This window comes from Geotrypetes seraphini, chromosome 9 (assembly GCF_902459505.1).
Source record: "Geotrypetes seraphini chromosome 9, aGeoSer1.1, whole genome shotgun sequence".
In the NCBI taxonomy this organism is placed as follows: Eukaryota; Metazoa; Chordata; class Amphibia; order Gymnophiona; family Dermophiidae; genus Geotrypetes; species Geotrypetes seraphini.
This window is the reverse complement of record NC_047092.1, coordinates 36,139,989-36,652,162: the sequence shown is the minus strand read 5'-3', so window position 1 is coordinate 36,652,162 and position 512,174 is coordinate 36,139,989. Positions and strand designations below refer to the sequence as shown.

Below are 512,174 nucleotides of genomic sequence, written 5' to 3'. Positions count from 1 at the left end.
TATATGTGTAATTGTTATATAAATGTTAGACTATAGGGGTAATTCTGTAAAGAATGCATTAACTTCTTGGTTTGATAAAATTACAAATTAACAGATTTATTTATGTTCTTATATATACCCTTTAAGTCTAAAAGCGATTGGAAGTGACATACATTGTGACCAGGGAGAAGAGTCACAGAGGAAAATCATTGTACCTTAAAAACCCCAAAGTTTCATTTAAACCCAAGGCCAAACTACAGGAAAAGAGATAAAACAATGTTCTTGCTAAAGGGTAAAGCAGTTTGGCCCCTGGATAAACACAGGAGAAAAGGATTGGTTGATGCCTCAGGGGAGGGGGTCGTTGGGGCATATCCTGTATAATCTATTCAGTTAATGTGGGAAGCCTCTGGGAATAATGAAAGATGTAGTCCTTGGCCCCTTCCTCCAATAGAAGACCAGAAGGAGGAATAACAATCGGGGAATGCCAGTGACGGAGGTGTTAAGGCAGCTAGGCAGGGCTTATGATTGTCATTTCTCCAAAATAAAGCAGTAGACAGTGGCATAGTGCACCATCAACCCCCCCCCCCACCCCATACCTCTATCTGTTCACCGGAGTTGCTGCTCGCACCAGTATTGGCTCTCCTTATGACATCACTTCCAGGTTCCACACCTAGGAAGTGGCGTCGGAGGGAGAGCCAACCCGAAGCGGACAGCAAGTTGGTGATGCAGCTCATACCGGTGAAATTAAAGAAGTATGGGGAAGGCAAGGGGCACGAGAGTGGGGGTGGGGCGCCTCTCACATTCACTACGCCACAGGCAGTAGAGACAGGAGTTTCCAGCAGATACTGAAGTGCCTAATCTATGGCCTCAAAAAGTCAGACCATATCAGCCCTTACTACAGAAAACTCCACTGGTTACCAATAGAAGCGAGAATCATCTTCAAATTCGCCTGCCTCTGCTTCAAAACCTTAACTGGCCTGTCCCCGATATATCTGTCTCACCACTTTGCACTCCCAGGCACCAATCGAACTCACAATGCCTATCTGTTTACCTACCCATCCCCAAAGGGATGCACCTACAAAAGATTCCTTAATAGAACTCTCTCATTCCAAGCTGGCAAATGGACAGATTGCCTGACAACCCTCATCTCATCTGCCCCTTCTTACTCATCCTTCAGAAAATCTCTCAAATCTTACCTCTTTGATAAATTTCTCGAACCCCTCCCCTCCAATTAACCAAACCCTACCACCTCTACTTCCCCCGATCTCTCCTTTCCTCCCCCTCAATCCAACACTTCCTTCCTTCCTACTTACCCCTCCCCCCGGCACCCTCCCGTAACTGATACTGGTTGCACTCTCTGGCCATTCACCACTCTGTATCCTCGCTATATATGTAACTATCTTTGCATAGTAATCCACTTAACCGCATTATATAGTCTCTTGCATCGTATTGTGCTCTACAAGTCTCTCGCACTGTATTTTCACTGTATAAATATCTCCGCTGTATATGTACAGTCTCTTGCATTGTAAATCTACATTGTATCTTCGCTGTATAAACACCTATGCTGAATATGTACAGTCCCCTGCATTGTAAACTGCTCTCAACTGCATAATACATTCCCTGGCATTGTATCTTTGCTGTACATGTACAGTCTCTTGCATTGTAAACCGCTCTGAACTGTTTGTGGTATTGCGGTATACAAAAATAAAGTTATTATTATTATTATTATTATTTCTGAGTCGGAAGGAATGGGTAAGTTTGTGGATAATTCAGAAGCGAAGAACCTAGAAGAGATGGAAGTTGGCTTGTTCTGTGCGTTTTGGTTTTGGACACATTTTTTTCCGAGATTGGTCCAAAAGGATACGTAGGTACAGAGAGCACAAACAACATCCATTTTCAAAAAAAACAAGGTAGCCTTCCCTCTTTAACGTTCGCAGCGCGAGCAGCAACCCCCAACTGCTGCTCAAGCCAACGTCGGCTCTTCTTCTGATGTCACTTCCTGGGTGCAGATCCAGGAAGTAACTGGTGCTGGTGGCGTTTATGATATTTGCTTGTGTTATATTTGAATCCACATTATATTGCATGACCTGCAGGTATTGCCATCCACTCTGGTTTTCAGGATATTTGTAATGGATTTGCATATGTTAGAGGCCCAGGACATGCAAACCTATTTCATTTATGTTCATTGTGGCAATCCAGACCACCCAATGGGCTTCGTGTGCCTTCAAGAGAATGCAGGGAAACATTGGGTTAAATCACTTTTTTTATGCTTGGTATATGTGGCATAGAGGATTACTGGTTTGAGCAACAGGCTGAGAATCAGACAAGCCATGTTCAAAGCTCACTGTGACCTTGGACAATCTACTTAACCATCCATTGCCTCAAGTATAAACTCAGATTGTGAGCCTCCCTATATCTGAATGCAACTTACCTTGAGTCACAACCAAATAATACATGAGCAAAATCCTAATAAATACGCTGCTATGTTAATATAGAATCCTATTTCAACATAGTGGACTTCTTGTCTATGTTTAAACATTTTAAATGCTTTTAATAATATGTTTGGAAGAAGCTCTTTATTTGGAGAAAAAGATACTGAATAAATGTTTCCTTTAATATAAACAACTAGGAAAACAGCCAGACACATGTAGATGTAACTGCAGACTGCATATTCATAGATTTTGTTGTTATCACATCCTTTCCTTTACCTTTCACATTCTCTAGCACACCTCAGATCTTTCACACGTTCTTTTAGTTTTTCACGTCATTTCTTTTGGCCTAGTTTAGCTATGTTTCTGAGGTCAAATATAGTTTCCTAGGATGCAAGTTAGAGAGGATAGTTATTTTGCCTATGACTTATATTGTTTAATAGCTTGATTAACAAGAGCAGAGTGACTAAAGGTCTTGCATTCATGAACGAGGAACAGAGGATGAAATGGAAGATGATACACATGACCATCGACAGCATTTATGAAGTAGGAATCGAGAAGCTATTGAACATGTGCATAGGATATTTGAATGCATTGTAGATCAGTGCTTTTCAACCTTTTTACACCGATGGACCGGCAGAAATAAAAGAATTATTCTGTGGACCGGCATCGGTCCGTGGACCGGCGGTTGAAGAACACGGGGCTAAGTCGTGGGCCAGACCCCGCCCATCTCTACCCAATCTCCACCCCAGACCCCGCCCCCCATAATAGTACTAATTGCATCTTGCACGTCCTGTGCCTCATCTGGAAGCCTTCCCTCTGACGTTGCAACTACAGAGAGAAGGCTTCCAGTTCAGGTGCAGTATGCCCGTAGGAGCCACTGCCCATGGCTTTGTGCACTGAATCAGTTAGGAAGAGGGAGCTGGCTCAAAGATAACGCCACATCAATCGCACCATGGACCAGCAGTTGAAGAACACTGTTTTGGGCCTCATGTGCGTGCTGGCCCTGTGGGCCAGCAGGAAATTTCTGTGGACTGGCACTGGTCCATGGACCTGTGGTTGAAGAACACTGTTGTAGATTATGCTGGTATGACATTAAGGGCTTCCTTTAACGAAGGTGCACTATAGTGCACGCTAGCTGAAAATCTACCGCCTGATCAAAAGGAGGCAGTAGCAGCTAGCGCACGTGGCAGTTTAGTGCGCGCTATTCCGCGCGTTAAGGCCCTAGCGCACCTTCGTAAAAGGAGACCTAAGATACTAATGTACAGTGTTGTGTGCATCTGGTAACGCCATAGAAATTATAGATTGTTATTGTAGTAAACTAACAACCCTAATACAAGTAGGCATATGCAGGCATGAGCCAGTTTCTGCTATTATGCATTAAATTGTTTTCTATCTTAAATTTTTGAGAGAATAATGACCTAAGTAGCCTAAATGCGAGCTATCACTTGTCAAAACATCTCTTCTTTTTTCTTTTTTGTATATAAAGTATTCTCATAAATTAGTTTCCTTGTGAATTATTTGTTTTCTAAATAAATCTCCCATTATTCATTTGAGATTTCATGTGTTAAATTATCATTTTCACTCCTAATATAGAAACATAGAAGATGACGTCAGAAAAGGGCCACGGCCCAACAAGTCTGCCCACTCTAATGACCCACCCCCTAAATCCTTCCCTGAAGTGATCCCACATGCTTATCCCATTTTCTCTTAAAGCCCAGCGTGCTGCTGGCCTGAATTACCTGCAGTGGAAGACTATTCCAATGATCAACCACCCTTTCGGTGAGGAAGTACTTCATGGTGTCACTATGAAATCTCCCACCCATAATTTAGGGCCTCTTCTATTAAACTGCACTAGCCGTTTTCTAGTGTAGAGAGCCGCGCTGAATGACCCGCACTGCTCCCGACACTCAGAGTTCCTATGAGCATCGGAAGCAGCGCAAGCCATTCAGTGCAGCTCTCAGCACTTAAAAACTGCTAGCACGGTTTAATAGAAGAGGGGGTTAATCTACATCGAACTTAGCTTGGGGTTTGCTTTGCCCAGCTTGATAGATGGAATACACGATGGAGGATCTCCGTTTCGCTCGAAGATTGTCTAAAGAGCTTCTTCAGGAAATGGGGATTCTATTGTTTCAAATACTGTGGAAAAAACACATGATATTAATTACTATAAAATTAATTTATGAAAAAACCTACTCAATCCTGCTAATAATGAACGCACCTGGGTATCCTGCGTAAGACCGATAATTGTACTTATTATATTTGTATCATGTTGATACTGGACTTATGGGCTATGGTTTTCTTAAAAGATGTTTTTTCATAGAACAATAATTATATCTACCCTCGTGCATAAAAGATTTAACCTGACTTCAAACTACTTCTGTTAGCATGTAGCCCGCACGTTTTCTCTAAAATGTGGATAAAATGGAATAACCATTAGTTGTACATGGTGGAGTTTGAGGTTCATCCCGATTTCAATTATTTATGGCAAGATACAGTACAATGAGTGTACTACTGCATTAGCTCTAAATGCTGTTGACTTTGTGTAATTAGCATATAGGCTCCATTGCCAAAAATGGACCCAGTGGTAATGTGTGTTAATCACGTTAGTACTCAAAACAATAACCAGGGGTAGGAAAAATAAAAGAATAATAACACCTGTAAAATATAATGAGATGTGTGCTCGGAAACAAGTGCCTATAATCGACAGTATTTCAAACTTTCCACCTACTATATATCAATTTGCTAATCACCTTAATTCAGTCACAAGAAGCTCTTCAGACTCATATACTATAGCTGCTGGAGTTAAAAACTCTGAATCATACAGCTTAACTCTTCAGTGATCCCATTTTCTGTTTTTATTTTTTTTTTCTATTTTTACTGATGATTTTCATTTTTTTATATCCACATTCAGGCGCAAGAGGTTTTTAGCGCCAGCCAGCGCGTTGAATGCTCTGCTTTGCTACAAAGCAGAGCATTCATAGCGTTCCTTTTGAGCGTTGGAGCAGCGCAGAGCATCCAGTGTGCAGGCCGGTGCTAAAAACTTCTTGCACTCAGCAACACCTCTCAACATGAATTCATGTTTCACTCACTTCATCAGGGTCGAGGTGACCTGTTGCCTCGGCACAACTGCAACAAAAATCTTTTATTTAGTCATATTAAAACGTTTGCAGCTTGCTTCTGTGTAGACTTCCATTCAAAATTCCACAACATTTCCATGCCATTGCACAGGTCATTATGTTTCTTACCAAGCGAGTGAAACACGAATTCATATTGGGAGAGGTGTTGCTGAGCTAAAGATCAACCACAGATAAGTTTTAAAAAAAAACCCAAAACTTTTTAACCCCCACCCCTTTTTATGAAGCCATGTTAGGCTTTTTTTTATCACCAGCCACATTGATATTAGCTCCGACTCTCATAGAATTCCTGGTCAAGGCCAGTGGTAAAAAAAAAAAAAAAAGTCTAAAGTGGCGAAGAACGCAAATAGAATGCTAGGCATGATAAAGAAGGGAATCACGAGTAGATTGGAGAAAGTCATAATGCCGCTTTATAGAGCGATGGTCAGACCACACTTGGAATACTGCGTCCAGCATTGGTCTCCATACCTAAAGAGGGTGCAGAGAAAAGCAACAAAGCTGGTGAAAGGTATGGAGAACCTGGATTACAAGGAAAGACGTAAGAGACTGGGGTTGTTCTCCCTTGAAAAAAGGAGACTACGAGGGGATATGATCGAGACATTCAAAATACTGAAAGAAATCGACAAAATAGAGCAGGAAAAAATGTTATTTACAATGTCCAATGTGGCATGGACAAGAGGACATGGGCTGAAGCTAAGGGGGGACAAGTTCAAGACAAATATCAGGAAGTTCTGCTTCATGCAACGAGTGGTGGACACCTGGAATGCTCTCCCAGAAGAGGTAATTGCGGAATCCACCATTCTAGGATTTAAGGGTAAGTTAGATGTACATCTCCTTATGAGTGGCATGAAGTGACATGGGTAGGGGTAGGCTAGATGCACTTCTCTTTACGAGAAGCTTGGAGCGATATGGGGACCAAAACTATGCCAGGATACACCTGGCGGGGCCTCCGCATGTGCGGATTGCCGGACTTGATGGACCTAGGGTCTGTTCCGGAGATGGCACTTCTTATGTTCTTATGTGTGTGTGTGTGTGTTGGGGGGGGGGGGGGTAAAATTCATTTGAATTTGGATGAAAAAAATGAAATCAGAAAATGGGATTGATGAAGAGTCAAGCTGTATGATTCAGAGTTATTCCAACTGTTATCTGAAGATTCTATAATGTAGTACAATTAGTACAATATTTCAGTCTGAAGAGGTGATTGACCGAATTAAGGTGAATTGGTATAATCAACAGTAAGAACAGGCAACTTGTGATACCATCACTGAACCACTTGCTTGCCTACCAAAGTCTTTAATAATAAACAAAAATAAACTAAACTAAACCTTAAGTTTATATACCACATCATCACCACAGAAGTGGGGCTCGACACGGTTTACAGGACTTAAAAAAAGAAGGGAACTCCAATGGAAAGAGGAAGGTAAATTGGTAAACAGAAGGAAAAAGGGGGACTTAGAATAATGGAGAGGGAGGGAGTTACATTTTGGAGAAAAGCCAAGTTTTCAAATGTTTTCTGAAGTGTTGGAGGGAGGACGAACTCCGAAGATGGGCAGTAAAGCTGTTCCACAGCTCGGTGATCCTGAAGAGGAGGGATGTTCCAAGTTTTCCTGTTTGGGATATGCCTTTTAAAGAGGGGAAGGATAGTTTGAAATTTTGAGTGGATCTGGAGGAGGCCGGACTCGAGGAAAGCCAAGATAGTGGAAAGAGGGGAGGAAGGATGCCGTGGAGAGATTTGAAGGCTAGACAGGCGCATTTGTAGTGAACCCTGAGGATGACCGGGAGCCAATGAAGCTTAGACAGAAGCGGGGAGACATGGTCGAATTTGCTTTTTGCGAAGATTAGTTTAGCTGCGGTGTTCTGAATCTTTTGAAGTCTGAGAAGACTTTTCTTTGTTAGGCTTAGGTAGATGGAGTTGCAGTAATCCAGTCTGGATAGAATAATGGATTGGACAAGGACAGCGAAATGTTGTTGGTGAAAGCAGGATCTGACTTTTCTTAGCATGTGAAGATTGAAAAAGCATATTTTTACTAGGGAATTGATGTGGTCGTTGAAGGACAATGTGGAGCCAATGGTGATTCCCAGAACTTTGCTAGAGTGCTCAAGCTGCAGATTAGTGCAAGAGGAAAGAGGGATGAGGGTGGGTAGCTGATCTAATTTTGGGCCGAGCCAAAGTAGTTTTGTTTTGGTCTCATTTAGTTTCATTTGAACGGTGAGAGCCCAGGATTGGAGATTTGTTATACAAGATGAGATGTTATCCGAGATTTTGGTGAGGTTAGAGTCGGTCTCGAGAAGGACAAGGATGTTGTCGGCGTAGGTGTAAAGTGTCTCCGAGGTGGATAGTTGGAGGAGTTCCAGAGAGGACATATAAACATTTAAAAGAATTGGGGATAGGGGTGAACCCTGGGGGACTCCGCAGATTGGTTTCCAAGGGGAGGATGAGGTTCCATTCATGTTAACGAAGTAGGAGCGGGAACGTAAGAATTTTGAGAACCAATCTAAGACTGTGGAATTTATGCCAATTTCAGAAAGTTGGAGGATGAGTATGTCATGATGGACAATGTCGAAAGCTGCAGAAAGGTCAAATTGAAGAAGGACAGCGAACTTGTTGCAGGAGTGAAGTTGTTGGACCTTTGAAATTAAAGAGGCTAAAAGGGATTCAGTGCTGAAGTTGGGTCTGAACTCTGAATCCATGTTGGTAGGGTAGTAGAATGGAGAATCTCTCAAGATAGGATGAGAGCTGGGTGGCTATGATGGACTCCAGCATTTTGGTCAGGATAGGAATGTTAGCTATTGGGCGATAGCTGGAAGGAGTGGAGGGGTTTAGATCAGATTTTTTCAGTAGAGGGGATAGGGCAATGTGTCCCATTTCAGTAGAGAATAGGCCTGAGAGCAGGGCGGAATTTATAAGTTTGGTGAGAGATGAGATGGCTTGTGCTGGAATATTCTTATATAAGTAGGAGGGGAAAGGATCCAAGGTACAATTGCAGGATTTTAACTTGAGCTACTCATATGTACATTGAACTACTCATATGTACATTTTCATTGAACTACTCATTTGTACATTTTCACATTATGACAATTTTTTTTTTTTAATCTCCAATGCACATATGAGCAAGAATTCACTGGTGCAGGGTACAGCTGCCAGTCCACAAGAATAATATGTGTCAAAAAGTGATGATCTTGAAACTCCCTCAGGGCTCTCTCTACACAGAGCTGTGTTTTTTCACCATAACAATTTCTTCAGGAGGAAGCTAAAAATAAGTTTTGTACTGGGCATCAATACAGGGCTCACTGGAGAAGTGGGAGGGGAAATCATTAGAAGTGACAGGAGAGGCTTGTCCGTTGTAAAACCCCGAAGGAAGGGAAGTGATTCAGCAGTAAATCCAGGCAGCCAGTTCCAGATCCTCTGCTTTGTGAAAATAATCTTTTGAAGGAATGCCCTGCCTCAGCTGGTTCTCCTAGACATTAATAATCATCACTTTGCATTCTGAGTTGGACCATAGACAATCAGAATTCACTATGGATAAGCAAGGTCCTGAATGCAGAAAATAATTTTGGGCTACTTTTACTAAATCATGGTAGAGGTTTCTACCCTGGGCCAGCGAGGTAAATGCTCCAACGCTCATAGAATTCCTATGAGCATCGGAGCATTTACCTCACTGGCTTGCGGTAGAAACCTCTACCGTGGTATCATAAAACCCAGCGACAGGGTACTTAAATTGTAAAGACCATTAGGGAAGTTATCAATATGGGCTACTGTTAAGTCAGGTTATTTTAGTACAGGGTCTGGCTGTATAAAATAGAGCCTTGTATTAAAATAACCCTACTTGTGGTAATATAATCTGACCTGTGGTAAAATAAACATCCACAAAACGTGACCTGCAAGACCCAACTTACTTTATATATTAGGAGGAAAAAAGATCTCAGAGTGGGACAGGCTGCACCGGTGAAAAATCACTTTGCAGTACCTTGAAACCCAACTTTAAATTAATCATCAGTCAAAAATAACCTCCTGTAGAAATATGATTTTTTTTTTTTCTTTAATGCTGATGGTAGGAGGGAGTTGGTATCCCTCCTGCTTTTTTCTCCGGGTAAGGGGAGGCATGTTTGTTTGTGGGGGGCACATTTTTTTGACAGACCTGCCTGTCTGTTATTAATTTTTTTTATGGGGCAGATATTTTGTGTGTGTAACACATGCAAAATATCTGTGCCATGGAAAAAAATGAATTAAAAAAGATAGGCAGGCCTGTCAAAAAACCTGCAGACCCGTCGGTAACTCAGTTACCGACAGGTCTGCAGCAGTCAGATTTGTCAATAGTAAAACCCGACTTAAAATAGCCAAGCAATTGTTAGTGAATCAATCGCTTGGCTATTTTGCATGGGGTTTTACTAATTTGCATGGGAGGATTGGGATCGGATCGCTATAGGCTTTAGTGAATAGTGCAGGAGGGAAAGGTGGTCGCAAAGGGCTCGCAAACCGATCGGTACATGATCGGTTTGCTTAGTGAATCTAGTCCCCAGATATCTCCAATTCCAATTTCAATATGCTTTGGAAAATGGGACTCCGTAAACACACAAATTAGAAAATGAACCACATAAATTATGATCTCTCTGAGGACAGGGAAATATATACAGTTCCTGAAATGTAACTCACTTTAAGCTAACAATAAAAAAAATAAAAATAAAATAAATGTGACCACTAATAAATAAGCAATTTTACTGATCTCGGCACCAAGCTACAAAACCTTCAGGAGGAAAATAAAAACCAAGAAATATGTTCAAGAAATATGTCAAGACAAACTCCTGATATGACCAATATCCTCACTCCATCACCAGACTCTAAGGGCTTCTTCTATTAAACTGTGCTATGAGTGTCAAGAGCAGCGCAGGCCATTCAGCGCGGCTCACCGCACTACAAACTGCTAGTGCAGGTTGATAGAAGAGGCCTTAACTTTTTCCAACCACTAGCTTCCCTGTAGGGGAGAGTGTGGCGCAGTGGTTAAAGCTATAGCCTCAGCACCCTGAGGTTGTGTGTTCAAACCCACACTGCTCCTTTTGACCTTGGCCAAGTCACTTAATCCCCCATTGCCCCAGGCATGTTAAGATAGATTGTGAGCCCGCTGGAACATAGAGGGAAAAAAACTGCTTGAGTACCTGAATAAATGCATGTAAACCATCCTGAGCTCCCCTGGAAGAACGGTATAGAAAATTGAATTAAAAAAATAAAATCCTTTGGAAATGACCAGAATCTCTTTCTTTTGTAATCCGCCTAGAACCGCAAAGTTTTGGTGGAATAAAAAAAAACTAATGCAGATCCTTTCCTTCCAGACAGATATGGTAGGACATCAGGCTGCCAGGTGGTATAAATTAATATCTGAGTTCTTGAATAAAAAAACAAAAAATGGTCTTTGTGACATTTGGAGCATTATATTTCTGCGTTTCGATGGCCACGAATTTGGACTTGGAGGATGAAAGGTACAGCGTCAGCATCTATGAGACAAACATGTTTTTTTCTGTTACATAGATCTTTATGGACCCCTGTTAGGTTGCGTAAGTTAGATAATTCTAAATCTAACAGATGCTGGCACTGTCATTTAGACATTGGAACACTGGATCATCTGTTGTTCTATTGTCCTTTGATACTTAGCTTCTGGAGGTCAATATGGGGTAGAATTAATAACATTTTGGAATCATCAATTCCTCTAACACAGGGATGTCATCAATACCTCCTTTTCCCTACTGGACATTTCTCTTCCTATGTACCCAAGTATCCTTCTAGCTTTCACCAGGAATGAAGTTAAAAGGTGATAGGCTCAGGAGTAATTTAAGGAAATAATTTTTTATAGAAAGGGTGGTAGATGCATGAAATTGTCTCCCGGAAGAGGTGGTGGAGGCAGAGACTGTGTCTGAATTCAAGAAAGCCTGGGATAGGCATGTGGGATCTCTTAGAGAGAAGAAGAGATAAAGGTTTCTGTGGATGGACAGACTGGATGGGCCATTTGGCCTTTATCTGCCATCATGTTTCTATGTTCAACCTGTTTGGCCACCTTTACACATTACCTCAGCCCTCCTACCCTTTCTATGGAGGCTTTCCGGAATTTATACTAGAATACAGTACTTGCTAGGCATTCCTGGATCTAGTGAAAACCCTGGGGATCAGGATATGGCTATGCTCCCTCTCCTGTCTTGAAGGAGCAAGGTTTCTGCTGTTGGTTAAAATGAATGGGCATAGAATAATGCCTCTGCAGTAAGACATGTTTGTATTTATATCATTTGTTTTATTTTTGATGCTTTCCAAATTCAGTTTAAATTAATATAATTATGTTTATATTTTCATTTTTATTAATATGTGTGTGGATGATGTATAGGTTCCTGCAGGTTTTCAGGATTTCCCCAATGAATATGCATGAAATCTATTAGCATACAATGAAAGCAGTGCATGCAAATAGATCTCATGCATATTCATTGGGGAAATCCTGAAAACCTGACTGGATTGCGGCCCTCAAGGAGGGACTTTGACACCCCTGCTCTAACGTATGAGGCAGTCATTTGTGGTACAATATTACATGTTAAGCCCCTTATAAATCAATCGTCATTTCCTTATAATGACTTGGGTAGCCATCCAGATGATCACTCGAAATTGGAAGAACTGTGATTGTTTACATTTTTCATTCTGATGGGCAAGTCTTTGCTCTAGCTATAGACTTGAAAGAATAAATGCTGAGAATTTGGGGCATGGTAATACATTTTATTGATATGGGGCCCATTGGCATCTTATGTTACCTCACTATAATTGATTGTTGACTGTGAGTCAGTTTTTTGTTTACTTTGGTACATATCCAGGGGAGGGTGGAAGGGGGTTATTTATGTCATAAATTGATTTTTGAATATTCTCACTTAGGATGGGTGGGAAGATATCATTATTCATAATAAGGTAAGGTTTTTATGGTAATATAAGTTTTTGTGTTTTATTGAATGATTATTGGGTGGGGGGAAATGGTTGATTATGAACATGTGAAACATGTGAAACTCAGCCATTGGACCACCTGGAATAGCTTTTTGGTTGGCATCGGGTTGACTGAAGGGGTTCTACTTGACTACCAGGGATTTTTGCTTAAGCCCTCCTTCCGATGTCAGCGCTGACGTCGTGGAAGACTTCCGTTCCGATCGGCTGTGTGCTGCGGCAGGGCAGGTAGGGAGAAGATGAGCCTCGTATCCAACCCTGTAGGAACCCCGCGACCCTAGGAGGTGTCCCCATGGGATCCTCGTGACCCTAGGGGGCATCCCCATGGGATCCCCGCGACCCGAAGGGGGAACCCGTGGGATCCCCGCGGGTCCCACGGTATTCCCGTCGTCTCTGTTCCCGTGCAGCTCTCTAGTGGCAACACTTTTATTAGTTCAACTGTGCAATATATTTTTTGAACAGGTGGAGGCGCTATTGAGAGTATTTGTAGTTAGATGTTGAACATCAAGCAGGAACAGATTACTCAGTCCTTCCTCCTTAAAAGTAAATGAGCTGTGTGCATGTACTGACGCTCTGGAATCACTAGTTTAAATAGAGGGCGTGTTGCCGTGTTTGCTTATTTGCTTGGGGCCAACACAGTTTTGGAGCTTTGGAAAAAGTTATCATAAGGTAAAGATTAGCTTGTGTTAGGACTAGTATTGTTTGACTTAATTCAAGGTTCTAACTTTTAGCTCTTGTTTTAGCGTTGCCTAAGTCATTTCGCTGATGCAGCAGGTGCCCTGCGAAACAAAGGCCTTGTTGGATATCGATTACAAGCAACAGATCTGGTTTGGCACAGGATGTTTGAGCTAAGTACCTTACACAATATATGAAGAATTTTGTGTTTGAATCGTTACAATTTTGAATGAACTGAATGAACTTTATGTTTTGCTATGAATTGAACAGCAATTTAAAATGAACTGTGGGCTTATTTCAGCCGAAGTAACTTCATTTTGAAATACTTTTTAACATTTCAGCATTTTTTCTGCCTTTTCTGTGCTTTTCCTACAAACTTTTAGCTTTTTTAGTCTTTCAAGCACTATAGAACTTTCAAGTTTGATGAGTTTAAATGGAATGTAGGATTGTTTAGTTTAAAATAAGGAGTTAAGATATACTTGAAACATAATGAAAGGAATTGAAATGTAAGAAGATAATTAAATAGAGGTTGGTCTTGAGTCTCAAAAAATGATATGCTGATTCTTTAATTAAATTTTTAAATTTTAAACTAAAGTAAATTTAATTTAAGTAATTTAAAATAGATTTTAAGTTATATGTTGATTATCTACTAAATTAATTAATATTAGATTAAAAGTTATAAGTTATTTAATTAATTAAAGTAATAAAATAAATATTTTGGTAGGGAGGTAAGGAATTAGCCTGTGATGTCATAAGGAGGCAAGAGATTAATTAATTCTTCACTTGAATAGTTCCAGTTGGAAAGATCTACTCCTAAGTCTGAGGCATTTCCCCGTAATAATTAATTAATAATTGTAATATTCTAAATAACTAGATTTAAGGCTTACAGTAAATTTTACAAATTATTTTGGAATCGGTGTCTCTCTTTTTTGAGTTTTGTGAATGGTTTTGGTTATATGTTTATTTCACTAATAATACCTTTATTTTTCTATACCGCCATAGTCAAATGACTTCTAGGCGGTTCACATCAAAAGAAGGCTGGACAATCAGCAAATTACAGAATGCAAGAGGAGAATTGTTACATAAGAAATAGGAGTTTCATGAAAAATTACATCAGGTTTGAAAAGGGGAAATATCATAGTGACAGAGGGTCATCTGTTTAGGCTATGAATTTGTCAAATAGAACAGTTTTAATTGATTTTCGGAATGCGCCATAGGTCTGCCTGGCTCTATTTATGTGGTTTCCCAGCCAGGATTGCTGTCTGTTTGCTTGGAACATGAAGGTTCTGTCCAGAAAGGATTTGTATTTGCAGCCTGTGATCTTTGGATATGTAAAAATGAGGGGTATTTTTTTTTTTGGGGGGGGGGGGCTTGGAGCAGTGTGGGGAGAAAGAATCTGGTCAGCCAGTGGATTACCATTCCTTTGGAGCTCGGGGGAGGGGTGAGTGGGGGAATCAGGTCTGGAGACACAACTCAGCCATTGGACCACCTGGAATAGCTTTTTGGTTGGCATCGGGTTGACTGAAGAGGTTCTACTTGACTACCAGGGATTTTTTTTTAACGGTTGAGTTCAGGGTTTCCTGGACATGCTTACAGGAAATTCTGACCCCTTTAAGGAAGAGTGTGGCATTGTGGTTAGCAATATCACAGAAATATTAATATACTGAATTTACTAAAATTTATGAGCTAAGAGACCTTACAACCTGATAGTGAGGATTATATTTACAGATAGTATTAATTTGACCACTTGGTCAGACATATTTCATTTATTTCTGAGTTGCATAGTGGTTAGAGCCACAGCCTCAAACTCCATGCTGCTCCTTGTGTGCCTGGGCAAGTCACTTATCTACCACTGCCCCAGGTACATTAGATAGATTGTGAGCCCCCTGGGACAGAGAGGGAAAATGCTTGAAATACCTGTATATAAACTACTTTGAGTGTGGTTGTAAAACTACATGGCATACAAGTTCCAATCCCTTTCACTGATGTCATGATGCCTCATCAGTGATGTCACAATGGCTTCATTGTTCTATACTCATTTCTGATATTGCATTGATAATCCCTTTCCCAATAGCATCCAATGCTCAACACTAACAGTGTGCAAGGTTAGTGTTGAGTATGGGTTGCTAAAACTACCCAGTGTTTCACCGATGCTGCAGAGGAACAGCGTCAGAGTTTTGTGCATCTGCCTCTTAGTAAAATGTGCTAAAAATACATGGAAGAGAGCATATCTTGCGCATATAGAGTACCTCTTGTGCATAGAAGCTAATTACTCTTAGACTGGTTTAACACACACAAACTAGTGTATGGCATGTAAATTTGTATGCACCCTAGGTCGAAATGGTTTTAATATCCACACTAATTGTTAGTGCATAAACCCCATAATTTCTGAAGACATCTTGATAAAGATTGACCTTACAATCAGATCACAAAGATTGTAGTCCTTAGTACTTACCTGTTTAAAATAGAAAACCAGTAACTCGGTTTCAATTAAGAGACTCTAAAGAATTTTCTCCAGTTCTGTGCCTGAAACTTTGGATTTTCAATTGTAGAGCTCTCTCTGTTAACAAGTTCTGCCTCCTTTCTTGCTGTAAGAATGAAAAGAGAGGACTCAAGTTTTAGATAAGGTGAGAATGTGTGAATGTTTTATGAATGGTGTGTGAATCTACAGCAATGTGGGTTGAGATCTTTGGCAAGGTGTTACTGTATCCAAGTTTCTAATTTATGCTAATACAACCATTTTGTCTCTAAATTCCAGATTTAAAATATTCTAGAATCTAGTTGTTTGTAGGAGGTTAGCTAAAATTTATTCACTAATATCAAATGCACGAAGGCAGTCTCATCAGAAAATGAGTCTCAAAAATATATATTCTCGTGTTTGGGTCAAACCTTTGTTGGAGGAAGGTGTTTTCAGTGGCGTAGTAAAGACATTGTGAGGGGGCGGTCTGGCCCGGGCGCCATGTTGGTGGGGGCGCCTGCACCCCTCCTTCTCTCTCCCCCTGCCCCTTCCCATTCCTCCACTCCATGTGCCCCCCTTCCCTCTAGTTGAAGTGGTTGTTTGCAGCAGTCAACAATGTGCTCTTCGCAACCCCATCAACTCTCCCGCTGATGTCACTTCCGGGTGACGTGCATGATTTCACTGCCGGGTGACGTGCATAGGAAGTGATGTAAGAGGGAGAGCCGACGGGTTCACGAGGAGCACGTTGTTCACCACTACGAGCAACAACTGGATAGAGGTCCAGGGGAAGGGAAGGGGGGTGCACAGCAGACAAGATGGGAGAAGGAGAGGGGCAAAGGAGCAGGGAGGCACGTGCGGTAGGCAGGAGTGGGGAGCGGAGATGAGGGTGGGGAATGGGCGCCTCTCACCCAGGGGGCCTCTCACCCTTGCTACGCCACTGGGTGCTTTGTATATTTAGGACTAGATTCTATAAATGGCACCTAAAAAATTGATGCTGAAAAATATAGCGCTCAGTACTATTCTATAAACAGTACTCGGAGTTAGGCATTTGATGCAGGGTTCCACGTTAAGAGTCACTGCCCAGGAAAAGGATCTAGGTATCATCACTGAGCATATGTTGAATCCCTCAGCTTAATGTACGGCAGTAGTTAAGAAAGCAAATAGAATGTTAGGAACTATCAGGAAAGGAATGGAAAACAAAGATGAGAATATTATAATGCCCTTGTATTGCTCTATGATACGGCCACACCTTGAATACTGTGTGCAATTCTGGTCACCATATCTCAAAAAAGATGTAGCAGAATTAGAAAAGGTACAGGTAAGATGGAAATGCTAAAGCGGCTAGGGCTTTTCAGCTTGGAGAAGAGATGGCTCAGGGATGATATGATAGAGGTCTATCCAATACTGGGTGGAGTGGAAAGGGTTGATGTTCACTCTATCTAAAAATACTAGGATTAGGGGGCGTGCATTGAAGCTACTAAGTAGTAGATTTAAAATAGACTGGAGAAAATATTTCTTCACTCAAACGTGTAATTAAACTCTGGAATATGTTGACAGAGAATGTGGTTAAAGCAGTTGGCTTAGCAGGGTTTAAAAAAAAAAGATTTGAATAATTTCCTAAAAGAGAAGTCCATAGGCCATTATTTAGATGGCTTGGTCCAATCCACTACTTATTCCTAGGATAAGCAGCATAAAATCTGTTTTACTACTTTGAGTTTAGCTAGGTACTGAACTCAGTTTCCCCGTCCCGTCCCCGCAAGTTTTGTTAATATCCCTCTCCCTGTCCCATTCCTGTAAGCTCTGCCTTAACTGCACAAGCCTCGAACACCTATGATTTTAAAATGTTTGAGGCTTGTTCAGATGAGGCAGAGCTTGCAGGAATGGGGCAGGGACAGGAAAAGAACTCAACAGGATGGGAAAATTGAGTTCCCGTGTCATTCTCTACTAGGTTCTTGGGTCTTGGGTTGGCCACTGTTGGAAATGGAATGCTGGGCTTGATGTACCTTCAGTCTGTCCCAGTATGGCAGTTATTTTGTTCTTATATTTTTAGACTAGCACTTAGCACCAGGAATTGCCCCTAACTTTATGAGGGGCCGCTGAAAAGTTCTCTGCCCAACCAACAAAGTTGGGGTATCCTCCATCAAGGGCTATACACTTAGTCCAGCAATTTTTCACTTTTTTTGTTCTGTATTTTACTGATGTAATGAAAAAAAGTGGAAAATCACTGGACTAAATAAGAATAATTAAAATAAAATGTATTTATCATCCGCAATACCTTGCAGTTCAGAGCAGTTTACATCACGAGAACCTGCCAAACGCATACATAAACATATTCAATACATAGCTGAAATTTCATTGGCCAAATTTATCAAATGTTGCTAGGAAAGTGAGTTCCACAACAGATTACTTATGGTTTTGCTCCAAATACCAGCCTGATAAGATAAGGTTTTATCCAGAAATCTTTTGGAAGGGCAACCTTTCAGCGTTGGAAACGAAAATAAAGAATTCATACGTGTGTATCAAAAGTTTTCTGGGAAGACAAAATGATTCAGAAGATAAATAGGTGAAAAACCTACCAGCGTCTTATAGCATAGATATGAAAATTTAAAGATAATTCTAGCCTCAACTGGGTTTGGATTTGTTTTTTTTTTGTAAGATCCCAAGTAGATGATATTACAGTAATCCAAAGTGCTCAATACAAAAGAATGAACCAGCAATCTGAAAGAGAGTGGTGGAAAACTGGAACGCTCTTCCAGAGGCTGTTATAGGGGAAACACCCTCCAGGGATTCAAGACAAGTTCCTGCTGAACCCGAGCGTACACAGATAGGGCTGGTCTCAGTTAGGGCACTGGTCTCTGACCTAGAGGCCGCCGCGGAAGCAGATTGCTGGGCACGATGGACCACGGGTCTGACCCAGCAGCGGCAATTCTTATGTTCTTATGACTTCAGAGAGCGTAGTTTCCAGAGAGTGTAATAACATTTCTTTACCAAAATGTCAGTATGGACTTCAAAAGTGTATAGCCCTCGATGGAGGCTGTCCCAACTTTGTTGGTTGGGCTGAAAACTTTTCAGTGGCCCCTCATATGTGCAGCCATGATGATGGAAGTCCATGTGCCTAAATTAGGTTCAGACCACCCCTTAGTTTAAAACCGCATGTGTAAACTGGAGGAATGCTTGATCTGCCCAAAACTCTCCCATGGCCACACCCCCTTTTAGGAACCATGCATAAAATTTACGTGCAGTTCTTGTACATAAAAAGCCAATTAGCACCAATAATTACTTGTTATGATCCTAATTATCAGCACTAATTATTTGATGTATGTTTCTTTAGAAACCGCCTAGGTTTTAGGCAGTGTATAAATTTAAAAATTAAATGAATAAATAATTGACTCATTATTCAATTAAATTGCATGCAATTTTTATAGAATTAGGGGATCTATTTAAGATATATATGTATCCTCTATTGCTTGTTTGGGTTTCAAGATCAATCCAAACTGGGTTATGGTGCCATGAATCTTCATTTGCAACTACTGGGGACTTTTCCTCTTATTTTTATAACCTCCAGCTTGCACAGTTAGTAACGTAGCCAGAAAGCAATTTATGGGTGGGCCCTCGCACAGGTTTTCCAGCTGCATTTTTTAATGATGATTTCATGTATACAACTCTTAGCAATTATTGTTGCATCAATTGTTTATTACTATTTGAGCTTTTTGACCGTCGTATGGCCTTATGGTACATTGTTTCGGATGAAGGCTTGTCCATTAGCTGAAACTTGGACCATGTAGGGTCCTTTCATCATTGTCCATTGGATCTTCTACTGCTGTTCGATGATAATATATTGGTTTACACTATTACTGTACTAGTTTCGGAATAAACATTGAATATCAATATCCACCATTGCAGTTTATTACATTTATAAAGATTATTGCATTACAATTTGACAACTGCACCAACTTTACTGTCTGATATTTTTATCAGCACATGCTTGATCCACCCCAGCTCATCAACTCCACTTCTTTTACTGTTGTTTTGTGGTTTCTCCATAGTTCAAGTGGAGTACTGAGGTTTTTCTTTGTTTGCCAATGGGCAAATGCCCAAATTGTATAAATAAAAAGAGGAAAAGGCTTCTTCAATATATCACCATCCTACCCAAACAAAAATATTTTATAAAGCTAAAAGGGTATAACATGGATGTTCCAACAAAAAGACATTCTATAAATGACAGGCGACTAGGTTGGCACGCCTACGGAACTTAATTTTTTAGTTGGCTTAATCAGTGCTGATAATTGAAAGTGACATTAAAAAAAAACAACAATTAAAAACATCTAATCAGCTAGAAGGCACCTACCACTTCAAAGTAGCTATCTACAAAGAGGTGCTTACCAGCAGGAAGGCATGGTTAGAGGTAAATTCTGGGCATGGGATGAAGTTAAGAGGTGATAGGCCCAGGAATAATCTAAGGAAATACGTTTTTTACAGAAAGGGTAGTAGATGCATGGAACAGTCTCACAGTAGAGGTGGTAGAGACAAAGACTTTATCTGAAAGGCATGTGGGATCTCTTAGGGAGAGGAGGAGATAGTGGATGGGCAGACTGGACGGGTCATTTGGCCTTTATCTGCTGGCATGCTTCTATTTAGTAGAGTGATGCTACCGCAAGTCTTCATTTTCAACTGCCTGGTTATTCCCCATCCAAAACATCCATTCTGCTGACAATTTTCAGCTAGAGGGCGACAGATCACAGATGATATTCCATATTTACTCAGAGTCTGGCCAGTAGGTATCTTCATTAATAGACAGCATCCCATCTTCCTTGGAGCTGTTCTTGCAGCATCCCCATCCCCAGCTGTCTAAGAAGAAGAAGAAGAAAACGAGCTTGGAAATCAAATCTGGATGACAGTGCAGGGCATTATTACTGACTTACTGGACCTGAGTGGAAGCAAGACAATTGGATAGGCGTGGAAAATAAGCACAGGGGAATTTCCATTTCAGAGGGCGCACGTGCAAATTTCAGCATAAATCCATTGTAAAAACCTCTGACTTAATCTAAAAAGAAGAAATTTCAAAGTGAGCTATTATGGCCATAATTCCTATCATGCTGTTGTAATCAAAATGAAATGCTTGTTTATCTCTGTTCAGGGAATTGTATTCTGACAAACAATAGGATAGTGAGTATGGAACTGGGATCTACAATGATGAAACTTTACCATTTTAAAATTAAAACAATATTTCAAAAGCAACGGAAGGTCATTGATGAAGCCAGAAGCAAATTTTGAGGGGAGAAAAAGCATTATAAAGTTTGTCTTCTTCTCAAAGCGATGCTTAAGTGTAGCCATCCGCTCTCATGGAGTGAGGGTGTCCCCAGAGATCCCATACAAAAAAAAAAAAAAGAAGGGAGAAAATAGGAAAGATGCAACACAGTATGCCAAAGAAATGCAAATGGTCCTGGTGGATAGGGGAAGACAAAGTTCAAAATCTGTATTGAAGTGAAATAAAAGAATTCAAAAATGTACTTGTGGGCACTAGGGTGCACCGGGAAGGGGTGAAGACAGGGACTGTGTCTGAATTCAAGAAGGCGTGGGATAGACATAAGAACATAAGAAGTTGCCTCCGCTGAGGCAGACCAGAGGTCCATCTCGCCCAGCGGTCCGCTCCCGCGGCGGCCCATCAGGCCCATTGCCTGAGCAATGGTCTCAGACTATCCCTATAACCTACCGCTACTCTTACACGTGGGATCTTCAGAGAGAAAAAGAGATAATGGTACTGCGGATGGGCAGACTAGATGGGCCATTAATCTGCCATCATGTTTCTATGGGGGTCCTTTTACTAAGGTGCGCTAACCGATTTAGCGTATGCTAAATCAGTTAGAGCGCCTTAGTAAAAGGACCCCTATGTGTCTATTAATGACCTAGTTAGACTGCAGTTTTAATATTAATGACCTCACTGTACTGTATTTGCATAGTAGAATCAGAGGTTGCTAGAAAGTACGGGAAAAAACCACGGTGAACTGTTTTAATAATCGGGCGGTAAAACCGTGCATTTAATGATGGTTTAGCGCCTTTGTTAAATGCACAGTGACTTTAGAGAATCAGCTTCTAAGTCCAGTATGTCCCCCATCCCACATGGGTTCTATTACCAACTGCTGGAACAGTTCTGCTTGTAGAGAATCCAGGATCTTCCTACTCCTAGAAGACCCTGCAATAGGGATACCCCAAATCATCATCTGGCATGTTAAATCACCTATTAGCAATACTTCTCCTTTTACAGCTATATTCTGAATATCTACTATTAAATCTTTGTCCACTTCTTCTGTCTGTAAAGAAGGCAATGTTTGGTGAGGCGGGAGGAAGGTGAATGCCAGATAATAATTAGAAAGGATATCACTTTTCTAAATTCTTCTGTCAGGGTGATTTTTTTAAGGCTTATTTTAGAAAACTTCAACATTTTTTTCCCCCAAATGTATTTTATTAATTTTGTAAGAAAAGACACAACACTCAAGGCAACATAGTGTACAACAGAGAATATGGTTTCCAGAACTCTCCCAAACTTCACTATACACCTGAGCTCCCCCCACCCCCACCCCTCACCCAAAGTAACAATAGACATAGCAAACAATAAACATACTCCATTCCAGTGTGGCCTACATAAAGGGAAAAAAATTCATACATTCAACAAATGATTACGAGCTCTGGGTGTCAAGGTGTGCCAAAAGGACTCCCAACAAGTACTAAAGGCTCGTCCCAAAACGGTGAAACTTCAACATTTTTAAGGTTGCAAGATTCTATTGACAGTACATTTTTTTGTATTTTTGAAGGGTCTTACTGTGGTCTGCCAATTTCCACCTGCTCTTGGAGGAAGCTACTGCTTGCCCTGGATCAGTAGCATGGAATGTTGCTACTCTTTGGGTTTATGCCGGATAATAGTGACCTGGATTGGCGACCATGAGGACGGGCTACTAGGCTAGATGGACCATTGGTATGACCCAGTATGGCTGTTCCAAGTATAAGACAATCAAGCCATTCTAACATCACTGATGAGGTTGGCTCTGAGGCACTGTGAAATGAGGCATTATGACAGCAGTTAAACTAGATAACCAAATCTCCAATCTAATGATAATGACACCAGACTACAAGATGTTCAGAAAAGAAATAAAAACTACATTCTTCAAGAAATTCATGAAACAGCCCTAACTTCAAACTTATCGTCCTTCCCCCCTCCCTCTTCCCGCCACACAGAAACTACATAACCTACTCTTTACCTCTCCAGAAAGGACAAATGTTCTTCCATTGTAATCCTCCGTTTTTTAGTTCTTTTGTAATCCGCCTTGAACCGCAAGGTAATGGCGGAATAGAAATCTCTAATGTAATTAATCGCAATCTGAGTTCTGGAATGTTGCTCTCATTGGGGTTCCGGACTCTTGCTATTCTTTGAGATGCTGGAATGTTGCTAGTCTTTGGGTTTATGCCAGGTAATAGTGACTTGGATTGGCCACCATGAGGAGAGGCTTCTGGGCAAGATGGACCATTGGTATGACCCAGTATGGCTGTGCCAAGTATAGTACAATCAAGCCATTGTAACATCATTGATGAGGTTGGCTCTTAGTCACTGTGAAATGAGGCATTATGACATCACAATCTGAGCTCTGGAATGTTGCTCTCATTGGGGCTCCGGACTCTTGCTATTCTTTGAGATGCTGGAATGTTGCTAGTCTTTGGGTTTATGCCGGGTAATAGTGACCTGGATTGGCCACCATGAGGAGGGACTACTGGGCAAGATGGACCATTGGTATGACCCAGTATGGCTGTGCCAAGTATAGTACAATCAAGCCATTGTAACATCATTGATGAGGTTGGCTCTTAGTCACTGTGAAATGAGGCATTATGACATCACAATCTGAGCTCTGGAATGTTGCTCTCATTGGGGTTCCGGACTCTTGCTATTCTTTGAGATGCTGGAATGTTGCTAGTCTTTGGGTTTATGCCGGGTAATAGTGACCTGGATTGGCCACCATGAGGAAATGCTACTGGGCAAGATGGACCATTGGTCTGACCCAGTAAGAGTATTCTTATGTTCTCTTTTGGGCTTCCAGCAAATTGGAATATGTTTTTATTTGTAACTAACAAACAAATCAACAAAGGTGACCAGTTGGTGCTCAATCTCTCTTTTATTCTGATAGACCGAGCACCAATTGGTCACCTTTTGTTGTTTTGTTTGCTGTTCACTGTTGTGAAGGCAGTTTCTCCTGTTGGCTCTCTAGCAATTCGGTGTCAGGTCAAAAGCGTGCCGGGACAAAGGTATGCGCAGACAATTGAGCGCAGCGCGGAGGCGCGCGGTGCAGAAATTTACTGTTTTTACGGCTCTGACGGATGTGTGTGGGGGAGGGAACCCCCCCACTTTACTTAATAGAGATTGCGCCGCATTGTGGGGGGTGTGGGGGGTTGTAACACCCCACATTTTACTGAAAACTTCACTTTTTCCCTGTTTTTAGGGAAAAAGTTAAGTTTACAGTAAAATGTGGAGGGTTACAACCCCCCACACCCCCCACAACGCGGCGTGATCTCTATTAAGTAAACTGGGGGGGGGGGGGCTACCCAACAAAACCCCCCATCGGAGCCCCTAAAAACTGTAATTTTCTTTGGCGCGCGCCTCCGTCTTGCGCTCAGTTGTCGGCGCACGCCTTTGTCTTTCGCGGGGTTGTCTATGAACCAGCAATTCATTTGCAACTAGCCAGGTTTCTTTCTCCTCCATCATTTCTTAAACCATCCCAGTGACAGTCCTCCGTCAGGATTACCCTAAACCATGAGAGCCGGGTGGAAGTGCACCCTGAGTCCGGTGACTGTGGATTTGTGCTGTGCGAAGACTAACTTTCCATGAGGGCTATGAATGCCACCTCTGCAGCCCCAGTCATCCTGGGGAGCAGAAGGCTGGAATTTGGAACTGAACCTGGGTTTTCTACATGCGGTACCACTACTGATCTGCCGGGCCAGCCTCCCATTGACATCACATACGACAGGATTAGTTTTTGGTTGGCAGAAATCAAACACTTCTGTTTTGATTATTAACTATTTGTGTATCAGCAGTTATGCTACTAAAACATTGCTCAACTAAACTGAAGTCAGTTGAGTAAACCAGTTGACCTGGTTCCCTGACAGGTAAGCCATTGTTACTTTCTGTTTACTTTTAAAAGCCATCATCAATGTGTCGTCTGTTTTTTCAACCCTTCAGTGCTGAAATTCAACAGTACAATATGTGACGCTTTATTAGATGTATCTTTGTGTCTGAAAGGTCAGATGGCTGGCATGTGGACAGTTTGCTGGTTCAGTAAATGAGCAATGAAAGATGATGGAAATTTCCATTGTGGTTTATACTGGTACTGTCCCTTGCTGTTCAGGGAGAGGAAAGTCTGTCTTTTCTCCTCTGTTTTTCTTTCCAATTTCTCTCTACCACTGAGGCATAGGGGTCCTTTTACAAAAGGGCATTAGAATCGTGACTTAGCGTTTTTTAATGGAGGACTTTCTAGCAGGCTTAGCCCATGTTCAATATAGCAGTATTTAGGGTTTTTCTTTCATGCAGGTCCTGCACGAATCTTTCCGTAGCATATTTATTTAAAAAATGTATATACCGTATAAGACCTACTACACTGAGAACAGAAATATTTTCTCCGGTTTAAAATCTACTACATAGTAGCTTCATTGTATTCCCCCTAGTCCTAGTATTTTTGGAAAGAGTAAGCAAGCGATTCACATCTATCCTTTCCACTCCACCCAGAATTTTATAGGGCTCTGTCATATCGCCCCTGAGCCATCTCTTCTCCAAGCTGAAGAGCCCTAGTTGCTTTAGCCTTTCCTTATAGGAAAGTTGTCCCATCCCTTTTCGCTAATTTTTATTTTGAGATATGGCAACCAGAACTGCACACAGTATTCAAGGTGCAGCTGTACCATAGAGCGATACATAGGCATTATAACATTTTCATTTTTGTTTCCCTTTCCATTTCTATCTATTTTGGCTTTCTCTCATTAATCCATGCTTGTGTATATGTTCTGTCATTTTGTTCTTTGTAATAATCTCTACCATTTTGCTTGGCACCATCAGACTCACCAGTCTATAATCTCCTGGATCATCTCTGGAACCCTTTTTAAAAATCAGCGTCATGTTGTCTACCATTTGGTCTTCTGGTACTATGCTGGATTTTTTTAAAGATAAATTACAAATTACTAACAATAGTTCTGCAAGTTCATTTTTCAATTCTATCAGCACTCTGGGACATATACCATCCAGTCCAGGTGATTTGCGACTGTTCAGTTTGATAAATTGACCCATTATATCTTCCAGTGTTATAGAGAATTTTCTGAGCTTCTCTGGTTAATAAGTATTTTTAAATTGTTTTTAATGGCACTTTCAATTATCAGCACTGATTAAGTCAATTTAAAAAATTAAGTTAGGCACCTAGATTGGCAAACGCACTAGGTGGTTAACGCTTCCCTGTCCTTTTTCCACCCATGATATGCTCCTTCAAAAAGTATGTATAGCTATTTATTCATTCAAAATATTTATGTTGCTCGTTGATTTTAGTTTTGAATGTGAAATTTATATATGTATTTTATTTCATAGTACTATAGGCCGAAAAATAAAAGAAGATCCAACAGATCTGCAGTGAAGGTATAATAAACCAAGGACAAAGAAGGTGTGCAAGATACAGGCAAAAATTATTATGAACAAACAAACAAATCGTTGTGTACAAATAAACCACTTGTTGCAATATGGGACCCAACACAGTCTGTGTTTCAAACAACACATCTAATTCAGGGTCCCATAAAAAGGTAGTGTCAAACGAAATGCAACAAGTATGCCTGATCTGTATACTGCTAACAAAATGTCCTGCTGAAACGAGCTAAGGCAGCTAAGGTATTATAGGCCCCTGGTGTGGAGAGTAGGCATGCTCTGTGCTAATTGATTAGTGCAGCTCCATTGCTGCATCCTAACTGATAAAATCACATCACTGTGAATTCATCGTTGATAACAAAATAATATTCAGCCAGCCCAACACAATCTTGCGGAGAAGCGGAGACTTAGGGGAGACATGATAGAAACCTTCAAGATCCTGAAAGGCATAGAAAAAGTAGACAGGGACAGATTTTTCAAAACTATGGGGAACCACAAGTACAAGGGGGCACTCGGAGAAATTGAAAGGGGACAGGTTTAGAACAAACGCTAGGAAGTTCTTTTTCACCCAGAGGGTGGTGGATACATGGAACGCGCTTCCGGAGGCTGTGATAGGCAGAAGCACGTTACAGGGCTTCAAAGAAGGTTTGGATAGGTTCCTAGAGGACAAAGGGATTGAGGGGTACAGATAGAAGTAGAGGTAGGTTATAGGGATAGGAGTAGAGGTAGGTTATAGAAATAGTCAGGGACCACTGCTCAGGCAATAGGCCTAATGGGCCGCCGCGGGAGCAGACCGCTGGGCGAGATGGACCTCTAGTCTGCCTCAGCGGAGGCAACTTCTTATGTTCTTGCGTTTTACCTTATAGGCGTCCTCAGGAGCTGAAGCCGCTTCAGGTTTTCATAAACCGTATATCTGTCATCCTGTATTTTTTTTTTAAATCATAAAGCAACTGCAATGCAGGCTCAGAAATCTCACCTCCCGAGATTAATAGAGAGACTTTTAAAAACTGGACTTGGAATGATTGGACATTGAGGAACTGAAGGTCTAGGTTTTCTAAGCAGTAATTTGATGTTGTATAATGAAATGTTGTATGTTTTATGTTTTGTAAGAGTGGGGAATAAGCATATTTATAAAATATAAAAATATATTTATGGTAACGGAAAGATTTAATAAAAAGATTTGATAAATTTATAAATTGTAAAAATTCAGCTCCTTCTGTTTTATGATAAGAGTTACAACTTTGGTTTTGTGAAAGCTTTTTATATATAATGTCCTAAGGGCTCCTTTTACAAAGGTGCGCTAGCGTTTTTAGCGCACACAGGAAATTACTGCACGCTATGCTTCTAGAACTAATGCCAGCAATGTAGCGCGTGCTATTCTGTGCGTTAAAGCCCTAGCGCACCTTAGTAAAAGGCGCCCTAAGGGCTCCTTTTATCAAGCCACACTAGCGCGCGCAACTTTTAATCACGTGCTGGCCAAAAAACTACTGCCTGCTCAAGGCAGGCGTTAGCGGCTAGCGCAGCCGGCAGTTTAATGTGCGCTATTACATGTGTTAAATCGCTAGCGTGACTTGATAAAAGGAGCCCTAAGTGTATATTAATTCATTATATTCTATGGGCGTGTTAGCATTTAGCGCACGCTAAACTGTAGCACTAATCGGTTAGCGCGCCTTAGTAAAAGGACCCCTATATTTGTATGAGTAAATAAAAAAATGTTAAAAGGTAGCATCTTTACTTTATAAAAATAGAGGGTGAATTATTATTGTGCTGAGTTTTATTCACATATGCTGGCTTTTAGAAAGCTGCGCAAGAGGTTTCTATCTCGGGCCGGTGAGGTAACTGCTTGGAGCATTTACCTCACTGGCCCGCGGTAGACACCTTTACTGCGGCTTTTTTTTTTTTTTTTTTTTAATTCTTTATTTATATTTTAAACTTATTATCAAGAATAAACTTCTTGTACAGAATATGATTAAGTCAACATAATAAAAACAAAAAGGTAACACTTATATAACGAAATTACTATTTACTCAATCAATTTTAAAGTTCCCAAATTAAGATCCAAGATGTTCCTGAGTGAGAAAACTATTTAAAAGAAAAAAGAGAGATTCAAGTTACAAATTAGGCGGTCAGATGAGAATGGACCAAAAGTAAATTATACATTGAGATTTTCTATGTCCCCTTCAAGGGAATCTCAGAAACGAAGGAAGGAATTTTTGCTTCTTAAGCCTGGGGTCACTGCAATGGGGGCATCATTTCTTTTACGATATCCTTGCAAATGTATTGTAAAGTATAAATCTTGCAATTATATTTTCTTTGAACCCTCTCAATTGACCGCGGCTTTGTAAAAGGAGCCCATAGGATGCACTTAAATTTTATTCACACAACTCAGTGAATATCTTTCTGGTAGCACATTTGGCTGAGTCTGGAATTTGGTGAATTAGGTATGAGAAGAGCAACACCGGAACCAACTAAACTCAGCCTAAATGGCCCGTCTCTGGCTACAATGAAGGAGCTGTCTCAATATTGGGGAAGGGGGGTTCAAGCTCCCACTGTACCCGCAGAGCTGGCATCTATGAAAGATGAACAACAACTCCCCCCCCCAAAAAAAAACAACAACAACCTCTATTCACTTACAATGAGAAAATACAGTTTCAGCTGTTTGCCCTGGCCATCCCTGATGGAAAAACTGGAGCAGCAGTAGTAACGACACACCATCACAAATGATGACGGTTAATTTGCTATCCCTGAATAGTAACATGGTCAACTTTGTTAGATGAAACCAGTAATCAGTAATAACAAATTATACAGGAGTACAGTACAAGCTGTGAATGCCGCAGGTGGAGAATGATGCACTGTTCTAGGAGACCAGGCATCACGCAGCTTAGACGAATTGAAGAGAGAACTGGACCCTTTTCTGCCAGTTTTATTCTTTGTTAGAAAAAGCCCCATGTGAGTGTAACCTGAGGTTTGACTGGATCTTAGACATCACTTCCATGCTCGAATGGACCTTATTTCAAATGAATATCATTTTTGAAAATGCAGTAATTGTTAGAGATTTAAGAAAATGCTTCCTTTCTCTTTTCGGCTGTCAGCCCGTCCCCTTGCGCACTGGTTTCTTCAATGACATTCACATTTCCTAAGGCAACGCCTTAATAGCTGCTGCCAGGATGCTCAGCCTCTTCTGATCCAAGCGTGACTTAAGTGAACGCAAGATGCACGTCTTCAATTTGTAGACAGATTGTTTTAAAGATCATTGAATCATGGATGTTTATGAAAGATTTGGCAAGTAGGTGTGGACAAAGTGCCGGGTTTTGAAAAGCCGTCCGGATCTCTGGCCATGTCCTCAAAAGGAGGATATGTCTGAGGAAAACCAGATGTCTGGTAACCCTATATAGTAACTCCTATATTTGTCTGGTAACCCTATATAGTAACTCCTAAATATGAATATTGCATATTCTGTTAACATTCAGTGTGGGGATTGCTCGTCACTTTAATTAGAGGCCAATCAGCAGAATATCTATATGCATTTATATCCTACCCTATAGTACCTCCCTATATTTGTCTGGTAACCCTATATAGTAACTCCTAAATATGAATATTGCATATTCTGTTAACATTCAGTGTGGGGATTGCTCGTCACTTTAATTAGAGGACAATCAGCAGAATATCTATATGCATTTATATCCTACCCTATAGTACCTCCCTATATTTGTCTGGTAACCCTATATAGTAACTCCTAAATATGAATATTGCATATTCTGTTAACATTCAGTGTGGGGATTGCTCGTCACTTTAATTAGAGGACAATCAGCAGAATATCTATATGCATTTATATCCTACCCTATCAACTTGCAAACGCTGTCATTCCCTCTTTACTCCTCTAAGTCCTTCTGTTTTTTTTCCCCCCACCTGAGTTGCATGTATAAATCACTTTTTGTCCTACATGTCTGTCATATTTATATTGTAAGCTGTTTGAGCTGGGTCCGTCTCTTATATGTTTGTTGTACAGTTCTGTGTGCGTCTGGTAGCGCTTTAGAAATAATATACTGTAGTATTAGGAATCTGTAGTCTGTCTCACTGAACTCAGTGCTCTGCCATAGTCTAACTAATAACGGAATCTTTGCTTCAAGCTCAGAGTAGAGGTCTGCACGGGAACGGGGATCGCGGGGATCCCGCGGGTCCCGCGGGGATCCCGCGGGTTCCCCCCCTGGCCCACGGGACTCCCACGGGGACGCCCCCTGGCCCACGGGACTCCCACGGGGATGCCCCCCTGACCCACGGGACTCCCACGGGGACGCCCCCTTGCCCACGGGACTCCCACGGGGATGAAAACAACCTACCTAAATTCTGGCGATGCAAGTCTGGCGTCGCGTCGGGAAATAGCCATGTTGAGCAGTGAGCTCAGCACGTACACAGATGAAAGCCTTGCTTGCTGATTGGTCCGGCGTCCCCGCCCCACCGTGCCGCCGGACCAATCAGCAAGCAAGGCTTTCATCTGTGTACGTGCTGAGCTCACTGCTCAGCATGGCTATTTCCCGACGCGGGCATTAGGCTGTTTTTTGTCATTTCGGGTGGGAGATGGCAGCGGCAGCAGCAACCTGAAAAAGAAATCATCCTGGCCGGGTTCGGTGTCATGCTCCGGAGCTTCTACAGCCTTCCTATCTCCCTCTCCCTTCTACCTGCGGCTCTCTTCGGCAACTTAGCAGCAACGATCGACACAAGCTTCTGGCGTCGGGGCCTACCCTCTGCGAGTCCCGCTTGTTTCAACTTCCTTTTTCCACAAAGGTGGGACTCGTAGAGGGAAGGCCTCGATGTCGGCAGCTTGTCTTGATCACCGCTGCTGACGAGTTGCTTAAGAGAGCCGCGGAGCAGGGGGGTGTTGCCAGGTGCAGGTAGAAGGGAGAGGGCCAGATGCAGGACTCGTGGGTGAGGGAGGAGAAGAGAGAGGGGAGAGAAACAAAAGGAAATATTTCATACTGGGCTGGGCCGGAGTGGAGAGAGGGTGGAAAGATTCTGGCTACAGGGTGCATTAACAAAGGAAAAAGGGGGAAAGCTGAAAATGGAGATAGTGACACAAAGAAGAGAAAGGGTAAGCAGGACCTTCTGAATAAGGATAGAGATACAGAGGGGACATGAAGAGGAGGTGAAATAGAGACATAGAAGTAATGCTGAAAAAGTGTGTGTGGGGGGGGGGGAGATAAAGACATTGAAAGGGCAAATGGTGAATATGGGGTAAAGACAAGGACAGAGACAAATGAAGATTCTGAAAAAGTGGTGAGATAGGGATATAGGTGAGATGGACACAAAGAAGGGTGATGCTGGAAAATAGGTGGAATGGTAATTCTGACAGACACAGAAGGGAAATGCTGGATCAAGGAGAGATGGGGCTCAGGCTGGATGGAATGAGGAGAAATGCCTTGTTGGCCCGGAACTTCCTCTCCTACGTCAGAATTGACGTCAGGGAGCGGAATGCTGGTCAGCGCGACGCTTCTGCAGGGAAAGCTTGGGACAGCGGTGGCTTGGGGACTATTCCCCGATGGCGGTGGCAGCAAACCGAGTGGCTTGGGGGAGGGCACGGAGAAAGAAAGAAAGGGGGCAGACAGAGAGACAGAAAGAAGGGGGAACAGGGAGACAGAAAGAAAAAGTTGGGGGAGAGAATGAGGTCTGGAGGAGAGGAAACATACAGGAGGCTGAAAGAAAGGAAGAAAGATTGGATGCACAGTCAGAAGAAGAAAGTGCAACCAGAGACTCATGAAATCACCAAACAGCAAAGGTAGGAAAAATGATTTTATTTTCAATTTAGTGATCAAAATGTGTCTGTTTTGAGAATTTATATCTGCTGTCTATATTTTGCACTATGGCTCCCTTTTACTAAACCGCAATATTGTTTTTTAGCGCAGGGAGACTATGAGCATTGAGAGCAGCGCGAGGCATTCAGCGTAACTCCCTGTGCTAAAACCTACTATTGTGGTTTAGTAAAAAGGGAGGGGGTGTATTTGTCTATTTTTGTATTTTGTTACCGAGGTGACATTGCATAGAGTCATCTGCCTTGGGAAATGTATATGGCAGATATCTTTGTTTTGTGTTCAAAAGAAAAGGAAATGCATTTCTGGTTTTATTTCTACAGTGTTGAAGTACTTGTTGGCCCTTGCTGTGACTGGTGGGGATCCCCAAGCACCGCCAGCAGAGGACCTCCTCTAGAGATGGTCAGAACTCCCCTCCACCAAGCGCAGCAGTCGCTGGCAGCATCCATGAGCCACTGAGGTGCCAGCATCTGTGACTCAGGGACGCTACTGCTGCCTGCCAAGCTTGGCAAAAGGGACCCCAGGCCAACTGCAAAGGAAGTCCTCAGCTGACAGTTTGTGGGTTCTCATCAGCTGAGTATTTATATTTTATATTTACATTAGAGGTTCTGGTAGAAACCCATTTACAAAGTATGTATTCTTCCCAATTAATATTTCCAAATTAATAGTCTCTTTGCTTATTTGTAAATGGGTCTCTACCAGAGCCTTTAATTCAGTAGCATAATTAAATAAAATAGCTATTTCTGAAGTTTATAGGGAAGGATGGTGACGGAGGGGATTCCTCACGGGGACGGGTGGGGACGGAGGGGATTCCTCGCGGGGACGGGTGGGGACGGAGGGGATTCCTCGCGGGGACGGGTGGGGACGGAGGGATTCCTCACGGGGACGGGTGGGGACGGAGGGATTCCTCACGGGGACGGGTGGGGATGGGTGGGATTTTGGCGGGGACGGGTGGGGACGGGTGGGATTTCTGTCCCCGCGCAACTCTCTAGCTCAGAGCAAGACGAGTGCCAACAGGTGCAGCCAGACCCAGTATTTCACTGGTCGTTCAAGGCCTCACAGGTAGGGCCTTAAGTTCTCTGAGCCAGCCGGTGCTTAGGATAGTCTAGAGCAGTGGTCTCAAACCTGCAGCCCGGGGGCCACATGCGGCTCGCCAGGTACTATTTTGAGGCCCTCAGTATGTTTATCATAATCACAAAAGTAAAATTAAACCATTTCTTGATCATGTCATTTTAGCTATAAATGACAATATTATTATTAAGACTTAGCCAAAAGGAAAGATTTATAAACTATAAAGAGTTTTACCTCAAGCAAAACTGTCATTGCTTTAATAAGACATTAACTATTTTTTCTGAGGCCCTCCAAGAACCTCCAAATCCAAAATGTGGCCCTGCAAAGGCTTTGAGTTTGAGACCACTACCTTAACTGTATCCTTGACATCCTGTTTGTCTTTGGGAAGCAGAGCCGAGATTGTGATGTCATAATGTCTCATTCCACCAATAAGAGCCAACCTCATCAGTGATGTCACAATGGCTTGACTGTCCTGTTCTCCCCTCTGCCCTCCAACCCAGCCAACAGATTAACTGTTCCACTTGACTTAGTGGCCTCAAATTCGCGGCCCTCCGGGTACTATTTTGAGGTCCTCGGTATGTTTATCATAATCACAAAAGTAAAATAAAACAATTTCTTGATCATGTGTCTCTATAGCTATAAATGACAATATTATTATTAAAACTTAGCCAAAAAGAAAGATTTATAAACTATAAAGAGTTTTACCTCATGCAAAATTGTCATTTCTTTATTAAGACATTAACTACTTTTTCTGAGGCCCTCCAAGTACCTACAAATCCAAAATATGGCCCCACAAAGGGTTTGACTTTGAGACCACTGGTGTAGAGGAAACATTCAAAGCCTCCAGGGGAAAGGAGCCCGAGTTATAAGCGGCAGCTTGCAAGATGCCAGAAGCAGCCCTAAGAGAGGTAGCAGAAATGACTGAGCTCAGTGGACTGGGGAGCATTTTATGAAGGGAGGGGGAGGAGAACGGAGCCCTGTTTCTGATAGATCTGAAAGCCATGAAACAGGAGGAAAGTTTTGGTTCCAAACAATAAGGTGGAAACCCTTAGCTTGCTACTGTTTCTGTGTGGCATACTTCATTACAGCGATGCCCTAATGTTAAAAAAAAACAACCCAAAAAACCAACTGCCCTGTCAATGATATTTTATGCAGATGGCTCAATAACCAATTAACCTTTTGCAAAATTACAGCCTGGCTGGGTGTCTCTAGAGGACTAAATTAAGAATCTGCCTTTGGATAATATTTACTTAGGCATCTGAATGGAAGGTTTTGTTAAAGAAGACAGTTTATAGCACAATCCTCTCTCTACTGTATTTAAGCAGCAGAATAATTGTTATCACTGCAATAGCAAAATTAAATGGGGGAAAACTTTCAAATTATTGTTAGATCAAGGGGGCTTGTACAGCACGACTGGATGCAGTGCTGACTGTAAACAAATCACAGGTAGGTAGTTATTTCCCCATGAAGATTACAATGTCGCCAACAGATAGACAAGACAAGTAGGAGAGCTTGAACAGAACCAGAATAAAATTTAAGGCGGAGGATACTGAGGGCAGGGATAGAGTAAAGCTGCATGAAATCATGATATTGCCAAATTAACAAGCTTCATTAGAAAAGCAGAAAGTATGGGATGTAGGTAAGAGACAAGGAGGCTGGCACTGTAAGGAGACCAAATACCTTCTCTTTCCTTCCATGTCAGTAAATACTAGTATGCTAATGCCTCTTGGACAAATGGCCCATCCAGTCTACCCATCTGCAGCATCCACTATCTCCTCCTCTCCCTATTGGCTAAGGCTCTTAACATTTGCATCCCCTCTTCCTATAGGCTAAGGCTCTTTGCACCTGCATTGTGAGGTCATAGAACTGCCCATCCACAGTAACCATTATCTCTTTCTCAGAGATCCCACGTGCCTATCCGAGGCCCTCTTGAATTCAGACACAGTCTCTGTCTCCACCACCTCTTCTGGGAGATTGTTCCACGCATCTACCACCCTTTCCATAAAAAAAGTATTTTCTCAGATTACTCCGAAGCCTATCACCTCTTAACTTCATCCTATGCCCTCTCATTGCAGAGCTTCCTTTCAAATGAAAGAGACTCGACTCATGCGCATTTATATTACGTAGGTATTTAAACATCTCTATCATATCTCCCCCCTCTCCCGCCTCTCCTCCAAAGTATACAGATTGTGATCTTTAAGTCTGTCCCCATATGCCTTATCACGAAGACCACACACCATTTTAGTAGCCTTCTTCTGGACTGACTCCATCCTTTTTATATCTTTTTGAAGGCACGGCCTCCAGAATTATATACAATATTCTAAATGAGGCCTCACCAGAGTCATATACAGAGACATCAATACCTCTTTTTTCCTGCTGGCCATACCTCTCCCTATGCAACCTAGCATCCTTCTAGCTTTCACCGTCACCTTTTCAACCTGTTTGGCCACCTTAAGATCATCACATACAATCACACAAAGCAAAGTATAGTACAGGCGAGGTTATCTGAAAGGCAACATTGTTTAAAGACAAAAGTATCGAAAATGCACAGATACATTTAATACTTACCATGTATTAATTTACCATGATTGTATCTGACGCTGATCTTGTCTTTAGTTGGTTCTTGTTAACCACATCGAACTTCATGGTGCATTGTGGTATACAAATAAAATTTTATGTTGTGTTATGCTTATTCAACAGTATTTTAAGCAGTGTTTTGTTATAGGGAAAAAGGTGCTGGTACTCATATAGAGCAACCTTAGGGGCAGGGGTCACTATTTATGTCTCTGCCCCTACAGGAGGCGAGGAGGATGGCAGTTTGAGTGCAGAGCTCCTCGCCCTGGACAATCTGCCTACTTTTAAATATCAGCAGCAGTGGGAGATCAATTGCAGCAACGGGACCAACCCACCAAAAACCCACAGTCCCGGTCCTGCAAAAATATGAGCTCCACCCTCCCTGCAGTTCGCTAGGAAAATCAACTGCTTTTACACCTAAGCAGCAGCAGGACCAGCCACCACTACCAGCCAGGCATGTGAGCTCCTCCCTCTGCAGTCCATTGGAGAGATCAATCTACCTGCTTTTAAATATCAGCAACAGTGGGAAATCAACTGCTTTTACACCTCAGCAGCAGCGGAACTATCCGCAACTACCAAGAGCACACAGACCCGATCCAACCAAGAGTGTGAGCTCCACCTCCCCTTGCAGTCCACTAGGAAGATCAACTGTTTTTTACACCTAAGCAGCAACAGGACCAGCCACCACTACCGAGAGCCCTTTGCCCTGATCCAGCCAAACAAGTAAGCTCTTCCCCCAGCATTCCGTTGGAAAAATCAATATGCTTGCTTTTAAATATTATCAGATGTAGGAGATCAACTGCTTTTACACCTAAGCAGCCTATAATAGGAGCCCTTGCCCCGATCCAACCAAGCATGTGAGCTCCTCCCCCTATATCCCGTTTAAGAGATCAATCTACCTGCTTTAAATATCAGCAGCAGTAGAAAAACAACTGCTTTTACATACAAGCAGCAGCGAGACCTACCGCAACCACCAAGAGCCCACAGACCCGATCCTGCCAGGAGTGTGAACTCCTCCCCCTGCAGTCCATTGGAGAGATCAATCTACCTGCTTTAAATATCAGCAGCAGTGGAGATCAACTGCTTTTACACCTAAGCAGCAACGAGACCAGCCACAACCACCGAGAGCACACAGACCCGATCCTACCAAGAGTGTGAACTCTTCCCCCCATGCAATCCGCTAAGAAGATCGACTGTCGGCTCCAGGCGGCTTTCCCGCAGAGGAGAGAATCCTGCATTCACCGTGGGCCTCATCTGGGGCAGCTTCCTTGGAGCGGCTGGGGCATGGGCAGTGTGTCTGGGAGGGAATGCATGGATGGGAGAACATCGCAGGGGAGGAGACATAGGCATCCTGGGACTGTCTGCCAAGTCTCATCCCTGAAGAAGCCCTTTCTGGAAACATCAATCGTTCCTCCTAAACTTACTTGCTCCACTTCATCACTGACGCTGAAACCGTGGATTGAAGACAAAGTTTTATTTTATTTTTCTTTCCAGCTTATGATTTATCTTTAATCTTATCTATTGTTTTGCCTTTTGTCTTTGTTTTGTTCTATTTCTATCATTTAAATTTCTCCAGAATTCTACTGTTCAACGGCTCCCCCTTCTGCTTCTATTCCTTTCTCTCCTCTCTTCTACCTTCCAAAGTATTTAGATCAATGCTGTCTTGTTAAAATGTTTATTTTATTTTTATTTTTCCTCTAACTCTACTTTTCACTTCTCTATTACCCTCCAGGTACTTTAGTTAGATTGTGAGCCTTCGGGACAGTAAGGGAATTTTTCAAGTACCTTTCTTATTTCTAATCTTAATGTATATTTTCTGTAAACCGCTTAGAACCTAACGGATGTAGCGGTATATAAGAAATAAATTACATTACATTACATTACAGTAGCCACACCCGTATCACCAGCCATGGAATATAGAAAAAAGCATCATTGAAAATATTACACCAGTCCCTAGAATACCAACATATCTGTTACTGGAAAAACATAATAGGATTTTCTACCCAGAACTACATATCAGCAGAATACTGCACATAAGTCATATACATACAGAGCATGGATAGAGCCTCACCAAATACAGAATGAGCAACCACATGTTGCCATCATGGATACATAATTCAATGCATCCCATCACATATCAGAAAGAATGGGTCAGATATAAAAACAGAGGAATGGAACAGAAATGACTACATATAAATCCAAAGTAATTTTGAATATACAGTATATACCTTTGGCCACAAGAAGCTCCAATTCTGAGTTGGTTCAAGTTCAATGTCTGAATTTTGCTAGTCTGATCCCTTTCACTCCATGATCCAGTATGTTTCTCTCTTGTCTTTCCTCTCGTCACTTCACCCCATGATCCAGCATGTTTCTCTCTCTTTCCTCCCTCCCCTTCTCCTCATGATCCTACATCTTACCTTCCCCTCCACCTATAGTCTGGCTTCAGTATCTCCCCCCCCCCCTATTCTTTGTTCTCCTTACCCCCATTGTCCAGCACTTTTTTCTCCAGCCCTGCCCCCCCCCTCAGGTCTCTCCATGTAACATTCCCCCACTCCACTCATTTAGAATATTGTGTACAATTCTGGAGGCCGCACCTTCAAAAAGATATAAAAAGGATGGAGTCAGTCCAGAGGAAGGCTACTAAAATGGTGTGTGGTCTTCGTGATAAGGCATATGGGGACAGACTTAAAGATTTCAATCTGTATACTTTGGAGGAAAGGTAGGAGAAGGGAGATATGATAGAGACGTATAACTACCTACTTAATGTAAATGCGCATGAGTCGAGTCTTTTTCATTTGAAAGGAAACTCTGCAATGAGAGGGCATAGGATGAAGTTAAAAGGTGATAGGCTCCGGAGTAATCTGAGGAAATACTTTTTTACAGAAAGGGTGGTATATGCGTGGAACAGTCTCACGGAAGAGGTGGTGGAGACAGAAACTGTGTCTGAATTCAAGAGGGCCTGGGATAGGCACATGGGATCTCTCGGAGAGAGAAAGAGATAATGGTTATTGTGGATGCCATTTGGCCTTTATCTGCCATCATGTTTTATGTTTCCACTGTGATCCGGCACTTCCCTCGTGCACCTTTCAGCATGATTATCCTCTTTGGAGCACTAATAGTGGCAAGTAAAGCTTCCTGGGTCTGCCTCAGAGTCCTCTCTGTTGTGCCCTACTTCCTTTGATGTCATTTCCTGTTTCCACAGGGGTGTAGCAGAAAGAAGGTCTCTGGAGCCAATGCAGGCAGCTTAATTTGCTGCCATTAGTGCTCCAAAGGAGAAAATAGTGTTGAAAGTTACAAGGGTGTGTGTGGAGGATAGAGCATGTCACAACAGCTGCTACTAGAGGCTTGCAAGTGGCTGGCCTTAGTGATTCGCAGGTCAAAGACTGACAGGGGGCAGGTAAAAAAAAGGTACCGATATGCCCTACCAGCGCATACCAACACACAAAAAACCTGTTGAGACCCATTTTCTAAGCTGCATTAGGCGCTAACATGTGCCTAACGCAGGATGCCATCTGTGCATGGTTCTCTATCTTTTTGGGATGGGACTTGTCAGGTGTGGAGAATGGGTATGGTTGTGCTAATCAGCTAGTATGCTGGGTTCATAGTCGAATTCGCGTAAGACAAATGCACGCAGCCAAATGCGCGAAGACGTCTGAGCGCAAGACAAGTGAGCGCAAGGCATCTGAACACAAGATAAGTGAGCGCAAGACAACTGAGCGCGACGACTGAGCACGAGCAAGACAAGTGAGCGCAAGATATCTGAGCGCAAGACAATAGCAGCGGAAGAAAGGCGGACTGTTCTCAGCACATATAAAAGGAGCAAACGTAACCATAGTAACGAAAATACATTCACGTGACTTATATTCAAAGCACAAAGAGGCTAGGTAACCATAGTGATAAAAATGCATTTGCAAAACACCGTCACATATGATGACAATGACGTCTTTACGTGAACGTGCGCGTGATTGTGTTGTTAATATTTTGTGGCGCGTTCCGCGCACTTGTGCGCTGAATTGTCATTGCGCTCAATTGTCCACGTGCATTTGGCTTGCGCACGTTTGACTTGCCACCAGTAGGCTGACATCAGCTAAAAAAGAGCTTCACAAGTTCTGCGTTTTACCAGAGCAGATAATAAGTTTGACTTTGGAACTTAAGAGTCCTAATAACTTGCTTCTGAAAACTTTCCTTCACATTATAAAAGTATTATCTTTACCCTACTCCTTGGTCAGAATTCATAGAAACATAGAAACATAGAAATTGACGGCAGAAAAGGGCCATAGCCCATCGAGTCTGCCCATACCAATGACCCACTCCCTGATTCTTACTCCCCTATAGATCCCACATGAATATCCCATTTTCTCTTAAAATCTGACACGCTGTTGGCCTCAATCACCTGCTGAGGCAGCTCGTTCCAATGATCGACCACCCTTTCGGTGAAGAAGTACTTCCTAGCATCACCTTGAAATTTCCCTCCCCTGATTTTCAGCGAGTGTCCTCTGGTGACCGAGGGCCCTGTAAGACTGAAGATATCATCTTTCACCTCTATACGCCCCGTGATATACTTAAAGGTGTCAATCATGTCCCCCCTCTCTCTTCGCTCCTCCAGTGAGTACATCCGCAGTTTTTTTAACCTTTCTTCATACATGAGATCCCTGAGCCCCAAGACCATCCTAGTAGCCATTCGCTGAACCGACTCAACTCTCAACACATCTTTCCGGTAGTGTGGTCTCCAGAATTGAACATAATACTCAAGATGAGGTCTCACCATGGATCTGTACAGTGGCATTATAACTTCAGGTTATAATGCCACTAATTTCAGTCTTACAGGCTGGACTTCCAGCAATCCTTGTCTAACTGCTGAATTCAACAAAGAATACACCAGTCTTTACTGAGGCAGAATCTGATTAGAAAAGCAAAGTTTAGTCAAGTTCACTTTTTTCAAATGTAATAATAAGATGAGCTACGATATTAACACCTCTTCTTCTCTATAATAAATACATTTTCTGTAGACTTCAGAAATTAAGCCAGCGGTGGTTAATATACTGCATTAAGGGCTCCTTTTACTAAGCTGCGATAGCGGTTTTAGCACGCGCTGATTTGCCCCGCGTGCTAGACCTTAATGCCAGCATTGAGCTGGCGTTAGTTCTAGCCGCGTAGCACGGGTTTAGCGCGTGCTAAAATCCTGCGTGCACTAAAAACGCTCTTGCAGCTTAGGAAAAGGAGCCCTAAGTAAACCCTGTGCCATTTTTTTTAATAAGATAAGAAAAAAAATTGAAGCCAAGTCCTAAGGCACATCAATGCAATTGATGAGTCACCAGGCAATCAACTGTTTGGCATATATTCAGTAAAAAAAAAAAAATAACTATAGGCAATGAACATAAACAAAATGCTGCTTAAAAATGGAATTCACCTGCAGGCGCTACGCAAAGTAATGGATATGACAGTGAAATCATGGCATGTTTTATTTTATGAAACTCTATGGCTATGAAAGGGGCCAGAGGATGGAAATTAGCTCATGCTGTTTCAAGAGGCGCTAAAATTCTGCATGCGCTAAAAACGCTCTCGCAGCTTAGGAAAAGGAGCCCTATGCTTATTTAAGATTTGATAAACCGCTCCTGCATTTTTTTATTTTTTTTTTAGTTCAAAAAAGTTTTATTTATTTTCAGTCATAAAAATAAATAACGAGTAATGGTCATGTCCCAACAGAGCATCCATAAAACAATAGTACAAGTTTAAGGCCGCTCCTGCATTTTACTGACCTAAGCGGTTTACAATGTATCAAACTAAAATGAAATTAGGTACTTGAGAAAAACTACTCTAATTTACCCAGATTTACTGTGACATATTTTGTAGGCTTTTTTTTTAGAATGTGTACTAATGTTTGTTTTAGGGAACAGTATCTGTAAGAATTTAACACAGGCGCACTTACCGCCTATTTATAAGGCATCGAGGACTCATCCATTAACCCTTTGTTATCCAGTTAACACATTGGAACGTGTTAGGTGGCTAACACTTCCATGTCCATTCACCACCTATTCCCCCCAAAAATATTTAGGCTCTCTTTTACTAAGCCATGATAAGAGGTTTCTACCGCGGCCCGGGGCGCTAAAAGCTCTGATGCTGCTCCAATGCTCATAGGAATACTATGAGCGTCAGAGCAGCGTTGGATCATTTTGCACTCCGGGCCACAGTAACATAGAAACATAGAAATAGACGGCAGATAAGGGCCCACGGCCCATCTAGTCTGCCCACCTTAATGTCCCTCCCCTACCTTTGCCCTGTGAATAGATCCCATGTGCCGAACCCATTTGGCCTTAAAATCAGGCACGCTGCTGGCCTCAATCACCTGCAGTGGAAGACTATTCCAGCGATCAACCACTCTTTCAGTGAAAAAGAATTTCGTGGTGTCACCTTGTAGTTTCCCGCCCCTGATTTTCAACGGATGCCCTCTTGATGTCGTGGGACCCTTGAAAAAGAAGATATCTTCCTCCGCTTCGATGCAGCCCGTAAGATACTTGAACGTCTCGATCATGTCCCCCCTCTCTCTGCGCTCCTCGAGCGAGTATAGCTGTAATTTGTCAAGCCGTTTTTCGTATGGTAGATCCTTGAGTCCCGAGAAACCTCCACTGTGGCTTAGTAAAAGCGGGTTAGTTAACATACAGTTTAATGTGTGCTTCGCCACTGGTATAAATAGCTGATTGTGGGACTATGTTTGGTTTAAGAAGAGGACTAATCTTGATGGAGGACAGGGAGCCCCAACGAATCGGGTTTTCAGGCTATTCACAATGAATATGCCTGAGATAGATTTGTATAGTAATTAGGCAGTGTATGCAAATGGATCTCATGAATATTCATTGTGGATATCTGAAAACCTGAGTGGCTGGAGTTCCCTAGGACATATTTGGAAATCAATGTCTTAGGAGGTGGCACTTAAGTGGGGATCTATTGTTTTAAGTCATTTATTTTCTGACTAGGACTGAATGATTGCAGATGTTAGTTTTGTGATCTGCTTTGAACTGAAAGGCTAGGCAGAATATAAAAGCTTAGATTAAGGGCTCCTTTTACTAAATGGTGCTAGAGGTGGGGTTTTTTTTTTTTAAACCGTGGGCTGGTGAAGTAAATGCTCTGACACTCACAGAAGTCCTATGAGCTTTGGAGCATTTACCTCACTGGCCTGTGTTAAAAATCTTTTGCGCCTTTTAGTTAAACCTTGTGTAAATTATTTAAACCAGAGATAGCTTCATGTTGATTGTGATATATTACAAATGACATATGCCACATGAAGCAATCAAATGCCTGTGAATGTAAGGTAACCTGTGGCACTAGGACTCGGGGGTATACAATAGATTTAAAACAAACCAAAGAAAATATTTCTTCATTCAACATGTACCGGTAATTGAATTCTGGAATTCGTTGTCAGAAAATGTGCTGAAAGCAGTTAGCTTAGCAGGGTTTAAAAGAGGTTTATACAATTTCCTACAAGAAAAGATGGACTTGGGAAAATCCGCTGCTTATTCCTAGGATAAGCAGCATAAAATCTGTTTTATTATTTTGCCAGGTACTTGTGACTTGGATTGGCCCCTGTTGGAAACAAGATACTAGGCTTGATGGACCTTCAGTCTGTCCCAATATGATATGATTTATAACAGTGGTTTACATTCAAAGCTATCATTAGCTTATCATATAAGCTTTACAACTCTTATGTTCTTATGTAGGATTGAAAAGGAGTATAATTTATTAGAGAATGGCCAGGAAGTAAAACTGACACATTTTCACTTGCTGTGGATACTTTTGAAACCTAGCACTGAATACAGAGGGTACATTTTTCTCATCCAGCTGTTTCATGCAATCTTGGTTTGAATGCAGCCATCTGTGCGATAGATGCTCACAGCTCTTGTAAAAGCAGCTGACCGTGGCATCAAACAACCAGGGCTGGATCATTTTAAGGAATTGCTTGAGAATCTAAAAGCAAAAGAAAAAAAATGTAAGTAATGACCCCCCCCCCCCCCGGTACATGATAGGTTTTGAAAAGCTTCCTCAAAATCACGTTGCACCCATGCATGAGTAGATGCCCTCCTGCCCGACGAGAGTAGGGGCCTGGGGCGGGGCTAGGGTGGGATTGGGGGCAGGACAGGAGCATAACGGGGCGGGGATGGGTGGGATTGGGCGGGCCTGGGGGGTGGGCCTAGGGGGGTCCAGATTTTACTAAAGTAAAATCTGGTAACCCTAAGCAAGCCCCCTGTCTGAGTTGTGTAGAAAACCTCAAAAAATAAAATTACAAAGGCGTGTTAGGGCCTTAACGCAAGGAATAGCGCGCACTGAAATGCCACGCGCACTAGCCACTGCCTCCTCTTGAGCAGGCGGTATTTTTACAGCTAGCGTGCACTATAGCATGTGCTAAAAACGCTAGCGCACCTTCGTAAAAGGAGCCCTAAGTTTTTTCTGTGCTAGGTTCCTTTAGGGAGTGCAGAAGACCACATAGTAAGCCCAGTGGCAAAGTAAAGGGGGGCGGGGACGGTGGGGTTGCTGGCGTCCGTCCTCCTCTCCGCAATCCACTCCTCTCCCTCACTTATAGCACTCGCACCCCTTCCCCTTACCTCTTTAACGTTCTGCTTGCCAGCTGTTGCTTATATTGTGAACTGCGGATAAGTGTAGGGTGATGCATGTCGGTAACAAAAATCTCATACACGAATACAGGATGTCCGGGGCAGTACTTGGAGAGACTCCCCAGGAAAGAGACTTAGAAGTACCGGTTGACAAGTCGATGAAGCCGTCCACGCAATGCGCGGTGGCAGCGAAAAGGGCAAACAGAATGCTAGGAATGATTAAGAAGGGGATCACGAACAGATCGGAGAAGGTTATCATGCCGCTGTACAGAGCCATGATACGCCCCCACCTGGCACTGGTCACCATATATGAAGGACATTGTACTACTCGAAAGGGTCCAGAGAAGAGCGACTAAAATGGTTAAGGGGCTGGAGGAGTTGCCGTACAATGAGAGATTAGAGAAACTGGGCTTCTTCTCCCTTGAAAAGAGGAGACTGAGAGGGGACATAATTGAAGCGTTCAAGATAATGAAGGGAATAGACTTAGTAGATAAAGACAGGTTGTTCACCCTCTCCAAGGTAGAGAGAACGAGAGGGCACGCTCTAAAGTTAAAAGGGAATAGATTCCGTACAAACGTAAGGAAGTTCTTCTGCACCCAGAGAATGGTGGAAAACTGGAATGCTCTTCTGGAGGCTATTATAGGGGGAAACACCCTCCAGGGATTCAAGACAAAGTTAGACAAGTTCCTGCTGAACCAGAACGTACGCAGGTGAGGCTGGACTCATTTAGAGCACTGGTCTTTGACCTAGGGGCCGCCGCGTGAGCGGACTGCTGGGCATGATGGACCCAGCAGCAGCAATTCTTATGTTCTTATATAAAAATAAAGCTATTATTCTACTACTACTACTACTATTAATTATTTCTATAGTGCTACCAGACGCACGCAGTGCTGCACAGAGTCACAAAGAAGAAGAAAACAGTCCCTGCTCCAAAGAGCTTACAATCTAAACAGCCAAGACAGACAAACAGGATGTCATGGATACAGTTAAGGGGAACGGTTAATCTGCTGGCTGGGTTGGAGAGCAGAGGAGTAGGGTTAAGGATTGAAAGCTATATCAAAAAGGTGGGTTTTCAGTCTGCTTTTAAACAAGGGAAGGGGACCGATGGACAAACTCGGGTATAAGCGGTGTTTCCTATGGCTGTCTGGAATCCAGTAGAGGGATTTGAGCATTAAAAATATGATTCCCTTTTGCTGGGCACGGGAGATGAATAATAGCTGATCGATGTATAATGTGTAAGCATTTGCATGTTTATTACTCATTAGCTAAACATTAACTAGGCATCCTGAAATTGTTCAGGTTTCACTCTCTCCAAGGAGCCAAAAAGATATACTACATTTTAAAGGTCAGCGGTACAAATAATTGCAGGGTGAGCAGATTTGTTATTAAATAGCTTCTATGATGAGCCTGTGTCAGCATCTAATATGCTGTACATGGACACCCACTTGCTTAATGAGCTTCATACTTACAGAGCAGCTATGCTAATTACATTCAGTTGTGTTAGATACTTAGAAACTTTTTTTTTTTGTCCATTTACAGGATATTTGCTAAGAACATAAGCCGTGCCTCTGCTGGGTCAGACCTGAGGTCCATCATGCCCAGCAGTCCGCTCACGCGGCGGCCCATCAGGTCCAGGACCTGTATACTAGCCCTCTATCTATACCCTTCTATCCCCTTTTCCTTCAGCAAATTGTCCAATCCCTTCTTGAAATCCAATACCGTCCGCTCACGTGGCGGCCCATCAGGTCCAGGACCTGTATACTAGCCCTCTATCTATCCCCTTCTATCCCCTTTTCCTTCAGAAAATTGTCCAATCCCTTCTTGAACTCCAGTACCGTACTCTGTCCTATCACTCCCTCTGGAAGTACGTTCCAGGTGTCCACCACCTGTTGGGTGAAGAAGAACTTCCTAGTAGAGAATGACACGGTGACGGTTTACCCGCGGCCACCGCATTTAAGCCGCGGGTCACCGCCGAAAACGGGGAAGAAAACTAGCAGTCGCTGCGGTGACGGGGACAAGGCCATTCACCGACCGCGGAAACGGTAAACAGGTTTGTCCCCGCGGGCCAATGTACCCCCTTCTAGGAACCGCTATTTACCGCCCGACGCCCGATTCACCCCCCCAGCAGGACCGCTCGCACCCCCACCCCGAACGACCGCTCGCACGCGCTCCCACCCGCACCCGCGATCGGAGCAAGAGGGAGCCCAAGCCCTCTTGCCCGGCCGACTCCCCGACGTCCGATACATCCCCCCCCCCGGCAGGACCACTCGCACCCCCACCCCGAAGGACCGCCGACTTCCCGACAATATCGGGCCAGAAGGGAGCCCAAACCCTCCTGGCCACGGCGACCCCCTAACCCCACCCCGCACTACATTACGGGCAGGAGGGATCCCAGGCCCTCCTGCCCTCGACGCAAACCCCCCTCCCCCCCAACGACCGCCCCCCCCAAGAACCTCCGACCGCCGCCCCAGCCGACCCGCGATCCCCCTGGCGACTCCCACGACCCCCCCACCCCCCTTCCCCGTACCTTTGGTAGTTGGCCGGACAGACGGGAGCCAAACCCGCCTGTCCGGCAGGCAGCCAACGAAGGAATGAGGCCGGATTGGCCCATCCATCCTAAAGCTCCGCCTACTGGTGGGGCCTAAGGCGCGTGGGCCAATCAGAATAGGCCCTGGAGCCTTAGGTCCCACCTGGGGGCGCGGCCTGAGGCACATGGGCCCAACCCGACCATGTGCCTCAGGCCGCGCCCCCAGGTGGGACCTAAGGCTCCAGGGCCTATTCTGATTGGCCCACGCGCCTTAGGCCCCACCAGTAGGCGGAGCTTTAGGATGGATGGGCCAATCCGGCCTCATTCCTTCGTTGGCTGCCTGCCGGACAGGCGGGTTTGGCTCCCGTCTGTCCGGCCAACTACCAAAGGTACGGGGAAGGGGGGTGGGGGGGTCGTGGGGGTCGCCAGGGGGATCGCGGGTCGGCTGGGGGGGGGGCGGTCGTTGGGGGGAGGGGGGTTTGCGTCGAGGGCAGGAGGGCCTGGGATCCCTCCTGCCCGTAATGTAGTGCGGGGTGGGGTTAGGGGGTCGCCGTGGCCAGGAGGATTCTTAGTGGCAAGACCATTGAAAGAGATGAGAAAATCAAATCAAAAATGTTAAAAGCTGTACCCATTGTGGTTCATATTAATCGTAAATAAAATCTATAAGCATAAACAAAAGCCTTAAGTAACACTGCCATCTATGCCCATTCCACTCATCATCCAGGTCATGTGCATGGAACACCTTTAAGATTTATGGCATAGGCACCTTGTCACCTTCTATCATCATTCTTTAGACAAAAACAAAAACCAATGTAAAAGAAAAATGTCACACACCAGCTTCAGTCTAGTTAGTTCAGAAAATGCCAAATATTTGATTCTAACTTGTATCAACTGGCACTTGATTTCTCAAGTGCAGTCCAGTGGCTTAAAATGCTCTGACCCTACTCCACTGCAAATGAGGACCCTCTAGAGACCTACTTGATTAGAACTCAAAGCCTGAGCAGAATTATACCTGTCAATTTTTGTCCAAATAGAAAAGGTCCATGCCTAGAAGGGGTTAGGGGGTCGCCGTGGCCAGGAGGATTTGGGCTCCCTCCTGGCCCGATATTGTTGGGGAGTCGGTGGTCCTTCGGGGGGAGGGATGTATCGGACGTCGGGGGGGGGGAGGGCATCAGGCTTTCAGGATGGGGACAGACCTTCAAGGGGGGACAGTGCAGGGAAGTCAGGGAATTTATATTAATTAATTTTTTCTCTGCGTGTTTTGTTTTTGTATAGTTATTAACAAATATTTAACTAAGTTTTAAAGTTTTAAAGAATGTTTCCTTTATACGTAAATAAAGAAAAGTGAATGGGATTGCAGTGGCGGTGACGGGGCGGTGAATGGGGTGGCAGTGGCGGTGACGGGGCGGTGAAGAGGATGGTGAGACGGGGACGGGGCGGTGACGGGGATGGTGAGACGGGGACGGAGCGGTGACGGGGATGGTGAGACGGGGACGGGGCGGTGACGGGGACCAATTTTTTCACCGTGTCATTCTCTACTTCCTAGCATTGGTTCTGAATCTGTCTCCTTTTAATTTTTCGGAATGCCCTCTCGTTCTTGTAGACTATCTTACCTATCATTTTTCCTTGAATCTTTCCACCAAGAGTACATGTAGGATAAATTTTTTCAACTATCCCTCTGAAAAATCCTGTCAATATAAGAAATTTTATGACAGAATGTTTTCATTCCAGGCCGCTAAATTGAATACGTGGCTTGGAAAATTAATGATAGAGGCTACTTCCTACTCTGATTTTAGAAAATTACTTAAGACATGTCTGTTTGACAGATTTTCATCTTAACGGTGTTCCTATTTTACTTTTTTAGGCTTCTCAACTGATGCATTTTACATTTATAGTAATTATTTGATTGTTTAATTTTATGTTATTTTATTCACGCTGTATGTATTCATTTTTTGTTGTGAACCGCTTTGAACCTTTTTTGGTATAGTGGTATACAAAAATAAATTATTATTATTATTATTATTATTTCATATACAATGGACTTGACTCTTTAAGCTTATTTTGATCTGGAATTTTTTATTTTTTTTTGTGGATGGAAAGGATTTGTACCTCTGATGGCAGATGGGCTTCATTGGTTCCAGCAGCCCTGAGGCCCTGTCAAAAATTATGATACACAGAATTTTCAAATTAAATGGGGAAAATTCCCCTTTTCCCACATGAACAAATTAGCAGGGGGGGATGAGGGGAAATCTGAGGCTTTCTGAATGCCATTCAAACCCCGATTACCATATGGTTCCAGAAAAAGGAAGACAGATTGAGACATGCAGGTTTTACTTCCATTGCTTTCAATGTCTGTCTTTACTTCTATTGCTTTGTGTGGAAGTAAAACCCGGATGTCCCAATCCGTCCGCTTGGAGCCCCAAGAACCATGGAGATTTCCCCCTTGACCTAGAAATACTCTAGCCCAGGGGTGTCAAAGTCCCTCCTGGAGGGCTGCAATCCAGTCAGGTTTTCAGGATTTCCCCTATGAATATGCATGAGATCTATTAGCATCCAATGGAAGCAGTGCATGCAAATAGATCTCATTCATATTCATAGGGGAAATCCTGAAAACCCGACTGGATTGCAGCCCTCGAGGAGGGACTTTGACAACCCTGCTCTAGCCAGTTCAGCATCACAGGGAGCACTGGATGCCTAAGTGGTTGCTGCTGTTTCCTCAACAGTTGGGATGCCATAAGCAGTGGTGTAGAGAGGGTGGGTGCACCCATCCCCCACCCCTGTTCCTTCCTGACCCCCCCCCCTTCACCTATACCTTTTTAATTTTCCAGGTGGAAGCAACATCACAAATTTACTGCCTGCGTCGCATCTGCGGGGCCTGGAAGCGACGTCAGAAAGAGGCGACACTGATGTGGGCAACAAGTTCATAATGCTGCTCGCACATGGAAAATGAAGGAGGCATGAGGGGAGAGAAGGGGTGCACGCGTATGGCAGGGGGGATTGGGAAGGAGCAGGGGGGAGCAGAGAGGAGGATGGGTGCCGGTGCCCCTACCAAAACCATGCCCGGGGTAAACCGCCGCCCACCCCTCCTTACTACGCCACTGGCCATAAGCTAAGTACTGGACCAATTTCCAGTTGTATACTTTAGAGGAAAGGTGGGAGAGGGAGATATGATAGAGACGTATAAATGCATACGTAATGTAAATGCGCATGAGTCGAGTCTCTTTCATTTGAAAGGAAACTCTGCAATGAGAGGGCATAGGATGAAGTTAAGAGGTGATAGGCTCCGGAGTAATCTGAGGAAATAATTTTTACAGAAAGGGTGGTAGATGCGTGGAACAGTCTCCCAGAAGAGGTGGTGGAGACAGAGACTGTCTGAATTCAAGAGGGCCTGGGATAGGCACGTGGGATCTCTCAGAGAGAGAAAGAGATAATGGTTACTTCGGATGGGCAGCTCTATGACCTTACAATGCAGGTGCAAAGAGCCTTAGCCTATAGGAAGAGGGGATGCAAATGTTAAGAGCCTTAGCCAATAGGGAGAGGAGGAGATAGTGGATGCTACAGATGGGTAGACTGGATGGGCCATTTGGCCTTTATCTGCCGTCATGTTTCTATGTGAGGTCTCACTCATTATAGTGAGTAATTTCAGTTTTCAAAAAGGCCTGAGAGCTTGAGGAAGGAAAAGACAGTAGAAAGAGCTTAATGAGGTTGAAGAGACCTGAGAAAATTACTTTAGAAAATGAATTTGGGGGGGGGGGGGGGCAGCTTGGGAGATTTGGGACATTCCTCATCCAATTGTTTGGATAATGTTTTGCAAATCCCTGAGTCGATTCAATCACCTATTAAGCAATGTGGGGATTTGTTGGAAAACAGAAAAAGAGAATAAGTACTATGGAGTCTCGGAAGGAGGAATTACTTTCTTTCATCAAAACTGTTTGTGCAAACTGTGCAAACATTCATCAGAAATTTGAATCACCAGAAAGCCATGATCACATACTGGACCTTAAATTTTTGAATTCTTCCAAGTCTCCTGTTCTTTCCCCAATAGAGATGGTGATGAAATATTATTATTCATTTGAATTTTTTAGCCTGTTGTCCCAAAGGAGCTCAGAATGAGGTACAAATCAGGTACTCAAGCATCTTCCTTGTCTGTCCCAGAGGGCTCACAATCCATCTAAAATACCTGGGGCAGTGGAGGATTAAGTGACTTGCCCAGGTTCATAAGGAGCAGTGAGGGGTTCAACCCACAACCTCAGGGTGCTGAGGCTGTAGCACTAACCACAATCTTTTAAAAAAAAATTCTTTATTGATTTTTCAAACATCAATAGTGCAAGACACAATATATAACATATAATAAGTCAATAAAAGCACAATCATTTTACAGATATATATGACCAACCATATTATCCCACCCACCCATCCACCCAATGACTAATCAATAAAACACAGAAACATAGAAATTTATTAATAAATTAACAGATATTCCAGTGGAGAAATCCACTTATCAATCCTTATGGTTAAACTCCAAGATTCAAATTGGCGAGTCTAAAATCGCCTGGAAGCACTGGATGCAGGCAGGTATACGTACTATTGAAGATGTTATATCAAATGGGAAAATGCTTGAGTTTTCACCACTGCAGCAATTATATGGTATTTCAAAGTCTCAGAATTATAAGTGGTTGCAGTTGAAGCAAGCCATTCAGAAGGGGTTCCCTGACAGGCGAAATCTAAAAGATCATTATAGCTTGCAGGTCCTATGTTTCCAGACAGATTTGCTAGGACATCAGACTGCCCGGTTGTATAAATTTATATCTGAATCTTTTAATAAAAAACCAAAATCTAGTCTGAGGGAAATTTGGAGCATTGAGATAAAGCGTCTCGATGGCCACAAATATGGACTTGGAGGATGAGATGTACAGCGTCAGCATCTATGAGACAAACATGGTTTTTCTTGTTACAGAGATCTTTTTGGACCCCGGTTAGGTTACAAAAGTTAGACAGTTCTAAATCTAATAGATGTTGGCACTGTCATCTAGACATTGGGACGCTGGATCATCTGTTCTATTGTCCTTTGAGCACTAACCACACTCTACCACATTCTCCTAAGGGAGATATTGGAGATCCCTAATGACTCAATGCCACTTATTACAAGGAATTTCTATGTAGATTTGGGGACCTCAGGAGCATTAGGGGCTTGTAAAGTTTTGACATCAGAAGCTGCTGTTAGTTTTGACATTTTTTGGGGATTTCTGGAACATTCAGGCCTCTTTTGTCAAAGTAACCTTGATAGCCTCCTTTGCTTTGGAGCATGACTGTAATTGGATTCTTTGGTTGTATTTCTACTATAAGAATGTCAAGGTTATTGTGCTTGTGTGTTGAAAATTTTGCAAAAAAAATATTAAAATGTCACTGCAGTTTTGACCATTTTTACAAATTTAAAAACATTTTTCATGTTATCACTTCTAGCATGTCTACTCTACTTCAAAATTCAATTTTATCTGCAAATGGGCTCTCTTTCCTTTCTGTCTCTTCCCCAATATTATTTAAAGAAATTAAAGAACTCCCAAACAGTTGTCACACCTACTTTTTTTTTTTAAAAGGCTTTTTCAATGCCTGATAGTGCTAATGCCTGTATGAGGGACCGCTGAAAAGTTCTCAGCCCAACTGAGAAGAGAATGATGTGGAGCCATGAAACGTACAAGTTATTCCACACTTTTCTTGACACTTTTCATTTCAGTGAGGCAAATGCATCTAGTAAAAGGGCACAAGTATAGGGAAACCAAGCCATTGTGACATCACCAATGAGGTTGGCTCTTAGGCATTGGTGGAATGAGGCATTATGACATCACAATACGAGAGGCCACTAAAAAAGTTCTCAGCCCAACCAAAAAGAGAATGACGTGGAGCCATGAAACTTACATGTTATTCCACACTTTTCTTGACACTTTTCATTTCAGTGAGGCAAATGCATCTAGTAAAAGGGCACAAGTATAGGGAAACCAAGCCATTGTGACATCACCAATGAGGTTGGCTCTTAGGCATTGGTGGAATGAGGCATTATGACATCACAATACGAGAGGCCACTAAAAAAGTTCTCAGCCCAACCAAAAAGAGAATGATGTGGAGCCATGAAACTTACAAGTTATTCCAACCTTTTCTTGACACTTTTCTTTTCATATCGTTGGAACAAAAATTATCAAGAAAAGTGTGGAATAACTTGTAAGTTTCATGGCTCCAGATCATTCTCTTCCTGGTTGGGCTGAGAACTTTTCAGTGGGCCCTTGTAGACTTATTTCTCAGTTTCCTTTTATAGGAAAATTGATAGAGAAAGCTGTGGGCAGCTAATTTGTCGACCTTCTGGAAGACTATCACATTCTGGCTGCAAGGCAGTACTGAGAAAGCTTTGTTATTTCTGATGGATGACATACAGAGGTTTAGATGCAGAGCCTGACTGTATCATTATCCCATAGAACCTATTGGCAATCTATAACACCCTAGATGATAAGAGGTTACTCTCACAAATCTCAACCTATAGTGTCAGAGGAAATGCATTTGATTGATTTTCATCCTTTTTAAAAGGTAGAACATGTTTACAATGGGGTGATAAGCAATCCCAGCTCTGGGAAGTACAAGTATAACAATCATGCATTCCCCCCAGTTTCTAAGGGCTTTTAATCAATCATCTAGGGCATGTAGGGAAGCAATTAATAAATCCAAAAGAGTCTATTACTCTAAATCTGTTTCAAGCTTTTTTTTTCTACATAGGCAGCTCTATGGTACTCCATTTCAATCTGCCCCTTTTTCTGATCTGCTAGTTGAGATTCTTGCTTCAGGTTTTGTTTAGAAACATAATAGCCTTATTGGGTCAGACCAATGGTCCATAAAGCCCAGCAGCCCGTTCTCACAGTAGCCAATCCAGGTCCCTAGTACCTGGCCAAAACCCAAGGAGTAGCAACATTCCATTATCTCAGAGTAACGAAGATTCCAGAACCCCAAAGAGTAGCAAGATTCCGGAACCCCAAAGAGTAGCAACATTTCATGCTACCGATCCAGAGCCAGCAGTGGCTTCCCCCATGGTCTTTCTCAATAACAGACTATGGACTTTTCCTCCAGGAACTTGTCCAAACCTTTCTTAAAACCAGCTACGCTATCCACTTTTACCACATCCTTTGGCAATGCGTTCCAGAGCTTAACTATTCTCTGAGTGATAAAAAGTTTCCTCCTATTGGTTTTAAATGCATTTCCCTGTAACTTCAGCGAGTGTCCCCTAGGCTACTGCCTATCCAAAACTTTGTACTACAGTCTACTTCACTAATTCACCAGTTCCTAATCCTAAAGAATCCTTTTCTTAACTGTGCACTATCAATAAGACTGGAAATACCTCAAGTAATTTAGGCAGGAATTAGTAATGTGAGCTTCCATTAAGACATATTATACTGTTAATTCCAGTTATTAGTAACAAGTTCTCCTTGCATAAAATGGGTCCTTTGCTAAAATATTATGAGTTAGTTGCAATCCCCCCTCCCACACACACACACACAAACACACATTTTATTTTGATTTTATAAATGTATACATTCATAAATAAAGAAGGTACTGAAATGGATTTCCAAGAATATAGCACTGAAAATAGAACATTCCAAAAACCAACTAATCAGCATCAAGGAGAACAGCCGCTATACCAAAGATATATTAAACTCTAAGAACCAAAACAGAAAAACGATTAGTGCCCATTTCATCAAGCTGCACTAGAGGTTTTTATCATGAGCTGGTGCAGTACATGCTCTAGTGGTCATAGAATCTCTATGAATATCGGAGCACTTATATCATAGGCCCGTGCTAAAATCATTACATCATAGGCCCGTGATAAAGGGAGTAGGGGTAGTTAAAAAAAAACCAACTAAAAATTACCCTTTAGTGTTATTTCTCATGTCCCTTAAGAAATTGTTCTAATTGCTTATATTATAAAGTCGCCTTTGGTATTGCCCCATTCTATCTTGTTGATAGATTTGTTATCATGACACATGAGAACAGTAGAAAATCTCATGCCCTATTTACGTTCCCTTCAGCTAAGGGCTGTAAAAGCAAGAAACATCATGGGCACTGTCTTTCCTATCAAGCAGCTTATTTCAACAAAGATTTTCGCCCATTATTGACCGGATCAACATCTTATACACATCACAGAAAACTTCTGAAGACTACTTTTCTCTTCTCCAAATTTTTGACTAGTTAATTCTCTGTGTATTATATTATCTCTGTATTTTCTCATAGCATAATCTTTTGTTAACCGCATTGAACTAAGGGTTATGTAGTCTAGAAATTCATTATTATGTTATTCAAAAATATAATCCCTTTTCCCTGGAAAGATAGAAGTTACAAGGATATTTAAGAAAAAATGTTGCTCCTAAAGCCAAAACCCTAGGCTGCATGGCCAGAAAAGCCTTTCATTTAAACTGTGTAGCTCTAGCCACATTAGGAAAAATGTAAATTCTTGCTCCATAGTATACCAAATTCTTTTTTCTGGAAGTATTTTCTCATAATCGAGGATTTATCACTTTCATGAGCAACAGCCACTAATAAAGTAGATCTAGTGTTTATTATATCCTGAGTATCTTCCAACAAAAGCTGTTAAATCCACTTCATAAGTAACTACCGTAGTTGCTCATCCCCCCCTGTGGATGAGGAATCTTCTTTTTATCATTGAGTCAGCTGTAGACATTCCAAGGTTTCTTTAAGATGTTTCCTAAGGAGGATCTCAGGAGATAACAAATATACTGTATATGAAAAAAGTTCAAAAATCTCAGATTTATAACCCTATTAGCATTCTCCTTCGTCTCTAACATCAAATGAATATTATAGTAAACTTTAATCACTGAGATGAAAGAAATTTGCAGCGAAGGAGACGTCTATCCAACAACTGAATATTTATATCCACCTTACTTGATTTCTCTACCACTTCTTGGGAAAAGATAACATTCTGAGTTATAACACCCTTAAGCATATCCTCCATGTATTGGATTGAGTCCCACAAATCGGTCAATGTTATATCCTACTTATTTCCCATTGGCAGAGACTGTTGACAGACCTCCATAACTTAGAGGATTAGACAATTTCATATAGGAAATTAAAGAAGAAACTTTCAAACTGCCCTGTAACAGGTAGAGCCAGGATGTCTACTTGAGATACTCTCATCTCAGGAAAATGAGGGAAAGAGGGGATGGTACATTCAAGGGAACTCAAAGAAGCTCCAAATATAGTGATAGTACCTGCAATGTTGGTTGTCCGATTGGTCCTGATAAAACCACATGTTTGGCCCAGCTCGGTCCAACTGGTTTTGTTGTGGAGATTCTCCATTTTGCCTTACGCTTCCCAATTTAAGTCCAACCAAAATGTTCCTCTGAGCTCCAAGGGGCAAAGTGTGCCCATTTGGGTATGCTCCCTGCGACTGCATGCCCTCAGCGCACCACAAACAGTGCAGATCACTTGTAGGGAAATGTCAGGAACCAGATGACATCAGTAAATGGTTTTCGGAGAGCCAGATGGAATCAACAGAAATACGGTACTCCTAACCGGAGGTTTCTTCCACTTCTGTGCATTGGAAATCACAGGAAAGCAAGTATCCTCATTCTGTGCACCAAGCAGGTCATATCACTCCCTGTAAATAATACTGCTTAATGCTGGTCCATGCTGTGCTATCCATACAGATTTATCTGGATAAGGGAGGAGTGTGTGGTGCAGTGGTTAAAGCTACAGCCTCAGGACCCTGGGGTTGTGGGTTCAAACCCACACTGCTCCTTGTGATCCCTGGCAAGTCACTTAATCCCCCCATTGCCCCAGGTATATTAGATAGATTGTGAGCCCACTGGGACAGACAGGGAAAAATGCTTGAGTACCTGAATAAATTCATATAAACCATTCTGAGCTCTCTTGGGAGAAAGGCATAGAAAATTGAATAAATAAATATAAAATTATATTAATTTTAATTATAATCACCTTGATGTCCAGTCCGTAACATCCAGTGTTTTTGAAAGTACTGACTACTGTGGACTGATTTGTGCCCACATATTCAGTTCCGGCCCCCATCCAGGTGCCAGCACTGAATATTCAGGAACTTGCCCCCCCCCTCCCAAATTCTATATAGATTGCTCAAAGTTGGATGCGCAAATTTGGACACACAAGGCTGATACACATGCAAATTAATGAGTTAATGAGGCCTCAACAATCAATACTTGGAGTTACTTGGCATAGTTTGAATGTGGACACACATCTGGCCGAGTTGCCATTCTATAACATCCGCACCTAAATTTTAAAGTGCGGAGAGGATTAGAGGTGCCGGGGAAGAGGAGAGGCTCTGGTGCTGTTTACACAGTTTGCGATTCACTGCTCTATCCACTTGTAATTCTGTAACTTTTTGTTCTTATAAGCTTACTGTAAACCGCAATGATTCTATGCTGAAAGTTTGCGGGATATAAGAAATTATATGGTATGGTATAGTTTATTCAATAAATTTAACTCACTGAAAGACATAAGACTCATCTCCTCCATTGTTGTTGCTGCTTGAAGATGTTTTAAGCCAATAAGGCTGAAAAGTTATTTGCTTGGTGCATTCTTTTGATTTTTTTTTCTCTCTTTCTTGCCGCCTAGCAGACTTCAAGTTTCAAGTTGAAGTACATGCAATGTCAAGTACTTCAGGGCATATGACAATTTAAAATTGGGAGACAAAAATAAAACAATTTTATAGAATAAACGTGCAATGTATACCTACAAATAATTATCGATACAAAAGGAAGGAGGGCTGAACTACAATCTTTTAAAGAAGATAAAGACACATTTAAGGAAAAAACATCCAGAGGTTAATGAAGAATAATTATAAAAATATGGCAAGGCCTAAAAGAGAGGGTAGGGAAGATTGTGACCTATACGTACGGTCTGATTAAGATTAGATATTTGAGCATAAGGATTGATGGTGTCAGGTCAAAAGCGCGCCGGGACAAAGGCGCGCCCAGACAATTGAGCGCAGCGTGGAGGCGTGCACCGCTCTAAATTACTGTTTTTAGGGCTCCAACGGGGAGACGTGGGGGGGAACCCCCCCACTTTACTTAATAGACATCGCGCCGCATAGTGGGGGTGTTGTGGGGGGTTTGGGGGGTTGTAACCCCCCACATTTTACTGAAAACTTCACTTTTTCCGTTTTTTGGGAAAAAGTTAAGTTTACAGTAAAATGTGGAGGGTTACAACCCAACAAACCCCCCATAACGCCGGCGCGATGTCTATTAAGTAAAGTGGGGGGGTTTCCCCCACACGCCCCCCGTCGGAGCCCTAAAAACAGTAATTTAGAGCGGCATGCGCCTCCGCGCTGTGCTCAATTGTCCGGGCGCGCCTTTGTCTTTCGCGCCGTTGTCTATGAACCAGGATTGATAATATATGAATTATCCTATCTATGTCTCAAATGCGTCTTTATACAAGTGACATTTTAATGAACTTTTAAATTTATCTAATGAGGATTCACCAAGTAAGTAAAATTGGTAAATTGTTCCAAAGCTGGGGTGCTATAACCGAAAAAAAAATGGTAGATCTTCTAGTACCTATTACTTTTAAAGAAGGGATAGTCAGCAAATGCGGTTCTGTATAATTTGTAGTCTTCTTATTTCTTTCTGGGTTATGTGTTGCAATAATCTAGCCTAGAAATGACCAAAGAATGAATGAGAATGTTAAGAAATTCTGGCTTTAAAACTTTAAAGATCTAATAAGATGTAATTTATAGAAACAGTTTTTAACTACTGAACTAATCTGATCATGAAAAGAAAGTTCTTGATCTAGGCTTCTTTTTTTCTTTCATCTAAGCCAGTGTCTCTCAAACTTTCTCGAGCCAGGGCATACTAAAGGTAATGGCCACGGCTTGAGGCACCCAGAAGTGCATGGATGTCGCTGTGATGACATCATGCATTTGTGTGACATCATCACGACTTCAATGCATGTGCAGAGACCCTTCAGATGCTAGTAGGGGGTGCCAGCAGGGAAGAGGGCCAGAGAGGAGAGGCACTGGTGCCAGCTGATTGCCTACAGCAGTGTTTCTCAACTACTTCAAGCTAAGTACCCCTAAGTCTAAAAAATATCAACTGAGTACCCCAGCCACAGACCTCCCTAGGCCCACCCAAGCTCTGCCCCAGATCCTTTCCCCTTTACTAATTGTAATGCAATTTTTTCCTTTCATTTTTCATACACTCACAGTATACACAGCAGATGTAAATTCGTAAAACTGACCTACCGGCGATCCTCTGCAGGCTGCTTTAATTAGCTTTAAAGGTGAGAACGGGAGGCCAGAGGGGAAGCCGAAGGACGCTAGAGAGAATGTCTGCACATGTTTCAGGATTGCTCACTAGCAATCCTTGTGGTCAGTGGGGGGAATTCCTCTGATCGCCCCCCATTTGCATGCTGGCCTTTAGTGAATTCGTCGGCCTGCCTGCAATCGCCCACGGATCGGACACGGAAAGGAAGGTTAGTGAATCTAGACCTAAGACTTCAGGTTTGCTAAAATGTATAAATGACTGTACCCATGGCCTACTACATATCACATAGAACACATACACACATACATATCACATAATCACACAGTTGTGGCATCTGAGAAATAGAAAAACAGTTCAATATATTTTTACAGCTTTTATTGTCAATAGTTAGAATCATCTTTTCTCTTTTATGTACTCTTAATGTAGGATTTATTTATAGACCACATTTAAGAAACCAACTTCTAATCAGACATAATTAATCCACAGTAAAGAACGAGGTAATTTGTCAATAGTTCAGTGGTGCATGAAAGGAGGAGGCGTTCAATTTAACACTGCTGCTAAGGAGAGAGTAAAGTCAAATGAATCAAAATTACAAGAGAAATTAGAAACCAAATTAAATGAATCATGAAGATTTAAGAGCTAAAGATTATAATTCTTGTCAGTGGTAGAAGAAGGTGTAAAAGTCATAAGGGAACCGTACAGAAAGTAATGGAAGAGCTTGGAGGGCAATAACTACGTATAACAATAAATTAGACACACTGAAAAAATGTAGTGCCTAAAAAAGAGATTACATTTGAAATACGGAACTGTATAGACTGGGGGCGGGAATGGAGCTGCGGTGCGTAATGTTGCAAAGTGAACAATCTCAGTGGTTCTAAACTTTTTAACCGAAGGGGAGTACAACGTATTAGGAGAATAAATAGTTAGAGCTGAAGCATCTCTATGAGTTCGTCAAATGTCAGTTACAAGAGACTTTTAGGAGCGGAAAGTAACTCAGCAACTAGATGGGCAGGTTCATTATCAGGTTTCAACTCCCACTAATCTTTCTTGTAACTTTGTGCTGGTCACTCCATCCTCTGTTGCCTTAGGTATAAATTTAGCCTCTTTTTACTGTGCTACATTAAGGTCAGGGGGCCAGGAAATGACATCAAAGGGAAATCCAGCACTGGCGCGAGGAGCTTGCTGCTGAAGCCACTCGCACTGGCGAAGATGTAGAGGTACGTGGGGGTGGGGAGGGAGGGAACAGGGGGTGCAGAAGGCGTGGGGGCGTAGGGGTCACGGGGGTGTGGGGAGGGGGCGCTCCTACCCTTTCTATGCCACTACGCAGAAGTCAGGAATAATGAGATGAGGCTTTCAGGGGCAGGGCAGGGCCAAAGGCAGAATGAGACGTGGTTGGGGGTGGGGCCATTTGTCTGGGATTTCACTGAGAAAAATATGGTAACCCTAGCTAGGCACCTGCCTGTAAGTGGTAGGCAGCTACTGAGTTAGGCACCTACCACCCAATTAATTTTACCTTAAGCTAATTATGAGGTACTAATTGCTTGTTATTGGTGCTGATTAAGCTTTTTAAACAATTAAGCTTTTTAAACAATCACTAAGCAAACCGATCGGTTTGCAACCCCTTTGCGAATCAATTTCCCTCTGACCCAATTCACTAACCTCTCCTCTGATCCGATTCTGATCCATGCATGCAAATGAGGGGAAATGGCATGCCAAGTAGGCAGGGCGTGATTCACTAAAAAAAAAAAAAAAAAAGAGGGACCCCAACTGGGCTGACCGATCCAAAAATAAGCGACTGCTGAGGACCAGTCGCTCAGGTCTCCGACTGACCTGCCTTCTGCCGCCCTGCTCTCTGCCCTGCTTCTCTGCTTTCAGCCCCGATCTCCTGCCTGCCACGATCTGCTGTCTGCCCCATCTCCTGCTCTCACCCTGAATCTCTCCTGCTGCCCTGCCTTTCCTGTCCTTCCCCATAGTGCAAGCCCATGGTTTTAAGCCACAGGCTTAAAGCGGGTTAAAACCACAGGCTTGCAAAAAAAAAAAAAAAGTTTTCTGCTCTGCCAAGCAAGGAGAGCCAGCGCATGCACAGTCAAGGAAGATGGTCTGCGCAATCTCAAGGATCGTTCTCCAGCGATCCGTGCGGTTGGTGGGGGGGGGGGGGCGTGCCAACGATTGCCCCCATTTGCATGCAGGCCTTTTGTGAATTTGTCGACCTGCATGCAATCGGACACGGAAAGTAAGGTTAGTGAATCTAGCCCTAACTTAGGCACCTAGCCAATCTAGGCATCTAATTTTAGGTGACTTTTATAGAATCAGGGCCTAAGATGAGCCTTCAGTCTGGCGTGTTTCTCTCCCCTCGCTCAATCAGCTCTCTGACCTCTAGCCTCTCCCTTATTGAGATTTTAATAATTAAACTCAGCAATCATGATCATCCTAACATCATTTCTCCCAGAACAAGCTTGAAAAAGTGCATAATTGGCTCATACTATGTATAGAGCAATTTCTAAAAGTCATTTTCCCTGAATAAATGACTATTTCCCAAAGTAAATAGGCTATTTAAAAACGACCTGCCCTTCTAAACTCCCTGTGGGTAAAGGTATGCAAATCCCATTACTAACGAACTTGGAATTTATACCAAAACTCTAAACTTAACTCCTCTCATCCAAGATCCTACACATTCGGCGGAACACATTTTAGATATGATGTTAATTCCAAACAGCGACCATTTTTTATACTTTAACTTACTTAATTCAATAGTCCCCTGGTCAGATCATCAACTCATCTCATGTAGCCTACTCTCAAAAAAGAAGCAAGTAATCGTTCCCTCGTCTAAAAAAATTACCTACCGAGATTACACTAAATTAGAACTCTCAACAGTTTCTTCCTTCTTCCTTTCAAGACCTCCAATTCCAGAGTCTGACCCTCTTGAGGAACAACTGATCACCTGGAACACAACAATTCAGCTCCTACTGGACAAAGAAGTACCCCTTATCAACAAAACCATACTCAATCGAAAAGTTCAAAACCCCTGGTACTCACCAGAACTTTCCTTGATTAAAAGACAACTCAGATCCCTCGAAAGAAAATGGCGTAAAAATAAAACTGCTGAAAACCTAAACCTATACAAAGAACAATCACTTTTCTTTAAAAACAAAATAAACAATGCAAAAAAATCTTTTTACTCTAATAAAATTAAAACAGCTAAAAATTCCTCCATATTATTCTCCATTATAAAATCTTTTAATCCCGATTCACAAAGGGATAATAAAAAAACGGCCCTTTCAGCACAAGATCTAGCTGATGCCTTCTGCGAGAAAATCAAGAAAATACGAAAGCAATTTGACTCTAACCCAGTGATCGACCCCCCTGACATTTCAAGTAAACACAAACTTCCCTGCGCCAAGTGTTCAAACTTTAATATACCTACATTGACAGATATTAAACAAATTATCCAAAAAATAAACTTAAAAAGTTCTCCTTCGGAGATTATTCCTCCCGTCATTCTAAAAAAACACTTTTCTTGTTTTGGACCCTTCATACTTTCATTTATTTAAAAAAGTCTTCTTACCGGGACTCTACCCAAATCATGGAAATCTGCCGCAATTCTTCCTATATTAAAGGACCACAAAATTAGTCCAGAGGATTCCGCGAATTACCGCCCTATTGCCAACATCCCTTTTTTAGCGAAAATCACCGAAAGGGTTGTATTTAACCAGCTGTCAGACTTTGTTGAATCGACAAACATATTGCACCCCAACCAAACTGGTTTCAGGAAAAATCACAACACTGAATACTCATTAATAGGCCTCACCACAAACATCATTTATAACCTAGACCATCACAACTTGGTCATTCTTTTTTCCCTGGACCTCTCATCAGCATTTGACACCATTGATCACTCTCTGCTCTTAGACAGTTTACAAAATATAGGCGTTCGCGATTTATCATTACAATGGTTTACTTCTTTTCTATCCAACCGATCTTCTACGGCAGGGGTTCCCAACACGTCGATCGCGATCGACCAGTAGCTCAGGAAGGCAACATGAGTCGATCGCTAGACTCGTGTTGCCATCCTGATCTACCGGGCCGATCAGCCTTCCTCTGTGTTCTCCCTAGGGCCTTTTAGCTGGGAGGTCCACCCAGCTGTCATCTGCTGCCGCCGCTGCTGAACATTAAAAAAAAACCCGGATTGGAGATTTCAGCCCGTAGCGAACTTATGCTCCGAGCTCTAACGTGTGCGTGCCGGCTTCTCTTCTCTTCCCTCCGAAACCGGAAGTTATGTCCGGGGGGGGGGGGGGAAGGCCGGCACGCACATGTTGAGAGCCCTGAAGCAAGCGTTCGCTACGGGCTAAGGCGGGAGACAGGTTAGTGAAGCATTTCCTCTTCTTGCTGCCGGGTCCTGCCTACTTTCTGTTTCCGCGAAGGCAGGACCCGGCAGCATTTCCCCCAATAGGTCGATCGCGATGCTGGTCGGCCGAAGCAGGGACAGCTTGGGGCGGCGGCGGCTTTCGGGCCTATTATTGGTGGCAGTTTGGGTCCTGGTCCCGATGGCAGTTTGGTCCCCGTTGGCAGTGGCAGTGGCTTGGGGGAGGGCAGGGAGAAAGAAAGAAAAAGGGCAGGCAGGTAAGACAGAAGGAAAGAAGAGAAACAGAAAAAAAAGAAAGGGAGGCAGAGAGAAAGAAAGGGAAGGGAGAGAAGAAGGAAAAGTTGGGGGAGGGAATGAGGTCTGGAGGAGAGGAAGCATACAGGCTAAAAGAAGGGAAGAAAGATTGGATGCAGAGTCAGAAGAAGAAAGTGCAACCAGAGACTCATGAAATCACCAGACAAGGTAAGAAAAATTATTTTATTTTAAAATTTAGTGATCAAAATGTGTCTGAATTTATATCTGCTGTCTATATTTTACACTAAGGTCCCCTTTTACTAAACCACAATAGAGGTTTTTAGCACAGGGAGCCTTTGAGCGTCGAGAGCAGCGCTGGGCATTCAGCGCAGCTCCCTGTACTAAAACTGCTATTGTGGTTTAGTAAAAAGGGAGGGGGTATATTTGTCTATTTTTGTATGGTTGTTATTGAGGTGATAGTGCATAGAGTCATCTGCTTTGACCTCTTTGAAAAACCCTGGAATAAGAATGATAATTAACATTTTCTATGTGTACAGTGTGCTTTGTGTTTTTTAAAAATTTTATTGTTGGTAGATCATTTTGACTTGGTCATTTTAAAAGTAGCTCGCAAGCCCAAAAAGTGTGGGCACCCCTGTTCTACGGTATACTTTAATAACACAAGCTCAGGGGGCGCTGCTGAGCCCGAACGAAATGGCTGCCTGAGTGTGGAGCTCCCAGACCCTCTAACCAGAATCAGCACAAAAACTAATTACCCTAGCGCTATTTACAGCGGAACACTCAGTAACTGCTTCCTATAAAGTGGTGACAATTTTGGCGAATTTAGCTGCATTGTGCTGGCCCGATGTCGGACAAAAAAATGGGTAAGAGGTACAAGCCTGACCCTGTCTCCCCCTCCAAAGCGCCGCTTCCCTCATCTCCTGCTGGCGATTCTAATCGCAAAATTTTATCGGAATTAAGGGAGCTAAAAGACTTGGTGACAGAAACTAAAGCAAGCACTGAAGAAATAAACGAAAAGCTCACCACTTTAACTGCTGAGTTTGCCTTGATTCAAACACGTGTAGGCACACTCGAATCCAAGATGGACGTGCGACCTCCCTGCATGTAGCTGAGCTTCGAAGACCGACGGCTCAAATTACAAACTTAGAGCAGGAGCTGGAGGAAAATAATAATAGATCCAGACGCTGTAACATTCGACTTTTGGGGCTACCAGAAAATGGCAGAGATAATGAACTTATCCAGCATCTGGAATCACTTATACCCAAATTACTGGATATTTCATTCACACGTGAATTTGAAATAGAGCGTGCACACCGTGTACCCTCGCATCGCACACCTGCTGACCGGCGCCCCAGGCCTGTGGTGATGAAAATCTTGCGCTACCAGCATGTCCTCACTATTATGCAGAAAGCAAAGATTAGGGCACCGATACAACATGAGGGAGACACTCTGCTTTTTGTGCCGGATCTAAGTAAATCTACGGCTCACCGCCGTAAGCTCCTACTGTCCTACAGACCCCAACTCAAAACTTTAAATGCAAGATTTGGTCTAATGTATCCGGCGCGCATGAGAGTGACCCTGAACAACAACACCAAGGATTTTACTAATCCAGAGGACCTGGCTGCTTATATAGAACAAATCTCACCGACACCTATAAATCAGGTTTAATATATCCTGCATTCCTCGTGGAACTGGAAATGCTTGCACTGTCATAAATCTACTGTTATGCTTGTTCACTGCTTTTATGTTTCTCACTCTCATATGTTCTTTTTCTCTGATCAGAGTGTTCTACTGTATGCTGTTTATACTTGGTTTTCCATTCAGAATGACCTGAGGGTAATGGGAGACCTGGGTACTCTGGCTCCTGTTTCTGAGTTCCCTTAGCTGCGTTCACACTGTATATTAGAGATGACTTTTTAGTCATCGCAAGGGAACTGTGGTACTTTCACCCAATTTTCTCTAGTTGTTTAATACATTTGTATGCAATGTTCTGCTCTAACTCAACTGCTGGTTTTGTACTGACTTATTTCCATTGTGCCAGGACACAACACATGTTTTCTCAGTGTAAAGTTCACCTGATGAGTTTTTTGAATTGTATTGCTTATATGTCATATTATATGCCTTATAATGTCCATTAACATTATATCTTCTCAACAATCCAGTAAAACTTAAGAAAATATTAACGTATATAGAGGGTTTACAGCCTGATATTGTCCTGCTTCAGGAGACTCATTTGGACTCCAATGCCTCTGCTAAAGTACAGTACTCCTGGGCCTTGCCACCATACTCATCGCCTGCTATTGACAGAAAAGGTGGCGTATTGACCATATTTAGGAAAAGAAGTGATGTTTCCATAATATCCTCCTCCACGGATCTTAATGGCAGGTGGGTCAAGGTCCTATTTTACCATGCAGGAGTGAAGTATTGCCTTCTTAATATATATGGTCCGAATGTGGATTGCCCGAATTTTTTCCATGCTCTTCATGAAATCCTTTTAGAAGATGCTGATTCTCAACTGATAATTGCTGGAGACTTCAACTTAATTTTGGATCCCAGTAAGGATAGGAAATCCTCCCGTACGTACAAGAAAACTCGTTCATGGTATGCCTTGCAAAATTTGATTGAAGACGCTAAACTTCTGGACATATGGAGACATATGCACCATGATATTAGTTCTTATACATTCTACTCTCCCCCACACCTATCATATTCACGTATTGATCTCTTCTTGGTTAGTGAAGCCATAAGTACTGATGTTATGCAATCAGATATTTATCCCATACTAGTTTCAGATCATGCAGCCATCTCTATACAGCTTAAACAAAGAACATCTCGTTTAAATACCTCTCAATGGAGGTTCAATAATACCCTTTTACAAGACGACCAATTCTGTCAACACATGAAGTCTCAAATTGATGAATACTTCAGATTCAATAAACCTGAACATACGTCTTGGATCTGCTGCTGAGACGCCTTCAAAGCCTTTGTCAGGGGAGTTACTATCAATTATTCCGCTCATAAACTTAAAAAATGGAAGGCTGAACAGAAAATATTGGAAGATGACATTAAAGTTCTAGAGTCACAACATCAGACTACACCTACGGACATGTCGCTTTTGATGAGACTGAACAAGACTAGATTTCGATATAACTCTGTATTGAGTCAAAGAGCATCTCACACTATTTTTCAACAATCTGCATTGTATTATGCGGGAAGCAATAAATGTGGTCACTTGCTTGCTAATTTCCTCAAGAAACGAAACGAGAAATGAGAGGGGCCCCCGTGTTCCCTCTAAGCTGAGCAGGAGTCCTCCACCCACAGTCTCACCAATAGAGGGTGCTGTTTTACTGTCACATTTTTCAATTGTGAGGGACAGGCAAGTTCTGCAGGACTCCAGGGAACATACCTGTCCTTAGCGACTGAAAATATTCCACCCCCTAGTGGTAGCAATGCAGCTGGAGGACACCTGCTCAGCTTAGAGGGAACAGTGCATCTATCATACTCGACTCCGGCATGGAAGCCACAGACTCTACAACCATATCTCAGGCTTTTATGGATTTCTATCGTTCCTTATACACATCAGTCCCTTGTCATCCCCAGCTATCTATGAGTTTCCTGAGAGATATTCCACACACGACACTTACTCATGAGGATAATGTAACACTAGACGAACCGATAACCTTATCTGAGATAAACGAGATAATACAATCCATGGCCCTTAAGAAAGCCCCAGGACTGGATGGGCTGACAGTTGAATTCTTCAGAACCTTTCAAGAAACTCTGACGCCATTCTATCTGCAATTCATAGAACATCTTATGGCCAATGGTGAGGCGTCTGGAACGTTCACGGAAGCTTCTCTGATAATACTCCCTAAGCTGGGAAAGGATAAGAGATACATCACCAACTACAGGCCACTATCCTTAATAAATGTCGATGCGAAAATATATGCCAAGGTTCTTTCGGTCCATCTTCAGAAGATTGTTGCCAAATTAATCTCTCCAGACCAGAGCGGATTCATTACTGGTCGTTTTTCTTGTGACAATACTAGATCCTTCACTCATGTTATATCCCAAATACACCGACAAGACCAAGAGATTCTTGCAGTAGGTCTCGATGCGGAAAAGGCCTTTGACAGAATTGAATGGTCCTTTTTATTTCATGTTTTGAGATGGTATGGCTTCTCTGAGTCTTTCATCACTAAAATAAGGGTTCTCTACTCTAAACCTACTACTAGAGCGTTTATTAATGGCACATCATGTGCTGCATTTCATCCCTCTAGAGCAGGGGTGTCAAAGTCCCTCCTCGAGGGCTGGAATCCAGTTGGGTTTTCAGGATTTCCCCAATGAATATGCATTGAAAGCAGTGCATGCAAAGCGATCTCATGCATATTCATTGGGGAAATCCTGAAAACCCGACTGGATTCCGGCCCTCAAGGACTCAAGGACTGACTTTGACACCTGTGCTCTAGAGGGACACGGCAAGGATGCCCACTATCGCCTTTACTATTCAGTCTGGCGTTGGAACCCTTATTGCAACGTATAAGACATAATCCAAACATCTCCGGCTTCAAAATAAGTGAACATGAGATCAAACTATCGGCATATGCTGATGACATACTTTTATTCATTACTCCAACATCAATGCCTCATTTAGTGACCTCAATATCTGAATACGCAGCTGTATCTGGATACAAATTAAATGCAAGCAAATCAGAGGTAATGCCTATCAACTGTCCAGCGGCGGAATTTGAGATCTCTCACTTTGGATTTCAATGGGTGGCCCCCTCCATGAAGTATCTGGGAGTATACTTTGGGCCCACAATTGACGAAACCATACGTCTTAATGAAGAATATGTGCTCGCAACCCTCAAAGCTTGCATTAATAGATGGTCCCCTCTAACACTGACTTGGTGGGGCAGACTTGAAACGATAAGGATGATGATGGCCCCCAAAGTTAACTATGTTTTGGGCATGCTGCCTTTTCATTTGTCTCCGACCTTCTACAAACAAGTCGATTCCTTACTTACGAAATTTTTATGGAATTTCAAACAACCACGCATAGCTCTTTCTAAATTGAAAGCACCGAAGACACACGGAGGAGTGAATTTCCCTAATTTCTTACATTACCATCATGCTTTTATTATGAGACAATGGGCTGAAGGATATCATGGATCCAAATGCTTAGATCCCCCTGCTTGGCTGCACATGGAGAGCGCAATTTATGGCAAACAACGCCTTTATTTCTTGGCCGGTACTGATTTGTCTAAGATAGATAAGCGTGATCGTATATTAACGGCTTACAAAAAGGCCATTACAGATGTTGACTCCACCTTCTCTGTGACATGGGAAGATTCCACCTTACTCCCTTTATGGAATAATGACAGAATCAAAATACAAAATGTTACTGTAAATTGGAAGGAATGGCAAGCCTGCAACATATGGACTCTGCAAGATCTCATGAAAGATGGGGACTGGTTATCTTTCCAAGAGTTGGCTTCCAACACTGAATTGCCTAGATCTCAACATTATAGATGGATTCAGCTTGTGCACTGCATCCAACACTCCATACCGTGTGCCCTACGGTTGAAGGATACATCTGGCTTAAATAATACATTAAAAACATCAGCTACTGCATCATTACGGGCATCAGTCTGGTATAAACTATTGCAAGAGTCGTGCTTCAAAGGACTTCTTGAATCGGAAACTAAGTGGCATCACCGACTTGAGTTACTCTCTGACGCCATTGATTGGACTAAAATGTGGTCATCATTTTTTAAATCTATTAAATCAGCATCTTTACTGCAATCTATATTCTTTGTTTACCATAGAGCGATCTGGACACCAGTACTGTCCAATAAAATTGACTCTACAGCATCTTCGCTCTGCTGGTCGTGTCTAAGACATGAAGGTACCCTTGAACATCTTCTTATATCATGCCCATTGGTTCAACAATATTGGATAAAGGTGTGGTCCACTATATGCTCCATCTTAAGTATCACACATAAATTCTCGCTTTCTATCCTTATCTTAAGGGATCAAGCCTTGACAATCCCAATTGATAAAGATGCGGCTACTCTCTTAACCATAATGTTATCGTTAGCAATTCAAACGGTATTACATAACTGGAAAGATTTGTCAAAAATAGACTTTCACATGTCGTGGAACGCACTATCTATCACTGGTAAATTTGAAAGAGTATATGCTGAGAAAACTGATAATTTAACTCGCTTTCTTGATGTGTGGAAACCCATCCTTGAATATACTGATACATGACCTTTTGTATACCTTAGTATACTTTATTATGATATGTGCCTACAGCCATTATCAATGCAATTCTATTACACTGTGACGATCCTTCTCTTGATATAAGACATCAATTTCCAATCTTTGTTCATATATGTTGCATGCATATGTAGTTATTTTCATGATGGTGACTGTACCCTGTTTTGTACATTTCATATGTGCGTTATCTCTTGCTTCATGTTCTGTACATTATGCAAAATTTCAATAAAACTTGTGCTGAACTAAAAAAATAAAAAAATAACACATGCTCTAAAGCATTCTCACATAACTATGGAATCCCCCAGGGCTCCATACTATCTCCATTGCTGTTTAACATCTTTCTTTCACCCCTACTCAGTCTAAGTCAATCAATAGGTTTCACTACTTACGCTTACGCTGATGATATCCAACTGACCCACCCATTCAATCCTGAAAATTCCAACGAAATAGTTTTAATTAACCAAAAACTAGAAAAAATAAAAAATTGGCTCTCACAAAACAAACTAGCATTAAACATCACAAAAACGCCTGGAGAAGTCTGGAGTGGACGGTGACCCCGCTGTACTCGTGAGTTTTGATGCCGAAAAGGCTTTTGACCGGGTGCGGTGGGGGTTCCTCTTTGCTACGCTGCGGACCTATGGCTTTGGCCCTTTTTTTCTTAACGCCCTTTTAGCGCTATATAGTGATCCTGTGGCGCGGATTTAGGTGAATGGTGGCTATTCGGACCCCTTTTCCATCAGTAGGGGGACCCGTCAGGGCTGTGCCTTGTCGCCTTTGCTGTTTGTGCTTTCCTTGGATCCCTTGATCAGGGAGCTGCAATCTAATGTTGACAACAGGGGTCTTCAACTGGGTGCCTCTCATTTTAAGATCGCGGCCTTCGCTGATGATCTCTTGGTCTTTTTGACTGATCCGCAGCGTTCTTTATCTACTCTCTTGGAGAGTGTACGGGAATATGGGGATTTTTCTGGGTTCACCTTAAATTTGAAGAAATCGGAGGCTTTGGCCTCCGATGCAGGTCTGCGGCATTCTTGGAGGGGGGCCTTTCCCTTGCAATGGGCGGATTCTTCTTTTCGCTATTTGGGCGTCCAGTTGTCCATGGATGTTCGGGAGCTTTACCAGTTGAATGTCGCTCATTTGCTCTGAATGGCATGCGAGCTTGTTCCGCCCCCTGCACCTCATCAGACGCTGGGCTCTGCTTAAAGCCCAGCATAGGAGAAGGAACAGCAGCTGACTTTCAAGATTTCAACTTTCTGGCTACTGAACAGCGTGTGATCTTTCTCCTCCCCCTGCACTCATCAGACGCTGGGCTCTGCATAAAGCCCAGCACAGGAGAAGGAAGATCAGCTGATTTTCAAAATATAGGCTTAAGAAAGGCTTACTTTCAAAATTTCAACTTTATGGCTGCTGAACTGCGTGTGAGCTTTTTCCGCCCCCTGCACCATGTCAGACACTGGGCTCTGCTTAAAGCCCTGAACAGGAGAAGGAAAATCAGCTGTCTTGCAGAAGTTAGGCTTAAGGTAGGCTTAAGCTAGGCTTCAGATAGGCTTAATTTCAAAATTTCAACTTTCTGGCTGCTGAATGGCATATGAGCTTGCTCCGCCCCTGCACCTTGTCAGACACTAAGCTCTGCTTAAACCCAGCGTGGGAGAAGAAAAATCAGCTGTCTTGCATAAGTTAGGCTAACTTTCAAAATTTCAACTTTCTGGCTGATGAACGGCATGTGAGCTTGCTCCGCCACTGCACCTCATCAGATGCTGGGCTCTGCTTAAATCCCAGCGCGGGAGAAGAAAATTCAGCTGTCTTGCTTCAGATAGGCTTAATTTCAAAATTTCAACTTTCTGGCTGCTGAACAGCATGTGAGATTGCTCCGCCCCTGCACCTCGCCAGACACTGGCTTCAGTTAGGCTAAAGATAGGCTTCATTTAGGCAGAAGATAGGCTAAAGATAGGCTAAAGATAGGCTTCAGTTAGGCTAAAGATAGGCTTCAGTTAGGCATCAGTTAGGCTAAAGATAGGCTTCAGTTAGGCTAAAGATAGACTTCAGTTAGGCTAAAGATAGGCTTCAGTTAGGCTAAAGTTAGGCTTCAGATAGGCTTCAGATAAGCTTCAGTTAGGCTTCAGATAGGCTTCAATTAGGCTTCAGTTAGGCTTCAGATAGGCTTCAGATCGGCTTCAGTTAGGCTTCAGATAGCTTCAGTTATGCTTCAGTTAGGCTAAAGATAGGCTTCAGTTAGGCTTCAGATAGCTTCAGTTATGCTTCAGTTAGGCTTCAGTTAGGCTAAAGATAGGCATCAGTTAGGCTAAAGATAGGCTTCAGTTAGGCTAAAGATAGGATTCAGTTAGGCTAAAGATAGGCTTCAGTTAGGCTAAAGATAGGCTTCAGTTAAGCTAAAGAAGGCTTCAGTTAGGCATTAGTTAGGCTAAAGATAGGCTTCAGTTAGGCATCAGTTAGGCTAAAGATAGGCTTCAGTTAGGCTAAAATTAGGCTTCAGTTAGGCTAAAGTTATGCTTCAGATAGGCTAAAGATAGGCTTCAGATAGGCTTCAGTTAGGCTAAAGTTAGGCTAAAGATAGGCTTCAGTTAGGCTAAAGATAGGCTTTAGTTAGGCTAAAGATAGGCTTCAGTTAGGCTAAAGTTAGGCTTCAGATAAGCTTCAGTTAGGTTTCAGTTAGGCTTCAATTAGGCTAAAGATAGGCTTCAGATAGGCTTCAGATCGGCTTCAGATCGGCTTCAGTTAGGCTTCAGTTAGGCTTCAGATAGGCTTCAGATCGTGAAGTAGGCCGCTGTCTAGGCCTACCTCGTAATGGAGACTCCACACACTATATACTGGTTTCAATAGGTATACATTTATTAACAAATCAGTAACAGCTTACAATTTCAAATGATTCAGCATATAATGGAACAGATGTGATCCTCAGGCCTGAGGGTCCTCTGATGTCTGTTCAGCTTACTTCTGCTTATAGGCCTGATTTTATACATTTCTTGGTGGTCAATACCACGTTAGCCTAAATCACATGATACATCTTTATTGGTTGTTTTTCTTATACGTCAATACATACGTAGATTCATTTATTGGCTTATCTATTTGTGTCATCTTATACGTCTGTTCAGTTTACCGTAAGGCCTAACCCTTTCCTGCAAATGCCCTTTTCCCCTTACCATATATGCAATTCCGAGTCCAAAATTCCTTCTCTGCTGTGGTAACACATGGTATATCTTGCTAAATAATGTTCTTGAGTACTCTGTTTTTCTGACCATGAGCTGTGTTCCTCTTTGCATAATATCCGGCCAGGTGCCATGCATCGGAATTTAAGTCTTGTTTCTTACAAGTTTTTGCTTACCATAGCTAACTCAGAAACAGAACATTTCTCAATCACTATAGGCCAGCTGGCAAGTGGGTTATGAAATATCTTTTACAGTTCATATACTGATTTATTAGAGCAAGAGGGAGGGGAGGGGGTTTTTCTCTTGTGAGGTCTGGTTACTTCACCTTTATCCAAAGGACTTGTTTTGCTTCACCTGTATCACACCAGGTCTTCTTCTTCTTCGTCTCATCCTCTTTTCCCTCTCATCCCCTCTTCAAAGCCCCGTCAGGTGGCTTTGACATCCGGATATTTGGTCAGAAGGTGGATTGTGTCAGTGATCATACAGCACAGGCATAGGGCCACGTATTTGAAATTGTATATGGTAAAAATGAAAAGGACAAGTGCCCACCCATACTATACTAACCCGGAACAGAGCAGCATAACATGTCACAATAAAATTATTAATACAATGTGATAACATGTGATCAATAATTAGGATAATATGCAACGGAAAAGTCAGGTAGGCATGACTGCAGAGCTTATACTAGTGTGTTAGAAACATCAGAATAAAGTACTGACGTGGTGGTGGCTCTTAGGAGGGGAAATCAGCTATTGGTGTTTCATAGGGAGGTACATCAAAATCAGCCAAGTCAAGATTATCAAAAATGTTGTGTATGGGTCTGTATAGGGGTCTCTATTTCAACATTTGGGATAGTTCGAGCAACTAGGCATCTGCAGGGGTTCATAATTTAATCTGATACGTTTTAATATATTCTCCTTATATGGCTTCATCCTGTTATGAGCATACTACATCCAAAAGGGATGGAGGGATAAATTAACAAGTTAGATTATTTCCATGCTCTTCCAAAATAGCTGGGATCAGTGCAGACTCGACTGGGTCCAGACGCCAGGGGTGAAAGTCCAGGTAACCACATCAAATCTTACGTCATCATCCTTCAGCTGGGCTCATCACTTCTTCTTCACTGCACTTCTCTTCAGCTTAGCAGCAAGAAAGGGGATGGAAAGAATCTGACTGGAAGGGAAAATAACTAGGGAGCTATTGTGGGAGTCAAAACAGGATGAAAATGCATAAAGTCACTATCAAGAAAAACACCCAAATCTTGCAATAGGGCTGTTAGAAATAATTATCAACACATGAAAAAATATATATACTAATACTGCATGAGTCCATAAAAGAGTTAAAGTGCAAATTAATAAGTCCATAATTAAAGCTGTAGAAGTTCAAGGTCATAAAGGTCATCCTGTCTTTGGTAGCAACAGTCAGGAAGTCTTTGCTGGTAAGTCTAGGTGCTTTCTCTGGTAGCACGATCCTTCCTTTGGAGCTCATCCGTCATCAGGGTTTCATACAGCTGAAAATTTTTCATCGATGATATTTCAAATAGCATTAGTCCATAATTATGCAAATAAGTCCTTAATAGACATTAAAAGGATGTAAACACGGATTCTCATGTAGCATACAGCTTCCTCTGATAGGCAATTGTCTTTGTGAAGTGATCCATAATTAATAAGGCAAAAATATCTGTACTGTATATATCATTTAGCTTGTTTCCAACAATACCTGAGCAATATTACTAACAGGATAGGTACAGCGTTAAAAGATGACATACAAAAGAAAACAAAAATTTATCTGCTTTAATTCAAATAGACTAAGGTCTAATATATGTAATGGCTGAATTATATTTGTCAGCCTAAGGGAATTATAGTTACAATGGCATATGATGTTCAAAGGACAGGAGTAATATGCTAAACATAAATATGAATTAGCAAAGAGTTAAACCCAAGCAAAAGGATGGCTAAGCTATAGCCTTAGACATATTAACACATAGGTTATATTGAAACATACTAAAATAAAGATGATAAACCCTAAAAATTAAAATAAAATAGGATTTATGGGAGAAATGTCCTTCCCATGGGATTCTATCGAATCATGGGTTCAATTTTGTTTGACTCACTAATATTGACTTTCACTAATATTCAATCAGCAAAAAGACCTAAACTACAATATTTTTGAATTCCAATCAATAGGACTGGACATTTCCTTCAGCAACTTATTAGAAAAGTTCTTAAGCAACAGTTAGAACCATTTTTTTTAAATAAAGCCAAACGCTGATTGTATTGTATTAAACCAGAAAGTATTCCTGCGTGTATCAGAGAATATATAAGAAAAAGAGTAAGTAACATTTCTTTTACAAGTTCCAAGAAAAGGCAGAGAGAGAGAAAGACTGCTAGAAGTTTTTCAAAACTGTTATGATAAGTCAAGGAACAATAGTTTTTTCTTTTATATTGCTAATTATATTGAGTACTCATAAATAGAAATCTAGCAAAGTCATAGTTGTTTAGCTCATAATATATTTCATTAAGGGAAAAAACCAAACAGAACAATACACATTGCTTAAAGCTAGACAAATAATTTTTCTAACAAGAAGTGAACAACTTTTAATGGGTTAACATTATAGAATATGTTTCTTTGTTGGAACACTCAAAAACTTGGCTTGGGGCTTAAGAAATAAAAAGCAGAAGTTATTCTCACTTCGGTATGTTAGCACAACATTAATTAATATTACCATTTGGGATAGGAGTGGATCATAAGAACCCTATGCAATATGTTCCAGTTATTGTAGAGACATGAATAATGAAAAAACAAAAAGAAAATAGCTGCTGATAATTTCAAATTAAAGAAATAGAGCACTACATTTCCCAGTGTCCCTAAACACAGACACATCAACCAGGAAGTAACTATGTATGTTTGTGTAACGGAAAAAGAAGAAGAGGAAGCATAACTTATTTCTTAAACTTTGATCACAGACAAAGAATAAGGTTTGAAATCGTTGTGGTGAGTAGTGAAAAAATAAATCTTCTTTCTTTATATTGATAATTATAGAGAGCGCTCATAAATGGAAATCCTCTCGTATTTCCAAAGACACTGAAGTTGACATATGTCATAATACAACAAATAATAACTCATGTACTGGAAAACGGACCGACATTAATTGCTAGCAAGTATTAAGGTAGCACCCCTCTTGTATAAATTTTTATTTATTTATTTATTTTTTTTAATTTAGAGTACTCATAGAAATCATTCGGTGTTCTCTTCAAATGCACTGTAGTTTTCCCTAACTGTAGAAACCAAATGATCGTTAGTAATGGGAAAAAGTGAGTTGATGGGAAATGCCCATAATAAAAATCCAAGACCTAGAAAGACAAAGGGTACGTTTATTTTTACATTGCCAGTTATCATACTTAATGCCTGTCAGTTATTTGGTTAGACATAATCACCTGTCACGAACCCTTCCTATCTACGTACACTATCTTTCTATGAACTTCAATAATCTGCTTATATATTCACTTCATTGCCAATCTAACATAACACTTTCTATTAACTTCCAGTATTTGTCTCTTATCCCTTCTTTCCAATACTGTTTGTCTTTATATATAAAAACAATAGTGATCCTAATCTTTTCTGTAATTTTGTTCTTCTTTTTCTCAAAAACAATCCTTTATAATCCAGCAAACTTATATGAAATAAATAATTGTTTTAATGAATCTTATGGTAACATTGAAACACAGTTAAAATATATACTTCCTCTTTCAGTCTCATTCAATCTCATCCCCCTCACTCCCCCCAGTTTTTTTTTTTTTTTCTCTGGTTCGTGACCACAAAAGAACAGGAAACAAGAACCACGAGAGCAATGCTTTCGCTTTCCCATAAAGTGCCATATATTACACAGGCCAGTACACAAGCGACAGCTAAAATGTAAAGCAAACAGCATAAACGGAAGAACAAAGGAAGCCATCAGACAGCATGACAAGCTGAAAATATTATAGTAAAACGCAGACTCAGAGCTGTACTAAGGCTAGAAGACCCTCTCTTGTCAGTAGCAAAAAAAAAAATGAACCCATAAAAGCAGAACTAATAAGCCAAAACCCATACAAAATAGTGACCACACATGATAATACCACTTACACTAATAAAATCCAGGAAGACAACATATCAAGCGTAAATAAAGAAAGCTTGGCAAAGTAAGATGGTATGTCAGGGAAAGCAACGTCATAAGCAAGCAGTATGGTATCATAAGGGGCTAGGTAACACAAAGCACAATGCAGAGAAGAGGTGTATACTTTTGGCTCAACAATGGTAGGAAATATGGGGGCAGAAGGAGGAACAGGATTGTCTAAGCAACGGCTTAACAGAAGATCGGTGAAAAACCAACGGCAGATGGAATCAAGAGGGAACAGGCAAGAGAAAGAAAAACTAGGGCTAGAGGCACAAGACAAATAATCATGGCTAGCACTGGCAGCCAGAGAAGAATAAAACAGGGGGATTCCTAATGTCAGCAAGAGTAGTGGGAGAAATCAGACATAACGGGCATGCCTGTTTAAGATGTGGTTTCCCGAGACAGGAACACTGCAGTTTTCCCTGACTCTAGGAAACAAAGTAGTCATTAGTAAAAAGAAAGAAACATAGGTGGCAATATTAAAATCCTGGACCTATAAAGACAAAAAGGGCATATATTTATCTCTTGTGCAAATACAGTTTCTGCTTTCTTCGTGCATTATCTTTCTCTGATCTCCAGTAATCTGTTTATAGTGTATGCGAAATCCATCTGTGATCAAAAAACAAAAATAATGTCACCTTTATTCACCCCCCCTCTTCACAGCTGTTGAAATGGAGCTCAACAGTTGTGAAATAACCTAAGAGATAGCAAATGGTGTGGCTAGTTTGGCAAGCCCCCACAGTCCACCTCTCTGGGCAGCCCACCTCTCTGGGCAGCCCACCCCTCTGGGTGGTCAATAATATACAAATCTACAGGGAGAGATTGTGATGGTAACAGGAACGGAGGAGCTTGTTTGTAGGTCAGACTAATAATGTATGTGTAAAAGGGGTTTATAGCCATGGGGCGCTTCCCCTCTGGATTCCCTTTAGAGGCTTATTAGACTACAGGAATAGATAAGAAATTAGGATGTGGAGCAGATCACCAGTGAGACGCTGACACAGGAAGTTAGTGTATGAGTCAGTGTCTGGTTGTGATCACAGATGAACAACGATGTGTGTCCCTGAACCCCTGTAGGTCATGTGCAATGACCCTGGGAAAAGATACCAGGACTCTCATGGAGAAGAGAGGCTGAGAAAGATAGATTTGAAGACATATATATCATGGGCGTTCAGTAGAGATTACTGGCATAAAGACCGCCCTCAAAAATATGCCTGAACACCAAGTATGCACCAGCTGGTACTAGGAGGAAAATTTAGGAAGAACGAGATAAAAGAAGTCAGGCATCAGTTCCCCAACACTTATGATAATGAAGGTTCACAAAGATGCATGCTGACAGAAAATGGATATATATAGATAACAGTAATAGGTCAGATTTAGAGATTATTTACCACAGAGATATATATAGAGGACTGATTTCACATGGCACCAACGATGCGGATGCAGAGAAACATCAAATTGTAAGACAGTGGATTCATAGAAGCATCAAAATACAATATCACTATACAATGTAATATTACAAAATGGTTAACCTGTGGACAGAAAAATGGAAGGCCAGGCGTTATCCGAGCAGAGGAAAGAATTCAACCAGCAATTGAATCAGTGTCTGTACCAAGGAAAGAGTTTGGAGAAGAAGTAAACATAAGATTTACACAGAGATAAAGTAACAACGGCCGTAAATATTGCTCCACTATATATGCTATCTTAGCTTCTTTTCTCACCAGTCTTTATGCTATGCTGGCTACTCTAGCACCAGTCCTTATGCTATGCTGGCTACTCTAACACCAGTCCCTTATGCTATGTTTGCTACCCCAGCGCCAGTCCCTATATTACGCTGGCTACTTTAATGCCAGTCCTTATACTATGCTGACTACTTTAACGCCAGTCCCTATACTACGCTGACTACTCTAACGCCAGTCCCTATACTACGCTGACTACTCTAACGCCAGTCCCTATACTACGCTGACTACTTTAACGCCAGTCCTTATACTATGCTGACTACTCTAACGCCAGTCCCTATACTACGCTGACTACTTTAACGTCAGTCCTTATACTATGCTGACTACTCTAACGTCAGTCCATATACTACGCTATGCTGCGTTACCCCCTAGTTCCTGTTTGTATTAACTGAATGCGCAGGACCAATAGGACAATTGAGGATGGGAACCCGGTCCCGGGCAAGGCAATGCAGAAAAACCGCTCCAGGGTCCGGGACCATCCAAATTTGACACCAGTGAGTCCTACGTAAAAACAAAAAGGGAAAAAAAATTAGTGCTGAAAAAGAAAATAGTGTATGAGGCAGAACATATTCAATTGCTGGTGTAAAAAGGAAATGAAGGAGAAGTGTGGCATAAAAAGGGGAACAAGATAAAGCAGGCAACACAGCAACTCTGTAAAATAAGGAAGTTCATTGAAGACAATGCATAAGTACAGAAATAAAACCCAGAATCAAACTTTTGATCAAAAGTAATGGAGAGGCAATCTGACAAGCAGATTTTATGCCTACAATCCAGTGAGGTCGTTTAAGGCTCGTGTCCTATGCAGTCGTGGGTCACCATTGAAGTAGGCCGCTGTCTAGGCCTACCTCGTAATGGAGACTCCACACACTATATACTGGTTTCAATAGGTATACATTTATTAACAAATCAGTAACAGCTTACAATTTCAAATGATTCAGCATATAATGGAACAGATGTGATCCTCAGGCCTGAGGGTCCTCTGATGTCTGTTCAGCTTACTTCTGCTTATAGGCCTGATTTTATACATTTCTTGGTGGTCAATACCACGTTAGCCTAAATCACATGATACATCTTTATTGGTTGTTTTTCTTATACGTCAATACATACGTAGATTCATTTATTGGCTTATCTATTTGTGTCATCTTATACGTCTGTTCAGTTTACCGTAAGGCCTAACCCTTTCCTGCAAATGCCCTTTTCCCCTTACCATATATGCAATTCCGAGTCCAAAATTCCTTCTCTGCTGTGGTAACACATGGTATATCTTGCTAAATAATGTTCTTGAGTACTCTGTTTTTCTGACCATGAGCTGTGTTCCTCTTTGCATAATATCCGGCCAGGTGCCATGCATCGGAATTTAAGTCTTGTTTCTTACAAGTTTTTGCTTACCATAGCTAACTCAGAAACAGAACATTTCTCAATCACTATAGGCCAGCTGGCAAGTGGGTTATGAAATATCTTTTACAGTTCATATACTGATTTATTAGAGCAAGAGGGAGGGGAGGGGGTTTTTCTCTTGTGAGGTCTGGTTACTTCACCTTTATCCAAAGGACTTGTTTTGCTTCACCTGTATCACACCAGGTCTTCTTCTTCTTCGTCTCATCCTCTTTTCCCTCTCAATCGGCTTCAGTTAGGCTTCAGATAGCTTCAGTTAGGCTTCAGTTAGGCTAAAGATAGGCTTCAGTTAGGCTTCAGATAGCTTCAGTTATGCTTCAGTTAGGCTTCAGTTAGGCTAAAGATAGGCATCAGTTAGGCTAAAGATAGGCTTCAGTTAGGCTTCAGTTAGGCTAAAGATAGGATTCAGTTAGGCTAAAGATAGGCTTCAGTTAGGCTTCAGATAGCTTCAGTTATGCTTCAGTTAGGCTTCAGTTAGGCTAAAGATAGGCATCAGTTAGGCTAAAGATAGGCTTCAGTTAGGCTTCAGTTAGGCTAAAGATAGGATTCAGTTAGGCTAAAGATAGGCTTCAGTTAGGCTAAAGATAGGCTTCAGTTAAGCTAAGGATAGGCTTCAGTTAAGCTAAAGAAGGCTTCAGTTAGGCATTAGTTAGGCTAAAGATAGGCTTCAGTTAGGCATCAGTTAGGCTAAAGATAGGCTTCAGTTAGGCTAAAATTAGGCTTCAGTTAGGCTAAAGTTATGCTTCAGATAGGCTAAAGATAGGCTTCAGATAGGCTTCAGTTAGGCTAAAGTTAGGCTAAAGATAGGCTTCAGTTAGGCTAAAGATAGGCTTTAGTTAGGCTAAAGATAGGCTTCAGTTAGGCTAAAGTTATGCTTCAGATAAGCTTCAGTTAGGTTTCAGTTAGGCTTCAATTAGGCTAAAGATAGGCTTCAGATAGGCTTCAGATAGGCTTCAGATCGGCTTCAGTTAGGCTTCAGTTAGGCTAAAGATAGGCTTCAGTTAAGCTAAAAATAGGCTTCAGTTAGGCTAAAGATAGGCTTCAGTTAAGCTAAAGATAGGCTTCAGTTAGGCTAAAGATAGGCGTCAGTTAGGCATCAGTTAGGCTAAAGATAGGCTTCAGTTAGGCTAAAGATAGGCTTCAGTTAGGCTAAAGATAGGCTTCAGTTAGGCATTAGTTAGGCTAAAGATAGGCTTTAGTTAGGCATCAGTTAGGCTAAAGATAGGCTTCAGTTAAGCTAAAGATAGGCTTCAGTTAGGCTAAAGATAGGCTTCAGTTAAGCTAAAGATAGGCTTCAGTTAGGCTAAAGATAGGCTTCAGTTAGGCTAAAGTTAAGCTAAAGATAGGCTTCAGTTAGGCTAAAGATAGGCTGTGTTGGCCGCTTGGCGTAATCTGCCTCTTTCTTTGATGGGGAGGGTGCAACTTTTTCGGATGGTTTTATTCCCTAAGTTGCTTTATGCTTTACAGACTTTACCTCTGTATCTCTTGCGTAAGGATATCCGGGCCCTCTCCTCCTTGCTGTCTAAATTCTTTTGGGGGGGTCGGAAACCTAAGTTGCGGTGGCAGTTGCTGGTGGGCTCCTGGGTCCGGGGCGGTTTTGGGGTGCCGGATATTGCTCTTTATAATCAGGCGTGTCTTTTGCGCCACGTCCGGGACTGGGTCTTGGGTACTGACCTTTATACTGATATTTTCCTGGAGCGAGACTATTATTATCCTTCTCATCTGCTCTCTTTATTGTAGTCTCGGTTGGCGGTTCTGCCGGTTTTCTGTCGCCGTAGTTTTTTGTTTCGCCCCCTTTGGGAAGTGTGGCGACGGGTGCTGCCTTTATGGCGACAGGATCCTCATGTTAGTGTGTTACTGCCCCTGACCGGTAATCATTCCTTTCTCCCGGGGCTACTTCCCTCTATCTTTGGGCACTGGCGGGCTCGAGGGTTTGAGTTTCTTTTTCATATGATGCGGGATGATGGGCCGCTCCTCTCTTGCGATGAGTTGCTGCGTTGTGGTCTGCCTTCATCGGGTCTTCTCTTTGCTCATTGTCAATTGCGGCATTATGTGCAGTCCCTTCCGCGGAGCTCTCTTTCTTTGGATTTTGGGATTAGTTTTCGTGCCTTTTTGGAGGGGGGGATGACCCTGCCTCTGGGATCTCGGTCTCCGTATATCACAAACAGCTTGGGGCTCTTGGGCCCCCGAGGGATTTTACCGTGGTGCTGGAGGCTTGGCAGAGGGATTTGGGGCGGGAGCTCAGGGTGGGGTTTTTGCTTCGGGCTATTCGCCATATCCCTACTTTGGTGCATAGTGCGGAGCTCCGAGAGTGCCACTTCAGGACCTTGATGAGAGCGTATGCCTCCCAGAGCCGGGCCTACCATATGGGATGTGTCGATACCCAATACTATCTCACCTGTCATGCGGAGGTGAACTCTTATTTTCATGGTCTTTGGGAGTGTGTGAGTATTCAGTGCTTTTGGGGGGCCTTGACTTCCTTTCTTCAGGATCTCCTACAGGTTTCTGTTCCTGTCTCTGCATATCATATGCTGTTATCTCATTTTTATTTGTTTTCTGTGTATACCTCTGCGGAGAAACTGTTTTTGAGCAAATGTTATATTTTGGGGAAAAAGTGTATATTGAATTTCTGGCTGGCGGATGGCCCTCCCTCCTTCTGGTACTGGATGAATAAATTACATGACCTTCTAGGATGGGAGGCCATGCTGGTTTCTTCCTCTCGTCGACGGAGCAGAGACTTTGTTCATATTTGGACTCCTTATTTGGACAGTTTATCTCCCCGGGTTCGTAGTCGCATCTTGAATAGACTGCCGTTGTATTCCATTCCGCCTGTCTGATCTGGGGGGTGGGGGGGTTGGGGGGGGGTTCTGGGAGGGGTCTGCTTTTGGGGGGGATAGGGGGGTGGGGCGCTTTGTAACCTGAGAGGACATAAGAGTCCAGTCCTCTTGGGGGAGGGGAGCTATGGTTTCTATATTTGATTTTTTGCCTGCTGTTTGTACTTGTTGTAGTTTGTTGCTTAATAAAAAGCAGATTTCACCTAAAACATCACAAAAACGAAGGCCTTATTCTTTCCAATGAAGCAGGGACTAAAACTATCGGCTCCTTTCCTAATAGACAATATACCAATAGAGTTACTATCATCATTAAAATTATTAGGAGTCATCATCGACGACAAATTCTCGTATCATGAGCACATCAGTAATGTGGTAAAAAGTTGCTTTTATCGTCTGCGCTTAATTCGTTCTATGTCTACGTTCCTAGAACCGAAATCATTGAACATTTTAATACACTCCCTAGTTATATCCAAATTAGATTACTGTAATTCTCTTCTGTTAAATATAACTCAAAAAGAAAAAAAACGTTTGCAAATAATTCAAAATACTGCAATCAAAATCATCCACAATGGCAAAAAACATGATCACGTAACAAACACCTTTTTTAATAGACTCACACTGGCTTCCCATTAACCAACGAATAACCTATAAAATATTACTTCTAACATTTAAAACATTATTCAACAATGAACCACAATTCATAGACCTATTTCTAATTCCATATAACACGACTCGTTCCCTAAGATCCACTACACAAGGGCTACTTACGGTTCCTTCTTTGAAGATCATCGGAACCAGACGTCATGACATATTTTCAGTTATGGCCCCTCTCACCTGGAATACTCTCCCCTTATATATCAGAGAAATTAAAGATCTGAATTTATTTAAAACCAGTCTAAAAACATTCCTTTTTAAAGCTTCTTTTAATATTTAAAACATAATCTTCTTTTAAATCAGTTTAATTTGATCCTAAAATATTTCATTTTAAAGTTTCTTTTACTTTTCAAAACAATTTTTTAAACCCCAATCCTAACGTTTTTTCCTTTACTTGGTGTTCACTTTCTTCTCTCCTGAGAAACAGCAATCATGTAACTTTTACCCACCTTTGTTCCTTCCTCATGTACCGTAGTTCGTCTGTACTGTCTGTTAGTGGTTTCTTACCCCCCTTCTTAAGGTTGTATATTAACATATTTTTAATTGTTACTCGCTTAGTTTGTAATAAGCGATTTATCAAATTTAATAAAACTTGAAACTTTCAGCTTGTGTGGCTCTCAAGACCTATTGTTTTGCATTGGCTGCCGCTGTTCTTTTCTGCTCCCAAAATTTGCTGCCTTAGGTAACTCCTTAGCCTGCCTAATGATTAGGTCGAGTCTAAGCTTGGGTTGCTCACTGTTTGCAGGTTGAATTGTAGTTCAAAGTTTGGTTTTAATGAAGTTGGATTATTGTATTACACTGTACCTAAGAACATAAGAATTGCTATATTGGGACAGACTGAAGGTCCATCAAGCTCAGTTTGCTGTTTCCAACAGTGGCCAACCCAGGTCCCAAGTACCTGGCAGAACCCAAATAGTAGCAGTATTCCAGAGCTGAGACTGTGATGTCATAAAGCCTCATTCCACCGATGCTTAAGAGCCAAACTCACCAGTGATGTCACAATGGCTTGATTGTCCTATACTTGGCTCTCATAAGAACATAAGAATTACCACACTGGGACAGACCGAAGTTCCATCAGGCCCAGTATCCTGTTTCCAACAGTTGCTACAAAGCTTTATAGGTGACACAAAATGCTGCAGCATGTTTGATTACCAGGGCCTCCAGGTACATGCATATAACTCTAACACTGAAGCAGCTTCACTGGTTGCCTGTGTCTAGTAGGATTTTATTTAAAGTACTGATTTGAAATTGTCAGGTAATTTATGGGGCAGCCCCTTGCTACTTTTCACAGATTTTGAAGGTAAACCAACCAGCATGCGCATTGCGGTTAGTTAACTTGAAATATCTAGAAACTTTAGATTTAGGGAAGGTATGCTATATGCTGCATTTTTATTTTTATTTTTTGCAGGTCTGCAATTATGGAACAATTTACACTTCTCCCTCCGTATCCGCTATGATAGGGGAATAACTTTTTTCATATGTTATTCGCTGTTTTCTATAAAAAACCATTGTGAATATGGTGGGAGACCTGGCCTGTACCTGAAGGAGAGGCAAAACACGGTGAAGAAAGTGCTGGGAATCGGTGATTTTCTTTGTAAACGCTTGGAATCGGTGATTTCTCTATGCAAGCTGATGTACCGTAATTTGGGGGTGGGGAGGAACCAGCAAGCTAAAAACCGTGAATAATCGAAACCATGAATGCTGAAACCGCAAATACGGAGGGAGAAGTGTACTTGGTTATTTACATCTTGTCTACAGTCTAGAACAGTTTAAGAGACTGCTAAAGATTCTTCTGTTCTTTTTGGCCCACCCGTTGGTATTCAAAAAGAGGACAGATTTTGCAGCTTGTTCTGTAACTGTGTTTAGGGGGGATAGAGATTTGTATACCACCTTTTTGTAGTTTTATAACCATACCCAAAGCAGTTTTATTATATTTTTTGTTGGTATTGATATGTGGAAATTGTTTTTATGAATGTTTGTACTGTAGTCTGCCTAGCGTTTTATTAAGTTCAAAAGTTTTTATTGATTTTAGCATATAAAAGTTCAATAAATGTTAACAAGGCAAGATACATTCAAGCTGCATCAATACAAGAAGTCACAAAATATTATTAATATAATATAATACAGCAAGCAGACCCATGCCTATCTAGTGTTGAGCTGGAATATAAATTTATAAAATGTAGTAAATAAAATTTTTAAAAAACTTGCACCATAAAATATATGAACCTGATCAGTTGAACTTTTTTCTTGAGGGTCAGGTAGCTGGAACAACTTCAGAGGCCTCTATGGAGTCTCTCAACCAGGCCGTTAGTTAATTGAATCCAACTGCACTCTGTAATGTGATTTAGTTATGAGCTATTCCTGAAAACCAACTTCCCTTGGAGGTGACGGATTCTCGCTCCTCAGTTTGTGGACTATGAAATTAGTTATTAATGTGGAATTATTTTATAATTTGTTCTTTTCTTTCTTACTTCAATTATTTATTTCCACTAAATTATTGTTTAACAATTTGCGAAAGAATATAAATTTTAAAAAAACAACAACAACTTGCACCATGGGCCAAATTTGACCTATGGATACTGTAGAGTGTTTCTCAACTTGGTCCTGGAGTACCCCCTTGACAGTCAGGTTTTCAGGATATCTCCAATGAACATGCGTGAAAGAAATTTGCATATAGTGGAGGCAGTGTATGCAAATCAAGTTTATGTACATTCATTGTGAATATCCTGGAAACCTGACTGGCAAGGGGGGTACTCCAGGATCGAGTTGAGAAACACTGCCTTAAAGGACCAGAAAAAGTAACTCCAAGGGCTAAATCCTAACCCACAGGGCTCTAGTGGGCTGAGAACAGGGGAGGTGGAGGGGTAAACCATGTTTAATCCCCACTGCAGCTCCTTTGACCCTGGGCAAGTCACTTAACCGTCCTTTGCTCCATGTATAAAACTTAGGGTTCCTTTTACAAAGCCGCGCTAGCGGTTTTAACGCACGTACCGGATAGCCGGAAATCTACCGCTTGCTCAAAAGGAGGCAGTAGCGGCTTGCGCGTGTGGCAATTTAGCATGCACTATTCTGCCCGTTAAGGCCCTAGTGCGGCATTGTAAAAGGAGCCCTTAGATTGTGAGCCTACCAGGAGCAGAGAAAGTACCTATATGTAATATGTAAACCCCTTTGGCAGAAAGGCAGTACATCAAGAATCTAATAATTAACTAGTCTTCTAGGTTGCAAAATATTATGGAGCTGTAAATTGGCATATCACTAATGACTACTTGATAAATGCAATTATAACAGTTTTGCTTCTCAATTGGCAAAATCTTTTTTTTTTTTTTTTGTTCTAGAATCTTGTTATCCTTTGCTGAGATCTGAGTCTCTGAGGGTATGACCTCTTCGAAGGTGGAACATTTGGTTTAAGCTCTGGTTATTACAGTTCTGCTCTGGATAAAAGTAATTATCATTTTAAATGGCTATGTATGAGGAAGTGAAATCAAATTGGTAAATGACAGCTGGATTTCCTTGGTTTTTGTCCTTTCCCGTACGATTATGCTCCAATGCTGAATTTTCTCAGACTAAAACTGAAGCATAAAGGAAATTTAAAATATAGTTGTTAGTGGCAAAATATAAACCTCCCTGCTTATTTTCTTGCCTTTAGGTGTGACTAATGCCAGGGAGGCCACCACTGTGATTTTGGTAACAAACATTCCTTCATTGCATTCATTATCAAAATCTTTCATCTACCTTAAAAATTCTATCCAAACCACACGATGGGGCATGTTTAGTAAAACTAATGGCTACCCCAGGTTAAAACTCCTGCACCAACTGCTTAATGTAGAGAAGGGTGGGGCCTGGGTGGATTGTGAGCAGAGACTGGTTTCAGTTTAGTAAACCAAAGGAGGAACTCTATGAGCGTCGGGCGTAGCGCAGGCCATTCAGCGTGGCTTTTCTGCGCTAAAAACTGCTAGCGCAGTTTAATAGAAGAGGGGGATAGTGTCTACAATGACACCCGGATTTTTTTCATGGGTGCTAACTCCTCAGGTGGACTCTGGCATAAGGTAATATGTGTATCACTTTGCATTTGTTCACGTTAAATGTCATCTGCCATTTACATGCCCAGTCTTCCAGTTTCCTAAGGTCTTCTTGCAATTTTTCATAGCCCTCATGTGCTTTGACAACTTTGAATAGTTTTGTGTCAGCTGCAAAATTAATTACCTCAGTTGTTCCAATTTCCAGATCATTTATAAATATGTTAAATAGCACCGGTCTCGGTACAGATCCCTGCAGCACGCCACTGTTTACCTTCCTCTATTGAGAAAAATGGCCATTTAATCCTACCCTCTATTTTCTGTCCAGTAACCAATTCCTAATCCACAACAGAGCACTGCCTTCTATCCCATGACTCTTTAATTGTCTCAGGAGTCTCTCATGTGGAACATTGTCAAAAGCTTTCTGAAAATCTAGATATACGACATCAACTGGCTCGTCTTTATCTACATGTTTATACACAACTTCAAAGAAATGAAGCAAATTGGTGAGGCAAGACCTCCCTTGGCTGAATCCATGTTGACTTTTTCCAATATAGCCAAGTTTGTCTACAGGTTCCAGCACTGAAGTCAGGCTTACCACTCTGTAATTTCCCAGATCACCCATGGAACCCTTTTTAAAAATCAGCATAACATTGACCAACCTCCAGTCTTTAGGTACTATGGACCAATTTAGCGACAGTGTGCAGATCACTAACAGCAGATCCGCAATTTATGTTTGAGTTTGTTCAGTACCCTGGAATGTATACTGTCCGGTCTAGGTGATTTATCATTCTTTAACCTATTAATTGACTCAGTATATCTTCCAGGTTCACTGAGATTTCTTTTAGTTTCTCCACATTGTCATCCTTGAAAAACGTTTCCAATTCAGGTACATCTCTTAAATCTTCTTCCAAAGCAAAGAAATTCATTCAGTCTCCCTGCTGTGGCCTTATCCTCCCGCTTCTTGATGATTCAATGTTCCCACAGATTCTCTCACAGGTTTTCTGCTTCTAATGTACCTGAAAAAGTTGTTACTTTGAGTTTTTGCCTCTTTGGTAAGTTTCTCTTCATATTCTCTTCTCCCTGGAAAAGCGGAGACTTAGAGGAGACATGATAGAAACTTTCAAGATCATAAAAGGCATAGAGAAGGTAGACAGGGACAGATTCTTCAGACTACAGGGAACCACAAGTACAAGGGGGCACTCGCGAAAGCTGAAAGGGGACAGGTTTAGAACCAATGCTAGGAAGTTCTTCTTCACTCAGAGGGTGGTGGACACATGGAACGCACTCCCGGAGGCTGTGATAGGACAGAGTACACTACGGGGATTCAAAGACGGACTGGATAAATTCCTGAAGGATAGGGGGATTGAGAGGTACAGATAGAGGTAGAGATAGAATATAGAAAGAGTACAGATAGAAACAAGGGGATTATAGGGCCAAGTCAAGGAACACCGGACAGGTCATGGACCTGATAGGCCGCTGCGGGTGCGGTTTGCTGGGCAGGATGGACCTCTGATCTGACTCAGCGGAGGCAACTTCTTATATTCTCATGTTCTCTTGTAACATCTTTATCAATGTTTTGCATCTAACTTACCAGCGCTTATGTTGCTTCTTAGTTTCTTCATTTGGATCCTTGAATAGAAAAAAGGAAATACAAGTTATAACTTCACTCAAATCAAGAAGAAATTAATAAATAAGCTGTCACTCCAAGCTTCAAGGAACCCTGTCAAATTTGTATTGTTGTTTGCGTAAAGATGCTGTGAGCAAAAGTATGAAAACCTACTATACAATTTAACTTAATAGCTGCAGATGAAATTGGAGGGGGAGGGGATTGATATTTGAAGACACCCAACCAGGTAGGAGGGCCACTTGCTTGGTTAACTGGCACTGAGCAGATCCTGGATCGTACCGCTGAATATCCCTCTACCACTAAAGCTGAAACCGGCTATTGGTTAGGCCGGGCGTTCTGAAGATGGAGTCAGGACAGAGTTGGCACAAAACATATTTCTCACTAGTCACCCTACACACACCAGAAAGGATTTAGGGCCACATTTCCACTGGTAAAATTGACACCCACAGGAATTTCAGATTCTGGGGAATAAGTGGAAGGTAAAGGAACACCTAAACTTTAGCTGCTGGAGAACTGAACAGGGGCAAATAATAGTCTCTCCACAACAAGACATATGAGCTTTATATTAGCCCCAGTATTTTAGTGATAGGAGGAGAGTGTTGCCTAGTGGTTAGAGCTACAGCCTCAGTACCCTGAGGTTGTGGATTCAAACCCTACCATGCTCCTTGTGACTGGACGAGTCACTTAGGGCTAGATTCACTATGCAAACCGATCGTGTACCGATCGGTTTGCAACCCGATTTTACTCCGGCCCGATTCACTTACATCTCTGCCGATCCAATTCCGATCTGTGCATGCAAATGAGGGGAACGGCATGCAAAGTAGGCAGGGACGCGATTCACAAAACAAATTTTGCAAACCGACTGGGCTGGCTGATCAACCCAAGAAGCGACTGCTGGGGACCAGTCACAAACATCCTTTCCGACTCTCCAGCTCCATTGCCGCCCTGCTCTCTGCACGCCCTGTTCTCTGCTGCCCCGACAATTATCTCTCTGCCTCAAATCTCTGCTGCCTGCCGCCCTGCTCTGCTCTGAATCTTTCCTGCCTGCTCTGCCCCGAATCTCTCCTACCTGCCACCCCAAATCTCTCCCACCCTTCCCTGCACAGCAAGCCCATGGTTTTAATCCGCAGGTTTAAATTGGGTTAAAACCACGGACTCGTAAAGAAGTTAAGAGATTTTTAAAAAGATGCTGCTGCTGTCACGGGGATCAAGTTGGGGCCCCCAAAAAAACAAACAAACAAAAAAATGCACCAAACGAAGACGAACGCGTGCGCAGACCATCTACAGGGAAAGCAGAGTCTGTGCACGCGTCTGATTGCACACTAGCGATCCGTGTAGGTGCATGGGGGCGTTCCTCCAATTGCCCCCATTAGAATGTTGTTGCTTGAAGAATCCATCGGACCTGCCTGGATCGGACATGTTAGTGAATCTAACCCTTAATCTTTCACTGCCCCACCTACATTCGATAGATTGTGAGCCCACAGGGATAGATAGGGAAAATGCTTGAAATACCTACATGTAAACCACTTTTGAGGGTTCTAAAACTACAAAAAGACGTATTAAAGCCCTAATCCCTTTCCGCTAGCACAGCTTTTCTGTACTACTGGAAGAACATGTCTCATCATCATAATTATGGATACAATTTGCATCATTGAAGAGTACTGAAGAAATAAGGAAAACATGGTAATCACAGCACAAAGTAGAGGTCTGAAAAACTCACTGCTCTTCCCTTTAGCACAGGGGTGTCCAACCTTTAGGCTTCCCTGGGCCACATTGGCCGAAAAAATGTTTCTGGGGTCGCGCAAACGCTGCAGCAAGACAGAGGAGGGAGCCGGCAAGATGGTAAACACCCGGGGGCAGCAGGTTGGACACCCCTGCTTTAGCTTTATGTTATCTAATTAAACACAATACACTTCCCCCCTCCATATTCGCGAATTCCGTATCTATGGTTTTGCGCAAGCGATGTGATGACCCATAGAGCCTCTAACTTATTCTTCGAGTTCTCTCCGGTAGACTCAATTCCCTCTTTGACGTATAGGGCAATGCCCCCCACTTTTTTGAGCCACTCTGTCTCTGCGGTATGGCTTGTATCCCGGTAGCACAGTGTCCCAGACATTTTCCTCGTTCCATGTTTCCGTGATGCCGATGTTGTCAAGGCTGGTCGATCCATTGCTTCTCATTGCTTATTGAGAAGCAATGGATCGACCAGTCTCCTTTTAAGAGTGCCATACTTTTGTGGAAGCGTTACATAGATGATATTTTTATGCTCTGGACTGGCACAGAAGCACAATTATTATTATACATTCAATGGTTGAATAGTTGCAATTCTTGTATTCAATTTACGGCAGGTTGGTCATCTTCTGCCATTCATTTTTTGGATGTTGAAATCACTTGGAAGGAAGACAGATTTGTCACTACAGTTTACAAAAAGCCAACTGACTGTAATTCCATTCTGCATTCCAGCAGCTGTCACCCTTTAAAAACTTGAAAAGAAGTTTACCATATTCACAGCTTGTGAGATTCAAAAGAATTTGTAAGGACACCAAGGATTTTAAACATGAAGCCAAGCAATTCCTACAGGATATGGAACATAGGGGATATCCAAAACAAGTTCTCAAGAGGGCATATAAACGAGCCAAATACCTTAATCGGGATCTATTGCTATACCCCTAGTCCAAAGACAATATAAAAGACCAGAAGATGATTCTTGTCACCCGTTATGCCTCAGGGGGAGAGTCAGTAATTCACATTCTCAAGAAGAATTGGTCTGTAGTGCAGATGCATCCAGTCTTTAAGGACATTTCTTTACATGTGGCTTTTTCCCGGGGCAAAAACCTCAAAGAATTATTAAGTCTGGGCCATGATCAATCTCGATTTCCCTCTAACTCACTGCTCTCCACCTTCATCTTACGCTCTTTCCGTTTCCACTCTTTCTCCTTCTAGTTTGAGAGTTTGGTGCTGCTTTCTGTTTGTTGTGCTCAGGCATACAGAAAGCTTGCCTTAGATCGATAGCCCTGGATCGGTAGCATGGAATGCTGCTACTCTTTGGGGTTCCGGAATCTTTTGTTACTCTTTGGGATTCTAGAATCTTGCTATTCTTTGGGATTCTGCATAGAATGTTGCTACTCTTTGGGTTTTGGCCAGGTACTAGTGACTTGGATTGGCCAACATGAGAATGGGCTATTGGTCTGACCCAGTAAGGCTATTCTTATGTTCTCCCTTATTTTGGTTCATTTGGAAGCATAGAAAGATATAGTATTGCAGAAACACTGAGAATCTAGTCTAATCTAATAATGGCACTTTCAGACCACATTTACCCAAAACAAATTGAGCCCGACATGATTTACAACATTAAGAAGTAAAGCATTAAGAAATAGATTACATTCAAACACAAGAAATCAATGCTTAGTTAAAAAGTTTTGAAAGAAAAAAAGTTTTAATTGTTTCTGAAATGTCTGTCCCTATCTTGCCTTCTGTCAACAGAAAGTCATGCAGAAAAGCAAAAACCTGGACATAGAATTTAAACAGCATAAATGAGACTCTAAGGGATAATTTTATAAAAGTATTGTGCCAGAATGCATGCATAATATGCCTCTTATAAATTATCTCTTGCTTATTACATTGCATTAGTGACTTTTATTCCGCCTTTAACTTCGCAGTTCTAGGTGGATTACAAAAGAGGTAAGCTGGACATTTCCAGGAGAATTACAGGGACAGGTACTAGTTACACGACTATGACATTGTCCACAATGTGAAAAACTTGGTGCGGTTTTTTTAATTTGCCTTTACAAAGTTCTTGAACAGCAGGGTTTTTATTTCCCTTCGGAGGATTTTGTAGTCAGTTAAGTATATACAGTAAGTACATATGTTCAGAGCAGGATTAATTCATCAAGGGCCCCTAGGCACACAAGGGCCCCTAGGCCCCCTGCCCCGCCCCACCCCAACATGTGCCCAGGCGGAAACAGGAAGCTTTGAGCAAGCAGCACCGCTTGCAAAATTACAGTTCCCCTTGCCTTTCTTACCCGCGTTGCTTGCATGTCTTACTTTCCGTCGATGAGGGGGTGCCGCATTGCCGATCGATGCTGGAGGGGCCCATCGCCGTTTGGAAAAAACAATGTTGATGCCCTCCTTCATCGGGCCCCCGTGACCATTTCAGGCCCTAGGCACGTGCCTACTGGGCCTATTGGTTAATCCTGCCCTGCATATATTAACAAAAATGCAGTACTAGCAAGCAACTGTTCTGGGCTAGAGCTTGGGTGGAGAAAAGGGGGAGTCAAGATTTATGTGCAAACATTAAAAAATAAACTATAACCGCAAAAACCTTCTCACATAATATACCCCCCCCCCACCTTTTTACTAAGCCACAGTAGAGGTTTCTACCATGGCCTGGAGTGCTAAATGCTCGAATCTGCTCTGAATTTCATAGAATTCCTGTGAGCGTAGGACCATTTGGCACCTGGGCTGTGATACATACTTCTACCGTGGCTTAGTAAAATAGGGCCATAATCACTTAAGATCAATTTAGTGGATTCAGCGGCTAACTTAAGGTTAAATATATTATAACACTGAACATAAGAATTGCTGCTGCTGGGTCAGGGCAGTGGTCCATTGTGCCCAGCAGTCCACTCACGTGGCAGCCGCCCTAACTGAGACTAGCCCTACCTGCATACATTCTGGTTCAGCAGGAACTTGTCTAACTTTGTCTTTGAATCCCTGGAGGATGTTTTCCCCTATGACAGACTCCGGAAGAGCGTTCTAGTTTTCTACCACTCTCTGGGTGAAGAAGAACTTCCTTATGTTTGTACGGAATCTATCCCCTTTCAACTTTAGAGAGTGCCCTCTCGTTCTCCCTACCTTGGAGAGGGTGAACAACTTGTCCTTACCTACTAAGTCTATTCCCTTCAGTACCTTGAATGTTTCGATCATGTCCCCTCTCAATCTCCTCTGTTCGAGGAAGAAGAGGCCCAGTTTCTCTAATCTTTCACTGTACGACAACTCCTCCAGCCCCTTAAGCATCTTAGTCGCTCTTCTCTGGACCCTTTCGAATAGTACCGTGTCTTTCAGTGCTGGATGCAGTACTCCAGGTGAGGGCGCACCATGGCCTGGTACAACGGCATGATAACCTTCTCTGATCTGTTTGTGATCCCCTTCTTTACCATTCCTAGCATTCTGTTCGTCCTTTTTGCTGCCGCTGCCGCTGCCACTGCCGCAGCCACTGCAAAAAAAAAAAAAGAGAGTTTACCTTTTAAAATGTCAGAACAAAGATGAGTGAATTAAATTTATTATATTTTTTTGACAGATTATTGAAGAGGCTTGGTTAAATGATTTTCAGTGTTATAATATACAGTATTTAACTCTCCCCCTCATAGAGTTCTATGAGTGTCGGAACAGCATACAAGCATTTAGTGTTCCAGGCCTCTACCATGGCTTAATTAAAGGGGGGGATAGATATTATGTAAGAAGGATTTTGCTGTTATAGTTTAATTTTTCCTCCATAAGTATTACATTTTGAATTGCCTAGAAGCTATCGGTCTCCCTGGCAATGTGTTAAAATGGTTCCAAGGTTTCCTAGGTCAACGCTCCTACCAAGTCTACAGTGACAATTCTCATTCCACCAGCTGGGTCAACTCCTGTGGAGTCCCACAGGGCTCCCCCCTGTCCCCCATGCTATCCAATATCTACCTGGTTACGCTAGGAAACCTACTGCAAAGCCTGAAGATCAAATTCTACATCTACGCCGATGACATCACCTTAGTCTTTCCCCTAACCAACATAACCCCCAAGATAAATAATCATTTAGCATCAATCTTAATGCATATCGAACTCTGGATAACCGATTTCAAATTGAAACTCAATTCAGAAAAAAAACAAATTCTTCCTGGCGAATCCAAACGACAAGATCAAAGATTCTTCTATCTATCTCCCTAAATGGCCAGGCCTTCCCCATAACAAAATCCTTAAAAATTCTAGGAGTGACCCTCGACCGCAACCTTACCCTTGAAACACACACTGACCTTCTGGTCAAAAAAAGCTACTCTACCCTATGGAAGCTAAGATCTATTAGAAAGTACTTTGATACTTTCTCATTCCGCCTACTTGTGCAAGCCTCCATCTTAAGTCTACTTGATTACTGCAATATCATCTACCTGAGATCCTTAAAAAAAAACACCTCAAAGATTACGAATCATCCAGACTCGCAATCCAACTGATCTTTGGCTAAAAAAAGGGAACACTTAACTACCTACTATCAAAACTTCCATTGGCTACCCTTGGAAGCAAGAGTGCAAAATCAAGTTCGCCTGTTTTTGGTTTCAAATCCATCCTTGGGTTAGCCCCTCTATACTTGGTACCCCCATTTTATTCTAGACCGTCCATCCAAAACTCACGCACAGAACCCATCTGTTTAGCCATCCAACCCTAAAGGCCTGCCGGTACAAAAGATATATGAATAGAACTCTTGCCTCCAAGCAGGTCAGCTTAACAATTGGTTAGCCAACATTATCCCTCACGCTTCATCCTACCTAAACTTCAGGAAACTACTAAAAACTAACCTATTCACCCGATTTACACCCTAAGACCTCTATGCCCCTTCCTTCCGCCCCTTTTATCTCACCTTGGTCCTGCCTTACTACATTTAATTGTTTCTCCTTCTGCCGACTCGTACCCTCCCGTTATTCCCCTCTACCCTTTATTCTCAAACTGTACCCTTCTACATTACTTTTTTCTTGGTTCTAACCATACACAGCCCCTCTTTGTTGTACCTATTCTTTTGCTCTTGATTTACCATTTTCTCTGATTGTACCATTCACTGATTGTTCCTATTTTTGCTCTGATTGTACCATTCGCTGATTGTACAGCCCTTCTTTGTTGTAAACTGCCTCGAACTACTATTGGCTTTGGCGGTATATAAGAAATAAATTATTTATTATTATTATAAATATGCACATCTTACACAGTGTATTTGCAAACATTTATTATCTGCTTCTGAGCACCATGACCATGCTTCATTTTACATGTGGTCTTCTCCGAAATTTGTGCTTGTTATTTTTATAAAGTGTCCAATCAAGATAGTTCACACGATAGAGGAAAATATTTTTTGTGGACCTTCAGACAGTGAACTTATAGTACAAGGGGATCATCATTTCACCTCTACAGTACCATCGTGACATCAGCATTCTCTTTATACGGTAATAAAGCAGATGTTTTTCATGGGGTATTTTTGATGCATGGGTGACATTTATCAGCAAACAGTGCTACCATCTGTAGATGCTGATTTCCCAGACATTTATCTCAGCAAAGTTTGAAACACACCATACATTTTAGGTGTTTTTTGATTATGCTATTAGATTTTAGATGTCTGTCGGGTGACATCTAACGTCGGATATAGACATCATATCAAAAATGCCCCTCCGCTTCCACGTTTCCAAGTTTTATTAAACATTTGATAAATCACCTGCACATAGTTGTAAGGCACACTTGTGTTTTGTTATCTATACTGGATATTTAGGGCCAAATTCTATAAATGGCGTTGTTGTTGGCCGCCTAAAAAAATGGCTGCCAATCAAGTGTCCATTCATGCAACGGCACTGTTTTATAGAATCATGGCTTCTTGAAAGGTAAGTGACGGAAATGTAGGCCGGGGTTTCAAAGACCTACATTTCCAGTGTCTACCTTTCACATAAATCATGACTCTGGAGATGCTTTATGCCACCTAGTGCCACTTTCTGCATTAACCATCATAAATTGCTACCGAAGCCGCAGTGAAAGGTCTGGTTTTCTTGGTGCCGATAGGCGCCTACATATTTTTTCTTACACACTTTTAATCACATTTAAACAGCTTGTTCCACTTAGTTTAGGCGCCATAACTTAAGGTCTGTTTAAAGAATACGGACCTTATTTATTTTTGTGGCTATGACGCAAATGACTGGGATAAGTGTAAGTGCCTACATTATAGGAATCTGATACTGGGTTGTGCTAGAATTCTAGAACAATCCTACTGTGTGCTCTTAGGTCCCGAAATGGAGGCACCCACTTATAGAATTGCCTTCTATTTGACCTGGAAAGTTAAGTACAATAGATAATCCCGTTGTTTGGAAGAAAGATGAAAAATTGAACATTATAAAATCAAGAAAGACTCAATAGTGGCTAATAACATGGTACGTGAGATAATGAAATGTCATCAGATGGAATCACTGCACTGTTGAACTTTATGCTTCAGAGAAACAAAAACCTGGGATTTAATAGCTATTTTGCAAAGAGAACTGGAGAATGAGCTGACTGCGTCTTTAAAAGTAAATAGCCTCAGTCTGCAGGACATGAATTTAACAAAAAACAAAGTAAAGGAGTTTCAGGAAAAATAAAAGTAAGTCGGCTCTTCAGGGATGAACTGGAGGGATTTCACTGAGTAGGGAATCAAAGCAAAACATTTCAGTCAAGTCCTGCTTTGCAGAGAAAATTTGATCTCTGAGAGTCCTAAGGAGGTGTAAATAGCTGACTAACAGCTGTCAGCTGGAAAAACACCCATGCAAATTTTGCAGCCTGCTATGTATCCTTGGAGATTACCCAGCATTTTCTTGTTCACCCTTCAATTCTTAATAATTTTGAGAGTAATTTAAAAACCCTTGCTGCACATAAAAGGTGATTTCTGTTGTGGAAAAAAACAGGCCAGCATATGTACAGGTATGTATGTGGGAGTAATTATATAGGAGTACACCTTTATTTAAGCCTACTGTTCTTTAAAGCAGTGGTTCTCAATCCTGTCCTGGAGGACCACCAGCCAGTCAGTTTTTCGGGATAGCCCTAATGAATATGCATGAAAGAGATTTGCATGTAATGAAGATGATAGGCATGCAGATCTGCCCCATGCATATTCATTAGGGCTTTCCCGAAAACCTGACTGGCTAATGGTCTCCCAGGACAGGGTTGGGGACCACTGTTTTAAAGAATTGTAGTGTAATCTGGTATATACACACATGCCGTTAGGCATGAGCACTTATATCAGTCAAGGAGCTGGCGTAAGTGCTTGAGCCTAAATGTGTTACTTATAGAATTCTATAACTTTTATATGCAAAAATGAGAGGCCTGCCTATAGTGCACCCATACTTTGCCTATATTTATGCCCATCTGTAAAATGCGCACTGGGTAATACAGACTAGATTCTGTAAATGGTGCCCAAATTTCAATGCCAAAAAAGAGTGGTAAGCGCTATTCTATAAAGAGCATGCTGAGTTGGGCGCCATGTATAGAAGAGCGCTTAAAGCCAGGTTCCCTGCCCAATTTTGGACATAAGGATTTACACCAGCTGCAGCCTGGTGCGAATTATCGCACCTAAATTAGGAGCAGATCTGTCATATTTATAACACTGCTTGGAAATTCCAGGAATGCCTCTGGCCTGCCCGTGCCTATCCCATGGCTACGCCCCCTTTTCAGATCCGCATGTAAAAATTTGTGAAATAAGGATGCACATGGAAATTCTAATATTTGCTAACAAGCGCCAATAATTGATTAGTGGCGCCTAATAATTGGCGCCAATTGACTTATTATTCTAATTGGCTTAAATTGCATTCACACCCAAATTTGCATGCATAGAAACATGACTGTAGATAAAGGCCAAATAGCCCATCCAATCTGCCCATCCGCAGCATCCACTATCTCCTCCACTCCCTAAAAAAAACCCATGTGCCTGTTCGGACTGACTCCATCCTGTTTATATATTTTTTTGAAGGCTCATTCTCTAGAATTATACACAATATTCTAAATGAGATCTCACCAGAGTCATACACACAGGCATCTGTACCTCCTTTTTCCTATTGGCAATACCTCTTCCAATGCACCCTAGCATCCTTCTAGCTTTTGCCATTGCCTTTTCAACCTGTTTGGTCACCTTAAAATCTACACATACTATCACACCCCTAGACCCATTCCTCTTTCATGCACAAAAGATTTTCACCCCCTAAACTGTAGGTTTTTGCAGCTGAAATGTATGACCTTGCATTTCGAAGCATTAAATCTTAGCTGCCAAATTTCAGACCATTCTTCAATCATCGCTAGGTCCTTCCTCATGTTATTCAAAACATCAGAGGTGTCTACTCTATTGCAGATTTTGATATCATCTGCAAAGACGCAAATCTTACCCAACAGCCCTTCAGCAATATCACTTACAAAAATGTTAAAAAGAACAGGCCCAAGAACCAAACCTTGAGGCACACCACTGGTAACATCCTTTTCATCAGAGAGATTTCCATTGACCATTACCCTCTGTCGCCTTCCACTCAACCAGTTCCTAACCCATTCCATCACTTTGGGACACATCCTGAGGGCACTCTGTTTATTTATTAGATACTTGTGCCATATATAGAATTGGGGGTATATATGCAAATTTATAGAATACTAAACTAAACTAAAACTTAGCTTTATATACTGGGTCTTCAACCAGAGGAAGCTCGATGTGGTTAACAATAAGTTAAAAAAATAAGCTAAAATACAAAAGGATTAATTTTCAAAATGTTTAGCAAATAGAAAAGTTTTTAAAGATTTATGGAAAGATTGGAAAGAGCTGGAACACCTCAAAATTAAAGGAAGTTCATTCCATAATTGGGGAAATTTAAAAGCCAGAGAAAGGCTAAAATATAGTGCTTAGATACATTCTTAGCATTTATATACACATATACTAGTGCTGCCTGATTTTTGATTCAAATTGATACACTGATTCACATCAGGTGAATTTATTTGAATCGATTTTTTTTATTTTTTTTTTTAAATCGGCCTCCCGATTTGGTGACTGACCCTCCCCCCCAAAGCAAGAGCAACAGCGCTGCCTCTTGCTGGCCGGCCGTTTCCGCTCCTGCTTTAGGGGCCGAGGGAGAGGGTAAGTCGGGAAGTGCTGCAGTCAGTGTCCTCCAGCTTCCCACCTCGCCTCCCGCTCTTACATTTGCCTAATTACAGCAGCAGACCAGCCTGCAGAGAGGATCGCCGGTGCTGTAGCGGTCCTTGTAGGCTCCATCGGCCTCTGGAGCTGTCTTTCCCTCTGTCGCGATCCTGCTCCTGATGTCAGAGGAGGGGCGGGACCATGGCAGAGGGAATGACAGCTGCAGAGGCCAATGGCAGCCTGCAAGGATCACTACAGTACCGGCGATCCTCTCTGCAGGTTGCTCCGCTGCTGTAATTAAGTAAAAGTAAGACCGGGAGGCCATGGGAGGAACATGCAGGCCTTCAGAGGGGCAGGCCTTTGGGGGAGGGAGCCCTGGTGTAGAAGTACATGGACGGAGGGAGGGAAGGGGGTTCAAAGAGACGTGCATATGCTGGACTGGGGGAAAGAAATAATGGGTCTAAAAGCAAAGGAGAGGGTGAGAGATGGTGGACAATGGGATTTAGGGAGGAAAGGAACAGAAAGGGATAGAAGTTGGACACAAGGGATGATATGGAGGGGGTGGGTGAGGGTTAGAGATACTGGATAGGAGGGTAGTTGGGAAGAGAAAGGGAGAACTCGTAGGCCCTGGGGTGGTGGGGAAGGAGGGAGAGAAGCTGAATGAAAGGGTAGTTGAGAGATGGTGGATCTGGGGATGGTGGGGCCCATCGCTGCAGCTGCGGGGATGGAGATGAAAAAAGGAAAGATGCCAGACCTCCGGGGGAGGGAAGAGAAACAGAAGGGGAGGACAGAGATGGAAGATGGATGGTTAGCATGGAGAAAGAAGAAAGAAGAAGACCCTAGCAAGTGAGGTATCAGAAGACAACCAGAGCCTGGGACCAACATGATTTGAATAATGACCAGACAACAAAAGTAGAAAAATAATTTTATTTTCTGTTTTGTGATTACAATATGTCAGATTTGAAATGTGTTTCCTGTCAGAGCTGAAGTTAGACAGCGAGCGTGAACTAGGACCTAACAGAGAGAGGAAAAGTCTTTTTTATTTATTTTGTTTACACCACAGCGCCAGTGTGGCTAGGAGAGGGCAAAGGGGTGAAGAGGCTATAAAATAAACCCGCTAGTACAAAGCCTGGAAATCTTAGGGCTAATAACACTGATGTGTACTGTTTAAAAGAAGTGGTGTTATTATATATTTTGTGATATACTATCTTAACCACTTGGGTCAGTTGTTTTAGGTTGTATAAAATAAACCCACCAGGATGTTTGAAAAAAAACAACAACACCCAATTAGGCAGGAAAATCGAATCAAATCTAAAAATCGATTCAATAGGCTGAATTGAATCAATTTTTTTTTTCCTGAATCGGGCAGAACTATTCTGGACACTTAGAGTTAGAGAAGGGAAGTGGTGATGCTAGACATCTCATGATGGGAGTAGGGAAAGGGAGATGCTGGATATCGGGAAGGGGAAATGGTGAGAAAGGGGAGTGAGATGTCAGATATGCAAGATAATGGATACTGGATACCAAGGTAGGGGGGGGGGGGTGATTGAGGATGGGAGATCCAATAAGGAATATGTTAGAGGAGCGAGGAAAAGGAAGGGGAGATGCTGGATACCGGAGAGGGGGCAGTTGAGAAGGGGAAGAAGAGATGCTAGACAATTGGGTGAGAGGGGGGGGTGCAGATAGGGCTTTGAGTCACCCTGGTGGAAGGAGGGGCACATAGCTGAAGATGTCTCCTCTGGTTTTTCTAGGCTGCTACTTCAAATCACACTTTATGAGCATGAATAGCCAGTCATTCACTTTTGTATGGGAATCAGAATTTTACAAGTTTAAAAATCTAAAACCTCTATGTGAGATGTAGGATTGTCACGTAAATGTTTTCTTTGCTTCTTATCCAATTTGGTTTTAAGGAGGCATTTGGGATTTGAGCATAAAAGCGAAGTCATTTATATGGAAACTAAATCTACTGCAGAAGAGGAAGAAAGAAATGAATTGCAGCCCACTTTGCTTTGGACATAACCATCTCAGATTATGAAGGGTATGTGAGGGAGGAATGGGGGGCTAGAAATGAAACATCCTATAATTTATATGTAATAATATACTCACATTTACCAGTTTTTATACAATACTAAGCTATTTATAACCAAAAATATCCCAGAAAAAAATTATTTATTCGTGTAATAAGTTCTCATCTTTATTAACATGAGAAGGTCCAAACTACATGTCTGTTAAATTTTCTAGAAAAGAAAGTTCTTTGCCTTCTTTTAATACAAATACACATATGGAATTGTGTTATTCACTCAGATCTCTGCTGCAAGTTCCTGTAATTGCTCGGCTCTTTTCTCTCTCCTTTTCAGACTTCATCTGATTGCTTTCTTCTGCTGCTGTTTTTGAGTTACCAATCTGGCCTATAAACCTATAAGTACCCTAAATCAAACTATTCTGATATGCTAGAGAAGGGTGATCAGAGGTGACTTGTAAGAGGAATTGATAAAAACATTAAAATAGCCTTACAGGATAAGACTAATGGTCCATCTAGCCCAGTATCCTGTCTTCACGGAGGCCAATTCAAGTCACAAGTACCTGGCAAAACCCAAATAGTAGCAGCATTCCATACCATCGATCCAGGGCAAGCAGTGGCTTCTCCCACGTCTGTCTCAACAGCGGTTTATGGACTTTTCCTCCAAGAACTTGTCCAAACCATTTTTTTTAAAACCAGCTACATGAACCACTCTTACCACATCCTCTGGCAATGCATTCCAGAACTTAACTATTCTCTGAGTGAGAAAATGTTTCCTCCTATTGGTTTTAAAAGTATTATTTTATCGAGTGTTCCCTATTCTTTGTAAATCTTGATGCGGTAAAAAAATTGATCCACTTGAACCCGTTCTACAGACTTCAATCATCTCTCCTCTCAGCTGTCTCTTTTCCAAGCTGAAGTGCCCTAATCACTTTAGTCTTTCCTCATATGAAAGGAGTTCCAACCCCTTTCTCATCTTGGTCACTCTTCTTTGAACCTTTTTCTAGTGCCACTATATCTTTTCTGAGATAAGGAAACCAGAGCTGAATGCAATACTCAAGGAGAGGTCGCACCATTGAGCGATACAGAGGCATTATAACATACTTAGTCTTGTTTGCCATCCCTTTTCTAATAATTCCTAGCATCTTGTTTGCTTGCTTGGCCACCGCCACACATTGGGCGGAAGGTTTCAGCTTATTGTCCACAATGACACCCAGATCTTTTTTCTTGAGTGCTGACCCCCCAAGGTGGACCCTAGCATTCGATAACTATGATTCAGATAAGTTTCCTTTATATGTCTTATTTCACTTGTTACTACTCTGCCAACTTCTGAGAATCAGCTGCCATACACAACAAAAGATAAAACTACAATGCATCAATTAGCTACCCTACCCTCTCTCTTCCCCGATTCATAGACAACGGCGCGAAAGACAAAGGCACGCCCAGACAATTGAGCGCAGCGCAGAGGCGCACGACGCTCAAACTTACTGTTTTTAGGGGCTCCGACGGGGGGTTTTGTTGGGGAACCCCCCCACTTTACTTAATAGACATTGCGCCAGTGTTATGGGGGGCTTGGGGGGTTGTAACCCTCCACATTTTACTGTAAACTTAACTTTTTCCCTAAAAACAGGGAAAAAGTAAAGTTTTCAGTAAAATGTGGGGGGTTACAACCCCCAAACCCCCCACAATGCCCCCACAACGTGGCGCGATGTCTATTAAGTAAAGTGGAGGGGTTCCCCCCCACACCCCCGTCGGAGCTCTAAAAACAGTAAGTTTGAGTGGCGCGCGCCTCCGCGCTGCGCTCAATTGTCTGGGCGCGCCTTTGTCCCGGCGCGCTTTTGACCTGACACCCTCTTCCCCCACTCTCCACTTCCCAAACCCTCATCCATAGAAGAAGAGAAAAAATACAGCAAGCAAAAAACTAATCATGAGTACAAAATAAGGAAATTGATTAGTATTTTATTTTTCATTTTTGTACGTTCGTGGTCATAGTCAAATCATTTTTCAGCTATTCTACAATATTTTTTATGAAGTAACAGCTAAACATTTCACTACAAATGGCGCACTATGGCTCAAAATACAGAAAGAACGCCAAAAAGGAGAAAAAAAGAAAGAAAGAAAAATCTCCTATGAGAAAATTCAAAAGGAAGTAGGGATGGACCAAAAAAGAAAAAGTAAACCTTGGAGTCAAAGAATAATAAGAAAATAAGGCCCCCTTTTACAAAGACGAACAGTCGAGTGCTCGCAGCAAATGGTCTGATGCCCATTCAGTTCATATGGACGTTGGAGCATTTACCATGCTGGCCCATGCTGTGGCAGGCATTGAAGAAGCAGCGCGGGGCCAGGCTGGATGCCAAAAAGATCGCTCCTGCCCTGCACCGCTGGCCACGATATTGGAGGAGGCAGCCGGCAGCCATCCAGTGATGGAGCTATTTTAAAAGGTACAGGGGACTCCAGTAGTGCCACGGCTTACCTAATGGGGCGGCTAATCCAGGAATTTTAAAATGAGAATAGGCGTTTCCTGCGGCCTATATAAAGGGGTGGCCCATACATGGAGAAATACGGTACTTATCGTTCCTACAGCACTGCTAGATGTATGAGCGCTGTACGTTAACATGTAAGAGACAATCCTTGCTCAACCGCCTAGAACTTTTGGTAATGGCGGTATAAAAGAATAAATTTATTATTATCATTATTATGTCTTCCTGTTTTAATCCTGTTGAAATAAGGCCTGCTAATGTCTGTTTCTGCTTTCCTGGAATTTTGTGATACAGGGTGGGGAGGATGAAGTTCAGGAACTTGTTAAAAATCTGTTGTTTGCTTTTTTATGGATCGTAGGGAGCTCAGGATAATGTGTATGTAATTTGTAAACCGCATAGCCAATATGAGGCATATAAATTTGTAAATAAAATAAATATAAGAATAATAATATAAGAAAGTGGGTAAAGATTTGAAATGGTTTGCGCAATGGTAAGCTATTACTCACTTAAAATCTGAATCTTTTACAATTCTGATGTTAAAGCAACAATTTAAAGTGCAATACAAAGCTCAAAATTTAGGGCTCCTTTTATCAAGGTGCGCTACGGGGGTTAGAGCGTCGGACATTTCATGAAGCGCTAACCCCCGCGGCAAGCCAAAATTCTACTGCCTCGTCAATGGAGGCGTTAGCGACTAGCGCGGCAGATGCGCCTTGATAAAAGGACCCCTTAGTTAGATGTTAAAATAGAATAAATAGGAATACATTTTTTAAATCCAGCAATTGCTGTCAGGTTTTCCCTGTGTGAAACAAATCACCTAATGAGGTCTCAAAAAAAAAAAAAAAAAAAATTATGCTGGGAAAGTGGTTAAAGTTGTTAAAGCCCATGTTTAAATCAAGTCTAAAAGTTTCACTATGGGCTCCTTTTACAAAGGTGCGCTGGCGTTTTTAGCGCGCGCTATAGCGCGCACTAGCTGAAAAAAATACCACCTGCTTAAAAGGAGGTGGTAGCGGCTAGCACGTGCGTCATTTTAGCGTGCGCTAAGTCCGCGCTAAAGCCGCTAGCGCACCTTTGTAAAAGAAGCCCTATGTCTATGGCTAAGATGAATGTATTTGAAAAATAAAGCTTTGGGATACTTTATGACAACGGGTGAAATATTGATCCCCGCACAAATATTGACCATTATTATGTGTTTCATCTGCAGCTGGGCAGATCTTTAGATGATGGTGTTGGTTATTTCAGTGATGGGCATGCGTCTGGTCTTCATTTAAGAAAACATAAAAACCAGAAACTAGTTTCAAGTGCTCTGAAAAGACCGTGGAACTCGTTTTCAAAAAAGAAGAATGTACAAAAAGTGGCTTAAAGGGGTAGATGGGCATTTTTCTTGCCAAACCCTTCCAATTTGCTATTTTTTGAAACCTATTTTCTAGACGGATTTCAATGCTGTTGATCAGCGGTTTGTCTAAATCTCAAGGGGGCATGTAAGAGCTGTGGTGTGGGACTAGGGAAGGCTTATGACTTGGAAGCTTTTCTGATGTAATCAAACATTTAAGAATACATCATAGAAACATAGAAACATAGAAAAAGACGGCAGATAAGGGCCGCGGCCCATCTAGTCTGCCCATCCCAATGACCCTCCCCTATTTAACTCTGTGCAGAGATCCCACGTGACGATCCCATTTCTTCTTAAAATCAGGCACGCTGCTTGCCTCGATCACCTGAAGTGGAAGTCTATTCCAGCGATCAACCACTCTTTCGGTGAAAAAGTATTTCCTGGTGTCGCCGTGTAACTTCCCCCCCCCCTGATTTTCCATGAATGTCCTCTTGTCGCCGTCGGACCTTTGAAAAAAAAGAAATCCTCTTCTACCTCGATACGGCCCGTGAGGTACTTGAACGTCTCGATCATATCTCCCCTCTCTCTGCGTTCCTCAAGTGAGTATAGCTGCAATTTATCCAACCGTTCCTCGTACGGGAGATCCCTGAGTCTCGAGACCATCCGGGTGGCCATTCGCTGGACTGACTCAAGCCTCAGCACATCCTTGCGGTAATGAGGCCTCCAGAATTGCACGCAATATTCCAGATGGGGCCTCACCATGGATCTATACAACGGCATAATGACTTCAGGCTTACGGCTGACGAAACTTCTACGTATACATCCTATGATCTGCCTAGCCTTAGATGAAGCCCGCTCCACTTGATTGGCAGCCTTCATGTCTTCACTGATGATCACCCCTAAGTCCCGTTCTGCAACAGTCCTTGCTAGGATCTCGCCATTTAGGGTGTAAGTCTCGCATGGAGTTTGACTGCCGAGGTGCATGACTTTGCATTTCTTGGCATTGAAACTCAGTTGCCAGGTCCTTGACCATTGCTCCAATAGGAGTAGGTCGTGTTTCATATTGTTCGTTGTGCTCTTGCTTGTTATATTACATAGTTTGGCGTCATCGGCGAATAACGTTATTTTACCGCGAAGCCCCTCAGCCAAGTCCCTTATAAAGATATTGAAAAGGATCGGGCCTAAGACCGAGCCCTGTGGCACTCCGCTGATCACTGCCGTCGTTACGGAGGGGGTGCCGTTCACCACCACCCTCTGAAGCCTACCACTAAGCCAGTCCTCAACCCATTTTGTCAAAGTGTCACCTAATCCTATAGAACTCATTTTGCACAACAACCTGCGGTGTGGGACACTATCAAATGCTTTGCTGAAGTCCAAATAAACAATTTCCAAGGACTCTCCAACATCGAGCTTCCCCGTCACCCAGTCAAAGAAGCTGATCAAATTGGATTGGCAGGATTTCCCCTTGGTAAATCCATGTTGACGGGGATCCCGTAGATTCTCTTCATCCAGGATCTTATCTAATTGGTGTTTGATTAGGGTTTCCATTAGTTTGCTCACTATAGATGTGAGACTCACTGGTCTGTAGTTCTCAGCCTCTGTCCTGCAACCTTTTTTGTGGAGTGGAACGACGTTAGCCGTTTTCCAGTCCAACGGGACTCTACCTGTACTAAGGGAGAGATTGAAGAGTGCGGATAGTGGTTCCGCCAGGACGTCCCTTAAATCCCTGAGCACCCTGGGGTGTAGGTTGTCTGGCCCCATTGCTTTGTTAACCTTGAGTTTAGACGGCTCACAGTAGACACTGCTTGTTGTAAACTTGAAATTACTAAACGGGTCTCCTGAGTCATTCCTTTTCTGCAGCTGAGGGTCAGAACCCGGCGCCTCACGGGTGAAGACCGAGCAGAAGAATTCGTTTAACAATTCAGCTTTTTCTGAGTCTGCTTCTACATAGTTCCCGTCTGGTTTCCTAAAGCGTACTATCCCGCTTGTGCTGCGGTTTCTGTCGCTAATATACCTGAAGAAGGATTTATTGCCCTTCTTGATGTTCTTTGCTAAAGTTTCCTCCATTCGGAATTTGGCCTCTCTAACCGCTGTTTTGACAGCTCTTGCCCTAGCCAAATAGACTTCTCTAGAGTCCTGAGATCCTGTATGTTTGTAGGAGATGAACGCTTTTTTCTTCTCTTTTATGAGGTCCGAGATCTCCGCAGAGAACCATTGTGGCTTATTGTTCCTGCGCCGTTTACTCACTGATTTTATATAGCGATTGGTTGCCTCCTGAATGATAGCTTTCAGAGTCGACCACAATTCCTCTACGTTATCTGTTCCTGCTCGGTTTTGTAGTGCTTGATTGATGAAATCCCCCATACCCTCAAAGTTGGCGTTCTTGAAGTTAAGGACCCTGGTTAATGTGTTAGTTTTGGCGAAACCCTTCCTGAGTTTGAACCATATCATGTTGTGGTCGCTGGAGGCCAACTTGTCGCCCACTGAGACCTCAGTGACACTTTCGCCATTGGTAAGCAATAGGTCCAGTATTGCCTGTTCCCTTGTTGGCTCCAATACCAGTTGCCTCAGTTTAGCTCCCTTCATAGAGTTCAATAGTCTCCTGCTGCTGCTGGATGCAGAGGAAAGTGTGTTCCAATCCACATCAGGCATATTGAAGTCTCCTAACAACACTGTATCCCCACGTAAGGTGATATTCTCTATGTCACCGATTAATTCTATATCTATGTCATCCTCTTGCCTTGGGGTCTGTATACTATGCCAAGATACAGGCATTTGTCATTCCCCCTGGCCAAATTTATCCAAAGGGATTCCCCTGTGTACCTGATATCTGTGATTCTGGTGACTTTGATATCATCCTTAGTGTATATTGCTACACCTCCCCCCATTCTGCCCTCCCTGTCTTGGCGAAGAAGGTTGTATCCTGGTATCACCATGTCTCACCCGTGGGAGTCGGTAAGCCAGGTCTCAGTTATCGCCACCACATCCAGGTCAGCGTTTCTCATTTCAGTCTCAAGTTCCAGGATCTTGTTGCCCAAACTATGGGCGTTGACATACATAGCCCTCCATGTAGTATGTTTGCTAAGCCTCCCTGGGGCTGTTGCTGCTTGAGCTGCGTGGACCTTTTCAGTACTATTTGTAGTTTGTGTACCTTCCCTAGACTCAGTATTACAATGTGTACCTATCCTAGGTTTGAAAGTGTTTGTACCCTGTGGTGGAATACCTGTTTGAACTACCTTAACTCTTTCAGTACAGCTTGCAATGTGTGTACCCTCCCTAGACCCAGAATTACAATGTAAACCTACCTTAAGTTTCAAGTTTCAAGTTTATTAGGAGACTTGATAAATCGCTTAATCGAATATTCTAAGCGATGTACATTTTAAAATTTACAATTTAAAAAACGAAAAACAATAACAATGTAATACATTACAGTACATACAATATTTAAATAATGGTTAAAATACTCTTAATTTAACATTGATAAACATAAGGAAAGGAGGGATGAAATACAATTTTTAAAGTAAAGAAGAAACATTGAGGGAAAATACAAAAGGGATATAGTTAAAACAGGTATAACCAAATAAAATATAATTCATAAAGCATAAAATTATGTTGAAAAGGCATCTTTAAAAAGGAAGGTTTTTAGCTCAGTTTTAAATTTTCCAAGTTCTTTCTCCTCCCGTAAAGTAATAGGGAGGGCGTTCCATGTTTGCGGTGCCGTAGACTTAGACTTAGAAATGTGTGTACTCGCCCCATACTTAGAAATGTGTTTACTCATCCCAGTCCCAGAATTGTGGTGTTTGCTTACCCCAGTCCCAACAAAGTATTGATGGCATAGCTTGACAGATAGGTTGTTTGTGCTTGTGCCCTCCCCCAACATACCTAGTTTAAAGCCCTGTGAAGTAGGCATGCCAGTCGGTGTCCAAGGACGTTCTTCCCTCTTCTAGTCAGGTGTAGCCCATCTGGTCCCTGTAGTCCCAGGGCACAATTTGGTTGTTTGGGGCTAGACCTGTTTAAATAACGAATAAGTGCCAAAAAGGTGGCCAAACTGACCCTCTCACACTCCCCCAGTGCATGCCTGTCTGTATGACAGCTTCAGATGTTACGAATACGGCCAGTCCTAGTAGAGCAGCATACAGGTCTCTGGAGTAGCCTAGTGGGTAATATATTCAATCATTGAGATAGGGACTCAGGCTAGGGTTACCAGATTTTATGTAAGTAAAATCCGGACCCCCTAGACCTGACCCCCCCCTCCCCAGTTCCACCCATCCCCGCCCTGTTATGCCCCAGCGCCTCCCCCAGGCCGGCCCCACTGCCTGTTCATCAGACAAGAAGGCATCTGTGCATGTGCGAATGCCCCCTCCCGAAGCAATATCTTTTCAAAATCTGGACAAAGTGCCGGATTTTGAAAAGCCATACAGACCCCTACATATGTACTCAAGCAGAGGACATGTCCAGAGAAATCCAGATGTCTAGTAACTCAGGCCTATATCCTACTCTAACTACTATACTTATGGCGGACCTTCCAAAATCTATCCAAATCCCACTATACCTACATATGGGTGACACCTGCAGGCGTAAGGGCTTTGGAGTGGTGTAGCGTCCAGTAGGTTTTAGATGGATTTTGGAGGGCTCACCATACACTACAAAGGGGTTATGGTGAGATATATACCTGGGCCTTTTTATGTGAAGTTCACTGCAGTGTCCCCTAGGGTGCGCCACTGCTCTGGCCAGTTTATTAAAAATGCTCACCCTTCTTACATCCCAATGGCATGGTTAGTGTGGTTTTCTTTAGGACTTTTTTTTTTTCTTTTTTCAAAAATGGTTCAAAAAGGATAGAGACACATCTGAAAATTGGACATTTTTGAAAAATCAAGATAAGACATCTTGCAGTTTTGAAAACGGGCATGGATTTTTGTGCCAACGGGTACTGGATTTTTGTGCGTGTTTCACAAAACATCCAAACTCAGATTTGGACGTCATATCGAAAATGGCCCTCCACATCTTCTTCGGCCACCCTTCTTTCACTGTTGAACCCTCCACCATGGTCATTTTATGAACCTTGAGATAAATCTGGAAATATCTCAATTTACACCTTAACAAATGTTACACTTTTTTGCTCTAATCTTCTTTAGTAATTCTTGTACTGTTAAGAAATGAGCTATGTGTTTGATAACTTTTATGTGCTAACACAAAACATTCCAGTGATGTAAATACAGAAAAAAGTGTTAGAAATGCTGCTTGAGATTTCTATGTGTACAAGGGGGTGCTGAAGAGTTCTCAACCCAACCAACCAACTTCCTAAATTCTGAGTGTTATTTTGCCACTGTAGCTGAAAAGAGTGTTATCTTATTTCATTAAGTGCCAATTTGCAGAAATGAAATTCTATGTTTTGACATTGAATGAACCATATCCACGTCATTCTCTTCTTAGGCTGAGACCCTTTCAACACCCCCTCGTAGTGTGAAGAGTTTCAGTCTCTGGTAACCAGAGCTGAGCTTGTGATGTCATAATGCCTCATTCCACCAATAAGAGCCAACCTCACAATGATGTCACAATGGCTGATTGTCCTATACTTGGCTGACTTTTATTACATACAAGAGAGTGCTGAAAAGTTCTCAGCCCAACCAACCAACTTCCTAAATTCTGTAGCTGAAAAGAACATTATCTTATTTCGTTAAGTGCCAATTTGCAGAAATGAAATTCTAGTTTTTGACATTGTTTCAGATCAATGATTGAACCATATCCACGTCATTCTCGTCTTGGCTGGGCTGAGAACTTTGCAGCACCCCCTTGTACCTGTGGGATGTGGAAATTATCCCAATGTGAAGAGCTGTGTTGCTAATTCACAGGCACTAAAAGGAATAGTTGTAATCAAAGTGCAGATTCTAAGGAAAAGAATGCCTTAAGAACAAGCATCTCTGTTTCTAACTAGATATTTCTCTGTTTGTCCCCAGATACAGTGTTAGCCTTCATTTTGAAAATAATAACAACCAAAACTGGACCTATAAAATCTCTGCAGGCTCTCATGTCGGACTTGTTTACTTTGATTTTTTGGACCCTGGATTCCTGTTGATTTTGGATGTTGAAAGTTGTGGCTATTAAGGACTTGTGTTAGCTGGAACACTGGGACCAAGGCATGGCGGCACAAGAGCTCCATATGAACTGCTCAGAAGCTAAGTACTGCCTAGATCTTTAATTCTTTAATTCTCTTTGCTTAAGTGCTGCTTGCGTTGGTCTGACAGCGAGTCTTTAGTAGTGACCTGGTTTTTAAACCAGAAAACTTTTTCTCTTTTAGTTTAGGAGTTTTTCTTCTCTGGGGGTTTTCCGGGTTCAGGCCAATGATTATACTGAACTCCTTATAGGGGGCTTGGTTCTCCTGGAGTGTTGGTTTGTGAAATTTTGAGGCGCCTTGTTAAAATTTGAGTAATACTCGGCTGTCATCCTAAAGTTAGCAGGAATAGGGCACATACAGAATAAACAATTTACTGTACCTATAAAATCTCTTTCAACACACTCACAAAATGTTGAAAACAAATTACCCTAGTCACAAAAATGATGAGGAAGAGAAATGATATCTTTTCAAACAAATTATTCACTCATCAATTTCTTCTTCAATCTTCTTGTAATTATTCAAATTGATTTATCATTTATCCTCTTCAAGCGTGCCGAGCGGGAGAGCGGCTGAACAAGCCACGTTCCTAGCCATTCATTGAAAGGCTGTAAATAAGTTTGATGCGATCAATATATTATCCGTTTGTATATCTCCTGATGAAGCTCTGTTGTGAGTGAAACGGGTGTCAGGTCAAAAGCGCGCCGGGACAAAGGTGCGTGCAGACAATTGAGCGCAGCGCGGAGGCGCGCGCCACATAAAATTACTGTTTTTAGGGCTCTGATGGAGGGGGTGTGGGGGGGAACCCCCCCACTTTACTTAATAGAGATCGCGCCGCGTTGTGGGGGCGTTGTGGGGGGTTTGGGGGGTTGTAACCCCCCATATTTTACTGAAAACTTCACTTTTTCCCTGTTTTTAGGGAAAAAGTTAAGTTTATAGTAAAATGTGGAGGGTTACAACCCCCCAAACCCCCCACAACGCCGGCGCAATCTCTATTAAGTAAACTGGGGGGGCTCCCCAACAAAAACCCCCGTCGGAGCCCCTAAAAACTGTCATTTTCTTCGGCGCGCGCCTCCGTCTTGCGCTCAGTTGTCGGCACGCGCCTTTGTCTTTCGCGGGGTTGTCTATGAACCGTGAAACGGAGACGCTCTGTAGAGCCTGTGATCAGCATCCCATTCATGATAATAGATTTGTAGTCGCTTCAACTGGAATACGGAATGATTAACGCTCATAGAAGCTAAGTACCCTTAATATCTATACAAAAAAAAGTGAAATAGGAGTACTGTTAGCTTCTAGGGAGATGGCTGAAATCGGTGATAGCCCGCATTAGGAAGTTTTGACTTAGACCTGTTCTGAAAGACAAACTGCTGCGAGCACTTGTGATCTTGAGTAAGTCACTTAACTTTCAACTGACTCAGATACAAACTTAAGCTGTGAGCTCTGGAGGCACAGGGAAATTATCAGTCTCTGCCTTCTGAATGTAACTCACCTTGAGCAATTACTGAAAAAGTGTGAGCAAAACCTAAATTATAATTTCCTTGTAAATAAAAGTCAGCCCCTGGATGCTTTTGGAGAGCCATTATCCCAGGATCTGGACTAGGCCAGCATCAGCTTCCACAAACAGGGCTGGTCACCTTTAGTTTTGAATATTTTCCGGCATGGGCCAATACACCATCTGCTTGACCAGTCAACCACTAAAGAACCTCCACCCCCGGAAAGTTCTGGTCAATAATCATTGAAATAGTCCCAGCTACCCCCCTCTCCTATTAAACTGCGCTAACAGTTTTTAAGAATATAAGAATTGCCGCTGCTGGGTCAGACCAGTGGTCCATCCTGTCCAGCAGTCCGCTCACGTGGCGGCCCTCTAGTCAAAGACCAGCGCCCTAACTGAGATTAGCCCTACCAGCTTACATCCTTGTTCATGCACATTTATGCTACGTAGGTATTTAAACATCTCTATCATATCTCCCCCCTCCTGCCTTTCCTCTAAAGTATACATAAAATAGAATCTCAGTTAACCGGTATTCAACTGACACTCTCAACTAACCGGCAAAAAAATTGGCAGCAAAAAAAAAAATGTCTCCCCCCCCCCACTCCTCAGACAACATCCAAAGTCGTGCTCCTGATCCAACAACACCCCTCCCTCCAGCTCCCAAAGCATCAGCGGCAGAGGAAAGACCTTGCTGGGGCTGGCTGGAAGCAGCCTCTGCTCACCAGCTGCCAGTACTCCTTCGGGTACGTGAGGGAGAGAAGGAGGGAGGGGGGGGGGTTGTCAGGATCAGCTCTGCTACTTCGGGTAAGGGGGGGGGGGGTTGTCAGAGAGCCACGCTCAATGGCCCACACTGCTCTTCTACGAAACTGCATTAGCAGTTTCTAGCATGGGGAGCCATGCTGAATGGCCCGCGCTGCTCCCGATGCTTATAGAGTTCCTATGAGCGTCGGGAGCAGCGTGGACTATTCTGCGCAGCTCTCTGCGCTAAAAACTGCTGGCGCAGTTTAATAGAAGAGGGGGTATGAGCGTCGGGAGCAGCGTGGACTATTCTGCGCAGCTCTCTGCGCTAAAAACTGCTGGCGCAGTTTAATAGAAGAGGGGGTATGAGCGTCGGGAGCAGCGTGGACTATTCTGCGCAGCTCTCTGCGCTAAAAACTGCTGGCGCAGTTTAATAGAAGAGGGGGTATGAGCGTCGGGAGCAGCGTGGACTATTCTGCGCAGCTCTCTGCGCTAAAAACTGCTGGCGCAGTTTAATAGAAGAGGGGGTATGAGCGTCAGGAGCAGCGCGGCTCCCCTGGCTAGAAACTGCTAGCGCATTTTCATAGAAGAGGGGGGGCTAGTGTTCCCTGCTTTACAGTGACTAACCAGAACAGGATTTTAGAATGTCTTTTGCCAAATATAGGTTTGCTTCAACAACTTTATGACCGTGAACCATGTTACCCAGTTCAGCAAGCAGTGGCCACATGGCCCAGTTTCTGACATTTCCATCTGCTCAGCTTTTCAAACCCAGCAGTTCTTATCACTGTGAGTAATTTAAATACATATAGTTGGTGATCATTTAGAATTTTGCAACACACTACCATGCTACCCTCCTGCACATACGGTACCATGAGGAGGGCATCCAGCTGCACTGAGTCTTTATCGGTAGTTTCCATGGCAACTGAAACTTTCATTGCCTTTTTTGAAGGTCAGGTTCACTTGCACGAATAATTTCCTCTGGATTGCCTGATTTAGCAAACCACAAACAAAATTGTCTTTCTGAGACAACTCACTGAGGTCACTTTGGAATGATTTCACTGCTTAGAGCTGTCATCAGCTAAGTTACTGACCTGGGCCCCAAACCTTTCCTTATAGGGCCTACTTTTCAGTTGACTTATAATAAAAGGACAGCACTTAACTACAGAATAAAATGACTCTCAAACACTTGGCTCAGAGCAGCTTTTTACAAGTTTAGCAAAACGCTAGTTTTCTTTTGGGCTCTTTGCTCTCAAATTTCCTGCTAGTTAAGTTTCAAGTTTCAAGTTTAATTTTCATTTGATGAATCGCTTATAACAATATCTAAGCGATGTACAGTTTAAAAAACCATCAGAATGTGGTAATACATTTAGTTTAAATAGGGTAGACAATAGACAAACAAATTTGGACAAACGGGAGATAGTGGGAAGGAAGGGGAAAGTTACAATTTCGTTATTTGTTAAAATTTTACATCAAAAGGAGAACACATTAGGTAATAATGGGGCGAGAAGAAAAAAAGAAATAATGAGAGAACCTAGGATGTTATGTTTCATGAATCAAATGCATCTTGAAATAAATATGTTTTTTAAATTTTCTTAAAAGAGACGAGGTCTTTTTCACTTTTAATAAAATTTGGAAGAGAGTTCCACAGTGTGGGGGCCTTCACGGAGAACATATCATTACGTCTTGTGCCTATAATTCTCAACGAGGGTGCCTCTGCCTTTTCCAAGGGGATTGGGATTTGTATACTGCCTTTTTGTCGTTTTACAATCACACTCAAAGCAGTTTGCATTCAGTTACTTCAAGCATTTTCCCTATTTGTCCCAGTGGGCTCACAATCTATCTAATGTACCTGGGGCAGTGGCGGATTACGTGGCTTGCCCAGGGTTTGAACACACAACTTCAGTGTGCTGAGGTTGTAGCTCTAATCACTAGGCCACATTTCTATCAGAGAAGTGAGAGGGGTCAGGCTTAAGTGGGTTCATTCCTGCCCCTGATGAGACCACTATACCATCAGAGCTAGAGTTCCATATGGCTCCAGAAAAAGGAGGACGGAATGAGACATCTAGGTTTTACTTCCATTGCTTTCAATGGAAGTAAAACATGGATGTCTCTATCTGTCCTCCATATTTCCATTGCTTTCAATGGAAGTAAAACCCGGATGTCTCAATCCGTCCCATATGGTATCCCTAATCAGGGCGTCCTAAGGTTGGCCCGGGGAGGGCCTACAGGTGTCAGTTGGGGGGGGGGGTGCAGGTGTAATCTCAGAGGGGGCTTCCACTGCTGCCGCCGAGGGAGTGGACTTTTATGGTTGGGTGGATGGCATTTTTGTTTACAGTTTCAGTGTCTGCTGAAACCGAGCTGGAAATCCCTAGTTTTGTGCCTGGCACAATGTAGGGTTAAGTGACTTTCCCGGGGTCACAAGGAGCTGCAGTGGGAACTGAATCAAGTCTCCTGTTCTCAGTCCACTGCACTAACCTTTAAGGGACACTCCTATTTTCTAGAATCTGTTGAAAGCTGAAAAAAAAGGTCATAAGTGGAAAGGCCCTTCCTAGCAACTAGTGATGGCATCTTAAAGTTTAAATTATACTGCTACTGGTAGAGCCTTTGGAACAGCCTTTGGAACAGCACCCAGCTACCTAAACAACAGACTACACCGTAACCTCTCACACAGATTAAGGAGAACCCAGAGCCTATTCACTCACCCCCCTCTCAAAGGAACACGACGAAAGAAACTATATGACAGCCTTTTAGCGACACAGGCAGCAAAGATCGATACTACCATCACCAATCTACTGACCAAATCAATAGACATTAAAGCATTCCGAAAAGAAATCAAAACTCATCTCTTCAAAAAACACTTCCCAACATCATAACCTCACAAAAGTATTAGAAAATGCTCTCATGACTACCCAAACACCACCACCAGCAACACCCGAATCCGGACAGTATTATCTCTACTCGTCTAAACAACAGAATCCGGACAATATTATCTCTATTCATCTAAACAACCTATCACTATCTACTATCTACTACCAATTTATCCTGGAAAAGTCCAGAACAACAATTGTAACTTAACGCATTCTTGATTATATGTACTGCAATGCTACTGGAAATGTCCAGTCTTCTAACTTGTAATCCGCTTAGAACCGCAAGGCACAAGCGGAATAGAAATCACTAATGTAATGTAATGTAATTATCTGCAAACACCCCCTACTGCAGTGAAGTGTCTATATAAGTTTAATTATCAGAATCTCTGGGCGAGAGGGGAGGAAAGTGCCTAGATGCCTAAAAGTTAGTTGAGAGGGCACAAGGTTAAAGGATTGCCTTGGGTGCAACTATTCTTGTACCAGCATTGTTGGAAGTTTCAAAAAGGCCTGTCAAGGCAGCAACAGCTACTGCTAGGCCTGATGCGCTTTTTGAGTCTGATTCAGAAAACTACCATGAGCCTAATTGCATTATTTTGGGTCGTGCGCCAATATTTCTTTCCAAGCAATGAAGAGACTCTTGAGCGTGAGTGTTAATTCAAGATGAAGGCATGGCTATACGCGCCAATAAAAATAGATAGTAATGAGCCTGCTGCAATGCACGGAAAAGAACAGTGGTTTTTGATGGCATCCAAGGCAACATAGAAGGATTTGTGGGTGTCTAGTCATCATCCCTCCCTTCCCTACCTCACCCCTCCCTCCTCCCAACCTGAGTTCCTTGCCCTTGATAGCTTCCTGCATTTTGCGTGGTGCCCAGAGGCCTCCTCATGCTCTCTGCCCCTAACTGTACTAAATAAAACTAATTCCTTTATGTGCCAGATTGACCCCTCTCAGTGCATCCCAGGATGTACTGCATAGGGTCAAGTGTAACCATTTTCCAATATGGCAGCGCCAGAAGCAGGAGTGAATGGGCGTCGCTCCTGCATCTTTTAAGGTAATCCCAGGAGGTGGGGAAGGGACATGGGGAAGGGGATGGGTGGGAGCAGGTGCCATTAGACACCAGGGAATGTTTTTTATAGGTTGGGGAAGGCCATGGGGTGTCATGTTGAATGTGTAAGGAGTTGAGGGGTGCTGCTGAACACTAGGGATTCTTTTAAAGTAGAGGAGAGAGAGCTGAGTTACAGGTTGGGGGTGGGGGTGCCCTAGACACTGCGGAACTTTTTGTTGATCCACGGGCAAGCATTACAGGGATGGAGAGGCTGCTGCAGATGCTGGATGCTTGGTTTTGTTTCTGTTTCCATAGTAGTTGTCATAATAGTTGTCATAATAGTTGTCATAGTGGGACAGACTGAAGGTCCATCAAGCCCAGTATTCTGTTTCCAACAGTGGCAAGATCTCAAAGAATAAAAGATTTTATGCTGCTTGTCCTAAGCATAAGCAGTGGATTTCCCCAAGACATCTTAATATGGCTTATGGACTTAGGTTTTAGGAAATTAGCCAAATCTTTTTTAAACCCTGCTAAGCTAACTGCTTTCACCACATTCTCTGGCAATGATTTCCAGGGTTTAATTACACCCTTCTTATCAGTGGGTGATCAAATCACCATTCGCACACTGACAGGAAGGGGGAAATTTGACAATGGGCTATAGATTACTGCCATAATTTGCATGCTCCCTGCTTACTGTATAGGGCAGAATTTTTCATTGTTAATTTCAAGGTAGAAGTCATGTACTGAGCCTGCTCTACTTCAGGGCTTTCTGCACTGACCTTAGATTAGCTTGCTTCTATCTCTTTCATCTTATACGTACATTCCCGTTACCCATCTCCCTCTATGAAACTCTTCCTGAGACTCAACATCTGATTCTGATTCAGGAAACTATCCCTCCCTTCTACAAAACCATAGCATGGTTTTTAGCGCCGGCAGCGGTGGTAACAGCTAAGACGCTCATAGGAATTCTATGAACGTCAGAGCTGTTACCACCATGGCCGGGGGGCGGGGGGAGGCATGTTTATGTTGACAAATCTAATATAATAAAATGCTAAGCACGCATGCGCACTCTTACCTGTTCCCTGATCTGTCGGGCTGTGGTCAGCAGAGTGCGCATACGCGCTAAGGCACATGAAAGGTGGTGCGAAGCGGGGGTTGCCAGGAGGAGGGCTTCACAGAGCGGCGCTGGCGGTGGCTGCCGGGAGGAGGGCTTTGAGGCGAGGCAGCAGTCGACTTCAGGCGCGTGCGGCTTCAGGCGGCTGGCGGCAGAGGGCAGACACGTAAGGAGGTAAGGGGTGCTGCTGGACAGGGGAAGAGGTGATGATGGAGAGGGGTGGCAGAAAAAGGAAGGGAGGCATACTGCTGGACAGGGGGAGCAGGAAAGAAGTGTTGATGGACAGGGGAAGAGGTGCTGATGGACGGGGGGAAGAAAAAGGAACGGAGGCCTACTTCTGGACAGGGGGAGCAGGAAAGAGGTGATGATGGACAGGGGGGGAGGTAAAACAAAGGGAGAAGGGCTGCTGCTGGATAAGGGGAGCAGTGAAGGAGTGGTGGTGGACACAGGGGAGGTAAAAGGAAGGGAGAATGGACAGGGGGAGCAGGCAAGGGGTGGTGGTGGACAGCCAAGAAAAATGAAAGATAGAAAGAAAGAAAGACAGAAAGACAGAAATACAGAAAGCGGCTAAGGAGAGAGAGAGAGAGAAAGAAATAAAGACAGACAGACATATATTCTAGCACCCGTTAATGTAACGGGCTATAAGTCTAGTAAATATATAAAGAGATTAAATCCTTAATTTTTCCCTATAGACATAAAAGCCTTAGTAAATCAGAGCCAAAGTGGTTAAAGAAAAAAGAGGTACTATCGGGTGGAAAATATCTGTTAACCGGTGGCAAGTCAAATCCGTGCAAGACAAATGCGCGCAGTCAAATGTGTGCAGATTGCGCGCAGTCAAATGCGCACAGACATTTGAGCGCAAGACAATTGCGCGCAAATGCAAATGAGCGCAACACAAATGTGCGCAACTACAATCACGCGCATGATAACTGAGCGTGACACAATTGCGCACAAAACAATCACACGCAGAATAAATGAGCGTGAGACAATAAAACGAGAGACTTTCCCGCGCAAGACAATCACGTACATGCGCAAGACATATGTGTCCACACTCATTTGCCTTGCACGCTATCGTCTAGTGTGATAATTACTTGCGCACATGTGTCCGCACGCATTTCTCTTACGCGCTATTGTCTTGCGCAATATAGACCTGTACGCATTTATCCTGCATTTAATTGTCTTGTGCAATATAGACCTATGCGCATTTATCCTGCACTTCATTGTCTTGCGCAATATAGACCTATGCGCATTTATCCTGCACTTCATTGTCTTGCTCGCATTTGTCTTGCGCAGATTTGACTATGAACCCTGTTAATCAGTTTATAATATAGCTCCGCACAAGGTCAACTTGCTTACTTGTGTCACTAAAATGAAGGAAAAGACCTCAGAACACCACACCAAAGAACACCATAACGCAAATGCTGCCCCTTTGCTTTAGACAGGTCCCGTTTCGCCTCCCATAGAATTTTACACGAGGTAAAGCAGTCCAATATACATGAAAAGCTGCATTTGCGTTACAGTTTTCTGTAACTGCCGGCTAATAAGCCTTCTTTCGAGCCACGAGGAGAAAGAAAGATAAGTGGCGGTTTTCTAATAATTGCCCAAGTTTGTTGTTTTGCACTTTGACTTTTAATTCACAGCGTTTTAGTATGTACCATGGAAAAATGAGAAGCATGGGCAATTAATTTATTCTTAAGCACTGGTGTGAAAAGTCACAAAAGAAAAAGAGAAAAAAATATTTAAGATAAGAGAAACTATTCAGTAGATAAACTCAAAGATATTTATTTGGGTTGAAAATAATTATGAAGGTTTGTGACCCATGAATGATGCCACCTACCACTACCTTACTTTAACTGGAGAAATCTGTGTGTTCTTTGGTGTGGTGTTCTGAGGTCTTTTCCTTCATTTTAGTGACACAAGTAAGCAAGTTGACCTTGTGTGGAGCTAAAGAAAAAAGAGAAAATATATAATAGCAATCAAAATAAAATTACAAAGTACAAGGAGAAACACTGTCAAAGGCAATGCCATAGTGCTGGTAATAATAGGAGCATGTTTCTGGTTTGCAGTGCTATCCACTGTCTCTTCTGCTTTCTCAAGGATTGCTGTTTTTTTCTTGACTATGAAAAATCAGGTGGACCTTTTGGTTAGAAAGGGCTTTTTTTTTTACCCTTTTGAAGCTTCGATCTATTGGCATTTCTTATGTTCTTATAAAAGGGGATAGAGGGGTATAGATAGAAGATTACTGCACAGGTCCTGGACCTGTTGGGCCACCGCGTGAGCGGACTGCTGGGCACGATGGACCTCGGGTCTGACCCAGCAGAGGCATTTCTTATGTTCTTATGCTTATGATGATGTTTCATCGTTTAGACTTTTGGTGCGGTCCCTTATACTCAGTCAGCTCGATTACTGTAATATTGCCCATATGGCAGTATCTCCGAGAAATAGGCAGTGACTGCGTATAATTCAAAATGTGGCGGTTAGATTGATCTTTAGGTTGAAAAAATATGACTATATCACCTTTCTTTCGAAAACTGCATTGATTGTCGGGGGAGGCGCGGGTGAAGTTTGTTTGGTTGTTTTTGTTTTACGGTTTTGTTTGGTCTTACCCCTATTAATATTTAAGTGATCTCTTTTCCTTTGCAACTAATAAACACAAGAGAAGTTTGCATTTGAATTTTGTCTTTCTGCCTGTTATAGGTTGTAAACTTAAAAAAAAAAATCGTCCACATCTTTTGTTGTATCAGGCGGCACTATGGGGCAAGGATTTGGAATATTTGATCATAGAAACATAGAAAAAAGCAGCAGAAAAGGGCTATAGCCCACCAAGTCTGCCCATTCCAAGTATCCCCTCCCCTGAATTTACTCCCTTAAAGATCCCACGTGAGTATCCCATTTTCTCTTAAAATCCGTCACGCTGCTGGCCTTTATCACCTGGAGTGGGAGTCTGTTCCAATGATCCACTACTCTTTCGGTGAAGAAGTACTTCCTGGAGTCGCCATGAAACTTCCCTCCCCTGATCTTCAGCGGATGCCCTCTGGTGGTCGAGGGTCCCATGAGCCAGAAGATATCATCTTCTGACTCGATGCGTCCCGTGATGTACTTATACGTTTCAACCATGTCTCCCCGTTCTCTTCTTTCCTCAAGTGAGTACAGCCGCAATTTTTTTAGTCTTTCTTCATACGTGAGATCCTTGAGCCCCAAGACCATCCTGGTGGCCGTTTGCTGAACCGACTCGATCCTCAGCACGTCCTTTCGGTAGTGTGGTCTCCAAAACTGAACACAGTACTCCAAGTGAGGCCTCACCATGGCTCTGTACAACGGCATCATAACTTCAGGTCTCCTGCTGATGAAACCTCTGCGGATGAATGTGACAGAATATTTGATCATTCCTATGTGGAATTTAGGAGGCATTTAAAGACATGTTTTTTTTTCTAATATTTGGGTAACTAGTTTTCAGTCTACCTATATATCTTAAACTCTGTAAACCGCATAGATCATTCCAGTCCTATCTTCTAAATATTTGGGCATCTAATTTCAACTTAACTGTACATCCAATTTTTTGTAAAACGCATAGAACTTCATGGTCCTGCGGTATATAAGTTGATTGTTATGTTATGTTATATAAGAACATAAAAATTGCCATCTCCGGATCAGACTCTGGGTCCATCAAGTCCAGTGATCCGCACACTAGGAGGCCCCGCCAGGTGTACTCTGCCATAGTTTTAGTCCCCATATCAATGTATGCTTCTCAAAGAAGATGTGCATCTAATTTGCCCTTACCCATATCACTCTATACCACTCTTAAGGAGATGTGCATCTAGTTTTCCCTTAAATCCTAGAACGGTGGATTCTGCAATTACTTCCTCTGGGAGAGCATTCCAGGTGTCCACCACTCGCTGCGTGAAACAGAACGTCCTGATATTCGTCCTGGACCAGTCCCCCCTCAGCTTCAGTCTATGTCCTCTTGTCTGTGTCATATTGGACATTGTAAATAACTGCTTTCCCTGCTCCATTTTGTCGAATCCTTTCAGTATTTTGAAAGTCTCTATCAGATCCCCTCGCAGTCTCCTCTTCTCAAGGGAGAACAACCCCAGTCTCCTAAGTCGTTCCTCGTAGTCCAGGTTCTCCATACCTTTCACTAGCTTCGTTGCTCGTCTCTGCACCCTCTCTAGCAGTTTTATATCCTTCTTTAGGTATGGAGACCAATGCTGGACGCAGTATTCCAGGTGCGGTCTGACCATGGCTCTGTAGAGCAGTATTATAACTTTCTCTGATCTACTCGTAATTCCCTTCTTTATCATGCCTAGCATTCTATTTGCTTTCTTCGCTGCTGCCGCACATTGCGCTGACGGTTTCAGGGTCCTATCTATCGGTACACCCAGGTCCTTTTCCTGTTCGGTCTTTCCCAGAGTTACACCTGACATACTATGCTTGTGATCTTTATTTTTTCTGCCTAAATGCATCACTTTGCATTTTCCACATTAAAATTCATCTGCCATTTATCTGCCCACTTCTCCAATTGATTCAAGTCACTCTGGAGTTCCTCGCTGTCCTTCTGCGATCTGATTGCCCGGCATAGCTTTGTGTCATCTGCAAACTTGACGATTTCACTGGAGGTTCCTTCTTCCAGGTCATTTATGAAAATATTAAATAAGATGGATCCAAGTACTGAGCCCTGGGGTACACCGCTAGTCACTTTTTCCCATTCTGAGAACTTCCCATTTATGCCCACTCTCTGTTTTCTGTTCTCTAGCCATTTGCCTATCTATCTTAGTATATCTCCCTCTATTCCATGGTCTTGTAATTTCTTGAGAAGTCTTACATGTGGAACCTTGTCAAACGCTTTCTGAAAGTCCAAGTATACAATATCCACCGGTTCTCCACTATCAATTTGTCTGTTCACTGTCTCAAAAAATTGAAGTAGGTTCGTCAAACATGATTTCCCTTTCCTGTTATGATTGATGTATGGAAGACCTGATCAGAAACCTGAATCTGGGATCTTCTATATGGCAGGATTGCCACTAAGGTATTGTTTATTGTAAGCTTCTATATTGCTACTAATGACTGGGGAGCTTGTGTAATGGTGTTACAATACAGAGTTAGCATTATCTGAGATGGTTTTCAAAAAAGCCATATACTGTATATACCATAATCAATCATCCTACATAAATGTATGAGGCACGCTGCAGAAAAATATATTTTAAAGGAGAATGAAGAGACACAGTTTGAGATGGTCAAGAGCAAGAGAAATCAAATTATGAACATAAAGATTAGAACATTTTAGATTAGTTTAGATTAGAACACTTTAAGTTTGAAGATTTCTGTGCTACCCTGGCAATGTCACAGGTAGGAGGGTGAAGGAGGGAGTTTTGCCCTCCATCTCCAGCATTATGGGTATTTTTCTGGAAGGATATGGTAAGGAAGAGTGTGCACAATGTCACAGGCAGAAAATCTCCCTTTAAAAAACCGCTTCTCCTTGGGAGCTTTACATTCACAAGTCTGAACATTTGCAGCTTCAAGTTTAATTCGTATTTGATAAAATTTCTTTTTTCAGGGATTACAAAGTGACGAGCAATAACATTTAAATATTTAAATAAGGGAAACAAGCAAATTTGGGAATCACATTCCATAAGAGGGAAATGCGGAGAAGAACTACAATTTAGTAGGTGCATTAAGAAAACCTTCGATAAACAATTAGAGACTTTAAGCTGTGCTTATGCATCCAAAACATTTTGAAAACAGAGATCTAACAGACTGGAAATTCATGTGCACTCGATTTTCATTAGAGTGGAGAAGGGAAAGAAAACAGATGCCTAGGTAGAATGCATGCAAAAGGTTTGGTTTTTTTTTTAATCTAGAAAGGTAGGTCCCTATACACACAAGCAGGCTAGTCCTTAGGAGGGAATGGAGGTGTCTATAGGGTTACCAGACATTCGGAATTCCCCGGATATGTCCTACTTTTCCAGGACGTGTCCGGGGATCCTGACAGCTTTTCAAAACCCAGCACTTTGTCCGGGTTTTGAAAGCTTCCTTGAAATTGCGTCAGGCAGGAGGGCGTCCGCACATGCACGGATGCTAAGCAATGACGTCTTGCACACACACAAGCATGCGTGTGACATCATCACATCGCATCCATGCATGTGCGGATGCTCTCCTGCCCGACAAGAGCAGGCAGCAGGGGGGAGGGGGGGGCGGGACTGAGGCAGGGCTAGGGTGTGATTGGTGGCAGGACTGGGGCATAACGGGGCGGGGATGTATAGAACTGGGTGGGACTGGGAACTCTAGATGTCCATCACTCTGAGTGGAAGTCCTCCACATACATGCCTGCCAGTGGGGGGAGGGGAGTGCTGTTCCACAATCACATTTTCAATAGTAATGAACAAGCAACCTCTACAGGACCCCAGGACCTGACTGTCCCTAGCAATTGGAAACACAATATTGAAGCACCACCACCAATGTTCCCTCTAAGGATTGATGAGGTGTGTGCAAAAAAAAAAAAATATGCATGAGCAACAAGTTACATACGCCACAAATTCATGAGCAGGCGCGCATGCGCACTCCTATCTGCGTGTTCTGTGAGGTGTAGGTCCGTGGCCGCAGGAGTGCGCATGCGCGAGTCCCCGGCCTTACTGGTATGTTCATGCTGTTCTTCAGTCTGCCCTGCTCCTTGCCTTGCCTTAGTAGTATTTTTAAGCTGAAAGACATGGCAGCGGCTCCTCTCACGATCCCCACCTGCGTCGGAAGTCCGATGCAGTCGGGGATCTTGAGAGGAGCCACCGCTGCATCTTTCAACTTAAAATACACTAAGGTGAGCAGGGCAGACCGAAGCTTCAAAAAACATTTCAGGCGGCGGTGCGGAGCGTTGGATGGAAAAAAAACAAGGCTCCGAGGAGGCCGCGCAGGCACGGCGTCGCCCGAGGAGAATGACAAGTGCTGGACTCGCGCCGCTTCCATCCCCTTTCGCGGTGCCGCACCGGCGCTTGGCCTGAGCCGCCACCGCCGCTTCCTCTCACCTCCGCCCGCGCTCAATTCCAGTCGCACCCACCGCGTATTTTAGTGAGCGACACGAGAAAATTTATGAGCGACGCCAATGAAAATAGTGAGCGATCACTCATGCGCTCAGCTTAGAGGGAACATTGACCACCACCTACTGGCAGCAATGCAATTAGAGGACTCCCACTCAGCTCAGAGGAAACAGTGGGGTCTGCCAGTGCCCTGCTGCACCCTTACAGCATCCCAAATCACTACAACCAGCTTCAGATCTCAAGAGGAATTCAAAGTTAGGTACCGGGATGATCCAGGCTAAGCTAGTAGTCTGTAAAGGATACACTGCAAGGAACAACCTATACAGAAATCTAGCTTAGCATGACTTTCATGGTTAACTTTGGGCATGAGAATTTACACCTTCCAAAGGCTGGTATAAAAAGGATGGCCAGGTTACCCGTTCCAGTCCTGGTTTTAAAATTACATCCCAAAGCAGTGTAGTATTTGTAGTCCATGATCCTATCCATTGAAATAAAGTGCTGCAGGTCCCATAATGCACCAGGATGAGATTGGCAGAAATCCAGAAATGGCCAAAAAGTCTCCCTTCTGGAATGGGTAACCTAGTCACTCTAGGACTCAGGGGTAGGCAATTCCAGTCCTCAAGAGCCGGAGCCAGGTCAGGTTTTCAGGATCTCCACAATAAATATGCATGAGATAGATTTGCATCTCAAGGAGGCAGTGCATGCAAATTTATCTCATACATATTCATGGTGGAGATCCTGAAAACCTGACCTGGCTCCGGCTCTTGAGGACCAGAATTGCCTACCCTTGCCTAGGTATAAATGATTGTACTCAACTGATGGCAGCTAAGCACACAAAGTTTCAAGTTCAAGTTTCAGGCTTTGGTATACCGCCCATCATGATTGTCTGAGCGGCTTACAATTATAATCAATTAATAGAGAAAGAAGGAAAAAAGTTAAGAGATATAGAGGAGGGGTCGGTTTCTGAGGAAGTTGGGGAGAACTCCAATATTTGATAGGATAGATTAAGGGGAAAAACAGAGAAGGGATATCCCCCACAGGCTGTCTTCATTGGTGAGGGAAATTTTGGGAGAACATGTTAGGGCTTTCCAAAGGCTTCAGATATGTTGTGTGTATGATGGACCTGGATTATATGCATCAGAGAACAATAAAAGTATTGAGTGAGGTCTTGAATTTGTCGAGGGAGGATTCCACATGGAGGTGAGTCAGAAGTGCATTTTAAAGTGTTGGAATATGCTGAGCAGGATCGTAAAAAATTTGTCTAGAGCAGGGGTGTCCAATGTCGGTCCTTGAGGGCCGCAGTCCAGTCGGATTTTCAGGATTTCCCCAATGAATATACATGAGGTCTATTTGCATGCACTGCTTTCATTGTATGCTAATAGATCTCATGCATATTCATTGGGGAAATCCTGAAAACCCGACTGGATTGTGGCCCTCGAGGACCGACATTGGACACCCCTGGTCTAGAGGATGGTATGACCAAGAGATTTTGTTGAGCGGAGCGGAGCAATCTGGATGGGGCATAAGGAATCAAGACACAGTCTAAGAAGGAGGGAGTATGGAACAGACATATTTTGTAAAGTAGAAGGATTTTATAAGCTATTCTGTGGTTGATCGGAAGCCAATGTGCAGGTATTCCATGACATTGCACCTAATTTCTGGGAATGCCCTTGACTCACCCATGTCCCTCCCATAGCCACGCCTCCTTTGCAGTTGCACACTATGAAATATAGCTGCACATGTTATAAAATAGGTGTAGGGTCTGTAGGGGAAATCCATATGTAACTCCTGATTGTTGCCAATGCCAATAACGGATTGATGTTGCCTAATTAGCCAATCAGATTACATGTGGATCTGTGATCTAGAAAGAATATGGGAGTCAGGATGCTCTCGTCCCTTTCCTGAACTCCCTTCTGCCTGCAGGAAGCATAAGCGAACCACACTCTTCCTGGCTGCTGTTTCCTCTGTCAGCATCAGATATGAGGCAAACGGCCTCCAAAGGGGAGACTTAGAGAAAGAGGCCCTCCACCCCCACTCCCTTACCCCCCCCATGATATTATTCTCTCTTCTGTATTTCTGCCGTTTAAAAACCTGATCATCATGACCAGATTTGTATGCGTTCTCGAATTGTGGTGCAGTGGTTAAAACTACAGCCTCCGCACCCTGAGGTTATGCGTTCAAACCCATGCTGCTCTTTGTGACCCTGGGCAAGTCACTTATTGTCCCAAGTACATTAGATAGGACTGATAGGGAAAATTGCTTGAGCACCTGAATAAATTTATGTAAACCGTTCTGAACTGCCTTGTGAAAATGGTAAGGAAAATCGAATAAATAAATAATGTGGGTTAATGTTGGGGTGGGGAAGAATATATAATGAGAGTAATTGCAATTACAGGGTACAGAATGGTTAAGAATAAGGACAATTAACAAGTTATTGTTCAGTTCTGGATTGGTATACAGTTCTATTAGCTGTGCAGGGAAGAGTCCTCAGCTTCTTTCTCTATACATCCACCTCCTCCCTCCCCTGTAGCAGCCTACAGAGAGAACGTGAGACTGGAGCAGACAGAACAGAGCAGCCCCTTCCCTCTTAACATTTTGGAGGAGCCGATGCAGATTAAAAAAAAAAAACCCAAAAGCAACCAAAAAAATAAAGCAGGTGTCTCAGAAACCCACAGGCAGAATGTTAAGAAGAAAAACCAGAGACAGACTAAAAGGAATGAGATGGAAAAACAAATCAATGAGGCAAAGTGAATTTAAATAACATATCTTGTTTTGCAATATGTTGAAAAGTGCCTAAAAATCCTGATTTCAAATTCTAGGGTGCTTTAGTCAGAGCATGGCATATATAGGCAAGGCTAGCTGAAGAACAATTCTGAACAGATCTGTCCGGTGGCAGTGCTGTATGCTGTCATGTGCAGAACCTGGATTTGATGCCTGAGTCAGGTCATAAGAACATTAGGAATAGCCTTACTGGGTCAGCCCAATGGGCCATCAAGTAGCAATATTCCAGCATCTCAAAGAATAGCAAGATTCCAGAACTGAGATTGTGATGTCATAATGTTTCATTCCACAGTGCCTCAGAGCCAACCTCATCAGTGATGTTACTGAGGCTTGATTGTCCTATACTTGGCTCTTGTAAGAACATAAGAACAGCCTTACTGGATGGTCCATCAAGCCCAGTAGCCCGTCCGCATGGTGGCCAATCCAGGTCAACAGTACCTGTTCAAAACCCAAGGAGTAGCAACATTCCATGCTACCGATCCAGGGCAAGCAGTGGCTTCCCCCCATGTCTTTCTCAATAACAGACTATGGATTTTTCCTCCAGGAAATTGTCCAAACCTTTCTTAAAACCAGCCACGCTATCCACTTTTACCACAAGCTCTGGCAACGCGTTCCAGAGGTTAATTATTCTCTGAGTGAAAAAAATATTTCCTCCTATTGGTTTTAAAAGTATTTCCTTGCAATTTCATCGAATGTCCCCTAGTCTTTGTAATTTTTGATGGAGTGACAAATGGTCCATCAAGCCCAGTAGCCCATTCTCATGGTGGCCAATCCAGGTCACTAGTACCTGAAAATTGCATCTCCCCATCAGGGAATTGAACCCTAGTCTCCTGCGTGACAGGTGGGGATAAGTACCACTATACTAACACTCCTAGTCCCTCATTATCCTTCTTGAGATGAGACCAGAATTGAACGCGTTTTCTTCGTCATCAGAGGGCAGCAGCCACTGTCCATAGAGGGAGACTTTCTTCTAAGTTATCATGGAATAGTGACATTAACTGACTGGGCTTAGGGTCCACAACTACAGAACTTTGGAGGTTGTGCTGGTACATGCTGGTGGGTCTGGGAAGACCATATCTCTCCCTCCCCCTCACTTTGAAGTAAAGCCCACCCAGTCAGTAGCAGTGACACAGACCAATAAATGGAGAACTGGAGGTAGTGTCAACATCCACCCTACCCATAATCCATCTACATTAAACTCACACCCCATCAAGAAATCAGTCCTAGATATGCCATTCAGTGTGTGACACCTTTTTCCTCTCAGCCAAGAACTGTTAATGATATGACTTGGCTAAAGGTGATATAAAATGAGAATAACTTCCTAACTACAAGGTTGCAAAGCACTCTCCACAGGCTACAAATTACATTATTTGGGGGGGGGGGGGGGTACAGAGGGAAGGAAGGATGTTTCAAATTGAAATGAAAAACTGGATTGTGTTATGAGTAATTAATAAGCTAATGCTTTGCTTTATTGAATATTTGAACTTTATTAGGTGATGTGGCATTTTTCAATAAAGATGATATTTCATTAAAATGGGAATAACTGGGTACTTGTGAATGGCAGTATATAGCCATGTAGAACAAAGGAGGCTGGTTCTGACTGAGTTGGAAGCCCAAAGGAGCAGAAAAAAAATCTTGCTACTCTTTGGGGTTCCGGAATCTTGCTTACTCTGAGATAATAGAATCTTGCTACTCCTTGGGTTTTGACCAGGTACTAGTGACCTGGATTGGCCACCGTGAGAACGGGCTACTGGGCTTAATGGACCATTGGTCTGACCCAGTAAGGCTATTCTTATGTTCTTATGTAAAATGTTATCAAGCCTCAAACTCAAGCCCTTCCCGCAGGACACTGAAGGGTAAACCGAGAAGGAAGGACCATTGTCTGCTGAAGATATACATGGTGCTTCTGTTCTCATATTTTATTCTAAGGAGTGGGCAGACATGGGAAACAGAAAAGAAACTTCTTATTGTATGCCTGCCTCCAGCCCACCATGTCTCTAGTCTGTTTATACTAATCAGTGTCTTAGCTTAGCCTTGCCTCCTATAAAAGCTTATGCTCCCTTATGGCATGTTAGAATACAGCAGGAGATTATTCTTCTGCCAAAACATACCATTCCATTGAAATACAACGGCGGTAGATTAAAACCACTGAAAATCTACAGCAGCCCACGGATAGGACAAGAGTTGCCATAGCAACCCAGGGTCAGCATCATTGAAGTCAATGGTAACACAGCAGGTGGTTGCTATGCCAACCCACAGCATACCTGAAGGAATGTTGAATATTCTCTAATTGCTTAATTATTTCATGATTACTGATGGTTGTGTTATTAGAGCTTAGCATAGACAGGTATTAACCACTGCTATGCAACTTAACATGCCATCTCAATGACCCGTCTTCTTGTGCTGTTTGCAAACCACCATTGGACAGCACAGACTCAACCGTATGTTGAAATCTGACATATAACAATAGCTTTATTTATATCCCGTCATAGCTTTCGGTTCAAGACAGTTAACAACAAGAGAGGCTGCATGAATGCAGTGAAGTTATATCATGAGCACTAAGTAGGAGTAAACTTTAGTACATATTGTGCACGGTACCTGTTATGCTAAACATTAGAGAATGACACGGTGACAAAATTCATCACCGTTCCCATCCCCGCGGATAACCGCGGGAAATAATCCCATGTCATTTTCTAGTGTCTACTTCAACCTCGGTCCTTCTACACCAGCATTTTTCAAAGCAAAGCTTGCGGGTCAGTGGTTGTGGCCATTCATACTCTGATTCTTATGTGAGCCAAGGATAATGAAGCCATTGTGACATCACTGATGTGATTGGCTCTTAGGCACTGGTGGAATGAGGCATTATGACATCACAATATCTGCTCTGGATACCAGAGACTGTCATTCTGTAGTGTCTGTTTCAACCTCGGTCCTTCTACACCAGCATTCTTCAAAGCAAAGCTTGCGGGTCAGTGGTTGTGGCCATTCATACTCTGATTCTTCCCTCTCTCCTTAAAGAATGACATGAAGATGGTTTCCCGCGGTTATCCGCGGGGACGGGAGCGGTGATGAATTTTGTCACCGTGTCATTCTCTACTAAACATCACCATAATGACAATATTTTGTTTTACTTGCTGCAAAGTGAAGTAAAATGTCTCTCTATAGTGCAGAGCTCGTGAAGAGTGAAGTGGTGTGAGCAGCAAACCACAAATCAGGGAAGATGAGGTTCAAATCCTGTTTCTTCCACTGATGCATCATGTGATCTCAGGCACTTTGGACACAGTACGCCAGTCTGATTTTCAAGATATCCACAATGAATATGCATAAGATCAGTTTCTATGCGCTGCCTCAACTATATGCAAATCTATCTCATGCCTAGCTTTTGTGGCTATCCTGGAAATCTGACTGCCTTCATGTGTCCTTAGGAATGGATTCAGAATCCCGTGTTAATGTATATATTTTTAACTTTTATTTTCTGAGAGAATTTGATATACTCTTTTATATGTACTGACAGGTCAAGGGGGTGTACAACAACGCAAGCAAATGATTTAAAATAGAAAAGAACACCATTGATAAATAGGACATAAGACAATATCCATATATAATACAAAACCAAAACCAGAAACAAAAGAAATTGGTAAAAGATATGCTTATAATTTAGATATAAGCAGTCATGCCAGCCATAGAGTTGGTTTAAGTGTTTGTATCTGAATACCAAAGTTTCACTCAGCTGGTTTTAAGAAAGGTTTGGACAGGTTCCTGGAGGAAAAGTCCATAGTCTATTATTGAGAAATACCACTGCTTGCCCTGCATTGGTAGCATGGAATGTTGCTGCTCTTTGGGGTTCCGGAATCTTGCTTACTCCGAGATAATGGAATGTTGCTACTCCTTGGGTTTTGGCCAGGTACTAGGGACCTGGATTGGCCACTGTGAGAATGGGCTACTGGGTTTGATGGACCATTGGTCTGACCCAGTAAGGCTATTCTTAATGCTATTCTTATGTTCTTATATACTGTATGAGAGCTCTGCTCAGTGGCTGCCTTATGATCATGGCAATATGTGATAGACACTGCAAGGGAATCTGCTTGTTGAAGCTTATTGACAGTAAGGGGGTGGGGTGGGGGATGCAGAACCCCTCCTCCTTTCTGCCCCATTCCTTCCCACTCTTTTTTTCTTTCTTTAATAATTTATATTCCGCATATCCTACAATTCTATGTGGATTACAAATTCTTCAAGCATTTTTCCCTAACTGTTCCGGCGGGCTCCCACTCTATCTAATGTACCTGGGGAAATCGGGATTAAGTGACTTGCCCAGGGTCACAATGAGCAGTGCGGGATTTGAACCCACATCCTCAGGGTGCTGAGGCTGTAGCTCTATCCACTGCTCCAAACACTCCTCCCCCAACTGCGGGCGTGCCGTCACTTCCCTCCCACCGTACTTCTAGCTCTTCGCTGGCGTGAGCAACAAGTCTAACCTGCCGCTCGTGCCAGCGTCGGCTCTTCCTCTGATGTCACTTCCAGTTCCCGCACCTAGGAGGTGATGTCAGAGGGAGAGCCGACCCGACGCGGGCAGCAAGTTGATGCTGCTCGCACTGGTGAAATTAAAGAGGGATGGGTGAAGGGAAGGAGCGGGGGTGGGGGGTGGGGGGCATCACCTCCCTGGGAGCCTCTCATCCTCGCTACACCATTGGGAGCCCTTGGGCCTGGGGACACAATGTTGTCCTGCAAGATTTCATAAAAAGGTGCAGGACATTGAAAAGCCTAGCTAGAGCCGAGCCGAGCCTAGCCTAGCCATCTAGAGCAGTGTTCTTCAACCACCGGTCCATGGACCAGTGCCGGTCCACAGAAATTTCCTGCCGGTCCACAGGGCCAGTACGTGCATCAGGCCCAAAACAGTGTTCTTCAACCACTGGTCCACGGTGCGATCGATGCGGCGTTATCTTTGAGCCAGCTCCCTCTTCCTAACTGATTCAGTGCACAAAGCCACGGGCAGTGGCTCCTACGGGCATCCTGCGCCTGAACCGGAAGCCTTCTCTCTGACGTTGCTTCCAGATGAGGCACGGGACGTGCAAGGTACAATTAGTACTATTATGGGGGTGGGGTCTGGTATGGAGATTAGGTAGAGATGGGCGGGGTCTGGCCCACGACTTAGCCAAGTGTTCTTCAACCGTCGGTCCATGAACTGATGCCAGTCCACAGAACAATTGTTTTATTTCTGCCGGTCCATAGGTGTAAAAAGGTTGAAAAACACTGATCTAGAGCATGAAAGGTAGGCAGCAGCAGCAGTTACAACAAAAGTTTTTTAAAAAACTATTGAGGAGACGAGTGAGATGGGAAACTTGCAAATCTCTTTAGGCAGGATTTAAGCACCAGTTGGAATTTTACTTACTTCATGAGGTGTCTTTGGAAAGCAGCGTAGATCACCAAAGAGCCTTTAAGAGCGGTTCCCAGCCCATATCAGAGAGGAAACAACGTTAGAAAGATTCAAAGGCTCCCCGAAGAGTTTTCTTTTCGGAGATGCCTTCGAGAGCTGATATATGTAGATACGACTCCAAATTTTCATGCCACACAAGTCTCAATACGGCAACTCGCAACTGAGGCTTCAATCTGGCAGCTTTTAACCATAGGCCCTATTGTGTTAGCCCTTCCGGTTCCTCTGTACTATAAGTTCAAGTTCAAGTTTAATAGTTCTTTTGATTAATCACTTAATCATATTTCAAAGCGATGAACAGTTTAAAATACATTTAGTGGGAAACAATACAAATACAAACTTTAAATAATAACATTGGGTTTAAAGATTAACTCGTCATACTCATAACACAAGGAAAAAGGGGATGTGAAATACAAATCAATATAGAAAAGCAGAACAAATAGGGAAAAGTACAAGAGGGAAACAATAAAAAGCATAATATAATACAGTAAAAAATTTGTAATTCTACCCCTCCTTCCTTGAGCCTCAAGTATTTTCTTTTTTCCCCATTTTTTTTTATTATGGAAATCGTTTTGAAATTCTATAAGCATTGTATCGAGCTTTTAATAAAACTTGAAACGTACGCACAGGCAATTCGCATCCTTTCACAGACGCTAGGGCATTTCCGAGTTCAGATGCAGCTACTGTGAGCAAGGCCATCTCTTAGTCAGCTTCTTGGGGAAGTGAGAGGGTTCTTGGCAAGAGCAGGGAATGGCATTGAAAATATAAATGACCGCCATACACGTGGCTGCTCCTTTTATTTCTCTTTTCCATCCTTGTTTGTATACAAGATTTCTTGAAAGAACTCTATCTATTCAAGCTGGTAAATGGAGGTAAAACACCACGTGTTCTGACTGTGGCATCTAATTCCTACCAAATTTTTAGGAAAAATGTTAAAGCTTATCTTTTTGATACATTTGTCTGACGTTATTATGAATTTTAATGTTACGGCTGTACTTTTGCTGTTTTTCTGCAGCTTAGAGAAAAAAAATGTTAAAACCTAGCTTTTGATAAATTTGCCGGTTGTTATTATGAAATTTTGATGCTCTTGCAGTACTATCACTGTTTTTCTTCAGCTTTTCATTATTGTTAACTGCATAGAACTGAGAGGTACTGCAGTATAAAAATACAATTTATTATTATTATTAAAATCATCTCATACCTTTCACCCAGCTGACCACCCTGTATAACCCATGGATGACAGAGGTATCGCTTCCAGCCATCTGCTGTGATTTCCCGATAGAAGCCTGGACTAGAATGCAGGAAAGTTAGAGCAAAAGAATGAGTGACAGTGCAGACATGAAAGAAAGAACAGACTGCTCTTACGGCACGTCAGCAAGACGGTCAGCCGCCACTTCATTGTCCTCCTTCAGCCACTATTCCCTATGACCGCTGCAGGTCAGACACTTTGGACACAGGACATGGCTTCATCAGTTAGCAGAAGGTTCCAGAAAATTTGATCACGTCACCCCTTAGAAACATAGAAAAAGACGGCAAATAAGGGCCGCGGCCCATCTAGTCTGCCCACCCTAATGACCCTCCCCTATTTATCTCTGTGCAGAGATCCCACGTGACGATCCCATTTCTTCTTAAAATCAGGCACGCTGCTTGCCTCGATCACCTGAAGTGGAAGTCTATTCCAGCGATCAACCACTCTTTCGGTGAAAAAGTATTTCCTGGTGTCGCCGTGCAATTTCCCTCCCCTGATTTTCCATGGATGTCCTCTTGTCGCCGTCGGACCTTTGAAAAAGACAAGAGGACATCCATGGAAAATCAGGGGCGGGAAATTACAAAGAGCTCATTGGTTGCCTGTCTTACAGCGGATCACCTACAAAATTGCACTTTTGACTTTTAACATTAAACAGACCAATACTCTTGCCTTCCTAGATTATTAATTCCGTATGACCCTCCCAGAACCTTAAGATCAGCCTCACAACATTCCCTCAACGTTCTATCCTTAAAGATAATTTGGTACTCGTTGTAGTCTCATATTTTTTTCAGTCACTGCCCCATTAATCTGGAATTCTCTTCCCCCCCTATTCCTCAGAGCTGAACAAAACTTGCAGAAAGTTAAAAGTAACCTAAAATGCTTGCTTTTTAAAGACGCTGATCTTACTTACGTAAGCATCTATTTTCTCATGAATTAAGTCATTCCCTATTGTACTTTCCTTATTTGTATTCTTTAAAAAAAATTTGTAGTTCTCCCATTTTTCATGTTACTAGTATGTCTATAATGTTTGTTCATGTTTATTATCTAAAACGTTTGTGCCCCAGCTATTTTAAATTATTATGTACAACGCTTTGTACCTTCGGATAAGCGTTTAATCAAAATTTAAATAAACTATGAAACTATCTGTATCGTGCTAAAGAAGAACCCCGCGCAAATTTCAGTCATATGTTACCTCGGAAAACTCAGCACGATCAGAATCACAGACGACTTGGCATACTTGGTACAAAGAGCCACAATCTGGCCAGACCTTACCAGGACCACGTCCTATTTCTTTTTCCCACTCATCAAGCAAGCTTAGTGAACAGTTATTCACAGTAGCAGAAGCTATCACGAGTCTACATCATTCATGGCTCTAGTGTTCATGGAGTGGCACAGTGATCAGAGCAACAGCCTCTGCACCCTGAGGTTGTAGGTTCAGATCCCATGCTGCTCCTCGTAACCCTGAGCAAGTCACTCAATCCTCCATTGCACCAGGTACATTAGATAGATTGTGAGCCCACCAGGACAGATGGGGAAAATATTTGAGTACCTGATTGCAAACTGCTTAGATAACTTTGACAGGCAGTATATAAATACCTTAAATAAATAAACATTGATCATCATTAAGATTTTTTTGGATTTCCATATAAAAAGTTGATACTTCACACACGGCTACACAGTGGCAGAGCGAGTGTAAAAGGCGCCCACCCCCGCCCCACTCGCACCCTCCCTTCCCATCCCCGTACTTCTAAATCATTGCCTGCGCGAGCAGCTTCTCCAGCCCTGCTGCTCATGCTGGCATTCCTTCTGATGTCACTTCCGTGCCCCACAACCCGGAAGAAATTTCAGAGGGAGCCAGGCCGGCACGAGCACAAGCTAGAATAGTTGCTCGTGCTGGCAAAGGCTTTTGAAGAAGTAAGTGGGGGGTGGAGAAGGGAGATCTTGAGCATGGATTTGGGTGGGGGGCAGAGAGGTGGCAGCGCCCCCACCATGAGATGCCCGGGGAGGCCCCCACCCTTTACTACACCACTGCAGCTACATTTCACATCTTTGTGGAGACTCAACACCAATGATCAAACCTTTGAGGGTTTACCACATCTTCTACCTCAGTAGTTACTGTTTCCCAAAAAATAAGCCATAGTCCTGGGATTTGCCAGCAACTCTTCAAATTCCCCCCCCCCCCCACTGTGCAACTGAACCCCTGCCGACCCTCTATCCTTCTCTCCCTGCCGACCGTGAGCGAGCCCTACCTTCATATGTCTCTTTAGCTATAAATTGCAATATTATTATTAAGACTTAGCCAAAAGGAAAGATTTATAAACTATAAAGAGTTTTACCTCATGCAAAATTGTCATTTCTTTAATAAGACATTAACTATTTTTTCTGAGGCCCTCCAAGTATCTACAAATCCAAAATGTGGCCCTGCAAAGGGTTTGAGTTTGAGACCACAGCTCTAGACATAACAAAAATAGAAAGTTCCCTTCTTAGCATAAGGATGTGCGAAGTGCTCTGCAGGAGACCCTGGAGAGCAATAGCTGAGAAAACTGCTGGCACAGAATTTTCTGAGAGATGAGTAAGCACTTTTTGGGAGCTCAAACTGTCAAAGCTTAAAGAAGATGGAAGAGAGAAATTTTATTAAAATAATACAAACTCAGGGGTTTTGGTAAAAGAAACACCTGCAGAAAGTTTCAGATATTTCCCAGCAGGGTCCCAAGACCTTGAAAATAAAAGTAGTGGTTTATCTTTGAAATCAAAGCATCAAGCTGAATGAACTCTATAGATATCAATGTAATTCAATTTTGGATGTAACAGAATTTATGAAAGAGAGATGAAAGGAAGGAAGCAAATGTAAGAAACTCATGTATCTCTATCTCTCGTACTTCAGTATTAAAAATAGATCAAATAGTACATAACTAAGACTCTCTTTATGAAGCTGCGTTAGGGTTTTTTTTTATTGCGAGTACTGTAGGAATTCTATGAGCATCAGAGCTTTTACCACAGCGGCCAGCAATAAAAAACCCTAACGTGGCTTGATAAAAGGGGGCCTAAATCATTGGTTCTCAAGGTTTCTTGAAGAGTTTGAGATGGCTCATGTACTCCCAGATCCACAAAATTTCTAGAAAATAATCAGCCCTTAAGCATCCAGGTTTACTACATAAATGGGATTGCATAAAAGTCTGTCCTATTTTTATGCAGTAACCCATAGCCACTTAAGTGCTAAATATTGACTTAAGTGGCTATACCTTAACTGGCTTAAAAATAACCGGATATTCAAAGCCAAAGTCCACATGTGTCCCGGGCATAATGCTGTCAGCAGTGAGCAAAATGCTCACTGCCTGAGAGCTGAATATTGACCTCATAGTTTCCAGAGTGCTACTATAATATAGTATTGCACATCTCTCCCTATACTGACCAGTAAGGGCCAGTGTGGTTATTGTTTTATTCCTACAAGTCCAAGATCTCAAGGTTAGTTTACTGTTTTGTAAAGCAAGGCCAAGGGGCTGTTTACCTCAGTTTGTGAGTCCCTTTTTTGCGGATGGTTGTCTGGTTTTGTGTCTTCTAAAGGGGTTCCAAGTATGTTTATGGTTATTGACATTTGATATACTGCCCTATTTTTGGAGAGGTTCAGGGTGGTGTACAATTATTCTATTGGGTACTCTGGGTATTTTCCCTATCTGTTCTGGTGGGCTTATGGTCTGACTGAGGCGCTTGGGGTCATGGGGATTGAGTGGCTTGCTTGGGGGTCATAGGGAGGCTGAACCTGCAACCTTGGGATGCTGGTGCGGCAGCTCTAACCACTAGGCCACGCCTCTACTCCCATTAGTGCAAGCACCCCTGCTAAGAGATCACTAGATTAAATTCTACAATCTTCTGCACCAGCTATATGGAGGAATCTTCCTGTTTTAAAACTCGAGCCTGGATGTTCCACTTCTGTATTTCCAGCAGCATTGTTATTGAGTTAATTCATCATTAAAGAAAGTCATTGGGGGCCAAGAAACTGGTCGGTGTCTTGTTTAAACGGCACGAGAAGACCTTCCAAACCAAAGAGTCTTGCGACTGCCACTTTCCCCCCGCTCCCACCCCAGAAGAAAGAACCCCGAGTCAAAGAACCTGGGAGAAAATGAAGGGCTCGCCTCCATGATAAGGTATGGTAAACCTAGATATATATTTGGAACAATATTCAAAAGAAAAAACGCAAGTGCCCTCTGCAAGCTGAACTGTTCACTGCACAGCTGTTCAGGACTGCAGGCAGCCCCTTCTATTAAATAGGCACTCACCCAGGCACATTCCACAAAGCAGCAGCTACAAATTGTCTCTGCTGGCACACTCGTGTATAATAAAAGGGATTCAGGCACTTCTATGAGCCAGTGCCGGCATGCATAAATGATATATGGAATGTGATCATAGAAATAATAAAAAAAACCCCACAAAAAACCAGCTTGAGCAAGCAGACAAGCTGAGAAAATGACTGGAGGGCTTTTGTTTGTGGAGGAAGGGGTTATTCTGTTTTTGTTTTTGTGTGTAATTTTTTTTTTTTTTTAACAGGATCCATGTCTCATTTCTGACCTTTAAAATTTTTTTAATGAAAGCTCTATCAAAGCTTTTAGCGGACAATTTCCCAAAGTCCTAATTGTTGCTGCATATGTCAATGCTATACATACACACAAATATCCATGTGTGCTATTTCAGACCCCCTTGTATAACATCTTTTGAAATATTATAAATGCTGAAACCCAAAATAAGTGTCAGCTTCACAGGGCAACCCATTAAAATACATTGTGTAGCTGCAGTGAAGAATCCCTTTTAGTAAATTACAATTACTTTGCTGAATTAATCTTTGAAAAATGGTCCCTTGCTGCTTGCGAGAGAAAGGTGTCCATGGAAACATGACCATCTTTGCCCAGAGAACTAATACAAGACAAATCTCAGCAGAGCTATTATTTCAATAATCGGTGTCACTCATAATGTTTTCTTTCTTTTTTTTTTTCAGAGTTTATTTCAGTGTTAAAGTATAGCAATGTGCTATGTTCACTATACATTGAACCAGGTCACAATAGTGTATATGGATTAGCATGCTAAGAATACGGAAGGACTAACTCGCCTCCACAGACCTGCGTCTTCACTGAATGAATAGTTTGCATATTAGGTTAACCCAAATATCTGTTCCTTGTCAACAGCAGCAGACGACTCCAGAGATGAGTAAATTGTGTCTATCCACCAGTAGGCGGAGATAGAGAACACCAAGATGTGCTCTGTCATATACAGGATGTTATACTCACTGGTAAGCTAGTATTCTCTAACTCCAACAGGTGTATGGATGATTTTTTTTTTCCTGCCTCTGTTTGCTTCTCCTGTGCAGCATGGCCTGCGAGGGATAGCTCCTGTTTGACTTTGCTAACTCAGTTGAGCAAGGGGATTAGGCTTCCTGGGTGTCTGTTGCAGGGTATAGCTGGTGGTGCCAGTTCCCTACCCATCCCTGGTGACCCCATTTGGCATGATCCTGAACTCCTTGCTCCCTCTTCACTCTAAAAAAAAAAAAAATTAAACGCAGAGGCTGGTCTCTTCCTCTTTGGGAATTTGGGGCTAGAGAATGACACGGTGACAAAATTCATCACCGTTCCCGTCCCCGCGGATAACCGCGGGAAATCATCTTCATGTCATTCTTTAAGGAGAGAGGGAAGAATCAGAGTATGAATGGCCACAACCACTGACCCACAAGCTTTGCTTTGAAGAATGCTGGTGTAGAAGGACTGAGGTTGAAATAGACACTAAAAAATGACATGGGATTATTTCCCGCGGTTATCCGCGGGGACGGGAACGGTGATGAATTTTGTCACCGTGTCATTCTCTATTTGGGGCCTTTGTCAGACTCTCTTGTTGGTCAGGTCAGTTCCACGACTCTGTGGTATCCATGTGGCTCACTTGTGGTGCCCCTTTCGCTAACAGCAGCAGCAGTGGCCATTTTTTCCCCCCTCTTCTTGGTTTTCGCCTCTGACAGAAGACGATACATACCTTCTAAGAGTGAGACCAGGGGGCTCTTTTGAAAAATTGTTTGGGATTTGGGTATTCTAAATCAGCTTCGGTGAAACGCATCAGAACCCAATAATGAAGTAAAGATAAGTGAAATACTATTTCAGGTGAAATGGTAAAAAATTCATTATCATTGTAGACTGGGGCATTTTCAACAATGTGCTATGATTGAAAATAGAGACATATATCCCCTCTTTTACTAACGTATAATGCAAGTTTTAGCGCCATCAGTGGCGGTAACTGCTCCGATGCTCATAGGAATTCTAAAACCCGCGCTATGCATTAGGAAAAGAGGGGGATAGTGTTGGGCTTGACCCTTAGTTCTGCCTCTCATCTATACTTCTGTGCACAGTCAATCCAGTGTTAAAAAGTATCATCTTATCACAGCTGCCAGGTTTCTCTCGTTTTTTGAAGCCTACATTTTATTGACGTGCAGTAGATACCATTTTTCTAGGCGCTTAATCAGAACTAGTTTCTATTAAACCAGTGGCGTGGAGGTGAGAGGCCCCGCCCTCTTTGCCACCCCTCCCACCTCCACACGCTCCTTCCCCGCCCCCTCCTGCTGCACACACACACCGCTTCCCTTCCCCCGCACCTCTGTAACATTCCTGACACGAGCAGCAACCCTCCCCCCCCCCCAATTTGCTGTGGTGCCGATGTCGGCTCTTCCTTTGATGTCACTTCCTAGGGGTGGTTCCAAGGAAGTGACATCAGAGGAAGAGCCGACAATGGCGTGACAGGAAGTTGAGGGCTGCTGCTCACGCCAGGAACGTTACAGAGGTATGAGGGAAGGGAAGCCGGCGCACATGTGCGGCACTGGAAGGAACGGGGGGGGAGGGGGAGAGAGGAGGACAGAGGTGCCTGCACCCTCACCAAGATAATGCCCAGGGCAGACCGTCCCCCCCTTACTATGTCACTGTATTAGGCTATGACACCACAAGTCTCCATTCATGACTAGGCAGATAATTTCCCTCATTTTTCAGTAACCTCTACCTGGTAATCCTTAGCCACAAGCAGCGGTTGGTGGCTCTCTGTAAAGCCCAGTACCTAAACTTCTTGAGGTTTTTTTTTAAAGTTTCCAAGTTTATTTAAAATTTGATAAAATTGCATTTTTTCAGAATTTCAAAGCGATGTACAATAAAAATAGAGGAGACAAGCAATTACTGGGGGAAACACTGACTTTCTGCGAATGACAGGAAAGAAGGGAGGAACTACAATCAATGGTACACCATCAATAGCTCCCAGGACAATTGCGCCATGACAATTCCGCTCTGTCAAATGCGCGCACTGACAAGTGCACCTATGAAGAGAGCGGGATTTTCAGGACAAAATTGTAACAGTAGTGGGGGGGGGGGGGATTGCAGAAATGTTGATATTGAGACCGCGTCGACATCCCCTGAACGAGAGCGTGATTGTAGTGGGGGGGATCCCCACACACACTCCTGAGAGCGGAAGAGCCGGGCTTTGGGAGGAGAGAGCGATTTTTAAGTGTACTGTGTGTACCCCACACCCCCTAAACAGGAGCACAAGGAATTGTAAGTGTAGTGGGGAGGTTCCCCCCACACACACCCCTCTGAGCACAAACGAGAAGGCCTGAGAGCGGTGGCGCACATTTGTCCTGCACGCAAATATCAGAGCGTGATTGTCAGTGTGACAAAACCCGGCGCGCTTTTGACAGGTCGCCTTAATCAATATAGGAAAGAGAACGAAAAAAGGATAAAACATTAGGGAATTACACCAGTAGTGCCTTGCCTGCGCTAAGTGTCGACGTCCAACTAATACTGGCATGAATTATTCAAAAGCATCCCTGAATAGGTAACTGTAATTTCCCTTTAAATTTGTCAAGGGTTTTTTCCTCCCTTACCTGGGCCAGTAATAGGTTCCAAATATGAGGAGCCGTGACTGAGAAAAGTGTGCTACGCCTGGTGTTAATTGTTCTCAATGATGAAATTGTCAGGTTTTTATCCTCTGATCGTAGAGGACAAAACTGCTTTAAGGTCTAATTTATCTAAGAATAGAGGGGCTTTGAATAGCTGGACCTTAAATGTGATTAGTGCCAGTTTATATGTAATTCTATGATTGACGGGGAGCCTGTGTGCGTACTTTAGTAATGACATGACCTGATCAAATTTCCTTTTTCTTGTGATTATTTTTATTGCAGTATTTCCCTATTAGATGCCACCACTGAGCAGTGGTTGAGACTCTCTCCTGCCAGGGCATTCTTAGCCTTGGACAACCCAGCAAGCAGAAGACCTGAACCTGTTGCAGCATGTAGCATTGCCACCAGGGCAGGATTAATTCGTCGAGGGCCCCTAGGCACACAAGTACACAGGGCCCTCTGCCCCGCCCCACCCCACCATGTGCCCGGGCGGAAACAGGAAGCTGCGTCAGAGGGAAACTTTGGGCAAGCAATAATGCTTGCAAAATTACAGTTCCCGTTGCCTTTCTTACCCGCTTTGTTTGTTTGTCTTACTTTCCGTCGATTGGGGGGGGGGGGGCGTTGCTGATTGGGGGGCCCGCGTTGCCGATCAATACTGGAGGGGCCTATCGCTGTTTGGAAAAAACAATGTTGATGCCCTCTTTCATCGGGCCCCCTGACCATTTCGGGCCCTAGGCACGTGCCTACTGGGCCTATTAGTTAATCCTGCCCTGACTGCCACTAGCCAACCCCAAAGTCAATTTATTTTTCATCTTCATTTTTATTAGAGATTTTTAGCACTATGCAGCACCTATGTAAGACCATTTTGCCCATTACAAAGTTTCAGTAGCAAAACATAGAAATTAAAACACGATGAACTAAAAATCTTGTGTATTAACAGCATATTTTCCAGGTGCTTTAGAAAGAAAGTAACATTCCCTTCTTTCTTTATAAATTTGCATTCTGCTTCATCTACAATTCTAAGCAGCTTACATAAGAAGAGTCATAATAAAATTAACAAATTTAAATGAAGTTCTTATGATATTTCACTTACTCCCTCTTTTACAAATGCATAGCAAGGATTCTAGGGCCGGCATCAGAGCAGTTACCGCCACCGCTGGCGCTAAAATCCACGTTATGCATTCATAAAAGAGGAGGTTAATCTACTAACACGCTTCATATAGGGCTCCTTTTGCCAAGCCGTGGTAGCAATTCTCCCACGATAAATGCACTGAAGCCACAGGAATTGAATGGACTGTGGTGCCTTTGCCATGGGAGAACCACCACTGCGGCATTGTAAGAGGAACCCATAGTTAGGAAAGAGAAGCATCTACGAAACCTACTACTGTTTTGGTTATGACTGAAAAAGACATGAGCCAAATCCAGAATCCTTTCGTCTATATCCCAAATCCTTTCTTGCTTAGCTAATACCAGTTTTTCCATTGCAAGGCCCTTCATACGGACAAAGATATTTTGGCAGCTGCTAAGCAATAAACAAACAGTCTGGTTCTCATTGCTCTTACTCTTGGCAGTGCTAATGCTTTGCGATAATATTTCGGCTGTTAGCGGTCAGAAGATTGGCCTTGACTAGTATCGTATCCAAGAAGCTGAGTTAGGGTAAGCCTGAGAGCAGAGTGGATGGGGCCAACAGTTTCATCATCACCCCTCCAACTAAAGCAAGCCCAAATTTAATTTCTGCTCCTTGTAGTTCATATGAGCGTCAGAGCAGCATCAGAGCATTTAGCGCCCTGGGCCAAGGTAAAAACCTCAACGTGACTTAGGGGTCCTTTTATCAAGCTGCGGTAGGGGTATAACATGCGTAATACCGCGTGTTAAACCGCCTGCCGCGCTAGCCACTAATGCCTGCATTGAGCAGGTGTTAGTTTTTTAGCCGGCCGCAGGGGTTAGCGCGTGATGAAATGTCTGACGCGCTAACCCCGCTAGGACGGCTTGATAAAAGGAGCCCTTAGAGGGCCACAATTTTTAAAAATCTTGTAAAATCCATCAGCTCCTGTTCTTTATGCTGTTCAAAATTTTTTCTATCATGCCTCTGGTTGTTAAAGAATTTTCTAGTAATCGTGATCTGTTGTTTTTTCTACAGGGGTATTTTACACAAGTTTCCTTTGAGATGCTCTTGTCATGTGATTATAATTTTCTACAAAACTTAAATTGCTTGGTTATCTTTTCTCTCTGAAACTTCTAATACCCTTGTGGTCTTTAATAGATGAAGTTGTTTTTTTTAGTTTGATTTGCAATAATCTTTCGGCTTTATTACCTTTTCATAATAAAGTTGCTTCATAAGATCATGTTGTGCTTTTTCCATTTTAACATTATTAAGCTTTCTTCTATTTTCAGTTGGTCTTTGCAACAAGAACTAGTTTGCTTTGCACTCAACTTCTGCTTGTTTTAATTTTTGCATTAACTCATTTTTAGCATATATTAATAGCTTTCTCATTATTCATGCAATTAAATATTCCCTGATGGTAGCTTTTAAAGTCATCACAAATTATTTCCCTAGAGGTTTCCCCCCAGCATTTAACATGAAAAATCACTGGGGGGGGGGGGTTTCACATATAGATTTTGCATTTGTTTATCTATAGCAGGGGTAGGCAATTCCGGTCCTCGAGAGCCGGAGCTAGGTCAGGTTTTCAGGATCTCCACAATGAATATGTATGAGATGGATTTGCATGCACTGCCTCCTTGAGATGCAAATCTATCTCATGCATATTTATTGTGGATATCCTGAAAACCTGACCTGGATCCGGCTCTTGAGGACCGGAATTGCCTACCCCTGATCTATAGGATTATATGTGTTCCCTTAACATCCACCCTAAGAGATGCACGATCAGTCCATAGAATAGATCAGGGGCTCTCAACTCAATCCCTCAATAACACATACCTCACTATTAATAGTTCTTAAGTACACATATGGAACTACTAATAGAGAGTTATAAGTTATTGTGAAAAATTGTTATATAAAATCTACATAATCCTAACATCATTTCTTCTCTTTCTGGTTATTGTTACACAAGAACATACGAGTTGCCATACTGGGATAGACCGAAGGTCCATCATGCCCAGTATCCTGTTTCCAACAGTAGCCAACCCAGGTCAGAAGTTCCTGGCAAGATCCCAAAAGAGTAAAATATATTTTATGCTGCATATCCTAGTGGGAGTGTGTGGTGCACTGGTTCGAGCTACAGCCTTGGCACCCTGAGGTTGTGGGTTCGAAATCCCGCACTGCTCCTTGTGACCCTGGGCAAGTCACTTAATTCCCATTGCCCCAGGTACATTAGATAGAGTGGGAGCCCGCCGGGACAGTTAGGGAATAATGCTCGAGTACCTGAAGAATTTGTAATCCACATAGAATTATAGGATATGCGGAATAAAAAAAAAAAAAAAAAAGCAGTGGATTTTCCCAAGTCCGTCTGTTATTGAGAAAGAGATGGGGGAAACCACTGCTTGCCCTGGATTGGTAGATGGAATGTTGCTACTCTTTGGGATTCTAAAATCTTACTACTCTTTGGGGACTCTAATCAAGAGTCAAATAATCTAAAAAGAAGAAACAATCCATAATAATACAAAAACAAAAAAATTCACAGGAATCATGCTTACTCTGAAATAATAGAATGTTGCTACTCCTTGGATTTTGGCCGGGTGTTAGGGATCTGGATTGGCCACCGTGAGAATGGGCTATTGGGCTTGATGGACCATTGGGCTGACCCAGTAAAGCTATTCTTATTTTCTTATCCCTCAAACTTTTAAATTATGGTGCAATAGATCCAATAGAATAGGGCAAGATTTGAGGATGGGAATCAGTCTGAGGCTCTGTTTGAAGGGTCCAGACATGTGAAGGACTAAAATTTACCATTGTGCTGCAACTGCCTTCTAGAAGCCAAAATTGATCAAGGAGTGGAAGAGGGATTTGGGGGGTTATCAGTCAAAAATGAGACAGAGAATATGGAAAACATTACATTACATTACATTACATTCGGGATTTCTATTCCGCCATTACCTTGCGGTTCAAGGCGGATTACAAAAGGTTAGTTTAAGGACAGGATTACAATGAATTACAGAATTACAGAGTTAGAGAATTATAGAATTACAGAGTTACATAATTACAGAATTACATAATTACATGAATTATAATGAATAGCTAGATAGGTTAGATGTAGATCTTAAGGGCTTTTAGAGGTCGTGTTGTTATTGCTGTTTTAGGAATTTCTTGAAAAGTGTGGTTTTTATTTCTTTTCTGAACGTCTTATAGTCTGGGGTTGTCATCAGAAGGTTGGAAATCTGTTTGTCCAGTCTTGCAGCTTGTGTGGCTAGGAGGCCGTCATGTTGTTTTGTTCTTTTTACTTCTTTGGATGGGGGGGGGGGTATGAATGGGGAGTGCGTTTTTCTGTGTCTGGTGTTGGTTGCTTGGATGAGGCGATTATTCAGGTATGATGGGCTGTCTCCGTGTAGGGTTTTAAATAATATGCAGTAGAATTTGAATTATCTCCATATTATAATTATAATGTATTTAATACATCAGAGAGACTGAATAAAATGTATCCTCTAACCCTGAAGGAATGCTGGATGTCCTGCCGTCATTCTGTCCAAGCTGCTTCTCTTTCCTCCTAAACCTTCTGCTCCTCTCCCGACATTCTCTGTCTCTGTAAATGATACTGTTATCGTTCTAGTCTCCTCTGCTCACAATCTTGGATTTGTCTTTGATTCCGACCTCTCATTTTCTATGCACTTCCAACAAACTGCTGAGGTCTGTCGCTTCTCTCTACAACAGCACCAAAATTCACCCCATGCTTTCTGAGCATACTACCCAGACCCTTGTCCACACTGTCGTAACCTCATACTTAGATTACTGCAATCTGCTTCTAACTGGTCTCCCACAGTGCCGCCTCTCCCCTCTGCAATCTGCGCAAAACTCTGCTGCATGGCTCATCTTCTACCCACCTCACTACACTTACGTCATCCCTCTCCTTAAATCACTTCACTGGTTCCCTATCTGCCTTCACATACAGTTCAAGCTCCTATTGCTGACCTTGTAAGTGTGTTCATTCTGCTGCCCTTCAGTCTCTCTCCTCTCTCTTTATACACCTCCCAGAGAACTCTGTTCCTCAGATCAGCTGCTCTTAACTGTACCCTTCTCCTCCACGGACAATTCCAGACTTTGTTCCTTTCATCTAGTTGCTTGGAATAAGTTGCTTGAGTTGGTCCGCCATGCCCCTTCCCTTGTTGATATAGCCCTCAATCCATGTCCATACTCCCCCACTGCTTACCAACCTAGCCAGCAGATTAACCAGTCCCCTTAACTGTATCCATGACATTCTGTTTGTCTGTCTCGATTGTAAGCTCCTTTTGAGCAGGGACTATCTTCTTCGTGACTCTGTACAGCGCTATAATTAATACTAGTAGGTATGACATTTGGCTGGAATGCACAGCAGTCTAGGAGTACGAGGGGGAATGTATGAATTTAGTGGTATAGATGCTGGGAAGAAGAATGGAGAACGAACCCAAGGTGTGTTTGCTGTATAGGGTGCCAGGTTAAGGGAAAAATGATTGGATCTTTTTGAGTGCATGTCTGATCGCTGCAAGATGTGAGATTGTTGAGGCCTAGAAAAGCCAGGCCTTCTAGCCACGCGAGGGATGATGGAGTGATTATTTGCTGCAGGCAAACTGAGGATGATGAAAGAGGGCTTTGTTTATAAGTTCCAGGCAGTGTAGGAGCCATTTATCCAATGGGCTGGTAGAGAACAATGAACAAAGTGCTAGTTGTTAGTAGATTATCTTGATGTTATGCTGCGATGGTAAAGATATTTATAGCATTTACAGAAAACCATACACGAAGAGAAAGGGGAAATTGAGGGAAGTAACTGCTGGGTTTGGCACAAAATGTAACACTTATTTTTTTTTTTTTACAAAACCATAGTGTGTTTTTTAGCGCCAACTGCGGTGGTAACAGCTCCGATGCTCATAGGAATTCTGAGTGTTGGAGCTGTTACTGCCATGGCGAAAAATCACACTACAGTTTTGTAAAAAGGGGGGGGGGGGGTTAATCATATATAAACAAGTGTTACATTAATGAAAATAAAATTTATTTTAAAAAAGTAAAGAAGACAGGTTATAATGTTTCTTTGCTTTCCTGTTGCATTCCATTTTGTTCCAAATGCTTCTGAGCGCTTTCTTTTTTTTTTTTTTTTTTCATTTTTTCCTTCGTTTGGTTGTAGTACATGAGATAGAAAACTATATACAAAAGCGACTATCTCCCCCTCCTCTAGTCCTTAAGGAATACCTTATACAGTAAAACCTTGGATTGTGAGTAACTTGGGGTGCGAATGTTTTGCAAGACGAGTAAAACATTTTATATAATTTTTACTTGATCAATGAGCGTTGTCTTGCAATACGAGCACATCAATATGCGCCACACACATCGCTGAACGCAACACAAGCATCGCAACTGAGCACAATAGAAGTGCGACACAAGCACGCACAACAGTACAGTGTTTTGCATGAAAGTTTTTGGGTTGTGGGATAATCGTCTGAGTTTCCATTATTTCCTATGGGGAAATTTGCTTTGATATACAAGTGCTTTGGATTACAAGCATGCTTCTGGAACGAATCATGTTTGCAATTCAAGGTTTTACTGTATTTTGAAACTCTTTTTCTATATCTTATTTTTTGAATATTACCACAAAAAAGAACTTTTAATTGTTCCAACAACATATCACATAATGCACGATGTAAAACCTAAACTACCTCAACAACTTTGGCAGTCCTCTGCCCCTTCTGTCATCCTTCCTGTTCTGGAGCAGGGGACTGGCAGAGCTCACTGCCAAGCAAAGGTAGTCTGTGGCTCTGTGATTGCTCGATGCACCTCCCTTACTGCTTGGGGAAGGGGGAGAGGGGAGTGAGTGATGCACCTGGAGAAGGGAGTTTCTACCCCTCCTTTCCCACTTCCACGTTTCCCTCTTACCATGATGGACAATGTTATGTATGCACAGCAGAGTCAATGAATACTCTCACACAGTAATGCACTGCTGACTGTATTCACCAACTGACTACTAACTCGGAATATTTAGTATCTACTGCTGTGCAAAAACAGTGGCATAAGTAATGACGTGGCCATGTTTCAACAGGATGCCTGAATCAGGAGTCAAATAATCTAAAAAGAAGAAACAATCCATAATAATACCAAAAATAAAACCAAAAATTTCATAATCTGATTATAAAGAGGCTAAATAAAATAATAATAATCACAGGAATAACACATTAAGGGCTACTTTTACAAAGCCAAAGTCGAAGACTTTTCAGTTGGCATGGGATGAAGAGGCAAACATATGTCAAAGGGTTTGATCCAATTGGAATTTTTCAGCTTCTTTGGGTACTTAGAGCCTAGGTAAACCAAGCCAACTATGAGACATGGGCTTCTAAGAATATTAGGGACTTGTGGATATACATGTTGATGAGCCGTTAGTCTTTTGTACCATTGGGTGTTTATTTCAGAAGTGCTATTTAGGTTTTAGAAGTGCATTAGCTGGCCATTTAGAAGAAACAGTACATTTAGAAGAAACAGTACGGTCTAGGAGGTGAAGAACTTATGCGCACGACAGAAGAGCGGGACTTGGGTGTGATTGTATGTGATGCTTAAGGTGGCCAAACAGGTTGAAAAGGTGACGGCAAAAGCTAGAAGGATGTTAGGGTGCATAGGGAGAGGTATGGCCAGTAGGAAAAATGAGTTTTTGATGCCCCCGTATAAGACTCTGGTGAGACCTCATTTAGAATATTGTGTGCAATTCTGGAGGCTGCACCTTCAGTAAGATATAAAAAGGATGGAGTCGGTCCAGAGAAAGGCTACTAAAATGGTATGTGGTCTTCATCATAAGGCATATGGGGACAGACTTAAAGATCTCAATATGTATATGTTGGAGGAAAGGTGGGAGAGGGGAGATATAATAGAGATGTTTATATATACCTATGTGGCGTATATGTGCGTGAGTCGAGTTTCTTTCATTTGAAAGGAAGCTCTGGAACAAGAGGGTATAAGATGAAGTTAGGAGATAATCTAAGGAAATATTTGTTTACAGAGAGGATGGTAGATGCATGGAAGTGTCTCCCGGAAGAGGTGGTGGAGACAAATACTGTGTCTGAATTCAAGAAGACGTGGGATAGGCATGTGGGATCTCTTAGAGAGAGGAAGAGATAATGGTTACTACAGATGGGCAAACTAGATGGGCCTTCTTTATCTGCCATCATGTTTCTATATCATATTTTATAAAGCCAAGACATACATGTCTAAAACTGAAAAATGTGCATCTGGCAAGGGGACATAGTATGGGCAGAACTGCATAGGATGGTCCTGAAAAATAAACATATATTCCCCATTTCAGAAGGGGAATAAATATTGATGTCCTAACAGATCAACATCTGGATTTACACCTGCTACCAAACACATTTAATACCCCAGTATTTTTTTTTGGCTCCCTCAAAAATAGTGGAGTTGCGAGGATAGGAGATGTCTGAGGTGGTGGCATCCCCTGCACCCTTCACTCCACCACCCCCCCCTGTTCCTTCCACATCCCCCCCCCCCCACCCACGCCACACTTCTCCCTTCCCACGTACCTCTTTAAATCTTCATCAGCACAAGCGGTTTCTCCAGCCTGCTGCTCACACTGGTGTTGGCTTTCCCTCCGATGTCACTTCCTGGCCGTGACCAGGAAATGGTTTCAGAGGGGAGCCAAGCCGGCGCAAGCAGCAGATCAGAGAAGATGCTCATATTGGTGAAGATTTAAAGAGATACTGGGGGAAGGGAGGGCATGAACATGGCATGGGGGAGAGGTGCCAGCACTCCCACCAAGATGGCATCTGGGGTGGTCTGACCCCCCTGCTCCTCCTCACTATGCCACTGCTCAGAAAGCCAAACTGGCAACAGATACTGGTCTTTGTGACAGTGTCAAGAAGATACACGTTTATGTTGCTACTCTACAATATAATCATGCATGTGCTGTATTTGAATCCATTGCAATTTTTTTCTAAAATGGATGTTTATGCTGCACATACCCAGCACATAAACATCCACTTCTCTTGAACAGTATTTTAAAATAGGCTTTCCATTGGCAGATTCTGTTCTAAAATACTGGTGAAACTTGAGACATTCAGTTCAGACTTCTACACCCTTTCTATAATGGAGATGTACATTGATTTTTTTTTAATTTATAGGGTGCCCACAAAAACACTCCTTGATTTTAAATGATTACAAAACCAAAATTTATTGGAATGTCCTTTCCCCTTTGAGGCTAGTTTCATCCACCTTTAAAGATTCATATGGTATCTGTTGATTACATACGCTCGACGTGCACCCACTTGTTACTCGGCAAACATCGATGCGATAATTGAGCTCAGACCAGGCTCTCTGAAGCATATCCGGCGTGATCACATGATGCAGGTAATGGAGGTATATACACTCTGTCTTTCACGTACCCCCCAAAAGAAAAAGTCACAAAATAGTAACGTCCGGTGATCTCGGGGGCTGCTTGAGGAACACCTGGTCATTTTGTCGCGTTGCATCGTCTGAAGGTTGTAACTTCTGCACCAATTGCAGCTTATAAGGGTGAAAGTGCAAATGATTGTGTAAGATCTTGGTAACCGTGCTTTTTGGGACTTGTATTTGCTGTCATCTTATTTATAAACATTCCAATAAGTTTTGATTTTGTAACCATTTAAAATCAAGGAGTGTTTTTGTGGGCACCCTGTATAACCAATTACAACACTTGGACAGAAAAGCAGCATGGATGAGCAGAAGCAGAACATGATCTTATGCCAATGATTAGAAAGAAAGAAAAAAAAGAAGCAAAAATTCAATCCAGTATAGCAAGTTCACAATCAATGAAGAAAGCCAAACCTCAAGATCAGGAACAGTAATGTACTAAAGAGGAAAACAGCAATTTTTGGCTGTAGCACAGGGGTGTCAAAGTCCCTCCTCGAAGGCCGCAATCCAATTGGGTTTTCAGGATCTCCCCAATGAATCCGCATGAGATCTATTGGCATACAATGAAAGCAGTGCATGTAAATAGATCTCATGCATATTCACTGGGGAAATCCTGAAAACCCGACTGGATTGCGGCTCTCGAGGAGGGACTTTGACACCTGTGGTGTAAAGAATCTGCATGAGGGAGGCTAGCCTTCAGCAGATTAAAGAAAAAGAAGATCTCAATATAAGTTAATAAGGATCCTGGTTTTTACCATATTCTGTGAATATCAACCTGGAAGAGTTAGAGATGCAAGCAAGCTAGTAAAAGGCTTCCATTAATCCAGGGGTGTCAAAATCCCTCCTCGAGGGCCGCAATCCAGTCAGGTTTTCTCCAATGAATATGCATGAGATCTATTAGCATACAATGAAAGCAGTGCCTGCAAATAGATCTCATGCATATTCACTGGAGAAATCCTGAAAACCCAACTGGATTGCAGCCCTCGAGGAGGGACTTTGACATCCCTGCTGTACCATTAATATTTTTATAAGGAGAGAACAATTTTCCTTACGTCAAGAAGCTACTGTAGCTGAGGCCAAAAGTCTGCAATGCTTTAACAACTTGGATGCAAAAAGCTGGGATGGTTTCGTAAAAAAATATATCTTACAGCCTGCTACTTAACTATAGACTTGCAAAGGAATCTTAGGGGAAAAAAACCTAAAACAATAAAGCCCCTGAAGTTAGGCTAGCTCCCTATAAACAAATGCTCCTTTTCCAATAATCTTAGATACAGTTAGAGCCAAATGTTTGCCTTTCCAAGGTCTGGTATGTTCTGTAATTTTTCAGTGCACCGTTTATGCGGTAAAAAGAAAAATCTTCAAATGAGTTGTGTATGTGTAAATGAGGCAGTAAGTACCGTAGTCAATGCAGCATTATTAACCTACACTGACATCTGCTGGGAAATGGAAGAAGAGACACAAAAACACAAACCAGCATTCTGTCAAATTTCTGTACAGGCAGTCCCCGAGTTACAGACACCCGCCTTAAGCACGACTCATACTTAAGAACATGGTCACAGCTTCATTTGATTTCACTGAGCAGTATTTCCAGTGGCCTAGACGCCTACATCTCTCCTGTAGCAGATTCAGGAAAGATGCAGGGCCACATTAAGAACAGTGTGTGGTTGTGCATGCTATACCTTAGAGGGGACACTGGCAGGGACAGTTAGCCCTTTTGTCAGCTGGGAGCAGAGGTACACAGCAAGAATCTGAAAATCTACAAGTTCTGAGCTACATACAAATCCGACTTAAGAACAACTGTAAGAACGTAACTCAATTTTACCTGTATGTCCTGTAACCAATTGCCATTAATCATAAGAACCAACCCAGTTAACTTAAACATTGCCTAATGTGTACGATAGGTCTCCCAAACTCTATAAAACAGAACCTAACCACACTATATTCCAAAGGAAACTGAAAACCCATCTATTTGACATTTAATCTCATGTACCCTCCTTCCCCCCCCTATTCCACTTCCACCCCCTCTTCCCCTCCCCCACCTATCCTCTCCCCTCCTTTCTCCCCCCATGTTGCCTTGAGCCTGCATAGGTATGAGCGACGCACAAATAGAAGATCAGATTAGATTAAAGTATGCTCCTGTATTGCACTAGGATCACTTTTTTAATTTAGCTCATGCCTTTTCTCCGTAGTTCAAGGTGAGTTACATTGGGTACACTAGGTCTTCAGAAAACGTATAATTTACCTGTGGCAATTGAAGACTTGCAGAAGATCACCAGGAATCACAGTGGGATTTGAACTGAGGTTCCCTGGTTTTCAGCCCCCTATGGCCGAGCGTTAGGTTAATTCTTCTCAATAAAGGCCTGTTTTAACTGAAAACCTTTTATATGTGTTTTGTTTGTGCGCATTGCTAGTTTTGTGTAGAATCTAATTACCAATGAGCAGTGACTATCTATTTATTTCTGTAGAACTCTATATAAGCCTCATAGGGTTACACAAATGAATATTATATTTATTTCTCAAACAGACACTGAACTCGTTGGGATATATTATGATTTTTTTAACACCATCTTGATTAGAATATATAATCCACTTTGCCGAGAAGCCACATGGCTTCCGTTGTGTTCTAAAGTACATTAATAACCCTTGACTCTGGCTATTTCCCAAATGAAATGGCTGGTAAGATATGTATTCTTCCTTTTTCTTATAATAAAAAAAAGGGATTGAATTAGCAAAAGTTTGGACCTTATGAGTAGCAACAATAATCCCCTGAGCTTTGGCTCTGGCTATTGTCCATTCATACATCTTTTATGCATTACAAACAGAAAAAAAAAATATGTAAAATGAAGAATGTATTTCACACTTTTCTCATGCTTGGATCAGAAATGGCTGAGCATTCAGGCTGCAAACAAGGAGTTGTCTTGGGAAATTTAAATATGAATAGAATGGTTTGTAGGTCTTGAACTGAAAAGGTATGACGGGATATAAATAAAGCTATTATTATTATAATTGTGGGGGAGGAGGCTATCCACCCTTACTGTATAAATAATATTGAGAACACTTCAGAATTTCCTTATGAAAGGCCTTTTATAATAATTTCCTGTCGTTATTTTTTCCTGTGAGATATTGGCTATGCATGCAATAAAGTCAAAGAAATCTGGAGCTCACCTCCTACATCAGTAGTGGATCAGAAACTCACCGAGTTATTATCATGCAAAGTAGTACACATGGAGTGGTTTAAAAGACTGAATTAACAGGGAACCATTTTTAAAGGCAGTAGCAAAACATGCTAATATGGTTATGAAAGTTAAAGCTTAGGTCTGCCTGAATGGCCTCTATGGAGTGAAGGAGTAGCCCAATGGTTAGTGTACTGACCTGAGAACCTGTTCCCACTGGAGTTCCATGTGACTCTGGGCAAGTCACTGAACCCTCCAATGCCCCAGGTGCAAAACCCTCCAATGACCCAGGTGCAAAACTAAATACCTGTATATAATATGTAAATTGCTTTGATTGTAACCCCAGAAAGGCAGAACATAGAAACATGATGGCCAATAAAGGCCAAATGGCCCATCCAGCCTGCCCATCTGCAGCAACCATTATCTCTTGCTCTCTCCGAGAGATCCCACGTGCTTATCCCAGGCTTTCTTGAAATCAGACAGTCTCTGTCTCCACCACCTCTATCGGGAGACTGTTCCACGCATCTACCACCCTTTCTGTAAAAAAGTATTTCCTTTCCCTTTGTGTGTGCACTTATTCCTAAAGTTTAAATTTGGCTAAACTCTTCCAAAGTGATTCAACAGTCTACAGTAAGAAAAACAGGTACCATCTCGTGAATTCTTTTATACTGACAAAAGTGCACCTATAAAATTTAACCAACTTCTGGTTGTCTATTGGTTTAGCAATGCATTAATGTGCATTTTAGTATCTATAAATACCCCTTATGCCAATTAAATAATCTTGTTTTCTCTAATAAATGTTATAAATTTTTGTTAATAGATGTCATAACCTGATTAACCAGACAGGATAATCAGTTCTACCTCAAAATCAAATTACATTTCTAGTTTGATAGCTTAAAACTAAGGGCCCTTGTTACAAAACGGAAGTAGCGATACTGCTGCGGTCAATGCATCGAAGCCAATTCAGTTCCATCTCCTCTTTCCATCCTGTCCAGGGGCACCATCTCATTTTTCCCTCTTCTCCAGGTGCACATCTCCCCTTCCCCTCCTCCCCATGAACTCTATTTCACTTGTCACATAGAACCCCACTTATCCTTTGGTTCAAGTTACCCCCTTTCTCCCTAGCGCTGGCATCTTCTACCCCTACTCCAGCAGCCTCTCGTCCCTGATGCCTGTTTTTCGACATTGCATCCCCCCTCCCTCTGACGTCCTGCTGCCTCTAACAAAACTCCCTGTTTCCTGTGGACAAGATGCTGAGAGGAGGCAGGAGGACACTAGAGAGGGAGGGCTGCTGTGAAAGAGAAAGTGTGTGCTTAGCGCTGGGGTCTGAACAGACAAGTTGGGGGGGCTGTCACAGGGAGGAGGAGAATGCAATTAATGCATTCAAATTTAAACACATTAAAACCGTGTTAAATGTGAATGGGTTAAAACAAACAAAGGCATCCTTTATATGATGATTTGGTTTAGGATGAGCTGGGGAAGCTCCAGTAACAGGATGGTTAGGATAGGCTGGAGTGGGCTTCAGTGGCAACTCCAGCAGTGGGAACCTAAAAAGAAAGTACTGGGTGCCCAGAAATATTAAAGAAAAGACAATTTAACTATGATTGTATAATGAGTGTGACTATTGAGCATACTGGATGGACCGTTCAGGTCATCTGCTGTCATTTACTTATATATAACCATACATGCATAACACGTCCTACCTGATCAAGAATTTACAAGTAGTAATTACCAAAATTTTTCTGCTCCCCAATATAAACCTTTCTAATTGCCTTAGGGCTCCTTTTACAAAGCCATGGTAGTGAGTCCCAACACAACAAATGCAACAAAGCCTATAGGAACTGAATGGGCCATATTGCACTATTTCCAAAAATACTAAGACTAGGGGGCAAGTAATGAAGCTACTAAGTAGTAGATCTAAAACAAACCAGTAAAAATATTTCTTCACACAATGTGTAATTAAGCTCTGGAATTTGTTGCCAGAGAATGTGGTGAAATCAGTTGGCTTAGCGGGGTTTAAAAAAGGCTTGGATAATTTCCCAAAAGAGAAGTCCATAGGCCATTGAGATGGCTTGGGGAAATCCAGTGCTTACTCCTAGGATAAGCAGCATAAAATCTGTTTTACTACTTGGGATCTAGCTAGGTACTTGGGATGGTCTCTGTTGGAAACAGGATACTGGGCTTGATGGACCTTCGGTCTGTCCCAGTATGGCAATTCTTATGTGAGCTAAGTATAGAGCAATCAAGCAATTGTGACATCACTGATGAGTTTAACTCTTAGGCATTAGTGGAATGAGGCTTTATGACATCATAGTCTCTGCTCTGGAATGTGCTATTTGGGTTCTGCAAGGTACTCGGGACCTGGGTTGGCCACTGTTGGAAACAAGATACTGGGCTTGATAGACCTTCAGTCTGTCCCAGTATGGCAATTATGTTCTTTTTTTGTTTAAATCTTTATCGATTTTCAAACTTTGATAGTGCAATACAATTGGTAAATCATAAATACTGCATAGAACACACTAATAACTATACAATTATTACATTAAACAGTCATTTACTCCCATCCTCATCTTTAATTATTAATATAATACATATGAAGTGATTACAATATTTTAACTCCTCAAAATAAATTTCCCTCCCTGGATGTGTCAAGAAATCTAATGAAAAAGAAACATGACCCTTACTGTAATGCAACAACAGTAGTCAATGGACTCCATACATCATTAAAGGACTTACTATTCCCCAAACGTTCCGCCATCATTCTTTCATACTTATATGTGGTACATACATTTATCCACCAAAAAGTGTAATTAATCCTGCCATGGTTCTTCCAATTATGTGTGATCAGTTGAACAATTATTCCTGTCATGATCAGGAAAAGGCAACTTTTATACTTATCTAAAGTAGGCTTAACATGTAGTAACGTACCACAAATTGCAGCTTATGTTCTTATGTAAGAGAGGCCCTCAGTCTTTCCTCAAATGGCCAATAATGTAATTCCTTAAGCAAGTTAGTCTTTTCCAGCTTTGTTCTGTCCCTTTTAAGAAGGGGCAAATTATACTGTACACCAGGGGTTTCCAACCTGCTGCCCAAGGGCCGCATGCAGCCCTGTGAAGTATTTTGTGCGGCCCCGGTCAAGGGCGATGCAGTGTTTTTCTCTGCTGCCCCCAGGTGTTTACCGTCTTTCCGGCTCCCTCCTCTGTCTTGCTGCAGCGTTTGCGCGGCCCCAGAAACATTTTTATCGGCCAATGCGGCCCAGGGAAGCCAAAAGGTTGGACACCCCTGCTGTACACCATGTTTCCAAGTTTGATATACCGCCTTTCAGTATCACTTCTCAGTGGTTTACAATAGAAACAACATAGAATTAAAAGTGTAAAAAAAAAAGTAGAAATAGAACTTTACATTTCTTAAAATGAGAACAGGACCAGAGGGTTGCATATTCTATGCTCCAGATCTTGCCTTCTTTTTAAAGCTCTGGGATGATTAAGTTAGTCTCCAAAGACATCATTAAATGTAACGCATATAGGAGCTCATTTTCAAAACAGAAAAACATCCAAAAAACTACACCAAGTGGAAGATAGATTTTTTTTGCAAAAGTTTCCAAATCAGTATTTTCAAAACTTAAAGACTTTATCTCTACAGTTCATCTAAATCTCAAGTGGGCGTGTTTTGGGTAGAACTGGGGTGGGCTTATGATTTGGATGTTTTTCTGCCATAACAGAATATTGCAAAAACATCCAGGGCCAAAAATAAGATGTTTTAGGCTAGACTTGTTTCAATAACAACTGTCAATTAAGTGCCCAAACTGAGTAGAAGATGACCATTGGAGAGATAAAGGCAGTAGAGAGCAGGGCGTGCAGAGAGCAGGGCGGCAATGGAGCTGGAGTCAGAAAGGACGTTTGCGAATGGTCCCCAGCAGGCGCTTCTTGAGTTGATCGGCCAGCCCAGTCAATTCGCAAAATTTGTTTTGTGAATCGCATCTCTGCCTACTTTACATGTCGTTCCCCTCATTTGCATGCGCAGATCGGAATTGGATCGGCAGAGAGGTAAGTGAATCGGGCCAGAGTAAAATCAGGTCGCAAACCGATTGGTACACGATAGGTTTGCTTTGTGAATCTAGCCCTTAGTGACTTGAATTCTGTGAATGGGAATCTCAGTTTTTTGGATCCATGAGGTTGCACAGCTGTGTTCTCAATAAAATGTAAACACCAAATTTTATAAAGGAGTTATAATAGTCGAAATGTGTAAGTTCCAATAAATGTATTACAGTATGTACAGCCTTTTGAGATACAATGATGTGATTGAGCAAATGACCTTCAACATAAAGAATCATTTGCTTGATTAGGTGCAGAGAATGACTGGGTCCTAGATTGTGTTAATTTAAAAAAACCTGATGGATAACAACTGGACAGAAACTGGAATCAGCAGTGAACAGTTGTTATCCATCAGGTTTTTTTATATTAATACAATCTAGGACCCCTAAGGAAGGAGTGTTTCTTTGAAACACGGACCGTGTCGGGTCTGGGTTCACCAATCCTTTTGGATACAAACTGTTTTATGTATATATTTTTTTATTTCTATGACGTTTCATTAAAGACTTGGTATCTTGTACATCATCACTGCAGTTTTTTCCTTTGTCCTTTGACTTAATTTTGTGGTTAACTATTATGTATAGTTAATAAGATTATATTATGTGTATATATGAAAAATGAATGGAAAAATGGCATTACAATTAATACTATTATTATGGGGGCATGGTTAGGTGCAGAGCTTTTGCTTCCTCCCTCCCCCACAAAAAACACAAAAAAGCATTCTGCTGCATCCAAAAGAGGCTTGCATTTGGCAAAATACAACCTAGCAGACACATTAAACAGAACAAGCAAGATGCACAGGTTATAATCCTCACATATTCAACATTTGGGTAAAGAAATGGGATTTTACTTGCTTCTGACATTGGTGAGTTTATTTATTAAGAGCTTGAGTGGCCAGCTGTAATCCCTGTAGCATTCATTGAGAAAACAGACCTAAATGTAAAGGAGTTTCATCAATAACTATGAAATGAGGAAAATTGAAGACCACTGATTCAACATTTCTTTGCAAGATTCCAAATTAAAGTTAGATAAAACCATCTCAGCAAGCATCCCGAGCATAATGATTTTACGGAAATAGCTTATTTTTAATTTGATATACTGAAGACTTTTGTTTGCAAATTAGAAACATATCATGAAAAACCTATGAAATAAAAAGAACAAATGTTAGTAATCTTGTCTATAAAGTAGATTGCAGTTTCATTTGAGGCTTCAGAGTCAGAACGTTTTCTAAATGTGAGCTGAAAAATTATGATACTGGGATAAATTCCATTTGACCTAATTTTCTCAGCATATTAACTTTGGGTTCAATTAGTTTACAGATACACATTTTGCATAAATTTAAACATATTAATTAGTATTACAAAAATGTAGCATGGTGCTCAATATGCATGATCCTAACCGGGATCCAAATAAGAGCCATGATTTTGGGTCCTTAATAAAAAGCATACATACGAGTACTGTATATCGCCCTCCTTCAGCAGTGGCTATTATTCTTTTACTTAGACTCTACCAGCTACTCTGTTCATCACTTCTCCCCAATCTTTTCCATAATTGCCTTCATTTTCCCTCTTAAAATGTTCTCTTTGCTCCCATTCAACTTATGGTAACTTTCTGTCCTCAATATACAGAACTTCAAGAAACCAATGTCTAGAAACAAAAAATGGAAGTTCCCTTCACCATGGTGTGCTCTACAGACCTTCAGCAGAAAGAGATTTGGATAGTCTTTTTGAGAAAACTATATTCACGAGATGGCAACAAAAGTGAGATACTCGTAACTATGTGAAGTTTCAGTCTTTTCAGCTATCAAATGAAGCATCCAAGTTGCAGTTAAAAGTGAATAAACCCAAAACAATGCACTAGAATAGTGGGAATGCTCCTTTGCAATAAAGGAAGGGCAATTCCGATGTCCAATCAAACCAAAACAAGCTTTATTATCTAAGTGTGACAATCTTATGGTCCTCTATCATTAATCACCTTACAAGCTAAATGTTTGTATATAAAAATTAACAGTAAAAGAATCATCAAAAAGTTCCAAATGTGCTTTTAAGTGAACGCTCAGACCCACAACTACGACTCTAGTGAAAAATCATGGAGTCAGCCGTGTTAGAGACCATCATTGCATGTTCACTGTCTCCGCCACCAATTACCACAGAACAAACGTTCTATCAAATTCCAATATACAATAAAGTGGAAAAAGTTTTGAAATTTATCTGGTATGTATGGTGGCAAACCTGCTAACACACAGCTGCTCCAGGTACATTCTTAAATCACAATCACTGATACATTTTCACCGACCCCCCAAACTAGGTTTCACCAGTTGGCTTCTTCAGGAAGGGACACTACAAAAACGAAACAAACCTAAATCAAACCACCACCTGTGAATAAGAGGGCCCGCCATCCCCAAAGCACATAAGCCCACACATTCTCAATAAATATCACTTGCTACCTATACAGCTTTCATTTAACTGTCTTAAATTATCAAATCACAGCTTACCGGGATTCAGGACTCCTCCATCCAGCTTACAGATCGCTTCTGGCATCGCATTTCCTCCAGGCAGGCCATGCCCCTAAAAACCTCCCAGATATCTACGTCACAAAGGACGTCACTCCAAACAAAAAAACATACGAAAACAGCTGAGTTTCTAAATCTGAAACCAGTCAATTTCATTGTTCAACCCCACTGGAGCCAGGGTGTGCCACTGAAATATAAATCTATGCTCTTGATATAACAAATATTGGGACATATTCCCTGTATCTTTTTTAGCATATAGCAACACAGTATATTTAACATCTATGGCCATGTGATTGCTCTCCAGCCAATGACTAACCGGGGGGCTGTCTCACACTGATATCGAATATTGCTAAGGTGTTCAGCGATGCGGACTTTAACCACCCGCCTTGTGTGCCCAATGTAGTACTTATCACATGGGCACACAATACAATATACGACCGCCCGAGACTGGCACTGATGACATCATTGATGATGCAGCAGAGGGAAGCCCTGACGGGGCAGGGCATAATCAGCCTGTTCACAGTGCTGCCTCTTCAAGTCTGGCCACCGCCACAACTGCTGCTGCTTTGGGAGACCCGGAGGTATGTTAAGTCTCATGGTGGGAGGGTTAGTAGGGGGATGCTGCATGGGAGGATGAGAGGGAGAGATGGAAAGCTGCTGCACAGGGGGATGGGAGGGAGGAAAGATGTGCATGGGAGGGGAAGAGAGGAAGAATTGTTGGGATTGAGGAGAGGAAGGGAGAGATGAAACAAAGGGGTGAGAGAAATTCTGCATATGGTGGAGGGGAGGGAGACATGCATGGAGAAGAGAGAGGGAGAAATGTTGGACATAGAGTAGAGGGCATGGAGAGATGTTGCACAAGATAATGGTGAGGAGGAAGGGAAAGATGCTGCATGGAGGGGAATAGAGAGGTTTGACCCAGGGCACAAAGCAGGGAGAGAGAGAGATGGTAGACAGTGGGATAAAAACAAATGTTGGATATGGCAATGGAAGTGGAAAAAAATAATTTTATTTTCTATTTTGTGATTACAATATGTCAGATTTGAAATTTCTATCCTGCCAGAGCTGGTGTTAGACAGCGAGTATGAGCTAGGACCTAACAGAGAGAGGAAAAGTCTTTTTTATTTATTTTGTTTACACCACAGCGCCAGTGTGGGGTTGGAGAGGGTAAAGGGGGGGGGGGGCGGGATAGGTGAAAAAGCTATAAAATAAACCCATCAGGACATTAAAAAAAAAAAAAAAAAAAAAAAAGCCCGAATGGGCGGGAAAAGCAAATTGAATTTAAAAAAAAAAAATAGATTCAATAGGCTGAATCAAATTGAAATTTTTTTCCCTGAATCAGGCAGCACAAGCATTTATTCGTTGTTAACACAGGTCCAGCCACAAATGTCCAAGTTTTGCCCGGGACGTTTTCTAAAATGTTCAATTACTGCAGAAAAGCATTTAAATCATAAGACCACCCAAACCATACCTCTAACACACATCCTTGAGATTTAGATGCACTGCAGACAAGTACCATATAAATCCCATCTAGGAAATAGGTTTACAAAATAGAAAATTGGAAGGGTTTGGAGAGAAAGAGGTGGGGTTTTTATTTTTTTGTGTGTTTATCATTTAAAACCTAAATTCAGAAATACTACACAACTACACTACACAGAGTGGAGGAATCATGGCCAGGGTGTAATACTATAATCCTCAACTGGTATTATTATCCATTCTTATTATACTATCTCCTTTGGCTGTGCAATCCCCAACATCTAGAGGTACAATAATCCACAACGTACTGTGTACACATTTTTATTTAGGTACAACCTAAATTAAAACATATAAGCCATTTTCTGCACATCAGCAAACATAAAATCTCCAGATCTTTATAATCTACATAAACTTTTTTTCCATCTCATAAAATTTACAAAATAAGATTTTAAGAAGCTGGGTAAATTATATATCCTTTTTTTTTTTTTTTAAATATCCACACTCTACAGCATTTTTAAAATTGATACAGGCACACTATAAGAGATCCTTTCTTTACAATCCAACTATTTACATAACATTTTCCACTCCAGGTGAAATGTTTCATAGTCACTGCAAAATTTTGCAAACATCCTTTCAAAAAGCATTTAGCAGCAAATTAAATTAGATAAAATGAAGACTTTTGCAGTGGTTAAAAAATAAAAGTGAGATGAAAGGTTAACATCATATGGAAAATAACTTACTTTGTGTGAATAAAAATACTGCTTAAACAGAATATGTGAAAAGCACCAAAGAAATGTGTAACGGTTTAAACGGCAGTTCAATGTAATTCTAATCCTGAGGAAAAGAAGATACAAGCTGCATGACTTTGGTCAACAATCTATAGATTATCCATAACACTTATCTACTGGCATTTGTGTTCAGCAAAGTTAGAGCAGTACATTTAATTAGGACTATAGCATCTGTTGCGTTCACAATTTTCTCAGCCCTCTTTCTGAAATTGCTATTGTGTAAGCAGCAGAGGAAGCCTTTAACCTCTTCAAACTGCAACAAGTTCCAAGCTGTAAGTAGCTCCAAAGTAGTAGACGTAATACTTCACTGGAATAATACTAAATGCTACGTCAACTACTGTGGAATTACTGGCAAACATATCGACACCTTTTCAAAATGTTACCATGAATTCAATACTCAACGAAACACAAACAAAATCATTATTTTTAGGGTCCAAGCAATGATACCAAGAAAACTGGTTCTTCACAACATCAATGCTGAATCTCCTTGAAAAAAAAAAAAAAGTTATACGCATAAAAATCTTGCCACAATATGTTGTTTTGCAACTCAAGTAAAGCATGTTATGAAGAGGCTGTTTTGAAAACACATAAAGCATATATTTTTGTTACAGGTAATCGATGTATAGAATTGAGATGCTATTCCAGTTTATTCTTGTTGTTACCGTTCACCTAATAACTGTGCTGCCAACTACAAAGAAGTAAACAAGATATTTTATCACAGTATTTCATTGAGAGTCCATTTCAATTCAACTTTAATTACTGGCAATATCTTCATTTGTGTCTGCAACATCTGAGGTATGTCCATCTATCAAACCGCGTGCTCGCCATATCCTCACAGTTCGATCACTATAAAAAAAAACAACATATGGGAAATCTTGAAGTAAACATATAACGTTAGAACACTTCCCAGTTAAATAATACAGTTGAGATGTTTGGCATGGTGGAACCATATGGTATGTGCACAATAAGGGGTTTTGGTTCACTGCGGCCTATTTATTATTATTATTTTTTTTTTTTTTTAAAAAGAAAACTAGAAATAGAAATACTTCACAAAAGTGGAGAACTTGCCCTTAGTGACCAATCAGATTTTCCCCGAATAGCGCCATAAAAATAATTAGTAGTAGCAGTAAAAGAAAAGACGAAATTGGTCACTATTGGCAACTTTTGTACAGAATTTCCTTTTCTCCTGTTCTTAGATATAGGCCAATCTAAATGTCATTGCTCATTTTCACTCAGTTTGTAAGAATAACGCACCACCTGTCAAGAGGACAGTTTATATGAGACTGAAACACTGTATAACGGATCATGCCAAGTGTGTCTTGGTCTGTATGCCAGGTGCAATGACCTGTATTTGTTATGTTGTCTAGTTAGCTATTTTTTAACAATAAAATGTCCATTTCTAAATCTCTGCTGCTTGGGGGTACTTGGTTAAAATTTGTTTGACCTAGAGAGTGCTTGGCTTGAAGAAGTTAGGAAACACTGCTGTATCAGACCAAAGGTCCATGAGAGTCATATATGCAGTGTGTCAATTACGCGAGCAGTGTCCGTCAGGTGTGTCCTAACTGAAAAAAGGGTGAGAACCACTGCTCTAAAGGAAACACTTTGCTGCAATATCATTGCTGTGAAGAGTGGGGGAAAGATCAGCAAAGCCGCTGGCTTGATAGAATTCTTTGGCACAGTATTCAGAAAGAGAAACTTTAGGAAAACACACACCAGGCAAGCAAGAAATGTATTATATAAAGTATCTATACATCTTAAAAAGTTGATATTGTTGACCAACCACTGATGCAATTTGCATTGCAGCTAAACATACAGAATAAGGAATATACAGCACATTTCTTATACATACTCTGCTGCTGTAAAGATTTGGCTGGAGTTGGTGCAGATGGCATTTATAGGGCTATCATGCCCCTTCAGGTCTCCTAATGGCAAGAAAGAATCCACATTCCAGAGTTTTAATATGCCTCCTCGGCAACCACTTAGCAGCACAGGAAAACTAGGAATTATTCCAAGGGCACACACCCAATCTTTATGTGCATTAGGAACTTGCTGAAAAAGACCAAATTTTAGTATCAAAAGGATGAAGAAACAGATACATAACATAACAATCAACTTATATACCGTAGGACTGTGAAGTTCTATGCGTTTAACAAAAGTTTATAATAACATATACAATTGAATAAATTGAAAATTACATAACTTAAAGACTCACAGAATAGATTACTAAAGTATGGAAATTAATTACCCAAATATTTAAGAAACAAGTATGTCTTTAAATTTCTTCTAAATTTCACATAAGAACTTGAAGACATGATTAGATTTTCCAAATCCTTGCCCCATAATGCTGCCTGATATGACAAAAGATAATGATGATGTTTTTTAAATTTGCAATCTTTAACAGGTGGGAAGACAAAGTTCAGGTGTGAATTTCTCCTATGTTTCTTATTTGCAAAAGTAAAGAGGTCAATCGGGTATTTGGGAGAAAGTCCAAACAAAACCTTGAAACAAAACAACCAAATTTAAACTTTACACGCGCCCCATTTTCTTAGTCTCAGGGAAGCTCTTGCATGCTTGGGTACCAACTTGTAGAGCTCCCAGTGAAGTAGGAGGATCACAGAAAAAAATCTGGAGTGGATTCCTTCTGCGTATGGCTTGTGGCCATGGAGAAATAACTCGCTTGTCCAGAATGACACACCTATTGCACTGGAAATGATGATGTTGGTGTAGCAAGAAGTCCCGGCATGCTGCTCTATCCAATCCAATAGGGGAAATCTGGAGGAGGAGGTAACTTTTCACATCACTGTATGCCTTTATCCTGTGCAGCCCATATTAAACCAGATCTCTTAAGTGTCATTCCACGTTAAATGATCTAATTTTAGAACAGCGCCCAACCTCATCATCAAAGATTTTGATGCAACACTGAATGCTGAATCTTACATGACTCAAGCTAACTTTGATAAAGTTTAAGATTTGCCACTGGAATACTTGTGGAGATATAGCTTTTTGTTTGATACCATACTACAACCATGTACAATATCCCTGCAAAATTTATGCAAATTTTAGTCAAAATATTTCCTTGGTTATATAAGTAAAATAAATGAAACTTGGCAATCTTGTACAACATTTTATGATCTATTCAATGGAGCTAATGAGGATTTTCAATTTTTGAAACTACCATAAGTAAAAAGCTTCAAAGTGAGCCAAAAAATAGATGCGCTATAAAATAGCAGTTTAGCCTTCTGTGGCTCCTGTAATTTATTTATTTATTTATTTATTTAATAATGAAGATATCCCTGTAAAATTTTGTCTATTATTTTGTGACATGACTTTGTTCTCAAATATATGATTTCAACTTATAAGCTAATCTTGTTTAGAATTTCACTTTAAATTTTGTGTTTTTTCAAAAAACGTCAAAAATGGGGTATGTTCAACCAGCTTTTAAAAAAAAGAGTCATCTAGAAAAATTTTTAAACCAACTCTATTAGAAAGAGCATGAAAAAGATAGTTTTGTTTTTCAATGCCAGCAAGTAATTCAAAAAATTAAGGGACAAAGCTTAACAAGCCACTGTAGACCTATAGCAGTGTCACAAACCTAAGATTTCTGCACAATAGCAAACAATACTAATAGACTTACTTCTGAGCACTGATGTTTAGCATTAAACTTTTTCCAGCCATATTCAAAGGACTCTCAGCATGGTTATACAATACCTGGAGAAGTTCTTTGCGAGTGAGATCCCATTTCTTTATTCCATTGTCCCTAGATCCACTGAAAAGGTTGTCTCCCATGATTGTAAGTGCCTCAATGCCATCATAATGAGGAGGGACAAAGCAATGTGTAGGACTTAGAGCTCCACTAGCTCCCTCTGTTACATCAAACATCTGAAAGAATACATCATCATATATAAGCTGTATCATAATGAGAAGCCAATGAGAACTGCAATCAGAAATTGTACATTTTACTAAATAACCACAGAGTTTTAGCTAGCAGTCATATCTAGTTAAATCAAATTCAGGGGTGAAAAAAGGAAATGTCATCTTAGCAATGCAGAAAATGTCAATATGGAAGTCCAACTGGACATTTATCCTTGCCAAAACTATAGCAATTCAGTATAAATTTAGTGGTGTAAATTAAGAATGAATGCCAAGTCACGGAGCAGATCCCAAAATTCTCATCCAGACACAAGTATAATAATTGGCTCACCCGTATCAGTTTGGCAGTAAAGCACATCAGAAATAATGCTTCCACAGTTAGAAAGGAAGGCTACGATTTTATCACTTGTTCTTTACTGCAGCAATTTTTACCTGCTCCTTTGGGTTTCAAACACAATCAGAATCAGATCTGCCAAAATGAGCCATCATTTGAAACCTCAGGAATTTTGTACTCTAATTCTACATTTTCTCCCTACTTTTTTGAACATCATTTTGCATTATAAGTTTAAATGTTAGTGTTGCCTCAGCTTGATTATTCTAATTCTTTATATTTGAACTTAAACTCAAAATTGGCTAACAAGTTGATTCAGAATGCTAATAGGAAGGTGCAAAAAATACATGTAGAAAATACACACTAGAGAAACTCTGAGAACAGCTTCTTCACGCTGCAAAAAACTAAGAATTTAAGATCCCATGACCTGGCATCAGGCAGGAAGGCACTCTCCCACGTGCAGTCTTGAGATTTTTTTATGTGACAGTACACTTTTGCACTGTCCGTACCAGGTTCCATGGATGATGTCACTTGCTTGACCTTGGATAAAAATTTCATACACTCAGAAGCTGCTACAAGCAAAGTCTGCAGTGGACTGGAATAGTTGGGATGCTCTTCCTTCCTGAGAGGGCTGTGAATACTGAATTCCCAGCATCCTCTGCCTCTGCCAGTTCTGGAAATCAAGCCTAGTTATTCCATACAGTGGTATAGAGCAATGCCACCAAATGGGTACTAGCGCAATCCCTTCTCAAGAGAACTTTTGTATGGAGCTTCATTTACATTCTTTTGCTCTGGGCATTTCCCTGGGCTGACCTTCAATTCCTTAGTTCGTATCAAAGCAGATGATCAGCCCTGGTGAGAAAATAGAATAGGGAGAGGTACGGGAACACTCCCTGAGAAATTTGTCTGTTCTGGTCATATGAGGGATGTTCAATAATTTATCTACGTGAGTACTTGAACTGTGCTCTCCTGAAGCCAGAAGTGTCCCACAAAGGAGATCCTCTGCAGCACCGAAAAGCCTCACAGTTAGTGAAAAAGACTGCATTTAAATGAAATGAAATGAAAAATGAGCAGAAAAGACAAGTTCCTACAATCTCGCTTGTAACTGAGGAACAGCCCAGGGGGATGAGGAGGCAGAGCAAATGAAGCTTCCTACAAGAGTTCTCACAAGAAGAGGTTGAGCATCCATCTGTTCAGGAATGGAGTGTCTGTCGCACTGGAACTTTTTAATGGAACTCAAAAATATTTCAAATATAAAAAAAAACAAGATGTGCAGTTTACCTTTATATAGTGATCTTTTGAACCGGTGATGATGAGATCTTGTCCATTAGAAATTTGGTCTACAGTAAGACACATAACAGAGCCCAGGTGACCTGTCAGCTTTCCAGTAGGCTGGAACCTTTTCAAAAAGTGAGAGAAATGAACATTTGTATATTTCTAAGCTAAATCTAGAAAAATTATGTTGTTTCCAACCTAGAAAGGAAAAAATATTTCCCCCTTTTACAAAACCATAGCACTGTTTTTAGCACCTGCCATGGTGGAAAAAGCTCTGATACTCAGAATTCCTATGAGCGTCAGAGCTGTTACCGCTGCAACTGGTGCTAAAAACAGTGCAACAGTTTTGTAAAAAAAAGGGGGGTGGGCATGTTTTTAAACTGCTCAAATGTTCACACACTAAAATAGAAACCAAATTTAAAAATATTTCAGAGAACAAGTAAATGTCAAAGCTAATGAACTTTATAGAAACACTAAAGAATCAAAATTTAAACTGTGCCAGATTTCTGGCTCAAATCTTGCAAACAGGCTTCTCATAAAACAAGGATAATCAACATGCCAAATAATGATTATCATTAAAATTATATGTGGAATAAGAGAATTTAGTGCAGGGTTATTACAATAATAAATATATTTGGCAGGAGATTAAAAAAAAAACAAACCATCATAAATTAATTCTAATATTACACACTTCTCTCCCACAGCAACTAATAAATATTTTAAGAAATTAAAATTAAAATATTTTGGCTTTCAAGGAAAAGGAAACATTATAGCTCCCTAGACTAAGGACCTCTTCTATTAAACTGCGCTAGCTGAATGGCCCGCGCTGCTCCCGACGCTCATAGAATTACTATGAGCGTCGGGAGCAGCGCAGCTCTCTGCGCTAAAAACAAGGACCAAATTATGTCACGGTTCAATCAGTCTTCTCATGTTCTAATTAAAAGTAAATTAACCTGTTGACCATGCATAGAGAAATGTTTTTGAAAAAGGTCTAGGTAAAGTATGGTTTTATTTTTGTCTATTTTGATTAAGTATTCTTTCAACACAGACCATTCAGCTGAGACAGAATGTATAGGGAATCAATTTATCAAAATGTAATATTTATGCAAAAGGGAAAAGGGGGAGATGAGCACCATATTTTGATTCACGATTTTTGTCCAATGTGTCCGTCATAATTAGATTGTAAGCTCTTTCGAGCAAAGACAGTCTCTTGTATGTTTAATGTACAGCGCTGTGTGTGTCTGGTAGCACTATAGAAATAAGTAGTAGTAGAAGAGATGATGCCCAGTCACCATTTTGTATAGTTTGGGAACAAAGGGCCCGATTCTATAAACAGCACCTAGTTGAATTCCACATCCAACTCCAAATTGTTTGGCATTTTAATTGAAAATGTCATTTAAAGTCAATTTAAAAAAAAAACAACAATTAATTTATCAAGTTGAATGGAATTCAGCGCAGTGCCTACTGATGACTGAGTTGAGGCACCTACCGATGTCTAATGACACTTATCCAAAAAGTAGGCGTGGCTAGGGGCAGAGAATAGGGATGGCATGTAAATTAGGCCAGGTAAATCCTAACATTAACACCTACGCCGGTAAATTAGGCCAGGTAAATCCTAACATTAACACCTACGCCGGTAAATTAAATTACCGGTTAAGCGCCGGTAAATTAGGCCAGGAAAATCCTAACATTAACACCTACGGGCACTAAGTTGAACTAGGTGCCGCTAGGCATTGTTTATAGAATCAGGCCCAAAATGAATAATGTTGGATATTTAGCACTTGTTCCCTTTTTTTTTTGGGGGGGGGGGGTTTAGACTAAAATGCACTCTCCCTATTTCTCCTGTACACATAAGTAATGTACATGCCTACAAAAAAAAAAAATTTTTAAGTGGGTTCAGGGGTTCAGTGGCAGGAGGGAGTTGGCTTCCTCCTGCCGAGGAACATCATGGGGGGAGGGAGTCCGTGCCATGGCCACTCAGCTGATCACAGCAGGGTGATTTCCTTGCTGCGATCAGCTCAGCATCCGCGTCTATTTGAAATGTAGGCCAGCATTTTGCAGGCCTATATTTCAAATGTTTTTCGTGGCCCCAGGGAGATGCTTAGGGCCACTTAAGCTCACCCAAGGCCAATTCCGGCCAAAACTATGCCCATGTCCAGTCTTGGATGAGCTTAACCGTGACAGATGCCTACCATGTAGGCGCCTGCCTCGGGGTTTTGTTTTTTTGGGTTTTTTTTAGAATTAGTATGTCCCGATTGGCTGGTTAGACAGTAGTAGGATGTCATTTATAGAATTTGCCCCTTAGTGCGTAAGTGATGGGCATGCCCTTAACCTACTGATGCCCCTCCTACATCCACACCCCCTTGCCGTTATTCGCTATAGAATTTGTATGCTAAGGTTAGAGAATACCAAGTGCAGTTATGTGCATCACTGCAAATCAGTGCCAGTTAGCAACAATTATCTATCACCAATTGGCTGTTAGTGCCAATTAGCAGCTAATTTGTCAATTAGTTTGTGCGCAACTGTAGGTCTTTTATAATCTTCCTGATGATTTTGCATGGAAGTTTAAAATTGTGCACACAAAATTATAGAATGAGGCGGTAAGCCTTTATAATAAAGGCATATACTTTATAAGTAATGATGCCAGACATTTCTTTGCAAGAGGATCTTAAGGACAACAAAGTGAGATTTAGGCCAAAGTGGTTCAATGACTGCTTAGGCCAGAGGTTCTCAACACACAGTACACATACCCCAGGGGGTACACAGCATTATCATTTCTTACCCTCCTGCTGCTGCCAATACCACCGCTGCTGCATCTTTCTGCCCTTCTGCCGATGCCACTGCAGTCATCAGTTTAGCTCCTGTACCCCTCCCGGACTAGCAGCAGGTGCACTTTTGACTAAAAAGTAGAGAGCTGCACAGGAATGGGGCCAACGGGAATCCCACGAAATCCATGGGGATCCTGCAGTGATCCCGCGTGTTACCTCATCAGCTTCTCCTCCTTCCTGCTCTCCAGCCTCATGCACTCCTCCATAAAGCTGCATGCAGGCTCCCAGCACGCCATCAAAGCTGACCCGGAAGCCTTCCCTCAGACATCAGAGCTGACATCAAGGGAAGGCTTCTGGGTCAGCCCAGCGAAGAAACAAGTGTAGCTGAAGGAAGGAAGGAGGCGGCCCACCTGGATGTCTCTGAGGGAGAGAGTGAGCAAGCACGTTGGGACAAGGGAGAAAGGAAACATGAACATGGGACAAAGAAGGAAGGAAGAAGGGAGGGGGAAGAAGCACATTGGGATATGAGAGGGGCACAAACTTGGGACAAAGGCTGGAAGGAAAGAGGGAGAGAGGGGAGGCACAAACTCAGGATACAGAAGGGAGGGAGGAAAAGACATGAACTTGGGACATAGGAGATGTCCCAAGTGGGGGAAGGAACAGAAAGGGAGATTTGTTGGGCATGAGTGTGTGAGTGAAAGGGCGTGGCTTAGCGCGAGCACGGATGGAGGTGTGATCCTGAAGCTCCTCTCCATCGGGCAATGAAATAAAGAAAAAAATTTATTTTCCTTCAAAATAATTGTATATAAATATATATACGGAAAGCTGAGTAAAAGATAAAAAACAAAATCCTAAATAGCGATATTTGAAGAAAGGTATGTGCAGACAAGAGACGGAAGAACGAAAAGCCGTTTGAACTGACGGTTACATAGAACTGAATACAGTGCCGAAGTATGTGTTCTGATCAAATATAACAAAATATAACAAATATAACAAAAAAGCTGAGAGGAATCGGGAAAGTAGACTGTGATTTCGGATGTTTGGAGAGACTTGAAAGCAACGCTGAGACGGAGAGACGAAAGTAAAAAAAAAAAAAAGGCTGAAGGGAATCGGTAAGCAGAGAGCTGTCAGTGTCGGCGTTTTCAATAAACTTTGAAATATATGTTAAATTGAGAAAAGTAAAGAATGAATGAATATATTCTGACAAAATATAACTAAAGGAAAAAAGCCGAATTGCTATATTTAAAGTGGGATTAGTGCGGATGAGAGTTGGGAAGACATAGAACTGTTTGTGCTGACAGTTTATTGAAGTTTAAATGCAGCGCTGAAACCGCGTGATATACATGATTCAACAGTTTGGCGAAATAGAGGATAAAAGTTTATATTCTGAACAAATATATACTGAAACATAAAAAGGAAGCTGTTAAAAGTCAGGAAAGTTGAGAGCTGCCTGTATTTCAATTGATTTAAGAGACTTTGCAGCTTAGCGCGAGCAGCAATACTGATACAGTTGAATGTGAAAAACCAGAAGGTGATCTGATCAAATATAGAAAAAAAAAAAAATCTGAATTGCGGCAGTTGAAGTGGGATAAGTGCTGACAATAAACGGGAAGACAGAAAACCAGTTGTGATTTTGGCAGTTTTATTGAAATTGAATGCTGTGTTGAAACCAGCAAATTACAAGTGAAAGATCAGTATTGATTGAAAAAAAGGAATTTGTGTTCTGACCAATTATATTGGAAAAAAAAAAATTATTCTTTGACAAAAAAGGGGATTAAAAAAAAAAATTGAGAGAGAGAAGGACTTACATTTCTCTTAAAAATTGGGTGCCTTAGCACTGAAGACAAATAAATGTCAGCTTACTTATAAAAAACAAATACTGAATATTAATTTCCTCTTGCAAAGCTGCGATTGGGCTTGTGAGAGAGGAGACACGAAAAAAAAATATTCAACGGAACTCTAAAAAACTGAAACAGCAAGATATTGAGGATTTGAGAGACGCTGAGAAAAAACAGAAGAAAATTGCTTAAAGCTGATCAAAATAGAAAAATAACTCTAATAAAGGGTTGCTCTCCTTAATCAGAGCTGCGATTGGGCTTGTAAGAGGAGAGAAAAAAAAAAAAAGTTCCCCTACAACATTGAAAAAGTGAAAGTGAGAAAAACATAGGTAAAGGAAAAAGAAAAGAACTTAAAAAGAAAACTTTCTATTTCAAAGATATAACAAAATCTTGGAAGAAAAGAGATTAAAAACCTAAGAATACCAAATATAAAAGATTTAAATACAAGAAATAATAATAACCAAGGAAAAGTGAACAATAAAATGGCAAGTACTAGACAAAACAAAAATGAGACAGGTACATCTGCAAAAAGACAGAAACAAGAACAAATAACACCTAGCAAGATACCACTTCCTATCGAAGAATCAGACACATTAAGCAAAGCTGAAGTCATGGAAGAATTAAAACAAATCAAACAAATGCTGAAAGAAACTATTACTAATATGTCTGATATGAAAGAAGAAATTTTAAATATACATAGACAAATGGAAGTTAACGACAAAAGAACAACTGAATTAGAATCAAAAATGGAAATTATAGAATGTGAATCAAAAAGATGTAAAAACGACAACCTGGAATTAAACAAATTAAAAGATCAACTGGAGGATTACGAGAATAGAGGAAGAAGAAAGAACATCAAACTCTTTGGAATACAAGAAAATCTAGAGGGGAAAAATACTATCCTTTTCCTTGAAAATTTAATTCCAAAAATTTTACAATTAGACTTGAAACAAACAATTGAAATCGAAAGGGCACATAGAATCCCAATAAAAAATTCAGAAAATAAAAACAGACCAAGACCAATCATTTTCAAAATGTTGAGATACCAGCAAGCACTAGAGATACTAAATGCTGCAAAAAAAGATAAAAACTTAAACTATAAAGGATCAAGATTATGGTTTTTACCAGATTTCGCCAAAAACACAGCATCTAAAAGGAAAAGACTACTAGATATGAGACCACTACTCAAAGAAAAAGGATTTAAATATGGACTATACTATCCAGCGAAAATGAGAGTGTCATCTGGAGACAAGTCGTTATATTTTGAGGATCCCGAAAAACTAAAAGAGTTTCTATCTAAACCAGAACCTATGATATATTAACAAAATATATTAAAAAGGTTTTGAAGACTCTATGAAAAATTAGGAAATACAACATATCGAAATATTGAAGAAATGGAGGAAAACAATACAAAGAAAAGACAATAATAATTATATGAAAGAAAGAACAGAATATATGAAAATTATTAAATAATACACTGCATACAAGAGGAAATACAAATTAACACATTGTTAAATAAAAAATGATACATTAATAAAATGTTATGGAAAATGATTAAATAAATATAAAAGATCAATATAGATAGATAGAAGGGAAATTTGTTAAACAAATGAATATTGATTGCCTGGAATGGGGAGAATGTTAGGATTATATTTCCAATGTGCATCCTTAAGCAGCCAATGTATTGGGTGGGAAAGGGAGGGATAAGAAGAATATTTATTAGAATAATTAAGGGAGATACATTAGGGTTTATTATGTGTGTCATGAGGAAAATTTTTTGGATATTAAATATGAAAGAGGAAAGGAGGAATAAGATAATGAAAGGTATTAAAATATATAATGTCTTTTAAAATATATTCTATTAATGTCAATGGCCTGAATCATGTAATTAAAAGGGAAAAAATATTAACATATTTAAAAAAACAAAATGCAGATATTTACTGTCTGCAAGAGACCCATCTTAATATGAAGGAATCACAAAAATTATCAGGTGGATGGATAAAAGAATGTTTTTTTGCTCCAGCAGTGGGTAAAAAAGCAGGGGTTGCAATCCTTATAAATAAAAAATGTATGGCCAATATAAAGATAAAAAATTCAGATCCACATGGAAGATGGATACATATCGATATAAGTATGGGAAATGATACCCTGACGTTATTTAATATATATGCCCCTAATTCGAATCAATCAGAATTTTTCAAAAAGCTACAAAATATGTTACTACCACTGGCTGCCTCTAATTTAGTGGTGGCTGGAGATTTTAATGCTGTAATGGATCCATTATTGGATAAAAAACCAGGTAAAAATATTAAATCTTTAGGTTTAGATAATTTAATTCGATCATGTGATTTGAAAGATATATGGCGTATTCTTCATTTTAATGATCAGGAGTATTCATTTTGTTCACAGGTTCATAAATCATTTTCAAGAATAGATTATATTTTCGTTTCAACAAATAAAGTGCAACAAGTGAGTAAAGCCTCCATTGATCCTATTATCATTTCGGATCATGCAGGAATATGGATAGAATTACAATTAGATCAATTAGAAAATAATAGACCTCTTTGGAGATTTGATAATGCATTGCTTGTAGATGACAAATTTTTGGAAAATCTTAAAACACAAATTAATGAATTCTTTCAAATAAATTTAGTGGAAGATACATCTATAGAAAATGTATGGGATGCATTTAAAGCAACTATGAGGGGTAATATCATATCATATTCAGCTTTTATTAGGAAACAAATTAAAAAACAACATATAGAATTAGAAAAAGAAATAAAAATATTAGAAGCTAAATTGATAAGCAAATGGGAATATGAAGTTTTGCAAGCTCTTTTGAAAGTAAAAGGTAAATATAACGAATTAACTTCAAAAATGATAAGAAAAGATTTGTTTTCCAAGCAAACAATGTATTATGGAAATTCTAATAAGGCGGGAAAATTATTAGCAAATTATCTTAAGGCAAAAAAAAGAAGAACTAATATTAATGGAATTAAAGATGATAATGGTATAATAACAAATCAAACAAATATAATATTAAAACAATTTTTAAATTTTTATAAGGATCTATATTCTTCTGAACCTTATTTGGAGAAACAAAAAGATGGAAAAAAATTTTTAGATCTAATAAATGGACCTAAGATTCCTGATCATATAAAACGAAGTTTAGAAGAGCCTATATCATTAAAAGAATTAGAAACAGCATTGAGATCTCTTAGAGTTGGATCCGCTCCAGGTGGTGATGGTTACACAGTAGAATTTTATAAAATATTTCAAAATATCCTCTCCCCACATTTATTAAAACTATATCAGACACAACTTATAAAAGGTAATATAAAAGGTACTATGGCTGAATCAATAATAATTGTTTTGCCTAAGCCAAATAAAGATCCTACTTTGGTTTCGAACTACAGGCCTATATCTTTGATAAACGTTGATAATAAACTTTTGGCGAAAATTTTGGCTTTGAGATTGGCCAAAGCTCTCCCACATATTATAGATATGCATCAAACGGGTTTCGTTGCTAAAAGACATTCCTCCAATAACTCTAGACTATTATTTCACATGCTAAACTTGTCAAAAAAAATGGATGAACCGGCATTTACAGTTTCATTAGATGCCGAGAAAGCATTTGATAGGGTAGAATGGAATTTTATGTATCAGGCTTTAGAATGGTTTGGTATAGGTTCTGGATTTATACAAATGGTAAAAACATTGTATAGCTTCCCGATTGCAAGATTAAATATTAATAATAAGATATCTGATGGTTTTCAATTGCAGAGGGGAGTTAGACAAGGTTGTCCTTTATCTCCTTTGTTATTTGATATTGTATTAGAACCCTTATTGTTAGCAATACAACAAACGAGGGAGATACAAGGAATTCCATATTCAGATATGGAATATAAAATTTCGGCTTATGCTGACGATATTTTGCTTTATTTGAGAAATCCAGAATCTACCTTATCTTCTTTATTGAAATTAATTGATAAGTTTGGCAAATTTTCAGGTTATAAAATTAATTGGAATAAATCTGAAATTATACCCTTGAATGTTCACTGTGTAAAAGGATTATTTGATACTTTTCCATTTATATGGAAAGAAGAAGGATTTAAATACCTAGGCATTCAAGTTAAAAAAACAATTGAAGATACTGTAAAAGAAAATGAAAAATATGTATTAAAAAAAGTAACGGAGTTATGTGAACAATGGAACCCACTACATATATCTTGGTGGGGGAGAGTTCAAACTATTAAAATGATGATCTTGCCTGTGGTTTGCTACCAAATGAGTATGATACCTATTTATTTTCAGGGGTCCTTTTATAAGAATATTAATAGAATTTTAACAAAATTTCTTTGGCTTGGTAAAACACCTAGAATAGCTTTAGTAACCTTACAAAAATCAATTAAGGAGGGAGGGGTAAATTTTCCAAATTTCTATAGGTACCATCAAGCCTATATTCTACGTCAGGGTATGTATTGGATCCTCCCAGAACTTATAGAGAATGCACCAGATTGGTTATATTTGGAATGGCGCCTTATGTTTCCCCTAAATTTAGTTCATTTACCAAGTATTAATATACCTAAAATATACAGAGAAAATAAAATAATAATGGATACTTGGAAAACATTGAGATTTATAGATAAATTAACACCCATCCCAATATATAAATCAACTAATCAATCCATATGGATAAACTCCAAGATCAAAATAGGCGGAGCCCAAATCCTTTGGAAGAACTGGATTATTGCAGGAATTAGATCTCTAGATGATATTATTTCAGAAGGTAAACTGCTGGATTTTTCACAATTGCAACATAGATTTGGTCTTAATAAAACACAAAGTTTTAAATGGTTGCAATTGAAGCAGGCCATTCAGGTTGGGTTCCCTGAATGGAAATCATTAAACAATCAATATAGTTTAAAATTCTTATGCTTTAAAGCAGACTTCCTGGGACATCAAGCCGCATTGTGGTATAAATTAATATCTGGATATTTGAATAAAAAACCAAAAAATGGTCTAAGAGACATTTGGAGCATTGAGATTGGACATCAAATTAATGCATCTCAATGGCCACTGATTTGGTCTTGGAGAATGGGATGTACAGTGTCAGCATCTATGAGACAAACATGGTTCTTTTTATTACATAGAGCTTTTTGGACCCCTACTCGTTTACAAAAACTAGACAGTTCTAAGTCTAATAGATGCTGGCACTGTAATCTAGAACCAGGGACATTAGATCATTTATTATACTACTGTCCTTATATTAAAATATTTTGGAATTCAATTTGGCCACAAATTAATAAATTAATGGAAAATCATATTGCAATATCATATGATACAATTTTATTTGGAACAATGATGAGAAAAAAAAGTCAAATTTCACCAGAAAATAATAAACTTTTATTAATTATGACAGGGGTTGCCATTCAACATATAACTAACAACTGGAAAAATTACAACAACCTAAACTACACATTTTGGTGGAACACAATATGCCATGTTTTTAAAATGGAAAGATCAATATCAATACAAAAGGGAACATACAATAAATTTATAAAAATATGGGGGCCATTGACAAAATTCTGTAATGATTAAATAATAGAATACTTTTTCTTCTTTTCTTCTTTTAGAGATTTTCTTATGACACACATATAGGGGGGGTAAGGAAAACAATTTATATATAATATAATATAGTATAATATATGATACAAAATGTAACAAATGATTAAGGAATAATAGAAGGGTGGGGGGAGGGAAAATGAATAAAATTTATCTAGAATATATTGTTTTAGATATAAATATGTTATTGAATAATTATTAATTGTATTCTATTATGTTATATACTTTTATAAAATTTGAAAATAGTATATTAAAGTGATGAAGGGGTGGGGGGAGGGTGAAGGGGAAAATCAAATTCAGACATACATTGTGTTAGATATAAAAGTGATACTATACATATATCAAATTTTATTATTCTGTACACTTTTTATGAAATTTGAAAATAAAAATATAATGGAAAAAAAAAAAGAAAGGAAAAGAGATGGTGTACATGGGGAAATGTAGAAAGAGGAGGCATGTTGGGCACAGGGAGGGAGAGGAGTGAGGTAGAGATGTATGATGAAGAGAAGGAGAAGAGGGAGAAATTTTGGATATGGCATTGGAGAGGGAACAGAGGGGATTGATTGAAAGGGATGCAAGAGTAAGGATTGTTGGACATAGTGGTGGAGGGCAAGATGTGGCATGGAGAGAGTATTTTATATAGAAATAAAGTTATTACAAATGTAAAGCACTTAGAACAGAAATCTGTTAGCGCTACATGCATGCATGGCATGTTTTATTGAATGTGCCATCCTTCTATAAATGGCTGAGGTGTGTTTGAATGTGCATCCTGCCTTCTGTATGCATAATGGGTCTGAGTATGTCCTGCCTTTGTGTCCTCCTTGTTTGTACCGGAGGTGATAGAGGGTTAAGTGACTTGTCCAAGATCACAAGAATCCACTAGACTCTCTTGGTTCTCAGCCTGTTGCTTTAACCCTATGACTTCTCCTCCACTCAAATCTGTATTTAGTATTTACAACAAAGAAAAGGCTCTCTGGTTTGCCAGCACTGCATACCTCTTGAGATCCCACATTCTTACTGCATTGCCTGCCGCTGCATAGAGGAACGTGCCTGTTGTGTTCAGTGCAATTTGATTAATCTGGTTTTCCCCTGCAGGAATTGTTACTGTTCTGTTCTGACTTCCAGCACAAGCATCACCTGACATTGCTTGCCCTGATGATCTGAAAATTCAAAATCAAACAATTGACAGATAAGTCTCTGCACACATATATACATTCACACATTTGAAAGCTTTCTCTGGAAAATAAGTTTTCAATATTTGTGAATGTAAGACTTTAATCTCTTTTAAGATTTTATAAAATTTTGTTTGCATAAATATCAGGAAAAAATCATTCCGTAATAAAGTGAGAAAAGCAAACGGCCAAAATATACTGGCTAACACTATGGGCTCCTTTTACAATGCCATGCTAGAGCCTTAACGCACAGAATAACACGCGCTAAATTTCCACGTGCGCTAGCCACTACCGCTTCCTTTTAAGCAGGCGGTAGATTTTCGGCTAGCGCATGCTATAGCGCGCACTAATCCTGTGCATGCGCTAAAACCACTAGCGTGGCTTTGTAAAAGGAGCTCTATATCAAAAAACACAAATAATAATAATAATAATTGTGTAAAGGAAGAGTCCTCAGTTTTCACAACTTATGCCAGATAACCTTGAAGGAAAAGTTGTCACTGTATACCCAAAAGGGTTCACTTGTGAAACATCCCTGGACTTACTCCCAAAGTGCAAGTCACAGTAAAAATTATAATGTGCAAGAATGTGCCAAAAAAATTTTTAAACATCACAAAATGTAATTTTGGCTGCTGCTGTTTAACACAATTCAGCATTCAATATTCAGTGTTTTTTCTCACTTTATTAAGGAAGGATTTTTTCCTGATATCATTTACATTCTTTCTTAGTGGGCTGGTGTTATTGGAAATTATGCATAAATATTATGACAGCAGAAGAGAGTGGAACAGAGAGAAAGGAAATAATGTCTCTCTTTGCAAAGCTGACTACTTCCCTGTTACTTAAGTGGGGAATAGAAAATATAAGCTACTAATTCAGCTGTTGGATATTCAAGCTTGGGCCTGTGCAGGTTTCTGCTTTGACTAGTCAGTTATTTTTAAGCTGGCTACAGTTGATAGTCATCACTTAAAAAGCCATAGGTTACTTCATATAAATAGATAGATTTTTATGTGGTCCCATTTATGTAGAAACCTGGCCGAATAAGTACTTAAGTGGCCATGTGCTGACTCTGTCTCCAGAACACCCCCAATGTAGCTGGCTTTGTGTTCAGCATTAATCGTGATATTCAGTGGAACGTAGCTGATTAAGTGCCGCTGAATATTAGCAGTTAGCCCTATTTCACTTTGAATATCAGGCACAAAAGTCCTCTAATATCAGAGAATGTTGTGCCTAACATTTACTAACAGCAATTAAATATAATTGATAACCTGTAGCAATACTGTTTTTTGGGGGTTTTTTATATTTAAATTTTTTTTATTGAAAGATTGGATACCACAAGAAATTAAACAGGCTCAGCGGTAATACAAAGTACAACCATTAGTGATCAACCAACTGTCACAATAAAGGAATAAACAAACCTTTATTACAATTTTTCACCCTCCCGTCCCCCCTCCCAGCTCCCTAACCCCACAGAAATAAAGATCATAAGCAAAGAACAACAAAATCTCTCTCATCCCATCCTCCCCTCTCCCACTCAAGAATAGGCTGTCCAAGTACCGAACCCACCGGGGCCCTTTAAAGGGAATCCAAAATAGCTCTTAGTTTGAGCCAAAGAGTAGTATGGGAGGTATGCACAAGGCATCTTTTAGCCACTGCCATCTCCATCCTCCCCATGGACAACAGACGGGTAAGCCAATCCGCATGAGAAGGAGCCAGTGTATTTTTCCAATGATTAGCTATTAAACATTTTACTGCCGCCAATCCCAAACGGAACAGCTTAGTTTGCCAGGGGAATTCCTGATTATTGGCCAAGCCAAGCAAACAATTCTGGGGTGTGGCTCCCAAGAAGAGCAGACAGCGTCCGGACCACTACCTCCCAAAAGGGGCGAATGAGGGAACAATCCCACCAAATATGGTAAAAAGACCCCACACTCTTTCCACATCGCCAACAACCCCAGGAAACATTCTATGCAGTCGTTCTGGTGTATAATACCACCTGGTCAAAACTTTATAAGCATTCTCCTGGACCAAAGCACAGGCGGATGCCTTATAAACCTCCGCACAAATAGCCCCCCAATATTTAACCGTAAATGTGATCCCCAGATCTCTCTCCCAATTTTTCTGAAAGGAAAACTGAGCCAAGGAGGAACCCCTCCAATACTGGTACACCACTGATAGCGGTCGAGGGATCCTCTGGAGGAGTAACCACAGATTCTCTAAATGTTCCTTCGCCAACTGAGACTGAGAGCCCCAACCCTATGTTTGCATAAAATAGCAAACTTGAAAATATGCAAAATAGTCCCTATCAGGCAAATCATATTTCCGCTGGAGCATTGCAAAAGAAAGGATCCCCGTTGCTCCTAGCAGATCTCAAAATATAAGCAGCCCTTTGTGAGCCCACCTACGGAATACAGGATTGTCCCTTCCCACCAAAAATTTGAGCACTACTTGTATGTAAACCAATGTAGACACCGAGGCCCCATTTCCCAATTTAGCCCGTGTCTGGGCCCACAACTGTGCCAAGTGTCTGACAAAGGGATTGTCAATACTCTGGGCCCAACTGTGCAAAGAACCTGACATCCATAATTTTTGTTTCATCAACCCCGAGCCTCCATATTCCTGTTCCAGCCGCACCCCCCCATTTTTGTTCCCCCAATGCCCAATCGAGCACTAATTTTATTTGGGCCGACTGATAGTACCACCATAAATTAGGTACCCCTCTACTCCCTATTTCCCTGGCTGCCCACATAAGAGATTGAGATAATCTAGGAGGTCTCCCCTGCCAAATAAATCTCCAAAGTTCCGCCCCCAACCTACGCAGCTCCCTCGAAGGCATTGGCACTGGCAACGTCTGAAAGAGAAATAACAACCTGGGAAGCACATTCATTTTCACAATAGCAATCCGACCCCACCAGGAGAGCCAGAGGCCATTCCACCGTTGCAAATCAAGTCGAATACGCTGATAAATAGGCGGATAATTGTCCACATATAATTGAGACAGATCGCAAGAAATATAGATTCCCAGATATTTAATCCCTTGGGAAGCCCAGCGAAACGGGAAGCGCCCCCGAAGCCCATCCACCTCTGACTCTGTCAATGTCAAATTCAAAATTTCCGTCTTATCCAAATTTATTTTAAAACCGGATACTTTCCCATAAAGATCAAAAAGCTACAACAGATGCGGAATAGAGTCCTCCGGGGTCCCTACATACAGTAAAATATCATCAGCAAAGAGAGCTATACGGTGTTCATCCCCATTGTGTATGAACCCAACTAAATCAGGGTGATGATGGATACACAGGGCTAAGGGTTCTATTGACATAGCAAATAACAAGGGGGACAACGGACAGCCCTGTCGAGTCCCTCGGCATATAGAAAAAAAGTCAGTATAGGATTGGTTAATGCGAAGGCACGCCCGTGGGGATTCATACAAAGCATAAATCCAGGCACTAAAAGTAGTCCCCAGACCCATACGTAGCATCACTTCCCAAAGGAAACCCCAGAGAACCCTGTCAAAGGCCTTCTCTGCATCTATAGCCATCAATACCTTCTTATCTTGTCCGGAACCTGTCACCCACAACAAGTGAAGAGTGCACCTAATGTTATCACTCACGTGTCTACACTGTATAAACCCAGCCTGGTCTTGATGGATCAATGATGTAACACCTTACCCAATCGCAGGGCCAAAACCTTGGCCAAGATTTTAGCATCTAGATTAATAAGCGAGATGGGTCAATATGAGCCACAGGCCAAGGGATCCCTCCCAGGCTTCAGGAGGAACGTCACTCCAGCCTCCCCCATGGTTTTGGGTAGGGTCCCTCCCCGAGGAACCCCATTAGCCACTCTAACCAATAAAGGCCCCAGATGTGCCGAGAATCTAAAATAATAAAACCCTAAGCCACGCATGCGCACTCCCACCTGCATGCGTCCGTTTTCCATGAGATGTAGGGCCCCGCAGGTAGGAGTGCGCATGCGCGCTTTGGGTTCTGTTTTTCCTCCTGTTTTTCGATCTGGCCTGCTCCCTGCTCGCCTTGCGGTATTGTATTTTTTAGTTGAAAGTCGCGGCGATGTTCTGGAAGCGTGACCGAACTTTCTTCCCTTCGCCGGAGCTGAGGAGCGTGGTGCGGACGGTGGGCCGCTAAGCCAGCCTTGGGTGTGTTCCGTTTCTTTGGGGGGAATACGCACCTTCTTTCACTATGGCTGCCGTAAAGGCCCTGAACCCTAAAGCTGAGGTGGCACGAGCCCAGGTTGCGCTGGCTGTGAACATTAGTGTGGCACGAGGGCTGCAAGACGTGTTACGGACCAACTTGGGGCCTAAAGGCACCATGAAAATGCTTGTGTCTGGTGCTGGGGACATAAAACTTACTAAAGATGGTAACGTGTTACTCCATGAAATGCAAATTCAACACCCAACAGCCTCCTTGATAGCAAAAGTAGCAACTGCACAAGATGACATCACAGGGGATGGTACAACTTCAAATGTTCTTATCATTGGTGAGCTCCTGAAACAGGCTGACCTTTATATTTCTGAGGGCCTACACCCCAGAATTGTGACTGAAGGGTTTGAAGCCGCTAAAGCAAAAGCACTTGAGATTTTGGATCAAGTCAAAGTATGCAAGGAAATGGATAGAGAAACCCTTGTCAATGTTGCCAGAACATCACTACGTACCAAAGTTCATGCAGAGTTGGCTGATGTTCTAACAGAGGCTGTAGTGGATTCTGTTTTGGCTATAAGAAAAGCAGGTGAACCTATTGATCTCCATATGGTTGAAATTATGGAAATGAAACATAAAACGGAAAGTGACACAACGTTGATCAGAGGCTTGGTTTTAGATCATGGTGCTCGCCATCCCGATATGAAGAAGAGACTTGAAAATGTTTATATTCTCACCTGCAATGTATCATTAGAATATGAGAAGACAGAGGTGAACTCTGGTTTCTTCTACAAGAGTGCAGAAGAGAGAGAGAAACTGGTAAAAGCAGAAAGAAAGTTTATTGAAGACAGAGTAAACAAAATTATAGAACTGAAAAGGAAAATCTGTGGTGATTCAGATAAAGGTTTTGTTGTCATTAACCAAAAGGGTATTGACCCATTTTCTTTAGATGCACTTGCAAAAGAAGGCATCCTAGCGCTGCGTAGAGCTAAAAGAAGAAATATGGAGAGATTCACCCTGGCTTGTGGTGGAACAGCTATGAATTCTGTAGATGATCTAACAACAGAGTGTTTGGGACATGCTGGTCTTGTCTACGAATACACACTGGGAGAAGAGAAGTTCACCTTTATTGAGAAGTGTGACAACCCATGCTCTGTAACATTGCTGATCAAGGGGCCAAACACCCACACGCTCACACAGATCAAGGATGCAGTAAGAGATGGACTGCGAGCTGTTAAAAACGCAATTGATGATGGTTGTGTTGTTGCAGGTGCATTAGAAGTGGCGATAGCAGATGCCCTAGTTAAGCACAAGCCCATTGTTAAGGGCAGAGCCCAGCTCGGTGTCCAAGCATTTGCTGATGCTCTGCTCATCAATCCAAAGGTTCTTGCTCAAAATTTAGGCTATGATCCTCAGGAGATATTAGTAAAAATTCTGACCGAATATGCAGAATCGGGTCAACTTATTGGCGTGGATTTGAACACTGGTGAACCAATGGTGGCAGCAGAGGCTGGAATCTGGGATAACTACAGTGTTAAAAAGCAGCTCCTACACTCTTGTACGGTGATCGCTAGCAATATTCTCCTGGTTGATGAGATCATGAGAGCTGGGATGTCCTCACTCAAGGGCTGAAAGAATTTTGCTGATTTGTGATAAGACTATATACTTAAAAGGAATTCCACCAAATAACTTCTCAGAACAACAATATTAACTCCAGCTCACCATTGATTAAGAAAGCATAACTAAATGTTTTACTATTCACTGTTGCAGTAAATCAGTCACACTCAAATGTAAAACCTTGGACTTATTCATATGGAATAAATTAAAAATTCTACAGTGAAAAAAAAAAAAGAAAGACGCGGCGATGGCACTGTGGACACAGGAAGGAGGTACTGGGGGCACTAAGGACGTAGGAATGGGTACTAAGGACATGGGAAGGAGGCACTAGGGGCACTAAAGACATAGGACGGGGCACTAAGGACATAGAAAGGAGGCACTGAGAGCACTAAGGACATAGGGAGAGACACAGACAGAAAAAATGACAGACAGACAGGCAGCGTCCAAGGACAAAGAAAAAAAACACCAGACAGACAGACATCTACTCTAGCACCCGTTAATGTAACGGGCTTAAAGACTAGTTGTTTATAATATCTACTAGTATATCCATCAAGTCCCAGGGATTTGCCATTTTTTCAAGGACCAGATTACCCCTAATACTTCAGATAACTTAATGGGTTCTTGCAAGAACTCTCTATCCGAGCCCGATAGTTCAGGCAGAGGAATTGAATCAAGGAATCTAGATTGTACCTCTTCATCCAGCAGCTTAGGAGGACCATAAAGATGAGAATAAAAGCAGAAGAATTCCTGTTGAATCGCCGTGTCAGTAACCCGCGGCTCCCCTCCCTCCTCCCCGCAAATCCGAGTTATAGTGGCTCTGGCCTGTTTAACCCGAATGTACCTGGCAAACTGTGCACTAGCCTTATTGCTATGTTCATAGATATTCAATCAAAAGCGTTCCCGCATGCGATCTGTCTCAGCTACCTGCAGTTGGTATAATTCATCCTTCACACGCTGTAGTTGGACCATGATCTGGGGGTCCCTCCCTGCCTGGTGAGCGGTTTCCAGCTGTAGCAAGCCTCAACTACCGGCAGGGAACCCAACAAAGATTCATTAAGTCTCCAATAGCGTCTACCTCCCGGGTCTAAAAACCCCGTACAGGCCATCCATACCGGAGCATGGTCAGAAATATGCATTGTCTCAATTTCCGCCCGCTGCAGCCCTCCCATCTGGTTCCTATGAATCCACATCCAATCCAATCTAGTATAAGAATTTTGGGCATGAGAGTAGTAGGTGAATGTCTTTTGGGATCCATGAAGCAAGCTCCAACTATCTACGAGGCCCAGCGAGAGCATCAAGGTACGAAGTGCCTTAGCAGGGCTCCCGTAGTGCTCTACGTCCTCCTCCCGAGTGGTCCAAAGAGGGATCTGGTGGAACATTAAAATCCCTACCTAGATATACTGTTCCATGCACAAAGGTGCCCAAGTCGGTCTGAAGGCTCTAAAAAAGGAAGCCTTAGCCGTATTAGGCCCATATGCATTTATAATAATCAGCGGGCGACCCTGCAATGTACCCCTGAGAGCCAAACATCGTCCCCCTTTGTCACTGTAAATCTGATCCATCTGGAACCCCAAACCCTTTTGCACCAAAATGGCCAACCCTCCAGCTCCAGCTCCCTCCCCCTGATGTGCCCTTATCTGATCAAATTGAGGTCTACGAAGAAGACCAACAACTCTAGGTCTTAAATGGGTCTCTTGTAATAAGCAAATATCCCATTGCTTGCGGATTAAGTCTCGAAAGACCATACTCCGTTTCCCGGGACTATTCAGCCGGTTAACATTCCAGGACCCAATGATAACCTCCGGTTCCTCCACAGCTCATCCCCCCTTACCCCACCAATGTCGTCCCCCAATATGCTGTCTATGTGTCCCCTCCCTTTCCCCCTTCCCCCCTCCAAGTAGCTGATCTCGCAAACTTCGAGTCAGCCAATGTGAGAAAAATGAAACATAGAAACATAGAACATAGAAATAGACGGCAGATAAGGGCCAAGGCCCATCAAGTCTGCCCACCCCAGTGATCCTCACTATCTATCTTTGCGGATAGATCCCACATGTCTATCCCATCTGGCCTTAAAATCCGCCACACTGGTGGCCTCAATAACCCGAAGTGGAAGACTATTCCAGCGATCAACCACCCTTTCAGTGAAGAAGAACTTCCTAGTGTCACTGTGCAGTTTCCCGCCCCTGATTTTCCACGAATGCCCCCTTGTTGCCGCGGGACCCTTGAAGAAGAAGATGTCTTCTTCCACCTTGATGCGGCCCGTGAGATATTTGAATGTCTCGATCATGTCTCCCCTCTCTCGACGCTCCTCGAGTGAGTAGAGCTGCAAATTCCCCAACCGCTCCTCGTACGGGAGCTCCCTGAGTCCCGAGACCATCCTGGTGGCCATTCTCTGGACCGACTCCAGTCTCAGCACATCCTTGCGGTAATGCGGCCTCCAGAATTGCACACAGTACTCCAGGTGCGGTCTCACCATGGATCTATATAGTGGCATAATGACTTCAGGTTTACGGCTGATGAAACTCCTGCGTATGCAACCTATGATTTGCCTTGCTTTGGATGAAGCTTGCTCCACTTGGTTTGCCGACTTCATGTCTTCCCTGACAATCACTCCCAAGTCTCTTTCTGCTACAGTTCTTGTCAGGATCTCGCCATTTAGGGTGTAGATCTTGCATGGATTCTGGCTTCCCAGGTGCATGACTTTGCATTTTTTGGCATTGAAACTGAGTTGCCAGGACCTAGACCAGTGCTCCAGCAGCAGTAAGTCATGCACCATATCGTCTGTCATTGCTTTTTTGTCTGTTGTGCTTTTGCTCACTACATTGCACAGTTTGGCATCATCGGCAAACAATGTTATTTTACCTCGAAGCCCTTCTGTCAGGTCTCTTATATAGATGTTGAACAAGATCGGGCCTAGGACGGAGCCCTGTGGCACTCCACTTATCACCTCCGACATCTCGGAGGGAGTGCCATTCACCATCACCCTCTGAAGCCTACCTCCAAGCCAGTTCCCAACCCATTTTGTTAAAGTGTCGCCCAAACCTAAAGAACTCATCTTGTTCAGCAACCTGCGGTGTGGCACGCTATCAAATGCTTTGCTGAAATCCAGATAGACGATGTCCAGGGACTCACCAACATCCAGCTTCCTCGTCACCCAGTCAAAGAAGCCGATCAGGTTGGATTGGCACGATCTCCCCTTAGTAAATCCATGTTGGCGGGGATCCCGCAGATTCTCCTCGTCCATGATCCTATCCATTTGGTGTTTGATTAGGGTTTCCATTAGTTTGCTCACTATTGAAGTGAGACTCACTGGTCTGTAGTTTGCCATATCCACCCTGGAGCCTTTCTTGTGTAGTGGAATGACGTTAGCCGTCTTCCAGTCCATCGGGACGTTACCTGTACTAAGGGAGAGATTAAAGAGCGCGGATAGTGGTTCCGCCAAGACATCTCCCAACTCCCTGAGTACCCTAGGGTGTAGGTTGTCAGGCCCCATTGCCTTGTTGACCTTGATTTTTGACAGCTCGCAGTAGACGCTGCTGGGTGTAAATTTGAAATTACTAAACGGGTCTACTGATTTAATCCTTGTATGTGGTTGAGGGCCGATTCCCGGCACCTCGCGGGTGAAGACTGAACAGAAGTATTCATTTAACAGTTGGGCCTTTTCCGAGTCCGTCTCCACATGGTCTCCGTCTGGTTTTCTGAGTCGTACTATCCCGCCTGAGTTCTTTTTCCTGTCACTAATATACCTGAAGAAGGATTTATCTCCCTTCTGGATATTCTTTGCTAGAGACTCCTCCATGCGGAATTTGGCCTCTCTAACTGCCGCTTTGACGGCTCTTGATTTGGTCAGATAATCTACTCTGGAGTCCTGTGTCCCTGATTGTTTGTAAGAGATGAATGCTTTTTTCTTCTCTTTGATGAGGTCTGAGATCTCCATAGAGAACCACTGTGGCTTGTTGTTCCTACTTCGTTTGCTTACTGATTTAACATAGCGGTTTGTTGCTTCCTGTATGGTGGTTTTCAAAGTTGACCACATTTCTTCCACGCTGTCGGTATCTGCTTGGGTTTGTAGCGCCTGGTGAACGAAGTCTCCCATGTCCTGGAAATTTGTGTCCTTGAACTTGAGAACCTTGGTCAATGTGGTAGATTTCGTGAAACCTTTCCTGAGATTGAACCAAATCATATTGTGGTCACTGGAGGCCAAAGTTTCACCCACCGAGACCTCTGTGATACTTTCTCCGTTGGTAAGTACCAGGTCCAAAATTGCCTGATCCCTTGTTGGCTCAATTACCAGTTGCCTGAGTCCTGCTCCATTCAAAGAGTTTAATAGCTTCCTGCTGCTGCCGGAAGCAGAGGAAAGCATGACCCAATCCACATCGGGCATGTTGAAGTCACCTACCAATACTGTGTCCCCCCGCAAGGTGATATTCTCTATATCTCCGATTAATTCCAAATCTAGGTCTTCTTGTTGTTTTGGGGGTCTGTATACCACGCCAAGATATAGGCATTTGTCCTTCCCTCTGGCCAAATTTACCCAAAGGGATTCCCCAGTGTACTGTACATCTGTGATTCTGGTGACCTTAATGTCATCTTTAGTATATAATGCTACCCCACCTCCCATTTTGAGTCAAATCGAAGAGGCTCTGTAACCCCACATTCCCCTTCCCTGCAGACATTCACCCATTTCACACTCATCCAGATACCAAAACTTCACATTCACTCCTCAACATTCCAACAAGCCTATACAATGAAACAGTCACATCCAAAGCTAAGTACCCTATGCATACACACTGTGTGAACCTTATAAGGAACTAAACTGTGTACAAAAAACATTTCGGAGTAGAATATACTACAGAGAGGAGATCATGAACCACAGTGCCTACTTGTCCATCAGTAGAAAAGATAATGTACGGTAGCATAATAGTCAGGAAACACTGTACAGTTCAGGTAGCTGATGTGGACGGCTGAGGATTGTCATCAGGGACCCGAGGATCGCTCCCAACAGGTCCCACAGTTGCTCCAGTCTTATTCCGGTCCTGGTGGTCCGCCTACAAGCGACAGCCCATCTCTTTCAGGGCCAACCATGCATCCGCCACAGTGTCCACTCTACGGTGCTTCCCATTAATAGTGAAGAGCAAACCAAATGGGAACAGCCATCTGTAGCGATAACCTTCAGCGCGCAACACTTGGGTAACCTCCCGAAAGGTGCGCCGTTTCTGCAAAGTGGCAGTAGCGAGGTCCTGGTAAACCCCAACTAGTATCCCTTGCCCAGGGAAGTTGGGCCTTGCCGCCTGGAGAACTTTTTCTTTCACCAGAAAGTCCCCGAAACAGACAATATCACAATTGCCTGTCCCACGGTTCGGCCCCAAACTTCTGTGGGCCCAAAGTAGATTAATCGGGGTCTGTGCCATCCCGTCTTCCTCTCCAAGCAGTGACGCACAAAATCCCCGGATCACCTCACATGCATCTTTATAGCGCTCCGTTTCAGGGACCCCCTTAAATCGTAGGTTGTTCCGTCGCGACCAGTTCTCCAAATCCTTGACTTGCTGCCTCAGGTTCTCAAGTTGTGTCTGCCACTGCCGAGGTCTCTTGCAGGTAGATCTCCATCCTATCCAACCTGCTCTCTGAGGCCGACACTCTACCGCCCAGGTCTCTCACCTCATCCTGAATTTCTTCGAGGGCCGTCTTCACGTCCGATCGCATTCCCACCAGTTCAGATTTGAATCTCGGAACCAGCATTCAATATTCCCCTCAGCCGGTGACTCACCCACCGAAGAAGCTGATGTAAGGAAACCGGCTTGCGGAGTCGCATGCACATGCACCATCTTAGCTTGATTCGCTGGCGGGCTGGACACATGCGATCGCTTTTTAACACTCTGAGAGCCTGAGAAATGGAACTTTTCCAACCGTTTCCTGCTCGCCATACACTCCGAAGGTGATGATCTCCCAAAAATAGGCTCGCGATCTGCAGCAGAAAGTTAATATAATACAAAAAAGAGCGAGCCCCGACAGAGCTCAAGAATTAAGCGGCCATGCTTCCAAATGACGTCACTTCCTCTTCCAGCAATACTATTTATGATAGCTGCCATATGCCTTTTGGGGATGATGACATTGCATAGGAGGGTTAATCTTTTACCTTTTTCTTCTGGACAGAATTGTTGTTTTTTTATGCTGGGTTGTACTAAACTGAGAAAGAGATTCTTACTGCGGGCCGGCGAGCTAAATGCTCTGATGCTCATATAAATAGAATTAGCATCAGAGAATTTACTTCGCTGGTCCACGGTAAAAAGCTCTTCCACGGTTTAGTAAATGGCACCCTTCATTTTTACAGAATATTTTTAACAATGCTTGTGTCAAAGGATCCATGACACAACCACAGAAACCATTTTTAACTTTGGGCACTTTTTGTTTTTGCCAAATGAATATAGTCATTGTTGTTTGTTTATATTATGGAAATGAATTAAACCATGATTCAAGTACAAATCTTAAAGTTCAGTTTTGCTACTTAAAACTGAAAATTTAAGTCCAAATTCAAATGCATGCATCCAAATTTAAATTCATTTACTGAGATTTATGGAAACACGTTTTGCATACCTATCATCATTACAATTCTAGTTTGGGTAAATATACCTATTAGCACACTTGTCTTTCTTAGGTATCTCAAATAGGCTTTCTTTCTTTATGTTGTTTTGCTTTTTATCCGATTTAAAGATTTCTTTCTCTTTCTGTTAGGTCACATCATATGTAGTCATTGTCTATTAGAAAGGTATACCTATACTTTGCTTTATATTGATACGTACTGTAGTTATGCTACTACTGCAATGCATGTTATTAGTTTATTATATTAGGCAGATTGTATAGACCAGGGATAGGCAATTCCGGTCCTCGAGAGCCGGAGCCAGGTCAGGTTTTCATGATATCCACAATGAATATGTATGAGATGGATTTGCAAGCACTGCCTCCTTGAAATGCAAATCTATCTCATGCATATTTATTGTGGATATCCTGAAAACCTGACCTGGCTCCGGCTCTCGAGGACCGGAATTGCCTATCCCTGGGATAGACCATCATCTACTATGTCATTATAGGAAATTATTCAAATGACCACTGAAAACAAATATCTGGCTTGCAAGAATCAAGAAAAAGAAAAGCGAAGAAGGGAGGTGAAGTAAAGGTAATTTTGCATAGTTGGATAGATGCCAGTTTTGATTTAATGTTTCCATATTTTAAGTTTACTAATTTGAACACTTTATATGGCGTACCACATCTTGATTTATTTGTATATAACTTGTTTGGTCTTTCTTCATACTAAAGTCACTTACGTCAAAGTCCAAAGACACTTGGCACAATCTCTGATGTCCCACACCTTAACATAAAATGTTGAGACAGTAAAGACTAGACTAGTATAGTTGGAGTATTTTACAGACATCACATTGTTGGGATGGCCACCCAGGGACATGATCTCTTGTCCAGTTACAAGATTCCATACTTTACAAGTACGATCTGCAAAAAAATTATAATAATTGTAAGATTAATCCATGACACAATTTTTATAGATAAATATTTTTTACTTTTTTGTGCTGGTAGAACTTCCTACTGGGCCCTCACTCATACTTGAATGGGGCAATAAGCAATCTCAGTGCAGCCCCTAGGGGAAATTTTAACTTGCAAGACATACATAATTTAAGCAAAAAAAAAACAACCCAAAAACATTTTATTTTCATAATTGTCCAACAAAAATTACCTGTGTGGAGTAAAATGGGTTACGAGTAGATCAATATTTTACTCCATCAAAAATGACAAAGACGAGAGGATACTCAAAGTTACAGGACAAAACTTTTAAAACTAATAGGAGGAAATATTTTTTCACTCACAGAATAGTTAAGCTCTGAAACACATTGCCAGAGGATACTAGGCTAGACAGACTATTAGTCTGACCTGGTAAGGCTATTCTTATGTTCTTAACAACTAGAAATATTATATGCTTGTTAGTCAACTGGATCCTGCATTGGTTCAAGTACATAACATATTAGATGGTTCAGACATAAACATGTGAAACATAGTGCTTGAGATCTGGATGCTGCAGCCATCTCTCTGGCTATCAGAGATCAGCCAGTCCCCATTTACCTAAGCTCCTAATCACTTCTCAATATACTGCAATGCAACGTTTGGTGAATAGTGGCTGCCATTTTTTTCCGCCTTATCTCAAAAGGCTTTGGCAGACAAATCGTAATAAAGAAGTTACATAAAACTATATTATTTTCTAAAACTTCAGTAATATAAGCAATTGTCAAAAGAATATCATGAGAAAGTGCTAGAAAAAAGTCCATTATACTGTTTAATAGAAAGTGAAACCACTTGTACTTAAGAATCATAATTGCTCATTAATTTTTCATGTTTTTTGCTATATGCATATTACAATTATTTTAGCTTTGAACTAAACTAAACTAAAGCTTAAGAACATAACATAAGAACATAAGCAATGCCTCTGCTGGGTCAGACCTGAGGTCCATTGTGCCCAGCAGTCCGCTCACGCGGCGGCCCAACAGACCCAGGACCTGTGCAGTAATCCTCTATCCATACCCCTCTATCCCCTTTTCCAGCAGCAAATTGTCCAATCCTTTCTTGAACCCCGGTACTGTACTCTGCCCTCTGGAAGCGCATTCCAGGTGTCCACCACACGTTGGGTAAAGAAGAACTTCCTAGCATTCGTTTTGAATCTGTCCCCTTTCAACTTTTCCGAATGCCCTCTTGTTCTTTTATTTTTCGAAAGTTTGAAGAATCTGTCGAAAAATAAAAGCTTAACTTTGTATACCGAGTCATCATTCTGAGAAAGCTCGACTCAGTTTACAGCAATTAAATAAACAGGGGATGATTTACAAATGATAAATAGAAGATAATAGCAAAATTTCAAAATAATTAATTTTCAAAATGTTTTTAAAGATTTACAGAAAAATTGAAATGAACTGGAACTCCTTAAAAAAAAGGGAAGGTCATTCCAGAGTTGAGAGAGTTTAAAGACCAAAGATTGACTGAAAATCTTGACTCCTTTAATCCCTTTTTTAAAAGGAAGGGAGAGTTTAAATTGTTGGATACAGCTAAAAAGACAATTTTAGGAAAAAACTGTTTAACATGCCTATGTGACAAGTTTGTTTCAATCTTAACTAAAACTGTCAGAATTACAAGAAAGCACTAGAGGCATCCAGCATGGAGCAGCTATTAGAATCCCAATAAGAAAGTACGTACCATGATGGAAGGGAAGGGATTGGGACTTGTATATCACCTTTTTATAGTTTTACAACCACATTCAAATACTGGTACTTCAAACATTTTCCCTAGACTGTGAGCCCACCGGGACAGATATCTAATGTACCTCAGACAGTGGAGGATTAAATGACTTGCCCAGGGTCACAAGGAGTAGCATGGGGTTTGAACCCAAAACCTCAGATTGCTGAGGCTGTAGCTCTAACCACTACGCCACACTCTGTATAGAGCAGCAGTTTCAACCCCAAAGGCAATGGTACTACCCGGAAAGGTCAAATGAAGGACACAGGGGAGGAGAGTAGTGCATTATCTTCTATGTGGGAATCTGTACATGCATCTACTCAGAGTAGGCTAATCATTGCTGAAGGCGAGAGACCAATTCAGTCAATAAGCCACCAACTATTCAGTCAATAGGAAATTTTGGTCTCTCATCTTCAATCATTTACTAATTTAGGTCTATTTTACAGAAGGTTTCTAACCTGGACATCTACATATCATGGAGGTTGGAAGAGGGAAAAAACCCAACAACAAAACGTGTAATAATTATTGTTCAATTATACTTAAAAGAATACAGTAAATGTTAGAATGATGTTGAGTCTCTACTTAGAAAGGTGTTTCCCACCCCTTGCCTAGAAACATATTTAGTTGGTTTTTATGACTGCCACAGAAAAGACAGACTGGCATACTTATTCATCGTGGCTATATTGAAAATCAGACTGACTAGACATGGCTAAGGTTGGGAAACACAGGCTTAGAATCTCTCTTTTTTTATATTCTGCTTGGTTCTATCACAGCAAAAATTTTTGCAACAGAATAAAATGAAAGCAGAGTTAACATTTTAAGGTTAAAAGAAAAGAGCATTTAAGTACAACTCTTTGAAGCTTGTTATTAAAAATGTTAATTGCTACTGAGAACAAGGCAATTCTTCCAAATAAGATGGCAGTGGTAATAACTGCAATAAGATGTAAGTAACTGGCACATGACAAGTAATCATATGAGAAGGAATTTTAAAAGAAACCCACTGTCTACCAGAAACTACTTAAAAAAGGCTCTGTAATTGAGAAAATGTCTCCAACCTTTGGATCCAGTGAAGAGAAGATCATCAGTAGCATCTAAACAGAGCACAGCCTTGTTGTGCCCTTCGGCTGTATGGACGCATTGCAGAAGTGAGGTCTTGTTGCATTTGGAAGCAGGAAATGGATTAATTATACCCCTGGGAGGAAAAAGTAAAATTTACCAAAGTACCTTATGTGACATTTATTACTATTTCTTTTTAATACTGCAGTGTGCATGCAATGCTATACAAGGCAAACAGATGTCAATATGGGGATGTAATAAAATATTACTAAAAGTCATACAGGTATAAGCAAGTGAATGCTATGCTCTCAAAGAGATTACAATCTAAGGAAAAGGAAGACATACAGATTTTAAGCTGGTACAATAAGTGAAATGGAAGATGTTAAAGAGGATGAGAAGGGGATTTGAGGTCAGTAAGTGTCACACAGGCTTGAAGAACTATATGACTTAACAGTGCAGAGAGAGAAGCTGTGGCACATTGCAAGATAAACTCTCCAAATAGGGAATAGTGATTAAAAAATCTTGAGTGAAAAGAATGGGACAAGATGATGATAATGGCAGATTGATGAGGGGCTTATGCCCCACATGGTATTCAAGAAATAATGTAGGAAACAATGAGGGCTAAGATAAAGGGAAGGAAAGAAAATTAATTTTTTTTTATCATTAATAAAAGAGAAAGGGAACTTGGTACAGATGCTAGGAGAAGGCAACTGCTGCACAAATCCCCACCATCTCAGTTATCACCTCCTATAACTACTAGACTCCCGCCCCCCTGCTTCACACAAATCGTATAACTGAGAATTATGTTGTGAAAATCTCACTTTCTGACTCTGTGCAAAAACCCAGTTTCCTAGGTTCAACACTGGTACTTACACTGCAAATGTATAGACCACAGTAAACATGAACAGTAAAAACTGGCTCACTTTTCCGTCAGGGTTAGATTAGGACTAGAACTTATGGCAATTCACACTGAGCAACATATACTACAGAAGTTGCTTCTCAGCATCCCTCCCTCACATAAGTAAGGGGAAAAGTGACATGAAAAGGCAGTGTTATAAAATGAGATTAAAAATAGCAGCTGCTGGAGGTGGCTCATGGCACCAAAGAAACCGGAAGCCTGAAGGAGCAACAAGCCACTGGGCAATAAAAAAAATCCCCAAACAAGATGAGAGCTATTTTTCAATCAGCTAAATCAACACTCGTTTGCATGGCTTCCTCTGAAGTGCTTATCCTCTGGTTAAGGGAAATAATGGATTATACATATCACAAACTTTTCTATTCAGTGTAACAAGGAACGTAACACACAAGCACCAAAATAAATGGCCTTTATAAACAAGTACTGCAACCTTTTCTGTAAAAGCTTTCAAAATATTTTGCTTTAAAAACAGGCATGCTAACATATGGCAAACAATTACTTTTCTGGTTGGCAGGGCTTAATCAAAACAAAAGTTAGCATACCGTCTACACAGGGTGACTTGAAGAAGCAGCAAAGCATGCAGCAAAATAAGATTGATAAACTAAAGATAAGATCAATATGAGACTGAAAAGAAGGAAAAGCAGAGGAGGCAAGAGTACCTGTGTACCTCCGACAAAGAGGAATCACTTTCATCAGACCTACAGTGAAGAGTGGTGGAAATGTGAGGAGAAAGAATACAGGTATCAGCAGGGTAAGGTCGCTGCATGAGAAAATATAGCATGGCTGATTTGGAAAAATAGGACAGCTTTAGCAATGTACCTTGCATTGCACTACCGATTAGACCCAAATATGCATATATTAAAAAGATTTGACATATGGCCAATTCCTTACTACTGTAAGCATGAGTATTATTTGCACTTTGTCAGTGCTACAAGAACATAAACTGAAAATACAACTTTGTGTTGTTTAATTCATATTTTCATAACATCCCAAAATGTTCCAAGAACACTGAGGGGTCCTTTTACTAAGGCGAACTAGTGCATCTTAGGACTCCTTTTATCAAGCTATGGTAGGGGTTTAACGCACCGAATACCGCGCATTAAACCGCCTGCCGTGCTAGTCGCTAATGCCTCCATTGACGAGGCATTAGTTTTTTGGCTTGCCGCAGGGGTTAGCGCGTGATGAAATGTCCGCCGCGCTAGCACACCTTGATAAAAGGAGCCCTTAGTGTGCGCTAAATACTAAGGATATAATGAACGCGTTAGCATTTAGCGCGCGCTAAGACACACTAGCGCACCTTAGTAAAAGGACCCCTAAGATAAATATACAGTACTTGGAGCAAACTAGTCTCCTACATAACAGAGAGAAATAAAAGCAAGAGAAACAAAGGAAGATAGATCCTCTGTGCCTCACATTAGTTCTCTCCTATGTGTGCTAATGCTTTTAAGAAAAATCTGCAGTTTTCTAACTGCATTCAAATATAGTCTAGGGTTGTCCTGAAAAATCTTGAAGTTGGAAAAACTATGCAAATTGAAGTTTTTCCCATTAATATGATTGTGCTTAATCAGAAAATAATTAAAAAATAATTTTAAAGCCCATCCTGGGGTCCCTCAAAGCCACTGATTACATAAAGATCAGTTTTTCTTAAAATTTGCAATTATTTTTGCTTAATGGAGCTAATTATAGCTATAACTTATGTTTTCAAACTCAGCAATGATACATTGATAAAAATACATTTTATATCAAGTCTATTTTATTGATCCCCCCCCAATAAATTAGTACAGAAATAACACTGGAGTCTCCAATATGCTTATTATAACAAGTGGGGTCAGATGCCTTAGAACCCCTCTAATACTGTGTTACAACCACAAAAGAATAGGAAAACATTCTCTTTTCATCAAATAATGGTAAAAAAAAAATTTTTTATGTTAAAATCTAGCAGTATTTTATTAAATGAACCTTCAATAACTGCACTTTATTGTAGAAAATAACAGAAATTTAAAATTTTAAATACTTCACTAATTGCTAAACAACACATATACTTTGATATAGTCATCTACCAATGGCGTTCCAAACACTCAAGCATTCAGTGTCTTCTTAAGATAGTCAGCTTGTTCTTATAAACATTTTAGAACCCAGTTGAAAACTTATCTCTTCTCAAAATACCTGGCCAATTAGTTATATTGTGTTTCTCTTGTTATTTTTATTTATAATCTTTTGTAAAACGCGTTGAATTTACGGTTACACGGTTAAGAAGCACGATGTTATGTTATGTCAGGATAAAGTCTGCAATGCTGTTTAACTCCTTGCAACAAGGCAGTTCATTGAGTGTAGCATGAGGCCTTGTTGCAAGGAGCTGAAAAGCATTGCAGGCTTTATCCTATCTCAAGAAGACACTGGGGCCCGGATTCTCTAAATGGTGCTGGTTTTTTAGGTGCCCAAGCTCAGTGAAAAATGCCATTTAGATGTTTTAAACTGAGTTTCAAGGTGCCAGAATCATGCCTCACAGACGTGGGAAACACCAGAAATGGCGTTAAGTACTGTAAAGTGCCTACGGATGTGCGATAGGCGCCAGAAATGTAGGTCTGGAAAATCCTGGTCTACATTTCTGGTGCCTACCTTTGCCAGAGGCATGATTCTGTAACCGTGATTGGCACGCGATCAGCGGCTGCTGACAACGCCACCAGTTAGAGAATCCGGCCATGAATGCTTGAGTGTTTGGAATGCCATTGGTAGATGACTACATCAAAGTGTACATATTTTTTAGCTATTAGTGAAGTATGTTAAATTTATGTTATTTTGCACAATAAAATGTAGATACTGTAGGTTCATTAATAAAATACTGCTAGATATTTTTGAATAAAATGTCTTTTTATCAATGTATCATTGCTGAGTGTGAAAACATAAAAGTTATAGATAATACCAAGAAATTTTTAAAAATTATTATTTTTTTTTTTTATAATTTCTTTATTCAGTTTTGCATATTACAAGTATATCAGAAAAATTCATATAATCTTTTTTTTTTTAAATCTTTATTCCTTTTTATTTCTTTCAACAAGTGTACAGTATTATTACAATTAATTTACATAACACACTTGGCATTCTTAAACAATATTATTATACATGTTTTTATTCCCTCCCCCACCTCCCACCCTTTTCCATATCAATAAAATATTACTTACAAATTTATATATATTTATATATCCCTTTTTGATAATACAATTAATCTGACATGAAATCTGTCCCTCCCCCCATCCTTCTTCCTCAAACACTTTAAACATTTTATTATACCCAGTAATGCACAACAATAAATATCCCATCCTATTACATATATCTCCTTATTTTTCATAACAACATATTTCCAATATTTTTCCCTCCCTATCCCTCCCATCCCATCCCATTTCTATATATTATCCCCTAAGGAAAAAGAATAAACTTTACTCGTTATAATATTCAATTAATGGCCTCCACACCTCTTGAAATCTTTTAAAATACCCCTTCTGTATCGCAAGAAATCTTTCCATCTTATACATATGACAAACTGAGTTCCACCAAAAATTACAATTCAATCTAGAACAGTCTTTCCAATTAGTTGTTATCTGTTGAATTCCCACTCCCGTAAGAATCAACAATAATTTATTGTTTGCTGTAGATATTTGGCATTTGGCCCTCATACACATTCCAAAAATCATTGTGTCATAGGATAAAGCCATATGACTCTCCATCAACATATTAACTTGATCCCATATTGATATCCAAAATGCCTGAATACATGGACAATAAAATAAAAGATGGTCTAGCGTTCCAACTTCAATTTTACAATGCCAGCATCTATTAGACTTAGAGCAATCTAATTTTTGTAATCTAGTAGGGGTCCAGAATGCTCTATGCAACAAAAAGAACCATGTTTGCCTAATAGATGCTGACATCGTACCTTTAATTCTCCAAGACCAAATACGTGGCCATTGAGATGCATTAATCTGATGCTTAATCTCAATGCTCCAAATATCTCTTAATCCATTTTTAGGCTTCTTATTCAAATAATTAGATATAATTTTATACCACTTTGCGGCCTGGTAACCCAGAAAATCTGCCTGGAAACATAAGAATTCTAAGCTGTAAATATAAATATACACTTGATTTTCTTCATGAACACTTTAAGTACAATATATCATACTTATATTCATATTTTATAATGATTTAAATATTATGTAATACATTTAATAAATATGACAAATGTAAATAAAATAGAAACCCCCCCCAATCCTTCCCTACCTATTTCAGAAAATCTAACCTAATACATCAAAATGTATTAATTAATTCATACATATTATGAGATAAATAAAATAATCCCTATCCCCATCCCCACTTAAATATCTTATTATGGGAAAATGTTATTAATCATTACAAAAATCTGCTAATGGTCTCCAAATCTTCTGAAATTTACCAAAGTAACCTTTCTGTGTTGCTATTGTGCGCTCCATTTTATATATATGGCATACCGAATTCCACCAAAAGTTATAACTTAATCTGTCATAATTTTTCCAACTGTATGTTATTTGTTGAATTGCTACTTCAGTTATTTTCTGATCAAGCACAATCACGTTCATGGGAAAAGATCAATTTGCTCAGTTTTTCCATCTTTAGGTTTTACTGCTACATACAAAATAGTCTCTGCTGATCCAACTTTGAAGTGTGAAAGTTTCATTGATTTTACAATCTCAACCTTTGAAGTAGAGAATGACTCAGAGACAAATTTTTCCCCGTCCCCATTGGAACTCAATTTCCCCTGTACCATGAGTTTTGTCCCTGTCCCATTCCTATAAGCTCTGCCTTAACTGCACAAGCCTCACTTATAATTTTGATGTGTTTGAGGCTTGTGCAGATAAGGACAGAGCTTGCAGGAATGGGGCAGGGACAGGAAAAGAACTCGTCGGGATGGGATGAGAAAATGAGTTCCCCGCAGGGCCGGGGAAAAATTTGGCCTTGTGTCATTCTCTACTTTGAAGCCCACAGTAAATCACATCATAGAAACATACTGAAACCACCACACTCTTATCCCTGATTTATATGTGAATGCTCCTGGAGGATAATTTAATAGAAGGGGACCTATGCACAAAAGATACTGGGGAGTACAAACAGAATCTGTTTTATAAAGGTCATATATTTGCGTATTTTATAAATTACATGCATAAATAAGGATACCATAAAGAAAGGAACTTAGGCACCTAACCTTTCTAGGGTATGTTCCTGCCTAAAAGTTAGGCATAGTTTGTCTGTTTGATTTGATTGTAAACTCTTCTAAGCAGAGACTGTCTCTTGAATGTTTTAATGTACAGAACTGCAAACATCTAGCAGCGCTATAGATATGATTAGCAGAAGTAGGCATGAACACTTATGGTACAAACGCTCTTTGATATACTCGTAGCTTACATTGTGCATGTAACTTACAAAACAAGTCTGAGCCCACCCATCCATACAGCCCCTTTAAATAGCCACTACATAGGTTAAGTGGGTTAGGCAGACTTTTTGGTATTTATATGGTTATGTGTGCACACACACACACACACATGCTAATGCCACTAGTTTAAATATTAAATGCCTAAAGGATGTACAAATGTTAGCATCTATGTTACAGAATTACCCCCATGTGTTTTCTGAACATCTAAATTTCTTTTTGTGTAATCACATGCAATTTCATAAGGACCTACGCGAGTGCATAAAATGCTGTTCTACAAGCTCATGTTATACATAAAAATGACATTCTTTCTTACTTCATTTTTCAGCTTGAGTACTTAACTAACATAGTTAATGCTGCTTAAAAAAAATCTTGTCACCCTAAATAAACAACTACACAGAGCAAACAAGAATACTAAAATCATGGCTCACACAAAGTTATTGTTTTAGTTCATAAAAGTGTACAAAAGATTTGCGATAAAAGTAGTATGTTAGAAAGAATCTTGAAGAGGACAGAGAAAAACAACAAAACAGTGTGATCCTGAAGGATGTCAGTGCAAAAAGATTAACAGAAGTTAGAAGATACGCTTGGAGGGCACTTACAAGTTAGCAATCAAAGCTGCAGATTATGACATTATTGGCAGCATCCTGAATCCCTAAATAGATTTTGGATGTTGCTAATTAAGCAAGCCTTCTTAAAGCACACTTTACTTGGTTATATCAAGCAACAGAGACTTCTTTCTTCAACGACAGGAATAGGAATGATGAATAGTTCAGACTGTGTTCTCCACTGAAAGAGGCAAGTCAGTCCCTAAGCAAATAATAAGCATCTCAGCCAAGCTACTTATAGCAGCAACTAAATTATCCCCCAGCTTCTAGAGCACAAGGCTCTGAATGAAGCATATGTCTGATTTAAAGGAACAAGGGAACCACTGACTTATTAAGATCCAATTTCAAGAAGTTTGCTAGCTCATAAATAGAACTACTTAAATTACTATGTAAAAATGTTTTGAATCCATCCAGCTCTTCAGTTTAAAGTAAAAAAAATAATCAAAGGCACACCTCATGTAGGTGTAAGTCTAACAGAACAGCTTGCCTAAGCATGTGCATTTTGTTCTCTTTGGCTTGGATACTTTTAATGTTGCTATAGCAAAAATTTAGATTTCATAGATAAAACTTCTGTTTTATGTTATTTTAATAAAGATTTCAACAAGTTAACTTTTCATAAGCCTAATTTCTTCTGTACCTTATAAGCAAAATAAGAAATAGCAGAAAATGGTTTTCCATAAACTCAGTAAAAAATAGAAGTCACTTTTTCAACTACAGGTAATTCAAACACACATAGCCAAAAATTATTTTGAGAATACACTGATCTTAATTGCCAAAGCAAATTCTGAGGACAGGGCCAGAAAGTGGACTGTATCCTGCTCTCTGCAACTGCCTGAAGAGAGACTGAAACTTTCCCCCCACCACTTACTTATCCTGCTGAACTGCTGGGTTTCCCTGAGAAACTGTTAGACGGCTAAAAACATTCATTTCATTACGGGGCCGGCCTTGTGGGGAGGAAGGAGGTGACAGACTAGCCTCTGAAGTTCCAGAATCTGAGCTACAAGATAAAAAGAACATTAAAGACTTGGATTTAATAGGTTATGAATAGTTAGAGAGGTTAAATGAAGCATGCCCAAAAAACAATTTTCGATTAGATTCTTCTCCCCATCCTTTTTGCCAAGAGAGTGATTTCATGCATGGCCATGTGAGCTTATGAATTTTTTTAAAGTTAGAAAATAACTTAATTATCATAAAAAGAAACTCAGAGTGAAGTTAATTTTAAGAGTTCTAGGATGGATGTCATTGACCAACAATTATAATGCTTCTAGCAAATGACAAAATAATATGATGCTCAAAAAAAGTTTGTGAACTCCATATACAATAATGAGGACGTACTAAATTCTTACCATGATACCCTTATTCAATTGAATCCAGTCTTTACTGATTCAATAAAAAGGGTAAAAGTTAAACAATCCTGTATTTCTTAAAATGTAAAAATCTATAAAATAGGAGTAAGCCCCTAGTTTCATTATTACAATTAACTAATTATAATCAGGTGCTTAGAAATGGGTAACATGTACCACTCTGCAAATTAAACCTGTACAACTGAGTTTGGACATCCTGTCCTATATATAAAGGTCCAAAAAGGTTCTGCGCTCGGCCTTCACCTTAAAGCTTAGTGGCACTCATGATGCCACAAAAATAATTTTCAGAGGGCTTACAAAAGAAGGGTTGACATTCATCTGGTTGGACAGGGTAAAAAAAACACCACCACATTGGAAAATCATCCACAAAGTCATAAATGAACCCCAGCTTAACATCTACATCTGTAGGCCTTTCAGTACAGTTGATATGAAGGTTCATGTGCCAACCATCAGGAACCCTCCCCCCCCACCAAACGGGAATAGCTAAGAATATTCCACAGTTCTCTAAAAAGAACATTGCTGTCCACCTTATGTTCTGCAAAGAACACTTGATAACCCACAAGACTTTTAGAATAATGCTCTCTGAACAGATGAACCATGAACCAAAAAATGAATTTTTCAAAAATTCACAACAGTTTCTTTGGCCAAAATCAAATGCCACCTTTTAAAGTAAGAACTTTATCTCGGTTGTCAAGCATGGTGGTACATGTATCGTGGTGTAAGGCTGTTCTGCTGCATCATGATCTGGATGGTGTCCATTCATTGATGGAACCATAAATTCCATTTTATATCAAAACATTCCAGAAAAGAAAGTCAGGTCATCCAACTGTGAGATGAAGCCAAGTTGAAAGCATGTCATGCAGCAAAACACGGACCCTAAACATGCAAGTAAATCTATCACAGAATGGCTGAAAAAAGGATTTCATGCTCTGGATTGGCCAAGTCAAAATCCCAACCTAAATCCTATTGCAGTGCTGTGGCAAGACCTGAAATGAGTCATTCATGCAAGAAACCCTTGAACTTCACAAATCTAAAACCATTCTGTACAGAAACATGACTGACAGGAAACATTTAAAGTTCTTGTCCCTCAAGAAAAGTGCGACTAGTTAATGAATTAAGGGTTCATATAATTTTTCATACAAGAATACTTATTGTTGAATAATAAGATGAAGAAATTGAGCGACTCCAGTGAAAACCTGCAATTGTGGTCCCTGTAGCAGCTAGGTTCTTTGGAAGGACTCAATATTTAGAGTGCCAAACCCAAACAAGGGCATCTGGATGACTGTGTGAAGCCATGATTATTATTATTATTGTTATCATCATCATCATCATGATATCCTTTTTGTCTGAACTATTTATTCAGTGGAGTAACCTTGCTCTCTTATCTGTTTAGATAATGATTTATTTCATCATGTTTCAAATGCAAATTATGCTGAAACACAGATCATGCTAGGTGGGGTTCACAAACTTTTAATTAGCACTTTTCTTGAGTAAAGAAGAAACAAACTAATAATAAAGAGGGGCATAATCGAAAGGGACGTCTAAGTTCATTTACGTCCATCTCGCAAGTCGTCCAAAGTAAAAAAACAGCTTAAGACACATTTTCGAAAAATACGTCCAACTTTTTTTTTTCATTTAGAAAATCGTCTAATTATACATCCTGCCAATCTGATCGTCCAAGTCACTAAATCGTCCATCTTTATACCACATTTTTGTCCAACTTTTCGTCCAAGAACAAGCCCTGTTGGATGTGGGAGGGGTCTGCAAAGTGATGGACTGCATACCCAGACATGGCACCTAAATAGTGGGGTACCTTACAGGGCACTGCTGTGAACTTCACAAAAAGGGTGCCATGTCTTCTCTTCACTACAGCTCCCTTATAGGTCATGGTGAGCCCCCCAAACCACCTCCAGAATCCTTTAGATCCACTTATCTACCACCCCAATAGTCCTTATGGCTGCAGTAGCCATTTATTTGCCAGTAAAAAAGGGTTTTGGGGGTGTACAGGGGAGTGCACATGTTTAAGTATCAATGCAGTGATTACAGGGGCTTATGGGCATGGGTGCTGCTCTCTATGGGTCCCTAACCCACCACCAAGATGACTTAAGCTGCCTCTGTATTGGACGACTAGGCTTTCCAGGCTGCCAGGTGCTGATGTTCTGGAGACTAAATTTTAAAGTTGTGATTAAAATTTTTATGGGGGTGGGGGGGGGGGTCGGTGATCACTGGGGTAGTGTGTGGGGGTCTGTATTATATGTTTTCAGTGCTTATCTGTTGAGTTTAGGTGGGTTTTTGTGACTTAGACCATGTTTTAAATGGTCTAAGTCACAACGTCCAAGTTCCGTCGATCGTGGGCTGTATAACTTTCGGTTTTACATGCTGTACAACTAAGTCTAAGAAGGCCCACGTCCCGCCCTCGACACTCCTCCCAAAACGCCCCGTTTAGCTTTGGTCGTTCAGCGGCACTATGAAGGCCTAGATCGTTTAGAAATACGTCCAAAACTCGTTTTTAATATCGGCACTTGGACGTATTTGAGAAATATTCGTCCAAGTGCCAACTTAGGCCCGTTTTTGGACGTATTTCTCTTTCGATTATGAGCCCCAAAGTGTTTTCAATGACAATTTTCTTATGACAGCTAAAAGGGTTTCTCAGCACCTACCACAGTGCCATGAAAACAGACAAATTCTTCAAATAAAATCCCAAATATATTTCTAATAGTTACAAATAAAGAACTTACAGCTTGGGTTCTTTAGTTTTTGACTTGTCTCCTCTTTCATAGGTTTTCCTTCTTGATAAGGGTGAAGGTTCAGGCATTTTCTTTTCCGTCAATGATGACTGTCTGGAACTTAATAAATACAAGTGAAGATTTCTTTATTGCACATTTGCTGGCAAGGTCTATGTTGTGCAAACATTTAAACTGCACTAACTTTTATTTTTTTTTTTTACTGAGATCCCTACTCAATCCTGCTTTTATGGCTTTGGGTTCAGTGCCAATTCTGAATCCAGGGATTGTTCCTGCTCCCGGCGGGGCCAGAGACAAGAACTGGAAGGAGTCAGATGTTTCACAAAGGTAATCAGTAGGAACAATGCCTGGCACTGGCATATGCCCCTTAAAGCAGGCACTAATGTGTGACAGGATAGCTGTAAATGCCAATGTTTCAATGTTTTTTTATCTGCATAGATTTCCCTTGTAAGATGGGGAATCCACATCAATATGTTAAGGCCCACCCACACTACTTCTTCTCCATACCCCTACCAAGTCTCTTGGCAAAATAAGTATGCTGATCACCCCCACATGTAAATAGGGTCTAGGACGATTCATTGTGGCCGTTTCATGGCAGCCAGTTCGGTGCTGAAATCATTGTCCCACAATGAAATGGATGCGAAGATTCAATGGGTCTGGGAGCTACAGCAGAGCAAGAATCTCAGACTGACTGCATTGTGAGAAGGGTGATACTTCCTCCCCTCCCCTCTACTCCATCTGCAATCCACTGGCACTTCTCCCAGAAGGAGACTATTCATCATTTGCCACCTTACTCCCCCCCCCCCAGTTCTTCCCTCCCCACGATCTGCCAGCACCTCTCCCTGCTCATTGAAGGGGACAATTCATTGCGGCCTCCTCTCTGTCTGTGATCCACCTGCTCCTGTGTCTGCGGGGACAATTCAGTACAGCTGTTTCATTGCAGTCATACTGAAATGTCTCACGATGAAATGGCTGTGTAAATAGCCCCTTTTCTGAAATGGCTTTTACAAATGTATGAAATGGCTGTGTAAATAGCCCCTTTTCTGAAATGGTTTTACAAATATATGCCAATCTACACATGTAAAACAGTGAAGATACTTACCTGTAGCAGGTGTTCTCTGATGACAGCAGGCGTATATTCTCATATATGTATGATGTCATCCATGGAACCCAGTACAGACACTGTCACGTGCACTGTCACTTTATATCTTTAGACACTGTAAACTCCATGTGTGTGCAGATGCCTTCCTGCCCAGTAGGACCATCAGTTCAGTAAAAAACAAAAAGCTAAGAAGTCAACTAGGGGAGGTGGGCGAGTTGTCAGAATATATACCTGTCATCCTTTGAAAACACCTGTTTCTCCAAGGATAAGCAGGCATAATATTCTTAAGTGTGAGACTCCAAAGTTGCCAGGATCATGTCTCTGGAAGAGGTTAAACACTGAATATCAGGAGCCTGGCAAAATCCAATAGGGACGGAAAATTGACTTTTAGGTAGTGAAACGACTGGGCAGAAATGTTGCCCAAACCGACTTTCTTTTCTGGAGGTGTTTTCTGAACAGTAATGAGAAGTAAAGGTATGTACTGAGGTCCAAGTAGCCACTTTGCAGATGTCTTCAACAGATGTAAAGCAGAAATGAACAATGGAGGTAGCCATAACTCTCACACTGTGGGCTGTTACATAGCCTTGGTGAGTTAGCCCAGACTGAGTATACAGGAAGGAAATACAGTCCACTAGCCAAGTGAAGATGGTTCTTTTGGAAACAGGAAATCCTAGCATGTGAGGATCAAAAACCAGAAAGAGCTGGGAGGACATCCTATGAGGTTTTACACCAAACCAGGCAATAAGCCACCGGACATAGATCCAGGGTTACATGTACTGGAGCAAACAGGGATCCTGTGGTCTGGGACCACTGGGTTCAGAATCCACTGTGAGATTCTGAAGTGAAGACATGCAAATGGGGTTACATGAACCGCTGATGCCATGTGACCAAGAAATGAACTTGAGAGTAGATATTGTCTGACATAGGCGAATGAGACTATCTACCCTCTATTTGAGTATAAAAGCATGACCCTGAGTGGTGTCCAACAGTGTTCCTATGAACTCTAAGGTTTGTGGTGATGTAAATGTGACTTTTAGTAGTCGACGGCTAATCCTAGAAGATCAAGGAGAAAAACTGTTGAATTTATGGCAATCTGAGCTGTTTGCGATGATGCCTTGATCCATTTGTTCTGTTAATTAATTGTGGTATATCAAATAAATGTAACTGTACATACATGAAACCCCCATGTGTGAATGGTTGCCGCTACTCCAACCAGGCACTTCATGAAGACATGAGAAGCAGAGACCAGACAAACGGCAAGACTTTGTATTAGAAATGTTGTGATCTTATGTGAAAGCGGAGGTACTTCCTGTGCGCAGATAGGATGGCAATGCGAATGTACACTTCTTTTAGATCTAGAGAGCAAAGTCAATTCCCTTTTCTGATAGAGGTAGGAGGGTTCCCAGAGAGAGACCATGCAAAATTTCTCGTTCATCAAGTGTTTGTTTAGGTTTTGGAGGTCTAGAATGGGTCTATGGTATCGGAAATACTTTGAATAGAACCCCTGGCCTCTCTCCTGCAGCGGGAATAGGCTCTATTGTGCCATCAAGGTAGGAAAGATTTTAAAGTGTGATAGGTTCCCGAACACTGAGCTGTAGAAGAAAAGGGAACCATGGGTGTCATAACCATTGAGGTACTATTAGAATCATGGTGGCTTGTTCCTGGCAAAGTTTGAGTAGAGTTTTCCAAGTAGCACAAATGAACTTGTTCCGCCAGTTGAGGAGAAAAACATCAGACTCCAGACCAGGCCTGCACAACTTCAGCCCTCGCAAGGCCAGTTTTTCAGTATTTCCCAAATGAATATGCATGAGATCAATATGCATACAATGGAAGCAGTGCTGGCAAATAGATCTCATGCAAATTCACTAGGGAAATCCCGAAAACCCGACTGGATTCGGCCTTGAAGGACCAGAGTTGTGCAGGCCTGCTCCAGACGATTGGGAATGTAGAGTCTTGAATAGAAAAGTGGAAGTTTGTGATTGTAGGGGGAAGCAAAGGAGATCTATTTCTGGGAGTTCCCCAAATTGCAAAGATCTGACATAGAATGGTTGAGCTAAGTGGTCACTCGTGCGGCTGCAGAAGTCTGCTTAATTTGTCTGCTAAGACATTCTGTTTTACTGCTTTGAGGAAAATGTTGTAAGGAATTCAGAGTATTGTAGTGCAAATTGTGGTGCTCTTCAAGGGTCACCTGTGTTCTCCTTTGCTTTTTAATTTGTAAATGAGCTCTTTGGATGAATGATTGACATATTTAGGCATTTTTTTAATTTATCTTATGCTGATGATATATTTATCTTAAGTCCAGCACTGGATAATCTGGAGGAAGCTTTGAGGACAATTGGGCAGCCAATAATTTCTTACAGCTGAAAAGACAAAAAACTAAAATAGTTTGTTATGGTAATCTAAGTGAGTTTATTGGTCAGAAAATAGTACTGAGTACTGGAGAAATTCTTACGATAGAAGAAAAATCTAGGGTTTTGGGAATTTTTGATTGTGGTTTGACATTTGAGAATCAAATAAAATGAACTGGTAAAGAGTCTTTCTTCATTTGCACCAATTACGGGCAATACGTTCTGTTTTATCCTTAGAGAATTTTCAAATGGTGGTAAGAGCTTTCGTACTGCCTCAGTTGGATTACTGTAATTCTTTTTATTGTGGTGTTACACGGAATTTAAAAAATAGGCTGCAATTACTTCAAAATATGGCAGTGTGTTTGATTTTTAGAGCAAAAAAATATGACTGGGTTACTCTTCTGAATCAATTACATTGGTTGAAGATTGAGAGGAGAGTAAATTTTAAATTGGTTATACTTATATATAAATTGTTGCAGGAAATAGGCCTATATGCAGCGGTTGCATTAAATTTCATGTTTTAATTCTTGGAAACTTTTTCATAAGTGCTTGTTATTGCTGCTTTTTATTGCTTGTATGTAGGTTGCAAAAAATACAGTATGTTGTATGTGGACAAGATGGTTGAAAGCCATTTAATTTTATGAATGTTTACTGCTTGGAAACCGCTTAGAACTTAGGCGGTATACAAATTTTTAAAATAAATAAATTTATAACTTTCCCAATATAGAGCTACCCCCCCCCGGTATAAACAGTCATTAAGGCTTGGCTATTCTATAAGTTCATATAGTCGTTTGAAATCTTTGATGAACAAATCTTTTGAGTTTATAGGAACAAAGCTTTGGAATGATCTTCCAACCGCACTAAGAAAAGTTTCTTATTATATCATTAGAAAATTATAAAAAAATGTTTATTTTAAATGATTGTTAAATTAATAATTTTGTTTGGACACAGGGTGGGGGAGGGGTCTTTTTTATATGCATTTGACAATAATTGTTAGAATGTCAAGTGATTTGTACGAATTATCTGTACACTTGTTGCAAGAGTTAAAACTGAATAAAGAATTAAAAAAAAAAAAAAAAAATTTTTTAATGGTTGTTAAAATTTTGTATCTGAACTTTAAACAACCTCTTCTGCAATTTAGAGCAGAGTGTGAAAGAAATGTCCCAGAGTTCAGGACCTAAGCATTGGTCACACCAGTTGTGTGTGTCTGTACCTGAAATGGTCCCTTGATACTGAGTGCACCGTTTAAACTCTCTTAAAACCTTGGACATGGACAAAAAACCCACCTAAGTGAGGTGAAAAGACTTAGGGGAGATCAAGTAAAAGATAACTGAATAAAGGGGTGACACTCCCCGCTTTAGAACAGGTTGAAAAAGGGGCCAGTAGGCCCAAAAATAAAAAATTTTGGTATCAAATGAAAGGGATAAGAAGAAAATTAAAAAGTTATGGCACAATATATGCATTAAATATGCATATAAAAAAGGCGCCCTTAGAGAAACTCTAACCCCCCATTTTATCAAGCTGCACTAGAATTCCTATGAGCATCAGAGCACTTACCACGCCTCTAATGTAGCTTGATAAAAAGAGAGGGGCAGTTCAAGATTTTTTATTTTTAAAAGTGACAGTATACTTTTGCACTGTCCGTACCGAGCTCCGTAGATGAAGTTGCCCACGTGTGAGAATATGCTGCCTGCTTGTCCTCAGATAAAGTAGGGTTCAGAATGTAACACTTTCCTCTGTAATGACAACATGCTGAAATTTCTTTAAAAGTGCTGCAGCCCATGCAAAACCTGTCAATGTACTGTGGAAATGCAATACAGATTTTGCCACATTGGCAGACTTACTAATTTGAGACACTTCCTGCCAGAAGAGCCACATATTTAATGAAAAATTAGGTTTAGAACCTTAATTTTAAGATATTACTTACATGAGCTGATTTATTACATCTGCTCCCTATCAAATATAGCATTCACCTGCCTTATTCCTAGAGCATTTCTTGAGTATAACTATACAACCACAGCTCTAGCATGCTGCTATTCTCTCACACAAAAACATAAACCTTAAATTCTTCAATATTGTAATCTCTCTGGAGACAGGGAAATACTTAACTCACCTTAACCCAGTGGTTCCCAACCCTATCCTGGAGGACCACCAGGCCAGTCGGGTTTTCAGGATAGCCCTAATGAATATGCATGGAGCAGATTTGCATGCCTGGCACCTGCATTATATGCAGATCTCACTCATCCATATTCATTAGGGCAACCCTGAAAACCCGACTGGCCTGGTGGTCCTCCAGGACAGGGTTGGGAACCACTGCCTTAACCTATTACCGAAAAGGTGCAACCTAAATCCAAATAAATATTTTTTCAAAAGCATCCTGTAACGATGCAAGAACACGTGAAAAGACATCTGGTCACGTCTTATAAGATCAGAACTTTTCACCTCTAAGAAAGCACCCTACCTATCATGTGATCAGATACCATCAAGCATTATTTGCTTTTACAAACAGGTCAATATTTCAAATAAAAATAAGTAAAAATAAAATTTTTAAACAAAAAATGTGAAATATTTATTACTTTGTCCCCTGTACACTCATAGGGAAGAAGAGTCTTTTCCTTCCACTGGTCTCAAAAACTTAGCTACACATCATTTCTTGGTGATTTTTAAAGTTGTAATGGCAGTTATCACAACCTGCAAAGAATCAGGTTCCTCCCACTTGAGAGCCAGAATCCTATGTAAAATCTCTGTTCCAGGAAGTTTAAGACTAAATAATGAAGACGGGAAACTGACGGGGTTGACATTCAGTCTAGAAGAGGTATGCAGGCAGATTGATAGGCTTAAATACAATAAATCCCCGGGACCGAATATCATCCATCCGAGGGTAATCAAGGAACTGAAAGGGGCTATAGCTGAACTGCTTCAACTAATAGCCAATCTGTCGATCAAATCAGGAAGGATTCCGGAAGACTGGAAGGTGGCCAATGTTACGCTGATCTTCAAGAAAGGTTCAAGGGGAGATCCAGGAAACTACAGACCGGTGAATCTGACCTCGGTACCAGGAAAGATGGTAGAATCGCTGATAAAGGAACGCATCATTGGTCACCTTGATGGACACAATCTGATTGAGGACCAGTCAGCACGGCTTCAACAAAGGAAGATCTTGCTTGACGAATTTGCTGCACTTCTTTGAGGGAGTAAACAGGCAGATAGATAAGGGTGACCCGGTCGACATTGTATATCTGGATTTTCAGAAGGCGTTTGACAAGGTTCCGCATGAACGACTACTTTGAAAAATTGAGAGACATGGAATTGAGGGTGAAATACTCACGTGGATTAAAAACTGGCTGGCGGATAGGAAACAGAGAGTGGGGGTAAATGGACAATACTCGGACTGGAAAAGCGTCACGAGTGGAGTGCCGCAGGATTCGGTGCTTGGACTCATGCTCTTCAACATATTTATAAACGACCTGGAAATTGGTACGAGTGAGGTGATTAAATTTGCAGACGATACAAAGTTATTCAGAGTAGTGAAGATGCAGGAGGATTGCAAAGACCTGCAATGTGACATAAACACTCTCGAGAAATGGGCCGTGACATGGCAAATGAGGTTTAACATGGATAAGTGTAAGGTGATGCATGTCAGTAACAAAAATCTCATATACGAATACAGGATGTCCGGTGCGGTATTTGGAGAGACCCCCCCAGGAAAGAGACTTGGGAGTACTGGTTGACAGCAGGTTGAAGCTGTCTGCGCAATGTGTGGAGGCGGCAAAAAGGGAGAACAGAATGCTAGGAATGATTAAGAAGGGGGATCATGAACAGATCAGAGAAGGTTATCATGCCGCTGTACCGGGCCATGGTGCACCCTCACCTGGAGTACTGCGTCCAGCACTGGTCGCCATACATGAAGGACATAGTACTACTCAAAAGGGTCCAGAGAAGAGTGACCAAAATGGTTAAGGGGCTGGAGGAGTTGCCGTACATTGAGAGGTTAGAGAAAGTGGGCCTCTTCTCCCTTAAAAAGAAGAGACTGAGAAGGGACATGATCGAAACGCTCAAGATAATGAAGGGAATAGACTTAGTAGATAAAGACAGGTTGTTCACCCTCTCCAAGGTGGAGAGAACGAGACGGCACTCTCTAAAGTTAAAAGGGGATAGATTCCGTACAAACGTATGGAAGTTCTTCTTCACCCAGAGATTGGTAGACAACTGGAATGCTCTTCCGGAGGCTGTTATAGGGGAAAACACCCTCCAGAGATTCAATACAAACTTAGACAAGTTCCTGCTGAACCAGAACGTACGAAGGTAAGGTTAGTCTCAATTAGGGCACTGGTCTTTGACCTAAGGGCTGCCACATGAGCGGACTGCTGGGCACGATGGACCATTGGTCTGACCCAGCAGTGGCAATTCTTATGTATACCAACCACTGCTGATAAGATGAAGTAATTTCTCTTACTGGACTGGATAAGTTAGCACATGTCCAATTTCTAGCCCTGACTGAATTCTAGCCCTTTTAGTGCTGATGCATGGAAGAGTAATATGGCTTTTATGCATTACATGATTTTCCATGTATATGTTTTTTTTTACTGGTGGGATCCAATCAGCATTATACATGGCAGATGAATAAACAAATAAGTTATAAAACTAAAACCCCAAATCCAATCTGTTGCCAATAATGTAAAATCCAATACCCAAAATGTAATTGGCTAACACCCTTTTTCCTTTGGTGAGAAAGTTTGAACTTTACTATATGCTGGATACAATCAATATAATATAATGGACATCAGTATGGACACAACTCACTTTATAAAAGTGAAATTTGAGCCCAGGCAATAACTCATAGATGACAAGCACCAGACAATAAGTCTAAATATGAACTTCTCCATACATCATACAGTCCAATCTTGTGAAATTAATTAACCCAGAACACTATATATATATATAAATCTTTGAACAAACATTCAAACCAAATGGAAAAAGAGGAGTAAAGACGTAATAAACTCCCAAAAACAAAAATCTACATAAAAAAACCATGAAAGTGCTATGTGCTCACATAGAAAAATTTCATTAAAAAACTACGTCCATCAATAAAATGTGCTTAGCTGGGTCCCGTTAGGAGTTCATGTCACCACTCAACAGTTTATATCACCAGAATTTCCAAGAATTCACACTGCCACTGTGCCTCTCAACTAGCTCAGGAAAGGCAGACAGATTCCTCCTAGAACACAGGAGATCCTAGAGAGTCACTATGCAAGCAGCAAGAAAAGCTTTCAGAAAGGCTTCACTAAGCAAATGCATGATCACTCCCTTTAACTACAGTGAACATTTCCCTTACACATAGAAAACTGGGTCCAGCCTAACTAGGTAGGGTGACAGCGCTCTCTGGTGGTAAATGGAAAACCTTTGTTTGTGTCCCATATTTTACTTCTACTGTTGCTGAAGATGCAGCAGAGGCACAAACCATGAGAAGCACAAGGAATAAAATCCCATAATAGCGAAAGTGGCAAACTTATGGATGAACTTCAGGATCGTGCAAATTAAGCAGTAGCAATCTGTGTCCTACCAAGAACTGCTGTTGTAATGGCTGTGTTACACAGGAGAGGGGAGGAGACCTAATCTGAAAAAAAGCTATGAATGGAGGTCCATAGCATCTCAGCTTCATCATCTTCTCACATCATGAAAGGCAGGGAGTTGGCCTAAGGCAGGCCAAAAATAAAACATAACAGACAACAAAAGTCAATCTTCTTAAACAGGTTCCTTAATCAAAGGTGACTTAAAAATGGAGGCAAAATGGAGTTCATCGAAAGGTGTAAACTCAAATACAATGAATGACATCTGCTTTAATGCCTGTAAACCTCAAAAGAAAGGTAAGTAGTTAAGTATACTGTCACATATTGCCCACTCTTCCCTAAACTATCTAAAGTTTTAGTACATAGGGCTAGATTCATTTACCTGTCTCTCCGTGCCCAATCTGTGCAGGCCCAACCAATTCCCAAAACAATAAAATTAAAATGAGGGCGATCTGAGGAACGCCCCCTCTGACCGCACAAATCGCTAGTGTGCGATCCTGACGCATGCGCAGACCATCTGCTTTCCCTGTAGATGGTCTGCGAATGCGTTCGGTGTTCATTTTTGCTGGGTGTTTTTTTTTGTTTTTTTATTGAGACCCCCACTCTCCTGCTCTGGAAGGGCGATCCCTGACGGCGGCAGCCTCTTTAAAAGCAGGCAATTATTGACTCTCCTGCTCTCTGCCGCCCCTCCCCACATTGCAGCTCCGCTTTAAAACCACGAGCTTGCACTGTGGGGAAGGGTAGCAGAGAGCAGGAGAGTCGGGGCGGCAAAAGCAGGGCTCGGCTGGAAGGGGCAGAGAGCAGAGTGGCAGAGATGGGCTGCAGGGCTGGGATTTCAGGCCCGAGGACAGTCGGAAAGGACGTTTGCGGCTGATCCCTAGCTGTCACTTTCTGTGTTGATCGGCCAGCCCAGTTGGTTTCAAAAATGTCTTTAGTGAACTTGTCCCTACCTACTTTGCATGCCGTTTCCCTCATTTGCATGCACGGATCGGAATCGGATCGGCACAGAGGTAAGTGAATCGGGCCGGAGTAAAATCGAGTCCCATAGGGGTCGCCAACCGATCGGTACATGATTGGTTTGCTTAGTGAATCTAGCCCATAGTTTTAAATTCATCCACTAGTAACTGTGTAATTGTCCTCACTATGACTCATTTTAACCAGCCTATAAAAAAGGAACAAAAAGAAGGCAACAGAGAACACACATTACCTTAATATCACTTCCAGCCATAATGTTTTATTTTATCTTGAGGATCCAACCGTCTCTATTCACTTTTAAAGCCTGAAACAAGTAGGTTTCCAAACCAGACCCCATCAGCAGATGCAGCACTTCATGCTCACCACTCCATAATAATCTAAAAAGCACTAGAGCTTTTTAGCTGTGTTAAAAATAGTGCTGAAAAGCAGTTATTTTTTTATTTTTGCCACTCCAAGCACGTGCAGGAGTTATGCAAACATCTTAGGCCTGCGCTGTACTTTCTGGAGCATGAAACAGACTAGTAGTACCTACTAAGAAAGTCCAAAGTTTAAGTGGAAAAGGGCATTTACATAATACTATCTCACTGCATAATATTTATTCATATATTGCTGCTTGGCAGAGACAATCAGCTCATGCACTACTGAAAGGTCTGCAAGGGTTAGTGTGCAAGAAACAGACAAAGCTTGCAGTCCTTGAGGATTTTTATTCCTATGTTTACTAATAATTCTCAATAAATTACATTTCATCTAGTTTACAGTACAGAGAATTATGCACAGCTTTTCAAGACAACGGATTATGTCCTTTTCTGGGGAAAGAACAATGTCTTGTTATTCATCTGGCTACTAGTTCAGTCAAAATCAGCTTGTACGGGAGCTACAGCAACATGAGCTCTCATCTGCAACTACCCTTGGCTTGTTCTCCACCCCCACCCATACCATCAGCACTTCATCAGGGATAACCCAGTGTAATGGCTAGGACTCTTTTTCCCCCAGAGGTAGGCACAATAAGAGATTATAGAATTGATTTACAAGTGGGAATCAATTTTTTTAAAAAAGCAGCAAAACAGTTTAAAGCAATTTTATTTACTAACTTGCCCTTGTACTAAATTCCAACAGAATCAGTACACTAAGGATAAGTTTTGGATTGAATGCTAATTATCTTTCCTCAAATATTCCCGACATGTTTGGATGCCTGAGTTTATGCACCCCTCTCTGGCACCCTAAACCCCTCTATATCTTCTTTACACTTAATCCTATAACCCTCCATTGGAGTTCCTTTCTATCCCAGCCCTGTAAACCGTGCCGAGCTCTACGATTGCGGAGAAGGTGCGGTATACAAACCTAAGGTTTAGTTTAGTTTAGAACAACTGGTTTGCTGGACATCGCTTTATAAGGTTCCATGTAGGTTCCACTCTCCCAGTATTATTGTACCAAAGTAGGGCTTGATTTTGTAAAAGGATGCCTATATGATAAATTCAAAGTGTACTTATTTTAAGCTTATTTTTAAAAGGTAGCAGAGATGCCTCCTATGCCTTAAAAAAATAGACATCAGACCCAACCCTGAAGTATACATTGACACCTGCTCCAGAGCTGGTGAAATATGTACATGGAGCCAAAAGACCTTCATCAAAATCTCATGTACTGCTTGTAAAGGGCCTTCACTTTTTCATAAGCAGGTGGGTTTAATTACCCAATTTCAAAACAGTGCAAGTAGCATAATGACACAAATATCAGAGCATGCTATTAAAGAAACTCATATGTCATTAGACTATTTCTATAAAAGAAATAAACCAACTATTATATGAGATTTACAAAACAAACACAAAGGGCACATAGAAGAGTTATTAAATAATAAAGTTTGTGAGCCGCTTTAATATAATCTGATTTGTAACCGAGAGGTTAACATTGGGGTACTGAGAGGTTAATATTGGGGTACATTCCACCAGATTTGCTAATAAAACTATATTCATATCCAGTGCGCTTAAGAGTGCTGAAATACAAATCACGTGAATAACCATAGCTATATGCTGAAGTTCTTTACCAGCAATAAAAAAATAAATCACTGTCTCTCTTTTAATCTCAGTTTCCTCAATTGTAATGGGATAACACATTCTCTTTTTTCTGCTTAAATGTTATCTAGATACTAGATATAATTTTCCCAGTCATCTATCCTAGAAGTGGCAGCATATATTTTTCAGGTTAAGAAACTGAAATACTTTGGAATCTTTCTGATAGTTGCAAAACCTTCTCTCAAAAGTGATATATACAACATAAATACATCATATAATATCTATCAAGAAGACAGCAACTGCTTTAAACAATCAGTTTAATAAATAAGGTGATATATATATCAAAACCAGTATATCTGCAGCATGGTTTATTTCAACAGGAAGCTTTTGGTTTCACCTATCTATTCTAGATGATTTTTTTCCTTTTTACCCAGGATTGCATTTAATCGAAATCAGCCTCTCCTGGACCACAGCACTAAGTGTTTTTATTTACCATTCATCAGGAGTTGGCTCTTATTTTATCTATCCGCCTCCAAATTCAGCTCAGCCATCATAACGGCCATCCTTGGAAAGGGGTCATAAACCACAGCTGGTTAACATAGACCTTAAATGTGGCCACTAAGTAATATCAAAGATTTTCTTCTCCTAGGGGCTGCAAGTGCTGCCTACACAGGGATCCTTATCCAAGCCAGCCTGGAAGAATCAAGCAGACCCCGTCATCTGAATAGCAGTATACAGCACTTGCCACTGAACAATCTTCAGATATTATCAGATCTCATGGTCTGGGATGCTGCTGAAGCTGACAAAGCAATTTCAGCTTGTAACTAAATTAAGGAAGTTATGGACTACCGCTGAATTGTCAGCATTTATTTACCCAAAACATTAAACGTGGAGAATATCAATGGGGATTAGTATTCATTTGACATTCTTTAAATGCTATGCCGTATCCCTTCATTCAAGTTTTCTACTTTTGGCTGGATGCAGGTTTCATATTTTATTAACAAAATCTCATAACAGTAAATTAAAAAGATGTTCAATGTTTGGAAAAAATAGTGTCTCATTAAGACCAATGATCAGGTAACATGAGTGGAAAAAAAAAAGCCATCTATTACCTATTTTTCCTTAGCATTATGCTTGGTCTTCCTAATCTGCTCAACTCTTATTACAAACTTTTAAAAGTAAGTTACTTTAAAGCTGGAGCATGCCAAAACAAAAACAACAAAGAAGGGAAAGCAGAGAGTGTTAGTATTGCCAAGCCAGACTTACATGCTGCCTATCTTAGCAGGTAAGCCAGCTGGTGGGGGATGCAGCTCTTTTTCCCTAGTGCTTGTCTCAGCATTCAATCCAGTCTCCTGCACTTCCACAACAGGAGCAAGCTGGCTGGGCAAGGGAGCATCCCCTGCACCAAGGTGAGATGCCAAATCATTACTATCAGCATAAAGCAGTTCCAGCTGTGTTGCAGTTCTCCTGCGTGCCTGTATGAACCAAAACAACACAAGGTAACTGTGTTTGCAAACTGAGAACAGTACAATGGTACTTTAAAGTAGATACCCCTGATACTACACTTGCAACCCTCTATTCTATTAATTCAATAAGGTCAGGAATTTTATGTCACATTGTAGTCACGAAATCTTCCTCCTATGATGAAATATTTGCCACAACCTGCTCCAATAAATAGCAAAGATACTGGCAATGGCAAATATGATTCTGTGGCCAGTAGCTCACTGCAGTATATTGTGTGCAATGTATAGCCTATATACATATACTATTGCTGTTTGTTTCTGGTCACAGTAGAACATGCACATTTGACTGCATCTTTTATAAAGAAAGTTCCCTTGGTTCACGGACATTGTGACGGAGCTACTCCTAAACTATCTCATTGCATAAAGTGTATGCAGTTTAAACACACACAAATATATACATATTTTACAAATAGTTTGGAATAAGAAAATTACATTGTGCACCAAATAAATAAACTCAAAAAGTAAAAAGCAAGAGAGGCTTCTACCCGCTTATCTGATTGGTGCAGCTGAATATCACTGCTAACCAGCCAACCTCTGACTAGCTAGCTTAGGGGTGGGCCAAAGGAAGGGTGGCATCTTAGCCATTTAGCAGCAATTTCAGTCTGCTCACAAACAGCAAAACATCTGTACTAACTTCATGTGGCAAGTTAAATTGGCACTGGTCTAAATATATGCTGGTGCCCAAAGTTATTTAGTACCGGGAGCCAACATGCCCAAGCATTGAATATTCATGGCTAGTCCATCCCTAGGTGGGAAGTGGCTTACCAGACGCAGGCTGAATATTGACCCCAAGACGACTAACCTCTTGTTTATTTTCACTTACTAAAAATGTAATAAATCTTTTGTGTATGTAATTTTGTATGTGTGTAAACAAAGAATGCATTCTTTTAATTAAATAGGATCCTCAAATTAGACCAAACGCTTGCCTAAGCCAGTGTTTTTCAACCGCTGTTCCGCGGCACACTAGTGTGCCGCGAGATGTTGCCTGGTGTGCCGTACTGTGCAGACACTGATTAGGCCTCAGGCCGGGTCCCGCACGCGCTCCCATGAGACTCCCCCGGTCCCCGCTGCTGTTCAGTTTCGATCTTCTGCTCTGACGCAACCGGAAACAGGAAGTTGCAGCAGAGCAGAAGATTGAACACTGAGCAGCCGCGCGTGCGCGGCTCTTTGGGAAAGCGTGCATGTCGCCGAAAAACAAAACCTACAAACTAAGGTGAGGCGAAGGGAGAGAGCTGGCTAAACAGTAAGATCGATTGGGCAGGCGAGTGGTGGCTGCGGGGACCGTGCGATCGCTCGTGTTCCCGGCTCAAATTGGAAGGAGGGAGTGAAAAGGAAAAGGATTCTGGGCCAAGGGGATGAAGACGGAAAGAAAAACCCAAAGCAGGAAAGAAAGGGAAGGACAGGCAGGTGAGCCAGATACTAGAAGCAGGGGGGGGGAAGAAAGAGGGAAAAAAGCTAGATGGGGTTGAAAAGAAGAGACACACTGGTATGGAAGAGGAAGATAGGGGAAATCTGGACACAGGAAGGTAACAGAAAGAGGGGAAATTATGTGCATGGGGCATAGGGACAGAGACATAAAGGGGACATGCCATGGGGATGGTATATGGACACAGGGGGGGGGCAATGACAGATACATAGGGGAGATATTAGAAATGGAGAAAATAGGAGCACAGAAGCGAGATGGTTTGTGGGGATGGGACAGGGACCGAGCTCGCAGGCTCCAGTGGCTTGCACAAATTACATTGTAACGTGCCATGAAAATAAGAGGGAGGAAGATATATAGATAAGCCACGTGAGAGGAGCTGAAGGGTAGTAGAAAGGAACAGATGGTAAAGGAGGGAGGGAAGGGTGGTGGTGGAAAGGAATAGGACAGACATTGAAGGAGGGTGGAGAGGAACAGACCCCGAAGGGAAATGTGGAAGACAGAGTGGGAAGAAGACAGATGCCAGACTATGGGGGAGCGGAGGGAAGAAGATGGGTGCTAGACCAATTGGGGGGGGGGGGTGAAGGGAGAGGCACAGTAACAGCAAATGGAAGACGTAGAGAGAAGACACACAGTGGATGGAAGGAATTGAATGAGAAGATGTGGAAAGCAGAAACCAGATAACAAAGGTAGAAAAAAAAATTATATTTATTTATTTATTTTTTGCTTTAGAATAAAATAGTATATTAGTTGTGTTGATAAAAATTTATAAACAAAGCCCTGCCAGCTGAACATCTCTTTCTCTAGTTCAGCAGCAGGAACTTTGATTTATAAGAAAGGAATAAGCTAAATATTACAGTACTAAGGCTTATATGGATGCAGCGGGGACGGTGACGGGGCGGTGAATGGGACGGCAGTGGCGGTGACAGGGCGGTGAAAGGGATGGCGGTGACGGTGACGGGGCGGTGAAGGGAACGGCTGTTGACGAAGAGCTACGTGTGTGTCTTTCTTCGATTCCAGCCAGAATATCAGCTTTGTGTTCAGCCAAACAGGCCCAGGTTTCGCACTGAATAAAGTATTTTATAATTTTTCACTTTTCTGTTTACTTAATATTTCATAATAAAGTAATTATAAAATACTTTCTCTGTGTTTATTTGATTCCTATTCAAGAGAATTACTTTATATATAGTCAATATAGGCACAGAGTTAAATTTTTTAACATTTTCTAATGGTGGTGTGCCTCGTGATTTTTTTCATGAAACAAGTGTGCCTTTGCCCAAAAAAGGTTGAAAAACACTGGCCTAAGCTACACTTCACAGATCAAACCAGAAAACATCCCTTTACAGTACCTTGTTTTTGGGTTTGACTTCACCGCAGAGCTTCAGTAGGTCCGAAGATAATGAGCTATATATAAATAAGTCACAATGTGTGAGGTAGAAGATAACTAAACAATTCCAGTAAGAATAATTCTATATCCTACACTTAAGTCTGTGTAATTGTTGGCACAGTTTTGTTCACTTTATTTATTCAGTTTAAAAAGTACCACATGCTAATGGCCTCTTGGCATTGCCTTATGCCTTATAAAATCTAAACATTTATTATTTTACATGAGTCCATAAAATGGAAACTCACTGATGAAATTAAATTTGCAACCAAGAAAACACACACTTCCTAAACAAATGCATCAATTTCTTTAGGTGTCCTCATGGAAAACAAACTTCTCTTTACTGAGCTGAAGATTTAACCTTAAGTGAGGTAATATAACAATCTATTGCTTAAAAACCTTAACAGGGAAATTCTATAACCAAGGCCTAAACTTAGGTACCAGTAGGTGCCCTGCTAATGTCTAAGTTAATTGGAAAATGCCATCAGAAACAGCAAAATACGGCAGTGTTGAAGTGCCTACCAACGCCTAAATAAAAGGCGGCTAGAATCACGGCTAGGTAGCCATTTTAGGCCATGAAACACCATAGTAGGCATGACCAATGCCAGAAGTGGCATTAGGTGGGCTAAAGCAGCTACATGGCAAGATAGGCAGCTAAAATGTAGGCCTAGAAATTTCAGCCGCCTATCTATGCTGCCACGGGATCCTAAAGCCAACCTGCAGAAGCCATAAGCTAATCGTGACAGGGGAAGTTATCCTCAATCAGATAAGCTGGCAGAGCTCCCCAAAGTCTCAGCAGATTGAGGAAAAAATACCTCTGCTGTGATCAGCTGAGTGGATGCTCCCCCCCCCAGCCAAAGTCCCATAGCAGGAGGGATGCCCACTCCCTCCTGCCGGCAGGCCCCCCTAAACCCATGAGGGTTACCTTTTTTATATATGCATTTTATGTCAGGGAGCATATTTATTACATTGCTTGTCTTCAGAGCTTTAGCAGTTCTATCAGTATGTAAATTAGCTCATGATGTCATTTTTTTGTCTCCTTGCCCTTTGACCTCACTGACTCACTTTAAAAGTGCCTACAGCTGTTAGCAGGCACTTATGCTGCAGGTCTTCACAGACAGCAATGTTACTTACCGTAACAGTTGTTATCCAGGGACAGCAGGCAGCTATTCTCACTAGTGGGTGATGTCATCCGACAGAGCCCTGATACGGACGTCTCACAAGCATGTCTTGCTTGAAGAAACTCAGAAGTTTCGAGATGCCCGCACCGCGCATGCGCCAGTGCCTTCCCGCCCGATGGTCCGGGCGTGTCTCCTCAGTTCAGGTAGCTAGCAGAGAAGCCAACCCAGGGGAGGTGGGTGGGACGTGAGAATAGCTGCCTGCTGTCCCTGGATAACAACTGTTACGGTAAGTAACATTGCTTTATCCCAGGACAAGCAGGCAGGTATTCTCACTAGTGGGTGACCTCCAAGCTAACCTCAATGGGATGGTGGGAGAGCTGGCAACTTAGGAGAATAAATTTTGTAACACTGTTTGGCCAAACTGTCCATCCCTTCTGGAGAAAGTATCCAGACAATAATGAGAGGTGAATGTATGAACTGAGGACCAAGTAGCAGCCTTACAAATCTCCTCAATCGGTGTCGATCTGAGGAAGGCTACAGAGGCTGCCATTGCTCTGACCCTATGGGCTGTGATCCTACAGGGAAGGGGTAATCCAGCCTGGGCATAGCAGAAAGAGATACAAGCTGCCATCCAGTTGGAGATGGTGCGCTTCGATACAGGTCGTCCCAACTTGTTTGGATCAAAGGAGACGAAAAGTTGAGGAGCAGTTCTGTGTGGTTTGGTGCGATCCAAGTAGAAAGCCAAAGCACGTTTACAGTCCAGAGTGTGTAGAGCTGATTCTCCAGGATGAGAATGAGGCTTTGGAAAAAACACTGGAAGTACAATGGATTAGTTGAGATGAAATTCAGAGACCACTTTAGGTAGGAATTTTGGATGAGTGCGGAGGACCACCTTGTCATGATGGAATACTGTGAAAGGTGGGTCCGCCACCAAGGCCTGAAGCTCACTGACCCTGCAAGCAGATGTGAGGGCCACCAGAAAAACCACTTTCCAAGTGAGAAACTTTAGTGGAGCCTTTCTCAGAGGCTCAAAAGGAGGTTTCATAAGCTGAGAAAGGACAACATTGAGATCCCAAACCACTGGAGGCAGTTTGAGAGGAGGATTGACATGAAAAAGTCCTTTCATAAATCTGGAAACCACAGGATGAGCAGAGAGAGGTTTCCCTTGCAGAGGCTGATGGAAAGCCGCAATAGCGCTCAGGTGGACTCGAATAGAGGTCGACTTGAGACCAGACTGAGACAGGTGTAGAAGATAGTCCAACACAGAGGAGAGGGAGGCTCGCTGAGGCTCCTTAGAATTGGAAATACACCATGAAGTAAATCTAGTCCATTTTTGGGAGTACCATTGACGAGTAGCAGGCTTCCTGGAAGCCTCCAAGACATCTCTCACCGCCTGGGAAAACTGGTGAGGAGTTACGTTGAGAGGAACCAAGCTGTCAGGTGGAGAGACTGCAGGTTGGGATGAAGTAGCGATCCCTGAAGCTGAGTAAGCAGTGAAGGAAACACCAGAAGGAGAAATGGCTCCCTGCTGCTGAGTTGAAGTAGAAGGGAGAACCAAGGTTGTCTGGGCCACCGAGGGGCTATCAGAATCATGGTGGCATGGTCAGACTTCAGCGTGACCAGAGTCTTTTGAATGAGAGGAAATGGAGGACACGCATACAGAAAGCGATTCCCCCAATCCAGCAGGAAAGCATCTGCCTCGAGGCGATGAGGAGTGTAGATCCTGGAGCAAAATTGAGGCAGCTTGAAATTGTGGGGAGCCGCAAAGAGGTCTATCTGAGGCGTCCCCCACTGAGCAAAGATCTGATGAAGGGGCGTTGAATGGAGCGTCCATTCGTGAGGCTGGAGTAGACGACTCAAGTTGTCCGCCAAGACATTGTCCTTCCCCTGAATGTAGACAGCTTTGAGGAAGGCGTGTGGCGAACCGCCCAATCCCAGACTGAGAGCTTCCTGGCAGAGGGAGGCCGAGCCCGTGCCCCCCTGCTTGCTGACATAATACATGGCCACCTGATTGTCTGTGCGAATCAGGACCACCATGTCGTGAAGCAGATGTTGAAATGCCTGAAGAGCATTGAAGATGGCTCTGAACTCCAGAAGATTGATTTGATGGAGTCGGTCCGCACTGATCCAGAATCCCTGAGTGCGAAGCCCATCCAGATGCGCTCCCCAGGCATAGGTCGAGGAATCGGTTGTGAGGACCTTCTGGTGGGGAGGAGAGTGAAACAGCAAACTTCTGGATAGATTCGAAGAGGTCATCCACCAAAGTAGAGACTGCCGAAGAGCAGGAGTGACGATGATGTGTCGAGTCAACGGATCCGACACCTGATTCCACTGAGATGCCAGGGTCCACTGAGGAATTCTGAGATGGAGTCTGGCAAACGGCGTCACATGAACTGTAGAGGCCATGTGGCCCAGGAGGACCATCATGTGTCTCGCTGAGATGGACTGGCGAGAAGACACAGACTGGCAGAGATGAAGAAGAGCATCCATGCGCTGAGGAGGAAGGAATGCTCTGAGACGTATGGTATCCAGGACCGCCCCGATGAAGGGGAGCGACTGTGTAAGCTGTAGATGAGATTTGGGAAAGTTGATCTCGAATCCCAAACTCTGCAGGAACAGAATCGTGGACAGGGTCGCCGAGATGACCCCCGATGCCGAGGGAGCCTTGATGAGCCAGTCGTCGAGGTAGGGAAATACCTGAAGATCCTGGTTCCGGAGTGCAGCGGCCACCACTACCAGACACTTCGTGAAGACTCTGGGAGACGAAGACAGACCGAATGGAAGCACTCGATACTGCAGATGCAGATGTCCCACCCGAAATCTGAGGAATTTGCGAGAGGCCGGATGAATGGGAATGTGAGTGTAGGCCTCCTTGAGATCCAGAGAGCATAACCAGCCGTTCTGCTCGAGGAGGGGGTAGAGAGAAGCAAGGGTCAGCATGCGAAACCTCTCTTTGACTAGGAATTTGTTGAGGACCCTGAGGTCCAAAATGGGTCGCAGGTCGCCCGTCTTCTTCGGAACAAGGAAGTACCGGGAGTAAAACCCCTGGTTGTGTTGGTCCACAGGGACCGGCTCGACGGCCCGGAGCCTGAGCAAAGCCTGGGCTTCCTGAAGAAGAAGGGCGGTCTGTGTCAAGTTGGAAGGATACTCTCTTGGAGGGTGGTCCGGAGGGACCCGAAGGAATTGAAGAGAGTATCCTTCCCTGATGATAGTAAGGACCCAGAGGTCAGTGGTTACGGCCTCCCAGCGATGATAAAAATGATGGAGGCGCCCTTCAATTGGAAAAACAGGGGGAGGCAGAACGAGACTGGTTATGCCCTCGACGAGACAGTCAAAAAGGCTGAGGAGCCTTAGGGACAGCAGACGGCTGAGACTTTTGCTGAGCCTTCTGAGGAGGCTGCCGCTTCACAGGTTGCCTCGCAGGAGGAGCTTGCCTCGGCTGATAACGCCGCTAATAGATCAATGGCGGTCGAGAGGGTCGAGACTGCTGAGGCTTAGGCTTCGGCCTAAGAATGGACTGGAAGGACTTTTCATGATCAGACAACTTCTTCGTTACTATCTCGATGGATTCGTCAAAAAGATCCGCCCCAGCACACGGGACGTTTGCCAGGCAGTCCTGAAGATTCGGGTCCATGTCAATGGTACGCAACCAGGCCAAACGGCGCATCGCCACAGAGCAGGCTGCTGCTCGGGCCGAGAGCTTGAAAGCATCATAGGCAGATTGCATCAACTGAAGACGAAGCTGGGACAGCGAAGCAACCACCTCCTCAAACTCAAACCGAGCCTGGGACTCGATGTAGGGCGTGAATTTCCGAAGCACAGGCAGAAAAAATTCCAAGTAGGTGGCAAAGTGGAAATTATAATTCAGGACTCGGGATGCCATCATAGAATTCTGATAGATGCGTCGTCCAAACTTATCCATGGTCCTGCCCTCACGGCCCGGAGGCACCGAAGCATACACCTGGCCAGGATGAGACCGCTTGAGCGAGGATTCGACCAGGAGGGACTGATGAGAAAGCTGAGGTCCCTCGAAGCCCTTATGATGCACCGTGCGGTACCGAGCATCCAATTTTCCAGGGACCGCAGGGATAGAGTAAGGAGACTCAAAGCACCTCATGAAGGTCTGGTCGAGGAGCTTGTGCAGAGGTAGGCGTAAGGACTCGGCCGGAGGACGAGGCAAGTGCATGGTATCGAGGTACTCCTTGGAGTATCGAGACCCAGCATCGAGGGTAATGTCCATGTCATCCGCCATCTGTCTGAGAAACGAGGAAAAGGACAGTTGGTCTGCCAGCGCCGGTCTTCGAGAAGGACTAGAAGAAGTCGAGGCTTTGGGCTCCACAGAAGCCTGTGAGCAACAGGGCGAGTAAAACACCTCGGGGTCCTCGAACTCCGGGCCTGGAGGAGGAGACCCAGCCGAAGCAGAATACCCTATCCGAGGCAATTTCTTCTGAGGCGAGACGGTCGAGTGCCGAGAGGAATGCCTCGAAGAGTGTCTGGATTGATGCCCCTCTCGATGCCTGGAAGGGGATCGAGCCCTTCTGTGAGAATACTGGTCCCCAGAAGCCTCCAAGGAGCAGATCGGACTCGAGGCCGTCGATCGGAGAGGCGGAAGAGTCGGTGCCTCCCCAGAAGCCGCCCAGGCTTGATAGGGGGTTCGGAAGAACTCGTCCTGCTTCCTGCTATGCCCAGGACTGGGAGGCCTCGAAGGTGGACGCCACACTGTGTCATGGGGCGGGGTAATAGGTTCCAAGGGAGGCAAGTCTCTAAGGGAAGCTTTCCTCGAGGGAATAGGCTCCAAGGGAGGCATATCACTAAGGGAGGCCTTTCTCGAGGGAACCAGTTCCAAGGGAGGCATGGCACTACCCGAGGACCGTCTCGAGGAACTGGCCACCGCCTGCCGCTCCTCCTCGCCGAGCAATGAGGTCGAGCAGCGCGGTGGAGGAGGAGGGGGCGGCCCGCCCCTCGGAGCCGGAACTGGGAGGTCACCCTGGATCGAGGCAATCAGCCGGGGTCCCATGGTGGTCATGAGTTCCACAAACTGAGCCTCCAGAATGGACCGCAACGAAGCCGATATGGAGGGATCCGCGCCAAAAGGGGGCCCTTCCTCACGGTCTCCACGCTCTTTCGGTGTCGCGTGCTTCTGCTTGCCAGCCTTCGGCACTTTAAGCACCACCGGTGGGACTGTCGGGGTCGATACCTATTCCGAGGAGACGGAGGAAGGCACCGGCACCGAGGTCGAGGCCGGTTTCAGAAGGCCCGAAGCAGCCGGGGAGGCAGAGGGCTTCGCCGACGGAGTCGAAGCACCAGTTGATGTCGAAACTGAAGGATCCAACGAAGCTTCCATCTTGAACATGGACTCCCACAGCAGACAGCGGCGCTTAAACGCTCGCGCCGTCAGAGTGGAGCAAGGCCGGCACGATTTCGGAAAGTGATCCGGACCCAGACACTGTAGGCAGCGTCGATGCGGGTCTGTGAGCGAAATCGCGCGCTGGCACTTGCTGCACTTTTTAAAACCGGTGATCAGCCGGGACATAGGCCGGAAAAGCTCCGCCGCAAGGTCGAAGGCGCGGGGCCCCAGCCACGTGGCCGACCCGGTGTCGGAAGAAAAATTTTTTTTTTTTTTTTGAAAAAAGAAATCAAAGAAAGAAATAAATGCACGGGAGAGCCAAAAGAACCAACCCGCGGCAATACAGAAGGCAAAAAACAGATTCAATGGGCGCAGAATTGAAGTAAACTTCTCAGCTCCGCGGAAGAAAAAGAACTGAGGAGACACGCCCGGACCATCGGGCGGGAAGGCACTGGCGCATGCGCGGTGCGGGCATCTCAAAACTTCTGAGTTTCTTCAAGCAAGACATGATTGTGAGACGTCCGTATCGGGGCTCTGTCGGATGACATCACCCACTAGAGAGAATACCTGCCTGCTTGTCCTGGGATAAACACATTTTTGAGTGCTGTTAACTTTTACTTTGTGGTTAAGGATGACTTTATTTTGGGTTTTTTTTTGTTTTAGAGGTTTTACTGGTATTTTAACCTTTGATCTTAGGTGTACTATTCTCTTTTTAATTCCTAGCTTTCACCTGTTGGTGATTCAGTTTTTATACACCACCTAGATAAGTACCCTTATTGTTCTATGGCTTTGGTTTTAAATATATTTTATATGGTATTTGATTTCTTTGACTAAAATTTCCTACAGCAGTTAGCAAGGACTTATGCTGTTAGGTTACACAGAGAGAAATTTTTGAGTGTTATTATCTAGTGCTGTAATTTTATTTTCTTTCTTATTTTAGAGGTTTTATTGGTGTTTTAGAGTCGTTTCTTTCTAGTTTTCACCTCTTGGTGATTCATTTTTCTATGGCCAGTCTAGCTCTGTAATTTTTTTTTAATTGCTGGTTTAGTTTTGTATGCTGTTTTTTATTTAGGGATGTACTCTCATTTTTTCATGGCCGATTTGAACTTGAATTTTTTCAGTAGCTAAGTAAGGGTGGGTAAGAATGAAGACTGAACTAGGCCCTGCTGTGATTTCTAGAGGTTATCTGTTAATGTGGTAGGCTATGTGAATTTTCTATCTGTGGCAGAAATTTCAAATCTAAAACTATGGGAATTTGTTAATAAATATGTTTTTTTCAAAATTGTCTTTAGCAATAGACCTACACTGACTTTTATTCCCCATTTTGAAATCATTCAAGCACTAACCAAAATATTCACTTACCCAGAGAATTGTCCTTTTCTCTCAGAACTTCTCAGAAGCAAAGTTATCTTAGACCTTTCCTCTCTTTACAGTTTTGATTCTAAGGGGACTGCTTCAAAGAAACCCTTTGAAAGGCAACACAGTAATAAGATTTCCCTAGCAACCTTTGCAGCTATTCTACCTTCCTCACGATACCTTAATGAAGTATGAGGAAGGGGCCTTTAACTAATCACAGTTTTACTGAAGGGCAGAAATTTTTATAAAGTATTTGTAGCATGTGTCCAATTAACTTACCTGCCCTCTGTTCCAGGGCTGTGCACAGATCCTTCCTCATCACTCGTAGGCTCCATATTTTCTAAAATATTGAAAGCAAATATTAGCTACTTCAAACACTGCGGGATTTCTACAATTGTTTTCTACCTTTTCTATATAGGAAATATTTGTTAATACACTGTTGTACATATATAAATACTTTTCATTTAACAATCACTGATGAAAGCTAAGAACAATAACTTACTGAACAAGTATACATATTGTGATCTGCTAGGGCAATGTGCACACATGGAAGACAATTTTATAAATAGGGTGCCTAGGTTTAACAGGCAAGAAGGTACTTATTTTGGCCCTACTTTTTAAAGAGATATAGGCACCTGTGTCTCTTTATAAAATGCTCACAACTGGTAATAGTTTGGCTTCTAAAATCTCCAATTATGTACCAACACATAAACTTCCCAGATAAAAGGAAAATGTAGCAACACCTTCATCTAAGAGGATCGTCAGAATGCCATTAGGGTAACATAACCAACCCTCACTTGGCTGCCGTCGTCATTGATCTCAATTTATTTCATTTTTATTTTTCCACAATGTCCATATGTACAGATAAATTGCTAATAAGTTACTAATAACTGGTCTATCATAATGGCAAAAATAGCTAACTTATCATTTTAATCTTTGCAACAGAACCTCTTCCAGACATTAATAGACATTAGGGTCCGGATTCTGTATAGGACACCCAGTCTCAGAGCACACGGGCGTCCTATACAGAATCGCACCTATGCCTGCCTAAAAAAGAACCTGATTCTCTAACTGACGTCCATGTTACAGATGCCGGTTAGAGAATCGGGTTGCCGCTGATCTTATCACAGCATGAGCTTTTTAACGGCAAGGGATCTCCCTGCCGTGATAAGTTTAGCTGCCACGACCACAGTCGTCCATCCCCTCCCCGGAATGATCGTGGCAGGAGGGATGCCCAGTCTCTCCTGTCTATCAACACCACCCCCTAATGATTGCGGCAGAAGGGATGGCCAATCCCTCCTGCCCAGCAACCCCACCCCCTAACGATAGTGGCAGGAGGAATGCCCAATCACTCCTACTGGATACCCCCGTACCCTCTCCCGCACCCCCTGGAGGGGCGGTCCCAGCAGGGGGGGTGTCCGGCAGAAAGGACTGGGCATCCTTCTTGCTGGCGATCTACTGGGGGTCGGGGTCCCGGGGCAGGAAGGATTGGGCATCCCTCTTGCTGTGATCGTTAGGGGGGAACAGGCGGCCATAGCCGCTAAACTTATCACGGCAGAGAGATCCCTTGCCGTGATAAGCTCAGCGGCTGTGTCTACGTCTACTTACAATGTAGGCCACATGCCATTGGGAGATAAATCCACATATCTAGAATGACTCGCCTATTGCACTGGAACAACAATGAACAATGAAAAACAAATTTAGCACATAGGAAGCTAGGAACCAACCTACTAAGTTCAACTACTGTGTTTCCCCGAAAATAAGACAGTGTCGTTAATTTTGGGTCAAAAAAATGCCTAAAGCTCCCACCCCTTCCTCCCATGCCCCACAGTATGTGGAATACAGCAGCTCCTCAGTCAGTAAATCTGAACAAAAAAAATGCAGGAATTAGTGCTAGACTGGCCTGAGGCATCCATTGCATATGATCCCTAGATAAAACGAGGGGTTTTGAGGAAGAAAATCACTTTGAAAAGAAATTGCTAAAAATCCAAGATTGTCGTTGTCAGAAAATCTGCACCAATAATGGCCCATGGGAGCTTAACTGAAAAATAAAAAATCATCGAAGAGGGGTTTTATCAGACACCCCCCCCTCATTTTCCCTATATGGGAATAATAGGAGTACTCACTGTAACTTCTGGTGCTTTTCAGCTTGTCAACAGCCTGCCTGCAGGGAAAGGATTTCTGCCTCAGAACATGCCAGGAACATGCTGGAGATCTTGTTACTGCTGGTTGGGCAACCCCTGACCATAGACCTCCACCCCCGAAAATACACACAATGCATCGGGGGGGGGGGAGAACGACTTGATAGCCGGCTCCCTGATACCAACAGGGTTGTTACACAGGAGCCCCACAGCCTGCGCTCAAGCCTCTGATAAATCAGCTGGCCAGAAAGTTCTCAGGAGAACGGACTCCTAGCTCCCCTCAAGGGACACAAAGCAGGCTGGCTCCACAGGTACTCCAAGAGACTGGCTTGGGAGCAGCAATCTGCCCACGCAGAGCTGCATCCTTTCCCTGGCAAAGTAAGCCCAAGAAGGGGACTTCCGAGCACTGAAGCCACGAATTGAGAACAGATGGCAAAAAATACCCCAAAATAAGAAAAAGAAAGCAGAGCAGAGCATACCTTCTGAGTTCGCTTGCAAAAGGAAAACTGAAGTAGGCGCTGTTCTCCACTACAGGAGATGAATTCAGAGTTTTTGAGTGACACCTTTCTACAGATTTGCGAGTAATGGAAAGCAATAGCTATGGTACAGAATCCTATTTCTTTGCTACAGAATCACCATTATTCAGATAAATTTTTGTTCTGCCCTCACTCTACCTCTAACCCAGCCCATAAATATTATAGATAATACTAGCATATAACCATTTAGTGATCTAACAACCCACATATGTTGTGAACTATAAAAAAAGAGCATTTATGTGTTTTCAAGCAGCAGGTGACCAGGTAATTGCTCTTGGGTATCGGTCCATATTTTTAAACTCCATTTTATGGCAGGGAGTTTTCATTTTTTACACAATTTTTGCTTATCCATTTCCATTTAAGAGTAAACAACAATATTTTGAAAAGAAAACATCTGTGACTGACATTCACATATCACAGATTTTAAAATAAAGAGACTTTTATAGGAATCTGCACCATTAACAAAGCTACTAGAAAATATAGGTCCTTTACCACCCTGATCTCACTAAATGTTGCAGATAAATAAATATATTACAACCATGTCATGTAATGCTCTGGGAACATGGCTTTCCAAGAGCCACTGTACTTCTGGAGCATTGTAGAGAGCCTGTTCTTGTTGAGCTACTATTGAATTCCTATTGTACAATAGTTATAACCATCACACAATGATAAGTACTCATGTGATAGTGTGCATGAGCGGTGTGGGAGCAAGGCCTTCATAAACCACAGCCAGACAAATAATACAAAGTACAACAAAACCTTATTAACCAAATAGTGAGGCTTATCACTTCTCTGGCACAGAAATAAAGAACATTATCTCTTAGTTGAGGCAAACTTTTCACCGTCCTCAAACCTTCAATACATATCTACTTGCAAGATTCTCCAACACAGGTCTGGCTTTTTGCAGACCTTTTAGACTCTCAATATGTATAGCTTCTTGCAGGTTTCATAACCACAAATCTGGTTCCCTCCAGATTTCAAACAGGATTCTTATATCCAAAGTACAACTTGTCCTGTCTTAGCTCACTTCTCATGACTTCCATTCATCCAAGCAAGGGAAACCAAAATTCCAAGGCCACTACCCTCCTTCCAGGACCTCAACCTCAGACTCTCTCCTAGAGATCTCTTGCCTCTGGACCTCTGCTCTCACCGAGGCACCTCTCCCAGGGGACCTCTCCTCTCAGACCTCTTGAAAAGATATACTCCTCCCTCCTGCGTCCATCCCTCTTTCTCAGACAGGATCTGTTCTAACAGGTTAGCGCTACAAAGATAGCCTAAGTGCCCCCTCAATGAAACAGTGCCCTCTGCAGTCCACTGGTATAATAGCACCATTAGAGAGAGAGAAAATCCCTCTCACGTGATGGGACATACACACCATCACAACTCATCTGCCCTGAAAAGAGGCTTACATTCAAATAATGTTCATATTTTCTACTTTTCAGTCCAATAAAATATGTACAACAAGGATGTTCATATAAACATGCTAGGGCAGATTAAACTACTTATCTTTCTGTAATGACATGACTGGATCTTTTGTTGACAGTACCACAATTATAAAAAAATGTCAACCACTGCAGTATGGAACATGACTTCAAAAAAAAAAAAATAAATGACATTTTCATGTCAGATTTTCAGCTTGCCAATCTGTTTCAGTAAGATCATTGAACATAGTCCTAAAAATAAATGGTAGATCAATCAGATAGCCTTGAATATTAGTGTTAACTGCTTACTTTTTGACCCCATTCTTTCTTTTCCTGGAACCTTTTTTGGCTCTCCTCTTCCTGAACACGTGGAGGGGCATAATCAAAACAAACGTCTAAGTCCGTTTTTGGCCTAAAGCACTAGTCGCTCAAAGTTGGCAGCATCCAAAGTCCATTCTCAAAAACTATGCCCCAATTAATTTTTTTTCAGAAAAACATCTATTTCTACATCCAGTTGTTTGATACAGACTGCTAGTACATTTATCTTTAACTATATTCTCATCCAAAAAAATCATCCCAAGTTCCAAACACTTAGAACAAGACCTTTTGGACATGGGAGAGGCCTGCAAAGTGATGGACTGGCCACCCAGACATGGCAATGGAGCAGTGGGGCACCTTACAGCGCACTGCTGTGAACTCCACAAAAAGAGTGCCACATAAACATCGCACAACTCATTTGCAGGTCATGGTGAGCCCCCCAAAACCTACTATACCCACCTGTCTACAATCCCAATAGCCTTATGGTGGACCCCAATGGTGGACTTACATTTTCTACCATGAATGCAGTAGTTAGAGTGGCTTTTGGGCCTGGGTCCTCCTCTCTATGGTTCGCTAGCCCACCCCCCAGACTACTTAGGCCACTTCTGTGCAGCTCTACTAGGCTTTCCTATGCCAAGTGCTGATATTCTGAAGGCAGGTTATGTTTGTTTTAATTCTGATTTTTATGGCAGTGGTGGTGGTGGGGTGTGTTGGTCAGTGATCTCTGGGGGGGGGGGGGGTCTGTACTGTTGTCTGCAAGTCAAAGCAGCTCTGATTGGTAAGGTCTGACTTTAGTGCAGGAAGAGGCGGTCGGAGCATACAGCGAGTGATTTCCTTCACTCGCTGGTGCTCCGGCTGCTCTCTCCTGCCTCTCCAGTCTCCCCCATGAAAAACCGTATTCGCGGAACCGTATTGCAGGAACCTGCAAGCTAAAAGATAAGTTTGCTGAGTTCTTTCAAATAACCAGACGCACAATTTTTTAAAAAGAACTTTGTAGCCCTTATGGGCTTCTTACAGTTTACATCTTTACAAGACATGATATAATCTGCTGTCTACCTTTTCACATGCGATGATTGGGCGGTGAGGTGGTACTCTCTGGGGTTCTCCCCAGTTACCCCTCCATGATTCTGAGCATAAAAATTTTTGTAGACCTAATTATACCATCTCCATTGCATAATTTATAAGCATTATCTAGAGTGGTTTTTTCGTTGAGATAAATACATATAAGCAGTTGTTTCAAAAACATTCAGTCAAGTTTTACAAAGGGCATCAGCTGAAACTAGGAAGCAGACAGCTGCAAAAAAGTTCTCATCATGAATTAATTCCAGTTCCATCTTTGATAGCTATTTTGCATATTAGATATGATGAAATAAAACTATAAAACTGAGGCATAAGCACTGTGCTATAGATGCTTCAACTAATGAAGAATTAGAAGGAATGGATTAAATAAAATGCTGGCTACATTCACATCTGAATGTTAATGACTGCTTTTAAGAAGTCTACTTAAGGTGAATAAAGGGTTTGTAAGTTTTTGGTAATATTTATGGAATAGGGCATGCATGCTGTTTACATTTTCAAAATACTTAAGACATATGATAGTTAGTGTATATGAACAATTAGTAGCTCATGCAGCAGCCCAATGCACATACAGCTAAACATACTTACCCAGTGGTACGCTATCTAGATCTGTGTAAATTACCAGCAACAAGGAAAAAAAAAAAGCAACACTCCAATCAAAAAGGATCCAGTTCACTCAACAAATCCCCACATTGGTACACTACTGTATTTTACATTTTACCTTACACAAAAAGGAATAGATGCTGTATACGGATTTACAATCCCTCCATGTGACATTTCAATGATCACCATCCCTGGGATGTGGAACAAGCTGCCAGTGTCTCTTAGGGCATAAAACAACTATGAATCTTATTTTCAGAAAATACCTGCTTGCCTGGGCCTTTGATTTTGTGGCTTACACCAGGAGTTTCATGTGTTGCAGTTTTTCATGTATAGTTTTAGTTGCCTTAAATGGTGGGTGGGGGAGGGGAAGGAGGGGTATAAAGCAGGAAGTGACATCTTGTTAGCTTTTGTGGAAATTATGAAAATGCACTTTTTTAATGTCAGAGAGCACATTTCATTTATGTAGCTTACTGGAGGCATATATATTTATATTGTTTTTTAAGCAAAAATAATACTGTTTGGGTCACACGATAATCAACTAGTAAGTCGATGCCTCGTGGTATAATTTTATGGTGGTATAAATTGTTGTATGGATATTTGAATAAAAAACAGAAAACTGGTCTTAGGGATATTTGTAACATTGAGATTGGGCATCAAATTTCTGCCTCTCAATGGCCACGTTTTTGGTCTTGGAGAATAAGAACTACAAGGTCAGCATCTATGAGACAGACCTGGCTTTTTTTGTTGCATAGAGCTTTTTGGACCCCAGTTCGCTTACAGAAGTTGGATAGCTCTAGGTCCAATAGATGCTGGCATTGTAGTTTAGAAGCTGGGACTTTAGATCATTTAATTTTTTTTCTGTCCCTATATAAATGCCTTTTGGAAGTTAATTTGGTCCCAAATTAATACATTATTAGACAATAATGTTGCACTTTCATATGACACTATATTATTTGGTACATCTATGAGATTTAAGAGTCTGATTTCAGCAAATAATAACAAACTATTATTGATACTGACGGGGGTCGCCATGCAACATATTACTGGAAATTGGAAAGATTATACTAAACTTAATTATACTTTTTGGTGGATTTCAGTCTGTCATATTTATAAAATGGAGAGGTTGCTTGCTATACAGCAAAGGAATTATCATAATTTTAAAAAGATTTGGGGCCATTGATTACATATTCTAATGATCAGACACCTTAAATACCTTGTTATTATATAAGAGATAGGTGGGGTGGGATTTGGAAATATGATATTTGCTAACTGATTTATTGTTAAGGGGGGGAAGGTTTCTTTTATACTTTAAGGATTATAAGTAAGATTGTCAAGTGATTTGTTAACATTTTTTTGTGATAATTATTTTACACTTGATGTAAGATATGAAAATGAATAAAGATTTAAAAAAAAAATTTATGGTAAACTCCTCTCATTTTTTTTTAAATTAACACCACCTTCAGACCCTATCTTTCTAACTTCTCTCAGATCTACCATGACTTCATTCCTTTCTAATAAAAAATCTGTCCACATCAAGATTCAAAATCTTCAGATGACTTCTGAAGAGAAAAAAAATAAAATCAGTACCAAAGATTCTTTCTCCCAGGGTTCTAATCTCTGATCAACTGATAAAAGAAATTTCCAATTAAATATCTTAAAGAGATGCTATCAAACTGCATTAGGACACTGGAAAAGTACAAGAGACAAGAGGGGCTCCCTTTGTGCCACCTCAACCCAAAAGGACATCTTAATGGCCAACCCACTCTTCCACCTACAAGTGCCTTTTTCCCCAACCAATGCTTCCTCCAAGGCAGTAACTCCTCTCAAAGTCTCTCTCCCTAGGCCTACCTTGTTTAAATCACTTAGTTTATGCAGGCCTCAGCTGAACATCACTGGCATTCACCCCCTCGCTTACCCCTGACCTGCCCACTTTTTGGGGGGCCATTCAGAAGCAATATTCAGCAGCACTACTCAGTTTAGGGCTGCTGAATATCAGCAATTGGGCAGCAACAAATTATTAGAGCAGGCCAGAGCTTCTCTAGCTCATTTAAGTAACTCTGAATACCGTACCACAGATTCCCTCAAAGGTTTTCTGCTTCTGATGTACCTAAAAAAAAAATTGTTACTATGAGGTTTTGCCTCTTTGGCATGTTTATCTTCATATTCTTTTTTAGCTTTCTTTAACAATGCTTTGCATTTAACTTGCCAGTGCGCATACAGGAGCATCAAAGCCATGTTGCTCCATAACAGGAACAAGTACCTGTCTCTTCCACTGGCTCACTCAGTGCACCTCAAAGCAGATTACAACAGCATCAAGACCTTACTAGGCACCTTGAAGTATGATGTGTGCAACTGGGAGGTCATCAGGGACTTCAAATTATGGCATTCCTAATGGGTCTCCAGGGTGGTTTTACCAAGTTACCCTGTTATCTTTGCCTTTGGGACAGCAGGAATACAAAGGTGCACTACCAAAGGTGGGACTGGCCACAGCAGATTGAGTTCTCTGTAGGGCGAAACAATGTCAAATGGGAACCACTTGTGGACTCCCGTAAGGTGCTGATGCTACCATTGCACATCAAATTGGGTCTAAAAACAATTTGTCAGAGTTCTAGATAAGGAGTCAGCAGCCTTCAAATACCTTCAAGACATCTTCCAAAAATCTGTCTGAGGCAAAGGTCAAAGCTGGTGTCTTCGTCGGACTACAGATAAAGAAGATCCTGGAACATAAGAATAGCTTTAATGGGGCAGACCAAGGATCCATCAAGCCCAGTAGCCCGTTCTCATGGTAGCCAATCTAGGTCACTAGTACCTGGCCAAAACCCAAAGAGTAGCAACATTCCCTACCGATCCAGGGCAAGCAGTGGCTACTCCCATGTCTCTCTCAATAACAGATTATGGACTTTTCCTCCAAGAAATTGTCCAAACCTTTCTTAAAACCAGCTATGCTATGTACTCTTACCACAACCTCTGGCAACGTGTTCCAGAGCTTAAATATTCTCTGAATGAACAAATATTTCCTATTGGTTTTAAAAGTATTTCCCTGTAATTTCATCAAGTGTCCCCTAGTCTTTGTAATTTTTGACGGAGTGAAAAATCGATCCATTTGTACCCATTCTATTCCACTCAGGATTTTGTAGACTTCAATCATATCTCCCCTCAGCCATCTCTTTTCAAAGCTGAAGAGCCCTAACCTTTTTAGTCTTTCCTCATACGATAGGAGAACCATCCCCTTTATCATCTTGGTTGCTCTTCTCTGAACCTTTTCCAGTGTCACTAAATCTTTCTTGAGATAAGACCAGAATTGAATGCAATACTCCAGGTGAGGCATTATAACATTCTTAGTCTTGTTAACCATTGCTTTTTAAATAATTCCCAGCATCCCGTTTGCTTTCCTGTGAAATGTGTCTGCAGTTTTGAAGATGTTAAATGTTTCCTCCCTGTGCTAAAACTGTGGCCCTTCAATTCAGATTAAAGTGGAGTTTTCTTTCAATCAATGAAGCCCAACTGAGGTTTTTGCTCCACTTTCTAGAAATTTTTCCTACATGTCTCCTGCAGTTTGAGCTTGAGGGTATGCTTGATGGATATTATTAGCTGTATATCTTAGCCAGGGGGGTTCCTTCTAAGGTTTCCTGTAGAGTATGTTATTTTGAATGTGGTTTACTGCGTGTCAATGGCCACAAATCTGGACTTGGAGGTTGAGAGGTACAATGTCTGCATCTATTAGACAAACGTGGTTTTTCTTATTACATAGAGCATTTTGAACCCCAGTTTGTTTGCATAAGTTAGATAGTTCAAAGTCAAATAGATGCTGGCATTGTCGTCTTGAAGCTGGGACTTTGGATCATCTATTGTACTATTGTCTCTTTTTTTTTAAAAGTTCTTTATTCATTTTAAATTTCTTACATCAAGTGATAAATATATAATACATATAATTTTCAATATACACTTGAATATCCATCAATATATATTTTAATACAAACATATATAAAAACCCCTTTTGCAATAAATTATATATCATCTGTTATTATAATATTGTACCCACCCTAACCCCTATTATATGATCTATCATTGTGCTATGATATCTGATCTTTAGAAAAAAGAGCCAATGGTCCCCAGATTTTATTAAATTTTTTAATATAACCATGTTGTAACGCTATTGCTTTTTCCATCTTATATATATGGCAAATAGAATTCCACCAAAAAGTGAAATTTAATTTTGTATGATCTTTCCAGTTTTGAGTAATTTGTTGTATGGCGACCCCTGTTAATATCAATAAAAGTTTATTATTGTTTGCTGATATTGGACTCTGTGTTCTCATTGCTGTTCCAAATAAAATTGTGTCATATGTAAGTCCAACATGATTTTCTAATAATATATTAATTTGGGGCCAAATTGTTTTCCAAAAGGCATTTATACAGGGACAAAAATAGATTAAATGATCTAATGTCCCAATTTCTACCTTACAATGCCAGCATCTATTAGATTTAGAACTATCTATTTTTTGTAACCGAGTAGGGGTCCATAAAACTCTATGTAATAAAAATAACCATGTTTGACTCATAGATGCTGACATTGTAGTATGTATTCTCCAGGACCAAAATTTTTGCCATTGAGTTGCAGAAATTGTCTGTCCTATCTCAATACTCCAAATGTCCCTAAGTCCTGTTCTTTTTTTTTTATTTAAAAATCCATATAATAATTTATACCATTTTGCGGCTTGGTGTCCCAAAAAATCTGCCTGAAAGCAAAGGATTTGCAAACTATATTGAGTATTAAGATTTTTCCATTCAGGGAACCCTTCCTGGATGGCTTGCTTCAATTGCATCCATTTAAAATATTGTGTTATGTTCAATCCAAATTTTTGTTGCAATTGTGAAAAACTAAGCATGGATCCATTTACTATAACATCATTTAAAGACCGTATACCTGCAATTATCCATTGCTTCCATATTATTTTGAATCCACCAATTTTGATCCTGGAGTTTACCCAAATGGATTGATGTAACGATTTAGTTATTGGATCTGTTGTAATATTACTAATAAATCTTATTGTTTTCCATGTATCTAATAAAATTCTGTGATCTTTATATCTCTTGGGCATTGTTATACTTATAAGATGTTCCGGATATAATGGAAACAGGAGTCGCCATTCTAAATATAACCAGTCTGGTACATTCTCCATGAGGTCTGGGAGGATCCAATACATACCCTGTCTTAAAATATAGGCTTGATGATACCTATAAAAATTTGGAAAATTTACCCCTCCCTCTCTAATTGTTTTTTGTAATGTTGCTAAAGCGATTCTTGGCCTTTTCCCAAACCAAACAAATTTTGTAAGTATTCTATTTAATTTTTTATAAAATGACCCCTGAAAAAATATCGGAATCATACTCATTTGATAACAAACCACAGGTAAGATCATCATTTTTATTGTTTGAACTCTTCCCCACCATGAAAGATGTAAAGGATTCCATTGCTCGCACATTTCTGTTATTTTTTTTAATAAAATTTTTTCATTTTCTGTTACTGTATCATCAATTGTATTTTTAATAACAATTCCTAAATATTTTATTCCTTCCTCTTTCCATTGGAATGAATATGAATCAAATAATCCTTTGGTACAATGGACATTAATTGGAAGAACTTCAGATTTTTCCCAATTTATTTTGTATCCAGAAAATTTACCAAATTTATCTAATAAATTTAATAAACATGGAATGGTATCTTCCGGTTTCCTCAAATATAAAAGAATATCATCTGCATATGCAGATAATTTATATTCCCAATTTGAAAATGTGATCCCCTTTATTCCCTTAGTTTGATTTATTGCAATTAATAAGGGTTCAAGAACAATATCAAAAAGTAAGGGAGATAAAGGACAACCTTGTCTAACCCCCCGTAACAAGTTAAATCTTTCTGAAATGTTATTATTTATATTTAATCTTGCTCCAGGAGAGCTATACAATGTTTGAATCATTTTAATAAAAAAGGGACCTATTCCAAACCATTTTAAAGCTTGATACATAAATTTCCACTCCACTCTATCAAATGCTTTCTCTGCATCTAACGATATTAAGAAAGCTGGTTCATTCATAGTTTTCGCTAAGTTTAAAGAATGAAGTGCCAGTCTGGTATTATGTGAGGAATGTCTTTTAGCAACGAATCCTGTTTGGTGTACATCTATAATAAAAGGAAGAGCTTTTGCCAATCTTAATGCTAATACTTTAGCAAGCAATTTTTCATCTACATTCAACAATGATATGGGCCTGTAGTTTGAAACCAATGTAGGATCCCTGTTTGGTTTTGGTAAGACAATAATTACAGAATCTGCCATAGTACCTGATATATTTTCATTATGTATCTGATATTGATATAAATTTAATAAATAAGGCAATATAATATTTTGAAATGTTTTATAAAATTCAACAGTATATCCATCTCCACCTGGAGCGGATCCAACTCTAAGAGATTTCAATGCTAGTTCTATTTCTTTTAATGATATATGTTCTTCTAAACTTCCTTTTATATGTTCTGGAATATTTGGTCCAATAATTGAATTTAAAAACTCTAAGCCATCTTGTTCTTTATTTTCACACGAATCTGAAGTATATAGACTCTTATAAAAATCAAGAAATTGTTTTACAATATCTTTAGTGCTGGTGTGTGTATTACCTTTTGTATCTTTTATTGCAATAATTTTAGTTTTTCTTTTTTTTGCTTTAAGAAAATTTGCCAACATTTTTCCAGCTTTATTTGAGTTTCCATAATATCTAAATTGCTGACAGAACATTTCTTTTCTAACAAATTGTGAAGAGAGTTCATTATATTTAGTTTTAACTTTTAATAGTTTTTGTAATACTACATTTTCCCATTTAATAATTAATTTTTTTTCTAATGATTTAATTTCTTCCTCTAATTCCATAAATTGTTTTTTAAGCTGTTTTTTCATAAAAGCCGAATATGATATAATGTTTCCTCTCATTGTAGCTTTACAAGCATCCCATATAATTTCAATATTCATATTGTCTGTGCTATTAATTTGAAAAAACTCTTTCATCTTTACTTTTAGGTCTGTTACAAAATTTTCATCAGCAAGTAAGGCATTATCAAATTTCCAAATTGATGTAAAATTTGTTTTTATATCATTTTTTAGATCAATCCACACACCAGCATGATCAGAAATTATAATAGGATCAATAACTGCTTTCATAACTTTTTGTGCTAAATTACTAGAAACAAATATATAATCAATTCTTGAAAATGATTTATGGACCTGAGAACAAAAAGAATATTCCTGATCATTAAAATGAAGAATACGCCATATATCTACCAAATCACAAGATTGTATCAAATTTTCTAGCCCTAATGATTTTATAATTTTACTAGGTTTCTTATCCAAAATAGGATCCATAACAGCATTGAAATCTCCAGCTACTATCAAATTTGAAGTAGCCAATGGTAGTAATATCTGTTGAATTTTTTTAAAAAACTCCATTTGATTTGAATTAGGAGCATATAAATTAAATAAGTCCAGGGTTGTATTTCCCATTATCATTTTGATATGTACCCATCTTCCTAATGGATCAATTTTTATAAGTTTAAAATCAGCAGTACATTTCTTATTAATAAGTATGGCTACTCCTGCCTTTTTCCCTAAGGCAGGAGCAAAAAAACATTTAGATACCCATCCCCCAATTAGTTTATTAGATTCATTCCCTGTAAGATGTGTCTCTTGCATGAAATAGATATCCGCATTTTGCTTGTGAAGGAAACCTAACATTTTTTTTCTTTTTACTGGGTGATTCAGACCATTGACGTTAATGGAAAAAATTTTAATTGTCATTTAATAATTTGAGTAAAATAAAATATCTTCTTAATAATAAAATTTTGATCAGATATCTGCACTTTTCTTTAATTATTCTAGATTTAATTATTAATTTTCCCCTCTTCCTATTCCCATCCCCCACCCCACCCTCCCTTTTAATTAAAAATTGTGTATACTTGGTAACACGCATCCTAAGTCGATAATAAAGCACTCCATAAGACCTGTTCTTATTGTATTCTATAAATTAAAACATTTGTTATTTAAATGAAATATAATATAATTTAGCCATGTTACACACATATATATATATATATATATAATATTCAAAGCATATTATATTGTTAATTTATCTAAATTGTTATTTTTGTAATAAATATATATCAATAAATAATCCCTTATTTGTTTTATTTTAAATAATATGGGAATTCAATGATATATAATTAAGTATTTTATAATCAAAAAATTCCCCTCCTATGGAGGAACCCACCGTAAAAGCACATCTCGATTTCACATATATATTTCTTTTACTTTTATGTTAGTTGAATCCAGAAGAGAGAATAATTTCAATACAAACTCATTTCCTTCAAGTATATCTCAGTCCATCTTTATTCTTGATTGTAGTTTTCTATTCCGTTTTGAATTTTCATTTTCTCTTCTTTTCTTCTTTTTCCAATGTATGTAGTTCTTCTCTTTATATGATCAATACGATGCAACAACAAGATCTGTCCATAAGTTCAACGGTTATACAAAAGTCTTTCTTTATAGTTCCGGTGTCTGCTCTGTCCATCACATGTAGTTCCCTCGCTTTGACATCTGGGAATCTGAGTCTTTATTCTCTCCTCTGTATCTAGTGTTATATATGTTCGAGATGCACCCTCACTGCGCATCCCCCCATGGAGGAAGATCTTTACTTTATATTGTATTAAATTAATTAAAATTATAAAATTATAAAGTAGTCTTTCAAATATTTTCTATTTTTCTAAAAATGAAAATCATTTATCTGAAAATTATTAATTAATATTGAATGTTCCTAAACATCTTTCCTTATAAATTCATTCTTTAATATTATATTATATTTTCTTTTAATACATTCATATCTTCCTTTAATAAACTTAGTTCATGTTTAAAACATTCACTTATTCCCTTAATAGAAGTTTTTTTTTTTTTTTGTTTTTTTTTTGGAATTTTGATTTCATTTGAATTCCATTTTTGAATATCGTTAGTGTAGAATATTTGAATTGATTTGAATATATTACATTCTATATAGTTTTTCCAAATCAATTTAAAATACCTTTTTATCAAATTAGTTATTTAACTATATTCAGTTATCTATATATAGGAACTAAAATATGATAAACAATTTAAGAAGACATTGGTACTTCCTGGTTTTGAATAAATTTTTCTAATTTCTCTGGATCATTGAAAGATAAAGTTTTGTTTCCAATTGTCACTTTCATAGTAGCAGGGTATACCAATCCAAACTTCGCTCCTAATTCTCTCAGCTTTGGTCTTAAATCCAATAACTTCTTTCTTTTTACAGCTGTATTTTTTGCGAAATCCGGCACTAGATGTATAAAAGCATCCTGATACTTCAAACTAGAGAATGACACGGTGAAAAAATTGGTCCCCGTCACCGCCCCGTCCCCGTCTCACCATCCCCGTCACCGCCCCGTCCCCGTCTCACCATCCCCGTCACCGCCCCGTCCCCGTCTCACCATCCTCTTCACCGCCCCGTCACCGCCACTGCCACCCCATTCACCGCCCCGTCACCGCCACTGCAATCCCATTCACTTTTCTTTATTTACGTATAAAGGAAACATTCTTTAAAACTTTAAAACTTAGTTAAATATTTGTTAATAACTATACAAAAACAAAACACGCAGAGAAAAAATTAATTAATATAAATTCCCTGACTTCCCTGCACTGTCCCCCCTTGAAGGTCTGTCCCCATCCTGAAAGCCTGATGCCCTCCCCCCCCCCCGACGTCCGATACATCCCTCCCCCCGAAGGACCACCGACTCCCCAACAATATCGGGCCAGGAGGGAGCCCAAATCCTCCTGGCCACGGCGACCCCCTAACCCCTTCTAGGCATGGACCTTTTCTATTTGGACAAAAATTGACAGGTATAATTCTGCTCAGGCTTTGAGTTCTAATCAAGTAGGTCTCTAGAGGGTCCTCATTTGCAGTGGAGTAGGGTCAGAGCATTTTAAGCCACTGGACTGCACTTGAGAAATCAAGTGCCAGTTGATACAAGTTAGAATCAAATATTTGGCATTTTCTGAACTAACTAGACTGAAGCTGGTGTGTGACATTTTTCTTTTACATTGGTTTTTGTTTTTGTCTAAAGAATGATGATAGAAGGTGACAAGGTGCCTATGCCATAAATCTTAAAGGTGTTCCATGCACATGACCTGGATGATGAGTGGAATGGGCATAGATGGCAGTGTTACTTAAGGCTTTTGTTTATGCTTATAGATTTTATTTACGATTAATATGAACCACAATGGGTACAGCTTTTAACATTTTTGATTTGATTTTCTCATCTCTTTCAATGGTCTTGCCACTAAGAATCCTCCTGGCCACGGCGACCCCCTAACCCCACCCCGCACTACATTACGGGCAGGAGGGATCCCAGGCCCTCCTGCCCTCGACGCAAACCCCCCTCCCCCCAACGACCGCCCCCCCCAGCCGACCCGCGATCCCCCTGGCGACCCCCACGACCCCCCCACCCCCCTTCCCCGTACCTTTGGTAGTTGGCCGGACAGACGGGAGCCAAACCCGCCTGTCCGGCAGGCAGCCAACGAAGGAATGAGGCCGGATTGGCCCATCCATCCTAAAGCTCCGCCTACTGGTGGGGCCTAAGGCGCGTGGGCCAATCAGAATAGGCCCTGGAGCCTTAGGTCCCACCTGGGGGCGCGGCCTGAGGCACATGGTCGGGTTGGGCCCATGTGCCTCAGGCCGCGCCCCCAGGTGGGACCTAAGGCTCCAGGGCCTATTCTGATTGGCCCACGCGCCTTAGGCCCCACCAGTAGGCGGAGCTTTAGGATGGATGGGCCAATCCGGCCTCATTCCTTCGTTGGCTGCCTGCCGGACAGGCGGGTTTGGCTCCCGTCTGTCCGGCCAACTACCAAAGGTACGGGGAAGGGGGGTGGGGGAGTCGTGGGAGTCGCCAGGGGGATCGCGGGTCGGCTGGGGGGGCGGTCGGAGGTTCTTGGGGGGGCGGTCGTTGGGGGGGGAGGGGGGTTTGCGTCGAGGGCAGGAGGGCCTGGGATCCCTCCTGCCCGTAATGTAGTGCGGGGTGGGGTTAGGGGGTCGCCGTGGCCAGGAGGGTTTGGGCTCCCTTCTGGCCCGATATTGTCGGGAAGTCGGCGGTCCTTCGGGGTGGGGGTGCGAGTGGTCCTGCCGGGGGGGGGGGGATGTATCGGACGTCGGGGAGTCGGCCGGGCAAGAGGGCTTGGGCTCCCTCTTGCTCCGATCGCGGGTGCGGGTGGGAGCGCGTGCGAGCGGTCGTTCGGGGTGGGGGTGCGAGCGGTCCTGCTGGGGGGGGTGAATCGGGCGTCGGGCGGTAAATAGCGGTTCCTAGAAGGGGGTACATTGGCCCGCGGGGACAAACCTGTTCACCGTTTCCGCGGTCGGTGAATGGCCTTGTCCCCGTCACCGCAGCGACTGCTAGTTTTCTTCCCCGTTTTCGGCGGTGACCCGCGGCTTAAATGCGGTGGCCGCGGGTAAACCGTCACCGTGTCATTCTCTACTTCAAACCTTTATTTTTCTTGGCCAGTTGTAATATTTCTATGGCCTGTTGGTGTCGCAATAGTTTAAAAATAAAAGGTCTTGGTCCTTGCTGGTTTACTGCTCTTTTTAACGGCACTCTATGTGCTCTTTCTATTTCTATGGGAAATTTCGTTTGTAAAGGAAGTAGCTTAGGAAGTAATTTTTCAATGAAGGTGACAGGATTTCCCATTTCTGCTCCTTCCGGCAAGCCAATCAGACGGATGTTACTTCTTCGTTCACGATTCGAAAAATCTTCCAGGTCTTTAATAAGTATTTCAATTTTTTTCCTGTCTGCTTGGCTATAACTGATTTCCTCTTCAACTGTCAGCATTCTTTCTTCTAAGTTGTTAGATTTCAATTCAAGCACATCCATCTTCTTATTTATATTTGAAACCTCTTCTGTTAAATCGGTAACTTTTTTAGTAATAATAGAAAGCATTTCTTTAATTTCTTTTAACTCTTTCATAACTTCTGTGTCTGTCAGTTTTAAACTGCTCTCCTGCTCCGGTTTTGCCCTTTTGCTACTTCCTGATACAGCGAAGTCATTTTTATTCTGTTTACCAGTTGCCATCCTTTTTTCTTCTTTATTATTCATAGGACCAGTGAAATTTTAATATTTCTTCCGTTTTCATTCAATTTATTTAATCTTTCAAGGTCTTTTTAATGGAGCTCTTCAATTACACGACTTTCTTCATGCGTGTCCAAGCCACGCCCCCTGTACTATTGTCTCTTGATACTTAAATTTTGGAGGTCTATTTGGGATCAAAAAAACAATATATTAGAAAATCCAGTGGCATTAATGTACGATACCATCCTATTTGGTATGTTCATGAGGGCTAAAAGCCAAATATCTGTTCAAAATAATAAACTTCCCTTTATAATGACAGAGGTTGCCATACAACTCATTTTGGGGAACTGGAAGAATTGGGATAAGTTAAGTTATACATTTTTGTGGGAATCTCTGTTATATATTTAAAATGGAACGTATGATGTCCATTCAGCAGGGAAGGTATAAGAAATTTATGGATGTTTGAGAACCATTAACTAAGTATTGTACGGATTGATAATGACTTCTTTTGATGTTCTTTTAAACATACACATCCAGGGTGGGAGGGTGGGGAGGGGAGGTTTGATATGAAATTGATTTAGGGAGGGTGGGGGGAAAATAAGTTTTTTTTCATAAATACATATAAGTTTAATGTGTTTTACTGTTAATATCATATATACATATATTTGCTGGTGTGCACAATTGATGTTTGGAAATTGAATAAAGATTTAAAAAAAAAAAAAAAAAAAAGAATATGGTTTATCGTACTCTTCTCATTTTTTGATAATTGAAATCACCCATTATTACACCGTTGCCTAATTCTCCAGCTTCTAGCATTTGTATACAGACACTTCAAATTGTGTTTTGCTCCTTGTAACTACAGGCTGATGAGAAGGCAGGGAAAATTTGAGTCTTTTACTCAGCCTTCCTCTTAAACTCTCCTGGCTTTCTTTTACCATTATTGAAACCTCTCTATTGGGATGCCCTAAATATCCTGTTTCAATAGTATCCTTCAAGGATACCTCACATCGAACCATTTGCTTCTGGGCAACTGTCAGCTTTCCCTGGAGTGCAAGGAATTTCCCAAGAAGTTAATTAGGAAGGAGGAAAGTGGCTTGGAATAGTTTTGTCACATTGGTGAAGGGTTTCCCGAGCAATCAAAAGGCCAAAAACTACTTGGACCTGACAAACTTTCTGGAAAGTACCCTGGATGTAATAACAGAGAGAATTACCCTTATAGTAACATTCGCCTTGGAGTTTGATAGGGACTTAGTTTTTCGTTCTTATTTCAGGTACATGAAGGACTCTTTCCTTGGCTCAACAGTAAGAATTATTCCTGATATTTCCAAAGAAATGCAGAAGAAAAGGAAGGATTTCTTATTATATCACCCTAGAGCAGTTGCCCTAGGGGCGTCATTTGTCTTAAAATTTCCTGTTAAATGCTGTGTCTCTTTGCAAGGGAAGAATTTCTTATTTTATGAACCTAAGCAATTGCTAGAATTTATTGTAGCTAGAGAAGGGGGAGGGGTATCTATTGGTTTAAAGGCTATGTCCACAGTATAACAAACTGGCTCTTTGGGGGAGATATCATGCTTTCTAATCTGTCTAACTGAGATTTATATACCTCATGTATTTGTTATTTTCCTTGTTCTTGGATCTAGAATTTGTGGACTAAATAATTTGTTTTATTTCCTTACATATATATCTACCTGTATAGTCATTGTGACTTTAGGTTTCAATTTCCTGTTTCTCTTGCAAGTGTATTTTGCTTGTTTGTTATATTAAAGTTTCAATAAATAAAAAGTTAAAAAAGAAGGATCATTTTCTTACAGTATCTATACAATGGTGCTGGCATGTACTTGCTTTGCATCCTTATTTTCTGCTTATTCCATGATTGCCTATACTAGAGGCAAGAATGTTCATGAGACAGTGGATGCTCTACATTGACAATTGTACTTAATGATTTGGGGTAATATAAAAGGGACAGAGGAACAAAGAAAATGATTGCAAAAACTGTCATAGCCAGTCTGCCCATCCACACCACACATTTATAGTTTCAATGATCCTGATTTCTGTGCACAGACCACAGATGGGGGGAAAGCTAGACAAATCTGAAGGATGGAGAATATTTCATAATAGATATACGACTTCTTGCATGTCCACTGGCGTAGTATATTTCATTGTCTGCCATGTTTAATATGGTATATGGGGAGCACCAGCTATTCTTTTTAAAATGTGTTTAGCTGAGCACAATAGCTGGCTGAATATCCAATCTCTCAGTGTTCCCTGTATAGATCACTCTATCTTGAAATGCTATCAGTTTGGTGACATGAAGTGAAAAATTGCATCAAGGCAGATTCACATTGGGGAATCTCTTACTAACTTCAAGGGACAAATTGGATATTTGAAGACATCTAAGGGTTTGAATATGAAAGTAGAATGTCACATAGTAAATGACAGCAGATAAAGCCCCGAACGGTCCATCCAGTCTGCCCAACAGTCACACGTCTTATAAATTTATGATTACATTTTCATTTCTTCTTTGATAATTCTGAGACATAGACCGTAGAAGTCCGCCCAGTACTGTCCTTAGGTTCCAACTAGTGACGTTGCCGTCGAAGCTCACTCCAGCCTAACCAAACCATCTTGTCATTTGTGGGATACAGACCATAATAGTCTGCCCAGCACTACGAATCCTCATGTTCCTAATTACTGGAGTCTCCATTAAAGCCTTCCCCAACATATCCTAAACCAAATTGCCACATATGGGACACAGACCATACAAGTCAGCCCAGTATCGGCCATAGTTAGTTTTATACCATTCATTTTGTAATTATAGTAACATATAGTATCATGTTCATTTGTTAACTTACTAGTACATTAGTCTACCGTTTGATGAGTTTGTGTGTCCATTACTAGCTACGTGTAGCAGCTGTGTTTACATCAGCTGCTGAAGTCCTTTGCTCTTTCATGCAGATGGAAGCTGCAAATGTGGGCTGGATATTATGGTTAAACTGGAGCTGATCAAGAACCTTTATTTCAAACCACTACTCTGCCTCAGCGACAGAGCACTTTGGTGAATGAAGATTTGGTTTTAGCACCATAGGGTCCTGCCTGAATTTATCAGGCAAAGGACTTCCATCAGTTTTAGATAGGTAGGTTGCTTATTATTTAAATTACAAAAAATGAAAAAAAATCAATCCTACAATCTGACTGAGAACTGTAGCTTGGAGCAAGTTTAACCAAGTTGGTATGCTGACCCATTGAATCTTCAATACTTCATTTAATTGTAACATGTAGTCTTAAGGGTGCTGGGTTTTGGACAGTGTGGATCTCTGCATAACAAACTTTTTTAGAAGTGGAGGAGAGATCTTGCATTAGCAGATTGGTTTCTCTCTGATATTCTGTAAACTATAATCTTAACCTGTACTTATAAGTGAATGGTTATGATGTTAATGTGCATGAGTCTAAAAAAATCCATAGTATGAGTGCATGTATATTTCTTTGAGAGTGCTAAAATCAAAAATTGAACAATACATGATAATATTTGTGTGTCTTTAATGTGTCCTATGTCATGTGTTCTGTTGCACTGCTGTATTACAGATGCTTATTCACAATGATTTTATATAAAAAGCAAATGTTTCCATTTTATTTAGCTTACTAAAGAAATGTGAAGGCTTGTAAATGTTTAAAAACAGCGTCTATTCCAAAAAGCAGCATCTATAACTTGAACTATACTATTCATGCTTAAACCCACAAACCCCTTGGCAAGCAGTCAAGGACACACAGCTTGAACACCAAAATTACCTTGCAAAGCATGACCCAGCAAGGCATCAAGTTCAGGATTTCGCTCTGCTTTCTCTTTCAGCATGTGAAACAGTAGCTGATTTTGGGTAGCACTGGTTATTTCAGTTTGCTTAAGTCGACCTTCAAGAACTTTCACTTGTGCTTCCTTCTGGGCCGCTTGGAGACCCTGTAAGAAAAAGAGCACACACACAAAAAATGATCAATCTGTTCAAGAACATAAAGTAGCCGACGACCTCCAAGGGTTTTTGTGAAACACGTGCCTTGCACTATTCTCCACTTTTACCTTATTAACTGCCATGGAAAGGAAGTGGTCTAGCAGATATCGTGCTTCTGTTAGAGTGCAGGAACTAATCACTGCAGTAACGTCCAAAGTGTCACCTTCCTCCTATTGAACCAAAATGGTACAGTTACTTTTTCTTTTATTCTTCTCTTATAATTACTCTATTTCCACCTCTCCTAACTGCTATAGAGTTGGAGAAGAAAGTGCTGGGGAACAGGGATAGGGAATGTGTGGGAGGGGGATGGGCTTAAGAAAGAAAAAATAAGTGGAGGGCTTCTCAACTATCTCCTCGAAGCACACCAAGTCAGGAGGTTTTTCAGGATTATCACAACAAACATGAATGAGATACATTTGCATAGAGCAGAGACCCATATGCAAATCGGTCTTATGTATATTTATTGTGGTATTTCTGAAAACCTGATTGGCAAGGTGTTCCTCCAGGATTGGGTTGAGAAGCATAGTGGTAGACTATTTTAATAATGCAAATTACTCAGAATGCACCATCAACAGCAAAATCATCCACATCAAGAGAGAAACCCCTCAGGATAACTGTATATTTGGAGGAGGACTTATTCCTCTACTTGCCCACCCACTTTGTCCAGCAATGATCTGGACTCCCACACTGAAGTATTTTTTGCCAACATGGCTCCTCTTAGAAAATAGAGAAGATAACTTTCTAAGTAATTCTGGACCACTAGCTGCTTCAGTAAGCAAATACTGCATTGAAGAGGTCCATCTTACCTTTGTTTCTTCCATCTGCATGATATTTGCCTGGCAGTCAGAAATGCTGTCATTAATATAATCTATATTCGCAGTTAGGGATTCCAGCTCCTCATTGATGTTGGTCACATTTCTGTCCACCTCACTAGTCTCCTTCATGATGCGTTCCCTTTTTTTAGAAAGCTTCTCTCTTCGTTTTGTGAGTTCTTCACGTTGCTGTTAATCAAAGAAAGGTTTCAAAAGTACACTGCCATAATAAACAGCACAATTATTCTACCTCCAGTGTATAAAAATAACTGAGAAGCAAAATTATTCAACATGCTTACTGGAAGCGAACTAAAGTAATATTTCAGACTAAGCAAACTGTCTTTTTCATTGGAGTTGCTGCTGTGGCAACTTTTAAAGTGCCTAAAGCAGACGTATCTAAGTATTAAACTATTAGGAATCCTCAAATATCAGGGAAAATATTCAAACTGTTTGAATCCTAAATTAAACTACAAAAACAATGTTTAATCAAAAAGTAATTGTGGAGGGCAATGTGTAAACTGGCCACTGGGCTTACAGTTCCTCAGGCAGACCCTCGGGTCCACAAGCTCATTTTTAAAAGAAAACTCCTTGAAATGAGGCCAATGCATAGAAGTACAAAAGTACTGGAGTACTTGCGTATCTGCTTGAGAGTGAGAGCAAAATGTATCAGAAAGAACACTTGGAGATTTTTGAAAGAATTCACTGCATATATTTCATGCTCCCAATTTGTCTCATCACTTTCCACCACTTTTCCTCACCTCTCCCAAAGGTAATTATTCAGACCAAGACTTTACAAAGAGAAACAGGCATTCAACCACTTAAAAATATTTATTGGGATTTATGGACACTCTTATGAAAACATTCACTAAAGATGGTGACAATTTTACACCTTACAGCTTTTGAAACTGCATACCACTCTGCATTTGTTACATTCGACTTGAAGATAGACAAGGAAACCCATTTTACCTTCAGTAATCGATTCATATCTGCCTCCATATTGGATATGGTCATTCTTTGCAAAATGATGTCCGTGATTCTGCGCTCAAGTGACTGCCACTTCATCCTGGCTGCTTTGGAGGTATAAACACTTGTTACTCTTCTCTGATGTTTCTTTCTGTGAATATTAGAGACGTGTGTTATTTCATATACGTCTGTCATCTGGACCAGAGCCCACAAAAAACAAAAGTTAGTCAATAAAAACTTATCAGCCACAACTCATCTACTTATGTCTATGCACCTAAGTGGGATAATACAGCAAACACACAAATTTAATCAAAAAGATCTTAAATATAAATAAACTACAGTAGACTCTCAGTTAACCGGCACCCATGGGGATTGGTAGAGCTAGATAAATGTTTATGGTTGCTTGAGAGTTACTATTAAAACTAGGCCTAACTACCATATATATTCAAATATAAGCCAAGATTTTTGGCCCCCAAAATGGGACAAAAATGGGGGCCTCAGTTTATATTTGAGCCCCCGCAAAGACCACCATTACTGCTGTCCTTCCACTTCAAACTGACCCCCCCCCCCCCAAGGCTACTGGCACTGCTCTCCTCCCTTCACGCCCCAGATGATCAGCACTGCTGTCAACCTCCTCTCTCCACTGATCTGCAGTGTGCTTATCATGCATGTGCAGGCACTGAAAGAGCCTGACGCCAATGTTCTACGATGGGCTGCTGCAGAGCCTTGAGCATCTGCACATGCTCAAAGCCTTCCAGCTCTCGCCCTGAGAATCTCATATGCTATATATGTTTTTTATGTACTGAATAGATTTGTTAAAGTGTTATGTCTTTCCAAATAGAGATAATTAGATTAGTCATACCATTTACATAAAGTAGTCTTTAACTTTCTTTTTTTTTTTTTTACTATTTTTTACGATTAAATTATATTTGTGTTTTTCCATGTATTTTCATTTTGTGATGTTTCATATTTTTGTGCATTTATGATTTGTTTGATTTTATGTAATGATTTTTTTTTGTATTTAGACTCCTGATGCAGGCCATAGGGCTGAAACACGTTCATGTTGAGCCCTTGAATTGAAGAATAAAGCATTCCAAAACAGTTGGTCACCTTCACTGTATTTATTTGGTTTTTTTCTTCCTGAGAAGGTAGTTTCCCCTGTTTTTTAGCCATGGAAGAATGCCATGATAGGAAGAACACCATGACCAACTTATTTCAAATAGTAAGCAGAAATCTCAGCATTTGTTATTAAACGTGGAGAAAAAATCATCATGGATTACTGGCCATCAGGAATGTCTGGCACTGATTCAAATCTTATTTGGGATTCCCATACAACCAGTTACATATGGATGTAACATATTGTCAGAACACAAGAAAGTGTCAAATCTTTACCTGATTCCATTCACTGCAGTTACCGGAGCTGGTTGGACCCTTGCCACAGGAATTCTCATTTTCTGCTGTCCTGTGGTTCTTGGTGTGTCATAATCTACTGATGATGCACTTGAAACGGGATCAGCAACATGTTCAGGTAAGCTCAGCTTGCGATTGACTTTCCCAGCTCCTTTATCAGAAATAGGTCTTACCTGTCGACGAAGAGCTGTAACCTGAAGTAATGCAAAATGACATTATTCCAGGCAATTCCACTTTTACAAGGAAATAAATGTTCACAAAATAAGATGTTCAAACTACTAAACATTTCTAATACCTCTTCCATTTTTCTGCGTAGAACGAGTTCTTGCTGTTTTTTCTGAGCTTCCAAAAGTCTCATCTGATGCTGTTAACAGAAAAACCATCCAATAAAACAAAAGGCTTTCATTGACACAGTTTAGATTTTGCCTTGGGTCTAGACAAGAATTTAGCATTTTGCAAGATTTTGTTATGCAAAAGGTTATGCACCATGATCACCTCAAAACAAGATTTATTAATTTGAAGAACACTTCTTCCAGTTCTGGTTTTTGCAATGGTACGGATGGTGCCATATCCAAGTTTGCTTGACCCAGATAGCTGCAACAGCCATGACACCAGTCACAGAAGCTTAACACTTCCTACAGTTCTGTTTTTATAGCTAGATGTAATACATAGTAAGTGGTGATCAGTATTTAGGGCAATTTTTTAAAATGTTTTTAGCAGACTTTGAACAGTATGTATCTGTAAACATAAGTACCTGCTTTATCTATGGGTACATTTTCTTTCAAAATAACACATACAAATGTGAAAATATAATCTGTGTGTGTTATTTTTTTCCTTTAATCAGGACTGTACCAAAAGCTATGAGAGCAGTGCAGCTGCACAGGCACAAGGGAGGCAGGGGCTGCTAAAACTGAACCCTGTTCATTGTTTCCTCTTCTGGGCCACAAAACAGTGGATGGGGCGGGAATGCCAGGGGCATATCATAAAGGGCATGACTGTCTCAGTACCCCCTGCACAGACATTTACTCTGGTAAGGTAAAATTATATCCTTACCTGATAATTTTCTTTCCTTTAGTCACCGCAGATGAATCCAGAGACTATTGGGATTACGTCCATCAACCAGCAGGTGGAGATAGAGAGCACTGAGTTGTCCTCAGGTATATCTTGGATGTACAGCCTCCTGTCCAACTAGTATAGGTCTTCTCAAAGCAGTTGAAATAAAGCACATAAAAGGCATGAGACATATGAAACATATGCAACTCCTTTTCCTCACATGTGCTACATGAACCACTGATGCTTTAAACTTGAGAATGCAATTTCAGCCGAAAGGCATGCCCAACCATGCCTGAGAGTGACAAACCCCAACAGGTTGGGGCTCTGGATTCATCTGCTATGACTTAAAAAAAAGAAAATTATCAGGTAAGGACATAATTTTACCTTCCTTAGAGCCCAGGTTTTGCCCCCCAAAGTTCACATTGTACAGCCAACATCCCGCAGCTTAATTGAGGCCTGAGCCACGGTAAAATCTTTCTCATCTGAGGCCTGAGCCACGGTAAAATCTTTCTCATCTGAGGCCTGAGCCACGAGAAAATCTCTCAACTGAGGCCTAAGGCACGGGAAAATCTCTCAACTGAGGCCTAAGCCATGGGAATATTTCTCATTGCCTAACCCACGGGAATATTTCTCAACTGAGGCCTAAACCACAAGAATATTTCTTTTTTCTGATCCAGGAAACTGAAGTCAGTAATTGCAGTCATGCCTGGCTCAAAATCTACCACAGAATCGAGGAGCTGTGAGGAACCCATCCATCAGCCTGCTGGAGATAGAGTATACTGGTTGGCCAGGAGGATGTGCATCCAAGATATACCTGAGGACAACTCAGTGCTCTCTATCTCCACCTGCTGGTTGATGGACGTAATCCCAATAGTCTCTGGATTCATCTGCAGTTGATGATAGCTTTTGAAAACTAATCTTTTCATTATGATCCCAGCATACAACTTAGTTCAACACAGTAGCTATGGAAGTCTTGTTCATGCAACCATCCTGATATCTACTTTAAACTCACTAATTTTGCTCACCATGGAAGACATTACTATAGTTTGGTTGATACAAAAATATGGAAATATGGAACTGTGGAGCAAGAGGAGGGTCTGGCAGGCCAGGAACAATAGAAGAGAAGTTGGATTAAGGGTCAGAGTAAATGTTAAACTAAACTAAACTAAACCTTAAGTTTATATACTGCGTCATCTCCACAGAAGTGGAGCTCGACACGGTTTACAGGAATTAAAAACAAAGAAAGGAGCTCCAATGGAAGTAAGGAGGGCTTGGTAAACAAGAAGGAGAGGGGGGAGGGAGGGGGAAGTTACATTTTGGAGAAAAGCCAGGTTTTCAGATGTTGTCTGAAGTGTTGTAGGGAGGTCGAACTCCGAAGATGGGCAGTGAAGCTGTTCCACAGTTCGGTGATCCTGAAGAGGAAGGACGTTCCAAATTTTCCTGTGTGGGAAATGCCATTTAGCGAAGGGAAGGATAGTTTGAATTTCTGAGTGGATCTGGTGGAATGAGTACTCGAGAGCCAATATAGAGGAAAGAGGGGAGGAAGGATGCTGTGAAGAGATTTGAAGGTAAGACAGGCGCATTTGTAGCGAACCCTGAGGAAGACTGGGAGCCAGTGAAGCTTAGACAGAAGAGGGGAGACATGGTCGTATTTGCCTTTTGCGAAGATTAGTTTAGCTGCGGTGTTCTGAATCCGTTGAAGTCTGGTAAGACTTTTCTTTGTTAGGCTTAGGTAGATGGAGTTGCAGTAATCCAGTCTGGAAAGAATGATGGATTGGACAAGGACAGCGAAATGTTGCTGGTGGAAGCAGGATCTGACTTTTCTTAGCATATGAAGATTGAAAAAGCATTTTTTTACTAGGGAGTTGATGTGTTCGTTGCTTTGCTGCAGCCACTTCCCCTCCTGTCATCTTCTCTCCCTGCAGGCTGCTTAGAAGGGAGGTACTGCAGTAGAATAAACCATGTTGTTCTGAAGTCTGAAAAGAAGTGGTGGAATTGTGTTTCTTCAAAGACTGGGGGAAAATACCAGCACTTTACAGGATTTTTCTTGAATAATCTATGCTGACATTCCATGACATGTTTAATCTAATCTGGGATTTATGAGTTGCGCTATGCCTATAGAGGTTCAAGGCGACTTACAGTACAGTTGGAAGATTAGATATTCATTACAGTACAAGAATGCACTGGAGATACATCAAGACTTTGGGATTCTTTGAGGTAGAGACTGTCGTATCATGCAATTAAAGAGGTAATTTGGTACAACTCAGCGGTGCTGCGGGAGGTACACTGAATGAACATTAAGGGAAGAATATATACAACAAGAAAGCTAAACAGGTTTGATGAAAGATGTCATGAGGTAGATAGAGTCTGTTGCAGTCATTAACTAGTGGTTAGCTGAGTATTTGGCTCCAAGGTGATATTAGGATGAAGAGTGGTTTGGTGCGCCTATTATATACAAGCATTTATGAACTCTTAAGGTAGAACTTACATCTCGCTTACGCTGGTCTTTTTTCAGCTGTGCAATCTCTCGATTCCTTCTAGATTCTACCATCCTAGCTTTTTCTTGTTCTTCCTTCATTTGTTTCATAAGTCGAACCTAAGTAGTTTCAGAAAGCCACTTCTTATTTAACACACTAGTAAAGTAGCAATAAACTGCATTTTTTTCAAGATTACACTGTTACTGAGTTATACAGATACATAATAAACATGCTTGTAGATTTACAATGTTTACAAATACCTTTGTTTTCTTCATTTCTGACACATCCTGCTGCAACTTCCTCATCTGTTTCTCATACTGAGACTGATTTTTCAGTAATCGTGCATGCTCCTTTTGAGCTGTTTGCAGCCTTTGCAATTCCTTATTCATGATCTGAAGTTTCTTTTCATATTCCGTTTTAATTTTTTTTGTCTTTTCTTCTGTACAAGATTCCATTGAGCCTACAAAACAAAATATGCTATGTAACTTTGTGCTTTAATCCATTTTAAATTATTTGTAAATATACATCCCAAGACACCTTTAGCACTGCTGTCATTAATCATCTTCCTCACCTTTGTGCAAGACATGATTAAGACGACTAGGCATAAATATTACATATTATAAAACGTGTCAAATAGATTGGTGGAACTCTCTCCCATTACAATTATAAAATATCCCCTCTTATGAGAATTTTCGTAAAGGCCTGAAGACCTGCTTATTGCAAGATATCTTGCTCATACTAACAGATGAAGTAAAGGCTCCAAAGACCTATCCGTCTGCATGTTATCTCATATAATCAAATTGTCTATGTTTTTATGATCTCATTTTAATGTAAGACTATAATATTTTATTTTTAATATTCTGATTTTAATATAAGATTGTAATTCTTGGTAATGGCCAGCTTCATCTCAATTGGAAATCACGTTGATCTCCTATTTGGGGTATATTAGCGATTCATAAATATTTATGTAATGTAAGACAATTTGGAGACTACTAACGTGAAATGTTCAGTCTCCAAAAGAATAGTAATGATAAGAGAGAACTTTTTATTTAGAAATTTACTATATATACTCGAATATAACCAACCAGAATATAAGCCGAGGTAGCCCTTTTCCCCCAAAAAGGAGGAGAAAGGGTTGACTTGAATATAAGCCAGGGGGTTAATATTCAAGTGCCCTGCCAGGCTCTGCACCCAGCCCCCTATCTCTCCTGCCAAGGCAGGCTCTGCACCCAGACCCCTTCCTTCCTGCCCTGCCAGGTTCTACAACCTGTCTTCCTTCTCTCCCCTGTACCCTCTCCCTCCCTCCAAATTCCTTGCAGGCCTCCACAGGGCCTGTCATAGTCATTCAGCTAGAGGCTCTGCACCGAGCAGGAGTGCGGGAAGATCACGCTCCTGCTCAGTTCACCACTGGACCACCAGGGTGGAGGTAAAAATCATCACAGCTGGCTGGGACAGGAGTCGATCTCTCTAGTCCTGGTCCACTGTGAGACCACCAGGGAATTCAAAAGATGCGCGGGGGAGGGGGTGGGTGGGAGGGAAGTAAAAGATTTTAGAGTCAGTGGAGACAGGAGAAGGGAGGGATCCCTCCTGACCCAGCCCACCGCAAAACTGCCATGGAATTCAAAAGGTACATGGGGGAGGTAGGAGGAAAATAAAAGATTTTAGAGTCAGTGGAGCCAGGAGGAGGGAGGGATCCCTCCTGACCCAGCCCACTGCAAAACTGCCATGGAATTCAAAAGGTACGTGGGGGAGGCAGGAGGGAAGTAAACGTTTTTAAGAGTCAGCGGGGACAGGAGGCAGGAGGGATCCCTCTTATCTTGGTCCACCGCTGGACCACCAGGTCTTCCGGCAAGCCCTATGCAGGCCTGCAACAGGTCCGGAGGGGGAGGCGGGTGGGTGCTGACCCAAATATAAGCCAAGATCTCCATTTTTGGGCTATTTTTTTGGCCCCAAAACCTCAGCTTATATTCAAGTATATACAGTATATTTTATTACATTCATGGACCATGCATGGTAATAGCAAACACTAACACAATAGTGAATATAGCCCAGAACCTTGTTTGGCTCAAAATGACAGTTCAAGTGCAATGATCTTTGCAGGTGTGTGAGTCTTGCCAGGTCTCGCTGAAATCTCCTGCCTTCCTGAGGAAATCATTCACATCCATCCCCAGCCAATCAGTTTTGAGAACCCACTATATAAAATACAACTACAGAGCTCACAACATACCCTAAAGAAAATCACAGCATAATGGCTGAAATATTGGTTCCACTAACTGAGACTTGGCAAGATTCAATCGCAACAATCATCATGCCAACCATGGAAGCCTAAGAGAACAGTTCAAGCATGGTTGGAAAAAACTGTGAAATGATATACAGTAATGGATTTTTTTCTAATGTTATATAAGCTGAGCATGCTACACAAATACCTTCTATTTATCAAATATAAAACAAAAAAATATTTAAAAAAGAAACTCAGTTTATAGTTAATCTTCATTGACTAAGCTGTATGTAGGCAAGGATGCCAAACTGACATGGAGAAGGGAGGAGGCACTAAATAAAACAAGTGTAAAAGTTGAAGAATTCATTGTAAAAGGGTTATGTGAAAAGTGCATACAAAAATTGTGAGTATACACATGTTAATGACCCTACATGTGCAACTAGCAATTTTAGGAAAGCTGCTGACCCCTCCCATGCAGAATATGCAGTTGTAAAGGGGATATGTTCTGATTAGATCAGAAAAGGAGAAATTAGGTTCTTACCTGCTAATTTACTTTCTTTTAGCTTCTCCAGACCAGTAGAGGTTAACTTTACGAATGGGTATATATCTAATCATGACCAGCAGGTGGAGACTGAAAACAAAACTTTGGGACAGTATATCCTAGCCCCTCCTCTCTATTTCCCTCAGTCTGCCGAATAGCCAAGCAGAACCAAGAACTGGAAAACAACAGAGAGAAAAAACAATACTCCGAAAGGAGTAACAAGTAACAAACCCAAAATGCTGTTGGAAAATGCAGAAGAGAAATTCCCGAAGGAAGAATGTCCCCACAGCTCGCCAGCTAAGCCAGCCGAGCCACAGCCGCTGTTCTTCAATTCTCCCCGGCCCTAGAAAAATACTAGAACCCGCAGCAAAAACCAAAAACTGCCCGCGCAACAGCCCCAACAACAACAACAACAGACAGGGTGGGGACCTCTACTGGTCTGGAGAAGCTAAAAGAAAGTAAATTAGCAGGTAAGAACCTAATTTCTCCTTCTTTAGCACTCTCCAGACCAGTAGAGGTTAACTTTACGAATGGGACGTACCAAAGCAGTCCCTCTCACGGGCGGGACCCCCGAAGGGCCGATACCAGTACACGCTCACCGAACACCGCGTCCCGACGCGCCTGCACATCAACCCGATAATGACGGACAAAGGAATGCAAGGAGGACCAAACCGCAGCCTTACAAATATCCACAGGGGGCACGAGCGACGACTCAGCCCAAGAAGCCGCCTGACCCCGTGTGGAATGAGCCTTGAGAAACTCCGGAACCGGCTGCTGTTTCAGAAGATAAGCGGAAGCAATCGTCTCCTTGATCCAGCGCGCAATAGTAGCCTTAGAAGCGCCAGCTCCCCGACGAGAACCCGCCAGGAGGACAAAGAGATGATCGGACTTCCGGAATTCCTGGGTCCGCTGCACATAAGAGCGAAGGACCCGACCGACATCCAACTTGCGCAGCTGCCGTTGCTCAGAAGAGCCCTCCCGACTACCCAAGACCGGGAGAACCACCGATTGATTGACATGAAAAGGAGAAACAACCTTAGGCAGAAAGGAAGGAACAGGCCGCAAGACGACCCGTTCCCTAGAAAACTCCAAGAAGGGAGTCCTACAAGAGAAAGCCTGCAGCTCAGAAACACGCCTAGCAGAAGTAATGGCCACCAAAAAGACCGCCTTCAAAGTAAGGTCCTTCAAAGAACAGTCGTCCAAGGGCTCGAAAGGCGGACGCACCAAAACAGAGAGAACCAGATTAAGATCCCAAGAGGGAACCGAGGGCCGAAGGGGAGGCCTAAGCAACTTGGCCGCCCGCAAAAACCGAATCACATCAGGAAGCGCCGATAAACGCTGACCTGACACCAACCCTCGAAAAGCCGACAGGGCCGCAAGCGGAACCCGGAGAGAAGACCAAGCCAGGCCTCTCTCCAGGCCATCCTGCAAAAACTCCAGAATGGAAGGCAGAGAAGCGCGAAAAGAGGTCACTCCCCGCGCCCGACACCATTCCTCAAAGAGACGCCAAACCCGCACATAAGCCCGAGAGGTAGAAAGCCTCCGGGACCCCAACAGTGTAGAAATCACCTTGTCTGAATATCCCTTCTTGCTAAGGCGACCCCTTTCAAGAGCCATGCCGTAAGACAGAAGGGAGACGGGTCGAACATGGGAATGGGACCCTGCCTCAGAAGGTCGTCCGAGAGAGGCAGAGGAAGAGGATCCGCTACCAGGTGCCTCACCAGATCCGCATACCACGGACGGCGAGGCCAATCCGGCGCCACCAGCACCACCAAACCCGGATGGTAAACAATGCGAAGAAGCACTCTGCCCACCAGCGGCCAAGGAGGGAACACATACAACAGCCCCTCCGTTGGCCACGGCTGGACCAGAGCATCCAGACCCTCGGCCAGACCGTCCCTGCGACGACTGAAGAAGCGGGGCACCTTGGCGTTGCCCCCCGTGGCCATCAGGTCCATCAGGGGCTGCCCCCAAGCCTGCACTATCAACTGAAACGCCTCGGCGCCGAGACACCACTCTCCTGGATCTAGGAAGTGACGACTGAGGAAGTCTGCCTGAACGTTGTCTACTCCGGCTATATGAGAGGCCGAGAGGTCCAGCAGATGGGATTCCGCCCAAACCATGAGCAGAGCCGCCTCCTGCGCCACCCGAGTGCTCTTGGTGCCCCCCTGACGATTGACATAAGCCACCGCCGTGGCATTGTCCGACAGCACTCTGACTGACTTGCCCCGCAACAGGGAGTGGAAAGCCAACAGCGCCAGACGGACCGCTCTGGTCTCCAACACGTTGATCGACCAGGCGGCCTCCTCCGCGGACCAGGTGCCCTGAGCTGAGTGACCCAAACACTGAGCCCCCCAACCCAGGAGACTCGCATCCGTCAGGAGCACCGTCCACTGCGGGAGATCCAGACCCACCCCCTGAACTAGGTGAGGGGTCTGGAGCCACCAACGCAGACTGCAGCGCGCCAAGCCTCGTAGGGGAACCGGAACATCCATCCCGTGCCTCTGGGGAGACCACCTCCGGAGCAGAGCATACTGGAGAGGACGCATGTGGGCCCGCGCCCACCTCACCACGTCCAGGGACGCCGCCATCGACCCCAAGACCTGGAGGAAATCTCGCGCCCGAGGACACCGGGACGCCAAAAGCAGGCGAATCTGAGATTGCAATTTGCTCACCCGGCCCTCTGGGAGGAAGACCTTCCCCAAGGAGGTGTCGAACAGCACCCCTAGGTACTCCAGACGCTGAGCCGGGACCAACCGACTCTTGGCAAGGTTGACCACCCAGCCCAGCGACCGGAGAAACTCCACCACCCGAGCAGTAACCCGGGAACTTTCCTGCAACGACTTTGCCCGAATTAACCAGTCGTCCAGGTAGGGGTGTACCAGGATGCCCTCCGACCGCAAGGCTGCCGCGACGACCACCATCACCTTGGTGAACGTCCGCGGAGCCGTGGCCAGCCCAAAGGGAAGCGCACAGAACTGAAAGTGCCGACCCAAGATCGCAAAGCGCAGGAAACGCTGATGAGAGGCCCGAATGGGAACATGCAAGTAGGCCTCCGTCAGATCGAGAGAAGTGAGAAACTCCCCCGGCTGAACCGCCAGAATGACCGACCGCAGAGTTTCCATACGGAAAGAGGGAATCTTGAGAGCCCTGTTGACCCCTTTCAAATCGAGGATGGGCCGAAAAGTCCCCTCCTTCTTGGGCACCACAAAGTAAATGGAGTACCTGCCCGTGCCCCACTCTGGAGGGGGCACCGGAACAACTGCCCTGAGATCTATCAAGCGCTGAAGGGTCTGGCGAAAAGCCTGCGTCTTCACCGGAGTCTGACATGGAGAAGCGAGGAAAAAATCCGGCAGAGAGCGGGCGAACTCCAGGGCATAACCGTCCCGCACCACCTCCAGGACCCACTGATCGGACGTGATCTCGGCCCATTTGGGGAAAAAATCTCGCAGCCGGGCCCCCACCGGAACCAAAGGGGGCGCCGGCAAGGCGTCATTGTGCAGGACGGGAAGCGGGGGAACCGGCGGAGGGATTCCCTGCCCCCCGACGGGCCCCCCGAAAGGGCTGCGTGCGCTGGAAGAACCGACCCCGGGAAAAACCCGGAGACTGGAAAGAAGCAGCCCCACGCCCCGGGCGATACTTGCGAAAATCCCGCAAACGCCCCCGGGCCGCACCCCCCCGAGACGCCGGGCGGGCACGGTCCTCCGGCAGACGGGGAACTTTCGAGTCCGACAGAGTCTGAATCAACTTATCCAAGTCCTCTCCAAACAAAAACGACCCCCGAAAGGGAAATTTAGTAAGCTTAGCTTTGGACGCAGCATCCGCCGCCCAAGCGCGCAGCCACAACACACGCCTTGCGGCCACGCCAAAAGCCATAGACTTAGCCGAGCTCCGCACCAAGTCATAGAGAGCATCTGAGAGGAATGAGGCCGCCATCTCAATCTTCGCAACCTCCTGATCCACCAGAGACCAGTCGTCAGACTCTCGATCCAAGACCCGCTCCGCCCACCGAAACACGGCGCGAGCGACCAGTCCCCCACAAATAGCCGCCTGGACCCCAAGGGCCGAGACCTGAAAATTTTGCTTAAGGAGGCCCTCCAATTTGCGCTCCTCAGGGTCTCGCAAGGCAGAACCGCCCTCAACAGGCACGGTATGCCGCTTGGAAATCGCCGAGACCACCGCATCCACGACCGGCGAAGCTAACGTAGCCCGATCCCCTTCAGGAATGGGATACAGGCGAGCCATGCTGCGCGCCAGCCGAAACGGCGTCTCCGGCGTTTTCCACTGCTCCAGAATAATATCCCGAATATCCTGATGCATAGGAAAAGAGCGGGAAACGGAACGGATCCCCCGCAACAGGGGGTCCCCCACACGCGGAGTCTCCGGCGGCGCGTCCTCAAAACGCAAGACCGAAGAAACCTGCTGAATAAGGTCAGGCAGCTCATCTTTCTGAAAAAGACGCACCACAGACGCCTCGTCACTGGAGAACGGGAAATCCGACAACCCGCCGCCAGCTTCCGTCCCCTCCAGAGAGTCCTGGAATTCCTCAGAAGGGTCCAGGTCCTCCTCCAAACCGACCCGATCCTCCGACCACAAATTCTCGTCCCACGACACCCGCGGACGCTTGGACAAGGTAGGCGGCGGAGGGGACGTCACGCCAGACGAAAGAGGCAAAGCCGCAGGAAGCGCGGAGGAAAAACCACCCCCCGAGACCCCCTGGGCGCAACCGGGACCCCCAGCCGCCTGAAAATAGGCTCTGCATAAAGAAAAGAAAAAATCAGGAGAAAACCCCCCCGAGGGTCCCAAGGGACTCCCTGCCACAGCAGGGGACCCAGCAGAACCTTGCCCCTGCATAGTCAAAACAGGGGGAAGGTCACCTGAGGTGGAAGACAAAATGGAGGGGCCAGACAGAGAAGATGGCGGTTTTCCCGCCAAAAAAGCTCCCTCCATAGCCTGAAGCGGCTGAGAAACCTGAATAGTCTCAGCCGCTAAAGCAGGCAAGCCGGCATCAGCTGTCAAAAAATCAGCTGAGAGGGAATCCTCTACAACCCGACCGTCGGCGGTCTGGGGATTCCCTCCGTGGGCGGACGGAGAAGACCGGGCTTCGCCACCGTTCCCTGCCGACTCGCGAGGCACCATCGGCGGGGAGCTCTGGGCGCCTGCAGCCGCTGCCGACGGAGCTCCTCCACCGCCCCGGCCTGAACACCGCTTGCACAGGCCGGCCGCGAGTGCCTCGCGTCTGGAGCACAATGAGCACTTTTTCCCTTTAGAAGTGCTCATTGCTCCATACGCGACCTAGCTGTAAAAAAGTGCCGGTTAGTTGAAAAAATACAGTAAAATACAGTTTTCTTAAAGGGATACAACCCTCCAGACCAGCACTACCTCAGGATTTTTTTTTTTTTTTTTTTTTTTAAAGAACAGACTCCACAGGCTCTCAAAGCAATAGTCTTGCTTGATTTAGGGGGCAAGGCTTATTGCTGAGGCTCCTCTAAAAAAATGTGGGGAGGTGGAGGAAGTGGGGGGAGGGACCCCGCTCGTGACCCGCCGGGTTTGACACCCCCGAGGTCGGACGAACCCCCAAACAGAGTCCGTCCAAGCTCCGTCCGGCTAAAAACAGGGACAAAAAACACCTTAAACAAATTCCAACAGCCCTACCAAGGGAGATGGGTACAGATCACTCAACACCTGCTGGAGACTGAAAGAAGACTGAGGGAAATAGAGAGGAGGGGCTAGGATATACTGTCCCAAAGTTTTGTTTTCAGTCTCCACCTGCTGGTCATGATTAGATATATACCCATTCGTAAAGTTAACCTCTACTGGTCTGGAGAGTGCTAAAGAATATATGTATTTTTCAAGAATACATATATATGTAAAAGAAAATAATTGCCCATCTGCTCTGAGTCACAGTTAAATGGCAGTTAATTGCTTATTTAGACCCAGGCTTTGGAGGAGTGATTGAAAGGACAATTTTGTTTACTTCTTTAGCTTTTAAAACTACCTCAAAATCCAAAATTTAGGATTTTTGTAGCCTGCCTTCTTAATTGGCTTTTCTTGGGACATCCTGCATTTACACATGTACATTGGAAAATCCGCCCAACTACACATACAATTGCAGAGTCCTGAGCGATGCTGCACCTTCTTTGAAAGAGTACTTTTGTGCATGCTTCCAAACACACTATTTTGGTTTTCAAACATATTTATTTATTTAAAATATTTATAGCCCACATTATCCCACAGCTCTAAGTGGGAAACAAATCATTAACAAATACACAATAAAACAATACAGAAGACGAGACATACAAAAAAACGCATCCAAATAATAGTTAAATAGATCATGCATTCATTAATCACATACAACAGTACTATGGTATAAAGAAACTATAGGAATATATCTAACGCTTAAGTGCAATACACTTGAGTGAATAATAATATTTTTAGCTGCTTACGAAAATGTAACTGACCTACCGAAGCACATAAAGGCAGTTCATTCTACCTCCCTGCTCCTTCAAACTGAAACATTGACCCTCTCTAAATAAATAACCTAACTTGTCTAAAAGAAGGCATATCCAACCATTGTTTTTGATAAGATCATAAACAGCGTAAGCCTTTTATAAAATACCTCACACATTCTGAGCACCTCCACTTGGTTATCACTTTTCATATCTAGACAACTTAAGCAATATTGGACTTTAAGTGCAAAAAGTCTATAAAGCAAACTACTAACCAACAATTTTTAAAAACAGTTTCACAAAATGCACATGACAACAAATCATTGTAGAATCTGGATAATAAAACTCCACAAGAAGTCTTAAAACTTGGAAATTAAATAAAATACCCATATTTTGAAGAACCCGATCTCGCTCAAGTTGGGTATCTCGAATCTTGTGCTGCAACATCATTAGTTTCTCCTCGTACTGCTGTTTTAGTGTGTGCAGTCTTCGCTGGCTGTTTTCTAATTCATCTATTAGTTTTTGTTTAATGGCAATTTCACATGTAATATTTGCCAAGTCTGCTTGGTAATTCGCTACAATAAAAAGAGAAAAGTGAGGAAAGAAAATATTATACATGAAAGCTTCAGTTTAGTAATCCTATTAAAATGTTGCTGTGAGATCTCTGAAGCTTTAAGATCCTCTTGAATAATGAGAGTGCATCTAGTCAAAGAGAAAAAAAAACAACACATCTCCATGGTGAAAAATTTAAGACAAAATTTGTATAACTGCTGATTAGAGACAAGAAAACATTCTCTCTCTCTCTCTCTCTGAATATATGAAATGTAGGAAAGGCTAGGATAAGGAAAGTGAGGTGCTTGATCTACATAAGGAAAGCTACAACCGTCATCCACGTCTTGCTGAAAAATCATGATAGAAGATCACAACACTAGGACACTACCATCTTATCATTTCTCTCATTCATCAATAGTGGCCAACACAAAAACAAAAGGGTAAGGATGAAGACAAGAGGATGGGCTGGGCATTATTCTTTGTAAAATTATATCAAATGCTACTGTCAGATGTACTACTCTGGGCAGAAGCAGCACTAACTGGCATAATACGATTAGGATCCATTCTCAACACTAGACAGTGTGTCTGAACGTTGCAATGCATGAATTCAGAATTGCAATAATCATCATCATGGCTGGTTTGGATTTAGGTTCTTTTTGGCAGGGTATTTTTTTGTATTTGAAAATTAGCAACCAGTAAAAAAATAGCAATGTGTTAAAATGAGAGTGTACCTTTCTCATCTAACTCAGAATCAGAGTCATCTGAGCTTTCACCGCCTTCTATGTCTTCATCCTCCTCCTCATCTTCCTCTTCTTCTTCTTCATGGTCACTTGTTTCCAAACCTTCCTCCTGTAACAGGAAAAAAAAATCCATAAGGCTGTTATCAGTGACCAGGACAGCACTATGATTGTGGCACAAAATTTGCTGGCCATTTTGAGAACTTTCCCCTAAGCTAGTGAAGCTGAAACATCAGCCAGTATCAGGATTTCAGGACTCCATTTGTGAGAGGTTTTCGTCATTCCTCTTTTTTTTTTTTTTTTTTTTAAATTAAGGAATTGCAGTTTTTATTTAAAGTACTATCGTTAGGACTTTTTTTTATACCTAACACTGTTCAGGGAAGCAAAGAAAAATATATTTTTAAGAAACAGCCATTAATTCACAGGGTAAATTATGGAAATTGTGGTGGATATCTATTTTCATATAGCACCACACCCAGATCTGGTACCTCTGTTCTTAATTTTTACTTCTTTAACATTGCTAATATGTTTTGAATGATTTTTGCTAAGAGTTTATGTCTGAATTGGATCCATCTTGCATTTAATTTTTATACATTTGGTGGGAACTTCTGGGCTTACTTTTTTGGACATTATAAAAAATAATCTCCCTTTTATGGAGTCCATTTAATTGTACTATGCCCCATTTCTTTTATTTGAACACTCTCGCTAAATAATTTCTGGTTTCATACAATGTTCCCTGATTCTCAGTAAGCCAAGTGATCTTGTAACATAATCACAACCTTCATATGTCTATTTTTCTCCCTTTGTCCTGTCTGACAGCTGACAGTTGAGAATTGTTAGCTAATGAAATAAAGTGCATGAAGCTTAGTGTAGAGCTTCACATGTGTTGTGTGCAATTTTCTACACTATTATGGCCATCCTATGTAACAAGAAAATTATGTGCACAGACTCATACTGCTTCTTTAAATTCAATATTTATGAAGGTATTAGCTATTATTTGTTAAATTTTAATTCAGTACCTTCAAGCCAAAAGCCCTAACCCAGATGCAAAAAAGTAGCGTTAGGTTTCCTAATGATGGGCTTTAGTGCATGATGTGAGGAGGAATAAAGTTAGCTCATTCTTCTGCAGCTAATATTAGTGAGAGTTTCATGCCTGTTTCCTCCATTTCATGCAACCATGAATTATTGCAATTTTTTTCTGTTTTTGTTGAAGAGGCTGGATCAATGGAAAAATAAAAAGGGTAAGGTAGGAAAAGAGGTTGAGGCGAACACATCACTGAATGCAGGGAGGGGAAGTGCCATGGCTGTGAAATGATGGCTAAAGCTGTGAACTGCAGAAAACTTAGATGATTCTACACTAATATATATATATATAATATATATGAGAAATAAGATTCCAGAAATGTACATCTAGGTGGTCATTTTAGAAGCTCTATTTGCATTCTGCACAAGTATATACTTGCATTAAGACACACATACATGTGTAAATCGCAGTTTTAGAAAGTTTAAATATACATGTCCACAACTCAAATATGTGCACTTGGCAAGGTATGGGTGTATTTTGGGAAGGACAAAAACATTTCAGAAGAGGAATGCACACTTATATATGCAGACCTCAACCTCATAAGAATTGTCTGAGACAGACCAATAGTCCATCAAGCCCAGTATCCTGTTTCCAACAGTGGCCAACCCAGGTCCCAAGTACCTAGTTAGATCCCAAGTAGTAAAACAGATTTTATGCTGCTTTTTCTAGGAATAAGCAGTGGATTTCCCCAAGCTATCTCAATAATAGCCAATGGACTTCTCTTTTAGGAAATTATCTAAGCCTTTTTTTAAACCCCGCTAAGCTAACTATTTCACCACATTCTCTGGCAATGAATTCAAGAGTTTAATTACATATTGTTGAAGAAATATTTTCTCTGGTTCGATTTAAATCTACTACTTAGTAGCTTCATCGCATGCTCCCTACTCCTAGTATTTTTGGAAAGCATGAACAAAAGATTCACATGTACCCTTTCTACTCCACACACTACTTTATAGACCTCTATCATATCACTCCCGAGCTGTCTCTTCTCCAAGCTGAAGAGCCCTAGTCACTTTAGTCTTTCCTCATAGGGAAGTCATCCCAAAATATTTTATCATTTTTGCTGCCCTTCTCTGTACCTTTTCTAATTCCTCTATATCTTTTTTGAGATAACGGCGAACAAAACTGCACACAGTTGTGGTCTAACCATAGAGTGATACAAGGGCGTTACAACATTTTCATCTTTGTTTTCCATTCCTTTGCTGATAATTCCTAACATTCTATTTGCTTTCTTAGCTGTCGCCGCACATTAAGCTGAGCAATGACGCCTAATATAGAACCCAGCATCACGTGGATATACACTTGTTTCTGGGGCATCTAGTTTAGTTTTGTGCAGTACTCAACTGGAGGAATTAGAGATGGTCACCTCCATAATCATGATTAGTTATATTTATTCAATTTTATTTATATTTTATGTTTATTTCCATTTATGCACTATTTGTGTATAGTTGATTAATATACATCTCAAATTAAGTTATTTGTAAAATATAATACACTTCCCCCTCCGTATTCGCGAATTCCATATCTATGGATTCGCTTATTCGCGGTTTTAGATAAAAAAATACATTTTCATTTTTCAGGCTATTTTAAGCCCTGTAAGCCCCCCCCCCCTTAAGCCTTACCTGGTGGTCTAGCGGGTTTTTGGGGCAGGAGCGATTTTCCTACGCTCCTGCCCCGTGCAGATCGCTCACAGGAAATGGCTCGAGAGACTATGGGAGCTCAAGGCAGCCATTTCCTGTGAGCGATCTGCATGGGGCAGGAGCATAGAAGATTGCTCCTGCCCCGAAAACCTGCTAGACCACCAGGTAAGGCTTAAAGGGGGGCTTTCAGGGCTTAAAATAGCTGGAGGTTAGGGGCAGAAATGGCCCGAATATTATTCGCGGTTTTTAATATTTGCGGGCCAGCTCTGCCCAGAACCCCCACGAATACGGAGGGAGAAGTGTAATGTTAATTTGTGTATTATGCTCAGTACACCTCCACCCAGGTTGTAAAGTAAAACTTGGACAATGAATTGTAATAAGGGAAACCATCACCGCACAATATTGTTCCCACCTAATGCTGATCTAGCAACGATGTAGTTCCCTCAATTTTCCGTATTCTATATATTCTAATTGTATCCAAATATATTTACTTATCTGGATTGCTTTTCTTTCAATCACTATGCGATGTTGTAGTCTAGTTCACGTCCTGAAATCATATGCTCTTTCCCTGTACTTGTGAAAAAATTTATTCTAGCAAAATGTTTCCTATAATCAGGTCCCGGTTACTCCTTGTGAACAGTGAGTACCACACAAGGAGTAACCGGGAGCCGATTATAGAAAACGTTTTGCTACAATATATTTTTTCCACAAGCACAGGGAAAGAGCATATGATTTCAGGACGTGAATTGGACTAAAACATCACAAAGTGATTGAAAGAAAAACAATCCAGATAAGTAGACATGTTCGGATACAATTAGAATATATAGAATACGGAAAATTGAGGGAACTGCATCATTGCTAGATCAGCTTCAGATGGGAACAATATTGTGCGATGATGGTTCCCTCATTCCAATTCATGGTCCAAGTTTTACTTTATGACCTGGATGGAGGTGTACTGAGCACAATACACAAATTAACATTATTATATTTCACAAATAATTTAATTTGAGATATATATTAATCAACTATACACAAATAGTAGTGCATAAATGATGCATAAATAGTGTATAAAATATAAATTAAAATTGAATAAATATAACTAATCAGCATTTTAATATAAAACTTATGAGCAGGTGAATGCTGAAATAATTAAATGTATATATCCCAAGTATCTGAATTAGTGAACACCTCCATAACCACCCAGTGTTTCTTGACCCCCATCAAAATGATAGAGGCAAAGGGTCAGGCTCTTGTGACAGTTATGTATTTTTCTGAAATACCAACATACACTTATGTCACTGGTTGATCCCATTGATATTTAGACATTGATGCTTGTAAAAATAAATGTTCCTTCCACACATACCCCTTGTATATTTTAGAACAAGTTCCACATCATCAGCTCCTTTGCCAGTACACTAGCAGAACTTGACACATCTGATCTTGACATTTCAATTCTGATTTGCATGTCCTTCTTTCAATTCTGATTTGTATGTGACTGCTCATGTAACTCCTCTGGAATGCTCCCCATATTTGTGCACTTTTTTAATGCACAGATTACAGTGTTAGGCACAAAAAAGCACAGTTACTTATTGTAACAGTTGTTATCCAGGGACAACAGGCAGATATTCTCAACAGTGGGTGACGTCACCGACGGAGCTCCGCAGCAGACAGCCTCGAAAGCAGACTTCCTTGAAGATCTTTGAAAGAGCTTCCGAGTGCTGCACTGCGCATGCGCAAGTGCCTTACCGCCCGAGTTAGTGCATGCGTCTCCTGTGAGGAACTCAGTTCAGATACCTAGCTAAGAAGCCAACCAGGGGAGGAGGGTGGGTTGTGAGAATATCTGCTTGCTGTCCCTGGATAACAACTGTTACGGTAAGTAACTGTGCTTTATCCCATGACAAGCAGGAAGCATATTCTCAACAGTGGATAACCTCCAAGCTAAGCATAATGGGATGGAGGGAGAGTTCGCAAGTTAAGAAAAGAGATGTTGCAAAACAGATTGGCCAAAATGGCCATCCCTTCTGGAGAAAGTATCCAGACAGTTATGAGATGTAAAAGTATGAACCGAGGACCAAGTGGTAGCCTTGCAGATTTCCTCAATAGGAGTTGATCTGAAGAAAGCTATAGACACCGCCATTGCTCGAACTCTGTGGCCCGTGACCCAACCCTGCAGAGGGAGACCAGCCTGAGCACAGCAGAAAGAGATGCAAGCAGCCATCCAGTTGGAGATGGTTCGCTTCAAGACAGGATGCCCCAACTTATTTGGATCGAAGGAGATGAAAATTTGAGGGGCTGTTCTGTGTGGTTGAGTCCGTTGCAAGTAGAAAGCCAAGGCACATTTGCAGTCCAAAGTATGGAGAGCTACTTCTCCACGATGAGAATGAGGCTTTGGAAAAAATACTGGAAGAACAATAGCTTGATTGATGTGAAATTCTGACACAACTTTAGGCAAGAATTTGGGATGAGAACGGAGTACCACTTTGTCATGGTGGAAAACTGTGAAAGGTGGATCCGCAACCAAAGCTTGCAACTCACTGACTCTTCGAGCAGCGTGAGAGCAATCAGGAAAACTACTTTCCAAGTAATGTATTTGAGATGAGCCTTATCAATTGGTTCAAATGGAGGCTTCATCAATTGAGCCAGGACAACATTGAGATCCCAGACCACTGGAGGTGGTTTGAGCGGTGGATGAACATTAAAAAGTCCTTTCATAAAGCGGGAAACTACAGGGTGTGCAGACAGAGGTTTCCCATCAAGAGGTTGATGAAAAGCAGCAATCGCACTAAGATGGACTCAGATAGATGTAGACTGGAGTCCAGACTGTGATAAGTTAAGTAAATAATCCAAAACAGCAGACATTGGCTCCATATGGCGAGTGGAACACCAAGCAGAAAATCTGGTCCATTTCTGGCCGTAACACTGCCTAGTGGACGGCTTTCTGGAAGCTACCAAAATGTCCTGTACAGACTGAGAAAACTGTAGAGAGTCAGTTAGGTCGAAAGGTACCAAGCTGTTAAGTGTAGAGAATGCAGGTTGGGATGTAGCAAGGACCCTTGACTCTGAGTAAGTAGAGAGGGAAAAACTGGTAGAAGCAGAGGCTCCCTGGTGCTGAGTTGAAGTAGAAGGGAGTACCACCGTTGTCTGGGCCACCGAGGAGCTATCAGAATCATGGTGGCATATTCTGTCTTGAGTCAGTCAGAGGGAATGGAAGGAAGGCATATGGAAACTGACCCGTCCAATCCAATAGGAAAGCATCTGCCTCGAGACGCTAGGGAGAGTATATTCGGGAGCAGAATTGAGGCAGCTTGTTGTTGAGGGGAGAGGCAAAGAGGTCTATTTGAGGAGTCCCCCAATGAGCAAACACCTGATATTGAGGCGAGGAATTGAATATCCATTCATGTGGTTGCAGAAGACGACTCAATTTGTCCGCCAGACAGTTGTGTTGACCTTGAATATATGCTGCTCTGAGAAAGATGCTCTGATGGATTGCCCAATTCCAGAGCTTCAGAGCTTCTTGACAAAGGGAGTGATATCCCGTCCCTCCCTGTTTGTTGACATAGTATATGGCAACTTGGTTGTCCGTCCGGACAAGGACTACGTTGTCGTGAAGAAAGTGTTGAAAAGCTTTGAGAGCATTGAAAGACGGTCGGCAGGAGTCCAATGACCTTGAGTATGGAGTCCGTCGAGATGGGCTCCCCATGCATAGGTTGACGAGTCTGTTGTGAGAACCTTCTGATGAGGGAGATTGCGGAACAGTAAACCTCTGGAAAGATTGGAAGAGAACATCCACCAGTGGAGAGACTGCTTCAACAAAGGAGTTACTGTAATTTGTTGAGAAAGCAGGTCGGTAGCTTGTTACCACTGAGAAGCCAGGATCCACTGAGATATGCAAAGGTGAAGTCTGGCAAAAGGAGTCACGTGAACTGTAGAAGCCATGAGACCGAGCAGAACCATCATGTGTCTTGCTGAAATTGATGTGAAACGAGACACTTAATGGCAAAGGCGAATGAGAGTATCCCGACGTGGTGGAGGTAAAAACGCATTGAGCTGGACAGTGTCTAGAGTGGCCCCAATGAATTGGAGAGACTGAGATGGGGGTCAACTGGGATTTTGGAAAGTTGACTTCGAATCCCAGACTTTGGAGGAACATAATAGCCTGTTGAGTCGCTGCAATAACCCCTTGTTGAGAGGGGGCCTTGATAAGCCAGTCGTCCAGGTATGGAAAAACTTGAAGACCTTGGGCACGGAGGGCTGCAGCCTCCACCACCAGACATTTCGTGAAGACCCTGGGGGATGAGACGAGTCCAAAAGGAAGAACTCTGTATTGTAGATGAAGATTCCCCACCCTGAATCAAAGATATTTGTGAGAGGCTGGATGAATCGGGATATGAGTGTAAGCCTCTTTGAGATCCAGAGAGCACAGCCAATCTCCCTGATCCATCAAGGAATATAATGTTGGTAAAGATAGCATCCAAAACTTGTCTTTGAAGTTCAAATATGTTTATTGATTTTCAAAAAATAAAACACAAAAGTATTCGGCAAGGAATACATTGAGAAAGGTAAATATACATTGACAATAATAATACTTTAGTACACTCTAGAATAGTAGTTTAGAGGGGTCAAGTAAATTGTCTTTGACTAGAAATTGTTGAGGGCTCTGAGGTCCAGATTGGGTCGCAAATCCCCCGTCTTCTTTGGAACTAGAAAATAACAGGAATAAAAGCCCATGTCCCGTTGGTTTAGAGGGACCTCCTCGACAGCTCAAAGGCGAAGAAGAGCTTGAGCTTCCTGAAGAAGGGGAAGTTGCGACGAATTGGAAGGACACTCTCTTGGAGGGCAATCTGGAGGCACCTGAAGAAAGTGAAATGAGTATCCCTCTCGAAGAATGGTAAGAACCCAGAGATCTGAGGTGATCATCTTCCACTGGTGATAAAAATTGTGAAGACGACCTCCAATGGGCAGAAGAGAATTTGGATGCAGGGAGGTTGGCATGCTCAGACTGGGGATGTCCAAAAGACTGAGCTGGTTTAGTCGCAGCAGGAGTCTGTGCTTTCTGCTGTAACTGATGTTGTGGAGGCCTTCTAGGCGGAGGCCTAGAGAAAGCTGGCGTCGTTTTTTGAGGATAACGACGTGGTGGTTGCTTGTATGGCTGAGCAGGAGTCGTCTTAGGCTTCGGCCGAATCAAGGAAGCAAAGGAGCGCTCATGTTCTGAGAGGCGCTTTGTAGCAGCTTCAATAGAATCATCAAAGAGTTCATTCCTCTGGCAAGGTAAGTTGGCTAGACGGTCTTGCAGATTGAGATACATATCAACAATGCGGAGCCAGGCTAGACGTCGCATGGCTACAGCAAAGGCAGAGACTCTAGAAGTAAGCTCAAAGGCATCGTATGTAGCTTGCAGCATGAAGAGTCGAAGTTGAGACAGAGTTCTGATGATCTGTTTAAATTCAGGAAGACTCTGCTCCTGAAGAGCCGGGTAGAACTTAGGCATCAACTTGAGGAAATAGTTGAAATAAGCAGTAAAAGTGTAGTTGTAATTAAGAATTCTGTTAGCCATCATGGAATTCTGATTTAACCTGCGGCCAAACTTGTCCATGGTACGGCCTTCCCTGCCTGGAGGAACCGCAGCGTAGAGCTTAGATGGATGAGTTTTCTTTAGAGAAGATTCTACATCCAAGGACTGGTGGGATAATTGAGACTTCTCAAAGCCTTTTCAAGGTACTGTGCAATACCTGAATTCCAACTTGGATGGAATGGCTGTAACAGAATAAGGAATTTCCATATTCCTGAAGAAAGTTTGCTTCAACACTTGAGTCATAGGGAGCCTCAAGGTTTCCTTGGGTGGATGAGGCAACTCCATGTCTCTGTGCAGACCAAGACCATCCCCCAGCGCTACACTACAGTCTCTACACAGACAGAGGAGGCTGCGCAGCTGGATGGAGATCTCATGCAGGAACTAAGGAGCCTCAGGGAGGAGGTGATACGCCTGAGAAGCATCCGAGAGGACGAGGCCTACATCGACGGAGTCATCCAGGAGCTGTCCCAAATCACCAAGCAGGCCCATGACAAGTCCATCCTCGAGACACCCAAATCATCAGCTTTGAAACCAACAATTGGGATACAGGAAATGGCTAGCGGCACTGACTCCTGGCAGCTGGTGACCTCCTCCACGGGCAAACATAGGAGACCCCCCCCCCCTTTTCAATCTCTTCATCTTCTCCTTCTTCTTACAAACAGGGCAGCTATACATCAACCCCTCAACTCGTCCTGCGGAACAGATTCCAGATTCTTCAGGAAGGAACTGCCGATGAGGAACAGGAGCAGGAACAGGAGCAGGCCCAACACCCAGCTCCATCTCCAGGGACAACTGACCGGCTCCCCCCAAAGAAGCGCAGAGTAATAGTCATCGGGGATTCCATGCTGAGGGGCACTGAGGGACCAATTTGCAGACCGGATATGCAATCTAGGGAGGTCTGCTGTCTGCCTGGAGCCAGGATACAAGATGTCACCGCCAGTCTGGATAGACTACTCACGCCCCGAGACCACTTTCCTATGCTTCTTGTCCACATAGGAACCAACGACACTGCCAGGAACACACCGGAGACCATCACCAGAGACTTTGGAGCACTGGGTGAGAGGCTGAAGCAGACAGGAGCGCAGGTGGCTTTCTCATCGATACTCCCAGTTAGAGGCAAGGGAAGAGCCAGAGATGAACGTATCCTGAGGACGAACGAGTGGCTACAGGGATGGTGCCGGGATATGAACTTCAGATTCCTAAACCATGGGGAAGCGCTACAAGGACTTCAGGGACCAGACGGACTCCATCTGACCAGTAGGGGTAAGAACGTCTTCGGACACCGACTAGCCCGCCTGCTTCACAGGGCTTTAAACTAGGTAAGTCGGGGGAGGGTACCCATTCACATATTAGTGCAGAAAGGAATTATCCTGATGAGGTGAGTCAAAACTCCGCTTCCATGTCCAAGGTAAGTACCCACATTGCAAACAGTTCTTTGGGAGTCACACCGACTCGGGTAGGATACGCCTCACAGGGACTTAGAAAACACAAGATATGGAGGGCCATGTATGTCAATGCACACAGTTTAGGTAACAAAATTCTAGAATTGGAGGCTGAAATAACGAATGCCGACCTAGATGTGGTGGCAATATCTGAAACTTGGTTCACGGACTCACATGGGTGGGATATGGCTATACCGGGCTACAATCTACTTCGTCAGGACAGAGAGGGCAGGTTAGGAGGCGGGGTAGCTCTATACATTAAAGAGGACATCAAAACCACCAGGATCACAGATGTCAAGTACACCGGGGAGTCCCTCTGGGTAAACCTGGCAAGAGGCAGAGAAAAATGCCTGTATCTAGGTGTGGTTTACAGACCCCCAAGACAACTGGAAGACATGGACGCAGAATTAATTGAAGACATAGAGAATATCACTCTACGAGGAGAAGCTGTACTGCTAGGGGACTTCAATATGCCTGATGCAGACTGGAACTCATTTTCAGCGACAACCAGCGGTAGCAGGAAGCTCTTAACCTCCATAAAGGGAGCACGTCTCAAACAAATGGTAACGGAGCCCACTAGGGCCCAGGCGATCCTCGACCTGGTACTCACCAACGGGGAAAGCGTTTCAGAGGTCTCAGTAGGAGATACGCTAGCCTCCAGCGACCACAATATAGTATGGTTCAACCTTAAGAAAGGCTTCCCTAGATCAAACACGAAAACAAAGGTACTCAATTTCCGGGGCACAGACTTCGCACGCATGGGAGATTTCGTCCATCAGACGCTGCAGGACCAAGCGGAGACCGATGATGTAGAAGCTAAGTGGTTAACACTGAAATCAACCATACATGAAGCAACTAGCCGCTTCATAAAATCAGTAAATAAACGACAAAGAAACAATAAACCCCAATGGTTCACCGCGGAGATCTCGCACTTCATTAAGGAGAAGAAAAAAGCGTTTCTCTCCTACAAGCACACGGAGAAAAGAGAGGCAAAAGGGGATCTGACTCAAGGGCTTCAAGGTAAAATAACACTCTTCGCCGATGATGCCAAACTATGTAATATAGTAAGTGAATGCAGTTTACAGAATTATATGGCGCAGGACCTGCTTACATTGGAAAGTTGGTCCTCAACCTGGCAGCTAGGCTTCAATGCTAAGAAATGTAAGGTCATGCACCTCGGAAGCGGAAATCCATGCAGGACGTACTTCTTGAATGGAGAAACTTTAACTAGGACTTCAGCAGAACGAGATTTAGGAGTAATCATCAGTGCAGACATGAAAACTGCCAATCAAGTGGAGAAGGCTTCATCTAAGGCAAGGCAGATATTGGGTTGTATCAATAGAAGTTTCGTCAGCCGAAAGCCTGAAGTCATAATGCCGTTGTACAGGGCCATGGTGAGACCTCATCTGGAGTACTGTGTGCAATTCTGGAGGCCACATTACAGTAAAGATGTGCGCAGAATTGAATCGGTTCAACGGACAGCCACCAGGATGATCTCGGGGCTCAAGGGTCTCTCGTACGAAGAGAGACTGAACAAATTGCAGCTCTACACTCTTGAGGAACGTAGGAAGAGGGGAGACATGATCGAAACATTTAAGTACCTCACGGGACGTGTCGAAGTGGAAGATGATATTTTCTTTCTCAAGGGACCCTCGGCCACAAGAGGGCACCCACTCAAACTCAGGGGCGGAAAATTTCATGGCGACACCAGAAAGTATTTCTTCACAGAGAGAGTGGTTGATCATTGGAACAAGCTTCCAGTGCAGGTGATCGAGGCAGACAGCGTGCCAGACTTTAAGAATAAATGGGATACCCATGTGGGATCCCTACGAGGGTCAAGATAAGGAAATTGGGTCATTAGGGCATAGACAGGGGGTGGGTAAGCAGAGTGGGCAGACTTGATGGGCTGTAGCCCTTTTCTGCCGTCATCTTCTATGTTTCTATGTTTCATGTCTGACAAGTATTCAGGTGTATACTTGGAATCAGAATGAAGATCTAGTTGAAGAGCTTGTCCCATGTCGAAGATGAATCTGGCAAAAGAAGCAGACTTCGAGGTCGAGGAAGCATCCAGAGAAGGAGTGCGAGATCGAGGAACAACAGAGTAGGACGGAGAAACCTCTCTAGAATATTGAGACAATGGTTCAGAGTCCAGGCGCACAGTAATTGAGGAAGCTTCAAACTCCTCGATGGTGAGGTCCCCGGGGTTCGAGGCACAGAGTGGGTCGAGGCAGGAGGAGAAGACTCCCTTGGAGGCGGTCTCAATGGAGGAGTCCTCGACCTCGATGGACTTCAAGGAGAAGCAGCCGGTGTATTAGTTTTGCAAGACTTATGCTTAGATTTTGAAGAAGTCTCGGTAGCTTTGGATAAACGAGGCATAGAAGTCTCAGTATCCAAAGAAGGCGAAGGTTTCTGTGGCAGAGATGTCTCTTTAAGAAGCTTTGAAACTAGGTGCCTCGAATGCCTCGAGTGATGCTTCCGTTGAAGCTGAGGAGACATTGTCTGAGGAGTAGGTGAAGAGTCACTGGATGAGAACCTGCGAGGCCTTCGAGGCTTGCTTCGAGGTGCTTCGACAGGAGTCCCAGACTGCTGCTCAGTCTGGCTCAAAGGAAGCAGGGTCAAAGACAGAAGGAGTTGAGCCAAAACTGAGGAAATCTGAGTGGTCAGAATGGCTTTCAACATGTCCTTGAACATAGGCACCGAGACAAAAGGATCAGGTCTCGAAGGTGCAGAAGTACGCTCCAAGGAGGGCGACCTCGAGGATGAGTATTCCTGGTGCTTGGAGGCATGCTTAGCTGGAGGTCTCGAGGAGGCTGGCAGGACCATAGATACGTACGGCCTGAGATGCCTGAGACTCTGGGGGCTTCTTAGAAATGGTACCTGAAGGAGAGACAGGAGACTTACCCGTTGAAGACGACTTCAGAGGAGGAGCCGGCGAGGCCTTCAAGACCAAGGGTATCGAGGTTGAGGCCTTAGTGGAGGCAGAAGCTGGTGTCAAGGTCGAGGACTTAGATGTCAAGACCGTCCCCGAAGCCGAGGCCTTCTCAGGCGGTTGGTCCATAGTGCCAAAAGGTTGAAGAAAATTGGCACAGCGATGATAAAAGGCCCGAGGTTGAAAGGTAGCACAGCGCAGACAAGTGTCAGGGCAATGTTCAGGACCCAAACAAACCATACACCGACTATGGAGATTGGTGATGGAAATGGTCTTGTTGCACTGCCTACACCTTTTGAACCCGTTAAGAGGCCGGGACATAGAAAAAATAAAATCCGACGTACCGAACGAGGCAAGCGGCCGGGCCTAGGCCAAAAAGCCGCTGACCTGAATGGAAAAAAAAATAAAATAAAAAAATAAAAATAAAAATAAAAAAATCGGATAAACTTTTTTTTTTTTTGAAAGAGAAGAATGGAAAACGCGAGCACAGTGACTTAAATATAAAATAATAAAAAAGCCGTGGTGAGAGAAGGCAACGAAGGCTACAGAGCTGAAAAGAAGAGGACTTCTCGGCTCCGCAGAAAACGTTGAATTCAGTTCCTCACAGGAGACACGTGCCCTAATTCGGGTGGTAAGGCACTCACGCAAGCACTGTGCACCACTCGGAAGCTCTTTCAAAGATCTTCAAGCAAGTCTGCTTTTGAGGCTGTCTGCTGTGGGGCTCCATCGGTGATGTCACTCACTGTTGAGAATATGCTGCCTGCTTGTCCTGGGATAAACTGTTTTTACATATGTACTATATTAGGGACGTGTGTACTGAGCTTCAGGGCACATCTTATTACACTAGCTCTGTGATTTCACAAGCCATTAAAGAGGAGGCTAACAATGGAAACCTCCCCTGTGACTGCCCTTCAATGCTGCCCTGGAACTAACAAAGGGCATCTAGATTGTGCAAGAGACATCCTGCCTACAAGGATCCAAGCCTATTTTATGATTTAAGTAATGATAATTTTTGAGCTTACGCAGTCTCTTTCAACTTATGGATACTTACTACTTCCAGTCCATGATTTTCTCTTTCAGAAGAGCCCTTTTCTTCCACTTTTTCCTGTTCATTATCTGTGTTTTCTTCTTTTACCAAACTACAAAAATACATGCAAAAAATTTCTAAGTTAATCAAAGCAGGTTTTCCTGAGCTCAAACAGAAATAAAAATGTCAAAAGGCAAGCATGATTACTAACTACTGTTGTGGCTCATTTTTGCATGTTAACTTCTAAAAATCAAAAAAGAAAATGCATACTATTCATTCTATCATATGAAAGAACAGAAGAAAGGAAGTTTAGGTTCTTACCGCAATAATCATTTTTCTATTAGAAAGGCATATGCGTCTTGAACCAATGGGTTATTCTCCTCTAGTCTTGAGTTGTGTAGAAGGCTTTATCTACATTTTTTTTCTCTCTCTCTCTCAGCTCCACCTCCTGCACCAATGGGCTGTGCTCTAGCTCTTCAGTTTGTATCAAAACAGTTGACAATCACTATAAGAGGAGAAATAAAAAAGGAGGGATACGGGGAAACTCCCTGACCAAACCAATTGTATTCTGCTCTGTAACAATTAAAATGCAATCAATCAATGTCTATAGGAACATAACTTAAAACAAGGTGGAAATAAACAAAACACCTACTTGAGTGCAACCAGCACTAACACTTATGTAGTTCTCAAAGTCTCTCACTTGCAATAGAGAATCAACTCATCACTCTTCTGGCCTGTCTGGCAGGAGAAAACCAAACAAAACAGAAGAAAAAAGTTCTCCACAGAACACACACAGATAATACCACAGCAAAGGTGATAACAACCAATGGACTGAGGCAGATAGAGACTTTTAAAACAAAATCGGGAAATCCATGGCAGCGTTTTAATGCCCAGGAAAGCTGAATAAAAAACACAAAAAATTCAGTAAAAAGTGATCCAATACTAGCCCCAGAAACCTTCAAAACTGCAATTTAAGCTCCCCCCTCCCCAGGATTTTCACCATAGACTGTAATGGACTGTACTCACAGATCTGTAAGTGCTGGGCCTCTCTCAGCTGAAAATAGCAGCTGGGGAATGGAGAAGACTTCTACCTCATACAAGCATGTCAAAATAATCCAGATGCTTGTTTCTTCGGGCTGCCAGTCAGACCCTAACAGAGCCTGAGACGCTAGACCCCCAAAGTCCTCATGTGTCTTACAGGGGTGGAAGAAAGGGATATACAGACATGGGGTCAAACAGACTGCACTCACATTTTGCTCCCAACCAGATGCAAGCCACTGAGAGTATTAAAACAGGCTGGCCAGGTAGGTGCTCTTGAAAAGGGTTTGCTGTCCCAGCTACAGACTTTTGCCAAGAAAGTCTGGATAAAAACCAAAAATCTGGATAAAAAAATCAAAAAATAATAAAGTAAGATCAGAGCAGATCAAAAAGACACCATCCAACTCACATGTAGAAGGAAAAACTGAAGGCCTAGAGCACAGGTGTCAAAGTCGGTCCTCGAGGGCCAGAATCCAGTCGGGTTTTCAGGATTTCCCCAATGAATCTGCATGAGATCTATTTGCATGCACTGCTTTCAATGCATATTCATTGGGGAAATCCAGAAAACCCGACTGGATTCCGGCCCTCGAGGAGGGACTTTGACACCCCTGGCCTAGAGCATAGCCCAGTGGTGCAGGTGGCGGAGCAGAGAGAAAAATATGTAGATGATGCCCTCTACACAACTTGCAAACTAGAGAATAACCCACTGACTCAACTCGTATACCTTTTGCACTAGAAAAATGTTCCTAAAAATATGCAAATGTATTTCATTTAAAAAACAAAACAGAGTTTAATAATCTGGATAAATTGGTTTGTTGTATATTCTCCACTAAATCAGGCAAAAGCATTACTGAGAAAACTAAGTGGCCCAGCAGCTCAAATAATCTCCATTTCTCAGAGATCAAAGAATACAGACGAAACTCTGTACAACATGTAATAAATGCAATCGTGGTAACAATTTCAGAATCATTAATCTGGCCTTCCTTGCTGCTTCAGAAAGTAAGATAAAGGAAAATAACAAAGGTTAAGCAGACCCATAGAAATTTGCAATTATTGTTGAAGTTTTATGGTTAATGAACCAGCAATTCAAATTGCTTATTTATGTCCTTTGTAATTGATTATCTTCCTCAATTTTATGGCTGTTTTTAAATGGGAAAAGCTGGAAACTATCATACTGTGTTTTGTAGCATCAATAGAAATATATTCAGAAATGAAATACAGTAAGGGAAGAATCAAGTCAGGAATAAAGAATTTTAAAAACAGCAGTCTGCTTAGAAAAATCATGTTGAAATCTCAGTTTTGGTTTAAAAAAACAAATTAAGGAAAACACACCACTCCAATTTTATCAAGGGAATGTGCAAGAGAGGAATGCCCAGTGACTGGGTAAGGATTACTATAGTCCTTTCTATAGAAATTTTATTTTATTGGAATTCAATTTGCACTTTAACTTGTGTCTAGTTTACAATGGGTTGACACTAGGTTAAAGAATATATTGGAAAAATCATACGTATATGGAAGTAATACATTAGAATAATCACAAAGAATGGCAATGGCAATAATGATGAGCAATTGAGACAAGGACTAGGGTGGAGAGCAAAGATGGTCAGATAAAGAAAGTTAAGATTGGAAAGTGGTCAGTTGGTATGAATCAGAAGGTTGTTTGAAAGGGTCTTTTTGTGGTCATTCTAAAGCACAGCATACTTACTTGAGTTTTATCCTACTCTAATATGAATACTGATTACTACTATTCCTTATGTTCTTTTTTTTTTTTATAAATCTTTATTCATTTTAAAACTCATAAGTGTTTCAAAATATCAAAACAATTTTACATACAAATAACACTTAATATTCTGCACATATTCATTTAAAAGGTTTTACACCCTCCCACCCTACCCTTTCAAAACAAAAATATAACAGACATTTCATATAATAAAATATTTCCTAATAATTCTCACAATTATATAAAGATCACCCTTAATCCCCCCTCCCCCCCATATTGTCTATAAGAACTTCTGAGCAAGAGTCAGATCTGTATCAGTACTCATATATACAGTATAATTTATCCAGAGTTAAGTCCAAAATGTCAGAACTGGTCCTGTTTTGCAAGGCTTTTTATTAAGGGTATAGAGTCAAATGAAAGCCTGGAACTGAAGGAACCAGAGAACGTAACTCAGACATATTTCTCACAAAACCTCAGAAGTGCAGCAAAACATCCTTTTGGATGAAGGGGCCAAAGAAACCAATATCTAGTCATAGAAACATGATGGCAGATAAAGGCCAAATGGCCCATCTAGTCTGCCCATCCGCAGTAACCATTATCTCTTTCTCTCTCCAAGAGATCCCAAGTACCTATCCCAGGCCCTTTTGAATTCATCATTAAGCTCTAGCTACTAATGCTGTGTTGGGCAAAATATTGGTCAAGCCATCACCCCAGAAGCCCACACCATTCTGATAGCTATGGCTCAGTCTATTTGTCCAGGAGTAAACAATGAATGAAGCAATTAAAGCTGAAACATTCACTCTATGATCAGAAGCATAAGCTATTTAAAACAATGAGGAATAGAATCAAATAAAGTTGAAATAATAAGAGTCTCCTTTTCTATTCTTTATCAAGTTACTTTGGACCTATATTATCAAGGTATTTTTTTAAACAGACAGAAGAAAAACTTATATGAACTGTGTCTGTTAATACTGGTACTGTCAACACATGAATAAAAAAGGAACAACTAAACTAATCAGTCTGTATTGGGGGTTGTCTGAAGAGCAGGAAAAACACTGGATTATCTAAGGAAAGGAGCAACAAGCCATGAGCTGCTGTTTCACTAGTGGCTCTGCCTTTTCATCCAGAAAAACACCAGTCCTGACTAAGAGACAAGAATGAATCAAAAAGTTATTATGAAAGCTGTAACACTCAGAAAATATGAATGTACAAAAAGAAGTTCTATCAGAGCACAACCAATTTCAACTTCTTATCTTCTCTGTTTTGTTTTTGTAATTATATTAGTACTGTTAGAATGCACTGATTTGACCTACTACAGTAGTTCCCAAATCTGGTACTAGAGGTACCCCAGGCAGTCAGGTTTTCAGAATAACCACAATGAATATTCATGAGAGAGATTTACATGTAGTGAAGGCAAAGCATGCAAATCTCTCATGAATATTCATTGTGGATATCCTGAAAACCTCACTGGCTGGGGTGCCTCCAGAACCAGGTCTAGAAACTACTGACCCAAGTTCAGCTAGGCCACAATAGCTTTACTTAGCTGGCATGACCTCTGCTTCAACAATTCAAATTCTAGCAGAATCTTCCATCCTCCCACAATAGGCAAAGAATACAGCTGCATATTATCTCTATCTACATCAATATTATTTTAGCACAAATCTTTGCTTAACAGTGGATGGAGCTTAATCAATAACAGCAGGTATAGAGATCTCTCCGAGGTATCACTCTGGAGTTATACATCCATTATCAATGTGCTGGCAATTCTCATTTTCTCATGTCTTCCAGGCCTGTAAGAAATGTCATAGTTGTATCTATTTGGCTGTCCTATCCCCAACAATCTGCAGCAGGATCCTGGGCCTGGTGAATGACTCAAGCCTGTGATGGCACCCTCTGTGACTAGGATCAGCCATGTAACATTTAAAGGACACTGCCAGGTTGGTATAACTAATGACAAAATATTTTAGAAGAAAATTGATAGCTTTATTACATCTGTTCCAAGAAAATATTTGTACATACATTTGAAAATGGTAGTGCTTGGGATCTGATCTAAGAATGCAGAATTTATTTTCAATTGGCACAAATTAAGTTGTTTTTTTAATTTATCTTTATTCATTTTTAGTTCTCATACCAAGTTAATTATAAATAATACAACAATTTTCACAAATCACAAATTAAGTTGAAAGTGCAAAAACCTTACAAAATTACTCTAATTGCACTATAAGAAAATCTTTGAATTTTCAGTTATCTGTGAATTACAAGTTGATATTTTACAGTATAAATTTAATGTTTTGTAGTTGTTTTGAGGGAAAAAATATTTCTCCACCCAGAGCTCAAAATCAATCCAGTTAGTCTGGGTTCTCAACATACCCACAATAAATATGTATAAGATATATCTGCATGCCCTGTTTCTACAGTATGCAAATGCACCTCATTCTTATTCAATAGGGATACCTTGAAAACCAGATTGGGAAAAATGTCCTCAATGATATGGTTTAGAAAGACAATACTAGATTACAGTTGTGTTTTATTTGTATCCACCATTGAATTCCATTTTAGTTTTATTTTATCTGGTATGCAGCAACAAAAATATGGAATGGGTTATTCCACTTTGCTTAGGAGCAATTTTTATATTCTCCTACTTCACCCAACTGTTAATGAATATTCATTTTCTACCAACCTCAACAGTCCCCTTTAAATTTCAGGAATGTTTAGTTTAGCTAAAAATTTTACAAACATACAAATACGTAAGCAGTAAAATCATGATTTTAAAAGGTTGTTAAGCAATTATTCCTGTTAAATTATAATCAGGTTAATTAAATGAAAAGAATATACCGTATTTTCACGCATATAACGCGCGCGTTATACGCGTTTTTACCTACCGCGCATACCCCTCGCGCGTTATATGCGTGAGCGCGGTATACGAAAGTTTTAAAACATAGTTCCCACCCCGCCCGACGCCCGATTCACCCCCCCAGCAGGACCACTCGCACCCCCACCCCGAACGACCACTCGCACGTGCTCCCACCCGCACCCGCATCCACGATCGGAGCAAGAGGGAGCCCAAGCCCTCTTGCCCGGCCGACTCCCCGACGTCCGATACATCCCCCCCCCGGCAGGACCACTCGCACCCCCACCCCGAAGGACCGCCGACTTCCCGACAATATCGGGCCAGAAGGGAGCCCAAACCCTCCTGGCCACGGCGACCCCCTAACCCCACCCCGCACTACATTACGGGCAGGAGGGATCCCAGGCCCTCCTGCCCTCGACGCAAACCCCCCTCCCCCCCAACGACCGTCCCCCCCCAAGAACCTCCGACCGCCCCCCCAGCCGACCCGCGACCCCCCTGGCCGACCCCCACGACCCCCCCACCCCCCTTCCCCGTACCTTTGGAAGTTGGCCGGACAGACGGGAGCCAAACCCGCCTGTCCGGCAGGCAGCCAACGAAGGAATGAGGCCGGATTGGCCCATCCGTCCTAAAGCTCCGCCTACTGGTGGGGCCTAAGGCGCGTGGGCCAATCAGAATAGGCCCTGGAGCCTTAGGTCCCACCTGGGGGCGCGGCCTGAGGCACATGGTCGGGTTGGGCCCATGTGCCTCAGGCCGCGCCCCCAGGTGGGACCTAAGGCTCCAGGGCCTATTCTGATTGGCCCACGCGCCTTAGGCCCCACCAGTAGGCGGAGCTTTAGGACGGATGGGCCAATCCGGCCTCATTCCTTCGTTGGCTGCCTGCCGGACAGGCGGGTTTGGCTCCCGTCTGTCCGGCCAACTTCCAAAGGTACGGGGAAGGGGGGTGGGGGGTCGTGGGGGTCGCCAGGGGGGTCGCGGGTCGGCTGGGGGGGCGGTCGGAGGTTGTTGGGGGGGGGGGCGGTCGTTGGGGGGGAGGGGGGTTTGCGTCGAGGGCAGGAGGGCCTGGGATCCCTCCTGCCCGTAATGTAGTGCGGGGTGGGGTTAGGGGGTCGCCGTGGCCAGGAGGGTTTGGGCTCCCTTCTGGCCCAACTACCAAAGGTACGGGGAAGGGGGGTGGGGGCGTCGTGGGGGTCGCCAGGGGGGTTGCGGGTCGGCTGGGGGGGCGGTCGGAGGTTCTTGGGGGGGGCGGTCGTTGGGGGGGAGGGGGGTTTGCGTCGAGGGCAGGAGGGCCTGGGATCCCTCCTGCCCGTAATGTAGTGCGGGGTGGGGGTAGGGGGTCGCCGTGGCCAGGAGGGTTTGGGCTCCCTCCTGGCCCGATATTGTCGGGGAGTCGGCGGTCCTTCGGGGTGGGGGTGCGAATGGTCCTGCCGGGGGGGGGGGGGATGAATCGGGCGTCGGGGGGGGGTGAACGGAGAGTCGGGACAGCGCACGGAGAGGCGGGGCAGTGCACGGAAGTCAGGGGGGTGAATGGAGAGTCGGGACAGCGCACGGAAAGTCAGGGCAGTGCACGGAAGTCAGGGGGGGTGAACGGAGAGTCGGGACAGCGCACGGAAAGTCAGGGCAGTGCATGGAAGTCAGGGGGGGGTGAACGGAGAGTCGGGACAGCGCACGGAGAGGCGGGGCAGTGCACGGAAGTCAGGGGGGGGGTGAACGGAGAGTCGGGACAGCGCACGGAGAGGCGGGGCAGTGCACGGAAGTCAGGGGGCTGAACGGAGAGTCGGGACAGCGCACGGAAAGTCAGGGCAGTGCACGGAAGTCAGGGGGGGGTGAACGGAGAGTCGGGACAGCGCACGGAGAGGCGGGGCAGTGCACGGAAGTCAGGGGGGGTGAACGGAGAGTCGGGACAGCGCACGGAGAGGCGGGGCAGTGCACGGAAGTCAGGGGGGGGGTGAACGGAGAGTCGGGACAGCGCACGGAGAGGCGGGGCAGTGCACGGAAGTCAGGGGGGTGAACGGGAGAGTCGGGCAGCATGCGCGGTATAATCGTGAGCGCGTTATACCAAAGTTTTTGTGCTTATCATCGTGATTTCTGCGCGCTATACACGTGTGCGCGTTTTATACGGGTGCGTGTTATTTGCGTGAAAATACGGTAATTAGCAGACCTAAAATTTTAATAATTTCTACTCAGCTGTTCTAAACTTTGCCGGACCTACTGCAGTGAAACTTGTACTTAGGACCACCTGAAGATGCAAGGCAAAGGCTGTGAAGACTAACTAGTACAAGGTTCACAAGTCTGTTCTGGGTCATCCAGTCAGTTACATTTTCGGGAAACCCAAAATGAAATTTGCAAGACAATTGATTTCATGAATATTCACAGCAGATATTCTAGAATCCCAATTGATTGGGGGTCCTTCAAGTCAGGGTTGGGAATCATTGGAATAGTAGATGTACTTGGATCCACTTACTGAATATATGACTTGACTATCTGTACATAAAGACAAGAAATTTGTGGACTAACCATGGTCACGATGGACAGATTTCACTGCACTAGTATGTCTTCTTTCAACAAAACAAGGCATCTAGTTTTTTTCTTCTTAAAAAGTTAAATTAGAGGAAAAGAAAACCAACAAAAGTGGAAATAGTCCAACCTTCTTTCTTCTTGAGTGCTTTCCTTAAGCTGCTGTAGCCTTCAAAAGCAGGGACCAAGCCAATGAAGGACAACCCAGACAATAAATAGTAAAAGTAATAAGCAGGTTAAAAAAACAAAAGATACATGAGCTTGTGAACTTCACAATGAACACCAAACACAACAAGAGAGGTTCTAGGGCTAGGCAGTTAAAAGGAAAAGAAAAGAAACAAAGGGCTCCTTTTACTAAGCTGTGCTAGCGGTTTTAGTGCACACTTAGCGCGTGCTAAATTGTTCCACGCGCTAGACGCTAACACCAGCTGGCGTTAGTTCTAGCCACGTAGCGTGGGTTTAGCTTGCGCTAAAAACGCTATCGCAGCTTAGTAAAAGGAGCCCAAAGAATTGTATGTAGAAGTTCACTACATTATTGAACATTTGTTCAAGTACTGTATAAAAGTTAGCTTGGGAGAAACTAATCTTAAAATAAGGTTCAAATAAAAAATCCATTCTCCAGTTCTAGGCTTGAAGATGTACTTTTTAGACTTTTCCACCAAAGTACAACCAGCAATTTTTTAATAAGCCTTTTTTGAACACATATTACCTTCAAAATATTTTAATAGGTCATGTTTGTCAAATACAAATGGATGACAATTTGAATTTATTTTATAGATATGTTTGTATGCCTTTATAAAATACTAGGTGCAAAGTGACAGAAATCAGGAGCAATGTTCACTTGTAAAGCAAGCGTGTATGTGACTCCAGACATGCTTTACCCAAACTCTACCTCTCAACATACCTACACAAGGGCTGGGTAAAAGTACATGTCTTCCAGGCATCCTGTATAATTTGTGTCCTCATCAAAGACCAACTCCCAAGTTTTTTGCAATTTGTCCACGGCACTTAGAATCAACCAAACTTGATTCAACAATATCAGTTTCTGGGGAATAACCTTTTCGTTTTAGGTTTTCACCCAGGTATATCCCACAGACAACATGCACCGTGAAGTACACTATGGGCTTTACCCCAAAACATCATTTTTAATCACCAACATTTTTTTCTTTTTCAAAAAGTGCCCTGTGCAATACAAAACTTTTAAAACATTTAATATATAGTGTTACTGTGATTCCTTAATGGAATAAACAGGAGAAAGTAGCAACCACCAATCAAAACGTTGCTTTAACTTATCTGGAGATGACTAAAGGTTTTGACTAAATCTGATCCTGCATAATTTTACATATGTAAACCATGAGGTAATTTTATAAGAAACCTTTTATGCATATAAAAAGGCCTTTACATTAAAAAAAATCATTAAAAAAATTACTCCCTTTATGCACACAAATTAGGTACATAAGAACATAAGAGTTGCCGCTGCTGGGTCAGACCAGTGGTCCATCATACCCAGCAGTCTGCTCATGCAGTGGCCCTTAGGTCAAAGACCAGTGCCCTAGCCTTACTTGTGTATGTTCTGTTCCAGTAGGAACTTATCCAACCTTCTCTTGAATCCCTGAAGGGTGCTTTCCCCTATAACAGCCTCTGGGAGAGCGTTCCAGACCTCCGCCACTCTCTGGGTGAAGAAGAACTTCCTTACGTTTGTATGGAATCTTTTCCCTTCTAACTTAAGCGAGTGCCCTCTCATTCTCTTCATCTTGGAGAGGGTGAACAATCTCTCTGTCTCTACTAAGTCAATTCCCTTCAATATCTTGAATGTTTCGATCATGTCCCCTCTCAGTCTTCTCTTTTCAAGGGAGAAGAGGCCCAATTTTCTCTAGCCTCTCATTGTACAGCAACTCCCCCAGGTACTTATAAAATTGCCTGGAGAGGTTATAAATACATACTACCAATATAAAGCATAGACTATATTTTTTTTTTTGACGTCCACACGCAGGCTTTCAAAATCATCATGCATATAAGATGCTTCTCACACTTCTGACCTTAAACCAAAAATGATTGGAACTATCCTAATTTTCCTGAGAGGGGGCTGGAAAAGTCCAGTGCTCTTTCCAATACATTATGCAAGTCTTGGACCATGCAAATCTATCAGGATACTATGTGCTTTGTTCTCAAATAGTCCAAAGTCTGGTGTTCACTGGTATCAAGGGGTATGGCCTAGGTTTCTTAGCATATTTCAGGGAGGATTGATTCACCAGAGAATGATACAATTGTTAGGAACAGATAACTTCTTCATCCATCTGGACATATTTGTGTCTGCCTTCTTATTCATTGGGAACAGTGTATGAAGTCTCTCACATTCTCTTACACAACTATTTTGGGGCATCTAAGGATTTGAGGAGGACAAAAGGGGGTACTCTGACCTCTACTTTAACCTGAAGCTCAAGAGCATCCCCTTTTTGCCCTTTCCATCAACCTGCAACTCAGTTGGAACAGACTTGGCTATTTCAGGTGAAGAGTTATTCCTTATGTGTGGTGGAGAAAGATCCAAGAGGATACTGGGTGAGAATTTTCTTCCTCTCTCCCATCGCAACTTCAGTGTATGCAATGGTGGTTCCTCCTCCACAGCCTTCCCACTATTGATTGGTGTATCTCAAGGCTCTGTCCTGGGACCACACAATTCAAACTCCTCTTACTGAGCTACAAATGCACTCATTCAGATACCCCTCGCTCTCTCTCTTAAGAACATAAGAATAGCCTTACTGGGTCAGACCAATGGTCCAAGCCCACAGTGGCCAATCCAGGTCACTAGTACCTGGCCAAAATCCCAAGAGTAGCAACATTCCATGCTACCAATAAAGGGCAAGCAGTGGCTTCCCCCACATCTTTCTCAGTAACAGATTATGGACTTTTCCCCCATGAAATTGTCCAAACCTTTCTTAAAACCAGCTACACTATCTGCTCACCACAACCTCTGGCAATGCGTTCCAGAGCTTAACTATTCTCTGAATGAAAAAAATATTTGCTCCTATTGGTTTTAAAACTATTTCCCTGTAACTTCATTAAGTGTCCTCTAGTCTTTGTAATTTTTGATGGAGTGAAAAATTGATCCACTTGTTCCCATTCTACTCCACTCAGCCATCTCTTTTCCAAGCTGAAGAGCCCTAACCTTTTTAGTCTTTCCTCATACGAGAGGAGTTCCATCACCTTTATCAGCTTGGTCACTCTTCTTTGAACCTTTTCTAGTGCCGCTATATCTTTCTTGAAATAAGGAGACTAGAAATGAATACAATACTCTAAATGAGGTCACACCATGGAGCAATACAGGGGCATTATAACATTCTTAGTCTTGTTAACCATCCCTTTTTTAATAACTCCTAGCATCTTGTTTGCTTTTTTGGCCGTCACTTTACATTGGGCGGAAGATTTCATTATACTGTCCACGATGACACCCAGATCTTTTTCTTGGGTGATAAAATATTAATGTGAGCTACAGAAGTCTGAAGGTAGAGAAAGGTTTGAAAGGTAACAGAAGGAGGAAGATAAAAGAGCACAAGGTCAATCATAAATGAGAGTTTTAAGCACACAGTTAGGAATTCAAGCAATGGGACTGTAGATAAAGAAAGAGGTTGGAGTGAGATTGTGGATTTGTAAATTATGGCAAGGTCACCTCCTCTCTTATAAGATCTGTTAGAGAAAAGATACGAGTGTCCAGCTGAAGTGGCTTGATTCAGATAGTGACTATAGAAAATCTATACCTCCTTCCCAAATGTTCAAGAGGGTATACACACTTTCTATAGCTATTATGGAGTAATTTTTCAAAGACTTTTCTATACATGTAGAAAATGGCTGTTATAAATCAAATGGTGATATGTGCATAAAAGCATGAATGAAAAGAGCACCTATACTATAAAATATATTGTGAATAGGCCCTGCTAGAAGTATAATTTGGGTAGAGTTGCAAGGTATGCATGCACTTTATACAAGCACAAACCTGCATATAGTACATGCAGAAAGTTGCAACTGCCTCAGATCCTTTCATGATTACATTCAGAATAGCTCTAGCAGCAAGATTAATCTCACAATATGCTATACCATTGTCTTTTCAAGATTCTCTTTAACAAACTTGAACATTAAAAAGAGTATATGAATTTGATATCATTTACCTTTTCTTCTTCTTCTTTTCTTTCTTTTTCAGCTTTTTGAGGTCTTTCTTGGCCAGGTCTATAATATCTGTTGTTTCTTTCTCAGCAGACAGCATGGAAGCAGAAAAAGGAGAAGATGCACCAAAGTATGGAGACCTTGTTGAAGCTCTTGCCAGATTACGTCGCAGATTCTCATTCACAGCTTCACTTTCTAACAATTTAGCTCTGATAACAAAAGGGCATAACATTTGAAGTTCTGCTTCAGCAGAATAAAGTTTCCTTAGTGTACTACAAAAATTTTGTTTGCGAGAAAGACTGAAGAAATATGAAATAAATTATGTTATTTAGCAACCAAGATGTCAACTTACTAAAGTATTTTAAATTTTGGCCATTAATTTACATCGTTTGGCTTGCATTTAACAGCTCATGATAATAACATACAAGTAAATTTTGCATTTAATTTGCATTACAAGTTAGCAAGTGAACCTCTCTTGTGGTATAATTAGGTTTTTTTCTCCCCAATTACAGGTGTTCATTTTTAAGGAAATAACGCATACTTTTGGCCAAATGATGAATGCTAAATAGCTTCACACACGTTTTCTTTTTAAAAGATTCAATAAAGGAGGAGATTTAAAATATGTAAATGCATGCAAAGTAATTCTGTTAACCTCCTAAAGGAGCTAATGCCCTAAAAAATAAATACTTCCCAATTCCCAATCTCCCCACCCTCCATCAAATACAAGATCCTTCTCTCTCCAATCTTCTTCCAGTAACCAATACATTTCACCTTCATCATGAATTACCAGAAATATAAAGTCTCATTTTGTACAGAGCAATCCAATGGTAAGTTGGATAAGAGAGGACATCTGATACCTCAGTGATCAAATATCACAGATAATTTATGATTGACACTTTTTCCTATTTATATGTTCCCAAAATGCTATTGTCATTGAAAAAAAACTATCAAGATGTTATGCAGAGGTAGTTATAGGTCTCTTGAGATATTATTAAGTACTTCATAGTGAAGAACCCCCATTACCAAGGAACTTCAAAATATTATCAGATTAGAAAATCCAGAAAACTAAAACAAACTGAAAAGCTGATACACAATACCTGAGATCTTCAATTTCCTTGATATAATTATGAATCATGTTGCTAATTTCTTCATTTCCATCTCCTAAGAAAACCACAAAAAAATACAAAAAAGAAACAAAAATAATCAAAGCAAAAATATAAGAGAAGGAACTACATGAAAATATAAAATTATAAGATGTTTCAGGTATTAACTACTGGGTCAATATTCAAAAGAAGCTACAAGATCACCAGTTGTTTCAACTTTTTTTTACACAAAGACATCTTTAAGAGGTAGAGGACTGCCCTAAGAAACTTCTGGAGGAGGGGGAAGTCCCCCAGTGGGAAAGTAATCTTCAGAACAAAGCACTCCATAAAGCTTCCTGGACTCAACCATCCTCCTTCAGTGCCCACTGTCTAATTTCTTTCTCATTTTCTCCCCAGTCTCTCTCATCTCCCAATCAGCACAAACAGCTTGCCTACACTTCATTCAAGTAACCAACCCACATCCCCCATTTCTCCAATGTATCATTGCTCACTCACTTTCTTCCAATGGAAGCTGTTAGTCCTGCCTTCATAACAGTTATAACCTGGCACTCTGAGGTTCTCCGCAACTTGAGCGGCATTATGTTTGAATTCCTGTGCTATCTTCACAGTCCTGAAAGACCACCACAGGAATTTAGGTATCTTTCAACAAAAGTCACATGGAACCAGAAAGGAACAACTGTTCTAGGGATAAAAAAAAAAAAAAAAAGCAACGCCATGGAACCCTTGGGGTATAGCTGAGGCATGCTGATTGAAAGATTGTGCACTAAAGCACTGCTTCTAGAAAGAACAGTACCTGCCCTAGCAAGGATCTGGTTGGCCTGGTCACTCATTAACTGGGTTATTCGAATTCTCAATGCATCAACAGTCTCTTGCATGGCTTTAATTCTAACACGTAGATTGTTGTTTTCCGTCTGCAGCATGGCATTTTCATGGAACATATCATTGATGCTCTCAACACCTTCTTCATCAATAATTCTCTTCCCCTAAAGCAAAATCAGACTTTTATATATTTGATCTGCCTTAAAGGGGCATGTTTAGTATTTTACTAAGCAAGCCAATGCTCAAAAACTGTACAAGCAACTAATTCAATCATTTGTAGTCAGAATATATTACATGTACAAACGCAAGCTGATCAGACATTTCACATATGCAATATGCTGATTGAATAGCATGGCTTTTAAAATTCAAAATTAAGTTTATTGTGTAAATGACTGCCTAAATAAAGGTTAACAAAAATTAATATAAAGCTTTTATATTTAACTAAATAAATACATTTCTTCACTTGTTTTCGAAAGCTATGTTCTGTTCTTCAGTTCTGAAATACAGAATGCTAGAAAACGCAAGCGAACGATACAATAAAACAACATTTTTTTTTAATGTTCAAAAGTATTTTATTAGTTTTCAAAGGTAAACACAACAATAAATAACAGTTGTATAGTACAGAAAACACATTAACATAATATTTGACTCACTGTTTTATACTCCATGAGTTCCATCTGTAGCCGTGCAATCTCACTACGCAAGGCATTGATTTGCTGACTGGTCTTATCTTGGTTCACCATCACCTTGTTCTTGATATTACGCGCCCGGTTGGCATACTTGAGCGTGTTTAATGTTTCCATGAAGTCTCTATCAGATGGGCTAACACAGGCTATCATAAATGTCTGACTGCAAATTACAAAAAACAGAACAGCTTAATTAACAAAAATCACCTAACAGGGTATGCAACAAACTAGGGGCTCCTTTTACAAATGTGCGTTAGGGCCTTAACGCGTGGAATAGCACACGCTCAATTGCCGTGCATGCTAGCTGCTACCGCCTTCTCTTGAGCAGGCGGTAGTTTTTCAGGTAGCGCATACTATAGCACGCACTAATCCGGTGCGTGCGCTAAAAAAACTAGCGCACCCTTGTAAAAGGAGCCCTCGGTATCCATATGTCAGAATGACTGGGGGGGAGGGAGATGAGGGGGAGTAGAGGGGTATCCTAATGGTTAGTACAGTGAGCTGAGAAACTGGACTTGTTTCCTACTACTATTATTTCTAGACATATGCAGCGCTGTAGAGAGTCACAGTGAAGAAAGTCCCTGCTAGAATGAGCTTACAATCTAATCAATCAAGACAAACAGGATGTCAGGTAGGGGTTACAGTTAGCAAGGATGGTTAAACTACTGGCTAGGGTGGTGAGCAGGGTTATGAGTTGAAGGTTATCTCAAATTAGTAGGTTTTCAGCCTACTTTTAACAAGGGAAGGGAAGGGGCGTAATGCACTTACTTAGTTTATTCAAGGAATACGGGGCAGAGAGATGAAAGAAACAAAGTCTGGAATTGGCACTGGAGAAGAAGGATACAGATAAAAGCAACTGTCTATATCTCCAAATCTGTATGTTATGATTATATGTAAAAGCTGAAATTTATACCTCTATGTACACCAAGTTTGTTTTTCCCACTAAAGTTTGTCTTACTAATACTGTGAATATAATCTTGTAACCCGTTCTGAGCTCCTTTGGGAGGACGGGCTAAATAAATAAATGAACATCTGAGGAACAGAATTCTCGGGGAGGCATATAAGGAGAGACTGCAGCTCTCTGTGACTCTGGGTAAGTTACCTAACCCTCCACTGCCACAGGAACAAAAAACCCCACAAAAACCCACCTTAGACTGTGAGCCCACTAGGGACAGAGAACCTGTTTATATACAATAAATGTAAACAGCAATGGTCATACCACAGAAAGGCGGTATATCAAATTCATGACTCCCTTACCCAGAAGTAACAAGGTTTAAAACATACAGCTCTTAGTTGAAAATAACAAAGTGATCTCATAGCAGATCAGAAAGACACCTTCCATCTTGCTAGCACAAGGAAAGACTGAAGAGCTACAGAATAGCCCACTGGAGAAGGAGGTGGAGTAAAAAAAAAAAAAAAAAGATCGTGAATGCCTTCTGCAATCTCACGATTTAAGAAGGATATAACTCAAGCGTTCAAGACTACTGTTGTACCCATTGCACCAGAAATCAAATCCAGCAATGGTCATACCACAGAAAGGCAGTATATCAAATTCATGACTCCCTTACCCAGAAGTAACAAGGTTTAAAACATACAGCTCTTAGTTGAAAATAACAAAGTGATCTCATAGCAGATCAGAAAGACACCTTCCATCTTGCTAGCACAAGGAAAGACTGAAGAGCTACAGAATAGCCCACTGGAGAAGGAGGTGGAGTAAAAAAAAAAAAAAAAAAAAGATCGTGAATGCCTTCTGCAATCTCACGATTTAAGAAGGATATAACTCAAGCGTTCAAGACTACTGTTGTACCCATTGCACCAGAAATCAAATCCATGACCCCCCTTACCCAGAACAGCAGCAGTAACAAAGCTTAAATTGTACAGTTCTTAGTTGAAATCCTCAAAAGCGATCTATAAAAATAAAAAATAAATAAAAATATTCACCCTCCTTCTGCAAAAGAAGATAAATCCAATCAATGGATAAACCTAACAACTACCTCTGATTTACACTGTTTCTTTGGAAGGGCCAAACAATCCAAGCTCTGTTTCTGCTCTCATCTCCCTGGTTGCTGATAGTAGGACAAAATATTGGTAGGGCCTTGGCCGTAGTGACCCACCTCAGTCTGTTGCCTCTGAATTAAAAGCTTGGATGTTGGTGATTGGGACTACCTTTTCTCTCATGCTTGAGGGCCAGAAATTATTACTCTGCTGTATTTAACATTAGTTTTTTTTTGTTTGTTTGCTTATATGCATTGCCTATCCATTTTGTTAAGCTGAAAAATTTTGAAAACTTCAATTAAAAAAAAAAAATTCTAGTAGTAAATTTGGTTCAAGGAAGTACAGAAAGTATTCAGATGCTCCAAGTCAGTAATAATCCATTTAGACTCCAATGTTCAAAAGCTGTCCATGGCAGTAAAACTCGTTAAAAGTCTTACTGCACGGAAAGCTCTCCACCTGAGGCACAAAAGGGTTCTCCGTGGATGCTACGGAGAATCTCATAGCAGCCACCAAGAACCCTATTCAAATGTATTAAAAGGAGCTTTATTCTAATATTCTATATTCTAATATTCTTTATTCTAATATTCTAATGAGCTTTCCTTGTGATACACGAACAGGAATGTCCTCTCTCCCCCCCCCACCCCATTTCTAAGAAATTGGGGCCAGTAGCTGTTGTGTGCGTGTTGTGTGAGGCACCCAACACACACACATACAATAGCTGCACCCATTAAAAAAGTCCTTTGCAGCCTCTGCTCTCCCTGCCCACTCAGTGGCAGGGGAATCACCGATCAACTAAGCTGCAGGACTCCCCGAAGCTTTCCCTGCTGCTCAGCTGTCTGGACCAGAAATAACAAAGAAAAAATACATTTTAATTTAATCATGAAATTGTAATGCATGCAATTATAGGTTAGACTGGATGGACCATTTAGGTCTTTATCTGTTGTCAGTTACTATGTTAGTAGTCTGGTGCCATGCTACAGGTCCCAGCTTGAACCCACTGTTACCATTTTTGCCTTTATCACCAATCCACTCTTCCACTAACCTTTCAGTAAAGATATAGAAATACTTTCTTACCTGTTTCCCCCAAGAGAATCCTGAAGTAACCTTGTTAGCTTTGAATCTCTGTAAGGAACGTGAGTGACCTTCTTGCTCTTATCTCCTAATGCACTTATTACATTGCCCAGTGCCAACTATAATGAAAACACACAAACAAAAAACATCCAAGGAATAAAATTGATAGGGATCAAAACCATCAGATTAAAATCAGGTAAGTCGCACACAGATTAGTCAAAGTAACATTCTGGAAAGCATGTTCACACTAATTCTTTCCAACTTAAGTTCATTCTAATTTATTATTTATCTTTTCCTTTTGTCCTCCCCCAACCTCAGGTCCCATCCTTTTCAGTGTTCTACTTTCCTATTCAATTTTTATAGCTCCTTTCAATTCTGTTTGTGTTTTTACTGATCATTATAAAATACATTGCTATTATTCAATGAAAAGTGGTATATTAAAACGAATAAACTGTAAAGCATAAATTATTTGACATGAAATTATTAATTTAGTTAAACCAAAAATTAAAGAAACAGCTCTTTCTATTCTGCAAAGTTTATACATTCATATTTATTTATCTAGATTTAGATCTCATCCTCTCCAAAGAGCTCAGAACGTGTTACAGTTTACATTCACAGTGTTACAATATAGGGTATGTATGTATATGTTGAAAATGCAACTGATATAACCAGTGTATAATGAATTTCCAAGAACATGCTTTGTTTACATACATCTCAAACACAAAATAATGTTTACCCAAGTTTCTAGTTTTGCTGAACACTAAGGTGGGAAATTATCAATATGGGCTACTGTTAAGACATGTTATATTGCGGACCAGAGTGCAGCTTCAGTAGTTGGAGAACAAGGCCAATGGTTTGTGTCCAGTAGTTAGAGAACAAGGTCTGTGCCCTGAAAATGGCATCTACGGTACTTTTAAGTGTCAATATTTAGTATCGGATCATACCTTGTGCTATAAGTTTATATTTTTGGGCAGATTAGATGCAATTTGCACCAGAAATCTTTATCTGCCATCTTCTAGTACGTTTCTGTTAACCTCAGGTATTAATAACTAGGTCTCATTGCATAAACTGAAGCCTATGCTAAAATAGCACAAGTAAGTTGTAAAACACCACTTCTTAATAGTTGTTCACAATGATAGAAGAACATAAAAATAAGAATATAAGAATTGCCATACTGGGACAGACCAAAGGTCCATCAAGCCCATAATTCTCATACTACAATTTAGCAAAATGTAATTGGTGTTAAAATAAATGAAGCAGAATTCACTTGCTTGGCCTAATATTTAGCCTTTGCATACTAGCAAAGTTTATCAAGTCTATGGAAGCCTCTAGTTGGATTATTTGAATGCCCATGATTTATAGCATTCATCTTAATTGGGCTTTTAGAGCCTGTATGGTACAGAAACACTCATGGCATCACTCTTTTTTTATTATTATTATTTTACTTCCTCTCCTATATTACTGGACAAAGAAAACCAAGCTGTAATAACATGAACTACTGGTATATTGAGCTTGGTATTTAAACTTGATTAATGGATTTTTGATTAGCCAACATTTCAGTGCAAAATAGGGCACAGACTTGTCCAAGCCTTGGAAGCCTACTTTTGGCACCCCTCAAGGCTCCCCTTTATCACCTTTCTTATTCTTTCAGAGACTATTTGCAGAAGATAGGTTTCCCTTTTTATTTGTGAGCTAATATTTTATTAATTCTCTGCAGTCTATGCTGGCTGCTACTTATGAATTATTGACATAGTGCTTATCCCACGTAGGCACTTGGATGAATGCCCATCGGATGAAACTTAATCCTTAGAAAGCTAACTTATTATGGATAGGTAATAAGATGACTCAGTTTCGCCAGGACTTCTCAGTTTTAATGGGTACAAACATTCCCTTACCTAGGTTTCTGAAAGTGTCAGGAGTTACCTTAGATTAGTGCTAACCAAGGAAGATCACACTTCATTATCATCAAACATGAAGTAAATTTTTACACGCTTATAGGTTGGACAGTTAAGTATTTCTAAACAAGGTCAAATCATCAAATCTTTATTTTACTCATACTCATTCTGACGAGGAATAATTTGCCATACATACTAACCATCAGTTCCTCATATCTTGTTCAACTGTATAAACAACTTGCCTTGAGTTTAGCCTCCCATCTGTTTATCCCAAAGCACTCTGTACCACACATCTTATCCCCATCTAATATTTACATTTGACACCTCAGCTATAGGATAAGCTGTATTATAAAAACGCATTAGAGTCATATCTATGTTATTTGAATGTTCTGATTTTTGCTTATTAGATGCTTCATAAGTATTATGTCTCCCTTTTAGTATGTATTATATCTCTCTTATTTGAGTGTCAGTGTTTAATAAGTATATTTTTGAAACTGTTTCTTGGTACTTTTATTAAGTTTCAATTCACTGATTTTAACTCTACCTCATTCATACTATTTATATTTGGTCTTTTTACTATTGTTACACTGTTAACAAAATTGTAAGTTTTATGTTTAATTTATTAATTTATAGTATTTATATATCACTTATAGCCTAAGTGGTTTACATTCAGGTTCTTGAGCATTTTTCCCTATCTGTACCTGCTGTAGACTGCCTTGGATGAATATCTTCATAAAGCGGTTAATAAATCTCAATCAAGCAATCCTAAGAAAACTGTATATCATTTTTATAACTTCCCTCTAGGTGGCACTGCAATCTAGTAATTCTATCTATAACCCTGGGTAGTAGCGATCATCAAACGGTTTGGTTTGATATAACGGCTAAAGTGGAGAGCGGCCGCACGATACTTAAAGTCCTAGATTTCAAACGTACGGACTTTAATGCAATGGGAAAGTACCTGAAGAAAGAGCTGTTAGGATGGAAGGACATAAGAGAAGTGGAAAGACAGTGGTCTAAGCTGAAAGGAGCGATAAAAATGGCTACGGACCTTTATGTGAAGAAAATCAATAAAAACAAAAGAAAAAGGAAGCCGATATGGTTCTCCAACCTAGTGGCTGAGAAAATAAAGGCGAAAGAGTTGGCGTTCATGAAATATAAAAAAACCCAAGAAGAGGAGAGCAGAAAGGACTACAGAGTGAAACTGAAAGAAGCCAAGAGAGAGATACGTTTGGCGAAGGCACAGGCGGAAGAACAAATGGCTAAAAATGTAAAAAAGGGAGATAAAAATTTTTTCTGATATATTAGTGAAAGGAGGAAGATAAAAAATGGAATTGCTAGGCTAAAAGATGCTGGGAACAAATATGTGGAGAGTGATGAGGAGAAAGCAAATGTGCTAAACAAATACTTCTGTTCTGTTCTCAACCCAGAACCCACACACGAAAAAGGTCATCAACTTGATATAGCAGCTTACTCATCTCCAAATCAAAACACACAAAACATCTACATCTCAAACGGGTCCTGGCACCCTACTCTATGGTCAGACCATTTCAAATATTCATTCACTATCAATTGGGCTCAAAATAACAACAAACCCACCCCAAAGAAAACACTCATCAAATTCAGACCGAAAATAGAACCTCACACATTCTGGAACACAGTCGACCCCGAAATCGACCCCAACAACCCCAAAGAATTCATAAACAGCTGGAGGACCCTCAGTGAATCCACACTAAACGAACTTGCTCCAATAAAAAACAAAAACAAAATAGACAGACCATCTAATAAATGGTTCGACAACGAACTTCTACAACTAAAAAGAAAATGCAGACAATTAGAAAGGTCATGGAAAAAACAAAAACACAACAACATCAAAGATGAATGGAAAATCCTAATCAAACAATACAATACCAAACTGAAGGAAAAACGAAAAAACTACTACTCCAAACTCATCAGCACAGAAAAACCAGACACAAGAATACTTTTTGACATCTTAAGAAATCTCACCGATACCAAACCATTTCTCGCCACCCAAGGAAACCAAACACCCACAGCCACCCAATTAGCGGATCACTTCAAACGCAAAATCATCACAACCAGATCCACATTCAACAATTCAAGAATCAACATAGAAGAAATACGAATTAATCCCAAAACAGATGAAGCAATCACAGCAGACAGGATATGGACAAACTTCCCAAAGATACAATGGTCAGACTTGAACAGGCTTTACAAAAAATACAGCAAATCCTCATGTGACTTGAACAACTGTCCCTCATACTTACTAGCAACAGCTTCCACCAAATTTAAAGCTTGCCTCACACTATGGCTTCAAACAACACTAAGTGAAGGTCATTTCCCACCGGAATTAGGAGAAATCATAATTACACCTATCCTAAAAGATCCCAAAGGTCCTATAGATAATCCTGCAAACTATAGACCAATCGCTTCAATCCCTCTATACATTAAAATAACAGAAGGCCTTGTCGCACAACACCTCTCCAACTACCTTGAAGACCATCACATACTACATCCATCACAATCTGGATTCAGATCCAACCACAGCACAGAAACTCTATTGGTATCACTATTAGACATTGCCCGACAACACCTCAGCAAAGGAAACAAGCTGCTTCTCATTCAACTCGATCTCTCTGCGGCATTCGACCTAGTTGACCATCACACACTACTCCAGATATTAGACGCAATAGGAATTTCAGGTAATGTTCACAAATGGTTCCAAAGCTTCCTCAAAACACGAACATACAAAGTCAAATCAAAAGAGCACATATCCGACCCATGGTCAAACCCATGTGGAGTACCACAAGGATCACCATTATCACCCATATTATTTAACCTCTTCATAGCATCCCTAGGCATAACCCTAGACGCCCTAAACACAGTATCATTCAGCTACGCAGATGATATAACTATCCTCCTCCCCTTTAATATTCAAGACCCCTTATCCACAAACTACCTGAAAATGATAATGGAAACGGTAGAAAAATGGATGTCAAGTCATAAACTAAAACTGAACTCGGAGAAAACTAAATTCCTACTACTGGAAAGGGAAAAAAAACCTTCTCTCACAGAACTAGAAGTAAACACAATCAAGTACCCAATGCAAAGCACACTCAAAATCCTGGGAATCCTACTAGACAGAAATTGCACAATGCAGTCTCAAATCCACAAAATCATCCAAAGAGCATTCTTCACAATACGTAACCTAAGAAAAATAAGAAAATTCTTCAACAAAGATCAATACAAGATATTAGTACAATCCCTAGTACTGAGTATTGTAGACTACTGTAACAGCCTATACCTACCATGCCCAAATTACATGATAAAACAACTGCAGACAGTTCAGAACACGGCCCTCAGAATCATCTACTCACTGGGCAAATACGACCACATCACCAAAGCATACTTAGACTCACACTGGCTACCAATAAAAGCAAGATCTCAGTTCAAATTCTACTGTCTACTATACAAGGTAATACATGGAACAGCACCCAGCTACCTAAACAACAGACTACACCGTAACCTCTCACACAGATCAAGGAGAACCCAGAGCCTATTCACTCACCCCCCTCTCAAAGGAACACGACGAAAGAAACTATATGACAGCCTTTTAGCGACACAGGCAGCAAAGATCGATACTACCATCACCAATCTACTGACCAAATCAATAGACATTAAAGCATTCCGAAAAGAAATCAAAACTCATCTCTTCAAAAAACACTTCCCATCATCATAACCTCACAAAAGTTTAAGATAATGCTCTCATGACTACCCAAACACCACCACCAGCAACACCCAAATCCGAACAGTATTATCTCTACTCGTCTAAACAACAGAATCCGGACAATATTATCTCTATTCGTCTAAACAACCTATCACTATCTACTATCTACTACCAATTTATCCTGGAAAAGTCCAGAACAACAATTGTAACTTAACGCATTCTTGTTTATATGTACTGCAATGCTACTGGAAATGTCCAGTCTTCTAACATGTAATCCGCTTAGAACCGCAAGGCACAAGCGGAATAGAAATCACTTATGTAATGTAATGTAATGTAATGTGTTCACAGAAGAAAATCCTGGAGAAGGACCGAGATTGTCCGGCAAAGTTACACGAGAAAATGGAGTAGATTCTGCGCCGTTCACGGAGGAGGGTGTTTATGAGCAACTTGAAAAACTGAAGGTGGACAAAGCGATGGGACCAGACGGGATCCATCCCAGGATACTAAGGGAACTCAGAGAGGTTCTGGCGAGTCCTATTAAAGACTTGTTCAACAAATCTCTGGAGACGGGAGTGATTCCTGGGGATTGGAGGAGAGCGGATGTGGTCCCTATTCATAAAAGTGGTCACAGGGATGAAGCAGGAAACTACAGGCCGGTGAGCCTCACTTCAGTTGTTGGAAAAATAATGGAAGTGTTGCTGAAAGAAAGGATAGTGTATTTCCTTGAATCTAATGGGTTACAGGATCCGAGGCAACATGGCTTTACAAAAGGTAAATCGTGCCAAACGAACCTGATTGAATTTTTTGATTGGGTGACCAGAGAGCTGGATCGAGGACATATGCTAGATGTAATTTATTTGGATTTCAGCAAAGCCTTTGATACAGTTCCTCATAGGAGGCTGTTGAACAAACTTGAAGGGCTGAAGTTAGGACCCAAAGTGGTGAACTGGGTCAGAAACTGGCTGTCGGACAGACGCCAGAGGGTGGTGGTTAATGGAAGTCGCTCGAAGGAAGGAAAGGTGACTAGTGGAGTCCCTCAGGGTTCGGTGCTGGGGCCAATCCTGTTCAATATGTATGTAAGTGACATTGCTGAAGGGTTAGAAGGAAAAGTGTGCCTTTTTGCAGATGATACCAAGATTTGTAACAGAGTAGACACCGAAGAGGGAGTGGAAAATATGAAAAAGGATCTGCAAAAGTTAGAGGAATGGTCTAATGCCTGGCAACTAAAATTCAATGCAAAGAAATGCAGAGTAATGCATTTGGGGATTAATAATAGGAAGGAACCGTATATGCTGGGAGGAGAGAAGCTGATATGCACGGACGGGGAGAGGGACCTTGGGGTGATAGTGTCCGAAGATCTAAAGGCGAAAAAACAGTGTGACAAGGCAGTGGCTGCTGCCAGAAGGATTCTGGGCTGTATAAAGAGAGGCGTAGTCAGTAGAAGAAAGAAGGTGTTGATGCCCCTGTACAGGTCATTGGTGAGGCCCCACTTGGAGTATTGTGTTCAGTTTTGGAGACCGTATCTGGCGAAAGACGTAAGAAGACTTGAGGCGGTCCAGAGGAGGGCGACGAAAATGATAGGAGGCTTGCACCAGAAGACATATGAGGAGAGACTGGAAGCCCTGAATATGTATACCCTAGAGGAAAGGAGAGACAGGGGAGATATGATTCAGACGTTCAAATACTTAAAGGGTATTAACGTAGAACAAAATCTTTTCCAGAGAAAGGAAAATGGTAAAACCAGAGGACATAATTTGAGGTTGAGGGGTGGTAGATTCAGGGGCAATGTTAGGAAATTCTACTTTACGGAGAGGGTGGTGGATGCCTGGAATGCGCTCCCGAGAGAGGTGGTGGAGAGTAAAACTGTGACTGAGTTCAAAGAAGTGTGGGATGAACACAGAAGATTTAGAATCAGAAAATAATATTAAAGATTGAACTAGGCCAGTTACTGGGCAGACTTGTACGGTCTGTGTCTGTGTATGGCCGTTTGGAGGAGGATGGGCAGGGGAGGGCTTCAATGGCTGGGAGGGTGTAGATGGGCTGGAGTAAGTCTTAACAGAGATTTCGGCAGTTGGAACCCAAGCACAGTACCGGGTAAAGCTTTGGATTCTCGCCCAGAAATAGCTAAGAAGAAAAAAAAAAAAAAAAATTTTTTTAAATTGAATCAGGTTGGGCAGACTGGATGGACCATTCGGGTCTTTATCTGCCGTCATCTACTATGTAACCCACAAGTAAAAATAAACAGTTCAGTAAAACTGGTCCATCACCTAGAACAACGATCTTAACTAATTTTTAAGTCAGGGCCACTTTGGATCCAAATGAACTGTAGGAGAGTTGCCAAATATCTTCCCACTGCTGACTAGTACGACATCCATTTCATCAGCCCACCTTTAAACTTTTACTGAGTGTATCCTCAAGTAGGTGGGCATTTCCAAAAGCATTCTCTTCACCTACTAAGAAATGCCTTGTTCTTGAAGCATGACTCATCCCCTTATTCACATCCCCCTTTGTTATGAACTGAAGTAGAGAGTAACAGAAAAAAGTCAGAATGATAAAGGCCACCCCAGAGGTCTCCAAGGGTTGTCACTGGCCCCTGAGCCTTGATTAAAGAACACCGATCTAGAATATAACTTGATAAGCATATAATTAGCTTTCAAGACCTATATGCCCTGCCTCAGTTTAGTGAATAGAAAGAGCACCTTCACCCAACTGACTTATCAACCAGGTCTGCAGAACAGACCAACAAGTGGGTGATTTTACTAAATGTTTTCCATATTTAAAATACATCTTACACACAGAAAATGGCCTGTTATAAAGCTGCACCACCTCACACACATAGAAACATGCACCTACTTTTATGTGACATGGGCATGTGTGGGTAGTAACAATATAAAAGTTTCTGCATGTAAAGGATTAACATATGATACTATCTTATTTGGAACATTTATGAGAGCAAAAAGTCAAATTTCAGCAAAAAATAAATTTTTGCTTATAATGACGGGGGTTGCTATGCACCTTTATCTTAAAAAATTGGAAAAATTGGGATAGATTAAACTATTCATTTTGGTGGGAATCCCTATGTTATGTCTTTAAATTGGAAAGGTACATTGACATTCAGAAGGGATATTATAAAAAATTTGTGGATGTTTGGGAACCATTAACTAAATATTGTAAGGATTGATTATTTTTATATTGATAAGGAAATGTACACATCCTGGGGAGGGGGGTGGGGGATAAGCTCTGGGATTGATTAGATCAGTGATTCCCAACCCTGTCCTGGAGGAACACCAGGCCAATCGGGTTTTCAGGCTAGCCCTAATGAATATGCATGAGAGAGATTTGCATATGATGGAAGTGATAGGCATGCAAATTTGCTTCATGCATATTCATTAGGGCTAGCCTGAAAACCCAATTGGCCTGGTGTTCCTCCAGGACAGGGTTGGGAACCACTGGATTAGATAATATGGTTAAATTGTTTATTTATATTTTTAAGATTTTGTTGTTTAATTGGATGGGGAAAATAAGTCTTCTTATTATCTTTAAAAGTGTATTGTGCTATAAAATTAATCTATGTAACTATATTATCTTTTGTGCACAATTGTAGTTTTAAAAATGAATAAAGAAGTTTAAAAAAAAAATTGTAGTAGTGGGAAGGTCGATTGTTTTCATGTATTAGATTTACTTCCCTCTACACAGTTTTATTCCACAGCACTATAAGCGTACTTTATACAACATGCATGTACCCAAGTATTTATATACTAACATTTAAACATGCAAGCAAATGAAAATGTCCATGCCTTCAATGTATTCAATTTCTGCAGGATCTGTGTTAATATTGTATGAAAAAACATACAGAGGCTTGTGTGTCTTTATTAAATAGAAAAACAAAAGAAAAAACTGCAGGGATTGTGTACAAGACGCCAAGTCTTTAATAAATAAACATAGATATAAGCATAAAACAGTTTGTATCCAAAAAGGTTGGTGAGCTGGAACCCGACAGTCCGTCTTTCGAAGAAACACTCCTTCCTCAGGGGTCCTAGTGTTAACAATTACATATATTAAATGAATATGTATATGTTAATAATGGGCATGTGAATGGTGACAGCGAGAGTCCAGGCTCTGATTGACTCAGATGCATAAGGCCCCACCTATAGGAGGGCCTTAAACAACCTGAGCCAATCAGAGCCTCAGGTCCCTCCCTGGTGCATACCAGGATGCATAGGGGAAGGGAAGGCCTGCCATTTTGAAGAGGTGGGCCAGAAGGCCAGAGGAAGTAGGCATCCCTCCTGCCATCCATTTGAAAATAAGGTAAGGGGGAGAGGATGGAGGTCATCAGAGTCATGGGGAGGGGATGCGTGGCGGCAGGTCGTGGGCATCTCTCCCGCTGCGGGGCAGGGTATGTCAGTTGGGCGGGAGAGATTGGGCATCTCTCCTGCTGCCAAGGGGAGTTGGGGAGTGTTTGTTGGCGATGGGAGACACTGGGCAGCTCTTCCGCTGCCAGGGGAGGGGGGTATCAGTTGATGGCAGGAGACATTGGGCATCTCTCCCGTTGCTTAAGAATCCACCAGATGCTCATTTCATTATTGAAGAGCCCATCTGCATGGCAGTGTCGGAGACTGCTAGAAAGCTCGATAAAGACCGAGATAAGCCATTTTGATAATCTGCCACTAAAATGCCCGCAAGCTAAACCGTCTGGAAACCAGTTTAGCGACTGCATTAAAGTTTTGAGAATCTAGGCATTAGTTCTCAATAGGATTAGAATGGACTCTGAAATTTTTCCAATGCTAAAAATTAAATGCATTGCTTCTGATATCGCTTGAGAAACCATTTACTAACGCTTATAGGATACTTTACTCTGCTACAAAGTGCTGTGTGTGCAAACACAGTATGAGAATTACAGCAGTTATAAATAATTTATTTCTAGGAGATATTTCTATTTTAACTATATTTAGGAAGAACTGCTGGCATTACTGACTGCCAAATGCAGCTCTAAGGTCAACCCTTCAGTTTGCTGGCCTGGTCCCTGAAAGATGATGCTAGTAAGGACCTAAGAATATTATGGCGCTCATTTTAGAAGGTCAGAAGGATTGTGGCTTTTTGTTAGCTGTCAGACTAAAGCCATAAGTTCTGTGCATCAAGTATTTCCACTTTAGAAAATTAATAAATAAGAAGAGAGGTTACAAGCAGTCTGAAGAAATATGCATTTAATCTTACTAGACCACAGTTGATAGAAATGCCTTCTTTAGCTCTTTCTCCAGTTGCTCCAGTGCGTTTTAATCTTTCAGATCCTGCCAGGTCAACAAAATGGAACTTGGCAGTAAGGGTTTCAAATTCATTCATCTGAGATTCTGTTATTATTCTATTATCTGTCTCATCCTCCTGCAACACAAACAAATGAGACAAGCCATAATGCACATGCGCACAAACACACACCCCTGAATGCAAATGAAAAATTAATAAGGATTACAGTTTTTCCTAATATATGTTTAAAAAAAAAAGAGTAAATGCTTCCACAATGCAAAAAATACTATAAAACCAGTGGTTACTGTTTTTCAATCAGAAAAGAGAGATTTAGCACATGGAAGTTATTTCACCACAACTTTCTAACAGGCTCAATTACAGAGGAGGTTATAAAAATAAGGAAATTATCTAAAATATCTACTTTACTCTGACTCATTTCTCACTGTAGAAAGAAAATGATGATTTTAGGTCACATTTTAGGTCACATCATCAATACCATTCACAATGTAATGTCAATGAACTTAAACCTTTAAGCATGCAATTATTCTTCTGAGGAAGGAATATTAATACATCATTCACCCACCTTTAGTGTCTGAATTTCTGAATTAGGAACATCAATTTCAGCAATTCAGTTCTGACCTAGAGTTTGGATGCATGGAATATTTTCTTGAGTATGAGGGGCATTTCAAAACACTAAGATGTCTAAAAAATGGCATAAATCAGCACTTGGACGTCCTAATCGCCAGGATGTCCAAGTGCTGTTTTCGAAACAGTCTTACTGGACATCTTGCGAGGCGTCCTTGCTGCTGTGCGTCCAAAACTGAAAGGGGGGGGGCATGTTGGTGGCATTTTATATGCGAGCTTGAACATAAGAATTGCCGCTGCTGGGTCAGACCAGTGGTCCATCCTGCTCAGCTCACATGGCGGCCCTCAGGTCAAAGACCAGTACTCTAAATGAGTCCAGCCTCACCTGCATACATTCCAGTTTAGCAGGAAATTATCCAACTTTGTCTTGAACCCTGGAGAGTGTTTTCCCCTATAACAGACTCCGGAAGAGCTTTCCAGTTTTCCACCACTCTCTGGGTGAAGAACTTCCTTATGTTTGTACGGAATCTATCCCCTTTCAACTTTAGAGCGTGCCCTCTCGTTCTCCCTACCTTGGAGAGGGTGAACAGTCTGTCTTTATCTACTAAGTCTATTCCCTTCAGTATCTTGAACGTTTTGATCATGTCCCCTCTCAGTCTCCTCTTTTCAAGGGAGAAGAGGCCCAGTTTCTCCAATCTCTCACTGTACGGCAACTCCTCCAGCCCCTTAACCATTTTAGTCGCTCTTCTCTGGACCCTTTCGAGTAGTACCGTGTCCTTCTTCGTGTATAGTAACCAGTGCTGGACGCAATACTCCAGGTGAGGGCGCACCATGGCCCAGTATAGTGGCATGATAACCCTCTCTGATCTGTTCGCAATCCTCTTCTTAAACATTCCTAGCATTCTGTTTGCCCTTTTTGCTGCCGCAGCACATTGTTCAGACGGCTTCATCGACTTGTTGATCAGAACTCCCAAGTCTCTTTCCTGGGAGGTCTCTCCAAGTACCGCCCTGGACATCCTGTATTCGTGCATGAGATTTTTGTTACCGACATGCATCACTTTACACTTATCCACGTTGAACCTCATTTGCCATGTCAATGCCCATTTTTCAAGCTTGATTATGTCACGTTGCAGATCTTCACAATCCCTCTGTGTCTTCACTACTCTGAATAACTTTGTATCATCCACAAATTTAATTGCCTCACTCAGTGTACCAATGTCCAGATGTTGAAGAGCACGGCTCCAAGCACCAAGCCCTGCAGCACCCCACTTGCGACGCTCTTCCAGTCCTATTATTGTCCATTTACCCCCACTCTGTTTCCCATGCTCCAGCCAGTTTTTAATCCACAAGAGGCAAGCTTTGGGCATGCTTAGACTTGGACATTTTGCGGTAATAATCAAACCTTTCCCAAAATGTCCTGGACGAAACAGACTTTTGAGCTCAACCTGTTTTCAAAGCATGTAAGTGCCAAAAAGGTACCCAAATTGACTACCCTCCCCCCCCCCACACTCCCCAAGTGCTTACTAACCCCCTCCCACACCACAAAGATCTGAATGAAACAATACATACCTGTCTCTAGAAAAGCAGCACCTGGTCTGGGAAAGCCTAGTAGAGCTGTACACAGGTGTCTTAAGTAGCCTGGTGGGTGGGCTAGTGAACTATAGGGAGGAGGACCCAGCCCCAAAAGTCACTCTAACCACTACATTTCTAGTGGAAAGTGTGAGCCCACAAAAATCCTGCTATACTATTATATAGGTGCTATATGCAGCCATAAGGGCTATAGGAGTGATAGACACGTGGGTAAACTTTGATGTAATCCACCTTGAACTGCAAGGCATTGGCGGAATAGAAATCTCTAATATAATGTAATGCACAGTGGAAACTTGGTTTGCGAGCACTAGCGCGCTTCTATCCCACCCCATCCTTGGGAAGCGGCTTTGCCCCCCCTCATGGCCCACCCCAAAACCCTTACCTCGAGTGGACACCGGCATGCAGCACCAACCCACAGGACGTACCGGTGCCGAAAGAGATTGCAGCTGATCTCTGCTGAGCTGCTGCAGGGCCTTGAGATTCTCAGAGAAACTGGCGTGGCAGGCTCTTTCGGCACTGGCATGTCCTGTGGGTTGGTGCTGCATGCCGGTGTACACTCGAGGTAAGGGTTTGGAGGTGGGCCATGCGCAGGAGGGCAAAGCTGTTTCTTGGGGGTGGGGTTTGCTTGGTTTGTGAGTCAAAGTTTGCAGGAGTGTTTTGCTCGTCTTGCAAAACACTCACAAACTGCCTTTTTCATAGGTTTTGGGGGAGTTGTGGAAGGCTCAACATAAATTATAAGGGGCATATGGTGAGATATACACCTGGCATTCTTTATATTAAGTTCACAGCAGTGCCATCTAATGTGACCCACTGCTCTGTTGGAATGGCTGTGTGGCCAGCCCATTTCAATGCTGGCACCTCCCATATTCAAAATGGTCTGGATTTGGACATTTTGAAATTTGATATTTTTGTGGTTGGAAATGGTGAACAAAGTTGGACGCCCTGGTGGCCAAAATGTCTAAATAGGCGATTTTCAAACAAAATATTTTGGGCATTTAGCAGTTTTGCTGGTTTTGAAAATGGTTATTTCTCCACCTCCAACTTTGGACATCTTGCGGGAAATATCCAAAGTCAAACTTAGACTTCCTGTCAAAAATGCCCCTCTAAGGCACCTTCTGGCTATCACATCATTACAGAAGGAGTTTCAGTGAAAGGAAACCTCTCAGAAATCCAACTGCATCACATTCTGAACTTCAAGAGTACACACAACAACAAAAAATTCTAGAACTTTGCAGCGCACTAAGATGGCTGGGTAGAGGATTAGCTCTGTTGTGAAAGGCAAATTTTATTAAGATTTTGGCAGTTAAAATTAAAGAAAAGTGAAGGAAAAGAGAGAATTGAAGTAAGAAATGGCTTCGGGTAAAACTAGTAAAAGTAATCCGGTGAATTCAGGAGCAGGAAGTAAAAAAAGAACAAAAATGGATTCGGTATCCCCGACAGCGGTCCCGTTGCCTCAGGAAGAAATTGATAACAGTGATTTGATGAATGAACTTCAGAAAATTAAAGAAATAGTAAGTGATAACGCTAAAAATATAAAAGTTGTGAAGGAGGAAATAGAGAGTCTTACAAATAGAATGCAGGCAGTTGACTTCAAAATTGAGCAGTTAGAAAAGCATGCTGAGAAATCTGAGGCAGAGATGCTGGTGTGTAAAAAAGATCACAGAGAAATAGAGGCGTTGAAAAAGGATTTTGAAGACTTATCAAATCGTGAAAGAAGGAATAATTTGCGTCTGATTGGGATACCTGAGGGGATTGAGCAGAATGATCCTATTCAATTTGTGACTAATTTTATCCCAAAGATCTTGCCATTTAAAAGTTCTTTTCCTTTGGAGATAGAAAGAGCACATCGGATACTGATGAAAAGATCAAATAGTCAGAAGGGTCCCCGTCCACTAATCTTTAAGCTGCTAAGACATCAGCAGGTGGTAGAGATTATAAAGCTGGCTAAAACAAACAAGGATCTTAAATGCCAGGATTCTAAGATCTTTATAGTACCTGACTTTGCAAAAGCTACAGCCTACAAAAGAAAACAGCTTTTGGATTTAAGACCTAAACTGAGAGCAATGGGAGCAAGATATGGATTGATATACCCTGCTATTATGAGGGTAACTTATGAGAATAAAACTTATAATTTTGAAGAAGCAGGCAAATTACAGGAATTTCTAGATCAATATAATTTGCCTATGGTTTCATGAAAGTATTTAGAAAATGTAATAAATAATATACTTAGATTATTTTTGGTTTATATTTTTGAGTGAAAATTGAAAGATATTTTATAAAGAAGGAAAAAGTGGAAAAAAAAAATAGAAAAGGAGAAAAATATTTTCTAGAAAATTGTTGCAGTTAGGTTTAAGGGGGATCAACATTTCAAACAAGATTTAAAGAATAGAAATGAAAAATTTTAAAGAGACAATAAGAAAAGAAGAAAAGAAGATTTTGACAAGGTAAGAAGAGGGATGGAGCATATAGGAAGTGAAGAAAATATGAGGAACAATTATAAGATTTGGATGGTTTCTTAATGTGAATTTATAATTTGCATTTGAGCGTGACTGAGATAATAATATGAGGACACATAAATGCTGCATTGGAGAAATGTGGGAACTTAGAATATAATAAGATGAAAAATACAAAAGACTATTGATGTAAAGAGAAGAAGATGTGAAGATGGACTGATGGAAATGACTTGAGCATTATTTAGATTTACAATTTGCATCTGAAATTGACTGAGATATAAGGATGATGTTGCAAAAATACTTTATTGGAGAAAGATGAAATAGCAATCTGCAAGAAGATGGAATAAGAGACTGAAACAGCAGGAAGAAGATGTACAAGTGTTACAGTTGTGCAGAATGGAGAATAGACTGTAATAGATTGAAGATGCAATGAAAATTAATGAGAGTTTTAAAAAATATGAGGTCTGCTTGGTTGAAATGTTTGATCCTTCTTTTGATGTAAGGTTTAAAAAAAAAAAAAAATGAATATTATAGGATGGAGTGATGTATGTTCCATTGAAGTTGAGAGAAACTTATGTTAGACAAAAAAAAAATAAATAAAATAAAATAATATTAATCTTGGGGGGGTATATATTGTAAGAAATGGTTTCCGAAATATTGGGTATATCCTTTTATAAATATATTAGAGGTATAGGATGGAAGAATGTTTGGAAATTTGAATGAGGGGGGAAGTATATAATAAAGAATTATAGTAAATATGGGTATTTAGGGTATTGAAGAATGGATTGACTGCAGGAGAATTTAGTGTTGGTTGTTTGAAAGATTAGAGAAAGAAAAATGAGTATGTTATTGCCTGTGGGGAGTTTATTTTTTGCTCAGTAATATGTGCGTTTCGAAGTTTGCATTTGTGTTAGGGGAGGGGAAGGGGGGGATGGGGAAAGAGGGGAGGGGGGGAGACTCATATATTGGTTTAAGGAAAAAGAAAAAATGTATATTTTATGTTTGAGTGGATTATATATGGATTTTATATTTTATTTGTAAAATGGGTTTTAAAATTTTTTCTTTGAATGTAAATGGCCTTAATCACCCTATAAAAAGGAAAAAGGTATTGGAATATATTAAACAACAAAATATAGATATATGTTTCTTGCAAGAGACACATTTGTCTGGAACAGAGTCTATGAAGCTGACAGATAAGTGGATAAAACAATGTTTATTTGCACCAGCGGTAAAAAAGAAGGCAGGAGTTGCAATATTGATTAATAAAAAATGTCCAGCAACATTTAATATGGTTAAGGCAGATCCTCAAGGAAGGTGGTTTACTTGTTGACATGAGCATGGGCAGTAATACAATGGCGTTACTAAATATATATGCACCTAATTCGAATCAAAGTGAATTCTTTAAATCTCTACAACAATTAGTTTTACCACTGGCTACTACTAATTTAGTGGTGGCTGGGGATTTCAATGCTGTTATAGATCCAATAATGGATAAAAAGCCTAGTAGAATAATGAAATCAATGGGATTAGATAATTTGGTACAAGTATGTAATTTAAAAGATATATGGCGTATTCTTCATTTTAATGATCGGGAATTTACATTTCGTTCACATGTTCATCAATCGTTCTCAAGAATTGATTATATTTTTGTTTCAGATCAGATGGTACAGCAAGTTATAAAAGCTGACATAGAACCAATAATAATATCTGATCATGGTGGTATATGGATAGAAGTTAACTTAGTAGATTCAGATAATTCCAAACCTGTATGGAGGTTTGATAATACATTGCTTGCTGATTCTAAATTTTGCACAGAATTTCAAAATAAAATAAATGAATATTTTAGACTTAATGATTTAGAGGAAATTTCGATTGGAATTTTATGGGATGCTTTCAAAGCAACTATGAGAGGACAAATTATATCATATTCTGCATATAAAAAGAAACTGTTAAGAAAACAATATGTGAATTTTGAAAAAGAAATTAAGAATTTGGAATTAAAATTGGTTAATAAATGGGAACAGGAGACATTTCAAATATTGTTTAAAAAAATGTGAATATAATGAAATTTCCTCTGGGTTAGTAAGGAAAGATATTTTTGCTCAGCAGGTGGTGTATTATGGTAGTGCAAATAAGGCTGGAAGATTATTGGCAAATTATTTAAAAGAAAAGAAAAGGAAGGAGAAAATAAGCATAATTAAAGATGAGTTAGGAAATTCTCATTCTCAAATTGGAAATATATTAAAACAATTTTTAAAATATTATAAGTCATTGTATTCTTCGGAGTCTTATTTAAATAAAGAGAAAGATGGGATGGATTTTTTGAGTTTAGTTGAAGGTCCTAAGGTTCCTGATCATATAAAAAGAAGTTTGGATAAACCTATATCATTAAAAGAGTTACAAATGGCATTGAAATCCCTTAGAGTTGGGACCGCTCCAGGTGGAGATGGATTTACAGTAGAGTTTTATAAAGAATTTCAAATTTCCCTGTTACCGTATTTATTAAAATTATATCAGGATCAACTGAATAAAGGTTGTATATCAGGCACTATGGCAGAATCTTTAACTATTGTTTTGCCAAAGCCAAATAAAGATCCAACATTGGTTTCAAACTACAGGCCTATATCTTTAATAAATGTAGATGGTAAATTATTAGCTAAGATTTTAGCATTAAGATTGGCTAAAGCTCTTCCACATATAATAGGAATGAATCAAACTGGATTTGTTGCTCAAAGACACTCTTCTAATAATACTAGACTGGCATTTCAGATGTATTATTTAACAAAACAAATTAATGATCCGGCTTTTTCGGTTTCACTAGATGCTGAGAAGGCTTTTGATCGTGTAGAATGGAGTTTCATGTATCAAGCTATGGAATGGTTTGGTATTGGATCCGGATTTATACAAATGATTCAAGCACTGTATAGCTCCCCAACTGCTCGTTTATACATAAATAATAATTTTTCAGATGCTTTTAAATTACAGAGGGGAGTTAGACAGGGTTGTCCATTATCTCCTTTGCTCTTTGATATAGTTCTTGAACCCTTGTTGTTAGCTATTCGACAGGCAAAGGAAATACAGGGTATTCCATGTGCTGGAGTGGAATATAAAGTATCCGCTTATGCAGATGATATCTTGCTTCATTTGAGGAATCCGGAAACAACAATTCCATGTCTACTGGAGGTAATAGATACATTTGGAAAATTCTCAGGATACAAAATAAATTGGACTAAATCAGAGATTTTACCTTTAAATGTGCATTGTACAAAAGGTATACTTGATTCTTTCCCTTTTATTTGGAAAGAGGATGGAATAAAGTACTTAGGTATTTGGCTGAATAAAACACTTGAAGAGACAATGAGAATAAATGAAAAATTTTTATTACAAAAAGTTACAGAGTTGTGTGAGCAATGGAATCCTTTACATTTGTCCTGGTGGGGAAGAGTACAAACTGTTAAAATGATGATTTTGCCTGTGGTTTGCTATCAATTGGGAATGATACCAGTGTTTTTTCAGGGGTCTTTCTATAAAAAATTAAATAGTATTCTGGTTAAATTTATTTGGCTGGGTAAAATTGCAAGAGTGGCTTTAGTGTCTTTGCAAAGACCAATTGAGGAGGGTGGGGTAAATTTTCCCAATTTTTATAGGTATCATCAGGCCTATATCATGCTCCAAGGTATGTATTGGGTCCTCCCAGAGCTTTTGGAACAATTACCAGAGTGGTTAAGGGTGGAGAGATCACTTATCTTTCCACTTAGGCTTGATCTTTTGCTTGGTATAAAAGTGCCTAGAATACGTAAGGACAATAGAGTATTAATGGATACTTGGAAAACATTAAGGTTTGTAGACAAATTAACTACTGATTCTATTTTAAAATCGAAACAACAGACTATTTGGGTAAACTCCAAGATACAAATAGGCGGGTTTAAGGTTGTCTGGAAAGATTGGATTAAAGCAGGTATAAGATCATTAACGGAAGTAATTGATAATGGTAAGATGCTTGAATTTTCACAATTGCAACATAAATATGGTCTGAATAAAAAACAAAGTTATAAGTGGTTGCAATTGAAGCAGGCTATTCAGGTGGGGTTCCCTGAATGGAAATCTTTAAATGATCATTACAGCTTAGAATTCTTATGTTTCCAGGCAGATTTTCTGGGTCACCAGGCCGCAAAGTGGTATAAAATTATATCTAATTATTTGAATAAGAAGCCTAAAAATGGATTAAGAGATATTTGGAGCATTGAGATTAAGCATCAGATTAATGCATCTCAATGGCCACATATTTGGTCTTGGAGAATTAAAGGTACGATGTCAGCATCTATTAGGCAAACATGGTTCTTTTTGTTGCATAGAGCATTCTGGACCCCTACTAGATTACAAAAATTAGATTGCTCTAAGTCTAATAGATGCTGGCATTGTAAAATTGAAGTTGGAACTCTAGACCATCTTTTATTTTATTGTCCATGTATTCAGGCATTTTGGATATCAATATGGGATCAAGTTAATATGTTGATGGAGAGTCATGTGGCTTTATCCTATGACACAGTGATTTTTGGAATGTGTATGAGGGCCAAATGCCAAATATCTACAGCAAACAATAAATTATTGTTGATTCTTACGGGAGTGGGAATTCAACAGATAACAACTAATTGGAAAGACTGTTCTAGATTGAATTGTAATTTTTGGTGGAACTCAGTTTGTCATATGTATAAGATGGAAAGATTTCTTGCGATACAGAGGGGGTATTTTAAAAGATTTCAAGAGGTGTGGAGGCCATTAATTAAATATTATAACGAGTAAAGTTTATTCTTTTTCCTTAGGGGATAATATATAGAAATGGGATGGGATGGGAGGGATAAATATTGGAAATATGTTGTTATGAAAAATAAGGAGATATATGTAATAGGATGGGATATTTATTGTTGTGCATTACTGGGTATAATAAAATGTTTAAAGTGTTTGAGGAAGAAGGATGGGGGGAGGGACAGATTTCATGTCAGATTAATTGTATTATCAAAAAGCAATGTTATTTACCGTAACAGTTGTTATCCAGGGACAGCAGGCACTAGTGGGTGATGTCATCCGACAGAGCCACGATACGGACATCTCACAAGCATGTCTTGCTTGAAGAAACTTAGAAGTTTCGAGATGCCCAGCTCCTTCGATCTAGCGGTGGAGCTTTTCCGGCCTATGTCCCGGCCAATCACCGGTTTTAAAAAGTGTAGCAAGTGCCAGCGCGCGATTTCGCTGACGGACCCGCATCGACGCTGCCTGCAGTGTCTTGGTCCAGAACATTTCCCGAAATCGTGCCGGCCTTGTTCCACTCTAACAGTGCGAGCGTTTAAGCGGCGCTGCCTGTTGTGGGAGTCGATGTTCAAGATGGAAGCTGCTAAAGAACCTTCGGCTTCGACTTCATCGGCCGCTTCGCCTGTCCATGCGAAACCAGCGACTGCTCCTGCGACTCCGGGCCTTTTGAAGCCGGCTTCGTTTACCCCGACTTCGGCCACGAGTTCGACGTCGGTGCCTGTCCCCATCTCCTCGGCTCAGGTACCGCCTTCCACTATTCCACCTGTGGTCATTAAAGTGCCGAAAGCTGCCAAGCAGAAGCACTCGACCACGAAGGAGCGCGAAGACCTGCTGGAGGACCCCCTTTCGGTGCGGATCCCTCCATATCGGCTTCGCTGCGGTCCCTGCTGGAAGCTCAGTTTGTCGAGCTCATGCAGACTATGGGGCCCAGATTAATCGCCTCCATCCAGGGTGACCTCCCGGTCCCGGTCCCAGGGGGCGGACCGCCCCCTCCCCCTCCTCCTCGTCGATCGATCTCGTTGCTTGACGAGGAGGAGCGGCGAAGGGCGGCTGTTCCCTCGAGGCGGGCTTCCTTTAGCGATATGCCTCCTTTAGAGCCCATTATGCCTCCGCGCCATCACGGTGCCGTTCCCCCGACTGATGATCGAAGTCCTGGGCATAGTAAATCACAGGAAGAGTTCTTCCGCACTCCATACCAGGCCTGGGCTGCAACACGGGAGGCGGCCTCCATTCCGCCCCTTCGCTCTACCGCTTCCAGTCCCATACATTCACTGGAAGCTTCGGGGGACCATGCGAAGTATAGACGTTCTCGCTCTCCCTCCCAGCACCGGGAGGGACATCGATCCAGACACTCCTCTCGGCACTCCTCACGCCACTCGGAGGTTTCGCCACAGAAGAAGCTGCCACGTCTGGGGTACTCCTCATCGGATTTATCTCCCCAGGAGGGGCCGGAGTACGAGGAGCCATCTACCTCTTATTCTCCTTGTCGCTCACAAGTCTCCCTGGATCCTGAGGCTTCTACTTCCTCCAGTCCGTCTCGGAGGCCGGTACTGGCGGACCAGTTGTCTTTTTCTTCCTTCCTCCGGCAAATGGCGGATGACTTGGATGTGACTTTGGACACTGGGTCTCGGTATTCTAAGGAGTATCTCGACACCATGCACTTGCCTAATCCTCCTGCGGAGTCTCTTCGACTTCCTCTGCATAAATTACTGGATCAAACATTCATGCGATGTTTCGAGACGCCGTACTCCATCCCTGCGGTCCCGAGCAAATTGGATGCAAGATACCGCATTGTTCATCATAAGGGGTTTGAGGGCGCTCAACTCTCTCACCAATCCCTGCTGGTCGAGTCCTCTCTCAAGCGTTCCCATCCCTCCCAGGTCTATGCCTCTGTACCACCGGGACGAGAGGGAAGAACGATGGATAAGTTCGGTAGGAGAATCTACCAGAATTCTATGATGGCGTCTCGAGTGCTCAATTATAATTTCTTTTTTTCTTCATATTTGGAGTTCTTCTTGCCGGTGCTCCGCAAGTTTACTCCTTACATTGATGCTCAGGCTCGATTCGAGTTCGAGGAAGTGGTAGCCTCCCTTTCCCAGCTCCGTCTTCAGCTGATGCAGTCCTCGTACGATGCCTTCGAGCTCTCGGCACGTGCTGCCGCCTGTTCCGTGGCCATGCGTCGATTGGCATGGCTTCGGACAATTGACATGGATCCAAACCTCCAAGACAGACTTGCCAATGTGCCTTGTGCGGGCGCTGATTTATTCGACGAGTCTATCGAGACTGTTACCAAGAAACTTTCGGATCATGAAAAGTCTTTTCAATCTATCCTTCGGCCTAAGCCCAAGCCTCAGCAGTCTCGACCTTCTAGACCGCCTTTGATTTATCAGCGGCGCTACACCCCTCGTCAGACTCCTGCTGCGAGACAACCAGCGAAGAGACAGCCTCCCCAGAAGGCTCAGCAGAAACCTCAGCCGCCGGCTGCACCGAAGGCTACTCAGCCTTTTTGACTCTCTTCCAGGGAGCATAACCGACCTCGTTCTGCATCCCCCTATTTTTCCCATCGGGGGTCGCCTCTATCATTTTTACCATCAATGGGAGGCTATTACCACCGACCTCTGGGTCCTTTCCATCGTAAGAAAAGGATACTCTCTTCATTTCCATCGGGTCCCCCCGGACCACCCTCCAAGAGAGTATCCTTCCAACTTAACGCAGACCGCCCTTCTCCTTCAGGAGGCTCAGGCTTTGCTTCGGCTTCGGGTCGTCGAGCCAGTCCCGGTGGACCAGCACAACCGAGGTTTTTACTCCCGGTACTTCCTCGTCCCGAAGAAGACGGGCGACCTACGACCCATCCTGGACCTTCGAGTCCACCAAGGAATTTTCATGGGTTCAGGATGGAGAGAGGCGAGATTTGATGGCCCAGGCTACCAGTGATCTTCTGGGCCATCTGAAGGTAAGTGCTATACTTTACTTTAGATAACCACTTTGCTCCCTTGCTGCATCTTTTTGCTGCCATGAACTGGTGTAAAGATGCAGTGTCAAACAAAGAGTGAAAAAAGGCACTTTCTTAAATATTACTCATTAATGCATTTTGATGTATTGCATGCCCACTGTGTTATCCTTCTGTGCAGTAGTTTTACTCAAAAGATTTTTCTGCATCAGGGAGCAAGATTACTGTGTGAAAATCTTGAGTAAACTGCATATAGCAGTTTACTTTATCTGCCTCACAGTTTGTTGCCAAATTCAGGTTATCAGGATCAAGAGATCAAAACAAAATCAGTTTAAATTCCTAGATGAAGTTTAGCGCCTGCATGCAACAGTCTTCATTCAGAGTGGGCATGCTGGAGAGCTGGAAAAATATCTGTCTTGGCAGCAACATTAGACCAATGTCACTAGTGGAAAGCAGAAGGCAGAGGAAATTTTATAGGGCACGTGGGTTGCTCTGGAAAGCGAAGTACATGAGCAATGAAGAATATGGTATTAATCTAGCAGAGATCTCCATCATTGCCCAGCATTTTTCAAGTTGAAATCAAATTTGTTCCAAGACTGACCGCCAGATGGATTAAGAAGCTGCAAAGATGTCAGTTTGAGCCTCTCCATTTACCCACCAGAGTGGCATAGTTATCAATCTGGGCTACTGTTATCATGAGTTATTTTACCATTAACTTATGCTAATTTAGCAGAGGTCTCATTTTTTGCAATGAGAGCTAGTTACTATTAACTGGGGTTAACAGTAAAATAATGTATCTTAACAGTACCCCACATTGATCATTTCTCCCCTAAGACAATCTGTACATGAAACTTTATCAGTAGTTGTCTACCTACCCTAATTTGTAAAATTTAAACTAGTCTACATTAACGTCAAATGTATACAGTTAATCATGACTGATTTGCTTTCAAACTAACAAAATGTCTTTATAGAGCCATAAGTAATCAAGTCTTAATCACTGAAAACACATACAATGTCTGTTCTCGGACAAAGACGGGTTTGACACAAGAGGATAGTAAAAATTGCATGTGATCGAGAGCTCTGCACATTCATCTGGGTACTGGCTGTAGTTCGAGATAATGCGCCCAACTTCAAACACTGCATCATCTAAGGAACAAAAAAAATATTTTTAATGTTTTTTTTGTTTTTTTTAAGAAAGTTACATATTTTTAAAAACATTTTAACCATGAAGTGGCAATACAATAAATATCTACAACCAATTTTTCATCTCCTGTTTTAGAAAAAAAATTACTGTCTCCTGTCAGTTGAAGAAGAGAACATACATCTAAATAATCCAACATCATTTAAGCCCCACGCACATTTAGGGGTCCTTTTATCAAGCCACGCTAGCGGGGTTAGCACGTTGGATATTTCATCACGCACTAACCCCCACGGCAGGCTAAAAAACTAACGTCTGCTCGATGCAGGTGTTAGCGGCTAGCGAGGCAGGCGGTATTATGCGCGTTAAACCCCTACCGCTGCTTGATAAAAGGACCCCCTAAGATGATATTGGTAGATTTTTAAAATAGCAATGCAGTAGTTATTTGGAAGTTACAGCACAATTTAATTTAATTTGTCATCAGAGAAACAAATTTAAGGATAACGATTACAAAACATAGGGTGTTATTTTCCTTCAACTCAAGTGAAGATAGCCAGAGAAAAATTACTCAGAAGCAGTAAAGACTACTTTGGGTGAATCTCTTAATGAAAAGGCAGTTAATAAATCCCAATAAATAAATAAAATGCATGCCAATACTTACCTCTGCTTCTGAGTTCACAGTCCGCATTGTGATCCCTACTGTATATATGCCTCCAGTTGAATCTTCATGTATTTTTATATTAGATTTTTTGTTTCTTGCATCAATATCACGTGTTGTATCAAAAAGGTCCAATACTTCTTCATTGTAAAGCTGGGAAGCAATGAAAAATGTTTTGCTTTTCACTGTGGTCATGCAAAATAAGCTAACATTTTCATGACAGAAAAGAAATGTGGATCACCACTGGCTGAATAAATTCTTACCATTGCTAGCTAAATTTGATCAAGGTATTTTATGCCAGGCCACATGCAGTGGCATTGAAAATTCAATTTAGCAGCAGTCAATATTCAGTGTCAGTATTTGCAAAGCAAAGCTAAGCAGGCAAAGGTAAGTCAACTTTTCATAGTGTCCTATCTGCCCAGTTAGATTTGCAGGTACCAGCACTGAATAGAGTCTTTGCCAGCATATCTTCTGTTTGCCCCAGCTCTGCTGCCAGACAGCTCTGGTACCATCTGGATTCTGCCAGGGTGATCAGAGCCAATATTCAGTGGCACTATTTGTTTATACTAACTATAGGCTGGGGAACCTCTCCTGCCTGCTAAATCATTCTGAATATCGATCCATTTCTTATACTAGCAACTTCCTCTGTTCTTATACGAATAGTAAAACAGCAATTAAACTCCTACCCAAAGACCACCATTGGATCACCAAGTACAGGGCTAGTAGGCCAACTAAAATAGTGATACTTGATCAGGGGTGGACAGAAAAGGCCCAGAAATATCAAACCACAGTTTTGAGGCTCTAAGTTCCCAGCTTTTGGCTGGGGTTATTTTAAGCCCACAATGCAACAAGTTGCATTCTGATTTTTACATAGTAATGAGCTGCTTTATATGCATGGGCATGTTTTGCATCTCATTACTATATAAGTTGTGATGACCTATATTTCACCACAGTAGGACAAGACAAGCTGTTTTAGGCTCATAATGTGACTTAAGACTCTTAACACAGCTAGATAAATAGCCTCCTAGTTGTACCTATCTTACCCCTCAATGTGTTTTTTTACTATATTGACTTCAAAAACATTTCCTCACTCATCTGTTTTCCTACAAACTCCCAGAAGGGGAGTGTGTAGCACAATGATTATAGCTACAGTCTTAGCACCCTGAGGTTGTGGGTTCAAATTCCATGCTATTCCGTGTGACCCTGGGCAAGTCACTTAATCCCCCATTGCCCCATTAGATAAGAGTGTGAGCCTGCCAGGACAGATAGGGAAAAATGCCTGAGTACCTGAATGTACACCACTTAGGTTATAAGTGGTATATAAATACAAAAAATAAATAAATAAACTGTATGCTGCTGTTTTGGGCAGTCTTTCTCACATCTTTCATCCCTCGCCTAAATCCTTTACATACGGTAGCTAAACAAATAGCTCTAGAAGGAAACAGGCACATCACTTCTCTCCACCTCTAATCTTGTTATTTTGTAAATCTTTAGGCTGAGAATAAGAAATGTTTTTAAGCAGGGTGTCCAAAATTCCACTCTTCATGCAAGATTTTAGAAGTCTCAGACAAATGAAGCAAGAATGGTGAGGGCATAGATGTAGTCTGTCCACTCAATTTTGGAAGGCAATAGATAGGGTGATCATCATTAGCCAATGATATTCCAGCTGCAAGAAGTGGGCAGTGCATTCAGCTGACAAAAGTATGACAGACCCAAGCCAGGGTTTCCTTAAGCCAATCTCTAAGCAGCAGCAACCATCCCAATCCGTTTTCCAAGGTGAGAGCCTAGCAAGCCTACCAGGGCTTGATAATCCCTGCTTTATATCTTTAAAAACAAATCTGGATGTTTTGACCCAATCTACAAATTCACTTCTGTATTTATATATCATCCTCCTTAGTCGATTATACATTTACCTTATTATAAAGGCTTGTATCTACTGTTAGTGTACACCAATATTAATATTGCAATTATCTACTGATAGAAAACAGCAAATTTTGGATGGGTCTACGGACAGAATGAGTGTGCATGAAATATCCTCTTTGACTCCCCAGTCTCCCCACCAACTCATAGAGCACAGTTACTTACCGTAACAGTTGTTATCCAGGGACAGCAGGCAGATATTCCCACACATGGGTGACGTCACTGACGGAGCCCCGCAGCGGACGGCCTCGAAAGCAAACTTGCTTGAAGATCTCGATCTTTCGAGGACTGCACCGCGCATGCGCGCGTGCCTTCCCGCCCGAACTAGGGGGCGCATCTCCTGAGAGGATCCTCAGTTCAGATACCTAGCCAAGAAGCCAGCCAGTGGAGGTGGGAGGGTTGTGGGAATATCTGCCTGCTGGATAACAACTGTTACGGTAAGTAACTGTGCTTTATCCCAGGACAAGCAGGCAGCATATTCCCACACATGGGTGACCTCCAAGCTAAGTAAAAAGGGATGGAGGGAAGTTGGCAATTTACGAAAAAAGATTTTGCAAAACAGATTGGCCAAAATGGCCATCCCTCCTGGATAAGGTATCCAGACAATGAGAGGTGAAAGTATGAACCGAGGACCAAGTGGCAGCCTTGCAGATTTCCTCAATAGGAGTTGATCGGAGGAAAGCTACAGATGCCGCCATAGCTCTAACTTTGTGGCCCATCACTCGACCTTGCAGAGGAAGACCAGCCTGAGCATAGCAGAAAGAAATGCAAGCAGCCATCCAGTTGGAGATTGTGCGTTTTGATATAGGACGTCCCAACCTGTTCGGATCAAATGAGATGAAAAGTTGAGGAGATGTTCTGTGAAGTTGAGTGCGTTGGAGATAGAAAGCCAAAGCACGTTTACAGTCCAAGGTATGACGAGCCGCCTCTCCTGGATGAGAATGAGGCTTTAGAAAAAACACAGGTAGAACAATAGACTGATTGATGTGAAATTCTGAAACAACTTTAGGTAAGAATTTAGGATGAGTACGTAGGACCACCTTGTCATGGTGAAAAACTGTGAAGGGTGGATCTGCAACCAAAGCTTGTAACTCACTGACTCGTCGGGCAGATGTGAGGGCGATCAGCAACACAGCTTGTGAGATACTTGAGGTGAGCTTTGTCAAGCGGTTCAAAAGGAGGTTTCATAAGTTGAGCTAAAACAACATTGAGATCCCAAACCACTGGAGGTGGTTTAAGCGGTGGATGGAGATTTAGAAATCCTTTCATAAAGCGAGAAACCATAGGATGTGCAGAAAGAGGTTTTCCATCCAGAGGCTGATGAAAAGCAGCTATAGCACTAAGATGGACTCAAATAGATGTAGTTTGAAGTCCAGATTGGGACAAATGAAGCAAGTAGTCCAAAACTGATGCTAAAGAGGACGATATAGGTTGTAAGTGACGCGTAGAACACCAAGTAGAAAATCTAGTCCACTTCTGGCCATAACATTGTCTAGTCGATGGCTTTCTGGAAGCAAGTAATATATCTTGAACAGATATATTTGAAACTATAGGGACGGCCAAGAGTAGAAGGTCCAAAAAGGTAACACAAAGGGAATTTAGATGTATGTATACGAATGCTAGAAGTCTAGGTAACAAAATGGGGGAACTAGAGACAATAGCGAGACATGACATATTGGATATCATTGGCATAACAGAAACATGGTGGAATGAAGAAAACAAATGGGACACAGTACTACAGGGATACAAACTGTATAGAAGAGATCGAGTAGGGCAGAAAGGTGGAGGTATTGCTCTATATGTTAAGGAGGGAATAGATTCTGTTGAAATGGTTACAACAGAAATGAAAGAGAAGCTTGAGTCACTCTGGATCAAAATTCCTGGTCAATATGGTGCAGATACGAAAATTGGCCTTTACTATCGTCCCCCAGGACAGGCGGAGGAAACTGACTCAGAAATGATGGAGGAAATCAAACAAGAATGCAAGACGGGCAATGTAATTATATTGGGAGACTTCAATTTCCCAGGGATAGACTGGAAACTAGCAACCTCCAACTGCGGCAAGGAGGCCAAGTTCCTGGAGGTGCTAGGGGATTGCTTCCTGGAACAAATGGTAAAAGAGCCGACAAGAGGCAACGCCACCTTGGACTTGGTCCTAAATGGCCTAACGGGACCGATAACAGAAGTGGAAGTCATGGTTCCACTGGGAACGAGTGATCACAATGTAATCAACTTTAAACTTGACATCGGGAAAGGGAAACATGCCAAAACCTTAACCACCACCTTAAACTTTAAAAAGGGTAAATACGATTGCATGAGGGCCATGGTAGAAAAACGACTAGAGAAGATGGTGGACAAACTTGAAACGGTAGATCAGACATGGTCCCTACTGAAAAATACTATCACAGAAGCACAAGATCTCTACATTCCGAGGATTTCCAAAGATCGGAGAACAAAGAGCAAAAGAGAACCGGCATGGCTTACCATACAGGTGAAGGAAGCCATAAAAGAAAAGAAGGACTCTTTCAAAAAATGGAAATGCATAAAGACAACCGAAGCCTGGAACAAACATAAAGATGATCAGAAGAAATGTCACAAGGCGGTGAGGGATGCCAAACAGGATTATGAGGAAAAAATAGCCCAGGAGGCCAAAAACTTCAAGCCCTTCTTTAGATACGTGAAAGGGAAAAAACCTGCAAAAGAGGCAGTGGGACCCCTGGACGACCAGGGAAGAAAAGGGTACATCAAGGAAGATAAACAAATCGCAGACAAACTAAATTCCTTCTTTGCGTCTGTCTTTACGAAGGAAGACACCTCAACAATACCTGAAGCGGAGAAAGTGTTTCCAGGAGAAATAGAGGACAGCCTCACCACAGTTGAAGTGGACTTAGACCAGATATACTATCAGATCGACAAACTTAAAAGTGACAAATCCCCTGGACCGGATGGAATTCACCCGAGAGTCTTAAAGGAATTGAAGGTTGAAATCGGAGAGTTATTGCACAAACTTGCAAACCTGACAATCAGAACTGGACAGATACCGGACGACTGGAGGATAGCGAACGTCACGCCAATTTTCAAAAAAGGATCGAGAGGGGAACCGGGCAACTATAGGCCTGTGAGTCTTACGTCGGTTCCCGGCAAGATGGTTGAAGCACTGATCAAGGATAGCATAGTCCGGCACTTGGACGCACACGACTTGATGAAACCCAGTCAACATGGATTCAGGAAAGGGAAATCATGTTTGACGAATTTACTCCAATTTTTTGAGACCGTAAACGAGCAAATTGATAGTGGGAAGCCTGTGGACATAATATACTTGGACTTCCAGAAAGCGTTCGACAAAGTTCCACACGAAAGACTTCTCAGGAAACTACAAAGCCATGGCATAGAGGGAGATATACAAAGATGGATAGGCAAATGGCTGGAAAACCGAAAGCAGAGAGTGGGCATAAATGGGAAGTTCTCCGACTGGGAGAAAGTGACTAGTGGTGTACCCCAGGGCTCGGTACTTGGGCCGATCCTTTTTAATATTTATATCAATGACCTGGAGGAAGGAATATCCAGTGAGATCATCAAGTTTGCAGACGATACAAAACTATGCCGGGCGATCAGATCGCAGGAGGATAGAGAGAAACTCCAGAGCGACTTGTGTCGGTTAGAAACATGGGCGGAGAAATGGCAGATGAAGTTCAATGTGGAGAAATGCAAGGTAATGCATTTAGGCAATAAAAATAAGGAATACGAGTATACAATGTCAGGTGCAACTCTGGGGAAGAGTGAACAAGAAAGGGACCTGGGTGTACTGATAGATAGGACCCTGAAGCCGTCGGCACAATGCGCGGCAGCGGCAAAGAAGGCAAATAGAATGTTGGGCATGATAAAGAAAGGAATCTCGAGTAGATCGGAGAAAGTTATAATGCCGCTTTATAGGGCAATGGTCAGACCACACTTGGAATACTGCGTCCAACATTGGTCTCCCTACCTAAAGAAGGATATAAAACTACTGGAGAGGGTGCAGAGACGAGCAACAAAACTGGTGAAGGGTATGGAGAGACTGGAATATGAGGATAGACTTATAACACTAGGATTGTTCTCCCTTGAGAAAAGGAGAATGCGTGGGGATATGATCGAGACCTTCAAAATACTGAAAGGAATCGACAAAATAGAGCAGAGAAGATTATTTACACTGTCCAATTTGACACGGACTAGAGGACATGGAATGAAGCTAAGGGGGGACAGGTTCAGGACTAATGTCAGGAAGTTCTGCTTCACTCAGAGAGTGGTTGACACCTGGAATGCCCTCCCAGAGGAGATTATTGCGGAATCGACCGTCCTAGGCTTCAAGAGCAAACTAGATGCATATCTCCTTAAGAGAGGCATATAAAGATATGGTGGACTATAAATTACGCCAGGTGTACACCTGGCGGGGCCTCCGCGTGTGCGGATCGCCGGACTTGATGGACCGAAGGTCTGATCCGGAGATGGCAGTTCTTATGTTCTTATGTTCTTATGTTCTTATGACTGAGAAAATTGAGGAAAGTCTGTTATGCAGAAAGGTACCAAGCCGTTAAGTGTAGAGACTGCAGATTGGGATGAAGCAAGGATCCTTGACTCTGCGTGAGTAGAGAAGGAAATATTGGCAGAAGTAGAGGCTCCCTGGTGCTGAGTTGAAGTAGAAGAGAGAACCAAGGTTGTCTGGGCCACCGAGGAGCTATCAGAATCATGGTGGCATGTTCTGACTTCAGTTTGACAAGAGTCCTGAGAATCAGAGGAAACGGAGGAAAGGCATAAAGGAACTGATTCCTCCAATCCAGTAGAAACGCATCCGCTTCGAGACGTTGAGGAGCGTAAATGCGGGAGCAAAATTGAGGCATCTTGAAGTTGAGAGGCGATGCAAACTGATCTATCTGCGGAGTTCCCCAACGAGCAAAGATTTGGTGAAGAGTAGGAGAATTGAGCGTCCATTCGTGAGGTTGTAGAAGACGACTCAATTTGTCCGCTAAATAATTGTGTTGACCCTGAATATAAACAGCTCTGAGGTAGAGGTTGTGAAGAATTGTCCAATGCCACAATTTCAGAGCTTCTTGACATAGGGAATGAGATCCCGTCCTTCCTTGTTTGTTGACATAGAACATGGCTACCTGGTTGTCTGTACGTACAAGAATCACCATGTCGTGAAGAAGATGTTGAAAAGCTTTGAGAGCATAGAATATCGCTCTGAGTTCCAACAGATTGATATGACACCGACGGTCTGCCTGAGTCCATAGACCCTGAGTGCGGAGACCGTCCACATGAGCTCCCCATGCGTACGTTGACGAGTCGGTTGTGAGGTCTTTCTGATGAGGAAGAGGGTGGAACAGCAAGCCTCTTGAAAGATTCAAAGAGAGCATCCACCAACGGAGACACTTCCGCAATGAAGGAGTTATGGAAATCAGTCGAGAAGGTGGATCCACGGTTTGCTGCCATTGGGATGCCAGTGTCCATTGAGGAATACGAAGGTGAAGTCTGGCAAAAGGAATCACATGAACTGTAGAAGCCATGTGACCGAGCAGAACCATCATCTTTCGTGCTGGAACAGATGGAAGGTGGAAGACTTGTTGAGAAATCTGAAGAAGTGCGTCCTGATGTGGTTGTGGAAGGTAGGCTCTCAGATTGATAGTGTCCAGAGTTGCTCCTATGAACTGGAGAGACTGAGAGGGAGTCAACTGAGATTTGGGAAAGTTTATGTGAAATCCCAAACTTTGCAGAAAAAGAATAGTCTGTTGGGTCGCTGCAATAACCCCTGAAAAAGAGGGAGCTTTGATAAGCCAGTCATCGAGGTATGGAAATACTTGGAGACCCTGGTTGCGAAGAGCTGCAGCCACCACCACCAGACATTTTGTGAAAACTCTGGGAGAAGAAGCCAACCCAAAGGGGAGAACTCAGTACTGCAGATGAAGGCTTCCTACTTGAAAGCGAAGGTGCGAAATTCTGGATGAATAGGGATATGAGTATACGCCTCTTTGAGATCGAGGGAACACATCCAATCCCCATGATCCATTAAGGAATATAAAGTCGGCAGAGTGAGCATTCGAAATTTCTCTTTGACTAGAAATTTGTTGAGAGCTCCGAGATCCAGGATCGGTCGCAAATCCCCCGTCTTTTTGGGAACTAGAAAATAACGGGAGTAGAATCCCAAGTTCCTTTGGGGAAGAGGAACTTCCTCCATAGCTCGCAGGTGAAGCAGAGCCTGAGCTTCTTGAAGAAGAAGGGGAAGGTGCGACTGATTGGAAGGACACTCTCTTGGATGGCGATCTGGAGGCACCTGAAGTAACCGAAGAGAGTATCCCTCTTGTAGGATGGTAAGCACCCAGAGATCTGATGTAATGAGCTCCCACTGGTGATAAAATGTGGAAAGACGACCCCCTATGGGGAGGGGAGAATTTGGAAACAGAGAAATTGGAATGCTCAGGCTGAGACTGTCAAAAAGACTGAGCAGGTTTGGTGGCAGCAGGAATCTGAGACTTTTGCTGGCGCTGTTGTTGAGGAGGACGATGAGGAGGAGGCCTGGAAAAAGCAGGAGTCGTTTTCTGAGGATAACGACGTGGAGTCTGTTTGAAACCTCTAGTTGGTGTAGGTTTAGGTTTTGGTCGAATGAGGGAAGCAAAAGAGCGTTCATGTTCTGAGAGACGCTTGGTAGCTGCTTCAATAGAGTCATCGAACAATTCGTTTCCTTGACAAGGTAGATTTGCCAATCGATCTTGGAGATTGGGATCCATGTCAACAATACGTAACCATGCTAAACGACGCATGGCTACAGCAAAGGCAGATACTCGAGACGAGAGTTCAAATGCGTCATATGAGGCTTGTAACATGAAGAGTCGTAATTGAGAAAGAGTCTTGAGGATGAGTTTGAATTCTGAAAGACAAGTGGTGGAGATATCCGGGTAAAAAGATGGTAAAATCTTCAGGAAATGGTTGAAGTAGGATGTAAAAATGTAGCTATAATTAAGAACTCTATTTGCCATCATAGAGTTCTGGTATAAACGGCGACCAAACTTATCCATGGTACGACCTTCTCTGCCTGGAGGAACTGAAGCGTAGATTTTAGAAGGATGTGCTTTCTTCAAAGAGGATTCCACTACCAGGGATTGATGAGACAGTTGAGACTTTTCATAACCTTTGCATGGAACTGTTCGATAACGGGATTCCAATTTAGATGGAATGGCAGTGATGGAATAAGGAGTCTCCATGTTACGAACAAAGGTTTGTTTAAGAACAGGAGTCATTGGTAAACGTAGTGACTCTTTAGGTGGATGAGGAAGCTCCATATCTGCTAAATATTCAGGAGTATAAATTTAGAATCAGAATGAAGGTCTAGTTTGAGAGCTTGTCCCATATCAAAGATAAATTTGGCAAATGAAATGGATTTGGAATCAGACGCTTCCTCAGGAGACACACTGCAAGATTTAGGAAGTGCTGAGTATGAAGGGGAAGCCTCTCTGGAATATGGTGACAGTGGTTCTGAGTCTAGACGTAGAGTCACAGAAGAAGCTGCACTGTGAGGTGGAGTAAGAGAATGTTTTCTCTTAAGGCTCCTGGATGGAGAAGTACCAGGTGTACGTGGTACCGAATGAGTCGAGGTCTGAGGTGAAGTGTCTTGACGAGCTGGCTTCGACAGTGGAGTCTTCGGTCAAGAAGGACTTCGAGTCGATGCGCGATGGTGTCGGGATCCGTGCTTCGACTTCGAAGAATGAGGCAGAGAAGTCTCGGTATCCAAAGCTGAAGACTCCCTCCGAAGCTTGGAAGCAATATGTCTCGAATGCTTCGATCGGTGCTTCGGAGGAGGTGATTCCGGAGAAGAATCAGATGAAGGAATTCTCTTCGGTGTCCGGGATCGGCCTCGAGATGCTGGAAGCTCCGGTCGGGTGACAGGCTGATCCGTCCGAGGCAAGGTCGAGGACGGGACCAATTGAGCCACTAAGGAGGAAATCTGAGTGGTCAGTATAGATTTCAGCATGTTCTCCAGCATCAGCACCGAGACAGAAGGTTCTGATCTCGTAGGTGCAGCAGTACGCTCCGAAGAGGGCGACCTCGAAGGTGAGTATTCCCTTATCTTGGAGGTACGCTTGGAAGATGGACGTGCAGAGGACTCTGGTGGCTTCTTGGGTACGGTCCCTGAAAGAGAACCCGGAGACTTACCCCCCATGGAAGACTTCACCGATGACACCGTCTTCGAGGGAACCAAAGCAGGCAAGGTCAAGGCCTTCGAGACCGTGGTCGTCGATGTTGTCGGAGTCGAAGCCTTCGAGACCGGGGCAGCCGCCGAGGTCGAAGTTGAATCCGAAGGTTGCTCCATGTCTCCGAAAAGTTGAAAAAATTGGGCGCACCTGCATTGAAAAGCCCGTGGAGTGAGAGTGAAACAACGATGACAATCTTCTGGGGAATGGGTTGGACCCAGGCACTGTAGACAGCGGCAGTGGGGATCGGTGACCGAAATCACACGATTGCACTGACGACAACGTTTAAACCCGGTGAGAGGCCGTGACATAGAAAAAATAAAGTCCGTGTCGAACGGAAGGAGCAATTGGGCCTAGGCCCAAGGCTCACCGGCCGGACAAGAAATAAAAGAAACAAATGAAATTGTTTTTGGGTTTTTTTTGGTTTTTTTTTTTTTGAAGAAAAAAGAAAACAAGAAAGAAAATAGGAGAGCACAGCGACCGAACTTTACTGAAAAAAAGAAACAGCCGCAGTGAAGAGAAGGCTAAATTGCTGCAGAGATGTAGAAAAAACGTATCTTCTTGTCTCCGCGGAATTAAACGAACTGAGGATCCTCTCAGGAGATGCGCCCCCTAGTTCGGGCGGGAAGGCACGCGCGCATGCGCGGTGCAGTCCTCGAAAGATCGAGATCTTCAAGCAAGTTTGCTTTCGAGGCTGTCCGCTGCGGGGCTCCGTCGGTGACGTCACCCATGTGTGGGAATATGCTGCCTGCTTGTCCTGGGATAATATAAATAACCTGAGCTGGCAGGGATCCCCAAGCTCGTCAACTGAAGACTTCCTCCAGTCCTCTGAAGATACCCTATCATCAGGATTTGAGAATTCCCATAAGTCACAGAAAGAGTATGCTGCTGCTGGCATGTGTTTCAGCCCCGGTGATAACATGGTTAGCATGTTCTATTGGTTAGTAAATGATCCCTAAGAGAACAAAACTCTAGAAAAAAATATATTATGTTAGCCCATTAAAAAACCTAAATGAATAATTAAAAACAACTAAAAACAAAGCATACCTCTAAAAATTGTGAATTCACTTTGAACTCTGGGGGTGGCAGCCCATTATTAACAGCAGCTTGCTTCTTGTCTTCAATACATTTAAAAAGATGTCTCACAGCACGTGGGATAATGCCCTGCTCCTCCTCGATTACATTCACGTCAAAGCCTGTTCCCATTGTATATGTTTTACCAGCACCTGTCTGCATCCAAGAAATACAAGACGGCAGTAGTAAGTGCTAGAAGAAAATTGATCTCGATTTTTGCTGTGGGCAATATAAAAATGCATTTGGGCATGAGCAATTAGTCATATGGTGAGAGCTCTTGTTAACTTACACCATATACTATTTGCTTAATAAAGCGATTTAATTCAAGGCAAGAAAATAAGTACTTTCAAGAGAAAAAAATAAATAATGTTCATCAACAGACTCTAGCATTGAATACCAGCAACATACATAAAACGAAACATCTGAAAACTAAGTTATTCTAAAGTATTTATATTTGTCCATAAGAAAATATATGGACCAACTAGCAATCAGAGTGAATTACAGTAAGGCTTTCTAAGCACTTAAAGAAATAGTAATCACTTCCTATTCCCTGTCTTAGCCTTGAAATCATGAGATTTTTGCATTTTTAGATTTCTAATCCACTGTAAAAACAAAACAAAAAAATGCCTTGTCTACTTATATGTAGTATAGTAAACTTTAAAATGTACCTGTCCATATGCAAAAACAGTGGCATTATAGCCTTCGAAACAGCCTTCAATCAGTTTTTCTGTGCATTTTCTATAGATATCTTCTTGATGTGAATCGATGTCGAAGACGTAATCAAAAGTAAAAGCCTTATCTTTTCCTAGTACCACCTGTGGTTCACCAGGTGTCACTGATGTGCAAATATGGCATCCTTCAATCTTCTCCTTTGCTAACTGAGGTCGGATTCTGAAAGAAAAAAATATTAGATTAGACAGTATATAAACTGAGAAATAACTGTATTAAGTTATACTCCCTTTCACTAGCAGTTAAAGATATAAAAAGGTTAACCATAAAAAGACATTAACGCATAGAAATCTACTTTAATATACAGTCCTGCAGGACCAGGACCCTTCCTCTCCCCCCTCTTATGTGTAAAGCATGCATCCATCTCCCCTCCCCTCTGCAGGACCAATATCCATATCCCTTAAACCCCCATACACTTTTGGTCCACCTCCGCCCCCCCCTCCAGCATGGGTCTGGCCCCCCTTACAGCAACAAATCTTCCTCCTTCCCTCCGCCTCCAAGCAGCAGGCAGCCAGTCCTGACAACCACCCTACCCCCCCTCCGGCCCCCAAAGAAGTAGAGCTGGTTCTGACAATCCCACCCCCCCTCTCTCCCTCACATACCCGAAGCAGTAGATGCAGCCGATGAGCAGAGGAAGTGCCGCAAACAGGCTGCTTCTGGCGAGCCCCAGCAGGGCCTTTCCTCTTAAATATCAGAAGTGACCATTAGACTGGCTCTGATGCTTTGGGGGCTGGAGGGAGAGAAGGTGTATTGTCAGAAGTCAGGACCAGCTGCCACTGATGCTTTGGGAGCTGGAAGGAGGGAGGGAGATTTGCAGCTGCCACTGATGCTTCAGGAGCTGGAGGGAGGAAGATTTGTGTTGTGGCAAAGTAACACAAGAAAATGGAGTAGATTCTGCGCCGTTCACGGAGGAGAGTGTTTATGAGCAACTTGAAAAACTGAAGGTGGACAAAGGATACTGAGGGAGCTCAGAGAGGTTCTGGTGGGTCCTATTAAAGACTTGTTCAACAAATCTCTAGAGACGGGAGTGGTTCCTAGGGATTGGAGAAGAGCGGATGTGGTCCCTAGTCACAATAGTGGTCTTAGAGATGCAGCGGGAAACTACAAGCCAGTAAGCCTCACTTCAGTTGTTCGAAAAATAATGGAAGTGTTGCTGAAAGAAAGGATAGTGAACTTCCTAGAATCAAATGGGTTACAGGATCCGAGGCAACATGGCTTTACAAAAGGTAAATCGTGCCAAACAAACCTGATTGAATTTTTTGATTGGGTGACCAGAGAACTGGATGGAGGACATATGCTAGATGTAATTTACTTAGATTTCAGCAAAGCCTTTGATACGGTTCCTCATAGGAAGCTCTTGAACAAACTTGAAAGGCTGAAGTTAGGACCCAAAGTGGTGAACTGGATTAGAAACTGGCTGTCGGACAGATGCCAGAGGGTGATGGTTAACGGAAGCCACTCGGAGGAAGGAAAGGTGAGTAATGGAGTCCCTCAGGGTTCGGTGCTGGGGCCGATCCTGTTCAATATGTTTGTGAGTGACATTGCTGAAGGGTTATAAGGAAAAGTTTGCCTTTTTGTGGATGATACCAAGATTTGTAACAGAGTAGACACCGAGGAGGGAGTGGAAAACATGAAAAAGGATCTGCAAAAGTTAGAGGAATGGTCTAATATCCGGCAACTAAAATTCAATGCAAAAAAATGCAGAGTAATCCATTTGGGGATTAATAATCGGAAGGAATTGTATAAGCTGGGAGGTGACAGGCTGATAAGCACAGATGGGGAGAGAGACCTTGGGGTGATAGTATCCGAAGATCTTAAAGCAAAAAAGAACCCAGTGTAACAAAGCAGTGGCTGATGCCAAAAGGATGCTGGGCTGTATAAAGAGAGGCGTAGCCAGTAGAAGAAAGAAGGTGTTGATGCCCCTGTACAGGTTGTTGGTGAGGCTCCACTTGGAGTATTGTGTTCAGTTTTGGAGACCGTATCTGGTGAAGGACATAAAAAGACTTGAAGCGGTTCAGAAGAGTGGACCAAAATGATAGAAGGTTTGCACCAGAAGACGTATGAGGAGAGACTGAAAGCCCTGAATATGTATACCCTAGAGTAGGGATGTCAAAGTCCCTCCTCGAGGGCCACAATCCAGTCGGGTTTTCAGGATTTCCCCAATGAATATGCATGAGATATATTTGCATGCACAGCTTTCATTGTATGCTAATAGATCTCGTGCATATTCATTGGGGAAATCCTGAAAACCTGACTGGATTGCGGCCCTCAAGGAGGGACTTTGACATCCCTGCCCTAGAGGAAAGGAGGGACAGGGGAGATATGATTCAGATGTTCAAATACTTGAAAGGTATTAGCGTAGAACAAAATCTTTTCCAGAGAAAGGAAAATGGTAAAACCAGAGGACAAAATTTGAGGTTGAGGGGTGGTAGTCTCAAGAGCAATGTAATAATAATAATAAATAATAACTTTATTCTTCTATAACGCCATAGTCGTAAGGAAATTCTACTGTACGGAGAGGGTAGTGGAGGCCTGGAATGCGCTCCTGGGAGAGGTGGTGGAGAGGAAAACGGTGACAGAGTTCAAAAAAGCGTGGAATGAACACAGAGGATCTAGAATCAGAAAGGATAGTAAATATTGAAGAACTAAGGCCAGTACTGGGCAGACTTGCACGGTCTGTGTCTTTATATGGCCTTTCGGATGAGGATGGGTAGGCAGGGCTTCAATGGCTGGGAGGGTGTAGATGGACTGGAGTGAGCTTTGACGGAGAGTAGTTGGAACGATTGATGAGGTGTGTGCAAAAAAAAATATGCATGAGCAACAAGTTACATACTCCACAAATTTATGAGCAGGTGCGGAGGACGCATTTTTAAACAAATGTAGTTTATCCTTGTACTCTTTATGTATTTTTAATCATCTATGGATATGTTTGTATGTTTATTGATCAAATGGTTTTATTTATTTCCCCAAATTTATTTTTGTTATACGCATTGAAAATATTTGATATTGCGTTTAAATCAAAATCTCAATAAACTTGAAACGAGTGCCCGTGAGATTGTGGGAGGGTTAAATACTCAAAACTTAGAAGAATAACAATTTACTTAAAGTTTTTGCTTCGCCAGCTTTCTGGTATCTTTACATACAGTGGCGTACCTAGCATATGTAACACCCGGGGCCCATCATTTTTTGGCACCCCCCCATCTGTACGAAAAACATGATTTTTAGTAACAAGCCACACGTCACACATGAGTACCTAGGAAAAGGCAGCATCATACATATTGCAGTGAGCAGTACATCAATACACCCATTGTAAAACTAAACAAGCCAGACCAGCACAGATCAATCCTACACCGTCAATCCTAACAGAAAACCATGTCTTTCGAACACACAGAACACAGAAAACACCTTCGCCTAGTATGGAATATGTCATCACAAACTAACCCCTCCCCCTTTTACAAAACTGTAGTAAGGATTTTAGCCACGGTGGTAACAGCTCTGACGCTCATAGAATTCTGAGCATCAGAGCTGCTACAACCACGGCTGGCGCTAAAAAACGCTCCACAGCTCTAGCTCAAGGGTGCCCAAACCTTTTGGGCTTGCGAGCTACTTTAAAATGACCAAGTCAAAATGATCTACCAACAATAAAATTAAAAACACAAAGCACACTATACGCTGAGAAAATGTTAATTATCATTCGTATTCTGGGTTTTTTTCAAAGAGGTCAAGGCAGATGACTCTATGCATTGTCACCTCAGTAACAACCATACAAAAATAGACAAATATACCCACCTTCCTTTTTATTAAACCACAATAGCAGTTTTTAGCACAGGGAACTGCGCTAAATGCCCAGCGCTGCTCTCGATGCTCATAGGCTCCCTGCGCTAAAAAACACTATTGCGGTTTAGTAAAAGGGGGCCATAGTGCAAAATATAGACAGCATATATAAATTCAGACACATTTTGATCACTAAATTGAAAATAAAATCATTTTTCCTACCTTGTCTGGTGATTTCAAGAGTCTCTGGTTGCACTTTCATCTTCTGACTGTGCATCCAATCTTTCTTCCCTTCTTTCAGCCTGTATGCTTCCTCTCTTCCAGACCTCATTCCCTCCCCCAACTTTTTTTTCCTCTCTCCCTGCCCTTTCTTTCTTTTTTCTCTCTTGATGCCCCCTTTCTTTTTTTCTATTTCCCTTCTATCTCCCTGCCTGCCCCCTTTCTTTCTTTCTTTCTCCCTACCCTCCACAAAGCCACTGCTGCCACCATCGGGGGAAAAAGGCCCCAAAGCCACCGCTCCAACCATCGGGAGAAACAGGCCCCAAAGCTACCGCCACGGCTGCCCCAAGCTCTCTCTGCTTCCCCCAGACGTCAATTCTGCCGTAGGAGAGGAAGTTCCGCCCAGCCAGGCAGCGATTGGCTGGCCCGAACTTCCTCTCCGACTGCAGCCTTAGGAGGGTGCACAGCCGGGGCGGACCCCTCCCCCCTTGGTACACCACTGAAGACTTGGCAGCGGCTCCTCTCACGAATCCCCACCTGCGTCAGAAGTCCGATGCAGTCGGGGATCCTGAGAGGAGCCACCGCTGCATCTTTCAAATTTAAAATACCCCTAAGGCCGCAGCCACTTCCTCTCACCTCCGCCCGCCCTCGAGTGAGCGACAGGAGACAACGTACGAGCGACGCCACTGAAAATAGTGAGCGATCGCTCATGCGCTCAGCTTAGAGGGAACACTGGTTGGAACCCAAGCATAGTACTGGGTAGAGTTTTGGATTCTTGCTCAGAAATAGCTAAGGGGGAAAAAAAAAAAATTTTAACTGAATCAGGTTGGGCAGACTGAATGGACCAGACGGGTCTTTATCTACTATGTTACTTCGGGGACAGGAAGGAGAGAGAGAGGGAGGGAGGGTCAGGAGCATGACTTTGGCGATTGTCTGAGGCGCCCAGGAGATCTTTTTTTTTTTTTTTGCTGGTTGCTTAAGAGAGTGCCAGTTAGTTAAATACCAGTTAACTGGGATTCTACTGTATATCATATCCAAGCAGCATATTAAAAAAAATAAAAAAAAATTTCACAAATTGGACTATTTTTCAAAAGAGAAAATAATTGTAAAATTAAAGCTAGTGCATTTGCTGCAGGGTTAAAGAACTTTGAAATATGTGCTTGAAGAAAGAGTACACTGTTAACAGTCTTTCCTTAAATTACTCAAAATACTTTGCAAGAGTTTGCCCATGACTGAACTTGAATTTAATCATTTGATATACAGTACTACTCTTTGTAGGAACAAGTACACTCCTCAGTCTTAAAACAAGCATAACAGCAACAAAATGAATTTCTTGATAAATCAGTTAAGCTCGTAATTAAAAAAATAAAACACACACACAATAAAAAAAAGATATGAGAACATAAGAATATGAATATTGGAACAGACCAATGGTCAATCTAACTATCCATTTCCAAAGGTGGCCAATCCAGGTCACAAGCACTTGGCAGAAACCTAAATATTAGCAACATTCCATGCTACCAATCCAGAGGCAAGCAGTGGCCTCCCCCATGTCTGTCTCAATAGCATACTTGTCCAAACCTTTTTTTTAAACCCAACTATGCTAACTGCTGTTACCACATTCTCTGGCAATGAGTGAAAAAAATATTTCCTCCTATTTGTTTTAAAACATGTAATTTCATTGAGTGTTCCCTGGTCTTTGCCCTTTTTGAAAGAGCGAAAAATCGATTCACCTTTTACCCTTCCTACACCACTCATGATTTTATAGATCTCAATTATATCAACCCTCAGCCATTTCCTTTCCAAGCTGAAGAGCCATAACCTCTTTAGTCTTTCCTCATATGAAAAGGATTCCATCTCCTTTATCTAAGATTCTTCCTTTAAGGTTTTCATTTCATTCCACAGAGCAAATATTTGCTTTGATGTACTAAGGAGTTACCCCACCACCACCACCATCATTTTGAGCCTGATGTAATAAGCTGTGCTTTCTTAGTGTACAACACAATCTTGAATAAATTTTAACTACATCAAGAAGTCAGCCCCAAAACACCACCATTTTCTAAGGTAATGGTAGTTGGTTCATATGGATGTCGTCGGCCAAGATTAAGCTGACATCACTGGCATCAGCTGAACTGCTGTTATTTTTCCAAGAAGACAGCAGTGAGATGTGTCTATTGGATACCATTTCAAGATCAGGTCAATAAGATATGTACCTGATATTTGGAAACTATACACAAGGGCCTCCCCATACCAAGTGCAGAGGCTAGGCGTAACCTGGGACATGTGGGTCCTCAATTTGAAAATCCTTAACTGAAGCCAGTGTGATCTTAAAATTTTACTTCACCTATGGAGTTCAATTAAAGTTTCAGTGGTAGTCTGAAAACAAGATACTGCACCATTTTATACATCAGAAATAATTCCATATTCAGACCAGGATGTCTCTTTCACTACTAATTGCTCTTAAGATCACTAAGATTAGCATAGCAGTTTACTTTTTTTGTGCACAAAGCCTAAACTGGAAGCAATCCACTACACTGAGATTAACATAGTTCATTATATTGGGCTGTAAGTTTTTTACTAGTCTCAAGTTAAGAATGTATAGTATGCAACTGAGATAAGTCATGGTTTTGTATAATCGCATGAACTGTAATGATAAAAAGTTGTGGCTCTAATTTTCCAATTTAAAAAAGAGCTGAGTCATAACTTTTTTGGAAGATCTGATGACAGGAATAAGGTGAATGGTTTGGTGGGAAAGGGCAAACAGCTTATAGTTGTTTAAGTTATCATAGCCCAACCCTGAACACTAGACATAAAAAAACAAAGTATAATACCTATAAAACAAACAAACAAAAGATATAGAAATAATAAAACGTACTTGTTCACTCATAAAGGACTTACTATACTCTGAAGAATTTATCTGACTGTACTTTAAAATTTCAAATCCATGTGAAAAAAGTCATTTTAAAACTACCAGTAGATACATATTTTCAATAAAATCAAGAAACAAGAATAGAAATGCTGTTTGTTTGCTCTGAAACCACTGATAAAGCTAAAAACAGGAAAGTTAAAAAAAACAAAATAAAACAGGTAAAAGTGGATATTCAGGGAATGTAAACAAATGGGTGGGGTGTGAAACAGAGATAGCAAAATCTCAGTGCTTGCTGTCTTTAGCAGTACTGCACTTAAATGTGCTCATACCTGTTTGAACAGCAGAAGAATTCTTTAGGCATTGAGGTATTTGAAATACAAATGCAAATCAGAAAGAGCAGCACAATTCTTAATGTTCTAGAATTTTTCCATGAAAGTCTGAAAATACTATACTGGAGTACCTTTATGTGACAAAAGTTCAGCACAATCAGCATGAAAGGAAGGCACTCGACAAGCATTTGATTCATTAGCATGCCTTTAAAAATGTAATAAGCACTTTCACAAAACCGCAAAAGTTTTTAGTGCCACCTGGTGCACAGAATGCTCCGCACTGCTCCGACATGCATAGAGTTCCTATGAACATCGGGAGCAGCGCAAAGCATTCAGCACACCGGCTGGTACTAAAAACTGCTTTCACGGTTTTGTAAAAGGGGGGAGGGGTAAATGAATTTATTTTTGACATTTATTTTTCTAAAACAGAGATTTATGCCGCATGTACCCAGCACATAATGTCCATTTCTCCTGTATTTTAGAAAAGCTTCTAACATTGCTTTAAAATACTAGTGAAAATTGAACTGAACATTTCAATTCTGACTTCTACATCCCTTCTGTAATGGGGCTGCACATGTATTCATTGGCATCTTACAATTTACCATACTGTGATTTAAAATTAGGATTGCTGCATGGGGCATAGATTGGTCAAATGCTGTATTAATCTCATATGTATTGGACATCTTACAGTACAGAAAAATAATGCATACTTTAAAAGATGTTTACATCAGAAATGCATTCCACAAAGGAGATTTGAAAATGTCAAAACAATGGCAAGTTAATATCTCCATGCAATTCAATCTCATGGAAAAAATGAACACCTAATTATATTTTCTCTATTATGCAGGCTGCTTTTCTTGGTTTCTTTCCAAACCCCACCTTTTACAGACAAACACCTTGCTGCTCCAAAACAAACAGCAAAATACATGAAGTGAAAAAAATATGGAGGTTCATTATTAGATAAACAACAAAAATGTGGGGTGAAATAACTATTATCAAAGATCATAAATAAATAATTCATTAATCAATACTGAAAAGAGTGGTAAGGCTGAGCTTTCATTCAAAATATAAAACTCATTTGTGGTAAGACCTCAGAAATTCATTCCCCAACTCACTATAGGGCAGCCTAAGATGATCCATTCAGGAGATTAATTTATTAATCACCGGTCAATCACCACCTCCAACCTTAATGCAAAATCTTATCATGTTAAAACAATAAATATTATAAATATCATAAATATTCTATAAACATTTTAAGTGTGGAACTTAGCTTCAAACAGCAATGAAACTTCACAATCGGGGATGGAGCTGAGGAAAATGATTGATGCCTTCTGCAAGGAACTTGCAAGTTGGGGTACATAACCAGGCGTAAGGAATTGGATGCTGTTTGCACAGGAAGGTATGTATTATAAGCCATAGATTAAGAAAAGTACACAATCAGCACAACTTCCGTGCTAAATGTTTATGCATAAAGAGAATACAAAAAAATCTCCCAATTACAGAGTTTCTGTTTTTTAAGTATTAGGATGTAGAGGTAAATCAAAGGCTCAACAATGTCATACGATTATTGTAGATCTTCATAGTGATCAGGTTACATGAAAAGGGATAGAAATAAATAAATATTTTCTACAGTACAGTAGAATCCCAGTTAACAAGTACTCAACCAATTGGCACTCTCAACTAACTGTAAAAAAAAAAAAAAAAAAAGAATTGTTCTCCTTCCAGCCCCCAAAGCAGCATTAGTAAGTCCTGACCTGACAATCCCTCCCTCCAGCCCCAGAAGCAACAGCTGGTCTTGACCTAACAAATCCCCCTCCCTCCCTCCAGCCCCCAAAGCAACAACAGCAGCCAGTCAGCAGAGCCAGTGCTGTAAACAGGTTGCTTGTAGTCAGTCCCGGCAAGGCCTTTCCTCTGCCGCATCACTTCTGATGCAGCAGAGGAAAGGCCCTGCTGGGGCTGGCCATGAGTAGCCTGTTTACAGTGCTACCTCTGTTAACCAGCTGTCACTTCGGGAGAGCCATAGTTAAGAGATACTGGCTCTACCCACATGGAGGGAGGGAGGGCAGACTGGGGGGGGGGGGTTGAGATGGACCAAACATGTGTGGGTAGAAGAAGGGACATAGATGCTGGACTTGCAGGGTGAAGGGCAGGGGAGGGGTGATGGATGGATGCTGGACCCATAAATGTCGGGGGGGGGAGGGGAGAAGGGCAGGGGAGGGAGGGAAAGTGACTCAGACCAGAAAGGAGGGTGGGAAGGGAGGAACAGATGCTGACCCTATAAGTGGGGGTGGGGGATGTTAGAGAGCGGAAGTGACTCAGACATGAAAGGTGAGGTGGGAAGGGAGACAAAACTATTTTTATAGTAACTCTCAAGCAACCAGAAACTACATTTATCCGGCATCTACCAATCCCCACGGGTGCTGGATAACTGAGATTCTACTTGTACAGCACAATAAAACTGTGGAAACATGCCTCTTATCATATAAAGCTTTCATCCAAAAGAGACCATACAAACAGTAGAATAGCTAGAGAGACTGGCACCCAGGACATTGGCACCCAGCATAGCCACACCATGCACCCCCACTCTTCCCCGCTGCTTGATTATAAATTGTAACAATCCTTTTTATTAAATCTAACATCTGTTTTAACCCTTTTAATATGCGTTAAACTGTAGAGAGGGTTTGAGGATACTGTAGATTCTAAACTGAATGAACAGTGTCCCTTTAAGAAGTCATCTTTTCTGAAGGTCTGCAAAATGTCACATCTTATTAGAATGATTACAATAAATCCAAAATCAGGTAAATTAAATTAGAGCAGAGCAAAGGAGATATTATGCATATGTAACTAATTTATCTGGAATTCTGTTTCCTGTGCATTTGCTCTCTAGTTCCACACTGATACAAATTAGGATTAAATTTTCCAATAAAGCTATTTCTTCTATATCTTGCCTCTAGTAGCTAATTTTATATATAATGATACCATCAATGAGAAAATAGCCAAGAATACTATATCTGCCTCCCATAAAAGTACCATACATAGGAAGAGACAAAATAGAAAAGGACTGGGTTGGGAAGACAGAACAAAATCAGTCCTCAAAGGCTATAACCTAGTCAAGTTTTCAGGATTTCTACTGTGAAGTATGAGATATGTCTGAAGGCACCATATGTAAACAGATCTTATTCATATACATACATATAGACAATGTACTTACTACCTGCATTAGTAGTTCTGAAATCTGTCCAAAAAGCACCAACCAATCAGGATTTCAGATTACCTATGATGAACATGCATGGGAGAAATCTGCATACAATGGACATGGTGTATGCAAATCTCTCTCAAGCACATTCATTGCTAATATGTTTATTTAAGATTTGATATAGTGCTCCTGCGGTTTACAATGTATCAAACTAAAATGAAATTAGGTACTTGAGAAAAACTACCCTATCTGTCCTGAAGGCTCACAATCTAGCTAAAGTACCTGTTACTAAAAATAAGCAATAACAACATATAATACATTTCCAAGATCAAAAATCAAAGAAACAGAAAATTTAAAATAAGATAAAACAAATTTAAGAGATAGAAAAGTCTCTGAAGAGGCCTGATAGCAAACTGTCATATTTTAGTGCAGGTCTTAATACAGCTCCCGGCACAGCACACTTCACAGATCCGTCACTGGCAAAACTTGAAAGCATCAAAGAAATTAATATTTCTAAAACATATCCACTAAAATTGTTATCTGAAATAAATAAATCCAAATGAACACAAATCAGTACAAATTAATATAAATTAATTCAGATTGCGGTCCCCATTCCATTATTCAATTCTGGAGAGCTTTTAGATGTCTCTTAAAATTTTGAAATGATTCTTCCTTCCTTAACTCTACTGTTAAATTGTTCCACAATATTGGAACTAAGTAGAAAAATGCACCATTTCTGGTTGAGGCAAGGTGAGCCTTTGAAATATGGGGAACAGCTACTCTATTGTCATTTAAAGATCTCAACGAGCGACTAGGTGTGTAAAATAACACTAGATTAGAGAGATATAATGGTTGTAACTCAAATAATGCCTTATGTGCCAGCATTAAGATTTTAAATTTAATTCTAAATTTCATTGGTAACCAATGAAATGTCAAATATAATGGAGTAACATGATCATAGATCATAGATCTAACAGCCGAACTGCTGTATTTTGTACTGTTTGTAAACGTTTCAGTTGCCCAACTGTTATTCCCGCATATACCAAGTTGCCATAATCCAATTTAGGTAGAACAAAAGCATGGATTAAAGTATGTAACAATTTCTCATCCAGGAAACCTCGAATAGCTCTAAGCCAGTGGTCTCAAACTCAAACCCTTTGCAGGGCCACATTTTGGATTTGTAGGTATTTGGAGGGCCTCAGAAAAAATAGTTGTCTTATTAAGGAAATGACAATTTTGCATGAGGTAAAACTCTTTATAGTTTATAAATCTTTCCTTTTGGCTAAGTCTTAATAATAATATTGTGATTTATAGCTAAAGAGACATATGATCAAGAAACTGTTTGATTTTACTTTTGTGATTATGATAAACATACCGAGGGCCTCAAAATAGTACCTGGTGGGCCGCATGTGGCCCCTGGGCCGCGAGTTTGAGACCACTGCTTTAAAGCTGTTTTAATGCCCCAAATCCTTTTGCAACTGTAGATGAAACCTGCTTCTCAAAATTCAAATGGCAGTCAATTATAATTCCCAAATACTTAAAACTAAAAATCCTGAAAACTTAATTAGCTGATATCCACCAAAATCCATCTCTTCTTTTTTTTTCCTTTAATTTTTTGTTTTTAACAAATTCAACAATAATTCATTGTGAGGCACTCATTTATCAAGTTTCCAAAAGAAATAAAATAAGAGGCATTGAAACATTTAGAACTATTATAAAACAGAAGAGTGCTTAGGGAGCTGAGTGCTTAGGGAGCTGAGTGATGTCTTGGCGGAGCCACTGTCCGCGCTCTTCAACCTCTCCCTTAGTACAGGCAGCATCCCATTGGACTGGAGGACGGCTAACGTCATTCCACTCCACAAGAAAGGCTCAAAGATGGAGACAGCAAACTACAGACCAGTGAGTCTAACATCGATAGTGAGCAAACTAATGGAAACTCTAATTAAACACCAATTGGATAAAATCCTGGATGAAAAGAATCTAAGGGATCCCCGACAACATGGATTTACTAAGGGGAGATCATGCCAATCCAACCTGATCAGCTTCTTTGATTGGGTGACGGAGAAGCTGGATATTGGGGAGTCCCTAGACATCGTGTACCTGGACTTTAGCAAAGCATTCGATAGTGTACCACACCGCAGGTTGCTGGGTAAGATGAGTTCTATAGGATTAGGTGACACATTGACGCAATGGGTTGGGAGCTGGCTTGGAGGTAGGCTTCAAAGGGTGGTGGTGAATGGCACCCCCTCCGAAATGACGGAGGTGATCAGTGGAGTGCCACAGGGCTCGGTCTTGGGCCCAATCCTATTCAACATCTTTATAAGGGACTTGGCAGAAGGGCTTCGAGGTAAAATAACATTATTCGCCGATGACGCCAAACTAAGTAATGTAGTGGGCAAATGCACAACAGACGAAGATTCAATGCCCGACAACATGATGCACGACCTACTCCTGCTGGAGCGCTGGTCTAAGACATGGCAACTCAACTTCAATGCCAAAAAATGCAAAATTATGCACCTGGGCAGCCAAAATCCATGCAAGTCTTATACCCTTAATGGCGAGATCCTAGCAAAAACGGTAGCAGAACGAGACTTGGGGGTAATCGTCAGTGAGGACATGAAGTCTGCCAATCAAGTGGAGCAGGCTTCATCCAAGGCAAGACAAACAATGGGTTGCATACGAAGGGGTTTCGTCAGCCGTAAGGAGGAAGTCATTATGCCATTGTATAGATCCATGGTGAGGCCCCACCTGGAATACTGTGTGCAATTTTGGAGGCCACATTATCACAAGGATGTGCTGAGACTGGAGTCGGTGCAGAGAATGGCCACCCGGATGGTCTCGGGACTCAAGGATCTTCCATATGAAGAACGGCTTGACAAATTGCAGCTATACTCGCTCGAGGAGCGCAGAGAGAGGGGAGACATGATCGAGACGTTCAAGTATCTTACAGGCCGCATCGAGGCGGAGGAAGATATCTTCTTTTTCAAGGGTCCCACGACAACAAGAGGGCATCCGTGGAAAATCAGGGGAGGGAAACTGCGAGGAGACACCAGGAAGTTCTTTTTCACTGAAAGAGTGGTTGATCGCTGGAACAGTCTTCCACTACAGGTGATTGAGGCCAGCAGCGTGCCTGATTTTAAGGCCAAATGGGATAGACACGTGGGATCTATCCACAGAGAAAGATAGGGGAGGGTCATTAGGGTGGGCAGACTAGATGGGCCGTGGCCCTTATCTGCCGTCTATTTCTATGTTTCTATGTTTCTAAGAACATAATATAGTACGAGCTATAACTGGTATTACTTTGGACATTCATTATCCTTAGCTCTGAAGTAAAAAAAACAAACAAACCTGTACAAACAACTGAGAGAGTTGTCTATTTAGTTCACCCCATCCCACCTTGTGTTCTTTAAGCAGAAAACTTGTGAGGAGCCATAGTTGTAGTACATTCACACATTAAGGAAAAATTATGTCCTACCTATTCCTTTTCTTTCCTTTAGATGCAGCAGATGAATCCAGAGACCAATGGGATAGCACATACCTACCAGCAGGTGGAGATAGAGCCCTGGTTTTCAGGAATATATCTGGATAGAACCCCCTCTTGCCAATTAGTATTGCTCTTGCCCAAGCATCCGGGACAATGCAGCTGCAGCTCAAAAACTTTCCCATAAGAGAACAATAACAAATCTACACCAACCCTAGCACCTTCTCCCCCCGCCAGGGGAGTCACCGCCGAATCCAGACTGGGTGGGGCTCTGAATTCATCTGCGTCAGCAGCAGATAAATCCAGAGACCAGTGGGATGTAGCAAAGCCAACTCAAACTGGGTGGGACTAAAGTACGGCCTCTGCAATGACTGATGCCCCAAAGGACGCCTCTGCTCGCTCAGCCACATCCAAGCGGTAATGTCTACAGAAAGTATTCAAGGATGACCATGTGGTCACTGCAAATTTCCTTCAGAGAAAAACTTCTGGACTCGGCCCAGGACATAGCTAACACCCTAGTCGAGTGAGTATGGAGGGCTTCTGGCAACCGTTTGCCCGCTACCAAATAAGCAGAAGCAATGGCCTCTCGGACCCACCAAGCTACTGAAGCTTTTGAGGCCGCCAGGCCCTTTCTAGGTCCTGAAAATAGAACAAAGAGATGATCCGACTTTCGAAAGTCATTAGTAAGCTGAAGATAGTGCAAGAGAACTCTACGCATATCCAGCAAATATAAAGACAGAAACAAAAAAATTTGAAGTACTCACATGCTCCTGCTCTTACATGTGCTGCAGTGCACAGTGAACTGTGCTGGCACCCGGGGTCAAGCTTTTTTTTTTTTATGGGAAAGAAATCTCCGACTACCGCAGCCTTCTCTTTTTCTCTGCTGGCAGGGCGGGTGGGGAATAGACCTGGGTAGGCCCATGTGTTGCCCCCAAAGTTGACTTAATATGGCCAACACACCTAGGCTCTATTGAAGCCGCAGCAACAGAAGCAAACAGCTTTCCATCCTCAGGAGCTGAAACCAGGAACTAGAATGATAGCAGCCATCCAACCTGCTGAAGATAGAGCATACTAATTGGCAAGAGGGGGTTCCATCCAGATATACTCCTAAAAACCAGAGCTCTATCTTCACCTGCTTGTAGGTATGTGCTATCCCACTGGTCTCTGGATTCATCTGCTGCCGGCGCTAAGAAATGGAATATTCATCTATAAGCGATAGGTTTAAATACCAGCAATCTCAAATAACCACTATCTACAAAAGAGAGAGAAAAAATAATGGGGCAAAACTAGTTACAGCAGTATTAATAAAGGAAAAGAATAGATGGAGCCTCACATATGCTTGACATGAATGAATATCCTGTATCCCAGTTAGCTCAATTATATTCTTTTTTTTATTTTATTTTATTGATTTTTTTCAGCTTACACAAAGTGCAAAAATTATACATTCAAAAATACCAAAGGACAGCACTTAAATACTTGCAAATTAACTGAAACAAATTACCCATCCACTCCCCCATCCCCCCTCCCCCCTCCCCCATTTCCCCATCCCCCCTCCCTCCCTACCTGGATGTATATCTATTAACTAATGACTCTAATGGATTCCAAATCTCTTTGAATCTCTTACTATTTCCAGATTGTTCTATCATCCTTTCATATCTATAGTATAAACAAAGTGTTTCCTACCAAAAAGAAAAATTCAACCTATCTCAATTATATTCTTGTAATAATCCATTTAGAAATAATTTAAATTAAATCGTTAAATTATAGAGAGTATATGTTTGGGCAGGCTGGATGGATCATTTGGGTTTCCATCTGCCATCATTTACTATGAGCTCCTTTTATCAAGCCATGCTAGCGGGGTTAGTGCGCGCAACTTTTAATCACGCGCTAACCCCTGCGCTGGCCAAAAAACTACCGCCTGCTCAAGGCTGGCGTTTGTGGCTAGCGCAGCTTGATAAAAGGAGCCCTATGTATATATTAAGACCAATCTTTAATAGCTAAAGCAAAACAGACCAGAAAATTTTCTGCCTCTGCCAGTTTTTAACCATAAAACAGTCCACATTCACTATATCCAAAAGAAATGCTCCAGACAACCTTAGCACTTATTGCAACAGAAATTGTGCACACAGAAGATGCTCTGTTTTCAAACAGAAGATAGACTGTTCACTGCAATAGTCATCAGATTCAGAGCTGCCAAATTAACTGTTTTTTTTTTGTTTTTGTTTTTTTAAAAAGCACAAATTTTCCTTGGGTTCTCAAAAATAGCAATAACAAATCTATAAAGCTCAGGGATTTGAAAATGTACTTGATCAGGTGAGATTTCTTTTTCTAGCTGACAGTAAAATCCTTCAGCCCTATTCTTAGCTGCAACATATGAGGGGAGACATCTTTGACTCTGAACAATATCTGGGGTGGGGATGAAGGATAGCTCAAAGTGAGGGAAGAGGGAATAGGGAAAAATGGGAGGAGAAAGAAAGCTGCAAGTGAGATGAAGAAAAAGTAAGAAGGCAGAAAGAAGGGAAGAAATAAAAAAAAGAGAGAAAATAGGGCTGTATTAGGGACTTCATGGAATTAGACAGAGGACTGCTCCTGGATGGTGTGAGGACAATCAGGGGATTATACCAGGGTGGGGCAGGAGAAGAAGAAAAGAAGGCTACACCGAGGTGAACTGGGAATATGCACCTGCCAGGGAAGAAATACATATATTCAACATTTATTCTCACTGTCACAGCCCCATTGCTTTTAACCTTTATATTAACCTTTAACCAACACACCTAGCATGCCTTAGTAAAAGGACCCCTAAAATAAAAAATTAAAAGGAGACAATATTAAGCTACTATTTAAGTTTAAAACTATTTTGCTAAAAGCCTATGACTACAACTTAAGGAAGCCCAATGCCTGCAACATACATATAAATAAATAAGAAGAATTATTTTTCAGGCGTTTATGAAGTATCAGCTGTTGCATCTACTGCATCATGCTTTCCTGGTTTAAAAAGATAGATAATAAAACTGTTAAAATGTGCTAGAACTAAAAAAAAATTTTTTTTAAAAAAATATATATATCTAATATAATAAAAGGCTACTCGCGCATGTGCACTCCCATCTGCGTGTTCCGTTTTTCGTGCGCTGTAGGGCACTGCAGGTAGGAGTGCGCATGCGCCAGAATCCCCCCCCCCCGAGACGGATGTTGTCGGCGGCTATTGGTGGTGGATGTGGGCCGCGGTGGCTGTCGGTGGCGGATGTTGGCTGCGGCGGCGGCAGCTGTCGGCCGCAGCAGCGGCAGGCCACGGCGGACAAGAGCTACAGTAAAAATAATTAAGTGCCAACTTCTAAGACCTCAAACCCAAGACTCACAGGATAAAACTAAAAAAAAGGGAGACACAATCCCACCACGTGTCAGCTTGAATAGAAACCTCCAACACCTGCCCCCAAAATGCCAAACAACTGTTTAGAAGAATGATAAGTGAAGTCCTTAAGATCTGGATGTAACACATGGTCAGTAGGGAATGACCAATCCCTACTGATTCAAAAAACTATGCAACTTAACCCGATCAGCCTGTCCATTACTTACAGCCTGGGCACATGCACACACACAGGGAAGTGGTGGGAGAGAAATGGTGCTGCATAGGAGGCAGGGAGAGACAGATAGATAGATAGAAGGAAAAAAGAAAGCCACAGGGGCAGTGAGAGACACAGAAAGACAGACAGACAAAGGGGGCCAGGGAGAGAGACAGACAGCAGGAGGGAGAGAGAGACATATATTCTAGCACCCGTTAATGTAACGGCTAAAATACTAGTATATATATATATATATATATATATATATATATATATGTGTGTAATTATTAATGGATATTGCTTGATTTTTTTTCCCCCTGTGGTTAAAAGCAACTGGGGAAATTAAAAAAAACAAATGTTAGGAACATGCAAGCTTTCATGATCACTAAAGCTGCTCTATTGGTTCTCTTTTAACCACAGGGGGAAAAAATCAAGCAATATCCATTAATAATTACATGCATGTACACTTATGGCTTCAAATCAAGAGAACCAAGAATACAAAATGAACAAAAAATGAATTTATTTTGTTTGAAAACAGAAATCTATTCTTTTTAGATTTTGAAAGCAAGGATACTGAATATTTTCCTTGCTTGAAACACTCATCATGGATTGGAACAATTCTCTCCTTATGAGTACAGCTGCTCACGTGCTCAGAATACTACCAGTCTCTCATAGCTCCAGCTTAAACAAAGCAGCCACACCTGATCCGGGGTTTTCTTTTGTCCTTTAAACTGTTCCACTATCACTCCCTTGGGGACAAAAAGAAGACACTCTGTCCTAAACAAGCCTACCTAGGGTTAAGAAATATCTTTTTTTTTGTCTGCAGGATGAAATATGTTCTTTTTCAGAAGATAATAGTTGAAACTGTACATTTTACCAGCTGCTACAAGAGATCACTCACAGAAACTGCTTTTGGGCTTTAATTCTATCCTACTCTACCCATATTAAAAATATATCCAAGAGTACCACAAAATTCACTGGTATCTGCTCCAACTACAGTGTCACAAGATTTAAGAATTCTGACTTTACCTAAAAAAAGATCCCTTTATTATTTTGGGGAACATTTTTTATTAACTCCCCCCCCCCCCTTTTATCAAGTTGCATTAGAGATTTTTAGTGTGGGCTAGCGAAGTAAATGCTCAGACGTTCATAGGAATTCTATGATCATTAGAGCATTTACCGTGCTGGCCCATGTTAAAAACCTCTAGCACAGCTTGATAAAAGAGGCTGTAAGTTAAAAACAAGTGTGAAAAACATGTGAAGCATAAATCATGCAATTCTTTCCAGCCCCCTCTGCATGCGTGTGTGCCTATGAGTGGCATTTTCAAAACATACATCTACATCCAGTTTAGACGAAAGGCACAAACGTCCAAAGTCAACAGTAAGAAAATGTCTATTTTTGAAAGGCAAACCACCATATAAGTCTAGAATTTATGTTTTTTTTGAAAATCCTCTATCAGGACATCCTGGCTATTGGGACGCCTAGACTGCCAGGACATCTATCTTTATACCACATTTTCAACCAAACTTTCATCCAAGTCCCAAGCGCCCAGAATAAGTCCATTTGGAAATGGGAGGGGCCAGTTCTGTAATGGACTGGCCACCCAAACATGGCAAAAGAGCAGTGGGACACCTGCTGTGAACTTCACATAAAGGGTGCCATATAATCTCACCAAGAACTCTCTTATAGGTTATGGTGATCCTCCCAAAACCCACATGTCTACAACCCCAATAGCCCTTATGGCTGCAGGTGGCACCTACATGGCAGTAGGGATTTGGGTTTTTTTTTTTGCTAGGCTCACATTTTCCACCATAAATGTAGTGGTTAGAGTGGCATTTGGGACTTGCTACTCCTCTCTATGGTTCATTAGTCCACCCACAAGGCTAATTAAGACAACTGAGTGCAGCTCTACTAGGCTTTCCTATACCAGGTGATGATGTTCTGGAGACAGGTATGTACATTTGTATTGATATTTGTGGGTGTGAGGGAGTCAATGAGCACTGGGAGAGTGTGGGGGGTGTCTTGCCTTGAATGCTGTGGTCATCTGGTCAGTTTGGACACCTTTGAGGCACTTAGACCCTTCTAAAACAGGTCTAGTTCCAAACATATAAGTTCCGTCCAGGATGTTTTGAAAAATGTTTATCGTTAATGTCTAATCCACCCTGAGACTGCCCAAAGCCCACCCATAACACGCCTCCATCACGTCTATTTCATGCTCTGAACATACAGAGGCTGGAACACTTCGCCAGATTTACAGAAAGACGGTTTTGATTATCGGCATTTGGACATCCTGGCTATTAGGACATCTAAGTGCTAATTTAGGATGCTTTTTGGACGTCTATGTTTTTTGATTATGGGCTCCCAAGTGTCTGCATATCTATGTACAGCACTGCATATGCCTTTCAGCGCTACAGAAATGATAAATGGTAGTAGCTGGCTGTGACTGGAAAGAGAGAGGTAAGAGAAGGGTAATTTGAAAGAAGGAATTCTCCAACTACTCTGGATCAGTGTTTCTGTACTGCAGCTACTAAAACTACATCTCCCAAAACTAGATAAGGCCATTTTTTTAAGGATTTTATTTTTCTGGAATCCCCAGTCCAATCTGACCTATTTTCAAACTCTGTATATTTTCTCCCAGGTTTACCCTCATGCTAAATACTGTTTCTGTTAAGTTTTTGGAAAATTATTTTCCCTCTGTCTTCACCCTTTATATCAATGCTTATCAATCTTTCTATAACCCTATACATGCAGCTACAGAAAGCTCATGACCCCAGAGGCGCAGCCAATGACGTCCTATGGAAAGCCCACCCAGGTTGTGACCCCAAAACGTAGGTTTCATAAACCCATTTGGAGTCAAGTTTCAAGTTTATTATTATTTGATATCCCGCAAATCAAATCATATCTAAGTGGCTTACAATACAAATATAATACACAGTTTGGGAAACTCTACCTTATATATAAAATATCTTTCCACTGGATAATTTTGATTACCTTTTATAATTCCATTATATCATTTTTGAGATATGGCAAACAGAATTCCACACAATACTCAAGGTGAAATCACACTATGGAGCAACAGAAAGGCAATAAATTAGGGGGGGAAGGGGTGATGTTGATTTCATGGGTAAGGGGAAAGATACCAGATCGCTCTCTGAGAGTAGCAAACATAAATATTACTGCTGTTGCACAAAGTGTAAAACAGCCCACAACTGAAACATTATTTATTTATTTAATTCATTTTTTATCCTGTTCTCCACAAAGAGCTCAGAATGGGTTACAGGTTAACATACAGTCAAGGCAGGTTACAATTTATAATCCTTTTAAAACATTGTGTTCATCCTAACTTTATCTAAACAGAGAATCTAGTACAATATACATTATGTATACCAGGCATGTCCAACTTCGAACAGGTCGTGATCAACTTTTTCCGGCCAAAAGTGCTGGTGATCTACCACCATAAAACTTAAGTTTCAAATTAAATTTTAACCCAATAAAGTTGGAAGATCCACCCCCCCCCTCCTCATTTTTAGTGAACCATCTGACATTTTTGGATGTGATCAGCTGTTAAGCGAATTAAGCAAAAACAAAACAGAGAGACAAAGATCCAGTAAGAACTGCAAGGGGAAATGGAAAGTACATTTTTTCTTAAAGTTTTATTAAGTAATAACTTTCTTTAACTTTTTAATAATTTGTGCTAAATTTAGATCGAGTATTGATCCAAGCTGATCTTGCACATTCTTTAATATTTCGCTCTTCCTCATTAGTGAGCCTGCATTTCATCCACCAGCTTTTTGAAGTTGGGTGAATATTGCGTGAGGGCCAGTCTCAGGGAATCCTGGAGATGTTCATCTGTCATGTTGGAACATTGTGTACTCTGTCATTTTCAGATGGGAAAACGCAGATTCATACAAATAAGCTGAACTGAAACGGGAGTGTACAGCTTCACTGCATCTTCTCAAATTGGGAAATTTGTCTCTAGTCACTAGTATCCTAAACAATATTTGTTGAGCACGGGTCTATTAATATTTCATTTTCAAGAAATAGCTTGTTCAATGAGATAGCAGCTGCAGTTTCTTTAATGTCCACATCTACTTTGAATGGTTATGACAAGTACTCCACAACTGTTCCAATTTTTTGGATAACAAAACAGATTTCTGTCACATACTTCTCGTTCTGAAAAACAAAATTTGGATATTGTCCAAGATGGTCCTACGTATTAGGAAAATGATCAAAAGTGTTGTTTGCAAGGTCAGTAATCATTAGCTCAAATTTGCTCTTGTAGGATGAAACTTTACTCGTCATCTCGCTAATGCATTTATTTTTACCTTGTAATTCAAGAGTCATATCACTTAGGGCTCTTTTTACTAAGCTGTGTTAGGGCATTAATGCGCGCGCACTGAATTGCCATGCACACTAGACCTTAACGCCAGCATTGAGTTGGTGTTAGTTCTAGCCATGTAGCGCGCAGTGTAGTGTGCGGTAATATCCTTCGTGCGCTAAAAACGCTAGCGCACCTTAGTAAAAGGAGCCCTTAGTTCACCTGTAAAGTCAGCAAGAAATGCCAGATCACATTCCTCATCTTCTAACTCTGCTTGGTCATCTCCCCTCTCCTTCAAAAAAAACTTCTTATTTCATTCAGCAAATCACAAAATATTTGCAGAAATTTGTGCCTACTTAGCCACCTTACATCTGTGTGCAAAATGATTTCCGCTGCCCCTTCATAAAGAGTAAGATTGAAAAGCCATCTTTGAAGTGATCTTCCACGAACTGAATTTACAATTTTGAAAATGATGTCCATGATAGTCTTTGTATTGAGTCTCTTGCTTACCAAAACTTGCTGGTGGTAAGAAAGGAAATCTGGGAAGTCATCATGCTGTCTACAGAGGGCTATGAAACCCTTAACCTCACCTGTCATTGTTCTTGCTCCATCATTTGTGATGGAAACAAGTCTATGCAATGGAAGATTACACTTTGTTACAAAAGAATGGAAAGAACTGAATATTTCCTGACCGGTAGTTCTCCCTTTTAAAGAAATCATTCCAAGTAGTTCTTTAACTCTGAAGTCTTCAAAAACTATCCGGATAAAGACCTAGTAACTGGGCTATGTCTCTTATGTCTATCGATTCATCCAGTTGAAATGAGAAAGCAACACAATTTGAAACATCCTCCAACAATTCTTCAGTTGTATCTCCACACATCTTTTCTATTCGCTGCACGACGGTGTTTCTCAACAACTATACTTCTTGAATAGCAGCTATGATCTCTTTCTTATTTTAAATCCTTCAAACAGATTGTCAACTGCTTCAAGAAAACAATCTTTTACAAATTCCCCTTCAGTGAAAGGTTTGCATTTCTTTGCGATCAGGTTGCTAACCTTGAAAGATGCTATGGTTGAATTGACCAAATGTGACCTTGGCTTTACCATCAACTATTGCCGAGTAGCCAATTTTGATTTAAGTTCTTTGAGCTTCAGTTTACGAATTTCACTTTTGGGTGGAAAATCAGCTTCAAACTTATTGCTATGCAGAGCCTTATAATGACATTCCAGATTACCCTTTTTGGGCAAGGATACTGGGGCGTTACAAATTAGACACCACCCCTTGTCTTTCACCATGATGAAGAAGTAGTCCATTTCCCATTCATCATGAAAGTAGTAGGTTTTGCTTTTCTTTGGAACACTCATCTTTGTTATACTGGGGTGGCTGGATGTAAGAAGGCCAAATCTGCTAAGTTAGTATAAACACTGGCTTAATCTGGTCCAAAGCTGTCACTGTCCCAAAGTATTAAAGATCAACAAGAACTGAAGACCTCTGGTTGATGTGCAATATAAGGACTGGAGATGTCAAAACAACACATGCAGTTCTAAAAGTACAAATAAGAATTCATCATACTAGCACCAATAATCAAATACCACCAATCAATCATCAAAAAAACTCAAACACCTGTCCAGAAAACCTGATAAAATCAAATACCGCCAAACAAGTTCAAATACCACCACACGCGATTGAATAAATTCTGCACAGTGTAGAATCAACGCAAAGGCTAGGCAAAATACAATTGCAAAGGCAAGCAAAAATCACAATGGTCTGAACCAATTCGAAAGCAAGGCATAGGCAAGTTAGAACAAAATTGAAAAAGCCCACCAAAATCACCAAATTCTTGAAACTTTGGGCTCCTTTTATCAAGCCGTGCTAATGATTTAATGCGTGTAATAGTGCGCGTTAAGCCACCGGCTGCGCTAGCCGCTAACGCCTGCCTTGAGCAGGCGGTAGTTTTTTGGCCAGCGAGGGGCTTAGCGTGTGATTACAAGTCGCAGGCGCCAACCCCGATAGCGTGGCTTGATAAAAGGAGCCCTTTGTTGTGTCTGCCCGAAAACGTTTAATGAAAGCGAACTATAAAGCGACCAACAACCAGCACATGACACAACTAATACGGTAAGTGTATTCAGGTAAAGCCCAGCCGAATGGATATCGCCCGGTATATAACACACTTCTAAGGAGTGTTGGGGTGGGGGCAGGAATGGGTGATTCTGAGAGGCAGGAGACCAGGTATGACGCTGGGCCTGTGGCGTCTTGTCACAGGGCATGGGAGGCGGCCCCCCTGGGGTACCCACAAACTATTGGCACAAAAACAAGCACCCCCAATACACCCGCAAGGAAAAATGACAGGCAAAGGATCAGCAGCGGCGGCAAGCCCTCAGCAGACAAACTGCCAGCACGAGCTCTCTCCTAGCGACGGGGTGAGCTGCTGGAGAGATGAGGCCAAGTGGGGCTGGCGATCTACCTCTGACCCCTCTGCGATCTACCTGTTGGACATGCCTGATGTATACTTTTCTTTTTTCCATATGGCATTAGGCAAGGGAAATTAGGTGAAGAGGTAAGTTTTGATTGATTTTCTAAAGTTTAGGAGCCCTTCAAGGGATCTAATTTGTAGGGGTAGTTGATTCCAGTAACTTGGTATGAAATGGGAGTAGGATTGTTGCTTGGCATTCTATATATGGAGAGTGTGACCAGAATCTTGCAAGACCAAAGGGTAGGTTGGAGACAGATCTGAAGCTGCTGGGCCCATTAGGGTCAAGTGTTGGGGGTTTTTTTAAGACTGGTCTGATGATAGCCAATTTCCAGTTTGTGGGCACTGAGCCCAATTGTAAGGAAATGTTGATAAGAGTAAGGATGGAGATTACAAAGGCTATTTCACAGAAACTAGGAGATGTGGTGGGCAGGGGTCCAGAATGGAGCCAGAGGGATGGATAGAGTCTATTATCTTGGTGAGAAAATCATGTGAGACAGGTTTGAAATAAGTCAGGTTTCCAGCTTTGGATTTAAGTATCCAGTCTGGGTTGTGGGGAGTCATTGTGGGGGTATTGGTAGTGTGATAGAATTGAGCTGGGATCATATCTTGTCTACTTTGTCAGCAAAGAAGTCAGAGAGTGTTTCACTGTTGAGTTCAGTTTTAAGGCTTTGGTTATCTCCTTGTAATGCCGTGAATATCTGTTTTGTTATTTTATGAAAAGGGTTTTTGGTCTTTATGGGGTCTTTAGTAGTTGATGATAGTTTTATAGTATTTTTTTACATCTAGGGTAGCTTGTTTGTACTCTTAGTGCAGTTTCTTCTATATGGATTCAGCCTGGATTTGTACCACTTTCTTTCTGCTTTCCTTAGTTCTCTTTTTTTTTTGGTTCTTAAGCTGTCAGTAAACCAGGGGGAGGAGAGTTTTGCAGGGATAGTATCTGATTTCTTTGGTTGGTGCTAAAGTTTCATAGAGGACTCTTACTTCAGTGTGCCAGTCCTTGGTTGCCACATCAATGGAACTGGAATTGGGTTTTAATGTTTATGCTAGGTTGGAAAGGCCTGAGGAGAGGTCTCCTGAGTCGATAGTGTTATATATTTTCTTGGTTAGTTTGCTTTCTGGTTGTTGGTTGTTTTTTTGAGTAGATGTGGTTGAGTGTGATGAGAGGGTGATCGGACCAGAATACTGGTTTGATGGAACAGCTAGGAGTTTCTGTGGTGAGTGATGTGTCTTTCTGAAAAAAGATTAGATCTAGGATGTGGCCCGCTGAGTGAGTCAGTGAAGGGACTATTTGGTGGAAGCCAAGGTCTAAGAGTGACGTGATGAAGTCTACTGGGGATCCAGTTTCATTTGGGTAGTCTGTAAAATTAAAGTCTCCCAGTATGATAGTTTGGTTTTAGCTGATGACCATTTTTCCGAGGATGGATAGTAGGTCATCCAGAATGGTCATGGGAGAATGGAGAGCTCTGTATATCATGACAATGGTAAGATCTCTGTTGTGATCTGTTGAGAAGATGAGGCATTCTAGTGCGTTTAGTATAATGGTGTCAATTTTGGGTTGAGTTTGGATTTAATGATAGCTGCTACACCTCCTCCTCCAGTGGCTGTGCAAGAACAGGCTAAAGTTTGATATCCTGGTGTGCAAAGCAAACCTAGCATAGTTCCATCATTGTCCTTAAGCCAGGTTTTGGTAATTAGGAAGATGTCTCAGTTATTGCCTACAAGAAGATCATTTAGAATGACATCTTTGCTGTTTATGGATCAATTTGTAAGAGCAATCTCAAGGATTTTTGGTGTGGGTGATGAGGATAGGCCTAAGGTAGCGGGTTCTATGATCTAGGAATTTGCTGTGGGGGGAGGTGGTACAGGTCACTATATTTCCTTTGGCCTGTGATGACAGAGTACATGTTGATAAGCAGAACTGTTACTGAGAAACAGGACAGCAGAAATCGCAGCATTGGCTATAACTCGTTCAAGAAGGACATGTTCCACAAAAGGTGGGACAGAAATAGCACTTTATGTAAGAAATAACTCAATTAAGATAGGATACATCCTAACAATTATTTCCAGGCAACAGCATTTTTTAAAATTCTTTCTTTATTGAACTTTCCACATTAACTCAAAATCACTTAACACAATATTTCAACTTCCTTATACAAGAGAAACTCCCATAAACCTAATCTTTCCTCCTTCCCCTCCCTCCCTCCGAGGAGTTTCAAGATCATCCAATCACCACCCATCCTAATCCTTATTCTGAGATGGTTCTTTAACTACATATCACAAGTTTCCCACACTCTGTTAATACTTGTATGCTTATCATGTGCAAGTGCTGTTAATTTAGCCATTCTGTATAGAAATCTAACTCGGGCAAAAGTGTTTTGACAGGACTGAAGACAAGCAGATGTTGATCCTCTTCATAAAAGGGGTAATAAAGAAAATAGTAGTAGCTACAAGTTAGTCTGCCTCAGTGAAGGCTAAACTTATGGAGGAAACATTTCATAAAGAATTGTTGCTTCATAGAAAGGGTGGTAATTAGGAGGCATATCCCAATAGATATCAAAACATTAAAGAAGATCCACAGATATGAGTGTAGGCACAATGCCAATTTTAAATATGTGATCTTGATTTATCAGACAGACTCAAGTGTCACTCAGTTTAGTAATACAAGTTTATTAATGCAGAACATAGATCACAAATAAATACCGTATTTTTTGCTCCATAAGAGGCACTTTTTTCCACCCAAAAGTGGGTGGAAATGTTGGTGCGTCTTATGTAGCGAAGATACAAATTTTTACCCAGTACCTTTTTAAAACACCTCCCCTACCTTTTTAAAAACACCCTTATAGCCTGGTAGTCCAGTGTGTATCGACACAGGCAGGAGTCAGATTTCGGCGTTGCTGCCTGAGCCCACACCGCTTCAAGGTTCTCTAGGTCAGCAATTCTCAAACCTGTCCTGGTAGAACCCCAGCCAGTTAGGTTTTTAGACTATCCACAATGAATATGCATAAATTTACACACCAAGGAAGCAGTGTATCTCATGCATATTCACTGTGGATATCCTGAAAACTTGACTGGCTGAAGTTCTCCCAGGAGAGATCTGGAGATTGCTGCTCTAGGTTTTGATGCAGTGTTAATCAAAATATTGCTAGGGCCATTCAACCGCTTATGACTGTATCAATGTTTCTATACTGCGGAAACTAAAACCTGCTTCTCCTATTCTCAAATCTGATGCATCTTTCCGCTGGCTTTTCCTACATGTCAAATTCAGTTCTATTCCAATTAAATGTTTTGCAGTTATTTTGCTCCCAGACATTCGATCCCTTACATGAAACTTTTTACAATACATTGGGTTCAAAAGATTAAAAATAAAGCACTTGGTCTTCCACATATTTTAGGTATAAAAATAATTCATATATTTATCAATACCACTGCTGATACTTTTATTAACATCTGATACATAAATGTTCTCTCTGAACAATGAAACAAAGTCAGGATTCTGTGAATATATGGTTGTGAATGAGTTCTCTTGTCTTGCCATGGGGCAAGGAATTTTTCCTTGAATTATTAATATTATTAATCAACAATATTATTCCTATGCAAAGAAAGATTGCAACTACAATCACCCGTCAGTCTCAACTCCACACCTTTGCGCATAGTTTAATCTATAAAGCTCCTGGGAGTTATCTTGGACAGTAAACTAACATTTTACCAGCAAATCAGTACTGGCATTCAAAAATGCTTTTACAGGCTTCGATTAATATGTTCTTTTTCTAAAGTCCTTGAGTCCTCTGCATTGAACATATTAGTACATTCCCTGGTAATCTCATGTTTAGATTACTGCAACTCACTATTATAAAGGCATCACGCAGAAAGAAATCAGATGCTTGCAAGTTATACAAAACACGGCAATAAAACTTATTGGAAATGTGAAAAAATTTGACCACATCACACCTCTTCTGATAAAAGCTCACTGGCTTCCTATTCCACATAGAATAACCTATAAAATCATGCTTTTAACATTCAAAACACTCCATAACAACCAGCTAGAATTCTTAAACAATTTTCTAATTCCCTACACCCCAACTAGAACACTGAGATTACAATCACAAAATCTTTTAACGGTTCCATCTCTCCATATTATTAGCACTACACGAACAACAAACTGCTCCGTCACAGCCCCATCTCTTTGGAACTCATTAACCCCGAAAATACGGGATGAACTCATGCTAGAATGTTTCAAAGGAACACATCTTTTTAAGGATGCGTTCAACCTCTAATGCACTTCTTACCTTATGAAACATTATCTTCATTTCTGCTTTGGTTATCAGATGGGATCCCCTTCCTTTTGTATTTCCCCTATATGGCTCTCTTTCCTATTTTATAATGTACTTCTTTACCTTAATCCAATTGTTCCAGTAACTCTTGTATTTTTTTATGTATGTTAGCCTATTTTACTATTTTTATTATGTACAAACTGCTTAGAAGATTGATAGGCAGTATATCAATTTTTATTAAACTTGAAGAACAGGATTGTTAAATTAAATAAGCTGAAACTTGGTACATGTTATCTGATTTATTCCCCTAATTATGCATTATATCTAACCCAGTTAGGACTTATAAATAAATAAAATCAATGACACCCAATCTGACTTTCAAAACAAAGCTTGAAATAGCATTACTGATTTCTACTTTCAAATTTGTGCTAATTCAAATCAATTTCTATTCCCAAAATAAGAATCAATTTCACTTAAATAATTATAGGCTCCATGCACACAATCATGGAAGTGGTGAACAGCACTGAGGCACTAAAATAAAGTCAATAATATTTTTAAAAATCATCAAAATGATATTTTGAGAGGAAACATAAAAAAATTGTACTGTCAACAGGGAGCTGCAGCTCCCTTTATGAAAAAATCAGATGATTCAGGACACTGTTAGCATGGTCAGCTGTGGAGAACCACACCCTTCAATCCTGGTATCTCCTGCTAGAAGCAAAGCAGCTTAATGTTATGCTGAGACAAAAAAAAGATCACTCTGATCAATAATTCAAAAGAGCAGGAAAGTGAAACAAATACATATCAAAATACATTTCCTGAAAAGAGCTGAAAATGAAAGCTCACATTTACTGTCTATAAGATTTTTTTCAAAGCCAAAATGATATAGCTTCCTCAGTGGTGTTTGATCTAAAATTACTTCTATTTCCATTTCTCAAAGCACGCCATATGCCGATTTTTAAAAAGGATTCTAGGGGAGATCCAGGGAATTACAGACTGGCAAGCCTGACTTTAGTGCCGGGCAAAATAGTGGAAATAATGATAAAAAATAAAATTGTGGAACATGTAGACAAACAAGATTTAATGAGACAGTGTCAGCATGGGTTCAGCCAAGGGAGGTCTTGCTTCACCAATTTGTTTGACTTCTTTGAAGGTGTGAATAAACATTTGGATAAAGGTGAGCCAGTTGATGTAGTGTATCTAGATTTCCAGAAAGCTTCCGATAAAGTTCCTCATGAGAGGCTCCTCAGTATATTAAAGTGTTATGGGATACGAGGCAATATTCAATTGTGGATTAAGAATTTTTATGTTATGGGATAGGAGGCAATGTTCAGTTGTGGATTAAGAATTAGTTATCAGACAGAAAACAAAGGGTAAGGTTAAATGGTCATTTTTCTCAATGGAGGAGAGTAAATAGTGGTATGCAGCAGGGATCTGTACTGGGACTTGTGCTATTTAACTTATTTATAAATGATCTGGAAATTGGAACTACAAGTGAGGTGATTACATTTAAAGATAACACTAAACTGTTCAAACCTGTTAAAACACATGCAGATTGTGAAAAACTGCAGGAAGACCTTAGGAAATTGGAAGACTAGGCATGTGGAAAAACTGCAGGAAGACCTTAGGAAATTGGAAGACTGGGCATCCAAATGGCAGATGAAATTTAATGTGGACAAATGCAAAGTGATGCACATTGGGAAGAATAAGCCAAATCATAGTTACCAGTTGCTAGGGTCCACCTTGGGGGGTCAGCGCTCAAGAAAACGATCTGGGTGTCATCATGGACAATACGCTGAAACCTTCCGCCCAATGTGAGGCGGCAGCCAAGAAAGCAAACAAAATGCTAGGAATTATTAGAAAAGGGATGGTAAACATAAGAATATAAGCATCGCCTCTGCCGAGTCAGACCATGGGTCCATCATGCCCGCTCCCGCGGCGCCCCCCCCCCCCCCCAGGTCCATGACCTGTAAGTGATCTTTTACCTAAAACATTTTATTCCCTACTCATTTAATATCCTGTATAGTAACCCTCTAACTATACTCTTCAATCCCCTTTTCCTTCAGGAAATCATCTAATCCCATTTTGAAACCCAAAATCGTACTCTGCCCTACCACTTCCTCTGGAAGCGCATTCCAGGTGTCCACCACCCTCTGAGTGAAGAACTTCCTAGCATTTGTTCTGAATCTGTCTCCATTCAATTTTTTTGAATGCCCTCTTGTTTTTGTTGCCCCCGCTAGTCTGAAGAATCTGTCCCTCTCTACCTTCTCTATACCTTTCATGATCTTATAAGTTTCTATCATGTCCCCTCTAAGTCTCCGCTTTTCCAGGGAAAAGAGCCCCAGCTTCTCTAGCCTTTCAGCATATGAAAGGTTTTCCATGCATTTTATCATCCTTGTTGCTCTTCTCTGGACTCTCTCGAGTATTGCCATATCCTTCTTAAGGTACGGCGACCAGTATTGAACGCAGTACTCCAGATGCAGGCGCACCATCGCCCGATACAGTGGCAGGATAACTTCCTTCGTTCTGGTAGTGATACCATTTTTGATAATACCCAACATTCTGTTCGCCTTCTTTGAGGCCGCTGCGCATTGTGCCGCCTGCTTCATTGTTTTATCCACCAAAACCCCCATGTCCTTCTCTAGTTTGCCTTCCCCCAGTACCCTCCCCCCCCATAATGCCTGTGTATCGCTCAATGGTGCAAACTCAACTAGAGTATTGTGTTCTATTCTGGTCTCCTTATCTCAAAATAAATATAGCAACACTAGAAAAGGATCAAAGAAGAAGAACCAAGATGGTAAAGAGGATGGAACAACTCTCGTATGAGGAAAGACTAAAGAGGTTAGGGTTCTTCAGCTTAAAAAAAGAGACGGCTGAGGGGAGATATGATTAACATGACCATTTATTTTTTTCATCAAAACGGGACATCTATTAATTTTCAGCCCCGCCCCAATTTCTTCCATTCATTTTTCATGTACACACAATATCTTATTAATTCATAATGGTAACCATAAAATTTTTTTTAAAACCAACAAAGCACACTGTTCGCAGAGAAAACATTAATTATCATTTACAAGTTTAGTGTTGGTTTTTTTTTTTCAAAGATGTCAAGGCAGATGACTTTAAAATATGCAATGTCACCTCAGTAACTATAGAAAAATAGACAAATATAGTGCAAAATATAGACAGCAGATAGAAATTCTCAAAACTGACACATTTTGATCACTAAACTGAAAATAAAATGATTTTTCCTACCTTTGTTGTCTGGTGCTTTCATGAGTCTCTGGTTGCACTTCATTCTGACTGTGCATCCAATAAATCTATCTATCTTTCTTTCTCTCGCATCCAACATTTCTTTCACAATCCAGCCCCTTACCCTTTGGGTCCAGGTCTCTCTCTCTTTTCCCTCATAGAAACATAGATATAGACGGCAGATAAGGGCCACAGCCCATCTAGTCTGCCCACCCCAATGACCCTCCCCTACCTTTCTCTGTGAATAGATCCCACGTGTCTATCCCATTTGGCCTTAAAATCAGGCAATGTAGTGCCCTCTGTTACCATCCCCAGATCCTGCGTCAGTTCTCCTTTGTTCCAGGTTTCTCTCTCTCTCCCTCCTCTGTTATGATCTTGCATCTCTCTGTTCTTCCTCAGGGGTCTCTCCCCCTCTGTCTGAATCTCCCATAGTCCTGCATCTGCCTCCTGTCTTTTCCCTTTGGTCCAGGCCTTCCTTTTCTAGTTTTTCTTCTGCTTACAACCCCCCCCCCCTTTCTCTGCCTCTTTCTCTCCTTCCTTCCTCCCTCCCTCCTTCCTATGTCCCCCTCACTGCCTTCCAGCCTTTGTCCCACCTCCCTCGCCGAAGCCAGCCAGCCAGCCTGCCTGCCTCCCACTCACTCACTGCCTTCAGCCTTTGTCCCACCCCCTCCCCCGAAGCCAGCCAGCCAGCATCCCTCCCTCCCTGCCGCGCCAAATATGAGAAAGCTCAGCAACCAACAACCTGCCTGTCTGTCTGCCTCCCTCCGAAGCCTACCGCCGATTCTTCTGCTCCCCCACCCCCCTGGTCCGCTGCTGCCCGCTGCTACTTCCTGCCTTCCACAACAACCGCAGGAAAGGCATGTCCAAGCGCCAGCCCAGAAGCCTTCTCCCCCGACGTCAATTCTGACGTAGGAGAGGAAGTTCCAGGCCAGCCTCTCCAGTTGTTGTTGCGGCGGCAGGCGGGGAAGCAGGGAGAGAGCCCATTCTCCCGCAATCCCCTGTCCTGTTGTCCCCACACACAGCTTTGGGACACAGTCTCTGAAAACAGGACATTTTGGTGTCCAAAAGTTGTGCATGGGAACAATGGGACAGGGGATCTGAAAAAGGGACGAAGTCTACAAAATCCTGAGTGGTGTAAAACGGGACAAGTGGATTGATTTTTTTTACTGTATCAAGATTTACAAAGTTATAGGGTAATACTTTTAAAATCAATAGAAACAGAAACATGATGGCAGATAAAGGCCAAGTGGCCCTTCTAGTCTGCTCATCCGCAGTAACCGTTATCTCTTTCTTTCTCCGAGAGATTCCATGTGCCTATCCCAGGCCCTTTTGAATTCAGACAGTGTCTCTGTCTCCACCACCTCTTCTGGGAGACTGTTCCATGCATCTACCACCCTTACTGTAAAAAAGTATTTCCTTAGATTACTCCAAGCCTGTCACCTCTTAACTTCATCCAATGCCCTCTCATTGCAGTTTCCTTTCAAATTAAAGAGACACGACTCATGCGCATTTACATTACGTAGGTATTTAAACATCTCTATCATATCTCCCCTCTCCCGCCTTTTCTCCAACGTATACAGATTGAGATCTTTAAGTCTGTCCCCACACGCATTATATTTTTTCATTCAGAGAATAGTTAAGTTCTGGAATGTGTTGACAGAGGATATATTTATTTATTTATTCAATTTTCTATACCGTTCTCCCAGGCAAGCTCAGAATACTTTACAATAATTTATTCAGGTACTCAAGCATTTTTCCTTGTCTGTCCTGAGAGGCTCACATTCTTATCTAATGTACCTGGGGCAATGGGGAGGATTGAGTGACTTGCCCAGTGTCACAAGGAGCAGTGTGGGTTTGAACCCACAACCTCTGGGTGCTGAAGCTGTAGCTTTAACCACTGCGGTTAATATAGCTGGTTTTTAAAAAGGTTTGGACAAGTTCCTGGAGGAAAAGTCCATAAACTGCTGTTGAGACAGACATGGGAGAAGCCATTGCTTTCCCTTGATCAATGTCTTGGAAAGCACAGTTACTTACCGTAACAGGTGTTATCCAGGGACAGCAAGTATATATTCTCACATGTGGGTGACGTCATCTGGAAGAGGAAGCAGCGCAGGCGCAGGGCTCACGGAAGGGCCGGGACCGCCAAGAGAAAGCAGCAGGACACCGGTAGGAGCTTCTACATGATGGGGGGGGTCGAGAGGCTGTGGGGGTGCGAGCGGTCCTTCAGGGTGGGGGTGCGGGTGGGAGTGCGTGCGAGCGGTCCTTCGGGGTGGGGGTGCGAGCGGTCCTGCGGGGGGGTGAATCAGACGTCGGGGGGGGCATCAGGCTTTCAGGGTGGGGACAGGACTTCAAAGGAGAGAGGAGAGTCGGGGTGGCCAGAGGAGAGTCGGGGCGGGCAAAAGGAGAGTCGGGCGGCGACGGGAGAGTCGGGCAGCATGCGGTATATAAAAATTTATTTACATAAATGTGTTTTCCGCGCGCTATACCTGTGTGTGTGTTTTACACGTGAAAATACGGTAATTATAGGAACAGTTGGATAAAGTTTGAAAGTTTGAAAGGTAACTAGGCAGTAGGGATATCCCATGACATCAGATTCTTGTTGTCATGGGAGGTCCCTTTAAAAACAGGAAGTTAATGTTGCTTCCTCCATTTCTGGAGAGGAAAATGGTCTGTTCGGAATGGAGCGATAGTTATTGGTAAGAAAAAGGTTTATTGTTTCCTACAAGGAGACTAAAATGAATAAAGGACCTTGGGGTGTGAATTTAAACAAATTTTTTCCGCCTTAAGGTTACAGGGAGAGATAATCTTGAAAAAACCGTATTAATACACATGGGTGAAACATGTCGGTTATCCCCCGTTCTGTGAACTGAGACCAGAAATTGAGCTGATTTAAAAGTAAGCAAACTTATTTTAGCTAGTATTTATGAATTATTTAAGTATTTAAGATAAAAAGTATAAAATAATAAAAGAATAAAAGTATTAAAAAGTATAAGAAAATATAAGAATCCGATGACGAGAGGAGGTGTAAAGCCACCTACTAAGAAGATTTATTGAGTGGGGAGGTGGCCTCGCTGAGGATCATGTGTCTTGAGAGATTTTGCAATTGAAAAAGGTTTATGTATATAAGGTTTGCAATTCCTTATATATTGAGGCTGCAAATTTCTGATTTAGGGCCATAAAGCCCATAATGATTTCTCTGTCATATCTTTTTAGCAGCTATGGCTTTTCATTTATCATTTTGAGTCTATGGTGTCATTTTTTAATTCATTTGGCAACAGTGTGCTCCTGCAGTTAGTATGCATTACCTCCTCTGTAATGCGTCAGTTGGGTAGGAGAATAATCCTATACAAGATGCTTTAGTACCATGGTAGCATTTTCACTTTTAACCATGTTTCCTTCCAGTATACTTAAGTAAGGACTTTATGGGCTCCTTTTACTAAGGTGCACTAGCGTTTTTAGCGCACGCACAAGATTAGCATATGCTAGCCGAAAAATTACCGCCTGCTTAAAAGGAGGTGGTAGCGGCTAGCGCAAGCGGCAATTTAGCGCGCGCTATTCCACACGTTAAGGCCCTAACGCACCTTCGTAAAAGGAGCCCACACACGATTGCTCACATTTGGCTGTTCTGTACCCTCAATCAATACTTAAGCCTTTTCAAATGTTCCAATATGGTACACAAAAAATACACATCAGCATCTTTTGAACTGAATTGGATTAAATGTTTGGGTCAATGACTTACTGACTATGAACAACTTCGTTATATTTTACAACAGCTGCAGCATTTGCATTATTATTGTAAATAAGTGTATACCAAGCACCAACCAGTTAGCTACAAACTAGTATATACTGTATTACCTTTATTTTGCCATCTTAAATTGTCTATCTAATCTTATGCAAATTATTTTCTATTTCTCTACTGTAATATTTTACAAATATATAGGTACTACTCTGAAAATTTTTAATTTCTCTGTACTTTTGTACTTTCAGACTAAATATTTGTTTGTTATTTATGTGACATTTTGGTTTTTCAATTATGAACTACATGTTTTATTTGATATTACATAAGGATTAATATTTTCGCTATTTCATTTTGTGTCTTTTATTTTGGTGTAGGTTGCCCAGCATTACATTGATTAAACAAATATAAGATGAGCGATCAAGGTGGTAAAGGGGATGGAACTCCTCTCGTATGAGGAAAGACTAAAACGGTTAGGGCTCTTCAGCTTGGAAAAGAGACATTTGAGGAGAGATATGATTGAAGTCTACAAAATCCTGAGAGGAGTAGAACGGGCACAAGTGGATCGATTTTTCAAAAATTACAAAGACTAGGGGACACTCGATGAAGTTACATGGAAATACTTTTAAAACCAATAGGAGGAAGTTTTTCTTCACTCAGAGAATAGTTCAGCTCTGTAACGCGTTGCCAGAGGATGTGGTAAGAGCGGATAGCGTAGCTGGTTTTAAGAAAGGTTTGGACAAGTTCCTGGAGGAAACGTCCATAGTCTGTTATTGAGAAAGACAAGGGGGAAGCCACTGCTTGCCCTGTATTGGTAGCATGGAATACTGCTACACCTTGGATTTTGGCAGGTACTAGTGACCTAGATTGGCCACCGTGAGAACGGGCAACTGGGCTTGATGGACCATTGGTCTGACCCAGTAAGGCTATTCTTATGTTCTTATATCATGCTATTTGGATCTTCGGTCTGAATATTTCTACTATGCTAAAGTCAAACGTCTTATATAATTTAACAGAAAGAAACAGTTGACTAAAAATGCTCCCTGAAATTATAAAATGAATTTGTTTTATAGCAAGTCAACAATACAAGAAAACTCTTTAAACAAAGTTAAATCCACATTAGTTATCACTTCACCTCCCCAAACTGCTCATTGGTTTTCATTATTTGCTAAACCTGAATATCAGGTTCATCACTCAATGTTCCAGAAATATCCATGAAACCTTTTGAACTGCGTGAAGGTTGGTGGTAAGTGAAGAAAAGCAAACTCTTTAGTGGTAAGACTGTAAGCTAAACAGCAGCAGTTTCTTCATACACTGTCAATCCACATGTAAATGTCATGAATTTTAGCTATATCTAAATAGCTTAAACTATCAACACTTTAGGAGTTAATGCCAAAATTCTGCCATTATGGTTGCATATATGGCATAAACATTTGCAAAATACCTTCAATATTACTGTTATCAAAAATATTTGCAATTAATTGTGCATGAACCACAAAATTTCATTACAGTTCTAAAAGCTCTTTAACCCTTAATTTCAAGCAAACTGCAGAATTAGCAATAAACTCTCCTCCCATGCCATAGGAGGCAGCAGCTGCAATGACTTCTATGGTCCTCTGCCACACTTGCTCCATTCTCTCCCTCACTAGGTGTTCCTTTTACTAAACTGCAGTAAGCACTAGCATGCACTTAACTCTGTTAAAAAGGCTTACCGTGGAATATGCACTGGCCATTTTACTATGGGATGCCACTCTACATGCACACACCGAGCGCTAAAAAATTTTAATTTTCTAGGAAGGAGGCGTGTTAACCGATTAATGTGAGGTTAGCACGGGAGCCCTTACAAAATAGGTGGTAAGGGCTCATGTGGAAATAGTTTTAATAATCACACATTGAGGTCCTTTTACTAAGGCATGCTAAATATTAGCGCGAGCTAAATGTGTCCATTATAGTCTATGGATGCATTAGCACTTAGAACATACTAAAACGGCTAGCACACCTTAGTAAAAGGACCCCATTAAGCGCATAGCAATTAATTCCAGAATAGGAAAACTGTCGTAGCTGGAAACAGGCTGAAAGTGTCCTTGGTAAGTGGAAAAGACCAATGGTAAGGGCATGCTAATGCTACTTTTGTCACAGCTTTAGTAAGAGAGCCCCAAGATTGCTTACTACTCATAGCAAGAGGAGGAGAGCAGCTGTAACTTGGGCCACAACCCCCTTCTGTCATCCTAGGCACCATACAGCTATGATGTTCAAGTTAGTAGTCAAAGGTCAGGGAACAGAGGAAGAGGACACAGCCTGAAACGTAGCCACTCTCCACCTCTTGCATTGATCAGCACCTAATCCAGCAGAGGAGAAGGACTAGTGGAAGGAGCAGAAACAGTTGGGTGTATCTTAGATGGGGGGTTGAGAGTAGTGCTACCCAATTCACGATTCGAATCGATTCACCAATTCACTTCAGGTGAATCGATTCGAATCGATTTGGTTTGGCAAAAAATTGAACTCACCAATTCAAGACCCATTCACGGCGTTCATGCTTTCCCTCTGCCGCTGACACCCGCCGGAGTTGTCCACATCTAAAGTAACTTCTGGTTTTGTGAGACCGGAAGTTACATCAGAAGGACTTGGTAGTGCCAAGCGGACGTCGTGCTGGCTCTCTCCTTCGCGCCGTGAAAACATTTCTCCTCTCCTCCACGCGATTCCCAGTATAAGTTTGAGAATCAGGCAGGGGGGCTGGGGAAGCTGAGAATCAGGCAGGGAGGCTGGGGAAGCTGAGAATCGGGCTGGGGAAGCTAAGAATCGGGCACGGGGACTGGGGAAGCTGAGAATCGGGCAGGGGGCTGAGGAAGCTGAGAATCGGGCAGGGAGGCTGGGGAAGCTGAGAATCAGGCAGGGGGGTTTGGGAAGCTAAGAATCGGGCAGGAGAAGCTGAGAATCAGGCATAGGGGCTGGGGAAGCTAAGAATCGGGCAGGGGAAGCTGAGAATCGGACACGGAGGTTAGGGAAGCTGAGAATCGGGCAGGGGGGCTGGAGAAAATTAGAATCAGGCTGGGGAAGCTGAGAATCGGGCTGCCTAATTCATGATTTGAATCGATTTACCACGACAAAAAAAAAAAAAAAAAAATCGGCCTCCCGATTCGTTGACTGACCCTCACCCCTAAAGCAGGAGCGGCAGCGCTGCCTCTTGCTGGCCTGCCGCTCCTGCTTTAGAGGGCGAGTAGGCAGGGTCAGTTGGGAAGTGGCATCAGAGGAGGGGCAGGACCGCGGCAGAGAGAAGACAAGTCAGACGACGCATGGCAGCTTGCAAAGATCGCTAGAGCCAGCGATTTTCTGCAGGGCAGGCTGATGAAATTAGGTAAACTGAATACGCAGGCCTTCAGGGGGGTGCAGACATTCAGAGGAGGGGGCCCTAGTGTAGAAGTACACTGAGGGAGGGAGGGAAGGGGGGTTCAAAGAGACGTGCTTATGCCGGACTTTGGGGGGAAGAAATAAGTGGTCTAAAAACAGAGGAGAGGGAGAGAGATGGTGGACAATGGATTTAGGGATGAAAGTTACAGAAAGAGAGAGATGCTGGATGAAAGGGTAGTTGAGAAAAGGTGAATCTGTGGATGGAGATGAAAAAAAGGAAAGATGCCAGACCTCCAGGGGAGGGGAGGGAAATGGAAGGGAAGGACAGAGATGGCAGATGGATGGTTTAGCATGGAGAAAGAAGGAGACCCTGGCAAGCAAGATATCAGAAGACAACCAGAGCCTGGGAACCAACAAGATTTGAACAATAACCAGACAACAAAAGGTATAAAAATAATTTTATTTTATGTTTTGTAATTACAATATGTCAGATTTGAAACATGTACCCTGCCAGAGCTCTTGTTAGAGCAGAAACGTGAGCTAGGATTTAACAGAGAGAGGAAAAGTCTTTTTTGTTTGTTTATTTTGTTTACACCACAGATCCAGTGTGGTTAGGAGAAGCCAAAGGGTGTGAAGAAGCTGTAAAATAAATCCACCAGGATGTTTGAAAAAAAACAAAAAACACCCAATTGGGCAGGAAAATCGAATCGAATAATCGATTCTGGAATCGAAGTTATTTTTTCCTGAATCGGGCACCACTAGTTGAGAGAGATGAGAGAGTTCAAGAATGTGCCAGAATGGGGAGGGAGAGCTTTTGGGAGCAGAAAAAGAAACAAATGGGAACAGAGTACTGGGAATCTTGCTGTGGTCTGGTGAAAAGAATGGAAAAAGAGAGAAAGAAAAATAAATCTAGGAATGAACATGGCTGGTATTTCTGTGGATGAAAAAAATTAGTGGGATCTGAGGCTGATGCCAAACAGACGAATGATTTGCCCCATGAATAGTGAGAGACAAAGAACAGTGGCCAAATCCAGTATGGGGGAATAGAGATCGATGCTGGACAGACTTGTATGGCCTACGTTCTGACCTTGGTGAGAGACAGGTGAAGGTCCAGTGTGTAAATCATTTTATTATCTCATACTGCGAGGGGGGGGGACTGAGCAGCCTAGAAGGAACGAGAAGGCATCTTGACTGATAACATTGTGTACTGCCAACAGTGTTCAACTTATCCCCAACATGTTTGGCTGCCTATATGGTTGACATGGTGGCGACTTCACAACCAGCATTTAAATATGGGTGACTGGGCCTACATGGAGTGGTGGGTGGAGCTACAGTCGCTTTGTTGGGCAGACTGGATGGACCATGAGGGTCTTTTTTGCCGTGATCTATTGTGTTACTATGTTACTTAATATTTACCTAATCCAAGGAATGTGAATACCATCTCTGTGAAGATCCAGTGTCCTGACCAGAATATTGTGGGGGAAAGCTGACAAGTTGCTCAGGAACATATATATACTTTCTCCAGTGTGTTCTAATTAATTTAATTTCATGGAGGTCTGGCATTTAGAAATGTAATCTCCTTAACATGCCCTGATGAGACATTCTCACCCAGTTGATATTGGGTAATTTATTCTGCTTCCACATTGAGTAGCTTGTCTAATTTCTGATTGGAGTAGAAGATCTATACATGATACTATCAAAAAAGGGGACTTTGGGGGTATCCTGATGGTAAGGATGTGGATAAAGCTGTTTCCAAATTACCTCAAACAATTGTTAGCAGGTTATGAAAATCAGTAAAACTGCTATATGCAGATACCAGCAGTCAAAATGATAACATGGGAGACTTATTATATTGCACTAATTTTAAGAAAAAAAAAAAACCCCACAGCTATATTATGGATAGAAATTCCATGTGTCATGGAAAGATAATAGTAGGGTTTTATTATTGTTCACCTGCTCATGATGATGTAATTTCTATTAGCATTTCACTCTGTTTCAATTGAAATATTTACTATTTCTTACACAAAGTAACACTTCAATAGCAATGTTGCATTTCCATCTTCTTTCTATTTAAGCATTCCCCGTGTCTATCCTATGCATTTTTGAATATGTTGTTCACGGTTTTAGATTCTATCACTTCTCTCAGAAGGGCATTCCATGCATCCACCTCCTCTGAAAAAATGTATTTCCTGTTATTACTCCCAAGTCTACTTCCCTGCAACCTCCATTTATATCCTCTAGTTCTACCATCCTTACTGGGGGGCAGGAATGGAGATAGATCCTGCAGGGATGGGGACAAATTTGTCCCCGTATCATTCTACAGCCCCTATGTCTCTGAAAGAGGGTTTCTCTGACTAACAATGGCACCTGATGATTGGATTTAGGATCCACATTAACCAGATTCCTGATGAAGCAGGGTTTATGAGATCTAGCCAAGTCCTGTATATACAATGACTAAAATGACATATGGTGTGTAGGAGGGGGGACCCTAAGTAGTTTGAAAATTAAAGCTCCTGATGATCAAATCCAACAGAGACCAGTTCTAGTAAGAGTTAAAAAGAGGAAGAGGAAGAAAATACTGAAAAGGAGAGCTAGGATAAACCTAAATGAGCCACAGCACCAATTAAGAATACAATGAGACTCACCCTCTAATCAAACTGCTGATTCTCACGTGGATGGCAGGTAGTAAAACAGAACAGGAATGAGTTCACTCCCATTTTAACAAAACAGATGTGATGGCATGGATGAACAAGCTCTAACAGGTGGGTATCCAACTACACTCCCAGTAATTGATGAGAACTAGTTGGGGTTTTTTTTCTATAGGAATGGAACTGATGGCTTGATGGGCCCTTAGATGAGACACAACAAATGTAAGACAAGCACTAAATGAAATGCTCATTTGTGACCAACTGAAGGGAATTATAATAGGCTTCTGTTCCTATTCAGCTAACTAGAGTTTCTTTAAGCATATAAAAAAATCAGTACTTATCAGTGTTCTTCTGCCTCAGGTACTGCCTCTGAACTGGGTACCTATTCCAGTGGAATCAAATATGTACACTCGTATCACTTATACTCCTGGTGTAATTCTGCGCAACTGTATAATACAGCATTTGTGCAGAATTCCCCAGGCACACACAACTGCCTCTGTTCTACGCAGAATTGGCACTTCCACTCTCCATCTGTGGCCCAAATCGCTGCCGGCTACATCTTTGGGAAGCCTGCACAGGCTCTGTAGGTTTCCCTCTACTGCATTCTCGCCCTCAATGATGTCATTTCCTCTTTCTTCAAAGACAGGACCACAATAGAGAGAAGACTGCAGAGCAGGAGCAGGTTGCCTAATGGAATCAGCATTGCTGAGGTACACAGGGGGAGCCTTAGGAAGAGAGGCACATGCAAGCCTAGGGCCTCCATTTGTTGTAGATGCCATTTGGGGCAGAGGACAGCAGTGAGAGAGTGAGTGATGCTGGCAGGAGTGAGAGAGTGAGCGATGCTGACTGGAGGGGGAATAGGGGTGAGAGAGGTGTTGGCTGGAAGGGGGGGACAGGGGTGAGAGAGGTGCTGGCTGGAAGGGGGGGACAGGGGTGAGAGAGATGCCGGCTTAGGGGGGTGACAAGGGTGAAAGAGATGCCAGCTGGAAGGGGGGGCAGGGGTGAGAGAGATGCCAGCTTGGGGAGGGGCAGGGTTGAGAGAGATGCCGGCTTGGGGGGGGGGACAGGGGTGAAAGATATGCTGACTGGAGCAGGGACAGGGGTGAGAAACTGGCTGGGAAGATGTTGGTTGAGGGTATTGGAGTAGAGATAGAGATTCTGGATTGGGAGGAGATAGGGAAGAGTAAGAGTGAAAGGGATGAGTGAGAGATGCGATTGCGAACTTGAGGAGGTAGGGGAGAGAGGCTGATTAAGATAGAAAACAAAATAAGGATCTGACCATCCAAAAATAGATGAAATAATCTAGGAAATTTTTAGGATAGAAACATAATAACTTAGAAACCACCATCAAACTCCCTAAGATAATGTGGCTGAAACCCTACTGAAATAAGCAAAAAGATGCTTAAACAAACAAAAAAAGAATATCTCCAATGATACCAAGTTCATTGCCCTATGTGCTGTCACATAGTCCCTCTTATCCACTTCTCCTTCCCCAACCATCAAAGTGGAATTCTAGTCTCTTTCTCCCCTCCCCCTTTGCCTGCACTGATTTAACATGTCATTAGAGTCAAGATTCCTGTGAGCCACATCTTGAATATTGTCATCTTTTGTACTAATACTCAGATCAAACTGGACACGATCTCAGAATAGGCCATTCAAAGACACAAATATAAAACTTCAAATTCTCTACCCTATAAGAATCCGCCAGCTTAAACACCAGCGACAAAATTTGCTGCCACCCCATGGTACCCCTTTCTCACATAGCAACCCCAGTGCCTATCCATAGGCCAGTAAGCTGACTCCTCAGCCCTCCCTAACTGTTTAAAAAGCATCCTCTTCAGAGCCTTGTAGGCCAATGGAATTATCACAGGCCTCAATCCATTAGCCACTCTCATCTAAGAATCACATGGCATCCACCTCACTGGATGCCAACAGATGCTACTTTTCAAGCCAAGCCAATCTCAAGCTGTTAAATTTGTTATATGGCCTCATATTTATTGCTTTGTAGCAGTGTTTTCTGTTTTGGTTTAAATTTGCTTTGTCCTCCATTTTCTATAAAACAACCCTTAATTAGGAGGATGAAATACTGTGTTATATCTGTGCTTCAGTCTTGTAATATTATGTAAATTTTATATCGTAACTATTTACCTGTCTATCTGATATTTTATTAAAATTGCTTCATAGTGTTCAAGACACTGCTGCTTGCTTTCTGATAGACTGCAGACACTATCAATGTCTCCCCAACAAGAAGCCTTTCACTGGTTACCTGCTAAGCAGCAAGCATGTTTTTAATTCTGATTTTTAAATCTCTCTACACCAGTGGTCTCAAACTCAAACCCTTTGCGGGGCCACATTTTGGATCTGTAGGTACTTGGAGGGCCGCAGAAAAAATAGTTAATGTCTTATTAAAGAAATGACAATTTTGCATGCAAAAATATCATTTATTTAATAAGACATTAACTATTTTTTCTGCGGCCCTCCAAGTACTCTATTTTTTCTGCAGCCCTCACATTTAAAGTTTAATATTTTCTTTCTCAAAACTGGCACATTTCAATCACTATATTGAAAATAAAATCATTTTCCCTACCTTTGTTGGCTGGTGACTTTATTTTTCTGTGCTTTTAACTATGTTTCCAGGGTCTTCTTGTCCTTTGACTGTTTTTCTCTCCATCTTCACTTTCTGCTTTGCATCCATCTTTGGCATTAACTTAATATTCAATTTTTCTGCTTTCTTTTCAAAATCTACGTTTCCATGTCTTACCTTCCCTTCATATCTCTCTCTTCTTCCGTCCTATTTCCATGGTCTGACATCTCTTTCCTTCCTTTCTCTCCCTCCCTCCTTCCCTCCCCCATGTCCTGCCATCTCTCCCTCCCCCTCCATGGTCTGGTATCTCCTTTCCTTCCCTCCCTCCCATGAACTTGGCACCTCTTATTCCTCTCCTCTCCCTTGTCTTCCTTATCCTTCCTTCCCTCTCTTTCCCCAATTGGGTGCAGCAGCAACAGAAGCAGCATTTCCCTTCCCCCTTTCCTGTGCAGCAGAGGCATTTCTCTTCCCCCTTCCCTCCCTCTCCCTGTACAGCAGCAGCAGCATTTCCCTTCCCCCTTTCCTGTGCAGCAGAGGCATTTCTCTTCCCCCTTCCCTCCCTCTCCCTGTACAGCAGCAGCATTTCCCTAGGGTCTCCCTTTCCTATGCAGCAGCATTTCTCTTCCCCCTTCCCTTCCTTGTGGAGCAGCAGGTGTCTGGCCAGCTCAGTCGATCGTTCCGTTCAAAGCTGCGGGTGGTGGTTCCACACGAGATCCACGCCTGCGTCTGAAGTCTCTCTGATGTTATGACATCAGAGAGGCTTCCGATGCAGGACTGGATAGCGGGAGGAACCGCCACCCGCGGCTTTGAACTGAACGATCGACTGAGCCGGCCAGACACGCTGCTGCTCCACAAGGAAGGGAAGGGGTAAGAGAAATGCTAATGTGGATGGCACCAGGAGCCGCCGCCAGCCGCAACTTTGATCAGAAAAATCAACTGCAGGCAAGGGAGCAGTTGATTATCACTTCCAGACCTCAGGCCGCAAAATAGCACCTGGAGAGCCACATGCGGCCCGTGGGCCACGTGTTTGAGACCGCTGCTCTACACTGATGAGCCAAGTTGCTTATGTAACATTAGTTCTTTTTGAAACCTCACCTTCTTCAATCTGTAGGGGTCCTCACAGCTGGTTGACCCTTCACACAGAGTAGCTCATCTTGTAACTCATAATTGAGGAATTCTTTACCTGTTTTTATTAGGGCTCCTTTTAGAAAGCCATGATAGTAGCTGCTGCTGTGGTACTCATTCCGATACCCATAGGGATTTAATGGGTGTCAGAGTCATTAAATCCCTATGGTGGGTTAGTAATCAAGAATGTTATTTACGATACAAAAAGGTTGTTGAATTCTTTTTCTATTTTCTCAATTTTTAATTCAGTTTGTTTTAGATCAAAATATTATACATAGACTAGTGTTTAAGCCCATTACATCAATGGGCACTAGAATAGATGTGTAGACTTTTAGCACAATGGGGCGCCAAGGCGTTTCTTTCTGTCTCTCTCCCTGCCTCACTGTCTTTCTGTGTGTCTGTCTTTTTCTTTATTTCTCTCTCCCTGCCCCTTGTCTGTCTGCTGCTCTGCAAGGATTTCATTTCCTTTCAAGTCAGTTGGGAGGGAAGATTCGACTGTTTTTGCATTTTCCAGCAATTGCAGAGGTAGATAGGATGCATCCCCGAGATGCAGGCAAGATGTCCGATTGTAGCTCTTCTCCCTTTTACCTCTGGCTCCCAGGCAAGCAAAGCTAGTCACAACGCCCATTCCAACCCCCTCTGTCTCTCCGCTCCTTCACACCTGGATTCTCTTCCCCCCCCTCGCGCAGTCTCTCACTCGGAATGTAAAAGTTTCTGTCAACTTCGCTCTCACTGGGCCTGTCTCGTTCGCCTCTGTTCCTGGACCGTTCCCCTCTGTCACTCCCAAACGGAGGCAGTCTGTTCTCTCAGAACATGACCGGTTTGCCTTCCAGATGGTCACGCCCACCTTCTGACCACGGCCATCTCTCCTTTTCTTCACCCTCACTTTTCGCTCTCAGAAGGCACGGCAATGTACTGCACATGCGGAGGCACGGAAGCACGAAGGCACAGACGTACGGAGTTTCAAGTGTGAATCATCATTTTCTCTACCTTTGTTGTCTGGTGACTTTATTTTTCTGTGCTTTTAACTGTTTCCAGAGACTCCTGCATGCTTCTCCTCTGGTCCTCCTTCCCTCCCCCATCTTCTCCCTTCCTGTCCAGCAGTACCCCTGTTCCCTTCCCTGCTCCCCCTGTCCAGCAGCGCCCCTTCCCTGCTCCCCTTGTCCAGCTGCTCCCCTTGTTCAGCAGTAGCCCTTCTCCCTTCCTTTTACCTCCCCCCTGTCCAGTAGTACCCCTTCTCCCTTCCCTACTCCCCCTGTCCAGCATCCGCTTGCGGTTTCATCAGGCAGCCTCAGGACTTTTGCTAGGCCACCCACCTTGCATTATCGAAGTGGGCCGACCTAGCAAAGGCCCCGTGGCTGCTTGATGAAAAAACGGCTATTGCCACTATTGGTCCAGGAATGAGAAGAAGAGGCGTCCCAGCAGCTTAGGCAGAAGGCAGGAAGTCAGCCGGCGTCAGAGATCGGGGCAGAAGATCAGCTGAGGTAGGCACGGGTGATCAGCAGCAAGCGAATTATTGTACTGCGCATGCGCAGCAAGGTAGCACTTCAGCACAGAGCACGGAAATTATGCGCGCTAAGGGTTTTATTATGATAGATATAGTTTTCAATGTCTTAACATTATGTGACTGCATACTTTATTCTGAATTACTAATTTTCATGAGTCATCATGTATGTTCTGATTGTTACCTCAGGCAGTGAGCTGGGGTTTACATTCTGTATTGACACCAAACAATTTTCGGTATATGATGGTCAAATGTGCTGTACAATTAAAAACAATGAAAAAAAGTCTAGAGTACCTTCCTATAGTCATACAAATTCATGGCTCCACACTCCAACTATCTGAACTTTTTCAAAAAATGATGACCCACTATAAACCTTGAACACACCCTGTTTCAAAAAGTAAAACTAGATCACACCCAATTACAATTCCATTTAATAGTAAATCTACCAACCTAAACTGTCAAAGTTTGATGACGTGCCTTTTCATACAACCTGCCGTGGCCTGTTAATGCATACATATATATATACAAAACACTGACATATTGATAAAACATGATGAATGCTGAATTGTAATCACATTTGAGTGTTCTGCAGCCAATAAGCATGCTGCCAAAAAGTGGATTATCTGCCAGCCTGACACTTTTGTCTCACGGATGAATACAGTATACAACATTGTAACATTTGAAAAAAATAAAAAAAAATTACTCAAATGATATGGTAGAATAGAAATCATTCACATAGCAAATACAGTATTTAATCTGCTACATTAGCACAGGAGTGGAAATGGCTTAGAGCAGGGGTGTCAAACTCAATCACATAAGGGGCCAAAATCTAAAACACAGGCTAAGTCGTGGGCCAAATTTTTTATTAAGATACTTAGGGATCCTTTTATTAAGGTACGCTAACCGATTTAGCGCGTGCTAAGGCCCGGATTTTGTATAGGATGTCCGCCTAAAATAAACTCAATTCTGTAACCGATATCCACGTTAGATGCCGGTTACAGAACCGGGTTAGTGTAGACGTGGCCACTACACTTATTGCGGCAAGGGATCTCCTGCTGCGATAGGTATAGCAGCCACGGCTGCCTGTCCCCCCCTCCCCCCCCCGATGATCGCCGGCAGGAGGGTGCCCAAACCCTCCTGCTGGAAAAAGACCCCCACCTCACCACCGATCGCCGGCAGGAAGATGCTCAACCCTTCCTGCCAGAAGAAGCCCCCCACCCCCACCCCAATCACCGTCAGGAGGGTGCCCAACCCCTCCTGCCAGAAGGCCGCCCACCCCCACAATTGCCAGCAAGAGGGTGCCCAACCCTCCTGCCCGAGGACGCCCCTGCTCTGGACCCCTTTCCCACTAACACCCCTGAACCTCTCCACCAACCTTTCAACCCCCCACCAACCTTTCAACATTGGCCAGACAGGTCTTCCTGTCGGCAGGATGGTAGGAAGACCCGACCAATAAGTCGCCGGAAGAGCAACAAGTCGCCACACTGTGAAAATCATTCTTTACCAAATTATTACTAAGAAGAAGCATTAGTCCAAAGAAGGGCAAAATGCGGGATGATAACAGTACTGTATTTTCAAGATTCTTACACTTTAGCCCAGGAATTAAAAGATACTTAAAGTTAACGAGGAACGTAAAGAAAAGAGCATTAAACAAGGAAGCACAAAAGAAAGAGCATTTCTCAACTCTGGTTCAAATCTTCTCTGCCCACGAGAGACTCCAACCCGGGCTGCTCCTATCCACACTTACCTAGGGGGTTTGATGGATCGCTCCTACTCTTGCGCTAGCAGGTTTATACACACTCCACCGAATATATTTCCGTCATCTGTGTGGCATGGAGGAGCTTCTCGTAGCTTTGCTCTCTAGTAACTCCTAGATAACATCGTTAGGCAATGCCAGAGAGAGGGATATACATCATTTCCGACTGGGGCCTGGCTTCTGCTTAGGAAGGGTTGGTGGCTAACAGTAGAGGAAGACAAGTAGCGCGTGGTCTGTAAAAAAAAATGTCTTGCCGGCAGGCCAGCTTAACTGCAAATTTGTAATTGTATGGCGGGCCAGATTTGGCCCACAGGCCAGAGTTTGACATGTCTGGTTTAGAGGTTACAGAAATGGGCCAGCAACTAAAGAAATCAGAATTAAAATCTAATTTCTGCCACTGAATCTCCTTGTGATCTTGGGAAAATTACTTCATCTCCCCACAGGCCAGAGTTTGACATGTCTGGTTTAGAGGTTACAGAAATAGGCCAGCAACCAAAGAAGTCAGAATTAAAATCTCATTTCTGCCACTGAATCTCCTTATGATCTTGGGAAAATTACTTCATCTCCCACTTTCTCAGGCACTCATCTGGATTGTAAAGGATCACAGATCTGATATACCACCTTTCTGTGGTACTACTAGTACTTATCACTTATATAATGCTGAAAGGAGTATGCAGCGCTGTACGTTTTGACATTTATAGACTGTCCCTGCTCGGAAGAGCTTACAATCTAACTTGGACACGCAGACATGTCATAGAAGGTAGGGGATGCAGAACCCAAAGTGGAGGAGTTAGGAGTCAAAAGCACTCTCAAAGAGGTGGGTTTTTAAATGGGCCTTGAACACTGCCAGACGGAGCCCGCCATAGGGATTCAGGCAGCTTGTTCCAAGCATACAGTGCAACAAGGCAGAAGGAAGGGAGTCTGGAGTTGGCAGTGGAAGAGAAGGGCACAGATAGGAGGGATTTACCAGCTGAGCAGAGCCCACCAGGGGGGGGGGGGAATCATAGTTGGAGATAAGTGAAGAGAGATAATGAAGGGCAGCTGAGTAAGTGCATTTGTAGGTCAGTAAGTGGAGTTCGAATTGTATTTGGAAATGGATGGGAAGCCAATGAAGTGACTTTAGAAGAGGAGTAACATGAGTAAAGTGGCTCTCCTGGAATATGTAACAATACATACAACAATATGTGATACAACTTGCAAGTTCTTCAAGGAAGGAACATATCATATCTGAATCTTAGCACTGTACAATGCTACATTTATCCAATAGCACTATTAAAAAAAGTATTTGGATTATTATTGGCCTTTTTACAAAGCCTGATAGCACGAGCCAACATAGTAAATGCTCCGACGCCCACAGAGATTGAATGGGCTTCAGAGGATTTGCCACAAGGCACTCGCTAGCACCGTTCTGATAAAGGGGGCCTACATATTAGCTTTCAAAATGTAAAGTACAATCTATTTAGACCACAGGTGTTAAAGTCGTTCCTCGAGGGCCGCAATCCAGTCAGGTTTTCAGGATTTCCCAAATGAATATGCATGAAATGTATTAGCATACAACAAAAACAGTGCATGCAAATAGATCTCATGCATATTCATTGGGGACATCCTGAAAACCCAGCAGGATTGCGGTCCTCGAGGACCGACTTTGACATCCCTGATTTACACTAACAAAAATACTGTGTTAATACACACCTGATAAAAGACTTGAATGGTCTCAAAAGCTAAAGTAATCACCAATTACGAAAACTCCAATTTCTCCAGCTACATAGTATTAATACTTCAAAATATAGCAAAAAATATTACTGCATAAAATATTTGCTTTCCTAGAGTAAATATACAATTCTCAGTCACTTTTCAGCCAATATCATCCTTAAGCTTTGTGCAAGGAGGGCCATCTTCAGTTTCTGACTTCGGGCTAGATTCACTAAGCAAACCGATCGTGTACCGATCGGTTTGAAAGCCCTTTGCAACCTAATTTCCCTCTGACCCGATTCACTAATCCCTCCTGCTATCGGTCCCACCCACCAACCCAAAAACAAACAGCAGGAGAGATGCCAACTCCCTCCTGCCACCCACCAGATGCCCCTTCCCCAACCCCCCTCCCCGTATCTTTAACGGAGCAGGAGGGGTGCTGAAACCCTCCTACTCCAATGCCTCCTGCGACGAGTTTGAGGCCTTAGGCCCCGCCCTGGTGCATCATGTGATGCACAGGGTGGGGGCCTAAGGATCTAACTGACCCATTTTAAAAAATTTTTAAAAAGTCGGTAGAAGTCCTGACAGCAGTGACAGGAGGCTGTTTCTCCTGTCACTACTGTAAGGGCTCTAGTGATCCGTGCATTTGGCTGGGGGCATGCCAACGATTGTCTCCATTTGCATGCTGGCCTTTAGTGAATTTGTCGGCCTGCATGCAAACGGACACAGATTGGACACGGATCGGAGGTTAGTGAATCTAGCTCTTAGATCTTAACATCCTGTATACATAATGACCCAGTTAAGGACATGAAACTGAACTCTGACCAGAGGATTAATTAGATAGACAAGGAGAAAACAATAATTATTATAGGTAGCATTTATATTTAAACTAAAAACAAAAAATGTAATTTTAGAACAAAAAGTATTCTTACAACCTATATTTTCATAAATGAAATATGAATTCAGATCTAAATAATTCTAATTGAAAATGCAAACTTTTCTATTCATATGATAAAATTAACTTCACATCCAGAGCCTAGTGCAGGGGTGCCCAATAGGTCGATCACGATCGACCGGTAGATCGCCAATGCAAAGTGAGTCGATCGCGGAGCCCATCCCATGATAGACTCACTTTGCCTTGGCGATCTACCGGGCCGATCAGCCTTCCTCTCCCCGAAGTCAATTCTGCCGTCAGAGAGGAAGTTTGGGCCAGCCAATCGCTGCCTGGTTGGGCCGGAACTTCCTCTCTGACGGCAGAATTGACGCCGTCGGGGAGAGGAATGCTGGTCAGCCCGATGCAGGGAAGCAGGGAGAGCTTGGGGCGGCGGCAATTTTGGGGCCTGTTATCCGATGGTGGCAGCAGTGGCTTGGTGGAGGGCAGGGAGAAAGAAAGAAAGGGGCAGGCAGGAAGACAGAAGGAAAGAAGGGAAACTGAAAAAAAGAAAGGGGGCATGAAGAGAGAAAAAAAGAAAGGGAGGCAGGGAGAAAGAAAGGGCAGGGAGAGAGGAAGAAAAAGTTGGGGGAGGGAATGAGGTCTGGAGGAGAAGAAGCATACAGGCTGAAAGGGAAGAAAGATTGGATGCATAGTCAGAAGAAGAAAGTACAACCAGACTCATGAAATCACCAGACAACAAAGGTAGGAAAAATGATTTTATTTTCAATTTAGTGATCAAAATGTCTGAATTTATATCTGCTGTCTATATTTTGCACTATGGCTCCCCTTTTCCTAAACCACAATAGCGGTTTTTAGCGCAAGGAACCTATGAGCGTCGAGAGCAGCGCTGGGCATTCAGCACAGCTCCCTGCGCTAAAAACTACTATTGTGGTTTAGTAAAAAGGGAGGGGGGTATAGTTGTCTATTTTTGTATGGTTGTTACTGAGATTTCAGTGCATAGAGTCATCTGCCTTGACCTCTTTGAAAAAACCCCGGAATAGGAATGTAATTAACAATTTTCTCAGCATACCGTGTGCTTTGTGTTTTTTTTTTAATTTTATTGTTGGTAGAAGATCATTTTGACTTGATCATTTTAAAAGTAGCTCGCAAGCCCAAAAAGTGTGGGCACCCCTAGCCTAGTGGATGAAAACCTCTCACCCAATCTCTCCTGTTCTATATTCTATGAAGAATCATTTAAAATAGCTGATATTTTGCTTTTGCAGCAATCAAAGTATCATACAAGAATACAGCAGCTGCTCTGCTGGGTTCAAGCTTCTGCTCCTCCAGCCAGCATCTCAGACCCTGGGTGGGGCAGCAGTCTCTGTCAAGCAATGGTAACAGTGAGTGTTTGGTCTCCGGATCTAAAAGGAGTTCTAGTCAAATACTGCTGATGGAAGAAAGGCTATAAAACCTGAGAAAAATCCCATTTATGAATGATGATACCGAAAACTAGGTTACTGGAACCCTGACGCCTCTAGATAAGACTTGCAGATTTTCAGTGTCATGGCAGCCTTCTGAGATTCACAGCGAGTCTAATTTGATGACGTTTATAATGAAGATGAAAGCTTATTACTAAAAGATATAAATGGATAATTAAGGAACTCTCTTCCAGGTAAGCAGTATGTGATATTTTTTAAAAGTTTGTTCAGTTTTATGATAAGGTAGTAGCAGACCTTGTTATTATAAAAGTCGTGCATATACCATCTCCTGTGACAAAACGATATTCAAGCGTTCGGAAGAATCTCTGCAAGTAAAACTTATCTATGCAATAACAAGCTACCAATACATAAAAAGAAGAAGCCAACTATTAAGCTATTCACTGCCTTTGTTCTTTCGTAAGCGCTTCATTAATTTTTCAACGCAGTCTAGAGTGACAATAACATTCTCCATGCACCACAATAACATGATGATGAAAAAAAAACACACACACAATCTTGCTTTCTTACTCCAGGACATCTTTTAATTTCTCCTCTACATCCGATCATCGTAGCCATGCTTGCCTACAGTATATGCGTTTCATTTCAACACGTTGCACAGTGTATGACATCACGATCGTACTTTTTCCCCGCATAATTATATGTGTACCGGCGTCTCCACCTTGCCACAAATCACACGCTATGGACAGGAACACTTCTTAAATGAACAAAGTAATTGCCGCCAAGTATATTTAAAGCAAAACTGCAAAGCTCCCCAAAAGGCCTGCTGCCGGTCCGAGGGGCTGCAATATATAGCACCGGGTCACCTGCAACTGAATACCCGGGTCTAAAAGTAAACCAACCTTTAACCCACTGCTCGCATTCAGGCCTACAGAAGATGATTTATTCACCAGGAGTCCCCCCCCCCCCCCCGACAGCAGCCCCCCTGCACTCGTCTCTTTCTCCGACACTCTCGCCCCAGCAGGTACAACAAACCTGCTCCCCGCCCCCCCCCCCCCAACCCGGCCAACTTACCGGACGGCTACCCGCACGGAACTCTCGTCCTGGCCCGTCGACATCCTTCAGCTGCTGGGGCATAAGCGTCGGAAAAAGGGGGGGGGGGTGAGCCACCCCGGCCCGACCGACTCCGCTGCCGTCCCCCTCACCCCCCCGCCAAAAAAAAGATGATAAACAGTTGTGGCACCGGTAACTGGCGCTGAGCTTTTAAAAAAAAAAAACCAACTCAGACGGCTTAACCAGCGGAGAATACAGAGACGTTAATGTAGGAAGGGTTCGCTCAGTAAAAGATGCTCTTTTTTTGCTTTATTGTGGGGAGGTTTTTCACGTCACCACCGTTGACCGTGAACTGTGACTACCCTCCGCGCTCTCTCGCATTCTACCGGGGAAGGCGGGGCGAACGCAACGCTCGTCTGCGCAGGCGCATCGACGGGGAGGGGGGGGGGGGTGGACACGTCACGGCCTGAAAACCAGCCAAAGCTCTCGGGGTGCGCAGGCACGCCTAGGGCGCGTGCGCTGCGGGCTCCTATACGAGAGCCCGGGCTTGAGTTGTTTGAGTGCTGTGGGACCCGGAGTGATTTTGGTTAGGAAGGGGACGGGGCCGAAGATGACATAAGAATAGATTTTGAAGGGGGGTGTCGTTTTTAAACCGTGATCTTTCTGCTTTTTCTTTGTTGGAGGCAGAACGTGTACTGCAGGCTGCCTGAATCCTGCTGCTGCTATCTTGTGGTTAGGAAAAAGTGCTAGTCCAGTGGTATTCAACCTAGTTCTCAGGGACCGCCTGACTAGTCGGGTTTTCAGGATATCCACAATGAATATGAATGAGGCTATCCTGAAAACCCGGACTGGGTTGAATACTACTGTCACTAGTCTATGAAGGATGTCGCGGTAACCAGCCAAAGTGGTTCTCTTCTCTTGTGTGGTTGGTCTCTAGCAAGACTTGGTGGCCCTAAAGCTGGAGCAGGGCAGTTAGTGTCCGTGATGCCTGCAAGCTCTGATGTCTGTTGTGCCCGAGAGGCCTCCTGATGGACAGTATAGTCCAGGGATCTCATTCTCAAAGTCCCTCCTTGAGGGCTGCAATCCAGTCGGGTTTTCAGGATTTCCCCAATGAATATGCGTTGAAAGCAGTACATGCACATAGATCTCATGCATATTCATTGGGGAAATCCTGAAAACCCGACTGGATTGTGGCCCTCAAAGAGGGACTTTGAGACCCCTGGTAGTCCTTAGAAACATGCAAATCGGCAAGCATGGATCTTTTTTTTTTTTTAATTAACTTTTGTTTTTAATCTTTCCTTTTCTATTTTTAATGGAGTTCTTTTCTTGAAGAATATGAATTGTGTATTGTAAACCGCTTAGATCAGGGGTGTCCAATGTCAGTCCTTGAGGGCCGCAATCCAGTCGGGTTTTCAGGATTTCCCCAATGAATATGCATGAGATCTATTAGCATACAATGAAAGCAGTGCATGCAAATAGAACTCATGTATATTCATTGGGGAAATCCTGAAAATCCGACTGGACTGCGGCCCTCGAGGACCGACATTGGACACCCCTGGCTTAGATCCTTTTAAGCTGTTATGCGGTATATAAAGTTCTTAATAAACATAAAAAAAAGAGAAACATGATGGCAGATAAATGGAATAGGGCCTCAAGGGGGCTATGCCCCCCCCCCATAATTGGTGGTAGGACCTCTTATGTGGTTTGAAGCCCCCCCCCACCTCAAAAACTGCAAGGAGGGGCAGCGATTCTCCAGTGCTGCCGGGGTCCTACTCTGCACGGTTCTGCCGCGGTCCACCCCCCATGAAGCAACTTCCTATTTCTGGTTGGGCAGACTGCAGCAAATGAACCATGAGGAGGCTGCGGACAACAATAAAGAATTTCTGCCATGATGTCAATCTCCTTTTAGTTTTTTGGGGGGTGGGATTTGGATCCAGGTGAAAGGTAATTTGGTAGAATGAGCTGTGGGGAGGAAGGGGGAGATGCTGAATGGGAGGAGAGGAACGGGAGCACATGGATGGAGGAGAGGGGAAGGAGATGATGGTATATGGATGGAGGGGGAGAGGAGGGAAGAGATGGTGCACATGGATGGAGGGGGGAGGAAGAGGAGGGAAGAAATGGTTCATATGAATGGAGGAGAGGGGGAGATGGATGGATTGAGGGACGGGAAGAGAAGGTTCATACAGATGGAGGGGAGGGAAGAGATGGTGCACATTGACAGAGGGGAGGGGAAGAGATGGTGCACATAGTTGGAGGGGATGGAGATGATACACAAGGCTTGAGGAGAGGGAAGAGATGGGAAAGTAGATATATTTAAGATGGAGACAGTAAATGGAAGGAAACTGAATATAAACATCAATGCCAAAGAAAAAAGTAAAGGAGAGGAAAGAAACAGCAAAAGCATAAGGAGTCCTTGGAAACAAGAGTTAAGAGTACAGAGGGAACAAGATAGTAAAAAAAAAAAAAAAAAAAAAAAATTAAATCACCAGATAACAAAGGTAGGAAAAATGTTTTTCAATATAGTGACTGAAATATGTCAATTTTGGACTGTTCAGGAAGAAATGCATTTCTTTCTGTTTCTTTTGTGATATACAGTGCAGAGTTTGGCCACCTTTAAAATCCTCCCTCCCCAAAGACCACTGGCACTGCTACCCTTCACTCCATCCCCCCCTTTCCCCCGAGGACCACTGGTGCTGCTACCCTCCACTCTTACACCCAGTCCCCCCCAAGGACAATAGACACTGGCATCCTCCACACTAAACCTTCCAAGGCCATCAGCGCTGCTCTCCTCCCTTCCACACCCGAGATGAATAGTGCTGCTATCCACCTCTTCCCCCTGACCAGCATTTTACTTGCCATATTTGTGCCAGTGCTGAAAGAGGCTGACACCGCTGTTCTGCGCTGGGCCAGTGTAGGACCCTGGAGCATCTGTGCATGCTCAAGGCCTTTTGAGAATTTCAGAGAAAGCGAGAGCTGAAAGGCCTTGAGCATGCGCAGATGCTTAAGTCCCCGCACTGGCCCAACATAGAACAGCGGCATCAGCCTCTTTCCACACCAGCATGTGTATGGTAAGTAAAGTGCCGTTCGAGGGGAAAGGATTTGAACTGTTATTCATCTCGCATGTGGAAGGAAGGAGAGCAGTGCTGGTGGCCTTGTCACTATGAATGTTAGCGCAAATGGATATTGCCCAGAATGACATTATATGAGTCATACCTGTATACACACCTTCCATGCACTAGACTAGATAATCTTAAAAGTAAAGTTTCACAAAGTTTTAACTTCCTGTTTGCCAAGTATTACAGCAAGAATAGAATAATGAAAAGGATCTTGTAGAATGTTTTTGGAATTCGGTTCGACATCATGGTAAATGGAAAGGGAGGTCAATTTGATATCATTTCAACATGACAACAATTGGTTCTGGTGTCTGTATTTTTGTAATAGCAAAAGTCATTTGTGATTTGCTATCTATACATCCTGCCAAAACGGAACTTCTACAAGCGGAAAAAAATTCAAATATGCAAAAAAGGATAACCTAACGATCCTACAACAGTGCCTGATGACATGGAAGCATCACAAAGAGAATGAATGCTACTACCTCTAAACTAAACTAAACCTTAGGTTTGTATACCGCACCATCTCCATAGTCGTGGAGCTCGGCACGGTTCACAGGAATCTAGCACAGAAATACATTTTTGCACAAGATATGTATAAAACTACAATTTTGCAGGTACTGCACCTGGTTTCCACACATAGAAAAACCAACATGAACAGACTTTGGGGATATGGACACAGAATATGTTATGACCTCAGGACTTAGAGCATTAAAAATGTCTGTTTAAACAATAGGTACCAAGCTGTATTTCCTGGCAAATGCTGCCATGAAACAAGGGCATGCATCCTTAAGGCATACTTTCTTTTGAAGTGTAATTCTCTTTTATGAGTTTCTCTGACTTCGACTACTCTGCTATCTATTGTGTCATTTTTTTTAATTAACACAGAGTCTTTAGCATTTTTTGTGTTCCCCTAATACTGATTCCTCAAAGTTTCCTATCCTGACGAATGAGTTCATACAGAGCATAAGGTATCTAGGCGTTAACCTAGACTCACAAGTCATTCTCGAAGTCCAAATCAGTTCTCTGGTTAAGAAGTTCTTCTACAGATTAACTCCCCCTCCCCCCCCCCCCCTGACATACACAGTTTTAGAAAAGCATAGTGCAGTTTTTAGGGCCGGCCACGGCAGTAACAGCTCCAGTGCTCATAGGAATTCTATGAGCGTCGGAGCTGTTACCACTGTAGCTGGCACAAAAAGCCACATTACAGTTTTGTAAAATGGGGGGGAGGGGGGGGGAGGGTAAGGAACAGTCATGACGATCTTCTGAAGACATAATAGGTTGGAGTTTGACACAAGTACAGCGGTAGGCTATTCCAAACTTTGGGGCTATGAATTCGAAGGTGGACTCGAACATTTTTTTTTTTTCAGTTTGAAATGCTTAGGTGAGGGTTTGAGATAGCTTATGGCGCTGTGTTTTTCTTCTATTCTGGAATTAAAGGGGAACCTTGATGTCTGAGCTTAGCCCTTCAAAGTTCATATTATAAATTGCTTTATAGACCATGCAGGCTATTTTAAAGAGAATCATTCTTCACTGGCAGCTAGTGGAGATATTGCCTTCAATATTTACTGAATAGGAACGGTACAGAAGAAATTTAGAAAACCAATCCAAAACAACCTGATGGAGACCTATATCTAAAAGTAGCTGAAGTAAAATATCATGATGTACTACATCAAATGCTGCAAATAAATCAAACTGGAGTAGAATAGAACATTTATTTTGAAGAATTCTGTACAAAATTCACAAAAAAAATTAAAAATTCTGTGCACAAAATTAGCAAACTCTGCAAGTTTATTTGTCAAAATTTAAACAATATTTTTGCTAATTATTATCCATATTCCATTTAAAACATGTAAAATAAACTGTTTTTCTTCTATCTTTGCTGTCTGGTTGTTTTATTATTCCATTATATTGGTTCCAGTTTCTCTTTTCTGCTTTCCTATTTGCTAATTCTCCTTCAAACGGCTGCTCCTATCTATTCCTTTACTACACCTGCCTCTAACATATTGATCATTCCTTTTTAGCTTTTTTCTGCCTCTTTCTTACCCTTCTTTTCCTCTTTTTCGCTTTTCAGCTGCCTATCAAATTTCCGTCTTCTATTCCCCATCTCATTCCTTTCTCATCCTTCTATTTCCTTTCATCTTCAACATACCCCCATTACCATATTTCTACCTATCCTTTCATCTGTTTCCTTTCCACCCTCTCCTCTCCTCAGGGTTCTACCATTCTCAGCATCTTCCTTCCTCCCCCTTATAGCCCAGCATGTGCTCCCTCTTCCTTCCTTCCCCACCCTCTTAACCTGAGATCTCCTGATCTCTTCCCTCTTCCTGCCTGCACTATCTCCCGTAGCCCAGCATTTCTCCCACTCTTCCTGAATCCATGTTGCCAGGCATCTCTCCATCATTCTATTCTGCTCCTGGATCCAACATTTCCTTCCTCCCCTCCAGCTCCTGTGCATCTCTCCCTCCATCCACCCTTATGTCCAACACCTCTCACTCTCCCTCCCTTATGCCCTCCCTTCCCCCATGCAGCATTCTCTCCCTTCTCTTTCACTGCCACATCCAACATTTCTGTTTCTCTCCCCCTGTCTTGTGCCCCTGGTCTCTTTCCATGCATTATATTCACCCTTTCCCCTCACTATGCATGTCTCCCTCCCCTCCTCTTGTGCCAACATGTTTCCTTCCTCTCACCTCTCCCCTCCCCCTGTGCCTGCAACTTTCCTTCCTTCCTTCCTTCCTCCCCTGTACTCTCTTCTACTCAAAGGTGAATAGAAACAGCATTTCACAAGCACCTGTTGTACCGCTACACAACAAGCGTCACTGACTGCCACGTGGGCTACCTAAACTTACTTAATACTGCATCCACACCCCTGTGAATCATTACAACTCATCACCATGCACCACCTCAGCAACCATAGGACCCATAGCCACTCTCCATCAGTACAACCCACAGCAAATGCCAGCACTCACAACCCAATCCCTCCCATGATCACCCTGTGCCATATATTTGCCTCCTGGCCTTGTTTCATCGGGTCATGGTATGGGCAGCGATTCTCACACATTCTGCTGCTATCCCAGAAGCCTCTTATCTGCCGCAGAGAGACTTCTTGGGGAAAGTATTCATAAGCAGATCGCTGCCATTCATCTATGCGGGAATCATTGCCAATGCTGCGACCTGCTGAAACTAACACCATCTAAGATTCTGCGCAGGAAAAGGGGAATTCTGCATTGCACAGTCACGCAGAATTACGCCAGGAGTAGTTGTCTTGGGAAGATATGCATAAACAGATTACCGGTACTGCCATTCATCCCAGCACTGCAATTAACATACAATTTGAATTTTACATCTGTTGGTTTTATATTTTAGGCTGTTCGGGAAAAAATACATTTTTATTTCTCTTGTGCACTGTGTACAGAGTCTGGCATATTAGGGTTTCATTTGTGTACAATAGTGCTTTTAGTATGTGGGTCTGTATTTGAAAAGGGTTTGTTTGGTTTTTTCTATTTTTTGCATGCTTGACTGAGGTCAGGTGTTCTAGTGGGGACAGAAGTCCAGAAACTTTGATTGGTTGTGTGGCCTCCAAGTAGGAAAATATTTGCCAGCTTTCCTTCAGCTTCTTTGGACTTGAAACAGCCCTGACTTAAAAATTAGTGAATGACCACTGATCAATACAGTTAGATAAGCTGCCTGATGCCTATTTTATCAAGGATATATTTTCAAAACAAGGTTGATTTCTTTAGAGCTTTTTTCAAAATGCTCAAACTAGGTAAATATTTTACTTCATTGGGCAGAATGGACCAAACACCTGCTGCTTAATTAGAAAATAGAGACTAAAACATTTTTTTGATGCAACACCCCTGCGACTCAAACTATAAAAACATTGAGTTTCAAACATAAAATTAACAAGCAGATGATCTACATATAAGATGAATCATCTACTGAGATATTAAAGCATGCAAGATTTTGAATATCAAACAGTACAATTTAAACAATATTCCAGACTCAACTGAAAGCTAGTGTAAATGAATTTTTAAAATGACATTTTTCTGTCAGACTTTTTTTTCCAAAGCATAGATCAGGGGGGCGCTACATTTTGCACAGTCTGAATTCTCTTCAGTAGGCGTCTAGAAATCTCCACATACGTAATATACCCCCTCCCCCCCTTGTAGAAAACCGTGCAAGACGTTTTTGGCACCAGCTGGCACGCTGAATGCTCTATCATAGATTTTGGAATATGGTTATGCAATTCCTGGACAGTTTTGGAAAAATCTTACATCCTTCTCCCAGATATATGCTATTTGGAATGGTGGAAAGATATGGATCTCTTGGTAAGGGTGAAAGATTGGTGGTTTGTTTGGGAGGGGGGTTTCATAAAACTTGTGTAATTGGGAAGAAATGCATCTATGGATGCATTAGCGTTTAGCGCGTGCTAATATTTAGCATTCACTAAAATGGCTAGCGCACCTTAGTAAAAGGAACCATAGTATTGGTTTGTTGTTTGTTTTTTTTTTTTTACTAAAGCTTAGTACCTAGAGATGTAAATTATCTGTATAGCTTAGTTGGCTACCAACCAAACTTCCCATACTAACATCTGATATTTTACCTAACTTCACTGCCAGGACTTTGGGGATATGCACATTTTACTTGGAAAGTGTGACTGTTTTATTGTGTAAACTCTAACAAAACTTGTCTAATTTCAGTCCCTGAGAGCCACAAACAGTCCAGGTTTTCAAGACCTCCTGAATGAATACATGAGAAAGTTGCATACAAGAGATACAGTGCATTCAAATCTATCCCATGCATGTTGATTATGCATGTTGATTATGCTTATCCTGTATCCTATATCCTGTATCCTGTATTTCACACAGGTATCTCATTATCTCTCTTGGGGTCCTTGCAGATTGAGCCTTTGTCTGTTGGTAACTGTCCTTATTTGGGCCTCTGTGCTGAGCTGCATGTGTCTAGTAGTGGCACAGGATATACAGTGGTGCCTCACACAACGAACTTAATTCGTTCCAGGAGCAAGTTTGTTATGCGAAAAGTTCGTTATGTGAAACGCGTTAAGCGCAGTGACTAACGACTGCCTGCAGTGCCTGCGCGGAAGGATGCAATACATCGGCAGCGATCGTGGAAGCTCGGGCGACTTCGTTGTGGGAAACGAAGTTCGTTGTATGAATCATGACATGAAGTTCGTTGTGTGCAGCGTTCGCTGTGCGAGGCGTTCTTTATGCGAGGCACCACTGTATATGCCTAAAGGTAGTACAAACAGTTTCCAAGTTCAGGCTGTCTCTATAGGCATAATGACACTGCGCATCTTCCTGCGGCCAGGACTCTTTTTCTCTATTTCTGAGGAGGCCTGGACTTCAGATTTCCATGCTTATCACGCTGGTTTCTCCTGTCACCATTTTCTCATGGCACATGCTAGACGGGCCCCCCGACCAGACAGGAAGGGCTGTACAGCTCCTTTTAACCAGGAGCCAGTTACCTATTCTATCAAACCCGCGGAGGATCACGCGCTATGTGGCTGTTAGCCTCATCCCTGAAGCTCTCATTAGCGATGTGAGCTTTGTCTGATACCTGTAAGGATGCTGTTGTTTTCCACAGGGCGGTAGATGCAGCATCTTGATTGAGTCTAGTACGTATTCACTTTAAAGGACATACGTATTTCGCTCATGTTGCATGGGGTTACTACTGTTTTCATGGTTCCAGTATATTCCTCTTTACATTGTGAAACTTGATTTTTCCTAGGAGAATCTTCTTGCAGATCCTAGTCTCATCCTGCCATTCCCTGACCTCCTGCACTTTATTCTGAGGGGATCTTGACTTCTTCCAATGACTCTTCAGGCTTTCTCATGAGGGAGAAGACGCTATAATGTCAGGTCAGGGGGCTGTGAAGATTTTTCAGGATGCTTGCATCTTTGCATCCTCCTCAGGTTTCCAGTTCGTTCTTGGACTCTCTATGTTTTGTGTTTCCCTTTTCAGTGTTACTGGTCCTCAGGACAGTTCTTGTAGTTCTTCGGGAACTAAGGGACGTTGTTCCATTTACTGCATGGTGCCCGAGATGGGGGCATTGGGCAGGCTGGATCCCATTCTGCTGAATTAGTTTCTAGGGGTTACACATTTCTGCAGACAACCTGGGAGTATATTTACATTTTCTCTATGGACTCCGAATCGGCACTTGGTTTGCCTGCCTCTCTTGGAGTAGCGCTTTCAGTTTTGGCACATGCCATTTCGCCTACCCAAGGCTTCACAAACGTTTTAGGTGATGTGGGCGGTGGTACCGTTTTGGCGCTACCAGGCGATTCATCTAATTTCTTCTTGACTGCCTGTTTGATTCGGACGACTTCCAGTCGGGCCATTTGACTGACACAAAAAGGATGGTATCTTTTCCTCAGTTCTTTACACATGCATCTTCAAATTTGCACAGCGCTCTTTTCTCCTGTACTATTTATAGGTATATCAGGGTAATGTTTTTATTCATATAGGAGAGACATGTGTTTCTTTCCGGAGACTTGGGCATGGGGTCTCGGTCTCAGATTGGTATTCTTCGCTTACCATGACCAAGAGTATGGGATTCTGTACAGTTTCTGGGATCCATATTGCTGACTCCACTGGGAACTTCGGCTTGCTTTCCCCTGAAACCTGATTGGTTGGATGTGTCCCAAGTAGTGGGTTAGGAACTCTTGATATTGGATTACCCCCCCCCCCCCCCTCATTCTAGAACTTGTTGTTGTTTTTTTTAAGTATTTCTTTACAATCCTTCAATATAGTCTCCCTGTTTTGCAATGACCCAACATCTGGGAAGCTTCATTATTCCATCCAAGACACTTTTTTTGTTCAGTTGCCGAATGGCTCAGGTACCGGCGGAAAAAAGCTTGGTGGACTCATGTCTGGACTGTAGGGAGCATGAGGTAACACCTCCCAGCCATATTTGTGTAGTTTTTCAATGATGAGTGGAGAGTTCCATCTTCCCCGTGGCCAAAAAAATTTTGACGAGCTCAATCAAAAGTCAAACAAATGATGATTTTTGCTTATGATCATGAAGGCATCATCATTACAAAGTTCCAGGTGGAAGAAGTGTCACAGCAGTGTATTATCGCAGAAAAATGCACAAAATCCAACCTCAGTTGTTCTTGGCTGGGCCACTCATTCTTCACGACAACGCTCACCTGCACATAGGGAATGTCGTCATAGAAAAACTACACGAATACAGTTGGGAGGTGTTACCTCATGCTCCCTACAGTCCAGACATGAGTTTACCAGACTTCAGCCTTTTTCCAAAGTTGAAACAATCTATGCATGGACATTGTCTTGCATCTCTGGTAGAGCTTTTTTCCACTGGTACCCAAGCCATTCGGCAACTGAACAAAAACGGTGTCTTGGATGGAATAATGAAGCTTCCCAGACGTTGGGACTCGATCATTGCAAAGCAGGGAGACTATATTGAAGGATTGTAAAGAAATACTTGAAAAAAAAATAGAACATGTAAATTTAAAAAAAAAATAGTGTGCTTTATTTATGAAATAACCCTCATATAAACTGCTGCCATTCATACAGGTAAGTGTACATTTATCCCATGTTAGGGTTACTAGACGTCCAGATTTATCCGGATATGTCCTCTTTTTAGAGGGCATGTCCGGGTATCCAAATGGCTTTTCAAAACCCGGCACCTTGTCAGGGAACTGGATGGATCTGGGGGTGGGTCTAGGAGTCGAGATTTTACATACATAAAATCTGGTAACCCTATCCCATGTAAATGGCAGCATCATACCTAAATGATATTCTATTATTAAGCACTCAACTTCCATAGCATGTAATTGTTAGGGGGTATTCACATGCGTAGGCCATAGGTGGGACCAACATTTACACAGGCAACGTACAGAATAGTACAAGAGACCTGTGTGGATATCGCATCTAGGCACTAACATTTACACAAGCCATGCAGCTGTTGTAAATATTGAGTTAGGTGCAATGAGGCATGCATTTATTCTGTAAGAACACATGTGTGCGTTAGTGTCTATATCAGTGGTCTTCACTAAATTTTAAGCCACAGCTACTTTGGATCAAATGAACTGAAGGAGGGCCACCAACTATTTTCCCATGTCAGGTCATGACACTGCTGACCAGTGTGTGTCAATGACATCCACACCCACATCCCCTCTTCAAACTATTGGGCATATCCTCAAGGAGGTGGACATTGCCAAATGCATTCTCTTCACCTGAGAAATGCTTTGTTCTTCAAGCACGTGGCTCACCCTCCCATCCACTTCCCCCTTTTTGTCAAGAACTTGGTTAGAGAGGCAGAGAGTAGCAGGAAACAAAAGCCAGAATGATAATGATGAGGTCTGCCTCAGGGGTCTCCAAGGGCCGCCATTGGCCCTAAGGCCTTGCATTGAAGAACACTGGTCTATACAGTTGCAATTCATGACTAGTTGGCTGTGCCCTGAGAACTGGATCATGTGTTAGGATTTCCACAGTGAACATGTACTGCCTCCTTGTGCACTGCATATTCATTGTGGATGTCCTGAAAATCTGACTGGCTGGGTATGCCCTGAGGACTGAGTTGAGAACTCCTGCTCTATAGAATAGACTCACTACTGGCATTATTATGGTACCACCATTTTATAGAATTGCTTTACTGCAACTCTGGTTTCTGAAATAATAAAGCATGTTTTCCACTCATAGGTAAAGGGTTGGGTGTTCTAGTAGAATACAATAACTCATTTCAGGGACAACTCCCCTCAGCAAGGGGGAATCCATTATTATACAGCTAACACCCCTGGGTGGAGCTACACCTCTCTGATTTCTAGGTGTTTTATGACTTGTAGTTCTGCTTTTCCTCCCAACCATGCCTCTTGCTATGTAAGTTACAAAATCTGCACCTGTCCAAAATAACAAGAGGGACCTATGGTTTAAGCAGACAGACATATGACATGAGTTTCCGATTTACTAAAGAGTTAGAAATGGACTAAAAATATATTTTTTTAAAGTTCTGAGATACTTTTAATTGTGTAATGATAGTTCTAATGGTTTCCTTTTTGTATTAAATGTTAGTGAATGGACTCATGTTTCCTTCTCCCACTGATCTTCCTTGTGACCTAGGATAAATCACTTCTCCCATTACCTAAGGTACCCATTTAGATTATAAGCTCTTTAGGCAGGACCAACTTCCCATCTGTAAATAATTCACCTTAACGCACCTTGATCTAAGGAACAATACAAAATGCCACAATGATAATAATAATTATGTCAGTTCAATTCAATTAAAAATGTATAAAATAATAAATAAAGCCTTAGCCAGATGTTTTGAATAGCAGGAGACAATAAAAGGAGTAGTGTGTTAATCATCCTTCAGGAAAAAAACACTGAGCAACGCCCCTTGATCTGCCTAACTAGTGAACTACACCTTTTAAATCATCACTTTTCTTCATAGCCTGATGAAAGTGTTTTTCACCACAATTAACAAAGTTTTCTTTATCACATTGCATTGAAATTGTTGAATTCAGAAGTTCATGATGAAAGAGTCTGTAGGGAAAGTATTAAAGACCCTTTGGGCCTAATTTACTAAGGGCTAGATTCACTAACCTGCCCAAATCGGAACAATCCGTTTCCGATTTGGGCAGGTCCGACGAATTCACTAACCTAAAATATGCACATGGGGGTGATCGGAGGAACGCCCCCATCTGCCTGCACAGATCGTGCAAGCGCGATCCACATGCATGCACAGACCCGTCCGAGCCATGACTTTTTTTTTACTTTAAACTTTTGTGAGCCCGTGGGTTTAACCCATTTTGGGTTAAAACCACGGGCATACACAGGCAGTCGGGGCAGGCATATTTGGGGCCCGACTCTCCAGCTACTATGCGGCGGCAGCAGCAGCCTCTTCCCTCCTTCCCTTCAGTGCGAGCCCACGGGTTTAAAGCTGGTGCTGCACTGCGATGTGCAGCCCCGCTTTAAAACCACGGGTTTGCACTACGGGGAAGGGCGGCAGAGAGCAGGAGAGTCGGGGCAAGCAGGCAGGAGAGATCGGGGCAGGCAGGCAGGGGGTTCGGGGCAGGCAGGTGCGTTTGGGGCTGCAGGAGATGGGGCTGACAGGTTAGAAAGCAGGGTGGCAGAAGGCAGGGCAGTCGCAAAGGGCTTCAGTGACTGGTCCTCAGCAGTCGCTTTTTGCGAGCCCAGTCAGATCGAAAAAAAGTTTAGTGAATCGCGTCTCTGCTTACTTTGCATGCAGTTCCCCTCATTTGCATGCGTGCACCAGAATCGGATCGCTACACAGGTTAGTGAATACTACAGGAGGGAAATCTGGTCGCAAAGGGCTCGCAAACCGATCGGTACACGATCGGTTTGCTTAGTGAATCTAGCCCTAAGGCCAGGATTTTCAAAAACCCGTGTTAAAAAGCGATGGTCTGCTACCGCAGCCGTTTTGATACCGAATCTAAAAACCCAAGACATTCTTAAAAAATCGCACATGCAAATAAGATCAGCGGATTAAAACAAAAACACACTCTCTGCTGCACTATTGGATGAATGGAAGGGAGAGGAGGGGAAAAGCAACGTTGACTTTTTAAAATCGCACATAAAACATGCCTTTCTCTCCAAAAAACTACTATAATTCAGGTAAATCTTGTAATTTGTTTTTAATGTAAAATTTAATCAAGACCCACAGCCAGATTCTTAGAAGAAAAGCTTTACCTAATCTTTCTTTTAGATTCCACTGCTTGGGATAAGGTGTGGGAGGCATCTAGTGGGAGGGGTTGTATTTCTAGACTATATGGGCTGCTTCTTATGCATGATAAACCCCCAGTGCAATATTATGCTTATTGGGAGACGCTCCTGGGTCGAACTTTAACAGCGGAGCAGTGGAAATGAAAAGAATAAGCAGAATTTCATCTTAAGACCAATATCAGATTGGCAGTACTTGAATGTATTCTGTAAGAAGGACATGGCAGTACTTGAGGGGGTCCAGAGAAGAGCGACTAAACTGATAAAAGGTATGGAAAACTATTCATACGCTGACAGATTGAAAATGCTGGGGCTGTTCTCCCTGGAAAAGCGGAGACTTAGAGGAGACATGATGGAAACCTTCAAGATCCTGAAGGGCATAGAGAAGGTAGACAGGGACAGATCCTTCAGACTGTGGGGAACCACAGGTACTAGGGGTCACTCAGAGAAACTGAAAGGGGACAAGTTTAAAACAAATGCCAGGAAGTTATTTTTTACCCAGAGGGTGGTGGACACATGGAACGCGCTTCCAGAGGTTGTGATAGGCCAGAACACAGTACAGGGGTTCAAGGAAGGTTTGGATAGGTTCCTAAAGGTTAAGGGGATTGAGGGGTACAGATAGAAGTAGAGGTAGGTTATAAAAATGGTCAGGAACTACTTCACAGGTCATAGACCTGATGGGCCGCCGCGGGAGCGGACTTCTGGGCGCGATGGACCTCTGGTCTGACCCAGTGGAGGCAACTTATGTTCTTAAGTTACTGAAAAAGTGCAGAACATACGCTTCAGTGAGAAGAAAGGATAGGGGCGAGAAACATGAAGGGAGAAAATAAAGTGTGGAAGTTTAATAGAACTGACAAAAAGTGTAATATAGTATTGAAATGATTGGAAAGCAGTGAAGTGTTTCTCTATATTTGTTTACAATGTTTGATGGGGATTTTGGTGAGTTGTATTATAACTGCTGTTTTATGGTAGAAACAAGAAAAAATACACTTGACGATTTAGGGACCTTTTTTATTAAATTGTTTTAAACAGCTAGTGTGGGTTAGATATTAGTGTGGACTAGCACTAGCTGCTTAGTGTAGAGTAGCGGCAGAAAGTGGCAGTGCAGCAATCCTGGCCATGTCAGCTCACATGGGTTGGTACCATACACTAGTTGTCAAAACTGCCAGTAGCATGGCTGCAGGTAACACCACCTCAGGAGTTGGCATTTAAATGAGTCTCTTTATAAAAAAGGTGGTCAATAAATCCCAATAATAAATAAAGTAAAGCCATCATACTAGCAGTCCAATAGCTGTCCAAAGTAGAAAAAAAAGGCAGAGTCATGATGGCAGTTCAATATCTTCCCAATTCACGCCCAGACGATATATGCCACATTTGTAGCCTCCTACACTTAACCTCCCTGAGCAGACTCACCAACCCCCTATTTCAGGATCACCTAGGGGTTCTTTATTAGTCTAGCACAGGGGTGTCCAATGTCGGTCCTCGAGGGCCGCAATCCAGTCGGGTTTTCAGGATTTCCCCAATGAATATGCATGAGATCTATTTGCATGCACTGCTTTCAATGCATATTCATTGGGGAAATCCTGAAAACCCGACTGGACTGCGGCCCTCGAGGACCGACATTGGACACCCCTGGGAGCAGAATGAAATGGGAGCAATCTCCACCCATTTCCACCCCATTTGATTTGAGGTTCCAAAATGGTGCTGATGCCACCTAGTGGTAGGTTTGTGGGTACTCCTAGTAGAAATCATAGGCACCATTTAGAAATCCTCAGATGGGGGCTCCATGCTTCTCTAAGTTATGAGGGAAGCCCTGGATGAGTACTGGAAGTATGTGTGGAAGGGAGGGGGGTTGAAAGAAAGAGAAATGCTAGGGTGAATCAGGAAGGTGTTGAACGGCTGCTGCCACCCTGTCTTCTTTTTTTTTTTTTTTTTCACTTTGGGCAGCACTAGGGCCTATATTCCATGGCTGAGAAGGTTGGTGGGGGTGGGTACATTTGTGTTATCTTCCAAGGCATGGAATGTGAGTCCATGCAGTTTTTGCACTGTGAATTAAATGCAGGGAAGATGCTTTGCCCTTACCACAGCTTAACATGTGGTAAGTGCAAAAATGTATCACACTTTCACTAAAAGGATCCCTTAGATTCATTTTGTGGAAACAAGAAAAAAAGGGAGAAAATATATTCTATAAAGAGATGAGATTCAGTATTTGTTGTTTTCTTCCATAGTTATTTATTCATTCTTGGTGTAATTCAAGATGTATAAACCACCTCATAAGGGAATCTACAAAAAACCTGTTCCATACAATGCATAGCAGAACCACTGTATAAAATATGCAATAAGATTTTAGCTATTCCCTAAATTTATAAGTCAAGTTACTGAGTGCAGTGTGAGGCCTGTTGCAAGGAGTTGAACAGCATCGCAGGCTGAGTGCTTGAGTGTTTGGAACACCACTGGTAGATGACTACACAAAGTGTATGTGCATAAGAACTTAAGAATAGCCTTACTGGGCCAGTAGCCCGTTCTCACGGTGGCCAATCCAGGTGTTTAGCTATTGGTGAAGTATGTTAAATTTCTGTTATTTTCCACAATAAAGTGCAGATACTGAAAGTTCATTTAATAAAATACTGCTAGACTTTTTTGCATAAAATGTCTTTTTATCATTATTTGATGACAGGAGAATGTTTTTCCTATTCTTTTCTGGTTGTAACACCGTATTAGCGGGGTTGTAAGGAATTTGATCCCACTTGCTATAATAATCATATTGGAGAGTCTAGTGTTATTTCTGTATTAATTTATTGTTCTTTTCCAATAAAACAGACTTGACATAAAATGTCTTTTTATCAGTGTATCATTGCTGAGTGTGGCAAAACAAAGAAGCAGACTAAAGAAGATCCAAATGAAAGGCCTTTATTAAAAATACTCTCAGAAACACAAGAATGTGCCTGACATGGTCGCATTTCACCTATATGGTTGCGTCAGGGGCAAACCAGCTGGTGAAATGCATGCTAAAAACACCAAAGCTGCAAGTACAACCGAATAAAACAATTAAAAAAAAAAAAAAGTCAGATAGGCCCGTATTCTGTAACCGGCAACATTGTCAGCAGCCAATCACATGTCAATCACCCAACAGCGCCGGATACAGAATCGCGCCTCCGGCAAAGGTAGGCACCAGAAATGTAGGCTACAGTTTTCCACACCTACATTTCCGGTGCCTACCTTTGATGTGAATCGCATCGCCATAGGCGCTTTAGGCTGCCTAGCACCACTTCCGGCATTAGCCACGTCCACAGTGGCATTAGGCGGCCTAAAGCTCCTACGGAGGTGTGATTCTGGTGCCAATTTTTTAGGTGGTGGTAGGAAACTCAATTAAAAACGTCATTTAAACTGTATTTTTCTGGCACCTAATAAATCAGTGCCGGTTAGAGAATCCAAGCCATAGTGTGCATTATTAACACACCACTTACATGGACTAGAAGCATAAAATATCTTTTTATCAATGTATCATTACTGAGTGTGAAAACATGAAAGTTATACTATAATACCAAGAAATTTGCTCGATTAAGCAAAAATAATAGCAAATTTTAAGAAAAACAGAGCTGCGACTTTGAGGGTCCCAGAATGGGCTTTAAAAAAAAAATTTTTTTAATTACTTTCAGATCAAGTGCAATCAAATTTATAGGAAAAACTTCAATTTGCACAGTTTTTCCAACTTCAGGTTTTTCTAGACATCGCTAGTGTCCTAGCTATTGTGCAAAAGACAGATTTAGGGCATATGACTGCAGGGTTCCAAAACGAGTCCTGAAGCATTGCCTCTGGCCAGGAAATGTTGTTAATAATCGGGGGAGAATTATATAAGGAAAACAATTTTTAGGTATGTGAGAACTGAGAGTTCATGTTGCTAGATGCCAGTTCTGGTTCCGAATGAACTGGAGACCCAAACCTTTGTGTCCCCCTTCTCCCCCTTGTTTACTTTTTTTTCTATATGTCCAAGATGGACTAAAACAGCAACCACTCGCCCAATATTTAAAACAATTTACACTTCTCCCTCTGTATTCGCGGGGGATGCGGGCGGACCATAGGTGCGAATACAGAAAAACCGCAAATAACTTTTTTAATGTTATTCGTTGTTTTTAGAAAAAGCCTTCTGTTTTTATTATTGGAATCGCAAATAACTTTTCTACAGCGATTTCTGGGGCAGGCATGCAAGCAGCGATTTCAGGGCAGGCATGCTGGGAAGAAGCCTTTTTCTCTATGGATGCTGGGAAGCAGCATTTTTCTCAGTGCATACTGGGAAGCATGGAAGCAGCAAATTTGTGGGAGAAAGCATGGTAGCAGTGATTTTCAGAGTGAATGGTAAGCAACACAATTTTTTATCAGAACAGTAAAAGGAAAAAGAACTTTAATGATGATGTAATTTTAAGGGGCGGAGTCAGCTTCCAAAAAATTGCGAATACGTAGATACGGAAACCGCGGATAAGGAGGGAGAAGTGTAAATTGCTCTTGCCACCCAACTGATGATATTCGGTGACACTTAACTGGGTAGTGCTACTGAATATCATCTCTGTCTGGTCATCAAAAAAGTGGGCAAATCAGTGGTTGTTTAGGGGATGGCAATGGGGAGGAGCCAGCAGTTAGGCAAATGCCATCAATATTCAGAGCTGGCACCCACAGTACTAAGTGGGTGAATTAAGGATAGCTTAAAAGCTATCCTAAATTCATGAACTTAGCTATGCGGCTCCTGGTTGAAAGTTGGCCAGCACCCTCATAACAAAAAAAAAAAAAAAGAAAGTACAGAGCCACCCTAATTCCCCTCCCCCCTCAGGTCCCAATCCCTCCTGCATTCCCCCAACCAAGCACACCCCACTTCTTCTCCAAGCAGGATAGGCCTCCGCCTTCCCCCCATATCTACCTGCCATCTCTGGTGGTCCAGTGGGGATGGTTGGAACAGGAGCGAAACCCACTTACTCCTCCTATCCCTTGTGGCTACCTTAAGAAAGGCTACCCAGACCTCTCTCTGCAGCCTTGCAGTACAATAACATGAGGCTGCCACTAGAGTTTGTAGCAGCCATTTTCCTGAGGCTGCCACATGAGGCAAGCATAAGTGGGCTTTGCTCCTGCCCCTATCACCCTTGCTGGATTACCAGGGATTACAGATAGGAAGACCTAACCTGAATGGAGGAGAGGTGTGAGGAGGTAGGGATGTTTGCCCTATATTTTTTTTTCAATGCAGACCCACTGTGTACTGTAATCAGCATATTGGATCTCTAAATTTCTGTTTCAGAATAGAAATGAGTGCCACTGAATGAATTTTGATAAATACAACTTAATGCTTATGACACAATAAAATTCCATTGAAATGTATAATTGTCAGGTGTACTCACTAGGCAAAGAATGTAATCATTTGTATATAGGATTAATTTAGAAAATGGGACACAAATAACTAATTATTTTTTATTCACAAGACCCGTTAAAATGAGGCCTCCAAGGAATTCAGAAAAAATGATAAAAAGATGATTGCATTCTGAACCAGCAAACTGTATCCATTTCTTTGTTATCAAGGCAAGTCTGATTTTGCAAGAAAAGCCTGTTCCAATTTTGCATATTCAATACAGTATTTGTTTGTATGTACAAATTCAACTGCATGCTATGGAACATTAAATTACTGCAATACCATACCATCACACACAGACTGCCTCTTCGACTACAACTGAAAATACATAATACAAACATTTTTTATATTCTTTGAAGACAAATATATGAACTGATGTTCAAAAGCACTTATCCAGATAACAGCACCTGCTATCTGGACAAGTGCTGTATCTGCAGTATTTGGAGAGTGCTTTTGAATATCCTTACAGACTCTCTCTGTAGATAGTGCCATGGAATGTGGGTGGAGCCAAGGCGTTCTGGAACTTATCTGGATAGTGGCAATATTCAGTTTGTTATCTGGATAACTTAAGACAGATAGAGAGGGCTTTCCTGAGTGATCTGGTCAGCAGACTGAATAGTGCCTCTGTCCAGATAAGTTCCAGCACTGGCCACTTTATCCAGATATTCAATACCACCACTATCTGGATGGTGGTGTTAAAAATCAGGATTTAGTTTTGACTATGCAATCAGTATATTTAAACATGCTGACTGTTGTAGCTGGATACTGATCCAATAGTTCCTCTGTTTTTATTCATCCTTCAACTAAATTTTCCATACCTTTTGTTTAGCAGTGAGCGTTCTGAAAACAGAAAAGGGAAAGGGGATGGGATTTGAAATACCACCTTTCCATGGTTACAATCAAGTGGTTTACATATCACATACAGGTGCTTATTTTATACCTGGAGCAATGGAGGGTTAAGTGACTTGCCCAGAGTCACAAGGAGCTATAGTGGGAATTCCCCAGATTTGTAGGCCACTGTATTAACCAGTAGGCTAGACCTCCAAAAGGAAAGTAATATTCAGGTCAGCGCAACCATTGGGCAAGACTAAGCCATTGCCTAAGGCAGCAGCTTCGGGGGGTGGGGTGGCAAAGAACAGATGCAGTCAAAGCAAAACAATGGATCCTAGCAGCCACACAAATTCAAAGAACTATCAATGAATAATTTTATTGATAGGAAGGGTGGGTAGTGCAATTTTCAAATAGCCCATTACCTGGATAAATGACTTGAAAACTGCCCTCATTGTTTGCATGTATGTGATGTATACAGTATGCATGATAATTTTGGAGGGGGGCAGATTAGGGGCCTGAAAGTTAATTTGGAGGAGGCTGTATGGTTGTTCACCTTGGGTATCCAGTACCCTTGCACTGGCCCTGAATATTCATGATACATAAGCAGTAAATACAATTTGAGCAGTGAGCGTGTAGTTTTCCCATTTACCTTTTTCTTGCAAGCAGGAACATATTAGCGGACAGAGCAGTGCATTGACAGCACTTGCTATGACAGGAGACATGCTAATTCCAGCTGTCTAGCAGAAGATTGACCTTTATGTGAGTCTAGAGATATTCTCTGTGTTTTTTTCCATGCAGCTACACAATCGATTCAGACCCTGCCCGTGCCTTTCTCCGTGCTTGAATTACATGCTAGACTAGTATATATACTGTATATATATCAGGCATACCATATACAAATTGCAGTGTTTGGTTTTCAAAGTACACAGTATAAACCAGTTCAAAGCAAGACGTTGTTGTCCAGTTTTTCATGTAATTCGTGAGGAAAATGAGCTATTGCAATTCACAGTTTGGTAGAAATTTATGTCCATTGTAGTAACTACCTATAGAGTTACTAATGTGCATCTAATTAACTTATGGGCTACAAGTCACTCTCCCAAACATAAAGTTTAATACAACATTAAAGTTGTATAGCTCAGGCTTCACTTTTTGTTAAAATTGTACACTTCATGCATACAGCATATTCACAGTGTTTTAATTAAAAAATATATATATTAAAAGACACTGTAATGCACATTTGAATCTTCATTCTTCTTCAATAGTTTTAAGCACTGAGTCGTCTCCTAGGATTTTGCAAAGTTCATTCAGTCGTTGTTGCATTTTAGGAATTCCTGCAAGTTGTGATTCTAGTCGTTGCTTTTCTTCACTTAGTGATAAACGGGTAGCGGTGTCCAAATGCTCAAAATGCCAGCCTCCTTCCCCATCAAACTGCAGTAAATGAGTGTGATATTTCCTGTATGATAACATTGAGATTGTCATGTTAAGTTCATATACAAAATCGCGAGAGACAACGGCGTGCCGACAATTGAGCGCAGACAACTGAGCGCAAGGTTGACGGCGCGCTGAAGAAAAGCACTATTTTAAAGGGTTCCAATGGGGGGTGTTGATGGGGAACCCCCCTATTTTACTTAACAGACATCGCGCTAGCGTTGGGGGGGTTTGGGGGGTTGTAATCCCCCCTCATTATACTTGAAACCGAACTTTTTGCTTTAAGTATAATGTGGGGGGTTACAACACCCCAAAACCCCCACAACGCCAGCGCAATGTCTGTTAAGTAAAGTGAGGGGGTTCCCCCCCACACCCTCCGTCGGAGCCCTTTAAAATAGTGCTTTTCTTTGGCGCGCCGTCAACCTTGCGCTCAGTTGTCGGCGCGCCGTTGTCTCATGCGATTTAGTCCCGTCACCGTCATGTTATACAAGAAAGAACATTTCAAAGCATGTGGGGGTTTTTCCCAGAATTCTAAATTCTGAGACTCTTTTTCTTATAAAATTATATATACAATAAACAAAATTAATAGAAGGTGATATATTTTTATTGGAATAACTTGGACAAAAGCTTCTGAAGGAAAGGAAGAGATTATAGAGCTGTGCAATATGGGAGTAATTCCACAAAAGATGGGAATCTATTCTATATGGACACTTGGACATCAAAATGTCCTTATAGAATACTAATGTAAACCTGGTATTGATATGTCTATATTTAGGTGTCCCCTATTTTCTTTAACTGTAGTGAAAAAAAAAGACTTTAAGCTTATTTTAAATGCTGCTCAATCAAATATTTTGCTCTCAAATTTATCGTAATCCTTATTTAAATTCTAAAGAAATTTCTTCCCAGGTGATGCAAGGGTAAATGTCAGAGGTCTTCACTGCAAGGTTCACGAGCCAATGGCGGCCCGAGACTTTCTAGGCAGCCCACAGGATCCAACACTTCTCCTTCCCTGCAGCTGCTCTTTCGCTCGTCAGGGTGCCAGCAGTGGGCCAGAAGCTTTCCCTCTGCTACTGCTTCCTGTCCCCATATAGGCAGGAAGCAGTAGCAGAGAGAAAGTTTCTGGGCTGTTGAAGGCAGCATGTTTACCTCACTCGTGCTGCCAGTGGCCTGAAGAGTTCAAGAGCAGCTGCCAGGAAGGAGAAGGGTGAGGAATCATAGAAAGATGTTGGACCGTGGCAATGGAGAGGGGAAAAAGAGATACGCCAGATCTCTGAGGAAGGAAGGGGAAGAGAATGGGAGGACAGGGTTCGGTGCTCGGGCTGCTGTTATTTAATATATTCATAAATGATCTAGAAACAGGGATGAAGTGTGAGATAATAAAATTTGCAGATGACACCAAACTATTTAAGGGAGCTCGGACTAAAGAGGACTGTGAGGAATTGCAAAGAAACTTGAACAAACTAGGGGAATGGGCGACAAAATGGCAAATGAAGTTCAACGTTGAGAAATGTAAAGTATTGCATGTGGGAAGCAGAAACCCAAGGTACAACTATACGATGGGAGGGATGTTATTGAATGAGAGTACTGAATGGGGGTAATGGTGGACAGGTCAATGAAGCCGACGGCACAGTGCGCAGCGGCTGCTAAGAGAGCGAATAGAATGCTAGGTATAATCAAGAAGGGGTATTACAACCAGGACGAAAGAAGTTATCCTGCCGCTGTATCGGGCGATGGTGTGCCCACACCTGGAATACTGCGTCCAGTTTTGGTCGCCATACCTTAAGAAGGATATGGCGTTACTCGAGTGAGTTCAGAGAAGAGCCACACGCCTGATAAAAGGGATGGAAAACCTTTCATACGCTGAGAGATTGGAGAAACTGGGTCTCTTTTCCATGGAGAAGAGGAGACTTAGAGGGGATATGATAGAGATTTATAAGATCATGAGGGGCATAGAGAGAGTACAGAGGGAGAGATTCTTCAAACTTTCAAAAAATAAAAGAACAAGAGGGCATTCGGAAAAGTTGAAAGGAGACAGATTCAATACAAATGCCAGGAAGTTCTTCTTTACCCAACGTGTGGTAGACACTTGGAATGCGCTTCCAGAGGACGTTATAGGGCAGAATACAGTACTGGGATTTAAGAGAGGATTGGACATTTTCCTGCTGGAAAAGGGAATAGAAGGGTATAAATAGAGGATTACTGCTCAGGTACTGGACCTGTTGGGCTGCCGCATGAGTGGACTGCTGGGCAAGATGGACCTCAGGTCTGACCCAGCAGAGGCATTGCTTATGTTCAGAGATGCCAGACCATGGTAGGCAGGAAGGAAGGAGAGAAGAGGAGATACCAGACCACAAGAAGGGAGAAAGGGAAAGAGAGAAATATCAGACTACTGGAGGGTGAGGGAAGGAGAGAGAGGTGCCAGACCAGGGAAGGGAAGGAGGAGAGAGATAGATTCAAGACTAAGGTAGGGGGGAAGAAGGAAGGGAAGGAGAGCAGAGAGATACCCAAACATAAGAAGGGAGAAGGGAAGGAGAGAGAGATTCCAGACCATGGAAGGGATGAGGAGAGGAGGGAAGGAAAGGAGAAATACTAGACCACAAGATGGGGAAAGGGAAGGAGAGAGATATCGGACTACTGGAGGGGGGAAGAAAGGAGAGAGAGAAGCCAGGCTATGGAAGGTACTCGCAAGGATGGGAAGATGAGTTACCGCGGGGATGAGGTAATTTTGTCCCCGTGTCATTCTCTACTTGGATGGTTACTGCGGATGGGCAGACTAGATGGGCTATTTGGCCTTTATCTGCCATCATGTTTCTATGTTTGTTTTTTTACTTCAGGAGAAGTTTGATGGAGAGGATAACTTGACCAATGTTTAAAGAGGTGTCTCAGTATGAATCCTATGAAATAGTATGGGCTTTGAGGGCTTTGAAGTCTTTATTCCTCTATTATTTGGTAGTTGAGTACTTTCTTTGTTTAACAGCTTCTCATCACTGGGGATTAGTAGAGCAAAACTGCTTTTGGTGTTAGAAGTATTATTACATGTTTTGCTGCCTTTTTTTGTGGATAGTATCTGTGATTTCAATTATTTATTCAATTTTCTATACTGTTCTCTCAGGGGAGCTCAGAACAGTTTACATGAATGTATTCAGGTACTCAAGCATTTTTCTCTTTGTGTCCTGGTGGGACACACAATCTATCTAATGTACCTGGGGCAATGGAGGGGGTTAAGTGACTTACTCAGGGTCACAAGGAGTAGTGTGAAGTTTGAACCCACAACCTCAGGGTGCTGAGGCTGTACCTTTAACCACTGCACCACACTCTTCCCTTATCCCAATATTTGACTGGACAAATGTAACACTGGGGTATGCTAGGGGAGAAAAGTTCCTAGATGGTATCAAGGACTGCTTTATGGAACAGCTGGTTAAGGAACCAACAAGAGGGGGGAGCAATTCTAGATCTAGTTCTAAGTGGACTACATGACCTAATGTAAGAAGTAACAACAGGGGCCACGTGACAACAGTAATCATAATATGATAAGATTTGATTTAATAATGGGTATAAGTATACATAGGAAATCCAATATGCTAGTATTTTACTTTCAAAAAGAAAACTAGAATACATTAGTGTACCACCCGAGATTCCAGGTATGTCGCAAGACACCAGAGAGGAGAAGAGGCACCATCGCCAGCTGACTGCCTACAGAACGTGCCTCTTGTGGTGACAGGCACATCCTGTAGGCAGTCAGCCTGCGTCAGCGCCTTACCTTCTCTCTGTGCCTCTTCCCTTCCAGCATCGCATCCCTCACCGGCGGCTCAGGGCCTTGTCTGGATGGCCTTCGTGCATACGCAGACATTGACGTGATGTAATGTAATGTAATTTATTTCTTATATACCGCTAAACTCCGTTAGGATTCTAAGCGGTTTACAGAAAATAGACAATAGTATGCATTAAAATTATAAGTAATATAGATTTATAGAGAAAATATACATTAAAGGATACAATAAAAATAAGATAAATAAATAAAGATAAATAAATAAAGAATGATGATGTCCACTCACTTACGGATGCCCTTGAGCTACGGCCACCACGTGTAGTATGCCTTGGCTTCGCAAAATTTGTGAGACACTGCTATAATAAAATGCTGGAAATAATTTTTTAAAAAACCACTTAGAGGAGCAGCTTCAAAGATCAAAAATGTATTAAAAAAATGGCAGATGGAAAACTAAATCGCAGCTGGGCCCTTTTACTAAGGGCACTAGCTGTTTTAGCGCACGCTAACGCGTCCATAGACTATAACGCACGCGTTAGCATTTAGCGCGTGCTAAACGGCTAGTGCGGTGAAGGAGACTATCATGATACCTTGAAAACCTCTGCTCATTATGCAGCGGCCAATCCAAGTCCCAAGTACCTAGCAAGATCCCAAAGGAGTAAAACAGATTTTATGCTGCTTATCCCAGATATAAGCAGTAGATTTTCCCAAGTCCATCTTAATAATGGCTTATGGGACTTTTCTTATGGGAATGTGTCCAAACTTTCTTTTTAAACTCTGCGTTGTTAACTGCTTTCACCACATTCCCTGGCAACGAATTCCAGAGTTTAATTACACATTGAGGGCTCCTTTTACGAAGGTGCGCTGGGGTTTTTAGCGCACGCACTGGATTATCGCGCGCTAGCTGAAAATCGGCTGCCTGCTCAAAAGGAAGCGGTAGTGGCTAGCGCGCAGAAATTTAGCATGCGCTATTCCGCGCGTTAAGGCCCTAGCGTACCTTCGTAAAAGGAGCCCTGAGGGAAGAAATGTGCTTTTTTCCAATTTGTTTTAAATGTAAACATAGAAACATAGAAGATGACGGCAGAAAAGGGCTACAGCCCATCAAGTCTGCCCACTCTGCTTACCCACCCCCTGTCTATGCCCTAATGACCCAATTTCCTTATCTTGACCCTCGTAGGGATCCCACATGGGTATCCCATTTATTCTTAAAGTCTGGCACGCTGTCTGCCTCGATCACCTGCACTGGAAGCTTGTTCCAATGATCAACACTCTCTCCTCCTCTCCCTATTGGCTAAGGCTCTTAACATTTGCATCTCCTCTTCCTATAGGCTAAGGCTCTTTACACCTGCATTGTGATGTCATAGAACTTTCTGATTATAGAAACATAGAAACATGATGGCAGATAAAGGCCAAATGACCCATCATTGAAACATAGAAACGTAGAAGATGACGGCAGAAAAGGGCTACAGCCCATCAAGTCTGCCCACTCTGCTTACCCACCCCCTGTCTATGCCCTAATGACCCAATTTCCTTATCTTGACCCTCATAGGGATCCCACATGGGTATCCCATTTATTCTTAAAGTCTGGCACGCTGTCTGCCTCGATCACCTGCACTGGAAGCTTGTTCCAATGATCAACAAGCTTCCAGTGCAGGTGATCAAGGCAGACAGTGTACTACTTAGTAGTTTCATTGCATGACGCCTAGTCCTTGTATGTTTGTAAAGAGTAAACAAGCAATTTACATCTACCCATTCCTCTCCACTCCACTCAGTATATTATAGACCTCTATGATATCTCCACTCAGCTGTCCATTCTCCAAGCTAAACAGCTCTAGCCTCTCATAGGAAAGTCACCCTGTCCCCTTTATCATTTTCATCACTCTTCTCTATACTTTTTCTTAGTCTGCTACATCTTTTTGAGATGCAGTAACCAGAATTACACACAATAGTGAAGGTGTAATTGCACCATGAAATGATACAAGGGCATTATAATAACATCAGTTTTGTTTTTTTCATGACTTTCCTAATAATTCCTAACATTCTATTTGCTCTCTCAGCTGCCGTTGCACAATGAGCAGAGTTTTAATGTATCATCAATGACGACACCTAAATCCTTTTCCTTGATGGTCTGTGTGATGTCTGGATGTGAGGGAAAGAATGCAGATGGAGCAGCTGAGCCGCTCATAATGGAGCACTTTGAGGAGGGGGCTATAGAAAGTTCCAGCTTCAATTCTCATAGCGAGGCAGAAATAATGTTCGAGAGCGCAAAGGCTTTGAACAGCCGGCACACCATGGGGTCTTCCCCTTGGTCCAGGGCCACTACCGCTTCTTGACTGCTGTTCTCAAAGAGAACAAACTCTGCCAGAGAAACTACATCCTGGGACTATAGTGGCTTGGTATCAGACTTTCCATCCTCCCAGTCTATGTCTGACTGAATCTCTTAGTCCAGCTCTGTATCCTTATCTGGTCAGGGAGCATGCTGAGGGGAGATCTCCTGTACCACCTCCTCCATTGCGATGAGCTCAGATGCTGAGGACCCTCAGCAGTTCAAATAGACATTCCATATAAGGCCCACTAAATCCAGGGTGAAGCCTTCTCCTGGGGATCTCGGGGACTTTGGCAGCGAGCCCCTGCTGGTCCTCCTGAGCTCCGTGACCACCACACATCTGTGCTTGGCCAATATACCTTCAAAGGGCTCCAGAAAGGATCTCTTCCCTTGGGAATTCACTTCCTCCAGATCCCCAGTCCTAGAGGATTCAGAGGAGGCTGAGCCCAAGGCTCCTATCCCTACCCCATATGCTCCATCACATGAGGGACATGGACACTCCTCAGTCAACCATCCAACACAAACTTGGCTTAATATAGGGGTAGGAAGGCTGAGATGTCCATCCCTGTTTATTTTAAGTAAAATTGAGGGGTTTTGAGTCGATGGAGGCTTTAGAAAAAAAGACTGTTTAAAATCCAAGATGGCTGCTGCTAGGAAAATCACTCCACAAACGGCCCGTGGGGACTACCCTGAAGTACAAAAATTGCAGGAAAAGGGGTTGAAGAAGTGGGGGACCTTGGTTCTGGCTCCATAAACCTTTATATTTCAGTTTTTGAGACCCCAACCCCCCCCCCCCCCATTTTCCCCATAGGCTAGTACTGTGCCATGTGCTTGCCTGCTTCAGCTTAGGAGTACAGCTGGGATAAATGGAAAAGAACGCTGCTTCACAGGTTCACCAGACAAACTTGGTCTTCGGCCTGACAGTCAGACTGAGGTCAGACTGAGCCTCCACTCATGAAAAACCTCACAATGTGAAAGGGGGCCACGCAGCCAGCTCACTATTAATCCCAGCCAATCTGGGAAGGAGCCAAACAGTCTGCTCTCAAACTCCTGATAAATCATGGATGCGAGTAGCAATGCAGGGGATGGCCCCTGAGCTAAAAAAAAAATACAACACAGGCTTCCTAACTAGGTGTCTCCAAGGGCTGATCTTGCTGGCAGCAGACTTCTGCAGCAGAAGTCTGTGTTTTCTCCCAGGAAGAGGTCCCAACAAATGGGAACCTCTGGGCACCAAGCCTCTGACTAAACACTTAGAAAAATTACTCAAAAATAATAAAACCGCAGAGCAAAAACATTTCTGAGCAACTTGCTTGTAGAAAGAAAAAAAAACTGAGGGTGCAGGAGCAACTCCCTGGGAAGAAGGCAGAGTTCAAAAGATGATTGACAGCATTCTGCAAGCAACTTGTGGGTTTAGATGCATAACCCTAGTGTTCAGGACCACTAAACATATTGCACTAGAAATCTAGTTATAAATAGTATCAGAGTTCTTCCTTACCAGAGAGAAGGTCGATGTGTAATAGACAGCAGTGATATCCCAGAATCTTTTGCAGCTTGAAAGATCTTTCCTTCAACATCAATACTTACTGCACTGGTACACTCATCCAGTAATGCATATTTTGGCCTTTAAAGATAAAATAAAACAGGTTATCTAGTTGTTGTTTTACTATAGTCTGCTTGTGAACTGCCTCTTCTCCCCTCCCCCCAGTCTTTTATAATCAAATGCCACATGTGAGAATGTCTGCCTGCTATCCCCAGATAGCACCTGTTATGGTAAGTAACTGCACTTTATTGCTGCAAAACGTCCAAGGAAAGCAATAAAAACATACCTCTTCACCTAACTCCCCCGCCCATGACTGATAGATTACAAAGAAATGTACATCGATACAAGATCCTCGGTAAGTGTTACATTATGATAAAAACTTGTATTGAAAAATCTTGCACTGTAACAATGACAAATTTAACCTATAAACTGTATATTATGGATATTAGTATTAGATCCCTAGTATGTGTCCAGTTAGAAAAAAACTTGTATCAGAAAAAAAAAACAAACTTGTGCTGTAACTATGGCAAATTATAAACACTGTACATTAAGAGGGACATAATCAAAACTTCAAAACGTCCAAAAACCTGCATAAGTCAGCATTTGGGCATCCTAATAGCAGAGACGTCCAAGTGCAGACAATCAAAACAAAATTTATGGATGTTCAGCAGCACTTCTAAGCTGCTATGCATCCAGAGCTCAAAGGGGTGGTGTTAGGAGCTGTGTTATGGGCGGGAATTAGCCGAGCTTCCACCTGGACATCCTGAAGCAATAAAGCACAGTTACTTACCGTAACAGGTGTTATCCAGGGACAGCAGGCAGCTATTCTCACTCATCACTCATATGTGAGAATAGGCTGCCTGCTTGTCCTGGGATAATCAAAGCTTTTCCAGGGCAAAAGTTTGATCATGTGTTGCCATTGTTGAGGAAGCTACATTGGCTTCCTTTTCGATTGAGAGTTCAGTTCAAATGTGCCTGCATAGTTTTTAAAAAACTTACATGGACTCTTTGTTCCCTTGATTTCTTTATCTTTAAATACTATGAGATCTTCAGGCAGCAGAACAATTCATATGTATAAGCTCTCTTTTCCTTCTATAAAAGGAATAAAGTTCACCAGCAAAATCTCTCATTCCTTTTCATATTTACTAACTGCCACAAGGACTGTCAAAAATCTCAACGACAGCAGAACTAAATTTCCTTTCAGTATTCAAATGCTCAAAATTTAACAGTTTCACACTGTCTGACTTAAAAAGATTTCTTCAAAACATGAACACAAAAGCTTCTAAGCTCGATTTGCTCCCTCTGAAAATTCTTATCCATTTTTTTGTCAGTCTTTGGACCTATAATTCATAAAATAATCACTATGGGGCTCATAATCGAAAGATAAAAACATCCAAAAACCGGCCTAAGTTGGCACTTGGACAAACATTTACTAAATACGTCCAAGTGCCGATAATAAAACCGGGTTTTGGACGTATTTCTAAATGACCTAGGCCTACATAGTGCCGCTGAACGACCAAAGCTAAACAGGGCGTTTCGGGACGAGTGTCGAGGGCGGGAATTGGGAGGGACGTGGGCTGGCTTAGACTTAGTCGTACAGCATGTATAACCAAAAGTTATGCAGCCCACGATCGACAAAAACCCACCTAAAGTCACCAGGTAAGCACTGCAAACACATAAAACAGACCCCCACACACTACCCTAGTGATCACTGAGCCCCCCACCCCTATAAAAATATTAATCACACCTTTAAAATTCAGTCTCCAGACCATCATCACCTGGCCGCCTGGCATAGGAAAGCCTAGTTGTCCAGCACAAAGGCGGCTTAAGTCATCTTGGGGATGGGTTAGGGACCCATAGAGAGGAGGACCCATGCCCATAAGCCCCTGTAATCACTGCATTGATACTTAAACATGTGCACTCCCCTATACACCCCCAAAACCCTTTTGTACTGGCATATAGTGGCTCCTACAGCCATAAGGGCTATTAGGATGGTAGATAAATAGGTCTAGGGGATTTTGGAGGTGGTTTGGGGGTCTCACCGTGACCAATAAGCGAGCTGTAGTGAGGAGAAGACATGGCACCCTTTTTGTGAAGTTCACAGCAGTGCCCTGTAAGGTACCCCACTATTTAGGTGCCATGTCTGGGTGTTCAATCCATCACTTTACAGACCCCTCCCATGTCCAACAGGGCTTGTTCTAGGCATTTTTGACTTGGACGAAAATATAGTATAAAGATGGATGATTTAGTGACTTGGACGATCAGATCGGCAGGACGTATAGTTAGACGATTTTCGAAAGAAAAAAAATTTGGGACGTATTTTTCGAAAATGTGTCATAGGCTGTTTTTTTTTACTTTGGACGACTTGTGACTTAGATGACAACAGACTTAGACGTCCCTTTCGATTATGCCCTTCTACCAGTTTAAATAAAGGCACTGTTCCAAAACAATGGAAAAAAATTGATCATCCGACCTATCATTAAAGACCACTCGTCTTCTCTTACTGATGAAGCAAATTTTCATCCTCTTGCTAATCTACCATTTCTGGTAAAATTAACCGAAAAGGCTGCTTTTTACCAAATCACAAACTTCATTGAAAAAACACAGGTGTTACATCCTAATCAGACGGGTTTCAGAACAAATCATGCTACAGAACACTCAATGATAGGTTTAACGACAAGTATACTCTACTACTTGGATCATCACAAATCAGTTATACTCACTTCCCTTGATCTTTCAGCAGCTTTCGATACAGTTGGCCACTCTCTACTGCTAGCCAGATTGGCCTCTATTGGAATTTCTGATACAGTCCTAAACTGGTTTCATTCATATCTTGCAGATCGAGAATCTAAGATTATTTTTAATGGCACATCTTCTGATTTTGCCCCAAATACTTATGGTATTCTGCAGGGCTCAATCCTCTCACCCCTCCTTTTCAACATTTTCCTCTCACCACTTCTGATGCTAGGTCAATCAATTGGTTTAACAATGTATGCATATGCAGACGACATATAAATTCTGTACCCAATAGATACCAAGAGCCTAAATAATATATTTGAATTGAATTCAAAATTAGAACAAATTAGTTGTTGGTTAAGAGACAATATACTGGCCATCAATCTCAATAAAAACAAAATAATGTTAATTCCTTGGAAGGATGGCCTTATACAAAAAAGTCCATTTATTATCGATAACTCTACTACCCAATCTGTCAGTTCAGTTAAAATTCTAGGCGTCATTCTAGATTACAAATTAACCTATCATGATCAGATCAGCTCTACCGTCAAAAACTGCTTCTTTAAATTAAAAATGATTAGATCTTTAGCAAAAGTTTTGCATTCAACATCCCTCAATATATTAATACATTCCCTGGTCATTTCAAAATTGGATTATTGCAATTCTTTATACAATAATTTGCCCCAAAAAGAAATACGACGTTTACAAATTATTCAGAACCCAGCGATAAAAGTCATCACTAATTCAAAAAAGTTTGATCATGTCACACCCCTCCTAAAAAATGCTCACTGGCTGCCAATTCCACATAGGATAACCTACAAACTAGCGCTTCTGACATTTAAAATCCGTCAAACTCATCAACCTATCTTTCTTGATAGACTGCTGTTGCCTTATGCTCTTTCACGAACACTTAGGGCTCCTTTTACAAAGGTGCGTTAGGGCCTTAACGCGTGGAATAGCGTGTGCTAAATTGTCGCACGCGCTAGACCTTAATGCCAGCAATGAGCTGGTGTTAGTTCTAGAAGAGTAGCGCGGGTTTAGCGCGCACTAAAATCCTGCGTGCGCTAATAACGCTAGCACACCTTAGTAAAAGGAGCCCTTAGATCAGCGGAACACAATCTTTTAACAATTCCATTGTTGAAAATCTTAAATACGAGAAGAGTGGAAATTTTCTCCATTACAGCCTCACAAACTTAGAATCGACTTCAGTCTTTTTTAAGAGAAGAAAGACAGCTAGATAAATTCAAAATTGTTCTTAAAACATTTCTGTTTAATGATGCTTTTCAGAATTAAGTTCTGAAATTGTTGCTATTATCCATTAACTGAGATACATAGATGAACTCTTTAAAATACCAGAAACTAGCCTTATAAGGCTAAAATTCTCCCTCCCTTAATGTGTTTACCCTGAATGTTTCTTTGCTTTTAAAAAATTGTAATTCTCCCCATTTTCTCCTGATGTCTCTTGTAAGTCAGTATTAACATTAGTACTGTTTATATGTCTTCTTTGTTAATATCATTTTTTAATGTAAATCGCTTAGAAATTATATAAGCGTTTTATCAAATTTTTAATAAAACTTGGAATGAACTACCTTTTCATATAAGATCTTGTCTATCTCTTCAGATTTTTCGTAAAACCTTAAAAACTACATTGTTCCATCGCTTATTAGGTAATAGTTCCAATGAGTGTTAACGGATTCTTTTAGTAATCTAATTACGTAAACCGAATTGAGCTCTTAATTTTAAGAGATGATTCGGTATATAAGTCTAAGATTTAGAATAGATTTTACGCGCTTGACCAAAGTAAAACAGGTCTAAGTGCCCCAAAGGTGACCAAACTGACAAGATGAACTCTGGAGGGTTTAAGTCATAAACCCCTCTTACTCTCCCAGTGGTCACAACCCCCTCCCACCAACCAAAGATGGGGGAAAAAAACAGCACATTGAGGGCTTGCTGTCAGCTGATCGTGGCAGAGGAATCCCCATTAGTTGAGCCAGTTTTGGGGATGTTTGCTGGCTCAGCTGATGGGGATTCCCCTTGCCAGGATCAGCTGAGCTGCAGAGCCCTACACCCCTCCTCCTGATATCCCTGGAACCCCCCCCCCCACACACACACACACACATCTCCCAGACCTATTTTGAGCCAATCAGGGCTTTAGGCCCTTCCCACTGCATCTCAAGATGCATTGGGAGGGGGAAGGCCTGTCATTCTCAGCAAGTGGCCCTGCAGACCGGAGGGAGTGGGCTTCCCTCCTGCTGATTTGTCTTTGCAAGGTATGTGGGGTCCAGGGATGTTGGGGGGTTGTCAAGGAGGGTCTGGAGATGTCGTGGGGGGGGGGTGTTTGGGGATGTCAAAGGTCCATAAATGATGGGGGATGTAGGGGAAAGGCCGGGGTGGGTGGGGGGAATTCAAGGGGATGTCGGGGGAGGGGCATAGGGCTCTGCGGCTCAGTTAATCCTAGCAGGGGGAATCCCCATCAGCTGAGCCAGCAAGAATCCTCGAAATTGGCTCAGCTGATGGGGATTCCTCTGCCATGATCAGACAAGGTAGTTGAGTACGTCTAGAAAATTTTGTTTTTTTGCATTTTTCATGTGGACATTTTTATTTTTGAAAATGGCCCCAAAATATAGATGTCCTAAGGACCAAAACATCTACATAGACGTCTGGCTATTTTGAAAATGGACATTTTTCTGTGCTGGATTTCTGGACATTTTTTCCAAAATGTCCAAATTTGACTTAGATGTCCTATCGAAAACACCCCTCCACATATGTTAACCTGTAACCCATCCTGAGCTCTTTGGGGAGGACGGGATAGTTTCAAGTTTATTTAAAAAAAATTTAAGCCACTTAATCAGATTTCTAAGCAGTGTACAATATAAAAATTACATAAAAAAATATTTAAAAGTTGGAAAATCAATGTAATAATTTGCAAGCTGTCTCTGTATCAGCTGTTAAAGATTCAACTGTTATACATTCTAAAATTGAATCTATGGAGAATATGAATAGAGTGAAAAATCTACGCTTGGTCAATTTTCCAGTAACTCATTTGTTATCACCTGAGATTTTATTAAGGTAATTTTTTAAAGAGGTACTGGGATTGGCCAATGCGGAGAATTTTCCAATAAATAATTATTATTATATTCCCTTTAAAAAACTTGAATCTGCCCAGGGGGAGGACCATCTGGTCACACCAGAGGTAAACTTGACTGAGTTTTTGGAAGACACACAGGATGTGATCCAGACTAGGTCCACCCTGGTGATAACATGCATGAGCGAGATGGATAAGATGTTGATTATGAGACTTTATTTTAAAAATAGGTTGACAAAATTTTGTGGGGATTTGGTCAGGATCTTTCCGGATGTATCCAGAACTACACAATTGAGGAGGAAAGAATTTTTGAAATTGAAGGATAGAGTACTGGCACTGGATGCATCCTTTTATTTGAAATTTCCCTGTAAATGTATGATCAAACTATTAGATACTGAATATTCTTTTTGGGATCCAATACAATTACAACAATTCTTAATTGCAAGAGAAAAGAAATAGAAATGAGATTTGTTTCACTTTACTTAGAATATGAGGAGAATTAATATAAGTATCCTAGATTAAGGAATGAATCAACGTTCATAATTATGAACCAAGAATAACCATTCTTTATATTTCCTGAATTTTATTTTATTAGAAATAGCAAGATATACTCTCCATTTATGTGGACTTGAAAGGAACTCTGTATGTATGATTTGATTATGTATTATTTTATTTTATGTGATATCCTTTTTTCTTTTGAACTGTTGGATATTGTAAAGTATTCAAAATTATAAATAAATTAAAAAAATATATATATTTAAAAGTTAGGGATATTAAACAATACCAAAATGGATTAGTAAGACGCATAATAAGCCGTATGGATTAACTTCAAACAGTAGGGAAGAGAGGAGAGAACTACAATTGTGAGAAAAAGAGCACAATAAAAGGGAAAAAAACAATAGGCTAGGGTAAAAAGCGAATTAAAATAAATGTTTTTTCATACTTAGATCTTTTCTGTTTGCGCTTATGATGATGAGGTGACGGTGGCAGTCTGAAGAGCTGATGTAGCTGCTCCCCTCCCCTGTGTATGGTTGTTGAAGGGTTATTAATAGAGTTTGGCAAGCTAGAAGATTAGTACTTTGTCCTCTCAGCCGGTACTGGGCGCTGATGAAAATAAGCCGAATGTGACTGAAGAAAAGGGGTGTAGCCAGCATTGGATTTGTAAGGGGACCTAGGGGTGGACTCAGGGGAAAAACACATTTCTTTTTCCCCACCATCACCACTGTTGCCATCGTCCTTACCTTTGCTGAGGGGGGGATGCACAATACTCGCCAGCCAATGAGATCTGCTGCCGGAACTGTCCCAGCGCTGCCTCAGCAGAGAAGTCAGTGGCCTCCCTTCCTGGCATCACCACTGGCACTCCTCATGCATGCTCAGTTTGGCACAAGGAGTGCCAAAGCCGGCATCTGGAAGAGAGGCTGCAGATTTCTTCCCTACCGAGGCAATATTGGGGCACTTCCAGCAACGTATTTCATCAGCTGGCAGAGATTGGGCATTCCCACCAGCCAGTCAAATGGCACTTTAGTTGTGAAGAGGGCCTGAGTCAAAAGAGTAGGGGGAGGGAAGTCTCCTCTGTGGGAAGCCTCCCTTGTGGGGGCACCCGAACCACAAGGCTGTGCCACTGCAGAGGAGATCTTGTAATAAGTCTGCTAACAGAGACTGAGATCATATCCCAGAAGTGTAGAATAAGAGCTCAGGACTGGGAAAAAAAAAGGTGCTGGGGACAGGAAAGTTGTTCCAAAATAACAAAAAGATCCCATTGTTCAAAGCATACGGTGTATAAAAGGGGAGGAAAAGGATCTCGGAAACCTCAGCTAAGTCTGACAAGGTTCCACGTTTCATTCATTGATCCTGAAAAAGCTCCCCCTTCCTTTTTTATTCTATTTCTTTTATATTTATTATGATTCTTTCCTCCTTTTAATATCATTTTTTATAAAATCTTCTCCTCTGAGTCTTCTCTTAAAACTATGTTCATTTGAATTACTGTTCAATGTATCGTCAAAATTTACTTATCTCAAATGTTGCAGGCAGTTATTCACTGCAACTGAAAAGCAGCCTGGTTTTGCTCTAGAAGCCAGATACATAGAAACATAGAAAGATGACGGCAGAAAAGGGCTACAGCCCATCAAGTCTGCCCACTCTACTGACCCACCCCCTTAAGTCTATACCCTAGTGATCCTATTCCTTATCTTCATCTTCGTAGGGATCCCACGTAGGTATCCCATTTATTCTTAAAGTCTGGGACGCTGCTGGCCTCCATCACCTTGACTGGAAGCATGAAATTTCTCTCCCCTGAGTTTGAGCGGATGCCCTCTTGTGGCTGAGGGTCCTTTGAGAAAGAAAATATCATCTTCCACCTCGACACGTCTTGTGATGTACTTAAATGTCTCAATCATGTCTCCCCTCTCCCTACGTTCTTCGAGAGTGTAGAGCTGCAATTTGTTCAGTCTTTCTTCGTATGAGAGACCCCTAAGCCCCGAGACCATCCTGGTGGCCATCCGCTGAACCGATTCAATTCTGAGCACATCTTTACGGTACTCAGAATTGAATCGGTTCAGCGGATGGCCACCAGGATGGTCTCGGGACTCAGGGGTCTCTACATTGATCTGTGAAAGCTGATGTTGGATTTGGGGTTTCACCTGATTGCCGAGTACCTGTTTTTTTTTTGTTGTTGTTGTGAATTACCTTAGACTAAAACTAAGGGCTCCTTTAACAAAGCCGCGCTAGCGGTTTTAATGCACGCACCAGATTAGCGTGCGCTATAGCGCACACTAGCCGGAAATCTACCGCCTGCTCCAAAGGAGGCAGTAGCGGCTAGCGTGTGCGGCAATTTAACGGGCACTATTCCACGCATTGAGGCCCTAGCGCGGCTTTGTAAAAGGAGCCCTAAGAAAACTTCAACTATTACTGATCTCTGTGTTATAACCCAAGCTTAAGGAGAAGTTGCTGATATATTGGACCCTTTCAAAGAAGATAATCTGTATATTTACATCTGTTTTGTGTTGTTGTTTTGTTTTTAAATAAACTTTAACTTAGAGCCTGAAAGAGAGCATTTCAGCACACTCAAATTAAGAACCTGACACATACTTACTTGTGATAAAACATTCGTGCCATTCCCATCCTCTGCTTTTCACCTCCAGACAAAACATCCTTCCAGTCCAAAACAACATCCCACCCTTCCAAAGGTTACAAAAAAAATATCACATATGAGTTAACAGCCATTTAGAAACACCGCATGTTTATATTCACTCTAAAAATGGACATACTGTACAAGGAACCCCGCCCCCCCCCCCCTCAAATCAAAGAGGAGCGCAAGTGTTCACTCAAACGTAATCGAGATACGGATATGGAGAGTAAACCATTTAATTCAACATGTATAGAAAATTATTAAACACATATAAAGGACCTTGGCTGTGACTCGGCCATGTACAAAAAAATGATCTGGTGGACCGCTGCATTTGAGAACGTGTGGAACAAATACTAACAAAGAAACACTGACTGAGGAAACGACAACGTGAAAACAGCTGAGTCACCATCGGGTGTATTAAGCTAAGTGCTCCTTTCAGTCTTTTCTGCTCTTTTTTTAAACACACATAATAGCTGCCCTTTCTTGGCACGCAGAATAGAAAAAAATACGCACAATAGCTGCTCTTTTTTGGTACGCAGAATAGAAAAAATAAAGTTAAAATGAAATTTAAAAAATGGCACAAAAATACAGATATATTTTTATAGGAGCAATGATGAAACACACTACCCCAAATAGAAAACTAGTGTCTGGGTGTATGAGGTCCTTTTTATATGTTTAATAATTCTCTGTACATGTTGGATTAAATGGTTTACTCTCCATTTTGGTGCATACTGTACAAGGGCCATTTCTTACCTTCAAAAACAAATACAGATTGACTTAATTGTATATCAAACTGTACTGAATTTAACCATAGACATGAACATACTACTGTAAAAATGAATTTGAAGGGCCACTGGCTAATGGATGTGTCCAAAACAAATCATCATCTTTGTAACCTTACATTGAACGGATAGGAAAATGCAATATTTATGACATGCCTGAAAAGAAATAATTTGAAAGTCCACCTATTGAAAACTATAATACAGCTGATCTCTGGGGAACAACAGCATATTATGATTGTTGCACTTGTCTGGGTTTCACCGCATCTGGGTAGGTAGAGACGACATTTCAGTCATCATGCTGTGGCATTCTTCAGGGTATACTGTGATATCTGCAGTTTATCTTTGTATATAGTGGGTCCTCCACATTAATGACAACATTCAGTACCAGGAACAGTATTATACCCAAACAGAAGGCATAGTAATGGGCTTCCCTCTCTCCCTAGTGGTAGCCAATATATTCATGGAATCTCTCAAATCTGCCCTACTAGAGAGTGCCAAGCTCAAACTCAAATTGTGGATCCGCTATGTAGATGACACTTTCATCATTTGACCCCATGGATAGATAAACTTCTGTGAATTTCTAAACCATCTCAATAGTGGTCATCCCAACATGAAATTCATCATGGAGACTGAGACCCATGGATGCCTTCCCTTTCTGGATGTAATGATCAGAAAGCAGACAGGGGTACACCGTATAATGAAAACCCACCATACCAACTGTTATCTGCATGCAGAGTCCCATCAGCACCCAGCCATACAAAAGAGATCCTAAATCAGTGGTTCTTAACCTGGGTTCGACCGAACCCCAGGGGTTCGGTGAGTCAGTCTCGCGGGTTTCGCGGAGGTCAAAACACACCTCTGATTCATATAGCGCTTCAGTCAAGTTCAATCATCTATCAGTTATTCAGTGATTTTGATCAAGACTGATCGTGTACTCGGTTTCTTGATCTATCAATCTGTAACTAACGCCTTATATACATCAATCAATTCCTGATCAAAATTTGTGATTTAACTGATAGATGATTGAACGTGACCGAAGCGCTTATGATTCGTGATGATACGCCCCGCTTGTCCATAATTGGCTGCAGGTGATCACGCAACATCGCTTGGCCTATCTGTGCTGCAGGGGATTTGATGCGCACAGTAGTCGAATTGTAACTGTTGTGATGGTACGTCGTGTGATACCTATCTTAATATTTTAATCCCTCTGAGAGGCAACAGCAGAAGTCACACTGATTTGCAGTAAATTTCATTATTATGTTATTATTATTCGAAATATAGGAGAACTTTTTTGTTTTCAAAATTGATATTATTTTTCCCTATGTTTTGAATTTGTAAAAATCATATTTTATTTTTCCAATAAAGAAGGGTTCAGTATCTCCAACAAGTGGGGTTCAGTATCTCCAACAAGGTTAAGAACCACTGTCCTAAATACTCTAGTGAATGGAGCATTAAGTGTTTGTAACCTGGACAATCTTCAGAAAGTAAAGGACACCCTACGGGACTCTTTTTTTTTTTTGCTAATAGCTACAGCAGAAGGGTTCTTTCTGAAGCCCTAAAACTTCTGAACAACTCAACCAGTGAAATCAACAACCACCAACAACCATTAGATGACAACGCCATGACACAGCAAAAACTGGTAGTGCTCCCCTATGTCCAAGGAGTGACAGATCACATAGGAAAACTGCTAAAGAAGAATAACATCAAAACAGCCTTCAGTGCACCACAAAATCTTGCATTCACACTCACACACGTGAAAGACCACTTACTTCTACTCCAAACCCCTGGAGTGTATGAAATTCCATGCAGTTGTAGCCAATTATACATTGGTAAAACCGGACACACTATAGAAAAAAGGCTGCAAGAGCACAAGGGACACCACAAGCTATACAACACGTAAAAATCAGCTATAGCTCTTCATGCCAAGGCGATTGCTCATACGATTAGATATAAGGACACAAAAGTCTTAAAGATAGAAAATTGTTGGTAGCCGAGAAGAATCAAAGAGGCAATAGAGATAGGAAGAACCCCAATAACTTCAATGGAGACAAAGGGCTCTTTCTAAACAAAGCACGGCAACCACTCATCAAAAAGAAATTTAGCGCAAAAAGTATTGAGGCCGAGGACAAATGCCATCTTTCCACATCTCAAAGTTTTAGAACAGGACCTCAGAAAATCCTCCCCCCAAGTCAGAACTGACCCAATTAATTTCCAGCCTCATTGCTGCTAGAATTTAAAATTGTGTGACCAATAGACTTTCCCACATAAAAATTCAAAATTGTGGCCAAAGGACTTTCCCCACTAAAATTCAAATTCATGACCAACAGACTTTCCTGCCTCAATCACCTCAAGCCCCAATCAGTTTTGAGGTCCTGCTATTATATAAAGATAAACGGCAGACTTCACTGCATATCCTGAAGAAAGTCACAGCATGATGGCTGAAACGTTTCAGGACTCAAGGATCTCCCGTATGAGGAAAGGCTGGGTAAGTTGCAGCTATACTCACTCGAGGAGCGTAGAGAGAGGGGAGATATGATTGAGACGTACAAATATCTTACGGGCCCTATTGAGGTAGAAGAGGATATCTTTTTTTCTCAAAGGACCTACGGCGACAAGAGGTCATCCGTTGAAACTCAAGGGTGGGAGATTTCATGGTGACACCAGGAAGTACTTCTTCACCGAGAGGGTGGTTGATCATTGGAATAGTCTTCCACTGCAGATAATTCAGGCCAGCAACACGCTGGACTTCAAGAGAAAATGGGATAAGCATATGGGATCACTTCAGGGAAGAATTTAGGGGGTGGGTCATTAGAGTGGGCAGACTTGTTGGGACGTGGCCCTTTTCTGCCGTCATCATCTATGTTTCTATGTTTCTACCTACTCAGACGTGGTGAGACCTAGACATGTGCAACAAACATGATGTGAGCTGTGGAAGCCTAAAAGAACAAACAGCATATTATCACTCTAATAAAGGCTGTGGTAAGTATTAATGCGGGCTTACTGCAGCTTAAAATAGTGCACTGTGAGGTATGTTGAAGTGTCCTGTGGTAAGTGGCACATATGCGTGTGCTACTTACTCACAAGAAACTATTTTTTAGCTGAGGAGGCATGTCTGGGGCAGAGAGTGGCTATTTCTACACTAATCAGTTAGCTTAGCTGTACTACTTTGTGCTAACTGATTAGCGCAGGATTAGTATGTGAGCCCTTACCACCTACAAAATAGGTTAGGGGGCTCATAATCGAAAGAGAAAAACGTCCAAAAACCAGCCTAAGTTGGCACTTGGATGAACATTGTCAAAATACGTCCAAGTGCCGATAATGAAAACAGATTTTGGACATATTTCTAAACGACCTAGGCCTTCATAGTGCCGCTGAATGACCAAAGCTAAACGGGGTGTTTCAAGAGGAGTGTCGAGGGCGGGAGTTGGGCGGGACGTGGGCCAGCTTAGACTTAGTCGTACAGCATGTATAACCGAAAGTTATACAGCCCAGGATCGACGGAACTTAGACGTTGTGACTTAGACCATTTAAAACATGGTCTAAGTCACAAAAACCCACCTAAAGTCACCAGATAAGCACTGCAAACACATAATAAAGACCCACACACACTATCCCAGTGATCACCGACCCCCCCAACCCCAAACAAATCGTAATCACACCTTTAAAATTCAGCCTCCAGACCATCATCACCTGGCAGCCTGGCATAGGAAAGCCTAGTCGTCTAGCACAGAGGCGGCTTAAGCCATCTTGGGGGTGGGTTACGGACCCATGGAGAGGAGGACCCATGCCCATAAGCCCCTGTAATCACTGCATTGATACTTAAACATGTATACTCCCCTATACACCCCCAAAACCCTTTTGTACTGGTATATAAGTGGCTCCTGCAGCCATAAGGGCTATTGGTAGATAAGTGGGTCTAGGGGATTCTGGAGGTGGTTTGGGACGCTCACCATGACCTATAAGGGAGCTGTAGTGAGGAGAAGACATGGCACCCTTTTTGTGAAGTTCACAGCAGAACCCTGTAAGGTACCCCGCTGTTTAGATGCTATGTCTGGGTGTTCAGACCAACAGGGCTTGTTCTAGGTGTTTTTGACTTGGACAAAAAGTTGGATGAAAATGTGGTATAAAGATGGACGATTTAGCGACTTGGACGATCAGATCGGCAGGACGTATAGTTAGACGATTTTCTAAACAAAAAAAATTTTGGATGTATTTTTCGAAAATGTGTCCTAGGCTGTTTTTTACTTTGGACGACTTGCGACTTAGAACGAAAATGGACTTAGATGTTCCTTTCGATTATGCCCCTCCACGGTAAAGGCTCACACACACAAATTTTTGTTAATAACCTTATGCTAATGGCAGCATTAGCACATGGCCACTAAATTGGAATATAGAAAATTGGCCTCTTTCCATCCTCTGCAAAAGTGGTCTTTGTGCATGGGAAAGACCTGTGTAAGGGCGTAAGACCACTTTTTGCCACAGCTTTGTTAAAGGACCTCTAAGAGCTTAGACTATCTCTCATTATTAAAGGCCTTAAGAGGCAACAGATTTTACAAAGGTGCGCTAGCGGTTTTATCGCGCGCACCGGATTAGTGCGTGCTAGCCAAAAATCTACCACCTGCTCAAAAGGAGGCGGTAATGGCTAGCGTACGCTATTTAACATGCACTATTCCACGCGTTAAGCCCCTAGCGCACCTTCGTAAAAGGAGCCCTAAATGTTAAACTTGTGTGATTAATTTTTTTAATAAATAAATAGACCACTATTTATGCTGGAAGGCCACAAAGTAGTAAATAGAGATTGTCAGTAAGAAAACATAAAGAAAAACACATGCACAATTGAGCAAAATAGGATTACCGTATTTTCACGCATATAACGCGCGCGTTATACACGATTTTTCAAACCGAGTATAACCATGCGCGTTATATGCGTGAGCACGTTGTACAAATTTTTTTTACATAGTTCCCCCCGACGTCTGATTCATCACCCCAAAGGACCGCTCACACCCCCACCCCGAAGGACCGCTCGCACCCCCCAGCCTCCCCCCCGCATGGAGAAGCTGCCTACCGTTGTTTCCCGATGCCAGTGAGCCCTGCTGCTTCCTCTGCCGGTGGTCCCGCCCCTTCTCTGAGCCCTGCACTGCGCTGCTTCCTCTGCCGGCAGTCCCGCCCTTTCTCTGACATCAGACAAGGGGCGGGACCGCGGCAGAGGAAGCAGCGCAGTGCAGGGCTCAGAGAAGGGGCGGGACCGCCAGCAGAGGAAGCAGCAGGACTCACTGGCATCGGGAAACAACGGTAGACAGCTTTTCCGTGCGGGGGGGGGAGAGGCTGAGGAGGTGCGAACGGTCCTTCGGGGTGGGGGGTGCAAGCGGTCCTTCTGGGTGATGAATCGGACGTCGGGGGGGGGCATCAGGCTTTCAGGGTGGGGACAGGACTTCAAGGGGGGACAGGACTTCAAGGGGGGACAAGACTTCAACGGGCAGGGCTGGAAAGTGAGAGTCGGGACGAGAGGAGACTCGGGGCAGGGCTGGAAAGTGAGAATCGGGACCAGAGGAGACTCGGGGCAGGGCTGGAAAGGAGAGTCGGGGCGGTGACAGGAGAGTCAGGGCGGCGACAGGAGAGTCGAGGCGGCAAGCAGCATGTGCGGTATACGCGTGTGCGCGCTATATAAAATTTTTTTTACATATATTTCGGTTTGCCGCGCGCTATACCCGTGTGCGCGTTATATGCGTGAGAATATGTTAGATTGCATTGATGCCGAGATGTATTTATTTATTTTAAAAAATATTTATTATTCATATCGATCCACAGTTCTAGACAAGATACAACTGTGCGCATATAATTGTAACATAAAGACAAAACAACACAGCATAAAACACAAGTCTTTCCATTTTCAGTATAATAATCAACACCCTATTGCAGTGTGCTATTTCTGGATTAAATGCTTATGGTAAGAAGTCACACTTTTAATCTCATGCCAAGCTGATATCATCTGCCAAACTATTTTTCATTATTTCTTTTTATACATACATATTCTTTTTTCTCCTTCCATTGCATCACCAACAATACAACTGATATATGCCAAGAATGTAAATTAAACTGACACATCTGAAATATGGAGAGCTCACATGAATTAGAAGTGGTATTTAGGCAGAGGGCCAGGCATATTTCATCAGGTATTGATTGAGAAACCACTCTTTGCTGCAGGAATTATTGATGCACTCTTTTAAGAGAAATATTACTCCTGGGGAAATTCTGCACAATTGCACATTGCAGAATGTAACTTATGATGTGCAGAATTTAGTTCAAACCGGGGAAGGGGGAGCCATGGTTCAAATACAGTTGCTGCCATGGCCTTCCTGAATCGGGCAGCTCTTCCAGAATGCTGTCAGCATGGAACTGAAGTCCCCTACTGTTCTCTTGAGGCTTTGAACATAGCATAGGATCTCGAGGACTATGCTGATCACACATTGCAAGAGCTGCAGGAAAGCTGCAGTACTGTCTGCATTTGAACCACAGAGAGCAATGTCATCCAACAGCAATAGTGCTGGAAGAGATGGAGTTTGGAGAGAGATGCTGAGAAAGGTACTTACCGGGGGACAAAGGGGCTAAAGAAAAATGGGAGAGAAGGCAGTGGATAAACAGGGCATATATGGTGAGGGAGATGTTGGAGGAAGCAAGGGGTTGGCAGGAAGATTTGGGACAACAGATAATGTATGGAAGTGGAAATGGAAATGAGGAGTAGCAGATTAGGGAGGAAGAGCTGGGGACAACATAGGTAAAGGAGATATGTGGAAGGGGAGATGAGCTGGAGGAGACAAGACAGCTGGTGGGAAAAGCAGAGGCCAATAGAGTGTGTGGAAGGAGAAATAAGGTGGTGGAGATTGCTGGGAACAACAGAGGATAAAGGGATGTTTGGAAGCCCAGACCAAAGCATGGCAACTGCCCATCCAAAAGAAATTCAGTGTAAAAAGGACTGCGGCCGAAGACAAACGCCTTCTCCCTCCATCTATAAGTTTCCACCCCATCTTGGTTTGTCTGTCAGAATTCTAAAAATGTGACTATAGACTTCCCCGCCAGAATTTAAAATTGGGTTCAACGGACATTCCTGCCAAAATTCAAATTCATGATCAACAGACCTCCCTGTTCTCCATCAGGTCAGTGAACCCACTATATATAAAGACAAACTGCAGATCTCACAGCATACCCTGAAGAAAGCCACAGCATGATGGATGAAATGTCAGTTCTACCTACCCAGACACGGCGAGACCCGGAAACAGCAACAACCATGACGCCAGCCGCGGAAGTCAAAGAGAACAGCACCAAAGACCTCCAGGGACTGGGACAATCAAGGTGTTTATTGTTGGACCCAACACAGGCTGTGTTTTGGTGTGAAATGCCTGCATCAGGGGACATCCAATGAAATAAAAAACTAACCCTCCCCAAAAACAAAAAAAAAATCTCACTGAAACACCCGAGCTGATAGAAGACAGATTAAATGATTGTGCATAAGTGCCCTTATAGAAAAGGCTCCCTTCCCCCATTATTAGGGTGTCTCACTGGTGGCACCCTGTTTATAGAATTGCCTCCTTTATGACAAAATAATATTGTAATAAATGTTTTTCTTGACTCTTACCTCCTTCCCTTTGCACTATGTGATTTAGATGGACAATGTGTAGAATGCATTCCAGATCCTGGTCTTGATACCCTTTCTCATGCATCTCTTCCACAGAGTCTGGATAAATGACTTGATCTCTCAGTGTTCCAATGGACATATAGGGCCTTTAAACCAACAAAATATTAAGGTTGATAACTTTGCAAACAGGTTTTTTTTTCTTATCATATTATATAACTGCTTTTCTACAATCTATGATTCTTTCAGAACCACATATTAAAAACCATACCTCTAAAATTAATATTTGTGGATGCAATCTGATAAAGTAACATTGGGGCATTCTTATAAACTACCAATCGCAGTAAGTAGCACTTATTTTGCTGGTGGGTGTGTATGGGGAAGAGTTTGGGCTGAGTTAGCATATAGATTATGACATATCTTAATCTATGTGTGTACATGCACAAAATACACACCTTCATTTACAGAAGTTTTGGAGCAGGTATGAGTGTACCTGTGGAGGGACATTTTCGATAGGATGTTTAAGTCTTGAGTTTAGACGTTTTGGTAAAGACATTCAAAAATCCAGTAGAGAAAATGCCCATTTTTGAAAGCACTTGATCTTTTTTTTCGAAAATGATCTATCTACATATTTTGGCCTTTAGTGCATCTATCTTTTTTGGTTATTTTCAAATATGAAAACATCCAAGCAAAAACCACAAAAAAACAAGCTATTGGGACATACAAGAAGCCAGCATTCTTAGCAAATTGGTCACACAGACATCTAAGCAGAGCAGAAGGGCACTCTAGGGGGGTACTGCAGTGAATGTCACGTAAAAAGTCCCAGGTACAGATCTCACTGTAACCTGCTTATATGGTAAGCCCTCCAAAACCCAGCCAAAAATCAGCCCCTCTGCTCTGCTGAAATGTATTTGTGTGGCCATCTGAAGCTGTAATACAGGCTGGAAGGTGCTGTTTCTTTCATATCTTTGGGGTGGGTGGGAGGGGGTCAGTGACCACTGAAGGAGGCCATGTCTTAATCCCTCCAGTGGTCATTTGGTCAGTTTGGGAACCTTTTTGGCCCTTATTCATTTTTTAAAAAGGTCTAGCGGGGGGCGTGGCTTAGCGTGCACACAAAATGGTCGTGTGATCGCAGCGCTCCTCTTACCTGGACAACCGTTGAATAAATAAAGATTTCCTTTTAAACTGTTTTCGGCTGAAAACATCGGAGAGGACAGCGGGAGCATGGCGAGCACCCGATAGAGTAAGAGTGAAACCGGAGGGGCTGTGAAAAGGCAGAAGCAGGATCAAATTACCCCGAATAAGGTTCCGCTTCCTGCTGATGTATCAGAGGAGTTAAGCAAAGCTGAAGTTATGGGGGAACTGAGGCAAATCAAACAAATGCTGACAGAGACTGTGAGTAATATGGCAGAACTGAAGGAAGAAATCCTGAATATACACAGACAAATGGAAGTAGCTAATAAAAGAACAACAGAGTTAGAAGTTAAAATGGAGAGCTTAGAATGTGAAGGAAAAAGATGCAAAAATGACAGTTTGGAAATAATTCAATTGAAAAGTCAGCTGGAAGATTACGAAAACCGTGGAAGAAGAAAGAATATAAAACTTTTTGGAATACAGGAAAATTTGGAAAGGAAAAATGCAATACAGTTTTTAGAAAATTTAATTCCTAGATTATTGCAGTTGGATTTCAAACAGCCTTTGGAAATAGAACGGGCACACAGGATTCCAATAAAGAGTCTGGAAAATCAAGGGAGACCAAGACCATTAATATTCAAGATGTTAAGATACCAGCAAGCAATAGAAATTTTAAATGCTGCCAAAAAAGATAAAAACTTAAACTATAAAGGATCCAAAATATGGTTTTTACCAGACTTTGCTAAAAATACAGCAAATATTAGGAAGAAATTCCTTGATCTGAGATCTCAATTAAAGGAAAAAGGATATAAGTATGGGTTATATTACCCAGCAAAAATGAGGGTATCTTGTGGGGATAAATCTTTGTATTTTGTTGATCCGTAAAACTAAAGACCTTTCTTTCAAAATCAGAACCTATGTCATTTTAGCACAATGGGTGTTGAAATGAAGGGATAAATACTAAGACTGGATTGGTGGATATTGAACAAAAAATTAAATATAAAGAACTATGGGACTTTAGTTTGTTGGAAAAAGAAGAATATGCAACAAAGAACAGGAAATAAAAATGGACAAGTGAAAAAGAAAATAAAAGAATGTAAAGAAGAAAGAAGAAAGAAGGATAGACTGGAAAGACATTAAAGTGAAGTTATTAGACTGAACTTTTAGGAGACTGAAAGATGGATGGTTGGAGTAAAGAATGAACAAGAAGGATTAAAGGACTGGACAAATTAACACAAAAGGAAAAGTGAAGACTGAATAGAAAAATAAATAGATGTGAAGAAGAAGAAAGCAGGACTGATAGACTAAAAGGATAGTATAAAAAAAAAAATGAATGACAATTGGCAGTCAAAAGTCTTTAAGAGTGGATGGTGGAGATAAGAAATAAATATGAAAGTTCAGTTTATTTAATAAGTCAGAAAAGGAGAAAGTAAAGAATGAAAGGTCAATAAGGAAAAGATTGCAGAATGGACTAATGATAGAAAGGACAAGTTATATGATATTTAAATGCAAGTAAAGGAAAGGAAAATGAATAATATAAAAGAAAGATACATAAGAATTTATTGGTAGCTGAAGGAATGTAAAGATTGATGTTGTTATAATATAGTTTTAAAAAGATTGGATTTAATTTGGAGAAGAGGAAATATAAAAAGGGGGGAAAAAATTATTTTGAAAATGAAATACAAATGTTTAAATACAAATAGAGGATAAAAACTTATAAAATTGAAGTTTGTTTTTTTTTAACAGAAATATATGAAGAGATGGATATTTGTTGTTGGATATTTAAAAGAGGATAGGAGAAGATGGATTAGATAATGTAAGATATAGGAAAATGATACTTTTTATTAAATATATGACTATGATAGAATTTCTTGAATGAAATAAAATGTTGGGGGAACGAATTAGAGATTGGTGAAATGATAAAAATGCATTAATGGAATGTTAGGAAATAAATATGGTTATGTGACTAAAGGTTAAATAATAGATAGAGAAATTAATTACTTTAAAATGGAAAAAAAAAAAAGAAAAAAGGTTTTATGATTAGAAGAGAGATATAATTAGATATATTGTGGAGAGGTAGTGAGTTTGCTCAATAAAGGATAAAGGGGTTATTAATAAATATTGGTTGCCTAGGGGGGAGGGGGGAAGTTGGGATTACTGTCCAATGTGTGTCCTTAAGCAGTCATTATATTGGGGAGGGAGGGGTGGGAAGAAGGTGGGTATTAAAGATATTACTAGGATGATTAAGGAAAAGATTAATAAGGGATTGGGTAATTTGGAGGTAAGAATGTGTGCCATGGGGAGAAGTTTTTTAGATCTTAGTTATGGAAGAAGGGAAGAGGAAGATTATGATAAGGAGTATAAAATATATTATGTCTTTTAAGATATTTTCTATAATGTCAATGGCCTGAATCATGTAATCAAAAGGAAAAAGGTATTATCATTTTTAAAGAAGCAAAACGCGGATATTTATTGTCTGCAGGAGACCCATCTTAATATAAAGGAATCACAGAAACTAACGGGTGGGTGGGTGAAAGAATGTTTTTTTGCTCCAGCAGAGGGTAAAAAAGCAGGAGTAGCAGTTCTTATAAATAAAAAGTGTATGGCCAATTTTAAGATAGTAAATTCGGACCCATATGGAAGATGGCTACATGTTGATATAAGTATGGGAAATAATGCCCTGACGTTGTTCAATATATATGCCCCTAATTTGAATCAATCAGAATTCTTTAAAAAATTGCAGAGTATGTTGTTACCACTGGCTGCTTCTAATTTAGTGGTGGCTGGAGATTTTAATGCTGTAATGGATCCATTAATGGATAAAAAAACAGGTAAAAGTATAAAATCTTTAGGTTTAGATAATTTGGTTCAATCATGTGATTTGAAGGATATATGGCGTATTCTTCATTTTAATGATCAGGAATTTTCATTTTGTTCACAGGTTCATAAATCATTTTCAAGAATAGATTATATTTTTATTTCATCACATAAGGTGCAGCAAGTGATTAAGGCTTCCATTGATCCCATTATCATTTCGGATCATGCGGGAGTATGGATAGATTTACAATTAGATCAATTAGAAAATAGAAGACCTCTTTGGAGATTTGATAATGCATTGCTTGTGGATGAAAAATTTTTGGAAAATTTTAAAACACAAATTAGTGATTTCTTTCAAATTAATTTAGTGGAAGATACATCTATTGAAAATGTATGGGACGCTTTTAAAGCGACTATGAGAGGTCATATTATATCATATTCGGCTTTTGTTAGGAAACAGATTAAAAAACAGTATATAGAGTTAGAAAAAGAAATTAAAATACTAGAAACTAAATTGGTAAGCAAATGGGAACATGATGTATTATAAGTTCTTTTGAAAGCAAAAGGTAAATATAACGAATTAGCTTCAAAAATTATAAGAAGAGACTTGTTTTCCAAACAGACAATGTATTATGGAAATTCTAATAAGGCGGGAAGATTATTGGCAAATTATCTTAAAGCAAAAAAAAGAAGAACTAACATTAATGGGATAAAAGATGATAATGGTATAATAACCAATCAAACGGATATAATTTTAAAGCAATTTCTAAAATTTTATAAGGACCTGTATTCTTCCGAGCCTTATTTGGAGAGGCAAAAAGATGGTAAAAATTTTTTAGATTTAATTATTGGACCTAAGGTTCCTGATCATATAAAACGGAGTTTAGATGAACCTATATCATTAAAAGAATTAGAAACAGCGTTGAGATCTCTTAGTTGGATCCGCTCCAGGTGGTGATGGTTATACAGTAGAATTTTATAAAACATTTCAAAATGTCCTTTCCCCATATTTACTAAATTTATATCAGACACAACTTATAAAAGGTGATATTAAAGGTACTATGGCTGAATCAATAGTAATTGTTTTGCCTAAGCCAAATAAAGATCCTACTTTGGTTTCAGACTACAGGCCTATATCTTTAATAAATGTGGATAATAAACTTTTGGCGAAAATTTTGGCTTTGAGATTAGCCAAAGCTCTCCCACATATTATAGACACGCATCAGACGGGTTTCGTTGCTAAAAGACATTCCTCTAATAACTCTAGATTATTGTTTCATATGTTAAATTTATCAAAAAAAATGGATGAACCGGCTTTTACAGTTTCCTTGGATGCAGAAAAAGCGTTTGATAGGGTAGAATGGAATTTTATGTATCAGGCTTTAGAATGGTTTGGTATAGGTTCTGGATTTATACAAATAGTAAAAACATTGTATAGCTTCCCGATTGCAAGATTAAATATTAATAATATGATATCTGATGGTTTTCAATTGCAGAGGGGAGTTAGACAAGGTTGTCCTTTATCTCCTTTGTTATTTGATGTTGTATTAGAACCCTTATTGTTAGCAATACAGCAAGCAAGGGGGATACAGGGTATTCCATATTCTGATATGGAATATAAAATTTCGGCTTATGCGGATGATATTTTACTTTATTTGAGGAATCCAGAGTCTACCTTATCTTGTCTATTGGAATTAATTGATATGTTTGGCAAATTTTCAGGTTATAAAATTAATTGGAGTAAGTCTGAACTTATACCTTTAAATGTTCATTGGGTAAAAGGATTATTTGTCGCTTTTCCGTTCATATGGAAAGAAGAAGGATTTAAATATCTTGGCATTCAAGTTAAAAATACAATTGAAGATACAGTAAAAGAAAATGAAAAATTTGTATTGAAAAGAGTTACAGAGTTATGTGAGCAATGGAATCCGTTACATCTTTCTTGGTGGGGGAGAGTTCAAACTATTAAAATGAGTATGATACCTATTTATTTTCAGGGGTCCTTTTATAAAAAGCTTAATAGCATTTTAACGAAATTTCTTTGGCTTGATAAAACGCATAGAATAGCTTTGGTATCTTTGCAAAAATCAATTAAGGAGGGAGGGGTAAATTTTCCAAATTTTTATAGGTACCATCAAGCCTATATTTTACGTCAGGGTATGTATTGGATCCTCCCAGAACTGATAGATAATGCACCGGATTGGTTATATTTGGAATGGCGCCTTATGTTTCCCCTAAATTTAGTTCATCTTCCAAGTATCAACATGCCTAGAAGATACAGAGAAAATAGGATATTAATGGATACTTGGAAAACGTTGAGATTTATTAGTAAATTAACACCTGTCCCAATAAACAAGTCAACTAATCAGTCTTTATGGATAAACTCCAAGATTAAAATTGGCGGAGCTCAAATCCTTTGGAAGGAATGGATTATTGCAGGCATTAGATCTCTGAATGATGTTATTTCGGAAGGTAAACTGCTGGAATTTTCACAATTGCAACATAGATTTGGTCTTAGTAAAAAACAAAGTTTTAAATGGTTGCAATTGAAGCAGGCCATTCAGGTTGGGTTCCCTGAATGGAAAACATTGAATAATCAATATAGTTTAGAGTTCTTATGCTTCCAAGCAGACTTCCTAGGGCATCAAGCCGCATTGTGGTATAAATTAATATCTGGATATTTTAATAAAAAACCAAAAAATGGTCTAAGAGACATTTGGAGCATTGAGATTAAGCATCAAATTACTGCATCTCAATGGCCACTAATTTGGTCTTGGAGAATGAGATGTACAGTGTCAGCATCTATGAGACAAACTTGGTTCTTTTTATTACATAGAGCTTTTTGGACCCCTACACGTTTGCAAAAATTAGATAGTTCTAAGTCCAATAAATGCTGGCACTGTAATCTGGAACCTGGGACGTTGAATCATTTACTATATCATTGTCCCTACATTAAGTTTTTGGAATGCAATTTGGCCACAAATTAATAAATTGATGGAAAATCATGTAGCAATATCATATGATACAGTGTTATTTGGAATGATGATGAGAAAAAAAAGTCAAATTTCACCAGAAAATAACAAGCTTTTACTAGTCATGACAGGGGTTGCCATTCAGCATATAACCAATAACTGGAAGAATCATAGTAACCTTAATTATACATTTTGGTGGAATACAATTTGTCATATATTCAAAATGGAAAGAGTAATAGCAATACAAAGAGGGACATATCCTAAATTTATAAAAATATGGGGGCCATTGACAAAGTATTGTACTGAATGAATAATAGGATTTATCTTCTTCTTTTCTTCTTTTTCTTGTCTTCTTTATGGCACACATGGAGAGGGGTAGTGAAAATAATTTTACATAACATGTTATAATATGGTATACAATAAGTATAAGGTGATTGGAAAGTACTTGAAGGGTGGGGGGTGGGAGAGGGGATAAAAAAAATTTGTTCAGAATATTATGTAATAGATATAAAAGTGATATTGTGTATTCATTAGTTGTAACTCAATATTTTGTACACTTCATGTAAAATATGAAAATGAATAAAGAATTATAAAAAAAAAAAAAAAAGGTCTAGCTCCAAACGTCCAAATTGTGCCCTGGATGTTTTGTAAAATGTTCCATCATCACTACAAAATGTTCAAGTGCTAAGCATACCCAAATCCTGCCCATAACATGCCCCCTTGAGATTTAAATGTACTAGACAAAAAGCCTAGTAAAATATCTAGAAAGTTGGTTTCAAAGATGGCGACTTGGACGTTTTGGAGAGAGAAATGTCCAAGTGCCACTTTATGCCATTTTTTGGATGTTTTTCTGTTTTGAAAATGAGCCCCATAGTCAAGGTGTGTTCTCTGCCACATTGGGTTGAATTGAAATGCTGAATCTATGGGAAAATAGAGGTTAGGTTCCAGTAGTACATGTTCCACCTCAAAACTGCGGAAAGTGAACAGTGGATCTTATTGGGAAAATAGGGGGAGGGGAGTATTTTATTTATTCAGTTTTCTATACTGTTCTCCAAGGGGAACTCAGAATGGTTTTTAAATGGGTAGTTAGAGATGATATACAGCAGCATTTCCTGGTTAAGTGCTACAGAATATCAATGGCTGACCCACTTAGTGCAGTTTAACCAGGCAGGAACCTCTCCTGCCTAGTTAAACACATTTTAATATTCGGTCCATCATTTTTATGTCTAAATGTGTAGTTTCGAATGGTAAATTATACAATAGATTTTATGTTCCAGCTGTGTAATGCATGTGTATTTCCAAAAGAACACGTGTTTAATTTAGAAAGCAGATAAAAATATTTGACCTTTTTGCTTGGTTAAAAAGTAAACTAATGTAGTTCCTTGGTAATTGTGCAATGGCTGCTTTTACTTTCAAAACTGTGAATTACAGTTCTCTTGAGGGAAATATTAGAATGTATAAACATTTCATGGTATTCTGGAAATTAATTAGAACAGACATTAGAAGTGCTCTTTAATAAGTAACAGAAGCTAAAGAAAATAGACATTTAGCAGGGAAGTGCAGCCATGGGTTCCTCCTCCAGACTTATCAGAGGAACTGTCCATATACTGAGTATTCTAAGTATGCCCATCCCCTTTATCTGTGAGCCAGTGAACACACCAAAGTGAAATTACAGGATCCAGGATAACAGTAAGAGAGCTGTACATGGAAGATTAACCACTGGCAAATATAACCATACAAAACAGTTTCAATATTATTCTAACCCCTAATATAGTAAGCTAGAAATCCATAATAATAAAAGGCTAAGCGCGCATGCGCTGTCGAAAATCCGTGAGTCCTGGTGGCGTGAGCTGTGCTTCTGTGCCAGTGCTCACAGCGCCTGCGCTAGCGTGTGTGCCAGCGACTCCTCCCTCCCATTGCTGGTCCTCTTCAAAGAGGCCTGCTGAGGTTCGCCAGCCACTGTAGCGATCCTTGCAGGCCGCTCTAGCAAATCCAGGGAGGCAAAGGCGGGACGGAGGCTGCAATCGGCAGCAGCTGCTACTACTCCTCCAGCCGCCTAGCTCCTCTCCGCCGGCCCCGGCTGGCAGCCCCCTCTGCCCAGTCCTCTCTGCTCCGGTGGCCCGCGCAGGAGAAGGAGCGGATGAAGCAGGGAGACTGTGCAAAGGGAAACAAGGGGGTTGACGGGACGGGAAGGGGAAAGGGAGGGGGAGGAAGCCGAGGAATCTCTAGCACCCGTTAATGTAACGGGCTTAAAGACTAGTAATATATATAACATTATATTTACTGGTAGACTTTAAATCACATTACAACCCTTGAGAAAATATATTATTTACTCTAATGACTGGGCCCAGTAAACATATCTAGCCCCAAGTCTCCTGAAAGCAACTGCAATTTTTTTTTAAAAAACCAAAAACATACAGAGGTCGATATTTAGTGCTATTTAGCTGTCTGGGAACGGCTTCTGGCCAGCTAAATAGCATGTAGCCAGTTCAGGTTTGAGAACAGCAATCAGATGCCAAATAGCTGGGTGATCACAACAAACTAGGGAATGAAAGCAGCGATGCCATGCCCCAACTGAATTATATGATCTAGGTCAGGGGTAAGCAATTCCGGTCCCCGAGAGCCGGAGCCAGGTCAGGTTTTCAGGATTTCCCCAATAAATATGCAATGAAAGCAATGCATGCACATAGATCTCATGCATATTCATTGGGGAAATCCTGAAAACCCGACTGGAGTCGGCCCTCAAAGAGGGACTTTGGGGATCCCTGGTGTAATATATAATCATGCGCTTGCTGGAAAAAAAAAAGGAAAAGAACGGACATATAAAATCAGAGAGACCAAGAACTGAGCTAAGCCAAGAGTTTTTGGGCTCTTATACATCTTTCTCTGATGGGTGTTACTTTGCAATCTAAAATGTTGTTCATCTAGTAACTCTGAATGCTCAAGCATTCAGTGCTCATAAATGTACCATACAGAGCAAGAACTGTACCATCTAGCATCTTAGTTCCAGAGAAGGGCTGTGTACATTCCCCTTCATTGCTGAGAAAGCATTTTCCCCAAAAGACAGACCGAGTGGTGCCTCTACTTCACAGGGTCTATCTACATGACCTTGTCCAGTTTGCTATGATGGATCCAAGCCAGCTGTGTAACATCAGCCTGGAGCCCAAGATGGAACAGACATTAGTTTCCTTCCTACAATTCAGAATTAGATAGAAAGCATTACTAAGTCCTTTGTGTGATTCAGGATCTTTGCATGTGGTTTTTTAGGCATTTGTTATTAGTCTGTAAGAGAATGCTAAGATTGTATCGGGAATAATTATTAGTTGTATTGCTATCACTACTTCACTGTTCCGACAAGTCCTGAGATAGGTTTTGTTGCAAAGGTTTGCAATACTAATATACATGTACATATATATTTATATCACCAATAAATTGTAATTTACAGAATGTGGTCCTCTGACCATTATTGACAGTGTTACAAACAGTCTTAGGGCTAGATGCACTAAAGATACCGACTCAATAGCTGTTGGCCGATTCTCTGGCCGATTCTCCAGCAGCAATTGATGCACTATCAAGTATGAATGCAAATGATTTGCTGGTTCATCAGGGATGGAAGACTGTTATTGGCAGGGAGGTGCTTTTTTTCTTTTTCTGGGACAGATATTTTGCACGTGTAACATAAGCACACTATCTGTGCCATTGAAAAAAAATAAAAATAAAAAAAACCCCAGGCAGATACCAGTCGGTTTGTATGATCGCTAAAATCCCATTGTTTTGGAACGTCCAAGCGATGTTAGTGCATCAATCGCTTGACTATTTTGCATGGGGTTTTAGCTAATTTGTATGGCCAGTTCGGAAAATGGGCAATCAAGGGGAAAAACATGTGGTGGGCCATTCTGTGCATCAGGTCGGTAAAAGTGATCATTGCTAAAGCTGTGAAAATAGGTTTAGCGACAATCGCTGACTTTAGTGCATCCCCCACTTAGGGACAATTGGGTGCAAATCATCCTCTAGACCAGTGGTTCCCAACCCTGTCCTGGAGGAACACCAGGCCAATTGGGTTTTCAGGCTAGCCCTAATGAATATGCATGAAGCAAATTTGCATGCCTATCACTTCCATCATATGCAAATCTCTCTCATGCATATTCATTAGGGCTAGCCTGAAAACCCGATTGGCCTGGTGTTCCTCCAGGACAGGGTTGGGAATCACTGCTCTAGACAAGTGAGATAGTCTGTAACCAATAAAGAGGGTAATTATCTGACCTAAATGCACCTACAAGTCAAATTTCCAAGTTTATTTCATCTTTGGTACATGAGAAATGGAAGGAAAGAAGGGAACTAAAATATCAATAGAAAAAAGGAAGCAGAGAGAATAGTGTGCAGATTAAACAGCGACAGACCCCACTCTCCTTGGTCCCAAGGGGACAGCAAGACACAGGGTTTAAGGGATAAGGTAAACACAACATTGTAATGCTAACTACAATCAAAAGCATCTTGAAACAGAAACATCTTTAGGCCATTTTTAAATTCCTATATTGAGTGCTCTCCCCGAAAAGAAGGAAGAGCATTCCAAAGGTAAAGTAGGGGAACCAATAGCTAGGATAGTAGGCTTTTTTGAAATTTCCACTCTACTGTGTTTTCTTGCATATTTTTTATTTTCGATGATTTTCATTTTCTTTATGATTCAGTTTTCATTGGTTTTGGCAGCTCAATAGTATCATGTAGTGGTTGACCATGCTTCAAGCTGTGTGCATATGCTGAAATCTACCTGGCAACTAGAAAGACTACGAATACCAGCTATAAGACAGGAAGCAGGATTATTTTAAAAAACATTTTATTTAAAACATTTTTAATCCGCTTTTATCCAAGGCGGCTCACAATATTACATACATATTTCAAGACTTGCACAACATAAAGATCCTCTACATCAGCGATCTCAAACACGCGGCCCATGGGCCGCATGTGGCCCCCCAGGGACTATTTTGCAGCCCGCGATCTGTCCTCGCCTAAAGCAGGGGTCCCCAAACTGCTTCCCTTCCCACTGCCTTCCCCCAAGCCACCGCAATTGGGGAACAGGCCAGCGCCCGAGGTCTTGGATCTCCCTGCATATCTTCCCCAGCTCGGAGCCGACCAATTCTCACCATTCGACGTCAATTCTAACGTCGGGGAGGAAGTTCCAGGCCAGCCAATCGCAGTTAAAGGAAAGATTTATAAACTATAAAGAGTTTTACCCCATGCAAAAGTTGTCATTTCTTTAATAAGACATTAACTATTTTTTCTGCGGCCCTCCAAGTACTTACAAATCCAAAATGTGGCCCCACTAAGGGTTTGAGTTTGAGACCACTGCTCTACATCAACAAAAACCATAAGATTAAACCATCTCAACCCATAAATTACATCGTAACCGCTCATCTACTACCTTACTTCAATCAAGCAGCACAAATCTAATAACCTGCAAAAAAGATGATATTCAGAAAGTAAAAAATTAACCCAACAAGCAGAACATTAGTCCAGAAAAGCTTGAACAAACAAATGGGACTTGAACAACTTTCTAAATTGCAATATATTTCTACAAAACCGTAAAGTACCAGACAATGCATTCCACATACTGTACCTTTACAGGAAGGATATGCCGCATAAAGTCTACATGAAATATTTTACATTTTTAATGAAAATGTTCTGCAGTTTTCTGGTGAGCCTATTCATGACCAATTTTGTATTTCAAAACATTTAACATTGATATAATCACTCGATAGAATGGAATGGACAAGCTCAAGAATGCATTCATTTTCCAGAATTATGTTATTGCATATACAGGCTCTAACCTGGAAACAGTTGGCTTAAAGGAAAGGTGGTAACCAAAAGAAAGCTGCTTTCCACTTTTCAAGATCACTGAGAAATTAAAAGAGACCACTGATATTATTGGCCAAATGCAACACCTTGCAAAATGGTCAGTGTTTTGTTTTGTCTATTTGGGGAGGGAGGGGGAGGCGATTGTTTCTTTGTTTTCTTTCAAAGTCCATTTTCTGAGTGGCAAATAACTTATATTCTAGAATTATAAGGATGTTAAAGAACATCATTATTATGACAGAAATGTTTACCTACCTTTGTGGAATATAAAACATGTGCTGGGGAGGGGGTTTGTAGAGGACCCCTTTATACACGGGCCACAGACCGCTTAAAATTCTGAACAAAGAACTTTTTCCACAGCCATTGGGACCAGTGATCAGAAGATGCATTCCTTCCTCCACCTAAAATAATAATAATTTCTTAAGACATTGAAATTTCTTAAGTGTTGAAGTCCCTTAGAGTTGGATCCGCTCCAGGTGGTGATGGTTTCACAGTAGAGTTTTATAAATCATTTCAAATTACCCTATTACCTCATCTATTAAATTTATATCAGGCTCAACTGACTAAAGGTTACGTTACAGGTACTATGGCAGAATCTTTAACTATAGTTTTGCCGAAGCCAAATAAAGATCCCACATTGGTTTCAAATTACACGCCTATTTCTTTAATAAATGTAGATGGAAAACTTTTAGCTAAGACATTGGCTTTACGCTTGGCTAAGGCTCTCCCTTTTATTATTAGTATGCACCAAACAGGGTTTGTTGCTCAGAGACAATCTTCTAAAAACACCAGATTGGCTTTTCATATGTTAAATTTAACAAAAGCCACGAAAGACCCGGCCTTTTCTGTATCCTTGGATGCAGAGAAGGCCTTTGATTGGGTAGAATGGACCTTCATGTATCAAGCAATGGATTGGTTTGATATAGCTTCAGGATTTATACAAATGATCCAAATTTTGTATATCTCCCATGCAACTAGATTGTATATTAATAATTTCTCGGAGCGTTTCAGTTTGCAGAGGGGAGTTAGACAAGGTCTCCTTTGCTTTTTGATATTGTATTAGAACCCTTGTTATTAGCTATTCAGCAAATGAAAGAGATACAAGGTATTCCTTATTCATAACGGGAATACAAGGTCTCTGCTTATGCAGATGATATACTGCTTCGTTTGAGAAATCCTGTAACAACCATTCCATGCTTACATGAATTAATAGAGAAATTTGGAAAATTTTCAGGATATAAGATAAATTGGAGTAAATAAGAAGTTCTTCCACTAAATGTATATTGTACAAAAGGTCTGTTTGATTCATTCCCCTTTCTTTGGAAGGAGGATGGAATAAAATATTTAGGTATTTGGATAAATAATACACTGGAAGAAACAATGAAAGTGAATGAAAATTTTTTATTACAGAAGGTATCAGAAATGTTGTGAGCAATGGAATCCTTTACATTTTTCTTTGTGGGGGACAGTTCAAACTATTAAAATGATGATATTGCCTGTGGTTTGTTATCAAATGGGTATGATACCAGTTTTTTTTCAGGGGTCCTTTTATAAAAAATTAAATTGTATTCTTACAAAATTTATTTGGCTGGGTAAAAAGGCTAGAATTGCTATAGTATCTTTACAAGAGATGTTTACAGGGCTTTTATGATGTAATATTGTGTTCTTGATGTTAGATGGAAAAATGAATAAAGAATTTGAAAAAAACCCACAAAAACCCAATTATAGAGGGAGGGATAAATTTCCCCAATTTTTATAGGTATCATCAAGCCTTCAGGGAATTTTAAAAAATTTCAAGATGTGTGTGGGCCATTAACAAATTATTGCAATGAATAGATTTCAATTTTCCCTTAATAGTATAAGTTCAAGATAGGAGGAGGGGGGATAATCTATGTGCTTTTATTAATGATAGGAAAGATATGAAAGTATTTATTAAATGATAACTGTTCAATACATAATATGAAAGGGGAGGGAGGGAGATAAACTTTATAATTTGATTTATTGCTGAATATTAAGTGTTTTATCTAAGTTTTTTTATTTATTTATAAATTTAATAATTAACAATATCAAATGATACCAAGGAAAAAAAGGTTTCTTACACAAAGTTTTAACAATACTTATACAGAACAAAAAATCCTTTTCAAGCTCACAATAATGGGGAGACATGCTACTTTTCAATTTAACATAATAAAGGAAAACTAAGAAATTGGTTCTTGATTCATATGAATCAACCATTCCCTACTATTTGGGACTCTAATATCCTACCATTTTTCAGTAATGAATCATTTAAAGGCAAAAGAAAAAGAACTCATTTCCGTTCTCGAGCTATTAGAAATTGTTGCAATTGAATAGGATTCCAAAATATATATTCAATGTCTTGTACTTTAACAAGACATTTACATGGAAATTTTAGGTAAAAAGATGCCTCAAGAGCTAAGACTCTTGTTCTTAATTTCAGAAATTCTTTCCTTCTTAGTTGCGTTGCTCTTGAGACATCAGGAAAAATTCTAATCAAATCTCCACAAAATTTAGTCAACCTATTTTTAAAGTAAAGTTTCATTATTAGCATTTTATCTATCTCACTCATGCATGTTATTACCATAGTGGACCTACTCTGGATCACATCTTGAGTATCTTCCAAAAATTGTGTCAGATTTATTTTGTCTGTTACCAGGTGGTCCACATCCTGGTCGGATTGTATTTTCTTTTGCGGAATATAATAACAATTATTTATTGGGAAATTTTCCGCATTGGTTAATCCCAGTATTTCTTTAAAAAATTTCCTTAACAATATTTCAGAAGATAACAAATGAGTCACTGGGAAATTAACCAAGCGGGATTCCTCGCTCTATGCATATTTTCTAACATTTCCATTTTAGAGTGTAACATCGTAGAATCCTTAACAGCAGATACTGAGACAGCTTGCAGTGTATTACTTTGAGTTTCAACCACACTTAATCTTTTATCCAGACAACTTAAGTTAGAATCCACATTCTCAAACTTTTGAGACACAGAATGTGAATAATCCAATGTTTGTTTCACTGATTCTCTGAGAAATCCTTCAACTCTAGAGATACCTAACCACAAATCTTTAAGGGTAATATCTTGTTTTTCCACTGCTTGTGGTTGATCCTCTACTACACCTGAAAATTCAAGTGGTTTAGGTATTTCAGTAAAAGCTAATTTACTTGTCTGAGTAGACGATACCACTAATCCAGTAGAAATAGCGGGAGTAATATTCCCGCTACCACCAGATACTGGATGAAGGGGGGGATGTCCTTTTGAGGGAGCTCAACGATGCTCCTGATGTGGGAGAGTTCATATCAAGTAAAGGTTGTGATGGAATTTCTGTAGGAAATGTCAAATGTCTGTCCATAGGACCAGAAACAGCAGGTGTTGAGCTCTTAGGTTTAATGTTTCTTTTACCCATAATAACAGATTAAAGTTATACAACCTGAACTCCCGCTCCCCGGCTCCACGTTGCTCCAAGGGGCTCCCAAGCACCGCAGCAGCAGACTCCAATTTAAAGTAAATCACACCCAGGAAAGACGGACCCGATGACGTCAAGGGTCTGTCTTCCACAGTGCCTGCCCGATTCCAGCTTCGGGCCCTGCCACTGCTGCGGGTAACACGGGGCAGCGTCAAAGGTCTCCTCCGGCGTCCCAATCACAAAGGTAAACAGCTCCCAAACACTCCGCAGCTGCAGACTCCAATTTAAAGTAAATCACAGCCAGGAAAGACGGACCCGATGACGTCAAGGGTCCGTCTTCCACGGTGCCTGCCCTATTCCAGCTCCGGGCCCTGCTGCTGCTGCGGGTAACACGGGGCAGCGTCAAAGGTCTCCTCCGGCGTCCCAATCACAAAGGTAAACAGCTCCCCGTTTTATCTAAGTTTAAATGATTGTATTTGTTTATTGTAAGTTTGAAAAATGAATAAAGAATTTATTAAAAAAAAAGACATTTTAATGAAATTTAATTTTATCTTTTAATGACATTTGATATACCGCCAAAAGGCATCAAAGCAGTTAATTAAATCATTTCTTATGATATTAATCAAACTTTTAATGGAAAATGGCATCTATTCATTGCAATAAGTTGTTAATGGCCCCCAGATCTTTTTAAAATTATTATCATTTCCTTTTTGTATGGTAATTATTCTTTCCATTTTGTAAATGCGGCACAATGAGTTCCACCAGTTAAGTCTACTATAATTCCTCCAATTCCTGGCGACTCCTGTAATAACTTTCGTCAGTTTGCTAAACACATCTGCACTACCACTGAAACCTTATTCTGCATTAGTTGACTATCGCCCTGTGCCTCTTATGCCATATGCACTAACATGTATTTCAGGCAAAATACATACTTTTTTTCTCTGTTTTCCAATATAACAACAATTAGAAGATTCTCACATATCACCTTACTTTGATGTTTAGGCTGGAAACCACCACATCTCCATTTGGGGTAATAATAGGAACATTTTCACATATGATCCCATGATCAACGTCAATAACTTTTCCTGTAAGATGAGAAAAGAAGTCATCAACTTGCTCACCTTTAAAGCGACTATAGAAAACTTGAGATTACCACAAGTTAGCGTTAGCTAACTGGTCTACTGTAAGCTACAAAAATCAGAAAAACAAAGGGGTCCTTTTACTAAAGTACGCTATCAAGTTTACCTCCTCCCCCCTTTTACTAAAGCACGATATAAATTATTAGCGCAGGGAGCCGCGCTGCTCCCAATGCTCATAGGAGCTCTATGAGCGTCTGGAGCAGCGCGTAGCATTCAGTGCATCCTGCACTACCGTGTTTCCACAAAAATAAGACAGTGTCTTATATTCATTTTGGGTCCAAAATACGCACTAGGGCTTATTTTCGGGGGGATGTCTTATTTTTTTCATGTATAATAATCATCTCTCCCTTCCTCTCCTCCACCCCATTTCTTCCTCTTTCCTTTCTCCCCCACCCCAATGTGCAACATCTTTCCTCCCCTCTCACCCATCCCTTTGTGCAGCAGAACACCACTGACCCTTCCACCATGAGACTGACATACCTCCATTCTGAAACCTCCTAAAGCAGCAGGGGGGGGGGGTTTGCTGAATCGATGAGTCCAATTTTTTTTCAGCAAATCAGGCAGCACTAGTGTCAGGGATGGAGTCAGGGATATTCGGGGGGAGGGGCTTTGGTGGTTGATCTTAACTAGGGCTTATTTTCAGGATATGGCTTATTTCCTGGGAAACAGGGTAATATCCACTATCGCGCTTTATGCATGTTGATGATTAGCATGTGCTAAAAGATTAAAAAATCCATAGGGCTAGATTCCATAAACGGCACCTAAAAGATGAGTGCTCAGTGCTATTCTATAAACAGCACTCAAAGTTAGGCTCCATGAATATTTATAAAAATAGCGCTAGGTGACAGGAATCACACCCAACTTTAAGCACAGGTTTCAAGTTTATTTAAGATATTTGATATAATCGCAATATCCAAATCCAATGCGATTTACAAAGATTAAAAATATGAAAAATAAAAAATCCAACAAACAGGACATTAAAAACAATTATGATATATTTAATCTTATTGTTTTGATGTTTGTACACTTGATGTAAGATTGAAAATGAATAAAGATTTATAAAAATAAATAAATAAATAAATAATGACATAAAAATGCAATTGAGAAGGATGGGGTTAAAGAAAATAGGATTAAATACAATTCCAAAATAAATGAAAAAGTATGGGTAAGGAAACAAAAGGTTAGGAAACGTTACCCACTTAATTTCTGCTTAACAGTGTTCCTTGTCCAGATAAATTCCAGAATGAGGTCATATGATTTTAAATGGGTCAGTTAAAGGCGTCCTTAAACAGCCAACTTTTTAGTAGGCCTTTGAACTTATTAAGTAATTTTTCTTCTCTTATGTTGAAAGGAAGCAAGTTCCAAATTTGAGGAGCTGTAACAGAAAAGATCATATCCCTCCTTGAATAAATAATTTTTAATGAGGGAATTACTAACAGAGATTTTTCTTCTGATCTTAGAGATTTTACAGGGGTGTATGGTATTAGAAATCTTTCTAAAAATGATGGGGCTTTATTTACTAATATTTTATGTGTGAGCAAAGCTATTTTGTAAGTAATTCTATGGTTTACCGGTAACCAGTGATTTTCCTTTAACAGTGGAGTTACATGATCTAATTTTTTTCTTTTCATGATAATTTTTATTGCGGTGTTTTGAAGAATTTGTTGTGTACGTATTTCTTTTAAGGTAGTCCCTTTGTATAGGGCGTTGCAATAGTCAATTTTAGAATGACTAGGGAATGTATTAAGATGTTTAATGATGATTTATCGAGAACAGCTACTACATCGACTGAAACATGGTGCAAATCCTTGCGCCTTATTCTATAAATGTGTGTGTAAATTGGAGAAAAGCCCATGATTCGCCAATCACCCTTCTATGGTCATGCCCCCTAAAAATATGCATGTAATTTTTTAATTGGCTCTCATTGGCTTCAATAATTGCTTGCTCAGATCCCAACTATTGGCACGAATTGGCTCACTTTATATGGAAATTTGGGATCCGTATATTCAAAATCTTTCATCCAGAGCAAGAAGTTTAATTCTCAATGATTTACGTTGAAATTAAGGTTGTTTAAATTACACTCCAGTTCTTTGTTTGTCTTAATTTTTTGTCAACTTTCATCCGGGGAGGGGGAGTTGATTATGGCTTAGGAGGGTGGAATTGGGGGAATGAATAGGGGGGATTATGGTTTATTATATCAAATGTTTGAAGGAATTGTAGAATTTTATATAATATCTGGATTAGAATTTTAACATTTATAAATTATTATTTGTAATTATTATCTTTCTGTATAATTTATATGTGTATTTTTATTTTATTCCTTTAATAAAATGATTGAATGTAAATTGTTTGAGGGGGAAGGGTAGGGGGTAAGGGTCAGAATTAAGGGGGGATGAAGAAAGGAATGGATTAGGTCATTTGGAAATATATTTTGGAGGAATGATTGAAATATGTATGGACTCATTTTATTGTGAATCTAATTGTTCTGAATATCTTTCTGTATTATATTATTGTATACTTGTTTGATTCCTTCAATAAAATGTTATAAATTAAATTGTGTGCACAAATTGGGAGCACAACCAAGTTTGCAAGTGCAATTTTTAGCACTTTTCCTTCTCTTTTCTAGCCAAAGTCCACGATTATATGTTACACTTTCCATCATGATTAGAACTGGACTCTGATTGGTTGAGCTGGGCACATTATGCTTTGCTTGCACCAGGTGTGCACATGAACAGTAGATGGCTAACGAGGACCACTGAGCTGGCCAGATGGCACTTGCTATCAGATTGACACAAAATGACTTACTAACGAGGTTGCTAACACTAATTGTTAGCACATGCTTAATCAGTTAGCATACCTTAATATAAGTACCTCTAAGTCAGGGGTAGGGAACTCTGGTCCTGGAGAGCCGTATTCCAGTCGGGTTTTCAGGATTTCCTCAATGAATATACATGAGATCTATTTGCATGCACTGCTTTCAATGCATATTCATTGGGGAAATCCTGAAAACCTGACTGGAATACGGCTCTCGAGGACCGGAATTCCCTACCCCTGCTCTAAGTCAATAGATATCTTAAAATAATAGTTTATACTGAAACTAGTAAAAAGATAAGCAGAAAGTATGGCATTCTAGATCGGGGGCGTAGTTACATAGGGGCCTGAGCGGCGAGCCTTGCCCGCCCGAGTTTGGCTTTCTTGGCATGACCGTGTGGTGGCGCCAGGGCCAGACTGCAGTGCCAGTCCCACTTGCAGCAGCACTGCGTGTGTAGCCCAGGATGCCACCTCCAAAAAAGGGTATGTCGCCGCCCACCGTAGTCCCAGCGAGCAGGCGGGGCTTGGTGATGCACTCTTGTTCTAGACTGCTTCAGTTCAAAGCCCATCCTTAGAAAAGCCACCAACTTTGCCTTCCCCAAATCATCCAGCACCTTTTGAAAAATAGAACAATTTGATGATTCCTCGAATACTTAACTCCATAAAGTTCTATAGAGCTAGGTTCATCTATTTCAAAGTTACGAGAGGAGAGTACACATATACAAATCATATGCATTATAACCTTCATGGAGTAGACAGTAGAGACTGTCTATTAAGGGGGGAATTCATCAATAGGCACTAAGCAATGTAACGCAACTAACCACATTTGTGTGCTAACAATCAGTGTGCGCTAAATGCAAAGAAACCCATAGGAATATAATGGGCATCTTAGCAGTTAGCGTGCACTAACTTGCTTAGCACCCATTGATGAATCCCCTCCCCCCAAGGTGTACCCATATAGAATAGCCTAATAATAATAGTGCTTCACTAAAGGAAATAATCAGACAGAGGAGTTATTATCGATGTGTTCAGGCTAAGGAGTGAGTAAGCTGAAAACTGTGAAAAGGGAAATTAGCCTGAAAACCAACATTTCCAAGGAGATAAGACAACCAGCCTAGTGCCTGGTTCATCTCTTCGGCTATACAAGCAGTTTGCCATCGCATTCCAGGCTGAAGCCATCAAATCCATTTGTTCGTCTTCCCCAGCATTGCACTATAAAAGATCGAGCGCTTTTCAGGACAGACCTCATTTTCCTGGGTGCCACAATGTCTCTATGAGGCCACCGCTGCAGCCTTGAACCCCAAGGCTAGCACTTCAAATTGTCTCTTAAGGATCATTCACCTTGTGATCTTGTGTATTTTTTAACATAATGCCTCCCTCACTAGGGAGGGATGTAAGTTTGATTTACTTGAGCCACTGTAGAATCTACCTCTGATTAAACAGCTGCTGAAATTTCAGAGCCACAGGTTAAAGCTTAGACATAGTTTTGATCAACCTTAGGGAGCCTTCCAGAGACTCCCATTGCTCAGTGACTAGCAAGGTGATGTCCGGGTGCACGGGAAAAAAGATGGTCTGAGCATTTCAGCTGCTCATAACCATGCACTGAGATGTTGATGGATGTTTAAGTTCCAGCTTCAACTCCCTGAGTGCCTCAGTAACAACAGATGACATAGAAGCAGACTTGAAAAGTCGGCGCACAGATGGCTCTTCTCCCTGGTCAAGTGTTGCTATTGCCTTCTGACTCCCGGTCCAAACAAAGATACCCAAATCCTCCAGGGAGGAAGCTGCACCCTGGGATAGTACAGGCATGGAGTCTGACCTTGAATCCTCCTGTTCCTCCTGGTGATTCAGGCTAGGAGCCAGGTTCCTTAGCTGCAGGGAGGTCTCCTGGAGCGGGATCATACCCTGGTCCAAAACCAAAGTGCCTATAGGCAGCATAGAGAGTCCCAGACCTGTGATATAAGCTTTCCACAGCAGATTAACAAAATCCGGGGTGAATCCCTGAATAGTTGGCCCCATAGACACTAGCAAAACCTCAGACTGGCTTCTCTTGGGCTCCATAGTGTCCACATGCTTGATTTTCATGCTTTCACTGATTGTGGGATCCAGGAGGGATTTCTTCCCTGCCAAATAAGTTCCTTGCAGTTCCCCAGCCCTAGAGGACTCAGAGAAGGCCAAACCCAAGGCTTCTGCCCCTCCCTCTTATGCCCCGTGGCATGCTATATATTGGTGTTCCTTGGCCTAACATCCAGCGCAAAACTGACATGATATAGGGGTAGAATAGCCTGAAGAGTCCATCCCAATCAATTCTAAACTAAATCAAGGGGATTTGAGGCAGATAGAGGCTTTTGAAAATAAAAGATCTATTAAAATCCAAAATGGCCACCGCCAACAATTTTGCACCAAAAATGGCCTGTGGGGGCTCCTCTGAAGTTCAAAAAAATTCAGGGAAAGGTGTTTGAGGGAAGGGGGACCCTATATCTTGCCCCAGAAACCCTGAAAAATAAAATTTTCAGACCCCCCCAAAAAAATTTTCCCCATAGGGAATAATGGTTTGTACACACTGTGTTGTGTTGGTGCCTGCCTGTGTCAGCTTTCCTGTAGCCTGACTGAATGGAGAAGACTTTCTACCTCAAAACTGTTCTAGAAGTGATCCAAAACTGGAGATCGTTAGGCTGCCAGTTAGTCCAACACTAATTGTGAACTCAACCCCCACGAATCCTTGCAGTGCAATGAGGGAAGATAAAAACGCAGCTGGCTCCCTGAAACCCTAAGGGATTAACACAGGGGCCCCACAATCTGCACTCAAGCCTCTAATAAATCAGAATGCGAGCTGGCTCCCAGGGGAACGGACTATGAGCTTCAAACATGCACAAAGCAAGCCGGCTCAGCAGGTTCACCTAGGGGTTGCCCTGTGAGCTGCAAACTGCCCTTGCAGAGCCTGCATCCTCTTCCAGGCAGAGTTGACCCATGTCTGGGAGCCTCTGGGCACCAAAGTCTCATAAATCAATGAAAATCATCTCAAATACCATCTCAAATCACTTGCAGAAGAAAAAACTAAAGAAGACACTATATACTGTACTGGTGATGGAGGAGGAGCTGAAAGAGCAAACAACTCACGACCAGGGGATGGTCACCTAGAGTACAGACTCCTATGTCTTTGCAATGGAATTAGGTAGTGATGGTCACTGTTTCTTTTTAAATGCTGACTGCCTTGGGCCTGGGGGATCTGCTGGGATTAGACTTTGGCTGGGAGGCAAGAGAAGGGATTAGACCTTGGCAGAAGCTCAGGAGGGATGGGAGATCAGTTCCAATTTTTGGGCTGGTACCCAGAACTTATGCAAATGCTGGCCACAGTTCCCTCTGGAGCAGGAGTCCTCCAATTGCATTGCTGTCATAGGGGGCAGTCCTTCAATATTGTGTTTTAAATCACTAGGGACAGGCAGGTTCCCTGAAGTCCTTCAGAGCTTGCCTGATCCTCACTATTGAAAATGTGATCGTGAAACAGGTTCCCCCCTATACTGGCAAGAATATAGGTATGCCAGCTCACCTTGCAGATAGTGATATAATTTGCTTTTCAGATATAAATGGTGTTTAAACAAATAAAAGTGCAGAAACTTTTTGAAGAACCCTCATATGTGCCACTAAATATTGGTGGCTGGCCCGCAGAGTGCGATTCAAGAAGGTAGAAGTCTCTTCTGTCCATTTAAATCCTTTGACTATTTGGGCTGTTAACGATGTTTTTCAACCTACTACCAGCACCCAAATGACAATTCCAACACAACTTTGGTAATCTTAGAAAATGTTCATCTAAACAATTGTATGTACAGTGGTACCTCGGTTTACGAGTGCACTGGTTTGCGAGTGTTTTGCAAGACGAGCAAAACATTCGCAAAATCGGCGCCTCGGAAACCGAGCGTGCTTTGATTTGCGAGCGCCCCCCCCTGTGAACCGGCACCCTCCCCCCCGCGATCCAGCATACCCCCGCCGCCATCGGGACCCCCCCCCCGCCGCCATCGGGCACCCCCCACTGCCATCGGGCACCCCCCCACCGCGACCTGAGGTCCCCCCAACCCACTCGAACCCTCTTCTTACTTTGCAGTAGCCTCCGCAGCGGCACCGGCACCAGCATGTCCTGTGCGTGGTGCCGGTGCCTGAAGATCTGCTTCCTGTGCTGGGCCTTGAGCATGTGCGCATGCTCAAGGCCTGAGAGTTCACGTCGAACGTGAACTCTCACGTCGAACGTGAACTCTCAAGGCCCAGCACAGGAAGCAGATCTTCAGGCACCGGCACCACGCACAGGACATGCTGGTGCTGGTGCCGCTGCGGAGGCTACAGCAAAGTAAGAAGAGGGTTCGGGTGGGTTGGGGGGACCTCAGATCGTGGCGGGGGGGGGTGCCCGATGGCGGTGGGGGGGGTGCGGATCGCGGGGGGGAGAGTACTGGTTCGCGGGGGGGGGGGGTCTTCGGGGGGAGCAATGCCGGTTCTCGTGGGGTGGGGAGGGGGGGAACCTATCAAAGCGAGTTTCCATTATTTCCTATGGGGAAACTCGCTTTGATAAACGAGCATTTTGAATTACGAGCATGCTCCTGGAACGGATTATGCTTGTAATCCAAGGTACCACTGTATATGTGGGACAACTGAAGAGTGTTTCAACATATTCTTCATTTTCAGCACTTTCAAGAAGCAATTTAACAATACCATTGAATAATAAACAAATATCCTAGACTAAATCCTATGCACTAAAATAAAATAACGGCTGCAGCTCCTGAGAAACCAACACTTCAGTTTTGTGGCTTCCAAAACAGAAAGAATGTTTGAGTTAGTCACCCTTGATTTCTAAGGGTCCCTCAATGCGCAATTCTTTCCTGTCTCCATTCTTTCTGTTGTATTTGGTGTCTTGGATAACAGCAGCTCGTTTGTATATTCCCCTCTTGACTTCATTAAAAACTGAAAACATATTGTACACTCGAGCAGTGTAGCCTGCTAATTCTGTGACCTGAAAACAAAACAAATGTCACCATGGTTAGAATTCAGTCTTCATAAATAACCAACCTCAGGCATAATCTAGATTTGATTCGTGTTATTTATTTATTTGTGAAATTTGGTTTACCACATGCCCCTGTATAAGACTTTGGTGAGACCTCATTTAGAATATTGTGTACAATTCTGGAGGCCGCACCTTCAAAAAGATATAAAAAGGATGGAGTCAGTCCAGAGGAAGGCTACTAAAATGGTGCATGGTCGTCGTCATAAAGCACCCCACCACTGACAGGACTGTAGGTGGAAGACTCCAGCTCAGCTTAGAGCACAGGTGTCAAAGTCCCTCCTCGAGGGCTGCAATCCAGTCGGGTTTTCAGGATTTCCCCAATGAATATGTATTGAAAGCAGAGCATGCAAATAGATCTCATGCATATTCATTGGGGAAATCCTGAAAATCCGACTGGATTGCGGCCCTTGAGGAGGGACTTTGACACCTCTGGCTTAGAGGGACAATGGTACTGAATATCAGAAGTACCCAAATAACTTCTAGTTTTGCCTTCCATTGCTCCTGAATTGCCTTGGAACTAGCTGGGTAGTACTGAGGTAGCCAAAAAAGATTTCCAGTGGCATGTATGACCCCAGTGAGTGGTACTTTTCCAGATAGGAGCCACTGTTACCCACCAGATAAATGCCACTAAATCACGGGGACTTATTTCTTATGTTTGCATGGTTAAATAATTAATAGATGTTTGTCTTACATTATGAGTATATTTATGTTTTTTAAACAAATTCTAAGGGCCTATGCAAGGGTATTAGGCAAACCCTCAGCCTTGTGCCCCTTCAGGATTTCCCCTTCATTGACTTTCATAACTCTAAGCCCCCTCTGGTGTGCTGACCAAGAGGTAAGTAATGTCACCATACCATAATATTTACAGAAGCCATACTGGTGATTATCTAAAATATGGTGAATGCATTTGATTTGATTGCATCAAATCCTGCTGAGATGTTTGGAAGCAATTGGAATATCTGGTCAAGTCCTTAATTGGTTTAGGAGTTTCCTGGAAAGTCGAACTTACCAGATTCATTCTGATTATTCTTTTTCTCCTAAATGGAAAAATCTATATGCGGTGTCCCAGGGTTCCCCATTATCTCCCACACTTTTCAACCTGTATTTAACCCCCTTGGGAATTAAGCTTTCCTCCCTTGGAGTTAAGCTCTACAGTTATGCAGACGACATTACAATAGTAATTTCGATTGTAGCTTTCTCAAAGGATACTTTACAATTCATACTTACTATTTTAGAAACTGTAGAAACATGGATGAAAGATTTCAGATTGAAACTTAGGGCTTCTTTTACAAAACTGCGCTAGCAGTTTTAATGTGCGCTAAATAGCTGTGCGCGCTAGAGGCTAATGCCACCATTGAGCTGGCATTATTTTTGGCACGTAGCATGGGGTTAGCACACGCTAAAAACACTAGCGCAGCTTTGTAAAAGGTGCCCTTAATCCGGACAAAACAAAATTTTTCCTGGCTTCTCCTTCAAAGAAGAAGATCAAGGAGGATTCTATAAATTTGAACAGGATAACGTATTCCAGTCTACCAGTTATTAAAATGTTGGGAATCCACTTTGATAAAAATTTATCATTTGATATTCACATTAATACTCTTGTTAGAAAATGTTATTTTCTATTATGAAAGCTTTGAACAATTAGGCCATATTTTGACCTTTCCTCCTTTAAGCTATTGGTGCAATCACTTATTCTAAGTACTTTAGATTACTGTAACATCCTTTATTTGTCAATCTGTAAGAAAACCATCAAGAGGTTGCAAGTTATTCAAAATACTGCTGTTCGTTTGATATTCAGTCTGAAAAAATTCAACCATGTGACAAAATATTACCAAAAATTACACTGGCTGCCAATTGAGGCAAGAATATTGTTTAAGTTTGGTTGTAAATGTTTTAAGTCTTAACAAACTTGTCCTTAAAATAATAAGTCAAAGACCAAGAATCCTCCAATTATGATGAATATAAGAAGGAATTCTTTTCCAAAATCTTCTTAATCTTAACTGTAAATGGTACTTTTTAATATACTTTTTTTGAAAGGCGAAAAGACCTCAAGTGTTCACGGTCGTCTGCCTTTGGAACAAGTCCTGTCGACCAGCTGTGAACTATCATTAGTCTCATATGCTTTTCTTTTTATATTATCCTTTATCACTATTAAAATCTTTTTTTTATTAATAACTCTTTTAAAAAACTTTTAAATTTTAGATTTTGAATTTCAAAACTTAGTGATATAGCAAGCACTGAATTTAGTTTCAAGTTTTATAAAAATTTTGATGTATCGCAATATCATAAATTCAAAGTGATTTACAATTAAAAACGGGGTCTCAGTTACTAACTACAACAAACACATAAACATTACAGACTTATACATAGGGGAAGTGGGATGTAAAGTAAACAAAAAGACAATGGTGGGGGTAAGAATTTTAAAAGTGTAATTAAAAAAAAAAAGTAAATAGAAAATTTAAAAGATTTTTATGTATTTATTTAAATTTATCGGGGCCTGGAACAAAGGATGTGAAAGTTTCTGCAATGAATCGGGTCAAAAAAGAGAATCCGGCGATTATGTCTCAAAGGCATCCTTATACAACCAGGTATTGCTTCAATATTCAGGCTTAATAACTTCTTAAAGCAAAAAGTACTTAGCTTTTTTGAACCCAATGTAGTAGCAATACTGGCAGCTCATAGCTGTGTAGAATGGCTTTAGGGATAACTCAGCTGGTATTAACAGCTCTCAGCTGGGTTCCTCGTCATGCAATGCTTTGCTCAACGTAGCGTCTCCGTTTCACTCAAATATGAGCTTCCTCAGGAGATCTTCAGCTATATAAGTTAGTTGTTCATTCTCATTTAGTCATCATTGGGCCTCTCACTCTGCCTAAATCATACAACGGGGAGGCAAACTCCCTTGATACGCTTCAGTGGTCTTTACCTAGTTATTTTCTTGACCACTTTGAATTTGTTAATAGAAAATGCCCAACACAGGGTTCACGTATATTTGACTTTCCATCTATTAAGGCAGGGGTAGGGAACTCCGGTCCTCGAGAGCCGTATTCCAGTCAGGTTTTCAGGATTTCCCTAATGAATATGCATGAGATCTATTTGCATGCATTGCTTTCAATGCATATTCATTGGGGAAATCCTGAAAACCCGACTGGAATACGGCTCTCGAGGACCGGAGTTCCCTACCCCTGTATTAAGGGATGTGTTTATAAACAATTCTTTAACAAAATTCTACCTTATCAGGCCGGAATATGGGATAAACATCTTGCTAAAAATTGCATGTACAATTGTATTGCATAACAAGCTAAGAAGCCAATTTTTGACGCTAAATTAACAAGCAATTATTGGTGCAAGCTAAAATTAATTATGTTACATGCATAAATTTATGTGCATGATCCATGACTAAATTTTATGCATGAGTTAAAAAAGAGGTAGGTCATGGGTAGATCAGGGGTAATACTTCCAGGTACCCATGTAATTATAGAATATGGGCATTTTTGTCTAAATTTACCCCCTCTTTTACTAAGTTGCACTAACTGATTAGCACACGCTAATCGAATTAGCGTGTGCTAAACGCGTCCATAGACTAACATGCACATGCTAGTGTTCAGCGTGTGCTAATCAGTTAGCGTACCTTAGTAAGAGGGCCTTAGTCACAGGCATTTGCTCCACATTGTGCTTGGTGCAAATGGCCATGAATAAATGTATTTGCGGTTCCTGGGAGTAAGTGCTATTCTATAAACCGTGCCTAACTTTAAATGCAGCTTATAGAATAGCACTTTTTGGCACCAATTTTTGGGGCACTGTATATAGAATTTAGCCCTTAGTTCTTTAGGTTTATTCTCATATGCTTTCTGAAAACCACTGACCATTTCAGTAGCCACCATCTGGACCGACTCTGCCTGGTTTATATCCTTTTTAACATAGAAACATGATGACAGATAAAGGCCAAATGGCCCATCCAGCCTGCCCATCCGCAGTAACCATTATCCTTTTTGAAGGTGCAGCCTCCAGAACTGCATGAATATTCCAAATATGATCTCATAGAGACTTATGCTGAGGCACTATCATCTCCTTTTTCCTGTTGTCCATTTCTTCCCCTATGCCTCAAAGCATGGCTTTTACCATCACCTAATCCACCTGTTTGGCCTCTGTAAGATCATCAAATACGTATGATCAACCTCAAGTCTCACTCTTTTTTTCATGCAAAGAAGGGTATCGCTCGTTATTTTGGACTTCTGCCTTTGGCATTTGCAGCTCAAATGCATGACTGAATTTTTGAGCAGTAAATCATAGCTGCCACATTCTAGACTGTTTCTCAAGCTTTACTAGACCCTCCTCATGTTAGCCACAAGATCTTATATCTGGGTTATCTACCATCTGGGAAGAGGTCTATCCTGTGGTAAATTTTAGTATCATCCTCAAAAATTTCCATAGAGCACTTCAGTAATATTGCTTGCAAAAATTTTGAAAAGAACCAGACCAAGTACCAATCCTGGCTGCACACCACTGGTAATGTCCCTTTCTTTGAAGTGAAACCCATTTACCACCACCCTTTGTCACCTTCCACTCAATCACCTAACCCAGTCGATCATTTTAAGGCAATGTCCCCCAAACTTTCTAAAGAAAGTGGCCGCAGCTCGAGGCATCCGGAAGTGAGTGGGTGTCGCCGTGATGACATCACGCACACGTGTGACATCATCACATCGATGTCCACGCATGTGCGAAGGCCCTTCAGACGGGCCCCGAGATGCCAGCAGGAGAGAGGGCTTGAGAGAAGGAGAGGTGCTGGTGCCAGCCGATTGCCTAAAGCAGGGGTGTCAAAGTCGGTCCTCGAGGGCCGCAATCCAGTCGGGTTTTTAGGATTTCCCCATTGAATATGAATGAAATCTATTTGCATGCACTGCTTCCATTGTATGCTGACAGATCTCATGCATTTTCATTGGGGAAATCCTGAAAACCCGACTGGATTGTGGCCCTTGAGGATCAACTTTGACACCTTTGGCCTACAGGATGTGCCTCTCACCATGAAAGGCACATTCTGTAGACAGTCTCCTCCCCAGTGTGCTGTGACATACTCCTGAAATCTCAGGAGGCACACAGTTTGTGATACACTGTTTTAAGGGCTATTCCAAGGGTGCTCGTTAATAAGTTGCCCATGAAGAATTGTGTTAGAAGCCTTTCTGAAATCTGAGTACAGTACTCCGCCGAAATTGAACGGAGCCCCCGTGAATTTTGAAAAACCGCAAATGCGGTTTTTCGCCTGTCAAAAGGCAGGGGAGGCAGGAGAGGGCAGCTAGAGTGCTGGCGGGTGAAGAAAATCACTCACAGTCTGCTCCAACCGCCTCTTCCTGTAGTAAACTTGGGCTTCCACTTTTGTCCTGCACTGTGTAGGAGCTTTTACAGATTGTTTGGCTGTTCACTGCGATTCCAGTCGTTATCTATCAGGTTTCCTGCATAAGATATCAATTAGGACCCCTGAGAAAGGAGTGTTTCTTCAAAACACGGACCGTGTCGGGTCCGGGTCATCACCCCTTTTGGATACAAACTGTTTTATGATTATGTTTATTATTTTTTATGATTGTTTATTAAAAACTAATTTTTATGTTAGTTCAATTAAAGACTTGGCATCTTGTACATCACTACTGCAGTTTTTGCCTTTGTTCTGTAAAGTCGGGCTACACCAATCAGGAACTGCTTTGACACGCAGCTCCTGATTGGTGTAGCCCGACTTTACTACAGGAAGAGACGGTCAGAGCAGACCGCGAATGAGTGAGTCTGTGATTCGCAAACCGCGAATGCGCAGGGGAACACTGTATACCAAATCTAGCATATTCCCCCAATCCAACTCTCTGGTCACCTATTTAAAGAAATTGATAAACTTATCTGACAAACTAGTGCCTGTAACCTTTCTCAAGGTATTTGTTAGGGTGGGTTTAAGGAGTAAATATATTAGTTTCTTCAAGAAATAGAAGAAATCCTATAAGAATAAGTAAGATCTGAAACTGCATCAACCCCTCCTTTTATCAAGCTGCGCTAGAGGTATTTAGCACAGGCCAGCACGGTAAATGTGCTTCGAAGCAATTACCTTGCTGACCCATGCTAAAATCTTCTAGAGCAGCTTCAGAAAAGTGGGGGAAGTGGGGGGGGGGCAATAGAAGCAACTTAAGTTAAATTAAGGAAAGAAGGTTAACATCTACACACAATTCTAGTTACTGGAAATAAAATCCAAATGGATAGGATACTTTGAGGAGACTCCAAATTTACCTGGACAACAATGAAGACATTTATTCCAAAATGTACACCTGAATTGTCTGTATAAAATGTAGATTTAATACAGTTATGCACATTTCTTCATGAATAGATTAAAACTTTGATCACCGTGTAAATACATTTTCTTTAGAAAAAAAAAAATCATAGTGGACAAGAAGTGGATTAGAAAATGGAGAGGAATAATGAGTCTACTCTGAATCCAAGATATGAGAGTGAGAATCACTTAAGCACTATGGGGCTCATAATCTAAAGAGAAAATCCTAAGTCCTAAGTCAGCACTTGGATGATCATAAGTCAAAAACATCCAAGTGCCGATAAAACTGGGTTTGGACGTATTTAAAAATGACTTAGACCTTCATAGTGCCGCTGAACGACCAAAGCTAAACGGGGCGTTTCAGAAGGAGTGTCAAGGGTGGGAGTTCGGCGGGTCGTGGGCCAGCTTAGACTTAGTCGTACAGCATGTATAACCAAAAGTTATACAGCACAGGATCGATGGAACTTGGACGTTGTGACTTAACCATGTAAAACATGGTCTAAGTCACAAAAACCCACCTAAAGTCACCAGATAAGCACTGCAAACACATAAAACAGATCCCACATACTACCCCAGTGATCACCGACCCCCCCAACCCCATAAAAATATTAATCACACCTTTAAAATTCAGCCTCCAGACCATCATCACCTGGCAGCCAGGCATAGGAAAGCCTAGTCGTCCAGCACAGAGGCGGCTTAAGCCGTCTTGGGGGTGGGTTAGGGATTCATGCAGAGGAGGACCCATGCCCATAAGCCCCTGTAATCACTACATTGATACTTAAACATGTGCACTCCTCTATACAACCCCCAAACCCTTTTGTACTGGCATATAAGTGGCTCCTGCAGCCATAAGGGCTATTGGAGTAGTAGATAAGTGGGTCTATGGGATTCTGGAGGTGTTTAGGGGGCTCACCGTGACCTATAAGGGAGCTGTAGTGAGGAGAAGACATGCACCCTTTTTGTGAAGTTCACAGCAGTGCCCTGTAAGGTACCCCACTATTTAGGTGCCATGTCTGGGTGTTCAGTCCATCACTTTGCAGACCCCTCCCACGTCCAACAGGGCTTGTTCTAGGCATTTTTGACTTGGACGAAAAATTGAATGAAAATGTGGTATAAAGATGAAAATGTGGTATCAGATCGGCAGGACGTATAGTTAGACGATTTTCGAAAGAAAAAAATTTTGGACGTATTTTTTGAACATATGTCCTAGGCTGTTTTTTTACTTTGGACGACTTGCAACTTAGACGAAAACGGACAGACATCCCTTTCGATTATGCCCCTCGATAGATTCCTCTATTTAGAGTCTAAGAGGTCACCCAAGAACCACACAAAGAGACACAAACATTTAGCAGTTAAACCTTCTATGTACTGGCCATGTGCCATTCTATTCACCTTGTATTGCATTACAGAATGTAACACAGTTTTTTTCCTGGGCAATAAGGACCATACAGTAAACCCCCACAAATTGGCGGTTCGCGAATCGCGGACTCAATAATTCATGGTATTTTCCAACCGCCTCTTCCTGGTACTAAAGTCATGGCTACACCAATCAGGAGCTGCTTTGACACGCTATGTGGCGTGTCAAATCAGCTCCTGATTGGTGTAGCCTAACTTTAGTACTAGGAAGAGGCGGTCGGAAAATACCGCAAATGATTTTCACCACCCGCCAGCGCCCCAGCTGCCCTCTCCTGCCTTCGATCAGCTCCTAAACCGCATTCTAAGTTTTTGGGAAATTCGCGGGTGTTCCTGGATCGGAACCCCTGCAAATTTTAGGGAAGTATTGTATTCTATAAACGGTGCCTATATTAGGCACCGCTAGCTGCCCTAATTGTGGTCGCCTAGCAACGCCTAAGTTCGCTGAACTTAATTTTTTTAATTGGCATAATCGGCGTGGAAATTGATTGCACCAGTTATCAGCCAATCAAAAAAATTAATTAAGCAATTTAAGAATCTGGTGTCAAACTCTAAGGATGCCTAGCAAAGCCTACATGGAGGGACCCTGCTATGCCTAACACTGTCTATGTTAAAAAGTAGGCGTGGTTATGGACGGAGAATAGGCATGTTTGAATTAGGCGTCATTAGGCTTCCAACATAGGCATAATATTTCTTGATCAGTCTATATGGAAAAATTCTTCATTAAATTCAAGAACTGACCACCAACTCATAGAACATTGATTACTTATCCTTTATTGCTTGCCCCAACAATTGTATGCCCGACAGGACCCGTTTCGCCCAAACAGGCTTTCTCAAGGGTTCCAACATGGAGCACTTATTTTTGGCATCCTCATGTTTCCGGGGAAGGATAAGTAATCAATGTTCTATGAGTTGGTGGTCAGTTCTTGAATTTAATGAAGAATTTTTCCATATAGACTGATCAAGAAATATTAAGAAATATGATGATTTAACCCTGATAAGTGAGGGTCTTTTCATATTGAGGAGTTTTCCTACTACCTCACTTCCTGTCTTCTATTTGCTGTGGATTTAGTGCTTCCAACATAGGCACTGCCATATTAGGTGAGTAAAAAGCTGGCCTAATGGAGTAGCTAGGATGCCTAGCGACACTTAGGCACCATTAAGCATGATTCTACACACACCACCTAGTGGATGATTGACAACCACACCGAGTGGCACCTACAATGTAAATGCACTTAGGCACCGTTTTTAGAATCTGGCACTAAGTGTAATTTCCTAATTGCTCATGCCTAAAACGCATAGAAAATGTCTGTTATTTCCATAAAACTTTGCTTTTGTGGATCAGGAGATACATATCCTTAGTACTGAGTGCCCTGCCCCCCCCCCCCTTTCCTGATAAATGAAATACCATCATCTTACATAGAACTTTCCTGAAGTTTCACACACATATCCAGAGCTTTATGATATGTTCTGCACCCTCACCCCGTGAAGCATGCCCACACAGTGAAATCTGATCGAAAGACTGCTTTTCAATAAAGTAGTTCACTTTGGATTGGACCCATCACCTCTAGGATCCTTAGATAGTAGGTTGTGTTGGAACAATCCTGTAAAGTACCTCTTTGTAAGATGACATAATCCTTTCAATGGCATCCGCTCCAGAAGCCAACAGGTTTCGTGCTGTGGTGAAGGCTTCCGTTCGTTCACTGACCATTGCTTGTTTCTGACCATCCTCCAAATCTGATAATAAATAGTAAAATTCTGATTAACCATTGTTTTAAAACTACAACTCGCATTATTATAGATAATCGTTATTTTAAAACGCATGGAAGTAGCCTGCCTTGGCTGTTTGCTGAATGGCTGATATTTTCATTTTAATTTATTTACACAACTTTTTCACTCACCTTTTGAGAGTACAAAGCCTATTCATTTAAAAGTTAGAAATTGGGGTTGGTTTTTTTTTATAAATCTTTATTAATTTTCAAATGTTAACAGTGCCATAAAATGAATTTAAACATAAACACTACACAGAATGCACTTTAAATACATAAATAATTCAAAAAACAATCATTTTCTCCCCCCTCCTCACCATAATTAATAGAAGTACATATTTAATTTCAATAATATAGATAATTAAGTATAGCAAACAATAATACATTCCCCTCCTCCCACCCACCCACCCTGGATATGTAAGGAAGTCGAATAAAAGGAAAGGTACATGGCAGTTATTGCGACTCAATAAATGCAGTCAATGGGCTCCACACCATTTTGAATGCGTTACTATATCCCAAACATTCTGCGTTCATTCTTTCATACTTGTAACTGGAACATAGGTTTGCCCACCAGAAAGTGTAATTCAGTCGATCATAACTCTTTCAGTTACGTGTAACCATCTGGATGGCTATTCCTGTCATTATCAAGAAAAGCTGGCTTTTATGTTGATCCAAAGAAGGTTTAATATGTAATAGAGTACCACAAATTAAGGCTTCATAAATCATTGGTATCAATGACCCAAGTACAACATTGATTTGTCCCCAAATTGACTTCCAAAAATTAAGTATCAATGGACAATAGAACAACAGATGATCCAACGTCCCAATATTAACAGGACAAATGCCAGCATCCATTAGATTTAGAACTATCTTTCTTTTGTAAACAAACTGGGGTCCAAAAACTCCTATGCACCAAGAAAAACCAAGTTTGTCTCATAGATACTGACGCTGTACCTTTTAACCTCCAAGTCCAAATTCGTGGTCATCGAGATGCAGAAATATACTGATCTATCTCGATGCTCCAAATGTCTCTAAGACTATTTTTTGGTTTCTTATTCAAAAATTCAGAAATTAATTTATACCACTTAATAAATCTGTCTAAAAAGTTAGAAATTGTTCATTTTAAGTAAGTAATATTGATGTTCTTTTATTATATTTATTTTAGATAGTCACAATTGTTTAAGTATTGATGTTGATGTTTTTTGTTACACTAATTTGTTCCTTTTATCCTGTAGACTTTTGAAGCAGGCCACAGGACCAAAACACATACATGTTGAGTTTAATAATATAAAATAAAGAAACTGAGCACCCGTGGTCATCTTCGCTGCTTTTCTTGCCTGTTACTAAAGCCATGGCAAAAGTGGTCTTAGTTTACCCCTTACATGGGTGTTTCTCGTGCACTAAGGCCACTTGTGCTGCGGCCAGAAAATGGCACATTTCCCATTTTTCCAAATGAATGGGCACGTGCTAATTTTGGGGTCCTTTTACCAAGGCACGCTAACCGATTTAGCGCACGCTAAATGCTAACACGCCCATAGAATATAATAGGCACGTTAGCATTTAGCGCGTGCTAATCTTTAGCGTGCGCTAAATCGGTTAGCGCGCCTTAGTAAAAAGGACCCCTTTGCCATCAGCACGCTGCCATTATAAAAACTTACTGTGTGAGCCCCTACCACCGCCTATTTTGTAAGTGGTAAGGACCCCATTCTACTCCCATGCTAATCAATTAGCATGCGGCAATACTTCTCATGCTGATTAGTGCTGTCATGCCCACTCTATACCCCCTTTCACGTCCCCTATAAGGAAAATAATTTTTTTTAGCACCCAATATATGTGCACAAAAAAGCAAATTTTTCCCCCCCCCAATTCTTTATTCATTTTTTCATCATACATCAAGTAAACAATATTACATCAATTTAATTTATACAACATCACTTGAATTTTTCCTATTATCATCTTAAAAACATAAATTTAGTCCCTCCACCACCCACCCATTCCACAGATATTGTAATTAAATTATAACATATAAACATTACATTCATACTTAATTATTTAATTCTTAATATAACTATATACCATCCCCTTTCCCCTAATTATAAATTTACTGCGGGATGCCAGGCTGTTTAATGTGTGGTAAGTGCACACTAGTGCTTATCTCAGTTTAGTAAAAGGACCCCAAAGTAATTTATAATACCAGCCAAAATGCTCTTTTATGTACTTATTATTACCCAGTCTGTCGCTATTTAACCTCCTAGACCAGAGTATCGCAAACTGCGTGCTGCAGCACACTAGTGTGCCCCGGAGGATTCTAGGTGTGCCCCGAGATGCCAGCGAGGAGGAGAGGCACTGGCGCCAGCTGACTGCTTATAGGACGTGCCTTTCGCGGTGAGAGGCACGTCCTGTAGTCAGCCGGCGACTGCACCTCTCCTCCTCACCGGCGCCTCTGCTCTTCCTCCTCACCTCTCCTTCTGCAGCACCCCACCTGGGGTAATATCTGCACATGCACGGACATCGGCTTGATGATGTGACATCATCGCGTTGACGTCTGCGCATTTCCGGGTGCTCTCCAGCTGCAGCCCCGAGATTAGTGTGCCAGCAGCTTAAAAAGTTTGCAACACACTGTCCCAGACAATTTAGGTTCCTGCTGTGAATAGCAACTTTTTATTCACTAATTTTTCCAACCACCCTTGCAAATTCACACTGAGTGAAGCAAGCTCAGTATTTTCAAAAAACATACAATTTTTGAGAAACAATTTATGTATTAAAAACTGTAGGAACAAATGCATTTATGTATTATTAAGTATTTACTATGTATTATGTATGTATTATATATTATGGGGCTTATAATAAAAAAAAAAGTCTAAAAAGTGGACTAAATGGCTACTTGGACGATCAAAAAGCCTGATCGTCCAAGTACCCATAATCAAAGCTGATTTTAGACATATCTTAAACCAGGTTAGGCCTTTCCCCTGCCTCTAAACGCACAGAGAGAAAAGAGGCGTTTTTAGAGGCTGGGAAAGGGCGGGCGGTGGGCGGAAGGTGGGCGGACCTACACCTAGGTGTACAACAGTTATAACCAAATGTTTTGACAGGTTGTCTAGTCGGCACTTATACGTTTTGACTTAGACCAAGTCAAAACAGGTATAAGTGCCGAAAAAGGGGCCGCTGAGCTGATGGCGACTGGCGCATCAGTTCAGCGGCCCAGCAATCTACCCCCTCCCCACTGCAACCATCGCAGCAGGAGAGATGCCTCATCTCCCCTATCACGATGTTATCACCCCTCTACCCGAACTGCCACGACCCGCGGGTTGGGTCCATGTGCCTAAGGCCCCACCCACAGGAGATGCCTTAGGCTCCTGGGCCTATTCTGGTTGGCCCAGGTGCCTCAGGTCTCACCTGTAGGCGGGTTTTGAGCTGCCTGGGCCAATCCGGCCCCATTCTTGAGCTGGCTGGCCTGCCGGACGGGCGGGCTTGGCACCCATCCATCCGGCCAACGATGTGACGGTACGGGGGATGGTATTGGGGTGGGGGGGGTCGGCGGGGGGGTCGTGGGTCGGCCAATTGGGGGTTCGGGGGGGTGGTCTTGGGGGGGGGTTGAGTCGAGGGCAGGAGGGCCTGGGATCCCTCCTGCCTGTATTTTAGTGGGGGTGGGGGGTAGGGGGTCTGCCTGGGCAGGAGGGGTTGGGCTCCCTTCTGCCCGATCTTGTAAGGGGTGGGGGTCGCGTGGCCAAGAGGGCTTTGGATCCCTCCTGGCCGGATAGTGGGGGGGGGGGGGGAGGGGGCTGGAAATCGCAGGGCCAGGAGGGCTTGGGCTCCCTCCTGGACCCATCGGACTCGGCGGGGGGTGGGGTTTGGGGATCGCGGGGTAGGAGGGCTTGGGCTCCCTCTTGCCCACATGTTGCCGGGGAACATCGGGCTGTCGACGGAGCAAGAGGGCTTGGGCTCCCTCTTGCCCCGATATCATCGGGGGGGGGGGGGGTGAATTCTGTAACCGGTGTTGTTTTTGACAGACACCGGTTACAGAATCCAGCTGTTAGGCAAAGGACTGGCTCCTCCTTCGCCTAAAAGCCCTTGTTTTGGACGTTTGGGGCTTAGGCTTTTTTTAGGTTGATTTTATGGTATAAATTTAGACGTAGTGGTGGTCTGGGTGTTTAAACAGCTGAACGTAGAGTCAGGCCATTATCAAAAAATCCCCTCCTTTTGGACTTTTTTTTGATAATGGACATTTTCCCTGCTTCTACTTTCAAAGTTTAAGGCCTTAGGTCAAAAGGGGACTTAGACTTTTTTTGATTATGCCCCTCTATGTATTTATGTATTTACTATGTATTTATTTGTGTATTATTAAGCATTTAGTATGAATTTATGTATTAAAAAACTGTAGGAACAAAAGCATTATGCATTCACCATGCATTTATCTTCTGCAATAATAGCTGTTATTAAGGTGTGGTAAAATGTGGGCTTTTACCACATCCTGATTTACCATAGGAGTCATCAACCTATGGTATCTTGGTACAGTAAATTGCTGACTCCTACAGTAAATGAATAATGCTGCTTGTGAGCCACCACATGTTATTCCATCAACCCTGGAGCGTCAGGCTGTGACGCCCCTGGACCACAATGTTAAGGAGGACAGCACCATTAAGAATTAGCAATGGCTGGAGCTCTCCCCTCGATGGCCTCCCATATCAAGATCCCACTCATACTGCCCCCCATCAATCCTCCTCAAATCTGAGGAGCCCCTGCCGAACCGTAAACCTCCCACCAGAAGTGTCCTCTCCCCCAAGGCCCTCCCCCCACCCTCTCGAAGGTCCTCTGGGTCTGCCTTTGTCAAATTCATGTTTCCTAATTTGCTTTAAATGCCTTACTGCAGTGCACTCTAAGGTTTCCAGTGGTAATGTTGGCATCAGAGCATGCTACTCATGCACTAAAAAATAGATTTTAATTTTTAGTGCTGCGGCAGGTCTGGGGGATGGAGAGTAGGCACATTATGTGCTAACCAATTAGCATTTGGTTAGCAAGTGAGCCCTTAACTCCTACAAAATAGATGGCATTAGGGGCTCACATGTTAATGACCAGATGCTAATGGGAAAATTAGCACATGGCCAATAATAGAAAAAAAAATCTGAAATTAGACCATTTTTATCCATGCAGAAAAATGGCCACATAAGCATGTGCTAAGGCCACTTTTTACTGCAGTATGGTCAAAGGGCCTCTTTGAGACTAATGTAGGGAACTAGGATACTATGACACTTTAGCTAATAAGGGCCCATTTTCATGAGTTAAAAATTCTTGTGATGATACCATTGTTACTGCAATAAATCTTAACGACCTCTCCCAGAAGTGTAATTAAGTTCCTTGCAATAATGGCTCTGTGGTTACATTTCTATGTTTTCATGTGTTTTATTTTGCTACCTCTCATGCATGTTCATTTTGGATATCCTGAAAACCTGGCCTGCCAGTAGATCTCAAGGACCGGACTTGGGCAGCCCTGCTTTAGACACTAAAGAACTGGCCTTTATTCATAAACTCCTTATCCCTTTATTCATAAACTTATAACCTTTATTCATAAACTCCTTATCCTGCATGAACCTACACAAGTCTTAAGATCCTCATCGCAGTACCTTCTCCATATACCATCACTGAAAATTATTGGCTCAAGCCGGGCTACTTCCTTCGCAGTTACTGCTCCTAATTTGTGGAACTCCTTCCCTCTGTATATCAGGGAGGAGAAAAATTTAGCCTAATTTAAGGGAAATTTAAAGACTTACCTTTACCAGGATGCATATGACTCCTAAACAGATCTTAAACATAGTCAGATTTCTTTGATAATTCTAACTGTCTCCCCTTCCTATTGTGGTCTCCCTTTTTTGTATTCTTTTCTTTACATTTGTAGTGCTCCCACTTTTCCTACCTTCTTTCTGTTAGTCAAATGTTTATTCAGTGGAAATCTGTCAACTTATGTCTCCCTCCTTTAAATATAACTTGTAAAATGCTTAGAAATCTTGATTTGCGTTTAATCAAAATTTTAATAAACTTGAAACTTGAATTTTGTCACAGATCAGTGTATTGTCAGTAGAAAATGTGTGTGTGTGTGTTTTTTATTTATTTTTTTTTTAAAGATGTACTAAAGGACACTTATTCAGTGTGTTCTTGAAAGTTTTTTTATGCCAATGCTGGGTAGGAGGAAGGGTCAAAGGACTCACCCAATACTGAGGCTTTTTCTTTCATGTGCACTGAAATTACTGGTGTTTAAATTTGACTATTTTTTGTGGAGTGATTTTTTTTGCTTAATTTGAGGTTGTTACCCTCCTCCACACCTCACATTTTTGGTTAGTGCTCAGTGTGAGAGTGTGGCAAAGTGGTTAAAACTACAGCCTCAGCACCCTGAGGTTGTGGGTTCAAACCCACTCTGCTCCTTGTGCTCCTGGGCAAGTCACTTAATCCCCCCATTGCCCCAGGTACGTTAGATAGACTGTGAACCCACTGGGACAGACAGGGAAAAATGTTTGAGTACCTGAATAAATGCATGTAAACCGTTCTGAGCTCCCCTGGGAGAACAGTTTAGAAAATTGAATTAAATAAATAAAAGTCATGGGCTAATAAAACTATTATGAAGAGGAACCATCACCGCACTACGAGAGTTCCTCCTTATCTAATCTTACCATTCATAGATATTACTATGTCGTCGCACTCTACATTAACAAAGTAACAGCATAATGTTGCAAGCAAAAATGTCATTTATCTTAATTAAGCTGAAGGAGAAATTCTCAGGTGAGTGACATTGTTAGCGTTTTCTTTAACTGTGCTTAGCAGTTTATCCAGTAACAAAAGCCATGACTCATCAATAAATCCCCAGTGTCCAATTGTGTCAATATAATCCAAAACCACCATGAGTATTAACAAAAGCCAATTAAAAAGCCTTCCTTAAGACAAAAATTATATCATTCTCCATCATGTTTTATTATTCTTGTCAAGTTGAAGGTGAGATTAATAATTGTTTATGAACCTTTCTTCCACTAACTTGCCTAACTCCCTTTTAAGCCTACCTATGCAAGATGTTTTGATCACATGCTTTGCACCAAACTGCACGGCTTAACTGTTTGCTGAATGAAAGACATACTTTCAGAGTTTGTTTTACAGATTCAAGGAATGTACCCTAGACTTTTTAATGTTTCAAAGAATAAATAACCATTCTCAATTTATTCATTTTATTCCATTCAATGATTTTATCATTTCCCATATCAGTTGTCTCCTTTTCAAGCTGAAGAGCCCTAAACTGTTTGCCTTTCTTCCTAAATGGGGCAATCAGAAATACACACAGTACTCAAGATACAGTCACACCATAAATAAATAAATCTATTGATTTAACACATTCAGAATCTCCCCAGCATCACCTCTATGTGACTTAAAAAAAAAAGCAATATATGCCATTCTATTCCCATCCTATTTTTAATCATTTCTATTCGCTTTATTTGACTACCACTGTGCACTGTGGTGACTCCTAATATGAAACCCTGGGCTGTTTACAAAAATTAGGATTATTTTTTCCCCTTTGTGCATCACTTTGCCCATGGCCACACTAAAGTGTTCATTTTCTAGCAGTTAATGCATGCTAATACTGTTAGCACACTATGGGGCTATTTACTAAGCAGGGGCATGCACTAACATTTGCTTACCACAGATTAAAAATCCACCACCACCACCGGGTATGCTCAGGTGTCTCTTGATAGTTTTCAGATCTGTGTGCACTTCTCCCCCCCCCCCCATGTGCATCCCATCTGTGCACTAGGAGGCGTGTTTGAGATAGACCAGTGGTCTCAAACTCAAACCCTCTGCAGGGCCACATTTTGGATTTGTCGGTACTTGGAGGGCCACAGAAAAAATAGTTAATGTCTTATTACAGAAATGACAATTTTGCATGAGGTAAAACTCTTCATAGTTTATAAATCTTTCCTTTTGGCCAAGCCTCCAATAATAATATTGTCATTTATAGCTAAAGAGACATATGATCAAGAAACTGTTTTATTTTACTTTTGTGATTGTGATGGGTATCACAACCAGGACGAAAGAAGTCATTATGCCGCTATATCGCGCAATGGTGCGCCCGCACCTGAAGTACTGTGTGCAGTACTGGGCACCGTATCACAAGAAGGACATGGCGGTACTCGAAGGAGTGCAGAGGAGGGCGACTAAACTGATAAAAGGTATGGAAAATTTTTCATACGCTGAGAGGTTAAAAATGCTGGGTCTGTTCTCCCTAGAGAAGAGGAGACTTAGAGGGGACATGATAGAAACCTTCAAAATCCTAAAGGGCATAGAGAAAGTAAATAAGGACAGATTCTTCAAACTATGGGGAGCCACAAACACTAGGGGTCACTCGAAGAAATTGAAAGGGGACAGGTTTAGAACAAATGCTAGGAAGTTCTTTTTTACCCAGAGGGTGGTGGACACATGGAACGCACTTCCAGAGGATGTGATAGGCCAGAACTCTGTACAAGGGTTCAAGGAGGGTTTGGATAGGTTCCTGGAGGATAAGGGGATAGAGGGGTACAGATAGAACTTGAGGTAGGTTGTAGAGGTGTTCAGAAACCACTTCACAGGTCGTGGACCTGATGGGCCGCCACGGGTGCGGACCGCTGGGCGAGATGGACCTCTGGTCTGACCCAGTGGAGGCAACTTCTTATGTTCTTATGTGATAAACATACTGAGGGCCTCAAAATAGTACCTGGTGGGCCGCATGTGGCCCCCGGGCCGCGTGTTTGAGACCACTGAGGTAGACAGTAGGCATGCCCAGGGCAAATCAGCGCAACTATATTGCTGTGCACTGGCCAGTTGGCATGTGGTTAGCACAGGAGCCCTTATCACCTACAAAATAGGTAGTAGTAAGGGCTCGCACAGTAACGCCACATACCAATAGGAAAATTAGCACATGTCCATTAATAAGAAAAACATCCATTTTACAGCCACACTTAAAGTGGCCTCAGCACAGGTCACTTTTTTAGCGCAACTTAGGGCTCCATTTATCAAGGAGCGCTACGGGGGTTAGTGTGTCGGACATTTCATCATGCGCTAAACCCCGCGGCAGCCTAAAATCCTAACGCCTCGTCAATGGAGGCATTAGGTACTAGCGTGGCAGGCAGTTTAACGTGCGTTATACCGCTACCGCGCCTTTGTAAAAGGACCCCTTTATTCACCATAGGCTCCATTGGAACAATTAATGTATGTTAAATACATTAGCAGGCATTAACTGTTATTAAATAAATCCCTACATTTTATTTGCCCATTTGCCAACTTCACTTGCCATTTTCCCAGTCTGGCAAGGTCCTTCTGTTCTTCTTCACAGATTACTTATGTTTTAACTACTGTGGATATGTTCACATCATCTGTATGTCACTCAGGGCAGGATTAATTCATCGAGGTCCTCTAGGCACACAAGTACACTGGGCCCCCTGCCCTGCCCCACCCCCACCATGCGCCCAGGTGGAAACAGGAAGCTGCATCAGAGGGAAACTTTGGGCAAGCAGCACCGCTGCACAATTACAGTTCCTGTTGCCTTTCTTACCCACGTTGCTTGCTTGTCTTACTTTCTGTCGATGGGGGGGGGGGCGCATTGCCGATCGAGGTGAGGCCCCTATTGCCGATCAGGGGGGCCCGCGTAGGTGATCGATGCTGGAGGGGCCCATCGCCGTTTGGAAAAAACAATGTTGATGCCCTCCTTCATCGCCCCACCCCCAACCATTTTAGGCCCTAGGCACGTGCCTACTTGGCCTATTGGTTAATCCTGCTCTGGATGTCACTATCAAACAGTGGTGAAAGGTGGCCTTAGCCTGCCGTTACATAGGTCTTTCCCATACGCACTAAAGCCATTTTTATTGCTGGAGTAAAATGGCTGACTTTTCTGTTTTTTGTATTAATGATCACATGCTAATTTTGCCATTAAGCCTGTGGCCATTAAAATAGATTAGTGTGTGAGGCCTTACTGCCCCTGTTATGTAGGCGCTAAGGGCTCGTGAATTTATTGATTAGCGCACAGCAATGTAACTGTGCTAACTGATTGGCACCGAACACACCCATCCCCCAGACACACACAATGTGTGGGAGAGTGTGGCACAGTGGTTAAAACTACAGTTTCAGCACCCCGAGGTTGTGGGTTCAAACCTACACTGCTCCTTGTGATCCTGGGCAAGTCACTTAATCCCCCCATTGCCCCAGGTACATTAGATAGATAAACTGTTCTGAGCTCCCTTTGGAGAACAGTATAGAAAATTGAATAAATAAATAGTGTGATAAGTTTCAGCCTTTGATAACCAGAGCTGGCATCGGGAGTAGCGAAAAGCATTCAGCGTAGCTCCCTGAGTGAATAACCACTGTCGCAGTTTAGTAAAAGGAAGGGAGGGGGTAAATTAATAAATGCTTGCCACTGACGTGCTAAGTTAAAATCATTAAAAATTGTATACAAGTGATATGATTGAGGGAAGTTATCAATGTGGGCCAGAACATACGTAGGTAAAGCTATACTCACATAGGACATTGGTCTTTGACCTAAGGGCCGCGGCATGAGTGGACTGCTGGGCACGATAGACCACTGGTCTGACCCAGCAGCGGCAAATCTTATGTTATATCCAGCTGTAAATAATTAGGTTGCTACAATAGTGGTAAAATAACACATCTTAGCAGTAACCCACATTGATAGCTATACCTGTAAATGGCATTTACTATATAATGGTGTTTCAGGAAAATTGTAAGTCAGGCCAGTTACTCACACAGTTCATTTCAAACGTGTTCACTCATTTTACTTCAAGATACATTAAGAAAACATTACTTTTAAACAAAAGCATTTGAGATAAGTTAAAAATGTTATTACCGCCATCTGCAAAACCAGTTGCAGTGATGATGGGTACAGCCACCATTACCAAGCCACTGGCACTCCATACATACTTCATCAGGAACTGCTCTATCATGACATACCAGAGGCGTTTGGATAAAATCAGGTTCATTTGGTCTGCAAGAGCCGCATAACTTTTCTGTAGTTTTGTCATTTCTACCTAGAGTGAAACACAAGTTTAAAGGTTTCTAAAATGCGCTTGTCCTCATTCTGATTTCAAGGACTGCAGGCATCATAACATCGGGATGATAAGACAGGATTATCATGACATGCAAGCTTACTGCAACAACATGCTTACAGATCTGCTATTGACACAAGTAAAGGACAATTCTGAACGTTATATTGCCACTGTAGCTAAAGAGTGTTATCTTATTTCGTTAAGTGCCAATTTGCAGAAATGAAATTCTATGTTTTGACATTGAATGAACCATATCCACGTCATTCTCTTCTTAGGCTGAGAACCTTTCAACACCTCCTCGTAGTGTGAAGAGTTTCAGTCTCTGGTAACCAGAGCTGAGCTTGTGATGTCATAATGCCTCATTCCACCAATAACCTCACCAGTGATGTCACAATGGCTGATTGTCCTATACTTGACTCACTTTTATTACATACAAGGGAGTGCTGAAAAGTTCTCAGCCCAACCATCCAACTTCCTAAATTCTGTAGCTGAAAAGAGCGTTACCTTATTTCGTTAAGTGCCAATTTGCAGAAATGAAATTCTATGTTTTGACATTGTTTCAGATCATTGATTGAACCCTATCCACCTCATTCTCTTGGTTGGGTTGAGAACCTTTCAGCACCCCCTTGTAAAGTGAAGAGTTTCAGTGTCTGGTAACCAGAGCTGAGATTGTGATGTCAGAATGTCTCATTCCACCAATAAGAGCCAGCCTCATCAGTGATGTCACAATGTCTTGATTGTCCTATACTTGGCTCAATTTTATTACTTACTAGGGGGTGCTGAAAAGTTCCTAGCCCAACCAACCAACTTCCTAAATTCTGAATGTTATATTGCCACTGTAAAGAGTGTTATCTTATTTCATTAAGTGCCAATTTGCAGAAACAACATTCTATGTTTTGACATTGTTTCAGATCCTTGACTGAACCATATCCAAGCAATTCTCTTCTTGGTTTGGCTGATAACTTTCCAGCGCCTCCTCGTACACATTCCTTGTGTACATAAATGTATAGAATACTAGCACACAGGGGCAATGGAATGCCTTTTTGTTTGGGGGTGCCCAAGCTCTGCCTCCAGACCCCGCCCTCCATAATAATAGTACTAATTGTAATGCCATTTCTTCCATTCATTCTTCATATACACGCAAGGCAATCTTATTAACAATATATCAAGGCAACCACAAAATTAAACTGCACAAAGCACACTGTGCATAAAAATGTTTAACTACCATTCATAAAATATGAAACTATTGAAAACCATTTTCATATTTTGTGTATGTAACTACCATTCATAGTCTGCTCTTTTTAACTACTGGATGTAAAGCACAGCTTAGAGGAGACAAAACTCCTCCTGTACAAGTATCACTCTTAAAAAAAGGGGGGGGAGGGATAGTAGGGGCACTTTTGAACATAGCAGGGAAGGACTCCTTCACTGTCAACCAGCTGCTTCCTCCAGTACCTCTGTTACTGATGGTATTATGCACACTACGGTAATACACCAAGAAAATCAAAAAATACAACATATTAAAAAAGAAAAATATTTCCCCTTCCACACAGTGTCTGCCCCCTCTCCAACCCTCCACATCCAGCATCTGCCCCTCTCTCACTTTCTCATCCAGCATCTATCCCCATCTCCCCTTCTAGCCAGTGTCTGCCTCCACTCTCCTCCCCCCACATCCAGCATCTGCCCCCTCTTCATCCCTCCACAAAGAGCATCTGCCTCCCCTCCCCCTACCATTCAGAATCTGCCCATCCCTCTCATCCAGTCTGTCCCTTTCTCTCCCTTCCATCCAGCATCTACCCCTCTCTTAAATCCCCCACATACATCATCTGCCTTCTCTGTTCCCCTTCCATTTGGCATCTATCCCTCCTCATCAGCATCTGCCCCTTCTCTCCCCTAATGCAGTGTCTGCTCTCTTTCTTCCTCCTCCCACATCCAGCATCTCTTCCTTTTCTTCTCCCATTCAGTTTCCACTTCCTCTCTTCCTCATCCAAGGTAGATCCCCTTTCTCTCTCCCCCGCCCCACCCATTTAGCATCTGTCCCCCTAATCCACTATCTGCAAACTTTCTTCCCCCTCCACCAACCTGACACCACCACCACCACTGCTGCTGCTGATGTTTGTCTGGAGAACAGCAGCGGCGGCGGTGACAAAACAAAGTAAAAAGGACCGTAGGGCCACATAGCTCCTACTCCCAGCTGCTGGTGGTGGCGGCGATGTTGGTAGGTAGATGGATTTTGGGGAGTGCAATGGCACCCTTGGCTCCTCCTGTTCCGATACCTACCCAAGCAAATATGTGAAACTCTCACCCACAAAGTGCCAGCAGAGCATCTAAGTGCTATCCTGTAAGGGTACATGCAACTTACATACTGTACCACGTAAATGCAAGGGGGCATATACAAGAGTGACAAGTGCCTAACGATAAATATAGGCAAAATAACCTAAATTATACAGTAGTACTCAATGCACCTTGAGTACTGCATGAAATTCACCTAAATGGGCTGCAAGTGGTACAAGTGGATCGATTTTTCGCTCCATCAAAAATTACAAAGACTAGGGGGGACACTCAATGAAGTTACAGGGAAATACTTTTAAAACTAATAGGAGGAAATATTTTTTCACTCAAGAGAATAGTTAAGCTCTGGAATGTATTGCCAAAGGTTGTGGTAAAAGCAGATAGTGTAGCTGTTTTAAGAAAGGTTTGGACAATTTCCTGGAGGAAAAGTCCATAGTCTGTTATTGAGAAAGACATGGGGGAAGCCACTGCTTGCCCTGGATCGGTAGCATGGAATGTTGCTACTCTTTGGGATTCTAGAATCTTGCTACTCTTTAGGGTTCCAGAATCTTGCTTACTCTGAGATAATGGAATGTTGCTACTCCTTGGATTTTGGCCAGATACTAGGGACCTGGATTGGCCACCATGAGAATGGGCTACTGGGCTTGATGTACCACTGGTCTGACCCAGTAGGGCTCTTCTTATATTCACACAATATGCACGTCTATTGACTAAAATTAACATTGATCAATAAAGTATAGCCTAAGCAATTGGCAATTGTGATAGCTTTATTCTCTGGCAGGAAAGTTAAAATTTGTTAATCAATAAACTTTATAATCTATGTTCATGACAATGCAGGCATAACTATTTCTAGAGGAACATCTCTAATACAATACAATAAGCAATGGTTCTTAATTGCTATTTGATAAGCCTACCATTTTAATCTACTATGGCTTTGAAAAATAAAAAAACAGTTTACTAAAAAGAATTGTTAAACAGATGACAAATGATGTTATCATTTTTTACCCATGTCTATCATTTAGATTTTTGAAAATGAAAAATAGTTGTTAAGAAGTCAATAACATAGATACCCAAGAAACACAGATACCCAGAGGATCTTACCCAGAGTGTTTCTTTCAGAACTGACTGATATGCATTTTTATTTCAGTCACTTGAGTTATGCTATTTGAAATAGTGTATGCCTTATGAAATAGCACATGCTATTTCATGAAGCATACACTAAGAAAAAATAGCTTATTAGTGTATGTCATTGACGTAGCTACGGAGGACCTTGGAGGCCTGGGCCCCCCCTCCAAAATTGGGCTCAAGCCCCTCGAACACTACTGCAGCTAGTACATGGCTGACGGGGGTGCTCAACCCCTGGCAGCCAAATTGTTTCCCTTTAGGAGCCCAGCCCACAGCTGCCTAAGTTGGCAGGGTGCCCTGGCAGCTGAAGCGGCACTTCCGCACATGCTCAGTTCACATACGAACTGAGCATGAACATAAATGCTGGATGTCAGAGGCTGGAGCAGTGTGGCTGGGTTCCTGCAGTGAAACTCTGTAGTTGGCAGGGCCTGAGCATCCCTACCAAGAAAGGTAGGATTGGGGAGGTGTGGGAGCTCAGCAACTGCAGCAGTAGTGGGGAAGGGGCAGCAACAGCAGCAGCCAAGGGGAAATGAGAAGAAATGGGGGGCGGGGGGGGAGCCTAGTCCACTCTCAGGACCCCAGAATCAACTTCTGGCTACACCCCTGGTGTATGTTATTTTGTTTTTAGATTGCACTGTTTCATGAACAAAACCAAACCAAAATCAGACAAAACATAAGAAACTGAACCTTTCCCCCTGCACATCCCTACTTATTTCAAGGTCCTATGCAACAAAGAATGTTCCTATTTATGCCTTGCATATAAAGGACTTTGGGCTCTTTTTACAAAGGTGTGTTAGGGCCTTAACGCGTGGAATAGCGTGTGCTAAACCTTAACGCCAGCATTGAGCTGGCGTTAGTTCTAGAAACGTAGCGCGGGTTTAGCGCACGCTAAAATCCTGCGTGCGCTAAAAACGCTAGCGCACCTTAGTAAAAGGAGCCCTTTGTCTATATTAAAAACAAAAGAAAAATCCTGGCAACTGGTTAGATTTGAAGCCCAAATGTTAAAAATTAGCAAATGAATAAATAAATAATAGAACTTTATTCACCTTGGTCTATTCTTTTAGAAGTCTAAACAAGAAATGATACACACTGTATATTGATGAAAAAAATGACTTGTTTTTAATCCTTCATCCAGCTATAAGCTTTAGTCATCCTTTTGCAATTAGCTTGGCCTTTAGTGACTTTTGGTGACATAAATGACATCACACTTATTGTAAGAACAAATCAGACATGTTCTGCAGTGTAATTCATTATACTCTTGAATACGACTCTTTAGGTAGCTCAGGGCCATGGCACTAAGGTTTTGCAACTACTATGTTAACAGCACAAATTAAAGTATGTTAAGTGGAGTGGCGTAGTGAGGAGGGGGTCCGGACCGCCCCAGGCGCCAAGTCGGTGGGGGCATTGGCACCTCTTCAGCCCACCTGCCACACCATGCCACCGTCGCGACATCCCTCCCCCACCCCGTACTTCCTTATTATCTTCGCTAGCGCGAGCAACTTCTGCCTGTTACTCTCGCTCCAGCCTAGTTCCCCTTTGGGATTCTAGAATCTTGCTACTCTTTAGGGTTCCGGAATCTTGCTTCCAGGTCACAGGGCCAGGAAGTGACGCGAGAGGGAATCCAACACTGGCGCGAGCAGCATATTTGCAGAAGCCACTCGTGCTGGCGAAGATTACGAGGTCTGGGGGGGAGGAGGCGGGAGAGTGCAAGTGTGTAATAGGGGGGCAGGAAGGTGCGGGGAGGGGAGTGGGGTCATGGAGAGCAGGGCACAGGGGAAGGGCGCCACCGTCCCAGGTGCCTCTTACCCTTACTACATCATTGGTTAAGTGCATAATGTCCAGGTTAACTGTGGGGGGTGTTCCCAACACTTTCGGGAAAGCAGCTGAGCAATTACACAGTAATTTTATAACAGAGTGTCTAGGTTATAAGATAGGGCAAAAGGCACTTTTTTATTGAACAATATCTTTTATGTAAATGAAGCACAGCATTTTATTGAACAATATCTTTTATTTAAATGAAGCACAGCATAATACAATGTAATATCATGAACATGACAGCAGGCATTAACCTACTGTAAAATGCCAGCCCACAGGCTGCAGAGGTACCAGCCAAATTATGGGCACTGACATTTACTCTGGCTTGGGATCAGAGGTAAATGCTGCACATAATGGAGGGATTTCTATATATGGTGCCGAAACTTTATGTGCTATTCTAAAACGGGCAGGAACCTCACAGAGAATAGCCTTTAGCGCGGATCTTGTGCCTATCTTTTGGGCCCTGAACTTACTGTATGCCTGCTGAAATCAGGTGTAAATGTCAGTGCCCAAGTTAGGCGTGGTTAGGCAGTATTTTGTAATTCCATGTGCAACATTTTAGAACTCACCTGACATACCCATGGCCCTGCCCTCTTTTGGGATACACACCAGGGGAGTTAGGTGCCACGCCTTATAGAATAGAAACATAGAAAGGTGACGGCAGAAAAGGGCTACAGCCCATCAAGTCTGCCCACTCTACTGACCCACCCCATTAAGTCTGAGTGCTGCTCGACCCACGTAGGGATCCCACGTGGATGTCCCATTTATTCTTAAAGTCGAGCACGCTTGTGGCCTTGATTACCTGCGTCGGAAGTTTGTTCCAGTGATCTACCACTCTTTCTGTGAAGAAATACTTCCTGATGTCACCTCTAAATTTCCCTCTCCTGAGTTTGAGCGGGTGCCCCCTTGTGACCGAGGGTCCCTTGGGAAGGAATATATCGTTTTCTACCTCGACACGACCTGTGACGTACTTAAAAGTCTCAATCATGTCACCCCTTTCCCTGCGCTCCTCTAGAGAGTACAGCTGCAATTTGCCCAGTCTTTCCTCGTATGAGAGACCCTTGAGTCCAGAGACCTTCCTAGTGGCCATTCGCTGGACCGACTCAGCTCGAAGCACATCTTTACGGTAATGTGGCCTCCAGTATTGCACACAGTACTCTAGATGAGGTCTCACCATGGTTCTATACAGTGGCATTATGACTTCAGGTTTGCGGCTGACGAAGCTTCTATTGATACATCCCATCATTTGCCTCGCCTTGGATGAGGCCTTCTCCACTTGTTTGGCAGCCTTCATGTCTGCACTGATGATCACTCTCAAGTCCCGTTCCTCTGAAGTCCTAGCTAGTGTTTCTCCATTCAAGGTGTATGTTCTGCATGGATTTCTGCTGCCGAGATGCATGACCTTACACTTCTTAGCGTTGAAGCCCAGCTGCCATGTCGTGGACCATTTTTCCAACTTGATCAGATCCTGCGTCATACCATCCGTGGGATTGCTTCCACCCACTATATTACACAGTTTGGCGTCGTCGGCGAACAGCGCTACTTTACCCTGAAGCCCTCGGGTCAAGTCCCTTATGAATATGTTAAAAAGGGATGGTCCCAGGACTGAGCCCTGAGGCACACCGCTAGTCACCTCCGATGTCTCAGAGAGGGTGCCATTGACCACCACTTTCTGAAGTCTTCCACTCAGCCAATCGTTGACCCACGCCGTTAGTTTCTCACCTAACCCCATCGATTTCATCTTGTTTAATAGTCTACGGTGTGGGACACTGTCAAAAGCTTTACTGAAATCCAAGTATACTATGTCCAGAGACTCTCCCGAGTCCAGCTTTCCTGTCACCCAATCAAAGAAGCTGATGAGATTGGACTGGCATGACCTGCCCCTAGTGAATCCATGTTGACAGGGATCCCTCAGATTCCCCTCATCCAATATTGTGTCTAATTTCTCTTTAAGTAGAGTTTCCATGAGTTTACACACTCCCAAGCCAGATGAACAAGCAAATTTTAATGAATGCTAATTAACATCAATAATTGGTCATTAGCACCCAAATGACTGATGGCTCAGAACTTATTATCCAATGTATTTACAAGCACATCTCAGAAGCTCGCTCAAAGCTGGGCACCCAACGTTGGGTGCCACATATAGAATCCAGGGGAATGTACATATGTGTATACATAGGAACAAATACACCAGTCTAATGGGCCCATAAAATTTATCTCCAATTCAGCTACAATATCTGTTCAATTGTGGAAAGAAAAATTAAAAGGGAGTTGATTTGATTTAATCATAGAAGTCCTGATTATCTAACAGGTCTTATGTCAGAAGTCTAAAAAAGTGCTTATTTTATAAAGGCAACATAGGTGCCAATGTGCCTTTTATAAAATAGGCATCCAGATCCAGCTCCTGTGGTGCATAAATGCAAATGCACACAATTATACCTGCTCCATATTTTGGGTGGGACAAGGGCATGACAAATTGGTAGACATTTAGGGGGGAATTCATCAAACAGCGTTAGGGCTGTAAGTCGCATTAATTGCCCCTTAACTTGACTTAAATGGCCCTAATGCTGCTGTTCCAAACACACCCCACCTTTTACAAAACCATGGGAGTGGTTTTTAGTGCAGGCCGACACACTGAATGCTCTGCGCTGCTCTCGACGCTCATAGAGTTCAGGAGCAGCACAGAGCATTCAGCACGCCAAAAAACGCTTTTATGGTTTTGTAAAAAAAAGAGGGGGGGAGGGACAGTGTGGTGATATCCAAGTCACCGTGCATTAGGAAGTAATAAGTTGAAAAATATGCAACTGCATGTTTTTACATCTCGTTACTATGCAAATATTCTAATGTGACTATCGCAATAAGAGCCATAAACCACAATATAATAATCCCAGCTTTTTTGCTGGGGTTACTTTACCATCCGGGAGCATTGGACCACGCAAAACCACAGCCCAATGCTCTTGGGCTGCAGCACTGAGTTTCCCCCGGACCCAACCTCCCTGAAGTACAGACCCCCAAGTGGCTACCTGACATATTACTAGTGGTCCAGGGGGGTCCAGGGGGATCCTCTGGGGTCTAGGGAATCCAAAGGGGTTTGGGGGGCATCCACTGGGATCCGGAGCTCTTCAGCCAGAAGCGATGCCCAATCACTACTGGCCACTCTGCCGCCGACCTACAGAAGTCTCATGTGACTACCGCTATGGGTCATATTTCCATTTAAAGACAATTTCTGCACTGTTTGTTGCTGGGGAAAGAAGCTACAAAAGAAGGCGTTCTATCAAACATTTTAATGTATTCTATTCAGATGCTGAATAAAACAGACAATATATCTACCCATGTAAACAACTATTTCTATTTTTTTTCTCCCATTATCCAACAGTGGTCCTGATACACCTCTAATTCTGTGTCCTAGTTTCCTGACTCAGGTTTGCTGTCTCTTTACTTCAACAATGTTCAACTTCCTGAGTTTCTCTACAGCCTCTCTAGACTTTTTAACCCAAATGCCCTGGAGACAGTTTCTTCATTGCTAGGAAATGCTTCACTCTTGACTTTGTTTTGAGTTCAGTTCCTATGGTGTAGTCTGTTGCAACAAATTAAGCAATTTAAATTATTTTTGGCCAGTAAAATAAGAGTTGAATATAATAGATAGCTGAGATTTATGACTTTAAAATAGAAAACTTGTCTTATGAAGCAAAATTATAATCTACAGGAGGTAATAGCCTCTATATTCTTTAGCACTGAGCTTTGCCTGGTCATTCATGCTTATTTTAACTGGGGAACTGTTTTGTATTATAATCCTAGACCACACCAAGGGCAAAATTCTTTATAGAAGTGCATAACCCAGAGATTGGCACTCAACTTTGAACTTGAGGAGTTAAACCATCTGAAATCAGGTGTAAATCCTGATGCATTAGTTAAGTGTAGATTCCCGGTATTCAGTAATACTGCATGACCCACTGTGACAGGGTAAAGTTCCTGTCACTGGCATTCTACCAGATAAAGCCTGTGCGCTAGAGCAGTGAGAGAGCCTAGCTAATTTGCACAGGAGCTGCAAGTGCTGCTGGGAGTTTCCAGACAGAGAGCTCAGAAAGCAAGAGCTCCTTTGGGAGTTAGGCGACCCTCGGGAGGAGGAATGCTGGCCTCTGGCCTAACTCCCAGTAAGCCTTAAGGCCACTGTTGACCAACTGACAGAAGACTCGGTGCAGTGGAGTAGAGTGGTCAGGCTAACCAGTCCTAACAGGGGGGACTGGTGCAGAGGAGAACAGAAGCCCGGTGGAGGGAGGGTCCACGGGAACCTATACACTGGCAGAAAGATCTGGCCCTATAATGAAGTCTGGTGGTGGGAGGGTCCATGGGGACCTATACACTGGCAACAGCTAAGAGTAGCCGGAGGGCCCGGTAGAGCCTGAAGTCAAGAAAGTGGCTCAGGCTTGACAACCAGCGGTGGGACCAGTAAAGAAGAATCCAGGTGGTAGAACCCAAGAGGCCAGGGAGCGAGGGACTAGTGAGGCCCCAAAAGGAGAGTCCTCAGTGCGTGCATCTGCAATAAAATGATTGAGGGGCTGGGAGAGCCCTCAATGTGTGCGTGCAGGATAAGATGACTGAGTGACGGAAAAACTGGAAGAGTCCAAGGCTGAGAGAGAAGGACTGACAGTTGACCGGCAGAGGGACCAGCTAGGATAGTGGCAACCGGCAGAAAAACTGGTAATGGCACCGGTAGCAGTCAGTGGATCCCTAGGAGACAGTCTGGTAGACTCTGGGGGCATTGGCTAGAGTTCTAAGGAGCGTCCGGCAGAGGAACTGGCTGGGATGGTGGCAACATGCAGAAGCCAATGGGCCAATGGAGGGTCAGAGAGGACTCGGGAGAAGACCTGGAGAGATGGAGTCCAGGGAGGACCCGGAGAGGACCAGGAGGAGCTGGAAAGATCTAGTTGGGGATTTTAATGGAATGCATGGCATATGTGTCTAACCCTGTGTATGTTGTGTTTTAACAGAGAAGTAGGTCTTCCAGTATTTAGCATAAGCCACGATAATTGCTGGGGAGGGAGAATAAGGCCTTCCAACATTGGGAGGAGGCAGGGGTCAATCTCCTCGAGCATCCCCCTTCTGCTTCTATTCCTTTCTCTCCTCTCTTCTACCTTCCAAAGTATTTAGATCAATGCTGTCTTGTTAAAATGTTTATTTTATTTTTCCTCTAACTCTACTTTTCACTTCTCTATTACCCTCCAGGTACTTTAGTTAGATTGTGAGCCTTCGGGACAGTAAGGGAATTTTTCAAGTACCTTTCTTATTTCTAATCTTAATGTATATTTTCTGTAAACCGCTTAGAACCTAACGGATGTAGCGGTATATAAGAAATAAATTACATTACATTACATTACATCTAACAACTCTGGCAGGGTCTCTGGTTACTTATGCAGAATTCTCTAGAAGAGCAACTACAAGATGGGGAAATTGTTATGCCTTTTGTCAACTTAAACATTATTATCTCTCGTTGGATAGAACAGCCATGAGATTTCCTTTGGGGGATAAATTATGTCACTTCTTTGATTTGATTTCTCTGGGGAATATGTCAATTTTGGCCACCCACAGGGCTCTATCTGATTTGGGACCCGCGAAGGATATCTCACAACTCCATAACAGATGGTAGGGTGATTTGGGAGGTTGAGTGTCTACCTGGGATGTTCTGACTCATATAAAACGCATTCCCTCTAAAGTTTGAAGCGCTCCCCTATGAGGAAGTGCCTTGAAAGTCCTTCATAGGGAGGATGTTATGCCTTCCCAGTTCCATAGAATGGGTTATGTCCAGCTACTTCTTTGTTTGAAATGTAATTTAGAGCAGTGGTTCCCAACCCTGTCCTGGAGGACCACCAGGCCAATCGGGTTTTCAGGACAGCCCTAATGAAAATGCATGAAGCACATTTACATGCCTGTCACTTCCATTATATGCAAATCTCTCTCATGTATATTCATTAGGGCTAGCCTGAAAACCCGATTGGCCTGGTGGTCCTCCAGGACAGGGTTGGGAACCACTGATCTAGAGGAGGCAAATTTTTTTGGTTCATAGACAACGGCACGAAAGACAAAAGCGCGCACCGACAATTGAGCGCGCGCCACCGCGCCGCTCTAAATTACAATTTTTAGGGGCTCCGACGGGGGGTTTTGTTGGGGAACCCCCCCGTTTACTTAATAGACATCGCGCCGGCGTTGTGGAAGGTTTGGGGGGTTGTAACCCTCCACATTTTACTGTAAACTGAACTTTTTCCCTAAAAACAGGGAAAAAGTGAAGTTTTCAGTAAAATATGGGGGGTTACAACCCCCCACAACGCGGCGCAATGTCTATTAAGTAAAGTGGGGGGGTACCCCCCCACACACCCCCGTCGGAGCACTAAAAACAGTAATTTAGAGCGGCGCGGCGGCGCGCACTGCGCTCAATTGTCTGGGCGCGTCTTTGTCCCGGCGTTCTTTTGACCTGACACCAATTTTTTCATGCTTTCTGGCTTTGTCCAGCTTTACAGTCCTTTTGGAAGCGGGCTGGGGCTTATGTCTGCCATGTATTGAGACAGAATCTGGTTTTGTCTCCAGAGGTGATTCTTTTGGGCATGTTGAACACTTGTGGGATTCGGGGGCAGGGATCTAGACTTTGGGTCTGCAAGTTATATATTCTGGGACAGAAATCTATTTTGAAAGAGTGGACTTATGAATATATAATCTCCAACATTGGGGTTGGAGATTATATATTCATGAGTTAATGGGATGGGAGGCCAAGGATGCTAAGTGTACCTACAAATGAAGGAAACACTTTCTGGCCATTTGAGACCCTTACCTTAACTCTTTATCACCTCAGATGCGTAGCCAAACTTTAAATCAGCTCTGAACACCTCTGTTATTTGCAGTGATTGGTTTTTTCCATTTATGCTTCTGTGCTATCTTTAGGGTGGGGGGGAGGAGGCAAGGGTTGGGTCTGGTCTGCCTGAGCTCCCGTGGTAGTCTCGAGAGACTACGGGAACTCACGGCAGTCATTTCCTATTGACGATCTGCACAGGGCAGGAGCATAGGAAGATCGCTCCTGCCCCAAAAGCCTGCTAGACCACCAGGTAAGGCCGGGATGCCGGGAGGGAGGCAGGGGTGGGTCAGAGCCAGACCAGAAGTTATTCGCGGTTTTTCTCCATTCGCTCTGCCCCTATCCCTCGCGAATACCGAGGGAGAAGTGTAATACCTCTGTATCACTCCATGGTGTGACCTCACCTTGAGCATTGCATTCAATTCTGGTCACTGTATCTCAAAAAATATCTATATCTACATACTGTTTATCTATATGTATAGATATATGGATATAATGGAATTAGAAAAAGTTCAAAGAAGAGTGACCAAGATAATAAAGGGGATGGAACTCCCCTTGTATGAAGAAAGACTATAGAGGTTAAGGCTTTTCAGCTTGGAAAAGAGCAGAGAGGAGATTGAAGTCTACAAAATCCTGAGTGGTGTAGAATGGGTACAAGTGGATTGATTTTTAGGGAAATACTTTTAAAGGAATTTTTTTTCACTCAGAATAGTTAAGCTCTGTAACGCATTGCCAGAGTATATGGTAAGAGTAGTTAGTCTTTAAAAAGGTTTGGACAAGTTCCTAGAGGAATAGGCCATAGTCTGCTATTCAGACAGACATGGGGGGGAGGCCACTGCTTGTCCTAAGATCAGTAGCTTTGAATGTTGCTACGTATTTGGATTTGTGCCAGGTACTTGTGACCTGGATTGGCTACTGTGGAAATGGGATACTGGGCTAGATGAACCACTGGTCTGACCTAGTATGGCTATTCTTATGTTCTTATGCATAACATATAAAGAATATTTGCAAGGAAGATGTAGAAATGTGCAGGGCTCCCATGTTAAGCATGCCAATACCAAGTTACATAAGTACAGTGGTACCTCGGTTTACGAGTGCACTGGTTTGCGAGTGTTTTGCAAGACGAGCAAAACATTCGCAAACTTGGTGCCTCGTAAACCGAGCTTGCCTCGCTGTACGAGCGCCCCACCCCCACCCCGCGATCCGGCATCCCCCCCAGCGATCCGGCACCCCCCCCACTCGCGTTGCCCCCCCTCCACCGTGATCCTACTCCTCCCCCCACGGGCAGTCAATGACACCCTTTACCCGACTTGGCACCAGTGCCGGTGCCCGAAGATCCTCCCTCTTCTGGCGCGGCCTGGGATGGGCGGTGCGTCGGAGATCCTCCTTCTTCTGGTCTGGGCTGGGCTGGACTGGCTTTGAGCATTTGCGCATGCTCAAAGCCTTCTGGTCTCACTCTCTCCGAGATTGAGAGCGAGACCAGAAGGCTTTGAGCATGCGCAAATGCTCAAAGCCAGTCCAGCCCAGCCCAGACCAGAAGAAGGAGGATCTCCGACGCACCGCCCAGCCGCACCAGAAGAAGGAGAATCTTCGGGCACCGGCACTGGTGCCAAGTCGGGTAAAGGGTGTCATTGACTGCTCGGGAGGGGGGAAAGTAGGATCGCGGTGGAGGGGGGGCAACGCAAACAGGGGGGATGCCGGTTCACAGGGGGGGAGCTGGATCGCGGGGAGGGGTTTGGATCAGCGTCAGATTCCTCAAGGGGGGGAGAATGGAGTAGCGCCAGTAGCCTCGTGGGGGGAGGAGGAGGTGGAACCAATCAAAGCAGTTTCCCTTACTTCCTATGGGGAAACTTGCTTTGATATACGAGCAATTTGGTTTACGAGCATGCTTCTGGAACGAATTATGCTCGTAAACCAAGGTTCCACTGTATTCTAAAACAGAACACAGGTGTTCAGCATTATTCCTTCTAAGCTGTGCAAGAGTCTGCCAGGAGGTGGTGTTTCAATGTTGTGTTTTCAATTGCTAGGGACAGGCAGGTTCCCTGGAGTCTTGCAGAACTTGCCTGTCCTTCTCTATTGAAAATGTGATAGTTAACACAGCACCTCCCCCCCCCCCCACAAACACACACTCCCCCCCTCCCCCCTGGCAGTTCTGTAAATGAAGGATTTCTGCTCAACTTAGAGAGATCAGTGGTGCTGAGGTTCCATAATTAGAATAGGCTCTCACTGTGCATCTTCAGGGTACCTAAATTAAAGTGCCCAGCAGTAGAATTGCTCCCTAAGTACTTCTGTGCATTTATCACACAACACCAAATTCTGGCAATGTATAATATTATAGAATTATCCAAAATAAGAAAACCAGCATTTAATATTCTTTAAAACTTATCTTATATATAAATTTTTATTTGTTTAAAGTCTTCAGATCATGCCAACCACCAGCCAAATTATTCTTAGGCTTATTTTTTTATTGGCTTATGTCTCATCATCAGACTTAAATTATATTTTTTTAAGTGCTCTGTGCAATTCATGTGCATAATTCATATGTGAAAATCACTTCCAAACTGAAAAACTCTTAACTTAGCCTCAATCGTAGTTTTATCTGGTAAGTCTTTAAACATCGGGAAGGACCTATCAGTTCAACATGTTTCGCACGAAGGCTTTCTCATGAACAAGTCCCCCCTTTTTGTTTTGCTCCGCTGCATCCCGACAAACATATCTAATATTTAACTCAAGCTATAAGTAAAGAGAACAAGATAAATGCTTATCTACTTTTTACTATTAAAAAAATTAAATTAAATTACATTTTAGTGAAAGCGCTCAGAGTACAACACCTTTACTCCCAAATGAGTATGTGGCTGCCCATATATATATCATAGCACTAATCTAATAATATAAAATATTTTACTTATTTCAAGTCTTGGCTGTAGCTACAATCTCTTTAATTGTGTAACTCAGAACCGAGAATCCTTCGTCTATATTCCTATCCTTACAGATTTGGCTTTCAGATTTGGTTTGGTACTGACAGGGACTCCTGATGCAGGCGGTTTAGCCGAAACACAGTCCGCGTCGAGTCCATAATTTGCCAGATGTTTCTATGACTGACAGACTGTTTACCATTGGTTGTTATTAAAGTGGGTTTTGAAGACTAGGCTCGCTCTGCTCTCTTCCACTGGATTCTTCTGTTAGTTGTGCAGAGGTGACTGTCTCAATTGTTGGCGCTAATGAACAAACAGGTCATCTTGTATCACACTGCGGCCCTTTATGTAAAAAGGTTGGAGACCATTTTGCTATGCCATTTAAGATGTTTTATTGCATAGTGTGCTGACATAGTAAGTAGCATGCTGTTAATAGCTTTTTTGCTGTATATTTGAGACCACTGAGAGTTATTTTAAATTAGATCTATTGTGGGATGACACGTTTTGTGGTATAACCCCTGAAGTTATTTAAACTATTTTGGGGGGAAAAAAAAAAAATTTGAACTGGAGTCTGTGAGCACACATTGACCCATGATTTGGACAAGTGTGGGAAGGTCTGCTATCTTGTTTTAAAAGTACACATTATTTTAGATGATGGTTAATTGTTAAAATGTGATTCAATTAGATAAAATTTTGAACAGCACTGCTCTAGAAGCTCAAGGGAATGGACACTTATCCAGACAAGTTTTTCCATATTTCTTCTACAGACTTATGCAATACTTTTTTCACTTGGGTACGTGGGAAAGTGGAATAAATATCATTTTAGGAGGAAGTTGTCAATGTGGGCCACCGTTAAGACGTTCTATTTTTAATGGGACCTATGCTAAATTTGCATGAGTTAGGGGGAAAGTTATCAACATAGGCTACATTTTACAGCAAGTTTGTCAGAGGCAAATTATATATGAGGAGCCGCTGAAAAGTTCTCAGCCCAACCAAGAGAATGATATGGGGTCATGAAACTTTTCTTGATACTTTTCATTTCAATGATACGAAATGAAACGAAAAGTGTGATAACTTGCAAGTTTCATGCTTCCATATCATTCTCATCTTGGTTGGGCTGAGAGCTTTTCAGCTGCCTCTGGTAATAACAACACCTGTATTATTGAAGATAAGGGCTGATTCGGTTTTAGTAGATTCGTTTTGCTCCCAGGGCGAAGTCAGAACAATTGTTGTAATTATTATTTCACTGGTACATGCAGTCCTCTGATAGGACCTGTCCTGCAGTGTTAATTGGATAATGACCTGTACTTACCTGAAATGACTCCTGTGAGTCCTATATTATACGATTTGATTTATTTTTAGATGGAATAAATAAACTCCACCTAACAGGAAATACTTGAATGAGAGGCAAATTTCCTGATCAATCTTTGCTCTTTGTAGTCCTTTGAAAAGATCAGCTCCCTAAAACAATTGGGGAAGGACCTCATGGACCTTGGGGATCTAAAACCGCACGTCCTTAAAAATCTGAGGTCCGTGCCACTTTTGAGGTCCTTGCCACTTTTAGTCTCTGGCTCTGACAGAGCTCTATGACAATTTAACTCTGACGGATCCTAGCATAGGTAGGGAAAGGCATTAGGATCCGTCAGAGTTAAATTGTCATAGAGCTCTGTCAGAGCCAGACTAAAAGTGGCGCAGACCTTGGATTTTTAAGAATGTGACGTGCCTGAGCTGAGCTGCAGGGAAAGCGAAGGCGGACTTGTCAATGCACGGACCACGGATTTTTAAGCACGTGCGGTTTTAGATCCGTGAGGTCCGCGTTTTACCCCTTCCCAAACAATTGCAAGACAGTTCAAATCAGAAGGATGCATGTAACAATCAAGTTTCATTAAAGGTTTGTTGTACACGCAGTGTCTAATACTTCAATGCGTAGACCATTTTAAAATAGAGGACAAAACAGAACAGTTTTATACAATTAAAAACAAAATATATACATACTAATAAATAACTAATAAAGGTGAGGGGGATGAACTACAATCTTTAAAGAAAGAGAAGAAACATTTAGTGAAAAACACATATGGTGGGTAGCACAAAAGAAAAAAGAAATAGAAGGCAGAAATAATCATAGAAAGAAGAAGATAGAATTTATGACCTGCCCATAGGTCTAATTAGGATCTTAAAAATTTAATGATTGATAGGTTATACTATCTATAATGAAATAATAATAAAAAACAACAACAATTTTTCAAAATCTCAGCAGCAATATGTTCCTGTGTGGTCAAAAATATCAATTCCCCCCCAAGGGGTACTACGTATTAATTCTGGCTATGGTAGATGCACAGAATGTTTTATTCAGCTCGTCTATATCAGATATCAGAGAAATCCAATCCGCCGGAGGATGGAGAAGGCATGCGAGATCCGAGCAGAAGGGAGGGTTTAACAATCACATAAAGCAGGGGTGTCCAACCTGCGGCCCCGTGAAGTATTTTGGGCGATGCAGTGTTTTCCTCTGCTGCCCCCCCCCCCGGGGGAGGGGGGGGTTACCGCCTTGCCGGTTCCCTCTTCTGCGTTGCTGCAGCGTTTGCGCGTTTTGGCGGCCCCAGAAAATTTTTTTTTTTCGGCCAATGCGGCCCAGGGAAGCCAAAAGGTTGGACACCCCTGACCTAAAGCGTTTGCCCATCCCCCCTCTCTTACCTTGTGCCCCCTGTAAAAGGCTATTTCTTCGACGTTGGCTATGATTCGCGAATGGACGTAGCGCAGGTAGCCCTTGCGGTGGGCTTCCTCGGCCACCAGCTTGCCGAATTTGGGCGAGCAGGCTTTCAGCACTTTGGCCGTGGCATAGACCACCAGCCCGGCCAGCAGCGTGGGCCCCAGGGGGTCGGCTCCCCTGGCCTGAGCGGTCTGAATGAGGGTGTAGGAGGTCAGCACCACGTCCAGGATGGGCTTGGTGAGGTTGGAGTACAGGTGCGCCACGGACTGGGCGAACATGACGATGTCCTCGGTGAGCGACTGGTCGGGGTTCGCCAGCCTCCCGTCCATGCTGATCACCCTGTAGTAGGTCTGGTCGGCGAAGTAGGTCCGGTAGGCGTGGTCGACCAGGCGCGTGCGGAAGGCCAGGGCCAGCTTGCACTCCAGGTAGCGGATGGCGCTGTTGACGAAAGTGGCCGGGATGGCGATCAGGAGCCACTTCATCAGCTTGGCGGCGAAGCTCCGCGGCTGCTTCTCCACGATGGTCTTCACGATCTGGCCGTCCAGGCTGGCCACGTAGATGGACAGGAAGGTCCGGGAGACCAGCGCCACCGAGTGCAGGCAGAGCCAGCCCAGCTCGTGGGTCAGCAGCCGGGGGAAGAGGATCTTGCGCAGCTCCCGCAGCTGCCGGAAGAAAGCCGCGTTCACCGCCGGCGAGCTCTTGGGCTGCGGCTCCCCGACGCAGGGCAGGACCCGGCCCGGCGCCCTGAGCCGCTTGCAGAGGACGGGGCAGAGGGCTTTCAGGCCGTACGCCGCGGCCAGCACGAGGGCGGCTCTCCTGGCCGCGCTCGCGCCCGTCCACTTCGCCCGCCCGGCTGCGCGCAGCATCTGAGCCATGGCCCCGGCCGCCGAGACCCCCGCGTCGACCAAACCGCCCGCGGTTCTGGAATCACCATAGCATGGCAAGGAAACCCCACGCGCGCGCGCGAGAGAGAGAGAGAGTGAGAGTCGCTTCAGCGCGCGCTCATTCGCTCCCCGAGACGAGGGGCATCGGGCTCCGTCCTGCGCCCGTCATAAACGCCGCCCTCCGCCCCGCTCACTGGATGGCATCGACCTCGAGGCAAACTGGCGTTTCTCCCGGCGGACCCACAGCGAGAGATGCGCAGGAACGGCAGAGATGTTGGGAAAGAAATCCTTGTAAAACTCTCCCCTGCTACTGTGGCTAATTACAGGATTCTTAATTATAGACTCGGCATTCAGACTCATTAGCAGAAGGCTGCACAGAGAAAATTGTTGCTTTCCCTTATTTAGTTTAATTGTATTGTGAGCAGAGTATAGACCTTTTTTTTTTTTTTTTTTTTTTTTTTGGGAAAACCCCAATTATCAAATTCTAAAGTTTGTTCATTTTTTTAAATGAAAATTATTGGCTCATTTTAGGGAAGGGGTAAAACACGGACCTCGCGGATCTAAACCCGTACAGCCTTAAAAATCTGAGGTCCGTGTCGGTCCATGTCGTGCCGCTTGTAGTTTCTGTCGCTGACAGACCTTGATGAGATTTTAGCGCTGACGGATCCGTCTCAGCATAGGGAGGGAAAAGTGTTAGGATCCGTCAGCGCTAAAAATCTCTTCGAGGTCTGTCAGAGCCAGAGACTAGTGCTGGAGCGGCAGAGCAAAAGCCAAGAGAGACATAGGTTTTGGAAAAGAAGTCTCCATACTCCAGCACTAGTCTCTGGCTCTGACAGACCTCGAAGAGATTTTTAGCGCTGACGGATCCTAACACTTTTCCCTCCCTATGCTGAGACGGATCCGTCAGTGCAAAAATCTCATCAAGGTCTGTCAGCGACAGAAACTACAAGCGCCACGACATGGACCAACACGAACCTCAGATTTACGCTAAAAATCTCTTCGAGGTCTGTCAGAGCCAGAGACTAGTGCTGGAGCGGCAGAGCAGAAGCCAAGAGAGCGGGAAAATAGGTTTTGGAAAAGAAGTCTCCAAACTCCAGCACTAGTCTCTGGCTCTGACAGACCTCGAAGAGATTTTTAGCGCTGACGGATCCTAACACTTTTCCCTCCCTATGCTGAGACGGATCCGTCAGTGCAAAAATCTCATCAAGGTCTGTCAGCGACAGAAACTACAAGCGCCACGACATGGACCGACACGGACCTCAGATTTTTAAGGCCATATGGGTTTAGGTCCGTGAGGTCCGCGTTTTACCCCTTTCCCTCATTTTATTCTTTATGTTCCATGTATTACCATTACAGACCACCTCAAGAGCTCCTGGGTGAGATTTTGGTCTACTAATAAGGACATCGGGTGGTGCTTTTTATGGGCTCATCCTATGATTTTTAACCATAGTTGTACATTCACTTTGGAGAACCCAGAGATCTTGACAGTTCAGATACAATCAGGACAACCAGTGACTAGGTTTTCCCTGCAGGGACTCAGCATTGTTCTACATCTTCCACAGATATCCCCTGGGTACAATAACATATTTTGATAATGTAGGTTAAATTAAAAGGGACAACAGAAAATTCAAAATTGAGAGAAATTAGAAAAAAATCTCAATAAGAATAGCCTTACTGGGTCAGACCGATGACCCATCAAGCCCAGTAGCCCATTCTCACGGTGGCCAATCCAGGTCACTAGTACCTGGCCAAAACCCAAAGAGTAGCAACATTCCATGCTACCAATCCAGGACAAGTCTTAATAACGGACTTTTCCTCCAGGAATTTGTCCAAACCTTTCTTTAAACCAGCTACACTATCTGCTTATATCACAACCTCTGGCAACATGTTCCAGAGCTTAACTATTCTCTGAGAAAAAAATATATATATTTCCTCCTATTGGTTGTAAAAGTATTTCCCTGCAGTTTCATTAAGTAGCCCCTAGGCTTTGTAATTTTTGATGGAGTGAAAAATTGATCCACCTGTACCCGTTCTGCTCCACTCAGGATTTTGTAGACTTCAATCATATCTCCCCTCAGCCTTCTCTTTTCTAAGCTGAAGAGCCCTAACCTTTTTAGTCTTTCCTCATATGAGAGGAGTTCCACCTCACTCAAGGGCCCTTTTACTGTGTTATGTAGATGCTAATACACATTTAAAGCAGGATGCGCTAGGGCATTCTGCATTAGTTTTACCATCTGCACATGCTAAGTCTGTGGTATTTATTTTTTCTTATTCTTTGGAGATGGGATGTCAAGGACAGAGAATGGGCCTGGATGCACTAATCACTTAACAGGCTGCCACACCAACAGTACATAACATGGGAGTCCTTATGTAGCATCATCTGCAAATACCACTTTATACAATCTACCACACTCTGTACACAAAATGGTCTCTTTTTTCCTTCTCCCCCTTTTTTCTTTCTCTTCCTTTCTTTCAAGGTTTAATAAGTATTTTGTATATAGTTTATTATAGTAATTGCATATGTAGCAGAATTTGTGCTTTTATATTTAAACTAAACTAAACCTTAAGTTTCTATACCGCATCATCTCCATAAAGATAGAGCTTGGCACGGTTTACAGGTAAATTCAATAAATGAGGGAAGGACATAATAAGAAATTAGAGGTTATGAAGAGGATAGCTAGCTTTACATTTTAAATAGATAGCTTTACGTTTTGGAGAAAAGCCAGGTTTTCAGATGCTTTCAGAATAATTGGAATGAGCCTAGGTTCAGCAGCGTGGCAGGGAGGTTATTCCAAATATCAGTGAATTTGAAGAAAAGGGATTTCCCTAATTTCCCTGCATACATGACGCCTTTTAACGAGGGGAAAGATAGTTTGAGTTTGTGGGCGGATCTGGTAGTGTCAGGTCTCGAAGAATTCCAGGATAGTGGAATTAGGGGAGGAAGAATGCCATGTAGGATCTTAAATATTAGGCAGGTACATTTAAAGTGAATCCTACAAATCACTGGAAGCCAGTGAAGTTTTGACAGAAGCAGGGAAACATGGTCAAATTTGCTTTTTGCGAAGATCAACCTAGCCGCAGTGTTCTGGATCCGCTGAAGTCTTTGAAGATTTTTATTGGTTAGACTTAGATAGATGGAATTACAATAGTCCAGTCTGAAAAGAATGATTGATTGTACGAGGACAGCAAAATGTTGTTGGTGGAAGCAGGATCTCACTTCCCTCAACATGTGAAGACTAAAAAAACATTTTTTTTTACCTGAGATTTGAGATGATCATTAAAGGAAAGTGTAGAGTCAATAATGATGCCTAAAACTTTGCTTGAGCATTCGATCTGCAGTGTGGGACCAGAAGGTAGTGGAATGAGCGTGGGTAACTGATCTAATTTTGGGCCAAGCCAGAGTAGTTTTGTTTTGGACTCATTCAGCTTCATTTGCACAGAGAAGGCCCAGGATTGGCGTTTCGTTATGTAAGTTGTTATATTTAGTTGTTGGATGTACATTATTCAAGTTTGCTTGAAATTACTTAAAGTAAAAAAGAAGTTTTGAGGCCTGCCTCCCAGCCATCTTATCCAGGTGCTGCTAAAAGCACCTATTACAAAAGCATGACTGGGTCTGCCAGTAAAAGGACAAAAGACATGGCCAGACAGATGCAACTAAGGCGAATACACAAAACATGGCTGGATGTGCGAGTTCCTCTGCCCCTAGTCTGCAGGACAATCTCATCATGACATCACCGAGATAAAGACTGCCCTGTTCTGTGATGCACTGCTCTATGATTTGATGTGAGATAGAGACTGCCTCTGAATTTTGATGCATCCAGGGAATCCCCCCACATCTATAAAGCATCAATACCATGTGGTGTTTGCTTTCTTTCCATCTTCCTTCGGACCAGTGCTGGATCAAGCTGCAACCTCTACAAATGTGCTTTCGGGCCTATCATGCGGCCTTGTAAGGACTTTTTAGCCAGCATTTGAGAGTAACTTTGAACCTTTAATCTTAGAGAAATTTTGACTGTGTATTTCTATTAATTCTTTGCTTAAAGATCCTATCTGTAACTGCTTCTACCGGCTTGGGTGTAATTTTATTCTTGCTCGAGAAAATAAACTTTCAATTTGCTTATAAATGTTCTGGGTCTTGGTCCTTGAATGATGGATCAAGACCCAGAATATTTATAAGCAAATTGAAAGTTTATTTTCTTTTTAGAGCAAGAATAAAATTACAATCAAGCCGGTAGAAGCAGTTACAGTAATCTTTAAGTAATATATTTATTGTGGCAGGAAAGCCCCTGTCACTGGTTCAAAATCTGCTTTAAACCCTGCCACTAAAGCAAATGTGCCTATCCCTAAGCCAAAGAAGTGGCCCATTAACTCTGTTCCCAGTGCTAAGATCAGACAGGCAGGACAGAACAGAGAAGGGATGGCAGAGAAGAACAGAATACCTGTTCCAAGCACTCTTAATTCCTTTTATAAACCATCTGTTAATTTCCCGGTTAAACCTCTGGTCAGGCAATCTGACACAGCAAGGGTTAAGGAAAGGGGTGGAGCTGACAGGCAGAATGTGGTTAGAGCACCAGTGAAAGTTCCACAACAGGATAAATCAAGGCCAGCTGAGAACACACAGGCAATCAGGAACCTGGAGGGAAGGACATTCCTCACAGAACAGGGAACTGAAGGCTAGAAGCTCTGTCTTACTGCCTTCTAAGAAACCTGTCCCATAGCACTGCCGTGCTGACAAAATTTTGCTTTCCAAGCAGAGGCTAATTGGAAGGGAAAAGCTCCATGAGCAGGGCTGGCCAAATGCTATTCCAGAGGCTAGCTTGTACCCATTTTCAGAGAGTGAGGAGTCTCTTATGGAAGTAGAGGGATATGTCTCTGAGGGGGATGAAATGGACTGCAGCCCAGAAGCCCTAGACCAGGGGTGTCCAACCTTTTGGCTTCCCTGGGCTGCATTGGCCGAAAAAAATGTTTCTGGGGCCACACAAACACGCAAATGTTGCAGCAAGACAGAGGAGGGAGTCGGCAAGATGGTAAACACCTATGGGCAGCAGAAGAAAATACTGCATCGCCCTCAACCGGGGCCGCACAAAATACTTCACAGGACCGCAAGTTGGACACCCCTGCCCTAGTTATGTGTCTGAATGCAGCACAAGTCAGTCAGGTACTGTGTGGGGAATGAAAGTTTGCTGTATAATAATAGTCCAAAGTACTTCAAAGAAACATTTCTATCCTTATGTGGGACTGTATAATGAATGCAAGTTTGATGTGTGAATGTGAGGATTGCCTAATAGCAGAAATTGAACCAGAATCCTTGTAAGCAAGCAAAGCATAGTGAGTGGGGGATGGGTAATGCTAACTAACCTTGGAAGGTGAAATAAAGCCCGGAGTGGATTCAGTGACCTGACATTGCACATCCCTGATAGTAGGAATTTTTGGGAGGGGAATCTTAGACCATTATAACAAGGGTGGATGGTTCCCAGCCCACTGCACAGAAATAAGAAGGGTCAGTGGGACATTCATACTTCAGGCAGTCAGGTGGGGAGAACTTCCTGAAGAAACGGGGGAGGGGGGGTTCAATACAATAATTGTGCCAAGCCTAAAAAGACTGGAGCTAAATACTTGTATATAAGCTGTATATGAGAGGGGTAATGTGGGTATAGCAACATTGGTGGAATATGAGGTGTGCAGCAGAGATCTACATGAAAAACATGATTATTAGTAACAATCCACACGTCACACAAGAGAGAACCTAGGAAAAGGCAGCATCTTACATACTGCAGTGAACAGTACAACATCAATACACCCATTGTAAAACTAAACAAGCCAGACTAGTAC

General features: G+C 41.9%; 3 protein-coding genes and 1 long non-coding RNA gene across 9 annotated transcripts; 2 read left to right on the top strand and 2 right to left on the bottom strand.

The window, feature by feature from the left end:
* Positions 1 to 138,611: 138,611 nt before the first annotated feature.
* Positions 138,612 to 144,630, top strand: LOC117366483. Its single transcript, XR_004540588.1, has 3 exons — positions 138,612 to 140,349; positions 141,382 to 141,485; positions 144,396 to 144,630. It is a non-coding gene; the product is annotated as an uncharacterized LOC117366483 (long non-coding RNA).
* A 20,566-nt stretch (positions 144,631 to 165,196) lies between these two features.
* Positions 165,197 to 395,937, bottom strand: KIF21A (kinesin family member 21A). 6 transcript variants are annotated; one of them, XM_033959317.1, is made up of 36 exons: positions 395,561 to 395,937; positions 341,979 to 342,201; positions 341,284 to 341,466; positions 330,098 to 330,247; positions 329,310 to 329,444; positions 315,885 to 316,049; positions 305,037 to 305,152; positions 301,938 to 302,133; positions 301,259 to 301,448; positions 300,460 to 300,523; positions 299,368 to 299,571; positions 287,106 to 287,193; positions 273,382 to 273,499; positions 272,485 to 272,673; positions 263,151 to 263,350; positions 262,902 to 263,009; positions 259,656 to 259,724; positions 259,343 to 259,554; positions 257,954 to 258,101; positions 256,982 to 257,176; positions 256,244 to 256,345; positions 255,961 to 256,126; positions 239,994 to 240,014; positions 234,192 to 234,252; positions 226,054 to 226,108; positions 223,025 to 223,233; positions 209,749 to 209,856; positions 206,515 to 206,643; positions 200,240 to 200,278; positions 198,664 to 198,800; positions 195,646 to 195,826; positions 182,382 to 182,546; positions 171,162 to 171,279; positions 169,388 to 169,558; positions 167,529 to 167,728; positions 165,197 to 166,525 (listed from the first exon to the last, which is right to left on the bottom strand). In XM_033959317.1, the coding sequence occupies exons 1-36, from the start codon at positions 395,602 to 395,604 to the stop codon at positions 166,432 to 166,434; spliced, it is 4,953 nt and encodes a 1,650-aa protein (XP_033815208.1). In that variant the 5' UTR covers positions 395,605 to 395,937; the 3' UTR covers positions 165,197 to 166,431. The 6 variants fall into 6 exon arrangements, with proteins under 6 accessions (XP_033815208.1, XP_033815210.1, XP_033815212.1 ...); XM_033959319.1 differs by lacking the exon at positions 200,240 to 200,278; XM_033959321.1 differs by lacking the exon at positions 206,515 to 206,643.
* On the top strand, positions 186,723 to 188,431 carry LOC117367082 (T-complex protein 1 subunit zeta-like). The gene has a single exon (XM_033959323.1). It carries the CDS (start codon positions 186,749 to 186,751, stop codon positions 188,336 to 188,338), a length of 1,590 nt encoding a protein of 529 aa, XP_033815214.1. The 5' UTR covers positions 186,723 to 186,748; the 3' UTR covers positions 188,339 to 188,431.
* An 18,874-nt stretch (positions 395,938 to 414,811) lies between the features above and the next one.
* Positions 414,812 to 506,614, bottom strand: ABCD2 (ATP binding cassette subfamily D member 2). Its single transcript, XM_033959419.1, has 10 exons — positions 505,443 to 506,614; positions 487,565 to 487,745; positions 476,547 to 476,668; positions 466,998 to 467,166; positions 459,208 to 459,302; positions 455,043 to 455,188; positions 442,018 to 442,163; positions 433,567 to 433,651; positions 424,610 to 424,735; positions 414,812 to 417,047 (listed from the first exon to the last, which is right to left on the bottom strand). Exons 1-10 carry the CDS (start codon positions 506,331 to 506,333, stop codon positions 416,840 to 416,842), a joined length of 2,169 nt encoding a protein of 722 aa, XP_033815310.1. The 5' UTR covers positions 506,334 to 506,614; the 3' UTR covers positions 414,812 to 416,839.
* Positions 506,615 to 512,174: the final 5,560 nt, after the last annotated feature.

What these genes read in the sequence shown, in the direction of transcription:
- KIF21A (XM_033959317.1), bottom strand. Translation starts at nt 395,604, where the DNA reads ATGTCGACGGGCCAGGACGAGAGTTCCGTGCGGGTAGCCGTCCG. An exon ending in TTTCCATGGCAGTTAATAAG is followed by an intron (nt 256,127 to 256,243) that starts GTAAAAGTGGAG and finishes TTTTTCTTACAG; the next exon opens with GGTCTCCAAGCGGCCCAGAA. An exon ending in TCTTTGTCGGAGGTACACAG is followed by an intron (nt 198,801 to 200,239) that starts GTACTCTTGCCT and finishes TTTTCCTCCCAG; the next exon opens with GGGTATAATTAATCCATTTC.
- LOC117367082 (XM_033959323.1), top strand. Translation starts at nt 186,749, where the DNA reads ATGGCTGCCGTAAAGGCCCTGAACCCTAAAGCTGAGGTGGCACGAGCC.
- ABCD2 (XM_033959419.1), bottom strand. Translation starts at nt 506,333, where the DNA reads ATGGCTCAGATGCTGCGCGCAGCCGGGCGGGCGAAGTGGACGGGCGCG. An exon ending in AACTGGTTTTGCAGATGGCG is followed by an intron (nt 476,669 to 487,564) that starts GTAATAACATTT and finishes ATTTATTATCAG; the next exon opens with ATTTGGAGGATGGTCAGAAA. An exon ending in GCACGAATGTTTTATCACAA is followed by an intron (nt 424,736 to 433,566) that starts GTAAGTATGTGT and finishes TTATCTTTAAAG; the next exon opens with GCCAAAATATGCATTACTGG.